We start from the raw sequence: 455,365 nt of genomic DNA, 5'->3' as shown, positions 1-455,365 counted from the left end.
GTAAGGATTGTTGTTGCTGCTATTGGCAAAGCCACCCAGATTCAAAATTCCAAGCACTGGGGTGCCTGGGTGCCTCAGTCAGTTAAATATCGGCTTTCAGCTCAGGTCATGATCCCAGGGTCAGCAGGAAACCTGCTTCTCCATCTCCCTCTGCCCCTTGCCCCTACTTGTGCCGTTGCTCTCGGTCAAATAAATGAATAAAATCTCTTAAGAAAATCCAAACACTGATTTTTTAGTTTTCACTAATGTCTATTTTGTCACACAAAAATTTTCACAAATTTCTGCAGGTTTTGCTCATATCTAATTTTTGCTGCTTGGATAGTGTTTTTGCTAGGGCTGTTGTAACACAATACCCCAGACTAGATAGCTTATAAACAATAAAAGTTTACTTCTCACAGTTCCGGAGGCTGGAAGTCCAAGATCAGGGTAGGGTGCCAGCATGGTTAAGTGAGGGTCCTCTTTGAGGTTGCAGACTTCTCAGATGCTGTAGGGGCTAGGAATGTCTTTATTTACATGGCATCTCTTCATGAGTGACACTCTACTCACACACACCTCCCAAACACCTCAGCCTCCTCCTGCCATACCTTTGGGAGTCAGGATTTCATCATGAACTGTGGGAAGATGCAAACATTCAGACCATAGCACGCAGCTACAAAACCCAAGTAACTGCAGCCACCTCCAGCTTCTGCACAACGGAGCTAAGGCTACAGGTAGCCAGGAGCCTCTGAGAATCAGGCTCTACTGCAACTGAGAACCAGGAACAAACTGTCCCCTCACCCACCAAACCCCTGCACTGCCCTACCTCTGGTTGGCCTCTGCCGCACCCTCATGCCATACACCTCAGTTGTGAGGAAACCACCCAATCCTGGTTTCTCCCTCAGGACTCAAATAATGAAACTTGCTTACAACTTTCTGGCTTGCTGCAGACCGGTTTGTCTTCCTTGACTCAGAACATCGTTGGAAATGGTGGCATAGTGTGGAAGGCAGTTGGGAGACTGCTGACGGCAGGCATGGATGCAGTAGCAGGTTTGAACTGCAGGTAGTCTGAAGACCCATGGATGTCTGGGGACAAGAGATCACAAAAGAAAAGACCAGATGTTCATGTCTTCTGAGAATGGGCAGGAATGAAACGCTCATGGAAATGAAACTGTTAACAACAGTTGATATGTGGTGAGGTGGAACCAAAAGCACACATGCAGTCCCAGGCAAGATGCCCCTCCAGGAGAGATCTGAGAGGACCCTGAGCCTTTAAGTTGGGCTGATTAGTGAAGGCCCTGTGTGAACCCGGTTTTCAAAGTGGGAGAGGTGTCTGCTTTTTCAAATCTCAACAAATTTTCAAATTTCAACAAAATCCCCAATCTCAACAAAAGATCACAAGACAGGGAGAAATGACATGGCTCAAAGAAACAAAATACATCACTAGAAACCAATCCTTAAAAAATGCAGACCTTTGACTTGATGAATTTAAAACAAAGGTCTTATGTATGCTCAGTGAGCAAAATGAACATGGACAAATATAAATGCTATTAAAAGTACCAGGGAGAGAAATTACATCTTCTTCTTTCTAGCTTACTTTATTGTAAGACTATAGTATAGAATATCTATACAAAATAAGTTTTACTTTGTATGTTGGTAAGGTTTCTAGTCAAAGACTATTAGTTAAGCTTTTGGGCAGTCAAAAGTTGTATGTAGGCTTTTGACTACATGGGGTGGGGGTTGACTGGTCAGCACCCCTAAGCCCCACAATGTTCAAGGGTAAACTGTATAATCAAATTATCAAAAGTCAAAGACGAAGTAAAGCAAAAATTCTCAACAAAATACTAACTAGAATTCAACAGCATAAAGGATTAAGCAGGATGACCAGCTGGGATGCATTCTTAGAATCCAAGAATGGTTCAGTATGAGAAAATCAATCGTGTGTATTACACCACATTTACAAAATGATGGAGGAAAAACCTGTATGATCACTACACAAAAAACATCTGACAACATTCAACAATGTTTTATGGTAAAAATATTTAACAAACTGTTAGTAGAAAAGAGAATATTTAACATCATACTCATATAATATATAACATCATACTCATTGGTGAAAAACTGAAAGCTCTTCTAAGATCAGGAACAAGACTTGGTTGCCTACTTTCTCCCACCTATTGAACAAAATACTAGAAGTGCTAGCCACAGCAGTTAGGCAAGGAAAGGAAATGCAGGTATCCCTACTAGGAAGGAAGAAGTAATATCATCTCTGTTCACAGACAGCATGATCTGATATGTAGAAGGTCCTGAAGATTCCACAAATGAAAAAACAACATAAACTCCACAGAGCTGCAAATTCAAAATCAGCACACAGAAATCAGTTATGTTTCTATATGCTAATACTAACATTCCAAAAGGAAATAAAGAAAACAGTTCCATTTATGATAGCATCAAAAAATTAAATATTTAGGAATAAATTTAACCAGAGTGGTCAAAGATCTGTGCATTGGAAACTATAAAACATTAGTGAAAGAAATTAAAGATACAAGAAGAAGAGGGAAAGGCATCCTGGGTTCATGGATTCTAAGACTTAATCTCAAGATGTCAAGTTCTATACACAGTGATCTACAGATTTAATGCAATCTATGAAAATCCCAATGGCACTTTTCTTTATCAATAAAAATACCCATCCTGGGCAGCCCGGGTGCCTCAGCGGTTTAGCGCTGCCTTCAGCCCAGGGCCTGATCCTGGAGACCCAGGATCGAGTCCCATGTCGGGCTCCTTGCATGGAGCCTGCTTCTCCCTCTGCCTGTCTCTCTCTCTCTCTCTCTCTCTCTCTGTCTCTCATGAATAAATAAAATCTTTAAAAAAATACCCATTCTAATATTAATATGGACTCTTAAGGGATTCTGAAGAGCCATCTTGAATAAAAGGACAAACCAGAGGTTTCATACTTATTACAGTAATTAAATCCATGGGGAACTGGCATATACAGCCATAGAATCCAACAGAATAGAACAGAGATCCCAGAAATAAACTCTTCTGTGTATGTTCAACATATTCATTAAGGGATTTTCAACATCATGGCAAAACCACTTGACAAGTTAAGGCTAGTCTTTTCAATAAATGCTGCTAGGAAATTGGATATAAACAACGCAAAAAAATAAAGCTGAATCTTGTCATAGTCTGTTTGGGCTACTCTAACAAAAATGCCACAGACTGGGTAGCTTATAAACGACAGAAAATTCTCACAGTTCTGGAGGCTGGGAAGCCCAAGATTAAAGTGGCAGCATGGCTGCCTCTGACAATGGCTCTCTTCCTAGTTTAGAGCCAGTGTCTTCTTTCTCTTACCTCATCTGGTGGAAGGGCAGAAAGGATCTCTCTGGAGTCTCTGTTCTAAGAGCACCGATTCTACTTGTGAGGCTTTTGCCTTCACACTTAAGCACTTCCCAAAGGCTCCACCTACTAATACCATTAAAAAGGACATTTTCAATGTATCTTGGGGTAGAGATACCCAGACACAAACATTCAGACCATAGCAGATCTTTACCTTACATAATATACTAAAACTAAAATGGATTAAAGACATTAATGTAAGACTTAAAACTACAAAGCTTGAAAACACATTGGGAAAAAGCTTCCTGATGGAGGATTTGGCAATGATGTCTTGGATATCACACCAAATCTAAAGGCAACTAAAGTAAAAATATGTAAAGTGAACCATATCAAAATTAAAAACTATACATAAAAAATACAGTGGAATGAAAATGTAACCTGTGTGATGAGAGAATATATATTTGCAGTCATACATCTGATAAGGGGATATATCCAGAATATATAAAGAACCCCTACAACTCAACAACAAACACCACCATTAAGAAAGGGGCACAGGACTGAAGTAGACATTTCTCCAAAGAAGATAGACAGCTAATACGCACATGAAAAGATGCTAGCATCACTAATTGTGAATGAAATGCAAACCAAAACCACAATGAGATACCACCCCCTCACACCCATTAGGAGAGCTACTGTTAAAGACACCCCCCACACACACACACATCCTGAACCCAGAAAGTAACAGGTGTTGGTAAAGATGTGTAGAAATTGGAACCCTGTGCCACTGTTGGTGGAAATCAAAAATGGTGCAACTACCCTGGAGAATGGTACGGCGGTCCCTCAAAAAATTAAAGCTACAATCATATGATCCAGCAATCCCATTTCTGGGTGCATATCTCAGAGAATTGAAAGCACAGTCTCAGAGATATTTGCATACTGGTGTTGTCAACAGCATTCTTCACAAGAGCCAAGAGGTAGAAGCAACCCAAGTTACCACCAGTGGCTGAATGGAAAAATACAACCAGTGCATGTACATGTGCACACACACCACCAGGAATATTACTCAGCCTTAACCAAAATGGAAGTTCTGACCTCCCATGACATGGATGAATGAAACCTGACGACAGACATCATACCAGGTGAAACATGCCCAGCACAAAAAGACTAATATTGTATATGTTAATATGAGTTTGTGAAATCTAAATTCTCTAAGGTAGTCAAGCCCAGGTAAACAGAAAGACAAACAGGTCAGGTGAGTTTATTCAAAGGCAGTGGCAGGGTAGAAAAACAAGGGAAACCAAGTACGATATTCAGAGTAGGATCAGGTGTCCAACAAGAGCCAGCTTGGGGTAGACTCAGCCAGCCCACTGACAAACACCAGTAGCGCTTCAGTCACCTGACACCATTCCTCCCACCCTCTGGTCTCTGCCACACGCCGGCAGAAGGGATGCCTTCGCGACTTAGATCTTCTGTGACAAGGTGCATGGGGACATGCCCTTCACAAGCACCAGAGACCCCCAAAGAGGTCACGTCAGAAGCTCAGATTATTCACCAACTGCCCGAAACCCCAGGACGAAGCTTCATCTGTTCTTCAGGTGGCAGGAGTTCTGCACAGACTGTCCAACCCAATACAAGGTCTTTGCCAGATGCCGAGACCAACGCCTACTGTGTACACAGAGCATCCTCACTGCGCCGGCAGGGAGCACAGACTCTGGGGATGAACCGATCACCAACTATTTGAGGTCTTCAAAATGAAGCCTCAGACAGCACACACCTGGTCAGACACAGATCTTGTCAGAGCACCCCACATGAAAGGCCCCATGTGCCAAACTCGGACATGGCCACAGGGCTTTCCTGGCATGCTAGGCACAGAGGAAGGGGGAGGCCAATAGTCCAGGAAATCAATGAATGTAAGTATGCGTTCCCTTGAACTAAAGAAACCGCTCCATGATCTTCTTGGATTTCAGAAAGCAGGGCCGTTCTTTGCCTTTCATGATGCAGGCACCCTCCTTCTTCTGCTCGGTAGTTTGTAAAATCAGTGGAGGTTTCTCTCCTGCCTTGTTAGCCATTGGCGACTCTCAGATGATAACAGCTAACCAGAGAACTGGCAGGCGTTCCAGTGTAGCTTGAAGCTGTTCTCGGACAAGGTCCTCACGCCTTCCCTAGTCCCTAAAAACAAGGATTTATAGGACTAGTAAAGGAGAAAAATCACCGGCATAGGATCCTACTGAAATAGGTAGTACCAAAATTAATTATGACCTCTATTTTCTTTCCCACCTAAGAAATAAACAGAAGGCAAATTTCCAGCTCAGGTTCAATGACTGGTTTATTTATTAGATTTTTATTAGTTCCAGACTGCCGAAAGCACTTTACAGACCTGGCCTAACGGCAGAGGGGACAGGGAGCTCAGTGGAAGTGCTTGGCTGTGGGGCTGCTTGAGGGTTGGTCGGGCCACTGGACAGAGGGGATGAAGAGATGGTTAGGAAACACCAGTCTTGTACTAGGAATGGGCTGTGCTCATTCCCACAACCATCCTGTAAAAGAGCTTTTCCTCCCTATTTCACAGATGATAGAACCGATGGTTAGAGAAGGCATGAAACTTGCTCAAGGTCAACAGCTAATATAACCAGGTATATCAGGTATGTAGTTGACAGGGAATGCCACGGAGGCATATAGAAATTGACCTCTACCTATACACTAGGAAATCCAGGGAAGGCCTCACATTGGCCCACCTGCCATCACACACACGTGTGTGTGCGGTGTGTGTGCAGAGGACTTGAAGTCCCACCAGAATACCATGGCTCCGGGAAGGAACAGTTGCTTTAAGGGATTTCACCAGTTGTTCTAAGACAAAGGAAGGCAGGGAAGGTTGCAGGACAGAACAGGGACCACAATCAAGGGGTAAGCACCTGCCAGCACTCACCTCCCAGGGAACAGTTTTCTACAGGAAAGACAACAGGTAAAAGAGTCATCTATGCCCCTCTGCTAGACTTAACTCTCCTTCCCCATCACCTGGATTTGGGGGGCGGGGAGGCATGTGGCTCCAAAGCCTTAAACCTTAGTGCTTGTCAGGAGCCCAAAAGCAGTAACATTCCAGGCCCAGTGGACATGAGAGGATTCTGTTCTTTCAAACAAAAAGTGGAAACAGGAGGAATGAGGGGAAAACATTTTTTAAATTGGAAGATAAAAAATAGTGGAAAGAAATTCAGCAGTAACCCAGGATACCACTAACAACTCATCAGTAGTATCTGCCCTGAGATCCAGGCCATAGCAGGCTTACCGGCTTTGGGGACGTGTGCGGCCAGAGAGGAGGGTTCCACGTGCTGCTCCAAGCAGTCCACATGGGATTTTGGAACTCATGCCATCCTGAGCACCTGGGTCCCTGCTGATCTCTGGACCACAGCCCAACACCTGGCCCTTCCATGGGGCTCCTGGAACAGAAAGAGCGCTTGGGCTCATCTTGTCTTGTCTGTTGCTCTGCCTCTCAAAGGAAACCATAAGCTCAATTAAGATTTAAATGTCTAACATTGATGACAGAGTAACTACTTGTAAAGTTTCTTTGCTCCTTAGCATGATGAAGCCTTAGCTTCATTTTAGCAAAATGAAGTGCTTGACAAGCTGGAGCTAAAACCCAAGGTCAAGTTTCCCTGTGAATGTTTGCCCTTGGTGCAATCTGTGTTGACGGGCTACTTGACCTCTGGTGCCCTAATGGAATTTTACAGATGAAACACAGGAGGAGGGATCATTCGGAGTTTGGGTTTATTAGGTATGTGCAACTGCCCTAAACATATTTCTGGTCTCACAGGAGTTGAAACCCTTCATCACTGCCTGTTGATTCCTTGCCCTGTCCAGCTGCAGCCCACCACAAATATTTCGTTTGTTTATTTTTCTTCGGTTGAATATTTTTTTTTGCAATTAAAAAAATTGTGGTAAAATATACAAACACAAAAGCTACCATCCTGTCCATTTTGAAGTATACATTTCAGGAGCGTTACATACTTTTGCACTGTCCTACAACCAATCTCCAGAACTTTCTCATCTTGCAAACTGGAAATTCTATACCTCATTAAACTACACTCTCCATTTTTCCCTCCTGCCCAGATCGTGGAACCCACTATTCTACTTTCTTTGCCTATGAATTTGACTATACTAAGTACCTCACATAAGCAGACTCAAACAGTATCTTTTTGTTACTGGCTTCATTCACTTAGCATATCTTTTCTCAAAGTTCATTCATATTGTAGTAGCTGTTAGAATTTCCTTCCTTTCAAAGGTCAAAGAATTATTCCACTTTATGTACATACCACATTTTAGTTTTCCATGCATCCATTGATGAACATTTGCATTTCTTCCACCTCTTGGCTACTGTGAATAATGCATGAGTATACAAATATCTTTTTGAGAATCTGCTCTCAGCTCCTTTGTTTTTTTTTTTTTTTTAATTTTTTATTTATTTATGATAGTCAGAGAGAGAGAGAGAGAGGCAGAGACACAGGCGGAGGGAGAAGCAGGCTCCATGCACCGGGAGCCTGATGTGGGATTCGATCCCGGGTCTCCAAGATCGCGCCCTGGGCCAAAGGCAGGCGCCAAACCGCTGCGCCACCCAGGGATCCCAGCTCCTTTGGATCTATACCTACAAGTGAGGTTGCTGGATTTTATGATATTTAAATTTTTTGAGGAAACTTCAGGGTACAGGGTTCTAATTTATCCACCTCCCTCTCCACCAACACTTTTTTTTTTTTTGCTATTTTTTTTAATAGTCGCCATCCTATTGGGTGAGAGGTGATATGTCATGATTTTGATTTGCATATCCCTCATGATTGATGTGGAATATCTTTTCATGCACTTACTGGCCATTTGTGTATCTTTTTTAGAGAAATGTCTTTTAGGTCCTTTGCCCATGCTGAAGTTGTTTTTGCTGTAGTTGAACAAGAGATCTTTTATTTAATACATTTAAAAGAAATATTTTAAAATACATTTCCTATATATTTCAAGTGTGAAAATACATGCAGCATGAATGTCAAAGCCAACGTGACATTGGATCTGTTGAGTGAAACCTGAAGCACAGCTTGTCTCTGTCTTACCTTGCCCGGTAAGCTCTTCTGTGTCTTTGAGAGTTTTGAGGCCCATTCCCTCTTAGAGTGTCTTGATCACATTCTTACTGCTATGTCTCCTTCTAGGTGAAATTCTGACTCCTAATGTGTTTTAACTTAGAAAACAAGGAAGTGGTCAGTCTCACCAACTCAAAAATAGAACTTTAGTGCAAGTGCATTTTGGAAGCATCTTGATATTTTGAATAGTTGCAGTTGACAGATAAATGACCACAGATAAAGGAGTTTCTGGCCAGCTAAGACTGGGCAAAGAAATGAAATTCTAGAAAAGATGATGAAATGGAACAAATAAGGTAAAGCAGTACAGATGTGTGAGGAAAGGAAAGAGGCAGGGAGAGAGAGGGGTAGTAGTAACACAGCCTACAACTACTGAGCACTTGCCCAGTGGCTGAACACCACCAAAGGATTATACATGGATTAACTCACTTTATCCTTAGAGCAACAATAAAAGTGAGATAGGTTATCTCTGGTGACCAGTTTGATGATAAGAAGACTAAGGCACAGGGAATACACAGCTAATAAGTAATATATGTTATCTGTTATAAAGTATCACAAACTCAATGGCTCAAAATAGCACAATTTTAATGGGTCAGAAGTTTGGGCCCAGGTTGACTGGATCTTCTACTTAGGGTCTCACATGGCTGGAGATGAAAATGTTAGCTGGGCAGTGCTCTAATCTGAAGGCTTTACTAGGGAAGAAGCCACTTCCAAGCTCACTCAGATTTGGGTAGAATTCACCCCCTAAGGTGGTGAAGGCTCCAGTTCCTTCCTGACCATTGGCTGGAGACATGTCTGCACCTGCACATTCACTGCCTGGTTATTTGCAACTGCCAAGATTTGGAAACCATGGTCTGTTAACGAATGGATAAGCAAGATGTGGCATGTGCACAGGAATATTATTCAGTCTTTAAAAAGAAAAAAAAAACACCTAGTCTTTCGTGACAACATGGATGAACCTGGAGAACATTATACTAAGTGAAATAATCCAGGCACAGAAAGACTACATGATCTCCCTTACCTGTGGAATCTGGTAGCTACCAGGCATTCAGGGGTGGGGAGAATGGGAAGATGTTGATCGAAAGGTATGAAGATTATTGTAGGATCAGAAAGTTCTGGAGTGGTACTGTGTAGCAGAGTAACTATAGTCAGTGGTACTAGATTGCATACATGAAACATGCTCAGGTAGGTGGATGTTAAGTGTTCTTACCACCCCACACCAATGTTAGGTATGTGTAGTAATGGATATGTCAACTATCTTAATTGTAACCATTTCACAATGTAAACATACGTTTAATCATCATGTTGTATCATTGTATGCGGCCACCCACCAAATCTTTATGTCCCCATTTGTGGGCTGAAATCCTAATCCCTAAAGGTAGGGGTATCAGGAAGTGAGAACTGTGGCAGGTGATTTAGGTCAAGAAGGGAAAGTCCCACAGGGTGGGATTATTACCCTTTTAATAGAAGCCCCTTCTTCTCTGTGAGGACACAGCAAGAGGGCACCCTCTATGAACTAGGACAGCAGTCCTCAAAGAACAGTGAATCTGCTGGCATCTTGATCTTGAACTTCCCAGCTTTCACAATTGTGGGAAATAAGTTCTGCTGTTTATAACTACCCAGCCTATGGCAGCCCAAATGGAGTAAGACAGACACCTCAAATATATACAATTTTTAATTGTCAAGTACATATACCTCAATAAAGCAGGGGGAAAAAAGTCCTAAAACACATCACTTAAAAACATAAATCTTATATGAAAAATATTAAAGACCTTAAACCATAACAATTAAGTAATGAAGAGTGAAAGGATATCTAAATAAATGGAGAAATATACACTGACTGGAAAATTAAATTTTATGAAAATGATAATTTCCTTCAAGGTATTATATAATCACAAAAATCCCATTCAAAATTGCAATTGTGTAAGTTGATAAATTGGTCATGAGATTTATCTGGAAATGCAAATGATAGGAGAACAGCTAGTATATTCTCGAAAAAGAACAGGGTCAGCCATCTTTCTCTACCAGGTACCAGAGTGTGGTGTAACGCAAGAGCATTTAAAACAATGTGGTCTTGAGGAGTGGAAAAACAGACTGATTAAACAGAATACAGACCCCTGAATAAACTCACACATGTTACGGACAGCTGACTCACAGCACAGATGACACACTACGTAATGCAGCAGAACTAAGGATTTATCTTTTCAACAAATGGTATAGAAACAATAGTTGGGAGAATGAAACCTTTCCTTACCTTATACTGCACACAAAATTTTATTCCAGATATATTGAAGAACTAAATTTAAAAGGCATACTGGTGAAGTATTTGAAAGGTAACACAAATATGTTCATGAACCTCAAGGGTAAAAAGAGATTTTAGAGCACAAACAAAAACACCATAAAGGAAAAGAGTAATAAATTCCTCTAGTTTAAAATTAAGAACTTCGTTATGATGACACAAGCCACGGAGTGGGAAAAGTTATCTACCACAGATGAAAATGAAGTGCTTGACACTTCATTTGATAAACGAGTCATTTAAGAAAATTCTACAAATTGATAAAAACAAAAAAGACTCAAAAAGGCACTTCATAAAAGCAAAAATCAAATGGCTCATACAAATAGGGAAAGGAGCTCAATCATACTACTAACCAGGGAAATGAAAAATAAAATCATAACAAAATACCATTACCTGTGTACCAAAATGGCCAAAAAAGAAAATCAAACCCACCAAAAATACCAAGTGGTCAGAACAGATGGACAGCTGCCAGGAGCCTATGGAGTAGGCAGTTGTTTAGTGTAGACTGTTAGAAGTCTGACTGGTTAGTATATTACCTGCTTTTCATTCCTGTTCAGAGTTGGACCATTTGTGTTTTCTGGAAGATCTCCCTTAGGAGCTCTGGAAAAGACCAATACTCATTTAGTATTCTAGATCCCATATCCAAAAGTACAAATGATGCATAAGGAAATAGTTGTATCCATACTGTCTACTCATTAGTGTCCCAACTGCATCCAAGTACAGTCTGCCTAAAATTCTTTATATTCTGGTTGGAAATGTTTTAGTTTCATTACCTCTGTGAAGGTAAACTCTCCCAAAATATTTCACTGCAGACTGCAGACCTATCTATCTATCTGGAAAGATGGCTAAGAAATTAGGGGCACCTGTTGTGGCTCAGCTGGTTAAATGTCTGCCTTGGGCTCAGGTCATGATGTGTGGGCTCCTGGGAAAGCTCCATGATGGGCCCCCTGCTCAATGGGGAGTCAGCTTCTCCCTTTGCCCCTCCACACCCCAAGCACTCTAATAAATATTTTTCTTTAGAAAAATAAAATTACCTTGCTCTTACCTTTCTAGACAGACCACAAGGGACACATGGTAGTGTGATGCCATCTGGTGGCTCCGATGTACTTTACCACAGCTCCCTGTTAGAGTCCACGTTGCTCTTCCAAAGGATAGTTTCTGCCCATGATTATCTGCCACTACAATCCAAGTAAAATGAGCAAAGCTAACACTTTCATATCATCAAATCTAAACCTACGAATTTCTTCATAATGGGACTGAACAACTTTCCATGCTGTCTAATGGACAATTTTCCCTCTTTTACATAGCGTTTAAGTCTTGCCCATTTTCCACTGAATGTTCTTTGAGCCTACAGAAGTACTTTATGTATTCTGGATACTGGTCCTTTGAAGGCTTTGTGAATTACAATGTATCTTCCAACTCTATGGCCTTTTAAAAAATGGTATTTTAGGACAGACCTGTCGTTTTCTTTAGAGTTGTCCTACCGGGATCTTAAGAAATCTTTCCCACTTGGGAGATTTTGTTAAGATCAGCAGTATTTCTTCCATAAGCATCTGGCACAACTTTTTGATAAAGCCATCCAGGGCTTCAGTTTTCTTTGCAGAAAGGCTTATAAAATGAGATTCAACTCCCCTAACAACTACAGGACTACTGGATTTTCCTTCCTGTCAAAGTTTTGTGAAATTGTGTTCTATAAATTTATTTCTTTTACATCTTAGATATTAAAAGTCTCATGTCTTTAATGGCATTAATCATGATTCTTTTTCATTCCTAGTGATAGTTGTGCTATTTTTTTTTGTTGTTGTTGTTGGATTAGCAATTTTATTAGTCTTTTTAAAGAACTCAGTGCTTTTGTCAATCCTTTTCGGAGCATGTAATTTAATTCATTAATTTGTTAATTCATTATCTTCTTCCACGTATATGAATTTATTTTGCTGTTACTATTCTGGTTTTTTGAGAATAATAATTCATTTGTAGCCTTTCTACTTTTTAATATATGCATTGAAGGCTATAAACATCCCATTTATTATGGCCTTAATCTCAAATCAAAAGGTTTTGATATTCGTATCTCCATCTTCACTCATAAAAAAACTTTCTACTTTCTACTGGGTTACTAGGGGAACATTTAACATCCAATTTTTATAGTTTTTGTTACTAACTTCTTATTTAATTCTGTACAGAGAGCCTTCATGAGTTCAACTTTTTGCAAATTGTTAGTATCTTTATAGCTTAACACAGAGCCAATTTTGATCAATGCTCATGTTCACCTAGAAATAAATACTTTGTCGTTACTGATTCAGTGTTCTATAGTCCATTATTGTTTGCTAAATATGTTGTTCTTGTCTTCTATATCCTTAACAATTTTTTTTTTTTTGTCAGAGGGAGGGTAAGTGTGTGTCTGCTTGTTATTTACTGAGAGTTATATTCAGTTTTTGTATATGGACTTCCACTTCTGGTCAAGATGCAGTAACTGGCACTTTACCCTCATGCCTTTAGTGACTAAAAAAAACAGACAAACCATATACAACAATGCTACTTAAGACCCTGGACATCAGGCACTGAAGGACAATAATCCTTGAACAAGACCTGAGCCTTACCACTGCCCCAGTTGACCACCTGAAGAGAATTTACAGGCCATAATACAAAGGAGGGGAAATGAAGTGGAACTCATCAGTGTTCCAAAACTGAAAACACAGTGAAAGTCCAGAGAGGTGCAAATGGCTAGAGTTCAATCTTCTATAAACTTCAAGAATAACAAAAAAAAAAAAAAAGGATAATTTCCAGCTCTTTCTGTGTGTCCAGTTTAACATTAGAACCCAAACCTAACAAGGATATTACAAGAAAAGGATATTACAGACCATCTCTCTTTTGCATATAGATATCCAATCCTAAACAAATATTGCAAAGTAAATCCAGAAATATGTAAAAATAACATGTCATAGCCAATTAGGGTTTATTCTAGCAAAGAGGAAGGTGAAGTGGGGAGAAGGGGTTGACATTAGGAAATCTATCATTAATAACATAGATAAAAAAATAATCCTATCATCTCAACAGGTTTAAGAAAAGCCTTTGACAAAATTCGATAAGTCAGTCACACATACACTTAAGCAAATTATAAATAAAACATATTTTAAATTCATAAAGAATGCTTATAAAAATCCTATAGCAATCATTACGACCAATGGTGAATCAAAGTTTTCCTTCTCAGATCAGGAACAAAATATTCTACCCTGACCACTTCTATTCCATATTGTACTAGTATTGTGACCAGTGCAAAGAGGTGAGAAATGAAATGCAAAATGATTGTATGTAAATAAATGATTGGAAGTAAATAAATGTCATTACAAGCACATGATATGTGCTAGGAAAACCCAAATAATCACATAACTAGAATAAATGAATTTAGATCGCTACATACAAGGTCATTATAAATCAAATATATTTCAATACTCTAGCAACACATTTTTAAAAAGAACTTAAAAAGACACTTCACAAAAGAGAATATCCAAATGTCCAGTAAGAATTCCAAAAGGTTCTCATTAGTATTATTAGTCATTGAAGAAATTAAAATTGAAACCACAGTAAGGTACCAGTACACACACATTTAAGTCACAATGTCTTAAATGAGAGAAATGGACTAGTTTGGCCAAGATGATCAGAGGGGTCCCTTCTATAAAGTCAGAAAAATAACAGGTCACTAGGCTGTTGCAGAGGATGCCTCTGGGGTGGCCAATACTCCTTGTCTCGGTTTATCAAATGCTTCTGGGGGCTGGGAGGAAATGTTCCTGAGGTGTATTTGTGGACTAGCACATGTTTTAATGACTGGTTCTGGGTCCCCAACAACAAACAGATATAGTAATGTGTACTTTCCTAGGGCTACCATAACAAATTACCAAAACTCAGGTGTCTTAATTAAAACAGGCCAGAAGTCCAATTCAGGTGTCCTCCAGAGGCGTGAAGAAGAATCTTGTCTCTTCTAGTTCCTGGAGGCCACTGGCATTCTTTCACTTGTGGCCACGGCTTTCTGCTATCTTCACACTGCCTTTTCCACTAGGTCTATTTCTATTTAGAAATTTTGACACTTGTCTTGGCATATACAGCTCAACCAGGTAATCCGAAGTAATCTCACCTCAGAATGCTTAATTACATCTGCAAAGACCCTTTTCTCAAATACAGTAACGTTTACAAATTCTAGGGATTAACAGCTTGATATTTTTAGGTAGCCATCACTCAACCTCTTGTATTTGTATGTAATATTTCTATGTAATATTTCTAAGTAAAGGAATGAACATCTAAGTAAAGGAATGACCGTTGTGTGTCAGGGGAATGAGGGCTAAAGCAAAATTTCCTTCTTGTCAAGGTCCCAGCATCTGATCCCGTCCAAGAAACTACTGCATTTATTGCCACTAAATTACTAAATGCAGTGGCAATAAATTCAGTAGTGGGCAACAGGCATGCTCTGGCTGACCAAGCTACATACCTGTTCAACACCCACTCTTTCCTTCTTCACTGAAAGGAATCCCACTTTTATTTGAGGCCATGGATAGCTCAGCTAAAAAAAGGTTCATGTCCCAAGTTTCTTGAAACCACTGGTCATGTGACACATTTCTGTCTAGCGACATAAAAGCAGAAATATCAAGTACAGCTTCTGGAAAAGCTGATGTTTTGCTAATAAAAAGGGACATGCATTTACACCTTTCCTCCTAAGCTCTTCCTGTGAAGCAGAGGTGAGGTTGAGTGGTTTAAATGTCAGGGCCCCAAGTCTTTGACAGTACAGTGCACTCACTGAATTAGCTCTGGACAGTCTTCCTGTAGACTTTCCTGTTATAAGAGACAAACAAGCCCAAATGGGGATTAACCAGTGTTATTTGGTTTGTAATCAAACACACTTTTTAAAACCTAAACAAGAAGTAGGTATTTTATAGACACCACAAAGTCAACAGTAATTGGATCATTCCAATTTCTCTGGGGACCTAAAAAAATAAGGCCTTTATACCAATGCTAGCCCCAGACTGGCCCCCCTGAATGACTGGGTGTAATTATTTTATCTGTGTCCAGACATATGTAATAAAGTGCAAAGAAGGTTAACGTAGACTCTTTATTGATTCCACCAATGTATTAGTAGATATGATAATAATAAATGGTACTTTTACATTCTCTTAACCAAAAATATAACAAATATTTACACTCAGTAAAAATACAAAAAGCATACAGAGGCACTGTCTTTCTAAAAGACATAAGTTTAGGAGGTATCAAAAAATAGGAGACAAACATTGCTCATTACAGGATACTTTACAATCACTGAATTGTGCAGTATAATTGCATTTGATTATGACAACTGTGCAGTTTTGTCTTTTTCTGATAAGCTCACATGGTTTCAATTTTAAAAGATCAAGTACAACTACATTCTGTGTATCAAAAATAAAGAAGCCTTAAAAAAGCACAACAAAAGCTAAAGATGGAACTGGGGTTCAAGTCTAAATTTGAAAATGTACTATGACACTTTTTGAAGATTGATCCCTTTGTTCTAGCCTTTAAGGTAATGCTAAAGGGATACATCTACTTTAATATCACATTTTTTAGAAACAAAATATATCAGAATTAACAATCATTATCACTGTTTTAAGTATACAGGAAACTTGTTTTCCTTTTCGTTTTATAGGGAAAAAATTTTAGAAAAACTAGGTTTGTTCTTGGAAATCCTCATGATTACTGCCACATCTCAAGGAGGTCATACAGATGACGACAGCGTGACTTTTCACCCTCAAGAGAAACCAGTGAAGTCTTTTTCTGCCCAAAGATCAGATTCAAAGTAATCATTTAGAGGAAGTTAAGAATCTACTATTTAAAATAAACCTTTATGGAAGTATATAGTGGAATTACTAATTGTCCAAATCTTTATTATGAAAAAACTGTTCTGTTGAAACTTATTTGGCAAAACCTTGCACTGTGGATTTACTGCTTCAGTAAGTCCTGACAGATTCAGAGCTGAGGTGGGATGAGGGTACTCCTCTCTTCACTGAAGTTATAAATTTATAAAATAAAAACAAAAATGGGGGTTTAGAATTGGAGCAAACACAAGTTAAGGCTTCTCTTGTTCTTGTCATGTAACAAAGTAAGAGAAGGCCAAAATGTACCCTAAGTTAGAATTAAAATATAAAAATCACAACTCCATGGGTTTTTAGGGGATACACACAGATCAAACTACAATGCATTTGGCTTTAGTTCCTGATCACTGTGATTGGCTGACCCAGACACTCACAGTTGGAGCTAGATGAAAACAAAGGCAGCTACAAGGTGCAGTCCAAAATCACAGCCTCTGACTCTCTGTGCAAGATATTATCAACACCATTAAGGACACAGGACAGGTAAGGCGCCCGTTTGATTTCAAACACCTGCAAATAAACAAATATTGTGCAAACAGCACATTTTTTCTGGGGTAATGGATATAAAATAATGAGAATAAATACCCAAACTTGACAAAAAGATGATTATAACAAAGGTATCTTTCATTTTCTTTGTTTTGCTCTGGACATGACACAGTAATAGGTAAATCAGTAAAGGAACATTTTTTTGTGATCAGAGGACCAGTGTTTACAGGTTAAATCATTACAGTGTGACTTTCAAACCAGGATTTTTGATCCAGGCCACATTCCATGTCAATGGACTAAGAAAGCTATAGAGCCAATTAGCCTCATTCTACTACACCTGGGGAGTGGATTTTTAAGGCTTTAAGTTTCAGATTCATGTTTCTTTGCCCAAAGGGATTTTTCAGATAAGCTATTGTTCCTAAAATGGAGAAACAATAATTTTGGTGGAAAAAATAGATTACTGCCATTTACCACTTGGAAGGGATTTATGATTTTGAAGTGAAGGTGATGGGGGTAGGGTGGGTGCCTAGCTGGCTCAGTCAGTAGAGCATGTAACTTTATCTCAGGGTCACAAGTTCAAGCCCCATGTAGGGCATGGAGCCTATTTAAAAAAAAAAATGAAGGGGACAAGGAGAAAGAAAGAGGGAAGAGATAGCTAGGATAAAATGAGAACAAACTCTTGAAAAGGGAAATCACAAATCAGCTAAAACCTATAAATTCACATATGGAAAACCACTCAGAAGTAAACCCATTTTGGCTCCATGTTAATCTGGGTAGTGCACACGAATGGCTTTGGCTTTTTTTTTTTTGGTAGTCACAATAGTTTATTAAGCACTCACATTGACACTAAAAACAAATGGTGAAATTTAAACTTAAGATATAGAAAACACTGTTATTTGATTTGTAAAAATGTGGAAAGTCTAGGTCATCCAGTAAACAGTCACTGAAATTTTAATCAAATACTTAGGAATGCCATGCCCAACAGGCTGTTAAAAATATGTATCTCCTTCCTCTCAAGGGCTAAACTGAGAACCTAGAGAGAATTATTTCCACAATTCTAGCTCCTCTGTCCCCCATAAACTTTTCAACCAATTATTAGCTTGGTGTGCTAACAAGCTTTCTTGCAGGCACCTGGGGGCTGCAGAGTTTATCAGGGTTGAACACAGCCTCATGCTGAGAGATAGGGTGGAGGGGCGGCTGCAGAATGAATATACATGCAGCTGAATTCATCTCCATGGTTACACACCAATGATTACATTTGCCTTTAAAAAAATAACTCCACATTTGAGCAGTGAAAAAACTTTTGTTTTGGGTTTCTGCAGAACTCTCCAGAACCCATTCTCTATTTAATGAATTTATACTTTTAGTTAGATGTAGCCTGACTTCCATGTCAGAAAGGATTGGTATACATGATTTTTTAAGAAAAAAATGTCATTCTTTGGAGAGGAAGGTGGCAGCCCACCCAATCACAGCTTCCCTTTTCCAAAGGACTGACAAGAAACCCCATGGCAGCTTCATTTGGCCTTCCAAATCTGCAGACGGCAGTATCTTCCTTCCTAACACTTCAACCACAAAGGGCTTCCTATCCCACTCAAATGGAGACACTTCATTGCACTGGTGCTACAGATCAAGTTCATATCTGTATACAGATGAAATGTATCATCCTGTAAAGATGACTTCAGCTTGGTCAGGCCAGAGACAGTTTTATGGACTTAAACATAAACATCTGCTAATGATAACTCCCCAATACAAAGAAAACCACAAAACATCAAATAATAAGTTACTTCTCAAATACATGAATATCCTTGGTATTGGCAGACATTTTGAATTTGTCCGTTAACCCAAGCTATGGCTTGGAAATACTACTAAATTACTATATTAAAAATAACTTGTTAAAGAAAAATCTATACTGATATATATAGGGAGGACTCTGAGTTTGAATCTGTTCTAGTAACTGTGGTCCCAAGGCAGTACTGGTGTCGAAGTGAAGACTGGTTTCCAGGCACAACATCCATAGCTGAGGAAACTCTGCATCTGCAAGGATTCAATAAAAGGAAGCATGATTCAGGGCTAGGTCATCGCTCAGAGTACAGGGAACGAGACCTCTGGGTTAGTAGCAGCAGCAAGCTGTTCGTTGGCAACAATGGCCTGCGGAATCATGAGGTGGTACTGCCCACTCCTTCCTCGACGGCTTTCGGTAAACTTCAAGAGGGTCCTCCAAAGGCTACACTGCTGAGACCTGTTCATTTTCTGAAAACAGTAAAAACACCATTAAGTGGTAGATGAGGCATATTAAAGAAGATCAACTTACAGTCTAGTCACCTGTTTAGAATATTAGTCACTTTCAACAAAGAAACTGTTTTTCTCTCAAATATCACATCAAGGCCCAGATCTTATTACAAGGAGGTTATGGGTGCTAATGGCACAGCGGGCTGACAGAGAGCAATGCTATAACTGCTTCTTTACCACTTCATCACTCTACTGTTTGAATGGATAACATTTCATTTATTTTTAATAAAGCAAACCAATAATCAAAATGCTGCCCCTGTTGCAGTCAGTCAAGAGTTCTGCTAGTGAGAGGGAACATCATCAGCACAACTTCAGGTATTTAGGTACTCTGAAGTTTTCAGGCATCCATGTAAGACACAACTCCACCACTATCAAAATTATCCTATCAGACTGAGCTGCTATTTGTCAATTCTGGAAGAAGGGTGTGGGGCATACAGAAACATGCCGGTTACTCTCTCCATTTAAAAAATACACTGCTATATTTACGGATTTCTTTCTTTCTTTCTTTCAAAAGCAAAACAAAAAAAAAAAACAGATTGCTAAGGTATTTAAATGTAAACATTAACAATTATATGAAATAACACAGGGTAAAGACGAATTAATGTATTCAGCAATTCATTCAAGATCCATTAAGGTAGTTTGTCAACATACCATCTGCTTCACTATCTGCGTCAGTCACATCTGCTAGTTTAGGATGGGATGGCTGCAAAATATGCCTCTGAGGCTGAGTTACAATCCTCGATGGAACACAGGCCACGGGGCTGCTACCGAGAGAAGTGGGTGGCAGTCTAGAGAGGCTGTCATGCATCATCTTTGACCTCTGCACTGCCACGCTATAATCTGGAGGTTTTAGGTGTAGGTGGGGTCCTTCCTTTAGGTCCGCTAAAGAAATCCCCATGTATCCTGGAGGAGTGGGAGGTGGCTCCCTATACCTATCCTCCTTCTTGGGTGAGGTGACACAGTACACTGGCATGAAAAACAAGCAATGGAAACGTTAATGAAAAATGCAAGAAATGAAAAAAAAAGACATACTGAAACTTATTACAATGATAAAAACAAAACTCAAAAACAGACTAAATGAATATATTTGAATACAGTGACAGATTAAAAACATAACACCTAAAACTTAATATTTAAACCTGTTATTCAAACATATAAATCACACTAGGTCTTATAACTACAGTGACAGATTTGAAAGAAGTGACACAGTGACAAGCCCTCCTCTAGGGTGAAGCCCTGGCAATTCACAGATGACTGCCTGGTTCCCAGGGGACACCAACCCCAGAAACATTCAACGGTTTACCCTGAACACCTATGCTCTGCTGACTGGGAAGAAAATCAGAGAAATGACGTTGGGGCCCTCTATTTCAGGGCTTTCCTACCCTGTCCCTGAGACACAAACCACTGTTGTATGTATGGTACTTATGGGGAGACTATTCGTCAGTCCTGGCATATCAACAACTTGAACTTTCCAAGTACAGAGGACCCAATTCCTTTGAGGACCTTACTTCTAACTTCTGATCTGTGACTAAGTAAAAAAAGAAAGGCATAATTTTAGGAAACCCATCTTAAATTTCCCTGATTTTTAGTGCATGTTCAAAATAATTATGACTTAAAATCCTTTTCCCTAAGTCTGTGTAAGGCAAAGTTTCAAGAAGCTTCAGAAATTGGTTAAATAAAAGAGGAGGTTCCATGAAATTAAGACCAATTCACAGGACCTAAAGGACAAATGGCTCTATATTACTGATGTAACTTTTAAAACACAAACACTACCTACATATTAAACAGAATGAAGAAGGACCATCTGATAATTCTAATATTAACTCCTCTTTTAGACGATGATGTTTGTCCATACTGAAACTTCTACAACTGTACCAGCAGAATCTGCATGTAGTATCAAGGTCTTAAAGGATTTTAATTCCCACCCAAAAGGATGGGGGCAGGGAGAGAGGGTGGGGTGAAGTCATCAAGACCAATAAGGCAAGAATGAATAATTTTCCCAGAGTCCCCTAGAAATAAAAGATTTTTAAAAATATAGTTACTTAAATGGACAAGAGATTACTTTTATATCGTTGCACACAAACATTTAGATATCCATATAGCGGTTACCCAAAAAGGTTTAATATAAAATCCTTGGGAAAAAAAAAAATGAACTAAAAATCCCAATCTATACTGCAACTTGACAAGTAAAAATGTACTAGGAATGTGCTATAAAAATCAGCACATTTTTCACATTTTTCGTAATTTAAATTGACTTCATGAATATGTTATAAAGTTGATTCAAAGTATAGTCATTTCATATACATAAAAAAGCAGCGGCTATTATATCCAAATATTTGTGTAATTCAAGGAAGAAGTGAAAAAAAATATTTGATAGCTAAATACTAGAAGAATACATACACCAAAAAAGCTGTGTGCGGTTGGAATGGAACCCACAACAGGAGTTCGCATACCCCTGACATGTGCTAGGAGACTATAATGAAAAATATTTGGGACTCCTTTATCGGAATTTTCCTCACTTTTACTACCTAAAAATAATACCAGATTCAAAATTTCTACCATGCATGTATAGCAATTGTGGTCCAAACAATTTATGAAGTGACAAAGAGAATAATCCCTTTGTTACTACTCCATGGTAAAACACAATCTCTTCTCAATGAAACCAAAGAAATCTCAAAAACAAAACACAAACGAAATTATCAACTTAATTACACCAGCCCTTTTGTTTTAATAAGCCTGAATACTTGCCTCCAAGACCTTGAGAAATCATGAACTTTTTGGAAATACTTTGTTTGTAGAGGGCAGGAAGAGAGGCTGGAGTGAAAGAAGGAATATTTGCAAGAGTAAAAGTCTAGGCCAAGATATCCCAATGCCATTTTTTGCCGCTTAATCTCTAAATGCCACAGATACAACAGAGAACACAAAACTTACCAATCAAGCCCTTTTCTGTACTTGAAGTAACAGTTTTGTAAACTGGGTCAGTGCCATCCTTGGGATCCAAGCTTTCAGAGGACTCAGGTGTGATGCTCTCTAGCACTCTCCGTTTAACTGTCCCATAGTTTGGTTCGTATGTGTCAGACAGAGAACTAGAGGAAGCCCAACTCTGTCTCATCTGATTAGTCTCCAGGTTTCCTTTACACTGGCCACAAGTTCTAGAGCAGCCTTTAGGGCAGGAATAGGGCTCACAGTCAGGGGGTTCCACTTCAGCAATGGGGCCATCCAAATGAGTATGTCGATAAGAGTTCAAAAAATCCCAGCCTTTTGGGTTTGGAAGGCTTTGGAAGTTGTCATGGGAGCTGCTTGAACAAGAAGTCCAACTTCCACGACCACTATCCGCTGCTTCTAAAATAACATGCTCATGAGAAATCTCCTCATTACTCACAGAAAATGAGCCAGCTAAGCTCTTGACTAGAGATGGCTTTGACAGCGTCCACCTAAAAAATTGGGGATACACAATTAAAATTTACTGGCTTATTGGGAAAACCTTCTGTCCAAGTGTCACTGTCTATAAGGATTACAGAACATGCACAATGCATGTGTTCAATGCCAAAATAATCTTGTGGAAAAAAACACTGTAATCAATCATCAGTTAATCTCTATTCCCATTAATGTTCATACCCAGCTAGAAACATACATGGAAGAAACTCAACTACTTAGCAAAGTACCTCAGAAATTTTTGAGTTGATTTTAAATGAAAATGAAAAATGAGGTTTAAAATGAATAAAATCAAGTATACACTTTCAATTCTTTGTCAACATAATGCTAAACACACTACGTGGATACAAAATAAAGAATTCTAAACTACATGTTCTCAACTATGTTTGGTTTTTCAATATAACCCCGAGGCTAGCCTAATATAGCGCCAAGTACTAAGAGTAATTTCTCCAACCAACAACTGTAAATGAATTCTATTATTTAGAATAGAATAGCAGGGGTTTCCAAATTTGGGCTCTGGGGCCAAATCCAGCCAATGGCATGTTTTTGGAGCAATGGTATGTATGGTCTGGAGCAAAGCATGTTTTTTTTTTTACATTTAAAAGAGTTTAAACAAAACAAAATATTCCAAAGAATTTGAGACAGAGAAAAATGTAGTCTGCAAAGCCTAAAATGTTTACTATCAGGCCCTTTATCCTCCTTGTCTCTGCTCCCCTTCACTTTCTCCCCAGCCTGGCCAAAAAAAAAAAAAAAAAAAAAGGGCTTGTGAACTCTTGATTCACAGTGTAGAGCAGGTGGGGGTAAACTACAGTCCAAGGCTAAATCTGATCCTTAGCCTATTTTTGTAAATACAGTTTTATTGGGACACACAGTATGCCCATTTGTATATGAATTGTATTGTTTAAGGCTGTTTCGGAGCAAAGATGGCCCTGCCAAGCAGATGTGACACAGAATTCATGACCTGAAAAGTCTGATATTATTTACTATTTTACTTTTACAGAGAGGTCTGCTGACCCCTGGCCTAGAAAATCTTGGTTAAAAAGGCTTTATAAATATGCAAATACTTTACTATATCTTAAGTTTTAATATTAAAGAATATCAGATTTATCAATCAGTTTAGAACTAAATAGAACTAACTAAATAGAAATTTAGTTAACTTCAAAAAAACCCCCAAAACCCACAGACAACTTTGGACTTCTACTAGCTGATAATTCTTACTCCCTAAATCATACTTTCACATCAAGGGCTGCCTACACATATACAGCATTACACAATCTTCTGAACATTCTCTATCGTAATAGCCACAACACAAGAACCACACCACAACCCCCTAGCAACAGCAGCTTCACTGTGAGCTCTTATTAACTGAAAACATACATGATAGAAAGTTACATGAATTCAGTAACTCTTTAAAAATGAGCACCCCTACAGGTTTCAAAATAGTACTTATTTCAATAAGTATTATTCAATACAGAGAATGCATGCTTAGCCCTCATTATTTTATGGATTCCCCTGCAACCACCCCACCAAGACAGGGCACATTGGGGAGCACTGCTTGAAGTGGCCACTTGGCTTGGGTTTTGTAACATGAACATGGGCAACTATATTTACCCGGGGCCAAGCTGACTATGGTCTCCTATCCCTGAGGAGTGTTCTGTCTTTTCCAAAGGCCCAGTGGATTCAGGGACCGCCACAGCCTGTGAAGAACACCGTTCATCCTGTAGAGCTGTAGACATGGAGTCAACAGAACAATTGCTCACAATGCTGGATCGTGAAGAAATTTCACTATGGCTGGAGTCAGACAAGTTGTCAGATTTAGCTGATGGTGTAAGTGTATAACCTAAATGAGAGAAAACAAGTGATTAAACTACAAAACAAGGAAACAGGGAGGGGTATGCGGTCAGAGAGAAGACGAAGAAAAACAAAGAAACAACAAAGGACAGAGTAAGCAGCATCTCAGTTTCCATCTGTGTAGATGTAAGGATGCCAATTTCCTAGATACATTCCCCTACATATCCATTTATCTACCTACCTACACTATACCAACCCGATTCCAAATTCAAGAAATATGAAGTCAAAACCCAGTATTACTGAAGAAACTAATCCAAATGTGTATCTGCCCTGGGCTCTCACAAAGCTACAAGCATTTAATAAAATAAGAAGGCATCAGATGTATTTCAAAATATTAAAAAGCAGACATCTTGAGTTTCTCAACTTCTTTTTAAACGTTTTGTCCCCTTCTTTAACATAAATATTTCTTGGCTTGATCTGACTGTCTAGAATACCACCTTGAGGTAAGGTGGTGGTGGTGAGGGGAGTCAAGACTCAAGAGAAGGAATTTTATTTTTGCTTTTTTAAACTATATATACTTACCCCAGATATTCTGCTTATGTCACCTAAGGAGTCTTGCCCCAAGTTGAAAGCAATATTTTCTTATTTTTAAATAAATTGTTTTAGCTATAAACAATACCTTGTTTATAAGGTATTACAAGTTTATACCTTATTTCCTTTTTCTTCACCAACTTTACACAATATTGCATTAAACAGAAAACTGACAATTTTATAAAAATGTGTTATGAAAAAGATGGCATCTGCCTTTTTGAAAATTGTTCCATGATTTACTGCACAGCAGATACAGCAACAGCTTTTGCATTCTCTGGAATAAAGGGGGTGGAGATGGAATGAGGTGGAAGCATCCAAAAATAAATCTACAGCAATGACAATTCAATGTACATAATGTCTATTTTGGTAACTGTTAGAAAAGTAAACAAACTTACTTAGAAATAAAAGGAAATGCCATAGTAATCTCAACAAGGAGTAGGTCTCAAAGAATCAAACAATTATTTTCCTGTTCATTGGGAAAATGAGGGTCAATGGGTACATGACCTTCAGGATAATCCTGAGAAATCTCAGCAAGAAAAACTATAGGTTTTATATATGCATATAACTCAAGTCACTAAAGAAAAAAATTTGTTGAACACTGACCATATTAAGGAGTTCCAGTAACTATTTCCAAGAGAGAAATTAAGACCCAGAATATGGGCGATTTGTATGTGGCTTACAGGGCCACCAGGCACAGGATAAGTTGAGATAAGCCAGTCTTTTTTTTTTTTTTTTTTGATAAGCCAGTCTTGATCTTCTGAACACTGACATTTCCTAGTGTGCTTTATGAAGTGATTGGCCAATTTTCAAGAGGATCAAGAAAATGGATGCAGTAAATTAAAAAAATAAAATATAAAAATTCTTCCTCAATAGAAAAACATTACTGTCTTAGAAGTAATTACATCCCTATGTCTCTTAGATCAGTACTTCTCAAATACAATCAATTCTAAGAATTACCTGGAAAAGTTATTAAATATACATATCCTTGGGCCTCTTTCTGGGCAATTCGCATAGGAGGTTTGCGGTAGGACACAGTAACTGTATTTTTAACAAGTTTCCAAATGATTTTTCACTTGCTATGTCAAACTATCTCCTCTTTCTCCTCTGGATTACAGATTTATATGAAAAGCAAATGAAATAAAAAGTGTACGTGGACAAGGTACAATTTCTTGCCTTCTTTTCCCTTTAGCTTGTAAAGTAATTGTAGTAATAGGGCAGTAAAATTCTCTAAAGCAAAGGTGGTGATCCGATCATTACTGGGGGTTCTAATATGAAAGTACCTCTATTTATTTCATTCACAGACCCAGCCGCTATCAGCAGGAAATAAAGCCAACTACAGAAAACAAGAGTATAAATTTTACTAACATTAGTAAAATAACATGTACAAATAAGGCACTTTAAATAAATACGACTTTGTTGCTAGAGTATCTTTAATACTAATCATGAAATGTCTGTAAATCGTATTTTACACTAAATTGTCTGCCTAAACTTTGATAAATAAATTAATTTAAGCTACATGTACATTAATAAATGAAAACAAATTTAACACTAAAATTAGGTAAGGAACTCCGTCAGATTGTCTTTCTCCTCTTAGACTTGAATCGCGTATAGAAGCAGTTTAAAGTGTTACGGTTGCCTCGGCTATTTGAATTGAAGATGTCACTCCCTTTCTCATCTTTGATGTTGCTCCCAACATCCTTCACTTTCTCACAGCTTTCTGTAGCTTGATGGTGATCTGCGTCCTCTTTTTTGCTGTTGGCTAGTCTCTCCCTTGAAAGAGTTCTTTCCCTAAATCTTCTAAACGGGGACGTCATTCTTTTTCTGGCTGTGTTCTCACAACTTGTCCTGTCTCTATTCTCCTCAGTGGCCTTCTCGGTCCTGTCTGTTCTTTTGGCTGTGCTCCTGGTAATCTGAAGGATTTTCTTTTGCAAGTAAACCCCACCTATTCCGGGGCAGCTCTGGCCACTGATCTTGGTGCTGGACTCACGGGGAGGGGATGAGGAAGACCCTGAGAGGCGCAGCAGGATGCTGAGATCAGATAGGATACTGCCAACTGGAGGGAGAGATGCAAAAACCCTGTCATGGTCAATTAATTCTTTCCAGTTAATCACAATTAGCCTGGTTTCTATTACAGAACATTTCACTATTAAAAAATTCAAACATTTTGACAGTATTGGAAAAATTGAAATCTAGTAACGTATTTTTTAAAGCACAGAGAGTCTACTATATAGCATAAACACTGCAGTCATTCCAAGACAGAACACAGGAGAAAAATTACTTTAATCAGAAAAAGTTTAAAATACTGCTGAAAGTAAGCAAAATTCATAAATCTTAAGGAAAAACATGACAAGAGTATCAGGTAACCAGAATTATTTCTCAAGAATAACTATGTCTAGGATTTTCAGGCAGATTCTACTAAAAAAAGGCTTGGTAAAACCCAGATAGGACATATAAACAATGTAGGTGTTTATAAAGCACAATTTCTGATCCTGAACTCTCCAAGGTGGAAAAGGTTGCTTTCCATCAGCACAGGAGAAGATGAAGGTTAAAGCTGCCTGATGTCTCATTTTTTAAATATCTACGGAAATAGAAATTTAAACAGTTTTAAAGAAAATAATTTCTTCAGGTTTCTAAGGATTCTAAACATGCCGATGATAGTCTCCCAAAGCTATGAATGTCAATGTCAACTGCTGGCCACAGAACAAAAGCCAAAATGGTGAAAAGACTTCTCTATTGTAGTCACAAGAGTGGATTTTCTTTTGGGAATGAGAGCGATGGGGAAATTCTTCTTCCCACAAGTCACATTCAGGTAAGAACACCCTATCCAATCCAAATAGTTTCCTGGTGAGAGAACTGTCTATTAATGGGATCTCAAAACAGCCTCCAAAAGGGGTGGAGTGTGTAAAGTTGTTCCAGAAAAAGCATTAAGAGCATGTGGCCACTGTTCATTAGGACCATGTATGTGATGGATCCTCCTCTTTGAGATCTGGTAAGGAGCACTTTAGATTGGACCATGTAGCCAATAAAGAGATGAAACAGATCTGCATGCCTCACAAAATCATATAGGAGCTATACTACAAGATCAGAAACCTGTGTTTTACAAACATACCTATTAATATATACTGTTTATATGTCCTATTTAATTTTTACTAATCTTTTCTTAGTAAAATCTGAATGAAAACTAGCTGGTCTCAGCTAGGTGAAGGGGGATATGGTAGCTTAGCAGTGAAGCTATGTTATCCTGGGGTGGCAGCAGGGAAAAAGAAGAACACCTTAATTTACTAAACATGTAATCATCTATCGGTTTTATAAATATTATTTCCTTTAACCTTGTATGAGGCCCTTAAAATAGATGGTCTTTGTTCCATCTTATGGACAAGAAATTTGACCTTATAAATCAGTTGAGCATAGTTATCCAGCTATGGTGGGGAAAAGAGTCAAATTGAACTCAGGTCTGACATCACTTACCACATTGCTGCCAGAAATGTGGCAGTGAATAAAAAGGAGCCCTCAGAAGTGAGACAAAAATCGAAAACATGGGAGCTAAAGAAAGCTCTGGAAGCTTCTCCTTCCTGCTAGAATTCATAAGGTTGTCTTAACCAACCCCATGTGCCCTCTTGTACTGTGATTATTTAAACAGTAATTGTTTTACATCTGTGAAGATGAGGCCAGAGCTAAGGTTTTTTTTTTTTTTTTAATTTTTTTTTTAACCAGGGTAATGAAGAGTGTGGAGGGGCCAATGTAGGAAATACACCATTTAAAATGCTACATGTGCAGCTACCATGAAATAGCATTTGCATGCACACTACTCAGGCAAGACAAAAAGCTTCACTTTGATTTATGAAAACATGGATCAATGAACTAGACCAGTGTCAGGTATTTTACCTCAAGAGGTTCTATGTAGGACGTAAAATCCTTAGGGGTATAGGTCACTTTAAATCCTGATTACTAAAAAAGGGGGAATGTATCAACTTAAATATGTTTCTTTCCCTAAATTCTGTAGTTGCTTAAAACCAATTTCTTGTAGAAATTCTTACTTTGAAATACTCCATAGAAACATTTAAATATTTGGAAATTTGTGCAACAACATCAAGAATCTGCATAGAATGAAACAACTGTGACTTCTGCTTTCATTCTTATCTATGTTTGTCCGCTAACAAAGGGCCACCCTTCCAACACAGGAATCCTGGTTATATGATGCACAATACCTGGAAAGCATCTGATAATTCAATCTAAAACATGAAAGTCCAGAAAGTATTAGGAGTTAAAGGTTTCTTCACTTTCTATTATCATTATAGATTGAAAAGCAACTTATGTGGCAACAAGTATTGTTTGGTGTAATACGAACTAGCTGAGACAGTTACATCTTACCTTTGCGAGGGGAACCTTGAGGAGATGCAGGAGGACTAGAATGTAAGGATGATGCCACAGAGATAGTGTCTTCTGGATGTTTCTTACCACTTACTTCTTCAGTTGTTCCTAAAACTTTCTGAGGTAAATTTGTACCTAAAAATTAAACCCAAGAAGCAAATAAACATCACTTCACAATTAACCTATCTGTAGTGGCCTAAAGTACTACATTACTAAAGCCATGATGCACAATGGCTAGCGTAGTCAAATGTATAAATGACAAACAGGTACTAAACAACTAGGTAATGGCATACAGAGACTCTGACCTCTAGGTCATTTGTTCCAATTCAGCTAGTCAGCACGAATTAGACTAAAAGAGTTCTTTGTTGTTTTGTGATGAAAGGGAAACTGATTTAAAGGTCTGAGTGTAATGTCCTAGCCCCCACAACTGACACACTTGTTGGAAATCTTAACAGAGAAGGGACAGATTCCAAATCTTCTCTCCCCTCTAGAGAGATGGTGTCTCTGAGTCAGGGTGGGCATGCGGCAGGGGCAGTGTAGGGGTGTTGGCACTGACTCCACCTGATGTGCATCTATGCTGTTGAGTGTACAGAAGAGGTTGCAGGACTACAAGGCCAGCCCTTTTCAAGAGCACTAAATTCATACTACAGGAGAAAAGTAGACAATAGAAACAATTGTGGATTTATAGAAAAATAGTATGGAGCTCCCTGAAAACATGCTACAAAGTTCTATCTTTACTCTTATCCAACAGCTGGTCCTGTTTACATATATCTTTTTAAAGAAATGTCCAAGAGCTACAGACACTATTTTAATCAGTGAAGTAAGCCCAACTTTGATGGGCATTTGTCATAGTAATGAGCAGCCCTTTCACACTGAAAAAATTTAAATCACAGAATACTCACACTGCTCTTAAGAGCTATTTTAATATAAATAAATTTATCATATAAATAACAGCTATATTAATAACAAGTGAAAAAAGGGCTACTTGGAACAAGTAATAATGCCTTTTGGGTGATGACATCCAAGTAAGAAGCTAGATAAAGACCTGTCTCATTTCTTACTCCTACCAGCAACTTGATCAACTTCACCAATTTTGCATCCAGTTACCTCTTTATTTCCACAACTGTTAAACTAGTTCAGGCTCTGAGCAACTTCCAGTTAAGTACTACATCAGCTTTCAATTTGGACTCTTGGTCTGCTCTCTCACTGTGCTCCCTACCACAGTCCGACTCTACTATAAAAAAGACCACAGCCTTTCCCTGCTCAAATCTCTCAACAGCTACTCACTGACAACTCTCCTTTGGCATGCCATGTTATATAATGCCAGCACGCCTAGGACTTTACTTCTCATCATCCTGGGAGGCTGTGTAGTATGAAAGTTAAAAGCAAGGACGTTAGAGCCAGTTAGTCTGGCTTCAACTCCCAGCTCCATTACTCACTGGTAGTGTGTAAGTTACCGAGACTCGCTAGGGTCCTTCTGGAGTAGGAGAGTATTACGTATCTTATAGGGTTATTATGAAGATTAAACGAATATAATAAATCTAGTAAAGCACTCAGAATCGTGTCTGTGTTCAGGGGGTGGTCTGTAGGTAGCAGCTTTTATTATTGTCTCTTAACACTCTTTCTGCAGCTCTGCACTCAGAGGCAGCACACTGCTGTAGCTCCTTGTAGACACCAAGCTTTTCCTTTGCCCTAAGCAATTTCTCTGCAATCTTTGCCTAATTACCTCCTTCCTAATTAACCCTTAAAACTCTGCCTAGGCATTATCTCCAAAAGTCACCTCTGAAGCTCTACTTTATACTTAGCTCTGTGTGCCCTAAAAACTTCCGGTCTTTTTATTATGTTTTTATATGCACCTACCTCTGGTAAAATAGTAAACACATTATACTTAAGTTACTGGTTTGTGTGTCTATAAGCACTGGAGCGAAAATCTGGCAAGGGCAGGGGTGGTTTCTTATTCAACTTTGGATCTCAAAACAAAATTGAATTAAATTCACAGAGTTCTACTGAATATGTTCTAAATGTAACACATGGGTTAAGTAATAATATTAGGAACCACATGGAATCTAGCTTCCGTTCCACATGGCCTAACAGAAGGGAGGAAAAAGCATGGCCTGTACTTTATATATTTTACAATCTCTTCTTGTCTCCTAACTAGGTTTTTCAGAAGTGATCATTAATGAAAAAATATACTTTATAATAAGCAATCTTATTCTCACAGAGTACATGTGCATTAGATGACTTATGCACCTCTGAACGCAGTGAACTCCTGGTACCTCTGTGTACTACTGTAAGCTTTCTGTTGATATGACCATAGAAATTTCAACACTGGCATTTAAAATACATATGCTGTCATCACATACGTACAGGCAAACTGAAATCTGTGTATAATTTAATCATCACTCATGAATTTAAAAAGGTTTCAGTAGCTCGTCTTCTGAGCATTTACACCTGTAATTATTTTTTCAGTCTAACTGGAAATTTTAACTAGATCAATGCAATAATAACTGAATACTCACTCAACGTGGCAGGGTCTTTGGCTTGTCCCTTCTTCCTGATGGGGTGCAAATTAACAGCTGGCACTTGAAGCACCTGGCTTACTCGGTGGGGCTGATGCAAATGTGCTTTAGCTGTTTGGCCTGCTGATCTCATAGGCACTGGAGACATTTCTGATGATTTGGCTGATCTTTTCTCACTTAAATTCTTGGTCACTAATAGAGCAAGAAATATGTAATTGCACACTTTTTGAGGCAAGGTTTTTGCCAATGATAAAGTAAATGAATGCATTAAAACCATCTATTTCTTAAACCCCAAAATACAACAGATTTATCTTCCTAAAAATGATTCCATGTAAGTATTATGGCCTATTAAACCCTTCATGATCTAGCATCAGGCCAATATTTGCCTCCCTAGTACTACATGCTCTGCAGCAACTAGATGAGATCCCTTATTTTCTCTTAAAATCCTTTATCTTTTCTTCACAGCACTGATAATTGTTTGTAACAATTCAATTACGTGTGCAAATTGTCAATTAGTATGTCCCCCTCATCAGGCCCTTAACTAACATGAGAGTAAGGACTGTATATCATGCTCACCTTATATATTCCTGTGTATGCAGTGAATGACACAAAAAAGGTGCTTCACGGGTATGTGAAGAGCAAATGAAATTATCTTAACAGTTATATACAGGAATACCAGAGAATAGTTTTATAAATTCATGGTTAGAATATTTGACAATAAACATCAGAATTAAAAATGGAGAACTATGACTCATTATGGTAGTCCAGAGGAAAGAACTTCCTTAAAGTAGTACTTTTAATTCTTTATTATTCAGGGTGGTTTCAACACAGGTCCAATCTCAGTAGTCCATGATGTATTTGTTACTGTTGTTTTTAAAATTTTATTTTAAAGGAGAGACACACAGAGAGCCAGAGACATAGGCAGAGGGAGAAGCAGATTCCCTGTGGGGAGCCTGATGCAGGACTTGATCCCAAGACCCTGGGATCATGACCTGAGCCAAAGGCAGACGCTCAACTACTGAGCCACCCAGGTGCCGCCATGATGTATTTGTATTAAACATCAAAATAAAAGCAAAATTAGCACACTTAACCAGTCCTAGCACAGCTAGAATAGTTATATACTATGTTTTTACTATGAGGGCCTAGCAAATATTTTGAGCATTAAGAATTAGGATACAGGGATCCCTGGGTGGCTCAGAGGTTTGGCACCTGCCTTTGGCCCAGGGCGCGATCCTGGAGTCCCAGGATCGAGTCCCACGTCAGGCTCCCGGCGTGGAGCCTGCTTCTCCCTCCTCCTGTGTCTCTGCCTCTCTGTCTCTCTATCATAAATAAATAAATAAATCTTAAAAAAAAAAAAAAAAGAATTAGGAAACATTTCAGAAGTCAAAACAAAGGGACTTCTGTGGGATAATGTGCAGTGGCTCCTCAAATGCTTCAATCTAAGTAGTTATCTCACCTTTGGGTTACAGCCATGAAACTTTTTCCCCTTTCTCTCAATATTAACAATTCTCAACTGATGTCTTGCTATAGTACAAAGAAAAAACTATCAAGCCTAAATATAGATGCCTGCCAAAACTCACATATATACTGATTAGAAAGAGCCAAATTCTAAAATGCTCAGTAATTATTGTAAAGATCTGGGATTTAAAAATCATTTGGAAAGTGATAAAAAATATTTACATGCTTAAAAAATCATTTATGCGACAGCAATCAAGTAAAGACTCTCAAACGAAAGGAATACACATCAAATTAAACTGTCATAAAACTTACTTTGAAGAAGATCCCACAGGTTTACTCACTTTAAATCAATATTAAATATGTAGTAAAGGACATCACTTAATGTTATGAGAAAAGACAGGCAAGTAAAGTGGGTGAAGGAAAAGTACGCAGGTGTTGTTTGTGTGTGTGAGGGAGGAAGGGAGGTCAAGAGGGAGAATGGATGCCGAGGTAGGTACATGGAATCATTCTGGGCCCAGCATTTTAACAATGAGCCAGTCACAGAAGAGATTTCTATGCTCTTGAATATCTCGAATCAGATTTAGGGACCAAAAAAAAAAAAAAAAAAAAAAAAAAGCAGATAATGAAAACAAAAGATAAATATTATTTCTGTTTTTGTCTGATCAAAGGTTAAACTGTGTTCCATAACCGTAAGATGACAAGGTATATGCTGAATTACTTGGGGAAAAAATAATTTAATGATCATGCAAAGGAGGTCCAGAGTACTTTAATAAATCATGTATATGGACTTTGAACCATAAAACATAATTGAATCTTAAGATTCTGCACATTTTTCAGTCTTTACCTCTGACATATACCATTTTCATATGGCTGACACTATTCTTTTTTTTTTTTTTAATTTTTTATTTTTATTTATGATAGTCACAGAGAGAGAGAGAGAGGCAGAGACACAGGCGGAGGGAGAAGCAGGCTCCATGCACCGGGAGCCTGACGTGGGATTTGATCCCGGGTCTCCAGGATCGCGCCCTGGGCCAAAGGCAGGCGCCAAACCGCTGCGCCACCCAGGGATCCCAGGCTGACACTATTCTTAATAGGTCACATGTGGTAAAATATTTTCCTAGATACCTTCAAAGTCTATATATGTTTATTATTTTTAATGGCTATTATTCCTTGTATTGATAAACAGTGTACTTGACTATTCACCAGCATTTTAGTATCTCCATGATTTCATTTTCACTATAATATATTCTGCAACATCTCTGTATAAACACGATTTTCAGGTGCATTATCTCAATGGAATATAATCCCAATACTGGACACCTGACACATTGCTGTAAGGAGTAAATGGTAAAGTTTGTAAAGTGCCTACCTAGCATGGCCTGCTGCACATAGAAATCTCTCAATAACTGTTAGATTTTATTATTTCTCTCTCCTAATTTAATGGGATGGATGTATAAAGAATCACAGAGCTAAAACATACTATCCTTCAGCTTTACATGCTTGGGCAAGCAGATCTAAGATGAAGAGACCCTTTCTCAAAAAGTAACAAATGACTTTCAATTCTGTCTTTATCCTTCAGTAGATGTTCATTCCATCATACTCTATTCCTATGGGTAGAAATGTTTTTGTAACAACATTTAATGAATGGCTTGTTATCCTGAACATTAAGATCCATTGTCATTATCTGAAATTTTTATTTTTATTTTTTTTAAAGATTTTATTTATTTGACAGTGCTCATGCACAAGATGGCAGGGGTAGGCGGGGAGCAGCAGCAAGAGAGGGAAAAGCAGGCTCTCCACTGAACAGGGTTCATCCTGGGTTGATCCCAGGATCTCAGGATTATGACCTGAGCCGAAGGCAGATGCTCAAATGACCGAGACACCCAGGCGCCCCCGTATCTGAAAATTTTAAATCAGTATGTGGTAGTATGCCAATTTTCTCTTTTCTACTCCATTGACAAACTTTTTCTGTTATATGCTATTTGTTAATCTCAGGGTCAGCCCATGATGACTACTATTTCCTCCTATCAATTAGGTAGGAATACTGAAATAGAAAATGTGATCCTCCCCCAACTATATTCTCTCAACAGTTTATCAAGTTCTAGGCATCCTGCTGGAATTTTTATTGACATAACATTTAAGTGTATATGTGTACATATACATATAGAATATATATATACATATATATACATATATATATATACATAAAATAACATCCACTTATAATTTAATCATCAATTTTGGTTGTCACTACACAGTGTATTTTCCCATTTTGGATTTCTGCTTTTATAATCATTTCCTTGACCCAGACACATACACGTTCTGTTGTTGTATACATGTATTCTCAGCTTTTATAAGTTTACGATATGCCATTTCGTTTTTACAAAACATCTATTTCAATACATTTTCACTAGCCACAAGAAATTTGAAGAGGATTCTTGCTTATAGAGGCAGTGTGAACCCTAAGCAGAGTAGAACCAACAAGATGTTTTCCCAGAAACTATATTCAGCACCTGAATATCAAATTGCCATAGCTTTCAACTGGGTCTGTGTGCATCTGTGCTTTATCCAGATTTATTTTGTGTATCCATTAGCAAGATATGTCCTAAGGTATAAGAAAAGCCTTAAAAGAGGTTATTTTTCGGGGGTCTGGGAATACTCAAAATTTTTTTCCATATAAATTAACGGTAATCACTTCTTCCCTCTGTCATTTTGGCTGATGAAAGGTTTTATAGGAACACTCCACTTACTAATAATGGGGGAAACTGCATGCAATAAAAAAAACCCCAAAAAAACAAAAAACAAACAAAAAAACTCGCGAATAAGCTCTTCTTTTGTCCATCCCATTTCCTGTATTTTAACAGTATCAGAATGTGCCGGAGTTTTCTTGTTTTACTACTGACCTCTATGATCTTAAGGATTTCAATTAAATTTCTTGCATTTTATGTAGGTAAGTAATATCTCTAAGATTTTTAAAAAAGGTAAAAATTTCACTTATTTTTATTCTTCATTTAGGAATGAAGGTAAAAACATTCTCTAACAGAAAGGCTCCTCTATACTGTTTCAGTTTTTTTAAGTAGACTTTATAATGATTTTTAAAGAAGAATTTTTTATCCCTCAATTGCCTGTAATCATTAAGAATGGATGGAATTTGGTATCTGGTAAAGAGGATCGCTTGATGTTTGGGATATGTCAGAAATCTTTTGTGAGTGAAAGTTAATTTTCATGGGACTTCAGGTTAACTCCAGAGAAATAAATTTCTATTCTCTTTTTTTTTTTTATTATTTATGATAGTCACAGAGAGAGAGAGAGAGAGGCAGAGACACAGGCAGAGGGAGAAGCAGGCTCCATGCACCGGGAGCCCGATGTGGGATTCGATCCCGGGTCTCCAGGATCGCGCCCTGGGCCAAAGGCAGGCGCCAAACCGCTGCGCCACCCAGGGATCCCAAATTTCTATTCTTTTACATTAAGTGAAAACCTGTACTTACAGGTACCATAGGCAGGCTCCCACTGCAAAGACATCATCTGAAACTTTTCCTCATCTGTGTCGACATCCAGACTGGAAAGATACTGCTTCACTTTCCTTGCCATTTGGGCATCCTCGTATAACTTTTTGGCATTAAGTAGAGAGCTGCGACGTGCCCTTTTCTTGTGTGCACCTCCTTGAACATCCAGCATGTTTGAGTTTGTGCTGCCTTGACTCAGTGACCTGTAGGAAGATGGACATCAAAATGAGGAGCAGTAAAGATGAGAATTATACATGGCAGAATGAAGATTAAAAGAATTTTGTTCTGTTAATGCTATTGCATGCTGATGTAAATGAGTTAAAAGATGAAGAGCATTAATGCAAAGTAATATGGCACACATGGCTATGTTCTGAGTTTTAAGATTCGGCAAAGTGCAGAATTCAAAAGAATAAGATAATCTCCCCTCTACCCAGTCCCCACCCAAGCAATAAATTCCATCAGATCTGTTTGCACCTACACAACCCATGGCAAGACTGTGATAAGTAAACTGTGATCCAGAGGCCATCCGCACTCTGAAAAGATGGCAAGAGACTGGGTCACAACAAGTGCATCCTTAGCCAGATCTCTGAACCAAGGATTCTTCAGCAAGGGAGTTTCTAGAGCAGCTCTGCTTTTTTGTGCTGCGTTGGGCATACCACAGCCATTACCATTTCTGTCTGCAGCAGGCCCACTATGAGTATGCTAACCAATTTTACTGGTAAGCAGATTTTGGCCAAACTTCAAAAAGAACAACTGATAGGAAAAATAAGCATTTATACTCAATTCAATAAAGTCGGAGACCAGAGGTAATAGAAAGCTACTCTCCTCCTCATGCATGGAATGGTTAGGCAATATGTGGTTCTAGAACTGATGATCTGAGACTTGGGATCTTTCTTTGCAACACCTCTATGATGGAACTGCAAGCCAGGAAGAAATAATGACAGTTCAAGCAAGCTATAGCTTCACCCGACTCTCCTCTTTTTGGCAAACCTCATTCTATAATGACCACATCTAGAACCAATGGAAAAATAGCACGATGTTATTAGTCCTTTCTAATAAGGCTAGAAACATAAGGTTCTTAAATGATTTTTATTCTAAATGAAGTTCCCATTCTAAAATAATAAAGCTATCTATGGGTTCTTCTAAACTGCTCTCATTTTTATTCCTAAATATTCTAAATGCATACACCACAACCCTAGAACAATTTGTTCTTCACTGCTCACATACTATTGAAAACAGACATTAAAATCCTAATGTTTTCTTTGTAAATTAAGTGAAACAAAGTTGTAAAAGTGTTATAGTATTTTTTTCTTTCACCATGTTAAGATCTTTGGAATAGGATATGGCTCCACATTTGAAAGCAACTTTCGACTGCTACTTGTCAGGCAGAAACCGTGACATGGTTATCACTAGCTTCACATACAGTAACTTCAAAACTTACAGAATGGTTGGGAAGAAAATCCAATGACATGAGTGAATTACCCTTTTAATCTCCAGTAACCAAATGATCATAAGAAGGTAGTAAATCTAACAAGTTCAACAACATTTCTCAAGCAGCTGTCAAAAGGAGACTAGCTCTAAATATCCACAAACCCAAGCTAAGAGTCCAGCACCAGAAGCTTTTACTTCCTTAATGGCTTGTTTTAAGAAATCATGCATCATCAACACAGTTGATAGCACAAATGAGAATACTGTGCAGGGAAAAAAATCCTCAGAAACTACTCACTGAGAAGATTCATATTCTAAATATGAAGAAGTCTGAGATCTAAATAAACCAATTTAATATGCTCACATATTTCTTTTAATGAATGCAAAAGGGTATTATAAAAATATCTAAGTTTACATAAGAGCTCTTTTAATAAGCATAAAGTAAAAATATTTAGTGGTAAGAAGGCACTGAAGTGATTTTCCTAGTGGTACATCAAATAATAATGTATCCAACAAATGAAGATATCTTAGATTCAAATAAATGCAGTAAAATCAAGTGCCAACATTTACGAGCAAAGTTTAATACAAATATTTTAATAAGTTTTCCTCTAACGACATCCCCCCAAAAAAGGCGTCCACAAATCTAGAATACATACAAAATTCTAATAACTAAAGACATTTTAATAAGTGACAAAAAATGTCTTCTACACGACTTTCCAAAACAGAACACACCAAGATGTAAGAATAAAAATACATAGCATCTGCAACCATCATTCAATACAACCCTAAAACTGAACAATGAATGTTACTTAAGTCATTCAACACCCCAAATTCCCACTAGGATGTACTGACCAAGTATTCTTTGTAACAGTAATGCCAGGAATCAATTTCTATATTTGGTGAGAAAAACCAGAAAAGACCAAGACATAAATGTGAAATACAGAAGAAAACGCATGAGAAACACAAAGAGAAGGAAGAACGTAGAAGGGAAATTTAAGTTCACCAAACTTCAACAGAAAACAAGATCACAAATAAGACAAGACTCAAGTTCAAGTGAGTGGCTCACAAAAAAAAAAAAAAAAAGGGATCCCTGGGTGGCGCAGCGGTTTGGCGCCTGCCTTTGGCCCAGGGCGTGATCCTGGAGACCCGGGATCGAATCCCACGTCGGGCTCCCGGTGCATGGAGCCTGCTTCTCCCTCTGCCTATGTCTCTGCCTCTCTATCTCTCTCTGTGACTGTCATAAGTAAATAAATAAAAAAAATAATAAATAAATAAAAAGATTTATTTAAAAAAAAAAATCCTTCTTTCATGTAATAAAAGCATCCATCTAACTTCATGTTTCACTATATATAGTCTTAAAATAACAAAATCCTTCATAGGTAATCTCTTCATTCACAAAAACCATTTATTTCTTCATCTAAAAATAAAAGGACTACATAGATGATTTATAAGGTCCTAAACAGTCTATGATTCTAAATAGATAACCATATAAAAGCAGAGATCTGAAAAGACCTGAACAACAAAAAGGGGCAGTTTCTGACGTGTTAGTTTTTTTTAATGTAAACTCTACCCCCCAACTTGGGGGCTTGAACTCACAGCTCTAAGACCAAGAGTTGCTTGCTTTACAGACTGAGCTGGCTAGGTACTCCTGATTGTATTACAGTTAAAAGAGGTAAGGGAGCTTCTTATTAAAAACGGTAGAAATTTAAAATAAAATTCAACCAATGTTATATTGTCTCTCATGGTGTTAGTGGATCTGAGGAATTAAAACCATCTTCTATTTCAATTATTTCTAACTGAATTTTATAGTATAGTTTGGATAAGGGCTGCCTCTTTTTGAAAAACATGAAAACATAACCTTAATAAACAAACTTCATCCATTTTTATCTTCTTACGTATTTATTTTTTATAAAATACGTCATCTGAAGAAGCTTTTTTTTAAAAACAGGCTCCATGTCCAACATGGGGCTTGAATTCATGTCCCTGAGATCAAGAGTCACATGCTCTACTGACTGAACCAGCCAGGCATCCCAACATACAGCATTTGAGAAAAAGAAAATAGCATGGACTCTGGAATTAGACTCCCTTGGTCTCTTATCCACCATTAGGGAGCTGTAAGAATTTAGACAAGTCTATCTTCCCTGTCTGCACCATGGCAACAACAGTATTTATCTAACAGTATGGATGGAGAATTCAGTAATTCATTTAAAGTGCTTAGAAAAATATATGGCACAGAGCAAGCACACACCAAATATTCACTATAATCATCATTTAACTGACCCTGCTAAATTAAAATCTACAAGGGACTTATGGGACATCAACAATAGCAAAGTAAAGGGGGGGGGGAAGCTAGTTCTATCACTACCTTCTCCTTGTTAGCAAAAGGCATTTGTCAGGAATGTAGGTTGACAGGGTTAATAGAACGCATGCTATTTTATGTGCGTGCATTAATGAACAGGATGCAGTATATGTTAAGAGTCGTACAATCTTCATTTCAGTTGCATTCATCTCTACACTTACCCCAGACTCCGCCACCTCTTCTTCCTGTAAGCAAGAGCCACAAACATTGAAGCATGGGTTTGAATAGGAAAGCACAGAAAAAAGACAACAGTTGAGAGTCAGGGAAACTATGGAGACAGAATAGAACAGAAAAATATTACTAAGAAAAAAATGGAAGTTAACAGTAAAATGACTTTAATGGAATGCAGAGGGGTAAAATGAATTATGGTATGTACCGAAGGTCAACAAACCCACAATATTCTTTAAAATATGCTTTTAGACTAATTGTATTTCTAATATCTAATCTGTATCACAGGCTTACGTTCATAAGAAACTTAAGAAAAAACATGTACTTATTATAAATTGTGAATTTAAAGTTTTTAGGGAAGGAAACCTTAAATTAAAGGAGAGAATTTTTAAATATTTTTTTGAAAGGATTTTTAAGCCACTCATTTAAGTGATAGGATGAAATGACAAAGATCATGAAGATTCATGTGATTTCTAAGGACAGAAATTTCTCTTGATGATGTACTTTACAAGAATTTTGACCAGCAAATCTATGTAAAATTTAAGTAAAATGTATCATCAGAATAAGACACTGCATTTCCTTACAATTAGACTGAACAAAGATTTTGGTTTTTATTTTTATCTGTCTTTGTTCCCCACTGGCCTCAGTGCACCAGGCTTGCACCCACTATGCTCCAGTGGCAAGGTGGCCCAAGACTATGTTTTCAGTTAGCAAACTGGTTTTAGAATGAAGAGGTTACTTTGTTTACACTAGATAATACACACCACAAAATGGACAATTACCTACTTAAAGAAAGAGTACATTTCAGTACTGGCTGACAAAGAAAACAGATTCAGGAAAATTCAGTCCATTTCAATTTGTCCAATCTAATTCTAAATGTTTCCTTTTCCCCTAAACTATATTCTACTTAACTCAGGCCGTTCCCCAGAAAATAGCCAAGTTTATTCATTTGCTCCTTAGGATTTTCCTCCTTTGTTCATTTTTGAAGCACAGGTGGTACTCATTATTTACTGGTCTGGTAAGGGCACAAATTCATTCTGTCTTCAGGAAGGAGAGTGCTAACATACAAATGGAGGTGGGTCCACGTAAGACAACAGGGAGTGGTGGGGCCACTATACAGAAACATGCAACAAAAGCAAAAACTTAAAAGAACAAAAAAACCAACAAACTCTCCTCCAGGTTTGCTTTGGTCCCTGGTTCTTAGTGTATTCTGCTTCTACACTGTTGAGCAATGACATGTCTCATTACATGTAGTGATTCGTAAGGGCAGAGTGGGATTACCCAAGAAGAGAACAGCTGACACACTCCCTTCGTCCATATTCAGAGGATCTCTACACTAGAGCAACCATCAGATCAACTACTTACAAAAACAATGACTCCTCAACACTAATTTAAATAAGACAAAACAAAAAACTTATCCTGACACACACTGATTGATTACAAAAACTCCACCTATGATTTTTAAAGTGTTTTTTTGTTTTCTTTGTAGACCATATTTTTTTAAGCCAAAGGAACTGCTCTTGCCTTCATTGTTATTTCATTTTGAAAAGTCTTATGTACTGAAGCTATATACAAGCTATACACTGAAACTATATACATAGGCCAAGAAGCAAATAGGCCCCCTAGATAAAAACCCTAGAATATAATGACCCTGAAAATATAAAAATTACTGAGAACAGCCTGATAACACACTTTCTGTAAGTTTTATATAGTTTCAGAAGACTTTGTTACTACCTTAAAAATCAATTTTAAAAAGCATCCTTAGAAGTTAATATGGAATACAAATAACATCTTCTATTTTTATTAATGATGGAACATGCTTAAATTTGCACTTTCTAATTTCTGTTAAAGTACTTACATTCAAATAAACATAGCTTGAAGAAAAGAATACATCTTAAAAGAATAAAGAAGACTTACACAGAAATAGAACTTTAAAAATATTTAGTAAAAATAAAAGACATGTGCAGACTACTACTTTACAAATTAAGTTGAAAACCAGAAAAGCATATGTCCTCTGTGATAACTTCAGTAAGGGTCAGCAATTTTCTTATATTTAAGTTAGTTATTTAACATAACAATAACAATACAGAATTATCTACATATTGCAAAAAAGTAATACAGAACCAGGGTTCAAATCTCAGCAAATTACATAATCCTGGGCAAGTTACCTAACTACCCTGAGCATCAGTTTCTTCAGATGTAAAAAGGAAACTTCATACCACTTACCTTTAAGGGGTACCATGATAAATTATCACTTGTAACTGACTTGTGTATAACAAATGGGAGATGGTTACTAAATGACAAATATTATTGTTTTATCACTTAATGCCACTCTAATACTTTTATACACTTCAATCCCATACCTCTGTCGAAACATCATAGCTGGGTCCATGTTAGCAGAAGTCATTCGAACAACCTGACGGATCTCCTTGGCAATCATTCTTAGCTTCTCAAAATTCACTAAACCATCTACTTTGGAGTCATTTCCTATGGGATAAAAGCAACTCTTTGTCAAAAAACTATATAAAGGTAACAGAAGTCAAGTTTTCCTTGAGGGCAAAAATTAGAACATTCTTTATCAAACTGCCACTTCTGTTTTCTTTTTTTGTTTTTGTTTTTGTTTTTAAGAGAAGGAAGGGGGAGTTTGGGAGGGGCAGAGTAAGAGAAAGAATCTCAAGCAGGCTCCATGCCCAGCAAAGATCCTGATGTGGGGCTTGATCCCACAACTCTGAGATCATGACCCGAGCTAAAAATAAGAGTCAGACTATCAATTGAGTGAATCATATATATACGATTTAACACTACTGTCAAGGAATGAACTACTGAGAGGAATTCTATTCCTATGGGAGCAGTGATTATGAATACTGGAAGGTAATAAGCTACTTAGTTTCTAAAATCAATTTCATGATGTTATAGGCACACCTATAAAATGTGCACCTCCTTAAATCTTACTCTCCAGATGCTCAGCCCACCCTCAGGCAGGTACCTGCATCTGCTCTTTTGGGCAGCAGCATATAGCACTTGAAAACTTAGGTTTTAGCCAGGGGTCACAAAGAGTGACCTATAGGCTTAATTAATCCATTAAGTTTTCTTGATCTAAAATACTTTTAAGGGCAGCTCCGGTGGCGCCAGCGGTTTAGCGCCGCCTGCAGTCCAGGGTGTGATCCTGGAGACCGGGGATCGAGTCCCACATCAGGCTCCTTGCATGGACCCTGCTTCTCCCTCTGCCTGTGTCTCTGCATCTCTCTCTCTCTCTGTGTGTCTCTCATGAATAAATAAAATCTTTAAAAAAATACTTTTAAAAATTGCTAAATAAGTTGTCAACATTGAAAACTTCTGACTGCTCTTAAAAAAAGGAAGGGTTCTAGTTTTTGATTTAGGAATAGCAATTATTAAATTAAGAGGTGGCTGACTCACAGAGTAAACTTTCTAGCCTGCCATTCATCCACCTTCTCTTTCCAAAATCTAAATTTACAATTCTTACTTGCATCAACTAACACAAATTTCCTTGCTCAAAAGTCCTTCTTTAATTTTTACTTCTGTTAAGTAGGGCTCTGAGGGAAAATTCACAGGACTTTCAAAATGATCTACTTTTCTTTGAAGAAAGTAGGTATGAGACCAAACTTAGCCCATCTGATGGCTTACCAAGTTCAGACTACAAGGCAAAAAAAAAAAAAAGAAAAAAGAAAGAAAAAAAAAGTATGTTCAAAAGACAATGTGAATGTCTATAGAAGTGTTTCTTTTTCATGCCTGACTTCAACAGTTAGTGTTACCCCACTTATCTACTGTGGTAGCCCCTGAAATGCCTCTGTGGAACTCCAAGTCCCTAAAGACAAGTTTGAGAACCTAGTGAGTCTGAAACACAGCATGGTCTCCCTCCTCATAGTAAACAGAACCTATACATTGAACATATGAATTGTTCAGGTTCTCAATATGTGAGTTGGAAACAAAATAATCACCAAAAGTACTTTTCAAGTCACATAAACATATTCTGAGGGAGCAAGTTAGAAAGATATGATCTGAAGCCTATCACAGTACTTCCTTATGAAAAAGGAGTGGTAATGAGAAGGGCCAGTAAGATTAAGTAATTAGAACAAGCCTTGTGCTAAGAATAATTAGAAAAATTGAGCAAAACCAGAAAAAAACAAGTATTTTAGGGGCATCAAAAAGCTATCAAGGCTGTGTAGATTTTGAAAAGGAATAAAGATCAGGGGAAAGTTTACCATTTCCTGGTGCTTGATCCTAGGGGCATCTACTGATTCAGAAAAGGCAGATGACAAGCTTAAAAAACTAAGCAGTGCCACCTCAACTTATAAGATTAGAGGAAAACAACTTAAGTCCTGGTAAACCTCCAATGCTTTAGGTTGGGATCCTGAAGAGCTATCCTGGGATTAAGGATGAACTAAATGTGACTAGGATACAAGTTCAGCATTAAATTATCTCCAAATGTGAAAAGGGATTAAGGTGACTTTTGGGTTGCTAGCATACCTAGCTGTCTGACAAAAGTAAGCTTTAATTCTCTCTGGAGGAATGGAACATCATTTTAGAGACTTTAACTATGTTAAATATGTACAAAGATACAGGAAACAGCATTGAGAACTCTGGCAGAGAATATAAAGATAAAAAAATGTAAATTATAAACGTGACCAAAAAGAAAAAATAAAAACCTCATAAAGCACAAGAACTGGAACTAGGAAGTCACTGATATTTTGAATAGTAAATTACATATACTTAAAGAAAGAACTAATAAATTGGAAGAAAATATCCAGAATGAAACTTGGTAAAAAGATAAGAAACAGAGAAGAGGGTGTAAGACAATACAGGCAGTCATTAGGTCTAACAGAGATGAAATCAAAATCCCTAAAGCAGAAGTTGGAAGACAAAAGGTGAAAAATCTGAAGGTGAAATGAAAGAGAATTTTCAGAACTCATGAAAAATTACAAAACAGAGCTTTCAAAACATCTTACCAACAAATCAGGACTAAGAGAAAACCCAAATGCCACACCTAGTTACGTCATTGCAAAACTAGAGGGAAAAAGAGAGACAAAGATAAGAGAAAGTTATAAGGCAGCTTTTGGAAAAAGGGCAGACTACAGTCACAGGAACAGCAGGTAAGACTGATGATTGACTTAGTATCAACAATGAAAGCCACGACACAATGGAATAGTCTCTTACACTGTTCAAAGAAGACAACTGCCCATCAAAATTACGCCTTAAAAATTAATATGAAGACATTTTTAGATAAAAGAAATTAAGATATTTCATCATGAGCACACTTACACTTAAATAAATCATAACTAGAGTTCTACAGGAAGAAAAAAACCCAACCCCACGGAATTAATTTACTTTACTAGAACAAATACCATAGACAAAAATTAATTCAAGAAGATTGTTGATAAAACAGTAAAAAATCAGTAACTTAGGCTTTTAAAACTAAGAATGTGCTGTTCTTCAAAAGCTAGCCTTGACTCAAAAGGTAAGTCATATTACACCCAGGATTTATAAGAAATACTTAAAAATATTTTCAACAAAAGAGACAACCTGATTAAAAAAATACAGAAGAAACCTGAACTGATAACCACATAAATATATGAAAGGGTGCTCAAACTCATTAGTAATTGGGGAAATACAAAGGAAACCACACCACTATTGAAATGGGTAAAGAAGAATGAATTTACCAGGTGTTGCACTTCAGTACATAATGCCAAACCCTTTCCTAAGGTTGACTGTATGAATATCAGATCCATAAATCCCACCTTGAATGATATGAGTACTCAAAGCAGCATTATTCATAATAGTTGAACAGTGGAAAACTATCAAATGCTTATCAGGAGAATGGAAAAATCCACTGCGTTGCATTCAGGTAAGGAAACAGTAGTTTTGAAAATCAAGTACAGCTACATTCAAAAACATGGAAAAACCTCACAAATCTAATGTTGACCAATAAAAGTCAGAAACCAAAACCAAACCAAACCAAACCAAACCAAACCAAAATACTCTGCAATTCCACTTAGATAAAGTGCAACAACAGATAAAACTAAATCCCAGTATGAGGAGTCAGAATAGTCCTTACTTTTGGGAGAAGAGAATGAGGGTGGTAGTTAAGGCATTTTGGTTTTGGCCAGGGTGTTGGTTACATGGGTGTTTGTTCTGTCATAATTCATTTATTTGTTCACTTGTTTTGGGCACTTCTCCATGCCTAATTACTCTACTAAGTGTTGAGTAATTCATTTTTTAAAAAGTTGGAAGGAAAAATATTACTGAACAAAGTAACAAATATGATCAGCGGTCTGATACGAGTGTAAGCCAAATTTATGTCTGAATGCATATAGTTAACACCTAAATTTGTTTTTGTCAATAAACGTGGGTTTTAATACCAAAAAGTTGCTGCATTTATAATTAGGTAAAGCTTTAGTAACATAAAAGGCTGCAAAATATATGAAATATAATAAATCACAATTCTGTGGAGTTAGCTAAAACTAAACAAGTAACTTTTATTTTTATTATTATTATTTTTTGTTTTTTTTATTTATTTATGATAGTCAGAGAGAGAGAGAGAGAGAGAGAGGCAGAGACATAGGCAGAGGGAGAAGCAGGCTCCATGCACCGGGAGCCCGACGTGGGATTCAATCCCGGGTCTCCAGGATCGCGCCCTGGGCCAAAGGCAGGCGCCAAACCGCTGCGCCACCCAGGGATCCCAACAAGTAACTTTTAAATACCTTCATGTAGAAATGTCATATCTTTCTTGACAACAGGGAAGAGTGGAATAATTGGAGGCTGCATGCTTTGACTACTAAGAATATTTCTATATTTTGCCATGTTTCTAGATGGATCAAAAAGGTCCTGTAGATCTTGAAGGTGTTTCTCATACTTGCTTGGTAATTTTTCCCAAGTACCTCTGAGTCGTGCTACAGATGCCAGGTTCAAGCCACTGCCAAAGATGGGAATAAAAACATTAGTAAGAGACTTGGAGGAGAGAGAAAACTCAGGACAGTAAAGCATATACACCAAGTTTCTCTAATAAAGCTACAATAAGAACATATTTTTAATATTGTTGAAATGAACGGAGTAGAACCATGAAAAAAAAAAGATTCTTTGATCAGACAATAAGGCAAACTTCTTTCAGAGGAACTACATTACTTGTCTTTAATTGTATATCTGTAGCCTTTATTTTACAGCTTGCATATATGAGACATAGCACTTCCATAAAAGAGATATTTAATGTAAAAAAAACTTCAAATATCATAGTTTTGCTTATTTTATTTAGAAATAACTTTATAGAGACATTATCTACTTGAAAAAGTTTTAAGTAATGCTGAACATAACTGCTATAATAACTGAGTCAAGTTCTGGGGCTGAGGCAGCCTTCTTTTCCTGAGATTTTGTTCTCTCACATCCCTAATTCAAATACTTATCTCTAGGTTCTAATTTGTTCCTCCAAAACCTCCATATATTTGATGTCTTCTTTCTACAGGATTTTAAACTCAGCTCTCACTTGAAAAAACATTCATGCTCATTAGGCTGCAACTCCTATCTATCCCTTTTTGTCTGTACTACCACCTCCCAGATAGGCTGCCAAATGAACAGTGCATATACAATGCCTCCATTTTCTTACCAGTTAATCCCTCTATCTATTAGAGAGAGAGAGAGAGAACGGATGCACACGCAAGGAGAGAGGGAGAACCAGGCTCTTCAAGGTGCAGGGAGCCTGATATGGGGCTCGACCCTGGGACCCAGGATCATGATGTGAGCAGAAGGCAGATGCTCAACAGACTGAGCCACCCAGGTGCCCCTAATCCCTCTTTTATACTTGGCCACCTGACTTTTAGGGACACCACTGTTAAAATGTTCTCTTGGCTTCTGATTTTAAGGTATAAAGTTAAGATATCTTTCTTCCCATTGCCTCTCAGAGATCATCCCAAATGACCATAAGGATGAGTAACAGAAATGAAAATTTAATCTCCACTTCAAGTAAGAGATATCTGTAACTCTTAACATATTAAAAGATTGCCAAAAAATAGTCAAGGTCAAATAGGAGAATGGCAAATGCTGGAAAAGAATGTCCACAACTGAAGAGCTGAGCGTAAAGTTCTCCAAAGCAGGTAACTTACCTTGAAGGCAAGAATAGCAACCTCCTATCTGAAACAACACGACAGAATCCATAGGCTGATACAATGAGGCAGGGGCTGGACTGTGTTCTTTACCAGGGAGGGGCAGAGAAAGTACACAGGGTGACAGATTACCTTGATGTGAAGCAGTTTAACAGTGAGATTGGACAGAAGGTAGAAACTCTTGAGTGGTAAGCAGAGCTTAAGCTACCAATCTCCATGTGATGGAAAGAAAGGGTAAAACAATTCACATTCAAGCTCAGTTCTTGCTAGCCTGGAATAATGCGCTGGATCCTCTCCCATATGAACCTTCTGTAAATACTTGGTAGAGGAAATCTCTTGTCATTCAAAAAGAAAAACAAAAAATGTATAATAGGCTGCTACAAGGAAAAACGAATAAAGAACACAAAGAAAAATGTTGCCACCAACATTTGGGACTGTACAATGACCTAGCCATGATTTCAAATGAATTAGTAAAATGAAGAACTTAATGGGCTGATATAAGAGCTTAAGAAAAATATGGTAGAAGTTGATAAAAAGAAATTAACTAGTAAAGAAAATAAATGGAAAAAATATAAAATCAACACGGAAATGAAGGCCACACTGGAACCTATAAAAGAAAAAGGAAAAAACAAAAAAGACACTGTTACAAACTGGCACAAGTGACAGTGAGTAAAGGATTAACAAAAGTAGTCAGGAGAAATGCACAGAGTTATAAAGGACTGGAGAGAAAATAATAGATATGGAAGACAGAGGAGAGCAAAAATGTTCAATAATGGGTATCCTTGAAGAAGGTAACAAAAATAATAGAACTGAAAAAATATGCAGAAGTATAACTTGAGAAAACTACAGAAACTAATCAATTTATAAACTGACTAGGCACCACAGTTCCAGAAAGCCAGATACAGCACCAAAAGAGACGTAGAAACACAGATGTAAAGGTAAATGACTACAGAGACAACGACAGAGTATGGGAGTAATCTGAGAAACTAAAACAGGTATATAAAGTGCTAGTTATGGAGCCACTGTCTACAAAATTACCAAGAAATAATACCCAAGACAAGAATTTAAAGCCAAACTGTCACTTAAGTTCAAAGATAACAAAGAGACACTGAATATATTCAGCAAACAGAATTTCCACAAGACCTTCATGAAATGACCAGAAAACAAACTTTAACCAAGATCTGATTGGAGAGAGTGACTGATGTTAGCATCATGGCAGCCTAAAACAATTGCTCTTTTATCCCTCAATCCCAACAACAAAAATCTGGCATTTATCCATGAACAGTGCCTCTGTGGAAGCTATGGGACCCAGGACCATATGCCAGGTGACCTGGGGAAAAAAAGCCTTGCCTGTAAGTGCACCGGGTAATAGGCAGACAGACTCTGGTACTGCTTCTGGAACCTACAAGAAACTGAAGTGGTTCTTGCCCCTCTTGGCTGTGATCTGGGAATGCTTGCAGAACAAGGACTTAGTCACCTAAAGAAAAGAGAGCACTTGCAGAAGTCCAGGTTTCCAGAAGAGAAGTTCCAGCACTTAGTTAGAGTAAAACAACAATAACAAGTTTGGATGCCCTCAAGTAGGTAAAAGGAATAGTTTGATTTTGCTGGCATCACTCTTCCCCCCAAGGCAGCATAGCTCAAAGCTAAACTAGACAGCTGGTGATTTCTTCCACAGGGGAGAAGAAGAGCTGATAAGTACATGCCTGGTTTCTCTAATTGTTGTAGGATGCTATCAGAGACACTAATTTCACTCTTGCATCATCCAGATCCAGAACACCCATTAAAGTGGGAGCTCCATGACTAGGGTGAGGGAGCAGATCTGTAGAGTAGCATGTAAGATTTCTAGAGGACATTAAAGGAACACAGGTCCTGCTGACTGCTTCTGGACTCCAACAAGAAGTCAGCCCAGGAGCCAAAGGGAACATTTCATCTGCAGATGACCTCAAATGACCAAATGGCAGCTGCACTGCACCATGCACCCAACTCATACCCCTACACCTCGCTTCCACTGTGCTGCTGGCTCCCTGTCCAAGGTCCTGAGAACAAGCTCGGGTAAAGAAAGAACGCAGAAAAAAGGCCAGAGTCTGTGGGCAAAGGAGAAACCACAAAATTGAAGTGTAACACCACCTTCAGGAACTCAGCAGCTAACAGGGTATACTGGTGGATACCTGAGAATTCTCTCACAGAGGGAGCAAGAAGCATGGAGCAGGTATATCCATGCAATGTCTAATAAAGCCTTAGAATCTACAGCAAGACTGATAAAGGGCTGTGGTGTTTTTCTCTAGAGACTGTTAGTAAAAACTGCGAGGGGATGACTGCTACTTCAAATGAAAAAAAGATAGGGAAACATCACATCACCAAAAGTTTACAATAATCCTCTAGTAACCAAACCCAAAGACAGAGATCTACAATTTACCTAATAATAAAGAATTTAAATTAACTATCTGAATGAAATTCAATGAGCTACAAGAAAATTCAGAAAGATGACTCAATGAAAACAGGAATATAATACATGATCAAAATGAGAAATCTAACAAAGATACAGAAATCACAGAAAAGAACCATATGGATATTATGGAACAGAAGAATTCAATGACCAAAAGAAAATAAAATGTCATAGTGAACATCGACATCAGAGTAAATGAAAGAGAAGGATCAGTGAGAAAGAAGATAGGAACTTTGAAATAACTCAGTATATGAGGCGGGTGGGGTGGGGAAGAAGAAAAGAATGAACAAGAGTGAAAGAAGCCTATATGGTTCACTGGACTACCAAAAAGCCCAAATATCCAAATCACTGAAGTTCTAGAAGGGAAAGAGACAGAGAAGGGGGCAGAAAGCTTATTTAAAGAAATATGCCTGAGAACTTCCCAAGCCTGAGAAGAGATCTGAACATTCAAGTTTATGAAGCTAACAGATTATCCCATTACTTCAATTTGAAACCACTTTTTTCAAGACTCATTAAAATAAAACAGTAAAAAATTAAAGACAGAATTCTCAAGACAGCAAAAGAAAAAAGACGATAATCTGCAAAGGAACATCTATGAGGCTGTCAGCAGGTTTCCTCGGCAGAAAATTTACAGGCCAGGAGAGAGTGGGATAACATACTCAAAATCCTGAAAGAAAAAACTCTCAACTGATGACACTCTTTCTGGCAAAGTTATCCCAGAGAAATGATGGACCATCCCAGGAAACAAAAGTTGAGGGAATTTATCACCATTACACCTGTCTTACAAGAAACACTAAAAGGAGTTCTTCAAACTGAAATGAAATGATGTTAAACAGTAACATGAAAACATATAAAAATATAACACCACTCTGATAAAGTTAAATACATAGTTAAATTCAGGTAACTCTTAAAAAGGTAGGTATGGAGATGCCTGGGTGGCTCAGTGGTTCAGTGTCTGCCTTTGGTCCAGGGTGTGATCCTGGGATCTGGGATCGAGTCTCACGTTGGGCTCCTTGCGGGGAGCCTGCTTCTCCCTCTGCTTATGTCTCTGCCTCTCTCTCTCTCTCTCTCTCTCTCTCTGTGTCTCATGAATAAATAAATAAAATCTTAAAAAAAAAGTGTAGGTATGACGGCATCTTAGCCACTAAACTACAGAATAAAGCTTAAAGGACAAGAGTAAAAGGAACACACAATATAAAAAGGCAAACTCTAGCATGAAAAAAAAGTGGAGAGTAAAAGGGTAGAGTTTTGCATGTGACTAAAGTTTGTATCAGCATGACATAGTTTTGTTTCATCTGTTCATGGTAATCACAAAGCAAAAACCTATAGTAGACTCACAAAAGACAAAGAAGGGAATCAGCACATCAGCACACATGATCATCAATTCACAAAAGAACATAATAAGGGAGTAAAGATGAAACAAAGAACTGCAAACTAGGAAGAAAACAGTAACATGGCAGTAATATAAAGTCCTTACAATACCAATAATCATTCTCAATGTAAATGGATTGAATTCTCCTGTGAAAAGGCACAGAATGGGTGGATGAATAAAAACACAAGACCCAACTATATGCTGCCTACAGAAGACTAACTTCAGCTTAAAGGACACACATAAGCTCCAAGTGAAAAGACGGAAAAAATAATTCATGCAAGTAGAAACCAGGAGAGCCAGGGGTAGCTGTATTTGTCTCAGACAAAATGGACTTTATGCCAAAAACGGTAACAAGAGACAAAGTATGTCATTATATAATGGTAAAGGGTCAACTCATCGAGAAAACATAAAAATCATAAATATACACACACTCAACATTTCAGCACCTAACTGTATTAAGCGAACAGTAACAGATCTGAAGGGAGAAACAGACAACCATTCATCAGCTGGGGACTTCAATACACCACTTTCAGCAATGGATGATTTATCTAGACAGAAAATCAATAAATTGACTTGAACCACACTTTAGACCAAATGGACATAACAGGACAGTCCTTTCATCATTAGCAGAATACACACTCTTCTGATTTTTCTCTATTTTTTATGACCACAATGGTGTGGAACTCGGAATTAACAAGAGAAAAGTGGGAAAATATACTAATACAGGGATATTAAACAACACTCCCTTGAACAATCAGTGGGTCAAAAAACAAAAATTCAAAAGGGATGTAACTATCTCTCAACAAATGAAACTGGATACATAATGTACCAAAACCTATGGGATGGTACAAAAACTTTCCAAGACAGAATTTTAGTGGTAATTTTCTTTATTAAGCAACAGAAATTACCCAACTTTTCACATCAAAGAACTAGCAAAAGAAGAAACTCAGCAACAAGTTAGGAAAAGGAAGGAAAATAAAGATCAGAGCAGAAAGGTATCAAACAGAAACCAGAAAAATTAAAAAGATCAATGAAATTAAGAAATGTTTTTTGGAATGATTAACAAAATTGACAAACCTTTAGCTAGACTAAGAAAAACATGTCAAATAAATAAAATTTATTACTATCTAATTCCAAGCAGAATTGATGGATTCACTTGTGTCATCCCTGCTGTAAAGTTAGTATGTGCTTTATATTCTTTAATATACAATATGAGAAAACAAAGCAATTAATTTTATAGGAACTACTGAATACATGTAATGCGTACAATAAAATGTCCTTTAAAATAAAACAAACCTCTTAAATACTCCTCTTGGAGCTACTGTCTACCACCTTCTTTCAAATCACTTTCCTTGGCTTTAATGACATGATTGTAACTCTGCTGTTCTATTATTTCTTGTATTAGTTCTCTCTTTGGCTTGACTCTCTTCTTTACCCCTATACTCAGGATGGTCACTAGTTATGGTTCTTAAACCTTTTGCCATTTATTTTTTTACAGAGATCTCTCTTGGTGTCAATCAGGTTTTTGTCATAGACAACTCCAAAACTGAGTCTGTAAGTCTCAAATTCTCTAACTCTGTGCTTCCTACATAGTTTCAATTTCTACCATTCCAAGTGTTCATCAATTGCATCTTTGTTCCCTTGTTTTGGACTCAGCTGTCAAAAACTGAAGCAGGTGGTGTGATTGTTGCATTTTACAGATGAAAAAAAAGGGTCTTCAATTTTCTACTGACACACCACTACTACACTGAAGAGGCAGGACTCATACACAGGTCAGCTGATTCTAAAGGTTAATGCTGATTTCTGTTCAATACTCCTCCCTAAATATAAAAAACCAACAAAACTCCCAGAGCATCTAATTCAAGTGCATCCACCAGTTATTTTCATAAAGGAGTTTCTTACTACCATGACAGATTTATGACTATAAAGATTCCATCTCATGGGAGTCTAGAACGAGTCATAATTAAAATCTGTGGGGGGCGCATCATAGATGGGATTAGGACATAATTATGTTGCTATATAGAAGCACATGGCCTTATAAATGGACAAAACTACAACTACCCTCCACCTTTAATATTAGACTTCCTTAGAGAGGAATCTCTTTAGTGATCAGCACTATATTAGGGGAGGGTCAGAAAATACATTACCTACATTAGCCAATCTAGCTAATCATAATGAGTGAGGAGAAGGAAGATTCCCAGGACATATAACCATCCATACATCCTGGGCTTAGATACTATGAATTTTTATAATTCTAATTCTAAGGCCTACCGTGCTTGAGCAACAACATTCTGTGATATCCCATGCAATCCTTGACAGAGGTATCAGTGCTCACCAAATGGTTGCCATTCTTATTATGTCAGTGTTATCATTCCAAAAACAGCAATTTTAGGTTAGAGCACTGATACCAAACTGTGATATTTCAGTGCCAAATCACAGTGAGTCATATATGGAAAGATGCACAATACAGAAGTCTTGATAAAGCCCAACTGTTGGCCATACATCCAAAAAGGATATAACCCATCAGGGGGGAAGCAAGGAAGAAAAATGGAAAGGCAGTCTACCCTATTCAGCAAAAGAAATGTGTGTGTGTTAAGATTTTATTTATTTATTCATAAGACAGAGAGAGACAGAGAGAGAGAGAGAGGCAGAGACATAGGCAGAGAGAGAAGCAGGCTCCATGCAGGACGCCTGATGTGGGACTCAATCCTGGGACTCCAGGATCATGCCCTGGGCCAAAGGAAGACACTCAACTAACTGAGCTACCCAGGTGTTCCACACAGGAAATTTTTTTTTTTTTTTGGAAATGTTTAAACAAAAGATGGAAGAAACAAAATGAAGTCACTATCACTAGGATGGAAAATATACTAAACCTAAATACTCTAAAAACCTATTAGCTGGGCTTTTCTTCTAGTCACTTAACACCTATGGAAAAAATCAGCTTCATGTCTAAACTATACACAAATATTTGTACAAACTTACCTTATTATTGCAAACATGGAATTGAAGTTCTTACATTCTCGACAATGAAGTGCAATTTTAATAAAATGCTTAATAATCTTCATTCGTTTCAACTGATTTGATTCCGTTAAAATCTCTGAGGCAACCCAGAATGTCTCCTGGTTAACAATGTCCTCAAACTCTTTCAAGTGAGTATTTCCTGTTTTGGAATCTAACTTAAAAAGGTCATCAATGTATTCAGTAGGCTCAATATTACGAAACAAATCAAAGTCCCTCATTGACAGCTGAGTGGCCACCTCAATGGTACTGAGCTGCAGCATGGATAGTTGGCTTTCCTTAACTAGTTCTTGAGCATCTTCATCTGAACATAGGGTTTCTGTTTCCATGTTATTTTTTAAATAATATCTAAAAGAAAATAAATTGTTTTTATAAGTGATTTCACATTTATAAAGAGCACTTTCCTCATGACGATTGTCAAAATGTCATTATACGGATAGTAACATTTTGTTAAAAACATTATTCTCTTAAGGATGAAATGGTAAATTAACATTGTAAATAAGAAGACTTTAAAGAGATTGTCCTGTTACTACGCCATTTGACATCTATTACTTTAGAGAGTAAAAATGCTGATAATCCTGTGAATTTAATCATTTTATGAAACTACTTAATGTGTCAACAATTGTGTGTTCTTGAGGAAAAAAATCTCTGAGAGGGCTGGATGAAGGGAGGTGATGAAGAGTAGGTACTGTATTTTTTTCATAGACTGCATGAATGAACATCTGAATCAAGACTGTTACATTTCTATTCAGAAACTGTTCTTACACTCATTTTCTTCCTCATTTCTGAATCCCCAAGAGAAACAAAGAAGAATAAAACAGGTAAAGGAGAGGAAACCCTTCCACTAACAAGTTCTCCCTTGTTGAAAACCTCACTCCATAAAAAAGATCTTCATTTTCTTCTTTTTACATTGACAATCCTGTACCACTTAACAGTTAATAGATACATTTCAGAGTTGGGAAATATCTTGTATAGGGCTAGTGCTGGGGACAAAGATGTAATATTCTGTGTCACAAATGGCTTTTAGTTCATTTAGTTCATTTTCGTTCATTTAGTTCATTATATACTAAAATACAACTTGATCCCAGCTTAAGTTTGTGTCCATCTATTTTTGATTATCAAGGAACTATACCTCTTTTTCTTCCATTCTTATACTGTTCACATGCCTAAAAGAACACTATAAATGTGTTGAGACCCATTACAGTAGTTAATAAAATTCTATCTAACATTTATAGGGTAGGTTAACTCATTCATTCTTCTAACATTCCTATGCGGTAGGTTGTATTATCATCATTCCCATTTTTTGATGAGAAAATTCAAGCAAAGAGGAAACCAAATAACGTCCTTTGATTACACAGCCAGAACTGGGACTTACCCACCCTGCTGAACACTCTGGCTCCAGGGCTTATGCTCTTAAGCACTATGTATAGCAGCAAGGCAGAATTAACCTCCTCTCTCTTACCAGCAACCATGGGGGGTGAGTCATTTTAAGGTTTCTAAGGATCTTAACTCTATATATGAATTTAGGTTCACTAAAAAGTACATATTATTCTCTCAGAAAATCACCAGAGTAAACAATAAATGTACTATAGAAACAATGTTCTAGCTGATCAAATAATTTACAGAGCACACTGTTTAAAGTTTTAAAATGTTCTTGCATATTCATGGTAGGAAAACTACTTAGAAAAATAACTATAAAAATTCTGCCTTCTCCTGCCCAGAGTACATTTTAGCCATACTAAAAACAAATTTGTAATTTAACACATACGTACTCAGATACATATAAAGATAAATATTATTTGGTTTCCCCTCTAAAAAACGGATAGGACTATGCCAGTGGTTCTAAGAATTTATTTCAAAAGGAGAGCTAAAATATTTTAGCAAATTATCCTCCCTTTCCTTCTCCCACTTTTGGGTAGTCCTTATGAGTGCTAACACTCTGAGATCCCATTTACACAATTATGGAGACAAAGTGGAAAAAAAGAGGAATCCTACTTTAATTTTAGAGAAAATTCAGTGACCCTAAGGCATGATGTTTCTATTTTAAAATATCTGTTTTTTACACATAATCTTCAAAAAAACATATAGATGAAAGGGATTAAGAGGTATAAAACTTCCAGTTATATAATAACTCATGGAGATGAAAACTACAGCATAGGAAATATAGTCAATAATACTGTAATAACATTGTATGATGACTACACTTTTCATGCTGAGCACTGAGTAACACACAGAACTATCCAACATGCTGTACATCGGAAACTATAACACAATATTGTAGCTAATTAAACTACAATTTAAACAAATCTAGAAATAAGTACATTCACTAATAAACACATTCACCTTCCATTGAGCTGAATTCTATCAGCTAATTTGGAGAATTGGTCTGGAAGTCTTCTTTGTTTTATGACACCCTCAGGAGTAACAGAAACTTCACAGAGAGAATACGTGTCGGATGCACCAGTCAAACCAAATTCATGAACAGCATGACAGACAACTTCTTTAGCTGTAGTGTCTTTACTGATGATAATGTAGCAACTTTGTTGATCTGCTTTGAAAACTCTTATAACTTGATCAGGAATATCTATATAAATACAAAAGTGTGCCTTATTATTTTCAAGACAATTAAATTGTTCAAAAAGCAATTTAGAACAAAAAGATCCCTCTGGACAGAGATATACACATTATTTATTTCAGGAAGTTAACAAAAATCACTGCTGCATTTATTGATAAATAAATGTATCTACCATTTCAGGTGACAAAGTACTAACATATATGTTCATAGAAAGACACAAAAAGATAAAAATTATGATTTGGAAGCCACGATAATTTCTATTTATCACAAACATTCTGATGTCATTAAATACTCTTTGACAAAATAATTTTTAATAGAGGCATAGGATTCCATAACATGTATATTTTTAAATTATCCAAACCTTTAATGACAGACATTTAGGTTTCATATCTTTTACAATAACACTGTGATGAATAATACCCCCTTCTCCTTCCTGGTAGATAAACCAGAACTATCCAACATGCTGTACATTTGAAACTAACACAATATTGCAGTTGCAGGCAATCTGATTATTTTCTCAGAAAATACAGAAAGGAGTGAGGAAATGGGAGGGGAAGAAAGAGACAGAATTTGCTGGGTTGAGGGAGGGCATGCATATTTTAAAGGCTTTTGAAATATATTGCCAAAACATTCTCAAGAGAGGTTATGATATTTTATAATGCTAGACTATAAAGAGAGTAATTTTAATCACATTCTTATCAAAGTGTTCATTAGGATTTTTTCATTTTGAAATTTCTATGTTTTTCCTTCTCTAAAAATATGTCATTATCTTACTTTATTTCTTTGATTACCAGTAAGATTCACTAGTTTAATAAGTGATTAATATTGCTACTTTTTAAAAATACTCTTTGGTATTCTTTATGATTTTTCTTATTGAATTATACTAGATATCAACACCCAGTCTACTATACAGTGGCACAGGTTTTCCTATTGTTCTATTTTAACACAGGAAAATTTTAAATATTCATGGAGTTAAACCTTAGACTTTATCTTTGTGATTTCTGCTATTAGTAGACAAATCCTAATTCAGTATATACACAAGTAAATAATGATATCCCTTTCCTCCTATTCTACCTTATTTTGTCATATTGCATTGGCTAAACTCCCAAAACAATGTTCACTATGATGACACTGGGCTAATTTTTAGCATTATTCAATGTAAGTAAAAAGTGATTTGACAGCATGAACACACGGTATATTTCCCAATTATTTCTTAATATTAATTATAAATATACTGAATGTTAATATCTAATATTCACCAACTTCCTGATAATAAGTCGTTAAAAGATTTTGTTCTTGGGACACCCAGGTGGTTCAGTGGTTGAGCGTCTGGCTTTGGCTCAGGTTGTGATCCTAGAGTCCCAGGATCGAGTCCTGCATCGGGCTCCCTGCATAGAGCCTGCTTCTCCCTCTGCCTGTGTCTCTGCCTCTCTCCCTCTCTCTCTCTCATGAATAAAATCTTGAAAAAAATTTTTTTTTGCTTTTTAAATTGGGAAAAATGTATTATTTGTGGGGTTTTTTGGTAAGGACTACAATTGGATTGGGAGATTTTGATGGCTCAAGTAATTATATATGGTTTGTGTAGCACTATCTTACCATCTCTACATACATGATTAACTTTTAGAGATGAAGAAAAATGACCAATTTGTCTCAAAGTCATCTCAAGTACAATTCTGACTAGAGCAAAGAAAAGAGTAACAAAAGAGACGTGGCAGAAGATAATTCCACAGAATTATCTGTGGTTCACAGCACAAAAAGAGACGCCCAAGACTGGAAAATTCAACCAAACATATATGAATGCCAGGAAAATGGAGTCTTAAGTGTTCTAGGTTTACTGTCAAGTGAAGCAGAAGGCTTCATGTATTCAGTCAAGTCCCTGTCCTAAGATGTATGCACCAAACATGCTTTCTTGATGTATGCAAATATTTGAGTCACCAAAAGCCTCTTGTTCATAATTTTTTGCAGTGAGTCAATCTTTAGGGTGCTTGGTGACATCAGGTTTCTAAACCTCCAAGTCTTAAGGTTAGACTGTTTTACAATCCACCCCAGTCAGAGATGCTTGAAAATGTTTTCAAGCAGAGGGAAATTACAGTTTGTCAAGAGAAAGACAGTAAACAAAAGGGTTTCATTATCCCCCTGAACTCTATAAAAAATGTCAAACAACTGACTATTGCTATCTGTACTGTTCCTAGCCTCTCTATAAAAATAGGCCTCAGTTGTCTGGGGCTCTAGAATTGGATTAGTTTACTAGGTCTTTGCCAGCAGGACTGGTTGACCTTGAGGGAAAGTGGAAATGCTCTGATCCCTTTTATTAATTTCTCCAGATAAAGCTATTCACAAAGAGGGACGCCTGGGTGGCTCAGGGGTTGAGCGTTTGCCTTTGGCTCAGGGGATGATCTTGGGGTCCTGGGGATCGAGTGCTGCATCATGTTCCCTGCAGAGAGCTTGATTCTCCTTCTGCCTATGTCTCTGCTTCTCTCACTGTGTCTATCATAATAAATAAATAAAAAAAATAAAATTAAAAAAAAAAAGCTTTCACAAAGACACACTAGGAATTTGCACATATTTCATTTTCTCTTCTTTTATATCCAAATACTATTAACATCTTCTGGGAAGGAACTCAGACTTGTGTATCTTGTTAAACAGTACTTAAAAAGTCATACTTTATTAAAGTTATTTGTTTCCCACGTGAAGGCCAAACTGTTACATAATCACATCACATAAGAGGGATCTGGACACCATGAATGGGTACGTCTAAAATAGATCCATAAAAGGGATTATCTAAGGGCACCCTATTATCTAAACCCTGATAAATCTGCCAAGGTATTAAATACCAAACCAGAAAATGATTTGGAAAAACATTAGAAGAAAACATTTTTTTGCACTATTATCATTGTCCCAGTAAAACTTCTTCTGTTTTAAAACTGTGACATATATAACATACATATTCTTCACTAACATGTTTGTTGTTAGAGGGACATCGTATGTGTCAAGTAATATTTAACACAGGGAAGATACTTTAATGTCATGTGATCAGATGAATGGTAGACATGAGGTTAGAGTAAAGGTGAATCAAGAAAAATGATCATTTCAAATTTTAGGCATGAAACAAATGCACATAAAAATATAACCATATTATAATAGAATTCATATTTTCATTCATAATATAATTCATATTTTATTAAAAAAATCTTATGTAACAGGTAAATGAATTTAAGAAAAGGAATCTCCAATATCTGAACTTTCAACCCAAAGGCAGAATTTCTAGAATGCTAACTATAATCCTCCTGAATAAAATAAATAACATACTCGAAGGATTCATGTATTGACCCTGATATTACAATAAAGATGGGGACTTTTTAAATAAGATGGTAAGGACAAAACCAAAGACTGTCTATTGATCATACTTTAAGTTGTTAATTGAAGAATAAGTATTTATGGAGTGCTGGTTATATGTCAATAATTTTCCAAGTCATGAAGATATAGTACTAAATGAGATGGAACAGTCTCAGCTCTCAGGGACTTGCTTATAGTCAAGAGAGTAAGTGTTAGAAAGACAATCCATATGGTGAGAAAGTTTCACTAAGAAAACAAGGCAGTGGTATAATAGTAGAGATAAAGGATTGACACATTTGTTCTGTAAAGGGCCAAACAGTAAATATTTTAAGCTTTGCTGGACAAGAGGCAAAAGAGGTGATATTCTGTAGGTACATATATAATAAAAAATAAATTTCCACAAGAGTTTTCACAAAAATTCAAAATCTGACAATATAAACATAAAATATGGAAAGTTATATATAACCACAGATTTAGGCAACACTGTAAACACTCAAAAGGGGACTGGTGAAATGAAATGCTGTCAGCTGTTTAGAAAACTGTGGTAGAACAACAATACATTCTGAAGCAGGAAAGTATTTAAGGTATACTGCCAGGGGATATGGGCTATGTAGAAGAAAAGTATAGCATATAATTTGGGGTGAACAGAGTGGTGAACACATTTTATGTGCACTGAACTGTCTGGAAGGATATATGAAAAAGAAAGAATAGTTAATTCTGAGGAGTGGAGACTTATATTCTATCCTTTCTCTGCAGTTTGATTTTTTAAAAAATTTATGTTCTTTTAAAATAAAAAATTAGGGATGCCTGAGTGGCTCAGCAGTTGAATGTCTGTCTTTGGCTCATGGAGTGATCCTGGAGTTCTGGGATCGAGTCCCGCATCAGGCTCCTTGCATGGAGCCTGCTTCTTCCTCTGCCTGTGTCTCTGCCTCTCTCTTTTTGTGTTTCTCATTAATGAATAAATAAAATCTTAAAAAAATAGGAAAGAAAAATAAAAAATTAAAATAACTCAGACTTGTAATACTGAATCTGAAAGATTACTAAATATTAAAGAAATCAAATAAAAGGTTTGTGCTACTAAATGAAAAAGATGTAAACAAAAAGTAGATTCAGAAAAAAAATTTCCAGTTTTAGAATCCTTTTGACCACACCCTGAGTTCTTTAAGGCTTCATCTGGTATTAGGTCAAAAATTTTAAAAAAGCATATAAGTTATAGAACAGCATGCATACTCTGATTCTATAACTATAAAGATCTATCTATTCAAGGACAATGATGAAAAGAATACACACCAGTTTACACTGGCAAGCTTCAGAATAAAGCTACTTTATTCAACTCTGTACCATATGACTTTTTTAAAATAATAAAGCAGGGATGCCTGGGTGGCTCAGTGGTTGAGCGTCTGCCTTCAGCTCAGGGCATGATCCCAGGGTTTGGGCATAGAATCCCACATCAGGCTCCCTGCAGAGAACCTTGCTTCTCCCTCTGCCTGTGTGCTCTGCTTCTCTCTCTCTCTGTTTTTCATGAAGAGATCAATTAAAATCTTAAATAAAAATAAAAATAAAAAAACACTACACAGAAACATAAAAAATGGAATACCACAGTCTTCATGATACTTACAGTAAAAACCAATAGCTTAGGCAGCAAAACAAAGCAAAATCACAGAAAAGTCAGAAATCAAAAGCAAACTATTAACAGTTCTGTGGCTTTAACCCTACTCTCTAACAACAACTTTAAACAAGCAGCATAAACATAGCTGAGATGAACAGCAAGTTAATCAGACCTGGCTGATGTCACACATGTACTGTAATATATACACATGTGACATACACAGCTAACCTAAAATCCGGCGCTGTACTCTATAATTCACGGAACTGATTTAGAAACAAGTGGTAATGAGTATTTTACTCAACACAGATTTAACAGCACCACGAAAACGGTTTCATAAAGTTGCATATTTTGGAGTTTAAAAACATAATTTATAAGTTAAATACTTATCTTGTATGTGTTCATTATATTGCTGGTATGGATGCAGGCTGAAGACTGAGCTTTGTAGATGGACCTTTTCTGAACAGATTTTTATAAGAGCATCTTTGGCTCTTTCATCATGTTTTCAATGACCAAACTATGCAATCAATTAAATTGAGTAGCACTTCCTCTTCAAAAATCTGTATTTCAGTTCAATGGGGCTTACAGTGTCTAAATTTTAGTAATTCCAACTTCTTCCCTTCGTTCTCCCAGCTAAATCCCGAAATAACCGCTCTGTGCTCTCTCTACAACCATACCTTATTTCCTCACTCCCACTTCTAGATATACCACTGACAAAAATGCAGCCATAAAAATCATTTAATTTAAAAATCATCTGTCCCTAAATAACATCTTACGGAAGTATGCACTTAGTATGTACTTTGGTAGTGTAAAAATATCTTATTTGTGAGTGTTATGTAAGAAGTACTGCTACGGGAAATAGACAAATTCATGAAAATAAATTTCCATGCTCCTACTTGAAAGCAATGTAAGAAAGACAATGAAAATGTGCTAAAGATTTCTGGGAAAAGAGGGACTGCCTTCCTAGATAAGGTAACATTTGAGGTCAGCATCATGGAAGAAGAAAAAGTTCTCAGGATATGTAAGCAGAGAACACCACAGGCAGCATAAAGCATGAGCAAAGAAATCACAGTTGTGAAGATATGTGCCACACTCAGGAAAGACAGATGAGGTTAGAGTGGGGATAATGGCAGGAACAGAAGGCCATTAAACCCCAAGGGGATTTACAATCATGCTGTAAAAACTGGACATTGACAATTATTATGTTACTGAAGGTTACAAATCCACTCTGCCTTGTCATGATGGGGCTCAGACTGTGTAAAACCACATTCTTCTTTGCCAACTGGCCACCTCTTAGATTATGCCAAAAAAGAGGCATCAAAAGCAATTGTCAAATTAGAGAATGGAAAGAATTGCTGCTTTATGTTTCTTCTTAGTATTTGCTTCTTTACCATTTTAGGTAAATAGTTAACTTTATACCTCAACAATTCCTTTTATTAAATTGATTAAGTATCTGCTTATGACTGAAGCTTGACTAATACAAGAAGCACTAGAAATTCCTAAAACAAAGTAATGATTCATTAAAATCTTTGCTCCAGAAAGAACAGTGGCAGTCATGTCAAGAGAAGGATGTGTCAAAGACAGATTATTGGGTTTAGTACTCTCTAATATTTAAGAGGCAATTGAAATTAAAAAAACAAAAACAAAACCCAATGTACAGAATGAATTTCACCAAACTGTGTTTTTATGTTATGTCCAGTTTTTATTCAAGCTGCTATAAACTTTACTATTACACTTATATTCCCTCCTTTCTAATACTCAGATTCATATAATTGAGCTTCCTCCCTTTTGACAATAGCTGTTAGAAACTTCAGCATGAAAACTGAAGCTGAATCACAACTACGCTAATCTCTGTAGACCTACCTTTTTTCTCTTCTTGGACCCAATTATACATTTCAGTTTTAGTTGTATGTGTCTTCTACTGAAAGCAATCTCAAATCCTTTCCAGTGATGGATATACTAATAATTCCTAAGTTTTTCTTTCTTGTAATGACATTTTATATTATACTGGTAAGTAACAATTTCTGCCTCGGGGCATGAATAGATGCAGAAAAATTAACTTGATGTCCCATATGATGTTTAAACCCAAAAAAAGTAATGAAAAGATGCTAGTAGTATATTTAATTAACAACACATGACAATAAAACTCTAGCTTCAGGTGCTGGGGGAAAAATGTGTTTCTTTTTTTTTTTTTTTTTAATTAATTTTTATTGGTGTTCAATTTACCAACATACAGAAAAACACCCAGTGCTCATCCCATCAAGTGTCCACCTCAGTGCCCGTCACCCATTCCCCTCCAACACCCGCCCTCCTCCCCTTCAACCACCCCTAGTTCGTTTCCCCGAGTTAGGAGTCTTTATGTTCTGTCTCCCTTCCTGATATTTCCCAACATTTCTTTTCCCTTTCTTTATATTCCCTTTCACTATTATTCATATTCCCCAAATGAATGAGAACATACACTGTTTGTCCTTCTCCGATTGACTTATTTTGTCCTTCTCCGATTGACTTATTTGAAAAATGTGTTTCTAGAAAATTACTAACACATTTCAGTACATCACAGATGAGGCCACTGAGCCTACAATAAATTCCCTTCCCCTTTTCCACACCCTGGATAATTTGTTTCTTGACTGCGAAGCATTTCATAACTGCTTTCATTTCACTGCTCTGATAAGGGTTACCAAAAGACACCTAAATGTAATGTCTTTTCTATTTACTTCTACTTCATATTGGAGTAAGCACCATTCCATTCCAGCTTATACAAAAACACACAATGTTCTCTTTAGACTTTTGCAATAAGTCATAACCTTGACATAAGAGGGATGTAAGCAAATATACTATTTGATACACAAGGCTCCACCACCTAATTTGTCACTTTGGCAACAAAATGGCTATATGAAATCACAAATAAAAATTACCTGAAGGATTAGAAAAATCCAACATGCTGGTGGTAGGCTGCAAGAGATCAGGGCTGCTGGATGAGAGTGTTCCAGGAATAGGCATGATAGCCAGACTGTGCCTGCAGTGTCTTGTTCCCACAATGCTGTCATCTTGTGACTGGCTCAGGCCTCCATCACTTCAAAAGAATGTCACATATCACTTTAAAGTATTTGAGAATTCTTAATGGGGTAAACATTTCTTTCCTTTGTACACTAAGGCATGAAGACCAATTCAAAGTGGTGACTTAAAAAAATTATATAATTACAGCAATTTAAAAAACAGGACTATTAATAATGAATACACTAAAGTAAAATTTACTTATATACTAAACATTTAACCTATACATCTAAGTAATTCTACTACCTCATAAAGAAACAGTCATTCTGCATTTCTGTTGGTTTTGGTAGAGAAATTAAACCTGAACATTCAGGGAGCCTTTAAGATCAGCTAGTTTGGTGAACACTAATGCATGTATCCAACAATGTATAACACTACAGCAAAGTCTGCACTCTCAACCTAATAGGTTGGTGATCTTCTGGGCAAAGGACAGAGATGGATCTAAATCTGAACCAAAAACAGCAGGTTGTAGAAAACAAGGGGGCCAGGTCCAAGCAAAAAACAAGAGAAGTCTTTAAATGTATGAATAACCTGAGAATTGCCCAAACCAGTGAAAATGGGGAAATTAGGAGAGACAGCACACAGAAAAACAGTGAACACTGGGTACATGTGACAAGTAGAAAGAGGAACAAAGAGGACCAGAAATCAAAATAGAGGAAAAAGAATCATATAGTCTAATCATATAGTCTCTAAAGTTTATTCTAAGGACACATTATTTTTTGTGTGTTACCTCAAGTCTAATTATTTACCTGTTCCCTAGATGAGAACACCCAGACCACAGCAGAAAGCAAGTCCTCTAAAGTTAATTCCCTTTAAAGGTTTCCAAAATATCAATTAAATGGTCATATTTAGGAAAATAAAACACTCCTCTTTTAAAACACTTTAGAAGTTGAGAAGCCAGCCCCCACCCCGGCATGGGTGTGGGACCTGGGATCCAACCTGTGGCTTCCTGCCTGGCTTCAGAGGATACAGCAACCTTCCAGGCCTTTCTAAGATCCTGAGAAAGCACAACATGAGCAAGGCCTCCCACAGTGCACCTGGTACCTTCTCAGACTCCAGAGAGGCTCTGGGCTTGAAGAGGGGAAAGCCGGGGGTGGGGGGTGGGGGGGGGTGGGTGGGGGGGGGGTGGGGAGGGGGGAGGGGGAAGAATGTCTTCCTCACTTGGGAAGTCAGCATAAGACCTAGCAAGGCCACCCTGACTCCACACCCCAGCATTTCATTCATTAGATAATAGGTGCATTACTGCCAAATGACCTTATAATAACCCAGGCACCTTCTAAAGGATTTATGGTTTTGAATTGCTGCTTTTAATAATATTTGTTACATTTATACTTAACAGGAAAAATACGTTAAAGGGTTAAACCAATTGTTTAGGTTAACATTAATTCTCATCTATGTTTTATTCAATGTAGTGTTCTACCTAGTACTTGTTACACATACAGAAGTATCACAGAATACTTACCTGTTACCATGGAATGGATTAAATGAGTGGTAGGAGATACATCTAGAATATGTTAGAAGTAAAAAATAGGATTTAGGCAGATTAGGAAACTATGCCAGATGAAGTGCAGAGGACAGTTAAATAAACAACTAAAGGACTGCTAGCAGCCAGACAAGGAAGAGAGACCTAGGACAAGCAAGACTGCAAAGGAGTCAGGGAAAAGCATGAAGACATGGAAGAAAGCAAAAGTATGTGTCTCAAGAGCCAGCTATGCATATATATACATATATATATGTATTATATATGCATATATACATATATATTTATACATACATACATATATATAAATTTGAGTTATTAGCTATATGACCTCAGAGAAATTTGTTTCTGGACCTTGGTTTCCTCATCTAAAAATGTGACTGATACTATCTCTCCCAGAGCTGCCTTAAGGATTAAATTAGGTTATGTAGGTAAAGATTTTGGAAGAGAGGAACATACAATTCCAACTTTTAAGAAAATAGTGAAGTACTTTTACTAAAGTTAAAATAAAACAGTACACACCAGAAAGAATTTTTAAGGAATTCATACTGAAAAACAGAGAACGCAGGTGAATACAACAGGGACTATAGAAACAGGAAGTGTTTACCTGGGGAGAGAAAGCAGTCTAACCTGACAGAAATAAGGCTAAGAAAATACAATATCTGATAGGAATTTGTGCTTATGCTAAATTAGTTCCTTATAATTTGGTGTGTGTTGCTAAAGATCAGAGCTAAATGTTTCAAGGTTAGGTATGAGAGAAAATGGAAGGTGGCTTTCAGAGAAAATTGTACTTACAGCTTTGTAAGTAATCTCCAACAATTTAAATTATATGGAAAATAAATATTTAAAAACATAACAAGCTTTCTAATTTAATTTATTTACAAAAACAATCTGCCAATCTTTGAACACAGAGGGTCAAGTAACTGAATCCAAAGAAGCAAACTATTAAAAAAGTTAGCCAATCCTATCAATAACCACAGTAGAAGCAATTTAACAAGGTTAAAAAGTTATAATTTTCTATTAAAGGGAATTGGCTGCAATAGTTGCAGTAAGATGGAATTCACAATGGAGACTGAGAAAAGTGCATGAAACACTAAAAAGTCCTTCTCTCTTTTACTGATGTTATTTAACATTACCTCTGCTTTTTAATAAACAAAGACAGGACACTGTACAGATATAATAATGTAAAGCTGGTTATAAATTCACGGTAATTAAGGTATGAGCATGTATAAATGAAAACTACACTAATGTTATGTACAACTCATGCTATGACATGAATGAAACAGTATCTAATTGGCAAAATATCCATGCTTGTTTGGAAGCTGAACTGATAAAGTCCATTTGCAATTATGTCATTTCTTACCAAAACAGTCTCCTGAGAAGATGATGCAGTAACAGAAACAAAGATAGTTTTGAAAAATTCCTCGATAGTCCCCAACACTAAATCCACGTAGAATAAAAATTGTATTTTAGTTTCATATTATGAAACTGAAAAGGCTATTAAAAAAAAGAAAACTAAAAGCTGAGTGATTTAAAAAAATAGGACATTGGTTTTCCTAAATTTTGAAATATTCTCAAGTCAATAAATACCCATTGCTATGTCATTCACAGAGGTTCCTGAAAATGAGTAAATTTTTTCCACTTGCAATTTTTAGGAGAATTCTTTCATTTTAAAATTATGTCATGGTTAGGGACTTTGGGTATTATCTATTCGTATCTCAACTATTTGTTCCTTCCTTCCTTTCATATTCTTTGCTTGTCTGACAGATGCAGGTACTTTTTCTTCCAGTATTTCTATGACAACTCTTAAGAGAACTGAGCACTGCAAAAGGCAGGGATCAAGGGCCTCCTTTCAAAGAACCCTGACACATAGGAGATACTCAGGATTGTGGAACTAAATTCATTAAAATTTTTTTCTCACTTAAAAAATATTCATAGTAGAAAATTTAAAAAATATAGTGAACAAGAAGAGAAAATTATAACACCACACCCTATAGATAAATTAAAAAAATATGTAATATTTTTCCTTTCAGTTATTTTTACAATATATAGCACAATCTATTTAACCAATCCCTTGTAGCTAGACATCTAGGGTATTTCCAATTTTGTTTCATTACAGATAATACTACTAAGAACATCTGTATATAGATCTTCACCTAATTATTAGAAATGGAATTACTGACTCAAAGGCATGAATATTTTTAAAACTCTCAGTTAAAAAATGCCCAAATGCTTAAAGGAAAGGTTGCATGGTTTCATAATTCCAAGCAGTCTGAGCTTATTATCTGTCTGATATTATCAATTCGGGCCCTGACTATTCTCTTGTCAATCTGTGAAGAAACAAATGTTTTAAAAATAAATTGTGTATCCTTGATTGCTATTGATACAGCATACGTGATTCACATCCTCTGCCTTATTTTCCACTGAAGTTTTAGTGATTTTTTTGTGTGTATCTATTAAAAGCTACCGTAATTCATTTGTAATGATCAAGTACCAAGAAACAGGACATACATTCATTCTCAAAACTGCAAAGCAACCAGTCTGACAAATTAGTTTTCTCTGTAAAACAGGCTCCAGTAGAAAACCTTTATGATTTCTACTAAAATAACCTATTTTGGGGGGATTTATATGGCTGAAATTATTAGCATTTTACTTCACTGAAACATGTTTAGAAAAGATAGTTTAATATTAACTCCTGAAGTGCAGTATTTTATTAATGTTTTCATTCATAGCCAATAGCCTATTGGCACAAGAGACTCAATACATCACTAAATGGAAAAAAAAAATTCCCTTCTGAGTGAACTATTTCTACTAGATTTTTCATTCTGCGGGGTACCAATATAAAGAAATAATGCTTAAAATACTCAAATGACTGCTCTTGGCCACATTAATTTCTATGACTTCTACTGTAACTGAAGATAGAATCCAGCAGTAAAACCAATTCCCATGCCCTAAAGGAGATACTGTAGAGATCAGTTGCCTGACCTTCAGACAGAGCTGACTGGAATCTGACACTAAACAAGCAAAAGTCAGTTAAACCACTGTTCTCTGATTCTACAGAAAATGTCACAATTATGCCCCTGTTCAAATAAAAACCAGTTAAGAAAGACAGTATGTATTCTACACCAAATCCACCAGGATTTCCAGCCATGGAAAAGCACTTATCTATCTCTTCCAGCAATGGATAGCACTTAACTATCTCTCCTGCTTCATTACTATATGCACACACACAAGGCATTACCTCCTGAGAACTCCCTTTGTGAACTCTTCTCTGCCTTCTGGTCCTCTGTTTTCCCTTTTGCTCATTGCCCTTATAAAGCTTCTGGTCATCCAAAATAGTCTTCTATCTTTATATTGTGAGCTAGCCCCTCTTATATTCTCCTTACTTAATTCTCATTCATAAGAATAAGACTATTCTTCCAGTGCTTGCTATCCTGCTATCATACTACAGTATGCTCAATATTAAAAGAACTTTACTATTTTATTTTATTTTTTTAATTAATTAATTTATTTATGATAGTCACAGAGAGAGAGAGAGGCAGAGACACAGGCAGAGGGAGAAGCAGGCTCCATGCACCGGGAGCCCGACGTGGGATTCGATCCCAGGTCTCCAGGATCGCGCCCTGGGCCAAAGGCAGGCGCCAAACCGCTGCGCCACCCAGGGATCCCGAACTTTACTATTTTAAAGTTATCATTTTTATAAACTTACCTCAAGGAGGGCAGTTGCTAAGAAACAATAAGTAACAGACTGTAGAAATGAGTGACATTTAAGAGCAGAGCTCAGGATGTGTCAATTCTCTGTGAGCCCCAAATTAAATAAAAAACAAATATGTTTCCAACTGGAAATAAGAACTCAGGAAGAGCATTTTCTGATCAGGCACTCTTTGAGATCTTGAACTCTAAAAAGTTGGGAGTTGATATCTACCTACTTCCAAGTTGCCTCCTAATTAGTGTCCTTGCTATTACTACTACTACATCATGCTGCACTGTCAACCCCAAACCACCAAACACAACTAACAGAGCCTCTATGGCTCCCTCCGATGACATGAAGGGAGTCCATATCTTCAGTAAAATATTTAAAGTTCATCATAATGTACCACTTATCTATCTCTCCTGCTTCATCACTATATGACACACACAAATACACTCTACCTAACCTACCAAGCTTGTTCTTGCCTTTGTATGTATCAAAACATTTATCATCCTGTAATGTTTGCTCTCCCTTTTTAGATCATCAACTCTTGGAGAATAAAAAACTTGCTCTTTCTACAGTTCTATAGTTGGACACTATGCCTAGTGTATACTGTGTGGAGAATAAAGGGTTCATGATATGAATTCCTGAGAGTTAGGAACTACCTCTTTTAAGCTCTATAATTCTCACTGAGCATAGTGCTGGGAACTACCAGGAGTCAAATATTCTCTGTAAGTATGTTGTACTTGAATATGCTTTCTTTTCCTTTTCTTTTTTTCTCATTCACTGTCTTAAATTATTCTACAAATACTAAGTGCCTTCTACGTGCTAAGTACTAAACTTGATTAGAACTTTTGTGATTCTTTTAAGTAGCTCACGTAAAATATATAGATATAATATATATGCTAGACTCATTCCCAGTAGTGACACTTCAGTGTCACTGAATTCCTAAGTGTCACTGATTCCTTAAGTATTTTAGAGACTTCTATTTAAAATCTCAAGGTTTGGGATCCCTGGGTGGCGCAGCGGTTTGGCGCCTGTCTTTGGCCCAGGGCGCGATCCTGGATACCCGGGATTGAATCCCATGTCAGGCTCCCGGTGCATGGAGCCTGCTTCTCCCTCTGCCTATGTCTCTGCCTCTCTCTCTCTCTCTCTCTGTATGACTATCATAAATAAAAATTAAATTAAAATAAAATAAAATAAAATCTCAAGGTTTTATTCAGTTTTGATGACCTCTCAATTTAGAAATAGAAACATTTTGATTAAAAAGGTCACTTAGAATTCAGGAAGGAATAAATAGTGCAATAAGAAAAAGATGATTTAAAGGACAAAAAACTAGTATCAGCAAAGGTATCCCTAAGTTTTAAGATGTCCCAATTTGTACATCAAAGGACTGAAATTAGACCAAAAATACACAAGATTTCAAAAACTAAAACGGGTAGTCATTCCTAAAATTCAAAACAAAGCTACTGGAAGAATATATAATCTAGCAGTGGTAATATCATAGAAACAATGGAAACATATTGGGAATTTATTTTCTTATTTGTGGATTACTTACAGATTTTATGATGCATTAGTTTTATAAAAACCAACACTGACCCCAAATTCCCATCCCCCAAATAAAATTTTACAGTCAATTGGAAAATGTTTATTACATCACTGAGATTAGCATTACCTACCTAAACAGTTTTGGAGGTAAGATACTAAACCGTGTTTTATCCAAAATTTTCCTAATTTTGTTTCTTCCACCGGAAACAGTGTTTGCTTTTATTTTCTTATTTCCTTTCTCCTGTGATGTGTGTTCAATATCTCCTGGTACATCCTGGATTGAATGGCGATTACTTTTTTTTTCAGCAATTTTAGGAATATGAGGAACACCAGATTTTTCTTGTTCAGTCCTACTAAGTAATTCTTTGAACACTGTGGAAATAAATAAATAAACTTGTCATTTCTTTTCATTAGCAAGATTTCATAGGAACAACAAATTTGAAAGATAAAGTCACTTTCTATTACATGGCCTTTTAGTCTCATTCATTAAACATTAGAAAATGTATACTAATCCTTGATCAGCCATATCCCACTTTTCAGTTTTTTAAGATTTTTAAGTAATCTTGATACCCAACCTGGGGTTCAAACCCATGACCCCAATATCAAGAGTCATATGCTCCACCAAATGAACCTGCCAGGCACCCATAAGAACATATTCCAATTGTTTTTAAAAAGTAGGCTCCCTGCCCAAATTAGGGCTCGAACTCATGACCCTGAGATCTAGAGCTGCGTGTTCTACCAAGTGAGCCAGCCAGGTGTCCCTTGCTTCAGTTTTTATAAACGACCATACTTCTGATATTGTCCAAAAGTGATAAAAGAGTCACTGGCAAACATGGAAGTGGGCAGGCAGAATATTTGAAAAGCCCAGGGCTTCCTATTTAGCAAGAACTGCTACATAATAATAATAATATAATTGCTAGTCAACTGAAATTTTATAGAAACAAGTATTTAGATTTTATTATTTACATGTTATTCCTTAAAGTATATATAATTTGAGACGAGATAGAAATACTGTAGTGAGGCTCAGTTTTGTAAAATTTAGCCATTAAAAAAAAAAAGTTTTGCTGGACCAGTTTTTACCAGAAATCAGAAGCACTAAATTTCATAATAAATGACAATTTCCTCGAGATCACATTTATGAGAGTTCTATCACTGAGTAAAGAAGCTAATAAAAATTCACTACAGGGGTCTGAAGCAAATGACCTATCATTGTTAGGTAACTTCATGTTAACTCAAAGTCTGAAGAGTTATTTCATCCTTAAGGAAAGTGAAAGCACACTGGAAGTTGTGCCTGTCTTGCAATCTCTGCCTAGATCAGATTTTTCACGTTGTCAGTGGGAGCTATACTTCTTTGGAATCAGGTGAAAAAAAGACTAATCTGTGTAAGACTATCTAGTAACTACAATTAGGAATTAGCGTCACCTATTCCAGTTAGGATAACCTATATAACCTATGTTTCACTAACCAATGTCATGAAAAAATTACTTTTGGTTGTTTCAAATATGTATTCTTAAATAAGACAAATCAACTACTAAGGGGAAGAAAAACCTAAAAAAATAAATGCCAATGTAGAAGGTAACCTAAAAACTCATGGTGTCTGGGAAGGTCTGAATAAAAGAAAAATGAAGCTATATATTATTGAATATGCAGGCCTTCAGAAGATATAGCTTTTAATGGTACTACTTGGTACCTTTAGAGAAGAAAAGCTTTAAACTGTATAAATGTGCACTGAAAACAGAAAACTGTGATCTTTTTGTTGTTGTTTCAGAGATAAATCAATCAAAAGTTTCCTTCGATATCAAATGAATTACAAGTCAGATTCCAACAAAGACTTAAAGATTAATGCATTGGAACATAAAACAGCTTGATACTCAGTCGTACAAGTGGACCATCTTAAAAATTTCAACCAGGATGATATATTACCAAAGCATATAGAAAGTTTATGAAAAGCACATTTTCTGTCTTTAAAATAACAGAAATCTTTAGGAGTCACCTTTTAAAGATATTTTGCTTGATTAAAAAGCAATAAATTCCTTTTAGTTCTTTCTGAATATTTTGCTTTATCTTAAGCCTAGTGGTAAAGGTAAAGATGCTGTTTAGAGCTAAAATCTATATGCACTTACGCAAAAAATATTTACTGACCTACAAACACATGCCAGGAACTCTACCAAATGTCTGCAGATTTCCCCTATTATGGAACAGTAAGTCTAAGATACATGCATGGTACAGAAAGAATATAACCAAAGGAATGTAGCAGGAAAGGGAAAATCATCCCTAATTAAGTCACTGTGTAAGAAGAGTTCAGTAAGGTGAGTAGACTTTAACTAGACAAAGGGAGGGGAAGGAGGAATTACTCTAGGTAGAGGAAATCTCAAGTTTCAAGTCCCTGTTGCAAAAGGAAACTTCAAGAAAATTAAGATGACTGGGAAACCAGGTAGATTGGGCCTAAAAATGCTCTGGTGAGGTCTAACTTTTCTGACACACACATACACATACACACACAACACACCACAAGCAAGCAAAGTCAAAAGACAACTTGTGGAAATATCTGCAACCTTTAAGACTAAAAGATACTGTCCTTTTTTAAAATAACACAAACAATAAAAAATAAGAAACTCAGTATAAAAATGGAAAATGAAAAGACCTTGTGGAAAAGAAATGGTAACATGTAAAAAAGGTGCTCAGTTTCCCTCATCATTAAATGATGTAGATCCAATAACCCAAAAGTTGATTATATCCACTGCAGAGGCATTCTTACACAATGGTAAATAAAAGTGGAGGTAGATGGAGATTAACCCACCTTATCGGTATATCTGTTTAAGCATAGAAGTACAAAGGATTTTTATTTCAAAAATATAAATAGCAAAAACTAGAAAACAACCTAAAATATCCATCAATATGACATTAGCTCAATAGATAATAATACGGCAATAGATTTCTAGTCAACAATTACACAAGTAAATCTGTATCAACTCTTGTGCAAAGATCCAGAATAATGTACACAGTGTGGTTCCACTATACCTTTCTTCAATGTTTTATTTTCTAAAACTTACACATGTATTAGTTTTATTAAAACATTAAAATGCTAATATTAAATGATCTGAGTGGGGAGATTTTCAAAGGCGTTAGAAAGCTGTGAAAGCTAAGAGGACAGACAAGCTAAAATTCTAGAGCAAGAAGATGGTAAACTAAGATTGCCTGCTTTTTCTCCTCTAAGTACAAAGTCTAAACATGAAATAGCAATCAGGTAGAGGAACTCTACTAGAGGAAAAAGAACTTCTGATGGCTTCAAGAACTGGCATAAAAAACTGGAATACAAAAAAGCCCCAAAGCAGTGCTGTATTTCAACGGGACCTATCTACTCTTAGCACAATGCAGGAGGCTGGGGACTGGCTGGAAATTTCGTAGTCTCACAGTACTGAGGGGACAAAGCTACATAAGAGAGAAGGATGTGCAACAAACATGTGACATATTTTCCTGCTTGTGGGGGGAAAGCTCAAAAGTTAAGTTCAAAATCTGTGAAGGGATGAACTTGAACAAAAAGACAAAAAGCTACCAGACTCTGAACCCAAAGCCATGCCTTAGGTAGAGAGAGGGGGTGAGGGCACAAGGACAAGGCCGAGAAAGCAGAATACAATTTCCCACAATCTCTCTGCACTCAGAGACAAAGTACCATTAGAGAAGGTCCCTGGATCAAGTACATGACAAATCTCACCCTCAGTCTGAAAGCTGGAGACAGTCTAAGCAATTCTGTAACCCAGCCTCACCCAGCCCAATTCTCCTTATGTGTTTAAACAGAGGAAATGGCAAACGCTTTCCATGAGAAAATATTAATTTCCCTATTTGCTAAGATTTGTTCATATACTAAGTACCACATACCAAAAAACATTGTAAGACACACAAAATAAGATAACCTGGAGGAGGGGGGAATACAGAGAAGAAAAGATAATCCAAACTTTGTAATGAACACACAAGAGTTTTATAATAACCATTATAAATATATTAAAGAAAATAGAGGGGAAGAGAGAAAGTGGGTGAAAACATGATGCAAAAGACCACTGGAATTTATAAAAGGTATTCAAAAGGGGAATTCTTTTATTTTTTATTTTTTTAAGATTTTATTTATTTATTCATGAGAGACAGAGAGAGGCAGAGACATAGGGCAGAGGGCAAAGCAGGCTCCTCAAGGCAGTCTGATGTGGAATTTGATCCTGGGACTCTGGGACCACACCCTGAGATACCCAGGTGTCCCTCGAAGGGGAATTCTAGGACTAAAAAAATAATTATCTAACAGTAAGCTCACTGCACGTGTTCAACAGCAGACTGGATACAGAAGAAAACAGGAAAACTCAGCTTAAACACCTAATAACAGGTCATTAGAAAATACCCAAATTGAAGCACAAGGAGAGGAACAAATGGAAAGAACAGAACAGAATGTAAGATATGTATGGGACACAGATCTTTTAACATCTAAGTCACTGATCTCACATGGAAAGGAGTCAGACAGAGTAGCAAAGGCAGTATCTCAAGTCATAATGGCCACAATATTTCTTCAAGCAAAAAGACATCAATGCATAAGTTCCAAAGTTGAGCAAAGCCCAAAACAAGATAAATACAGAGACTTATAACAAAGGATCCTTGTTATAGTTACAATTGCTCTGAGTTCTGTTTATAAGCCATGGAAAATGTCCCCCTTTTTGTTTAGCCTTCTGTGGGCTGTGGTTCTGATGTTCAGTTTTGAAAGCTTTGAGAGCTATCTCCATCTGTTGCCTTTGTGCCACCCCTCAGTCTGGGACCTGAGCAGAGGTCTACTGGTGTGCCAGGGAAAACAATGGAGGTGCCCTTGGCTTCTTGAAGCCACAGCTCCACTAAAGGGTCCAAAAGGTTCTCCTCTGAGTTCTAGCTTGTGCAGCCTTGTGTTTCAGGCTGTTGTCAATGCTACTGGATTACTTGGAGGCTGAGGCCTGACAGAACGGAGAAAAGGAGGGGAAAAAACTGTGGAATTCCCTTTCCCATTCAAGCTTTCTCCTGAATCCTTGTTAGTCTGCACATATCCAGGTTTCAGCTAGCCTTGAGTGCAGCTCAGGGGATACTGGAGTGGGGGGGTGGGGGTGGAGGAGGAGAATAAAAGTTTCATAGATTCATTCACTGCTTGTAGTGGGACTTTGAATTTTCCAAGTTCTTGAATGGGAGGATCATGCTTCTGGCCAGGTTTTATAGTTGAGCTTAGTGGGAAATAAAAGGTGGCATGTATTCACACCATCTCACTTGGAAATGGAACTCTTTATTTGATTTTTATCTTCACAGATATAAGACAATTATCTCATAGTCTATGTCTGATATTCTGGACCTCCTTTGGTTCTGTTTCTGTTGGTTGCATTACACTGACTTTTAAGGGAGCCTCACAATCCTTTTTTTTGCTCGACTTTGTGTTTGAAAAACTATTTTTATAAGTCAGAGGTTACTGGTAGAATCCTCAAAAGAGAATTTTTATGTTTTAAAAAACAAACCTTTTTTTAAAGGTACCTTGTACCTTTTGCCAGGTACCTGAAGTCTGGGGCCAGAGCCAGGACCAAAAATTGAGGTCCTACTGAGCTGCTTAGAGTAGAGCCCACACCCACTTCAGAGTTAGCCATTCAAGGTCCTCAGTAAAGGTTGCGATGGTAGAGTGTTCTGGCCCTAGTGGGCTCCCTAAACTAGAAACCTGTGATTTTACCCAGCAGTTCCTTTTCTCAGCTACATTCTATAGACTGAAAATGTCCATGGGAGAAAAAAAAAAAAAGACATCTTTTTGGGGTATAGTTTCCAGAGAGGGGGAAGGGATATGACACATGCAGACTTTGTGCTCCTAACAACTGCAGGATTCCAACTCTTTAGCCTTCTCCTGGGAGTCTATTGCCCAAAGAGGCTGTCGCAGGTGCTTTTCTGTACTGGTGAATGTCCCAGGCCTCCAGTACACTTCTTTCTGGTGTGTCAGGTAGTTCTTAGCTCTCTTTTTGGATTTTTATATTTCTTTGTAGCTACTTTTTATATTTATGCTTACTTTCCTGGTTGTTTTCAATACTGGAAAGAGAATGCTAAAACAAGTTTCTTTAATTCATTTTGCTCAGATTTTAGGTGGCCCTTTGAATTAGAAGAGTCACACATTCTTCTTTCACTTTGGGATGGTCCCCGCTATTGTTTCATGAATACTTTATTCTTCATATTTTCTTTTGGATTTCCCGGAATAATGCTCATTGCTTTCTTTTCTTTTCTTCTTTTCTTTTCTTTCTTCTCTCTCTCTTTTCTTTCTTCTCTCTCTCTTTCCTTCCTTTCTCCCTTTCTTTCTTTCTTTCTTTCTTTCTTTCTTTCTTTCTTTCTTTCTTTCTTTCTTTCTTTCTTTCTTTTCTTTCTCTCTCTCTCTCCCTCCCTCTCTCTCTCTTTCTTTCGTTCGTTCTATACTCTGGGAGATTTCCTCAAATATACTACCTACTCCCTCTACTCAATGTTTTTGTCTTTGATACCATATTTTAAGTCACTCGGAGTTATTTCTCAGTGACTATTTCTTTTTCCTTAAAACCCTGTTCTGGTTTTAAGAGGTGAATTTTAAAATCTGAGCACAGTTCTGGAAATGTTTTTCTTCTCTGCCTTAAATTAACTATTTTTCTCCAGAATCTGTAATTATTGAGTTCCCCACCATGCCTCCTCAATGATCCTGGTTTCCTATGCATGGCCATCAGTTTTAACTAACACAAAATGAACAAATATAGTTTGCTCTGGTATCATCTAAACATATTTGTCTTCTGGCCAGTTTTCCTACCTGTAGGTATTCTGACTGTGAATTCTATACAGGACCTAACTGTGCAACTTTTCTTCACTTTAATGTCAGAGGTACTAGGGTTTTATTCCAAGTACGATATCCAGACTAAAATGTTCCATTTCTACAAATGTTTTACTAATATTCCTTTGAGATACTCTTTGGTGTTTTATTTGGGGTAAAAGTTACTGATCATACTCTGCATAGGATAAGAAATGAGGTATTGAGGACACGGGACCCCTTGTGCAGTACTACATAATGCCTACTCTCTGCCACATCCAATCTAGAGTTCTGTTGGGCAATTATTTCTCACCAGGCAAGTAGTTCTGAGGCTTCCCTGCCTTTTATATTCTTCAGATCTTTTTCTGTCTTCCAGGGGCCATGTTACTATCCACCAAATTTACTATCTCTGTATTTTTAGACATAATAGTATTTGATACTAGCTAGTAATTATTATGTGCTGGTATAAAAAGTTACAGATAAGATAGAGTGAAGATCCTTATAAGGATCTTATGAAATACAGCTGGAGAAAGTCAAGCTTAGAGTGACTAAATCATTTGCTCTGTTTTATTTTTCAAAATCAGAATCTTTTTAACTCGAAAGTTTTGTTTCTAGATACTAGTCCAAACTCAGGAAATCCAGAAACTGTGAAGGCTAACTGATTTTATTCTAAAAAATATAATATTTGAAAATTGCCAATAGACAGTTACATATCAGATTTAAAAGGACTTAATTCAGTAGAAAGGACGCAAGTGAAAAGAGGAAAAATACCAAATGTTTCATTTTTCACTATGACTAAGTACAGCATAAGGAGTCAAAGTGAAAAAATAAAAAAACACTTCCTTTTCCATAGGCATAGCTTTTAAATTCAACTCCTAGTTTTCAAATTGCAACCCAAATGACCTAGAGGAATTTCTTCCCCTTATTCACAAAAAATGCTTTCTTTGGTAATTTTCTTTGATAATTTTCAAATTATTATACTGTTTTTATTATTGCCCTTCTCAAGTTTCAGAGAATATTCTCTGGTATCTAATGAAACAAAGTTACAGTAAGTTTTCCCTAAAAGGAAAAAAAAAATGCAACTACAAGTTTAGTCTTTGTTTCATTCAAACAGAAACATGATGAAAACACACTGCAAACACAGTAACCAGCATTTTTACACAGAAAGATTACACTGTTATTACAAATTTGGAATTCACTGATTGTTTTACTCAATTTATTTTCATGAACCAGCTAATCTGGCATTCATATTATTATTTCAGAAAAGCAATTCTAACTTTAGCAGTACTTTGATTTGTACATTAGCAAGGGGATTTAAGAGGCTGACTGACTTTTATGCTTCTTTCAGATCATTCTAAGTGTCGCTTGGTGCTGCCTAGCAAAGTATAGTACGTATTATCTCCTCAGTAGACATTTCATAAATGACTAATAGACTCGTACACCGATTTTAAGTCTTATTTCTAAAATACAAAAAAAATACAAATAAAAATGAAAATTCTAGAATACATACTACCATATCTCAACACTAAGAATCCTAAAAATGTTCAAAGAGCTTAGACATAAACATGTTACATTTTACTACTTTTTTCTCATTATAATGACTTTTCTCCTTTTTTTATAACCAAACACCACCAAAAAACAAACAAAATGCTTCAATTTATACAATAAAACTCACCAAAAATGTTGGTCTTCACAGTAAGTGCAAGATGAGTATTATTCCTTAAAATTTCAAGGGCTTTCACAAATGTAATATTTTCAAAGTTTTGTCCATTTACTTCCATTATCTTGAGAAAAGTATTTGAAAAATATAAATTAAGAGAGAAACAATATTAATTACTTCTGCAACCTTAAGTTTCATGGTGGAAAAAAGAAGAAAACTAAACAAAATGCACCCTTGTATGAACAACAGTTATCTCTATGAGAAGTGGGGTTACAACTTTCTCTATATTGTATTTGCCAAATATCTATTTTTTCAAAGTTCATTCCCTCTGAGATCATATTAAAGGCATTTGTTAAAAAAAAGAAAAAAAGAAAAAAAAAACACCACAGGAAACATTTTCATGTCAGATCAACTCATACAATTAGTGCATATGTATTTATGTGTAAATTTTATTGAAATTTTCTAAATGCAAATTTACTGCATTTAAAAGAGAGATAACTCATTCAAAAGTGATACTCTGAATACATCTAACATCATTTCCCTGGTACTGAATGAACCAGCAACTCAAGCAACAAGCACCACTGTTACGGGTTCTTCCAGGTGACACAGCTGAACCTTCACAGCAAGGGTTCCCAAACTTGGCTGTACCTCAAAACCATACAAAAGTTCCCTTAAAAAATACTAATTCTAACAAAAAAGGATAAAGAAATAAACATAATGAGAAAAAAAAGGATCATAGAGGACAGATGTCAGGGATTGACACAATGATTCCAACAGGATAAAAGATTAAGAAGCAAAATATTATGAAAAGGGAAAAAAACATGGAAGTAAAATTCAGAGTTGAAAAAAAGTCTTGAGTCTACATACTATAAAATGGCTCTTCTAGTACCATGAAAAGATAAAGACACTTAACATATCTCAATGAAAATTTTGAATTCCAAGGACAGAAAACAAAGAATCTATAAGCTTCACTGTGCAGTGGCAGGTAGTGGGACAGCTAGCTAGAAAAGAAAAATAAACATTGGTTTGGACCTTTCTTGGACCATACTAGGATGATATGACACTCTTCTGTAACATCAAAGTTCTCAAGGAAAAATAACTATGATCTAAGAATATTAAGCTCCACAAAAGCCTTATCAGCATGCAAGAACAAAAAGAACTATAGTACCTATTGCCCTTTTTTAGTATAGTACTAGAAAAGGTACCAAGTACTAGAAGACATCTGTGAAATGAATCAAAATAATGGAGACATAGATGACATGGAGGTGACCAATGAAATCAGTAAGATAGGTATAAATGTCTACAGGGTTGTTAGTGATAAACTTATGAAACTAAGTTGATACAAATGTCAAAAGTATTCTTAAAAGAGAAGATAAACAATGCTAAAAATGACAATAGCTAGACATAAAATTTCAGATAATTTTAACAATAACTGGAAGGACTGAGGGAAGAAGTAAAAAGCTGATAAATTTTCTCTCAAGAATGAAATTATCTGATTTCACTGTTCTTTTGTGAATATGTTTAAATGTGTCCAAAATAAAATACTACAGAGGATCCCTGGGTGGCTCAGTGGTTTAGTGCCTGCCTTTGGCCCAGGGCGCGATCCTAGAGTCCCAGAATCGAGTCCCGTGTTGGGCTCCCGGCATGAAGCCTGCTTCTCCCTCTGCCTGTGTCTCTGCCTCTCTCTCTCTCTATCATGAGTAAGTAAATAAAATTTTTTAAAAATAAAATAAAATACTAGAACAATAAAACACTCACTCTAGAATTCTAGCTACTAGATATTCTCAATGACAAGAGTGGGGTTAGGCCTAGAAATCTCTATTTTAAAAAGTTTCCTTAGGGGAAGAATGGGATCATTTTCACCCTAAATGAGTTTTTTTTCTCAACCCTTTGATATTTGGGCTGGATAACTCTTTGTTGTGGGGGATGTGCTGCTGCAGTGTGTTTTATGTACGCTGCGTATTAGCAAAATATCCCTGGCCTCTAGATGCTAGCAGTAACCCCCAGGTCATGAGAATCAAAAATATCTCCAGACATGTCAAATGTTTCCCGAGGGAAAAAATCACTCCTGGCTCTGCAGTGCAGCACTTTTTATAATATGAATTCATTAGCATGGTTTAGTTAAAAGTAAAACAAAGCTACATTCTAAATGCATATAAATGAACAAGCAGAATTTAAAAATGGGAAAACATAACCTTCCCAAGTGATTCACCTGAATTTGAGAAACTATTCTTTGCTGTGCCTGAGAATCACCTAAAGAGTTCTGTTAAAAATACAGATTCCTGGAGCGGATCTCTGGAGAATGTGACTAGTATGATTAATAAAACCGAGGTGGGCTTAGGCATTGCATTTTTTAAGGTTGTCAGGAATCACATCTGGGAACACATTCATTGCTCTACAGCTACCCAAAGCCTTAATGGATAGACTAAATCCCCACCAACTTCCTCCCAGGGTCTCCTTTTTCCTAGTCCCTCACCTGGCTTCCTCTACTTATGGATATAGTTTTGTTACCATATGAACACTATTTAAGCTGACACCATCATTTATGGCAATCTTTGGCCACTTACATTTTAATTTTTATTCATTCATTCATTTATTTATAAAAATTTTATTTGAGAAAGAGAAAGCGAGCACAAGTAGGGAGCAGAGGAAGAAGACGGCTCCCTGCTGAGCAAGGGAACCTGCCATGGGGCTCAATTCCAGGACCCTGAGATCATGAACTAACCAAAAGGCAGAAGCTTAACTGACTGAGCCACCGAGGCACCCCTCATTTTAATTTTTAATTAAATTTCCTTAAACCGATCATGCTTACTTGAAGAAGTATCACATGAGGAAAAAAGCAGTAGATACTCACTTGAAAGAAGGCTTTAATTCACATAGTTGGTAATTTACTTACCTGATCACCACGTTTCAGTCCAGCATCAGCAGCTTTGCTACTAGGTTCTACTCCTTCAACAAAAATACCAAAGCCCTTCTCACTCCCTCCGTTAAGGCTGAAATGCAGAGGGGACTCCCGGGAAGCCTTTTGCAGCACCACCTGTCTCCACTTGGCCTTTGCAGCACAGGCAATATTCAATAACCGGAGATGACCATTCATTTTCTAAAAAAGTGAAAAAGGGTATACTGTATATAAATTTATGCATCTATTCCTATGGGCTTTTAGGGAATCACCTACTTATTACAATTACAGTTAACTTGAAATACAAAGTAAAGAACACATAAGCCAGGGTAAATAAAACTGAAGGAGGGAAAGCTTCAACCCCGGAGCACTGTCATGATCTTACAATACGATTTTTAAAAATTGCTAGATAAGCACAGGTTAGAAAAGATTTCAAAATGTAGTCTCATTTAGAGAAGGAAGACAAAACCTTCCTTTTTGATATTCAAAGACACATTCAAGTTCCTACCTCTTCTGAGTATATTATTCCTGTATTTATTAGATCTTTCTTAAACTTAGTAATACTCTCACTTTCAGATTTTAATACTAATTCAATATCCAACTATTCTCAAATAGCATAGTATGCGTAAATCTCTCGTCCATAAAAAGTAGCTAAAGTTTCTTCAGGACAGAGGCCAAGTCTTACACCTGTTCTGATCCTATGTGATACTCTGGGAATACAGAGTAGAACTGAGTAAATACCTGAAGACTGGATGATTACCAAAAAAGAAATCCCATGATTGTAAGGCAATTTCTACTTTCCATTACCCAAATGATGGTGGTAAGCTTCTATGGCCACTTAATCAAGTTCCCGAGTCTCTGTTCATTATTCCCATTTTTCATAGAGCTGAAGTGCTGCTGAGAAGTCTACAGGAACTAAGAGGTAAGGGAATGGACAGAAATCTACCTATTTGTCTCTTTGTTCAACTCAATCCACTTACAACCCGAGTAACAGCAATGGTTCTTGGGCATTTGCTATGTATGAGGTTTTTTTTTGTCCTTCCAGATTGTTGCATTCATTAGCTCATTATAATCCTCATAAGAATCTCCAGAAAAGGGATCCCTGGGTAGCGCAGTGGTTTGGCGCCTGCCTTTGGCCCAGGGCGCGATCCTGGAGACCCCGGATCGAATCCCACATCAGGCTCCCGGTGCATGGAGCCTGCTTCTTCCTCCGCCTGTGTCTCTGCCTCTCTCTCTCTCTCTCTGACTATCATAAATAAATTAAAAAAAAAAAAAAAAAAAAAAAAGAATCCCCAGAAAGTAGGGATGACTACTACCTATAAATTGCATAAAAGGCTGGGCAACTTGTCCAAGTTCACATGTCTAACAAGTGGTACAGTTTGAGTGTTAATTTAGGCAAACTAACTCCTGAGCTGCATAATTAATTTACTTCCTAAAATTTCAAGTTGCTTAGAGCACATAATCCAGTTGCAGTTGAAAGCATCTGACAGAGAGAGTAAATGGAATTATAAATAGCTACTGTGAAAGTTAACAAGATCTTGAGGGGATTATCTTAGGTGTTGTATATTTAGAACAAATGAAATCACATGCAGAAGGGAGACTCAGTCTAATGTGAGCACAGAGTTCAACAGCAGACTAGAAGAAAAAAATTCAAGCTTGACAACCAGTTAAGAATATAAAATAATCTGGTTGGCTAAAATTAAGGGTGCACAGAAAAAAAGACTGAAAATATAGGTGAGGGACCTGAATACACAGAGGAATTACTTTGGTAGGAAATACTTCAATTTACTGACAGAGAAATATTCACCTCATTTATAGTTTATAAACAATCTCTGGCCACACAAAATGGACTGGAAGATATATTAGAACTAAAATTAGTGAGCTATTACAATAGATGAGGCATATGATATGAGGCCCTGTCTGGGGAGTGAAAAAGGAATGGCAAGAGAGGAACTACAGGAAATATGTGTACTGTCACAATTAGTGACCCAGGTGACCTCAGCAATGAATGGACATCTTGGCCAGGGAATTCAAAGAAGAGAGGGGACCCACATATACACCAGACTTCGTAAGCCTGAGTGACTGTAGAGAGCATTCTCCAAACGAAAGTAGGAGAATCAGGAGGAAACCTGTTTTTGTTTGGGTTAGTGGCAGAGAATGAACAGAATCTAGAATATAAATTTGGAAGTTCTCTTAGCACAGGAGAAGATGAAAGTTGTTCTGAGTTGCTGTTATTTGGGGATAAGGAAAATCCCTAACCCATGAAGATAAATTCTTTTGAGTCTTACCGTATCTTCCAGATTTTTTTCAAATTCCTCCAGAAATCGAGTCATAGCAGGATCACCTTCAAAATCATTAAAATGATTATTTACCCATAATAACACAATCCTTGTTACCTGTGGAAACATGAAAGAGGCACCATACAGTTATGAGAGGCATTCTTTCCGCAGAAGTATATTCCAAAAGCATGTCCAAAACCAAAGAGTAACTGAGCTTTAGGACTAATCCCTTTACCCTCTGTCCTGTGTGCAAAAGGTTCATTCAAACAGAAAGGCATGGCTTAGTCTGAGCTTTTGCTTTCTTGGGTACACAATCAATAAAGAGTGCCAAGGCTATACCCACAACGAAAATATACAAGCCTGTATGCAAAGCTTTTCAGTATATAGGATGTATACCTCAGATAAATCCTAAAACGTAAGTTTTTAAGGATAGACAACTATACCAAAATGTTTATACAGCCAAAAACATGCTGAACCAAAATTCTAACAGCCAAATCTGAACTTACTTCATTATAAATACTGTGACTTTTCAAAGTTGTAAAGTGATTTGCTTACTTCGAGCCACTGATTAACAGAAAAATTAATGGAAGCTGAATTGAATCATGTACCTAACAATGGAAGTTATATATTTTTTAAACTGTGGTAGGATACACACAAAAGCCACCATTTAAACCACTTTAAGGTATACAGTTCAGTGGCATTTAACACATTCAAAATGATAGCAACTATTACCACTACCTACTTCCAGAGCATTTTTATCACCCCAAAAGAAAACCTTATTCCCATCATACAGTCTCCTCACTTTCTGCCCTCTCTCTAGGCAGCCACTAATATGCTGTTCCCTCTCTGTGTATTTTGCCTACACCAGATATTTCATACAATAAAATTTCATGTCTGGTTTCTTTCACTTAGCATGATGTTTCCAAGGTTCATCCATGCAGTAGCATGTACTACCTTCCCTTTTATGGCTGAATAATGTTTCATTATATGGCTATACCACATTTTGTTTATCCATCCAGCAGTTGATGGACATTTGGGTTGTCTCTACCTTTTGGTTATTGTCAACAGTGCTATGAACATCTTATGCAAGTTTTTGTTTGCATACCTGTTTTCAGTTCTTACAGATAAATACCAAGGGAGGAGAACTGCTGGGTTATCTGGTAATTCTAAGTTTTACTTTTTGAAGAAATGCCAACTGCTTTCCAGAGCAGCTGTAACATTTTACATTACTACCCATAATGTATGGGAATTCCATTTTCTCCACATCCATATCCATGGTGATGCTTGTTATTTCCTTTCTTTCTTTCCTTTTTTTAAAGATTTATTTATTTATTCATAAGAGACACACACACACACAGAGGCAGCGACACAGGCAGAGGCAGAAGCAGGCTCCATGCAAGGAGCCCAACATGGGACTGGATCCCGGGTCTCTAAGATCATGCCCTGAGCCGAAGGCAGGCATTAAACCGCTGAGCCACCCAGGGATCCCCCTCCTTTCTTTTTTAAAAGCCATCCACCCCATCCTAGTGGCTGTGAAGTAGAATCTCAGGGTGGTTTTGATTTGCATTTCCCTATGAGTAATAGCACTGAACATCCTTTTCATGTGTTTGCTAGCAATTTAGATATCCTTTTTGGAAAAATGTCTATTCAAGCCTTTTGTCCATTTTTAAGTTGTGTTGTCTTTTTGTTGTTGAACTGTAAGGGTTTTCTATACATTCAAGATATGAGACTCTTATCAGATATAAGATTTGCGGGATCCCTGGGTGGCGCAGCGGTTTGGCGCCTGCCTTTGGCCCAGGGCGCGATCCTGGAGACCCGGGATCGAATCCCACATCAGGCTCCCGGTGCATGGGGCCTGCTTCTCCCTCTGCCTGTGTCTCTACCTCTCTCTCTCTCTCTGTGACTATCATGAATAAATAAAAATTAAAAAAAAAAAAAAGATATAAGATTTGCAAATATATTTTCCCATTCCACATGTTGTCTTTTCTTTCAATTTAAGGCTCTAATTTTGATGAAGTTCAATTTATCTGCTTTAACCTTTGTTGTTTGTGCTTTGAATATTGTATCTAAGAAACTAAAGCCAAATCTAAGGTCATGTTTTTTTTTTAAGTTTTAAAAGAAAAGGGGGATCCCTGGGTGGCGCAGCGGTTTGGCGCCTGCCTTTGGCCCAGGGCGCGATCCTGGAGACCCGGGATCGAATCCCACGTTGGGCTCCCGGTGCATGGAGCCTGCTTCTCCCTCTGCCTCTCTCTCTCTGTGACTATCATAAATAAATTAAAAAAATAAAAAAATAAAAAAATAAATAAAAGGTTTTATTTAAAAAAAAAGATGTCATTGTAAAAGATTTAAACAATGCATCTGTATTCATCTGTTTAGTAAGTTTCATTCATAAGTTTAATAATGTCATAACTATTAATCTCTTCTTTTAAGAGTTTTATAGTGTCAGCTCCCGTATTTAGGGTCTCTGACTCACTTTGAGTTAATTTTGTACATAGGGTAAAGTAAGGGTCCAATTTCATTCTTTTGCATGTGTATATCGAGTTGTCCCTCACTCTATTTCTGCTCATTCTTCAGCATGTCTTTATCTCAACATGCCTTTATCTCCTCAGCAACTACACATAATTCCAAAAGAGGTGGGGAGGCAATCTTGTAGTTTGAAACACATGAGTTTCCTAAACAACGGAATTCCACAGTCCAGGTACATCTAATTTATTTCTTTTAAAACACAACTCAGAAAGATATATCAAGCAATTATGACCCTACTTTTATTTTTCTTAAAATAACTAACTTCCTACAAATTTGCTGAGGTACTGCTAGTCTTTCCACTGAATGTACAAATACCATGAAATAAGGTAAGATAATTTAAAATAGCAAACAATGTTTAATGCAAAAGAATTTTCAAATACAGATTTAAAATAAGTCACAAAAGAGACCTATTTTAAAGGTCAAAAAGACTAATTGTTTTAAAATGATTATAAAGTCTATAACTCAAAAATCAACATATTTCTATTTCAGGGCTTACAAATAATGTAAACTCCCCTGAAAATAATTTACTTGATGAATATTCTTTCTAAATTACTAAATAGGGGCATTGGGTGGCTCAGCAGTTGAGCATCTGCCTTTGGCTCAGGACATGATCCCATGGTCCCGGGACTGAGTCCCACGTCGGGCTCCCTGCATGGAGCCTGCTTCTCCCTCTGCCTATGTCTCTGCCTCTCTTTCTTTGTCTCTCATGAATAAATAAATAAAATCTTAAAAAAAACCCTACTAAATAACTTTTTAAAATGTTTTACTATCTCCTTCAGAAAGATTTTGATAAAATTCAAAAATACTCTTATGCAGCTATCATGTTTTCTGAAATTATAGCTGTACCACAGCCTATTTCAGTTTTTAACTGTAAAGGCTCATATTCACTTCTTAACATGAATTTATCCACAAAAGTAACTAAGTAGAGCTATTTTTTAGCTGAACTGAATTTTGTTATCAAAATAAGTATTTATCAACTGTAAAAGGTTTTATGAATAAAAGTTATAGGTTAAAATTACTTCCATCCCCTTCATATTTATAAAACCAACCTTATCCCTTAAGCTGTCAATTTTAAACCATTCCAATAGTTTGATCCCAACATCCAAAGGACTTTCAAGAAATGTCCTGTAAGTTAGTAGGAAATCTTCTATGTAAGTCGGGTCCACAATGGAATGTTCTTCTATTAAATGCATGATGAGACGCTCAGGTGTTGCCTAAAAATCCAAGGATAGGAAAGATTATAAAATAAACAAACATCACAGGAAATAATTCTACTGATTACTTCCCTTTGTAGTCACTCTATTACATCAGTCCTCAAAAGAGATTTTCATCGTTAAAATACTCAATAGTGGGAGAAGGTAGTCTTTACAGGTTATCCACCAGCACTCAGGGATGGAAAGTGATAAAAGGTAAAGGAATGAAAATACCTAATAGCATTTTCTTAGTTGTAGCAGCTGTTTTAACTGGCATTTTATCCTAGCAGGGCTTCTGAACTCAATGATTTATCTCTGGTGTGGCCTGTTTCTGCCATTTTTCTACAATTGGTAGAGTTGGGGAGAGGATGGTCTTAAGCCAACAAAAGGAAAAAGTAAAACTTAAAAAATTTAATCATCTTCAAATCTCTCCTGCCTCAGGCTATAGGAACAACACACCAGTTCAAGATAGTGAGTTTTGTTGTTTTTAACTTCCTAGAAAAGAAGTTTCTTCTTCTATAGTTTCTCCATGCTAGTTCACCATCTTGAGAGGAACAAGAAATTCTATATATAGTTTTTACATTAATTCAGAGTTTTAACTGCTTGCCTGTCTCCAAATTTATAAAAAGAAATGTAAACAACATTGATCTACTGCTCTAAGCTTCTGAACCAGTGCTAAAATTTATTACCTTTGCAGCCTTTTCAAAGGTGTATACACAGAACAAATGCAGAGATAAGCCAGATGTTAAACCAAATACAAAAATCAAGACAAATTTCCATTTGTTGCATTTACCCAAGCAATTTCACTAGTGAGCATGACTGCATGGTAAACATACATCAATACTAACAATGTTAATCTAAGAATTTACTTAAAGAAAGGTATATAAATCATTTTTCTAGAAGGAAATCAAGTAAGGTTCTTCATATAACATATCTGAGGGACCCAAGGCAAACTCAGGTCATTCCTATTCTTCTTTCACCATCCAAAACAATCTAAGTCAAAGAATACCAAATTGGGCTTAACTTTTCCAGGCCAATCTTGAGTTGAGGTCTTTCAGTATGGTTCTTAGATCATGTACAGTTAAGTCAGGGAAGGAACAGATCAACTTTAAGAAAGGCCATTATTCTGACCAGCTAAGTCACTGGGGTCACACCTGCAGAGACTAAGCCATAAACTCAAAACTATATTTAAAGATGAGCCCCATAGCCATGCAGAAGCATGTCACCAAAGGTCTCACTAGTATCCAATAAGGTGGGGTTCTGGGAGAGAGAGTGAGCAGAGTTGGCAGGCAAAGGGGATGACTGGAATGGTGACACTGGCATCACGGAGACTGGTTACAATACGCAAGTAAATGAACAGAGCATAACAAGAGACACTGCTGGAGAAGATATTTACAAATATGAAAAGAGAAAGGACAGGAAAAACTGCGGTATAGCACCAAAACTGGGAATACTAGTACGAACTCATGATTATTATAAATAGATGGAGACAAAGTTGTGGTGTATATGCATTTACTATAAATACTTACTTAGTATAAATATACTATATATTATAGTAAATATTTATACAACTTTCTTAGCTGTGTCTAATCAGAGGCGCTAAAAGCAATGACATCTAAGTAGCAATGAAAAAAGTGCCAAGATCTTGGGGTTTTGTTGTTTGAAAAATTTTTTTTTTTTTTACAAAGATTTTATTTATTTGAGAGAGTGAAAGAGAGCACAGGACAGAGAGTGCCAGAGGAGGAAGGGGCAAATGGATGGGGAGAAGCAGGCTTCCCATTGAGCACGGTGCCCGACTCAGGGGTCAATCCCAGGACCCTTGGGATTAGGATCTGAGCCAAAGGCAGACACTTAACTGACTGAGCCACCCAGGAACCCCTAAAAGATTTTATTTATTTTTTTTTAAATTTTTATTTATTTATGATAGTCACACAGAGAGAGAGAGAGAGAGGCAGAGACACAGGCAGAGGGAGAAGCAGGCTCCATGCACCGGGAGCCCGATGTGGGATTCGATCCCGGGTCTCCAGGATCGCGCCCTGGGCCAAAGGCAGGCGCTAAACCGCTGCGCCACCCAGGGATCCCAAAAGATTTTATTTTTAAGTAATCTATTCACCCAATGTGAGGCTCAAACCTACAATTCTATGATCAAGAGTCGCATGCTTCACCAACTGAGCCAGCCAGGTGCCCCGTAGATCTCAGTTTTTAAATGCTATTCTCCACTAGTAGGATGTAAGGCTCTGGAGAAATGGCTGATTCCAAAACTGGAACAGGGAAAGTACAAAATGAGTCTGAACATCTTGTTTTGTCAGATAACAGGAAAATTTTCAAAAAATGATGAGGATATCTCAAAAGGATATAGGAGTTGGCATTATTAAGGTTCCACGGGCCAAAACTGGACTTGTCCCCTGGAACAATAATGATGGTGAGAGTGTAAAACACACAAGTCCATGCCAATAGAACTGCATTACTGGGAGAAAAAAAGAATGTTCATCCTTACAGATAAAGATAATAAATGTTTTAAAAAAGGGGGAGAGGAATCACCGTATCAGCGGGAATCAAAAGAAGACTGGTAGACAGAAGTTTGTAGGCTATACTGACACTACTTCAAACCCCCTCTCCCCCAAACACTTATCAATTACAAAGGGCATAATGAGTCATTGTCTCAGGCAGGAATCAAAAGACGACTGGTGGACAGAAGTTTGTAGGATACACTGGCACTACTCCAAAACATCTCTGCCTCAAACATTTATCAATTACAAAGGGCATAAGAAATCTGACAGACATAAACATGACCAGATGATTAAAGTAGGTTTCAACAATGGTGGAACAGGCTGACATTACATGCTCCTTGAAATGATGCAGAGAGAAGAATACCACATCATTTCTGTGGAATTCCTGCCAGAAGAGCATGATTTGTCTGGTCATGAGGAAACATTGTAAAGATCCACACTGAGGGTGACTACAGAACAAAAGGTGTGTATTCTTTAGAACTGCTAAGAATATGAACAGATAAAGACTGTTCCTGGAGTAGACTCAAGTGACATGACAACTAAATGCTACTGTGTTCCTAGATGAGATGCTGGATGAGAAAAGACAAAGTGCCATTGCTGGGCTAGTCAGTGAAAAACTAAATATGATCTGTGGGCCTGAATGGTGGTATTGTATCAATTTTCATTTCTCAATTTAAAGGTTTCTATGGTGTTTATGTAGGAAAGTGTTCTTGTTTTTAGGAAATACACAATGGAATATTCAGGAGTGATGAAGCATCACACTTGCAGACTGGTCTCAAATGATTCAGAGAAAGACTGGTGATAATGGAGAAAATGCAGTGAAATGTTAATAGTTGGGGAATCTGAATGAAGGAGTGTCCAATACTGTTCTGGCAACTATTCTCTAAGTCTGTAATTATTTAAAAATAAAGAATTAAAAAATATGAGCTCCCATAAAAAGACAGTCTATGGCAATCCACCCATGTTTACCTTTTCTATAAAACAAAGCTTGTACTTATCAGTTTAGGAAAAGATAAAGTGTTGTTAAATATCCTGACTCCTGAGGAAGAATGGATCTAACATCAGTCCCTTCACATTATTAAATAGGCTCATGTATTTGTAATGAATAACGCACTTACTTATTTTGCAACCAAGACTAGGCTGAAAAGAGAAATGGTTATATGTTTTCCTCTATTTCAACTATAATTTCTCTATTTTACAATCTGGAGGTCTTCAAAGAAACCTTCTTCAAAGTGGGGGGAGGTGGGAGGGAGACAAGGGGTCAAGCAGACAAAGGGGAGGGAGAGAGAAAACTAGAGAAACAATATGAGGATTAATATTCAGGCTCTACAATGTGCTAAAGCTTTTGATTTACCTCATTTAGCCCTAATAAAGCCCTGTCATATCACTATTTTCAGATCAGAAAACAGAGGGAAGATAATATAATGCCTTTTCAATGCCATAAATATCCAGTAAACACTGCATCTTCATCTACCATTCTTCAAACTTTCATTATCAGTCCTTTTGTTTTGTTTCTATATATTGTTGTTTTTTTAAGTTCAAAAGTTTTTATTTAAATTCTGGTTAGTTAACATACGTGTAATATTAGTTTTAGGTGTACAATTCAGTGATTCATCCATACAACACCCAACTGTATGAGTGCCCACCTTAATACCCACCACCCATTTAGCCCATCCCTCCAACTACCTCTCCTCCAGCAACCCTGTCTATTCTTTACAGTTAAAAGTCTGTTTCTTAGTGTATGTTCTCATTCATTTGGGGAATATGAATAATGGTGAAAGGGAATATAAAGGAAGGGAGAAGAAATGTTGGGAAATATCAGGAAGGGAGACAGAACATAAAGACTCCTAACTCGGGGAAACGAACTAGGGGTGGTGGAAGGGGAGGAGGGCGGGTGTTGGAGGGGAAGGGGTGACGGGCACTGAGGTGGACACTTGACGGGATGAGCACTGGGTGTTTTTCTGTATGTTGGTAAATTGAACACCAATAAAAATTAATTAAAAAAAAAAAAAAAAAAGTCTGTTTCTTGGTTTGCTCCCCACCACCACCCACCCATCCAAGTCCATTTCTTTTGTTTAAGTTCACATAGGAGTGAAATCATAGGGTATCTGTATTTCTGACTTACACGGCTGTTTGATGAAATTCACCTCCATTATCAATGGATCATGAAATAAATTTGAAAAGGAAAACTCTGACCAGTGTATTCTAAAATAATATCCAACCCACATTGATATTAAATGGCGATGTCATGCTTCATTATTAAAATGTGTAAAAATCAATGTGGAAAAAAGCAGAACCAATACATTTGCTTATATTCTAAAATTAGTGAATTACCTTACACTGCACAAAAAGTGATTCAAAGCCTTTCTAGCAAGAAGAAAGCTATATTCTATCAATGACTAGAATAATAAATAAAGACACCCACCTTGATTACAATGTGTCCTTTCCTGGTTCCACTCCGATCTAGTTCACGGTGCTCATGTACCATGACAATTTCTCCCTCTTCCTCAACTTTATGGGTGTTTTTCTCCACATGATTTAAAATTCTCCAATAATCCTGCTGCGCTATGCAGACAAACTGTCCGAGAACAACATGGGGACAGTTAATAAACCTATAGTACATAAATATATCACTATGCACCAAGGCAGAGCACAAAGGTAAGAAATCGAGTGGCATCAGTTCTTTTTTATTCAATCCCTTTAACCATCAACAAAAATCAAGGTGAAATAAATAGCTGACATACAAAGAGACCAAAGAGGTTAAATCCGTTCAAATTCTGCTCTAAAAGGAGAAGTGAACATCTAGTTCTCTTAAAATTGACGCTAGGGAAAGAAAACATGAAGCAGGAGTAAGTTAAAAACAACTCGGAAGTTCCTATTTCTTCCCTTTATTTAAAAAACCAAAAAAACAGAAAACAAAAAAACAAAAAAAAAGGACTAAGCTGGCTATTACTCAATAGAAATTTAATGAACCAACATTTCGTATAATCTCTTCTAAAAATTTATACTTTAATGCCACAAATCTTTGAGTTAGACACAAAATCTAATTTCCTTTATTAACTGTGAACTTCTGAAAATTCCTAATTCTCAAATCAAGCTATTTTATTTTGAGGAAGAAAAAAAACAGGCTCAGCTATTTGAAATCAATAAAGAATAATACAAGACACCAAAGAGATAAACTTACCTGACAATCATCTACTTTCGTCCTAACAACTCCATGCATGTACTGTTTGTCCAGAGTGGGAGTAATTCCAAAACTATTTCCCATAAAGAGATTTTCAACTTTTCCATCTGGATGAGTGATTTCTACAGTGCCGTTTAAAATAACATACCATGAGTCAAGCTATAGAGAAAAAGACAGGTTTTAAGAATCTCTTTTAAAAAACAGTTACATGTTAACTTTGCAAAATAATGAATACATTGAACTTTTATAATTTAAAAAAGAAAAAGATCCAGTTATATTATTTTGTACTCTGTCAAAAAACACCCTATTGCCTGTCTATGCAAACTGATAAAGCATATTATTATTATTTTTTTTGATAAAGCTTATTTTACATTTTCTTCTTTTAGTCACCAAATGACACCAGGGGAACCTTCCGTAATTGACCAAATACTTGGAGAAAAACAAATGGGTTACACCACAAGCTCCTAAATCCTGAATCCACACGCTGACACTAACTGGGTGACTCCCAGCAAGTTATTTAACCTCTCGGTGCCCCAGATTCTTGATTTCTGAGTGGACTTAATCAAAGTACTATCACAGGACCTTTGTCTTAATGAAATCAGTTTACACATACTAACTCCTTAGAACAGTGCCTGGCATATAGCAAGCACTCTAAAGAAAAAAAAAGTTGCTAGTAACTAATTCAGAAAGACTACTATGGCCCTGAATTTTAAAGCAGAGTTGACAAAATATTAAAAGTTTCTCTTAACGTTAAGAAAATATTGCCTTCGGGCAGCCCGGGTGGCTCAGCGGTTTAGCGCCGCATTCAGCCCAGGGCGTGATCTTGGAGACCTGGGATCGAGTCCCTTGTCGGGCTCCTTGTATGGAGCCTGCTTCTCCCTCTGCCTGTGTCTCTGCCTCTCTCTCTCTCTCTCTCTCTGTGCCTCTCATGAATAAATAAATAAAATCTTAAAAAAAAAAAAAGAAAATATTGCCTTCATTTACACAGAAACATATGATGCTCCTAGAAGTTAACCTGGTATGTATTAGTGAAAGATCACTTATTCTCCTTTAGTATAATTCTTAACAACCTCAACTATGAACAGCTTAAAGGTAATTTAAGGGAAATGTGGGTCATCGGTTCTGAAGGATAATCAGTAGCAAAACAAAATTATTTTTTTAAAAGCGTGTTTTGGTTACTTCAAGTATGAAATTCACTCACTGTGCAATTTATGGATAACATAAATTACTTGAGGACAGGGACTGTGTCTAGTTTTTCCACCACTACACTCCCCGTGTCTAGAATAGTACCCAGCACAAAGAATGCATGTAACAAAATTTTTGCTGACAGAACTGTGGAAAATTAAGAGAATATAAAAATTTGTGGAAAAGAAAAGTTCTTCAAAATTCCAGTGTTTATACAGTTGTTAGAAGTTTAATTTCTCTCCTGTGTTTATATTACTTTATACTCCTGAAATAGTCATTCAACTGTCTTGCCTTTTAAGAAAATTTAATACTAAATTCATTTGTTCATGAAACTTTTTTTCTTGAGATTATCCTATGATAAGTGTCAGATATTTAGGATATGGGAAGTAAACAAGTAAATAAAGCTAGACATAGGCCCTGGCCTTCAAAGAGCTTCCATCAAATTTTAAAATACCCTGAATATCTACATATTACATCCTGTAGACAATATAATAATTACTTATTTATTCCTGAATGACATTTTAGCCATTTCCAATTTTTACTACTGTAAAAATGCTGCAAGAACATCTTTTGGTCTAACTCAGTTTTATGTTATGTACTAAACAAAGACTCATAGTGAGTGAAACAGGATAGAGGACTGTTAATTCTTCAAGGCCCATGTTAAAAATTTCTAAATGACTTTCCAGAAATGCTATTTATATCCTTGCTAGCAGTATATGACGATTTTCATTGACTTGATATGTCAGCATTAATTTTCATCAGTTTGGTAAGAAAAACTGAAGTAACTCCTAACAGCAGTAATTCCTCTGTATCCTTCCAATGCCTCTGCATCCTTCCTTTACCCGTCTAAAGTCACTAGCCAAACATTTCTCAACATAGTACTGCCACCATAGAAATGCCTCAACTGACAGCAGTCCACTGAGAAGTAAAAACAAATTTGTTTCAATGAATGTTATTTATTGAGTATTTATGCTAGGCTCACTGCTGGGAAATAAAAAGTAAGACAAACAAAATAAAGCAAAAGCAAAAATAAAAAAAAACTTCTATATTTAGAAATCATAACAAACCCAAACACAGCACTCATGCAACAAATTGTATAAATTTCAAAAGTCAAGATTTACAGGAATTTATGGAAATGAAATCATTCTAAAAATCAGCTCCCACACTAAATAATATGTAACATTTGCTAGTCTACCTCTTGCCCATCTTCAAGAATAATAGCTCCAGCCTGCTCCACCACTTCAAAAATCATCACTGAGCAGAGTTCTCTTCTTACAGACATGGTCATGTTTGCAAAAGCTGGGAGCTGATGCATAAACTCCAGTAATTGTTCTGTTAAAAAAAAAAAAAAAAGAAGAAGAAGAAGATATTTTAGTAGAGAGACCATCAAAGACTATACTTTAAAGATCCAATAAAATCTACAATTGAATTCCCAATTTTCTAAATCAACTTATGAATTTAGGCTGCTAATGCTGAGCAACCAAGGTACAAGATGATTGCTGATTAAAAAAAAAAAAAATCAATGCTTTAATAGACCTTTCACGATCACACGAAAAAATACACATATTGGAAGATACCCAGAATTCATAACCTCCAGAGGGAATTGGAAACCCAGAGATTCAAATGAGGCTAATTTTCCTAGCCTGAGATGTCATTCCATGGTAGTTCAGTTAGTGATGTCCTTCAATCTAACAGATTAGCAAAAAAGTCTTTTGTCTAGTTCTTATCTGGATAGAGTTCAAAAGAATGTTATGTCAACAAGTAATTAAGCAATGAAGGATAACACATTTGAGTTCTAGTGCCAAACTTGTGAAGTAACTGCAAGGTAAGTCTCTTTATAACCAACAAATGTTTATGAGTACGGGCCTTTGGCTAATATTAACTGGTACAGATACAAAAGTAAAAAAGATAAATATAAGGGAGAAACAAACAAGCAGTCAGCTAAGGGATGAAAAAGAAATAAGGATAAGGTACTATCTATCTGAATATCTGGGAGATAATTATATTTCAATTTTTTAAAAACTGTGAAAGGAGCACAGTATACAAATTTTTATCATTTTTAAAATGCACTTTTAGTTTCTGTTCAGATACTGTTCATAACATGAGTCTAAACTGCAAGTTAATTAACTATGTTGTGTCATTAGAACGGCAAGGAATGTTCAAATGTACTGATCATTACTCACATAGATTATGATTCTTAGTAGTAACATCTTCTGATCTGAATGACAGCAATATGGCTATTATAAAAGGGAAATCTAGGCTAAAATCTTAATTGAATCATAACAATATATAATGACACTAAGTAATCTTTGTTCTCAAAGAAAACATGAGCATCTTTAGTATTATTCAACCTTCTAAACATATCAGTTCTGTAAGAAATACAAAAAGAAAATTCATAAACTGTTATCCAAAAATTATATATTTTTTTCAGGCAGACAAATAAAAAGATGACCTTTGATAACATTTGAAATATTTTTAGAAAACTAGACATCAGACACTATTGTACTGTAGCTTACCTATCTCATGGACACAAGAAGGGAAATTACCTTAATGCAGTTGAGCTTTTGTTTTATAAACTGGGAGCAGCCAGAATATGAGGGCTATCTGGTTGTGACGTCTATCACCCCAGTAATCACTGGGGCCGACTCAGGTGACCTGCCTGGCTAGGCAGGTGTTCCCTTTCTCTCTGACTGTCCACGCGCATCCTGCTGTAAGCTGTGCACTCGCTCAGTTGAAGAGTTTGAACTTTCCCGATAAAGGATGACTGTTCTTTGGTCAAGGGTATACCAATAGCTGTACTTCCCAGCTACATCTTCCAAACAAACTCTCAAATTGGGGCAGCCAGCCTCCAAGATGGCTCTAAACCTCTTGTTATTCATGATCTTGTGCAGTTCCCTCCCATATTATATCACAGTTACTCTGTGTGACACTCCTGAGGCCAAATAATAAAAGATAATGGGCCCTTTGCCTTACTCTCCTTTGGATTACTTGATTTGGGGGAAACCAACTGCCACATTGGGAGAATATTTAAGAGCCTATGAGAGAGGCCCACATAGCAGTAACTGAGGTCTTGTACTAAAAACCATGTAAGTAGCCACCTTGGAAGTATATACTCTAGCGCAGCAGTCCAATGAAGCCTCAGGTATGTAACCCCTGCTGATATCCTGACTGAAGCTTCATGAAACACTGTTCCAACCTATGCTTCAAGTATTTTGTTATGCAGCAAGAGGTATAAACTATATGTATAAATTAAACTATAAAATTCTTATTGTGAATACATGTATTTCTTACCAATGTCATCATCAGTTTTGTCTGCAGGTTCTTTCTCAAGACATTCTCGAACAAGATCTCGCCCCTGTAGTGGATCTGTTCGATCAATTTCTTCATCCTCCTCTTCTTCATCTTCAGAATCAACAGGTCCTTCTGGAAGACGTGTTAAATCTACATCTCCTACCTCACTTTCCGTAGCCTACAGAAAGAAATCTCCATCGATTATGTTATAAAAATTGTATGTCACAGCCTGAATTAACCCAAGCTACCCTTTCCTAACACTCTGAAGAATCAAAAACAAAACACTATTTTTTATTAAAGGTTTCTCTCTGCCCAAAAATATAGGCTCATTGTTCCACACTGTGACATCCAGGTGATAAATCTGAGCCAGTAAGTGTAAAATGGTCAAGAGATATAACCACCTGGACTAATACCTGTTTTCCAAATAACACATATATTGCTTACAAGTGTAACATTTCCTAAAACATGATGTGCAGGAGAGATACAGTTTATCAACAATCATTTTATGAGTTATTAGTCTGTGTTGGGTATTGCAAATAACATATTCTTTCACCACAAAGATTTATAATCCAGTAACATAGGCAGCCATGTAAATTAAGAACAGAAATGTAAAACTGAAAACTGCTAAAGTAGGCCAATTATGAAGTAATGAAAACATAATCATAATGTCCCAATATCTTTTTATTGAATTTAATTGCAAAGATGATTTGAGATTATTGTAACCAATGTTTAAAATAGGCTTGAACTTATAACCTCAACTTTGGAAATATATTAGTCTCAGATATTTGTAAAGAACTAGCAAATTTCTTAAAAACTGTAAATTTAGAAATGCAGAAAATAATGTAGAAATAATGAAATAATAAATAATTGGGACATACTGAAGCAACCTATAAGGTGCCCATAGACTAGACAGACAAAACATGGGCATACATCCACAAATAACCAGGTTCCCTGAGGCCAAAACTGCTTCTGCCTTCTGACTCTAGAACCTTAGGGGTTAAGTAGAGTCATTTCTGAATAATATATCCTTGGAACCACAAACTTGCTAGCAGGTTATAATTTCTTTTAAAAATATAGTTTAAATGATTTTCAAAAACCTATTTACATATACCAATTTTAATTCAATAAACTAGTGCGCTAAAAACCCCTAAAGCAATATTCTCTATAGTTTATTTAATTTTTCAGATTACAGAAGCTCAGAGTAGCCTTCTTCCACTTTATCAAATTATAAGGACCATCTACTTTATAAGTTTGGGTTCTTAAACCACTGTCTTCATCACAATTTCAGGTTTTCATCATATGACCTAGACTATTTCAACATAGTCTCCTAACCTTTTAGATTATATCTGATAAAAAGATGGTTCACAGCAAAAATAAAAAAATAAGAAAAATTGAATAAGATTCAATTTGGTTATGTGGACAACAGGCAAGGCTTGTAGTCATCTGCGTGAGAAATGAAGATACTTAACAGGAAAATTCTTTAGGCAGAATGGAAATCACGGGTAGGGATTGTGAGAATGGTATTAACAGAACTCTTAGATCTTTTAAGGACATCTGCAAAGGAAAGAACATAATCTTTCCTTACAAATGTCTTCTTTAACTGTCCTTTTTTCAAAGTATGATAAAAAGAAAAAGGATGAATAATATAATTTAAAGGAACATATTAAACTGTTAAAATGTTAAAAGTACACAAGAAGGATAATGTGGCAAAATAAAAATTAAAAATAATAAAGAAAGAATAGCCAAAAACATAGCCAAGAATAGCCAAAAATTTGCTAGGAAATTAAAAAAAGGACTTTATATTTTAAAAGTAAATAAAATTAGCTATGCAGAATGCAAGGTCTAATTCACTGACTAAGCAAAGGCAAGGTAGGTCTTTTAAGGTGAAGGTAGATATAATAAATCATCAGAACTAGAAGAAGTCACTGCATGACATTTCTGAGGACGTAGTTTGTTGGTAGAGTTTAGTTCTCAAATAACTAGATGATTTTTTTTTTAAATGTAGTATTCAAAATGCCCAGAATACAATAAAAACTTACTAGGAAGATGGAGGGAAATGTGATACATAACCAGGAGGAAAATCAATCAATATAAGAGACCCAGGAATGACAGAGATGATGGAATTAGGAGACATGAACTGCCAATATTATAGCAAGTTCTAAGATTTAAAACAAAATACAGGGATCCTTGGGTGGCGCAGCGGTTTGGCGCCTGCCTTTGGCCCAGGGCGCGATCCTGGAGACCCGGGATCGAATCCCACGTCAGGCTCCCGGTGCATGGAGCCTGCTTCTCCCTCTGCCTGTGTCTCTGCCTCTCTCTCTCTCTCTGTGTGTGACTATCATAAATAAATAAAAATTTAAAAAAAAACAAAAAACAAAACAAAACAAAACAAAAACAAAATACAAACAAGTAGAGTGAAAATGGGAAATCTAAGTAATAAATGTAAACTGTAAGGTGAAATTTGAAGAAAGGCAATAAAAATTACCCCAAGTGAAGCAAAGTAAAGAATAAGGCTATAAAGAAAATTTAAGAGTCTAAGACACTAATAACATAATATCAACAGTTGTTACCAAAAAAATGTAGGTTGAAAGATATGTCACATTTGTTAAGACAGGGTATAGTGAAGATCAGCCCCTGCCTTTCAACTACTTTATCCTAGCACTTGGATTACAGCAGACTCTCCAGAAGATTATAATAAATGAATTAAGTTTAGGGAGAAAAAAGGTATTTTTGTGAAACAGCTAATAAGGTAAGTTCATTAAACTTCTTGTGTTTTTCCTTCCCTGCAGTATGAATGTATCTCTGTGTATATGTGTAAATATAATTTGGTGAGGCAGACAGTCTGAGGTGATTTTCTGATGACTTTGGCTTCCCCAAATAAACCACCAGAGGATATCCTTTTCCTGTTTTCATCTAGATAAAGAATGAGGGGAACTACAGGTTGGAATGAAAAGTTACACCAACTTACAAAAACCACATTTTCGAATTCAGAGCAAATATTAAACCTAACATTAACCTTCTCTTTCTTGCATTACCATTGTGAGTACTTCATTCAACATTTTATATGTACCACTTAGTCCTTATGTTTCCTCTTCATCTCACTGGTTAAGGCAAGAACACTGTAAAACTAATCCTTCCATGGTCTCTACAACAGGTCAGCCAGTTCAAGTAAATCCTCCTCTGCCCTGGATATAATCAAGCTTTAATTTGTAGTGATCCTCTGCACTTTCCTTGGGAACAATATTAGTTTCTACTTTCAAGTATAACTCAACTAAAAAATATCTAGATTACTTCCTAAGTACCAATGGTGTGCTTAACTCAGCATGGAATACAAAAGTAAAAAACAAACCCTGCCTCCACAAATTTTCCTCTCATGATCTGCAGAAAAACTGCTGTGGGGTTCCAAGACATGAGAGATGATATGAACATGTCATTAAGGTGAAACTGCAGATAGAAGAGCAGAGCCAAAACACAGAGCTAGAACAAAGCAACATGTTCAGGGAATAACACGTATATTTTGTCGTGGACTAGATCCTAGAATGTTCAAGTGGGGAACAGTGTAACATAAAAACAGACTTGCAGACTGTGGTTAGAAGTGGAAGGCTGAGAATGTGACTTCTCAGTAAGAAATGAAGAGTATAAATTAGATAATGGTGTAGCACTGAAACTTTTAAAATATATGAGTAAAGTCACACTATTCTTTTATCTCATGTGGGAGTTTAAAAAATAGGAGTAGGAGCTCCTGGGTGGCTCAGTCCATTAAGCGACGGACTTGATTTTGGTTCAGGTCATGATCTCAGGGGTCATGGGATCCAGCCCTGTGTAAAATGGTTGTAGTTAAGATAAATGAGATTTTGACCAGGGACACATATTTTTAACAGAAATATTCAAATAGAATGAAACGTGGTATAACAAAGCTAGCTGAGGTGTCAAACAGCCTAGAGGAAATGTAGCACCAGTTTTCGAGAGACTGGCAGTAAAGCTATGAATTAATAAGAACTCATGCTGCCATAGAGATAATAACTGAAGCACTGGGATTTTTAGCACCGTGTTTTACTTCCCACATAGAAACCAAAAAAGATGGGGGATGAATGTATACCTCAGGTTTCTAAAAATAAGTTAATGAAAAGACCAATGCTTTACTTCACAACATTCCAGATCTTGCTGATAAATACAGATTGAAATAAATAGGAAAAAAGAGTCAGAAAGAAGCACTCCTTATTTATCTTGAGTATTCTTTGAGGACACATAAAATACTTGATTCAAGAACAATCCAACATCTTAATGTATAAATTTGTCTAAATTTTAAGCTAATCTGATTATAAACATATTCATACCAAAAAGATTAAAAAAACATACAGAGTGCTTAGTGAAGAAAAAAAATACAGAATAAAAAAAAACCACATTCAAGCCTGTAATTCTACAGCAGAAGACCTCCAACTATCAGTAGGCATGCCTCAGCCATAGCCTCAGGTAGGCACACCAGTAGGTAAACATCCTGTAGATATTACATAAGTGCAATGCTTCAGAAGCTCCTCCAGAATCCTGCCAAAGATAGAGGACCGTGCTGTGTACAGCTCATCTGCTAGTGCAGAGCAAAGCATTGGCCTTTCCTAGTGACTCTGATCTCAGTTTATGCACTAACCTTTTGTCCTTTTTCTTACAATCATCTAAAGCTCCATTCCCTGCTCCAAAAAGGTGATAACATCTGGTTTAGAAATGGATATACTAATGAGATCAGGTACCTAGAGCTCAACAACACCACAACTCTGCTGTATGATTTCTCCTAGTAAGGTCCAGACATTCCCACTTACCCTACAAGAAATCTATAGCCATATTCCTAAACTTCATTAATCCAGGGTCAATCTTCTCTAGGAAAAACACAGAATCCAGAGGAGCTACAGCTCTACTTTGACTTTTAGGTGTGCACATGATAATTCCTTTGGGGGAAGGGCAGAATGCCTGGAATGCAAATACTGCGAGAGGCTCCAGAGTCACTGCATTTTTTAAGTGTACTTTTAAAAAAATACTTGTTCCGTCTCCTACAAAATGATGAACAGGGAGAATTCCTTGTTCTGTCTACTATAAAATGCTAAACAGGGAGACACAGATGGCCAGAGCAATGACCTTTGTGGAGAAAAGCTATGCATAATCCAAAAACGGAAGCTTCTTTCCATTTTGTCTCTGCCTACAAGCTTCCCTTAAGAATGATGGTTTTCCTAAAACATCTGAAAACAACTCAGTGGACCCACAGTCTAAAATGTTTTCCTCGAGCAGCAACAACTCCATTTCAAAAAACAAGTAATATATGGTAGCCACTTGCCATATGTGACTATTGGTCACTTGAACTGTGGCTGGTCAGAATGGAGATATATAGTAAGGTTATATTAAATTCTGGCTTTGGGAGACTCCCACATCCCCAAACTGTGCATACACCCTCATACTCCTCTGCCTGGCACCTTGGGGCCAGTGGTGCCACAGCCTGGGCTGGCGGAGCCTCGCTTCTCCATCTGGTGCCCTGCCTGGGCTGTTGCAGAGTCACCAAAGCAGGCAGTAAGAGTGCTGCAGTCCAAGTGGCTCTGGAAAGTCGGCTGTGGACTCAGGTCATTGGGCAATTCCACCACCTCATCCAGCTGCCCAAGGATGAGCCCAAAGCCAAGCTTTAAAGACGATGTCAGCTCCTCCATGGCACTGATTGATGATTCAGTCTGCCCAGTCACCAAGCAACCACCAGCCACAACAAACCCAAAGAACCTCCCAACATTCCACCTGGAACTCCACTAGCAACTGGCATCCTAGAAAGGTAGTTAGGCTTTCTGTGTGTTGGAGCAAGCCTTTAACATTCAGCCAGGTAGTTTACAACTCTGCCTTAGCCTTACTTTCTGCTGGAGTGACCTGAAAGTCAGCCAAAGCTTATTTACTTTTTTGGAAGGACAGATTTTGCAGTTCTCTACTCTGCCAATATTTGCTGATATCCAATCCTTATTGTTTAAACAACTGGTGTTTAGGTCTTCAATCACTTGGGGAAGAAAGACATTCTAAATAACTCAAAATCATATCTGTGGAAGTCATCTTGAAAAGTCCCTCTACTTCTCTAAAATCCAATACTACACAAGCTCAGAGTTATGTGTCAAATATTATTAATAAAAATCAGCTAGTAAATTAACTTTCTGATATTAATTTTTACATGTACATGTTTATTTTTAATTTACATTAAAGGATTTTTTATACTGTCTACAGAAGTCAGAATTTTAAAAATTTAGCTCATAATTTTAAACTGTGATTATGTGCTGAAATGATAGTATTTGGATATATTTATGCTAAATAAAATATACTATTCAAATTAACTGCACCTGTTTCCTTTTAAGAAGAAAGGCCTTAAAAAAAAATTAAAAAAATAAATAAATAAAAAAGAGGAAAGGCCTTTAAGAGGGCTACTTTAAGAGGACTACTAGAAAATTTAATAGACCCTTTACAATAAAAAGCAACTCTATCACTATCTAGAATTTAAATAAAAAAAGAAAAAAACTCTAATTTTCTTCAAGACTACTTATTGAACAGTCTATCATAATAAAAATCAGCCTTTGTATAAGTTTAAAGCTCAGTTGTTTCAAGAACTATTTTTTAACAAAGCAAGTATTACTTATAATGAATTCCCTGAATTAAAGTCTTTAAAAATATTATATTCATACACTCCTGAATCATATTTAATCATTCTCAAAAGATTGTTTCTTTAATTAAGCTTGCTAATTTGAAACAATAAAGCTTATTTTCCCAAAGACATTCTACCTGAATTTCATACACTTTAATTAAAAGATACGTGACCACCTAAAGCACAAGCATGGGATATATGGCAGAATAACAAAGCCATATGCACAGCACACAAACTCCTAAGATACTACCTGATAGATATCAGATAAACTGCTGCTCCCAGAGTCACTGGCGATGCTACAACCAGACTGACTAGAAGACACATGAGTCACCTGTGGATGAGGGTTGTCTGTGATGTGCATCTTGGTAAGATCGGCTGGAAGCTGAAAAAGAAAAATAATTTAAGATATTCTAAACATCAAACATTACCTCTGTAAGCGTTACTGAGGAATGTATACAATTATTCAATTACTATACTGTACACCTGAAACTACTATAACACTGTATATGAACTATACTGCAATTAAAAAGTTAAAAAATTTCTTAAGTAAAAAGTAAGAGTTCTTGACATGTTGTTAACTTCTGAACAGTTTCTGGACATTATATACATCACTGTGCAACTTCAATTCTAAACTAATTTTTTCCACTTTTTGGAAAAACCTTAGGAAATGATAAAAACCAAATCAGTACTCTGACACTGTCAGTCAAGCCTAGAATAGAATGGAATGGCTTCAGAAGACATTACCATTGGTAATGATATTTCAGAGTAAGCACTTGGGCCCCTCTTTTTCTCCTAATAATACTATCAGCTATTGTTACCTTCAAGTGTTCAGAATGCTATCAACAAACCACTCACACAAAATGGTCATTAATATGAAAAAAACAACAACAAACAAAAACCCCCACATCTTGTGTTAAAGTACAGCATCTGGCACCAATATTTGGGGCGGGGGGGGGAGTTGATTGCATTCCAAATTTCAAAAATTTTGTAGACCTCTTTTCATCTAATATTGTAGTAGTTTGTAGTTGGCCCCTAAAAATTTGTTAATAATCATGATGATTTAATGAACATCTATGCTGGGTGCAGGGATACCAGAGACACAAGATAAAGGAAATGATACTATCATATCATCTTTAGTATGGTCACACTTTTATAGGGATGCAGGTTGTATAATATCATACCAAAAACAAAACAGAACAGCAATAACAACAAAAAACCCTCACAAAATCAATGTAATAAGAATTAAAATAAATGACTGCTCCAGAGTAATGAGAGAAAGTTTTACAAAGGAGGCATGGTGATATATTTTCCAAATAATTTCTCTGCAACCCCCTATTCAGGAACATTAAGAGAAATCTACTTACTTTTTAAAACAGAAGTTCTCATTGCTTTAGGGCAGGAAAATGTTAAACATGCATAGAGTAGTAAAAACTAAATAAACCCTAGTAGGAAAATGGGCAAGTCTAAATTCTATCATCTTAAGAGTAGTCACTATAATTATAAAAACTACACACAGAAGGGGGCCTGTGGCTCAGTCAGTTAGGTGTCTGACTCATGATTTTGGTTCAGGTCATGATCTCAGGGTCACGAGAATGAGCCCTCGCCAGGCTCCTTAAGATTCTCTCCTCCACTAGCATGTGATGTAAGAGCTCTGGGCATCATATAAAATTGATGAATCACTGACTTCTACTTCTGAAATCAGTAATACATTTTATGTTAATTAACTGAATTTAAATAAAATTTAAATAAACTGTCTCTCCCTCTGCCCCTCCCCCACTAAAACCAAACAAACTGCACATAGAAATGATATCACATATTCCTCTGCTGATAACAGTGTGTTATCTAACTCAGATGAATTCTATTAACTAAGATAAACAGAAAAACTGGATACACATATGTAATCTGGCCTGGTAGGTTTTACTGATTCTTAAAGAGGGAGATCAAGAGACTCAGAAGCACTTCAACAGTCATAGTTAAAGAGACAGAAGTTATATTTCAAGGCCTAGCATGGAAGGGCCACCCTTTGGACTGGGACTCTGGAAAGAACATTATACTCTATGAATAAATGTGATCCACAAGTAAACTGATGCCCATTTTAGAATCATCTCAATCTCTGATGTTGTTTGTATTAAGATGTTATACAGGGTTACTAGTCTCTTCCAGTCAATTATTGGAAGCAAACACAAATCTTTGCCAAATGAAAAAATCATTCTAGTATCAAATTATTTAAAATATTTTGCATATACAACATCCATTGCTCAAATAAAACCAGGCACATGAGAAGATAAGATAGCACTGATGAAAACTACAAAATATAATAGACTTTAGAAATGAAGAACTTTCAACTAATGGAATAATCAGATTACAAAATAACTGTTTTGAATATATATAGCAAGGGTCGGCAAACATTTTCTTTAAAGGACCAAAGAATATTGACACTTGTGCAGGTGACATATAATCAATCTCTGTGGATACTTTTGACTTTTTTTTTTTTTAAATAATCCTTTAAGAATGTAAAGATCATTCTTAGCTCACATGTCAAAAAGTTCAGTGGCCATGTTTTCCATTATAGCAAAAGATACAGACAAATGAACCCTGAAAAACACAGGTTTGAACTATATGGCTCCACTTATGCATGGGTCCACTTACATGTAGATTATTTTTCAATATACTACAGTACTTTAAACATATTTTTCTTATGATTTTATTTATAATATTTTCTTTTCTCTAGCTTACTTTATAATATAGTAAATAATACATGTACAAAATGTCTTTTTAAAAATATTTTACAAAATAAATCTTAATTGACTATGTTATTATTGGTAAGGCTTCCAGGTAATAGTAGGCTATTAGTACTTAACTCAAAAGTTATACATGGATTTCTGACTGCACAGGGGGTCAGCAGCCCTAATCCCTGTGTTGTTCAAGGGTCAACCCTACAGAGGAAAAAAAATTAAGAATTATAGCAAATAATTAACAAAGAATAAAATACAAATTCTACAACTGAAAAGTGAAGTTATGGAAATTAAAAAGTCAAACATGGACTCATTAGATTTGACAGAGCTAAGAAGAAAATTAGAAAAGTAAAGATTGGCCTGAAAAAATATCCAGAATTAAACATAAAAGTAAAAAAGAATGAAGCTGGGAGAGAGGGGGAAAGAATCACAGGGGATAGTGTAAGAAGTAACATCTGAACAACCTGAGTCAAAGAAAAAAAATAAAAGATTAAGACATATGAGATAATGGCTAAGCATTTTCCCAAATTGACAAAAATACAAAGTCACACACGGATCAAGCAAGAATTACCAGCAAGATAAATAACAAAACCATACCTATGCACACGAGGGTGAAACTAGTACAGGGGAAAAAAGAGAAAGAGAAATCTTAAAACAGAAAAAAGAGATTACTTGGACAAGAGCAAAATTAAACTGACAGCTGAACTCTCAATAAAAATTTGGAAGCCAGGGGCACCTGAGTGGCTCAGTAGGTTGAGTGTCCGTCTGCCTTTGGCTCAGCTCAGGTCGTGATCCCAGGGTCCTGGGATGGAACCCCATATCAGGCACCCTCCTCTGCAGGGAGCCTACCTCTCCCTCTGCTTCCCTCTCTCTGTCTTTCATGAGTAAATAAATTAAATTAAATTAAATGAAAAAAAAATAAAAGAGAGATTTGGAAGCCAGAAGAGAATGGGAGTGGTATCTCCAAGTGCTAAAATCCATCAAGAAAAAAATAATAATAAAATAAAATCCATCAAGAAGAGTCCCCCAAAAAGGGTAAAATAAAGACATTTTCAGAAAAACAAAAATGAAGACAAATGTTCTCCAGCAGATTCTCCAGCAGATCCAGTGAATAAAGAAAATTCACTAGGAGAACAATTCCAAATGGAAGCTTCCAGATGCAGAAAAGGAAAACCAATGAAACCAAGAAATGTGTGGGTAAGTTTGTGTGAATACTGACTACATAAAATAGGGATGTTAATGTCCTGACACATAAATAAGAATTTAAATATATTACAATAGAATTAAGTCTGGAGAAAAGTAAATGAAGTTAATTAAGTACTTTGCAATGTCCATGAAACTGTAGCAACAGACTTCATAGATGGATACATTTCTGTAATCTGACTTAAGACTAGTAAAACTGTGTATAACTATGAAGCTTACGTAGGGGAAAACATTTAAAAAAAAGGATAGAAAAATATATACCATGCAAACACAAACCAAAACAAAGATTATGTAGTTATATTTCAGATGAAGTCCATCTTGAGGGGGAAAGCATTAAAGACAAAAGGGGACATTTTTATAATAAAAGGTTCAACACTAAATATGTACGTAGGCACACATCCTCTAAATACAGAAGGCAAAAAACGGCAACAAAAGACCTATATGAATCCACAATTATGCTGCCAAATTATACCACAAATTTCTCACTGACAGAGTAAGAAAATAAAAAATATGTAAAGATAGGGAAGATGGGAACAATTATAAAAAACCTGACCTAAAGTGCATGAACATAGAAGAATGCAACCAAAAACTTCAGAATTATTTTAGGGTACACATGAAAACATTAAAAAAAATTGACAATAAGGCAGGTGGTCAAAGTTTCAAAAGAATGAAAACATAGATATCTTACGATACAAAGCAAATAAGGCAGAAATAACTAACAAAAAGATAACCTATAAAAATTATCACGGACTGGGAAATTATTAAACAAACCTAAATAGTGAAAATGAAAAGCTCAATTAAGGCACATTGCAAATTAGAAAATACTCAGAATAAAAATTAAAATGCCACCTACCAAAACCTGTGGGATAAGCTAACACTATGCTTAGAGGCCATTTTATAGCTCTATTATGTGTACTAAAAAAGACAGAGGAGCGCCTGCATGATGCAGCGGGCTAAGTGTCTGACTCTTGGTTTTCACTCAGGTAGTGATCTAGGGGCTGCGAGGTCGAGCTTGGCGTCAGGCTCTGCACTCAGCTTGGAGTTTGCTTGAGACTTTCTCTCCCTCTCCCTGTGCCCCTATCCTCATGTGTGTATGCACTCTCCCTCTCAAATAAATTTTTTAAAAGGTAGAAAAATCAATGAGCTAACTGTAAGTGGTTACAATAATACAGAAACAGTGATGGGAGTATATCTCAGCTCAAAGACCTTGCTCCTACTTAGTTTCTATTGTTTAGGCAGAATTCATCTAGTAATCAAGCGGATGAAAAGACAAAGACTGAAAATAGTTTTAAAAGTCCAGATGTTTGGTTGAGCTGTCAGGAGTAGAAGATAATCCATATTCCAAGATTCCTACAGAAGACCAAGGAGAAAGAGGTCATCCATCAAAGTAACACAATGAACCAAAGCCAGAAAAGCAAGACTGCAAATTGGGTACGTAGCAATACTTTTAAGCAATCTTCATCCTCACTAGACCCTAAAAGACAAGCATTTTTATCCCTACTTTACTAATGAGGAACGGAGACAATAAAATTAAGCTGCTGGCCATAGATCTCTCACTCAAGTTGGAATTCAAACCCAAGAGGTATCTGATTCTAGTACTCTCTGCTTTGTACCAGGAATTCTGCTGGTAACATGAAGATGAAAACAGATGGATCCCATCTTCAAGGATCGCAGTCTAACAGTGAAGAGTGGACAAAGACGTACAAGTGTACAGCATCTCCTTTCTACCCCACGAAGAAAACTTAGATCAATATATAGGAATCCTCTCAACTTCTTAATCTGACGAAAATAATGATAGTGACTACAGCTGATGCTTGAGTGCTCACTACATGTACCAAATAGGTAAACTAGTAAATATATCATTTTACAGACTTTTTCATGGATTATCTCATTTAATCATCAAATAACCAGACAAGGTAGATGGTATTCTTATACCCAAACTTCATATTAGGAAAGCCAAGGCCCTTAGAAGCCACACAGGTTACCCATAATCACATCTCTAGGAAGCAGGGAAAATTGCTTTAAAATCCAGGCCGTCTGACTATAAATCAGTTGTTCTTTCCTAGTAAATTGTTTCCTGACACTAAGGTCTGAGTTCCTAACATCCAACAATTCCTTCTATTCCTAACAAAAGCAGAAGAAAGGAGAAAGTTTTCCTCCAATAGGAATCCTTTATGTCTTAAACCATCTCTCCTGTTGTCTCAGCTTATCTGCCTCTTTTCCTTTTCTTCCTGACCCCAACAGGGACTTACTAGATGACTTCTCATGAGCAATGTCACTTACCGCATCACAGGTCTGGTAAATTTTCCTATTTTCCACAGTTCCTTTATCCATTTCCCATACCTGAACTTCCAAGCTCTGCTGGAACTCACATTTGGAATTCACATGTCCATGAGGCCCAATGTCAAAGTTCTATTTGGGGGATGGACAGATTCCTTAGGTAAGAGCTTGAATACAGACAGAGATTATGAGAAAGTACATAGTCTGTTGAAGACTCCATACATATAAAGGAAAAGAGATGTATTAAGCAGAGGCTAGAGGTAGAAAATAATCTTGAATGTCAAGCATTTTGATTTTGATTCCTATAGGTTATAAGAGAGCTGCTACAGGTTTTTGAGAAGAGCAATGACAGAAGAGCTGCTGTATGTCTTACACAGACTTAACCCATCCAAGTGTTTATTTTTCTGACTCAAATTTCTCTGCAGGTCTAGGCAACACTCTGGGGCAACTGCTTTATGTGCAAACTCAGATACTGCTTTGGTCTTTTGGCTCTGTCGTCTCAACACAGGACCACTTAAGTCACAGCAGCAGGAGAAAAAAGCCACTGAAAGAGATTACTAAACCTTGCCAGGAACCAGAGAAATAAAAATTTAAATAACTTTTCATCAGACTGGCAAAAAGAAAGCCTGAGAATACATAATATGGGCAAGGCTAAGGAGAAAAACAATATTCTCATAAATTGTAATGGGAGTTATGAATTGGTGTAGCCACTCTTAAGAGTGATTCAAGGAGTAGCCACTTTGGAGAGCAAATATTAAGATTCTTTACATTTAAAATTCCTCTTTGGGTATCTATCCTAAAAAAGCACACAGGTGTGCAAGGAGGATGTACAAGAACATTTATTACAAACAAACTGTAATAATTTAAAGAAAAGAAAAATAATTGTCACAAGGAGAATGGCTAAATTATTATAGCCTGTTATGGAATACTGTGCTACAGTTCAAGGTACAAGAAAACCTAGCTATACTGACTAAAAAAGTAACTTTCATGATAAATATAAGACTCCTTTTTTAAAAAGCATAAAAACATCATTATATGTTTTCTGGGTACATACTCATCTAGGTTTGGGAGAAAAGATTTGAAGGAATATATATACCACACAATCAAGAGTAGTACTCTCTAGTGAACGAGAAGGATCAAGGCTGGTAGTCCAAAAGAAGTTTCAGCGTGATCTGCAATATCCAGCTGAAATGTTTTATTTTTGTATGGAGAAAACATTCCTCTACTATTTCTATAAATAAGTTATTTGTAGTATTCTCAAAACGGAAAACAAATAAATATATATATATGTATGTAAGGGTAATTTTCTCTTACCTTTTCATTTAAAAAATGACCTTAACACTGGAATGTGGTGAAATTCTGGAGCTCTTAGCAACTAAGGGTAGCTATACACACTGTATACATTCTGGCATTTTATGATAAAAAAGCAAGATTCAAAGATGAGTTTTATTAGAATGCCTTAAGAGAACATATTAAGTACTTATATACTTAGTATGTAAAGTGGAACTGAGAATAAGCATTTAACCTATAGCGGAAGGAAACGGAGCAGAAAGTGATATAAATTGGAGAAAAAACTCCCTACATAAGAGCCTGTATGGAAAGCTGAAAAACAAACTGAAAGTGAAGTACTTTAGAGCACTTGGGTGGCCCAAGTAGTTAAGCATTGACTCTTGGTTTTGGCTCAAGTCATGATCTCAGGGTTATGAGATGGAGCCCCACGTTGGTCTCCTTGCTAGGCATGGGGCCTGCTTGAGATTCTCCCTTTCCAACTCCCTCGCCTTTCCCCGCAACTCTCCCTTCTCAAAAAAAAAAAAAAAAAAAAAAAAAAAAATTAAAAAAATTAAAAAAAAAAAAAAAGTACTTCTGTGTTCTTACTCCTTTGAATGTGGCATTCATGCTCTTTAAATTTCATTGTGTGCGGGATCCCTGGGTGGCGCAGCGGTTTGGCGCCTGCCTTTGGCCCAGGGCGCGATCCTGGAGACCGGGATCGAATCCCACGTCGGGCTCCCGGTGCATGGAGCCTGCTTCTCCCTCTGCCTGTGTCTCTGCCTCTCTCTCTCTCTGTGTGTGACTATCATAAATAAATAAAAATTAAAAAAAAATAAATAAATTTCATTGTGTGTGTATAAACTTGAATGAGTAAGATGCAATCAAGAAACAGGCCAATCAGTGAAGCTTAGGTAGGGATGTATACAGGGGATACAGGAAATAAAGGGCCAAAAGTAGTATTTTGGGTGCTTTAGGTTTCCTGTATTAGAAAAAAAGCTACTTACAGGGCCTGAAGCAAGAAAATGAATGACTGGAAGAGATCTGCTTTTTATTTTTATTTTTATTTTTTTTTTAAAGATTTTATTTATTTATTCATGATAGACATAGAAAGAGAGAGAGGGGCAGAGACACAGGCAGAGGGAGAAGCAGGCTCCATGCCGGGAGCCCGACGTGGGACTCGATCCCAGGGCTCCAGGATCACACCCTGGGCCAAAGGCAGGCACTAAACCGCTGAGCCACCCAGGGATCCCCGAGATCTGCTTTTTAATAAGCTTATTCTAAAAACAACAACAACAAAAAAATAAAATAAAAAGCTTATTCTAGCATCGTAGAAGATGAAATGGAAGACAATCATACATATGGGAGACAGGAAACACTAATCAAAGACAGAGGTCTTATGAAATTAAAAGCAGATGTATAAAGGAGCTTCTGGGGCTAGACAGGGTGACATGTGTCACTTGACAATGAAAGAGAACTAAAAATAGATATCAAGGCCCAAAAAACGTAGTTTGGAGCCTGTTTTATGAAGACAATTTAAAATGTCTCCAAAGTCCTAAAGGAAATAGCTGTATCTAACCACAGTAGCTTTGGGTATATGACACCTGCACTCTGTGTCAGGCAAGTGGAACTACGGCATAAGCATGCATTCCTTTTTTTTTTTTTTTAAAGATTTATTTATTTATTTATTCAGAGAGAGCGAAAGAGAGGCAGAGACACAGGCAGAGAGAGAAGCAGGCTCCATGCAGGGAGTCCGACGTGGGACTCAATCCCAGGTCTCCAGGATCACACCCCAGGCTGCAGGCGGCACTAAACCCGCTGCGCCACCGGGGCTGCCCTAAGCATGCATTCCTAATTCATTACTTTTACTAGAAGATGAGGGTTAAAGGGTCAATGACACATGTATCTCCTCATCATCACATTTTTAAATCCAAAGAGTGGCTTTCAATCAATATTTGCACTTAACATTAAGTTTTTTAAAAGCGTAGATACACTTGTTGAGAAAAGATGAAATCAGTTTAAAGAGTGTTGTCAACTTTGAGGACAAGCAAGGAAACTAGATTTGCTGCACTTAATGGGGAGGAGTGTATAAGAAGGTAATGGGAAGAGAGTCACATACTGTCTAGTGAGTCACGGCTAAGACTTTGACTTTTAGTGTGAATAAAGTGTATCTGGAAGGGAGCGATCAGCTGTGTCAAATGCCACAGACAGGTAGTGTAATAAGGGCCAAAAAACGACCCATAGATTTAGCTGTGTGTAAAAATGAAAATGAACACACTTCTTTGACCAGTAACCATAGGAGCACCTAAAAGAAGGCATAGTGTTGATACCTCTCCCATCCAGTAAACAGTCACTTTGGGTAAGCAACTTGAACAGATGAGGAAGGTGAGCTCTCAATCACTCCAGGAGTATCAATCTCTTTAAAAAAATTCCAACACATTCAACTAAGATTTGAAATGTGAAGAAAGAGCTAAGCAATGAGGGAAACGAATGGCATCTATGAAATGAGAGCAAGTTATTAAACAAGAGTGGCTGTGAAAAAGCATCACTTGAGATTTCAAAAATGATTAATACAGTGATTACATTTATGGCAACTGGTCACAAAGGGAGAATCAGTCAGTGAGCTAGATGATCAAACTGGAAATTTATGGAGTAAAAATAAAGAAATGTTTAGAGATAATGTGGACAGATATGGATCTGTCCATATCTGTCCACATCTGGAATAGTAAGAAAAGAGTTGAGGTTTTCAAAAAATAAATTTCCCATAACTGAAGATCAATTGGAATCTTTAGCTGGAGAGAAACTTTCAAGTAGCAAAAACAAAACAAAACAAAAAAATTAGATAATCCATAGGAAAACTTCAAGACATCAAGAATAAAAAGTAAAACCCAAACAAAACAAAACACAATTAATCACTGAAAAGAAGAAAAACAGACTACTTAACAAAGGAATCAGGAATTATAAGGAGCCCAGACTTCTCAACACCAACACTGGATGCCAGAGACAGTGCATTAACTTTTTCAGAGTGCTAAAAGGACAAGATCTTAGATTTATTATTTTATATACAACTAAACAATTATTTTTAAAAGTAAATATCGAGTAAAGCAGTTTTGAACATACAAGCACTTAAAGTGCATCTCCTCCTCTTCCATCCTCCTCTTGCTCTTAGAACTACTTAATCCATCAAGAAAATAAATTCAGAAGTAATGAATCCACGTAGTACCGTGGGCAAATACATGAATAAATAAAATCAGTAAGATGTACTGGAAAACCAAAAGTACCAAGTTTGAAAAATTAATCACAGGTGTAATGTGTTTATAATCATAATCCAGAGTTAAAATTCCATCAGTAGTAACACGAGAGATGGGGGAGGAGGGAAAAGGAGCCACACATACTCTTTTACAAATACTTAATTTACATATTCAAGCACCAGTCACAGAATTCTGCTCAGATAGTATTTGCTGGCATTTGATCAAACCTTAGAATCTGATTTTTTAAATCCCCCTTGGCTCTTCTATACTTGTTAAATCTTAAATCAAAAGCTGGTTACTAATACCACCAAAGGCTGTTTTTGATTGGTATTCTAAACAACCTCTGTATCTCATTCTTTATTTTCTTTGAAGCTTTTTCACTTGGTCTCATCCATTTCCTTTCTACAGGTTTTAAATCTTAGTAGTGTCACTATCAAGCATCAGCAAAGCATGGGCCCCACAGGTGGCATTTGTACTATGGAGGCTACCCATGCCTTGTTGGATAGTACAAATGAAGCATATACCTATGCTTCTTTCTATCTCTTTCCATGTCAATCAGTTGTTGCTAAATGAATAGTGAATTTAAATGTCTTTCCAGAAGCTGTGTTTAGGAAGATATACAGTGAGCTATCTTTCAGATAAAACAGTACACTACGACACTACCACAGTATTTCTCCCTTAGTCACCATCAGTAGGACGGACTACCTTTAAACAAAGACATGATTCCATCCTAGGAAATGCCTCTATTGTGCCTGTCTCTATTCAACAGAACCATAAAGAAATCTTAACACAGTCTATGTTACAATTAAAGTGTTTACGAAAACAGCTTTACAAAAAACTAAAAATTCATACTTTCCTATTTTTGTCTTGAAATTTACGTTAACAGGAAACATAACTTGAGTGGCATCAAATTTCATATTTATATAAACAGCCACTATAAATACAATTTATTAAATTATATTGTCTATTTTCCTAAAACCTAGCATGTCCTGTTATGTAGCATTTTGCTTTTCTGTGATTAGTTTGCTTTAAAAAAATGACAAATGTAACAGATGCTACCTTAAAAAGTCTCAAGCTAATGATTCACTTACTACTATTTTTAAAAAGCTTAAGAATGTTATAAAATTTTTTTCATATACTTTTCATAGTATTTTCTTCATATTACTTCACTGATGGAGTTATTACCCTGTCTTCCTAAAATTTTTGTATAATAAAAACTTGTATAGTATAAACTAGAGATCAAACTAACACTGCTCAATACATCAACCATTTAAGATAAGGAGGCATTATAATACAGTCAAGTTAAAGAGCATACTCAGAGACAAGTACAGAAATAGCCATAACCAAATGATTCAATCTGAAGACAGTCCACCTCAGATGCATTACATTTTAAGTCTATAGATTATTAAGAAGGTATTTTTTCAAATCCTCTTAGAGGTACATTAGGATATTTTACAGATTCCCTTAAATTGAAAAACAAAATGGCCATGAGATTGATCTTTTTAGATTGCTTTTGAATTCTTATTTTTAAAGTTTAGAAAATATAACAGCGCAATAAATCTAATTTACAATTCAAAGTAGTAGAATTTAAATTTAATAACTATACCCATCTCCAAGGAAATAATAAACATTACTTACTTTGGAGGCCCATGGCTGAAGACAATTGGCATAACACCGAACAAGAAAAGCCATTTCCTGGGCTGGAAAGGGTAGTTTCCTTTTCAAACCAGAGCCACACGGATGAGTATGTTGACAAAATTCTGTTAAGTTTCTTTTTTACAAATCATACGCCATTTGCAGTGTTATATAAAGGCAGCTTCTCCAAATCCCTTTCAAACTGAAATCAGGAGCTTTCAGTAGCTCAGAGTATTGTTCTAAATAACTGCAACAGTTTTCATCACAACATTCACTTTTAACAGGCAAATCACAGTAAATCAAGATGTTTACATTTCTGGCTCAGTATATACAGACATATACATGCTTCCTCAGGCACCTGGCACAGACATGCACAGTGGTAACATAACAGTTAATACAGTATCAGTCAAAGTAAATAAGGCAACATGCACAAATCTGTGTTCCTGGATTCTGAGAAACCTTTCCTCTCTGTAATGCAGCTTTGTCTCTTCTTCAACTTATTTCATTCTGTAGAACAAGCACTGCAGTAATTCTTCTGCATCAGAAGCAAACCAGAACACTGTATCCTTAAAATGAAAGTTTCTTCTTTATCTTCTTAATCACCAAAGGTTAAAAAAAAAAAAAATGAACCGATGAACAAGCAAATGGTAGTTGGAAGATATATATGCTCTAACAGGTCTGTCCTGGAGAAATGCCTGAAAATCTCCAAAATTAAAATTTTCTCTTTCCACATGCACTATTTACAGCTCTGCAGTAATGCTTCCTGTTCAATGCATCAGTAAGACAGTAATGTTGATCTAAGTCTGGCTTTTCTGGTTGAAAATTTATAGATGGTGATACAAAAACACTACATCTTCTATAAAACAAGACTATATGTTAGTGTCTTAATTCCTACTGTCCTTGCCAGTTTCACAGCAGCTCCCTAAGGAGAGGCTCCTATTGATTCCATGCTCTGCAGTAAGATGAAATATCTAATAAGAAGGAAAGAGAGTGGGAGGAGAATAGAGCTAAAAGGATGACATCACCTGTATAGAAAGCCTTCAGAAACTGCATTAGATCAATTGGCTACTGTATCTGCAGATGTAGCCCAAAAAGCAATTTACTGAAAACACACACACACACACACACACGCACGCACGCACACACATGCACATACACATACTCCCTTCCATGAGACATGTCAGCAAGCTAAATTCTTTAAGAAAAAAAATGGCTTAGAGCACCTCTCTATTTCAGTTTTTAAAAATCCATCTTGATTTTTTATTCTGTGCACTAATAATACTGAGCTTTATTTGGGAAGCTATATTTCCTATTATTATTCAAATTTAACACAGTATTGTCCTCCCAAGGGAAAATAATTAGCTCTGGTAAGACACTTGCATTACAAATACATAAGGCAGCCTTCTTCTCAGACATCATATATGTGTTTGTAACACTACTAATTCAGGGGTTTCTGCTTGCAAAACTTCCTATTTATCAAATAACTGTTCTGAACAGGTACAACCTTCAGGATACTTTAAATTAACATTAAAAATATCAAAACTGCTACTAAGATTTTTATGTAAATAGTATATTTAATTGGAAACAATAGAATTTCATTTTGTAAAGGAAAGCTGAAAAACATCACCAGGCATAATAGCCGACCTGCATGCAGCCTGTACCAACTCCTCTGAGGAAGAATAACCTATGCAACATGGTATTTTCCTGCACTCTGACGCTCAATTCCTAGAAAGACACAGGATGCCAGTAAAACTTAAAAGGAATTAGAAATGAAAATTATTACACTTGATTTAAAAATTGGGCTTGGTTCTAAAACGCAATCATTTTTCTATAAAAATTCCAGAGAAAAATTAAATTTTGCCACACCCAGTTCAATCTAGAAACACAAGTCTTCTAGTATTGACCCTTATTCTTCTCACATCTGCCACAAGGAATCTATTGCAGATACTCCCATCAAGAGTTTGCACTTAAGGTTGTAACGGTGCCTCCCAATGGCCAAAAAATACATAGCTTCTAATGATAAAATGCTTAGTATGTCTCCAGACAGCAAAATTATGAGAGTTACAATCAGAGAACAAAGCAGAGTAACATAACTATTTTGCTTTATTCACTTAACATTATTTTGAGGACAAGAGATATGCAACTTCGGAGGGGAAATTATTACCTGAAAGATGGGTGTTATTATAAAAAATTCCACTGTCAAAGAAACATCTTGTCATTAGCCCCAGCCAAAAAAAAAAAAAAAAAAAAAAAAGAAGAGTTCTTCAATACACCTCTGGGCAAAGTATGACTCACTTTCTGAAAAACAGTATGCTGACAATCTGAATTATGGCAACATACTTTACTAATAAAACTACAGTTAAGTTTAGTAAAGCTAAATATTATTCTGGACAAAAACAAGTCATGTTTTCAAAATACATGATCATTTATGAACTTAGGTTTCCATAAGATCTAAGAATTATATTTTTGGCAAAAACTTCAAAAGAATTCACGCAAAAAAATTTTCATTTAAATGTAAAATTAAGTCTCAAAAATAAAAATAAGCATGACTAGCTTTCCAAACATAAATCATGGAAAACATATATAGGTTGATTTTCAGGCACCAATGTATTTTTTTCAATTTAATTATTTTAAATAAACTACAGTGGGTTGGAGTTTCAACACGATGGTAAGCATTCAAGAACAAATTAAAGTCTAATTGCAATCATTCATTTTTTTAAAATATAAAAATGGTAGCAGATATTCTAGGTAAATGAAGCCAAACAATTCTTAAAGATAATTTTTAAGACAAGTCTTTTATACATTAGTAACATGACTCAAGAGTATTTCAGTTTCAATGGCAGATAATAATTACATCCACGTATGGTACCAACAGGATAAACTACAACCAAATCAAAAACAAAATCATAATGGTCATTTCCCTACCATTTTATAATAAATCATGCTGACTGCACACAAAGGAGGGCCTCAAGCTGAGCAAGGGAGAGCCATCTCTAAGCTGCTTTAAGAAACTGCTGCCCTGTGTGTGAAATTCAATACACTAAATGCCATATGTTGGAAACTACTGTAGTAAATACGAACTCAGTAAAAGAACAACTCTCTTTTCTTTTAGTGTGCACTGTAAGTGAAGATGACATCATCCTTTTCCTTGTTCTACCAATCATCTCATAGTATCTGTCATTCTGGGGAACTGTATGGTGAACATTGCATGCAGAATAACCCTGTGTCAACAATACCATGAAAGAAACACGGGTCAAATCCTACATTCAGCCTATGAATCCACCAGCATTCTGAGGATATGCTGGACCACATGATTTCTTCAAAAAAAAAAAAAAAATGACATAGGCTTCTAATTAATGAAAGAATTAACATATTTTGAAGAGAATAGTAATTTGTCGAATAACTAAAAATATGATTAGGTGAATAAGCACTTTTTCACTTCTATCATTTTTAGAATTTTACTGTGATCTCATTCCATTAACTTACCAATTCAAATGAAGTAATCACAGCAAGGGAGAGTGCCCTGATCTACACATTATCTAGGAACCATCACCACAGGATAGCCATTTAAGAGTACATTTCCCCTGCATATGAAACACCATGATGCTAGGCCACATAAGATGAAATCTTTGGCTTCATAAAATAAAGCAACCCACATATGTTGGCTCTGCAAAGCTTCAAACCATTACAAAATATTTTTTATAAAAAGGTAATGCTGTGTAGTTAATAATTAAAATTTATGTTAACTAACAATCTCTCAACAAAAATAAAACCCAAAACATCTGAGATAATGCACAGAAAGCCATAAATGAGGTTTGATAGTTATTAAACTATAAATAGAGTTTTTACTTAATAAGCCAAAAACACTGAAAAGGAGGGAAATAAAGGTCATTCAGGAAAAGGTAATTTATCAGAGGATATACATTCTAGACATTATAAAAACAACCAACCAACAATAAAAACCATATTTATAGTAATCTCAGGCAGAGTGTTACTGTTTATTCCCCATCTACACAATTAAATACTATAATCACAACTTAGAGAAACCAAACTCAAAAGCAGGTGAAGAACAAAAGAAAAATTATGTAGTTTATTATGTAGTTTCACGAAACAAAATAAACAGGCCACTCATTTCTGCATTTTAGTTTTAAGTATCTAGTCTTTAAAATACAAAATGCTAAATGTGCTGATATATACAGTAAAAACACTTTAATCCTCTTGGAGAATGAATGACCCTTTACTGAAATGTCAGAGAGGTAACATACAAGCCCTTTGAAAGGATCATAGCAAGCTTTCCCATCTCTTCATCACCCCTTGCTTAACTCGAACATTTGAAATGAATCTTCATTAAGTTATCAGACACGGTTAATTCTAATTACTGGTGCCCCTCAGGAATTCTTGCTTTTAAACTGCATTCTATCTATTGCTCAGCCTTTCTGAAAAAAGGGAAGCCAGAGTATCAACATTCTCCTCCTGTTCTTCTATAAGAAAGAGTGTGCTTCAGCACACTATCATACATGTCCACTAAATGGTCAGCACCATGGTGATGAAAATCCTGCTACAGCTACCAGCAGGACACATAAGCACTATGAAATATGACCCTTCCTTAGGGAGTGATTGAGGAAGAAAAAGCAAAGGAGAGGGAAGCCTTCATCATCAACTTAGGTGATGTAAGCTTCTATAATTAGAAGCAGTGAAACCGAAGGAACAATAAAAAGGCACACCATGCTTCCACTTTCCCCTACACTATGCAGTCACAGAAAGTATTTTTCACTCATTCACTCACATACACATATAGGTAAATAAAGAATACACTCTACATGTAATCAGTCAAGTGTGCTACCTACCATATGCAAACCTAATGTGAAGTTTTAAAATAGTATTATTTTCTTCAAAATATGAGGTCTACCCAATAATTACAATAGAGCACTATATAAACATAACTGGAAAAACAAATCTTATTTAAAAAATGAAACTACTGAGAATACCGTCTCCATCTATAGATTCCCAGAATATATCTGAGATCAACTTGAAATCACTTCTCTAATTTTAAATACTACATTTTCTAGTACAATAAAAGCCAAATGCTGAATCAGCACAGTTTTCTGAACAGGTAACAAATCAAACAAAATGGCAAGAACAATCAGCATTTATCTGTTTGCTATGTCTCAGTACTTATTATCTCTTCCAATTGGAATGCTCTTAAAAATCATTACCTTGGACCACTGGTATACATTAATAACAGAGATGCTTCAAAAAAATCTTCAAAAGAGCTTTCTTTAGCAACTATTGTATAAAGTGCTTCAAGTATGTTAAAAAATGTTTCCAATTCTGGTTCCCTGGGCAGGTCCATAAGAATTAGTGTCACCTTTAAGAGAGGAAGAGGTACCCCAGGCCAATAAAACAGCATGCCCTGCCCTCCTTGAGCTCCCAACACTATTGAAGTTCATAAAAAGTGAATGATAAAGACAATTTCTTTTTTTTATGATTTTATTTATTTATTAATGAGAGACAGAGAGAGAGAGAGAGGCAGAGACCTAGCCAGAGGGAGAAGTAGGCTCCATGCAGGGAGCCTGAAGTGGGACTTGATCCTGGGACTCCAGGATCACGCTCTGGGTTGAAGGGAGGCGCTAAACACCTGAGCTACCCAGACGTCCTTAAAATGACTAAGTTGCAATACTAATGCAGAGCCTTAAAAATAATTTTTATATCCTTAATCTAGGAATTTAACTTTCACAAATAAATCCTAGAGTCCATTTATTCATGAGTTGTCTCCAACTGGAAAAAAAGCAGAAGCTACATGAGAATATTGTTACACTCAAATAATGTAATATTGCTGTTAAATAATATTAGTAAAAGTAAAATATTGCTAAATTTTACTAAAAAACAGTAAAATATTACTAAAAAAATAATGTTTGGTGAAAAATTTAGTTGCCTGAGAAGTAGAAATATAGTATATATAAATATTCAACATTATCTAAATTAGAAGATGTGAATTAATCAAGATACTTTTAAAAGTCGCTAGCAACAACAGCTACCTCTGGATTGAGGATGACAGCAAATTTCGTAATGTTCTCCTTTGGTTTTACATTTCTACGATGAGCATTTTTTTTCACAATTAAAAAAAAAATCTGCTCCAGGCAAGCATTTGACCTTAGCTTGATTATATATTATCACCCCTTTGCTTTTTCTCTTTTTGTGGACTCAGGATCCTGTAAGTAGGTACAAGAACTTCCTATCAAGAATTATTTATTATTTCCTAGAAGGCAAATGGGACGCAGAAATTTCCTGGGAAAGGTTAGATACTCATGAATGAAGAGAGAAAAGTCCTCTTCTGTAATTAAGATTCAGAGCATCACAGAATACACTGTCCAGAGCTCTAGTATAAGGTAGTATGGCTCTAGTATACAAGTACACTTATAAAAGAGGCCTCCCAAAACTCCACAGCCATTTCCATAACGTGAGCCGACAATGAGTGGTCAGCAGTCTGTAAGCTCAGAGAGCCTTCAGCAGAACCCAAACATGTCTGAACTCTTGTCTTAAAATTCCAGCCTCTAGAATTTTAAGAAATAAATATGTGTTATTTATGAACCACTCAGTCTGTAGTATTTTGTTACAGCAGCATGAACAGACTAAAGAGGAAATTTCAGCAATCACATGTTTAGACCAAAGTCCTATAATTTCTAATGAACTTGTCAGGGGTCAGGATCCTAGTTCTTACCACAGGAATGGCTTGATCAGTAAGACATGCACAGGGGCACCTGAATGGCTTAGCAGTTGAGTGTCTACCTTCAGCTCAGGGCTTGATCCTGGGATGGAGTCCCACATTGGGCTCCCCGCAGGGAGCCTGCTTCTCCTCTGCCTATGTCTCAGCCTCTCTCTGTGTCTCTCTCTCATGAATAAATAAACAAAATCTTAAAAAAAAATATATATATATATATATAAAATACACACAGGGATGCCTGGGTGGCTCAGTGGTTGAGCACCTGCCTTCGGCTCAGGGTGGGATCCTGGAGTCCCAGGGTTGAGTCTCACAAAGGTCTCCCTGCATGGAGCCTGCTTCTCTCTGCCTATGTCTCTGCCTCTCTCTGTGTGTCTCTCATAAATAAACAAAATATTAAAAAAGAAAAAAAAAAAGACATGAACAGACTCTACAAAGCCAAACACATTCTGCTAAAAAACTTAAGATGTCACATGCATGGCGAAGTAGAAGAATATACCCACTATTCAGTGCACCAACAAAAAGGCGGTTAAATGATCTGATCTGGTCCTAATAATCAGTTGTACTGACAATTACGTCTTAATCTTGCTAAATATGCTCTGAATCCAAACAAAACAATGAGCACTGCAGAAAAGCAGGGAATGTAAGGTGCAATCAGAGAGGGAGCAAATGAGCAAGAGCTGCTCCATTATAATTTGTATGTCTAAAATCATACAGTAGCTTCTAGAGTATCATACCATGCCTACCACCTGCTATATTTCCCTAGAACAATGGACTGGGTAGAAAAAAAAATATATGTAAAGAAAGGTGAGCAAAAGGAAGCCCTCAAAATTTAAAACCACGAAGAATGAGGTTGCCATGAAATCCTCTTTCTAGGTGTCTTTTTGGGAAGAGTCCAATGGCTCCATTCATATGAAAGTGCTATGATGGACAAAGAGAAAAACAAGGCCAGTAGCTTATGCTGTGCCTAAGAATATAAAAGCACCCTAAGCAATATAGGGAGCAAGAGAGAAAAAATTATTCTGTGGTCTACTCTGGAATATAGGATCAAGAGGAAGTTAACACACACTACATACATACACTGTTCATTATTCAAAAATACAGAAGAAATGGACAATGAATAAAAAAGACTCTAATTTCATAAATGAAGTACCCAAACACCAACAAGAGTTTTCAAACCTTTAAAGAATGTCCTTGTTTATATTTGGGTCAATAAGGTTTCCAAAAAAGTGAGTGAAAATGTTTTCTGATATTTTGGAGATCGATTTCAAGTTAAATAAAGTCATACTTGATGCTTGAATTCAGTGAAACCAAGATACTTCATCCCTATTCGTCCTGCCTTAATTTTACTGTTTAACTTCACATAAATATATCAACATTAAAAATTTGAATCATTACATTTGAAAAACGTTTACCACTATAGACTATTTAAAACACAGCAATCAGCTTTATGTAAAAAACAGACATCTGAGAAATTCTTAAAGTTATTCATTTTGTTTTCTGTTATCTTTGGAACAGAAAGAATTATATGAGCACACTGCATGTAAATATAACACCCTATGGGTCCAATGAGAAGTGCACTCTATGAATAGAAAATGTTAAGAAAGACTTCTCTCCAAAGAGATCAATAAATGATGTCTTGGGAACTGAGCAGGACTTGTCAGGAGGACATAGTAGACCATTCTGAATAAAAGGAGCAAATATTAAAATTCAAAATGATTTGTTAAAGGACAGAATTACCTTAGGTAAAGAAGTCTCTAAGAACCTCCCAGGGGGAGAGAAAAAATGAAGGGATATTCAGCAAATAATGAGGCCAGAAAGCTAAAAGGACTAACTGGTGCCAAATGAAGAAGAAATTTAAAAACAACCTGATCTTGAAACTTTTTAAAATAAAAAAATTTTGAGATACATTTCTAACATATTATTTATAAACTAACATGTATTCCTAGCAAAAATATTTTGTGCTCATTATGAAATACACACAAATCCCCAGAAATTTAATTTTTTATTTTTTAAAGATTTTATTTATTTATTTAAAAGGAAGACAGCTGGGATGCCTCGGTGGCTCAGTGGTTGAACGTCTGACTTTGCCCCAGGGCATGACCTTGAGATCCGGGATCGAGTCCCACATCATGTTCCTTGCAGGGAGACTGATTCTCCCTTGGCTTGTGTGTCTCTGACTCTCTCTCTCTCTATCTCTCATGAACAAATAAATAAAATCTTTAAAAGAAAAAAAAAAGAGGAAGAGAGTAAAAGAGGGCATGGGCATAGGAGAGAGGGAGGAGAAGGCTCCCTGCAGAGCAGGGAACCCGATGTGGGGGCTCATTCCTAGAACCACAAGATCATGACCTGAAACAAAGGCAGACACCCAACCACCTGAGCCTGAGCCCCCCATGCACCTCATTCCCAGAAATTCAAAAGGATAAGATAATACTACATATAAATATAAACTCTATTTTCTTCCTCTATCCTGGGGACTACTTTGTGATCCACGTCTTAAGACATATGGACTAACCTACTGGCCTTGCTAGCTACTAACAGAAAAAAGACCTCCAAATCAGTAATTCCAAAACCAGTCATCAGTTTTGGCTAGACAGCCCTGTCATCATTTAACTGGATTCTAGCCACTTGTCGTGTACAGTAAAGCAACTTCAATTACTTTCATATGCATTTAATAACCACTTTATCTTTTAAGGTTGGATGATGAAAATGCCTTGTTTGAAGTGAGCTACTATGAATAAACACTACAAAAAAAAAAAAACTGGGTGGGGGTAGGAGCATTAGTAGGCTGAACGCTGGTTGTCCTAACTTCAAGCCAGATTGATTTTCTTTTTCCCCTTGTTGTAATTCTTTAGCTTGTTTTTCAATGTATTAATATACTTAAACATTTTGGTAAACACATTTTACATTAATGTATGAAACATATAAATAGGAAAGCTATTTTATATGCAACAATAAAGACCGAGTTTTTACAATAGGAATAGAAGCTGCTGACATAATGAATGGTTTTCACAGCCCCAAACACTAGGCAGAACCTTCTATATAAAATCTCTCATTTAATCCTTTGACAAATTTATAAGTTAATTATCAAAAGAGAAGTAGGAAGGTTACACAATGTGCCCAAAGTAACACAGGAACCTAAACAATCTGATAGAAAAAAAGACACTCTTACTTTCCTTGATAGGCAATAAGCTTGGAAGGTAAAATGATGATGGTTCCCATTTTCAAGGCAGGTTATATCCTGATGGGAGAAGTGAACATCTGAAGAAACCATTAGAATGCAGTCTAATGCATGGTCACAAGCATATATACGGAATACTGTGAGAATGCAGAGATGTGTACCTTACCCCTTCTCAGGACAAAATCATGGAGTTCTCCCATGCAAGAACATGGAACTGAGTCTTGTAGATGATTAGGATTTTGCCAAGACGACTAAGAATAAAAGATCATTCTAAGTAACAGGAACAGTAGATGTAAGAGATGTATAAGCAAACAGGTTTCTCACCCCTCAACACACACACACACACACACAGTAATCACCTTGCAATATAGTTTGTATATCAAATCATGTTGTACACCTTAAACTTACAGTGTTATATGCAAATTTTATCTCAATAAAGCTGAAAATAAATAAAAACATGGTTCCATTAAGGGTCAGCAAATTTGTTCAGCTTGACTAAAAAGCAGAGAATACATAGGAACAGAGAAAAACATAAAGTTGAAGAGGAGGACAAAGTTCAGATCTGTGCTGTCCAATATGGTAACTAGTAGCCACATGTGGTTACTTACATGTCAATTATTTGCAATTAAAATTTTAAATTAAAATTCTCAGTCATACTAGCTACATCTTAAGTCCTCAATAGCCACTTGGGGCTAGTTACTATCACCAATTTGGAAACTGATATAAATTATTTCTATCACTGTGGGAAGTTTTTTTTTTTTTTTTAAGTTTTTATTTATTGATTTTAGAGAGAGTGAGTGCAAGCAGGGGGAAGCACAGAGGGAGAGGGGGAGAACCCCAAGTAGACTCCCTACTGAGCACAGAACCCAATGTGCCTCTCTATCTCAGGACCCTGAGATCATGACCTGAATGGAAATTAAGAGTTGGACGCTTAACCCACTGAGACACCCAGGCACCCTAATGCTAATACAACAGTTCTAAAAAGAATGGCAGTGAACACTAAGGCAATGACACAGGGAAACTGAAAGGAGAGGAGTGTATAAATCTTGAAACATTTGAGAGGAAGCATCTACAGATATTATTGACCCATTAAACTATAAGTGTGTATAACATGTTTCATGTTCTTCAGCAACCCCCCCATAAGACAGGCAGACCTAATATTACCATCTTCGTTTTTTGAGGTACAGCAACCAAACCATGGAGGGTTTAGATGAAATGCCCCAATTATACAGTACGTACGGAAGAATTCAAGACAGATGGCTCATATAAATGCTAAACTATTTTCAGTTGGCATAATTACCCATTTTACTCACTGAATATTACTCCAATTACCTTTTTGCTATTTATAAATATGAAATACACCTTCCTCAAATAGCTAAAATATTCTTACTGAGAATATTCAAAAGCATTTAAATCTGTTGAAAACTATGAGAGCAATACCCAATGGAGTTTCAAAAACGTTGAAACATGTTATAGACATGCTCTTTTTAACATTAAGGAAAAAAAACATTCACTTTCACATTAAAATTATGGCTCTCATCTTTATATAAAGCACTGTATGACAAAACTATGAAAATAATTCATAAAAATAAACCATCTTTTTCAATCCTTCTAAGCATTCAATTAGAGAATAAAATATGCAAATTTTGTCTTCCTAAAACTTTGATGTACAGATTGTGTACTAGTAATAATTGTGATAAAGACAACAGTAGCAAAAAATTCTGTACATCTTTAAGAATTTCTGATCTTCAGCATTTTAGCAAGGAAAAGTTGACGATGGTGAGGAAATGAAAAAAGAAACTATCAAATCTGCACTGCTGTCTAGAAGAAAAAAATGATTTTTGATCTTTCTCTCTAAATTGCTGACAGTAAAAGAAAGGAATTCAAAGACTCTAGGGTAGCCATAAAACCAATTTTCTACTGGATGTTTTAACAAATACTAATTAAGATTTTTGCTACACAGTATCCTTTATATAGCAAACTCCCAATATGTAGGTATTTGGTCAGACATACAGGTTTTTACCTACTGCTAACATTAATGAAAAGTAAATGAAAACCTCTTAAAATGCTTTCCAAATTTCCGGAAATATATCCATGTTAGAAAAAAAAAGCAAGCAGAAACTATTATTTCAAGAAATAGTGAATTTATGTAACATCAACAAAAATCCTTTTTCAACTCAGTCTTATAGTTAAATAACTACCCTGAATCAGCTTGAGCTCTCCCCTCTGCCAAATTCCTGACAGTACTTAGTAGGTTAAGTACTTAAAACTAGCTATGCAAGACTTTAAATTCAACAATGCCACACTTCACTTACAATCATCAAGCAGTGTGCCTGTTGCACTTTCTGGTCTACACAAGAAACCAGCATATCCTTAAGAGGATAACTTTCAGTACACATGGGAATTAGAAGTAAATGACTCAGGAGCATAAGCCACAGTTACGTACAGAAAATTCAGAATTTGCCTAGGCTTCATGACATGACACCAAAAAAAATCTAAGAACACACCAGAGCTGAGACTGGAGTAAATGATCAAAATACACACACAGACTATGCACTCTAGCTTGGATAAGGAAAACCAAATAATACAATTAAAAATAATTTAATAATTCTACTTCCCAGAATTTTTCTAAAGAAACCAATATCTGTCCATCTGTAACCACAAAGATAATTAGCATGTTAGTTTAAAGAAATAAATACTAAAAAAAATCTAAATGATCAAATACTGGGGAGTAAATAAATTATGGCAATTGTTATAATGGAGTACCATGACACTCTCAAGAGTAATATAAAAAAAATGTTTTCTTAAGAGTTTATTTATTTATTTATTCACGAGAGACACAGAGAAACAGAGGCAGAGACATAGGCAGAGGGAGAAACAGGCTCCATGCAGGGAGCCCAATGTGGGACTCCATCCCAGGACTCCAGGATCACGCCCTGAGCCATAGGCAGACGCTTAACTGCTGAGCCACCCAGGCATCCCCCTCAAAAATTTTTAATAGCATTCAAACATGCTCATATTACACAACTAAGTTTTATAATGTTATCATATATTTAAGTCTTAAAAAGCTAGCCAAAAAGCTTACATTTGTATCTCTATGTGAAAAAACCTTTACCAAGAATATATAAAATGTCATCAATGGTTACATAACTGGGCAGAATGACTAGTCAGTTAACTTTTAATCTTTCCAAAACAGACACATATTACTTGTATAATACTGTAAACTTGTTAGTTTAAATCAATTTATTATAGGGGAATTTATTATATAAAAAGAAATTATTTCATAATAGGAACAGGAAATGAAGTTTATGTGCCTCTAGATGTGGCAAAAAAAAAAAATTAGGAGACTATTTCATGTTATTCTTTGTTGTTAGAAACAGAATGTATGGAACCAATGACATAAGGCAAATGTAACTAAATCCTTAGAGTTGCCTTAAATTTAGCACTTATTCACTATACACAACTTCCTACATAATCCTCCTTACTCCTTGATATGGAAGGAGAAATTTCTGTTTTGACAACCAAATGAATTAAACATACCTTTGGGAATTTTGTTGCAATTAATCTTTAAACTCTTTTTGTATTTTGGCGGGATCATGACTTCTTTGAAAATTGATAAAATACTCCTGGACTTATCTTTTTTTTTTTTCTGTTAAGATCTGAATATAGAAAGGTGTTGAACTACAACTGGAATGTTAATGAGTGCAAATTTCAGCAAGTCTGCCATGTTCCCAGTGAAACTCTGATCTGAAAGAATTATACAAAACCATACTTCCTAGGCATAGGGACTTCCCATGGAAAGAGATAAAGTTCAGAAAGTACACAGTTGTGCTATAAAGGCTGTTTTCTATTTTAATATATGCTTTGAAAACACAAGGGCATTAGAAGAAGAAGAGCATGTAAGGTCCAAGTTATGTACTCAAAGATCCTGGGCAATAGCCTGCAAGGTATAATAGGATGTAAGATGTTCAGAGATTACATCAGCTACCTGAGAGCACTGTTCTTGATTAAGAGCTCAAATCTAATGATTTTTATTTTTTTATTTATTTGAGAGAGAGAGGGAGAGAAATAGAAAGCAGGAACAGGGGAGAAAGCTAAGGGGGAGAGGGAGAAGCAGACTCCCCGCTAAGAAGTGAGCCCAAGAGGCTCAATCCCATGACTCTGAGATCATGACCTGAGATGAAGGCAGATGCTTATTAATCCACTGAACCACCCAGGAACCCCTAGCCTTTCTTCTCGATTCAAGTTTTTTAGTTTAAAGTGAAGTTCACTATAATTACAAAACTAAAGACTTCTGGAGAAACAGCTGATGTTTCTTCTAGTGTTACAAAACCTAAAGCTAATTATTTCTTCTGCTTCTCCTTCTTCAATATTTGCATGTAAAAACATATCACTAACACTTGCTTGTTTCTGCACTAACACAGAGTATTTGTATTTCTCCCACACCACAAGGAAAAAATTGATGCATTTCTTTTGTATCCCTTAGAGCATATCAGGAAAAAAATTTCCCAATAAGTCTATTGCCTGAGTTCTCAGAACTCTTACCTATATTTCATTCAGACAATAAAAAGGCAAGAAAATCCACAAATAAGGTCTAAAAAGATATGGAAAGAATGTTTTTTTACATTATTTAAAACAAAACCAAAGCCAAAACAAAACTCCCACTGGAAGAGCATTTCTACCAAGCTCAACTTAGCGCAAGTATTTTAAAAAATTATATATATTTACCTGCTCTAAAATTTTATATGTTAAGCCGTAAGTATTGATATTACTAAAAATACGTGTAAATTAAAGATACTATAAATAAAAATTAAAGAAGATCCATGAAATATCCCTAAATATACTCACAGAAAGATAGCTGTTAATGTCCACATCATCAGTAATAGTTTGGCGTTCTCCTTTATAATTAATTTTCCGAAACCTTCGCCGAGACTGTCTGGCAGGAATTTCTCTTTGTAGAATACTATCTTCATTATCTTTGGAATTCTCTACCTGAAACACATGTTCACATTCCTGATTCAATATCCAGTTTTTCCATATTACTGACAGTCTATGGAGTCTTAACAAGTTCAAAGGAGGATTCATTTACTTCTTGTGAGTAACTGAATCAAGAAAATAGTCTGTATAGGACATCACTCATGAGTTCAAGATTAAAGGTGACATTATTATAAAGAGCTAGAGACCACAGTTTCCTTCCAGGAAATAGTCTGTCTTGCTCACATAAACATATACCCTCTAAGTAAAGTCACTTACCAGAAATGAAGGCTGTTAACTACACCTACACATGCAATAATTATGACTTCTGAGTTAAGTCCAATTATAAGCTGATCATACATGTATTTAGTCAGCCAATACTCATGGCTATGATTTCAGTGAAATGCTCAACAGCAAAACAAAAATGTTTTAGGCATTATTCTGTGGTGTCCATCTTAATGTAGGACAACAGAGTAAGAATGACATTTTTTTTTTTTTTAAAGATTCTGTTTTTAAGTAATCTCTACATCCAATGTGGGGTTTGAACTCAACCCTGAGATCAAGGGTTGCATGCTCCACTGACTAAGCCAGCCAGGTGCCAGGTGCCAGCCAAGGCTAGCATCTTTTAATAAAGAAGTGAAATCTAACATATACTGAGGACTAAAATGGGCCAGCATGCATAAACTTTGTATTATTTAGTTCACACAGCAGTCCTGCAAGCAAGTATTACTATCTGTAGCTTATGGATGAGCAAAAGCAAAATCCCAAAAGATTACTTTCCAGTTTCACTTTGTGATATTTATTATTAAAGGTGAGTTGGAATACAAGTCTGTCTCCAATATTCATGGCACTGATACAAGACCACGTTTCTGGTCTCATCACAGACGAAACCATAATTTTAAAAATTATTTTTAAAAAGGCACGTTGACGTTCTAAAGTATATCATATAATTAACATCACATCACATAAACAGTATTCTGTTTCTCCCCCAAGTTTTCCTTCAAATGTCCTATCCTTTGCTAATATCAAGAATTTCCAGTTACTCAAGTATGAAATTTCATGAATATTCCTAATTCCCCTGCTTGTTTTCCAAATCTTATCTTCAATCACTTATCAGAACTTGTCAATCCTTTTTTAATAAATTCCTCTCACATTGCCCTTTCTTTCATTCCCATTACCATCATTCCTTATTCAAGTCTTAACCACTTCAGTCCTAATTATACAAAAAGGTGATCCTGTTGCTTCAGACACATTCCTCTCCAATTCAATCCTATAATGGTTAAATAAATCAGCTAGATAAATCATCACTGTATCATGTTTCTTGTTCAAAAATGTTACGATGGACCTGTAATAGTTACTGAATGAATTTTAAACTATTATATGTGATATTCAAAGCCACTTATGACCCATTCCTCCCATTTTAAATTATTGTATCTTACAAAGGTAAGCCTGGAAAAACTGCCCCCTTATCCTTTTCTCCCCCACACATACACACAAATACCTGTTACATAAAACCTCTAATGAGATGCGTAAAATTTCCTGATGATTTATCAGAAAGAGTTGATGTCTGTCTGTTTCAGGTATGAGTGGTACAAGAGTTCAAGAGTAAGAAGTAGCCAAGTCAATATGACTATTCATAGGTCCCTATAATATACTAACTTATATTCTACTAAATAACTTTAATTTGTGTTATCCTACCCATTCTATCTTTACTTGCTGATATACTACCAGTCATTTAAGACACATCTCAATTACCATCTCTCTTCTATAACCACAGAAGACATTCCTCTCCTCAGACCATGACTACTTTATTTTGTATACACAACCCAAACTTCTCATAAATAGGACATACTCTCCATTGCCTTCAGGCCTTTGTATATGCTGCTGCTGCTACTACCACAAACCCCATTCCTCCTTTGCTAGTATCATGGCATCCTTTCCATACTTCATAATCCTCCCTCCTTTGCCCCAGGAAGCTACTACCCCTTCTATAACACTAGGCATATCACCCATAATTACCACATATAAGTCCATCTCACTAACAAGTTCCCTAAGACAGGAACTGCATTATGTATTAGTCTTTGTTCATTTAACATTCAAAAAGTTTGCCAAAATGGGCAACACTTTAGATTCTCTTTTTCTCTTCATATATGGTAGGTCCTTGGAAATACATATAAGGTACTCAAAAAATATAAGGGTAGGCAGAATAAGTTACCATTATTCTTCTGAAAGGTAAAATCAGGAGAGACATAAGAACAATTTTCACCTCAACAATTACAGAATTTTGAATAGGTGGCAATATATGCTACCTCCTTGAGATTTCATTTGCTCTTCTAAAAAATGATGGGAGAACCACAGTATTCACTAAATCACTACACCAGAGCCTGTACCAGAAACTGCAAGTTATATTACTTAAGGCTCACAATGTCCCTGTAGCACAGCTGCTCTTTCTGTTTCAACAGATGGTACAGTCTCATAAAACTTCAGTAATTCATACAAGTGGGTAAGGACTCAATACCCAAGTGTAATTACTAAAGTTCATCTCCTTCACACTGCCCTATCCCAAGGGATGAATTCGATTATCCACTTTAGGTGAAATTTCAGTATTATATAATCCAGAATTCTAATACCTATCATTTATTGAGCAAAAGTAGAGATAAACAATAAAGGCCAAAATACAAATAGTAAATTAAGTTGAGGAAAGGAGTTTCTAGGAGTTTCTAAGTCTCAAAATTTTAAGAAAAGTACCAAATGAAAACTAAAACCAAATAATGTATGAAGGATTAAGTACTCTTAACAAACCTCCTGTCAAATACTACTGCAATGTGAGATTGAACAAAACTGCAAATGCATGCCTTATGTCATAAAAGTAAGAAATCAAAAGGCCAAGACTGAAGTGAAAGCAAAAAAAAAACAAGGAGACAGGCTACCAACAAAGCTCTTGAGATACCAAAAGAAAGATTTCCCAACTCTAGAGACTAGACCCTCCACTTTGTTGGTTGTAGGGAGTGAGAAGTACAAGAATCCATCAAAGACGGGGAATCTAATAGTAGACTTATTCATAAAGCTTAACCCAACTAGTAGAATCCTTATTGCGAGAATATAAGCCTACCCTGCAGGAGACAGGAAGAAAACTTGCTTGGCACTGAGAGAAGAGGAAGGTAAAAAGCAACCAATGAAACAGAAAAAAAAACATTTTCCCTAAGAACTTTAAACATAAGCTGTCCCTCATGCAGGTCAGTAGTTTGAATTAGTAATACTACCTTATGCAAATTTAAGCAAATTTACTTAGGTAAATATAAGACGTTCAGGACTGATAATGTATATATACAACGGGCAAAAACAAATCTAAAAACCTCTCTGCAAGAATATAAATTTAAACCAAACTCAAAGAATTCCCACACCTAATGTACAAGACCTAGGACTTCCTGTATAAATATACCTTTCCCCAAAAAAGAACCAAGGAAAAAACCCCTAACTGTAACAAAAACCAAACATGTGAACAAATGATAGACGTGATGAACAATAATGGACAGAAGAACAACAGACTCACACTTGCAAATACTCCAATGTATCGGAGAAGGACAAACATTATATGTTCTCATTCATTTGGGGAATATAAATAATAGTGAAAGGGAATATAAGGGAAGGGAGAAGAAATGTGTGGGAAATATCAGAAAGGGAGACAGAACATAAAGACTCCTAACTCTGGGAAACGAACTAGGGGTGGTGGAAGGGGAGGAGGACAGGGGTGGGGGTGAATGGGTGATGGGCACTGAGGGGGGCACTTGACGGGATGAGCACTGGGTGTTATTCTGTATGTTGGTAATTGAACACCAATAAAAAATAAATTTATTATTAAAAAAAAAAAGAAAAAAGAAACTATGGGCAGCCTGGGTGGCTCAGCGGTTTAGCGCCGCCTTCAGCCTAGGGCGTGATCCTGGAGACCCTGGATCGAGTCCCACGTCCGGCTCTCTGCATGGAGCCTGCTTCTCCCTCTGCCTGTGTCTCTGCCTCTCTCTCTCTCTCTCTCTCTCTCTCTCTCTCTCTCTCTGTCTCTCATGAATAAATAAAGTCTTTAAAAAAAAAAGAAAAGAAAATATTATAAGATTATAATAAAAAACTTTCAAAGAGAAACTTGAAAATAAGCCAGAGATTATAAATAGCAACTCAGTACGTAAGGATCGATCATGCCAAAAAAACCCACAATAAATCCCAGTGCCCTTCCTCCCCAATGCCAGGCTGGCTACCAAGCACTGTGTAATAAGCAAAAGCAGTCTACATTTGCCAGAGGGACAAGAACATAGGGAGATACCCTGTACAAAATATAAGAGCACAAGCAAGACCTAAAAATGGGGGTGAAACAAGATCATTCAGAAAGACCTTCCAACAAACCAATCCCAATCCTAAGGACAAAGTAAAACTAGAATTTGAAGCACTGGTGAGCTAAAGGAAACCATAACACAATAATGCAAACCTAGCTCAACTCTAGCAGAAGGAGAGGTGTGTTGAATTCCAGGCCTAAACATGATCTATCCTCATTCTCTACTGCCCCATACACACATTACGTAACATTAAATCCAAAATAATGACTCACATAAAAATAGAAAGAGTTAAACAGCAAAAACAAACAAAAAGCCAATCCATTGCCAAAACACAAAGCAACCAATAGCACAATCCACCAAACTCACACATGATCCACAGGCTGTAACTATGAGAATTTAAAAACAACTATGGTCAATACAGTAAAGGTGGCAGAAAGGTAGAAAAGGTGGACAATATGAACAGACGAAAAATTTCAGCAGACATAAGGAAAATATGAGGGAGTAAAAAGAATCTTAGAAACAAAAATCATGGTATCAAAGATGAAAAATGCCTTTGATAAACTCATCAGTAAACTTGATGCAAGTGAATTAAGAATCAATGAACTTAAACATAGATCAGAAGAAATTACCCATACTGAAATAGAGGAAAAAGAAATAAAAAGAGAGCAAAAAAAGTAAAGAAAAAAGGAATTAAAGAGCATAGAGAGATGTAACTAAAAAGAACTGGCAAGATAAAGCTAAAAAAATTATACAGTATGCAGCAGAAAGTCAAGATGAGATGAAAAATAAGCATATAAGATATAGACTGAAAAGATTTAACATATACTTAAAGATCAAAAACAAGATGACAGAAAAAGGAGGTTACATCCAAAGAGAAAATCAGACTTTTTGATTAAAACAAAAGCCCAAAGCAGTCCAACAAATCCAAAAATACCACTATAAATTCACATTGTAAAGATAAAAAGAAGACTTTTAATGTTCCCACAAGGAAAACGTAGATCAGCTATGATGGACAGCTATGGCTGTCTGTTCTTAATCTAACAGACTTCTTTAAAAAGAATAAATGTCAGAAAACAATGGACTATACTGACTGTGCTAAGAAAAATGACTCTCCTCCTCAAATTGCATTCATGGCATAACAATCCTAAAAAATGATACAAAATAGGGGCACCAGGGTGCTCAGTGGTTGAGCTGCCCTTGGCTCAGGGTGTGATCCTGGGGCCCAGGATTGAGTCCCAGATTGGGTTCTCTGCAGGGAGCCTGCTTCTCCCTCTGCCAATGTCTCTGCCTCCCTCTGTGTCTGTCATGAATAAATAAATAAAATCTTAAAAAAGGAAATATAAAATATTGTTTCAGCCATAAAAAAGAAAAAAATACACTCAGCTGAGATGTTTATCAATAAATATTAAAGAAAATTTTAAACCTTGTATCTTAGATGTAACACAAGTGCTCCCATAAGTAAGGCTCTCAGATGGAAGAAATTAAAAGTAAATAAATGGTTATTTAATGATAACCTGATAATACCTGAGCACACAGTGATTGCATAAAACAGCACAACAAAATTAGTGAAGTAGAAGTAAATATACACATACATGTTATCGATACATACATAACAGCTTTTAACATTATCAACATTACCACCAACATCCTGGTACTACATAATCTTCCTTCCTAATGATTTATGTATATATTACAATGATTAAAATTACATACCCTCACATATATGGAATATGTGTTTATACCTAATAATGTGTATACATAACACAAAAAAATTAACAAAAACTTTAATGTCATTACTACTAAAAAGACAAGCTCTTTCTGCCCTTAAGACTTAACCCATTAGAAATGCAGACAAAAATATTACGTATACCGTATAGATACAGAAAAAGCATTTCATAGTAACTCAAAACTCATCATGATTTTTGAAACTTTTTGCAAACTAGGAAAAGAAGAAAACTTTCATAAACTTATTAAAGTTATCTGCATTAACCCTATAATCAACATTGAAAACTTTCTCCTGGCCTTTGGGAATGCGTAAGGAAAGCTCAACATTACCAAAATACTGTCTTTTAAACTCATCAGAAATGGTAAATCCTGGTGGAATTATATCAACAATTTTACATATATTAAACTTACTTGTTTTTGTTTTTGATTAGAGATTATACTTTCCCTCCTTTTTGAATTATTTTAAGTATATAAGAAACATTTACATAGCTCCACTAAATAGGTCTCCTTTCTTATGTTTCTTCTAGTTCTTGGCTTTTTAAAAACTTTCCATGCCTATTTTGCACAAAACCACCATCATATCTCAAGCATTTTCCATTGGGATTTCATCAAATTTACAAGGCAACTGAAGGAAAGTTAGTAAGTTTATGATGGTAACTCCTTGTTTAAGAACCTGGTTATTTTGGTTTTTGTTCAAATTTAATTTTCTGCTTTTGGGGAGTATTTAAAGTCTGCAAATTTGTTTATAATGAAGTATTTTATGTGGTTATTATAAACATTCTTATACGATACATATATATATATGCTTTATATATATATATATATATCCATAAAAAAACTGCTAGGATTCTGATGAGGACTGCACTCATTTTTATAGGAATTTGGAAATAATATTCTTATCTTAAAGATATTCTCTCAATTTAGATCTAAAGATTTCAAAATCATTTATGGTTTTCTGTATTGACGCTTCCTATAACTTTTGTTAGATTTATTCTGACATATACGGACCCTCTGATGTTCACAAATCGTATATTCACTAATTTTTAAATTATTTGTTGTTCCTAAATATAAATACAATTTATTTCTGTACATAAGTATCCAGTGACTTTGCTAAAAGGACTATTAATTCTAAAAGTTTATATGTAAGTATTTTTTAATTTCCTACATGCAAATCATTTCATCTGTTTAGTAGAGTATTATTTTTTTAAAATCTTTTTTTTAAAATTTTTATTTACTTATGATAGTCAGAGAGAGAGAGAGAGAGAGAGAGAGAGAGAGGCAGAGACACAGGCAGAGGGAGAAGCAGGATCCATGCACCGGGAGCCCGACGTGGGACTCGATCCCGGGTCTCCAGGATTGCACCCTGGGCCAAAGGCAGGTGCTAAACTGCTGCGCCACCCAGGGATCCCTATATTTTTTTTTTAAAGGGATGGTGATTGATCAATTGATTCAGGGCACAGGAGCAGGGGGAGGGGGACAGGGAGAGGGAGAAGATTAGCAAGGAGCCTGACTCAGGACTCCATCCCAGGACCCTGGGATCAGAAACCTCCGTAATCAGCCATAGGCAGACACTTAACTGACTGAGCATCCAGGCAACCCCGCTTCCTCTTTAGGTCTGCTTTACATGCCACTGACTTTTATATTTATCTTTATTGTTTCTTGGCTTCTAATTTCTGTAGGTATATAGTTTGCTGATCTCTAATTTCTTGATGTAATTCTTCACTGAATGTCAGTCTTTCTCTTAAAGCAGTAAGGTTTAAATTGTTCACCTAAGGCTCAAGAAAAATTTCATACATTTTGATATATCATCTTTATTCAGCTCAAGATATTTTCTCATTTTTAGAGTGACTGACAAGTGATTTACTCCTGAACTTCAAGTTATATTTTGTTGTAGTTGTTTATGTAATTGGTTTCGAGGTTAATTCCACGATGGCCAAAACGCAAACCAAAAATTAAATTTGGGATCCCTGGGTGGCTCAGCAGTTTAGCGCCTGCCTTTGGCCCAGGGCATGATCCTGGAGTCCCGGGATCAAGTCCCACATTGGGCTCCCTACATGGAGCCTGCTTCTCCCTCTGCCCTGTCTCTGCCTTTTCTCTCTGTGTCTCTCAGGAATAAATAAAATCTTTAAAAAAAGAAAAAAACTAAATTCTTTGAGATTTATATTCCAGAGTACAGTCACAATTATTTGTAAGATTTTAGAGAGAGCGCATGCTCTAGTGGGGGACAGGGATGGGGGGCTGGAAGAGGGAGAGATCTCAAGCACAGTACCTCCTGAGCAGAGAGCCCAGGATGCAGAGCTCGATTCCATGACTGAGATCATGACCTGAGCCAAAACCAAGGGCTGGAGCTCAACCCACTGAGCCACTCAAGCGTCCAGAGTACAGTCACATTTAAAAACATTCCATGTGCATTTGTAAAGTACATGCATTCAGCTGTTGATGGGTGCAGAATTCTCCTCATAACACTGAGCAGAGGGTTCAAATCTTCAAAATCCTTACTGATTCCTGATATTTGCTTTGTCACATTTAGAGGAATGTTTAAATCATTTGCTATCGTTGTGGATTTGTCAAGTTTTCATTTTACTAATGACAACTTATTTTTTAGTCATATAATAAGGCGCATAAAATTCCAGGATTGTTTAAGCTTGATACATGTTTACCATGATGAAACACCGTATTTACATTAAATAATGCTTCTTGCCTTAAATTATACTTTGAAAATTGGAGACACGCCAGCTCTATTTTGGTTATTGCTTAGAACACACAACTTCTTCTGTACTTTTAAATCTTCTCCACTTGATCAAGAAGTGAGATTTCTTCTCAAACCTTCTGATTACAGTTTTTGATATGGCATGTAATTGTGTTAAAAGAATTTAATCCGGTATGTGCTCTTTATTGGAACATTTATATTTGTTGTAATTTCTGATATACTTGCAAGGAAATCTATCATCTCACGTTCTTTCCTCCCATGTTGTTTTCTCTCTCCTCTGTGCCTTCATTATTCCATTTCCCCTCTAATTACAAAGCTGTATAGAGATGATATATATGCTTATTAAATCTATTGTATTTACCAGTTTTAGAAAATGCAAAAATCCTAGAAATTTTTCACTTCATACCTCCTTTTCTTATGTCATGTGTTTACATTTGGCATGTATTTTAAAATACAAAAGATACTCTTAATTATTGTTTTCTAGTCAATATACATATACCTAGGGATCCCTGGGGGGCTAAGAGGTTTGGCGCCTGCCTTAGGCAGGGCGTGATCCTGGAGTCCCGGGTAGTCTCACATCAGGCTCCCTGCAGGGAGCCTGCTTCTCCCTCTGCCTGTCTCTGCCTCTCTGTCTCTCATGAAAAAATAAAATCTTTTTAAAAAAATATACATATACCTAAATGCTTTACTTTGTCTTTATTTCTATCCACATGTCTATGCTTCCATCTGTGATTCCCTTTTCCCTGAGAAACTCCCACTTGGTAAACTGACTGCCTAACGATTGCTGAAAATTTTCTTCACTTTTGTGTGAAAATTGTTTACTTAACAAATGAAGCTTCAATTTTTGTTGAGAGTGGGTATTTTACAAGTTGTGGTGGTTTAAAAGTAATGTGTTTTTTCCTCTGACTGATTTTATAACTTCTTTTTGATTTTCAGTAGTTTCACTGTAATGTGCTTACACGTAAGTTTCTTTGTATTTATCCTGCTTTGAGATTGTAGAGTTCTCAAATCTGTGAGTTGATTTCTTTAGACAGTTTTGGAAAATTCTCAACCATCAGCTCTTCCAACACTTCTTTCTTTTCCTTCTAGGATTCTAATTACTTACATTAGATCTTTCCTATTATTTGTTTCCTACACTCTACTATGCACTTTTAAATATTTTCTTCATCTGTTTTTCTTCCAGCTTGTCATTCAGTTCCCTAACTCACTGTTCAGTCAAGTTTTACCTTCGGTAAAAATCCACCTACTGAGCATCATTTTCATTTGTAGGTATTTCTAGTTGTAGAATTTGGAAACCATGATTTCATTTTTATAGTTTCCAATCTTCTAAAATTCTCCACTAAATCCTTGAAATACTTACTAATCAGCTGTTTTAAAATATGCATATGTTAACTCAAGTATTTGCATCTCCTATGTGAATTTGCTCCTTTTGGCTGTTTTCCCTCTGGTTTCTGAACACTTTTTCCACAGATTCTGCTATGCAGTATATTTTCACTATCATTATTTTGCAAAACTCTGTAATTTCAGTATGAATTTATTCTTTGATGAAAAGTTATATGGTAGGCTCAAAATTTTCTCAGGTCAGAGCCAATTAATTTTCTGTTAATAGTAATTTAGAATTTCATTGCATGTTATCAGAAGGTATTACTCTAATTTATGAAAATTACTGAATTTTGTAAATATAGGCTCAATTTCTGTGAATGTGGCACAGGCACCTGATACAGTTAAACAATATATGTTGTAGAATTTGACTTATCTCCGTAAGATTCACCTTACAGTTTATATTGTTCAGGTCTTCTATTTCATTTTTTTCTCAACTCCATATACTCTGTGCTAAGAACAGAGGATTAAATTCTCTAGTAGTGTATTTCTAGGTCTCAATCAATCCTCTGGAGTGTCTGTTTTATATAGAAGGTTTCTGTGTAATTTGTTGCAAAGATATTCATGTGTTCTAAAAATTGTTCTTTTAAGTCACAGTTCATTCTACTTTGGCTTGAATTCTACTTTGAATTCTAATTTTCATTGGTCTAATATGCCATTATCTGCTTTATTTTTAGCCTTCCTGAAACAACAATCATAGGTGTCTCTCTTAAAAAGCAAAAAGGGGCACCCAGGTGGCTCAGTCAGTTAAATGTCTGACTCCTGATTTCAGATCAGGTCATCATCTCAGTATCCTGAGTTCAAGCTCCACCTTCAGGCTCTGAGCTCAGCATACAGTCTACTGGAAATTTTCTTTCTCTCTCTCTCTGACCCTGCCTCTGCTTTTGTGCACACTCTAAGATAAATACATTTTTTTAAAAAGATTTTATTTATTCATGAGAGAGACAGAGAGGCAGAGACACAGGCAGAGGGAGAAGCAGGCTCCCTGTGGGGAGTGCGATGTGAGACCCTATCCTAGGACCCCAAGATCACACCTTGAAGCTAAGGCAGACACTCACTAAGCCACCCAGGTACCCCTAAATTAATAAATATTTTTAAAAAGTATTTAAAAAAAACTACATAGCTGGGTCTTCTTAAGTGAGCCAAACTAAAAATCTTTTGCTTATAAAAGGGTACATGAAGCCATTCACATTTACTGGTATGACTAATATTATAGGTCACAATTTTTAAGATTTTATTTATTTATTCATGAGAAACAGAGAGAGAGAGGCAGAGACACAGGCAGAGGATGAAGCTGGCTCCCTGCAGGGAGAGCCTGATGTGGGACTCACTCAATCCCAGGACCCCGGAATCATGCCCTGAGCCAAAGGGAGACACTCAACCACTGAGTCACCACGGTGCCCCCAGGTCACAATTTTTAAATCTTTTATAATTATGTGTACTTTACTGCATTTCTCTAGGAAATGTATATTCTTTGCTTCAATAAAAAAAAAAATTTTGGCTACTCAGGAAGACCTGTATTTTTGTTCTACTGGTTACTTTTGTACTTAAACCTTTTTTAAAGGTTTGTCTCTATATTCTTTTCTCATACATTTTTTCCTGAGATATAATTCACACACCATAAATCCTCTTTTAAGTATACAATTCATCAGTTTTTAATATAGTTACAAGTTGTGCAGCCATCACTATTACCTAGTTCCAGAACATTTTTATCATTCCAAAGAGAAACTCTATGCCCACTGGCCTCAGCTTTTCATCTCTCAAAATTTCCACATTCTGGTTATTTCATGTAAATGCAATCACACATTATGTGGTTTGTGTCGGATTTCTTAGAACAATGTTTTCAAGATTCATCTATCTATATTACAGGATGTATCAATATTCAATTCCTTTTTATTGCAGCATAATATGCCATCATGTGAACATAAAACATTTTGTTTAATGTTTATCACGTTAAAGGACATAACATCTGGCATGTTTTCACTTTTCAGTTATTATGAATGTTATAAATGTCAATGTACAAGACTTAATGTGGACATGTTTTCAATTCTCTAGGGTATCCATACATGTGGGAGTGGAACTGATCGTCATACAGTATTTCATTTTCAACTATTTCATGAACTGTCAAATTCTTTTCCAGAGATGCTGTATCTCTATTTTTCTACCAGCCATGTATGAGGGCTTTCATTTCTTTGTACCCTTGCCAATACTTGTTATAGTCCATGTGTTTTTTTTTACTCCTTTCTTACTATCTGTGGGGAAGCACAGTCTTCCCTGGGCCTGTTGTGCTTCTACACATTTTACTAAGTTAACAAAGAATGCACAGTCCTAACCACTCATTAACTGGGCCATTTCTCACAGTTGTCCTTGTAATGAGCAATCCTGAAGGATGCAGTAATGTTTCCTGCTGAGAAAAGAGCATGCATGCACTATGAAAGCAGTACATTCCCCCAAGCTCAGGGGTTCTTAGTTGCAATGCAAACCTACTACGTGGGTGCCATCACTGTGGGCCACCCAGAACTGCCTCCATGGGACCTGGGAAGCAGGAGAATCTACAGAAATATGCTAATGATATGCTGCTTGCTACAGCATGAGTAAAGAAGTTGCTTCTGACTCACAAGTCTTACGTCTTCTGTCAACATCCATGAAATAAGTAAAGTAAACTATTAGATTATATAGTAATCAAACCCCAAACCTTATAATAATCTAGGTTAACAGTAATTTATTATTTTAACACTCTCACCTATTCTTTATGCAACAAACATCAATTAGCTTATTTTTTTTTCCTATTTCATTTTGTTTTCCCGTTTTATTACATTCCGTCACAATAGGTAATATAGTAATCTTTCCCTCATATCTCTACCTTTGAGTCTTACCAACATATTTATGTATTTTAAACATTCATCACTGTTTCTTTCAGTGAGGTTTCCCTAGTAATTTCTCAGTTGGGTAAAATATCCTCTAGTGATTCCTTAAAAAAACTCATGGGTACCTAATTCCTTAAGTTCTTTTATGTTGAAAACTGTTTTGCCATAACCTTGAAAAAGACAAATGTGGCTGACACAAAATCCTTAGTTCATACTTATTTTTTCTTTTTTCTTTTATTTTTTTTAAAGATTTTATTTATTTATTCATAGAGACACAGCTAGAGGGAGAAGCAGGCACCATGCAGGGAGCCCGATGCGGGACCCGATCCCGGGTCTCCAGGGTCACACCCTGGGCTGCAGGCGTGCCAAATAGCCGCGCCACCAGGGCTGCCCTCTTTTTATTTTTTAAAGGCTGTTCCACTTGTGCCTTATTTTGGTTGTCCCAATGGATTTTTAGTATTTCTTTTTAAAAAAGAGTCTTTTAGAGAAAGAGCAAGTCCAAGTGGGGGAGGAGGGTGAGTAGAGGGAGAGAATCCCCAGCCAACTTCCCTTTAAGCATGAAGCTCTACATCCCATTGGATCATGAGCCGAGCTGAAATCACAAGTCAGATGCTTAACTGACTGAGCCACCCAGGTGCTCCCTTGCAGTGGATTTTTAAATGTCTGAACCAATGCAATTCATTTGCCTTTGGAAATTATGTTGTATTTTTGCCTGCAGACGTTAAGAATTTTTTTAATCTTTGAAATCAAATAGTTTTATAAGGAAATGTCTTGGAAATGATCTTTCTGGGCCAATTTACCCAGTCCCCAGGAGAGCCTTCAGATGTGTAGATTTGAATCTTTTTCAATTTATAAACAATTTTTGTTAAATACTACTTTAAACATAGTTGCTTTCTATGGATTATTCTCTCCTGAGGTTCTTAAAATTAGGAATGCTATCCATTCATTGCCTATCTTCAATTTCCAGTATTTTCTCTAACATTTGTTTTATTCCAGCTTTGAGATATAATTCACCGTAAGACTGTGCAAGTTCAAGATATTTAATGGGCTGGTTTGATAAATTTCTATATTATAAAATGATTATGACCACTGCCTCAGCTAGTACCTCTATCACATCACACATTTACCATTTCTTTCAGCAACTTTCAAGTACATAGTATCTCTGACACATTTTTTCTTTCTTTTTGTCGTTTTCTTTTACTCAGTTTTTTCCCTACCTTTATTTGATTCTTAGTTTTTAGTTGACACACAAGGTTTTATTAGTTTCAAGTATACAACACAATCATTTGACAAGTTTATACATTTTGCTATGCTCAAATGTAGCTATCATCTGTCACCAAACATTATTAACATAATACCCTCAAGATCCATCCACATTATCACAAATGGCAAGATCTCATCCTTTTTAATATTCCATTGCATATATACCTTATATTCCTTATCCATTTGTCTATTGTCTACCAATGAACACTTAGGTTGCTTCCAACTCTTGATTATTGTAAATAGTACTGCAATAAACATAGGCAGTCATGTATCTTCTCAAATTAGTGTTTTTGTTTTCTTTGGGTAAATACCAAGTAGAAGACTTATTGGATAAGATATTTCGTTTCTAAATTTTTTGAGGAACCTCCACACTGTTCTTCACATTGGTTGTAATAATCCACATTCCCACCAACAGTGTATGAGAATTCCTTTTACTCCACATCTTCATTAACCCCCCCCCTTAATTTATTACCTTTGATTTTAGCCATTTTGACAGGTGATATCTTACTGTAGTTTTGATTTGTTCAATGCACCTTATTAAAGTTTGAGTGTGCTCTCCCTGGGGCATCCTGCAATTTATTTATTTCTAAAATAATTATTTTCTATGTCTTCCATTTCTTTACCGAGTATATATACCGAGTATATACCGAGTTTATTCCATTTTTCTTAATAATTTCTTTTCTTGGTTTTTGACTTTCTAATTTTACATTTAAAAAAATGTCATCGAGCAGCCTGGGTAGCTCAGTGGTTTAAGTGTCTGCCTTCGGCCCAGGGTGTGATCCTGGTGTCCCGGGATCGAGTCCCACGTCAGGCTCCCTGCATGGAGCCTGCTTCTCCCTCTGCCTGTGTCTCTGCCTCTCTCTCTGTCTCTATCATGAATAAATATTTTTAAAAAATGTCCTCAAATGATTGAAAATGTTTGCTCTATAGTAAGGTCAGTTTCATCTGTGTGTTTGTTATTTGTTTTTTTTTTTTTTTTTTTTTCTGGAGTATGGATGAATTTCCTTCAGTTGGTATGTAATGAATCTCTTCTTTTTTGGTAACTATATATACTTTTATTAATCTTCCTGTCTTATCTTTTTGTGGTAGTGGGATTTTTTTTTTTTTACAAGACTTCTAGTTTAATAGGAAATTACCAAATACTCTGAGGTCCAGGTATTTTAGGATATTTTTTCTTTTTTGTCTTGGTGAGGGGAAAAAGCATTATGAGACTCTGATTTTATGTTCACCTTGTCTTGCAGGAACCTAAAACTTCCGACATGCTTTTTTTTCTTCTTCAACACTTAACTACTAAGGGGGTTTGCCTTCTTTTTACCTTTTATCTTAACCCTGAAGATACACATTTAGAAGATGACTTTTGTAAATCATTACATTTTAAATGACTACCCTGTAAAACATGTTCTATTCTATCATACATACACACCCACAATTTTAAAGTCAGTGTGCAGTGACAGTGCAGATTAAGCTTAGGTCCACTTGGTAGCTTCTATCTTGTGTGTTTTCTGCAATTTGCTTGGTCGGCCTTTGCTCACCACAAAGTCTTGGTGAGAGTTGGGAAAAGACAGTGTGTGAAAGATAATATGCTGAGAATTGGTGGGTTTTCTCTCCTTAAAATTATTTTCTAAATCTGGCCTTCTCTGCCTTCAACCTATGCATGAATATGGTTTATACATAGATTTCTTTTACTCTTCTTGTAGCTCTGCACTGCCTCTGGAGGAAATGTTGGAAGACAGATAGTTAAGTGATTACTGTTGTCTTTGGCTACCCAGAGGAATGAGACCTAAAAGTTAAAATAAGGAACTAAAACAAATTCTATAAAGCAGGGCACCTGGATGGCTCAGTCAGTTAAGTGTTTGGGGATTAAAACTCAGGTACATGATCTCAGGGTCTAGAGATCAAGCCCTTTGTCTAGCTCCACATTCAGTGGGGATTCTACTTGAGATTCTCCCTCTCCCTCTGTGCTTTCCCCCAGTGGTGCTCTCTTTCTCTAAAACAAATAAATCTTAAAAAAAAAATTCTATAAAGCAATACAGGATAAAAGTTCAGTAATATTGTCATGAGGAAGGTTTTTCTAATAATAAGCATGATGTTAACCAGAAACTTTTAAGAGGAAAACTCTACAGATAAAAACAAACAAAAAAAACCTAAAGCAAAATTTATTTTAAAGAATAAATGATATATTTACAGCCTTGTATAAGCTCATTTATTAACAAAAAGCTCTTAAGAATAAGAAAGACTAAAAAAAATAATCTGGGTCACCTGGGTAACTCAGTCAGTTGAGCATCAGACTCGATTTCAGTTCAAGTCATGATTATAAGACACTGAGATAGAGACCTGAGGTGGGCTCAACACTCAGCAGGTAGTCTGCTTAGGGTTCTCCTTCGCTTTCTCTTTCTCTCTCTCTCCCCTCCCCCACGGTGTTATCTAACATAAATAAACCTTACTAAAAAAATAATCCAATTAGAAAAATGAAAAATTAAGAAAAACAAATCCCCCTGAAGGCATATGAAAATATGCACAAGTTAAAACAAGGAAATTTCCTTATAGCATGTCAGATTAAGATGACTCTGATCACCTGATAGTTAAAGATGCTCAGTAACACAAATTCCCAATCATTAGTGGAGTTATTAAAATTTGTACACATAAACCATTTAAAACAACTTATGAAAACAAGAAACATGTATTTCTAACATTCATGCACTCAGACTAAATTCTTTCATGAATTCTAAATAATTTCATCTAAAAAATACTGACGTACCAAAGATTTATACTTGTACAAAATATTTAATACATTTTAAGAAGTCAAAACATGTAGTATCAGGGTGCCTGGCTGGCTCAGTCAGTAGAACATGTGACTCTTAATCTCAGGTTTATGAGTCCAATGTTAGACATGGGATCTACTTAAAAAAAGATGTAATGGTGAAAAACTTAAAAGAAAAAATTTGTACAATATTTTGTATACATATTGTATACAATATTTATACAATATTTTGATAAAATCTTTCATAAATCTCAAAAATAAAAATCTTAAAACTATTTTGTATTATTTTCTCATAACTTATAAAAGATTTTTTTACTATGCTGCTCATCAACGAAATGTGGTTTGGAATTAAAAATTACCAACCAATCAGCAAATACTTGATGTACAACTCTTTCTCTCAAGGTCATGAGTTCAAGCCCCATATTGGGCATAAACATCACTTAAAAAAATTTTTTTATGTGATTCTTTGGTGATTTTCTAAGATTTTATATGTATACACACAAATTTTTTCTTAAACATCTATGTATAAATTGACCTCAAAATATATCAACATGAATTTCCTAAAAACGAAGACTTTGTTTCATATAACCCCAGCATAGTTCTTAAAATCAGGAAATTCCAGGGCATCTGGGTGACTCAGTGGTTGAGAGTCTGCCTTTGGCTCGGGTCATGACCCTGGGGTCCTGGGATCAGGCTTCCTGCGGGTAGCCTGCTTCTCCCTCTGCCTAAGTCTCTGCTTCTGTGTGTCTCTCATGAATAAATAAATAAAAATCTTAAAAAACAAAACAAAACAAAAAACCAGGAAATTCAGTACTATTTACTCTACAAGTCCATATTCAAATTTCATCAATTGTGCCAAAAGCATCATTCATAGCCATAAGCCCTTCCACCTCCAGGATTTAATGTAAGATCAAGTATTGTGTTTATGTCTTTCTGCCTTTAGAAATAGTCCCTTAGTCTTTCTCTATATTTTCTGACACTGGAATATTCTGCGTAATGGTCAATTAGTAGAATGTTTTCATTTTATTTTGTCTGGTATTTTCTAATGACTAGATTCAGGTATGCATTTCACACAGGAAATTATCACAAAAGTGGTATTTTTGTCCTCATTTCATCCTATTAGGAATAGTAGTTTATCAGTTTGTGCCCATACTGATGGTGATAGCAATGATTTTATTATAGTGGTATCCTCCATGTTTTTCCCAACAGAAATTTGCTAATTTTCCTCTTCATAATGATTCGTGGGGAGATATATTGAGACTGTAAGTACTGTTTTCTCAAACACTAGCCCTCAAGTTTCAGCACTCATTAATGATTTTGTAAAATCATTTTTTCTCTATTTGTTAGTATTTCAGTTATAGGGAAGAACGTTCCCTTCTCCCTTATTCACTCACTCGTATCAGGAGAATTTATAAATCCTTATATTATATATAGGGATACCAGTAATTACTATTAATTTTTATTTTTTATTTTATTTTATTATTTTATTTTATTTTATTTATGAGAGAGAGAGAGAGAGAGAGAGAGAGAGAGAGAGAGAGAGGCAGAGACATAGGCAGAGGGAGAAGCAGGCTCCATGCACTGGGAGCCCGACGTGGGATTCGATCCTGGGTCTCCAGGATCACGCCCTGGGCCAAAGGCAGGCGCCAAACCGCTGCGCCACCCAGGGATCCCTACTATGAATTTTTATGTGGATTCTCAAATTGTCCCAGATTTGGGCAACAGGAGTCCCTTTAATCTGGTTCTTCTGTCCTTTTGCCAGGTCCCTAATGCTTTCTCTGAGTGTTTTCTAACTTTTAGAATGGGTACTTGAAACATTTTATACTTTGATATAGTTAAGTTATAAGGATTATACATTTGTAACATCTCAACAAATTATATGTATTTAAAACATGTGTATTTGTGCATGCTAATCCTCTAGCTAGCAGCACTTTCTACAATGTTAAAGGCAAGGAATTCTTAAACTACTCTGTTCAACTAAATACTGATAATGGAAATCAAGTTTCTTACCCTTACAGAAAGAAGGTAACAAGCAAAGAATAAAGGCCAGAATAAGCTCTGGGTTTTAAACACAGATACAAAGAAATAAATACAGACACATGTATATATATGTGTATGGGCACATACACACTCACAGTGTATTTTCTAGCTCTGTTCACTGACAGACCCTTTAAGCAAAAAGGCACCGGGAGCAATGAAAAACACTGGCAGCCTTATCTTGGCTTTAAATTCTATACCCCACTGAACAAGCAGATCTTCTTTGAGACTGGTCTGGGCAGAAAAACAGCCCTCCCTTTAACTTACAGGGAAAATTAACTTAATAATTTATAAGTGATTAATCTCTCTGTAATTTAATAACACTGAATACTTAACAGTGAACACTTAAAATGGTTGATAGTAAATTTTATGTTGTGTATTTTAATGCAATAAAACTAAGCAAACAAAAAAAAAGTATATGAGAACACTGAGGTAAAAAGCACTATTCTTTCCTGATAAAGCAGAAGAAATACAAAATATGTGAACTGACAAATAAATGAGAAAATCGGTACTGCCTGAGGCAGTTTTCTTGACGTGTCTCTCAATATATTTATTTAAAAGATAAAGAGTTCTGAGGCCTTATATATGCTACATATACCAACACTTGAAGAACATAAACATAATGCACAGTCCAAGCCTTGAATAATCTTCAATTTAATTAACATTCACTGAATACTTACTATGCAGGCAGCACTCTGCAATACAATGGAAGACACAAAGCGAGTAAGATATAATTTTTGCCTTTTAGGAGCTAAAAATTCATTTGTTTATGAAATTTAGGACACTGAGTGCATGATAATGTAGATGATCCAGTTTGGGGAAGAGGTAACAAGAAACTAGGAAGATGTGAAGTTTGAACTCTGACATTAAAATGCTTCGTTAAGAATGCAACTTCACTTCTTAAAAATTTAAAATCAAATCATATGACATGATCATCTACAGAAGATGCTAGCAGTACAATGAGCCCATTCAATATAATTCTTTTCTAGTAAGGTCATCTCAGAAAAAGGTAAATAAAAAAAACAACACAAGGTGTTGTGTTCTTGGTTCTTTTAATGCTAAAAAACAAAGTGAGATTTTCTAACGTTTTATCAACTACCTGGATTTCTTAGGAATAAGAATTATTCCTTAATTATACTCTTAAAGTAATAATATTAAGATCTAAACCATTTCTTACTTGGATATAACTGTGTTGTCTCTTTTTCTCTCGCTTTCTCCCTCATGTCCAGAGCACAGAATATGGATATTCAAAGATTATTAACTAAATTAAGCAGGAAAAGAGAAAACACTTGAAAGGTCAGGGTTCCTTTATAAGGCTTTCATTTAAAATTTCTAGTTAGAAGTAGTAAAAGAAACTATCAAATTTGGAACATGGTAAATATAATTGTATAATTTTTCAAATCCTCTCAAGAATCAGAAAAAATTTAAAGTAGATAAAACCATATCAAATTTGATATATAGGTCTGATGCTACCCAATATGTTAAAAGTCACAGTAATGGAACCTCCTTAAGTGTTTAAAATCTTACTACATTTAAAGTTGAAATTGAAGCATTTCAAAAAAACAATGCAGCATTCTTTAAAATTCTTACCACAATCATTTCTGAAGGCTCTAATACAAGACAATCACATCCTCTTTTTCCTCCAAACTGCTTACCAAAACTATAAAAACAAAAGAACAATTTCTTTAGCAAAGATTATAGATAAAATATATCAATATAGAAAAAATAAAAAAGAACCCCTCCCCAAACCCTAAATGTTAAACCAAGAAATTATAATTCTATCATTTATGTTAATTAAGATTTTCTTAAGAACAACCCAAAATACCTTTCCTCTTATTTGCCCTGACAGAAATGATCAACACAATTCTTTGTGAAAAATCTTTTAAAAATATATGCTTTTAGTCTCTAAAATTATAAAAGATATTGCCTAGTCTCAAATTTTGAATTTGATATATAATGTTGAACTAGTGTAAAAACATCTAATAAAAAATGAAGCTACAACTATGGAATATTTTATGAAAATAAACTATTATATTTTGGAAGCGGTAATCAACAAAAGATAAAAAGAACTTAAAGGAAAAACATAAGGTCTTCATTTTAAAAGAGAAACAAAATGTTTTAAAAGGGGGTGGGGTAGGATACTCGCTAATTATATATTAGACAAAATTTTAACATACCTTATTTGCAAACCACACTTAAAGAAAATTATAAAAGCAATCTAAAATATTACATCAATGAAAATGAAGTACCATGGCCAATATCTAAAATACTACTATAAACTAATGAAATTGAAGAAACTTCACTAATCAAGCAAAATATAAAGTACCAAAAAGTAAACATAAGGAAATACAAGTCATTTAAAAAAACACTATGCAATTTTACAGACTGGAAAAAGTGAATGAATAAAATAAGTGACCTATTATCTACTTTTATGAGAAGGTTTAGTATTTTAAAAATGTCAATTCTTCACAAAGTATAATGTTACATACAAATATTAGTTCATAACAAGATCCTAAGGTGCCTTAGTGCACAAGGCAGAATGTTAGTCTTTTAACAAAATTTTAATGTCTACATATAATAAATTACTTCTGAGATGAAAAAAAAATCACTTTTATTTTTTCTTAAGCGGTACAACTATTTTCCCCCAAAACTCTTGACAGCATCTAATGCATAAAAAATTAAAGTAAATTTGTTTAAATTTCTTTCACTGAAGATAGAGTAACAGATACTAGATTTATTCTCTTAGCTAAAAAAGCAAGAAAATCAAAATACATAAACAGCACAGTTACAAGACACTGGAAAACAGGAAGGACAGGGCTGTGATCACTAAGAGAGAAAATAAAAAAACTAGGATAGCCCCCCCACACACAGTATTCCATTTTACCACCTACAGGAAATCTCTAGGCCATTTAGGTACATACCCTAGATCAGAATTACAAGATTTCCTTCTCTATGTCTAGTATGTTCAAAAGTTTTATCATGAACAGGTTTTGGATTTTTTCAAATGTTTTGTTTTCTTTTTTTACTGCAACAATATGGTTTTTGTCCATTATTTTACTTATACACTATACTGTATTAGTTGATTTACAAATGTTTAAACCTTCTTGCATTCTCAAGATAACCCCAACTTACTCAGTTTCTAATACTTTATTAATATATATCTGGATTGAGTTTGCTGTAATCTTGTTAACAACTGCTGCATGTATGTTAATGAGTGATAAAAACGTGTGATTTGCTTTTCTTGTGATGTTTTTGTCTGTGTTAGTGTTCGGTTAATACTGGACTCAGAATAGGTTGTAAGTGCTCCTCTTTCTCCATTTTCCCAAAGAGTTTGCTCAGGATAAGTAGCAATGCTTTCTTAAATACTTGAAAAGGCTTAACAGTAATGCCATCTGGGCCTAGCTTTTCTTTGTGGTAATAAATATCATTATCAATTTAATTTCTTTACTTTTTATAAATACATTCAACGTTTTTCAGTCTACTTATGGTAATGTATGTTTTTGTAAGATCCGCCCAATTTGTTATAAAGTGGCTCATAAAATTTTCAAATGCTTTTAATTTTTGTATTAATATCTCTTCTTTCATAACTGATTTTGGTTATGTGTTTTCTTTCTTTCTTTCTTTCTTTCTTCCTTCCTTCCTTCCTTCCTTCCTTCCTTCCTTCCTTCCTTCCTTATTTATTTATTTATTTATGAGAGACACAGAAAGAGGCAGAGACATAGGCAGAGGGAAAGAATCAGGCTCCTTGCAGGGAGCCTGATGTGGGACTTGATCCCCGGACTAAAGGATCATGCCAAGCCAAAGGCAGACACTCAACCTCTGAGGCACCCAGGTGTCCCTGTTTTCTCTTTTTTAAATGGTCAGTCTATGCCAAACATTATTAGTGTTGCTGACCTTTTACAAGAACAAATTTTTCATTTCTCTGATTATTTTCTATTGTTTCTCTGGTTTTTCTTTCATTGATTTCCACTCAAATTTCACTTCTATTTCAAATTTACTGTGCTATTCTTATTAATATGAAAACTCAAGGTGACTGAATTGAGACCATTCTTCTTTTCTCATGAAGGTGCTATAAAAACTTAGTGTTGTAAATTTCCCTCTAAATTCCCCTTTTAGGGGAACCTCCGTATTTGTTACATATTCATTTTCATTCATTTCAAAACATTTTCCAATTTCTGCTGTCAACTCTTCCTTGACCTATGGTCATTTACAAAAGTGTTGTTTAAATTTTCACATTTCTTCCTGGAACTGATTTATAATTTAATTCCAATATAATTCAGAGAATAAACCCTGAGTAATTTCAACCTTTTTAAATTTACTGAAACTTGTTTCACAGCCTAGAATATGCTCTATCCTGGAGAATCATCTATAAGCCAGAAAAAAAAAAAAATGTATAAGATCAAAGTGGTAGTAGTACTTCTTAAGCTATTTATCTTTACTAATTTTTCAATCTAGTGGTTCTGCCGATTATAGACAGTTTTGAAATCTCAGGCCATAAGAGTCCAATTTCTATTCATCTTTCCAATTCTGTCAGTTTTTACTACTAGTATTTTAGGGTTCTATCATAGTTAAAACTGTTTTAGGCTCCTAATAGATTCATCCTTTTAGAACTATGAAAATTTACTCTTAGTCTCCAGTAACATTTTGGGTTTTATAGGAGATTTTGATTGATCAGGCTTCCCAATACACAGATATTTAAACACCAATTCTAAAGTTTATATGGACAGGCAAAAAGATCTAGAATAGCTAACACATCAAAGGACAAGAACTAAGTAAGAAGACTGACACTGACTTTAAAATGTACCACACAGGTTCAGGAAACAGGACACTGTGATGCTGGCTAAAAAATAAACAAAGGTATCAATAAAACAGAACACAGAGCCCAGAATTAGAGTCCCATGAATATGTTCAACTGATTTTGACAAAGAAGCAAAAATAACACAATGCAGCAAAGACAGTTCTCTTCAACAAGTAGTGCTAGACAACTACATGTCAAAAAATGAATCTAGGACACCTGCATGACTCAGCAGTTGAGCACCTCCCTTTGGCCCAGAGCATGATCTGGAGTCCCGGGATTGAGTCCCACATCGGGCTCCCTGCATAGAGCCTGCTTTTCTCTCTGCCTGTGTCTCTGCCTCTCTCTGTGTCTCTCATGAATAAATACATAAAATCTTAAAAAAAAAAAAAAAAGAATCTAGATACAGATCTTATACCACATCTTCACCAAAATGAACTATATACCAAATTTGTAAAACATAAAACCATTCGACTCCTAAAAAAATACAGGGAAAATCTAAATGATTCTAGGAACGGCAGTGACCTTTTAGCTAAAACATCAAAGGCATGATACATAAAAGTGGTACGTTGAACTTCACTGCAATTGAAAACTCCTCTACAAAAGACAAAGAGAATGAGAAGATAAGCCGCAGACCAAGAAACTATTGCAAACAGTCCTTCTGAGAAAGGTTTGTTATCTAAGACAGAAAGACACAAAGAATTCTTAAAACTCAACAAGAAAACAATTAGAAAATGAGACCAAGACCTTAACAGCCCACAAAAGAAGATACACAGATGACGAGCACATGAAAAGCTCAACATCAGAAGTCATCAGGGAAATGCAAATTAAAGTAACGAGACATCATACACCCTATAGGAATGGCTAACATCCAGTACTGACAAGACCAAACGCTTAATATGGTTGTGGAATAAAAGAAACTCATTCATTGCTGTAGGGAAATGAAATGGCACACTTTGGTAGAGTTTGGCAATTTCCTACAAAACTAAAAATACTCTTATTATATGACCTAGTAATCATGTTACTTGGTATTTAACCAAAGGAGCTGAAAACGTTATGTCTACACTAACACATGCACATGGATGTTCATATCAGCTATTCAAGAGTCAACGGTAAATTTTTACAACTAATAATAAGACAAACATAGAATCGAAAATAGACAAAAGCACTGAGCAGATAATTCAACAAAGTATAGGAATGCCTAATAAGCACATGGAGAGACACAAAGGGACCAGTCACTACTGAAATGCACATTAAAATAACACTGAGATGCTATTAAGCACACACTGAAACTGTAATAATCAAATACCATCAACAGCAAGTGATGGATAGACTACGGAGAAACTAGATCCATTATACAATGCTTGTCAGAATGTAAAACAGTATATCCTCTTTTAAACAATTTTGTCCTTTTCAAAAAGCTAAATATATGCTTGTTATACAACAGAACAATTCCACTATATTTGGATATCTACAAATGTAAACACATGGTCCATATAAAGACTTGTGAGCGAATCTTGTTAACGTCATTACTTATAAAAACTCCAACAAAACTGGAACAATAATTTCTAATTTTTCAAAATTTTCATCTTTTGGTAAATGGCTAGACAAAATGTGGTATCTTTCTAGAATCCAGTACAATTTAATACTTAAAAAAAAAATCGAGTGTGTTACAACTGGCATGTGCCCAAACATGGATACATCTTAAAAACGTTACTCTGACAAAAGCCAAAAACCAAGACTACTTCTAAATAATGCAAAAAGTAGATAGTGACAGAAAGCAGATCATGTTAACTGCAAAAGAGCATGAGGGAACTTTTTCAGGCAATGAAAGTCATCTGTAACCATGATGCACCAATGTATACATTTACTATAAATTATTCAACTGTGAAGTTAAGATGGGTGAATTTTATGGTATGCAAATTATACTCCAATAAAGCTATTTTAAGAAAACTGTCTAAGAAACAGAAGAAAATCTTTACAAACTTGGAGTAGGGAAAGATTTGTTGGAACATATAAGTACTACAAATAAAGGGAAAAAAGTCATCCTTAGAACTTTTTAACAATTAAAGAAGTCACTACTGAATTTGTCGAATTTTGTTCCAAATACGTTTTGGAACGTATTTTTTCAGGAAATTTTCAGGAACATCAGGAAACGTATTTGGAACAACAGATACAACAAATACAAACATATTTGGAACAAGTATCTATCTTATAGTGAATTTTTATGCATGATAAATAACTCATTTAATTCAAAAGAGAAAACTTCTAAAGGATTGAACCAACTTTTCACAAAGGAAGATTCATGAATGGTTAATAACTACATGCAAAAAAGCTGACAGCATTATCACAAAAATGTAAATTAACACCACAGTGAGGTCCATTTTATACAGATCCATTTTATACAGACCAGAATAGCTAAAATCAAAGACTAACCTAACCACATCAAGCACTGAAGAGGATATGGAGCAATGTGAATTCTACAAACTGGTGGTGGCATTATAAATGGCACAAAATTCGACAAAATATTTGGCAGTTCTTTTTAGAAGTTAAGCATGACTACCATGCAGCTCAGCCACTGAACTCTAGGTATTTACTGAAGAAAAACACAAGTCCATATAAAGACTTATACAGAAAAGATTGTAAGTACTTTATTTGTTAGAGAAAAAAATTAGAACCAACCTTAATTTCTTTCAAAAGTAGAATGTATAAACACACTGAACTGTATACATACAATGGGATACTAATGAGCAATTTTACAAAATGAATCATCAGTATACACAGCAACATGAAGGCATCTCTAAAACATTATGCTAAGTGAAATATTTTAAAAAACAAAAACTGTACAACATATTGTTCCATTTATGTAAAATAGTAGTAAATGATATCTATATACCAGAAAGTACAACAGTGGTTGGCTGATGATGAGGATGCAATAAAGTGTAGATAAAAACTGACAACTAGGTAAATGTCATCTACAAAAAATTTAGATCTATGAATATACTTGGTGAAAAAGTGAATGCTTCTACCTTCCCATCCCAAAATCCCCTTCTAGACAGAACAATAAAGGATGTCTGCTCTCAGTACTTCTCTTCAACACTGTCATTTCTTCCCAGGGGAGTAAAGCAGAAAAGGGGAGGAGGGTATGTTTTAATTAGAAAAAAAGAAAACCATCAAATCAGTAGACAACAGATAGAAAATCCTAAAGAATCTGTAAGACAGCTATTAGAATTAACATGTGAAGTTGGTAAGGTTACAAGATATAAAATCAACACATACAACACCTTAATACTGAAGACTACAGAAGACCACTGAGAGAATATTACACAAAATTGTTGACCTAAATAAACTGAGTGACGTACCTTGTTCACGGTCTGTAAGAATCAACCATTAAGATATCAATACTACTCAAAATGGTGTACAGATTTCAGTGCATTTCCAATCAAAATCCCAGGCTTTTCTCTTTTTGTAAATAATAAACTGATTCTAAAATTCGTCTGAAATTGTAAAGAACTTATAATAACCCAAACAATTTGACAAAGCCAGGAGGACTCATACATTTTGTGATTTATCATAAAGCTAAAGTCATCAGGATAATGTAAGCAGTGGTACTACACAGAAAAATACATCAATAGAAAAAAAGAAAAAGAAATCAATGAAATAAATTAAATAGTTGGGAAATATACCCAAATGGTCAATACAACTTCAACAAAGATGCAAAGGTAATTCAGAGAAAGGATAGTTTTGTCAACAAATGGTGCTAGAGCAATTGAATATCCACAGGTAAAAAGATGAAATTAGATCCACATACCATGCTGTGTAAGAAAACCAGCTAGCTACAAATAGATCACAGACCTAAATATATCATAGCAAAATCTGAAACTATACAGGTTCTGGAAGAAATTATAGAAAAAATTATTTGTGACATTGGGTTAACCAAAGATTTCCTACATACAACAAAAGCACAGTCCTTAAAGAAAAAAACCTGATAAACTGAACTTCATCAAAATCAAGTTCTTCTGTTCTCTGAAAAGCAATTAATAGATGGAAAACAATCCACAGACTGGAAAATATTTGTCAGGTATACATCTGTTGAAGGAACTGTGTAGAGCATGAAGAACTTCTGGAATTAAAAAATAAGAAATCATACAACTTTACCATCCTGCCCAAATGGGCACATGATTCAGAGACACTTCATAAAAGCCACGTTACTGACAGGTAACTATAATGAAAAGATGCTCACCATCACTAATATTTAGTGAAATGCAAATTTAAACTATAATCAGCTACTATCACATACCCATGAGAGTATGGAACTTAAAAAGATTGACCTTGAGGATGCCAGGTGGATCAGTCAGTTCGGTTAAGAATCAGATTCTTGATTTCAGCTTAGGTCATCATCTCACAGTCAGGGGATCAAACTCGGGAGACTGCCTCCTCACTCAGCAGGGAGTCTGCCTCAGATTCTCTCTCTCCCTCTACCTCTGCCCTTCCCTACCCCACCTTCCCCTCATATGCTCTTTCTCTCTCTCAAAAAAAAAAAAAAAGACTGACCTTACCAAGTGTTTGTGAGGATGTGAGGAGACGTAGTGGAACAACTAGTATTCTCATATACTGCTGGTGGGAATGTAAAATGACAACTTTGGGAAACAGCATGGCACTTAAAAGGTTAAATATTCCTCTTGCCAATAACCAAGCTATTCCAAAATAAATATACATATATACTTACATATCCAAAATAAAGTATGTGTCCACATGAAGACTTATAATCCATTCTCTTCCCATGTATTTACTCAGAAGATATGAAACCATATGTCCATCTAAAGACTTGTACACAAATGCTGATAGCATCACAAGTTAAAAATAATCAAAAACAGGAAATAACCCAAACGTCCATCAGTAGGTAAATTGCAAACAAAGAATGGTATATCCATACAAAAGAATACCGCAATAAAAAGCAATGAAACATATGAAATATGAATGGATCAGGATAATGTGATGCAAAAAGAAATCCTGCCATTTCATGGATGAAGATGGATGAACATTGAGGGCATTATGCTGAATGAAATAAACCATACACAGAAAGACAAATACTATATGGTATCACATGCAGAGTCCCAAAACCTTTTTTTTAAAACCTGATTAAAACATAGAAACATTGACTAAAATGGCGTTTGCCAGGTACTCAGGGGAAAGGAAATTACAGTGATTAAGGTCAAGGGGAACCAATTTTCAGATGCAACAAGAGTAAGTTCTGGTGATCTAATGTACAGGATAGTGTCTTAAAAAAAAAAAGAAATGAAATATTGATACATTCTACAATAGGGATAAACCTTAGTAATTTTAACACGAATTTAACAAGTGTGAGAAGCCAGCCAAGAAAAGACTATATATTTTGTGCTTCACCTTAAATAAAATTTTAGAAAATGTCATCTACAGTGATGCTCCCCCCGCAAAAAAAAATTAATACTGGGGACCAATGGAGGGAGCAAGGATGGATGAAGGAGAATGTTTACAAAAGGGCATGAGCAATTTTTGGGGGGTGATGGATGGATATGTTCATTACCCTTATTAGAGCAATGGTTTTACAGGTGTATACCCACACCAAAATTTATCAAACTGTGTATTTTAAGTAAGTGCAGTGTGCTCTACATCAATTATACCTTAATAAAGTTACTTTTAAAATAATTAAGAATGGGGGGATCCCTGGGTGGCGCAGCGGTTTAGCGCCTGCCTTTGGCCCAGGGTGCGATCCTGGAGACCTGGGATCGAGTCCCACGTTGGGCTCCCGGTGCATGGAGCCTGCTTCTCCCTCTGCCTGTGTCTCTGCCTCTCTCTCTCTCTGTGTGACTATCATAAATAAATAAAAATTAAAAAAAATAAAATAAAATAAAAAATAAAATAATTAAGAATGTGAAAATGCAAGCCAAAAATGAGACACAATATGTGCAAAACCTGTCACTTTGTATCATGGAATGTATTAAAGATTCCCACCAAAAAAAAAAAAAATCAAGACAAACAGCTCAACTTTAAAACAGGCAAAAAAAATTTTACAGATACTTCGTGAAAGAATATGGAAATAGCAACGAATAAACACAAGAAAAAGCACTCAATTTCATTAAGCAGGAAAATTAAAATGAAAACCACTTCACAGTGACAAGAATAGCTAAACTAAAAGACGATAATCACATGTTGGTGACTGTGTAGGAAGAGAAACAGAACTTTTAGATGTTGCTTGTGGGAGTTTAAAATGGTACAACGCTGTGGAATGCAGTTTAGTAGTTTCTTGTAAATAGTTTCTCTATTAAACTTCAAGACACACTATAAAGCTACTGTAATTACAACAGTGAGGTATTCAAGCAGGGACAAACAAAATCTAACTGAACAGATTAGGAGCCCAGAAATAAGCACAATATGTGGATATTTGTTTTTTTTAAAAAATGTGGGACTGAATGAGAATGAGAAAAGGATATATAGGAAACCATATGGAAAACTGAGTGTGATAGTGTTGCAGTCAGCAATATAGGAATACAGGCACATCCTGTGAACCAACAATTCTCTGCTACATAAATGCATGCCCATGTGCATCTGATGTACAAGAATGTTCACAGATGCTTTACTTCTAAGAGCCCTCCACTACATAAACAATGTAATACTAATATATAAGAATTTATTAACTCTAACTACATGGATGAATTTTTTTTTTAAACCTTTTTTTTTATTTTTTATTTATTTATGATAGTCACAGAGAGAGAGAGAGAGGCAGAGACACATGCAGAGGGAGAAGCAGGCTCCATGCACTGGGAGCCCGACGTGGGATTCGATCCCGGGTCTCCAGGATCGCGCCCTGGGCCAAGGCAGGCGCTAAACCACTGCGCCACCCAGGGATCCCTCATGGATGAATTTCATGAATAGTGGGCCAAAGAAGCTATACACAAAAGAACAGTGTATGATTACACTCATATCAAGTTAAAAAGTAAAAAAAAAACAAATTATAGTGTTAAGGTGTGCATACAGTCCAGCTAAAAGTCTACAGATATTAAAGGCTAATTAAATTTTTTTAAATGTTATTTTTGGTGGGAATGGGGGAAAGTAGAAAAGCTGATTTGAGAAAAAACCATAGGCTGCCTCCATAGTACTGACAATGTCCAACTTCTTGATCTGGGTAGCAATCACAGAACTTTTCCATCTACAGTAACCTCGCTGATTTGCACATTTAGGTCATCTGCACTGTTGCCATTTGTTTCAAAATAAAAGAGTTCAAACCAAGGAACAATGTTCCTCTTTTGGTCAAAAATACAGGAAAAAAATTTTTCACATATGTATTAAAAAAAAATCACACAAAGACCTTAATAAAAGTGGTTAGCTATCTATGCAAATGGGTTAAATGGTGGGGATGACAATAAAAGTGGGAATGGTAATATTTAAAGCACCATTTGTAATACCATTTTGACTTTTGGATGATACAAATTTACTTGTCAAAAAATTATTTTAAAAAGTACATCTTCAGGGCAGCCCGGTGGCTCAGCTGTTTAGCTCTGCCTTCGGCCCAGGGCGTGATCCTGGAGACCGGGGATCGAGTTCCACGTTGGGCTCCCGGCATAGAGCCGGCTTCTCCCTCTGCCTGTCGTTTTCTCTCTCTGTCTCTCTCATGAATAAATAATTTTTTTTTTAAAAAAAGTACATCTTCAGAAAAAGAACAATGCTATTTACAGGGCTATTTAAAGATGATAACCTTACCAACCCCAAGACTAGCAGAGTGCCCGACACATGTAGGCACTATATGTTTGCTAGACCAATTAATACCTCAGTACTAGAGATATTCTAATTTCAATGTCTGTTTCCTTCTTCTTTGCCAAGCTAATCCTGCTTATCTGTAGAATCCATTTTCACAACTGACTCTCCAAGTTTTCTTTACATGTCAAACAACCGTGTGGCCCTTTCTAAACAAAGCAGTCATCCCAAAGTAAATCAGTCTTTTTTGTCTTGATGCTACTGTCTTGTAAAATGATAATCAATACTTATTTGCTCCATAAATGAATATTTGAATGAATAAATGAAACACTGTTATATTTTATTTGAAAATCACACACAATAAAGTCCTTGGTTTGTTGAGCTATAATCAGATTTTATTGTGGCAACAAAAAGTGAAGTCAATACCAGAAAAAAACTAAATTCTTTCAGAAGACATTGAAATTTCAGATTTCACTAATTACTTATCTACCTATAGTAAACTGCAAAAAAACTTTTATTGATTTAAATTACATATAAGGAGCACTTAAGTGGCTCAGTCAGTTAAGTGTTTGCCTTCAGTTCAGGTCATGATCCCAGCGTCCTGGAATCAAGCCCTGCAGCAGACTCCCTGGTCAGTGAAGAGCCTGCTTCTCCCTCTCCCTCTTCTGCTCCCCCTGCTTATGCTGTCAAATAAATAAACAAAATCTTTAAAATAAATAAACAAACTCAAATGGCCTGCTCTCCGTGAAGTTTCCTGGAGTTTCATACTTTGAGGGTGTGACAAGATATCCCCTCCAAGGGGACATACAAGTTCCTGCACTTTATGCCATCTACCACAAAGAGAGAGGCACAATGCTTGGTTAGTTTTTTTTTGTATTCTAGAGGTAACATACATTTAAGTGTGCTACTTTGACTCATATTCAAAATCACCCACAAGGGCTAGCAAATCCAAAATGGAGTATAAGCCACTGTGCCATCTGGGTCTTATGAACCAGCATATCCAATGGTACCCCCGTGTCTGCTACAAATACAGATGCTCTGTAGAGCATCTCCCAAGCACTAATATGAGAATGACAGTGATGTCTATAATTTCTCTTACATTTATGCCATCTTCTGCAAATATTTATCATACTTTTGAGAAACAAGTTATGCCTTGCGACTGAGCCTTCATAGATGCTGAATGCCAAACTACAGGACACCAGGCTACAATACCGCGTGAACTCCCTATTATGAACTGCTGTAATTAGCCACAACTGTTGAGCAGGGGCAGTAGCAATTATCAAATAAATATGGTATGTAAGAGACTGAGTTTACCCAGGAGCAAACAGGTAGATCAGACTCCTTCAACATCAACTCCTCTTGCAGCATTTCCTCTAACTCAATCCATGCCTATGCCCACCTGGGGAGCTCCTTACGACCAGTTAACTCAGGAAGAACAACCTTGAGCCTGTTTCATCAGTGATCATCAGTTTCATCAGTGAGTGTCCAAAAGTGGACAGCCCACAAGTCACTCAGGGGTGACAGTGAAAGAAGATGGTAAGTAAAGGAAAATCCTCCTATGGAACAGAACTTCAAACAGTACATTCAGATGTCCACTGTGTCTGGATTGAAACAGATTCATGGGCAGTTACTAATGGTGTGGTTGAATGGCCAGGGATCTGGAAGGAACAGGATTGGAAGACTGGTAACAATAAGTCTGGGAAGAGGTATGTGGAAGGACTTCTTTCAGAACGGGCACAGACTCTAAAGATGTCTGTGTCTCCTATGAATGTCTAAAGGGCATGCACTGTGAAGTAGACTTTTAATAAAATCAAGTGAACAAAATGGCATGCTCTATGGAAGTCAATCAAACTCCTTTCCCTGCTACACCAGTGCTTGTTCAATGAGACCATGAATCAAGTAGCCATAGTGGCAGAGACGGAGAACATGCAGGGATTCAACTGCTAATGTTATTGCTGGGAAGCTAATCTGTGAACATTAGAGATCAACACTGAGTCTCTGATATGGCACCACTCCTTGGGGGGGGACCAGTCAGCCACCCTGGAGGCAGATTACTTGCAATGGATTTTTTTCTGTCATGAAGGAGACAGATATTTGTCCTCACTGGAATAAATATGTATTCTGGAAATGATTTACCTTCTATGTCCATGCTTCTGCCAGCACTACTATCCATGGGCTCACTATATGCCTGATCTACCATCTTGCACTCTAGACAACATTATTTTTTATCAAGGCACTCATTTCACAGCAGACTAAATACAGAACTGGTTTCTGTCTTCCCCAACAGCCAGAATACATAGGCCTGACATTCAAGGCATGGAAATAAGAGTGGCTTTTTTCACTGTTACACCTAGTAAGTTGTTCACAGATTTTTCACTTCCCATCTAAAAAACTTCTCCTGGTCTGAGACTTAGTGCCTGACAGAATATTGCTTCTACCAGGAAACACAATGATTCCACTGAATTAAATACTTTCACCTGGCCGCTGAACCAAAACGCAGGGAAAGGGGTTACTGTAATGGCCTGAGCGACTAATTACAATCACAGGGGTAATTGAATTGCTGCACAAAATGGGGACCAGAATGACATCTGAAGCCCAGGAGAATTTCTTAGGCTTCTTGTTTTACTTCCATGTCCACTACTTAAAATCAATGGAGGGGGACCCCTAGGTGACTCAGCAGTTTGGCACCTGCCTTTGGCCCAGGGCGCGATCCTGGAGTCCTGGGATCAAGTCCCACGTCGGGCTTACTGCATGGAGCCTGCTTCTCCCTCTGCCTGTGTCTCTGCCTCTCTCTCTATCTCTTATGAATAAATAAAATCTTAAAAAAATAAAATCAATGGAAAACTGCCACCACCACCACTACAACAGGCCAGGACATTTAAGGACCTCTCAGAAATAAAATTTTTGTTCATATCATCAGGAAAGGACTCAGAACAGATCAAAATCTGGCTTAGGGCAAAAGTACCGAATGGGTAGTAGAAGAAGGAAGTCAGAGGTACCAACTACAACAGCCTTGTGGTCAATTATAGAAACAAGGAATATAAGAACTTTTCATATTTTCCCTTTGCTTACTGTATATGTCTGTATTTGTGTGTAAATACTAGTCATTTTCTTCTTCTCTCTCTTCCCTGTATTTATTTCATATATCTTTTGTTTGAAGTAAACTTTAAAAGGTTGTCTTTAGTTAGCAAAATATTCAGAAGCACTGTGATCAAGTTGTAATTCATATAGCTAGTGACGACTATTAGAACTGTGCATCTTCTTATTCTGGGGAGAGGGTAAAAAATTCTTCACTTGTACGAAGGACAGCTATCTCTTGTAAGGCGGAAACAATTTTGTTGTGGGATGGAAGTTCAAACATGTTTAGAAGCATTCATTATGGAAGCTGAGTAGCCAAGGGAGTAGACTATGCCAATTACTGACTGCCTTTCAATTGCAAATATATTGTTTCTCTTAAAAAAAAAAATTTATTTAATTTAAAGAGCATGTGCCTGTGCACATGCAAGTGTGGGGAGGGGAGAGGGAGAGAGAGACTCCCAAGCAGACTCTCCTGTGATCTCAGAGTCCCATTCAGGCTCCATGTCATAACCCTGAGATCATGACCTGAGTTGAAAACAAGAGTCAGACGCTTAATCAACTGAGCCACACAGGCATCACTATTCAATCTCAGTTTCAAAATCTACTTTGTAATTAAAGATCTAGATTCAATGTTCTCCTTCTGCCTGCTGAAAATGTTAAAGCTTTGTCAGTAGAGGGTGCTAGTAGAACAATGCAATTGAAAAATCATCTTGGAGGGGGGTGAAGAAAGGAGGAAGCGTGTGTTTGTGGGGGGGGGGGGGGGGCAAAGGTAGGTCCTGTCCTCAGCCTCAGGGCTCAGCCACACCCAGTAGGGGGAGGGGAGGTTCAGTCCTTGTCAGCAGTTCCCTTCCTGCTAGCCTTGACTCTGACTGTGTACCAGCTCTGGCCCAAGGCAACAAAGTTAATTTCTCCACTATCTACTGGGCTACAGCTGGCACATTTCCAACAAGATCTAAAAACCAGTTTTGGGGATAGGGCCCCTCTTTCAGGTTTGTTCTTTCCCTGGATATTCTCCCTTAGCTCTTTTATCCTTCTCAATGCCTAATTTCTTAAAATAACAATTTTTTTAAAATTAAACTGTCCCTGTTCAAATTACTGTGGTTTCTATCTTAAGGGGTGTAAGTATGTTTTTCTAAAGATTTTATTTACTTGTTTATTTATGGGAGACAGTGAGCACAAGAGGGGGGAGGGGCAGGAGGAACAGAAAAGCAGACTTCCCCAATGAGCAGAGAGCCCTACATGGGGCTCAATTCCAGGATCCCAAGATCATGACCTGAGCCTAATGCAGATGCTTAACTGACTGAACCACCTAGGTGCCCCAGTAAGGGGAATAAATATTTTTAAATTTAGAGAAACAGGCTATATTTTTATGAACTACAATACTATATCACTCCTTCTATACTTAGTAGTGTTCATTTTCTGTTGGGATCATAATGATCATATCCCAATGCCATTATACTATAATAATTAATATTAACAGACACCCAAAATTATTTAATATATGCTAAGCATTATTCTAAGTTTATTTGAAGTGATGATTTAAGTCTAACAATCATCTTACAATGACCTATTACAAATATATATGCCGAATGTAAAATGTAAATGCTCTACTCAGAATTGCTCTTTATTTAAGTTTTAAATTTTCACTTTTTAAGTAATCTCTACACCCAACATGGGGCTGGAGATCAAGAGTTGCATGCTCAACCAATGGAGCCAACCAGGTGTCCCAAAACTTTTCTTTAAATAATGAGGGGATCCCTGGGTGGCTCAGCAGTTTGGCGCCTGCCTTTGGCCCAGGGCGTGATCCTAGAGTCATGGGATTGAGACCCGCTTCAGGCTACTGCATGGAGCCTGCTTCTCCCTCTGCCTGTGTCTCTGCCTCTATCTCTCTCTGTGTCTCTCATGTATAAATAAATAAAATCTTTAAAGATAAATACGTAAAGATACAAATAAATAATGATTAAATAAACCTCTATAATCAGGTTTACTATGAAGTTCATGATGGTTACATTAACATGTACCATGACTTTGTTGTTTAAAAACTCATACGTTTCTATTATTTAAAAATAGGGATCCCTGGGTGGCGCAGCGGTTTGGCGCCTGCCTTTGGCCCAGGGCGCGACCCTGGAGACCTGGGATCGAATCCCACATCAGGCTCCCGGCGCATGGAGCCTGCTTCTCCCTCTGCCTGTGTCTCTGCCTCTCTCTTTCTCTCTGTATGACTATCATAAATAAATAAAATTAAAAAAAAAATTAAAAAAAAAAAAATAAAAATAAAAATAAAAATTAAGCTTCACTGTCTCGATCACTAAATAGTGATGAATTATTATGGCTGATTAATGGCAAGAGAAAGTCTTAAGTTGTTGACCATCCATCACAGCAGACAAGAGAAAATATTTAAAAGAATAATAGTAATATTTCTAAAATTTTACTATACTCTTTCATTCCAACTTATTCTGTTTCAGTGGCTAACTTACTATGAATCCATTAATGTGGACTTTAGAAAAACAGGGAGAAAAAACAAGAGCCAAAAGGCTTACAACCAAGAACTACTAAGTATTTTATTTGTAAAAATAGGAGACATGTTTTATTCTACTAGTCAAGAAGCACAGATTTTTTTTTTTTAATATTCATTTATTTGAGAGAGAGAGAGAGAGAGAGAGAGAGAGAGAAAGAGAACAGGACCAAGGAGAAGGGCAAAGGCAGAGGGAGAGGCAGAGTCCCTGCTCAGTAGGAGCCTGATGACCTGGGGCTTGATCTCAGAACTCTAGGATCATGACCTAAGCCAAAGGCAGAAGTTTAACCACCTGAGCCACCCAGGTGCAAGAAGCACAGACTTCTTCTTCTTTTTTAAAGATTGTATTTATTTATTCATGAGAGACAACACAGAGCGAGAGAGAGACAGAAACATAGGCAAGAAGGAAAAGCTCTTCCTCACCAAGGAAGAGCCTGATGCGGGGTGATCATGACCTGAACCAAAGGCAGACACTCAAAACACTGAATCACCCAGGTGCCCTGAAGCACAGACTTCTTAATCAAAGGCCAACCATAGAAAGTTTCAGGACCCCAAATAGGATTTTAAAAATGTCATCAAAAATGAGATGCCCATACCATCTACCAAGACTATAACTGGATATTTAAATTTAGCAGTTTTGTTAACTAATAGCTGCAATTAAAAGCCCTACTTTAATAGTCTAAAAATCTCAACATTACTGGAAAAAAGTCGGTAAAAAATTACATTTTTATGTCACCAAATTTTAATACGAGGCCCCAAAAATCTTAAGAATTAGAGAACAAAAAAAAAAAAAAAAAAAAAAGAATTAGAGAACAAATTCTCAAAGAATGCTACCTCTGACCATTTTTCCAACCACTCTTCTTGTTTTACATAATAATTATGATGGTGATAATTAACAATTACTTATAACAGCCAGGCACTGGTCTAAGAGTTTTTTATATATATATTAACTCTTTTATTCCTCAAAACTAGTGTATGAAATAGATTCTAGGGGATCCCTGGGTGGCGCAGCGGTTTGGCGCCTGCCTTTGGCCCAGGGCGCGATCCTGGAGACCCGGGATCGAATCCCACATCGGGCTCCCGGTGCATGGAGCCTGCTTCTTCCTCCGCCTGTGTCTCTGCCTCTCTCTCTCTCTGTGACTATCATAAATAAATAAAAAAATTAAAAAAAAAAAAAAAAGATTCTATTAGTGTCCCCATTTCACAAATGGGGAATTTAAGTAATTTGCCCAAGAAAGAGTAGAATACAGACATGAACTCATGCAGTCTGGCTCTCAACTGTTAAGGTTTACAGACTTCTGTTGAGAGCTTTGAGTGGTAGATTGCTAAAACCTTACAGAGATATTTCAAGTAGGTACTATTATACTCATTTTACAATTAAATTTTGTACAAAATAATATAAATAGTTAAGTGAGAAATCAGGACTTTTATCTAGTTTACCTTACTCTAAAAACCATTTTCTTAACTATTAAAATACATCACCCTCTCTATAACCGCTATTAATAGCAACACACCCAGAAACCATCAGATAAAATCCCATATAAAACTAAAGATCGGGGATCCCTGGGTGGCGCAGCGGTTTGGCGCCTGCCTTTGGCCCAGGGCGCGGTCCTGGAGACCCGGGATCGAATCCCACATCAGGCTCCCGGTGCATGGAGCCTGCTTCTCCCTCTGCCTGTGTCTCTGCCTCTCTCTCTCTCTCTCTCTGTGACTACCATAAATAAATAAATAAATAAATAAAAATTAAAAAAAAAACAAAAAACTAAAGATCAAAGATACTATGTCATGACGTAAACTTAAAGATTACACCCTCAGAAATATGAAATATCAGCTCTATCCTATTTCCAGTAATACCAGCAAACACATTTATAAAATATATCACCTACTGAGAGAAAATATACATCCGACAGAAAAAAGTTTAACATAAGAGAAAAGATAAATAGTTTTAACTTTAACTTTGCCTGCCACATAATCTAAGGCAGTAAATATAAACGTACCTGCATGGAGGCAAGACCATGGAGTCTTTCATAAGCACAGATCCAGAAAGCAGAATATACCAACATCTGGCAACAGTTTCTGAACTGTTAAAATAAATAAATTAATGAGTAAATCAATGTAAGCATTCACATGTATAGGACTCAAAATAAAAAATATGTAACATGATTCAATATATAATATGTAACATGAAATATATTCTAATATCATAAATCATTAAAGATCAATGTTATTTTTGGAAATATTGACTGCTGCCAAAGGTTTTTACAGACCATGTTCCCATGAGAAAATTGTAATCACCACTTTAAGATACAGACTTCAAAAGTATATTATGGTTATTAGCTCAATTTCATTAATTGTATCATTAGCTTCACATTCTTCATTTTGTGTAGTGGTTCATAACATTTGATGAAGACGGCAACTTAAATATTGTACTACATCTACATATCATAAAATCCTATTTTGATAACTTTTATATGTACTACTGATATTATTCGGAAATCACAAGTTCATCTATGTTCTATCTTCACTGACAACTATAATGTTAATTATGATCTATTTATTTCTTTTAAATTTTATTCTGACATAAAATGCCTACCAAATATTTCCTTTTATGTGTTTGAAAAACAAAAGGATACCAGATGACTTAATCTATTAGCATTTGCAGTGAGTTAAATCTCTACTGGAAACCCAGAATCTTGTTAGTTGTTAGTATATAAACTGATCTTTCTCACAAATATTTTTATTTACTGAACCTAAGGCTTTAATTAATTCCAGTATGTAAAGAGTTCTAGTAATATAAAACAAATCATTTCTGTGACCTGGAGAACTTTTTATCTATCTAGCTGTTTATCTGACATGTCAACTTGAATATCTAACAGAGAACTCAAACTCGACAAATTCACAGTCTACCTATCATTTCCTTCAAGTTTGTATCTTTTCCAGTATTCTCTGTTTTCAATGAATACCACCACCATCGATCCAGAAACCTAGGCTTCTAAAACATTCCACCATAGCACCCAGGGTAAGCTTTCTAGGTCAATCCTATTATTCACCATGAAAAGGAAAAATTGTCAACTTTCCAGTAGGTACTTTATTTATTCATTTTTTTAAAAAAAGATTTTATTTATCTATTTGAAAGAGGGAGCGTGCATGAGCAGGGGGAAGGAAAGGGGGAGAAGTAGACTCCCCATCAAGCAGGGAGACCAACATGAGTCTGGATCCCAGGACCCTGAGATCATGACCTGAGCCAAAGTCAAAAGTCAGCCAGTTACCCAACTGAGCCACCCAAGTGCCTCTCCAATAGGTACTTTGAAGTTCTTTTTAAATTTCTTCAAATCTTCATTGAAGGAAGATGTAAATGGCTGCACATCTACTTAAGGTTCTTTGTTTAGAAATCCGACTTTCTTATTTTTGTGAAATATAACTTAAAAGGAGGAATAAAATCAAAGAAACAGGGATCCCTGGGTGGCGCAGCGGTTTGGCGCCTGCCTTTGGCCCAGGGCGCGATCCTGGAGACCCGGGATCGAATCCCACATCAGGCTCCCGGTGCAGGGAGCCTGCTTCTCCCTCCGCCTGTGTCTCTGCCTCTCTCTCTCTCTCTCTGTGACTATCATAAATAAATAAAAAATTAAAAAAAAAAAATCAAAGAAACAATTTGCAAAAAATTAAGACAGAAGAAAGTTGTAATTGGATGTCACCACAAGCCTCCAATTTTTATCCTACTCAGCTGAAGTGGTCACAAAGTTGTCAGTAAATTCTAAGTGTAGGAAAAATTCTGAAGTTCACTTTCACCACAAAGAGAACCATGCCAGTCCATGAATAAGAAACTGCTCAGACCTTGCCAAAAAAAAAAAAAAAAAAAAAAAATTCTCCCTCAGAGCATGGTTTGGCAACACATCTGGCTAAGTAAACCCAAGGAAGGTAAAATGCTTTCATGTGGGCCATTCTATCTTTCTCTGGGTAAACACCTCTAGCCCAGAGAAGAAAAGCAAACTTAATCTTGTGAGATCTTATTCATTCAAAAGCTTCAGATGCTCCTAAGACCAAAAAAAATCTTAAGATGGCCTCCACCTGCTTCTCCAGACCCCTCTCCTGCTGTTTCCTATTCTTTCCTCATGGTGCTTGAACACATGGGTTTACTTTCCCTTTTTCTACCATGCTGCTTCACAGTTCAGATCAACTATACATACTCTTTTCTCTGCCTCCCGCAATCTCTTGAACCTAAATTCTCCAGTTAACTTCCACATTCTTTTTAAAGAATGTAACTCTTAATATTTTTAAAATAGTTTATTGAGGTATAATTTAAATACCATAAATGCACCCATTATAAGCACACAATTCAGTTTTCATGAAATTTAAAAGAACTGTGCAAAGATCACCACAGTCCAGTTTTAGAACACTTCTTTCTGTTCCTAACCAATAACATGCTCTGTCTCTATAAATGTGGCTTTCCTGGACAGCTCATATAAATGGGATCATATAATATATGGTGTTTTCTTCTTGCCTCTTCCACTTAGCATGTTTCTGAGGTTTAGCCATGCTGCATATACATTAATGCTTTATTCCTTTTTATTGCCATATAGTATTCCACTATACAGATATGTGACATTTTATCTATCCATTCATTGAATATTTTGTTTCTGGTTTTAGGTTGGAAATACAAATAGCGCTACTAAGAGCATCTATGTATAGTCTCTGTATGCACGTGTTTTCCTTTCTCTAATGATGTAAAAGTGGAATTACTGGGTCACGTGGCAAAATTGTTTAAGTTTTTGATAAAGTACCACTGTTTCCTATAGTAACTCTGACATTTAACATCCGCACCACCAACACATGAGGATTCCAGGTGTTACCATATTGGTGCCAATACTTGCTACTGTCTACATTTTTTACTGTGCCTATTCTAATGGCTATAAAGTGACATCTCATTAATTTTTATATGTATCAATTTTGTATAGAGTAAGGTAAAGATCTAAATTAACTTTTTGCAAGTAAATACTCAATTAACCCAGCATCATTTGCTGAAAAAACGATGCTGTCCTCCCTGAAATGCTTTAGCACCCTCAACATAAATCAACTGTTCACTGGTGGTTCCTTTTTAATCCTCAACTGTGTTATACCCATACTATGCACAGATCTTAGCTGGAAGTCATTTGAAAAAAAAAAAAACTGTTCATAAATACAAGGGTTTACTTCTAGGCTCTCAATTCTGTTCCAATGATCTATTTATCTATTCTTTTCCTTGACAGCACTTAAATGTTTAGCTTTTAATTAATTTTCTCTAGTCCATTCAACAATAAGCTTGATGAAGGTACTACACCAAGGTAAGCATAATGTATACCAGACAAACATTTAATAATAAATTAATGGATCAACAAATGAATGAAGATAGCTACTAAAATCCTTATGAATCCAGTTTAATGCTTTAAAAAAACGATGAATGTATTGGGCTGGTAAGGAAACATAAAAGTCAATACCATCCCAACTACCAGGCAATCTATATAATAAAAGAGGGCACCGCTGCCAAAATTTTTAGAAAAAACACAGGTTAAAGTATTTTCATCATCTTTAGAAAGGCAAAGACTTTGCTTTTTAAATTTTTTTTTTTAAATTTTTATTTATTTATGATAGTCACACAGAGAGAGAGAGAGAGAGAGAGAGAGAGAGAGGCAGAGGGAGAAGCAGGCTCCATGCACCGGGAGCCTGATGTGGGATTCGATCCCCGGTCTCCAGGATCGCGCCCTGAGCCAAAGGCAGGCGCCAAACCACTGTGCCACCCAGGGATCCCAAGACTTTGCTTTTTAAAGAGGACATGAAAAGCACTAATCACAAGAGAAAAATTGAGAGAGCTAGAAATTTCTCATCTCCAAAGGATGCCTTTAATAGAGTATAAAGGCAAGCCACAAAGCAGGAGAAGATACATGCAATGTAAGTATCCCAACAAAGGGCATGGATACAGAATTCACAGTAACATTTCTAATTGACAGAAATACTATACAAAACTCAATTAAAAAATGGTTAAAAACAAATCTGATTTCATAAAAGAGTTATCCAAATAGCCTACAAAAACATGAAAATCATTCAGCATCATCAATAAGCAGGGAAATGCAAAATAAAATCACAGTGAGATAACAAAATGAAAATGTAAGACAGATTCTAATGTCAGACTCTCCTCAATCTGATCACATGCATTTCTAATAGGGCACAAAACAGGGCAGCCTGGGTGGCTCAGCGGTTTAATGCCACCTTCAGCTCAGGTCGTGGTCTTGGGGTCCTGGGACTGAGTCCCACATCGGGCTCCCTGCATGGAGCCTGCTTCTCCCTCTGCCTGTGTCTCTGCCCCTCTCTCTCTGTCTCTCATGAGTAAATAGAAGTCTTTAAAAAAAAATAAAGGGCACAAAACACATGAAAAAAATGTTCACAGAAACTTTATTATTCATAATAGGAAAAAAATGAAAATAACCCTAGTCTCTATCAACAGTGGAAAGGATAAGTGAATTATGCTATTTTCACACATACAGTAAAACAGTGAAAAAGAATTAATGCAAAATATGGAAGAACCTTAGACATTTATCAAGTAAAAAGAAAAAGCCTGACCAAATCAATTTTTATCTATGTGGAGTTCAAAAAGAGGTAAAACTAATCTACGGTGATGGAAGTAAGAACTGGATTACCTTCCCAAAAAAGATGACTAGAGCCTCAAGAGAGTTGTTATGTTCTATATGTTCAGCTGGGTAACAGTTACTAATACATACTATTTTATTCATTAAACTTTTTGTGTACTATTTCAGTTTATGAGTATATTTCAATCTGCTCTAAAGATATTCCTTCCAAATAAAATGAATTTCAATGCTAAATGTCAAAATTTAAACATTTAAGCTATTAGTTTAAGCTAATTAAGGAAATACTTACCAAAAAAGAATTTGATTACCACTGTATCTCTCATAGCGTGCTCTTGCAGACATTAATCTAACATAGTAAAAAAAAAAAGTCAAAAATGTAAAGCTCTTATCTTCAATTTTGTTTTAAAAATACTGTTATAATTACTTCAACAGAAAATCTACCACTAGCTTCACTGAACTCTAAGAGTTTAGAAATACATATATCAAATGCAGTTATTCTTAAAAAATCAACTAAATAATATTAAGAGACAACAAACACAATACTTTTATGTATATTCTATAACCTGCCAATTCACACAGAGCAATGTTCCTTTCTTGTTATGGAAAAATATACATTTGTCTGATTCACTAGTGAATTCTTCTGCTAAGAAATTACTGGCAAAAAAAAAAAAAAAGAAAAAGAAATTACTGGCAGAGGCATGCATACACACACACACACACACACCCAAAATTTGTTCAATATATATATATGTTTGCATTTAAAAGATGCTTTTAGTATTACTAAATGCTCTAGCTTTCAGCTTTCTTCTTCTTCTAGACATTTGCTGATATCTGAATTATGTTACACAGAAAACAGAAAATAATTGGCTCTAATAATCATATTTGAGCAATCTGGTCTGGTCCCTAACCAGAAACTTAAAGATCAGAAAAAGTAATGGATGAACTGGTCATGGAATGAGCACACACTTTTAATTAAAACATTATGCAAATTTACAACAGTAAGTGCTTCATAACACTGAAAAGTGTTTTTATAAATGTAATTACAATGACATAAGGTAGCTCATTTTACAGAAGGAAAACTCATTTTACAGAATAGGAAAATGGGGTTTGGAAAGCTTTATGGGTCTTGTTCACAAGGAGCTCATATCAAATCAAGAGTCGTAAAACTTGCACTTTAACATTACATTATACCTTGCCCATCTTAAGCATCTGACATCATAAATATCGAAAAGAATTACAGAAAGTAAATAGTTTTTTTTCCACTGGCTAGACAATACTGAATACTGTGCTTTGCTTCCTATATTCTCATGTAACCCTCAAAACAGTGTAACAAAGATAATCACATTGTCTCTATTCTATGGAAGATAAAATTGCAACTTAAATGTTAAGTTTTGCTCAAGGCCCTACAACTAAGGAAAACTATGATGTGAAAATGGGAAGTCCTATGCTTATCCTACAATAAGCCCCCAAATGATTTGGCCCTGCAATTATCCATCCAAACTTATTCGCAAGTCTATCACATAAGTTCTTAAACAGAGCATCACACTTACCTAAGCTGATGCTCCCTGAGATTTGATAGTATTTCCATTCCATGAAGATAAGAATAAATAGTATTTAAATCCTAAAGAACAGAAAAAAAAATTAGATTATTATTCAAATGTATTTTTCAAAATAGTACCTCAAAGTTTTACTTTAAGCCAACAATTGTTTTATGGCAGAGCTATTAACTATGGAAGACTAATAAAATATCTGAATTAAAAGAAATCTGAAAAGGTAGAGAAGAGCTACCTCCACTCATACAGGAATTCCTCTTCAGGATGGCAGATGGCCTACTCAAGCAACACCAGAAATAAAAAACTTACTATTTCATATGAAAATCTATTTCATTTCTGAACAGATATAACTCTTCTTCCTTAGTGACATTCAACTATTCAATAAGGACTATCATATCATCTTAAGTTTTTTAATTATTATTTTCTCCAGATTATATAGTCTCAGCATTTGCACGTTGCAGACCTTTAATAGCATCCTGGCTGACCTATTTTGGACATAACCCAATTTGTCAATATTCCTCTAAAAATAGGACTTTCTAAAAAAAATTATTTCTAAAGAAACCCAGAGTGATATTAATCAACCACTAAACAAAAAAAGTCCAGTGGGACAATCCTATTATTCACTTTAGAAAGAGGTAGGGAACTTTTCTCTAGCTCTCATTCAGATAACTAGGTATTAAAAATCCCAGTATGATAATAGTATAACCTCAGCCTAGAGGAGTGCCAGAGTAAAAGGGAGATTGCAGGAGTAGTCCAAATTCCTGACAGAATAGTCTACTTTACCACTTATGTAGAATGCTACACATTGTACACAAGCTTAAATTCTCTATATAAAAGATACCTCCTTATTCTAAGAGAACAATGCTTTTATACCAGGACAAACAGCTCCCAAACACTGTCCTCCTGCTTTCATATCCAATTGGCCAAGATAATTATCAGATGACAGAAAAAAAGACACCTAAGACAACTCGTTTTAACAGATTAAATAGAAAATATGGAGCCACTAAGAAAAACAGCAATAATCTGGGATTCTAAAAATTACAACTACCAATTAACCATGATGGATTCAATGACCACACCATCTTTGCTAAATACATAGGAAAATGGGAATGAAAAAGATTTTTCTATATACATATATAAAGAATAAACTAAAAGAGGAAACCATAACAAATGAGAATGGTCTATAAATTTTTTGAAGACAGCAGATGTAGTAGTGATGTGAAAAATTAGTATTTCCTAAGATGGCTACAATGGTATTTCTTACCCTATATGCTCTTTTTCAATAGAACCTTACCACTCTGCTATCAAAAACTGGAATATTATGTGCCTTCCCCAAGAACCTGGTTGGTTCTGTGATTTGTTCTGATCAAAAGAGTATGGCAGAAGTAAGAATGTGTAACTTCTAAGATTCAAGGACCCTGAGACCACCAATGTCATGAGGAAGCCCACTAGGCTCATGGAGAGAGAAAGACAACGTGGGTCAGCACCAAGGCATCAGATTCATAAGTGACCTCTTCTTAGACAAGCAGATGAATGGAACTCAAGAGACTGATCTTCGTTGAGGTTCTGTGGAGCAAAAGAATCAATCTCCCAAGCAAAACCTTCTGGATTAAAGTAATAAAAGTTCCTGGGGATCCCTGGGTGGCTTGGCGGTTTGGCACCTGCCTTTGGCCCAGGGCGCAATCCTGGAGTCCTGGGATCAAGTCCCGCATCGGGCTCCCTCATGGAGCCTGCTTCTTCCTCTGCCTGTGTCTCTGCCTCCTCTCTCTCTCTCTCTCTCTCTCTCATGAATAAATAAAAAATCTTAAAAAAAAAAAAAAGTTCTTGCCAAACTCTGGCTCATAGTGAACTCACTGAGCCTGCAAACCCATCCTATAGTCCCTCTCAAATTCCTGAATATATTATAATTAGAATGTATACACTTGTTAGAATAACCCCCACAATGGGTCCATGACCTATGTGGTAAAAGCTGTAATAGTGGAAAAAGCCAAGTGGAAACCTCTGAAATTAACCATTTCCCAGGACAAGACAGTAAATAAAAGATAATATTGCTTCCAGAGAAGCAAAGGACAGCAAAGACTAGTGCCACCAGTAAAGACAATATTCAGGGCTGAGGGTCTCTATTTTATATTGTCCTCAGAAAGCAAATATATCCTACAAAACAACTGCAGACTGCCACAGACTTAAATTCCAATCCAACAGTCTCAACATAACACGGTTGCTGGAACTGATTAAACCTCAGGTATTGATTTGGTGAATATATTTTTTCTATTTCCATTACAAAAGGTCATTGGAAAAAGTTTCCATTCACACAGGACAATATTAACTTACAGTTTCTCCTTAGGGCTATTTTAACTCTCTACCATAAAACAACATGAAAACATCTAGACTTTCTGACCCATTATATAGATAATTTCTTGCTGAATGGACAGGATGAACAAGAGAATGACCAAGAGAAGGCTGGGACCCCAGATGGCAATACAATCATACTTCGGAATGTGAGCAATAAAACTATATGAGGAATCAAAGACTCATCACTTTCACGTTTTTAGGGGTAAAGTCATCAGGGGCATTTCAGGACTTCGCCTGTTGACAAATTACTGGGACTTCAACCTTAGGTCAAGACAGAGTAAGGATTGGAGTTACCTTCCACCATAAGCAACTAAAAAATAAATGTATGAAATAAGGTTTTTCATGAGCTAGGACATCAGGAAACAAAAACAGTTTAACAACGCCTGAAAGAGGAGAAACAAATGAAGTGATTTACATGATGATACTTTACTGCCTGACAGTACCTGTTGTTGAGGAGAAGGAGCTGGCAGTTTGGGGAATATAAAGTGGCTAGAGTTTGCAGAACACGAGAGGGCATGTTACACAGAGATAAAAAGTAGGTTCTGGAGACCAACATAAGGTGTCCCTCAAGTCTTAGGTTGAATATTGATCATCCTGTCATGCAGGGGGAAAAAATCAGACAAAGAAGTCAGGGAAAGAAAGATTTTAAAGATTTAAAGTAGTAAGTCCTCAACCAGGGATGAGTTTTTTGGCCCCTGGATAACAAAAGCAGCATTTGAAGACATTTTGGGTTGTCAAAATTTAGCATGCAAGTTGGGAGTGGTGCTACTAGCATTAGGTGACTAGAAGCCAGAGATGCTGGTAAAAATCCTCCAACACATGGGACAAGGACCCAGGATAAAGGATTACCAGAGCCAAAATGTCAAGAGTACAGAGGTTTAAATACCCTGGGAAGGAGGGAACAATACATAAAACTCACAGAAGGACAGTAAGGGTTCCTATTTCCATCAGAAAGAGCAGAAAATCTTGTAATTCACAGTGCAGTTAGTTGAGTACTCAGAAGGCTTTGAACTCAGTACTGGGGCAAAATTAAACCTAGATTAAATTCTACTCTGGCACTATGTCATACAGCTCAAAAAAAGGCCCAAAAAGGATCAAATAATTTCCATGTCTCTTAACTGTGTCCCAGAACAAAGCTGAGTAATATTTACAGGAAATATGAAAACACCCAGGACACATAAAGGTAAAAATCACAATCTCTGTTGTTCAATCAAACATTACCAGACATGCAAAGGAGGAGGAAAAAATGACAAAGAGGAGAAAAATCAATTAAAACCAACTCAGTAAATACACAGATAATAGAATTAGTAGAAGGAAAACATTTAAAAACGTACTAGAATTATATTCCATATAATCAAGAAGATACAGAAGGGATTAAGCATGTAAGAAGGAACATTAAAAAAATTTCAGAGATGAAAACAATATTTGAGAGGTGGAATACACTGGATGGGATGAACAGCAGTCCAGACTTTGCAGGTGAGATTATTAACTTGAAGACAGAAGAATAGAAAGCAAAAACAAAAGGATGGAAAAACTTTGAACAGAGCACTAGTGAGTTGTGAAACAACTTCAAGCAGCCTAACAGAAGTGTCACTAGAGTCAACTCAAAGGAAAGGGAGAACACCGGGAAGAGAATGGAGTTAACGGAAAATATTCCCTATTTGATAAAAACTATCAACCTGGGATCCCTGGGTGGTGCAGTGGTTTGGCGCTTGCCTTTGGCCCAGGGCGCGATCCTGGAGACCCGGGATCGAATCCCACATCGGGCTCCTGGTGCATGGAGCCTGCTTCTCCCTCTATGTCTTTGCCCCTCTCTCTCTCTCTCTCTCTCTGTGACTATCATAAATAAATAAATAAATAAATAAATAAATAAATAAATAAATAAATAAATCAAACAAACAAAAACTATCAACCTACACATCTAGAATGTTTAACAAACCCCAAGGACAAGAAATCCCAATGCTGGGCTCTGCACTTAACAATGGATTCTACTTGGGATTCTCTGTCTCCCTTCTCCCTTTACCACTGCCCCTTCCCCTGCTCCTGAGCACTCATGGGCTCTAAATAAATAAAATCTTTTAAAAAAATTTAAAAAATCAATGACCTCTACCTCTGAAACCAATAATACATTATAGGTTAATTTAATTTAAATAAAACTCTAAAAAATAAAGCCTTAACAACGATGACAAGAACATACTGTGGGTTTAAACTATACATACAAGTGTATCTCAATCACAGCACAAAGGAAAGGAGGTAAAAATGGAAATAAACTGTTGTAAGGTTCTTACAATACACGTAAAATAGTATAATCTCACTTGAAGAGAGACTGAGATAAATGTAAGACATATATTATAAACCTTAATAAACCTCATAGCTGTAGATTTTCTTGTATTCTATTTATATTTATATTTATATTCATATTTTTTATATCTCAACAATATTAATTCTTTCCCAGTCTGGGTCTTTTTTTCTTTTTCTTTTTTCTTAATAGGTGTGTCCGTACACACATACCTGCTAGGGCCCCGCCCTTTACGTTAAAGAGTCATCATAACCTGGCCAAACACCTACAAAATGTCTATCCCAAGGAAATGTGCAATTTACTTCTGAAATGAAGCTAACTTTGTTTTAGTGGCAAAACAAGTTAGAACTCTCATAATTTGACCTGCCAAATGAAGATAGGCTAGTGTCAAAAAGCACCAGAATTTTCTGAGATTTTCAACTGAATTTATGTCACATAATTTGTTTTTTGTTTTTTAAAGATTATATTTACTTATTCATGAGAGACACAAATAGAGGCAGAGAGAGAGGAAGAGACAGGAGAAATAGGCTCCATGCAAGGAGCCCGATATGGGACTCAATCCTGGGACTCTGGGATCATGCCCTGAGCCAAAAGCAGACGCTTAACTGCTGAGCCAACCAGGCATCCCATAATTTCTGTTCTTAAATCAGAAGACCTTTTGGGAACAAGATTGAAGATGCCATTAATAGCTGACAAAGAATTAGGAAGTCACTTCTCAATTTTAAACTATGCAGGAATTCACAAATTTTGAAATATATGTGCAGTATATTTCAGTTCTCTGCTTAAAGACAGGCTGACAAAATTTAACAATTTTAGATTCTAAAAGCCCTTCTTCAAATATCTGGAAGTTTTCACTGTTAATTGCCTTCAATCTTATTTCAGAGGGGACAATTTGGCCAAATGAACATGCAGTTCTCCAAGAGCATCTATAAATGCTGGTTGCGTGGACTCAAATAGAAATATTAGTAGTATTCCTATTGAGGGTGGCAAACTTTTTCTATAAAGGATGAGACAAATTCCAGGCTTTGTCATATGTTTTTTGTCACAACTATTTAAATTTTGCCTTTGTAGCATGAAAACAACCATATAAAGGTAGGTAAATGAATGGGTGTGGCTGAATTCATCAATAAAGTCTTAGTTACAGAATAGTTGGTAGGCTAATTTGGTCCCCAGGCCATACTTTGCCAACTACTAAAATGCATACGATCAAAAATACCTAACAAGGAAGTCAATCCATGAATGAACTCCTCTTTGGAGAATACTTCAGCTTATGAATTTTGGCAGAGGCTGAAAACTCTAGATTTTCATTCTTCTAACCTCACATAAAACTAGAACATTGGCAAACAATCTAAGTGCTACTAATCAGACATACATGTCCCAAATTTAGAATACAGTGATATCCACCAGCAAGAACTGCACAGAATCCATGCTGGCGGTTAGTGGTAGCAGCCGGGTCAATCAACACATGCAGTATATAGCTTATTGAATCCAAGTAGTGGACTGCTTGTGGTAGGAGTATGACATGGTTGCCTAGCCCCAAGTCTACTTCTCCAATAATCCCAGCAATTCTGTAGCTATCCAGCATCATTTTATTCCTTTTCTTTAAAGTAGACAGAACTGGGTTCTCTTGCATTTAAGTTTACAACCCTGATAGACACTTAGACTGGCACCATCAGCCTCACCTGGGAACTTGGTAAAAATGCAAATTCTCAGGCCCCATTCTAGACTTAGTGAATCAGAATCTCTGGTATAGGCCCCAGCAATTTGTGGTTTAATCAGGACTACAAATGGTTCTGATGTAAACTAAAATTTGACAACCACTGGTTGACAGGATGCATGCCATTCTGTGTTATTTGGCTGATAACCTATTAATGAGAAAGGGACTTAAGCACTGAGATGTCTAGTAAATCCTACTCCCTATGATGCACCTGGTTTGAGGGTCATAAGATGCTAAGCACTCATAAAACAATAGAAAAGATGCTCCCAAAACAAAGGATGGTTGTAGTACCAAGCTAGTTAATTTTCCCACATGATGTGTGGTTATGGTATTTTGTTTAAATGGGATAACAAGCAGTTGCTGACTGTGTAAAGTTGGGCTTAGAAAGGGGTTTCTTGTAGGTTTTTTTAAGTAGGCACCATGCCCAATTTGGGGCTCAAACTCACAACTCTGAGACCAAGAGTTGAATCCTCTACTCACTAGCTAGGCACCCTGGTTTCTTGTAGTTTTGTACCAACTATCTTTGAGATAGGCTTGAGGTATTATTATTATTATTATTAGGCTTAGTGCACCCAAGATCAATAATAGCTATTATAGAACGCCAAAAGAAACAAACAACAACAACAACAACAACAACAAAAACTTAACAGAGACAGAAGTCTTCTAGATAATTCTTGGTAGTAAAAAATTTAAATACTACATTCAAGGAGGTATAATCAATTACAGTGTGCACTTGAAAGCTGCTCTCTATTAAGCCTCAATGAGGGAAGTCATGATGAAGACGGTAAAAGTAGAAGTCATGACATTCCAGATCAGCAACACCAGAATGAGCCACCTGTTCTGTAACTACAACATACTGCAGAAATTAACCAGAACTATTAAAAAAAAAAATACTCTGGATTAAGGAATAAAATAAATTTTTTTTGCTTTTGGATAAGCAAAAAAATGGTGAGGAATGGTGATGACTCAGTTTCCTAAAACAGATCAACCATACCATCTCAGCCAGTCATGTCAGTAAAGATGGGCAAGCTGAGGTGTTAACACTGTCATCCTACAACAAAGCAGTTTTTTATATCCTTCAAACACTCCAAACCTAATACATCCACTGTAGATACATCCTATTGGTTTTCAATTTCATTTTTTAAATTAAAATATTAAATTTTTATTTGCAGCTCTGTATGAGGAATTAACAATCCTTTTAAGTATACATTCTCATTAAGTATGCCTTCTTCAATGTTGTGCCAAGCAGTGTGCTACTCCTGGAGTAAATCCCATCTTTCCGTTCTACTGATGGCCATTCTACACAGGCTTACAAATCCAACCAAAACTTAGAAAACACAGACTGGAATGCTTAAAGGATATTTTTCTGTTTCTTCAACTCTAAAACTAGTGAATTTCTTATCCTATGCTTAACTCATTATATGCAACTTTCAATATAGCATTAATTACCTAAAACACTCATTAACGAAGATATTTTAGGCAGTATCTTTTTTCCCCCTGGAAAGCAAGTACATTCCTAGATTTTTAACAATGAAAAATCTCCCAGGGTGGATCCTAAAAGCACTACAGATTCAATTCCAAGATATAGATAGATAGATAGATAGATAGATAGATAGATAGATAGATAGATCGATCCTGCAGCTACAGGTCTATACATAAAAACTTATAGTGAAGAATCCTCTACAAATCAACGTTAGGCTGAAGATAGAATAAAAGTGTAGTTAAAAAGCTGGGAATCTAGAGACAGCCTCAGGTTCAAATTATGCCTCTATCAGTTACTAACCATGTAATCTTGGATTATTTGCTTAATGTTAATTATCTGTACAAGAGGAACAAATAAACTACCTCCCTTTAAACATAAAATGTTAAGTGTGTAGTACAGAGACTATCACATGGTAAATAAGTAACATGTTAGTACTGCATGTTTAATATATACACATGCATTATAAAATTACAAAACAAGGATTAAATTACACTCACACTACTAATGCTATTTTGAATGTTTCTGACAATGGCTACAAGTTAACAATACCATACATTAAACACAATTTTATTCCACTGGTTTTCTAATGCATGAGGGGTAAATATATTCTGCAAAATGGCAGTAAAGAGCTTCACAATATTACCACACCTGGAGCCCAACCCCCAGTTTCTAAATACTATTTCCTTCTAATAGAACAAGGGTTCCTTGGATAAGTATCTGATTTTAACTAGGGCAAGGAAAGTATAAGCCTAAAACATCTTTTTGTACCAGAAAATAAGAAATTAAAGACCAATGGGGTCATGTCAAAAGGACATAGGAGATGACTTTGAAAGGACTCCCAATGGCTAAATTTGGAGTCATCTGATAATCAAAAGGAATAATGAAAATATTAAAAATACAAAAATAATCCTTGAAAGAACAGTCATTTTTTTAAAAAAAGAGGAGGAGGAGGAGGAGGAGGAGGAGGAGGATAGGGAAAGATGGGAAAGTTCTTCCCAGAGTCCTGGGATCAAGCTCTGCATGGAGTCCTGTATTGGGCTCCCTGATCAGCAGGGAGTTGGCTGCTTCTCCCTCCGCTTGTGCTTGCTCTCTCAAATAATAAAATCTTAAAAAAAAAAAAAAAGTCATGTTTATGAAAGTAAGAAAAAGGCAAAAGAACTGTTCCCTATTAAAGAAGAGTAGGGGCACCTGGGTGGGTTAGTCAGAAAAACATGTGACCCTCAATCTCAGGATCATGAGTCAAGCCCCAACATGGGGCTTGAAATAAACCTAAAAAAATATAATTAAGAAATGAAGACTAAAGAGTCTTAACAACCAAATGTAATGTACCCTGACTGGATCCTATATTGTGAAATATAACAAATATAGAAGACATTTTTAAAAATATGATGAGTGGTAAATTGTTATCAGGTCTGCAGTTTACTTTCAAATGGTTTAGCAAAATAAAGTATATGCTAGAGAGACGGACATAAGATAAAAATGGCAAAATATTGCATTGAGGTAAGAGTATGTAATAAAGGACCAAAAAAAAAAAAAAGGGATATTATTCTTCCCATGTTTCTGTAGTTTTGAATTTCTCAAAACAGAAAGATGGGGGGTGGGCAATGCATGACTGTTTTCTGTTTACTCCACAGGGTGACAGAAATTTCTAGCTTTCCTGAAACTTCAAGTCTCATTCAATGATCTCCATTCTTTTTTTCATTATCTTTTCCTATATATCCCCAATCATCACCATATGTTAACCTGTGTCCATGACACACTGCTCACAGGAATGTTCTCTGGAAAAGCTCATCTCATTCTATCAGTGAATTAGAATTTAGTCTTATCTCACTATACATTTTGGTATACCTTTTTTTTTTTTAAGATTTTATTTACTTATTCATGAGAAACACACACAGAGAGGCAGAGACATAGGCAGAGGGAGAAACAGGCTCCCTGTGGGGAGCCTAATACATGCCTCCATCCCAGGACCCTGGGATCACAACCCAAGCCACAAGCAGAGGCTCAATCACTGAACCACCCAGGTGCCCCTGGGTATATGTTTCTATAGTAAACTAGAACTTTTTAATTTAGATTAAAAATAATTACTTGAACATTAAATTTTATCAATAAAAACTCTAACATTAAAAAGTTATAACCTGAGATTTTTAGAGATGAAAATCCCAAATGTTATGCTGAAACACTGGAACTCCAAAAATTAGTCTGTGAAATCAAAAGACTAAAGATCAAGCATCTAATTACTTCTAAGTTCAAAGTTTAGGCTGAACTTCACCTTTCTGATCCTACTAGGTATTACACAGTTATCCAAGATATGCTAATTTCAAGTTTCACATGCACTTTTAATCTTTCTCTCTGCAATTTTTTATAATACTTGCTGATACATTCATCACTCATTCACTCCTCTGTCCTAGAACTCCCTTCCCCTCTCCCTTCTGTAATATGGTTCTCATTCGGATGGAAAACATTTAGTAACAACTACATGCACAGAATGTGAAATTAGAATACCTAGCTTTGAATCTTGACTCCACGGTTTTCTAGTTGTGTGAACTTAGACAAGTTAGTCTGTGATTCTGTTTCCCTATATGTAAAATGGGCATGACACCTTCTTTCAGTGTTTTTGGAAATGTGTATAAAGGTTTGTTTGTTTTTTAAAACAGTGACAGGCATCCAATAAGCATTATAGTATATAAATCTTAGCCATTCTTATGGCTATTATTACTTTTCTGCTCGAGATGCTCCTGAGTCTCCTTCACAGGCTTTGCCTTTCTCCCTTAAACATTTATAAATGTCCTCCTGTGACATCCATCCTTTCTTCACTAGAGACACTCTACCATCTGTAAAATCCTCTACATCCATAGTTTCAACTACCATATACATGCTAATGACACTCATATTTGTATTTCTAGTCTAGAGCTCTCTAGTAAAACTTACAACAACCTACATGTTCTAGAGCATAATGAACACTTTCACCTGGGAGATCCATCAGCATCTCCAGTGCAATAAATTGCAAAGCTAAACTCATTATTTATACTCCTGGCTGTGTCTTCCTCCTAGGTTCCCTGATTTATGTGATACACTCTTCTTCAAAGGTTCTGGCCAGAAAATTATCAATTCTTTTTCATAAATATCTCTGTTCAACATCCCACCTGTAGCAATTTAGGGATTTATTATTTCTCACTGGTAACAGAAAACAGCCTTCCTGCATCTAAGTCTGACCTGTAATCCATTCTTCATAGTCCTGCCAGAGTTAATCTTTCTGAAAATCAAACATAAACTCAACAAAGAGAAAACAGTCCTTCACGATCCAGATCCTGGCCATGTCTCCAGCGTCATCTCTTGTACTACTCATCTGCCCAGGCAACATGCATGTTCATGCCAAGCTCATCTTGTGGCTTTGACAAATACTGTTTCCTTTTCAGGAAACACCCACTATCCCTTCTTTACCTAATATTTACATATTGTAATCTATACTCAAGTCAGGATTCCCTTTTCTAAAACAGCATGAATGACACCTGCCTACTCTTTACTCATCTCTCCCAAGAGAGAGGGCCTCATTTTACAGCTATTACAGTACTTTAGCAGGCTGTATTTTAACTGTGTATTTGCCAGTCTCCTCCCATAAAGAACAAACTTTAATCTTTTATTCCTGGCACTTAGAAATGGTACATAAAAAATATTTACCACACAAATATACAATAGGCACTCTTTCTCAAAAAACATATGTATTCAAATCTGCCTCATTTAAGGAGCTTATTATAAATACTCCAAACTCCAGCTGGCAGTTGTGACACAACTCTTTGTAAAATACAAAAACAAAAACAAAAAAACCTTCTGTGATGAAGCCTTTTCGTATTAGCTGAATGCTTTTAAAAGGCAAAAATGGAATATACTACCAATCTTTGAAAACAATAAGTTATAAAATAGAATGCTGTAAGAAATCACTGACACAGATATCAAGCAACACCTGTTTTCATCCTACATAAAACTTGACAATTCTAAATTTCCATTACACTGATATTTTCCATTAAATCTACACAGCACCTTAAAGGACTACAGATAGCACAGGCAAGATAAAACAAGGGGAATTTACTCAGGAAAATAATAGACATCGATACAGATGACAAAAGTTCAAAACTTAAAATATGGCCTAAACTTCACTGTTCTGATGCAGACAAAGCAGTAGGGTGCTACTGGACTAAGGAAGTTACCAATGAATCATGTGACCTCGAATAAGCCATCGTATCTCTCAGGAGTGCAGTTCCTTTATCTATACACAACTCTTGTCACTAGCTCTTGACCTCACCAGCTAAAGTATTTCTAGAAGTGCTAAATATACATTCACAAATACATGCTGGCAGTGCTAAGTGTCTTGTCCGATGAACCCCACTATCTCTGCCACATGACAAAGCCTAAAGTCCCTGTCTGCCAAAGTTTTAGTTTATGACAAAGTAGTGGAGAGTGTCTTATAGTGGAGAGCATCAAATAGGGGTTGCTTATGCCTCCATAATTCCATGTTCTCAATAAAGTGGCTTGTTCACTTCTTATTTGCAGCAACATCTCAGTTTACACAGGCTGGTCCAAGGTCAAACCAAATAATAACCACAATGTCACAGAGCTCACAATCACTCCATCCTTTTCAAAGAACAGGACTTTGTCACATAGTCAAGCTCATCATGCCTGGCTGCTCCTCAATTCTGTCAAATTCTCTTGGGGAAGCCTCTTATTCTCTCCAAAGCAAAATTTTATGGTGTCCAAGTTCCGGAATGGCTACAGTTTTTTCTCAAGATGGGACTCTCCAATACATGTAAAATGAGGTGCCTGGAAGGGATGTTGTCTAATAAAGACCCCATCCAGATCTATGTTCTCTTTCTACCCAGTTAAGTTTACAAATGAAGGCTATAGGGCCCCAAAGCATAAATAAGTTCTTGTACTTTCCAAAAACCCTCTGAATGTGCATCTGCCATAGAAAAGCACAAGAGAATCTTTGTTCTGCCACCCTCAGGGATGTGCACAGTGACTCACTCAAAAATGACTCCAAGTACAATGGTTTGCTTTCGTCAATTCAGAAAAAACCTCTACAAGTCTATATTTAAGGATCACTCTAAATTCTGAAATGGATTAATAACTACAAGAATATTAAATTTTACATTCTTACAGTCCTAGCTCCCTCTTCAACTTTTTATAACAAATATAAGCTAGTTTTTTAAACCTTTTTCTGTGGGAAGGTAATTATATTAGCACCTTGCTGAGCATGTTATTTTTGCCCAGGAAAAGTTTTAAGTCATCTGGTTAAAATCGTATGAGAAATTAAAACCGATATTTATCTAAATTTCTCTCTGAAGTTTCCTGCACATATGTTTTTTGTGTGTTTTAATACCATACAAAAAAGGAGTTCCTGTTTCAAGGTATGACTATGTTTCTCCACTCAGTACTATTTATGAAGAACTGCCAGGTAAAACACAGTGTCTTCATGGCAACTGCACTTTTTTCACATTTTAATTAGAGAGTACTAGCAGGAAATTTTGCCATTTTTGCCAAGCTTCATCAGTCTTAATCCAAGGACTTCAAATATTAGACCAATAGAAATCACCACAATAAGAGGGGAACAGTATTTTTCACATTCTTTACTTCTTAAAGTCAATTACAAACATCTGGATACCTATTTTTACCAAGTATTACATACTCTGCACTGGGACATAAGGATACTTTGTCTTCAAGGAGATCATATTCCAGCCACAGAGACAAACATGCAAGTAATCCTAACACAGTAATTACTGTGGTGAAGCAAAGTGTGAAGTATCCTGGGAACACTGAGAAGGAGTGGAAAAGTAAGGAAATTTGCAATTTTGCAGATGAGTACTGGAGCTGACACTTCAGTGCGGAGACTGAACTTGCCAAGTCAGAGGTTAGCTTTCCAGTTAGAAGAAAGGCAAGCTAATATATATGCTGTCATTTATTGTTTATTATGACAAGTACTTGCTAAATACTTGACATTTATTATCTCATTTGGTCTACACAACAATCCCAAAATGATATTCAGTCTTAGAGAAGTTAGGCAACTTGCCCAGGATCACTCAAAATCTCAGTGCTGGAGCCTACATTTAAAGTAGACTTGCCCAAATGCAAAATTCCAGGGCTGTAAACACTGCTATAAGCATACTTTCTCCTGCATAAAGCACACTGAGGAGAATATGACACAATGGACAATGCTTCTCACCTGTGTATCAGAACCACTTAAGAAGCTTTTTGTAAATACTAAGGCTTAACACTCCATTCCAGGGATGCCTGGGTAGCTCAGTGGTTCAGTGTCTGCCTTCAGTTCAGGGCCTGATCCTGGGTCTGGGGACTGAGTCCCACATCAGGCTCCCTGCCTATGGAGCCTGCTTCTCCCTCTGTCTATGTCTCTGCTCCTCTCTCTGTGTCTCTCATGAATAGATAAAATCTTAAGAAAAAAACCCACTCCATTCCAAATGTTCTAACTCAAGAAATAAAGGGTGAGCACAGGTAATAATAATAATAAAAAAAGTTCCCTACAGTGAGAAATAGACATAGCCTAGATAGAGAAGTAAGGTGTTTTGAAATTTTAAGTTGTTAAAATACATGTGTTTGGGACGATAAGGCTAGAGTGCGATGCAGAAGATCATGGAGGACTCTACCTCTCTAAACAAGTTCACTTCATTTTCTTGGATCTTATTCTGCCTTCAACCCATTGCAATCAGGATAAAGATCCTGATAAAGATTCATTAGTCCAGTGAAATCATTCTAATAGACACAATCCAAAGAACTTATCAATTCTCCTTTTCTTGAACTCTCAAACATATCTGACATTAGTGCTTAGGGATTTCTGTCTGAAATGCCCTCTTGTAGCAGCACTCTTCTATTCTCATCCTACTTCTTTAACTATTTTCAGTCTCTTTTGCAGTTCTCTTTTCCTTGTCCCATCCCTTTAATAGAAGAGCACCCAAAGAGAAGACTCTACCAAAGAGAAGAGTCCTACTCTCATTTTGCTTTTCACCCTGGTCATTCCTACCAACCTCATGACTTCACCTATAACCCATATGCTGTAGACTCTCACATCGAATCAGACCCAAAGCCTGGTTTAACCTGAAGCTGCAAATTCTGACTGAACATCCACCTACCTGTATCCCCTGGATGGAGTCTGAAAACAGCTTCCAAGACTTAATCTCTTTCCATCCTAATTCTGCTTACTAGTGCACTCTTAAACAGGCAGTTACCCAAATCATTTAAACTTCTGCTTTGCTCTTGCACCCAGTCCAAATCGGTTTCCAACAAGCAAAAGACAGATAGCCAAGCCTAATCTGGTGTATTAGAGAATTTTGAGAGGAACAAAAGGGCAGAGCATATCTTGGTCTCAAATGCAGCTTCTGGAGCTGAGAAGCAATTACCGGAAAAGTAGGTTTGTACTTTTCACTTCAGAGTGAAGTAGACAATTCAAAAGGGTAGCTAAAAGGGTGGGTTGGGATAAAAAGGATAGGCAAATGAAGATCAAGGAAATCACCAAGAGAGAAGGTTCCAAGTCCAATCCAAGGGTTAAACACAAAAAACCAAGCCTTCTTGGTTGCTGCAAAGAATACACATTTTATGATTGTACTCAAATGAAGTTCAAAAGTAGGCAGAACAAATTTACAGTAAAAGATGTCCAAAAAAAAGTGCTTTCCTCTTGGAAAGGGTACTGACTGGAGAGGCAAAAGGGGAGCTTCTAGAGTGGTGGTAATATTCCATACCTCGATTTGGATGGTAACTAGATGTATCTGTAAAAATTAAGCTGGCCATCCACTTAGGGGGTGTGGACTTTATTGTATGTATACTATAGTCAATTTCAAACTTTTAAGAAAAAACCTGGTAGGAGGCAGAATACTCCCAATTCCAGTGAGTACCACTAGGGCCAGTTCCAGCTCCTCAATAACTCAGTTTCCCATATGCCACTACCTTGTCTCACACCTGAGCTACTCATTTGTGTCCTATAACCAGGACCCTATCTCCTGGTTTGTCATCCTGATATAATCATTAATAGTCTTCTCTTTCATTCAGAAATGTACCCTGGTTTGGACAAAATGTTCACCCTACCTATAAGCCTTCTTGCCTTTATTACAGCACCATCCTTCCTCCCCAATACATCTTCAACAATGCCCACAGAGTGATCTTTGTAAAAGCTGATGTTATTTTCAGGCTTCAAACCCTCCAATGTTTCTCCTTTATTCATAAAATCAAGTACAAATCCTTGAAATGATTTAACCCTGCTAGTATATCCAGCTTTAACATTTAACCCCCAACACCCCGTACACAATGTTTTGCAACCTTTATGCATTATCACATCCCTCTCAAACAGCCTTTTTAGACATTTTTTCCCTAAATGCTGCCTCATCCCCAATTAAATACTAAGGAATAAGATTCTGCTAGGTAGAATTGACTTTTGTAAGGCTACAAATCATAGTAAGGTCTAAGATTTTCTCCACTACTCCCCTAAAATACAATTTTTGTTAGGTACCTGGGTGGCTCGGCCAGTTGATCTGTTAAGAGTCCAACTCTTAATTTTGGCTCAGGTCATGATCTCATGGTCATGGGATCCAACCCAGTGCTGGGCACTCCAGTCAGCACAGAATCTGCTTATCCCTCTCCTACCCACCCCCGCTCTTCCCCCTGTGTGAGCACATGCACACACATGCTCTCTCTCTCAAATAAATAAACCTTTAAAAAATAATTTTTGTCCCTTTGGGGATGATATCACCCCAACTGGGAATGCATGCTTACAAAGTGGCTTCTTGCTCTACACATCTATTTTTCCCTTGCTCTTTTTGCTCTCTGCTTGGAATGACTTCCCTTTAGAGGTCATCCAGACAGCTATTCACAACGTTTAAGATTCAATTAATTGCTCCTCAAAGCTTTTCCTTTTCCCACTTGCAGTCCAAAGTATCCTATCCATACATTTGTCAATGATAACCTTAACATTTTACTGTTTCCATGACTGTCCCCTGACTCATTAATAGGGACCATATCCAAGTTCTTTCTACAACATTCAATTTTAGTATTGTGTCTTACATATTTATTAAATGAAAGGACATACTAATGTTATTATGCAGTTGCGATAATCCTACAACTCAGTTTACCTCAGATAGTCCCTCTTTAACCTGTTATCCTGACATAAATATTAATAGCGCCTCTTTTAACTTACAAAAAAATTATGTAGATTATGACTTATATAGCTAACTTATCTAGACAGTGGACAATTCTGATCAAGAGTGAAACATGTTCCCCAGGATCAATAAAGTGTCACAAACAGAAGAAAAAAAATAAAGAGAAACATGATGAGATATGGGTATTAAAAAGAACACTGCAGCAGTAAAATAACAAAAAATAAGATGACTCAAGCAAAATAATCAAAGGTAAAAATGATATAAGGGCCTGAATTAGGGTAGCAAGCATGGGAGGAAAAAAGGTAGAAAGATTCAGGACATAACATCAGCAAGGCTTAGCAGCCAGTTGGATAGAGAGAAGACTAAAAGGGAGAATCATGAGTCTAAACATGAATTTCTAAACTGAGCAACTGGGGCAGTCACCAACAGAATACTAAGAGGGAAAGATGAGACTTCAACTTAGGAAAGGTGATTAAAGAACCTGGAGGACAATTTAATAGATATATGGATCTAAAGCACATGAAAGGGGGGGCGGTAAGAAGGGCCAGCTGTCAGCCTCTAAATATAAACTGAAGGCAAAGGGGCTGAATGAGGCTTCCCAGGAGGTACAAAATCAAGTTATACCAATAGAAACTATTAGCTTTTTAAACATGAGGATCACAAAATGAGTTCTCAATTTTGTTTTAGTACATTTATTCATTATTAAGTACATAAAAACCATGATATTAATCATGGAAATAAGCCCTAAGAGAGATAAGGAGGTCTGAGGTAAAAAAGATAGGTTATTGACAAAGAATGGCGTTGCATGTGCGCTAAGTTGAGGAAGAGCCAAAATCAAGACTATAATTTTGACTGTAATATATTAAATTTTCGTAGAACTAAAAATGAGTACCTTAACAGCTTCCATGGATTTAGAGCACTAAGCTTCTCAGAGTACTTAAGTCTAAAATTTTCCACTTAAAAAAAAACCAACACTTTTTTTTTTTAAGTGAAAAAAAATTTTTTTTTAAGTGAAGTGGAAAAGGAAATCAAAGAACTACCTCAGGAAAGGACAATGGGCTGTGAAGCTGGGTCTACAAAGTAGGACAAATAAGCCAGAAAGAAAAAACTGTGTTAGAACAGTTTTAAGTGGTATACTGTACAACATATTTTCACATTCCAGGTCTGGCTAACTAAGATTAAGTCTGAGATGATAATTTCACATAAGGGCAACAGATGGTTCAAAATAAACAGGCTATTAGTTTTGTTCCAGAAACAAACAGAAGACTTCTTTATTCATTACACAATGCAAACATCTGATTACAAGATTATAAGACAGTGATTCTTACCTATTTGTCTATTTTTTTTCATAATACTTTGTACACACTAAGCATTAAAAAAAATAGGTTGAATGAATTTTATCCCCTTCTATTGCACATTTCATTTGTTTTGGCTGTTGTTCTCCTGCACTGTTTGCTCCCACTCATTCTCTTTTGCTGGTCTCTGCTCTTCACCCCTGATATGGTAGTAATCAACCATGTCACAGGGCTGTGGTCCTCTTCTATTCTCTATGTACACTCACTGCTGTTGTAATTTCATCCAGTCTCGTGACTTTAAATAGTATCTACTAGCTAATGAGTATAAAGTTTTTATCTCCAGCCCAGCCCTCTCCATAGAAATTCGTATATGCAACTCCTTACTCAACATTTCTAATAATTTCAGATGTGACACATTCAAAATTGAATTCTTGGGCACCTGGGTAGTTCAGTGGTTAAGAGTCTGTCTTTGGCTCAGGTCGTGATCCCAGGGTCCTGGGACCGAGTCCCATATCAGGCTTCCCAGAGGGAGCCTGCTTCTCCCTTGCCTATGTCTCTGCCTCTCTCTCTCTTTCTCTGTCTCCCATGAATAAATAAACTCTTTAAAACAAAAACAAAACTGAACTCCCTCCCAAAACCTGCTCCTCCTGCAGCTTTCTCCCATCTCTTTGATGCCACCTGAAACTCTATGATGGTAACTTCAACACCAGTTTTCAGGCCAAAACACTTGAAACCTTGCTCAATTCTCCCCCCCCCCCTCAAAGCATACAGCTAATTCATTAACAAATCTTCTGTTGGCTAAACCTTCAAAATATTTCCGTACTTGATTACTTCCTACCACCTGCATTACTATCACTTTAGTCTGAGTTACAATCATTTCTTCCCAACTGCAACATGATAGCCTCTAACTGATGAATCTGCTTCTTCCTACTGTTACTACCATATTCTATAATCTCAACCCAGCAAGCAACCAGGGGGGCTCTTTAAAAAGTTAAGGAGGATAATATCACTCCTCTACTTCAAAATCCTCTGGCGGCTCTCTCACACAAAAGAAAAGTTAAGGAATTTCTTAGGACTTACAAAGACTCTAATGAAATACTCCCTTCCATACTATTACTGTCTCTCTGACTTCATCTCTTACAATTCTCACCTTTGTTTACTCTCCTCCAGTCACTAGGAGCTCCTTGCTATTCCTTTGAAGGCACCAGACATACTCTCATCTTGGAAGTGCAATGACTATTCCCTCTACTTTGAAAGATCTTTCCCCATATATCTCCAGAGCTAATTCCATCACATGTATCAAGCCTTCACTCAAAAGTCATCTCAAAAATCACAACACTGACCTTTTTTTTTTTTTTTTTAAATTTTTTTTTTTTAATGTTTTTATTTATTTATGATAGTCACAGAGAGAGAGAGAGACAGAGACACAGGCGGAGGGAGAAGCAGGCTCCATGCACCAGGAGCCCGACGTGGGACTCGATCCCGGGTCTCCAGGATCGCGCCCTGGGCCAAAGGCAGGCGCCAAACCACTGCGCCACCCAGGGATCCCAACACTGACCATTTTATTTAAACTGTAACCCAGCCCTTGCCCCTTGCTTCCAATCCCTTTATTCCTTCTCAAATTAGTCATAATCACATATTATTTAACTTGGTTGTATTTATCCATTTCCTCCCTTCCTCCTTTCATAAGAATTCCAAGAACCAGTAGGGCAGGCCTGTTTCACTCACTGATACATCCCAGTGCACAGAACAGTGCCTTGAACTTACAAGATTTCAATCAATAATTGATAAATGAATATACTTTTAATAAAATTTTAAGACTCCACTAAAAGAATAAAGATCTCCTGAAAAGAGAAACATACTTGTGAGGATTTCATCAAATCATCACAAATAAATCATCACTTGGATTCAGGTTACCACTTCTTTACTCATATTTTTGTACTGCAAACAAATTCTATACTCACTCCAAAGCACCGCCATGAATCAAGCAGTTAACCATGTTATGCTGCTAGATGTCAGGACTCTAGACTGTATAGTTGGTCAGCATTCCCTCAAACAATGCTGCTATTCCAGTAAAACAAGATAAAGTATTTAAAGTGGCACACACTGGCCAACTAATTTTGTGAGTAGTTTAGAAAATCTAAAACAAACAAACAAGGAAGGAAGGAAGGAAAAATCTCCTAAGGCTCAAAAATAGGCCATTTCAAGATAAGCTAATTATGCTATTAAAGAGGAGATTTTCCCATTAAAGTTTGAATTTATGGGGTGCCTAGGTGGCTCAGTCGGTTAAGCATCTGCATTCAGCTTAGGTCATGGTCCTGGGGTCCTGGAATCAAGCTCAGAGTCCGCCTCCCTGCTCCGAGGGAAGCCTGCTTCTCCCTCTCCTCCCTGCTCATGATCCCTCTTGCAGTCTTTCTCTCAAATCAATAAAAATCTTTTTAAAAAATATAATGCGAATTTATCATAAATATTATTTAAAAGTAAAAGCTACATTATAGATTGCAAGAGTTGCATAATAGTTTGGTTATATAAAAACTATAGCAGATTCACCTGTGTGAAGGTGAACGCTTTCAATTAGCTCACGACTTTAAGAATCATCACAAGGAAATTAAAACACAAGGGATTATAAATGTAGGTCTCAAACGAGGACACTGGAAAGAGGCAGAATTTGCCTTGTTTCCATTAAAAGATCAGGATCCCCAAAAACAAAGTTTTGATTTATCACAGCTACAGCTATGGCTTTACTAGTGTCATATCACAAAATATCAGCCCCAAGTTACTGAGACTCACTATGTAAAGTACTATAAATCTGAAAAAACAAACAAACAAACAAACAAAAAAACACCACCAAAAGTGACTTGGTAAGAATGAACATTTAATTTCATTTATTGCAAACTATATACATGACAGTCTAACAATCCTTCACACTCTTGTCAGTTTTTGCTTTAAGAAAATATACCATTTTACAGAAACTTCTCCAAATCAAGGAAAACCTTCTCCAAGATCTAAACACTCTATGGGGCTATGCAGAGTTAGAAGGTTTCACTTACTTGACTGAAAATTAGCCTTGAAATCCCATTAAAATCATTTTAGCAATAAACAAACAAATAAGTAAATAAAATCATTTTAGCTAATGCCACCGATGCTAACCCAATACAGCAAATTTTGGATCCAAGTACAAAATACTAAAAAATTTCCCGCTGACAGTCTGAGAAAGTACCACCAAAACCGATCTTTAAATATGCATCATCCACCAGCAGGATTCGTCACCTGACTGGATGCAAAGTTTTAAACTGATTTTGAAAACTTTCTTTCCGAGGCAACTCCAGAGGCCTTTAAAGAAAAGTTACTTTTTCATAACATGACTATTACAGATGACTTTACAGTTTCTACGTCGTTTTCCTGTCCATCTACCTAGGGAAAATCTCACTCCGAGACCTACAGTTTGCCCTGAGAAAATACGATTTTGTTACGGTACCTTCTTACCGAAAACACTAGGAAGTCACCGGCAAAGACGGGTGTGCGGGAAGTCTGCACCCCAAGCAGGAAAGGCGGTCATCACCCCGGCGAGAAGGGCCTGGGTGAGGGCGGAGGAGAGACAGAGAACAGATATACTGGCAGCAGGTGCGAGGCTCTGGCAAGGGGACAGTCGCCGCAGATTTCGGGCCGACAGAAGGATGCTGTCCGTTGGACAGCGGGACGCGGGCTATGGTCGGCCAGCCTTACCTCGGGGGTCCGCTCGGGAGGCTTCTTCTTCAGCGCCTGCCTAGCGCCGGGGTCCACGGGTGAGTTCATGGCCGCGGCCCCGGCCCCCGTGCTCCCCAGCCTGCCCTTAGCAGTCCACGAGACAGCACATTCACCTTAAGTAGGGGGACTGTACTCTCCACGCCCGAGGTAGAGAACTCCGGACTGTCCCGGGGTCAGTGTTCGAGGAAGCAAGCCTTCGCAACGCCCGCCCAGGGCCTCAGCCCACGCGCGACTGGCCAGAGGGAAGCCCGCACGGGGGCGGAAGGAGGAGCAGTGCGCGTGCGCAGCAGGGAGAGCACGCAAACGAGCGCCCAAGGGCGTGCCTCCGCGGTGACGTAAAAACTAGGGCGGTGCAGTTAGGCCTCTTTCGACTTCTCTTCGTGAGATTTGAAGACACGTCGCGAGATCTTACCTAAACCCGTCACGACCTCCGCCTCGGATTTGCGGTTACGGCCATTCCAACTTCCGGTGCAAGGGCCGGAAACTAGCTGTGAGGGACTGAGCAAAAGTAGGCTGTTGGGGCAGAACCGTAAGGGTAAACGCTCTGGGGGGAGGGTTTTGTTTGTGCCTTAATCCGGAAGCTCAGGGCGTGGCCACGCCCCGGGCCAAACTCCAGTTCTGCAACGCCGACGCCCCTCCCTTGGAGAAAGCGCAGAAGTCTCCCCTGCGGTTCGACGAACTAGGAAGTTCGTTCACTCTCTTCCGTGCGTTTCTTTCAATAAAACGAATCTTATGGAAGGAGGCCGTCAGGAAGTACTTTAACGGACCATTATGGACGTCCGGAGATCAAGGCACAGAAATTCGAAGTCTCGTGGCCTTGAGCAGGGGTCGGCAGGCGCTGGTCCTGCGGCCAGCTCCCAGTTAGTGCCGGCCCGCGAAGTCACGTGTGTACTGCGTGCGCCGAACCTGTACCCAGGGCAGCCCTTTCCTAGGGTCGGAGGGGGTCGTGGGGCGAGGGGGCGGGTGTCGGGAGGATATAAGGCCCCCTAGACTCAGGAGTGAACAGTTCCGCACTGCATTTACATACTTGCCTGTTTTCCCAACAGTTTCCATTTATTTACTGGTCCCTTGGTAAGAAAAAGAAAGACCACCCTTGAGGCTAGCCAGCACCTGCAAATGATGTTTTCACTGTGAGACGACTGACGGAATTCCAGAATCCGTCGTTCATCAATAGTGTTTTTCACTGTTTTGGCTGCACTGGTCTCAAAATTCTTCTTAGCCATCATCGACATATTTTCACTGGATTTTAAGCGTCCTGAGTTCTGTATGCCACATGTAGGTATATCTTAGTATTTCTCACAGCAATTACCATAGCTCACTAAAGAACTCAGTGTTTTATGATTATCAGTTTTTTAATGGCGTGATAAGAATTGTATTTGAGAGTAACAAAAGAGAAAGGAGAATTCAGGCTGCAACATTGGTATTTCTGGGGCTTGGTAACGATGGCTGATATTAAATAATGGCTTTGTTTTCAGTTGGTCGTTGGGCTTGCTCAAACTTGTAGTTTACAACACACCATTAGCACATCTCTTTTTTGAGTATAGCCAAAAACCATACCAGGGAAGTTGTGGCTCAGCCATCCTGGAAATTAATTGTAGAGAGATCCCAAGGAATTGCAATGACCCATTTTGGTCATGTTGTGTCTATATAAACATGCTGCCAAAGGTCTGCCTAGACTCACAAAGGTTAGCCCTTCCATTCTTCAAGGATCAGTTTCTAGAGCCACATATTTGAAAGAAGGTAAAGGAATTAAAGTATGATAACCATGAGCTTAGACTTTAGGATAAACATCTGAATTTGTCTTTAATAGGCTATTTCTATTTAAACCACTTGAAGTGGGGCACCTGGTTGGCTCAGTGGTTGAGATCTGCCTTTGGCTCAGAGTGTGATCCCCAGGTCCCGGGATCAAGTCCTGCATCAGGCTCCCCACATGCAGCCTGCTTCTCCCTCTGCCTGTGTCTCTGCCCTCTCTCTCATGAATAAATAAAATCTTTAAAAAAAAAAAAAAAAAAGCAAACCACTTTAAGTTAATATCTCTTAAATTCAGTTTATCAGTAAAATGGGAATAGTAAAGGACCCATTGCTTATATGAGATAATTTATGTGAAGTACTTTGGCTGTTGTCTGCACAACGCAGGCACACTTTACCTCTGAAAAGTAATTTCTCTAAAGCTGAAATAAACGTTTGAAGAACTAGAAAGTATTTTTTAACCCCTAATTTTTTTTCATTAGTAACTTAATGTAGAATGTAGAAACACATTTAGGCATTCATGTATAAACATGTAGGCATGGAGGCATAAATGTAGAAACACATTTAGGCATTCATGTAGGCATAAATGTAGAAACACATTTAGGCATTCATGAAAATGTGGAGCAAGAACTGTCAAACTGCAGGTTACGTGTAAACTAGGAAACTGCTTTGGCAGAAAAATCTAGTAACGCTGAAACATACCCTTTCACAGTAAATCCAGTGCTTGATAATATGTGCTGAAGAATACCCATGTACACCAGGAAAGATGAACAAAAATGTTCATTGTTCATATTAGCCAAAAACTAAAAATAACACCAATGCCCATCAATAATAGAATGAGTATATTATGGTATCACTAGATTCAGTGGATGAATCTCCACCATAATGTTGAGAGAAAAAAAAAAAACAAAATATGAAGTATAATTAAAACCTAGAGCTCAAATACAGGCAAAATTAAATTATGTCACACAAGGATGCATAGACAGATAAAATTATAAAGAAAAAGGGAGATGTTCACAAAAATCATGTTGGTAGTTATAAAAAATGGTGAGACTATTATGATCAGGACAGGGCACATGGAGTAAGGGACTTCTAGGTTACTAAAAGTCTTCTTGACCTAAGTTATGGTTGCATTACTGTATATTGATTTTTCTGTATATATTTCATGGCAAAAATTACACAAAATAACCTATTAGGCGTTTATCCTAAGACAGCAATAGTAAAAACAATAAATGTCCATGATAACTATACAAATATGAACGTAAGCGCATTTTCAAAATCTTTCTTGTCCTTACTACTCTGTGTTGTGCTCTAGTATGCTGAAAAAAGTGAATAGACAATGAAAACTCTAGTAACTTTTCAGAGAAAAGGCAACCTCTAAGGATTCACCAGGACTAGCTGGTATCTGAAAGGAAAAATAATGGTTCTGAATGCAAGTAGTCTATTAAATTCTAGGAAAAACAAAACATGATTAAATCTTAAAAAAAATATATATATATGGCTTAACTCCCTACCCTATCTTATTTTCTTCATTATACTTACCACAACCTGACTCCGTATTTTTTATTAAAGATTTTTTATTTATTTATTCATGAGAGACAGAGGCAGAGACACAGGCAGAGGGAGAAGCAGGCTCCATGCAGGGAGACCGACATGGGACTTGGTCCCAGGACTCCAGGATCACACCCTGGGCCGAAGGGGGCGCCAAACCACTGAGCTAACCAGGCGCCCCTGACTCCATATTTTCACTCTCTACCCAACTAGTGGGAAATAAGTAAACTCCCTAAGGACACAGAAGAAGGTTTGTATTATTTACTGGCATGTCGCTGGCACTCAGACTTGTGTCCAGCATATAACAGGTTTTCAATGAGTCTGTTGAATGAACAAATGGAACTATCTAAGGATTAAGTAATGAGGGGATTTTGCTGTATAAAAAAAAAAAAAAAAGGTAAGCACTTGACTTGTCTAATGGCAAAGAAAGAGGTCTGATTAAGCAAATGTTTTATGCAAAACCAAAACCTTATTAGGCAGACACTCATAATGGCTATCTTAACAAAACAAAAAAGCAAACCAACAAAAATATGGGAGTAAAGAGCACTGGTTTTAATAGCACCTGGAATGAAGTAAAGACTTAAGATTTCGAGTATGCTGGGAAATTGAGTCACTACCAGAGGGGGGTGGGTGGGAAACAACCCATGTTCTGGCCTAAATTCATAAAGGCAATTATAGTTGTTAAATCAGAATCAGAGGGGGAGGTGTCTAGGAATTAGTATTTCCCAAAGGTTCGTAGGTTAAAAAAAAAAAAAAAAAAAGAGCTATGTAGGTGTTTCTAATGTGCAACCAGGTTTAAAAACTACTTTAACTCAGGTTCTGGACTAGTCTTACCAGACTTAATTCCAGTTCCTTCACACAGTGAAGGATACGGACTTGTGAGTGCTGGGCTGTGACACAAAAGCAGCATCCCAAATTTCTTGAGAAAATAGCATCTCCCTTACACCTACACATTTCAAAAATGTGAGTCCCCTTGAGACCATTTAGGTAATGTTGCCTTTACCAAGAATCTGAATATGAGCACTGAGGTGAATAGACCTATTTTGGACTGTTCTTATTTAAAAAGTCAGTTGGAAATAAGGAAGCTCAAGCCTCTTCAACGTAGTATGCTCCTTAGAGTAAACGAAGATTTATCGGAGATCTGATCAGTGTTAACCCAGAGACCTGTCTGTAATCTAATGAAGGGACTGATCTAGTCTCACACTTTAATCAGTCCCTTTTAAAAGAATTACAAGGGACCAAGATTCAGGAGGCAGTGGAAGTTGGGGAAGCTCAGCCTATGCTTGAAGACAATCACCAAAGTTCTCCTGACAAATAATGGGTGGGAATTTCACATATTCTTTAAAAATATCTTTTGGGCTGCTTATATATTTTTCTTTTGTTTGGTGAATGCATCTGAAAGGTTAAACCTAGAACAAACATAACCAAGTCCATGGTTTACACTCCAAAGCAAGGATAAGAAGCACTACATTCTCCAACCTTTGCCTTTTTAGCTAAGTCCTTCCTACTCAAAGCTACAATTCTTCAGCTCCCACTGCACCTTCACAATGCAAGGTGCCACGTGTCCCACGTGTCATTTTGTCCCACGTGTCATTCCACTCTACATTCTACATTGGCAAAAACAAATGAATACCAGATAATCTTTTACAATAACATTTGTCACCACATACTAGGTGGAAACCACTCTGGTCTGAGAAACAAAATGAACCCTCATAAGAAAGACTGTATGATCTCAGATTAGATTCCATGTTTCAGATTCTTACTGCCTAAATCATTCCTCTATGGTTCTCAGAAGATTTCTCTAAATTTATTAAATTTTCTCTAAATTTATATGCGGGAATAGCACAAAGCGACACAGATACCAATTATAAACCTCTAAAATATCTGATGGATGCTTCCCAAATACTGGATACTTCCTCTCTGATTTAAAATAGTGCACTTATTTTGTCTAATGTAAGAGTGAGAAATATAAAGTGATAAGACAATAGGCACTACAAAAAGCCACTGGTCTAATTCTGCCCCCCACATTAACTCTGCCCAAATCAACTGGCCTGAGTAAGATAAGCATCCCAACAGCCTACTCAGGGCTGAATCACGGCTGCAGAGCAGGCTCTCTAGGCTGATGAAAGAGCTTACTTACCCTATAATGAAGATGAAGAGGACAGACATGCTCAAAGGCACATGCAAATCAGTGAACAAACCAGGATTAGAATACAAACCAATTGGCCAATTTTTTTTGGGGGGGGGGTGTTTAATTATAAACTCAGTGGTAATCTGTATTGGATACAATGTTTTTAATAGGTTTACATGGCTTCTAGGTTTTAAATGATTTTGTTTTCAAAAAAGCAGTTAAAGAAATTTTCTGTTTGTCGTCATGAAGAACAGGTCAAAAGTAACATACCAGTATATTTTTTGTGACTATACTTTCATTTATAAGAACATAATGTTAGGGACGCCTGGGTGGCTCAATGGTTGAGCACCTTTCAGCTCAGGGTGTGATCCTGAGGTCCTGGGATCAAGTTTCACATTGGGCTCCCCACAGGGAGCCTGCTTCTCCTCTCTGCCTATGTTTTTGCCTCTCTGTCTGTGTCTTTCACGAATAAATAAAATCTTAAAAAAAAAAACAAACACAATGTTAAATTCTCCCCACAACCACTGGGAGAATAGTGGGGAGGCTGGACAGTTTACTCAATAATAGCAGCAGCCAAGAATGCATTGAGATAAATTGATAAAATTTGATTATTTCACTTGATTCTCACAACCGCTTCAGAAAGTAGATTCTACTAAATACCAGTAAAGAAATTTGGGATTAAAGAATGACATTTTGAGCAAAGTCACATATCTAGAAGTGCCACACTTGTGAAAAGAATACAAGTCAGCGGACACCAGAGTCTACAATATTGAATATACCTGATAAAATATGAAATAAAAGACCAATATCATCCATCAAATTGACGTGTATTTATTGCACAAATTTCCCCTAGAACTGGGAGGTTATTATAATACAGGTGTACATTTGAGAAATGTATACAGAACAAGGAACAAGTATGTACATTTTACATATCCCACCATCTAAATAACTTAGAGAAAGCAGAACAATCTCATAAGACATCCACCAGAAGTAGGCATTGTGTATGCCTACTTTTTTTTAAAAGTGATCATCCCCAGTGTATGCCAATTGCAACAAAATGAAATCTGTGCTAGAATGTTTATTGCACTTAACATTTTCAAACTCAAAATTAAGACATATTAATAAAAGCCAGGAATATTTCAAATCAAACCAATTAGTTTATATACAAGGAAAAATTAGTTTTAAATCTATAATGTAAAATATCCCTTTTTCATGTCCTGTTGCAACAGGTTTTTTTCCTATTGCAATAAACAGGTTTTTAAAATATGTAACACATCTGTCTGTACCATAAGAAGTTGAAAAAATTATTTTGAACAGGCCAAAACTCTTTTCACATTCATCATAATGATCACACTTTAAAGAAGTAGCAGCTCATTCCTTGGGCTTTGTGTAAGAAAAAAACAAGACTATGATGAAGGTAGAAATTACAGTGGGTTAGGAATTATAAAACTCAGGAATCCTATAAGGATTAATGATTCTATGAGAAACTATAGGCCTCTTCCTTCTGAGCAAAGCTTAGCTTTAAAGAGAACAGTAGCATGGGCCATCCATTTATTGAAGGCTATATTTCCTAAATGATAATTAAGAGATTTCAAACAGGACTGTGAATAGTTTGATGATTAATTAAAAAAGGAAACAAGCAAAAACAGACATTATCTACCTGCTACATATCATTCTGAACTACAATAAAAAAAATAATGTACAATGGCCCACATATGAATCTGCCTATATTCCGAATTCTGCCAAAGAGATTGATTCACAGAACTCCAAGCAATAAAAGAGGGAAGAATTTCAATAATTAATGGAATAAGGAAATTAAGCCAAAGAAAACAGAATCATAAACACTCTTTGGCAGCAAGTCATCCATAGGAGACTCAAGTACTAACTGGGATCAGCTGATAGGACACAGGGGCAAGTGATTGCAGGCACAACAATTTCAGGTTTACACTCAATCAAAACAACCATTTCTTGCCTAGTTGGAGATTTCTTGAATACATAAAGAACAAGGCAAAATGTGACCCAACACTATAAATTCAAGGCCAAAGACTAAACGAACCACAGGAATTTTCCTTAATTACTGAAAATTCAAACAGCAAGAATGAATATATCATACAGTAATTGTACTTAGTAAGAGAATAAGCAAGTGGGTTTTTAAGCTAATCAATTATGATGAAAATAGTCCATGAAAGCAGAAACCAATTTCACTTCTAGCATTAAACATATCTTAGATCAGATAAGAATAAACTATAATGTAGTATTCAAGTAAACTGAGGTAGTAGAGTATATTGAAAACTTTATCTACCCATCTTTCTATTTACATTACTTACAGGAGTTTGGTTCCATATTAGCCTTTCTCATAAGCAACACTCGGCAATATATACAAAAACATTAACAATTGAAAAGTGAAAATATTTGAAAAAATTAGATTTTGGAAGGGACAGACTATTAGAAGAATTGTAAGAGTTAACGAGCTCTATTAGTGTAAACTGAATATTATGAAGCACTGAGAAAAATATTCAGTTCCTGTGGGTTTAAGAAGGGCTGATACTGAAAGCAAAGGCCTTGGCTACCTGAGCACTTTTAAAGAAAATAGTATTATTTTTCCCAATGCTTTGGTGTAATTTTTAATCCTAATTTTCATTTATTAAATTAGATGCAAATATGTAAATATTAACATTTATAAGAATTAGCTTATACTTATAAACAAAACAAATAGTATAAAGTAGTATTCTTATTTGGGGGAATCTACATTCCTCAGCCTTAAAAAAAGATCGGCTTTATTTTAGGGTGTATGAACAGAAAATTCACCACAGAGTAACATTTAAACACTATTTACAATTGATACTAGTTGAAAATATTATTTTTAAAAAAGGCATGTTTACCAATCAATCTTGTATTTCTTACCTCTGCTTTTTTAAAAAATAGATACATATGTACACTTGGATGGAAAACATACACACATTTACACTCATTATTCTGGATTTATTATAATTAACAGGCTGTTTAAAATACTTTAAGAAATACCCCCCAAATTAGCTATTTTGAATTGAAAAACAAAAGAACAAATAAGCTTTTATATATCTATCCATACCTTAGAAATAAGGAATTAAAACTAATGAAATGACTATTTCTGAGCCATTTAATTGGAGACATCCATTGCTATTTATGAGTGTGGCAACACGGGAGTGATCATATGAAATTCCTTGATGTTATTCATTTAGAAATTTCTACACTTTGGCTTTTTCAAATGCTTTCCCTCAAAATTATTTATGCTGTTTTCGTTTAACTTGGTTCAAAATACACCACAACCCAAAGTCCAGCCAAAAGGAAGAATAATCCAATGATCACACAATATGTACTGCAACACAGGATACCCAGGCATTTGACTCATTCAGATGGAAGTCTAACAGGGGAAAAAAAAAAAAACTGCCATAAACAAACGTTGTATCTGCTTCCTTGGTTTCTATTTAACTTTATACCGAAGTTAATTCCTAACAACCTTTATGTTAAAGGAGTATCTGAGCAACATATGGAGAATGAGTGCTTGCTACAGCAGCCAGAAGAGGAAGATCACTGGATTCAATCCTGAAATAAAGAAAAAAAAAAATCTCAGTTTAGGCTCTCTGTACCAGGACATGTGTCTTACAGGCAATGACTGCTATCTATGTACCATGTTTCAGCATTCAAGAACCTAGGCCACTTTGGCAAAAAGGAAAAGAAAGGGTAAGGAGAGAGTTGAAGATTACACAAATTGGAAATGTTTCAGTAAGTAAAACTAGAACAAAAGATTTTTTTTTAAACAGAAGCTACTGAAACCCAAGAGTAAGTAACAAGTCATGGATGTAGGAAGGCATCTCACTGATCTAATAGACTAGGCATTAGGGCAAGGGATAGTATCTAACAAATACAACAAAGTATAATAATAGAGTGACTATGTCCACCTATACTGTTTTGGATATAAATGTTTTTATAGGGCAGCCCCAGTGGCTCAGTGGTTTAGCGCCACCTCCAGCCCAGGGTGTGATCCTGGAGACCTGGATCGAGTCCCACGACGGGCTCCCTGCATGGAGCCCGTTTCTCCCTCTGCCTGTGTGTCTCTGCCTCTCTCTCTCTCTCTCTGTGTGTGTCTCTCATGAATAAACAAAATCTTAAAAAAAAAAAAAAAGATCCCCAACTTACTTTTAAAAAAAATGTTTTTATAGAAGTACTTAGGGGTGCCTGGGTGGCTCAGTCAGTGAAGTGTCCAACTCTTGGTTTCAGCTCTGGTTATAATTTCAGGGTCATGAGATCAAGACCCACATTGGGCTTTGCACTCAGAGCAAGTGGATACTGCTTGAGATTCTCTCCTTCTCCCTATGCCCCTTCCTCTGCTCACATGTGCTCACTCTCTTGCTCTTTCTCTAATAAATAAATAAAATCTTAAAAAACAAAAAAGTACTAGGAAGAAGTAAGGGAAGCTTTTTTTTGGGGGGGGGGGACTTCTTAAAAAAATACATCCTTTCCCTTTTTATAGGGAAAAAAGTGGCCAAAAACATAGAAAAAGTTATGTTAAAAAAAAAAAAAAAAGTTATGTAGACTCATTCACAGAGAATTAATCTGAATAAAATCATATTATATATTTTTTTCAGCTAGTAGCTTGACAAAGATGGAAAACTCTGGCAATAGCCAGCAGTAGGAAGAATATGCTTCCTATTGTCTGTGAGAATTTATTCTGATACTTTTCTGATGACCTTTAGTTTTACCTATCACAATAACAATATCCATCAAAAATTTAATACATCTATCCTTTAAAAATTTTTAAGAATTTATCCTACAAACTGCAAAGATTTATATTCATTCTAGCATTGATTTGTAACAGTACAAAACCTGAAAATAATCTAAATTCTACCACATAATGAAATGCTATACAACCATTAAAAGTATGGAGATAAATCAGTTTTTACTTATATGAATGAACATTCACAATATATTAAAAGGCAAGTTGCATGATGATATACAGAAAGTAAGCCAAATTATACTTTTTATCCTATATATTTAAAAATTCTGTAAGAAGACACAATCCATTAATTGTGTTTGGGTGAGAGTCAGAAGTTGGGGAAAAGACACTGACAATTTTCATTTTATGCCAAAATGTACTGTAAAATTTGGTTATATGCAAACTACATTAAAAACTAGTTTAAGTTTTTTAAAAAATAAAGGCATAAAAAATTAAAAAATAAAGGCATGACATAGAATCATCTATTCCAATTAAGATAAGAAATAATATTAAATAATAATATTTAATTTGGTTTCTGACACACAGTTGCTACTTGATGTTGGCTCTCCCTTCTAAAAAGCCTAATTTCAAAAAGTTTTAGTTTGTTTTAATTTGTGCAATTAGGATTTCAGGAAATAATTCACACATATACATACACACATGCACAGGAAGTAGCCATAGAATACAGGCAAAGTAACTACAGAATATGATGAAAAAGGCTAGACAATGTCTCCCACTAATTTCCTGTTCCTCCTTCAGTTAGCATTTTAGAAAAGTATATTCTTCCCAGGGATAACTGCAAAGTAGACAGACATGGTATAAAGATAATGGGGTAGGAGTAATAATATGTAGGTAATGTACTACCACCCACAGAATAGTGTTACTTCTCAATCAGCTCATCTGGATGGCAGGGCAGATGCTGGAAATGATGAGTTTACAATATTTGTAAATTACAAGTTTCTCAACTTATTTTAATAGTACAAGAGATGATGCTTTTCAGATCAGTGGAAGGAAGCTAGGAATCTGCTTTTATATGGTATAGAGCAACCCAACTGACAACAGTATCCAATTTCTAATAGGAAAAGGACTTAAAATGAAAAAAGGCAATTCTGGGGAATATTCTTTGCCTAAAGAAAGTGCAATGAGAAAACAAAGCCAAAAAGAAACCATAAACATACCCTAGAACCACTCCTAGTTCCTTGACGTGAACACGCATCTGTCCCCTCAAGTACTCAGATAGCATTTTGCTCTTGAAGTATAACTCCTGTAATCGGTCTTCTAGATGCATTACACACTGCAGTTAAGGGGGAAACAAAGATCAGGTCAGAAAACATTTTCTAATTCAAAGTGATGGCAAATTCCAAAGCAACATGTTTATGACAATTCAGTTTAGTTACTCCTGTATAAATTAAAACTTGGAGCACATTTTTAAAGCACATAATTTTAGCTAAAAGGAGTGTAAATTTTTCTCTAATTCATTTCAAAAATTTAGATCCTATAGTTTTTGTTTTTGTTTAAATGCAGTAAATTACACATAACATAAAATTTACCATTCTACCATTTTTAAGTGTGCAAGTGAGAAGCATTAAGTACATTTAAAAAGATATGAAATTATCACCACTACATATTTCTAGGACTTAGAAGATGTTTTTATTCCAAATTTGATAAATGTAACACTCATAAATTGCTGCATTTCAAATGTATGTCTATAGGAAATACATTATCCCATGGAGAGTTATTATCCCATGGAGAGTTAAAGAAAAAAGTTGGCAGTAGCCCACAGAGAATGCTCAGTAGTCCTTACTAGAAGAAAGACATTTTTAGGCTAGAACATCAAAAACTAAAATATATACACTTCATTTATTATCAACTAAGTTGCTCAATTTAATAAAACAGGTGGTTTTGCATGTGAATTGAAACTATACATTTGAGGAAAAAATATGAATTTCAGGTGTTAAAGCACTAAATTCTTGCAGGGTGTTCCTTTCCAATGAAATTCAACTATTAAAACTACTAATAGGGGTAACCTGGATGGCACAGTTGGTACTCTATGGGACTCTTGATCTCAGGGCTGTGAGTCTAAGCCTCAATTAGACATGGAGCTTACTTAAAAAAAAAAAAAAAAAAAACCACCAAACTGCTAATAAAAACCCACTTTCTTCTTGGCAAAACAAAATAGAAACTATGTATGTATATAATACACACACACAAACACAAACTTTGTATGTAATTTACATATATCTGTGAATTTACCATATTATCCACCACAGGGCATGAACTCACGACCCTGAGATCAAGACCTGAGATGTGATCAACAGTCGGACACCTAACTGAGCCACATAGGGATGTCCCATATTACCCATTTATACAATTCAGTGGCATTAAGTACAGTCACAGTGTTGTATAACCATCATCGCTTTTCATGTCCAGAACTTTTTTCATTTTCTTGAACATTAACTCTGTACCCATTATATAATAAATCCTCATACCCTCCTCCCCCAAGCCCTTGGTAATCTCTACTTCCTCTCTCTCTGAATTTGCCTATTCTAGATACCTCATTTAAGTAGAATCCTGTAATTAATCTGTCCTTTCTACTTATTCTACTTAGCATAATGTATTCAAGGTTCATCCATATTGTATCAGAATGCCATTCCTTTTCATGGCTGAAATATTCCATTCTATGTATTAATACACATTTTGCTTATCCATTCATTTGTTAATGGACCCAAGTTGTTTCAACTTTTGGCTATTGTAAATAATGCTGCCGTAAACATGATGGTACAATTATTTGAGTCCCTGCTTTCAAATGTTTTGAGTAAAACCTCAAAGGCAGAACTTCTGGATCACAGGACAATACAATGTTAACCTTCTTGAGAAACTGCCAAGGTGTTTTCCACAGCAGCTGGGGCATTTTATATTCCCACCAGTGACGCACAAGGTTTCCAATTTCTCCACATTTAGGATACTTGATGCCTTTATGTTTTTGATCATAGCCACACTATGAGTGTGAAGGAGTACCTCACTTTGGTTTTAATTTCTACTTCCCTAAAGATCATTTCATATGCTCAATGACCATTTATGCATCTTCTTTAGAGAAATGTCTATTTGCCTATTTTTATTCTTTAATTTTTTAAAAAGATTTATTTATTTATTTACTCATGAGACATACACACACAGAGAGGAGAGAGAGAGAGAGAGAGAGAGAGAGAGAGAGAGAGAGAGAAACACAGGCAGAGGGAGAAGCAGGCTCCATGCAGGGAGCCTGACGTAAGACTTGATCCCAGGTCTCCAGATCAGGCCATGGGCTGAAGACAGCGCTGAACCGCTGAGCCACCCAGGCTGCCCTATTTGCCTATTTTTAAACTGAGTTTTTCTTTGTTACTCTGGGTATCAATCTCTGAAGATATATGATTTACAAATATTTTCTCCTGCTCTCATGTTGTCTTTTCACTTGATGGTGTCTTTTGGTAAACAAAGATTTCAATTTGACAAAATCCCATGTATCTACCTCTTACTTTTGTTGCCTATGCTTTTGGTGTTAAATCCAAGAAATATCTGCCAAATCAAATGCCATAAAGATTATCCCCTATGTTTTCTTTGAACAGTTTTATAGATAGTTCAAGCACTTAGGTTTCGATTTAAGTCAGATTCAAGTTTGAGTTCATTTCTGTACATGGCATAAGGTAAGGGTACTTGCCATGTGGATATCCAATTTTCTCAGCATGATTTATTGCAAAGGTCCCTTTCCTCTTTGAATGGTCCTGTTTCCCTTGTCTAAAACCAAATGGCCATATAAGTAAGGGTTTATTTTTGGGCTATTATATTCTATTGGCCTATATGTTTGTCCTTATGCCAGTGTCACACTGTTTTGATTACTATCACTTTGTAATGAGTTTTGAAACTGGGAGGTGTGAGTCCTCCATCTTTGTTTTTTTTAAAGATTATTTTGGCTCTTCAGGTGCCTTGAGAGTTCATGCAAACTTTAGGATGCATCTATTTCTTTAAAAAAAAAAAAAAAAAAAGGAAGTCATTGGGATTTTTTATAAGGATTGCATTGAACCTGTAGATTACTTTGAATAGTACTGTGATCTTAATAATACTGGGTCTTCCAATCTATGAACACAAAATGTCTTTCCATTTCTTTAATTTCTCTCAGCGATGTTTTCTAGTTCTCAGTATACAAGTCTTTTGTGCATGGTCAAATTTATTACTAGGTAATTTATTCTTTTGATGCTATTTTAATTGCTTTCTTCACTTCCATTTTAGACTGTTCATTGCTATACAGGCTCAGACTCACAATACAGTACAGTCTACTGTACATACATAGTGTATGTAAATGGAACTATCTTTGCACACTGATTTTGTATCTTGCAATTATTTTGTTCATTTTTAGCTCTAACAGTTTTTTTTTTGTGGAATCTTTAAGTTTTCTACATTAAAGATTATGTCATCTGCAGGGATAATTTTACTTCTTCCTTTCCAATTTGGATGCCTTTCATTTCTTTTTCTTTCTCAACTGCTCTGACTAGGGCTTTCCAGTATTATGTTGAATAGAAGTGGTGACAGTGGGCTACCATGTCTTGTCCATGATCATAAGGGTAAAACTTTTAATATTTCACCAATGAGAATAATGTTAGCTGTGGTTTTGTGAAATGTGGACTTTATCATGTTGCTCTACAGAGGTTTTTAAATAAGCTGTATTGTATCTGTCCTAACAAGAAAAAAAAAAAAAAAAGAAATTTGGAAGTTGGAAAATAGTGTCTTCAGTAAGAAGTTATTCAGTATTATGAAGAGGGATCATTCAAAGTCCTGACATGACAATGAGGCTCTAGAAAGCACTGGCATTCTGCACAAAACGTGAGGATACTACATGTCTATATCTTACATTAAACTAGTCAAGCACTAAATTCTAGCTGCTGAAACCATACAATAAATAGACATGTAGAGATCCCCCTCTGTCTTAGTCAGGTTGGGCTGCCATTACAAAATGGCACAGATTAAATGACTTAAAAAAGAGAATTATTTTCTCATAGTTCTGGAGGTTGGAAGTGTAAAGGTCAGGGTGCTAGCATAGTCCAGTTCTGGTGACAGCTCACCTGGGCACAGAGATGACTGCCTCTGCTTGTGTTCCCTTTTCACAGAAGGTCATGAATCCCAGCATAAGGGCTTCACCCTCGTCACCTCATCTAACCCTAATTATCTGCCAAAGGCCCATCTCGAAATACCATCATACTGAGTGTTAGGGCATCAACACATGGATTTTAAAGGAACACAAACCTTCAGTCTATAACCACTTTTATCCAAGAAACAGTGATGAAGCTAACAGCAGTATTCAATGTAGGCATATACTAAATAAAATTGTCAGCTCTCAGAGTGCTACATAATTCAAGCCTTATACATACTTACAAAATTTGGAGACAAGTTATGTTTATAAAGCTGAAGAGTGGAATGAAGCAGGTTGGACACAAGACTGGAAACCAATACTTCCTTTCCCAATTTATTATCTGTCATCCGTCTCTGGCTACTGGCCACTTGAACAGTCCATTTATCCATATCTGCTATAATACAGACAGCTTCTGCTATTGGTTCATCCAACACTGGATGCTGGAAAGAAGAATTCATCTTATAATGAGCAAATGAAGTTTTCAAATAAATGTTAATGAAAATAAGGCAAGGAAAAGATATCAAAAACAGAATAAAAGAATATTAAATTCTGACAGCTATTCTTGCCAAAGAATTCTTAACAGTGGAAAATGGAATATTTAATTAGCTCAGTAACAAATACCCTGAGACACCTTATAGAAACCATCCCTAGGGGAATCTGGGTGGCTCAGTTAGTTAAGCATCCAACACAGGTCATGATCTCAGGGTCGGATCAAGACCCAGCTGGGCTCCATGCTCAGCAGGGAGTCTACTTGAGATTCTCTCTCTCCTTTTCCCTCTGCCCCCCTCACTCTCTTTCTCTCAAATAAATAAATCTCAAAAAAAAAGAAGAAAGAAATAATCACTGTAGAGATTCATTACCAGAACTCTTTTTGTTTTTATTTTTTTTAAAGATTTATTTATTCATGAGATATGCACACAGAGAGAGGCAGAGACACAGGCAGAGGGAGAAGCAGGCTCCATGCAGGGAGCCCAATGCGGGACTCAATCCTGGATCTGGGATCAGGCCCTGAGCTGAAGGCAGATGCTCAACAATGAGCCACCCAGGTATCCCCAGAACTCTTTTTAAAAAGTTTTGTTGGGGATCCCTGGGTGGCACAGCGGTTTAGCGCCTGCCTTTGGCCCAGGGCGCTCCTGGAGACCCGGGATCGAGTCCCACGTCGAGCTCCTGGTGCATGGAGCCTGCTTCTCCCTCTGCCTGTGTCTCTGCCTCTCTCTCTCTCTCTCTCCTGTGTGACTATCATAAATAAAAAATAAAAAAAAAAAAGTTTTTGTTTAAATTCAGTTAGTTAACATACAGTGTAATATTAGTTTCAGGTATACGATATAGTAATTCAACAATTTCATACATTACCTGGGGCTCATCACAGCAAATGCACTCCTTAATCCCCATTACCTATTTTACCCATCCATCACCTCCCACCTCCATTCTGATAGCCATCAGTTTGCAGAACTCTGTATTCTTTAATCCAGAAGTTAATTGTCACCAGTCTTTTGATCATTCAATGAATTTACTGATGCCTGGGTGGCTCAGTGGTTGAGTGTCTGCCTTTGGCTTGGGGCATGATCCCGGGGTTCTGGGTTCAAGTCCCACATCAGGCTCCCCGGAGGGAGCCTGCTTCTCCCTCTGTCTATGTCTCTGCCTCTCTCTACCTGTCTCTCATTAATAAATAAATAAATAAAACCTTTTAAAAACCTAGTATTTGAAATACATGAACCCAATGGCCTTTTTTCTTTCAAAGTTGTACTTTTTTATAAGAATTTTATAACAAAGAATGTTTGCTCCTTGGTAAACCCAGGTTTGGCATGCCCAAAGGATATCCCTTTGCCCAGTAAATGAACAACCACTATGAATAAGGCTTTTGGCTTGAAGCTAAGTAAACAAAGACAATGGAGCTCACAGTCCTGTATGGGAGATAAAAATAAATACAAATGGCTATAAAAAGACATATGTTTAACAGACAAAACAGGCATCAAGTGCTGGGGTAGCAGAAGAGGACAATAATGGGTTCTGTGTGATCAGGAGTTTCACAGTAGAACTGACACAGGGATATAAATTTAAGTATGGATTGGACTGCTGGTGCAAAACAAAAGAGGAATATGGATAATTCTGTAAGTGAGAATATCATGAGAAAACTCAAGAGACTTAAGTAAATGCCTATGACTAAATTAGTGAAATGTGATACTGAGACGTGGGGAAGAGGAGAATAGCTTGGAAAGACACACTGTGAAAACTTTCCATGAAACTCTGAACTTTATATTTGTTTTTATAAAATAGTACTCAAATATTTCTTATTCAACTCTTACCAAGAATATAACATTTTTAAATTAATCAACTTAATTACTGAAATATAATTTTGGAAATGTTACATACATCTAAAGATGTAAGGTATTCCTTGCATTTTTAAGAAACAAGGTAACAATTAATATATTTTAATGTATTTCTACAGTTATAAAAGAAAAATAAGGCAAGAAGCATGCTCAAATAACCAAAATGGAGTAACAAACTGTTAAAGGCAGATACTTTCACAAGCAGTGGGCATCTTTAGGAGATGAAAATTATGATTGGGGGGAGGTACAACCATTATCTTCAAAAGGAAATGCCTAAACAGATAATGAGGAAGCAGCTACAAAATATACCTTGTTTAAAAAGGTTACAAACCACTTTAGAAATTAACTTTATAGCCCTTCAATCAAAGGCATGTAGCTAAGATTTTTCTTCCCCCACCACAAGTTTTTATTTAAATTCGTTAGTTAACATACAGTATAATATTAATTTCAAGTGTGGAATTTAGTGATTCATCACTTCCATGCAGCACCTGATGCTCATCACAACACTTGCCCTCGTTAATCGCCATCACCTATTTCATCCTCCCACCTCCGCCTACTTCCCTTCCAGTAACCATCAGTTTGTTCTATTGAATCTATTTCTTGGTTTGCCTCTCTCTTTTGTTGGTTAAATGGTTAATCTAACCAAAACTTACAAAAATTATGTTTTGGTAAAGGAAAGAAAAATGGTTCCAAGTCAGTAGCCTTCCAAGTGAGAAGAGCCTAAATACCAAGCTTATGATCAGAAATAATTCAAATCAAAATCACTTTAGAAGTTGTTTAAAAAAACAAAGTGGAGGGCAATACCAGTCATTCATTTTGATTGCTCATTTTCACTCAATGGACTGTCATGTGCAATGTCCTTATCTGATAAAATTTCAATTTAGACAATCCCAGTCTTTCCCTTCATCATCAAGTTCTGGAAAAGAAAGCCTACAGCAGATGATAGTATATTCTCAAGTAAGACCTTGTAGTAGCTTCTCCCACAATCTTTGTATCCAGCCTTAGATACTTCCTAGTCATAAAATGGAAGTAATTTATGTAAGAAACAATAAATACAATGCTTTATTTTTCTGAAACCTTCTTTTCTGAGTTTAATGACTTCTATAATACAAATTCATCCACAATCTTATCAGCCTTTTTTCTCTCTCAGGCATTTCCAGAATGTCAATACATAAAATCTCTAATCTTTTCTCTATCAGATACTTCCATATCTCCATCTCATAATAAAACCTGATTTTTCAATTGCCTGCTAGGTATTCAAACATGGCCTCGTAAACTGCACATTTGAACTAAAAATGTTCCAAATCAATTTCAGTGTACTCTCTACAAAACTAGCAAGTTTCTTCAATTACCTTTCAAAATTATAATGAGACCATTAATGTCACAGAGGGAACAGGCCTTAAAGATACTGCAAACTGCTGTTCAAATTGGCATTGCCTTTTGGAGAAGAAACTAACAAACATACATCAAGAATATGAAAATAATCCTAGCCTTTAACACTGGCCAACAACCCCATTTCTGGTGATCTAGCCTAAAAAAATTGTCCTATGTTCTTAAAACACAGAAGTATCAATATCGACAGTAAAAGAAAGAAAAAGATGAGCAATAAAAAACAGAGAACCCAGAAATAAACTCATGCTTAGTGCTCTATTAACATATAACAAAGGAGCCAAGAATATAGGATGGAGAAAGGATAGTCTCTTCAATATATGGTGCTGGAAAAAATTAGACAGCCAGAGGCCAAAGGATGAATGTAGATCCCTATTGAACACCATACACAAAATTCAACTCAAACTGATTAAAGCCTTGAACGTAAAACCCAAAAGCATAAAAATACCAGAGTAAGATCTCTGGTATTAGTCTTGACAATGATTTTTTTAGATTTGACACCAAAAGCAAAGACAATGAAAGCAAACTAGACTAAAATGCTCTTGTACAGCAAAAGAAACCAGCAGCAAAATGAAAAAGCAGCCTACCGAATGGGGGAAAATATTTGCAAAACATTTATCAGCTAAGAGGTTAATATCCAAAATACATAAGGAATTCATATATCTCAATCAAAAGCAAAGGCGGGGGGGCTAATAATTTAATTTTAAAAATGGGCAGAGAAACCGAACATTTTTTCCAAAGACGACCTGCATTTAACCAAAATGGACATAAAAAGATACTCAACATCACTCATTATGAGGGAAATGCAAATCTAAGCCACATGAGGTATCACTTCACACCTGACAGGATGGTTGTTATCAAGACAAGAGGATAACAAGTACTGGAGAGGGTGTGAAGAAAAGAGAACACTTGTGCACTGCTGGTGGGAATGTAAATTGGTGCAGCCACTATGGAGAACGGTATGGAGGTTCCCAAAAAATTAAAAACAGAACTACCATATCCTCCAGCAATATCACTTCTAGGTATACATATATTCAGTAGATATGAAAACAGGCTATCAAAGAAGTATCTGCACTCCCATGTCCATTGTACCATTATTCACAACAGCCAGAAAGACACACCAAACTTTCCATCAATAAATGAATAAAGAAGATGTGATACACACACACACACACAAATAGTATTCAGCCATGAGAAAGATGGAAATCTTGCTATTTGCAACAATACATATGAACCTTAAAGGCATTATGCTAAGTGAAGTGAGACAGAGAAAAGCAAATACTGTACTATCTTACACACAGAGAATCTAAAAAATCCAAACTCACAACAGAAACAGAGAACAGATTGGTGGGTGAGAGGGATAGGAGCGATGCAGATGGAAGAAATGGGTGAAGCTGGTCAAAAGGTACAAACTTTCAGCTTTAAGGAAGTTCTGGACATGTAATGTACAGCATGGAGACTATACTTAACATTGTATTGTATATCTGAAAGTTGCTAAGGGAATAGATCTTAAAAGTTCTCATCACGAGAGGGATGCCTGGGTGGCTCAGTCAGTTAAGCATCAGACTCTTGATTTCAGCTCAGTTGATCATTTCAGGGTCTTGAGATCCAGCCCCATGTTGGGCTCCTCAGTCAGTGGGAGTCTGCTGAAGATTCTCTCTCTTCCTCTCCCACTGTCCCTCCCCCCCATTTATTACACACTCTGTAATAAATAAATAAATCTTTTTTAAAAAGTTTTCATCACAAGAAAAAAATGTGTAACCATATGAGGTGATGAAAAAAATGTGTAACCGTATGAGGTGATGGATGGTAACTAAACTTACCATAGTAGTCATTTGCAATATATATATTTATTAATCATGTTGTACTCCTTCAACTAATATATTACATATCAATTATATATCAAAATAAAACTGGGGGAAAAGAGTTGAGCAATAGGAGAAAGGTTAAAACGAAATCAACTGTTAGGTAATTAAAGCAGAATTCAAAACATCAAAGATAACACCATATATAAAAATACACACACACACACACAGTGGCTACATATACATACACTTCATATACATGTGTAACATAAAATACATATTTATACATAAAAATATAAATTATAGTGTTCTCTATAGCAGACTATATGGCAAATCTACATAAAAACAAAGTGTGGAAAAATTATCAAAACCCTATATATACATATGTACACAGGAAAAAAAATGTATATCTGTAAAAAATGTGCATACACACACACACACACACACACACACAAAAGGTCCCAGTTATATATGTATATGAAGTGTGTATATACACACATACCTATATATACATAAAAACATAGAATAAGAATGATGACAAGATTTAAGACAGAGAGTACCTAATATGCACAAGACACCACACAGTATAACTCTGGTATAACATTAGTATCACTTTCATTACAGCCAAGGACACCAAGGTTAAATATCTTAGGATTTACAGGAAGTGGCTAAGTCTGGGTTTTATCAGATGCCACATACTGCATAATGACTGGAAGAGGTTTTATATTAAGAATGGCTACCAATGAATGGTAGAGTTGGGAAAACTTGTGCTTAGCTTTCTACATATTTCAGTATTTCTATAGTAAATATATATTTAATTTGGTAATAAGAAAAATACCACTTTCTTAGAAACTGCGGAGAAAAAGAAAAGACACTCTACTAATACAGTTCAGAAGAATAAGGCTGTATTTTTTTAAGAAAGTACTGTGCTAATGATTTATTTATTAAAAAGCTCCTACATGGTTTTCCATATAGGTGCATAAGAAATAGTTCTCATGTTTAATATAATGTGGGACATTATAAGCACACAATAATTAAAACCATTAAATATAAACTTTATAACATGAAAGAGAAAAATGAATGATAAAAATCCAACCTGTTAGAGCTAAGATGAAATTTGATTTCTTTTTTTTTTTTTTTTTAAGATTTTACCTATTTATTCATGAGACACAGAAAGAGAAAGGCAGAGACACAGACAGAGAGAGAAGCAGGCTCCATGCAGGGAGCCCAATGTGGGACTCAATTCCAGATCCCGGGATCACACCCTGAGCCGAAGACAGACACTCAACCACTGAGCCACCCAGATGTCCCAAGTTTGGTATTTTAGTTTTCACTTCTTCAAAATTTTCTGTAAGCGTCTTTGATAATAAAATATTTTATATAATTAAATGAAAATATAAGAGGGAAAGACTAGAAACCCAGCTACTAAAACACAGAGAAGACAGAAAGCTCTTACTTTTTGCCATAGTGGAATGATTCTAAGAGCAAGAGAAGTAGGACCACTAATATAAAAGTCTTATAAGCTCTTTAATGCCAATTTTGCTATTTTATTTGTATTGACCTTTGTTCATCTGTTTTAGAGACAGTATGTTTTAGGGACAATGTTTTGAATATATTAAGCACAGAAGTTTAAGAGCATCACTGAGGAAGAGGTAGATCAGTATTGATTTCTAGCTCTGCCATTCCCTATCTAATATAACTTCAAACACCTCTCTGTGCTGTATCTGAAATATAGGTATGACAGTAATAAGCACCATAAAATTAAGTGAAGCATTATGTTTAAGCACCTGGCAAACATTAATGCTATAATAAAAACTAAATGATGATGATGATTATTATTACTATTACTCCTACTCCTAAGGTAAAAATTTTCAAAACTGAAATGTTTTGTCTTCAATAGGAAACAGTTACCCCTTCCAATTCCCGGCTTCTAGAGACAACATCAAAGAACACAGTGTGTGCTAATGGGTATAGATGGAGGGAAAAAAGAAACTGAAAGACTGAGGTCAGACATAAAGGAAGACAAGAGAACACAAAGCATTTTAAGAACCCACATTGGATTTCCTAGCCAAATATTTCAACAAATACTTACTGAGAGTACTCTGTCAGGCACTGGGAGGACAGAACTGAAAAATATAGAAAAAGCTGCTGTACTCTGAAGGACAAATACCATTAACTGATATAAATTCTTTCCTGTGAAGCATTACTTATTAGTATCTTCCTCAGGCATTTAGTTTTTTATGTGTTTGTACTACATTTATTCATATACTTCCCTTACTTCCTCCATTACCAAGTAAGTAACTCCAGATCGGAAGCTATTTCTTTTTCATCCATGTATCTCTTGGACTACAGGAGTATCAGAATACACTATGTCAGTAAGCATTTATCTGATTGGTGTTAAAGGATTGAGCAAAATGGCTTTTGAAAGTAAAGAACTTGAGTTTTGATAAGTTTTCTTTCAAACTTTGTTTTTATTTAGATTTTTCATAATTTCCCTACTATAAAACAAAACACCAGACTTCACAACTTACGATCAAACACAGGAGCTTTTAACCTTTCTGACTAATAATTAAGAGACCGCTTGCTCACTGAGCCATATTTTCTCACCAATGATTTCCCAGTTGGCTTTCTCCATTCCTTTTTAATGTAACTGTTGTTACAGAGAGAAAAGGGAAGGTTTTGTTGAAAAAAAATTATTAGAATGACACATGGAAATGAAGAAAAAAACAGAAAATTCAAGAAAAGCTGGAAACTTCAATACTCTGTGCTCAATAAACCATGGAACAACTACACAGAACAATCGGCATGAACATGGGAACCTAAAGGCTATCAACCAACTCGACCTGACATCGAGAATGTAGTACATTCTGCCCAACAACAGCCGACTATTTTTTTCAACTGCACACAGAACATTCTCCAGGACACACCACATGCTAGGCCATAAAACAAGACTCAATAAATTTAAAAGGACTAAAATTATACAAAGTCTGTTCTCTGACCACAATGAAACTAATTCAGAAATCAAGAAAAGGAAATTTAAGAATTCCACTAATATTTGGAGATCAAAAACATAATTCTATATAACCCATGGGTCAAAGAAATGGCAAGGGAAATCAGAAAACATTATAAAGTGAATGAAAATGAAATCAAAAGATTAAAATTTATGAGCTTTAGTGAAAGCAGTGCTTAGAGGACAATTTAGAGCTAAATGCCTAATGTAAAAAGAAAAAATACTTCAAATTAATAAGCTAATCTTCCACCTTAGCAAAAAAGAGCAAACTACATCCCATAGCAAGCAGAAGGAAGAAATAATAAAGACGAGAATAGAAATTAATGAAAGACAGAAAAATAGATAAAATCCGTGAAAACAAAAGTTGTTTCCTTGAAAAGATAAAACTAACACACCTTCAGCTAGGACAGGAATCAGCAAACTTCTTCTATAAAGAGCTATAGAGAAAATATTTTAGGCCTAGGGGCTATAAGGTTTCTGTCTCAATAACTCAATTTGGCTCCTGAACAGTCAAAGTACATAAATAAGTGGGTAATCATGTTCCAATAAAAATGAATTTACAAAAAGCAGGTATTGATCCCATGGGCCACAGACTACTCATCTTTGATGCCTATGTGCCAAAAATAACTTTAATGAAGTCAAGCCTTGAATTACTTCTTCTTTGGAATATTCCATTTTTAGAAGGGTTGGGGAAAAAAGAAAAAACACAGATTACAATAATCAGGAATGAAAGAGGGGACATAACCAGTGAACTTATAGCAATTAAAATGATTATAAATGTATACCATGAACCATTTTATTCCAACAAATAAATGAGGTCACTTAAATGAAACTAATTCCTAGAAAGATGAAAATAATCAAAATTGACTAAGAAATAGAAAATTGGAATAAATCTAGAATAAGAAATTGAATCACCAATTTAAAATACTCTTTTTAAAAGTCCAGGTCCAAATGACTTCACAGGCAAATTGTATCAAACATTTGGAGAAAAAAATAATACTAATCTTCCAGAAACTCTTCCAGAAAATAGAGAATGAATCACATTTCATTCTATGAGGCAAGTTTTATTCTACTATTAAAGACAAACATATCACAAGAAAACTAAAGACTAATATCCCTTTGAATACAGATTCTAAAATTCATAACAAAATATTAGCAAATCACATCTAGCAATATATAAAAAAACCCATATACCATGATCAAGTGCAATTTTTTTCCCTAGGAATACAAGAGTCAGTTAACATCTAAAAATCTACCATATCTAATATAATCTAACACATTAACAGATTAAGGAAGAAAACCCAAATGATCATATCAATAGGTACAGAAAAAATATTAAGACAAAATGCCACATCCATTCATGATTTAAAAGTGGAGGGAACAAAGAAGGAAAACTTTCTCCATTTGATAAAGGACATCTATAAGAACCCTGCAGCCAACAACATACTTAATAATGAGAGTCAATGTTTTCTCCTAATATCAGGAAGAAGACAAGGATGTCCACTATCAGCATTTCTATGCAAGACTGTACTGAACATTCTAGCCCATACAACCAGGCAAGAAAGACAAAAGGCATCCACACTAGAAAGGAAGATAGAAGACTATCTATTCATTAATGACATGAACCTGTATGTAGAAAAACTTAAGGAATTTACACAAAAAAAACCTACAAGAACTAATAAAAGCAAGGTTGGGGCACCTAGGTGGCACAGTTAAGTATCTGACTTTCGGTACTGGCTCAGGTCTTGATCTCAGGGTCATGAGACAGAGTACAGAGTCTGCTTAAGACTCTTTTTCCCTCTCCCTCTGCCCCTCCCCTACATGCTCCCTCTCTCTCTCTAAAATAAATAAAAAAGAAAGTTCAGCAAGGTAGAAGAATATAAGATCCAATATACAAAAAGCTATTGTACTTCTATATATAAGCAATGAACCATCTGAAAATGCAATAGAGAAAATAACTGCATTCACATTTAAGCACTTGGAATTTTTTGATATAAATGATCTAATAATGAACATTTATGCATATGCACAGTAAGTTCTGTATTTCAGATTTCTGACTGCACAGATTCCTGAAACTCTCTACTTGCTTTCATGGTGACAGGTACCACACATGCAGGTGCAAAAGTGACAAGATTCAGAGAACAATGACTGTGTTTGAAGTATAACCAAAAATATAAGGTAACTTGGGAGTTCTACCAGTTAACAAAGTTCATTCTAAATAAATTCAATAGCAGTGAAGGCAACTCACCTGCACAGCATGAGACAAATCTGATACCAGACACTGACGGAGCCTCTCATCACTCCCAATTCCTTGAAGAACAAAGTCAGGCACATAAGAAGAGCAGTAGCCACCCAACAAGGACCTCCCAAAGTTGGCAATGTTGGGCTGAATAGCACTCACTTCAATTAGCTTTGACCTGGAAAAAAAGTTCCAAAAGAATGGATACCCAATCAGTAATAAACATATTTTATCAATAAAAAAATTTTTGGACTCTACTAGTCTATATTTCTAGTATCATCATTTTCTGTAAAATATCCTCAGGGTACAATCATCCTTAAGTAAAAACTGGCCTAAGTAACCAATCAAACCATAAAACACTCCATCTTATCCAGAAAAGAGGGTGGATGAACAACTATGTAATATGAGTATAAATCTTTCATAACAGACGTTAAGAATGTGATCTCTGGGCAGCCCCGGTGGCTCAGCGGTTTAGCGCCGCCCTTCAGCCCAAGGCCTGATCCTGAAGACATCGGGCTCCTTGCATGGAGCCTGCTTCTCCCTCTGCCTGTGTCTCTGCCTCTCTCTCTCTCTCCCTCTCTGTGTCTCTCATGAATAAATAAAATCTTTAAAAAAAAAAAAAAAGAATGCTATCCCTTGTGTATGTATTATATTTTTAATACAATCAGAAAATGAAAACCATCATCCAAAACAAAGTAGTTAAATATTAAATCACAAACTCAAAGCTTGGAATATAACATTTCTCATATGAATCTTCTACTTGACCTAGAGTATATATATTTCCTGTTTTCCTTTTAGTCTTGGCCAAATTCACTTCTAACAGCCATTTCCCACCTTCTGCGCGATTACCTTTCTTTAGTTGTTGAGCTCAGCACAGGTCCATACCTGGGGGCAAATTCACTCCTAAATGACCTGAGAACTCCTAAGCAGTAAGGAATTTCCTACATACATACTTTTCTTTAATGCCTTCACAGAGCCTTTCTGGGGTGCCTATAGAGCTTAACTTTTAAGTTTTTTATCGTTAAGAGCACCCAGTAATAGAAGAGAATCTGTCCAGGACAATAATTTCTTCTTTCATATTAGTTATCACCAACCTCCAGAGACCATCTAAAAAGAAGAATGGTACATGTTTATACAGGGTCTATTAAAGTTAAAACTTCTACTTACCCAGGAAAAGGTATCTCATCCTCTTCTGCCCAATCTTCTTGCTCTCCTCCATAGTAACTGCTTACTTGTCTAGTCATATCATGACCTGTATCTTCACTTTCACTATCCCCAAGGGCACTATCTGAACTTTCATTTCTTGGAATGTCCCATTCAGTTCCTACAGCAATTTTTTTCTCTGAACTCTCTTTATCCCCATGGGGGACAAGAATGGAGAGTGTATCTCTTTGGTCCTGCTGAGGAAAGCAGGTTTTACATGAATCCTGGTGAACTTTTTCTACACATTTACAAAATTCACTGTTCTGTTGGCTATTTTTTGTACACAATCCTTTTGAAAATTCTAACATACAGCAGTGTTCCTTAATGTCTGTACTTGTTTTAACTGCAATAATATCATCAATAGTCCTGGTTTCAATTGAATCATCATTAAAATATTCATCAAATAAGCTCATGCTTTCTGGATCTGAATGATTCCAACAGGGAAGTTCACAGGTCTCTCCAGAAACCATGTGTGGTATATCAGACTCTCCGGATTGGTCCTTCACAGTTGTTTGTTTAGTTTCTTGATGCTGCTGATCATTAGCCCCTCCTTCCTTCAGTGGTTTGGTGTGGTGCCTGGTAATCTGATCCACCACAGCCTGACTCCTGAGTTCAGTATCTGAGTCAGGTGACATAGAATCTCCAATCAGGAAGGTAACCTTTGTCTGTGATGCTTCACAAGAAAACGCAGCAGTCACAAGCTTATCTGGAGGTTTTTTTTCCACAACCATTCCTGTGGATCTCAACACTTTGCCTGTGTGATTACCTGAACTCAGCAATTCCTCACTATGCCATGTTTCCTCTGCTGGCTCTAAGCCTGATTTTGACAAGGCACATTTGTCTACTGGAGCAGATCCTGTGCAAACAACTGTCTCTAACTTAGTGTCAAGGCAAGTTCTTAATTTATCTCTGAACTGTTTAACATCAACAGCATTTTCATCTTGGCAGTCAGAGGGAGAAAGCATTTGACACTCATCTGAAATTCCTAGCAGCTCCTTAGAGCTGTTTTGAATATCTTCTCTCTCTTGTTGTGAAACATTCTCTATATTTTGCCCAAGGAGTGGACGACTGCAATATTTACAGTTACAGTTAGGAGTCCTTGTTTCTTCTGGGTCTTTAAAAAGCAAACTGCTTTTGTTTCTATGCATTGTGATAAGCACATACTCAGATTCTTCTATTTCACCTTTCTCTAAAGTTGTAGTAATTACTGTGCCTGGCATAACGATGGCTTCATCTTCTCCATTTTCTAAAAGATGGGTTTCTTGAAGTTCAGAGCATCTTATAAAATAAGTAAGAAAATAAAGCAGCCTCTGGACCATGTCTTGTCGTTTGCCAACCACCACAGTCCTCGCTAATCGTACAGGAGAACCAATAGCGCCATACAAGTCCCCTGCAATGGAAAAACAGTAAATGGACACATCCTCTCCTCATGTAGCCAAGCAGGCTATTTCAATGATCAGATACCTACTCTTATAGCAAGATTGCTAGTTCAGGTTTTACTCTTAGTTCTTTAATAGGTGATAATTCAGGAGGATAAGATGAGGACAATTCAGGAGGATAAGATCAGATAAATGGTGTTAACCAAAGGGAAAAGTGTATAGAGGGACTTTCTAGTTTCCTCTTTAAACAGCTCCTGTGGTTCTGAAATCTCAACCGAAGAGTCAATTGTGAAAGTCACATTGACCAAGAACATTCTCTGTGCCAGGCCTCATGCAGAGCACTTCACTTGGCAGAAAAGTACTATCTAAAGGATTATGCTCAGAAGGATTCTATGCAGAGAAGAGAAAGCATAATATCTACTGGGGGGCAAGGAGAAAAGGGGGTTATGGTAGAATGGAGCACAACTGGAGTAGTCACATCACACACCTAACCTTTCTTGATGTGAATCACATCCCTAAAGTTTAACTGTTGTTGCTCTACCCAGGACCCCAAACTAGCTCCCATGTTTTTAAAAGTCCATGTCCCCTTCTATTTCCTAAAGGACTGCGTACTTATAAAAAACCACAAAGGAAAGGAAGAGTGAGATCTATCCTAAGAGGAAGAGAAAGGGCAACACATTCAGCCACATGATTCATTTTCACTTCTGTATCCACACCAGGTACAAACAGCCATTACAAAAGAAGGGGGTGGGGGGAGACCTAAGAGTTATCAATGTAATTTCTGTATTTACGCTATAGCTTAAATCAGATGAAGAAATAGGTGCCAAAGTACTCTTAAAATAGAGAATACATCATTAATTTAAATCTAATTTTTAGTTAAATTGTCTGTATACATACTTTAAAGCATAACTCCTACACTTTTTAAAGGAACAAACATATAAAAAGATCTCAGGTAAATATATGCTATAAACAGTATTATGACAATTCTTCTCTGATTAATACAATGGCTCTATTGCTATCATGCCACTGTTCAAAACTACTGCTAAGGTTCTCATGAATTAACAAATAAACTGAACTGCTTTGGCATGGCAAGTGAGTCTTTCCTGACTGGTTCCACTTTATTTTTCCAGGTTTATCTTCTTATAATTACACTTTTTCACCATTATTTGCAAAAAGTCCCACATAAAGCAGACTACTTAAACTGGAACACTGAATCTACTCAGCACTTTTAACACCCAGGCACCTTTCCTCATGCTACATACTTGCCTTCTCCTCTGATTCTCTGTCAGTCCAAGTCTTCTGACTTAAGCATCCTCCCTTGGGCAAAAGTAAGCTTCCCTAACTGAAATTTCATTAATTTTACCATTTCTCTTACAGTTCCTTTTTGAATTATCATTATTGTCCTCGTATTTATTACCATCAGTAATAAACTACCTTTTTTTAAAGATTTTTATTTATTTGAGAGAGAGAGAGAGAGAGCATGCACAGACGCATATGAGCAGGAAGGCAGGGGCCAAGGGAGAGGGAAAAGCAGATTCTGTGCTAAGCAGGGAGCCCAACAAGAGGCTCAATCCCAGGACTCCAAGATCATGACCTGAGCCAAAGGCAGACACTTAACCTACTGAGCCACCCAGTGGCTGGCTGTGTATGTGGGAGCAGTGGAACATGAACAGGCAGAGTGAGGAGAACAGGAAGGAGGGATTATAGAAGGGCATGAGGAAACTTTTGGAACTGATAAGAATGTTTACCACCTTGATTTTGGTGATGGTTTCAGAGGTATTTATGTTTTGACATAAATATTAATACTTACAAAATTGTATACTTTGTATATGTGTTTGCTATGTGTCAGTTACTCCTCGATTAAGTAGCAGAAAGTAAAGGAAGGATGGAGAGAGCAGAGAAAGAAAAAGGGAGGGAAGTTACGTGAATAAGCTACATGACAACCTGCCTGGCAAGCTCACTCATCAGCACAACCTAAGGGGAGTTTCTATCAAGTCATTAAAATGTTCTCTTTGGACTCCTCCTCCATGACCTAACAGCAATAGAGTAAGAGTAGGAATAATAGCAGTCACATTTACCAGACACTGTTCTAAACACTTTACAAGTATTTTCTCATTTAACTGTCACAACTTTATGAGGTATGTACTATATATACAATTATCCCTAATTTATAAACAGACTGTGACCCATATGTGGTCTGCCTGACCTACATCCTAAACTTTTAAGTACCATGCTATAATGCCTTCTTAATGATTGTCAACTTATAAACTACCCCTCTCTCCTTAGTTACCCATTTATTTAATGGGGTCTCACACTAGGGAAACATTTTCCAAAATTACTCAGCAAATAGAAGTGGTACACAGAAACCTCAATGACTGCTTCTCAGTTAACCAAATTTATTCTAGCTATCATAGGTAACTTTGATTCATTCTTTATAGGCAAAGTACATAACATAAAACACCCTGAAGACTGATGTTATAAGAAAACCAGTCATGATCCTGCTTCTCTTGCTCTAATTCAAGTTCTGTAGCTATAAGAAATTGGTATTAGACTTAAGATGGAGATTTTACAATTCAGCAGACATGAAAAGGACAAGGAAAGAAGAAGTGCTTTAGAATGGAGAAAGGGGCACCTGGATGGCTCACTGGTCTGCCTTTGGCTCAGGATGTGATCCTGGGGTCCTGGAATCGAGTCCTACATCAGGCTCCCAGCGGGGAGCCTGCTTCTCCCTCTGCCTATGTCTCTGCCTTTCTCTGTGTCTCTCATTAATAAATAAAATCTTTTTAAAAAATGGAGGAGGCAAAAGAAAACATTTTATTTATGTTTTTGCTATAAAATAATCCACATAGTTATAGAAAAGTCTAAGTGCCATGCATAATGTAAGGGTTTTCAGACTACATACCTAGTTGTGCCCAAAGTGGGTTATACGGATGAGTTTTTGCTAACATGTCCACACTCTGAGAGGAATGCTTTTCTAAAAATATTTTTATAGGTGGCTGTCCATTTGGCATGACCGTTGGAACCCAGGCAAGATGATTGGTCAGAACTGCAGTAATGAGTGCTGGCAGGAATCTGAAAACAAAACACATCCTATCAGATTCTAGTCTGTCTTCATTAAACCTAATGTAAAATGCAGCAACAGAATAGAGCAAAGAGAGTACATACTCTCATGTGGCCAAAGAGCATTAAAAAAGGAAATGAAAGGAAAGAATAAAAGACAGGCATATCAGCTGGATGAGAATGAAGTTTGCAGTTGGGTGAGAGTTAAAAAGGAATCTTTAAAATAAAAATAGTATTCACACAGAGCTATATCTGATCATAATTACAAAACAAAAATAACATTTTACTTGAAAAACTGGTTTCTTTTCAGTGTTTAATCTGAAAAATTAATGAGTCAACCAATAGGTCTATACATTTCCAAATTACTGAATGGGAAATTGAAGGAAAGTATTTAGCAAGCGTTGTCTACCATCAAAAAGAAGAAAACATCTAAATTACTCATCTAGATTCTAGGAATTTTATAAATGGTTACAAGTAACAGTATGATAAAATATCACATTAAATATGTATCATTGAAATCCTAGCACTTTTTTTTTTTTTTTACTCATTTTCTATAGAATGAAACTGTGTAAGTAGAAACAATTCAAAAAATGGGAAGGCTAAGAGAGTTCTATAAGTTGTCAGGAATTTTAACTTAACACATAAAGACCTTTTGGCTGTTTTTCATTCATTTCATTCATTTTACTATTTTCTGTGGCCTTCTTCCATGTCCTTTCTCTTAAACATCCTTCAGAATTCTGTTTTGGTTATTAATAATATAAAATAATTCCAAAGAAAACAGTTGATTATTTAGCTTTTATAATTGGGTTTGATCACAATCTAGATATCAAGTTATAATAAATAATAATATATCTAAGATATAAAGAGAGAGAAAGCCATACTGATTTTTGGAAGCATTTTCCATTAGAAAAGTGAACTCCTTCATGAAACGATGACAAAGCTGGTTCTTTTCTGGAGTCCCCGACATCATTGTAAGCCAGACAGGCTCTCCAATTCGTGGCATTGTGTAAAGATTACAAATTGTTGTTCTAAAAAGAGGAAAACACATCATTAAATTCATAGTTCCCAGAATTACATACTCTTAAATTTTATGTTACCAGCTTGGGCCTCACAGATAGATTATTCAAGCTTTCAAAAGGACACACTGAATCAAGTCATTCCTTCTTTGTCACCAGCATAGTACCACAGGAAATAGTCTTGCACATGAACTCAAAATATGTTGCTTCTGGTGCTGGCTCTACTCTCAAAGATTGTGTGCCCTGCGGTAAATTACCTCCCTATTTTATTTTTTATTTTTATTTTTTAAAAATTTTATTTATTCATGAGAGACACACACAGAGAGAGAGGCATAGATACAGGCAGAGGGAGAAGCAGGCTCCATGCAGGGAGCCTGTTGTGGGACTTGATCCGGGGTCTCCAGGATCACACCCTGGGCTGAAGGCGGTGCTAAACTGCTGAGCCACCCGGGCTGCCCACTTCCCTATTTTAAGCATCAGTTTCCTCCACCTGTAAAATGAAAGCATAGAACTGGATAATTTCTAAAGCCTTTCCTGCTCTACATTTCTAAGGTATGACATACTTAAATATAATGCAAATTATCAACAACCTAGAAAAGAAAAATATTCTGAATTAGATAATAAGCTTATCCATATTCTCACTCAAAACAATAGTTTATCAGCATCATTTTGTTGACTATGTTGAGACTCTTTAGTAAAGTTCTAAAGGATGATGAGGATACTAAATCTGCATACTGTATTTTATGACTTTCAACCTCCTGAAATTTTTCCTTGAATCAACACAAGAGAGCATTATTGCACAATTATGATGATGATTTCCTGGCTGTCTCTTGCATTTACTTAGACAATAGCTAGTCCCATGACTTGCATTCTCTCCTTAAGGCTTCAAGGATATCTTTAAGATATCAATCATTTTCCTTCTACATTAATATCTATTCAGCCAAGTCCTATACACTCACTAGATTAAGCAACTCCTACAAAGTTGAGGCTTAAGAAACTAGCTGATCTTTTGGAAGATACAGAATGGTGCTGTACTTTCTACTCTCTAGAACAGTGCTATATGACAAAACTTCTGGCAAAGATGGGAATACTCTCTATCTACACTATCCAAGATGGCATCCCCTAGCCATCTATGAACATGAAATGTGGTCTGTTTGACTGATGAATTCAATTTTAAATTTTATTTATTTTTATTTAAACTAAGTACCCACATGTGGCCAATGGCTACTATATTAGAAAGTATAGCTCTAGAAGTTCTTTGAGATCTCTGCAAGCTCTAATACCTACTTCAGCATAATTCTCTAACACCTAGAATCCAAAAAAGGCAAAGAATTCTCTTGCCTGTACAAGTTTTATTGAACCTTGACCCAGTATGAACACAATATAAGGGAGAAAAGTGACAAACACAGATGACATTAAAAAGTTCTTGGTAGGACATAATATCACAGTTGAGAACTTTAAAATAAAAATGGAAATTGTATTTAAATTTATTTAAAATAAATGGAAAGAGGTAAAGGAATTTACAGAGGAAGATGTGATCTGAATATCAACTAGGAATATGTGAAAATGCTAAATGCTAAAGCCTATTAAACATGTCCAGATAAGATGGAAAAGCAAGCACCAGTGTTATACCTTTCAGTTCTGATGTTTCAAATGAACATCGGCGAAGGATTTGAAAACAAATTACTATAACAAATAAAAATGGAGAGTAATCTTACTTAAAATTTAAATTATAGACTTAATAAAATTCTGCAACCCAAAGCATAGAGAGGAATGTTAAGTGAAGTGGTAAGGTAGATAAACATATGGGTTTATAGTGTTCAAGGTAGGGGACATGTACATAAAGGAGCTAATCTGAAGAAGAGGCCCAGGACTCACAAGGGCCTGGAAAAGTCGAGGGCAGTAGTTAAACAGGACTATAAACTGGGAGACTAATTCAAGATCTGTAAATGGTTGGTGACCCTCTTCTATACCCTATTTTCCCAAAGAATGACTATAGACAGAAGAGCAGATGTAGTACTGACTAGTCCAAAGAAGTAACATTGCCCAAACCTTTTCTGGTATTTGAATATTTCACAATACATAAACATATACAATAAATGTTGTGGCTTTAAAATGTTATGGGAAGAAGGGACAGCAATGAGGAGGAAAAAAAATGTCTTAAATATGCCCTTTCAAGAAGTGATAATGAAAACAGATTGAGAAACACTGTCCTTCATTTTCGGAAAGTGAAGATCTAAGTGAGTTCTAAGCACTAAGTGAAGTTCTCCAGTTTGTGCCTAATTATGCACGGAACTCCCAACCTGTATTTTAGTGCTTTGCCCTCAACTATGGATAGGCAACCCATAATACTGATATAGAGGAAAAGCCTTCAAGGACAGAGGCACACAAAGAGAAAAACAGAAACACACAAATATACAAAATGACTCCAGAGAAAATAGTAAATAATACATTCAGGAAAAGGGAAACATGAAAGAGACATAAAAGATCAATCAAGAAATGCCAGTTACTAACAAAAAGAATTCAAGAGAGAGAAGACAGAGAAAAACAGAGAACCAGAGAAAGCAGAAAATTTACCAGAACTGAAAGACAAGCTAGTGCTAGAGCTATACTAAAGTTCAAGGACCAATGGGCAGGTATAAACTCAAGGCAGGAGATAAATATGCCCAAAATTGATAAATCAAGAAATAGCTGCATTAAGTATACTGCTTAATAATGTGCAGATACATAACAAAAGAAATAGGCAAGAGTTAAAACAATATTCTTGGGAAATAAGAACAGGGACGACAGTGATAGGATGGAGTTCATTTCTTTTTCGTTATTAGATTTCTTGGCATGTTTTGTTTCTTAACCATGTATGTAAATGTACTTTTCGGATTAAAAGAAACGCCATATACATGAATGAATGAGCTGATCAATTAGTTTTTCATGAATTTCTTAAGTATATTTGTGACTACTACAAGTTCATGTGTCATGGGTCAGAGACAATTCACTATCATTAGTATAATGATCCACTGAAGACATTAGCTTTAGAGTTTTGGTGTCTAAGGCTATGTATATGACCTCAGAGTGTATCAAATGCAAAGAAGGTAAAGAAATTCATTATACAATAATGCTTCTCATCATATGCAATTTTACGTTGCCATTAGCAATATAGAACTAACAGGGCTCTCTTCTCCCCTAATGATTATTCCCTAATTCATGGTAAGTATGAATTTTTAGTCATCTGACCCTTTATTGTTCCTGACTGACCCTAAAGAATGAAAGATTCCTTTAGTTGGAAGAGAACAGTGGACCTGATTTAGTTTTCTTTGATATGCATGAAGTTAGAGTCCAAGAACCTCATCTTTGCCAGATGGCTCCTAATTAAACATGCTTCCTGTTGCTCTAGGTTTCATGGTTTCTGCATGCATGTGAATCATTTCCTTCCTCCTCTCAACTACCCCAAACTCATTTATTCATCTGGTCTCAGATAATCACATACTTTAAAAATGATCCAATTGCTAATTTTTAATAATAATTTAAAAATTAAGTATGACAGATTCTCATTATTTACAGTAAGGTTCTACAAAGCTGATGCAAACAAAGAATTAGCAAACACTGAATCACTGTTCCTAGGGTTCCTAGGGTTCCTAACATATGGTTAGGTTCCTGTGAGTCTCTCATCAACATTTTTGTCAGCCTTTCAATACATAACCTTGTTTTATGTGAGTTTCTGTTTAAAGACACCTTATTTACTACACTACTGATTCATTAACACTGAATTCATAGCCAATAGCACTATGACTCGTGCCTGCATGAACCTTACATGTAATTTCTCTGAGGGCACATTATGGCTTGCTTGTACTTAGTAGGAATATTACAGCATTTCAGCAGTATACTGCCAAATCACTGGGGATTCTTTTATTTTTACTTATGTTTTTAAAAAAGCCTTTACTCATTTATTCATGAGAGCCACAGAAAGAGAGGCAGACACAGGCAGTAGGAGAAGTAGGCCCCCCGTGGGCAGCCTGATATAGGACTTGATTCCAGGACACTGAGACCACAACCCAAGCCAAAGATAGACAACCACTGAGCCACCCAGGTGTGCACTGGGGGTGATTTTTGACAGCAAAATCACTAACAAAAAGCACAAAATGAAAAAAAAAAAGACAAACCACAAAACCCTGCCTCTAAAAAGATGTCAAGTAGGGTATGTGTTTACAGAATAAGAGCTGAAACAAAAAGGCAAATCACTGTCTTTTTCAACCTCATCAAGGAATGTTATCATGGTACTCAAATTTTTCACTGAACATCCAATTCCAGCTGACTTGTAAAGAGCTTGGAAGTCATCACTTTAATCCTCACAAGAAAAAGGCTGAACAAATTGAAAATCAATGACTTTGCTTAGCTACATCACAGCTAAGGTTTGCACATGTTACAACTGATCATAAAAGCACTGTGAGTATAATATGAGGCTATAAATAAATTTCAGCAAGTACGTGAATTCACAAATAATCTATACATAATGAAAATAAACATATATATTAAAGTACTTCTTAAAAAAAGTACTTCTGACAAACTTCTTAATAAAAATTTAAAAGTTTATAAAGTACTTTAAGTTTTATTTATTTATTTGAGGGGGAAGCAGGAGGCAAGGGAGAAGCAGATTTCCTGTTAAGTGTGGAGCTTAGCACGGAGCCGGATCCCAAGACCCTGATATCATGACCTGAAGTCAGATAACCACCTGAGCCACTCATGCGCCCCTTATAAAGTATTCTTAAGAATTTGTAAGAATGTTTAACTGACTTACTTAGGGCTTTCATATTTGTACAATGACTGAAGTGAAAGAAACTAATAAAAAGGGACGCCTGGGGTGGCTCAGCAATTGAGAGCCTGCCTTCAGCCCAGGGTGTGATCCTGGGATCCCGAGGTTGAGTCCCACATCAGGCTTCCCGCAGGAAGCCTGCTTCTCCCTTTACCTCTGTCCCTCTGCCTCTCTCTCTGTGTCTCTCATGAATAAATAAATAAAATTAAAAAAAAAAAAGAATCTAACAAAAAAGAAAAGGTACACAAACATGACACGCATTTTCAATGATTTTATGACTCATATATATTGTAAATTCTAGGCAATACTAAAATTCTAATGCTAGGCCATATTATTCTCTAATAACAAACCAATTAACTCATAGGTATTCAAAATTCTTTTGAATAAAAACTTTATAACCGGGGCAGCCTGGGTGGCTCAGCGGTTTAGCACCGCCTTCAGCCCAGGGCGTGATCCTGGAGACTGAGGATCGAGTCCCACGTCAGGCTCCTTGTATGGAGCCTGCTTCTCCCTCTGCCTGTGTCTCTGCCTCTCTCTCTCTCTCTCTCTCTCTCTCTCTCTCTGTGTGTGTGTGTGTGTGTGTGGGTCTCTATGAATAAATAAGTAAAATTAAAAAAAAAAAACCTAACCTAAGAGCAAGATCAGCATTCTATTAAGAATTAATTTTCTGACAATCTTTACTATTCTGATAATTTCAGCTAGGTCTATAATGACAGTTTCCACAGACCTCAAATAGGGACTCTTGGCCTTTTTCCACAAAGCTAGTGACTGTAGAAGAAACTATCAATCCATTAATGTAAATAACTGTTCCAAGTACAAGGGCAAAAGACTCGCTGCTTTGTAATACTGCAAAATGTGAAACTCAGAATACAGCAAGATTCTTTTAGGCATGTAAGCAAAAAGAATTGTTCAAACATATATTTGTAATAATTACAGTCTAAACTCAATAGAATGATTTGAATAAAATAAAACTTTTAAGAATTATTAACAAAATACCCAATCATTCATAACACATTTCTTTTTTTTTTTTCCATAACATATTTCTCTTAAAGTTTTATTATCCACTTCAGGAAAAGCTGAACTCTTAAGAATCCTTGGTTGAACTTTAAAGCAACTACAGATTACATTTAGAAATTCGAAAGATGAAAACTATTCATACTTTTCAAAAACCACTTATATCCATGACAAAGGCATATTTTATAGGTTTCTCAGAGAAATCACTCTAGAATTCTTTTTTCCAAATTATGTAAAGTAAAATTTTCCAACTATGTAAATAGAAATAACTGGGCTACAAGAGAATGTATGAAGGTCAAAACTGTCGTAAACCATGAGAAATACATAAATAACCATTATACCCAGCTAATAATGTTTTAAATTATGGTATTAGGTTCAACATGTCTTGGTTTCAATAAAGCATAAGAACTTCTCCCATTCTCTCTCAAGAATTTCCAAGCCCAGAACCTCTTTATTCCAAAGTAAAAATATTCTCAAACGTTAACTCTGACATCCTCTCTCAGGGTTGTACAGCTGCAACTGTACAATGCAGGACTGCAAATGTAACTAGCATTGTAGTGGTAGAGGTTTGGTCATTTTTCTCCTTGAAAACAGTTTCAACAAGTAATTCCCAAAGAGACTGTGAAATAAAAATGCTAGGCTCTAGACCTACTGATTTGAAATCTAGGAGAGTTTCGGAAACAGTTCTTGTTACGTTTGTCTAGTTATTAGCTAAGCCACCATATTTTTCTTTTTTAATCAGAGGTTTTTAATGTAATTTAAGTTCCAAATAAATTCAATTTGAGTTTTAACTAAATCAATTTGAGTATTAACCAAATGAGGTTTTGCAATTATATTTCAATTCAGCATGTTTTTACATAAAAATATTGATTAAAAAATATCTGAGTAAAGAGCTTGGAAGTCATCACTTTAATCCTCACAAGAAAAAGGCTGAACAAATTGAAAATCAATGACTTTTCACAAAATTTAGGTCAGAGGATAAATCATCACCCTGAAAACTAAACAACAATCACAGTTGAGACCACCTTTCCTGAAGCAGATGCTTCTAGGGCCAATAACTGGTAGGAATGCTTAAATAGCAATTGACTAATTGGTGTCACAATGAATATGAACTACCACTGAGTGATTAAAAAACTCCTTGGGTGTCAGTCTTAGGAAGACTGCCACATTTTCAGAATCAGGCCATACCATCAGATTTCCATAATGAAGATCAAAGAAACATCCTTTTGTGTTTCAGATAGAGGAAGCATAACAATTCTTAAGTGCACCTAGGGCATCCTCCAAAACAAACATCTACTCTCCAAGGGTCCAAGTCCATATAAACCAGTCTTGTCTGACCTAAGAAACGGGCAATTAGACAACTCCAATTGCTACTAGCCTTCCTCACTCATCCATGAAGAACAAAATAAAGGCCAAGAAACACTTCTGAAGGTCAAAACCCTGGAATTTAAGCTCACTAAAAAGAACTAATATTTAATCACAAAATTATAGAACACTTCCTCCCCCATTTCCACCACCTCACCACCAGACCATTTCAACAAAAAAATTGCTAAAAGACAATAAAAACACAGTCTGAAGAGACAAAGAAAGCATCAGAATCAAACTCAGATCTAATGTACAGATTTTGTTATTATCAGGGAACTGAAAATAATCATGATTATTATGTAAATGGCTCTTATGAATAAAGTAGATAACATGAAAGAGCAAAGAGATGGAAACTCTGACTCCAAAGAGAATGTTGGAAATCAAAAACACCAACAGGAATGAAATATGTCCTCCATAGGCTCATCAGCAGACAGAACACATCTGAGGGAAAAAAATCACTGAGCTTAAATATATGTCAGTGGGAATTTCCCAAATTAAAAAGCAAAGAGAATAAAGGATGAAAAAAATTGGAACAGAATATCAAAGAATTGTGGGAAAACTACAATTTCCCATACATATAATGGGAATACCAAATGAACAGAGAAAGAAACAGATAAAATATAGGATAATGGCTGAGAATTTTGAACAAATAATAACAGCAAACAAACCAAAGATTCAAGAAGCCTATGAAGCACCAACCAAGATAAATATCAAAAAATCCCCCACCCTGAAATATTTAGGTATTAATATTTTAAAATATACAAGATCTGGGGTGCCTGGTTGGTTCAGCCAGTTAAGCATCCAATTTTTTTTCTGAAGATTTTATTTATTTATTCATGAGAGACACAGAGAAAGGGGCAGAGATATGCATAGGCAGAGGGAGAAGCAGCTCCATGCAGGAGGCCTGATGCCGGACTCCATCCCGGGACTCTGGCATCATGCCCTGAGCCAAAGGCAGACACTCAACCACTGAGCCACCCAGGCATCCCTAAGCGTCCAATTCTTGATACTGGCTCAGGTCATGATCTCAGGGTCATGAGATCAAGCCGACATCAAGATAGGCACTGGGTGTGGAGTTTAAGATTCTCTCTCTCCCTCTGTCCCCCTCCTCTCCCTCTCAAAAGTAAAGATCTAAAGGGCCTACAAAACTCTAAGAAATCAAAGAATATCTAAAGAAACAGAGAGATATTTCATATTCATGGATAGAAGACTCACTGTCACTAAGATGCCAATTTTTCCCAATACGATCTAGAAATTCAATACAATCTCAATCAAAATAGCAAGTTACTTTGCAGATATCAACAAAATTATTCTGAATTTTATATGAAGAGGCGAAAGACCCAGAACAACCAACAGAACATTGAAAGGAAAGAACAAAGTTTGTAGGCTCTTACTTAACTTTAAGAATTAATCTAGGGGCACCTGGGGCTGCTCAGTGAAGTGTCTGACTCTTGATTTTGACTCCGGTCATGATCTCAGAGTGGTGAGATCAAGCCCTGTGTCTGGCTCGGTGCTCAGCACAGAGTCTGCTTGAAATTCTCTCTATCCCTCTCCCTCTGCCCCTCCTCCCAACTGCATGGATACACACATGCATGTGACTTCTCTTTAAAAAAAATTAATCTTAAAAAAATTGTTCTAAATTCCCTCTAGAAATTCTGAGGGAATACATTTTTATTTTCCATTTACTTCATCTATAAGAAACATTCATTATAATGCTCTGATTTAATTATAAATGGCACCTCAAATATAATAATCTGAATTCTCAAGATACAGGTATGAACAAATAAAATTATGAATAATTCTACATATAGTTCATATATAAAGAGCAAAGATGCCAATGAACTAAAGAAACACATTGATTAAAAATATATTACTGAATTAGTGTTTAGTGTATATAGTTTCAGTGTTGTAAGATGCAAAAGTTCTAGAGTTTTGCTATACATACTTAACACCATTGAACTGTATAGTTAATGATTAAGATGTTCTAGTTAATGTTATATGGGGTTTCTTTACAACTACAAAATGCTAATACTTTATTATAGTATTTGTTAGCATGCTTTATTCAGTAACTTAGGAAAGGCCTGAAGTTAATATGCTAACATATAAAAATAACAGAAATATCAGCTTCAATATAATTTTCATTTGTACAAATTATTTCCCCCTTTCAAGACAAAAAAAGAGAGAATATAGGTTGAAATTTTTCTCTAATTTGTTTTTCTTTACATTTCCCCTAAACATGAGTTTAATGAACAAAAATGGAAGATTTTTAAGCTTACTTTTAATGCCTTTTATCCTAATAATTATAAATAAAAGATGAAGGACTAGTAAATTTCAGTAAATTTCATCTTTCTCCATAATTGAGTTCAGTGGATGACTATTACACAACAGCTATAAAGTAAACTCTTTAAATTTAAATAAATTAAAAACATGACAGAACACTCCATATTGGTTATCTTTACCAAGCAATTTCCATTTAATGCTTACCTATAACTCAATTTCAAAAATTACATAGACTATTGTTGAGGCAATGACGTATCTCGTTTTTAGAGAAGGTAAAAAAGACACCAGGTTTACTTTCACTGTGTTTACTTTTAACACAATATAAGAAAAACAAAAATAAAAAATAAGCAAAGTTGAAAACATACATGAGTTTTCTCTGTCAAATTTACTAAATACACCACTCCATAGTTATCTCCATTAACAAAAGGTATGTGTGTCGGTATGTGTGTGAATGTGTGTATGTGTGTATGACATCCCTAAAGTTTCAATGTAATAATCCTCAAACAGCACAAGCTAAAGCAGGCTCTCACTTCAAAACATAATAATCCATTTAAACCAAACAGGAAGATCCCTGCCCCAATATGTGACCACACAGTTGTCAGTAAACAAATACATAACCCGTTTTTCTAAAAATGAGATACATAAACTACCGGTAATAATAAACCTTAATTAGTGCACTTAACCAGTCTCCAGGAGCCCAAGAGAGAGGATAAGGCACGTTTCTGGGGAAACAAGACCTCCTCTAGTCATATTTGCTTCTGTAATGGTTTGGTACTAAAAACCATACCACTGATGAATCCCAAATGTGCCTGGGTCCCTAGGACATTCAATATTTAATAACATAGAAGTGGTCTACTGAATTACACCCTCTTTTGACCTGGGACAGGATATTTTAAGAATTAAATTTTATTAGAGAAAGCTAAAGAAAATAAATAAATCTTCCTGTGCACACTGGAGACAAGTCTAAATCATGAAAAGCTGGAGAATGTGTACCTGAATTCATTTAGGGCATCAACTATTCGATTATATGCCAAACTCCTCTGACTGGCATCAGCTGATCTCCGGCTCATTTTCATAGCCTTGAAAGCAAAGAAATAGTTTAACTCTTACAATGATCACCGACAAAAAAAAAAAAAATGGAAGAAAAAAGTGAAAGACAAAGTCACTTTTTTTTTCTACAACATTCTACCATCATATAAAGGTGGCACATTATATTTATAGTGGCTTTCTTTTTTGCATTTTTTATCATTAACAATTATGACAAAATCCAAATTTTTCAAATGTTAAATCTCTTACTGTAACTGTCAAATGACAATATCAACACAAAAATAAACTGATGTTGAGAGTTTCTGGGTTACATAAAACTTTTTTTTTTTTTTTTACACATACAGAACAAGATACAATGATATCTCAGTAATAACAGCTCATGGCTTCCTCCAGTATTTCACAGATGAAGTCAAGTAAGCCTTGTCAAGTAAACATTTTTAAAAATCTAAAACATAAGGATTCTAAGGAAAGATATCTCAAGTTATTAATAATATTTGCTTTCCTAAAAACATATTTAGCCAAGGTTGAGAGGCCTTGGTTTAGGCAGAAAAAAGGGAATCAAGATTAGGATTATGAATGTCAAAAAGAACTTTGTAGTTTTTTAGACTTTTTCAAAGAGAATGGACTTCTGTATTCCTTATGTAATTAAAAATATTTTAAATATACATATAAGAAGTCAGACTTTAAGGCCAGAATTCATGTTCATGCACATCCAACAGCTTCATACGGTAAAAATGAAACTTATTTTGTTTTTACAAACTGTTGAGATTCCCAATTTATTAAAAAAGTGAATATTCTTTAGCTAGAATTAAACCCTATTCTTAATTTTACCAGCAGTAAAAATTTAAATTTAGAGTATAAGTCTCAAAAGGTAGCACACGCTTCAAAATAATTCCCAAGGCACCCAGAAATAAAATCCATGTATTTTGATTAAAACAACAACAATAAAAACAACAAATAAGTGATAACTGTGAAAACTGGCCCTAAAAGAAAACTTCTTTGGGTGGTCTGGTATTTACTATATTTCATCATTAATTAACAGCTATAAAACTTTTTAAATTAAGTCCTATTTATTTATATAAAGGTATTCATTAAGCTTTATCTTTCAGCTACAATAAAAAACGAGATGTTAAACTTATTGAACAAATATCCAAACAACTCTAAGTACTGCAATGTATGCTTTTAGGTTATAAAATGTCAAAGATGAGGGGATCCCTGGGTGGCTGGCTCAGTGGTTTAGCGCCTGCCTTTGGCCCAGTGCATGATCCTAGAATCCCAGAATCGAGTCCCGCATCGGGCTCTCTGCATGGAGCCTGCTTCTCCCTCTGCCTGTGTCTCCGCCTCTCTCTCTCTGTGTGTGTCTCTCATGAATAAATAAAATCTTTTTAAAAAATAAATAAAATAAAATAAAATGTCAAAGAATTAAAACATTTAAAAAGTAGTATGAGTTTTATATTGCCTGAATATTTCAAGTCTTATACAATATTTCAAAAAATTCTCCCTGTAACTCAAAAGGTCAGTTCAGTGGCAGCTAAACATTATGTGTATTGACTTTGACATCAGATTACAAAAAGGAACAGCAGCCAACTGAAGAAAACATCAACAAGTTCTAACTTCTGAAAAAGTAAGTGAAAATGGCCTTCACTCATTTGTTTGGTAAAAACGTATTGCTGATGATCTATTTGTCCTCTGATGGATTTAATGTGAATAACAAACATCAGTGTATTCTCTAGAGGTGGATGCGCCTCAGTCACTGCTGACTTATCCTCTGCTTTCTAGATCATTCAAATTGGTCTTCCTCTCTCTAGCCTCCTATTCCACTGTCTTCTAAAAAATGTACTGGTATATTAGTCTTCCTAAAGCACAATTCAGAGACAGTTTTAACAACAAACTTAAAACTTCTGGCAAGCATTCTAGATTCATTGTGGTCTGGTTCCCATTAATTCTGCCAGCCATACCACCTACTACCCCCCTCTTGTATCCTTTCCCTTCCATATACTGTCAAAGGGATTAAGATTTTACCCCACTGATTCATTATTTTAACTTCCTGGGAATCTTTTCTAAAAAATAATATGGAAAATTCACCAGGATCTTAACTATAGTGTAGCTATAATAGTGAAAATGTAAAAATGACCTAATAGGAAAACTGTTACCTGATTTGAGGAAATCCTCTCAAATATATTTAAGAACAATTTACAAAGCCCCTAGAAATCTGTATGTTGCAATGATGAATTTTTTAAAATAGGCATATAATTAAAATAATATGGACACAAAACAATTCCAATCAAGTGAAAATACAATATACAAAGGAAAAGACCTGGAAACACTTTCAGCAAAATGTTACAGTTATTTTTGGGTGGGAAGTATATCAATTTTTCTAGTTTCTTGCTATATCCAATTTTCAAAGCTTTGTTTTTAAAAAATCCTATATACCCCTTTAAGATGCAGTCCAAATGAAACATCTTCTCAAAAGGAAGTCATTTTCCTTTCCTATGAACAACTTTGCTTATCTTTTTTCTTTTCTTTTCTTTTTTTTTTTTTTTTTTTTTAAGATTTTACTTATTTCCTTGACACAGAGAGAGAGCAAGCATAAGCAGGAGGAGTGAGAGAGGGAGAAGGCGGCCCCCTGCTCCAAGACAAGGTTCGATCCTAGGATTCTGGGATCATGATCTATGCAGAAGGCAGACACTTAACCAACTGAGCCACACATGCACCCCTTTTTCAGTTGTTCTATGTTCTATCTTATATTCACAATTTTCTTTCTTGTATATAAATTTATTTTATATACTATCACCAACATGAGACACAACTTAACACTCCTACCATCTTAAAATGCTTCCTTCACTTGGCTCCTCTTTAAAAAGTATCCTATCTTGTTTTTCCTTTTACTTGAATGGCCAAATCTCATTTCCCTCTGCAGTTCTTCCTTAACTCTTCAAATTTTAACTGCTGAAATGCTCCACAAATCAAGCCAAGGATCCCCCTCTCCTTTCTTCTCTCAGTTTCATGGCTCTAATACCATCAATATGCTGATGACTACCTAATCTGGACCTTTCCCCTAAACTCTAGACTCACATAACCCACTTATCAATGTCCAAGAGGCATTTCAAACAAACACCAGACTTTCCTCCACCGAACATATTCCATCTTAATCTTTCCCATTTCAGTACTGGCAACTCTATCCTTCTTAGTACTCAAGTGAAAAATTTCAAGCCTACTTGTACTGTTCTCTTTCTCATACACCCCAATTCAGTCCATCAACTAATCTCATTAGCTCTATTTTCAAAACATATCCACAATCTAACCATTGCTCATCACTTCCATCACTAAGTTGGTTTGAGTAGCCACCATCTCTCACTGAATCACTACACCACAGCCTCCTAATTGGTTCCCACAACATCCACCTTTGCCCCTAGAAATCTATTCTTCACAAGCAGAAAGATTGATCCTCATAAATAATGTCATTCCTCTGCTTGAAACTCTCCAATGATTTCCCATCTTTAAGAGTAAATGCTAGTGCTCTTACAATGGTATCCTAAAAGTCCTTACATAATCTGAAGTTACTTCTAACCCAGCCCCTTTGGTTTCCTTACTTTGCTCAAGCATCAGGGTTACTCCTAACACAAGGTCTTAGCCCCTAAAAAATTCTGGAGAATTTTTCCCTCATATAGTTGTGGCTCACTTCCTCCATATTCTGTATCAAACGTCATTTTATCAGAAGCCTTCATGGCTAGACAATAAATATTAGCAGTAACTTCAGCATTCCTTATAAATCTGTTTTATTTTTCCCCACAGCATTTACTATAATCAAAAATCATGTATTTGGGGCGCCTGGTTGGCTTAATAGGTTAAGTGTCTGACTCTTGATTGTGGCTGAGGTAATGACCTCAGGGTCATGAGACAGAGCCTTAGTTCGGGCTCTACACTGGACATGGAGCCTGCTTAAGATTCTCTCTCTCCTTCTCCCTTTGCCCCCTCCCTGTTTGGCATGCATACTTGTTCTCTCTCAAAAAACAAAAATAAAAACCAACCATATATATATATATATATATATATATATATATATATATTTTTTTTTTTTTTAAGATTTTATTAATTTATTCATGAGAGACAGAGAGAGAGGCAGAGACACAGGTGGAAGGAGAAGCAGGCTCCATGCAGGGAACCTGACGTGGGACTCGATCCCGGGTCCCCAGGATCAGGCCCTGGGAGGAAGGTGGCGCTAAACCGCTGCCCACCCGGGCTGCCCAACCTTATATATTCATTTAGTCATTTGCTGTTTCATGATATCCAGAATGCCGCTCTTTTTGCATATTATCTTCAGTTGCTAGATTAGTGCTTGCCACATTATAGGCCCTCAGACATTTATTGAACGAATGGATGAATGACTTTATATAATTTATTAGGTAGTAAGCTCCTTAAAAAGAGCTGAAGTCTATTTTCCATCTCCAGAACACTTTGCAGGGTACTTGTACTGTGGCTGTTAATTTTTCTGCCAAATGAATAAACATGATATTAAACTAGGAGACTAAGTAAGACTCAGAGGAAAATAAAAGACATAAATCCACAACATGACTGTGCTTACCTGTTCTATTGCACTCTTTAGTTTGTTCATGTGGCTTTCAAAGAGAGGAAAATGTGAAAAAAAGAATTCATTAAATTTGTTATTTTCATCTTCATCTTTGGATAATGAAAAGATTACCCCAATTGCAATCTTCTTTTTCCTCACAATTCCTGGGTTAGGGCCACAGCTTTCATCTGACAGATTAAAGCTTTCTTCTATAGACCTTAAAAATAAATGTTTTTTTTAAATTAAAAAAAAACACACAAAAATAATTAAATTCACAATTTAACCTCCTTGCTAATTAAATGTAAACTAATTAAAGATCTTTTTCTGTTTTATCAAGTAAATCTAAAAAAGTGTATCAACTCTTAGCTCTTTGAGAAATCTACTGGCTATTCCTTCATGCTCACATTTCTATAAGAAATTTTAACAGAGTCAGATTGCGAACATTTTTGTTCAATTAGAAGTCACTAAAAAAAGAGATAACCTCCAAATCATAACTAATCTAAAAATGTCTGAATTTTAAGATTTACAGATGAGTCTGTTAGAATTCACTGTTCTATGATCTACTTGTATCTCTTCTTCTGATTCCAGAAGTAAAGTTTTAAAAATCAAAGACTAAAAAAAGAAGAAAAAAAAAATCAAAGACTAAAGGGAGTACGTAAAAGAGGAACAAGAAGCTTCATTATCTATATTGCTTAACATAAACTTAAAAAAAAAATCTTTCAAGAATGAATTAACTTGCCTAATTACAAACATGAAAAATTGAAATAACAAAACATGCAGTAAAATAATCAAACACCTGCACAAAAGAGTTAACTAAAACTATAAAACTTTTAGGAAAAAACATTGAATTTATTAGCAATGGTTTCCTGGATATGACACCCAAAAGTACAGATAACAAAAGAAAAAAGAGATAAACTGGACTACATAAAATTAAAAACTGTTGTGTATCAAAGGACACTGTCAACAGAATGAAAAGGCCACACATGGAATGGGAAAAAATACTGCCAAGCATATGTGGTACAGGATTAATACATCGAATATATAAGGAACTCCTTTACATCAACAACAAAAAAAAAATCTAAAAAATGGGCAAAACACTTGTACAGACACATGGCGAATAGCACATAAAAACATAGTATCACTAGCCATTCGGAAAATACAAACCAAAAGCACAATGAGACAATACTTCACACCCAGTAGGATGGCTATTATAAAAAATAAAAAAATTTAAAAAATAAATAAACCAGAAAATTACTGTTGGAAAGAAGGTGGAGAAATGAGAATTCTTGTGCATTTCTGTTAAGAATGTAAAAATGAAACAGCCACTGTAAAAAACAGTTTGGAATGTCCTGAAAAACTTAATCACAAAATTACCGTATCACTCAGCGATTCCACTTCTGGGTATATACCCAAAAAAATTGAAAGGAGGAACTCAAACAGGGTATTTTTATATCTATGTAGACATGAGCATTATTTGCAAAAGCCAAAAGGTCAAAGCACTCCAAATGTCCATCAACAGATAAGTGGAAAAACAAAATGTGACATACACATAAAATGGAGTATCATTCAACCCTAAAAAGGGATAAAATCCTGATACATGCTATGACATGGATGGACCTTGAAGACCTGCTAAATGAAATAAGCTACACGTAAAAGGACAAATATTGTAGGATTCCACCTAGATGAGGTTTCTAGAGTAGTCAAATTCAGAGAGACAAAAGAAAAATTTTTTGAATGGTGAATGCCAGGAACTAAGGGTAGGGAGGAATGGAGAGTTACTGTTTAATGGATATAGCTTCAGTTTGGGGAGATAAAAAAGTTCTGGACATGCATAATGATGATGGGTTGCATAACAATGGGAAGGTACTTATAATGCCACTGAACTGTACTTCTAATATTGGCTAAAACTACCAGTAATTTTTAAAATGTAACACATTTAAAAAGTTTCAAGACTTAAAATACACAGAAATACAAGCCCAAGGCTCTAAAAAAGATCATTCAGAATTGTGTTTAAGGGAACTATTCAATTTTATTATAAAGTGAAGGTTCCAACTTACCATCTTGGAAATACCCCATTCTCCAAACTTGTTGTTTGGCTGCGTCGCCAACGTCGCTGGTAACTGCTGGCACAACTTCGGGTAAGTGAGGAGTTTGGAGAGGGAAACGGCGTAATAAGCAAACTGCTGAGAGATGCTGTCAAGTCGAAATAAATGCAAGTATATGTAAGCATTTAAAAATATGTCAATAACTAAGCATAAAGATAAATTTCTTTTTTTAAGATTTTATTTGAGAGAGAGCAAGAGGGAGGGAGACGGAAGAGGGAGAAAGAGAAGAGGCTTCTCACAGAGCAGGGAGCCCCCCTGCAGGGCTTGATCCCAGAACCCTGAGATCTTGACCTGAGCCAAAGGCAGGCACTTAACCAACTTAGCCACCCAGGCACCCCAAGATAAATTTCTTTTTAAGAAATTTAACAGTAGTGACTCAAATTTTCCATTTTGCTTCATGAGCTTCTAAAATTTTCATTTAAAAACTTAACATCATTGCTGGAGCAAAGTCCCAGAGGAGAAAAATCATATACTAACAGTGCATTGGCAAGAGACTTGTAGACATTCCCCTTTTTATGTTCTTACCCCAACCCCCACTTCAGAAGAAAGGGCTAATTTGAAACAAAGCATTATCTCTTTGGCCATGAGATTGTCCCCTAGCTTAGTTGAACACTTAGTCTTTAAAAGATATATGATGTGATTCAGGTTTTTTTAAAAAAAAATTTTAAGTTTGTCTTTAAATTCCAGTTAGTTAACATACAGTGTAATATTAGTTTCAGGTGCACAATATAGTCATTCAGAGCTTTCACAAAACATCCCTTGCTCATAACAAGTGAATGCCTTAATAATCCCCATTGCCTATTTAACCCATCCCACCCACCCACCTCCCTTCTGGTAATCATCAGTTCTCAAGAGTGTGTTTCTTGGTTTGCTTCTCTCCCTTTTCTCCCCCTTGCTCATTTGTTTTGTTTCCTAAATTCCACATGAGTGAAATCATATGGTGTTTGTCTTTCTCTCACTGTCTTATTTTGCTTATTAGCTTAATACTCTGGTTCTATCTATGTTGTTGCAAATGGAAGATTTCATTCTTTTTATGGCTGAGTACTATTCCATTATATAAACATACCAAATCTTGACCCACTCATCAGCTGATGGATACTTGGGCTATTTCCATAATTTGCTTATTGTAGATAATGCTGCTATAAACATGTACTGTAAACTATATAAATGTGCATGTATCTCTCTGAATTAGTACTTCTTTATTCTTGGAGTAAACAGTAGTACAGTTGCTGGACTGATGAGATTCCGTTTTAATGCAACAGCTATATTTTAAGAACAGAAGCTATATTTGAAAATAAGTGTTTGAATGTCATGTAAAGATGTCATTTAAAAGCACATCTTACACCTGTCACAATGGCAGAATCAAAAAAACAAAAAGAGTATTGAGAAGGATATGAAGAGAAAGGAACCCTCACACACTGTTGGTGGGAATGCAAACTAGTACAGCTACTATGGAAAGCCACTATGCAAATTAGTATAGTATGGAGGTTCCTCCAAAAACTTATAACAGAAATATCACATGACCCAATAATTCCACTACTGGCTATTCACTCAAAGAAAACAAGAACACTCATCTAAAAAGATAAATGTACTCCTAAGTTTACTACAGCATTACTTACAATAGGCAAGAAATGGAAGCAACTGAAATGTCTACTGATAGATGAACAAATAAGGAAGATGTATACAATATTATTCAAACATATAAAAGAATGAGATCTTGTCATCTGAGACAACATGGATGGACCTAAGGATATGGTGCCAAGTACAGTAAGCCAGACAGAGAAAGACAAATACCATACAATTTCACTTATATGTGGAATCTAAAAAACAAAACCAACAGAAAGAAAAAGATCCATTAACACAGAGAACAAACTGTTACCAAAGAGGACAGAGTTTGATGGGAAGGGCAAAAATGGGTGAGGGGGAGCAGGAGATATAAGCTTCCAGTTATGGAATGAGTAAGTCACAGGGATAAAAAAGACAGTATAGAGAAAAGAGTCAGTGGTACTGTAAAAGTGTTGTATGGTGGTAGATGGTAGTAGCTACACTTCTGGAACACATAGCATAAGGTATAGAATTTGTCAAGTCACTATGTTTACATCTAAAACAGATGTAACACTGTGTGTAAACAACTATACTTACAATTATACTTCAATAAAAAGAATAAAAGTACCACTGACCCTTGAACAAGAGTTTGAAATGTGCAGATCGACTTATATGTTTTTCTTTGATAAATACAGTATAGCATTGTAAAAGTATTTTATCTTCTTTATGATTTTCCTAACATTTTTTGCTTATTTTATTGCAAAAATACAGTATACAATTCATATATAAAATATATGTTAATCAACTGTTCTTGCTATGAGTAAGGCTTCCAGTCAACTGTAGGCTATCAGTAGTTGAGTTTTTAGGGAGTCAAAAGTTACATACAGATTTTTCTTACTGCCCAGGGGGAGGGAAGGTGTGCGCCCCAACCCCTGGGTTATTGAAGGGTAAACTGTAATCATGAATTGCTTCTGCATAGGTAGTCAAGCCTCTGAATGTTTAATCACTTTCAGTAATAGTCATGATTATACCTACTGAGCTCCAAAAAGAGAAAATCCTATAGATTGCTCTCTGGAGAACTCTAAAGGGGTGACAGACACATTCCATTAGAACCCATTATGATTATAATTGCTGCAATCCCCTAATTGTGAGGATTATTCTCTTCCCAAAACCCCTCTCTCCAGAAACTCTTTCTTGCCTGGAGTGTCAAAAGCTTTACAACCCAACCCTTTGTTTTTCCTCAGACTAGGAATCCTCTCCTTCTCTGTACTGGATCTAGAGAGGAAAAGACATTAAGGGTTTGCTTTTGTTTGGCAATATTTCCATCTTCCTGATTACAACCATATACCAAAAATTTGTGATGTAATCAAAAACAGGGAAGCATTATTATCATCTATAAAAAGATACGTATAACATGATTTTGGACATCAGGAGTGAGAACTAAGAGACTGTCATTATGAAGATCTGTTCAATTCTCGCTAACAAATTCAGTAATAGGGATCCCTGGGTGGCGCAGCGGTTTGGCGCCTGCCTTTGGCCCAGGGCGCGATCCTGGAGACCCGGGATCGAATCCAACATCGGGCTCCCGGTGCATGGAGCCTGCTTCTCCCTCTGCCTGTGTCTCTGTCTCTCTCTCTCTCTCTCTCTCTCTCTGTGACTATCATAAAAAAAAAAAAAAAAAAAAAAAAAACCAAAAACAAATTCAGTAATAAAGGGAAGAGCTTTATGTGCCATACAACTATCATTAATATCAATTAATTAACATCAATGAATTAATTCTAAACTACTTCCTTAAAAAGACCACATTTTTCTCAGTATTATAAGTAACTACTGTAAAACTTTGTAGTCTAAGACTAGATATGTATAACTAACCTGGGTATAATTTTCTTTTCTTTTCTTTTTTTTAATAAATTAATTTTTATTGGTGTTCAATTTACCAACATACAGAAAAACACCCAGTGCTCATCCCGTCAAGTGTCCCCCTCAGTGCCCGTCACCCATTCCCTCCCACCCCCCCCCTCCTCCCCTTCCATCATCCCTAGTTCGTTTCCCAGAGTTAGGAGTCTTTATGTTCTGTCTCCCTTCCTGATATTTCCCACACATTTCTTCTCCCTTCCCTTATATTCCCTTTCACTATTATTTATATTCCCCAAATGAATGAGAACATACACTGCTTGTCCTTCTCCGACTGACTTACTGCACTCAGCATATGGGTATAATTTTCAATGAAAACTCAAATGTTAATCTAAATTTGGAAAAACTATGTGTTAACAAATTCTGGTATTAAAAATAACCCTACTGGAAAAAAGAAGAAAATATACAATTAATTTAAAAGTAGTATATGAATTTAATGGCTTAAAAAAGCCTTACAGATCAATGCAGCCAGGTCCTTCAATTTATACCTAAAGAAAGTGAAGTATAGATATGAATTTATCATCTCTGAAATCTGAAATAATAACTAGATTCCTGTCACAGAAGAGAAAACTAAATCCCTAGATGACATAGAAGCAACAAGTAATAAAAGAAATATACACTAGATTATCCTAAGAACAAGAATAAAAAATTCAGTTAGAAAAGAAGGGTGAGATTATTCGAAAGATCAAGATTTTTCATATTAGAGAGCTGGTTCTCAATTCTAACTGTCCATCAGAACGAGGTATTAAATTTTTCATTTTGTTTTGTTTTTCAAATAGTTTCATCAGCCTTTCCCTAGACTACATGACAGTCTTGGAGTACATTTCAGGCATGTGAAACTTTTATTTTGAAACCTCTTATTATTCTAATACATACCTATGGATTACAATACTGATAAATTGGGACTTCCCATCAATACTCAAAAATGAATTATAAACAATTTAGACACCAGAGCCATATAATGTGACAATTCATATGGATAAACCACAGTGGATAAAGTTTCTCATACCTAACAATAATACAAGCCTAAGATACTCCTTTCGTTTATGCTATCTCTGGGTCCTAAGAAATACGTTTTCTTTTTACTGGAAGGCCCTTCTTCCATGCTTTCACCTGGATAACTCCTACTGACTTCTTAAAACACAACTCAAGTATTATCCCGTGTAAAGTACTACTGGCTCCTGTTCCTGGCCCAAGCTAAGTTAGGTTTTCTTTCCCTAAACCTCTCTCCACATTTCTATCAGAGAACATATCACATGATGCAGGACAATTTTCCTGACTGTTCCCTCTGTAGACTCTCTGCTTGAATGTAAAATGTGGGCTTTTCTTTTTTTTTTTTTTTTTTTAATCTCTCACACATTTCAATAAAGGTTTGTTAGACAAATTTTGGGAGCCCATATTTGAAAGCAATATGAATGGCATTGGTTCAAAATGCCTAGGCTTTTCTGGGCAAGAGACAGTCTGACAACTAAAAACTCTAGTTAAGAGTAAGCAGATATACTAAAAAGAGTAAGCAGATATAAGCAAATGTGTGGGGTTTTCTTTTCTTTTTTTTTTTTTAACTGTGCCATTTAAGCAGTCTCTTGAGCAATATTTTTTTCTTGTATTGGCTAAGTCTAAGCCAATGTGCACTCATCTAGGCCATGTTCCACTAGGCACATGTAACAGTAAATATGAAAATTTTAAATTTGAACTATTTCTCTCTGTTGATATAATTCTCTTATAAGGCTAATAACATCAACACTAAAAAACTGTACATGAAATTGGATGATAAAGGAAAAAATAAAAATCATTGTTGGCTAACAGTGATCTCATAAGAAAACTAGATTAATACATAAACCTGACATTACCAGAGCGTGCTATTCCACTGTCTCTGTCCTCATTCAGGTCTCTTCCAGGCATGTCCATTGGGTTGCTGTGAACTGTGAATTAAGACAAAATCGTCAGTTATAACATATAATGCTATTCAGGGTGACGTTTCTTCTGTTACATTGCAAATGAAATCATGCTCATCTCATTGCATTCCTTTATTTTTTTCAATAGCATGGCACAAACCCAACACCAAGAGCTATTACTCAGTTGAACAAGCTTTGAGAGCTATGTGAAGATTGACATATAATGTGAAAATATAATATCTAAAGAAGCAAGGGATGGCTAAAAGGAAGACACTCAAAATACATTACTAAATGACTAAAAAGCATGCTATTAAACAGTAAGAATGATTCCTGGAAGTAAATAACGGGTATATGATGGTTCACTTTACTATTCTGTCAATAACATAGGTTTAAAAACTCTTCACAATAAAAATTTTAAGAAAACAGTTTGAACAGTATGATGCCAATTAAATTATTTTTTAGAAAGGTTAATTCTAGATGACTCAAATGGCTAATACATACTTTTTGCCCATTTTTCAAATTTTCTCTAATAAATATGTATTGTTCCAATCTCACATTTGTAAGAAAAATAAATATTAATTAAAACAATAAGTTAGATATAACTCCCTGGATACAGAGGCATAAACATACTCTACAATCATAAGTTAAATGATATAAACAAACATACTCACATATGACTTTTACGGATCAATATAATGGTGCTTGTTCATCTAAATCTTAGCTCCAAAAGAAATCATTCTTATGAAATAACATAGATCAGAAATTTTAAAATAATAAGATAGGATATTTTCTTCAATTGGTGAACTAAGTACAAACTCTACTTAGCCATGGAAACAAGAGAGTGTCCCATGAGAAATTCTAGCTGGTATTTAAAGAAATAATGTTCATACTAAAATTTGGGTTAGGATTCTAAAGTTAAGTTATTACATAATGAAATAAGTAACAAACTGAAATTTCATGAAAATATCAATTCTACTGATAAATGAAAATTTCTGGAAATGTTGAAGAACATACTCAGTAGACAGGAATTCAGTTCTTACACTTGCTAAGTAATGTTTTCTTAACTACACCCTCCCCAAATACATTTATCTACTCTCTTGTTTCCACGGCTTAACTACAGATTCTAGCCACTGGAGCACACCAACTAGTCTACCCACACAGCACATCGCAAACCTGCAAAGAAAGAGGCGCTCCTGATCAGGCGGAGCGGACCCTGTTCAGAGAATGCCCGCCTGGGGCTGCAGAACTGTGATAGACCTACATGGCAAAAATGTAAAATATATATGAAAGAGGGCTGTTAGAAAAGCCACAAAGAGTCTAGAATAAAGGGTGAGCTTAGGCAGCACAAATGCAGACCAACAGATACTGATGGAACTTGTAAACTAAGTAAGAATAATTCAAGCTGGTTTCTCTTCTTTGAAACAGGATGGTTTCTCTCTGTGGATAGCTTATGTCAAACAACAATTTCATGCCTATTTACTAATAAATATGTATATAATTATAAAAAAAAACCTTCCACGATACAAGGTAAAAGTTTTAATCCTTTCTAACATAAAACAATGCTTTTAAAGATTCAAAAAAGCACAAAATTTATTTGACATTTGCCAAATAAATTGGTCCTTTAAAAAGAGTTTTTAAAAACTATTTTATTTATTTATTTGAGGGAGAGAGTGTGCGCGAGAGAGCATGAGAGAGAGAGAGGGAGAATGAGAGAAAGCAAGCAGCTGATTTGCCTGTTACACTTCATCAAGATAGCCTAAAGAGTCACCTAGGAAGTTACCTAGGATAGAATAGGGGGCTTTCTGTTTTAAAATGTATTTTTCAGATTGTTAATGGATATCTTTCTGTAACAAGAATTTCTAGAATTATACTGCATTTGCAGCAATCCTTCCATGTTTTACCTCTTCAGCTCTTTATTCAATTCTCTCTAGTTACTTCAAAACTTACCTACCCTCTTTAAATTCCCTCCCTACCCATCTCCTTCCTTACTCTCAGGATGTAACTGTCTCCCACATATACATGTGTGCACACACATATAATTCACCAGTTAGGAACTCTCCATTTCCTAGCACCTTGTCTCCAAACTAAATCACATTCGGGCCCACCTGCCTCCTTCCTGGCCGAGTAATAACAAGTAACAATATTCAAGCCTTAGTATGTCCTAGGAACCTACTCAGTGAAAAATGCTGAGAGGCTCCTCCCTCCTTTCTAAACCTAATTCTTTTATGTCAGTTAGGACCTTCAAAAATCTCACTTTACCACTTCTATCTCTAACTTTACCCCTCCTTATATCCTATTTATCAACATTTAAACATAAACAAAGCTAATGGCACCTGGATGACTCAGTCATTTAAACCTCCAACTCTTTATTTCAACTCAGGTCATTTTATGTTCATCTTAAGAGACTCCATCCTTAGCAGGCAGCCCAATACAGAACTCTATCTTAAAACCCTGAGATCAAGCCTTTTAAGACTGTTTCTCTCCCTGCCCGTCCCCTACTCTCTCTCTCTAAAAAAATTATTATAAAGAAAGCACAGTCAAAACTATTCTCTCCATATATTTAATCCTACATAGTTCAATAATTAAAATGTATTCTAAAGATTCCTCAGGGTTCTTGTAAGCCTTTCAGAGATCTGTGTAAAACTCTATTTTCTTAATAAATTTAATCAAAACAACTTATTACAAGAGAATAAACACAGAAGTAGATATAAGAATTGAGTTGTAGTCTACTAAGCCATAAATTAATGTGTTTTGCAAAAATGTAAAACAACGTCACTCTTCTTCATTAAGTTCTCATCTTGGAGAATAGTAGTCGTTTCATAGCATGTTATTTATACTAACATGAAAAAGGTTGTGTTATTTTTTAAGGAATAAATATTTTTAATTTTTTTGTTTTAAATTTTAATACAGTATATATCAATAAAGGTAATACACATAAACAAAAGTTCTCTGTGGTCCTCCATAATTTCTAAGTGTATAAAACTTAGAGAACTTTTCTGGTCTCTTTTCTGAGACAGAAAGAACCGCTGCTTAAATCCTAGAAAAAAAGACTGACCTCTGAGCAGAGCTCTCCTCAACTGTGGCTTCTATTCTCTCCATGAAACTGCTCACGTAAGCTACCAAAAGCCTTCCTAATGCAGTCCATACTATTTTATATTACTTTATCGCATATTTGATGCTGACTAAATTGCCTTTGAACATTTCCCCAGTTTCCAAATATTATACACTAAGGTTTTTTTCCTTAATGCTCTATATGCGCTTCTCTTCACCTACTCTTTCCGTCTTTAAGCCATCATTCCCCCAGGATTTTATCCTCAACAATCTTTCTTTCTCACTCTTTAACATTTCCTAGGTCATCTCATTCATTCCTAAGCTTTCACTTATCATTTACATGCTAATGCTTTAAAAATCCACATAGATACAGCTAACTGTCTAACAACTGTATTCTCCCTTCTATTTTATCAAGTAGTTTCTAGGAAGCTGCCCATCTAGGGATCTTATTTCTCAAATCTCCTTATATATAGGTGAAGCCATGTGACTAGTTACCACTAATGGAACGTGAATAAAGCTGATGTATTAAGGTTGGTTATGAAATGGATGTGACTTTTCCATACTCAATTCCTTTTCGCTGGCTTCATGCAGCTGAGCTCAACCTTGGAAACCACATAATGAAGAAGGTAGAACTCCAAGAAGGAAGGAAATTGGACCTCTGAAACAGTGCTTAGAGAAAAACTGTTAATCAATGAGGAAACACTTTTTTAAACTTCACATGACTGGAAAAAAATAACTCTATGTTGCTTTGAAATTATTATATGTTCACTAATTTTTATGTTGTAGCACCTACCCCTATATCTACTAACTATAATGGATATCTTAACTTGAATAACCAACCAATACTTCCATTCTAACATACATAAACCCCAAACCACCAATTCCTAATTTCTTCTGCTCCTCCCAATGGATGGCACCAATATCCAAGCAATTATACAACCAGACAGCAAAGGGACACACTTATTTCCTCCTTTTTCCTCTCTTCTTTCATCTAATTACAAAGTCCCATCCACTCTATTTCCCATAATGAACCTCTCAACAGCTCTCTACCCTTGACACAATCCGGCTCTAGGTCTCCATTACCTGTCATGTGAATCACCACCAGCAGCCTTCTAACACAGATCTTTTCCTCGATCCTACTGGTTTACTTGAATCCTTTCCCATTGCAATCAAAACATTATTCTGCAGATAAAAATCTAATCTGATCATATTTCTATATTCTGACAACTCCTCTGTGTGGCCTTCAGAATGCACTGCAAAGATCTCCAGCTGTAAGGACTGTAATTGACTACATACCCCAAATTGCTGTTTTCTGACATGTGATGTTTTCCAAGGCCACATATCCCATAGGCAGAGTTCCTAACCAGTGACTGAACGTAGCAAGAAGAGTAAGTCAGGTACATTTCTGGCAACATACGGCTCACCTGTGACAACATACTTTGACCTAAGGACTTGTCAGTGGCCTTACCAAACCTTCCATGGGTTGCATGATAGGAAAGGACACTTCCATTCAATTTTCTATTTTTCTCTTTCATTTGGGGTCAGACTTGCAACACAATCTGAGGGCTCTCATGACCTTTCCCAGTTTCCTCATTTTCTCTCACACAGTCATTTCCCCTAATAATATCCTTGCATATTTAATCCTGTCTTGGCACCTGTTAAAAAACAGGTAAAGGACCCAAACTAACACACCCTCATTACTACCCAATTTCTTTTTTATTTTATTTTATTTTATTTTAATTTTTTTAATTAATTTTTATTGGTGTTCAATTTACCAACATACAGAAAAACACCCAGTGCTCATCCCGTCAAGTGTCCACCTCAGTGCCCGTCACCCATTCCCCTCCAACACCCACCCTCCTCCCCCCTTCCACCACCCCTAGTTCGTTTCCCCGAGTTAGGAGTCTTTATGTTCTGTCTCCCTTCCTGATATTTCCCAACATTTCTTCTCCCTTCCTTTATATTCCCTTTCACTATTATTTATATTCCCCAAATGAATGAGAACATACACTGCTTGTCCTTCTCCAATTGACTTATTTCACTCAGCATAATACCCTCCAGTTCCATCCACGTTGAAGCAAATGGTGGGTATTTGTCGTTTCTAATGGCTGAGTAATATTCCATTGTATACATAAACCACATCTTCTTTATCCATTCATCTTTCGATGGACATCGAGGCTCCTTCCACAGTTTGGCTATTGTGGCCATTGCTGATAGAAACATCGGGGTGCAGGCGTCCCGACGTTTCATTGCATCTGAATCTTTGGGGTAAATCCCCAACAGTGCAATTGCTGGGTCGTAGGGCAGGTCTATTTTTAACTCTTTGAGGAACCTCCACAGTTTTCCAGAGTGGCTGCACCAGTTCACATTCCCACCAACAGTGTAAGAGGGTTCCCTTTTCTCCGCATCCTCTCCAACATTTGTTGCTTCCTGCCTTGTTAATTTTCCCCATTCTCACTGGTGTGAGGTGGTATCTCATTGTGGTTTTGATTTGTATTTCCCTGATGGCAAGTGATGCAGAGCATTTTCTCATGTGCATGTTGGCCATGTCCATGTCTTCCTCTGTGAGATTTCTCTTCATGTCTTTTGCCCATTTCATGATTGGATTGTTTGTTTCTTTGGTGTTGAGTTTAATAAGTTCTTTATAGATTTTGGAAACTAGCCCTTTATCTGATATGTCGTTTGCAAATATCTTCTCCCATTCTGTAGGTTGTCTCTAAAAGACAACAAAACTAAATTTTGTTGACTGTATCCTTTGCTGTGCAAAAGCTTCTTATCTTGATGAAGTCCCAATAGTTCATTTTTGCTTTTGTTTCTTTTGCCTTTGTGGATGTATCTTGCAAGAAGTTACTGTGGCCGAGTTCAAAAAGGGTGTTGCCTGTGTTCTCCTCTAGGATTTTGATGGACTCTTGTCTCACATTTAGATCTCTCTTCCATTTTGAGTTTATCTTTGTGTATGGTGAAAGAGAGTGGTCCAGTTTCATTCTTCTGCATGTGGATGTCCAATTTTCCCAACACCATTTATTGAAGAGACTGTCTTTCTTCCAATGGATAGTCTTTCCTCCTTTATCGAATATTAGATGACCATACATTTCAGGGTCCACTTCTGGGTTCTCTATTCTGTTCCATTGATCTATGTGTCTGTTTTTGTGCCAGTACCACACTGTCTTGATGACCACAGCTTTGTAGTACAACCTGAAATCTGGCATTGTGATGCCCCCAGCTATGGTTTTCGTTTTTAAAATTCCCCTGGCTATTCGGGGTCTTTTCTGATTCCACACAAATCTTAAAATAATTTGTTCTAACTCTCTGAAGAAAGGCCATGGTATTTTGATAGGGATTGCATTAAACGTGTATATTGCCCTGGGTAACATTGACATTTTCACAATATTAATTCTGCCAATCCATGAGCATGGAATATTTTTCCATCTCTTTGTGTCTTCCTCAATTTCTTTCAGAAGTGTTCTATAGTTTTTAGGGTATAGATCCTTCACCTCTTTGGTTAGGTTTATTCCTAGGTATCTTATGCTTTTGGACTACCCAACTTCTTAAAGCCTAAGTTCAAATTCCTCACTATGGCCCAAGGTGCCCTTTGTCATCAACCTCCCACAAACTTTTTCATTTCTTTTAACTTTCGTTACTCCTATTCTTGGCTCCATCAACACTGATTTATTCACATTATTTACTCATGCTATGATCTCTTAACTCCTAGGTCTGTGCACACACTACTGCTTTTTCCTAGAACATTTCTAGTCCCCAAACACAGGGCTAATCCTTCAAGATTAGGCTTCCCTTCTTTAAGAAAGTCTGAGACTCTCTAGGACTGAATTAGGTACTCTTCCTCATTTGTATCACACCCTGCTCTTTAACATTAACTGCACTCTACTGTAATTGTTGCATTATTTGTATGACTCCCACTAACTATAAATCTGTTGAGGCAGGAAATGTGTCTGGTTCACCACTGCATGTACCCTCAGGGCCTAGCAGAGTGCTTAGCATACAACACGTACTTGGTAAGTATTTGCTGATAAATCGGAAATGTAAAGAAAATAAGAAATGGTACTCAAATATCCTTGATTCACAATTACAAACATACAAGTAAAAGCCACTCATTATTTAAGTCTATACTTTGTTAAATGGATTCACTTCCTAACCTGTATTAAAACAAAGATGGGTATACCTAGCATCCATAAGGTGATTTACTGTTATAAGCGATAATGGATTTGGATTATTAAAATAAATAGCTTTTAATTAACTTATTGAGCTTTGAAAAGTATCACATTATAACGGAAAAAGAGACAAGTGAATCTTTTCAGAAGATTCAGAAAATCTTTCAGGAGAATCTGAAAAGATTCAGTTGTCTCCCTGTTACATTTTTACTTCATTAAACCAATGAAATAATCAAGTGAGTTAAGAAAAAGCAGAACCCCTCTAATTTTTCTAAAAAATGTGCAAACTTTCTTTTTTTTTTAATTTATTTATTTTGAGAGAGAGAGAGAGAGAGAATCTAGAAGTAGGGGGAAGGACAGAGGGAAAGAAAGAATCTCAAGCAAATTCACCACTGAACACAGAGCCTGACACGGGGCTTGATCTCACATCCCTGAGATCATGACCTGAGCCACAATCAAGAGTCACTTGATTTCACTTAACCAACTGAGCCACCCAGGTACCCCAAATGTGCAAACTTTTAAAATTACATGCCTGACCCTATAACTAGCCCACACTACTTGCTGAATAAATGGTTGCTTGTTTGAATAAACATGAACTATAAAAAATAATAGAATACATTACGATTCAAGCTGGAAGAAAAACTGTTTCCTACTTATATATTTAATATTTATTCAAATCAATTCCAAATGAAAATTCTCACTAAATAAAGAATAAAATAAATATTTATCTTAGTCTAATTCCTGTCCACATTCTGGCATGCTATAGTTATTTACACACCAGGAACATGGCCAGCAACAATTCAGTTGAACTTTGTAGGGTAAAACAAATGACCAGAAATTTTAGGAATAGTTTGTCATTTCAGAAGTTGAACTTAAATAGTAACAATCAACTATTCAAATTACTAAATAAGCTGTTATTTTAATGAATATTTTAAAGAACATCAAATTTGAGTATCTGCTCATCTATCTGAATTCAGGTCACAAAAATGAGCACCATTTTAAAATTACTTTTATGGTTAGGGAAGAGACAAGGGAAAAAGTGTAATACCAGTCTTCCTCAGGTGAAATATTGTAAAAAGCTGAGAAGGACTTTTTATACCAATGAGCCTTTTAAAGATGCATAAAGTTAAAAACAAAAAACAAACCAGATATATCTTCAGCAGTTCTTTTTCAGATACAAAAATGAATATTATGTTCAAATATACAAAAATTGTGTTTTTCAAATAATATAAACGTTATACATACTTCCAATTTAAATCCCTTTTCTACTTCTAGTATGTCAAAATCTGTGGTCTTATAAAAGATCTGTATTATTAAGAAAGAACTGCAAATCTTTGTTATACTGTTAACTTATTTAAAACTTATAAAACCAAAGGAACCATTTACCTATATTTCCAAGTAGTCCATTAATAACTGTGTTATTATCAGCCTTTAATGTACTATTGTCCTGATTGATGAATTCAAGACTGTCTTGAAGCCTAAAGGAGGAAAAGAAACAATAAGTTGCAAATTCATCTTATGCTCTTTTTGGCAACTCTTTGCATATCTCAATGAAATTTTATGTGTAAAACAGTTTTTTTTATTAAGTTTTAAGTATTCTTGTTAGTACCATAAACTACCTAATCTTTTAAATAAGAGGTTGGTAAACTACACTTGGAGGGCTAAATATAGCCTGCTGCCTGTTTTTATAAATAAAGTTTTAATGGAACACAGATATGCCCTTTCACATATGTACTGCATATGGCTGCTTTAATGCTACAGCTGAGAAACCAGACATATTATCTGGCCCACAAAGCCAAAATTATTTACTATCTAGACCTTTACAGAATTACTGACCCTAATTTAAATTGTAAAGCTTTTCCCTCATATTTTGGACCTGATATTATTTTCTAAACTTCTAGCAGGGAAAAAAGGAAAAGAAAAGAAAAAAGAAAAGAAAAGAAAAGAAAAGAAAAGAAAAGAAAAGAGAAGAGAAGAGAAAAGAAAAGAAATCAACCAAATATCAAAATAGTGTCATTTGTTCACACATTATAAATGATCACTCCTGTTAGTAAATTATCTGAATAACAAAAATTAAACTACTTTATGTTCTTAGTACAAAGTATCCTTCCTAGGGATTTTAAGAACCTATAAAAAAATTAGAAAAGATGAAGAAACTGAGAGGATCCGAGGTAAAATCAGTGATTCCAACGTGAGGATCTCTAATTTCTACTTTAGTATTAAACTGTTAAAAATTAGCACTTTTAGTGTATTTTTTAAGCATCTCTAACACTGTGAAAAAACATCTCTCCCTTTTCTTCCTTCCTAACAGAAAAGTTAATAAACAGCTACAAGTATTAGAACCTCAGCTAATAGAACTCCTGAGAGGTCTTCTTGGAGCATTTACAATTAATGGAACTTTTGAGAATTTTTCTAGTTTTGAGTAGGCTCCTTGCTACCTCCTGCTGCTTTTGACTTTGGGTAACCCCAGAGATTCTGGCTAGCTAGCATTCTAATCTGGTCCCTGCAGAATCCATCGCTGGAATCCACTAACACCTCACCCTAGCCCCAGTCTTTCATTTACTAGGTTCCGACATGTAGCACCGGATTCCAATTATCAGGCCTGCCTTTGTTTCAGCTTCACTTTTCTAATCTTGGCATTAATACCTTGGGGTATTCTTATGCCCCACGATGGGTGATCTAGACTACTCCTGACTGCAGAGGTAATTTTTTTTTTTTAAGATTTTATTTATTTATTCATGAGAGACATAGAGAGAGAGAGGCACAGACACAGGCAGAGGGAGAAGCAGGCTCCATGCAGGGAGCCCGACGCTGGATTCAATCCCGGGTCTCCAGCATCACATCCTGGACTGAATGCGGCGCTAAACCGCTGAGCCACCCCGGCTGCCCTGTAGAGTTAATTCTGAAGTGATCTGAAAACTGAAGAGCACATACACAGATGCTAACTTGGCATGGCACTACATAATGTAAAATAAGTATCTCATCTTAACATGGGAATATTGTCAACATTTTACTTCTAGCTATAGCTTCTAGAAGCAAATTAGGAAAGAGAAAGCACATTCCCTATTCTTCAACTAAACTCAAATGAGAAGTAATCTGGACTCCAAACACAAAGTGGCTGAATGAATTAAAAAAATAACACCCAACAATATGCTGCCTACAAGAGACTCACTTCAGCTTTGAGAACGCATATAGGCTCAATGTGAAGGGATAGAAAAAGAATCCATATAAGTGGAAATCGAAAAAGAGCAAAGAAAGCTATACTTATATCAGAAAAAATGGACTTCAAGCCAAAAATACACAAGAGACAGAAATGGTCATACAAAAGAGGAGCAATTCAGCAAGAAGATATAGCATAAATACAAATGCACTCAACATTAGAGCACCTAAACATGTTAAGCAAATAACTAACGGATCTAAAGAGACAAGACTGCAATAATTAGTAAAGGGCTTTATTTTTTTTGTTGTTTTTAAAAAGATTTTATTTATTCATGAGAGACATGGAAAAAGAGAAAGAGGCAGAGACATAGACAAGAGGGAGAAGCAGGCTCCATGCAGGAAGCCCAACATGGGACTCAATCCCAGACTCCAGTATCACGCCCTGAGCCAAAGGCAGACACTCAACTGCTGAGCCACCCAGGCGTCCCTGGGACTTTAATACTCTACTTCCAACAATGAATAGATCAACCAGACAGGAAGTCAACAAAGAAATGTTGAACTTGAACCATACCTTAGGCCAAATGGAATTAACAGATATAGATATACAGATATAGATAGATATATCTATATAGATATATATCTATATATCTATATAGATATAGATAGATAGATAAATCCAACAGCAGCAGAATACCATTCTTCTCAAGTGTGCATGGAACATTTTAGGAATAAATGATGATAGGAAAACTGGATAACCACATGCAAATGAGTGAAATTAAAACTTTATATTACACTACTATAAGCAGTTATACAGCAATAAAGTGGATAACCTATAAGAAAGGGATAAATTCCTAGATACATACAACCTACCAGGAATGAGTCATGAAGAAATAGAAAATCGAAACAGACCAATAATAAGTAAGGAGAATGAATCATTAATCAAAAACCTCCCAACGCTGGGACGCCTGGGTGGCTCAGCGGTTGAGCATCTGCCTTTGGTTCAGAGCATGATCCTGGGGTCCTGGGATCGAGTCCCGCATTGGGCTTCCCACAGGGAGCCTGCTTCTCCCTCTGCCTATGTCTCCGCCTCTCTCTGTGTGTCTCTCATGAATAAACTCTTAAGAAAAAAAAAAAAGAAAAGGAAAAAGAAAAAAGAAAGAAAAGAAAAGAAAAAAGAAAAGAAAAGAAAAGAAAAGAAAAGAAAAGAAAAGAAAAGAAAAGAAAAGAAAAGAAAAAAGAGAAAAAAGAAAACCTCCCAACACAGAAAAGCCAAAGGGACCAGATGGTTTCCTTGGTACATTCTACCAAATATTTAAAGAAGAATTAATGCCAATTCTACTCAAACTGTTCAATAAATAAAAGAAGGAACACTACAAAACACATCTTACAAAGCCAGCATTGCCCTGACACCAAGAAAATTTTCAGCACTTCTCCTGATTATTATAAATGCAAAGATTCTCCACAAAATATTAGCAAACCAAATTCAAAAGAATATTAAAAGGATCATTTAATATGATCAAGTAAGATTTATCACTGGGATGCAAGGATGCAAGCAATAAATGATAATTACCACATTAAAAGAATGAAAGATAAAAATCATACCATCATGTCAATAGATGAAAAAGCATAGGACAAAATACAACATCTTTCCACGAAAAAAATCCTCCAAAAAGTAGGTTGAAAGAACAAATATTGTTAAAATGTTAAATTACCCAAAGTCATCTATAGATTCAATGCAAGTCTTATCAAGGTTCCAATGGAATTTTTCATAGAAATAAGAAAAAAATCCTAAAATCTGTTAGAAGCTACAAAAAGACTCTGAATAGCCAAAGCAATCCTGACAAAAAGAACAAAGCTGGAGAGATCACACTTTTCGATTTCAAACTATACTACAAAGCTCAGGTAATCAAAACAGTATAGTACTGGCATAAAAATAGACACACAAATTAACGGAACAGAATCAAGAGCCCAGGAAAAAAAACCCTGCATATACAGTCAACTAGTATTTGATAAGGGACCCAAGAACATTTAACAGGGAAAGGATAGTACCTTCAAAAAATTATGACAGAAAAACTGAATAACCACATGCAGATGAATGAAATTAAAATTATCTTACACCACTCACAAAAATGAACTCAAAATTGATTAAAGACATAAAACAAAAGACTCCAAAACTGCAAATCTTCTAGAAGAAACCATAAGGGAAAAGCTCCTTGACATTGGTCATAGCAACAATTTCTACATATGACATAAACAGCACAAGCCACAAAAGCAAAAATAAGTAAATGGGAATACATCACACAAAAAGCTTCTACACTGCAAATAACTGACAAAATGAAAAGGCAATCTATGGAATGGTAAAAAAAAAAAAAAATGCAAATCCTTTATCTGATGAAGGGTTAATATCCAAAATATATAAATAATCCACAAAAATCAATGGCAAAAAAACAATCTAAAAAAATTAATACTTCTGAATATTCAGAAGAACTGAATAGACAATTTTCCAAAGAAGATATGCAAATGACCAAGAGGTACATGAAAAGGTGCTCAATCATCACTAATCATCAGGGAAATTACTTCACACCTTTTTTAATTGTTAACATCAAAAAGACAAGAAATGATATCAAGTGGTGGACAGGGTATGGAGAAGAAGGAACCCTTGGGCACTGCTGGTGGGAATATAAATTGATACAGCCACTGTGAAAACAGTATGAAGGTTCTTCAAAAAATTAAAAATAGAAACTACCATATGATCCAGGAATCCCACTTCTAGATATATATCCAAAGGAACTAAAATAAGGATCTCATAGAGATATCTGCACTCAGGTGTTCACTATAGCATTAGTGACAACTGTCAATAAATGGAGACAAACTAAATGTCTATCAAAAGATGAATGGATAAAATGTCATACACACACACACACACACAGCCATGAGAAAAGGAAATCCTGCCATTTGAGACAACCTGAATGAACATTAAAGGCATCATGCTAAGTGAAATAAGTCAGAGAAATATAAATACTGTATAGAATCACTCACATGTGTAATATAAAAAATTGAACATAGAAAAACAGAAAGCAGGGTGGTGGCTACCAGGGGCTGAGAGTAGAGGAAATGGGGAGGTAACAGTCAAAGTGTATAAACTTCAGTTATAAAATTAGTAAGTTCTGGGATCTAATGTATAGCATGCTATCGATAGCTAATAATACTGTTATTTTATATACTTGAAAGTTGCTAAGATGGGGATCCCTGGGTGGCTCAGCGGTTTGGCGACTGCCTTCGGCCCAGGGCGTGATCCTGGAGTCCTGGAATCGAGTCCCACATCAGGCTTCCTGCATGGAGCCTGCTTCTCCCTCTGCCTGTGTCTCTGCTTTTCTCTCTGTGTCGCTCATGAATAAATAAATAAAATCTTAAAAAAAAAAAAAAGAAAGTTGCTAAGAGAGTAAATCTTAGCTGATCTTACCACAAAAGAGAAACGGTAATTTTGACAAGATGGAGGTATTAGTTAGCTAATTATATGGTGGTAATCATTTTGCAACATATCAAATAAATGTGCTGCTCACATTAAATTTACAGTGTTGCATGTCAATTATATCTCAATAAAGCTAAAAGAAAAAAGTCTGGCCTCCATAAACTTTCAAATTTAAGGGAATGGAAGAAAATTCAATTGAAACTGCAACCCTGAGAATAGTTTGTTAGTTTTCATGCTTTGCATGTCCTAAATAATACATTTTTCTCAGCATTCATAATCACTTACGTATTGAGACTTCCACAGATACTGCTTCCAGTTCGTGCAGTAAAAACTTTGCTGAGCATAAGTTGTGGAGGAGAACTATGAAGGAAAAGAAATGGACAGAGAGAGATCAAAACTAAAACACAAGGAACTTCTCAATTTATTACAAATTAGGGACACTTGGGTGGCTTAGTCAGTTAATTATCTGACTTCTGATTTCGGCTAAGGTCATGGTCTCAGGGTTGGGAGACTGAGCTCCGTGTCAGGCTTCATGCTATGGTATGGAGTCTGCTGAAGATTCTCTCTCTCCCTCCCTCTATGCCCCTCTCCCTCACAAAAAGACATAAATCACAGAGATTTCACTCCATAGTTAAAACAGTCATGAAGCAGCATGAACCCCATAAAACACTGTAAGATCTGACATGTTCAATCTATGTGAAGACTACAGGGAATTCTCTCTTCTTCAAAAATTACATGTTCTAAAATGGATTATGAAAAATTAGAAAATCCCTCACCGGATCTGATGAATTTTTAAGGTGGACCCTTTGTAGCTCATTGCTACAGAGCCAAACATCATCTCTCCAAGCATATTGGCATCAGAAGAGCACCGAGAACCCTAAAAAATAATTGTAACATTAATAGAACTACAGAATTTACAACCTATTTCAAATCCTGAGTTCTACTGAAAATTCCTTTGCTGTAGTTATTCTTTATAATTCTATACACTCTTTTAAAAAGTGATTCTACATTGTATACAATGTTCTATAGCTTGAGTTTCTTCATTGCACAATGTGTTACAGACTTAACCATATCGTTATACAAAGACTCCTTTTGAAGAGCTGCATAGTATTCTACAGTATGAAAATTAGTTTCCCTTACTAATGGACATTTAAGTTACTTCCAGGTTTTTGCTACTATAATAATGCTTAATGCTAAATAAACACTGTTAACTACATCTCGTGCATATGCAATGTTTTTCCAGGACAGAAAATAAGAAATTCAATTCAGTGAACATGCAGTACAGCTTTTACTGCTCTTACTGTGCAAAAGAGCTATCTACAAACACGGTAGTTTATTTTGCTATTTTTTATAAGGACTTATTTAAAACATTAGAATGTCTTGTTCTCAAAGAAATCCAATTAGAAGTTATTCCTTTCCATTCCTCTTTGTCATCATTTAGGAGTCAGAAAAAAAGATGAAATTGAACTCATACATTTACTTACTAATTAGATACTGTGGTAAATAACACTAATTACCCACAAAATATCTTATTCCTTATTTTTTGAAGTCTCATATGTTTCAGGGCAACAATGTGCCTAACAACAACAAAAAAAAAGTGTATTTCATAGCCTCCCTTGTAGACGAATTGACAGTTGGTTTCTACATCCAAAGGGTTAAACTAATGGTTGGGAGTAGCACCTTTCAGAATTCATGCGTTTATATGCATTCAACAAAAGCCCAGTCAATGAGATTACACATTAACTCTGGCTAAGTAGAAAGATAAGGATGCCTTGGGTTCTAAAGCCATCTCGAGGCCCATGTCTCATACTCAGAGGGCCTTTCAGACTTCTTGTCACAAGAACAAAAGAATCTCTAGAAATAGCAATTCCTAATTTACACAGTTATACAATAAGTGATGAGGAATAGGACCTAAACTACAGAAGTCAGTAATTGAGTATTATTCGCAAATTTCACTAAGCCATTCCATCATAAAAAAAAAAAAAAAAATTAGTAGGAGTTTAAAAAAATACTTTAAAAAAGACTGTTCTGGTGATAACAATAAAATGATGAAGACCTCCATTTTACATGGGAGGCCAAGGAATACATCTGCATACTATTTTTATTTTTATGGGATTTTTCCACTCTTCTGCTTATTTATTGCCCATCTGGGCTAGAAAAAAATCTACATTTACCTTTGCTATCTCTCTTAAGCATCCTCAAATAGCAATCTATTTCATTATACAGAACTATTTTGTATTAGTTTTTATATATACTCATTTACATATTATTTTTTCTCTCTTAAGGTGCCATGTAGTCTTTATTTTGTTTTAATAAAGACACAAAGCTAGTGTTTAAGAAAAAAGTCACTTTTTATATACCTAGTTACTGAAAGAACTCATCCATGTATCTGGTTAAGATAAAACTTTTATTTCAAAACACAAAGGTTTGGGTACTAAGAACATTCTAGAAACTGTGCCAAATAATTTTTTTAGTGATCAAGTGTGAAGGTTTGTTGTTTTTTTAAAAAGATCAATGCCTATCTTCAAAATTATTATGAATTTAAGTATCACAGAATTTATAGATTTTACTACCAAAACTAGAAACAAGCTCTCAGGAAGCAAAATACAGTAAAAATAAATTGGTATTTGAATTATATAAAACCATATAGTTTGCCAGTAAAGATTCTCCTTGCCTGCTCTAATACATATGAAATAATTATCATGAGTGTCACTGGCATGTTATATATTTTAATGTGACATAATCTGTAATAAAAGTTCTCATTTAAAAAGTGCTATTATTACCTTTATGCCTTATAAGGCCCTTATATAAAAGGCCAATTTTTAAAAATTACTTCTTGCTGGAAGCTATTAATCTGTAATAATCTGTATAAATCAAAGATAATGTTCTAGCTATCTGAAATCACATTTTATCAAGTGTAGTGAACTATATGCTATAATAATTCAATGTCTCTTGCTAAAAAAAAAAAAAGCGTATTTCCAGGACCATATTGAAACACACGTTTACACAATTCATCAAATCAGCAAACATCCAAACTGGTATAAATATGCTGAAGTCACATTGCATAACACTATTAGGAATTTACTAAAGTATCATGCTTAAGCTGGAGGAGAAACGGGGAAGACAGGAGAAAAGTCTAGTAGTATCTAGATTTTGAAAAACTTTGGAGATCTTTCACATACACTGTCACATGGACATGATAGAAGGGTCTCTTCCCATCCAAACATAATTACCTAATTACAAAAAATTTAAAGACCCAAAATTCTATGTTGGTATTGCTAAATATAAAATACTTGTGATTCATTCATGCAAGCTGGATGAGACAAATAAATTCATATAGATGACATATACTTGGTCTGAAAACAATCTTACATAAAATATAACAAGTTTATACAGAAGTTCCTATTAAGTACTAATTTGTTTAATTTTGTATTTTAAAAGAAGGGTCACATTACTTCTGAAAAATATAAATAAACGCCCATTTCTGCATGTGTATACTTCCAATCATACTTTAATTTCACACTACAGCCAAATTGTATTATTTTATGTTTATATTCATATTTCAATAATTTAAAATTATCTAAAATTAATTATTCTGGTAGCCCAAAAAATCTGAATTGGGAAAGGGAGAAATTTCTCCTTGCTATCTATGCTATAGTTCTCTGAACTTCTCCTAAAATTTATCAAAATGTATCAACTTACTTGTTTAACTACCTGCCTCCCCAGGAGGATAAAGACTAGCTCCTGTTGTATCCTCAGTCTCTAGGATAGTACACAACACACTGTAGGTACTCAAAGATATTTGTGAATGAATGAATAAATAAATGACATCAATGATCTTACTTGGTACTTAGGACACTGGTCTTTTACATCAGAAGATGAAGTCATAGAACTATCCAATGAGGAAGAACTGTCTCCTCCAGGTTTCAGTTGGCAGCATTTCCCAAAGACTTTTACTTGAGCATCACTACAGAGTTTCTGAAATAGAGATATTATGCCCGTTCATATTTTAATACACTTTTCATCATATATAAGTTTAATTATAGTATTAAAAACTTTTGAAAAAGCCAAGTATGAAATAACTCAAAATAGAGTGATTTGATAGAGTGAGTGCATTTTACTGCATTTTCTCCAGGACTGTTTTCTATTCTTGTGGGATGTTATATTGTCCTCTTCTCATCAACATTATCAAGCCATGTTTTTTCTAGATTATTATGGCGTACAATATTCATTACTAGTGACAATATACTGTAGCAGTTTTGGAATTATTTGGTCTCAAACCACATTCAGGTCTTTGTGTGAATTATATCAATATTTTTCCAAATAAGAAATTAAAACTGAGAAACTTTAAAATATTAATTCATTTAAATATAATAATATACTCATTACAAGTTAACATTAAGTAACACATTTTTATGAAAAAAAACTTCTATGGAGAGATGTAGGGATGGGAGAAGAAATGGAAATGAAGCTTTCATATTTTACTAAATGTGTGTGGGGTGTCTTAACATATATGAACATATGTTTATTGTTTTGAGAAAAGAATGTATTAATGTATTGAACAGTTAAATTTTTAGTAATAGCTGAGTTTAGGACCAGAAGGTTGTACAAAAGTGTAGTATGAAAGAATCATGTATTTCTATTCCTTTTTCTTTAAAGTCTTGCTTTCCTCTTATTCCCCAAAAGGTTCTAAAGCTTCCACTGCTCACAATTATTAAAGATGCAATCCACCAAAGACTCTGATACTCCTAAAAGTATTCCGGTGCTTTATCACAGTTACGAGTATATACACTCTTCCACATAAAAAGAACTCAGGTAGGTTTTCAGTAGTAGTAATCTGACTAAAATCACAATTTTTGAAGACCAATTAATTTTATACTTGCCACCATCACCAATGGCATTGTAAAAGAGAACACACGGATAATTCCAAAATTATCTCTAACCAAAAATGTAGAGACAGCATGATAAACTAAAAAGAAGGACTTTACAACTAAATAGACACGAATTTAAATCCTGACTCCTAGGAATTTACCTGACCTCTCTAAGCTTATGTATTTAATGGAGACAAAAACCCTACCTAATGAGTATAGAGTATTTGTGACACTTAAAGGACATGTGTGTGTGTGTGTGTGTGTGTGTATTCTCATTACATACTTACAAATAAATAAATAAATAAATAAATAAATAAATAAAGTGCCCTACACAGTGTCTAGAACTAGCGTATGCTTACTGAATGCCTACTGAAATAACTCAAAGCCTACTTTGGAGTCAGGAATCTTACTAGATATTTCCATTTATATTAATTCATTTAGAGATTTATTAAAAATATTTATATTCTTAGTAGTGATATTTGTGGCCACAACTTAATAAATTTCCACTTAATGGTCAGCATCAAAATGATAGGCCTTTAAGCAGATTTTCTATAAAACTCAGGATAGTAGATATTATAACCCAGTTTAACTGATAAGAAACCTGAAGCCTAGAGAGGTTAAATAACTTCACCAAGGTTATAAGAACTAGTAGGTTCTATAATATACTAAAAGGCAAAACCTAGCTGGGTTTACATGAAAGACACTCAGTATCACTAATAATTAGGGAAATGGAAACTAAAACCACAATGAGATATCACTTCATGCCTATTAGAATGGTCATCATCAATAAATCAAGAGATAACAAATACTGGCATGGGTGTGGAGAAAAGGGATACTTTGTGCACTATTGTGAATTGGTACAGCACTATGAAAAATGGCATGGAAGATCCTCCAAAAATTAAAACTTGAACTACATTACAATCCAGTAATTCCACATCTGGGAATACACATTCAGAGGAAATAAAAACACTCATTCAAAAATACATCTGCATCCCCATGTTCATGGCATTATTTACAATAGTCAAGACATAGAAAGAACCTAAGTTCTTATCTTAACATATAAATGGATAAAACAGGTGTGATATATATATACATAGTATTATTCAGCTATAAAAAAATGAGGAAATCCTACTATTTGTAACAGGATGGACAGACCCTGAAGGCATTATGTTAATCAAAATCTCAGACAGAGAGAAACAAATATTGTTCAGACTTATGGTTAGCAGAAGTGGAGAGCAGGGGGAGGGGAATTGGAGAAAGATGGTCAAAGGGTACAAATATGGGCAGTCCAGGTGGCTCAGCAGTTTAGTGCCGCCTTTAGTCCAGGGCATGATCCTGGAGACCCAGGATCTAGTCCCACGTCAGGCTCCCTGCATGGAGCCTGCTTCTCCCTTTGCCTGTGTCTCTGCCTCTCTCTCTCTCTCTCTCTGTATCTCTCATGAGTAAATAAATAAAATCTTAAAAAAATAATAAAGAGTACAAATATCCAGTAATAAGCTAAATAAGTACTAGGGGCATAGTAATGTACAACACAATAACTATAGATAACAATGTCAAATGATATCATAGGAAAGTTGTTAAAGAGAGTAAATTCTAACAGTTTTCATCATAAATAATTTTTTCCTTTTCTTTTTATTCTATTTATATGAGAAGATAAATGTTAGCTGAACCTATGGTCATAATAACTTCACAGTATATGTAAATAAAACCATAAGGCTGTGCATTTAAAACCTATGGAGCGATATCAATTATTTCTCCATAAAACTGGGGAAAAAACCTAAACTCAGTGGGCCTGAATTATCCCCTATTGCAGACCACCATTTTGTAAGTTTAAAAAAGCTTAGTACTATGTGTATCAGTAAATAAGAAACAGAGTTGAATGAAATAGTCCTTTTCCTCATGGAACTAACAATCTAATGGGAAGAAGAGACATTCAACAAATAATTAGACAAATATGTATAATGAAATATACATTTCAAATATGTCCAATTATGCTAGCAACAGCTAACTCATATAGCACTTACTATTTACTCAGATACTATTCCATTTTACATATAGTTACTCCTTTACTTCTCACAATTCAATGAAGTATTATTATTATCCCCATATTAAAAAAATGAAGAGGTTAAGGATCGATGATGTTTAATTGAACCATTCAAGAGAGAACCTAGTCTAGGGAGACCAAGGAAGTGACATCTAAGCTGGGACTACAAAAAAAAAAAAAAAAAAGAAAGAAAAGAAAAGAAAAAAGAAAAGGAGTTAAAGTGAAAAGAAAAGTGGGAGGGCTAGAAAGATATTCCAGGCTGAGGGAATTCTGTATACCCATCTCTGAACCATGAAGCAATTTGCTATGGGAAGGAAAGGGACAAACATACATCAGTTTCAGGACTAAAGTATAAACGTGTCCATAAAAGTGTACATAAAAGTTCTTACTACACATACACACGCACACACATCCTTCTTCTCTCCTACCAACTCCCCAGCTGTCCAGTGTCTTTTCTCTCTCCCATTCTGAAGTCATGGCTTTTCTGAATCCAAACAGCGACAACTTCAGTGAAATATGGTCTTATGAGGGGACAGGGCACAATCAGTAACTTTCAGGCCTTCTATGAGCACCACTGTAGAACAAAAAGGATTCTGTTTTCCTTCTTTATCTTACTTTCATTCCTAAAGGAATGATGCCATACTTAACCCACAAAAACAACACTCTAATAATGCATAAAAAAAAGCTATAAATATCACTGAAAAAAACCTGGCTTTCTATAAATGGATTATAATTTTTATTAACTTTTTTTACACATAATCACAATTTGCAAGTTTTATTCTAAAATTTTCTTTTTTCTGAACCAAATGGAAGTTGACTACCTGATGTACTATGAACTCCTAAAATACCAATACCTGAAATGTGTAGTTACTACAAACAAGGACATTCTCAACACAACCACAACACAGCCACTTTTCATGTGACATATGATCTCAATGCCCATTAATGATAATATTCTCGATACTAGTGATCAGTATCTAGTGATCACTGTAAACAAACTCTTCTTCGTCATTAACAATATTTTGGTTAGGGAGAGGACTGTGAAATTCATGTGCTGTTTATATGCCTTATATATACTTTTTCTCATCAAAATTTCAATTTGTTTATATCAGTATAAACTCATGGTTGCCTATTTCATTCAACAGGTTATAATCTGCTGCTATCATTATTTGTTTTTATGCTAGTTTTCCCTATTAAGCCAGTGACAGCCCCTTCAAGCTGGCTTTTGTGTTCCTTTGACAATTCCCTTTTCTAAGATTCAAAAAAACATGCCTCTCATTATCCTTTCTATATATTTATTTAATCAAGTCCCTCATATGAAACCAGTTCTTCATATTCACTCCCTCACGTGCTTGGACATTTTCCTCTGGCTCAGACAGACAAGATGGATATCTTCCCTATCCAATCCTGTATCAAGTAGCACCTTATGGAGATGCCCTCTTCAAGTTACTTGAGCTCAGTACTCTGCTCTGGGCCACCATGCCTCCAACAACTGTCATTAGTGTTCAGCCCTACCAAATGGTTTTAGGACTAAATTTTCTGAAAGGGGAAACGGATGGGAGGAGGGAAGATATGGGGGTACATAACTATTATTTCATGTTCCTATGTTATTTCATGATTCCTATGTTATTTCATGATTCTATATCACAACTGAAATTCAAATAAATAACCAGCACTTATACAGTACGGACCACAGGACTGTCCACATGAGGGAGAGACACTGTGGGCTCAAAGAGGTATAAGAAAAAAAGACCTTTAGGTGTGGCACCCCAAGCACAGGGAGCCCGCACAGGAAGACAAGTCTCCATAATATTTGGCTTTTAAAAACCAGTGACCTAATCTCGCAGATTATTATAGTCAGTGGAACCTCACACCTAGAACTTCAAATTTCAGTGGGCTCAGCTCTGGGAGAGTGAAGGGCAGAGGAAACTGAGCCTCTGCTCTTAAAGAAACAGCACCACACACATGGAAACAGCAGTCTAAAAAATGCCTAGGGTAGATGGGAGGGAGAGTTGTTTACTAATCTCAGAGCATGTGTGGGAGGGGCAAGGATTCCCTGGAAGACTTCTCCAGGAACAAAGGAGCTGGCAGGCGCCATTCCAGCACCACTGTCCCCCTTCACCCCCCAGCTTAGACACGCAGACACCTGGGGGAAATAGCTCAGGGCCAACAAACTGCAACTCATAAGACAGCACCCCACCCCTGTGTTCTCCTCCGTACATGCCCCCCTCCAACCAGACCTGGTTTCAGATCCCCACACACACACCGCAGACCTATCCAAACCTGGCTACTACCAGGAAACCTGCCCCTGCTTTCTCCTGCAGACCTGCCTCCTCCAATATGCCCTTGGCCAGAGCACATCCAAAGTGGTGCACAAACCTGGCAATATGCAAGCAGCCTTAACAGGGGCCAGAATCACTTCAAAGTGACTCCTACAAAGAGAGAGGTTAAGACAACCATACACATCAGTTCAACTGAGGTACCAGCAGAGGGCAGAGGGCAGACATCTGGTCTGACTGCAGGCCCCATCCACCGACGATAGTTTCTGATGATGGTAGAGGCAAAGCACCCTTGCAGTTCCACGCTACCACATCTCCAGAAAATGACTGGTCTGACTCATCACGCACATAGCAGCCCCAGGTTGGCCCACTAACACAGGAACCAAACTCTGCCAACAACAGGCAAAGAGAGTCATAGTACACAACTGGACTAAAGGCAAATGCGGTTCAGCCACAACAACGGAGTACATGCAATGCACATAGGAAACATCCCTGAAGCTCCAGGTTCTGGTGAACAAGGGACATTGCACTCCAGGATACTCCAGGACCTCTTCTTCATTAAGGCCACTACTTTCAAGAGCAGGAGACATAGCTGACTTTCCTAACACATAAAAACAGAGACAATGAAGAGACAGAGAAATATGCCAAATGAAGGAAGAGGAAAAAAAAAAATCACAGCAAGGCACCTAAAATAATGGAGATAAGTAACATGCCTGAAAGAAAATTTCAAGTAATGGTCATAAAAATACTCATTGAACTTGAGAAAAGAATAGAGGACCTTAGTGACACTCTCAACAAAGAGACTAAAAACATAAAAAGAACCAATCAAAAATAAAGAAATCAATAACTGAAATTAAAAACAAACCGGATGGAAGAACAGAGTAGAGGAAATGGAAAAACAGATGGATGACCTGGAAGACAGAATAATGGAAAGCAATTAAGCTGAACAGGAAAGAGAAAAAAATAATTATAAATTAAAATAAACTGAGGGAACTCAGAAATACCATCAAGCATAATAACATTTACATTATAGGGACCCCAGAAGGAGAAGAAAGAGAAAAAGATGTAGAAAATTTGAAGAAATAATAGCTGAAAAATCCCCAAATCTAGGGAAGGAAATGGAAATCCAGATCTAGGAGGCACAGAGAACCCCAACAAAATCAACTGAAGAAGGCCCACACCAAGGCACATGGCAATTAAAATGGCAAAAGGTAGTGACAAAGAGAATTTTTTTTTTAATTTATTTATGATAGTCACAGAGAGAGAGAGAGAGAGGCAGAGACACAGGCAGAGGGAGAAGCAGGCTCCATGCACCAGGAGCCCGACATGGGATTCGATCCCGGGTCTCCAGGATCACGCCCTGGGCCAAAGGCAGGTGCTAAACTGCTGCGCCACCCAGGGATCCCTCAAAGAGAAATTTTTAAAAGAAGAAAGAGAAAAGAAAAACAGTTACATAAAAGGGAAACACAAAAGCCTATCAACCAATTCTTCAGCAGAAACTGAAGGTCAGGAGGAAATGGCATGATATATTCAAAGTGCTGAAAGAAACAATCTACAACCAAGAATACTCTATCCACCAAGGCAATCGTTCTAAATAGAAGGAGAGATAAAAGTGTTTCCCAGACAAATAAAAGTTAAAGGAATTCATCACCATTAAAACAGCCCTATATCAAATGTTATATGAGACCTCCTGAGTGTAAAGAAAAGACCATAAGTAGGAGTAAGAAAAGTAGGAAGCACAAAAGCAATATAAATATCTATAAAAATCAGTCAGGGGATTCACAAAATAAAAAGCTATAAACTATGATGCCTTATATCTAAAAATGCAATGGGAGAAAAGTAAAGAATGGGTTCAAACTTAAGCTATCATCAACTGAATACGGACTGAATACTGCACAAGATGCTATAAAACCTAATGGCAACCATAAATCAAATACCAGTAAAAGATACGTAAAAATTTTTAAAAAGGAATCCAAATATATCACTAAAGAAAGCCAGCAAACCATGAGAGAAAGAGCAAAAGAAAGGAACAGATAAAAACTACAAAACAACCATAAAACAAGAAAATGGCAATATGTACATATTCATAATTACTTTGAATGCAAATGGACTAACACTCCTATCAAAGAACAATGGGTGACAGAATGGATAAAAAAGCAAGATCCACCTATATATTGCTTACAAGAGACTCATTTCAGACCTAAAGACATGCAAAGTGAAAGTGATGGATGGAAAAGCATTTCCCATCCCAGTATCCCCTGGTATAGCAATACTTAATATCAGACAAAATAGATGTTAAAGCAAACAGTGTAACAAGAGACAAAGAAGGACACTATATAATAAAAAAGAGAATCTAACAAAAAGATATGATAATTATAAATATGTATGCACCCAATACGGGAGCATCCAAATACATACAGCAGCTAATAACAGGCATATAAGGAAAGTAACACAGTAATACAATAAGAGTAGGGGACTTTAATGCCCCACTTACATCAATGGACAGATCAACCAGACAGAAAATCAGCATGGAAACAGTGGCTTTGAATGACACAATGGACCAGAGAAATGTAACAGATATATTTAGAATATTCCATCTTAAAACAGTAGAATACACATTCTTTTCAACTGTACATGGAACATTCTCCAAAAGAGATTGTACATTAGGTGACAAAACAAGTATCAACAAATTCAAAAAGACGAAAGACATTACCATGCATCTTTTCAGATCACAACACTATGAAACTAGAAATCAACGACAAAAAAATCTGGAAAGAACACAAATACATGGAGGTTAAATAACATGTTACTAAACAATGAATGGGTCAACTGAAAAATCAAAGAGAAAATGAAAAATACATGGAGACAAATGAAAATGGAAACACAATGGTCTAAACCTTTGGGATGCAGCAGAAGAGGTTCTAAGAAGGAAGGAAGTTTATAAGAATATGGGCCTATCACAAGTAGAAAAATCTCAAATAAACAATCCAACCTCATATCTAAAAAGAGCTAGAAGAAACCCAAAACCAGTAAAAGAAAGGAAATAAAAAAGATCAGAGAATAAATGAAATAGGAATTGAAAAAACAACAGAACACGTCAATGAAACCATGAGCTGCTTATTTGAAAAAAATCAAGAAATTGATAACCCTTGGCCAAACTCATCAAAGAGAGAGAACTCAAAAAAAAAACCATAAATAAAAAAGGAGAAATGACCAACATGACAGAAATATAAACAATTATAAGAGATTATGAAAAATTACATACCAACAAAAACTAGACACCTTAGAAGAAATGGAAAAATCCATAGGTACATATAATCTCCCAAAACTGAATCTGAAAGAAATAGAAAATTTGAACAGACCAATACAAGCAACAAAATTGAATCAGTATTCAAAAATCTCCAAATAAACAAAAGTCCAGGGCCAGATGATTTCAAAGGAGAATTCCACCAAATATTTATAGAAGAGTTAATATCTATTCTTAAACTATTACAAAAAATAAGAGGAAGGAAAGTTTCCAGATTCATTCTATGAGGCCAGCATTACCCTGATACCAAAGCTACATAAAGACACCACTAAAAAGGAGAAAATACTGGCCAACATTCCTGATGAACATAGACACAGAAATTCTCAATTAAATACTAGCAAACCAAATTCAACAATACAGTAAAAAGGTTATTCACCACAATCAACTGGGTTGCAAAGGTGGTTTAATATTCACAAATCAACCAACACGACATATCACATTAGCAAGAGAAAGGATAAAACCCTATGATGATTTCAAGAGATGCAGAAAAAGCATTTGACAAAGTACAACATAGATTAATGATAAAAACCCTCAACGAGGTAGATTTAAAGGAAACATAGCCCAACATAATAAAAGCTATATATGAAAAATCCACAACTAACAGCACGCTCAATGGTAAAAAACTGAGAGCTTTTTCCCTAAGATCAGGAACAAGACAAGGATGTCCACTCTCACCACTATTATTCAACACACTGGAAGTCCTAGCCACAGCAGACAACAAAAAGAAATGAACGGCATCCAAACTGGCAAGGAAGAAATAAAACTTTCAGTAACTGCAGGTGACATGATGCTATATATATAGAAAACACTAAAGACTCCGCAAAAAAAAAAAAACTAGTAGCACTGATAATCGAATTCAGTAAAGCTGTAGGACACAAAATCCATATACAGAAATTCACTGTATCTCTATACACTAATAATAAAGCAACCAAAAGAAACAATCCCATTTACAATTACACCAAAAAGGATAAAAACCTAAGAATAAACTTCACCAAGGAGGTAAAAGACCTGTGAAAACTATGACACAATGATTAAAGTATCGAAGAGGACACAAACAAATGGAAAGATATTCTGTGCTCACAGATTGCAAGAACAAATATTGTTAAAAGATCCATACTACCCAAAGCAATCTACAGATTTAACACAATCCCTATCAAAATATCAACAGTATTTTTCACAGAACTAGAACAAACAATTCTAAAATTTGTATGGAACCCCAAAGACCCCAAATTTCCAAAGCAATCTTGAAAAAGAAACACAAAACTGAAGGTATCACAATCTCAGATTTTAACATTCACTCCAAAACTTTAATATTCAAAACAGTATGGTACTGGCACAAAAACAGACACATAGATCAATGGAACAGAATAGAGAGGCCAGAAATAAGCTCACAATGATACAGTTGTTTAATCTTCAACAAAGGATGCAAAAATAAACAATGGGAAAAAGTCTCTTCAACAAATAGTGTTGGGAAAATTGGACAGCTATAGGCAAAAGAATAAAACTAGACCACTTTCTTATACAATACACAAAAATAAACTCAAAATGGATTAAAGATACCAATATAAGACTTGAAATCATAAAAATCCTAGAAGAGAGTTTAGGCAGTAATCTCTGACATGAGCCGTAGCAACATTTTCCTAGATACGTCTCCTAAGGCAAAGGGATTAAAAAAAAGCAAAAATAAACTACTGTGATTATATCAAACTAAAAATCTGCAAAACAAAGGAAACAATTAAAATATAAAACCAGCCTACTGAATGGGAGAAGATACTTGCCAATGATGCATCTGACAAAGGGCTAGTATTCAAAATATACAAAGAACATATACAGCTCAACACACACACAAAAAAAGCCCAAATAATTCAGTTAAAAATCAGCAGAATACATGAAAAGACAGTTCTCCAGAGAAGAGATACAGATGGCTAAAAGACATGAAAAGATGTTCCACGTTGCTAATCATCAGGGAAATGCAAATTAAAAGCATATTGAGATATCTTTCACACATGTCGAAATGGCTAAAATCAAAACACAAGAAACAACTGTTGGCAAAGATGTCAAGAAAGGGAACCTTGTGCACTATTGGTGGGAATGTCAACTAGTACATCCATGGTGGAAAAGAGTACGGAGGTTCCCCAAAAAATTAAAAATAGAATTATCATATGATCCAGTAACTCCACCACGACCATTTTTTAATCAAAAAATACAAAATAGTAACTCAAAAAGATGTATGTACCCCTGTGTTTACTGCAGCATTATTTATAATAGCTAAATTATGGAAGCAGCCCAGTGTCCAATGGAAAACTGACAGGTGAATTGGTAAAGAAGATGTGAGGAGAATACACACACACACGCACACACACACACACACACACACACACCTAATGCAATATTACTGAGCCATAAAAAAGAACGAAATCTTGCAACACTGGAGCTACAGAGTATAATGCTAAGTGAAATAAGTCAGAGACAAATACCATATGATTTCACTCATATGTGGAACTTAAGAAAAAACAAATGAGTAAAGAAAAAAAAAGAACAGACAAATCAAAAAGCAGACTCTAAACTATAGAGCACACTATCACCAGAAGGGAGGTCAGGGGAATGGGTGAAATAAATGGAGGGGATTAAAAATATATTTATCATGATGAGGACTGAGTAATGTAGAGAATTGCTGAATAACTATTTTGTACACTTGAAACTAATACGACACCATATGTTAACTATACTGAAAGACTCTCTGGGGATGAGGACCCAAAATCATATTTTTAACAAGTGCCCCAGGCCAATGTTACACATACAAGATTCACTGGATGGAACCATCAGCAGGATTTCTTCCAAGTCTAAAATTCTGTTCATTCTCATGATGTGAATTTTAGTTAGCTCTATTCTTCTGTGAACAGCACGAAATAAGAAAGGCAATGATATTGCCTAAGAACCTACAATTTGCCTGATGCTGTTTGGGGTCTTACACACACTGCCTTATTTTCCTGCAAAATAATCCTTTGAGGTAGGTATTATTATTCTTACCACAGTATGCATAGATTCCAAGCTGGAACTCTGTACAAACTTCCATCTATAGGATGAATAAGTTCAGAGGATGTAATGCACAGCATGGTGACTACAGTTAACAGCATCAAAGTTGCCAAGAGAGTAGATTTTAAATGTTCTCATAATAGGGGTGCCTGGGTGGCTTAGCTGGCTAAGCACTGGACTCTTGATTTTGGCTCAAGTCATGACCTAAGAGTTGTGGGATCAAGCCCTGAATCCGGCTCCTTGCTCAGTGGGCAGTCTGCTAGAGATTCGTTTCCTCTCCCTCTGCCTCTTCCCACCCCTAGCTCTCTGAGTATCTCTCTCTCTCTCTAAAAACAAATATATAAATCTTTAAAAATAAATAAATAAAATAAAAATTCTCATCAAAAACACACAGAAAAATTATGACTTTGTGACTTGATAGATGTGATCACTAACTATATTGTGGTAATCCCTTTTCCATATATACATAGATAAAATAACTATATTGTGTACCTTAACTTTACACAATGTTATATGTCTACTGTACTTCAATAAAGCTGGGGGGAAAAAGTTGCTGCTATTGTGCAATACCTTATCTTCATACAAGAAATTACTATTTTAGGAACTGTTTCTTCATCCTGATTGAATCACTGAGTTTTATGTACTATCAACATAAATTACCTGATACTATGATGATAATATAAAAACAATAAGGGGAGCCTGGGTGGCTCAGTCAGTTAAGCATCTGACTCTTGGTTTCAGCTCAGGTTGTAATCTTTCAGAGTGTGAGACCAAGCCCCACTCAGTGGTGAGTGGCTTGGGATCGTCTCTTCCTCTCCCTCTGCACTTCCCCCCACCAGCACTCTCTTGCTCTCTCTCTCTCTAAAATAAAAAAACAAATCTTAAAAAAAAAAAAAGGAAAAACCTCCAAAATTAATAAACTTCATCGTAAGGACTCTTCAAGTTATTTTTCTCACCTATTTAAAATTTACTCTTGTATTTTAGAGATTTTGTAAGGCAATTTAAATCCTTTATGTGTAGTAGGGAGTCAATCAGATATAAATAGAACAAACAAAAAACACAAAAATATATATAATTTTGGTAGTCACTGCCAGATTAACCCCCATGGAGACTACCATTTCACTCACTTTAAAAGCAAAGTATTATCATTAAACATTTGAGTTTTTTCCAATCTAAAAGGAAAGAATAAAATCTCAGTATAGTTTTAATTTTCATTCCCTTTATTAGGAATGAGAACATGAATCCTATTAAATGTGTAATGGCCTTCTGAATGTGAGTGTTCTCATCCTTCACCCAATTTCCTAACTGGTTCTCCTAACTTGACTCCTAAGAACACGTTATGGTGGTGGTGTTTGTTTCTTTATTTTGTTTTGTTTTGTTTACCACAAGAGTTTATTAGGGGTTTCTTTGTTCGGTTTGGTTGTCAAATTTAAAAGTCTTTTACTTTATGGCTCCTAGATTTTAAATCATAGCTAGAAATGTCTTCTCCACAAATATATATAGGAACTCATTCATGTTTCTTGGGTAATGTAGCTTTACTTTCTACATTATTATGTCAAATATACTTGATATATAAATCCATATTTATCTTTAAATAGTTGTCTCAGTACCATTTTATTAATCTTTATTGATATAAGATGATGTCTTTAGCATACACTAAATTCCTGTGTGTACATGGATCTATTTCTGATTCCTTATTTTACTCTGTTAATCGTTTTTACCTATTTATGTGTCAATAACACAGTTTTAATTACTGAAACTTTACAGTATTTTAGCAACTCTGGTAGGACCTCAATGTCCTCTTTCAGTTTTCCAACCAGTGATTGCTCATTTTTTTCCATTTGAACTTCAAGTTCGGCTATCGACTTCCACACACTGTTTTTAAACCAAAAACAAAATAAGACTGTCATTTTTTATTGGGATTGCATTATTCTACAAAGCAACTTAGAATGAACAACTTTAGGACAGTATTATCCAAGAAAATATTTTGACTCTCCTTTTGCTCAGATTTTATGTGCTTTTGGGGGAGAAAAAGATTTCATGTACTTTTGGTGACTTTTAAAGTTCTGGAAACATAGTTCTTTTAAACATTATATATAAGCACTTTTTCAAATTGCTATTTTAAATAAAGTCTAAGCTTTCTTCATATTGTCTAATTGAAAGCTTTAAGTATATATTGAGCTTACTGATTTCCATATATTAACTTTTATGCAGTTCCAATTACCTGAAATCCAATGTTCCAAATTGGATATCATAATTAATATTCAACTATTAGCACTTGTTCAATGTTTAATAGTGTATAAAACTCACATACTATACTTCGTATTCACCTTTCCAAAGTTATTTGAATTTACTGATGTTCAAATTTATACTTGTATGTAACATATGAAGGCTGAAGTATGTGAATGATCATATAACTTCACCAGGAACCCATGAAATAGAATTACATTATCATTAAAACAAAAACAATGTCCAGGATAAGGATAGTATCATGTGATAAAATCACACAGAATACATCTGGCTACATCCATGTTTAAAGAAACATCTCAATAATTTTTACAGTTCAGCAATAAAATGAGTAAGCTCTGAGGACTAAAAGTAAAAAAATAAAAATATATTTTTACAAACAAGGGAAGTTATTTTATTAAAATCATTGAATGTATTCACTTTAATCAGGTTTTATTTTATTTTTTTTAAAGATTTTATGTATTTATTCATGAGAGACACACAGAGAGAGAGAGGCAGAGACACAGGCAGAGGGAGAAGCAGGCTCCATGCAGGGAGCCAGATGTGAGACTCGATCCCAGGTCTCCAGAATCAAGCCCTGGATTGAAGGTGGCGTTAAACCGCTGAGCCACCAGGGCTACCCTTAACAGGTTTTATAGTTAAACAGTTATTTTTCATTAAATATAATAGAGCTGGTACATACATGTTCTGAAAAGCTATACAGTGACCAATATAGTTTCATTTTGGTATTATAGGACAGTATTAGGCATGCAAAGTACTTTAATTTCTAACACAAAAGCAAAGCATTCATATAATTCACCACAGAATTATTTTTTTAAAGATTTTATTTATTTATTCATGAGAGACAAAGAGAGAGAGGCAGAGACGTGAGGGAGGGAGAAGCAGGCTCCCCAAAGGGAGCCTGATGTGAGACTTAATCCCCCCATGCCCTGAGCTGAAGGCAGACACTCAACCGCTGAGCCACCAGTGTCCCGCATTTTGTGTTTCATTGACAGCCTTTAATCGTAACTTGGTATTATTTATTTGTGTACTTTTTTGTTCAACATTTAACTCCTTTAAAAAGGGGATCTTATTGTAGGCAACAGAAGGACACAGATGGTTAAATCTCCAAGGGCCTAGTACTTGTAGATACTTAGTTATTTGTACAAATAAACACTTTAAGAACATCCTGCAGTGCTTCTTCCTAACCAGATTGAAAAAAGTATCCAAAAAATGGTTAAGAAATCTAAACAAAGCCCCATCTCCAGAAAACTAAGAAATGTGTTAGTAATTAGAAGGGATACTGTAAAACTTGGCAATCAAATTAACTCAAAAATTAGTCAAGTACCTATTATATACCACCGTAGTGGATGCTGAGGATGCAATTAGAAATAAAACAACAGATTATGCCCAATATATCAAAACTATTTAAGAACACAAAATCTCAAATACAAACTCTTCAAGCTCAAAAACTAAATAAATGTTTCCTTCAACAGACAATTCTATTGGCAGGAAAAGCTTTCCTAAAGTACTGTGTTTTCAATTGTTCACCAAATGTTATTGAAAATTATTAATTTACTGAAAGGAAGAAAACATGATTCCAAGCTTCTGTTTCCAGATTAGAGATAAAGGAATGAGTTTTTATGCCAGAAAATATAATAACAGTAGCAGAAGCAAAGGTAATGACCATCACTTAGGTTTTTGTGAAAGTTAGTAATGGGAATCCTCTCTAAAATGGAGTCAGGAGATTCTGCAAGGGTAGCTCTCATACCCCACACTCATAACTAACTGTAGACCCAACAGGAAGAAACAGATTCACCTTACACAGACATGTGGATACCACTCTACCACTCCAGCTGAAGAACAGACACTTTTTTCATCTCTCTCATTTCATACCCACCCTCATACTCACCCTCCACCAATGAGAAGCCACGACACTTCAAGTTTACCCTTGGATTTTTAGTTCCTAACAGCCTACTCAACTTACTCTTTTTCTCCTTAAAAAAGCATGCCTCTCCTTTGTTTCTCAGACTAGTTTATGGTTTTGCCAAGCTTGTTTGTCCCCAATTGCAATTCTTTTTTATTCCCAGATAAACCCATCTTTGGCTGGTAAAATAACTGGCATGTTTATTTTAAGGTTAACATTTCCTTGGACAACCAAGCGAATGACTATGCACTATTGCTAAACTAGTCAAAATACAACACTGGAAGTTAACAAAATAGATGCTCTTTTTACACTGTAAAGCAGGAGGACAAAGAGATTTAACTTGCTTTGCCCCTTTCACACAAATAATTTCATCTCTCTAGTCACACTTCTCACAACTGTAAGATGAGAGGTTTGGACTATATCCTCCATAAGGATCTCTAGGACTCTAGTCATATCTCATAATACAATTATGTAGGTAAATAAACATCAAACCAAAATGCTCTCTGGTGCTAGAATGATAATATATAAAGCAAATGTTTTTTCCTTTAAAATTTTTCAAAATCAAGGCTCTAAATATTAAAAACATGATAAAGATGTTTCGTACTGACAAGCAAAAGTGCTATAATTCAAATCTATTCATTCTTTCTCAAATTAAAATATTTGACATTAAATTTCAACCAAATCAATAATGATGCTCACCGATACTGATATGTCCTCACTTTTTCTCTTAACACTGGAGTCAAACAAGACATTTCTCCCTCGTCTTTCACAGTCTTGATATACAATCAGTCGAATTTGGCTTGGATCAAACTCTGACAAAGGCCAACTTTAAAGAAAAATAAAGGTCCATTAGTTACTCTAATAAATATTCCACATAAATTGCTAGGAAAAAAAAAACTTGTATTATAAAACCCTAAGTTGTAGAATTACTAAAGACTATATATAGAAGTATTTTTTATTAAATACCATCATTTAAGACTAAAAACTCATACAGCAATGACATTGTAGATTGAAAAGTAAAAATAAAAGTTGCAGCAAGCGTATACAATATAGTCATCCCATATGACTTTAAAAATGGTTAACCTAACAAAAATACATGACTATATTTAATATAATGAAAATACACATTGCTTCATGGCATGGACCCAGATGGCATAACGTTAATCCGTATGTTTAAAGTTTTATTTTTATTCTTTACATGGAAATGTAAAAACAGAGTTTCAGATTAATAGCAGCTAAGTACTTATAAAATGAAAACAAGTAAAAAAAAAAAAAAGTGATGACCAAAAGCAACAGACATTCTCATATAAAGCTAGTGTGAGTAAAAACTGGCTCAACTTCCTTAGAGAATAGTATTTTTGTAATATATATAATAAATAGACAAAATCTAATATAACTGATTTTAAGTTTTACCAGCATTTCCATTCCATTCCATTATACAAGAATCCTCATAGAAGTACTGTTATGGAAATAATGCAAATGGTCCATTAAGAGTAGAATGGATAAATATATTATGGTATATTCAAACTTACAAATACATATATTCAGACACAACAAATACAATGAATGAACTTCAACTATAGGCAAAACACAGACTGACCCTGAGCAAAAGAAATGAGACAATGTCATACTCCCATACACACAATACATACATGCACACAGAGTTACTGTATTTTTCCATTTATACAAAGGTTTAAATCATGTAAAGTTTTAGGCAGAGATGCATATTTAGTTTTTAAAACTCTAAGGAAAACAAAGGAAGTGATGGCTTCAAAAGTCTGGAGAGTGGTTATCTCTGGGGATAAGGTTGGAGGTGGTAGTGGTATAATCAGGAGGGAATATAGTAGATAGACTGGGGGCACTAATTGTGTTCTATTTTTAGACTGGACCATGCTTAAATCAATATTTACTTTAGAGCACAAAAAAAAGCCACTTCAGTTGTTTTATGTACTTTTATATATGCATTGTCACAATTAAAAAATTAATGAAGTGAGTCAGATAAGTGAAGAGAGAGACAGAGAGAACAATGACCTTACGGCTGGAGATACTAACTTAGTGAGCTGAACAGACTACAACTGATTGGATAGGTGTTAACAAATAGGACAACGGCCATAGCAGAAGCTGTTTGGGTTAGTTATGCCAGGATGACTGGTCAATTCCTCACAATCCATCACTTATTTTTTTTTTTAAAGATTTTATTTATTTATTCATGACAGACACACACACAAAGAGAGAGAGAGAGAGGCAGAGACACAGGCAGAGGGAGAAGTAGGCTCCATGTCGGGAGCCTGATGTGGGATTCGATCCCAGGTCGCCATCACACCCCAGGCCAAAGGCGGCACTAAACTGCTGGGCCACTAGGGCTGCCCACAATCCATCACTTACAACTCTTGATTGGAAAAAAAAAAAAGAAAAACAACAACTCTTGATTGGGTTCCTTCATCTCCTTAAGAGAATCTTAAACCTAACTTCATCAGTGCATCTCACCCCATAACTGGCAACATAAAACATCTTCATTCCAAATTCTTTTATTTTATTTTATTTATTTATTCATGAAAGATACAGAGAGAGAGGCAGAACACAGGCAGAGGGAGAAGCAGGCTCCCTGCAGGGAGCCTGATGCAGGACTCGATCCCAGAACCCCCAGATCGCAACCTGAGTCAAAGGCAGATGCTCAACCACTGTGCCACCCAGGTGCCCCCTTCATCCCAAATTCTTGACAGTAAATACCATTCTAGTTTTCTCCCGTCTAATTTTTAGTAAATGTCTGTGTTAGGAATTGATTTACTGAACTGTAGTTTGCCATTATGTGAAGGATACTATAAAAGAATACATCAACATAGAATGAAAACTAGGAAAGAGGTCTTAAAGAAACCAGAAAGACGAGCACTTTAGGGAGAAAGAAATACCATGGCAGTCACTAAGAAGCATCCACTATTTTCAGAAACAAAGAAATCATTGGTGACCATGGCAAGGACACTTCTAAGGAATAAAAAAATACAACGGGTCAGACTGCAGAGGATTGAAGAGTGAACGGGAACAGAGAAAATAGTGAATTTAAGGTAAGTGTCAAGGAAAGAAAGGAATCATGGAGTGACAGCTATTTTATTAAAAAGGATACATCTGAATATATTTACATATTGATGACAAAGATTTTGAAGAAGGGAGATGGTGAAGGACAAAGCAAAGCCTCTGAAGAAGTGGAGTTGGATAGCTATAGAGTACAGGTGAAAGGATAAGTCTCCAAAGAAAAGAGAGGACAATCCCTGCACTAGGATGGAAAGAAATGAGGCAAAGATGGACATGGATACAGAAGGAGGTGTAGATATTAAGGTAAAATACTGAGAAAATTCATTCTAAAAGCCCTTAAAGTAGATTAAGAGAAATGAAGGAAAGGTTGTAAAATGGGGAATAGTAGAGAGTAAAAAAGAACAGTGGTAAGGGAAAAAATACACTAACTAGGAAACATAAGGTTTCTGGGCAATGCTGGAAGTCTAAAGGTTTAAAAGACTATAAACATGTACCTGTCACAACTACACAGGTTATTTGCTCTAGCGAACACTCCCACTCTTGAACTTGGAACAGACTGAACCAAGGTAAGGATTTTACTTTTTGCTGTTTTTTTATTCTTTTCCTTTTGTATATTTTATTTTTTTTAAAGGATTTTATTTATTTATTCATGAGAGATACACACACAGAGAGAGAGAGAGGCAGAGACCCAGGCAGAGGGAGGAGCAGGCTCCATGTAGGGAGCCCCATGTGGGACTCGATCCCAGGACTCCAGGATCACACCCTGGGCTGTAGGCTGCGCCAAACCGCTGAGCCACCAGGGCTGCCCGTATATTTTATTTCTTTTAAATATTTATTTAAATTCAACGAGCCAACATATAACACCCAGTGCTCATCCCATCAAGTGCCCTCCTTAGTGCCCATCACTCAGTCACTCCAGCCCCCCAACCTTCTCACCTTCTACAACCCTTTGTTTCCCAGAGTTAGAAGTCTCACGGTTTGTCTTTCTCTCTAATTTTTCCCCTCTCAGTTCCCTTCCTTTCCCATATAGTCCCTTTCACTATTTCTTATATTCCACTTATGAGTGAAACCACATGATTGTCTTTCTCCGATTGACTTAGTTCACTCAGCATAATGTCCTCCAGTTCCATCCACATGAAAGCAAATGGTGGGTATTCGTCCTTTCTGATGGCTGAGTAAATATATATACATACCACATCTTCTTTATCCATTCATCTGTCAAAGGACATCGTAGCTCCTTCCACACTTTGGCTACTGTGGACATTGCTGCTGTAAATACTGGGGTGCAGATGTTTTACTACATCTGTGTCTTTGGGGCAAATACCCAATAGTGCAATTCCTGGGTCATAGGGTAGCTCTATTTTTTACTTCTTAAGGAACCTCCACACTGTTTTCCAGAGTGGCTGTGCCATCTTGCATTCCCACCAACAGTGCAAGAGGGTTCCCCTTTCTTCCAAGGTAAGATTTTGATAGGGAGATGGGACAAAAGCAAAGGGGAGTCTTAGAAATAAAGCAAAAAGACTGACAAAATTACAGCTGGAATGACAGCAGTATCTAAGCTATTCAGGTGAGAAAGTGAAGGGGGGAAGTTAGCAGATCAGAAGACAATGGAGGCAGTGAGGTCAAAGTGCTGAAATAACATGAAGAGCTATAGTGGGGAGGCAGGGAGATAAGAAAGACAAAAGAGCTATAGTGGGGAGGCAGGGAGATAAGAAAGACAAAATCATAACCATAAAGTAGAATACAAGATTTAAGAGATTAGAAGCAGAATAGTTTCTTTATTCATTTATTCAATACAGATAAATACCTACTATGTGCCAAGCACTGATTAGGACAAGATAAGTAAAAACCTCCTCTGGAAGCAAGAAACACTAGTAGTAAAGGTAAGAAATAAATAGACATGATAATTCCAGAAAAATAGCTGATAAAATAAAGCAAGCAAAATAGGGAATCAATAAACTGTGTGAGATATGGTAGTAAGGGGATGGTGTGTGAGTGAGGTATATTCATTTCTGTAAGTGATGATTGCACAAAATTTTCCAAAAAAGAAAAAAAAAACTGAAAATATAGGATCTGCTGGATGTGATGTATTTCAACGGACCTTGAGCAAGTAGCAGCTGTCATCTCATTCATCCAACACCCTGTGATCACCAAGACACAAAGAGTAACAGCTAAATCCTTTTGCATCAAAATAGAAATATTCACAATTCAGCCCTAATCTACCTTTCCAGCTTATGTCACACTACCTATAATATCAACACAGTGATCTTCTCAAAGATGTAAAGATATAGTAGACAATTTCACAGCTCTACACCTTTGTACAAGCTAATACTTCTACCAAAATAGCCCCAAACACCATGGCAAAACTCCTATTCATTCTTAAAGATCTAGTTTAAATTTCACCTCCGTGGAAGCCTTTAATTCTGCCAGGAGTTAGTTGCTCACTTCTGAGATTAGACTTACTTTACATTCTAAATCTAATAGTATTTTTCACACTGTACTTTATCTGTTTACATGCCAGTTTCTTCCCCTATAAAGAAAGCTCCCTGTAGGCAAAGCGTACTCATCTTTGAATTCCTAGATCTGAGTACATTAAATAAGTAAAACTATACAACCCCAAATAAAGGTTAACACTACAGGAACTAGACAAATTGTTTCATGAGTATATAAATTGAATTATCACAGTCCACAATATGAAACAAGTAAACTTTACTTAAAAAGCTAAAAAGGCATGTCCATCAACTGATGAATAAATTTTAAAAAATGACAAAAAAAAAAATAAAGACAGGGGGCGGGTCAAGATGGCAGAGGAGTAGGGTCCCCAAGTCACCTGTCCCCACCAACTTCCCTAGATAACTTTCAAACAATCCTGAAAACCTACGAATCTGACCTGAGATTTAAAGAGAGAACAGCTGGAACGCTACAGAGAGAAGAGTTTGCACTTCAAACAAGGTAGGGAGGTGGAAAACAATAAAAAAGAATCAAGTGGAGGAGGAGCCCAGGAGAAGCAGGCCCCCAGGACAGGAAAACCAGTCCTGGAGAAGCAGAAACTTTAAAAACTCCCGCACTGGATTCCTCCTGGAGGGAAAGGCGCTCAGCAGGTAACCCGGGCAGAACCACAGGAGGGGCAGTGGAGCCTCCAGCTTCCCAGGGTCACTACCAGAGGACGTGCGCCCGGGGGAGAGCACCCCACACACCGCGGGCCGAGCTCGGTAAAGGGCTGGAGCGCGCCCAGTGGGGAGAAGCCGGTCGGTCAGGCGGGGGCTCTGGGCGGAGGGGGCTGCGCCCTGCCGCTTCGGGAGCCACGGCCCCGGGAGCGCAATTCCAGCAGCTCAGGCCCCGGAGCCCAGGGTGCCGGGGACACAGCCCAGGATCCTGCGCTCCCCCCAGGACAGGCGGAGGCGGGAAGGGCACAGGACAGTGAGGACGCTCCTGCCACCACCGGCGCCCCCAAGCTGTGCAGGTAAGTGCCCTCCATCCCCGGAGCATCCAGGCCAGTGCAGATGGGGAGCTGCGGTAGTTACTGCAGGAGCTGACTCTAGAGCTGGAAGGCTGGTCGCCGCCAGTGTGGTTGTTTCTCCTGGTGTCACCCTGTGCCAGGGATGGAGCAGGGATGCCATGGAACAGGGGCCTCACGGGGAAAACAGCTCCCACTGAGCCGTGCACCTGGCAGGGGCGGGGCAACTCCCCCAGGTACACACACCTGAGAATCAGCACAGCAAGCCCCTGCCCCAGAAGACCAGCTGGAAGGACGGGGAAAAGAGCAAGTTCTTGACCCAGCAGCACTGGAAAGCTCCAGGGGAAGTCAAGGGATTTACAGTATATAGAAACAAAGAATACCCCTCCTTGTTCTTCTTTTTCTTTCCTTTTTCCAGTACAACTCGTCTTTAGCCACTCTGCACTGAGAAAAATGACTAGAAAGAACTCACCACAAAACAAATAATCAGAAACAGTACTCTCTCCCACAGAGTTACAGAATTTGGATTACAATTCGATGTCAGAAAGCCAATTCAGAAGCACAATTATAAAGCTACTGGTGGCTCTGGAAAAACACATAAAGGATTCAAGAGACTTCATGACTACAGAATTTTGATCTAATCAGGCTGAAATTAAAAATCAATTAAATGAGATGCAATCCAAACCGGAGGTCCTAATGATGAGGGTTAATGAGGAAGAAGAAAGAATGAGTAACATAGAAGACAAGTTGATGGCAAGGAAAGAAGCTGAGGAAAAAAGAGAAAAACAATTAAAAGACCATGAGGAAAGGTTAAGGGAAATAAATGACAGTCTCAGAAGGAAAAATCTACATTTAATTGGGGTTCCAGAGGGTGCCGAGAGGACAGAGGACCAGAAAGCATAGCTGAACAAATCACAGCTGAGAACTTCCCTAATTTGGGGAGGGAAACAGATACTGAGATCCAGGAGATACAGAGGTCCCCCCCTAAAATCAATAAAAACCATTCAACACCTGGACATTTAATAATGAAACTTGCAAATTCCAAAGATACAGAGAAAATCCTTAAAGCAGCAAGAGACAAGAGATCCCTAACTTATATGGGGAGAAATATTAGATTAACAGCAGACCTCTCCACAGAGACCTGGCAGGCCAGAAAGGGTTGGCAGGATATATTCAGGGTCCTAAATGAGAAGAACATGCAGCCAAGAATATTCTATCCAGCAAGGCTCTCATTCAGAATAGAAGGAGAGATAAAGAGCTTCCAAGATAGGCAGAAACTGAAAGAATATGTGACCACCAAACCAGCTTTGCAAGAAATATAAGGGGGTCTCTGTAAAGGAAGAGGAAGTCCAAAAAAATAATCCACAAAAACAGGGACTGAGTAGGAATTACGATGACACTAAATTCATATCTTTCAATAGTTAATTCTGAACGTGAGTGGACTTAATGACCCCATCAAAAGGCGCAGGGTTTCAGACTGAATAAAAAAAGCAAGACCCATCTATTTGCTGTCTACAAGAGACTCATTTTAGACCTAAGGACACCTCCAGCCTGAAAATGAAAGGTTGGAGAACCATTTACCATTCAAATGGTCCTCAAAAGAAAGCAGGGATAGCAATCCTCATATCAGATAAATTAAAGTTTATGCCAAAGACTGTAGTAAGAGAATAAGAGGGACACTATATCATACCTAAAGGATCTATCCAACAAGAGGACCTAACAATCATGAATATTTATGCCCCTAATGTGGGAACTGTCAAGTATATCAATCAATCAATAACCAAAGTAAAGACATACTTAGATAATAATACACTAATACTGGGAGACTTCAACACAGTGCTTTCTGCAAATGACACCAAAGAAACAAGAGCTTTAAATGATACACTGGACCAAATGGTTTTAACATATATTTACAGAACTTTACATCCGAACGCAACTGAATACACATTCTTCTCAAGTGCACATGGAACTTTCTCCAGAATAGACCACAACCTGGGTCACAAATCAGGTCTCAACTGATACCAAAAGACTGGGATTGTCCCCTGCATATATTCAAACCATAATGCTTTGGAAACTTGGAACTCAGTCACAAGAAGAAATTTGGAAGAAACTCAAACATGTGGAGGTTAAAGAGCATCCGGCTGAAAAATGAGTCAACCAGGAAACTAGAGAAGAATTAAAAAGATTCATGGAAACTAATGAGAATGAAGATACAACCGTTCAAAATCTTTGGGATACAGCAAAAGCAGTCCTAAGAGAGAAATACATTGCAATTCAAACATCCCTCAAAAAATTGGAAAAAACTCAAATACACAAGCGAACCTCGCACCTAAAGGAACTGGAGAAAGAACAGCAAATAAAACCTACACCAAACAGAAGAAGAGAGTTAATAAAGATTCGAGCAGAACTCAATGAAATAGAGGCCAGAAGAACTGTAGAACAGATCAACAAAACCAGGAGTTGGTTCTTTGAAAGAATAAGATAGATAAAACATTAGCCAGCCTTATTAAAAACAAAAGAGAAAAGACTCTAATTAATAAAAATCACGAATGAAAAAAAGAGAGATCACAACCAATACCAAGGAAACACAAAAGATTTTAAAAACATATTATGAGCACTCTACGCCAATAAATTAGGCAAAGAGACAGATTTCTGGAAAACCACAAACTACCAAAACTGGAACAGGAAGAAACAGAAAACCTGAACAGGCCAAACACCAGGGAGGAAATTGAAGCAGTCATCAAAAACCTCCCAAGACACAAAAGTCCAGGGCCAGATGGCTTCCCAGGGGAATTCTATTAATCATTTAAAGAACAATCACCTCAATTCCAGAACCAGACAAAGACCCCACCAAAAAGGAGAATTATAGGCCAATATCCCTGATGAACATGGATGCAAAAATTCTAAACAAGATACTAAAAAAAAAAAAAAAAAAAAAAAAAAAAACAAGATACTAGCCAAGAGGATCCAACAGTACATTAAGAAGATTATTCACCATGAGCAAGTGGGATTTATCCCCAGGATACAAGGCTGGTTCAACACCTGTAAAGCAATCAACATGATAGATCATACCAACAAGAGAAAAAACAAGAACCATATGATCTGCTCAACAGATGCAGAGAAAGCATTTAACAAAATACAGCATCCATTCCTGATCAAAACTCTTCAGAGTGTAGGGACAGAGGAAACATTCCACATCATCTTAAAAGCCATCTATGAAAAGCCCACAGCAGGGATCCCCTAGGTGGCGCAGCGGTTTGGCGCCTGCCTTTAGCCCAGAGCGCAATCCTGGAGGCCTGGGATGGAGTCCCATGTCGGGCTCCCGGTGCTTGGAGCCTGCTTCTCCCTCTGCCTATGTCTCTGCCTCTCTCTCTGTCTCTGTGTGACTATCATAAATAAATAAAAATTAAAAAAAAGAAAAGAAAAAGAAAAGCCCACAGCAAATATCATTCTCAATGGGGAAACACTGGGAGCCTTTCCCCTAAGATCAGGAACACGACATGGATATCCACTCTCACAACTGCTATTCAACATTGTATTAGAAGTGCTAGCCTCAGCAATCAGGCAACAAAAAGAAATAAAGGCATTCAAATTGGCAAAGAAGAGGTCAAACTCTCCCTCTTCACAGATGACATGATACTCTACATAGAAAACCCAAAAGACTCCACCCCAAGATTGCTAGAACTCATACAGCAATTCAGCAGTGTGGCAGGATACAAAATCAATGCACAGAAATCAGTGGCATTTCTACACACTAACAATGATACTGAAGAAAGAGAAATTAAGGAGTCAATCCCATTTACAGTTGCACCCAAAAGCATAAGATACCTAGCAATAAACCTAAAAGAGGTAAAGGATCTCGACCCTAAAAACTACAGAACACTTCTGAAAGAAATTGAGGAAGACACAAAGAGATGGAAAAATATTCCATGTTCATGGATTGGAAGAATATTATGAAAATGTCAATGCTACCCAGGGCAATTTACACATTTAATGCAATCTCTATCAAAATACCATGGACTTTGTTCAGAGAAGTGGAACAAATCATTTTAAGATTTGTGTGGAATCAGAAAAGACCCTGAATAGCCAGGGGAATATTGAAAAAGAAAACCAGAGCCGGGGGCATCACAATGCCAGATTTCAAGTTGTACTACAAAGCTGTGATCATCAAGACAGTGTGGTACTGGCACAAACACAGACACATAGATCAATGGAACAGAATAGAGAACCCAGAAATGGCCCCTCAACTCTATTGTCAACTAATATTCGACAAAGTAGGAAAGACTATCCACTGGAAAAAGGACAGTCTCTTCAATAAATGGTCCTGGGAAAACTGGACAGTCACATGCAGAAGAATGAAACTGGACCATTCTCTTACACCAAACACAAAGATAAACTCAAAATGGATGAAAGACCTAATGTAAGACAAGAATCCATCAAAATCCTAGAGGAGAACACAGGCAACACCCTTTTTGAACTTGGCCACAGGAACTTCTTGCAAAAAACATCTATGAAGGCAAGGGAAACAAAAGCAAAAATGAACTATTGAGACTTAAGATAAAAAGCTCCTGCATAGGGATCCCTGGGTGGCGCAGCGGTTTGGCGCTTGCCTTTGGCCCGGGGCGCGATCCTGGAGACCCGGGATCGAATCCCACGTCGGGCTCCCGGTGCATGGAGCCTGCTCCTCCCTCTGCCTATGTCTCTGCCTCTCTCTCTCTCTCTGTCTCTCAAGAATAAATAAATAAAATCTTTATTTAAAAAAAAAAAAAAAGCTCCTGCATAGCAAAAGCAACAGTCAACAAAACTAAAAGACAACCTACAGAATGGGAAAAGATATTTGCAAATGACATATCAGATAAAGGGCTAGTATCCAAGACCTATAAAGAACTTATTAAACTCAACAGCAAAGAATCAAACAATCCAATTATGAAATGGGCAAAAGACATGAACAAAAATTTCACAGAGGAAGACATAGACACGGCCAACAAGCACATGAGAAAATGCTCCGCATCCCTTGCCATCAGGGAAATACAAATCAAAACGACAATGAGATACCATCTCACACCAGTGAGAATGGTGAAAATTAACAAGACGGGAAACAACAAATGTTGGAGAGGATGTGGAGAAAGGGGAAGAACCCTCTTGCACTGTTGGTAGGAATGTGAACTGGTACAGCCACTCTGGAAAACTGTGGAGGTTCCTCAAAGAGTTAAAAATAGAACTGCCCTACATCCCAGCAATCGCACTGCTGGAGATTTACCCCCAAAGATCAGATGCAGTGAATCGGTAGGACACCTGCACCCCGATGTTTACAGCAGCAATGTCCACAATAGCCAAACTGTGGAAGGAGCCTCGGTGTCCATCAAAAGATGAATGAATAAAGAAGCTGTGGTGTATGTATACAATGGAATATTACTCAGGCATTAGAAACGACAAATACCATTTGCTTCGATGTGGATGGAACTGGAGGCATCATGCTGAGTGAAGTAATAAGTCAACTGCAGAAGGACAAACATTATATGATCTCATTCATTTGGGGAATATAAAAAATAGTGAAAGGGAATAGAGGGGAAAGGAGAGAAAATGAGTGGGAAATATCAGTGAGGGTGACAGAACATGAGAGACACCTAACTCTGGGAAAAGAACAAGGGGTTGTGGATAAAGGAGGTAGTGGGGGATTGGAGTGACTGCATGACAGGCACCAAAGGGGGCATTTGACGGGATGAGCAACATATGCCACATGTTGGCAAATCGAACTCCAATAAAAAAAAATACAGGGGATCCCTGGGTGGCGCAGCGGTTTGGCGCCTGCCTTTGGCCCAGGGCGCGATCCTGGAGACCCGGGATCGAATCCCACGTCGGGCTCCCAGTGCATGGAGCCTGCTTCTCCCTCTGCCTGTGTCTCTGCCTCTCTCTATCTCTCTGTGACTATCATAAATAAAAAAAAATAAAATAAAATAAAAAAAAATACAAAAAAAAAAAAAAGCTGGCTACTTAATTTATGGGTTTACATTATATATGTATATATATACTATATATAGTATATATATATATACACACACACATATACATATATATATAAAGCCATAAAGCAAATATTATATGGCTATGAAAAGGATAGAAGCTACAACACGGATGAACTCTGACAACATAATGCTAAGTGAAAAAAGCCAGATACAAAACAACACATTACCATATGACCCCATTTATATGACCTATCCGGAATAAACAAATCCATTGTGACAGAAAGCAAATTAGTGGCTGCCCAGGAGAGGCTGGGAAATTGGAGAGGGCATTTACAGCAGTAAGTACTGGGTTTCTTTTAAGGGTGATAAAACATTCTGGAATTAGGCTATGGTGATGGCTGCAGAATTCTGTGACTCTACTGAAAAACCACTGAGTTGGAAATTTTAAAAAGGTGAATTTTATAGCATGTTTCTCCCAAACTTATTTAAGCATTTGGGTATTTTTGTTTTGTCCTTTTTTTAATAAAGATTTTATTTATTTATTCATGAGAGACACAGAGAGAGAGACAGAGAAGAGACATACACAAAGGGAAAAGCAGGCTCCCCATGGGAAGCCCAATTAGAGACTCGATCCTGGGACCCAGGGATCATGCCCTGAGCTGAAGACAACCCACTGAGCCACCCAGGTGTCCAGATTTAAACATTTGTAAAGCATTCTCTTTAATTCAAAGTAAGATTGTATGTAAAAATTAAATCCTAAAGTTTCTACAAAAAAACGGAGAGTATCTCTATGCAACCTTGTGGTATACAAAGATTTCTTAAATAAGACACAAAAGTTACTAAGCATAAAAGAGAAAAATTGGTACACTGAACTATATCAAGATTTAAAACCTGAATATAAAAGAAAAGGTCTTAAGAAAAAAAAGGCCAGCCAAAAACTGGAAAAAAATATCTGAAACATATATAACTGACAAAAGGATTTGTAAACAGCCTGTACAAAGAACTCCTACAAAGCAAAAAAATAATGCAATTTTAAAATGTGATTAAAAGACTGGAGCATTTCACATATGGATATAAGTGAATAATAAATGATCAAAAGCACAAGGAAAAGATGCTATCAGTATCAACCATCAGAGAAATACAAATTAAAACCCTTCCACAACCACTAAAATAACTAAAATTTAAAAGAGTACACCAGTTGATGGTAAGAATATGAAGCACTTGGAATTCTCATACATTGATGGTAGGAATGTAAAAAGAATACAATCATTTTGTAAAATTATTTGGCAGCTATGACCCAGCAATTATTCTCATAGATAGCTGACAACAGAAATAAATATATATATATATATATATATATATATATATATATATATATATAAATGTCTTCTCCAGCTTTATTCATCAAAGGAAAAAAATTGGGACAGCTTAAATGACCATTAATGGGAAAATAGATAAACTATATACACTTCAATACTCAACTACAACTAAAAAATTTCAAGGAATGAACTACTGAAAACACAATAACAAAGATGAACTCGAAAATCTTGTTAAGAGAAAAAAAATCCAAACACAAAAGCTTACACATCATTAATTTCATGTATATGTAGTTCTAGAACAGGTAAAACTTTCTATGCTGATAGAAATCAAAACAGTGATTACTCAGAGGTGAGGGGAATGGACTAGGAACATGTATAAAGGAAATTTCTGGAGTAACTGAAATATTCTGGATCTTTATTGGGTTTTAGTTAAATTGGTGTATGTATACATTTTTCAAAATTCATCAAATTGTACACTTCAAATATGCATTTTATGTAAATTGTTCCTCAATTTTTAAAAAGGAGACCATTTAAAAATAACAAAAATAAATTTAAAAAATAAAAAGGAGGGCAGCCCCGGTGGCTCAGCAGTTTAGCGCCGCCTTCAGCCTGGGGTGTGATCCTAGAGACCAGGAATCGAGTCCCACGTCAGGCTCCCTGCATGGAGCCTGCTTCTCCCTCTGCCTGTGTTCTCTGCCTCTCTCTCTCTCTGTGTCTCTCATGAATAAATAAATAAAATCTTTAAAATTAAAAAGGAGAGAACTGTAGGAAAAAAATAACACTACATGTAACCAAACTATGTATTTACATTATAGACATCTCATTAAAACAGATATTAAACATTTACCACAGTCAAAGCACAATGCCAGGTGTTGGGAATATTTCTGTCATCACACTCTTTATCTATATATTCTCTGACTTTAAAGCATTCATTCAGCATGAAAAGAAAACAGGACTATGCCATGAGAAGACTGAGTCTAATAGAAAATAAGCAATTTCTCAATGTGATATAGACTATGGCCAAATAACACAATCTAAACAGGAGGTTTACAGAGGGAGGTCTATAAGGATTCACTAAAGAGTAATAATAAATGATACACGATAAATAACAAAAGTTAATACACATTATCTATTGTGTACCAGTTACTGTTCTAAGTGCACTCGCTTATATATGTTGATTCATTTATTCTTCAAAATATTAATTCATCTGATCTTCGTAACAACTCCGTTTCTATTTCATAGGTGAGAAAACTAAGACGGGGAGAGATTAAGTAAACCTGCCCAAAATAACAGTGCTACCTACCAAAAATGGCAAAGCTGGGTTTAGATTCCAGATTATAGGTCTCTAGAGCCCAGGATTTTAATGCTTATTCTGTACTATTAATTAAGCAGGAAGTACTACTTAAAGCCAATCATTCTCTTCCCTAAAAGAAGAAAACAGCATGTGTTGTAATTCTTACTGACTCCAGCTCAGGAGTGTGCAGTGAAGTAACAAGCAGAGTTACAAAGGCAGGCTGGTGCCAGATCAAAACTCAGAAGCATTTGACACAAACACAAAGGAACATCATCATTCATTCAGGTAATCAGTAAACAAGAGTGTTGAACAATAGGTGACAAGATCATTTACACATTTTAGAAAACCATGTTGACAGAAATTTGGAGGAGCGACAAGAGTGGGAAGTTCAGAGGTAAGAATAATGTTATAAACTGAACCAAAGAACAGCTCTGAAAACAGAAAGAACGGGACAGAGCTAGATATTACTTACAAGAGAGAGAGAGAGTACCTGAGAGACTGTATACTGGGAATGAGGGAAGAGGATGGCAGACTTCCAGCTTTCCAATATAATGAAAATATATACCATTAACCAAGGTAGAGAATAAAGGAGGGAAGCAAATTTGAGATAGGGGTGTTAACAGTTTAAGGGACCTGAAACACAGCTGCAGAAAAATATCCTAAAGATTGATGAAAAATTTGTCTGCAGCACATGAGAAAAGTTGAGAGTAGAGTTATTAGACACAGAGTTATTGACACATAGTTGGCAGTGAAATCATTCACGGAAAACAGATAAAGAGAGAAAAGAGGGGTGCCTGGGTGGCACAATCGGCTGGACTCCAACTCGTTTTCGGCTCAGGTCATGATCTCAGGGTCCTGGGGTCGAGCCCCATGTTGGCCTCCAAGCTCTACATGGAGTCAGCTTAGGATTCTCTCTTTCTCCCTCTCCCTCTGCCCCTCACACTCATGCTGTCTCTCTCTCTCTCTCAAATAAATAAATCAAATCTTAAAAAAAAAAAAAAAAAGTGAAGAACCAATAAACTAGAATCTTAGGACATGGTAATATTTCCAGGACAGAGAGAAAAGAAAAGAAGCAGAGAAACCAAGGAGGATTAGTAGAGATAGACCACAAGAAAGAAAAGAGAAAACCTATGGTAAAATGTTACTTCAAAAGTCAAGGAAGATTTTTTAAAAATAAGTAAAAGGGCAGCCCCGGTGGCTCAGCGGTTTAGCACTGCCTTCAGCCCAGGGCCTGATCCTGGAGATCTGGGATCGAGTCCCATGTCAGGCTCCCTGCATGGAGCTGGCTCCTCACTCTGCCTGTCTCTCTGCCTCTCTCTTTCTCTCTCTGTGATGACTATCATAAATAAATTTTTAAAAATTTTTTTAAAAATCTTAAAAAAAAATCTTTAAAAAATAAAAAAATAATAAAAATAAGTAAAAAAGGTAAGCAAGAAAAAATGAAGAAAGGAATACTGTGCAGTGCCAAAAGCCAAAATTTATAAACACTAAAAGTGTCCAAGGGATTTGACAATGTGGCGATCCTTGGTACTCTTGCAAGAACCATTTCAGAGGCAATGGCAATGGAATGAAGGGAAAAGAGCTGAGAGAGTGAAACAGTGCTATTTGGAAAAATTTCCCTGTGAAATGGGGAGAAAAAGAAATAATGTGATCAAAAAAAAGAAAGAAAGAATGTGATCATATAATCCATCTACATTGCAGAGTTTTGAAAGTAAAGGGGGACCCTAAACACACAGGGGTAAATTGAAATTTTCTTGGACAACCAAGGTCTATGGTCATCCCAGACAGGTAGAAGAAGCTACAGGAAGCTTTCTCTAAAGGACAAAGAAAAGCATACACAGATAAAAGATATACAGATATATCTTTATACATACTTTTATATGTATATATCCTTTCATTTATCTACCTATCTATCCAAAAAAGGGAATATACTTAAATGTATGTATTTATAACCTGATGGGAAAATATCAGAGAAACAGTATAAAGCAACCAAAAAGAATTGTTGGACTAAGAGCCCAGACAAGTTAGGACACAGTACCCTGGGAAAGGCTAATGAACTATGAAATGCACTTGCTAAGGCAGGTGCCTTAGCACCTTACACTTGATCACTTCTATTTTTTCTAAAAAGTAGAAATCAAGCATGTACTACCTAAATATATATGAAATGTATGACCTGAACTCAGGTACAAGTTGGTTGTGAGAGATAAAGGTCTGACAGAGTCATCAAAGACCATGTGGGAAGATGCTAACCTGAAGGAAAGCATAAGCTAAAGTACTGTCAAGCCAGCCGGGATGAAGATCATCAATCTGTGATAGGACTGATTTTCTGTACTATCACAAGGGAGCCTAGGCCTGGAAGGGACAAAAGTAGACAGTGTATTTAAGAGGAGATTTTCTGAGTAACTGCAATAGAAAAACAGGAACAAGGCTGTCAAGAGTGATATCAAGAAAGAAGGTCTGGACTTACCAGCACAGGAAACATGGTCAGAATGGAGGTGATGGGAGAAAAGGAAGGGGGAAAAAACAAAAAAACAGACATCTTAAGTTAGAGATCAAGTTTATATGAAAGATCAAAGGATATGAAGTTATGGTCAGAATGGGAGGATCCCAGAAAGAGAGCAGAGTGAGCTCATAGTTAGGCTCAAGGTCTAGTCAAGAACAGATCAAGGTAGAGAGCAAGAGAAGGCACTGTGAAGTCAGAATGTTAGATGTGTGGGTTGCATAAGATGGTGATACAAAATAATCTGGAAAGAAACACTATCACCTAAATGTCAAAGTTCTTCAAGAATACTAGGGAACCATCTGGTAGAAGATCCTCAGTGGATGGCAACAAAAAAATAGAGCAAACTGTTGTACTATGGCAAAGGCCTCAGAATAGGTTTTCATGAGAGGCAAGAACAGTCTCCAAGCAATAGCAGGGGGCCAAGCTTCTACAGTCAGTGTGCGGTAGTGTGGAAAAAGCAGCATACTGTACTGAAAGGGCAAAAGAAGGAATTATGGACTGTAAAGGCAGAAAGGTGGAAAATTGTGAAGAAAGTGAAAACATAAGGAATTCTAAATTGTGCAGAGAAAAGGCACCATAAGCATTATTAGATGGAGAAGGCAAGGTTGGAGACATAAAGAAGACTCAAGACTTGCAGGGCTCAGACTGTGGGATATGCCTTATTAAGAACAGAGACAGAACAACACAGCTTTATATTTAAATAGAAATCGTGTGTCAAGTTGATTTGGTCTGACTAGAGAGGTTCTTACCACCAATCACTGTTAAAGAAAAAGAAAGGAAAGAAAGGAAAGAAAGGAAAGAAAGGAAGGAAGGAAGGAAGGAAGGAAGGAAGGAAGGAAGGAAGGAAGAAGAAAGAAAGAAAGAAAGAAAGAAAGAAAGAAAGAAAGAAAGAAAGAAAGAAAGAAAGAAAGAGGAAGGAAGGAAGGAAGGAAGAAAGAAAAGAAAAGAAAAGAAAAGAAAAGAAAAGAAAAGAAAAGAAAAGAAAAGAAAAGAAAAAGCAAAAGCTAGTCAAAAGTTATCTGGGAAGGGATCTGTACTTCTGAGGAGTATCTCTGAAATGGAGGGAGGTTACTGATAAAACTTTGATTCCCTTTATCTTGCCATGGAAAAAAGTTGTGAATCTTGAAACTTAGAGACACAATTCATTGAAATTTACTAGATAAATCTGTTAGCAAAAAGTTGCCTAACAAACTAATTCTGTTTGAAATATACTTGAAGTTGTGCCTGGGTGGCTGAGTCAGTTAAAGGCTCAGGTCATGATCTCACCATCCTGGGATAGAGCCCCACATCAGGTTCCCCACTCAGCATGGAGTCTGCTTCTCCCTCTCCTTCTGCTCCTCCCCCCCACTTGTGTTCTGTCTCTCTCTCAAATAAATTAATAAAATCTAGGGAAAAAAGAAATATACTAGGGAACATGATATTAAACAACAAGAATAATCCCAAGTGACTCCTTTAATAGGCAAACAATTTTAAATGGTAATAATAACCCTAAATTTATTCATTTTTCAAATGAAAGAAGAGAAAGAAAAGCAAAAATGACCTACCTAAAGTCAATGTTCTGGTTAGGCTGGTTGATTGTGCCCCTTCCTTTCACTCCCATCTCTATTTTCCACTGGTATTCACTTTTCACTCAGCACACAAAAAGTATAGCATAATGCATTATTATACCAAAACCTAATCTTCTGATATCTAATCCACCATGCTTTCTACTTCATCAGTTTGCCTCTTTTTGTCAAAAATTGAGGACATAACTAAGCCAAATCATTAACAGTGGTAAGGACAGCATTACCATTCACAAAAATTATGTACTACAGCAAACCTTCCTTAGTATTCAGCTACTTGGTCAGCTTAATATTAACTTAAACATTAGTAAGGGGACAGCTGAGTGGCTCAGTCACAGTTAAGCATCTGCCTTCAGCTCAGGTCATAATCTCAAGGTCCTGGGATCGAGCCCTGAGCTCCAAGACAGGCTCCCTGCTAAACAGGAAGCCTGTTTCTCCCATTCCTCCCTGCTCATGCTCTGTCGCTATCTCTGTCTCCTTCTCTCAAATAAATAAATGAAACCTTTAAAAAATATATACATTAGTAAAAAAAAAAAAAATATATATATATATATATATATATATACATTAGTAAGAATACTCAGTGATGAACCATAAACTATTTTAACTCTACACAGATCTTATTTATAGTTTATGTCAGCTTATCTGCTCTGCATGTTTTTTATCTGATACCTTCAAAGAATGCTAATAGAAAATAAACATGCTAGAATAGACACTTCCCTTAACACACTGACACTGCAGCTCAGAAGACCATGTAAATTCCTGTAACACATTACTGGCTCTTTTTTTTAAAGATTTTATTTATTTATTCATGAGAGATACACAGAGAGAGACAGGCAGAGACACAGGCAGAGAGAGAAGCAGGCTCCATGCAGGAAGCCTGATGTGGGACTCGATCCCGGGACTCTAGGATCATTCCCTGGGCATGAAAGGAGGCGCCCAACTGCTGAGCCACCCAGGCGTCCCATTATTGGCTTTTAAATCAGGGGTAAATCATATATTCTCAATGAGAGCAAGATGGCTTCCAAAGAGGGTTGGGGGAAGGAGACAAAACAATATTAGATATTACAATGGATGTGGCCTTTCAAAGGGCCACAATATATAAGCAAATACCAAGTATATCTGTGGTATTAAAACTTCATTTGATGAGATGGCAATTAAGGAAAAAGATGTCCAAAAAAGGCTTCTTAGGGGTACAATAATGTAAAAAAAGGAAAATACAAAAGGTTGAGAAGCACCAGACTAAATGCTAGTTTGTATTTCAACACATTTAATGACTGTCACACTTAAATGTAATACCCAAATAACTCACCTTTTTTTTTTCTATTTAACCAATTCTTTCGCCTCAAGAATTGAGTTTCATAGACTTGTAGAGAAACATGAACAGACACCTCTTCTCTTCCTTTACTCCTACTTTCAATTGATCATCCAGACATTTTTCACTTTTACTTAGCAACAAAGATCTGAGATAATCTCTTAGTGTAGAGTATATTTACCAAACATGAAGATTTTAAATTCATTTATGGAATAATTATTTGCAATGACTACTATATACCTGGTACTATGTTAGTTGTTCTTTCTTGAGCCTTATTCACATCAATGTAATCTCACTGAAATGGAAGCATGCAAGGTGATGCAAACTAACACTGAGAAACAATAAAAATCTTATGCTCCTGCAAGAAATATAGAGGGCAGCCAAATTTCAAAATCTATGCATGTAGAATTAGAGAAACTGCCCCCAGTACTAGAAAACATTCTGAGTTTGGTTAAATTAAAAAAAAAGAAAAAGAACGTAAAGGATGAAGGCAAGGCAGTAGAGAGAGAAGAATGCTAGATTAGGCTACAAAAGATAAGCAGAAAGCCTTCTCAACATAACAACACACCAAGAAGAGGTCACCAATAGAACCCCAAAGCATAACAGCCAAAAGCACCACATTCAATTGGAGAAATATATTCTGTACATGGGGCAAGTAATCTGAGTATTTTAAAAACCTATAGACAGACTGTGCTTTAGAAAAATTTGCTGGTATGACATAATGACATAATATTCACCATTCCCTCTAAAACACAGTGACCAGGAAAGAAACAGCAATTGAGTGCATATTTAGGTCTTAAGCTAAAAATAAAATGTAACAACATGTACAATTTTTTAAGTTCCTCATTTCAATTAACTTTTTCTATTAAGCTGGAAATCCCAACTGTATCAGACAAGAGAGAACATATGGGCTGTATCAGCAATTCCCAATATTTCTAGTAAAAGGACACCTTTTTAATATTTAGAAAAATGTGGTATCCAGTAACAGAAAATATGACTGAACGCTACTATGAATTCAATACAGTATTAATCAAAAGAACCTCTATATACTTGTGAAAAACAGAACTACATATTCATCAATTATTTACTCAGTTTATAAAATATGTTTTTATAAAGTCAAGGACCTAATTCAATAACTACTACAAGTCAGGGTTTGAAAGACCTAGTGTAAAGATATATACAAAATTAGAGGAATCATGTATAAAATATATGGGAACCATAAAATACATGTGAAAATTACATTGTAGGAAATTTTTAAAATACAAAAAATAATTAAGATAAAATACAGACCACTATTCAGAGTATCACTGCATTTCTGCTAGGAGTCACTCATTAAAGAACTGCTTAAAATAAATTTTTCTTTAGCAAACAGGATCATCGGTGACAAGGTACCATTATGGTACTAATTTTCCTTTTCAAAAGAATTCAAACTGATTTTGTAAATAGTGGAAATTCCTCCCAGATTGACAACTTTTTCACCACAAATTTTAGTTTATATTTTGTTTTGGTATTTCATGTTTCAGTATCTTACTAAATACTAAAAGAAGCAACTAAGAAAGATAAGGAATATAATGGAACCTCAATTAATTTCCTGAATGAGTGAATGAGGCTACCATTTTAATTCAGGAAACTTATATGTCTCTCTCTCTCTCTCTCTTTTTTTTAATTCCAATATACTTTAACCCACAGTGTTATATTAGTTTCAGGTGGACAAGAAAGTGATTCAACAATTCCATATATCACCACTGCTCACCACAATCGCATTCCTTAATGCCCATCACCCATTTCACCCAGGAAGTTACATATTTCTAATTATTTCTCTCTCCAAGGAATTAAAATTCTCTAACCTGACAGAAAAATAATCCCATGATTTATTTGTTAATCTCAGTTCCAAAGAAATGTGTTATTAGTTTAGGCCTTTTCCTATCCAAAAAGTCTTGATTTTTATATAAGCTGTTTATATCCAATTCTTTTTCTCCAGCTACATATTAATAAACTAAATATTATAACACTAGATAACCTTTGGCCTGTTTATCTTTAGTCATACTGAACTCAATTATATCCAGAATACTGATGAAACCCTAATGACTGTCATTTACATTTTAAACACAAGTATAGGGATCCCTGGGTGGCGCAGCGGTTTGGCGCCTGCCTTTGGCCCAGGGCGCGATCCCGGAGACCCGGGATCGAATCCCACATCAGGCTCCCGGTGCATGGAGCCTGCTTCTCCCTCTGCCTGTGTCTCTGCCTCTCTCCCTCTCTCTCTGTGTGACTATCATAAATAAAGAAAAATTAAAAAATAAATAAATAAATAAATAAACACAAGTATAATCAGCTACTTGGCTGTAGTAATATCACCATTTAATCAAACTAGATGTTTCACAAAAGAAAACAATATAAAGCAAAATATAAACTGTTACCAACATTAAATCTATTTATACATATCCCCTATTTATACCAAGTCTATTTATACTTATCCCCTATTTATACCAACCAAATCTATTTATACCTATCCCCTAATTTAACATATATAAAGGCAAAGGCATATGTATGAAGTTAAAATTTTACAAAAAGTATTTTCAAAAATTAATAATCTACCATATAAATTCTTGTTGAACTAGAACGTCAGTAAGATAAATTTCTAAACCATGAGACGATATCACGTATCATATCTACTACCATAGTTGCTTAGTATTTTTCAGCATCACACACACCTAATTGAAATACACCTGACCTATATAGTCTTTAACTTTCAGACATTAATTCTATATGCCTAAGAACTTAGGTATATAGAAAGAAATTGCAATGGAACCCTAGAAGAATGTTAAAACAATTCGAAGGGCCAGTATCCAAATTTTTCCACTGGGTTACACATATTGAAAAAATATTTTTAGACTCCACAGTGGGATTTACTTAAAATACAAGAACAAAGTACCTTAGTCTAAATTCACTGCTAATTCAGATTATTTAATTCAAACTATAAATGACTAATTGGGACACATAGTTAAGATGTTCAGAAAGCATCAAAAATGTTACCAGAAAAATTCAGCCCCATGTCATTAAAGAATAACATTAACTATAAAAATAATATTTTGATCAACAAACTAAAATAATGTCATTTTTAATGTAAATTTTACTTATGAACGTGTATGTGAGATACAAACACAAAAGCCCACTGCTTTCCAAATACCTGCAGTGTTCTTATGTAAACATGAGAAAGAAGAACAGTGAATGACAGAAACAGAATAAGACACATTACACTAATGACTAATACACAGTATTTAGAAATTACACGTTTAAACTAATGATTATCGCTTGCTTAAAACATTCTCAGAAGTCCTAATTTATCATTGCAACTTTAAACTACTTTTCAAAAATAAGTATATCTAAAAGTCTCACCATTTAAATTTTTGTTTCAGATATTGTAAAGCAAACTTATAACCAAATTTATAACTACATTTGGGCTGAATCTGATGTTAACAACATTTGAAAATAACATCTTGAGTTAAACTGTACATTAGTGGCATCTCTAGTTGTCTTAATGCAGATCCACTTTTCAAAATCCCTAAAAACTCCAGTTACACACAACTGCCAACTCAGGTTAATAATAGCAATGAATCATATTCATCTGAAACCACAAGACTGTCAGGTGACATACCAAGAAGTCTGAATTTAATTCAAATAAAAGCCTCTCCATGCTGCAATGAAAAAGGCTTAATCCTAGCAACGGAACCATGGGAGACTGGGAGCCTTTGGGAAATTACTGCCCGTGACAAAATCTATTTTTTACAAAAGGCTCCGTCTATTCAGTCCTACCATTTCACAAGCAGAATCCTATTCTTTTGTTTCACTGAAGACTTTGGAATTTTGACTGAAGCCAATTATGACTACATTTCCTTTATCTCTTCTACTATAAATATATTTTTTAAAGAAAATCAACCTAAGCTGCCCTAGTAGCTACTGCAGACTAGGAATCCCAATTTTTTTTAAGGACACTTTAACTCAACAATGGCTAGTCTGCACAGAGGGAACCATGGCTACATTTCAGCAATTCAACAATCCCCATCTATAAGGAACTTAGGTTCATCTAATAAGCAAGAAAACAGAAGAGCTCCTTTCTCAACTTCACTGTGTCCCAACTCTGCCATTTCAGACAAGTACACACACACACATTCTTGGAAGCCACAGCAAGTTTGTAGTCTACCCAGATGACAAGCAACTGGAAAAGCAACAAGCCCTGATGATCATAGGACCCCACAGCAGTCATATGTAAACTGGCTCACTAATCTGAACTCTGTAATGAACTCCCACAGACAAGTGTAGCACAAAATACAACCACTGAACTTAAAAAATTATATTTATGTTATACAAATATATTTAAAATGTAAAAATAAAAATGTATTTATTTATATACTTCAATAAAACTACCACGTCACATTACTTGGTTGGTTCTGAAACAGAGACATTTCAACTTGCTTTAAAAACTGAGTCTTTCACTGGGTTTGTATTTTAACACATATCAACATGTTCTTTCAGAAGAGGTAAAGAGTGCATCTGTGTATTATGCTGATATGACTACTGCAGTAACAGAAATGCCTTAATACAAAAGGCTATTAATCCACAACCTAATGGACAATATGCTAAAAGATCAAGAATCATTCCCCATACCCAACACGACCAAAACAAAAGAATGGGCTCTGAATCAGCCTAAACTAGATTTAAAACTTAATTCTGCCACATAAAGACTGAATGTGATTTTAGAAAAATGCCTTAACTTCTCTAGTCTGACTCAGATTTCTCATCTGTAAGACAGGACTACCTCTATGTTTAGTACAGGCATTGTGTTTTATCTATTTAACACTTAAAACAGTGTGTCACACATATCCAGAACTCAATAACAATTTGGTGAATTACTGACATGCTGCTGGAATTACCTGTCTCTTCCAAGTACATTGCCTTCTTGTCCCAGTTTTAAAAACTATAACCTTTATTTTAATTGTAATACTTAATTCCAATAATCCTGGTACTTGTTGAGATATATAAATATTTGCCACACTAGCAATTTCTCCACAATTCATTAGGCAGAAACTTTTAAAATCCATCTTTCATCCGTGGGGTCAAAGGATATATGGGCAATCTCTATTTTAAAATCTGCTCAATTTTGTTGGGAACCTACAGCACAGCAATAATGTATAAAGATATTGAGGGCTGCCTAGGTGGTTCAGTCGGTTAAACATCCAACTCTCAGTCTCAGCTTACATCTTGATCTCAGGGTCATGAGTTCAAGCCCTGCACTGGGCTCCATGCTGGCTGCCCTACTTTAAAAAAACAAAAACAAAAACAAAACACAATGTCAAGTCATCATGTTATACACCTGAAACTAACACAACATTGCGTCAACTACACTCAAATGAAAAAAAATTTTAATTAAAAAAAAAACATCTTTGATTGATTAAGTTAGAAGCCTGCATACACACACAAAACTAAACTGAATGATTTCACAAGGTCTAACAGATCTAAGCTTTCAGAGCTCATTCATGATAGGCCTATGATACAAATCTAGGTTAATTATAATCCTATATAATACAAGCCATTTACTTCAGCATTAAATGTATTAAAGGGGAGAAAACTAAAACAACAAAATGCTCACTAATAGGAGACTTAATAAATAAATTACACTACATTTATATAGAATACTGTGCAAGCCTGTAAAAGGATGAGATACAGCTACACAAAGATCTCCAAGATAATTACTTCATGAAGAAAAACAAGGTTCAAAACAGTATGTATACCATCAGAGTGAATACCATAATATTCTCATATATACTTCAAAGTAAAAAAGATTTTCAAGTAAGATAAATAAGAAACTTAGCACAAAGACAGATAAGTAATATTCTAAGAAACAACCCCTAGAAAACAAAACTAGGAACTAGAGAAAGGAAGGGAAACACTTTCTTTCCAACTACATTCCTTACCTCTAGTCCGTACCAAAACTTTGCATTCATTTCAATAAGCACCTCTTTGACTCCCGAGGTTTTGGATCCTCTCTTGTCCAAAGAATACAAGATACCTTCAGAAACATCATAATCTTACACCAGGACTTGATCCATTTTTGCACTGAAGAACCAACCAGAGAAAAGTTTGATGGCTCAAACCAAAAATCTAGAAGTCACCAAGTCACTATTTATTCTACTACCAAAATATCTGTCAGACTATCAGCACGACCATACTGCCATATGGGCTACCATATTTAACTACTTAAATTAGTCTCACAACCTCTCCTGCTCCCCTCCAATCTACTCTCCACAATGTAGCCGAAGAGGGATAATCTCTTTCGCATATTTCTCTCTCTTTCCCCCAATAAAAAGCCCTAAACTACCCCCACTGTACATCTCCTATCCTGGTGCTCAACAGACTACTGTTGTAATTATCTATTTATTATCTCCATTTCTACTGGACCATAAGCTGTGTGACAATGGGACCAAACTTCTCTCATACACAGGTGTATTCTAGTGTCTAGCACCACAGATGACATTTAGTAGCTTGCCAATAAGTTGAAACTAATTTTTGCAGGAACTCTGATGACACTTATCTTGGTATCAGTTTAATGCTAACAAAACTACATAGGATCTTAGTAGGTTTCTTTATCAGAATGAAATAAAAATATCCCTTCTAGTGCCTACTTGCTCAATTCTCACTCTGAATACACAGTTATTTCATGTAGTAATGTATTCACTATTCCTGAATCCCCACCATAAACTTACTTCTCAATTAAAGATACTTGCTTAGGAAAATAGAAACTGTAAAGTGACTTAATGAATCACTGCTGTTGCAAAGCACACCTCTAATTTATCTCTTACTCATTATGTAGTAAACATTCCACATTTAGTACTATCATTGTTATCATACAGCATTAAGAATTCATTATATCCCAAAATCTCTGCAGCCATTCAAATTGAAAATTAAACTAAGACTATGGTTAAGACTACCAACTGTTTCCTGGAATTTGCCTTCTCCCTTCCTATTAATTACAAAACTCCTAGAGTTTTCTGGGGTACATGGCTACCTACCTAGAGACTTATTTCCCAATTTCCATTGCATATATAAGTGTGGTCATATTACTATATTCAAGTTAATGGAATATAACAGGAACTGGCATGTGCAATTTCTAGGTCATCTTCTGAAATACAAAATGCTTTTCCTTCTCTCCTTACCCCTTTCCTGATAGCTAGGAAATAACAATAACTAGCACAGTCTCTTTGGACTCAGGAAGGGAAGCCACATGTTAAGGATGGCAGAGCTATCCTAGCTGACCTATCAGTATGCAACACTAGATGATTTCATGCAACTACACTATTTACTTGCCAAGAATTACCTACCAACTTTTTTTTAAATATAAGAGAAAAAGTTTTATCTTATTTTATTGTATCTTGCAGTCTCTGTTACAAAGCTGAGTTTGTACCCTGATACATAGCTACATCAGTCTGGGTTTGAGTCTCACTTCTTAGGTAAACTGTTTTCCCTTTCTGAGGTCATAGTCCATAGGAGACCATCTTCAACTTGGCATTTATACACTTCCCTCTGACCTTTGATCAACCAGACTTTTTATTAACAGTGCAATGAATAGGACAGACCACTACGTTATACTGCAGGAACATAAATTTACAGAGCAAGTGTCATATTTATAACCATGCATTAAAAATGAGATAGTCTTAGGATGCTTAATATAAATTTAGAAATCTTAAACACATAAATTAAAATAAATACACTTTATGGGAAGGAGCACAGTATAGTAATTAAGTGACTTTAAAAGTAGAGACCAGGGACGGCTGGGTGGCTTAGCGGTTGAGCATCTGCCTTCAACTCAGGGCGTGAGCCCAAGAGTCCCAGGATGGAGTCCCATATTGGGTTCCCTGTGGGAGCCTCCTTGTCCCTCTGCCTGTGTCTCTGCCTCTCTCGTGTGTGTCTCTCATGAATAAATAAATCTTTAAAAAACAAAAAACAAAAAATAATTAAAAAACTTAAAGCAGAGACCAAGATACAAAAATCCCAGTTCTGTCATTTATTATCGTATTGGTAAATATTACAATTATCAATGTAAATAACAATACTTATTTCATACAATAGCAAGGATTTACAAAAGCTTAATTTAGTACAATGCATTGGCAAAATTCCTGGGATACTGTAAATATACAATAAAAGGTAGCTATCATTAATTGCTAAACTGCATTTTACTCACTGAAAACACCTAACATTACAGACCTATTTTGTACTAGGCACAACACTAAGCATATTCTAAATTCTTTAGAAATTCATGTAGTTGAGGGGTGCCTGAGTGACTCAGATGGTTAAACATCTACTTTTGGTTCAAGTCATGATCCCAGGATCCTGAGATCGAGCCTCAAGTTGGGCTCCCCCATCGGGGGAATCTGCTTCTCCTTCTCACTTCCACTCATGCTCTCTCTCACTTGCTCTCAAAAATAAATAAATAAAAACCTAAAAAAATAAATTCATATACTTGAGGAGACAAGCGTAACATTGACTAGAACTTATAAAATGAGTAAAATAGAAGAAGCAGATTCACAGGCTTACTAATACCAAGGGTGGTATATGATTCAGAAAATAAGGATGGAAAGGTAAAATTCACCCACTAAAATTCTCACATATAAGAATTCTAAAGCTTTCAGATATGAGCGATAAAAACTAGAAAACACAAAACCCAGAAATATCACACATTCTTTAGCAAAGGAGTAACACAATTTAGGTGCAATTAAAAATGTAACAGAAAGAACCAACCTGAAACTACCTATACTAGGCCTAGGATGGTAAAAATGGCAAGGGTGGTAAAAGGATTTTAAAAAGCAAAAATGAAAAAGATTTAGTAAATAATTAAATATAGTACTAGAGCAGAGCAAACTATTCCTCAAAATAATCTAGCTTGGAAATAAGAAGCCTCAACTATTTGATTTTATAATTATCCTAAGGCACTGGAGGGATGTCAAGATGAAGATGTCCCAAAGGAAGTTAAAATGTGTGTGCCTGCTGAAAAGTCAGAAGAGAGATATAATTTGGAAAATCAGCAGCAGAGAACTGACAGCTTCTAGAGTAAAATCTTTTTTCCATTCTGAAATGATCTCCATATTAATAAATTAATCTATTTTTAAGTGAAAATAATCTCAGTTTTCTTGAGGATATGAAAAACTGAACAAAATAACCAGACAGCCTACAAACGTCCCTGTTTTTAGCTAGTGACTTGCCAGTAAGTTTAGCTTCTAAGTTACAGAAGAAAAAGAAGTTTACAACCAGCCTTCAAGTATTTTATATATTTAATAATCAACCTGAAGGCCAATGTTTTGAAAATGATGGTTTAATTCACAAAATGCTTCTGGAATATGAGAATCAAGAAGTTATCTGAAAGAAAGCAAACACTGCTTAATCAACATGTTAATGTATTCTGGAATTCCGAAAAAGGAAAATTATAAGGTTTCTTTTTCACTATCAGCCTAAATTAACACCTGAAAATTGGGAGGTAGTCTAAAATACAGAAATAGGTTTTAGAGGAGTCTACGTATTATAGGTTATTCAGAGAAAATTTCACAAATAAGAACTAAAAAAGTTAATTCAGAATCACAGTAGTGATTCTACAGGCACATATAATAAAAGCAGAAACAGAAAATTAAACATCATCTCAATAACACCAATTCCATTAGGTTATTCAATCTTTTTAATATAATTTTTTAGCTAATACTTTAAATTGCTAACTGCCAAAATAACCTCTGAACCACAAAACATGTATCTGTCCCATCACTACCATTTCTCATGACAATCCTGAAGTTCAAGCTCTCAAATCATTTTAAGTAAATATAACCATCTTTTCAACTTAAGGCTCTCTTATTCCAACTCATTCCAGACTCACTTTCTAGGAATGTAATGCTTCATCAGGCCATCCCACTACTACAAAACCATCAATGACTCCTCATTGCCTTTCACATCAATGTTCACTAATTTTTTAAGATAACCATTCCTCCATCATTCTCAGATTTTAATCATAACACACATATACCCCCATTTTACCTTAAAGGGAAAAGTGCTCCTCTCCTTTCCAAATCTACGAAGTTGATCTCATCCCTTCTGGTTTCTGGTTCAATCTTGCCTGTTTCTTACAACTCCAATGTTTCTTCCACTCATTTATCTCTAAAAATCTCCAGGTTCCTGGCACATTTCCCTCCCTTCTAAACTAAAGCTGAAAAAGTTAGCTAACACAGCTTCTTAATGCCGCATTCAACCTGTGCACAACATCTGACACTGTCACATTCTTGTACTCTATTCAACAACATTCATCACATCCAATTTCTAACACGATACCATTTCCTGATTATATTTCTGAATTCAGGATTTGGAGCCCAAATATATTTATTTTTAAAAAACCTTCATACAATGGAATACTACACAGCAACAAAAACAAATTACTGATAAAGGCAGTAACATAAATGAATCTCATCTGCTTAATGTCTAGCAGGCATTGTGGAATTATGAAAATGCAAAAATGAAAGAGATGAAATCTCTGCTCAGACTTCAACTATAACCAACTATTTAAGTGCCAGTCTCACATCTCCTAAAAGAGAGTTTACAGTCAAGTCTAAGGACCAACATGGGGTCTATGGTTCAGTGTGGAAAATGAACTTGGATAGGGGAAAAAATGATATATTCACTTTTACCAACCACATTTTTCAGCTAAGACGTAGGCAACAAATCTCAGTAGTATTAGCAGTTCCTATAACTTTGGTCACTGTTAGGAATCATAGTTTCATCAGACTACACAGTTGATACAGATATTCTAGAAAAAAAGTTTATGCTCATCATTACTTCAAAATTATAATACTTATTAGATTCACCAATTCTTAATATTTAATAAGTTAGTACATAGTACATGCTTCCATATTACAAACTTAGCATCTTGACAACTATTTCAAAGTAATGAGTTTCCTTTAAAATCCTACAAATTTTAAGGTTTTATAAACATTTCTCTGAAAAAAAAAAAGATCTCTGAACTTTATCAGGCAGGCTACAAAAGGCTAAGGCTGCCTTACATGATGTGACTCTTTTCCAAAGACTCATCAGGTATCCAGCATAAAAGCAACAACAACAAAACCAAAAATGTGCTTACTAAATGAATATGTGTTTGAAGCCAATTTTTTAACTCCTTTGCATTTTTAAAACACATAGTCTGTATTTTCTAAATAGTATAAAGGCAATGTATCAGATACAGCATCTTAAGTAGCCGCTAAATGAGCAACACATTTAGCTAGTCTTGGATGATGGATTTCCTTTTTTTTTTTTTTTTTTTTGAGAGAGAGAGAGAGAGAGAGAGAGCGCGTGAGCACATGCTCACACGAAGGGGGTGGCAGAGGGAGAGTGAAGGAGAGAGAATCTCAAGCAGGCCCCACACTCCTGTGCACAGCCCCATAGGAGGCTGGATCTCACCCTGAGATCATGACCTGAGCAAAAATCAAGAGTTGAATCTTAACCAAATGACCCACTCAGGCACCCTGTGGGTGATGAATTTTTAAGAGCTCTAACTTTAGGAGCTTATTTGGAGGTTCTAGCAGGGAAGAGCAGCTACTTGTATAATCTTGACCAAAGAAAGACCAATCATTCTCTATCCAGGAAGGTCATCCTTTTCAACCAACCATGCAGCTGTGATAAGGATACAGAAGGAACAGACTTAAGGCAAGAAGAGGACACTGCAGCCTGCCAGATCACCAAATCGAACCTGGTGATCAATGTGGTAACAGATGTCACAACCACACTGCCCTTACATCCTAAAATCAACACTCAAAAGTCACAACACTGATGCCTGTTTTTTTCATTTCATACTTTTCCACTATGTTCTGTACAACTTTTTTTAAGATTATATTTATTTATTCATGAGAGGCATAGGGAGAGAGGCAGAGACACAGACAGAGGGAGAAGCACGCCTCCTGCAGGAAGCCTAATGCGGGATGCAAAACTCCGATCCCCAGACCAGGGTCATGCCCTAGCCGAAGGCAAGATGCTCAACCACTGAGCCACCCAGGCATCCCGGTTCTGTAAGATTCTGAAAAATTTATTTACAAAGGCTCTTTATTATTATGAAGAAGTAATCAAGCCAACTACTAAAGGTCACTCCCAGTATAAAACAAAGCGATCCCAACGCATAGCTCTGCATATGAGATGTAAGCAAGGTTAGACAATACCAAGAAAATAATAAATACACAATTAAAATTATCTAGTAACATGATATTCAAGACTTGCAACTTCTTAGAGGCCTAGAATATTTAGTGTATATCTGAAGTATTTTAAGAAACATAGTCATCAGATTTGAAATTCCTCCCAACAAAAGCTCTTTTCTTGAGAGAAGGAGTCTGGAAAGTTTCTACAGCCCAACAAACAATACTAATAAATGTTTCTTCATGCTCTCTCTAGGGATAATCACTAAATACCTATTAATTTGTAACATTATATAACATATCTAAATATAGTTATTCAGGTGATATTTATAAAAGCTTTGTAATGTTAATAAGTTAATTAATAATTTCTATCTTTAATAAGACATGGACTGGACTCAAGCAAGTTGCCAGTTTCTCAGAAGTTCTGAGTTTCGAATTATACGCACAAGTAAAAACCGATATATATGATCAAAGAAACACTCCAATGCATAGTTAAGCTACAGTGTACATCAGTGTTTGCTTAGTATCTAGTTTCTAGTTCCAAACTACTATAAATAAGATATGAAACACGAAACAAACCTACGTAATACCAACTGGTACTAGAAGACAACAGGGATTTTTTTTTCCTGGCAAACAGTTATTTTATTGTGCATGCTGTTTTCAGAATGCTGAATAATCTTTCCTCTGAGCTTTTAAAATTAACATGTAAACATACCAGTATATAATTCAGTGAAGATTTTGGCAGGAAGAAAATGTAAAATCCCAACACACCTCTTGTACACAAATAAAAAATTTATTTAAAAAAACTAATCTAATAACTGCATGTTCAATTCATAAAATACTGTAAGATAATATTTTTGACAGTTATCTGTGCTGTGTAGGTAAATAAGAATTATCATAATTAGCAAGTTGGAGAAACTGAACTTAGGAAATACATATAAAATATTGCTAATTACTGACTTCTAAAACACTTTCTCTAATTCTAAAAACTTAACTCATGAAAAATCTATTCTATACTTTAAGAAAGCCAGACTACATAGTTGAGATACAACTTAAATATCTCACTGCTATAAAGCCAGATAGATAAGTGATAAGCGGTAGCCAGCAGTTAGGGGGAAGAAAAGAGTCTGACTACAGAAGGGTAGCATGAGGGAATTCTAGAGGCATTGAGATTGTTCAGTAGCAGTGGTGGCAGCTGTGATATCCTAGTCATGTGTTAGGAATGAAAGTAAGTATATGTATATGCATGTTCTTAGCAGCAAAATATATTTACTGTAGTTAATAAATGGAAAACAGTCCAAATGTCCATCAATGAGTGAATGGATAAATAAATCATGGCATATAAATACAATGGAAGATTATTCAGCCATAGAAAGGAATGGAATACAGAAACATACAACATGGATAAACCTTGGAAACTTTATGCTAAGCGAAAGAAGGCAGATATCAAATGCCATATTATTATATAATTCTATTTATATGAGATATCCAAAAGAGATAAATCCAGAGAACAAATACAAATTGGAGGCTGCCAGGGATTAAGAGGGAAAGGAAGGAGAAACTGCTTGCTTATAGGATAAGAGGTTTACCTTGGACTCGTGGAAATGTTTTAGAACTAGCTATAAATAGATAAAGGTAGTGGTTGCACAACCCTATGAATGTACTAAATTCCACTGAATTGTTCACCTTAAAATGGCTAATTTTATATTAATTTCACCTCCATAAATTATACACATAAATACATATATATATGAAGCTTCATACATAAGCAGCATGATGGTGATAATACAAGTTTATATGTAACTTCTCTTAAATATACTATTCTTCAATAAAAATTTCATTTAAAAAAACCTCATAGGACTGTGCATTACAAAAAGGGAATTTTACTGTATGTAAATCATAAATATAAAAACTTTTAGGGGATCCCTGGGTGGCGCAGCGGTTTAGTGCCTGCCTTTGGCCCAGGGCGCGATCCTGGAGACCCAGGATCGAATCCTGCGTCGGGCTCCCAGTGCATGGAGCCTGCTTCTCCCTCTGCCTATGTCTCTGCCTCTCTCTCTCTCTCTCTCTCTCTCTCTCTGTGTGTGACTATCATGAATTAAAAAAAAAGAAAAAGAAAAAGAAAAAGAAAAAAAGCCTTTTAAATGTTTTTCTACTATAAATCAGTTAAAATTCTTATCATGTTGGTAAATATTTCTCTGAAAAATTTCTTCCTTTAAATCTGATAATTCCAAGTGCTAGCACTACCAATTACCAGTTGTACTGATCTTGAGCAAGTTGTATTTTTCATATTTGTATCATTTTAAAAGAATGAGGCAACAGACTTTACTGCCAAGGAATACAAAAAACAAACAAGTATAAAACTATCCCACCAATGTTTTTCCCCAAATCTAGCCATTTTCAACATTTTTGTGGTCCCTTCTAGATTTTTCCTATACATGTACAAATAAACATGTTAACAGAAGTAACTAGCATACATTTACAAAAGCAAAATCATACTGCATACTACCCTACAATTTATTTTTTAACTTAATGTATGTGGAAATCTCAGGAAATACAGAATTATCATATTCTATTTAATAGCTACAGTGTTCCAATATATAAACTGTAATTTAATCACTCTAATTATGGACAAAGTAATGACTTAAACTGGAAACTTCAAATATCTTTTCAATGAACATCAGAATATGCTTATGTGATTACCTTTGCACAACTGGTGATCTACAAAACAGTTATACGGATACTCATAAAATAGGGCTTGCTCTACCATTCTTTTGTCATAATAGGATATTATTCTTTCCAATACTGATGGCTTACTAAGTTTCAAACAGGATATTATCTTTATTTCTATTTTTCAGTTATTGAGGTTAAACATTATTCAAATGTTTAAAGGCCATTTAAAAATGTCTTCTATGGATTTTGTTTGAATGACTTATGAAAAAAGATACTTAGTAACATTTTTTTTTTTTTTAACATTCTTTTTTTTTATTTATTTATTTATGATAGTCACAGAGAGAGAGAGAGAGAGAGGCAGAGACACAGGCTGAGGAAGAAGCAGGCTCCATGCACCGGGAGCCTGATGTGGGATTCGATCCCGGGTCTCCAGGATCGCGCCCTGGGCCAAAGGCAGGCGCCAAACCGTTGCGCCACCCAGGGATCCCAACATTTTTATTTTCCTTGTGTACAAAAGTGAGCTAGTCTCACTTGGTGATTTTTTTTTAAAATTTTTCTTTATTTACGATAGGCACACAGTGAGAGAGAGAGGCAGAGACATAGGCAGAGGGAGAAGCAGGCTCCATGCACCGGGAGCCTGACGTGGGATTCGATCCCGGGTCTCCAGGATCGCGCCCTGGGCCAAAGGCAGGCGCCAAACCGCTGCGCCGCCCAGGGATCCCCTCACTTGGTGATTGAGAAGTCAAATGAGAAAATTAAGACAGTATACTCAGTGATTGGTAACAGGGTGGTACATCAAAATCACGTTGGAGAACTTCAAAATAAATTGAAACACTCACCTGCCCAAAAACCTACTCTAGATGATTGAGAATTAATTCCAGGTCTGGAAAAATAATAATAATAATAATTATTATTATTATTATTATTCCAGGTCTGGTAATATGAAGGATTTTTAGAGGTCCACAGGTGATGCTGATGCATACCCCAAGAGAATAATCAATGGCAAATTAGAAAATTAAGGTCCTTCTCTTTCTCGACTATTAGCAAATATACATTCTCTTTTTTAGATACATGCAGAATCTCCACTCCTGGAAACTAAATTCTGCAGAATTGGAGATTCTAGTGAAAGCAGTGTTCTATTGCTTTTCACCCCCTAAACTGCTCAGTTACCTGAAATAAGAATATTTTCCTTTTTTTTTGTATAGCCAAGGCTGAATTCCAAAGCAAACATTCTCATTTAGTAATAAGCACATTATGTACAGGGCATTGTGTTTGGCTATTAGAATAAAATCTCACTGTGTGTCTTTCTACACTTCAAAAACATACATAATCTTATACAACACTACTTCAGGTATAGGATGGATGGCATTTATTATTGTCCATTGGGAAATTCCCTCTGAACTAGAATGTGTCAGTAAAAAGTGAGATATATGTTATATCTCAAAAGTGAGATATATGTTAACACATTCTAATTAGACAAAACTCAAAAGATAACATCTAAACAAATGGTGCTAGATATACTAGTCTTCGGTTTTCTTTCTTTTTTTTTTCTTTTTTCCCAAGATTTATCTATTCAGGAGAGACGCAGAGAGGGGCAGAGACATAGGCAAAGGGAGAAGCAGTCTCCCTGAGAGGAGCCTGATGCACGACTCAATCCCAGGACTCTGGGATCATGACTGGAGCCAAAGGTAGATGCTCAACTGCTGAGCCATCCAGGTACTCCAATAAACTAGTCTTTAGAATAAAGCTCCACCCTATCTCACTCTGTATATAAAAACTAACTCAAAATGAATCATAAAGTTAAACATGAAAGCTTAAAAATTATAAAATCTCTACCAAACAAATCAGAACATTTTTTAATCTTAGAGGAGGGCAAAAATGTCTTACAACACACACACAGCCATAAAAATTTTAAAATATCATAAACTATACTTCATCAAATTACAGATTTCTGATCTTTGAGAGACACCATTAATATAGAACCAACCCAGAGTCTGGAGAAAATTAGCAATGCACATATCTAACAAAGAACTTTTATCCAGGGTATATAAAGAAGTCTTACAACCCATAATCAGAGGCAAATTATCCAATTTTAAAATAGGCAAATATTTGGACACTTTAGAAGATACATAAATAGCCAATAAGCTCAAAAAAATTGCTCAATATCACTAGGAATGAGGGAAACACAAATTAACTAATGAGATGCCAGTACACATCACCAGAATTACTAAAATTTAAATAAAATGATAGCAAGTGTTGGTTATAAAGATATCATCATACACTGCTGGTGAGCAAGTAAAATGGTCCAACCATTTTGGAGCATAGTTTGGCAATTTCTTATAAAGTTAAACATATACTTGCTTACAGCCCAACAATTCTACTCCTAGATATCTACCCAACAGAAATGAAAACATGTTCAAAGAAAGATCAACACATGAATGGTTATAGAAGCTTTATACAAACATTCCCCCAAAGTGAAAATAATCTAAAATCTATCAATTGCCTTATGGGTAAACAAATTTTACTATATCAATATAACACAATACTGGTCTTCAATGAAAATCGATGATCAACTTAAACAAGCAGGAACATGGGATTAATCTAAGAAACATTCTGCTGAGTGAAAGAAACCAGATACCAAAAAAAAGCACATACTGTAGAATGTCATTCAGATGAAATTTTAGAAGAGGCAAAACTGACCTATGGTGACAGAAAGCATAACAGAAATTGGGGTTTTGGGAGAAGTGAGGGTGGGTTACTGACTATAAAGGGATACAAGGGAACTTTTAAGAGTGACACAAAGTTCTACACCTTGATAATAGTTGTTACACATGTCTATATTTGTCAAAACTCAGAACCATGCTATTTTAAAATGAACCCAGGATTTGTTTCCATTAGATATATAGTAAGATACAGACATGGTAATGACTGTCATAAAGGAATAAGTTTATACTCACAGTTCCCTAAAAACAGGAGGCATGCCACACCACATGAGGCCCTACAGAGAAGCACCAGGATGGTCAGCAGGCAGAGGGAGAGAGAGAAAAATGTGCCAAGAATCTTTATTGTGGTTTTCGCCAGGGAGAAGGTGGGCAAGGTGGGATAAGCAAGCTAAATAAATGGGTTCAGGTTTGGCTCATTTGAATTATTTCAGTGGTCTCCACAGTATAGGAACTACTCCTAACTGACTGGTATCGCTGGGGTGATTAGAGCAGGGGACTAGTGGTCCAGGAGTATGACAGCTCAACAAAGGAGGCAGTTAGGGCAGGCTCTGGATTGGTTGGTTTGCACATGAAAGATGCACTGCTAGAAGGGGAATCCTTTGCTATCTCTAGGAATTAGCTAGCTCTGGGAAGGTCAGTCTCTCCAAGTTCAAGAAGGCCCTAGATGTCAAGCACTAGAAAAATACATACAATAGAAAGGCATGACTAATAAAGACATAATAGTGCATTTTACTGAATATTTCAATACAGTTGATGTAAAAGGAAAAATTAATTTTAAGAATAAAACATCAAAGTGGCTAATTCATTAAAAAGGTTGTCAGCACCAAAAATATTTCCTTAAAAAGAAAAAGAATCAAAAACAATGCTAATTTTCTATAATGGCAGCATGACTTAAATCTGGAATTACTCTAGAATATGGATTTGACCAATTAAGTAAGTCTGTACTTACAAAGACATGATCAATTATTCTTCTTTTTACCTTTTTTTTTTTTTTTGGTTGTTTTTCTAAGGTGTATATTATCATCACTGGACCCTATAGTCCAGAAGTATCGAGCCAGTAACACCTACCTTTCTTATCTTTTTTTTTAAGGTTTTATTTATTTATTCATGAGAGACACAGAGAGAAAGGCAGAGACACAGGCAGAAGGAGAAGCAGGCTCCCTGCAGAGAGCCTGATGAGAACTTGATCCCAGAACCCCGGAATCACAACCTGAGCCAAAGGCAGATGCTCAACCAGTGAGCCACCCAGGCATCCCTATCTTTTTTTCTTGTCCACTAATTTTCAACCCCAGCTGTACATTAGAATAAAAAAACTGGTATGAAAAAAAAAAAAACTGGTATGGAGGAGGACCTTGACATCAGAATTTTATAAAACTTCCCTGATGAATAGCTAGAGCTGAATACTTGCTACTAAACGTCAGATTTAATTTGAACATCACCTAAAAAACTGGTATCTTAATGCAAGCATATCAAGGCAAAATATAGGAAACATCATAATATAAACATTCACAGTGGAAATCTACTGACTTAGTTATGTTGTTTTGTGTACTTTCTCTGCATTTTGTAAAGCATGCTGGCTCTCACAAATCCAATATCAAGGTAAAACAAAACAAAAAAACTATAGATCATAAAGTTAGAAACTAAATTTCTACCTTTTAATTACCAAAACAGGAAAGTAAATATAAATTCAAAGCTTAAATGACAGGCTCCCAACCAATTAATATGAAAAGAAGAAATTGCTTATCTGCCAAAATCATTCTCACAGCCACTTGACTGGTCTATGACTCTTCCTAGAAACAAGGACTCTCCTACTCTGCAGCATCCACACTACATCCCAGAAACTTTATCATTCCAGTTCCTCTTAACATGCATGTATATGTCCATCCCCTGCTCACTTATGCTTATAAATATAACATATAAATAAGTTCTTTCTGGCTTAACATCCACTATGAGCTGATATGCTCTCTAGGGAAGCCTCCTCCCAAGAGATAGAGTTTAGGGAAATGGGCTATTTGTTTCCATGGCAGATGATAGTATGGACTCACACCATCCTCAACCTTCAGGACAGAAATTACACAAGTAAATACTATTTACACCAAATTGGCTACGATAGTCTAATGGCCCTGACTACTACAAGAGCTGTGAAACATGGAAGGGTATATAAATTTTGAGAGAAGTAAATGAATCTGTCACAGAATGGAACTGCTGGGTCATAACGTATTTTCTGCTTTATTAAGTAATGCCATACTGGTTTCTAAAGTTGTCCAATTTATACTCCTATATAAATACTAATATTCTAGTATTAGTGAAGTATTAGTTACATTTAACAGATAATGGAACTTAGACACAAAGATCTAATTACTTCTCACAGGTCTCACCACCAAACAACAGAGGCGCATCAGGTTACATAGTCTGGGTTCTTAATTCTCTTGTCAACTATTAGGTTTTGAGCAAATTATCTAACCTCCTGGTGTGTCAGTTTTCTCAACTATAAAAGAAGGATAATGTTACTTACCTCAGAGAGCTGTTTTGACAATTAAATGAAGTAATACATCTGAAGCCCTTAAAATACTGCCTGGAACATCATAAAGCACTACACTGCTTTGCTCTAAAAATTAATAATACTCTATTAACTTATCTCCACTTATCTCCACCTATCTATAGATAGGCTCCATTTATTATTCTTAGAATTATTTATCTATGTCTCATTTCTTTTTTATTTTTAGCAGGTTTTGCCTATTTCAAAAATTTTTTCTCATTGTACATTTGTTTTCTATTTGATTAATTTGGCTCTTTATTATTTCTTTCTCAAGTTTATTGTTTTTCCTTTTCTAACTCCTTAAGTAGAACACTTAACTCACACTTTGAATCATTACTTCTTCTCTTATGCAAATATTATAAATTTACTGTCAGTAAGGCTTTAGCTACATCCAAATTTTGTAATATGGTATTATCATTCAGTTTTAATTATTTTAAAATTCCATTTAGGATTTCTTTACCCTGACACATAAGTTGTTTCCATACTGTTCTACGATTTTTAGGGGAAAAAAATGTCTTTACCCTAATTGTTAGTTTCATGTTGACTCTGTTTTCAAAATCTTCTTTTTTAAGATTTTAAAGTAATCTCTACACCCAATGTGGGTCTCAAACTACCAACCCAGAGATTAAGAGTTGCATGCTCCACTGACTACCCCTGTCAGGTGCCACCAAAATCACCAAAATCTTTTTTACTTTCTTTTTTTTCTGCTACTTGTCCTTCAGTAACTACAAATCACCTACTATAAAAGATCTTTCCTACTATAAGATTTGTGTCCATTTCTCCTTGACATTTCTTCTTCACATATTTTCATAAATATATCTTCCTGGTGAGTTAACCTTTTATATCATTACATTTATCATTAGTAACTTTTGTGTCTATTTTATCTGATATGGCTGCAGCTAACCAGCTTTCTTTCATTTGTCTAGCTATCTTTTTCTATCCTTTTGCTTTCAATCTTTCTATATTTGTGTATCTTGGGTTTATGCTTTTTAAACAGCAGGGTTTTTTTGTCTTCCCTGCATTATTTAGTCTACTTCCGCTTAACATGGTCTTTTTTTTTTTTTTAAGATTTTATTTATTTATTAGTGAAAGGCACAGAGAGAGAGGCAGAAACATAGGCAGAGGGTGAAGCAGGCTCCTCGAGGAGAGCTCAAGATGGGACTCGATCCCAGGACCCCAGGACCATACCCTGGGCCAAAGGCAGACACTCAACCACTGAGCCACTCAAACACCCAATGTAGTCTTTATAATATGCTGGAATTCATTTCCACTACATTATTCTTTAGCTTAATGCTTGTTCTATAACTTGTTTTTCCTACCCTTTCCTACATGATTTTTAATTTTCTTTGTATATTCCATTTCCTCCCATATAATTCGGAAATTACATACTCTACTTCTATTCATTTAGGTATGTAACCTTGCAATTTAACATGTAAGTTAACATCTTCATTCTCAAAAGATTACAAAAAAATTTAGAAAGGGGACCTGGGAAAATGGCTAAGTAGGAGGACCCTGAGCTCACCCTTTCCCACATTTTCAACTAGATACCATCCACATCCAAATCAATAAACCAGAGACCAATGGAAGACTAGCAGAACAAACTCCACAAACTAAATATAGAGAAGAAGCTGCATCTGAAAGTTTAGGAAAGTCAGAAAGGCGGGGGAAGGCTACTGCCCAAAAGAGGCAGGGAGCTGCAGGAGCAAAAAGGGCAGAGAAATGGGCCCTCACACCAGGGAGCTCACACAGGAATTAATCTCCATAATGTTTGGCTCTAAAAACAAGAGGAGCTGAATTCTGTGAGTTTGTAAAAGCAGTGAGGCTTGGAACCTGGAGCTCTAGAGGTCAGGTGACTCAGCACTGGGCCACCTGGGAGGGCAAGTGATAGCCCAGCCATCACCCTTAAGGAGACAGCAGCCTATGCAGAGAGGCAACATAAAAATGGCAGTTTACACAATACTGGAGGCAAACAGGAGATGGATCTGTTCACAGATTTCTGAGTGTGGTAGGGACTTCTCTGAAAATGGCAAATGCCATTTTCCTCCTCTGACCCATAATATAAGCACAGAAACATCTGCAAGAGACAGGGCTGCTCAGACACTTGCTACGTAACCTGCTAGCAGTGCACCATGCTCATTGAGTTCTCTAGAGAACTCACCTACTCCAAGCCTGGGCGGCCTCAGCCCTGGGCTCACGGAAAATTTTGTTAAAGCCACAGGGGTGCTCCTCCAAGCCTGCTGGGGCACAGCCCCTAGTTGTGTGCACCCCACCACCCTCCAGTGTCTTGCCCAACCACATACCCCTGGTCACCCTGGCATAGGGCTCCCAGCCGCTGCAGTACTTCAGGAGATCCGGCATAACACTAGTGGACCAATGTAATTTTTGCTAATACTGATGCCCTGCTCCAAAGTTCCCTGATGAGCATGCTACCCCAAAGCTGACCTGCCTAGATACCACTAATACCACAGAAAGCAAGCAATGCCCAAAACAGCCAGAGAGTCAGTGCAAATGAGTGCACTGAAAGGAAAAGTGACTGGAACACAACAGCAGGGGGTAAGCAACAAACATAGGACACTCTCCTGAAGGGCCAGGTTCTATTAAACAAGGGACACTGCACTGCTGGCTACTCCAGGACCTCTTCATCATAAACTTATTACTTTCAAGAGCAGAAGACACAGCTGACTTTCCTAACACAGAAAAATAGAGACAAAATGAGGAGACAGAACTTTAGTCCAAATGAAAGAACAGAACAAGGCCACAGCCAGAGATCTAAGTGAAATAGATATAAGTAACAGGCCTGATAAAGTATTTAAAGCAATGATCATAAGGATACTCACTGGACTTCAGAAAAGAATGGAACACATGACTGAGACTCTTAACACAGAGATAAGGAATAACAGGTAGAGATAGGGGGCACAATAAATGAAATTAGAAACACACTTGATGGAATGAACAGCAGGATTAAAGAAGCAGAACAAATTAGTAACCAAGAAGACAAGGTAATGGAAAGTAATCAATCTAAACAAAAGAGAAAGAAAAGAATTATGCAAAATGAGAACAGACTTAGGGAACTCAGTGATGGCATCAAATGTTATAACATTCATATTATAGAAGTCCCAGAAGAGAAAGGGGGGAGGGCAGAAAATGTATTTGAAGAGATAAAAGCTGAAAACTTCCCTAATTTGGAGAAGAAAACAGATCCAGATACAGGAGACACAGAGAACTCTCAACAGAATCAACAAAAGGAGACCCACACCAAGACATATTTTAAGTAAGTTTGCAAAATATAGCGATAAAGAAAAAAATTTTAAAGCAGCAAAAGAAGTCCTTAACTTACAAGAGAAAACCCGTAAGACAAGCAGGAGATTTTTCAACAGAAACTTGGCAAGCCAGAAGGGTCATGACATATTTAAAGAGCCAAATGGGAAAAATCTGCAGCTAAGAATATTCTATCTAGCAAGGCTATCATTCAGAATAGAACAAGAGATAAAGAGTTTCACAGACAAAAACTAAAGTACTTCAACCCAACCATAAATACTAAAAGGGATTCTTTGAATGGAAAGGAGAGACCAAAAATGACAATACAGAGGAAACACCTCTAAAAACACATTAAAAATTACTATTTCTGGGGGTCCCTGGGTAGTACATTCAATTAAGTGTATGACTCTCAGTTTTGGCTCAGGATCGTGATCTCAGGGTCCTGAGACTTGAGCCCTGGGTTGAGCACCACACTCAGTGTGGAGTCTCTTTAAGATTCTCTCCCTCACCCTCTGCCCCTTCCACCTGTGTGTGCATGCTCTCATTCTCTTAATAAATCTTTTTAAAAATTGACTATTTCTGTAAAGAATCAGTCAAGAACCAAAAAAAAAAAAAAAAAAAAAAGAAAAAGAAAAAGAAAAATATATAAAATAATGTATATCTAAACCGTGGGGAGAAAAGAATGGGTTAAAACTTAAAGGACCATCAACTTAATTTAGACTATTATATACAGAAGAAGTGATATAAAAATCTAATGGTAACCATGTATCAAAAACCACTAGTAAGTATGCAAAGAAGAGAAAGGAATCAAAATGTATCACTAAAGAAAATCAGCAAACCATGAGAAAGACAAGGATAAGAGAATATCTACAGAAACGACCACAAAACAAGTAATAAAGTGGCAATAAATGCATATCTAGCAATAATTACTTTGAATGTAAATGGACCATATGTTCCCATCAAAAGACAAAGGGTGACTGAATGGATTAAAAAAAACAAGACCGGGATCCCTGGGTGGCGCAGTGGTTTGGCGCCTGCCTTTGGCCCAGGGCGCGATCCTGGAGACCTGGGATCGAATCCCACGTCAGGCTCCCGGTGCATGGAGCCTGCTTCTCCCTCTGCCTGTGTCTCTGCCTCTCTCTCTCTCTCTCTCTCTGTCTGACTATCATGAATAAATAAATAAAATCTTAAAAAAAAAAAAAAAAAAAAAACAAGACCATCTACATGCTGCCTACAAGAGACCCATTTTAGATCTAAATTGCTGGTGAAAAGTGAGAGGATGGAGACTGAAAGTGAGAGGAGACAAACATCACAGAAATGGATGTCAAAAGAAAATCAGAGTAGCAATAACTGTATCAAACAAAATAGACTTTAAAACAAAGATGATGAGGAGCTTCAATGGCTCAGTCAGTTAAGTGTCTGACTCTTGATTTCAGCTCAGATCATGATCTCAGGGTTGCAACATCAAGCCCCACAGTGGGCTCCGTGCTGGCTATGAAGCCTGATTAAGATTCTCTCTCTCTCTCTCTCTCTCGCCCCCCCCCGCCTAATCCACCCCCCAAAAAAGACTGTAACAAGTAACAAAGAAAAATACTATATAAGAAGTGAGACAATCCAACAAAAAGATCTAGCTGTAAATATTTATGCACCTAACACAGGAGTACCTAAATACATAAAACAGTTAAAAACAAAAATACAGGAATTAACTGATAATAATACAGTAATAGGGGACTTTAACACCCTACTTACATCAATAGATCATCTGAAGAAAACATCAACAAGGAAACAAGGGCTTTGAATGATATACTGGAACAGATAAATTCAACAAATATCTTCAAAACCGTCCATTCTAAAACTGCAGAATACACATTCTTTTCAAGTGCACGTGGAACATTCTCCAGAATAGAGCACATATTAGCCCACAAAACAAATTCAAGAAGACTGAAATCATACCGTGCATATTTTCTGACCACAATGCTATGAAACTAGAAGTCATCCACAAGAAAAAAATCTACAAAGATCAAAAGCACTCAGAGATTAAAGAACATGCTACTGAATGGGCCTACCGAGAAATCAAAGAAAAAATTAAAAATTAAAGGAAACAAATAAAATAAAAATACAACAGTTCCAAAACCTGCACAACACAGCAAAAGTGGTTCTAAGAGGGCAGTTGATAGCAATACAGGCCTACATTAGGAAGCAAGAAAAATCTCAAGTAAACAACTTAATCTCAGACCTAAAGGAGCTAGAAAAATAACAAACAAACCTAAAATCAGAAGTATCTGGGTGGCTCAGTCAGTTAAGTGTCTGCCTTCAGCTTAGGTCATGATCCCAGGGTCCTAAAATCCAGTCCCATGTGGGGCTCCCTGCTGAACAAGGAGTCTGCTTCTCTCTCTTTCTCTGTCCCTCTCCCACTCCATCATGCTCTCTCTCTCCCTTTCTCTCTCTCCGTCTCTCAAATAAAGAAATAAAATCTTAAAAACCAAACCTAAAACCAGAAGGAAAGAAATAATAAAGATGAGAGCAGAAATAAATAATATAGAAACTAGTATAACAATACAACAGATCAATGAAATGAGGAGCTGGTTCCTTGGAAAAAAAAAAAGAAAAATCAAGAGAACTGATAAACCTCTGGCCAGACTTATCAGGAAAAAATAGAAAGGAGTCAATAAAATCACAAATGAGAGAGGAGAAATAACAACCAACACTACAGAAATACAATCATAAGAGAATATGGTGAAAAGCCCTATGCCAATAAGTGGAACAATCTAAAAGAAATGGATAAATTCCTAGAAACATGTAAACTACCAAAACCGAAATAGTAGGAAACAGAAAATTTGAATAGACTGATGCCAGAAAACAAATGAGTCAATATCAACAAAGAAAAGTCTAGGACCAAATGGCTATTAAGAAGACTGAATACCTGATTCTTCTTAAACTATTCCAAAAAATGGAAGAGGAAGGAAAACATCCAAATCCATTCTATGAAGTCAGCCTTATCCTGATACTAAAACCAGATAAAGACATCATTAAAAATGAAAATTACAGACCAATATCCCTGATGAACATGGATGCAAAAATTCTCAATAAAATACTAGCAAACTAAATCAATAATACATTTAAAAAATCATTACAATTAAGTGGGATTTATTCCTGAGTTGCAAGGATGGTTCAGTATTTGCAAATCAATCGGCATGATATATCATGTCAATATAGGAGAAGAATAAAAACCATTTAGGGCAGCCCAGGTGGCTCAGCGGTTTAGCGCTGCCTTCAACCCAGGGTGTGATCCTGGAGACCTGCGATTGAGTCCCACGTCGGGCTCTCTGCATGGAGCCTGCTTCTCCCTCTGCCTGTGTCTCTGCCTCTCTGTGTTTGTGTTTCTCATAAATAAATAAATGAAAATCTTAAAAAATAATAAATAAGTAAATAAATAAATACCATTTGATCATTTCAATACACGCAGAAAAAGCATTTAACAAAGTACAATATCCATTTAAGACAAAAACCCTCAACAAAATAGGTTCAGAGGGAAAATACCTCAACATAATAAAGGCCATCTATGAAAAACCCAGGGCTAATATTATCCTTAATGGGGAAAAAATTAGGTCTTTTCCTTAATGTCAGGAGCAAGACAAGGATGTCCACTCTCACCACATTTATTCAACACAGTACTAGAAATCCTAGCTACAGCAATTAGACAACAAAAAGAAATAAAAGGAACCCAAACTAGTAAGGAAGAAGTAAAACTCAGACCATTTGCAGATGACATGATACTACTACATAAAAAAACCTAAAGATTCCACCAGAAAACTGCTATAACTGATAAACAAATTCAGTGAAGTCACAGTATACAAAATCAATATATGGACATCTGTTGTATTTCTATACACCATTAATGAAGCAGCATTAAGAGAAATTAGGAAAACAATCCGATTTACAACTGCACTCAAAATAATAAGATACCTAGAAATAAATCTAACCAAAGAGGTACTAAGATACCTAGAAATAAATCTAACCAAAGAGGTGAAAGACCTGTACAACAAAAACTATAAAAAATTGATGAAAGAAATTCAAGATGACACAAAGAAATGGAAAGACATTTCATGTCCATGAACTGAAAGAATAAATATCATTAAAATGTCTACACTACTCAAAGCAATCTATAGATTTAATGCAATCCCTATCAAAATACCAACAGCATTTTTCACAGAACTAGAATAATCAACCCTAAAATTTGTATGGAACCACAGAAGACTCCAAATAGCCACAGCAACCTTGAAAAAGAAAAGCAAAGCTGGAAGCATCACAATTCCAGATTTCAAGTTATATTACAAAGTGGTAATATTCAAAACACTATGGTACTGGCACAAAAAGAGATAGATAGATCAATGGAAAAGAACAGAGGACAGAAATAAATCCATGATTATATAGTCAATTAATCTTGAACAAAGCAGGAAAGAATATCCAGTGGGGAAAAGACAGTCTCTTCAACAAATGGTATCAAGAAAACTGGACAGTAACATGGAAAAGAATGAAACTGGACCACTTTCTTAAATCATACACAAAAACACACTCAAAATGGATTAAAGACCTAAATAGGAGACCTGAAACCATAAAAGTCCTAGAAGAGAACACAGGCAGTAAATTCTTTGACATTAGCTATAGCAAATTCTTTCTGATAGGTCTCCTGAGGCAAGGGGAAGAAAAACAAAAATAAACTACTGGCACTACATCAGAACAAAAATCTTCTGCACAGTGAAGGAAACAACAAAAAAGGCAACCTACAGAATGGGAGAAGATATATGTAAATGACAAATCCAATAAAGGCTTAACATCCAAAATACATAAAAAGGTTATAAAACTCCAAAAATTAATAATCCAATTTAAAAATGGGCAAAAAGACATCAATCAGCATTTTTCCAAAAAAGACATCCAGATGGCCAACAGACACATGAAAAGATGCTCAACATCACTCATCATTATGGAAATATAAATGAAAGCCACAATGAGGTATCACCTCACAACTGTCAGAATGGCTAAAATCAACAATACAAGAAACAAAGTGTTGGCCAGGATGTGGAAAATTATACAGAAACCCTCTTGCACTGTTCGTGTGAATGCAAACTGGTGCAGCCACTCTGGAAAACAGTATGGAGGTCCTTCAAAAAGTTAAAAATAGAGAGGCGTCTAGGTGGCTTAATTGGTTAAGCAACTGATTCTTGATTTTGGCTCAGGTCATGATCTCAAGGTGGTGAGACAGTGGGCGCAGAGCACTTAAGATTCTCTCTCTCCTCTCCTCTTCTCCTCCCTATCTTGCTCATGCCTTCTCTCTAAAATAAAAATTTATAAATAAAAATAGAACTACCCTATGATCCAGCAATTGCACTACTGGCCATTTACCCAAAGAATAAAAACATTAATTCAAAAGGATACGTGTAACCCTGTGTTTTTTTTTTATGTTTTATTTTTTAAAGATTTATTTATTTGTAATAGACTAGAGAGAGAGAGAGAGAGAGAGGCAGAGACACAGGAGGAGAGAGAAGCAGGCTCCATGCCAGAAGCCTGAGCGGAACTCGATCCCGGGACTCCAGGATCGTGCCCTTGGCCAAAGGCAGGTGCTAAACCGCTGAGCCACCCAGGGATCCCCTGTACCCCTGTGTTTAGAGCACCATTACTTACAATAGCCAAGATATGGAAGCAACCCAAGTGTCCACTGATAAATGAATGGATAAAGAAAATGTGATATATGTAAACAACGGAATATCATTCAGTCACAAAAAAAAAGAATGAAATTTTGCCATTTGCAACGACATGGAGTTAGAACATATAATACTAAGTGAAGTAAGTCAGACAAAGACAAATACCATATGATTTCACTCATGCAGAATTTCAGAAACAAAACAAGGGAAAAACCAGAGTCAAAGCAAGGAACAAATTCTTATAAAAAACACAGAAAACAATCTGATGACTAACGGGGGGGGGGGGGGGGGGGGGTGGTGGGATGGGTTAAAATAAGTGATGGGGATTAAGTTAAGAAGTGCACCTGTGATGAGCACAGGGTGACATATGGAACTGTCAAATTACTATATGTACATCTGAAACTAATATAACACTGTATGTTTAAAACGTAAATACTGCTGAAAACCATGTAAACAGAAAATTATTTCAAAAATAACAGGACATTTTTCTTGAAGATCAAAAAAAGCATTACTGAAGTACAACTGATATATACTAAACTGTACCTATTTAAAGTATAAAATCTAGTAGGTTTTGATGTATGTATATAATTGTGAATTCATCACATTAGGTCCAAATGTTTCTTCACTTCCGTTTATAATCCTTCTCTACCTCTGTCTCCCTCCCCAATCCACACTGCCCCCACACCCCATTTCCAGGCAGCTGTTCTGCTTCTTGTCACTTGGGACTAGTTTACATTTTTCCGAATTTCATATAAATGGTATTTTATATATGCATAAAAAAGATAAAAGAACCTTAGAATATTTTAACTGAACTTCATTCGCTCCATCTCAACCAAAAACCCCCTTCACTCATGGCACTACTTTCCAGTATTTGAGCTCTATGTCCAACATGTTTGTTGTTTTTATACTGCCAAAAACTGCTTAGATTTACCCATGTGTACTGTTTTATGCTGCTGTTCATTTCTTGCTCCATATATTCTTGTCCTGATAACATTCTTTATTAGTGATATTCCCTTACTTTTTGTTTGTCTAAAGAACATATATATTTTGCTTTCAATGTCAAACAAGTTTTAATAGATACTGATTTTAGGTTAAAGTTATTTTGTCTCGCAGCACCACACAGATGTATCAGTGGGTTCTTTGGAAAACAGGATGGCCGTTCTTTAAAATTTTAAACATGGACTTACCTACCATATGACCCAAAAATTTCATTCCTAATATATACCCAAGTGAAATAAAAACATGTTCACACAAAAACGTATACACAAAAGCTCACAGGAAAATTACTCATAAAAAAATAATAATAAAAAAATAAAGAAAATTACTCATAATAGCCAGCTAAAAAGTGGAAACCACCCAAATACCCATTAACCAATGAATGGATAAATTGTTACATCCATATGATGAAATATTATTCATCAATAAAAGGGAATGAAGTACTGATTCATGCTACAACATGGACGAACTTTGAAAATATTATGCTAGTCAAAGAAGACTGTCACAAGAGACCACATACTGCATGACTGCATTTATAAGAAATGTCCAGAACAAGCAATTCTATAGAGACAAAAAGTAGATTAATGGTTGTCTAAGGCTTCAAGAAGGTGGGTGATATAGGGTGGGGTAACTGAGAGTTACTCTAATGGGTACAGGGTTTCTTTTTAGATGATGAAAATGTTCTAAAATTGATTGTGGTGATGCTCATGCACCTTTGTGAAAAAACTAACTGAATTAAATACTGTAAATGGCTGAATTGTATGGTATGTGAGTCTTCTATCAATGAAGCTGTTACATGTTTTAAAAAGCAGGCAAATTTGCTGGATGCAGGTATAAGAAATAGGTGATATGAAACAGCCTGTATTAACCAGGTTTATTAGATGCTTCTAAAATTCAAGATCGGGGATCCCTGGGTGGCTCAGTGGTTTAGCGCCTGCCTTCAGCCCAGGGTGTGATCCTGGAGTCCCGGGATTGAGTCCTGCATCAGGCTCCCTGCATGGAGCCTGCTTCTCCCTCTGTGTCTCTGCCTCTCTCTCTCTCTCTCTCTCTCTCTCTCTCTCTCTCTGTGCCTCTCATGAAAAAATAAATAAAATCTTTAAAAAATAAAAATAAAAATAAAAATAAAATAAAATTCAAGATCACAGTGATGGTACCAAGAACCACTCAAGCATTCAAACATCAACATCACTCCTTAAATTTCAGGGGCTTTCAATGTTTACAATAATTCTTGATATTGCATTTTTTTATTATCTGGACCTAATTTACTTTTCATAAACCTATGGTCAAGCAAACCTGTACTCCTCCAAGTCCCTTGAATATACCTGTGATCTTCTAGCTTTGGGACTCTCTGCTCATGTTGTTTATATTACCTGGAATCCTTTCCCTAACTGTATTTATCTAAATCCTCCAGCTAAAGGAAATCTATCCTGCTTCTAGTTACTATAGTACTTCACACATTCTTTAAGACATTTGAATGACTGCAACACAATGCAAAAGAAGTTATTTTCACATCATACTTCACCTATTAGGTTGTGAGTTCCCTGACAGCTATTTTCTTCATCTTCGTATATAGGAGGTTTGATATATTGCTTTTAAGATGGGGTTATCTGGGGCGCCTGGGTGGCTCAGTTGGTTAAACATCTGCCTTCAGCTCAGGACATGATCCCAAAGTCCTGGGATCAAGCCCCATGTCGGGCTCCCTTCTCAGCAGGGAGCCTGCTCCTTCCTCTACTTCAGTGCCCCTCGTCTACTTGTACTCGCTCTCCCTCCCTCTCTCAAAAAAATTAAATAAAAAAAAAATAAAAATAGGGGTACTTGGGTGGCTCAGTGGTTAAGCATCTGCCTCTGGCTCAGGTCGTGATCCTGGGGTCCTGGGATCGAGTCCCACATCCCTGCTTCCTACAGGGAGCCTGCTACTCCCTCTGCCTATGTCTCTGCCTCTCTCTGTGTGTCTCTCATTAATAAGTAAATAAAATCTTTCAGAAAATAAAAATAAAATAATAAAATGGCATATCTGGGGGTGCCTGGGTGGCTAAGTCAGTTAAGTGTCTGCATTCAGGTCAGATCAAAGTCCTGGGGTCCTGAGATCAAGGTTTGCTTCGGGATGCTCGGCAGGGAGCCTGCGTCTCCCTCTCCCTCTATTGTTCTCCCTGCTTGTGCGCGCGGCTCTCTCTCTCCCTCAAATAAAAAAATACAATCTTTTAAACAAATACTGTATTAAAATGGCATATCTGCATAACTGCAGTACTTGCCATCAGCAAAACTGGTATCACTGGTGTACTTTGCATATTTTACATGAAAAGGCCTGGTTTCATCTATATCCACTACGTGTTAGAGGATAAATATATTGCACAATTATATTGGGGTTAAATATGCAATTCTGACATCTGTGCAATTTGTGTGACATAACACATTCAGGAATGCAATCTGTGTAATCTGGGTAATGTTATAAAATTTAGGGGCAGCCCGGGTGGCTCGGCGGTTTAGTGCCGCCTTCAGCCCGGAGTGTGTCTGTGCCTCTCTCTCTCTGTCTCTCTCATGAATAAATATATAAAATCTTAAAAAAAAAAAAAAATTATACTCCACACACAAAAATGCTGAAGAGAAACTATTAGTTAAGGTATTCAGCATCTGTACACCAAAAGACATACAGAAGAATAATCATAGCAGCATTATTCTTAGTAGTAAAAAATTAGAAACAACCCTTTGGTTGGAAACAGTTCCCTATCAATAAGAGAATGGACAAATCAATTATTGCATACTCACACAATGAAATACTACACAGCAACAACTACTGCCACATGCAACAAAATTATTAAATAAATCTAACACAAGCCAGGCACAAGATTGGTGAGTACAACATGGCTGTATTTCATAAAGCTAAACAGAAAAAACTAATCTACAATATTAGAAGTGGTTAACCTCAAAAAAAGTAAGGGGGGAGTGAAGCAGGCTTCTAGGATACTGGTAAAATTCTGTTTCTGCACCTGGATGGTTAGAGAAGTGTAGTCACTTCGAGAAAACTTACTGAGTTGTTTTATGATCTACAGATTTTTCTGTATACATGTTAAACTTCAGTACATTGTACTTTTAAAAGTGGAGGAACAAGATGACAGTAATGGGATAAATTAAAGGAAAACTCAACTGTTTGGAGCCTCCTACTGTCAGTTGAATTTGCCAATTATAACCCCTCTAAATTCTACACCTAAAAGACCCCAAACCTTATCAAAGTAATCACCTCTACAATATTCAGTTTTCATGTTGTTTGCACATATTACATTGTTAGCTTAAGATTTACAACACAAAAGTAAAATAGAAACCCAAATATAATTCTAAGAACTATTTAAAATATGCTGTTACTGAAAAGTACCATTAAATTATGGGTATGGGGGCAGCCCAGGTGGCTCAGCGCTTTAGCGCCGCCTTCAGTCCAGGGCGTGATCCCGGAGACCTGGGATCGAGTCCCACGTCGGGCTCCCTGCATGGAGCCTGCTTCTCCCTCTGCCTGTGTCTCTGCCTCTCTCTGTGTGTCTCTATGAATAAATAAACAAAATCTTTAAAAATAAAAAAATAAATTATGGGTATGATAACCGGGAGGTATTCAGGAGGGAAAATATATAAATGGCCATTCACTGCAGTATTATTTCTAACAGTTAAGGATGGGAAACAATCCAAACATTCATCAATGGGAGATTGGTTAAATAAACCATTATACATATTCAAAAGATTACACCACAGCTGTTAAAAGAATGAAGAAGATCTCTGTAAAGCAATATACAGTGATTTCCAAATGAAAAAAGGTGCCAAATAGTGTGTAATAGCACAAATCTTTTTCAGAAGAATGAAAAGATATTATATATACACATACGTTAACTAACATTTTCAAAAAGAAATAATGGAATGAAATGAAAACTATATAAAATGGCTATATAGAAGGAATAAAATAGAAAAAAAGGAGATAAGAATGGAGACTAGAATTATATAGATGACTTCATTTTATAGTTTTAACTTTAAAATCATGTTTTGGGTAATGTTTTAAAAATTGAAACAAAAAAGCCATCACTTGTAAATAGTGAGTTATGTCAGGGAAAACCTCTGCACACCCACATGCACACACTTACATATTATGAATGTGTTAAGTGGCAAGGGGGCAAAGTATGAGGTGTTAAAGAAATAAATGGATCTAACCTATTTCTTGAAAATCAGACCATTTCTGCCACTAAAAAAACAAAAGAATAAAAAATAACAAATTGTTTTTAAAAAAAAGTCAAAACAATGAAATTTTCCTTTAAATTGGTAAACACTGATCTCAGAGAAAAACCTGCCATTACTCATTAGGTGTATGACTACTTTAGATAAATAACCCAAAACAGAAATATCTGTGTTAAATGAATTAGAATTCTTTCAACTCAGTGACTATTTTTATTCATTTGTTTACTCATCAAATATTTATTGAATATCTTCCATTAGCCAAGCACCAGGAACAGAGCACTAAACAAGCCAGGCAAAAGTTGTACCTTTACTGAACTTACATTCTAGTGAAGAATATATATACATAAACAAGCAATCACAACACAAGAAAATTACTGTCCTGATAGGACACATACAGGTTCTACCGGAGCTTTCAAGACAATTATATTATAGTTTTATTACTCTAAGTAATGTCCAAACACACGAACCAGATTATTCTCAGGAAATATCAAGTAGTCTAATTTGGAACCTACAGCAAGAGGAAAAAATTACAAAGACTAGAAAGGAGAAACTGAAGGGTGAGGAGGTGTGGGAAAGAATTCTAACATTTGAGTGCCTCCCATGCCATTTCACCCTCAAAACAACTCTAATACCATAGGTACCATGGAATCTGGGGCTATCTCTGTACCATTCACTCCCCAACTCAGACATGTGCACACACACCCCACCTTTAACTCTTCTCAATATTATATACACAAAAACCACTGGGGCAGGAATCTGAACTCAGATCCAAGCTCTAACTCAAGAATAGACTGTATATGCCAAGTTGAGGAGTTTTAACTTCGTTAAAAATAGAGGCAGTGGAATTCACATGTCTGAATTCAAATATTAATTTCATCACTTACTGTGTGACCTGGGGCAAGGTTTTTTCATTTCTCTGTGCCTTCATTTCCTCATCTATGAAATAGGAATAATCAGAACTACTTTATAAAACTAATGTGAGAAGTAATACTAAAACAGTAGCTGGCACAGAACTAAGCACTCCCTAACTACTCCCTATTAAGTAAGCAACAGGGAGTCAATGAAAATTACTGAGTGATTTGATCAGAATTATGGTTTAGGAAAATCAATGTAGCAGAATGGCACAGAAGGCAATACAAAAAAAGTAGGGCAGTTATAGCAAGTCTTTCTGAAAAGCATTAAAGGTCTGAGATGATGACCATGGAAAATGCAGAACAATACTGCAGAATTTGAATAAAAAGGACTTAACCAAACATAGCAATCAGACACAGAAAAGAGTAAAGTATGATTCTATGATTTTCAACTTGGTAGACTAAGAGAATAGTGATACCAGTAACAGAAGATCACGTGAAGATGGTTTAGGACTTCTTTAAATAAAAGAGATTCTGCTACATTTTACATTGGGGTTTTTTTATACAAGACTTTCCTAAAAGATCAAGTCAGAAGAATTTAAAACAATAATTACTATATCAATAAGAAATGGAATCCAAGTCTTTTTTTGTTCTTAGTATTTTATGATTTATTAGTTCTATAAAGATACTATGATAGATCTCATTTTGTTTCATTGGCTCTCCAACTCTCTTCATGGTGTTCTACTGCCTTTTAAACAGCTTTACAGAGATATAATTGAGATACAACAAGCTATACATATTAAAGTGACAGTGTGATAATTTTTTTAAGTTTTTTTTTAATAATCTCTACATCCAACAAGGGGCTCAAACTCACATCCCCAAAATCGAGTTGCACGCTCTTCTGTGAAAGCCAGCCAACCTGCTAAGTTTTGGCACATCAATACACCATGAAATTAACCATACAAATCAACATTATAAACATATACATCATGCCCAAAAGTTTCCCTGTACCCCTTGATAATTCTCTTTATCTCTGTTGGCTTATTCACTATATCTCTTTAATTATTTCATTGTTTTAGTCTTGCAAATAGGGTTTCTTTTTCTTTAAAATTTCTTTATTTTAGGGCAGCCCGGGTGGCTCAGCAGTTTAGCGCCACCTTCAGCCCAAGGCCTGATTCTGGAAACCCAGGATCGAATCCCACATCGGGCTCCCTGCATGGAGCCTGCTTCTCCCTCTGCCTGTCTCTCTCTCTCTCTCTCTCTCTCTCTCTCTGTCTCTCATGAATAAATAAAATCTTTTAAAAAAATTCTTTAGAGAGTGAGAGTGTACATGCACATTGAGTGGGGGACGGGGAGAGAGGGAGAGAGAACATCAAGTCCTCACAGAGCCTGATGTGGAGTTTGACATCATGACCTGACCCTGAGCTGAAAGCAAGAGTCAGATGCTTAACTGACTGTGCCACCCAGGCATTCCTGCAAATAGGGTTTCAAAAGGATTTGTAGTACACATCATCACATTATTATAGTCTACCTCCATTTGAAATACCATTTTAAATATGGTATAAGAAGTTTAAAACAATATATTTCCTTTCTCATCTCCAGGCCTTGGAACTATTGTTGTTATACATTTTTATTTCTATGTTACAGCCCCTATTATATATTGTGATTATTTTTGTTTTAAACAATTATCTTTTATATAAGCTCTTTTTTTTGTGCAGATCTTAACTTCTTTATGATATAATTTCCTTTATGCTAGAATGGTTTTCTTTCCTATTTCTTATATGTGAGACCTGGCTGTATTGAATTCTTTCAGCTTTTGTTTGTCTGAAAAGCTCTTTACTTTCATTTTGGAAAATAATTTTGCTGGGTATAGAATTACAGGTTGGCAGTTCTCTTCTTTCAGTACTCTAAAGATATTGCCCCATCTCTTTTGGCTCACAATGGTTCTTATAAGAAATCTGTTGTTACCCTTCTCCTATCTCTGGTTTTAGAATTTCCTTTTTACTAACTTCGTTTTTTTAAAGATTTTATTTATTTGAGACAGAGAGCAAGCACAAGTGCAGGGCTAGAGAATAGAGAGAAGCAGACTCCCCACTGAGTAGGGAGCCCAACGCTGGGCTTTATCCCAGGACGCTGAGATCATGACCTGAGTCAAAGGCAGCTGCTTACTCAAGTGAGTCACCCAGGTGCCCCTCTTTTCCAATAACTTTGAATAATTCTATTATCATGTACCTTCATGTACTTCTCTTCATGTTTCCCATGCTTATGTTTGTTTAAATTCTTGGACCTTTGCGTTTCTACTTTTAATCAAATCTGGAAAATTTTTTGACCATAAGTGTTTCAAATATCCTCCCATTTCCTTATCAGACTTCACTTACCATCTATTAAATTACCGGAGTTTGTCCCACAGCTTAACCATGCTTTTTTATTCTTGAAGTATAACTGACATACAATATTGTATCAGTTTCCTATGTGCAACAGTGACTTGAAATTTTTACACCCTGCAAACTGATCACTGCCATAAGTTGTTACCATCTGTCACCATACAAAGTGAATACAATATTATTGGTTATATTTCCCACATTGTACATAACATTCCCATTACTTATTTTATAACTAGAAGTTTATACCTCTTGTTCCTCTTCACACATTTTGCTCCGTGCTCTCAACCCCCCTTCCCTCTGGCAATCACTATTCTGTTCTCTTTATCTATGAATCTGGGTTTGGTTTGGTTTTGTTTGGTTTGTATTTATTTTTAGATTCCACTTACAAGTGAAACCATGTAGTATTTGTCTTTCCCTACCTAACTTGTTTCACATAGCAGTGTACTCTGAAAGTCCATCAGGGTTGTTGCAAATAGCAAAACTGCATTATTTTTTATTTTTTATTTTTTATTTTTTATTTTTATTTTATTTTTTATTTTTTATTTTTTTATTTTATTTTTTATTTTATTTTTTATTTTTTATTTTTATTTTATTTTTTATATTATTCCACTATACACGCATGCACACGTGCCCACACACACACCCATCTTTATCCATTCAGCTACCGATAGACACTATTTGTTTCCAAACCTTCACTACTGTAAATAATGCTGCAGTGGAAACAGGGGTATATGTATCTTTTCAAATTAGTGTTTTTATTTTCTGATCTTTTGAGAAACCTCTACACTGTTTTCCTTAGTGACTATACTAATTTACATTCCAACAATGCACAAGGATTCTCTTTTCTCCACATCCTCACTGATACTTTTATCTTTATTTTAGAACAGTCATTCTGACAGGTATGAGGTGACACCTCAGTATGGTTTCTTTGCTTTGTTTTGTTTCTTTGGAGACAGAGAGAGTGAGTATGTATGTGAGAGTGGGAGGAGATGGAGAATCTTATGCAGGCTCCATGCCCAGTGTGGAGCCTGACACAGGGCTTGATCTCATGATCCTGAGATCACAACCTGAGCCAAAAGCAAGAGTCAGTGCTTAAACAAGTAAGTCACCCAGGCACCCCACTCACTATGGTTTTGATTAGCATTTCCCAAGTATTACTGAGTGAGGTTAAGCATCTTTTTATATGCCTGTTTGCCATGTGCATATCTTCTTTAGGAAAGTGCCTATGCAGATCCTTAAACTGGATTGTTTGGGTTTTTTTTTTTTTTTTTTTGGTGTTGAGCTGTATGAGTTCTTTATATGTTTTTGGTATTAACCCCTATTGAATATCTGTATATTCTCCCATTCTGTGTTGCCTTTTCATTGTATAAACAATTTCCTTCTCTGTGCAAAAGCTTTTTAGTTTGGGGATCCCTGGGTGGCTCAGCAGTTCAGCGCCTGCCTTTGGCCCAGGGCGTGATCCTGGAGTCCCAGGATGGATCGAATCCCACATCAGGCTCCCCAGAGGGAGCCTGCTTCTCCCTCTGCCTGTGTCTCTGCCTCTCTCTGTCTCTCTCATGAATAATAAAAATATTTTTTTAAAAAAAAAAAAAAGCTTTTTAGTTTGATGTAGTACCATTTGATTACTTTTGCTTTTATAGCCCTTGCCCTTGGAGTCGGATCCCAAAATGCACTGCTGCAATCAAAGTCAAGAAGCTTATCATCAGTCTTCTGCTAGGATTTTTATGGTTTCAGGTTTTACATTTAAGTCTTTAATACATTTTCAGTTAAATTTTGTAGGTGGTGTAAGACAGCGGTCCAGTTTTATTCTTTTGCTTGTAGCTGCACAGTTTTCCCACCACCATTTATTGAAGAGACTGTCTTTTCCCCATTGCATATTCCTGCCCTTTTGTAAATTAATTGGCCATATATGTGTGGGATTATTTCTGAAATTTCTATTCTGCTCCATTGATCTATCTGTCTGTTTTCATGCTGATACTATACTGTTTTGATTACAATAGCTTTGTAATATTGTTTGAAATCAGGGAGTGTGATGCTTCTAGCTTTCTCCTTTCCCAAGATTGCTTTGGCTGTTAGGAGTCTTTTATGGTTCTATACAATTTTCAGTATTATTTGTTCCAGTTGTATGAAAAATTCCGCTTGTATTTTGGTAGAGACTGTATCAAATCCATAGATTACTTAGGGTAGTATGGATATTTTAGCAGTATTAATTCTAATCCATGGAGCATGGAATATCTTCCCATTTACTTACATCTTCTTTAATTTCTTTCATCAGTGCCTTATAGTTTTCAGGGTATAGGGCTTTCACCACCTTGGTTAAATTTATTCCTAGGTATTTTATTATTTTTTGATGCAACTGTAAATGGATTATCTAATTTTTCTTTCTGATAGCTCATTATTAGTGTATAAAATGCAATAGAAAAAATAAAATAAAATGCAATAGATTGCATATTAATTTTGTATCCTACAACTCTACTGAATTCATTTATTAACTTTTTTGGTAAAATCTTTATGATTTTCTATATATAATATAAGTCATCTGCAAATAGTGACAATTTTACTTATTCCTTTCCAATTTGTGTGTACATAATTTCTTTTTTTTTTTTTTTTTTATTTATTTTTTTTTTATGATAGTCACACACACACAGAGAGAGAGAGAGAGGCAGAGACACAGGCAGAGAGAGAAGCAGGCTCCATGCACCGGGAGCCCGATGTGGGATTCGATCCCGGGTCTCCAGGATCGCGCCCTGGGCCAAAGGCAGGCACCAAACCGCTGCGCCACCCAGGGATCCCCATAATTTCTTTTTTGACTAATTATTATGTGTAGGCCTTCCAATACTATGTTGAATAAAACTGTGGAGAGCAGGTATCCTTGTCTTGGTCCTGATCTTACAGGAGAAACTCTCAGCTTTTTGCCACTGGATATGGTATTAGCTGTGAATTTGTCATATATGACCTTTGTTCTGGTGAGGTATATTCTCTCCATACCCAATTCGCTGAGTTTTCATCAAATGGATGTTAAAATCTGTCAATTTTTTCCCCTGCATCTATTGAAATGACATTTTTTATCTTTCATTTTGTTATTATGTTGATAAATTTGCAGATGCTGAACTATCCTTGCATTCCTGGAATAAATCCCACTTGATCATGTGTATGATTCTTTACATATATATTGCTGAATTTAGTTTGCTAATTTTTTGCTGAGGATACTGGCCTGTAATTTTCTTTTTCTGTGGTATCTTTCTCTGGTTTGGTATGAGGGTGAGCTGGCTTCATAAAATGGGTTTGGAAGCATTCCTTCCACTTCATCATTTTAGAATCATTTAAGAAAGACAGGTATTAAAACCTATAAAGTTAGGTAGAATTCAGGTAAAGCTGTCTGATCCTGGACTTTTGTTTGTTGGGAGGTTTTTGATTACTGATTCAATGTCCTTAACTATCAATGAGTCTATTCAGCTTTTCTATTTATTCATTAATCAGTCCTGAAGTTTGTATACTTCTAGGAATTTCTCCACTTCTTCTAGCTTGTTTGACTTATTGGTATATAATTGTTCATAGTAGCCTTTTATGACTTTTTGTATTCTGTATTATCAGTTGGAACATCTCATTTTTTTTATTCATGTGAGCCCTCTCTCTTTTTCTTAGTGAGTCTAGCTAAAGGTTTGTCATTTTTATCTTTCCAAAGAACGAGCTCTTTAGTATCACTGATTTTTTTCTATTGTCTTTTTGCCTCATTTCCTCGATTTCCACTCAGATCTTTATTTCCTTCCTTCTACTAAATTGGGTATCACATTCTTTTTCTCCTACTTTGTTTAGGTGTAAAATTAGATGGTTTAAGATTTTTCATGTTTCTTGAGGTAGAAACATGAGCTTTATTGCCATAAACTTCCCTTCTATAACCACTTTTGTTGCATCCCAAATATTTTGGTATATAATTTGTGTTTTCATTTGTTTCTAGACATTGTTTCATTTCTTCTCTGATTTCCTCAATGACCAACTGGCTATTGAATGGCATGCTGTTTAATCTCCACATTTTGTGGTTTTTCCATTTTTCTTCCTGTAATTGATTTCTGGTTTTATACTGTGGTTGGAAAAAAGTTGATAAGCTTTCAATCTTCTTGAACTCATTGAGAATTATTTTGTGGCCTAATGTGATCTATCCCAGACAATGTTTCATATGGACCGGAGAAGAATATGTATTCTGCTACTTTTGGATGAAATGTTCTCTATATCTCTCTTAAGTCTATCTGGTCTAATGTATCATTTAAGACCAATGTTTCCTTATTTTGTCTGACCTATCCACTGATGTGAGTGGGGTATTAACATCTCCTACTATTATTGTATTGTCAATTTCTCTCATTAGGTCATTCAATATTTGCGTTATATATTTTAGGGCTTCTAAGCTAAGTGCATATATATTACAAACGCTCTGTCTTCTTCATAAATTGACCATTTTAACATGTATTGCCCTTCTTTGTCTTCTATTACATTATTTATTTACTTGAGAGAGACAGCGCGCGTGCACACGAGCACACAAGCAGGGAGGTCAGCAGGCGGAGGGAGAAGCAGGCTCCCCAATGAGCAAGGAGCCAGACGTGGGACTCAATCCTAGAACCTAGGGATCATGACCCAAGCTGAAGGCAGACAACCAACTGAGCCACCCAGGCATTCCTATTACATTCTTGTTTTAAAATCCACTTTGATAAGAGTATACGTACATCAGCTTTCTTTTCATTTCCATTTGCAGGAATATCTTTTGCATCCCTCTACTCACAGTCTGTGTGTATCCTTATTCTGAAGTGAGTCTGTTATAGGCAGCATACAGATAGGTCCTTTTTTTTAAATCCATTCAGCCACTCTGTGTTCTGACTGGAGAATTAGTTCATTTACATTTAAAGAAATTACTAATAGGTATGTGGCTTGTTGCCATTTCATTAATTGTTTTTTGGCTGTTTTGTAGTTCCCCTCTGTTCCTTTCTCCTCTTTTCCTCTTCACTTGTGTTAACTTTCTTGATAACTTTCTTTAGTGTTATGCTTAGACTCCTTTTTCATTTTCTTTTGTATTTTACTATAAGTTTTTGCTTTGTGGTTACCATGAGGTTCACATATAACATCCTCTGAATATAAGTCTATTTTAAGTTGATATATTCCAAAACTATACATTTTATTCTCCCCACAATGTTTTGTTTTGGGTGTTGTAGTTTATATATTTTTACTTTAATCTTTAGGTAAGTTATTGTAGTTTTAGTTTTGTCTCTTGACTTTCATGCTTTTATAAGTGATTAAACCACTACCTTTACTGTATATTTACCTTGCTATGCTTTTTTTTTATAATTAGTGCCATTGTCAGCTTAAAGAAATTCCTCCAATATGTCTTGTAGAGTTGATTTAGTGGTGATGAACTGCATTAGTTTTTCCTTATCTGAAAAATTACTATTCTAAAAGATAACCTTGCCAGGTAGAGTATTCTTGGTTGCAAGTTTATTCCTTTCAGTACTTTTGGATATGTCACATTACTCTCTTCTGGCCTAGAAAGTTCTGCTGAAAAATCTGCTAATAGTGTTATGGGGTTTCCCTTGTATATAAAAAGTTGTTTTCTCTTGCTGCTTTCAAGTATTTTTAAATTTTGACATTTTAATTATAATGTGTTTTGGTGTGAATCTCTTTATCTTACTTGGAACTCTCTAGGATTCCTGGACCTGAGTAGCTGTTTCCTTTCCAATACTAAGGAAGTTTTCATCATTATTTCTTCAAGTAAGTTTTTTGACCCTTTCTCTCCCTCTCCTTCTAGGACCCCCATAATGTGGATGTTACCCTGCTTGATGTTGACACAAAAGTCCTTAAGCAATCTTTCCTTTTTAAAATTATTTTTGCTGCTGTCTAGGTGAGTTTCATTGCTTGGTCTTCCAGTTCACTAACCCATTCTTCAGCTTCATACAGTCTGCCACTGAAACCCTCTAATTTATTTTCCAGTTCAGTTACTGTATTCTTCAACTCTGTGACTTCCATTTGGTACTTTATGTTTTCTACATTTTTTTAAGCTCTCACTGCATTCATTTCCTTCCTGACTTCAGTGAGCATCTTTATAACCATTACTTTGAACCTCCAGATTACTCACCTCCATTTCAGTGAAGTCCTTTTTGTTTTTTTTTAGTAGGCTCCACACTAAACATGGAGTCCAGTGAAGTGTTTTCCTGAGGTTTTATCTTGTTCTTTTGTTTAGAACATATTTTTAAATCTACTCATTTTACCTGGTTCTCTGTTTATTTCATTGTATTCAGCAAAACAGCTACCTCTCAAAGTCTTGAAGCAGTGGCCTTTTGTAGATGACCCATGGGGCCCAGAAGTACAATCTCCCTCCCACCCAGCAACCAGAGCTAGGCACTCAACGGGCAACCCTAGTGTGGGCTGAGCAAAACAGCCAGCTATGACAAAGCTGCAGCTGCAATGTGGGGACTGAGGTGCACTTGCTCAGCTGGCTATGGCACAGAGGAGCAGGGTACTTTTCCAACCAGCTGTAATGTAACTGCAGCTCAAGGGGGTGGAAGATGCTTAGAGGCTGGCTGTGACATGGCACATGGGAGTGGGGTGTACCACCCTGCGCTAGCACGTTAGAAGGAAATTGCCAAAATGGTGCCCACCAGTGCTGGCATGAGCAAGGTAGATGACAAAAGTAGCCCCCACCAGCAATTGTGTTCCCAGAGAGTCTCAACAGATCCCTGTCTTTCTGGTGGTCCTTTTAAGATTAAACGTTAAGGCTTTCTCCTTCATATATGATCTAGGCACTTTTCAATCTGTTCATTTTTTGCTAGGTCCTAGGGCAAGTGAGTCTGCGCACATGCCCTTGAAGAGCAGGTTCTCCATTCTTTGGTTCTCCTGAACATAGGCCCCACTGGTCTTACATACTGGGGGCTTGTTTCTATGGTGCAGGATCCAAGGGTTAGGGTACCTGATGTAGGGTACAAAAGTCTTGCTCCTCAGGAGAAAGATTTTTAAGATCCCTCCTGATTGTGGGTCACCATACCTAGGGTGCAGTTTCTGGCAAGAGAATAGCCCTGTTTCTCCTTATCTCAATGTGGTCCTTTTTTCCTTTGTTGTGGAGACACTGTTCATGTAGTCTTCAGAACTTTTTCAGAGGAAATTATTCCAATTGTAGCTGCAGATTTGTTGTGTCCATAAGAGAAGATGAGTTCAGGATCTTACTACACCTATCTTAAACTGTCCCTTTGAAGTCCAAGTTTTATAAATATTAAAGTTATATTTTTCAGTCACCTATTTTCTTTAAATAAACGTGGTTCTGAAACACAAATCTAATACCACTTAGAGATAGAAAAGCAAAACAAATTAACAATAAAACATATTTGCATTTCTTACTGCAAAATTAGACTCTTAGGACCAAACACTGCTACCAAAAACCATTAATATGCAATTACTTACAATTCTCAGCTTCTCACTTTAATAAGAAAAATAGGATTCCTCAGAACTCTCTGTAAAAAAAATATTAAAACCTTCTACTATTTCTAATATAGAGTTAAAGAAGAGGTGGTATTTTTGTAATAAAAAAAGTCCTTGAGAATGCAACAAATCTTTAAAATTAACACTGAAAAAACAAAATTTCTGAAATACAATTCCTACCAACATTGAAAATATTAAAAAGCCAGCTTAAGAAATTCAGAAGCTTGGGGCCCCTGGGTGGCCCAGTCAAGCATCTGACTCTTGATTTCAGCTTGGATCATGATCTCAGGGTTCTGGGATTGAGCCCCATGTTGGGCTCACCACACTCTTCAGTGTGGAGTCTAGTTGGGGGACTCTCTTCCTGTCTTCCTCTGCCCCACCCCCTACTTGCACTAATGCCTGTATGCTCTCTCTCTCTCTCAAAATGAATGGATAAAATCTTTTTTTTTTTTTTACATGTTTATTTATTTGGCAGAGAGAGGGCACAAGCAAGAGGAGAAGCAGGCAGAGGGAGAGGGAGAAGCAGTCTCCCTGCCAAGTGAGCAGGGAGCCCAACATGAGGCTCAATTCCAGGACCCCAGGATCATAACCTGAGCTGAAGACAGACACTTAACCAACTGAACCACCGAGATAAAATCTTTAAGGAGAAAAAAGAACTTCAGAATTGTAAAATGTGATAAAGAATCAGAATACTGAAAGTGAAAAAATAACACAGTAATACACACTATTTCTCCTATGGGAAAACAAAGAGCTTTAGCAGTGAAGCCATTTATCACCTCGCATGTATTCCACATCTGTCTCATGTTCTCCCCTAAACATGCCCCCCCCCCATATACACACTAACATACAAATTAAGGTTAGTAGTTATCTCCAACTTGACAAATCAATAGGTACTTTTTTGTCATCTCACAAGACCTGTCAGCAACCAGCATACAGAAAACAGTTAATTACACCATCATTTTTTAAACACTTTCCCTTTGGAACTTTCCTAACACCACACATCCCTGGCTTTCCCAGTGTTTCTCTTGCCATTTTCTTCTTTTTAGACTTTCCTGTCCTACATCTGTACATTTTAAGTTTCCTCAGAGCAAAGCCTTGTTCTTTCCAATACCCTATAAACACCTTTTCTTAGACTAATCTCATCCCTTCCCTTAGTTTTAATACTGACCATAAGCTATCTCCAGTCCCAACTCTACTGTGAATCAACCTCAGCTATGAAATCTACATTTACTTTGTTAAACCATCAACTGGACATCTCTAAGTGGGTATCTAACTAGCAAATAAATCTAGACCAAATTCCAAAAGAGAACTTTTGACTCTCTCCCTCTGTGCTTGAAATTATTTCATACATTCATTCTATAAATATTTACTGAGCATATGTTCAGGCACTGCACAGTATACTGGCACAATGTGAACTTGGGGGAGACAGATGGTAAATTATAAAATGAGCTATGAAGAATATAAAACGTGTGTGATAGAGAACAGAAGAGAAGGCTGCTACTTTTGTTAGGCTAGTCAAGACATGTTTTCAGTCTTATATTCTCTCCCTCAAAAAAATGGCATCTATCTAGTTTCAGCTAGAAACCTACGTATCCATTTCCTGCAAACAATCCAACAGGTGGATCTACTGGGTTCTAACTCCAAAATCCACCTTGAAGTTAAAGAGAACTCAAGCAAGCAAAGAAGAGAGATATGGACAAATAATGATAACTGTAATAGATGTCACAGAAGGAAATGCATTAAGCTATGGAGGAAAATTCCAGTGAAACCTAACTCACTCTGAGAGAAATCAAAAAAGGCTTCCTGGAGGAAAGATAATTAGAATAAGTCCAGATGATCACTACAGAAAGCTAAACCAAAAAAGTACAGAAGACTATGCCAAGAACAGAGAACAGCACAGCATGGCACATCACAGAATCTAAACCATGTCCAGGGTAATAAAATCATAGAAGAGAAAGAGAGGATTAATAAAAGGCCAAAAGAAAGCAGAAGTTATCAAAGATTAGAGATCATGTCACAATGCCACAAATATCAACCTGAAAAGTCTTCTGGCCAAATACGGGACAATTTGACTATAATGTATTAAAACACATTAAAACCCAGAAGCTTGTGATGATACTAAAAAATGACAAAGTGAATACCCTCACTAAACAACTCATTATAAAATATTCTGACACACTACAAAGGTAAACAATGAAACTTATATGCTACATTTCCTATAGCAAAGAGTAGCCAAATGGGTGGTAAGAAAAATTCCTTCCAGGAAATAAATGCAGAAAGAATTAAACCACCAGAATATTAGTATTTTACAACCCCTAACAAGATAATAGATTCAGACAATAATAACAAAACATGCTAAAGCCATTAGGGAAAGGGGAATCTTATAAGAATAAGGCTGATACAAGTTACCAAACCTAGCATCGCTACAGGGAGAAGGAGACACCATGTAACTCTAATGGGTAGGATATATACAACAAATATCTATGGGATATTTTTATCAAAAAAAAAAAAAAAACTAAACCTGAATCTAATAAAATAACTACCAACTTTCTGGAAATAGAGTAAGTTATAGGACTGGTTCTCAAACTTGAGCATTAGAATAACCTAGAGAAGGCTTGTTAAAACACAGAATACTGGGAAGCACTGAATTAGAGGAAACCATTAGGAAGCAAATAACCGCATAAAGAATGTGAGAAATTTGTAAAGAAAATAACCCAGTTTCAACAAGAAGTCATATTTTAAAGGAGAGTGGGGGAAACTGTTACAGAATAAAAATTACTTAAGCAACATAATCACAAATATAATATGCAGACTCTTTTAAAACTCTAATTCAAACCTGGGCTCCTGGGTGGCTCAGGGTGTTAAGCATCTGACCCTTGATTTCAGCTCAGATCATGATCTCAGGGTCATGAGCTGGAGCCCCATGTCACGCTCCATGCCCGGCATGCAGCCTCCTTAAGATTCTCTCTCTCCCTCTGCTCCTTCCCTAATCCCTCCTCCCCTACCACTCTCTCTTTCCTCCTTGCCCCCCCCCCCCAAAAGACTCTAAGTCAACAAATCTGGTATAAAAAGACATCTTGAAACAACTGAGAAAATATTAATATAGTCTAAGATGATCTTAAGGAATTTCTGTTAAGTATAATAATAGAACAATAGTTCTGTTTTCAGAAATGCCCTTATGCTAATTTAAAAAGAAAGGAAAAGGCTAGACACTTTGCAAAAGTCACACAATACAGTAGCACTTTAAGGAGTTTGGGCCTAAACAAAATGGTTTTACACATAGGCATGGAATCATCATAGTACAACTTCTGGTTCCTGAATGCCATGCGCTAAGCACTGCATTAAGTACTTAACATGATTTATCTCTGAATCCTTAAAATTACTCTGTAATGCATATATTAAATTCTATACCATTTTGCATGCTGATCATAATCAGAATTTACTTTTTTTAAAAGGATAAAGTTGATAATAATTTGGAGCAAGACAAAAGTAACGGAAAAAAGAACAATTAAGAGTTTGTTACAACAGGGTAAGAATTTCTGGTACAGACAGTAAAAGCAAATGCTCATGCATTATGAATAAAACAAAACATACAGCATCTTTTTAACAAAACATGAATTATGTCCTACAGACATTTAACTCTAAAACAAACTTCTTCATCAAATTAGACTTTTCCCCAAGAATTTTATTTTTAAAGCAATCATTTTATATGTATTGCAGTTACTGGACTTACACTTAATTCTTTCTTCCAAAATAGCCTGATAGAGAAAACATAAAACAGTATGTTCTTCTAGAAAGCACCTTCTTTCCCAAATCCTCAAAAATATGAAAACAAATTACTGTTTTAATTCCATAAATTACTGAAATGATACTCCTGTGATATCCTTCATACTCATCTCCAGTTCAAGAAGCTTAGGTTAGACAAGCACACAGAAATCTAGATGGTAATGGTCTTAAAAGTGAAAACTGAAGGGAAGGGGGTGATTCCTGACCATCTTTTCCAATGGGGTAACCAAGAAAGACATTATTTTAAGGCTTCTAAAGCTTCATTCGCATCAAAAGTCTCTCCTACTCTAGAGCCCTACTGTGACTTATTACCACTGGGCCTGTATATAGTGCTAACTCTAGGAACTGACTCTCAGACACCCAGCTATGAGTTGCCAATGGCCATGTTCAAGTCAGATTTAACAACTTAAACTGACTAAAACCAAAGCAAACCAAAAAAAGGATTCTAGAAAGGAGAGCATGGTACACTGGAATGAAATTTTAATCAACTCTAAAACCAGTTACATCATTTGTTATTAGGGAAATACAAATTAAAATCATAATAAGAGGTGTGATTGTGTAGCTTAGTCCGTTAAACAATGGGCTCTCAGTTTCAGCTCAGGTCATGATCTTGGTGTTGTTGATATCCAGCCCTGTATCCAGCTCCATGCTCAGTGCAGAATCTGCTTGGGATTCTCTCTCCCCCTCTCCTCTCTCCACCCCTACCCGCTCATGCGTGCTCTTTCTAAAATAAATCTAAAAAATCTACACACACGGTAAGATTCCACTATATCCACTAGAATGGCTATAATCCAAAAGACTCAACGTTCAACATGGTAAATGTTGTTAGGTGTTCTTCACAATATCAAAAAAAAAAATCTTTATTAAAAAAATAGACCAACAGATACCAGTTATTGGAGAGGATACGGAGCAACTGTACCCTTCAGACAGTGCTCATGGGAATACAAAATGGTACAACTACTTCAGAAAAGTTGGGCAATTTTTTTTTTAAGCTAAGCATATCCTTACCATGTGACCCAGCAATCTCACTCCTAGGTAACCACTGAAAAAAATGAAAACACATGTCTGCATAAAGATTTGTACACACACACACACAAAAAAAGATTTGTACACAAATGTTCACAGCACCATTGTTCATCACTACCCAAATCTAAGAACACTCAAATGTCTGCTGATTGGTAATGAATGGATAAAGAAATTGTGGTATACCCATACAAGGCATCTACTCAGCAGTAAAATGGAAGGGATTACTGGTAAGCGCAACTTAGATAAATCTCAAAAATTGTCACTCTGAGTGATAAGCCAGATGGAAAAGACTATAAACAATATGATAACATCTATAGGAAATACTAGAAAAGTCAAAACTTCAGTCATTAGAGCAGAATGGTGCCCGTCCTCAGTGAAATGGGTGAAGAACTGACTACAGAGGGGCTTAAGGAAGCTTCTGGGGGAATGCTGTGTTTTAAAACAAGTTCTTGGGATCCCTGGGTGGCTCAGCGGTTTAGCACCTGCCTTGGGCCCAGGATCCAGTCCCGCATCAGGCTCCCTGCGTGGAGCCTGCTTCTCCCTCTGCCTGTGTCTCTGCCTGTCTCTCTGTGTGTCTCCAATGAATGAATGAATGAATGAATGAATGAGTAAATAAATAAGTAAAACAAGTTCTTGTGCGGGTAAGTGTTCTAAAACTTCACTGGGGTGGTGAGTACAAAACTGTATACACATAAAACAAAATTCACAGAACTATGCACTTATAATGGCTTAATTTTATTGCATGTAAATTATAGCTCAATGAAGTTAAAAAAAAAAATACCTGAGTTACCAAGATTTGCAAGTTACTAGCTGCATGATGTTAATCTGTTTTCATTTTCTCACATGTACACTTGTACACATTTTTTTTTTAATCAATCACTTCTAAATGGTACTGCACTTACTGGGCTTATACATAATTCTTATTTCCACTGGAAAAAGGATCAAATGGTTATCTACACTGCTACTTGCTCTATCTCACAAGGTTGCGAAATACCACATGCGATAACTAATGAGAAAGTGTTTTGACAACTCTAAAATAGTGTTACACAATATAGTAGGCTTTACATTTAAAAAAAAAAAATAGACACGAAAATGTTTTCTCATATGAGCGACTTGAGACCCTTGGAAACTTGAGTACCTCAAAGTCGATCTTTGCCCAGAAATAGAAAGCCTAATCAAATGTCACCTTTTTAATATCCTAAACCTGCTTTCTACTGACTCTGGATTTACTGGATGTCTCAATGTAGTATTATCCAGACTACACTTTCATTTTTCAGAAGAAAATCAGTAAAGAAATATTTTTTTAAAAGTCATCATTAGATGAGCATAGCAAGACATTTATTTCCCAGGGGAAAAAGACCTAAACCTAGAAAATCTGTTTTACTAAACATCTTTCTAAGATGTTTACAGTGAGATTTTTCTTCCTCTAATCGCCAGTTAAGTTCTCTCCACTTAACACTGCGATTCCACATGTATTATTGAATGTTTAGTAATATGACCTGCATTACCGAGAGAGTGAATAATCTTAAGAATATGAAAACCTTTTACCAGTGTGGCACAGTCATTTCAAACTTTTGCCTGTTGCAAAATTTAAGACTCTCATTTTTTCCTACTACTACTGAACCGGGCTCCTACCAGGTTTGAGTGAGTGATATGTGACATTTAGCCTAGTTATATATACAAGTTTCCACACCGCAGCAAGTATGAGAGCTATGTGAAAGACATCATCTCTTGTTCAAATGCGTTTTGGCGACTAAATCCACCCTGAATTCATGGTTCTACTACATTTTCTTACAATTCTAAGTTTTTCTACCAGCAACAGGTACCGCAAACAAAAACTAATAAAGCCTGTTTTGCTATCGTTTTCAATTTTTAGAGACGCCCTTCTGGTAACAGTTGTAACGGGAGGATTCCAATGGTCAATTCTAAGGCCGTGTTCCGTTTGATTCGGTCCTGCTCCAGTCTAGTCGGTAGTAACCGTAACTACTCTTGGGTTTCGCCTTTCTCAGTAAGACCGCTCGCTCCGGTAACTGCACACCTCCAACATTAGCTTCCAAGAAACCTGAAAGAACGGCACCTTGCCTACTCGCTCCTCCAGGCTTCCACCCTCCGAAGGTTGGCCAAAACGTGCAGCTCTCCCCCCACGACAGCAAGCGAGCTGGAATGGAGCACCCGGAGGGCGACGGGTCTCAGGGAAGAGGGGAGAACTTCTGGGCCCCAAAGGACGGGGGCTGAGGTCCAAGGCAGCCCCTCGCAACTCTACTCGCTGCCAGGAAGGCGTGTGGACCCCAGCTCAGGCCGCGGGGCTCGGGGGGAAGGCAAAGCCGCGCGTGGCAGCCGGGCAGGACGTAAACAAACCGACGGGGAGGAGGGGGAAGGGGCCGCTGCAGGGATGGGGGTAGTGGGGCGAGGAGACGGCGCTCCAGCCTCCAGCGCAGGTCCGCGGCTGCCCAGCCCCTCCCCGCCGAGGCCCAGGTCCCGGTCCCGGTCCCGGTCCCGGTCCCTGCGCTGCGCTGCCGCGCGGGCACCACACCCGAGGCCCCTGCACATCTGGAGCCCGGAGCCCACAAGGCCCTCGGCTCCGCGCACCTCCCCCCGCCCCGCCGCCCCGCCGCCCCGCGGCCCCGCGGCCCCGCGGCCCCGCGGCCCCGCGGCGCCCTACCTGAACGCGCAGTCTGGGTCCCGCGCGTCCCGACCGGGCGCGCCCAGCCCGCTCCTCTTGCTGAAGAGCTTCTGGAACAGCGTAGGGGCCATGCTGACCACGGCCAGACCAGGCTCGCTGCTTTGGGCGCTTGCTAGGCCCCCGCTCCTAGAGCCGCCCCGCCACCCCCATGAGCGCCTCAGTCATATGACAGAAATTAGTCACTTCAAACGGCCACGGCGCGCGGGGCGGGGCGCGAGGCAAGGCCGGCGCCCATTGGCTGGCGGTGAGCCGCATCACGTGGCGGCGCGCGGAGCAGGGGGCAAGGCGGGGGCGGAGGGCGGAGCCGGCCCCCATAGGCTGACTAGTGGATTCCCTCACGTGGCAGCTCACGGGGCGGGGTGTGCGCGGAAAGACGGCGGGGGGAGGCGAGGTGGCTGGGGAAGCGGAGGGGGGGCGCGCTGGGGTCGCAGCGTTGTCTGCTATCTGAGGCTACAGCGTGGTGGCGCGGGAACGACGCCCGGTACTTTGCAGGAATGCAGGCGGCTTCGTTCGTCTTCCTGCACCCACGACAAAGAGATGCTCAGGGCTCCACTGGCAGCCGACCGTCCCCGCCATCCCCTCGGCGGGCGCAGGGCCGAGCCCCGCCCCCAGCAGACCTAAGGCCGCGCTCAGTGCGGGCCGCCACGGATGCGGGCGCGGGGCTTGACGGCGCCGGGCGGGTGCAGAGCGGGTGCAGAGCCCGGCCCAGGCACTCGCCACAGCTCTGCGCTCCGGCAGGGAAGGCCTGGGCTGGGGACTTTGGGCCGCCGCCTTCAGTGTTTGCCACTGGCTCCTCGAGCCCTGACAACAGGAATTGGCCTTTTCTGAGAACTAAGGATAGGAGATTTAGATTTAACACTTAAGCTGTATCTCAACGTCTGGGTGTACAGGGAGAGAGGAATTCGACAATGGAACTGTAAACAAACGGGTTTGATACGAGGAAGACTGCTTTCCAAAGGAAAAGAAAAAAAAACATTGCTCAAAAAATGGTTTTACAGTCTTAGTAAACCCAGGACCCCCAATTTTATCAGGGTTCCCATCAAAGTGATGTTGTAAATTTTCACCATTTATTCACACACTCCCCCTACAGAATTAGGAATTTGTTATCCGGGGATAAAATTCTCGGCATATATGGATGTCAGGAAATAACTAATAAGAGGTTCAAGGGCTACATTTTTTTTAATATTGAAATTTTCATTTAATTAGGCAGACAAACCAAATTCTATTTTCCTTGATTGTCTACTGACCCCCACTAATTTGCAGCTATAGTTTAAAATTTAAAATAAGTGGTGTAATACAGAAAAAAGAAAACAGACTGTGTATCTGAGAATTTCAGCAACCAACATGGTGAGTTTCACCCAACTTGATGAGGTCAGATTTTTTTAAAGCACTACTTATAGACGATTAAGAAATTTATTTTTTCAAGATTTTATCTATGTATTTATTTGAGTAGGGGAGAGGCAGAGATGAGAAGCAGACTCCCTGCTGGGCCAAGAGCCCAATGGGGCTTAATCCCAGGACCTTGAGATCAGGACCTGAGCCACCTAGGTACCCCAAGAAATTAATTTATTAATTCGGCAAATGCTTAAGTGCCTTTGGTCCAGGTGCTGGGGATTCAAAGTAAGCACAAATCAGAGCTAACTTTCCATATAAGGAGATAATAAATAAGTAAACAAGGTAATTTTAGGACTAGCTTCTGAATGAATTAAGCAATGAGATGAGGGAATGGGGTAGGTCTCTCTGAGAAAGTGACAGTTTGAGGTTGTCAGGTTAAGATTCATTCAAAGTTCCTCTGTACATTTCCCAAACTCCGGAACTTACTGGGCAATACAAAACAGCAGGACTATGTCACGTGTAAAGATAATCCTCTGGATTCTGGCACCAAACAGAGAAAGATTTCTAATAAGATAAAAGGAACTATGTATACAGTTGACACTTCAGCAAGGTGGGCACAAGGAGCCCCAAACCCTGTAAGGTCAAAAATCCAAGTATAACTTAGACGCCCCCCCCCAAAAAAACTTAACTACTAATAGCTAGTTAAATATAAGCCTTATCAATAACATAAACAGTCGACTAACACAAAGCATGTATTATATAGTGTTTCTTATGATAAAGTAAGCTAGAGAAAAAAAATACTAAAATCATAAGGGAAATACATCTATAGTACTGAACTGTAAAAATTTACATATAAGAGGAACTGCACAGTTCAAACTTATGTTGCTCAAGGATTAACTGTATTTCCCACCCCACTCCCCAAAAAATGTGAACAAGGAATAACATTTTTGTAAACAAAAAATGAAGTCAATGCAATTTTTAAAAGTGAGAAAATGCACACCCTATAAGTCAATTAATCACTCATTTGGGGACATTTTATTTTGCTTTTATAATAGCAAGTACACTAGATGAGCTCAAGTGGAAATAGGCTCTAGCCTATGTATATAGAACCATTGACACTGAAGACTCATAGCTGGTCCATGGCTGGCACAGAGAAGAGTATTTCCTTGTCCCCTCAGAAGTAAGTTTCTAAATACAATAACCTGGTGTGGTTTCATCTTGGGAAAAAGTTACTTCACAAGATAATTATAGATATTAATAGTAAGGGAAAGAACATTACTGCTTGCATAAGAGATACTTTGTTTTAGTATTCTCTAATATGTAATAACTTCATTTCTGTAGCCTCATTTAGCCTTATTCTTGAAGGTACAGAAAAAAATTTACCGTATTTCCTTTATGTTGCAGGGTAATATTCAAATTACAGAATAAGACTGAAATGATATAGGTTTGTTATAAAAGAAGACATGTAACTATACTTAATTATGCAGACCACATTGAAAATAATTTCAAATTCAGTAACAGTGTACATTGTCTTTTTTCTCTTTTACTTAACACTACCTCTTCCCACAAAGAGACTGAGGTATCTTAAAGTAGCCTCTTTTACTTTAGGGAGTCAGCAAGGAGGAAATGTGAGAAATAAAGTTATTGTTATGTTTGGTTAATATTGTATGAATGTGTAAATGTTGTGTTAGATTAGGCATAAGCCCTGCACTTTCACTCAAGTAGGTGATTGAGCCTCTCCAAAACCCCAACAGCCTATGGGTCTGTGTCCACCTGCTTCCAATAATATTAAAGACAAGGGCACTCTCTTCTGGTTACAGATATGGAAAAAGTGGCAAAAAAAAAATTTTGCTCCCTTAAGCACCTGTTAATAAGCATGTCTCGATTGTGCTGAATTTCCTGAAACAAGTTAAATTTTCACTGAGAATGTCACAGAATAAAACATTCAGAATCTAGATGGTCAAGTAAAACTGCCTGATGGACTCAGGGTACCTCAGTTTTGTTGTTGTTTTTAAGATTTTTTTATTTATTAGAGAGAGAGAGAGCATAAGCAAGGGGTAGAGCAGAGAGAAAGGGAGACTCCCGGATAAGCAGAGAGCCTGATGTGGGGCTTGATCCCAGGACTCTGCGATCATGACCTAAGGCAAAGGCAGGCACTTAACCTACTGAACCACCCAGATACCCTGGTACCTCATTTTTAAAAACTCTTAAACCAACTGATGATTTACTACTATATAATAAAGGAATGGCAATAGTTTAAGACACCAGAAAACCTAAACATTCATTTATTCAACCAATATTTCTTGCGGACCTCCAAGGTCTCAGATTCTGTTGCAGGAGCTGAGGACATAGGGCTGAACAGAAGTCCCTACTCCTGTTCTCAGTGGGACAGGCAAAATAAAGGATATGTGTGCATATTGTGCTAGGAGCTAGGAATAAAATAGTTGATAGCAGGCATCTGGAGGGGGCCAAATATAGATACGGTGGTCAGGAAGTCCTCTCCAAAGATGTGGGATTTAAACTGAGGCCTAAACAATGAAAAGGAAACAGCTGTGCAAAGAAGGTAATGAACATTCCGGCAAAGAGAAGAAAAAGTACAAAGGCTCTGAGGCAGAAATGGGTTTGAGTTGTTTGAAGAATAAGAAAGAGACCAGAGAAGCTGAGTGCACTCTGGGAAGAGGAAGATGTTTGAGAGGTGGTTACAAAGACACAAAGAGCCACATTATGTAGGTACCTTGTAAATCACAACAAAGCAGTTAGATTAAATGTGATGGGAGCTACTGCAGGAGTTTAAAACAGGAGAGGAACATGCTGCATTAATGACTCTGGAAGATTACTCCGGCTTGATTTGAGGAGAAAGGATTATAAAGAATGAGAATGGAAGCAGAGAAACTGTATAGGAGGCTACTGTGTATTTTCAGTGAAAGTGAATGATGGCTAACTGGAGTTATTCTGGAGTTACAGCCAACAAGACTTGTGATAGAAGTGAAGGAAAGAAAAACCAAGGATTAATTTCTTGGTTTTTCCCTTAAGCATCTAAATGGAAGTCATTTCCCAATAGAATGACCAGGGAAAATACAGGTTAGACAAAGAAAATCAAGCATATTAAGAATGGATATATTGAGTTTTAATTGTCTTCTAGATATCCATGTAGAGATCCTGAGTAGAATATATGGGGAGGGGATCCCTGGGTGGCGCAGCCGTTTGGCGCCTGCCTTTGGCCCAGGGCACGATCCTGGAGACCGGGATCGAATCCCACGTCAGGCTCCCGGTGCATGGAGCCTGCTTCTCCCTCTGCCTATGTCTCTGCCTCTCTCTCTCTCTCTCTCTCTGTATGACTACATAAATAAATAATTTAAAAAAAAAAAGAATATATGGGGAGAAGACAGGACTGGAATGATAAATTTTGGAGGCACTGGAAAGAATGGAATGGATGAGTTTACCTAGGGAGAATGTGTACGTGTAGAAGGGGGTCCAGGACTAAGACTCAACAGGGACAACACTTGTAGGTCTTGAAGAAAAGGATCCAGCAAAGAAGAATAAGGAGAGAAGAAAAACATGCCCAAAAGGAGGAAGGCTCCACTGTGTTGAATGTTGCTGAAAATCTAAGTGTCCATTAGATTTCCCAACCTGGACACCTTGACAGAGTAGTTTCAGTGGAGTCATGTGAGCAAAACCTGAAAGGAGTGTGTTTAAAAACAAAAAAGGTAGAAAGGAAGTGGTAAAGCAAGGAGAGACAATACCTCTGCTTTGTTGAGATACGGAACAGAGAAATGCAGGGTAAAAGGAGATTGGAGGAGGTAAAAATTGTTTTTTTCTTTTTAAAAAAATGGAAGATATTAGAGAATTTTGTATGCTAACAAATAATCAAAAGAAGATGGGGCACCTGGGTGGCTCAGTCGGTTAAGTGCCTGACCCTTGATTTCAGCTCAGGTCATAATCTTAGAGTCCTGAGATTGAGCCCCACATTGGGCTCCATCCTCAGCATGCAGTCTGCTTGAGATTCTTTCCCCCTCCTTTTCCCTTCCCCTCTGTTCCTCCCCCTGCTTGTGCTCTCTCTCTGTCCCAAATATAAATAAATATATATTATATACACACACACACATATAGATATATATAATCTCAAAAAAAGAGAGAGATGGTGATATCAAGTACTCACTATGCTCTAGGTGCTAAGAGTTCAATAACAAATAAGACAGGTATAGCCTGGCCCTTAAGAAACCAGCAAGTAGACAAAAAGTTATTACACATTGCGAGAAGTGGTTTTAAGAACTCAAACTTTTACCTTCAATATAAAATAAATTGGTTTGAAATCCTCACCTTGAATTCTATTAGATGTATACAAAAGAAGGTCTTTTATATAATGACACACTTGTATAACATTTTTTCAACAAATATTTTTCAAATACTGGATATATTTAATGTGTCTGGCAGCTGTGCTAGAACCTAGAAATACACTGAAGAACAAGATGTGATTTTTACACTTGAAGAACTTACAGCCTAGGGGTAAAAAGAAAAAAAAAGGAATTTGACAGGCAATTTTAGTGCACTGTGACAAATGCTATGAAGTGGCCAATTACAGGATGCCATGGGGATACAAAGAGAAATATTAGCCTTTTGGGGGAATTGAGGAGAGTTTTCTGAAGGAAGTAATGAATAGGAATTAAAAATAAAAATAGGAGAAGCTGAAGAAAAGAGGATGTGGGCAGAGGAGTTGTCTTTCAGGCAGATGGAAGAGCACATGCAAGGCTGGAGGCAAGAGAAAGTATAAAAATTCAGTGACCTATAATATAATCTAGTGGTAACATTGAACTAAAATAAGAAAACTATGTAAAATAAATTTAAAAGATCATACTTTATTCAGAACACATTGGATTTTCAGCAGAAAACATGATGAGATGAACATTTTAGAAAGCTCCTTCTGGATGCATTGTGGAAAATTAAGTATAGGTGACAAAAGAATAAAAGTTGAGAATCTAGTGGTAAGGTTGTTACACCAAACCACACAGGAAAATACTGGCATGAATTCAGAGAAAAGCCAAAGGAATAGAGAGAAGTAGAAAATACTGAGGGCTGTTTAGTAACAGGACTCCATGAATGACTGCCTATAAGAAAATAAGAGAAAGGAAGGAGTCACGGCTGATAACCAAATTTCTGGCTCAAGTAACATGGATGGCTGAAAATATCTAACACTGAAACAGAAAATTGAAGAACTATTTAATGGGGAAAATAACTTCACATTAGTTTGTGTTGAAAAGGAGATGCCATGAGAACCTACGTAGTAATGACAAGTAAGCATCTGGCTATACCAATCTAGAAGTCTAGGCAGGCCTTGGTTTAGTTCATCAGTCAGGATGTCCTATGTTACACATGATAGAAAACCAAGCTAAACTAGCATAGTTCTAAAAAGAAACTGATTAGCTCTCAGAACTGGACCTAAAGTAGATGGAAAGTTCAGACACAGATGCATCCAGGGACTGCAACAATGATATCGAGAATCCAGTTTCTCTAACACAGTTCTAATTTTGCTGCATGAACTCCATTCCCAGGTCTCCATTTGTGGACACAGGTGGCTGCCAGCAACTTTCCTTTCTGGTAAAATCTGTTTGGATAAAAATCCAAGAGAAAAAGGAAAAATCTGTCCCAGAAAAAAATCTCTGAGCTTTATAGCAATAGGATCATATTAGGCCTTGGCCTCATTCCTAAACCAATCATTGTGCCAGAGTTGGGAGAGATATGTTAATTTATTAAAACAAAACAAAACAAAATTTATTAAAACTATTTATGGCCCACCCCTGGAACTAAGGATGGGATCAATCCCACCTAAATCATATGGCTTGGAAATTCAAAACCCAATTAATATGGAGGTAGAAGGAAATTGAAACACAATAACGAACAAGTGTAGTTCCTTCACTCAAGGACCTGACAATCTGGGAAGAAAAAAAAAGAATGTGACAGGCAATTAATTGTAATTATTATAATTAACATTATGATAAATACTATGATGTGGGCAAGTACAGAATGCTGTGTGAATACAAAGAAGGACAACTAGTCTCCTGGGGGACAGATGCAGAGATACCACCACTTATGTCCACTACATAAATCCATGGCAGTTACAAAAGCTTGGGGTCAACTGCACTGGGGTCTCTAACTGAAGTCAGAGAGAGATGAGATCACTCAGGGAGACTATGTAACATGAGAAGAGACCCTAGAGAGGACACTAGGAAGCACCAAAATTTAAGGACTGGACAGAGGAGAAAGAGCCTTCAGAAGAAATGGAAGAGAAAGAGCTGGAGATTGGATGAAAGCCTGGAGAGTAATGTTTCCAAGAGGTCATTCCTTACTGGAGGCTTTCAAGAAGAGAGCACTAGTCTGCAATATCATTATCTGGGAGAGAGAGGTTGGGTAAGATGAGAACTGAAAAATACCCCTTAGATTAGCATCAAGGAGATTGGCGGTAACCTTGAGTGGAGCAGTGTCAGTGGAGAACCAGAGCTGAAGCCAGACTGCGTGTGTATTGGGAGTAGGTGGAGGAGGAGGAAGGGCTGAGGAGTGAGGGACTAGTGCAAAAGTAGACAGCACTCTTTTTAGGAAATCTGGGTGTAAAAGAGTGAAGAATGGGTACATCGAAGAATATATGGAGTCAAGGGAGAATTTAAGCTGTAAGATGGGTCAACATTTTAAAATACAGGTTAGAAATCAACATTAGAGTAGAAGAGGTTGTAGATCGCTTTGATCTGGAAAGTCTTATACGTTCATATAAACATGATATGAGATAAAGAGGCTATTCACAACTGAACCATGATAAATTATACCTTGGAGAGGTGAAAAAACAGTCCAGTTACAAATTTTTAAATGGAAATGACATCACGTCTGCCCTTTCATGCATTTGCAACTGGATTTTCTGGGTACATATGACCTGAGATTTTTTTTCATGAAGTATAATTTGAAATTTTTAAATGCTTAAAATTAATCAGTTATATATTGAAGTAAAGGGGTCCAGTCCCATTATTAACCGTTTTTAGATCACAGACACTTTGTTGTTTTTTTTTAAGACACTTTGAAAATGTGATGAAAACTATGAACACCCTCTCTCCTGAAGAAAAGAACTCTTTCTTTGATGCTCTTCTAGGGAGTTTCACTGAAAGATCTCTGAGGCCTCCCCACAGATAGGAAGTTAAGAGTACAACTTTCTCATAGGATTGGCCAGCAGTAATCTTCTTTGGACTTCTCAAGCCTTCTAGATAGCCATCAAGCTTATTTTACTTTCCTTCCTCTTAATCATAATTGAACTCATACCCTCTACCCCTAAGCCTCCTAAATGCCAGTTGCAACTCCTTTTCCCCTCCCACTTTTCCCTATGCTCTAGCTGATAAAAAAAAAAAAAAAATTGGGCTTAAATAGTCTTGCCTTCAAATCCAGGCTCTGTCACTTTCTAAATCACATCAGCCTGGTCTTAGTATTTATCACTTTCTGAGATAGCTCTATGTTCCTTATCAGCGATATGAAGTAATAAGTATTTATTTCCCCCAGCCCTATCAGGTCCAGCCTAAGAATCAGGTGTCATTCTTTCCCACAGGAACCCACCACCTGATTAGAAACTATCAAGTAATTTGTTCTGTCACTTCCCACTTGGATGATAAACTCCTTGAAAGTAGAGAATAGGCCTTCTATTTCATTTCTTCTTCCCCACACTGCTTGTCACATTTCTACTTTTAAAAACATCACAATGGGCAGCCCAGGTGGCTCGGTGGTTTAGCACTGCCTTCACCCCAGGGCCTGATCCTGGAGACCTGGGATCGAGTCCCACGTCAGGCTCCCTACATGGAGCCTGCTTCTCCCTCTGCCTGTGTCTGTGTGTTTCTCATGAATAAATAAATAAAATCTTTTAAAAAGTAAAAATAAATTTAAAAATTCAGATCTAGGGGATCCCTGGGTGGCGCAGCAGTTTGGCGCCTGCCTTTGGCCCAGGGCGTGATCCTGGAGACCCGGGATCGACTCCCACATCAGGCTCCCGGTGCATGGAGCCTGCTTCTCCCTCCGCCTGTGTCTGTGCCTCTCTCTCTCTCTGTGACTATCATAAATAAATAAATAAATAAATAAATAAATAAATAAATAAATAAAAATTAAAAAAAATAAAATAAAATAAAAATAAAAATTCAGATCTAAATTTGGTTTTAGCATTCATCTTTAAAGGTCTCTTCAACATTTCCTAACAACCTTCCTGTAGTTCACCTCTAGATGGAAATGTGAAATAGAAATCACAAATAGGTCTGTTAAAGACCTTGTCAAATCATTTATAAAAATATCTTCATGGAACTCCTCTTTAAAAATGAATGCTAAATAGTCTACACAAACTCAAATTGGTTCATCGATTTTAGAATTTTCTTTCTTATTGAAGCAGCTTTGAAAAATTTAATCTTATTTACTTTTATGTATGATAATATTAGTAAATGATCAAGAACTAAAATTTTACCAACAGTTTTATGACTGTACTATGTTCACTGACAACAGGACTGCTTCTTTTTAGAAAGGGCAGTGTGGAGATGCTGTAACAAATAATATCACATACACACAAATGCACAGAATCTTACAGACAGTATTAGCTAAAGGAGGTTTGAGGATGAGGTGATATATCAAAAACTTAGTGTATGATTGATTGTCCATATTCCACATTCCCTGCTTCAGCAAACTTGAGTATAGAGTTTCTTTCAGCCAGACCTGGAATTAGGTCTCTCACTCATGTGGTTTCAATTAAGTTCTGTTAAAAATAGCTCGTAATATAAGCATTTTCATTTTTAGTACTTCAAAAACTTTACTACTTTTACTGCATACAGAGGACAAACCTTGGGGAAAAAAATACAAAGGAAGTTACATAGTAACCTGGTATTTTGCTCTCTATAAATAGCTGAAATCATCTGTTTAGTATACAAGTTATTTGTTCTTATTTTACAGTACAAATACATATATTGAAGAGGCATTCAGAAGAATGTTTCTTTACTGATTAAAAGTAATTTCAGTAGAATTCCATCACCAGAATATATCACAAATAATTAAGAGAATTTTGATCTTTGAATTACTCTACTTTTAGGCAGACATTCTGTTTTATGGACTTTGACTTCACATTCATGTAGATCTTCAAAGTGGTGAAAATTCAGATGGCTGCTACATTCTGTCATTTGTTTTTATTATAATATCTGGAGAAAAATATATAACAATAGATTATTTCAGATACATCACAAGAAGGTGTCCAATAATTATTAATAACCAATCCTTGGGGGCAAGAACTCTTGACACCCAGCCAATGTAGTTTCATCCTGTCAAGCCTTAGAAATCCAGAGGCCATTAAAAAATAATTTTTAAAAAGGGAATAGCTGGCTCACTCCTTCCTGGACATGCTGAGGATATCTCTTTGAAGACACAAAAAGACCTACTCGATAACATTCCAATAGGAATCCCAGCAAAGATGGCCGTCAGTGGCCTTAACAAGGCCTCTAACTCCAGCCATGTAACCCAGTTGTGCTTCTCATCCTCAACCACTACTCAGGAAGAAGCCTCCCACATTTTCCTACCCACCCTTCCTTTGTATTCTCCTACTCTTTGCTGTAGCTAAACCCAGGTTCTTCCCAATACAGGATTCTGAGGACTTTGTCCCTAACGTTTGGTTCCAGGAGACTCCAAGTGGAGCCAGTTTTATCTATTCCCACTGCCACTTTCATACTATGACATACTTCAGCCCCTGGCCTTTATCAATCATTCTAAAACTTCATTGTACCTTCATACAGGTCAAACTTCATACCAATTAGATTAGAATCTCTTGACAAGGGACTCAAATATCCAGGAAAGTCTGATATGCAGATAAGTTTGAATACCAGAGACTTCTATCTTCAACTGTTCAAACTGTGGTCCATGGACCAATAATTTCATCATCACATTAATTAGAAATGTAGAATCTGGGGCAGCCGGGTTGGCTCAGCGGTTTAGTGCCGCCTTTAGTCCAGGGCATGATCCTGGAGACCCGGGATCAAGTCCCACATCGGGCTCCCTGCGTGAAGCCTGTTTCTCTCTCTGCCTGTGTCTCTGCCTCTCTCTCTCTCTCTCTCTCTGTGCCTCTCATGAATAAATTTAAAAAAAAGAAAAAGAAATTAAAAGAAAAGTAGAATGTTGGTCTCTCCATTATAGATCCAATGAATCAAAATCTCCACTTTAACAAGCAATTCACAAGCACATTAAAATTTGGGAAGCACTGCCTGTTCTACCCTCTACTCTTCCCTATTGTTTTCTTTACTGACCTCAGACAGTATCTGCTCATTTATTAAAAAACTTTGAAAACTGGCCCCAGTAATCTGCTCCCTACCAGTTTGTAGTAACTTCCCAAGTTGGTAATTGGCCCACTCAACTACTTAGTCTCACCTACCCCTACTCTGGCTTCACACATTATCCAAGGATGGACATCACCTAGAACATATCATTCCTGAAACTTTACAATAGTGGAGAGATGGGAGTCATCCTTTAACTGTCCTTTTCTCTCACCACCCTGTACCAGTACCTAATCAGTCACTAAGCCCTGGCAATTATACCAATACACATTTTTAGTTTAAACTGCTTCTCAAACCTCAGAAGTACTGAATCAGATCACTGAACCAATGACCTGTGAATATGCATTATTTATAAATTACCTAGCTGGTCTGAGCACTACACTTTGAGATACACTCAGATACTCTCAACTCTGTTCTTCAGGACTTTTGTAAAGCTGCCACCCAATCTTTCTATTTCTAAGCTCACTTCTTTTCAAGTCATTGAAAAACTTCTAACCAGAATGAATTAATTAAAAATTTGACCAGAAAAGTCAAAAGTCAGTGTGACATAGGAGGCTCTCCACAGTTTGTCCTCTGACAACTACTCAAGACTCAATTCTCAGAGTCCAATCTCCACTCCAGCCAAGCATAACTACTTTCATTTTTTTTAAGATTTTATTTATTTATTTATTCATGAGACACAGAGAGAGAGCGAGAGAGCGCGAGAGGCAGAGACACAAGCAGAGGGAGAAGCAGGCTCCATGCAGGGAGTCCCACGTGGGACTCGATCCCAGGTCTCCAGGATCAGACCCTGGGCTGAATGAAGGCGGTGCTAAACTGCTGAGCCACCGGGGCTGCCCAATTACCTGCTATATTCTTTACACATGATGGCACAACCAAATATATCATCAAATATAACAATACCATATATTTAAGGCTTTTTCCAATTTAATAAAGAATAATTTCCAAAGAGAAAAAGAAAAACTTAGTCTTGAGGAATTAACCTAGTCTACAGAAATAAGTAATACTTCTTGCATAATGAGTGACTATTAGATTTCAGATGCCTTACATAGTTTACCTCTAGTCCTTACAACAACTCTCTGAGATAAGTACTACTATTATGCCAATTTTACAGATAGGAGGCTAAAGGTCAGAGAATTTAAGAAACTTACTCATGTGACAGAGCTAGGTTTTGAACTTAGGGATGTCTTACTCTTAAGTGATTTCTACTACCATTCCTAGGATACTCAAACCCTTTTCCATCTCATTTGTCATATTTCTGCCATATTATCTAAAAACTCAAATTTCTCACTAAAGATGTATGTGTATCCAGTTAAAGGCTCTTATTATACTACAAGCTTGAGATATGAACTTTTAACACATTATTCATCATGCATTCTAAAGATCAAAATAAAAGAGAAATAAAAAAACCTTATTATAAGGATAGCTTCAAGTTTTGTCTGATTTTCCAAAAGGTAGTTAGTTTCGAAGTCTTCCAAAGCAAAGGTAAAAGTATCCCCTCCTGGATTCCTGCAGTGCCTTGTTCCAGTTTTATCATGTTGGACAGAAGACTGTGAGATCTGTCTCATCACTAGGCTGTAAGCCCTGGAGGGCTGAGGCTGTACTCCTATCTGCAGCTAATAGCGCAGTGTGTAATACAAGCTTGTTGGCCAAATAGAAGTAATAATGTATTAGACATCTCTTGCTGTAACTGTAAGAAGTACAAAGAAATGATTTCCCAGGCTTCTTCTCAGCCAAAAAAAAAAAAAAAAGTCTCTCTTTAAATAGAATACAGAAGTCCAATGTATAAAACAAAGAGAAGCAAAACTACTCTGTATGGATGAGCTGAGAAACTCAGACTTACCTATTCCACTCCCCATGCCTTGTTTGACAACTACCCAGCCAAAATATTGCAAACCAAGAAAGCTAAGTTCTAATTCTGATTCTACCAGTAATAAGTTGTGTTAATTCGGATGAGTCATTTATTGATCTGGCTAGGTCATTTTTATTATGTAAAATGAACAAAATAGACTAGCTCATTGAATGGCTTTGATGAGATCCCTGGGTGGCTCAGCAGTTTAGTGCCTGCCTTAGGCCTAGGGTATGGTCCTGGAGACCCGGGATCGAGTCCCGCATGGAGCCTGCTTCTCCTTCTGCCTGTGCCTCTGCCTCTCTCTCTCTCTCTCTCTCTCTCTCTCTCTGCGTCTCTCATGAATGAATAAATTAATAAAATCTTTTTTTAAAAAAATAAATGGCTTTGAAATTTTAGTGCTTATTGGAATCACTGTGAGAGTTCTTCAAATTGCAGATCCTTGTGCCACAGCTCTAGGGAATGTAATTTGTCAGGTCTACAATAATTCTGGTGTAGGTGGTCAGAGGACCATACATTGAGAAACTGTGGACTGGATGTTTTCTAAGGCCTCTTTCGTTGGGCTGTCACTGTTCTCAAACTTCTACTTACCCATACCACATCTCTTTTGGACTCTTCTAGTAGTTCATTTTCACCACATTTTTTCTCAAATCAGCATTATTAATAAACAAGCATCATAATGAACAGGGGTCCTAGGTCATCAAAAGGGAGCTTCATCCTGCAGTCCTGATTAGATAACTGCCAAACTAGCTAAATGTTAAATGCCAGGACTAAAAATAGGCTGTTACATGTTTAAAATAACACGATCACTAGTTAGCTTGGGGCTTTGCTATTTTTACTAAAGGAAAGGCAGAGACAAGTGGCCAGAAGTTGAAAGGGAATTACTTAAATGAAGAGGCTGCCAAATGAGGTGAGAGTCTTGAAAGAAGCCAGGAGGTGGCATAATTGGTTCAACATTCTTCAGAGGGGTCTCTGAATTAAACTAAAAATTTCAGTCTAAACTTTCAGGAAAACTTTCCAGACTCATTTTAGTTTTGATTTGTTGCATACTTATGAATTTTTACACCCAGAATTGTGACATTACCTCATGTCATAAATTAATATGGCTGGCCAAAAAGATCAAATTAAGAGAAGTTTCTCTATTTTTATTTTTTAACTTTTTATTGAAGTATAGCATTTACGCAGAAAAGTATGCATATATGTACTGTAAAGCTTCATGGGTTTTCACAGACTTACTATACCCATGTAACCAGCATTCAGATAATGAAACAAAACACTAATGATACCCTAGAACTTCCTTTCATAACGCTTTCTAGTTAATAGCCCACTATGGTGATTTTCATCATAGTTTAGTTTTGCCTAGCTTTGTACTAAACATAAGTAATGCTAAATGTACTCTACTGTGTCTGACTCCTTATGTGAGATTTATCAATACTGTTGCATGTAACTGCACATTTTTGATTCTCACTGCTATACAGCACTCCCAACAAATGAAGGTACCACAGTTTATTAATCCATTCAACTGCTGATGGGCATTTGGATTATTTCTTGTTTAGGGCTATTATCTAAACCCTGCTATGAACATTCTAGCAAACATCTTTTGATGAACATATGTACATATTTCAGTTGGATATACTCTTGGGAGTGAATTGCTGGGTCTCCTTGGCCTAGGGAAATGGAATAGCTGGGTCTCTTTCCACCTCAGTTAAATGTCTAGGGGCCCAGTGATATGAGAGATAAACTTCCTAAGGTAAAGAATAAGTTGTTGCATCTGGGTCCTCCTCCAACAACAACAACAACAACAACAACAACAACAAAAGAGGCACAATGCCTAGTAAGCCTTTTTAGCTTTTACAGTCAACATATTTCTCATTTAAGTGTACTACTCCAACCCATTTACTAAGAGCCTGAAAGCTACTGGTTTTGAGGGAGCCTCAGAATAAAAGAAAGTTTTACAATAGATCCAGGCTACTATGCAAGATGCTCTGCCACTTGTACCATAATATCTAGCAGATCCAATGGTGCCTGAAGGGTTAGTGAAACATGTTTGGATATTGTAGGTGAATCACAGCACAAGTCCTTAAGATTTTGGAGAAAATCTCTAGCATTTTCTGTTAATAACTACTTTCCTTTTTACAAAACAGCTTTTGGTCTGCTACTGGGCCTTAGGAGAGCCTGAATACTTAACCATGGGATGCCAAGTTACAATGAGAGCTGAGCTGCCCACCATGAATTATACATAGTCTGATATATCAAGCCACAAAGCTGGCTGTGTAGAACAGCACTGCATTGTCAAATAGAAATGTTATATATATGAAATTGAGCTCAAGCCCCAAAGGCACAAGTAAGTTAGATGAGGAAATGGCCCAAATGCCCATGGTTGCCACTGCTGCTATGCTATCTTCTGTCTCCCGGCCTGCACTTTTGGCATCCTGGGGAGTTCTCCACAACCCGCTGATTGAGGAAAAAAAACCCTCAGACTTGGTTACAGATGGTTCTGCATGATATGCAGACAACACCTAAAAGGGTCATCTATAGGACCTATCATTCCTTTCTGGGACATCCCTGAAGGAAATTGGTGAAGGTAAATCTTTCCAGTGGGTAGAACTTCAAGAAATACATCTCACTATTCACTCTGTTGGAAGGAGAAATAGCCAGATATATGGTTATATACTGATTCACAGATTATGGCCAATAGTTTGGCTGGATAGTTAGGGACCTAAAAGGGACATCCTTGGAAAACTGATGACAAGGAAATTTAGAGAAGTATGTGGATAGACCTCTCTTAATGGGCAAAAACATGAAGGTAGGTATATGTGTCCCCTATGAATACTACCAAAGGGTGATCTCAGCAGACAAAAACTTTAAGAATCATAAGATGAACCATTCTGTGGATACCAGTCAGCCTCTTTCTCCAGCCACCTCCGTCATCACCCAATAAACTAAAAAACAAAGTGGCCATGGTGGCAGGGATGGTGGTTATGCATGGGCCCAGCAACTCACTAATATTAACTTGGCTATAGCCACTGATGAATATTCAATTGTTAGCAGCAGAGATTAACAATGAATCCACAGTATGGCACCATGGCACCATTCCCTGGAGTGATCAACCAGCTACTGGGTGGCAGGTTGATGACCTTGAACCATTTCCATCAAGAAAGGCACAGCATTTTATTCTTACTGGAATAGACACTTATTCTGGATATGAATTTGCCTGCCCTGCATGCAATGCTACTGCCAAAACAACCATCCAAGGACTGAGAAAATACTTTATCCACCATCATGGTACCCCACATAGCATTGTTTTGATCAAAGAACTCACTTCACAGCACAAGAAGTATGGCAAAAGGCTCAAGCTCATGGAATTTACTAGTCTTTCCATGTCCCCCACCATCTTGAAGCAGTTGGCTTGACAGACTAGTGGAATGGCCTTTTGAAGACTCAGTTGAAGTAACCTTTAGGCAGCAATATTTTGCAGGGCTGAGACAAGATTCTCCAGAATGTTGTATATGCTCTGAATCAGCGTCTAATATATGGTGCTATTTCTCCCACAGCCACGATTCACAGGTCCAGGAACCAAGAAATGGAGGTGGAAATGAGATCACTCAATATTACCCTTAGTAGCCCACTAGCAAAATTTTCTACTTCCTGCTCCCATAACAGACCATGCTCTGCTGGTCTAGAGGTCTTAGTTCCAAAGGGAGGGATGCTTTCACCATGAGACACAACAATGATTCCATTAAACTGGAAGCTAAGACTGCCATCTGGCTGCTTTGGGCTCCTTAGGCCTCTGAATCAACAAGCAAAGAAGGGAATTACTGTGCTATCTAGGGTGAATGATCCTGACCACTAAAGTGAAATTTCCTCCACAATGGAGGCAAGGAAGAGTAAGTCTGGAATACAGGAGATTCTTTAGGGCATCTCTTACCATGCCCTGTGATTAAGGTCAATGGAAAATTACAACAACTTTATCCAAGCGGGACCAATGGCCCAGACCCTACTAAATGAGTTTTATATTATCCCACTACTTTAAGAACTATGACCAGCTGAGGTGCTTGCTGAGGGAAGAGGAAATGTGAAATGCTAGTGGAGGAAGAATTATAAATAACAGTTATGTCCACCAAAGTTGTTTAAGCAAATATCTTTGTTTTCTTCCCTTATTCCTATATCGTCTAACATAAAATGTATTAAAAGATAACTCTATGTTATAGTACTTGAGTTAGAGGATATCAAGAAGAGGAGTAAACACTACCCAAGGATTTTGCATCCTCTTCTAGGGAAGGAATTGACACATTTTGGGTTGTTTGTAGGACAGCTGCATTATGTTAGGGAAAAGTATGACTTTGTTACTTTATTATAGATTAAATATGGTTTAAGGAGAGGTATATGATTACAAAGTTGATATGAAGTAGACTGTGATAGTTAATTGTATGTGTCAACTTGATTAGGCTATATTAACCAATTAAATTAAATATTAATTTTGGTGTTGCTGTGAAGGTAATTTGTAGATAAGGTTAACATCTATAATAATGGACTTTAAGTAAAGGAAATTAGGTAGACCTCATCCAATCAGTTAAAAGGCCTTAAGAGCAAAACTGAGGCTTCTCTGAGAAAAAAGAAATTCCTCCTAAGGACTGCATCATCAGCTCCTACTCAAGACTTTCTAACCCACCCTACAGTTTCAGCCAGACTCTACAACTGCCTAAGTCAATTCCTTAAAATAACACATATGTATATGTGTATATATATGAATATGTATATATGCGTAGATATATTCTACTCTTCTGCTTCTTTGGGAAAACCCTAACTGACATGGCATCTACTATTCCTTATCACCATTCTAATGTCATCAGAGACAGAGATTAAAACAAAATCTATTATGTGGTTTCTGTCTTTGAAAATTTCCTAACCTGAAGAATAGGAAAATTAGCATTGTGAATTATGTGACGTGGTAATATGTTAGTAAGTGTCAAATGAGTAGCACTGAATAAAGTATTCAAGGAACTTAGGGAAAAAGAGAAGACCTCTGTGAGGAATGCTGAGGGAAGGCTCTGTGGCAGAAATGGGGACAAGGAGCAAAAGACAGTTTAGTTGGACTGAAGTTGTACATAATCCATTAAATTTTAATTGTTTAACTGCTTTCTTACTCATAAAAGTTCCCAGGCTCCAATGACTAATCAGACATCCTGTCTAATATACAGTTAGGAGAACAGAAAAATATAAACTTGGAGTTTAAAAGCCTTGAAAGATTGAATTCCTTGCAACTACCAGCAGTATGATCTTAGACAAATTGCATACCACTTTAAGCCACGGATTCTTCACATATAAAATGAGGGTAATAGTACACATCTGCCTATTATAAAGCCATAGTAAGAAATAAATGAGATATAATAAGATATTTAGCTCTCAGTACCTTTTACAGAGGAAGTTCTCAACCAATGATAAGTGAACGCAAAAATATTTGAAAAGTATTTTCACAAAGAATTTTCACAAAGTATTTTCACTTTTCACTAAAAGTGAGAGCCAACAACACTAAATTTCAAACAGTTGTAAGAAAAAGTAATCCTAGATAAATACATTTCAATCAATGGCATAAGCTAATTTTCCAAGATTAAATATCTGACATTCAAAAAAATATTTTACTCAAGTTCTAAAACCTAACCAAACTTTTTGTAATTTTACCATTTTCACTTTGTACAAGAACTTTCAGAATACAGTTTACAAGTGTACTTCCTGTGTGCATAAAGAATTTACAGTGAAAAAACGTTTTATATCATCCAAAAACTAGGCTCTACATTCACACAATAGTACCTTGGGGAATATCTTTAGGTGGAGAATATTTCTTCTTCTTTACAATAACACCTTTACTTTTCACTTGTCTAGTTCCTGGTGTTGCTCTAATAATACAACATATTTCTGGTGTATTTGAAGGAAACTAAAAAAGAAAAAAAAGCAGATAGTGCATAATTCTTTTAGGTACTATAGGTATACATTGTTTTGTTTCAAAGCAAATCATTTCAACATCCATATTTCATACATATTAATGACAGGAAGCATTTGTGAAATGCTTACTCCACTCTAGACATTGATGAATTGGTTTTTAAGCATTTGCTTATTTAATACTCACAAGAACCAGAAACAGCAGATTATATCATCCTCACTTGTAAAATGAGGAAATGTAGGTTCAGAGAATTTACATACCTTATCTAAGGACACAGAGAAAGTAATGATAGAGTTGAGATTCAAGCACTCCAAAGTGCAAGAGAGCAAATTTACATGATTTACTGAATTAAAACACAAATTTATTTTAACTCTGAGCCAAATACTAGATTCCTTGATTTCCCAACTCAATGAATTTTTTTAAAAAGGTTTTTATTTATTTATTCATAGAGACACACACACACACACAGAGGCAGAGACACAGGCAGAGGGAGAAGCAGACTCCACGCAGGGAACCCGATGTGGGACTCGATACCCCGGGCTGCAGGCGGCACTAAACTGCTGCGCCACCAGGGCTGCCCCCAACTCAATGAATTTTGACAACTGCCCATTAAACAGAAAGACTCTAGAATAAAGAAATAGTGTATTTTCCAAAAGTGACATATCTAGTTTCTTAGAACTCAGAAATAGACATATGTATTTACCAAGGGCTCTTCCCATTGTAAGTAAAGCCTATATAGAAACAACTTCTACTATAAAATTTATATCATTTTCTGTGGTGGGCATCTGCTATTTTTCTGCCCAGAATCATTTCTGTTCTTCTGAACAGAACCAGAGTTTTCTTGGGAGAATCTACCAAAGATGTACAGATGGCAAGTAAGCATATTAAAGGATGTTCCATATCATATTTCCTCATCAGGGAGATGCAAATTAAAACAGCAATTAGATACTACCACACACCTATTAGGATGGCCAATATCTAAAATACTGACAATAGTAAACCTTTATTCAAACTCATAGAATGCACAACACCAAGAGTGGAACCTAAGTTAAACTATGGATTGTGAGTGATTATAGTATGCCAATGTAGATTCATCCTTGGATTAAAAAAATGTCACTTGGTACATGGATGATAATGGTGGTGGCTATGTATGTATTGAAGCAGTGATATATAAGAAATCTCTGCATGTCTCTCAATTTTGCTGCAAACCTGAAACTTATTTAAAAATTAAAAAAACATTTTTTAAGGAAAAGTAAACGTATACAAATATATATATATATATATATATATATATATATATATACCATGTTAACTACAGTCAAAAGAAAGCTAGATATAATAGCTATATTAATATCAGAAAAAGTAGATTTATATGCAAAGAATATTACCAGGAATAAAGAAGATCCTTCATAATGATAAAAGGGTGAATTAATTAAGAAAACCTAACAACCATAAACAATTCTAATTGTTTACATACCTAGTAATAGAGCCTCAAAATATATAAAACAAAAAGGGTAGAAATAAAAGGAAAAATAGACAAATCCATCATCATAGTCTAATATTTTAATACCTCTTAATAATTGATAGAATAAATAGGCAAAAAATCAGCAAAGGTACAATTGATTTGAACAGTACTACCACTCAACCTGATGCAACTGATACTGTAGATCATTCTACTAAAAACAGAAGAATATGCATTATTCTCAAATGTTGTAGAGCATATACCAAAATAAACCAAATAGATTATAAAACATATCTCAATAAAGGCATACATACAAAGCATACAAAGAATGGTCTTAGACCACAATGGGATTAAATTTAGCAATTAGTAACTGAAAGGTCTCTGAAAATTTTCCAAATATGTAGACAAAAAATAGCATACTTCCAAAGGCCATGGATCCAAGAATAAACAGATATGGCAAGTGGAAAGTATTTAAACTGCATGAAAATGAAACTACAGCATATAAAAACTTGTGGGATGCTGCTAAAGCAGTAGTTGAAGCGAATAAGTAACATTAAGTATCTACCGTAGAAAAGAACTCCGCTTCCACATTAAGAAAGTAAAAGTAACAAAACCAAATTTAAACCCAAAATAAGCAGACAAAAGAAAATAATATGAAAGCAAAAAATCAATGAAATATAAAATAGAAAGACAATAAAGCGGGGCACCTGGTTAAGCATCTGACTCTTGATTTCAGCTCAAGTCATGATTGAAGGGTCATGAGATCAAGCCCCACATTGGTCTCTGCACTCAGCATGGAGTCAGCTTGAGATGTCTCTTTCTCTCTCCCTCAGCCCCTCTCCCTGCTCATGCTCTCTAAATAACTAAATAAGTAAAATCTTTGAAAAAAAAAAAAAAAAGAAAAGAAAAGAAAAACAATAGATAAAAATCAATGAAACCAAACTTCTAGCCAGATTAATGTGGAAAGAAAAAAGAAGACACAAATTACCAATATCAGGAATGAGAAAGGCTATATCACTACAGATACCAACATATTAAAAGGATAATCAGGGAATAATATAAACAACATTTGGCAATAAATTTGACAGCTAATAGAAAACGGACAACTTTCTTGAAATACACAAACTAACAAAGCTCACTCAAGAAGAAATAGGTAAGCTGAATAGCCCTAAAGAGATTTTTAACTGCAGCTTACTTCCTTCCAAAAGAGAGAACTCCAGGCCTAGATGGCTTCACTAAACATTTAAGGCAGAAATAATACTAATTCTTTTCCAGAAAATTGAAGACGAAGGAGTACTTCCCAACTTGTTCTATGAGGCTAGCATTACTCTCATGCTAAACTCAGCATGCTAAATATTAGATAGATAGATAGATAGATAGATAGATAGATAGATAGATAATAGATAGATAGATAGATAGATAGATAGATAGAACTACAGACTCTCATGAACACTGATGGAAAAATTCTAAAATATTTTTAGCAAATCAAATACATCAATACATAAAAAGAAAAATACACCTTAACTAAGTGGGATTTATCCTGGGATGCAGAGTTGATTTAACATTAGAACGTAAATCAGCATATTATATTCAATTCATAATCATCATCAATTCACCATATTAACAAACTAAAAAAGAAAAATCCTGGGCAGCCCGGGTGGCTTAGCAGTTTAGCACTGCCTTTAGTCCAGGATGTGATCCTGGAGACCCGGGATTGAGTCCCATATCGGGCTCCCTGCATGGAGCCTGGTTCTCTCTGCCTATGTCTCTGCTTCTTTCTCTCTGTGTGTCTCTCATGAATAAATAAATAAAATCTTTTTTTAAAAAAAAAGAAAAATCCTATTACCACCTCAATAGTTACAAAAAGTGCATTCAGCAAAAATCCAACATCCATTCCTGATAAAAACTTTTTTTTTTTGATAAAAACTTTTAAGCATAATAGGAATAGATGGGAACCTCCTCATCCTAAGAAAACCTTATAGCTAATATCATATTTAATGGTGAACTACTGAATGCTCCCCCTAAAATACAGAAACAAGACAAGGGTGTCTGCTCTCCCCACTATCTCCCAGCATTGGACAGGAAAACCTAGTCAGTGAAATTAGGCAAGAAAAAAAAAAAAAAGACATCCAGATTAAAAGGCAGAGGTAGGGGTGCCTGGGTGGCTCAAGTGGTTAAGGGTCCAACTCTTGATCTTGGCTGAAGCCATGATCAGAGAGTGGTGAGATTGAGCCCTGTGCTGGGCTCCACGCTGATCGCAGAGTCTGCTTGAGATTCTCTCCCTTTCCCACTGCACCTCTCCCTACCTACTCTTTGTCTCCTTTTCTCTAAAATAATTAAATAAATAAAATCTTTTAAAAAATCCTTTTTTCGGGGATCCCTGGGTGGCACAGTGGTTTAGCGCCTGCCTTTGGCCCAGGGCGCGATCCTGGAGACCCAGGATCGAATCCCACTTCGGGCTCCTGGTGCATGGAGCCTGCTTCTCCCTCTGCCTATGTCTCTGCCCCTCTCTCTCTCTCTGTGTGTGACTATAATAAATAAATAAATAAAAAGTAAATAAATAAAAAACAAAAAAATCCTTTTTTCCCCCACAGACAACATAATTGCCTATGGCATCATGGAAACTTGTAGGGGTGAGAACTACTAGAAATAATAATTAAGTTTAGCAACTTTGCAGCACACTTGTTATGAATGGAATGTTTCTGTCCCCACAAAATTCATATGTTGAATCCCTAATTCCCAATGAAACTGATTTTCATCAGAGATAGGCTCTGTGAGAAGGTGATAAAGGTTAATTGAATTAAGAAGGGCAAAATCCTAATCTGAGAGTTCTGGTGCCCTTTTAAGAGGAGGAAGAGATATAAGAGCTCTTTTAAACTTCACACAGAGAGAGAAAGGCCATGTGAAATCATAGCAAGAAGATGAACATCTACAAGTCAGAAGAAAGCCTTTCCAGGACTTGAATAAGTTAACATCTTGGTCTTGGACTTGCCAGACTCCAGGATTGTGACAAAATAAATTTCTGTTGTTTAAGCTGTCCAGTCTATGGTATCTTATTATCGCAACCCAAACAGACTAATAATAATGATCAGTACATACACACACAAAGTATTTCTATATGCTAGCAATTAATAGTCAGATATTGAAAAAGAATACCATTTATAATAGTATCAAAATATAAAATACTGTCATCGGGTGGGAAATAATGACATCAAGTAGGAATAAAGACCCGAACAGTGAAAATTACAGAATAATTTGGGGAGAAATTAATTAAAGAAGTCCTAAAAAATGGATGGCTATACATTGTTCCTGAGCTGGAAGACTCAATATTGCCATGATATCAATTATCCCCAAATTAATCTGTAGATTCAATGCAATTCTAATCAGAATTCCACAGGATTTTTTTTTGTTTTGGTAGAAATCAACAAGCTGATTCTAAAATTCATATAGACCAGCAAAGGACCTAAAGTAACCAAAATAATTGAAAAAGAACAAAGTTAGAAGCTAACATTAATTTCAAGAATTATTATAGGGCCTCATTATCCAATGCTCTGTGGGACTTACACAAAGATAGACAACAGTATAATCTTACACAAACTCATACAAATCCATGGATAACCATTTTTCAACAAATGCGGAAAGGCAATACAGTGGAAAAAGAATACTCAACAAATGTTGTTAGAATAATTGAATGTCTGTATGCAAATACATAAACAAATTTGAATCTGTACCTCACACCATAAGAAAAAAAATAACTCAAAGGCATTAGGGTAAAACTTTAAAACTTCCAGAAGAAAACCTAGGAAAAAATCTCTGTGACACTGGTTTAGGCAAAGATTTCTTAGATATGAAAACAAAGGCATACTCATAAAAAAATAAACAAAAAAATTGACAAGTTGGACTTCATCAAAGTTAAAAGTTATGTTCTTTAAGGGACGCTCTTTTGCAAGAAACTACATCTTATATGATTCCTTTTATAACAAATGTCCAGGAAAGTTTACTCTAGACACAGAAAGTAGATTAGTATTTGCCTAAATACTGAGCATGAGAACAGGGCTTAACTGTAAATAAGTGTGAAGGATTTGAAGTGTTCTAAAACTGACATATGTAATTGTTGCACTACGCCATAAATATACTAAGAATCACAGAACTGTAAACTTGAAATGGGTGAATCTTATGATATGTAAAATACACAAAAAAGTCTGCTTTTTCATTAAAAAAAAAAGATAGTGGAGGGGCACCTGGGTGGCTCAGTTGGTTACGTATCTGCCTTTGGCTCAGATCATGATCCCAAGGTCTTGAGATCGAGCTCTGCATCAGGCTCCCTGATCAGTGGGGGGCCTGCTTCTCCCTCTCCTCCCTGCTTGTCCTCTCTCTCTTGCTATCTCTGTCACTCTCTCTGTCTCTCTCTCAAACAAACAAACAAACAAATAAATAAAATCTTTAAAAATAAAATCTTTAAAAAAAGTGGAATGGATAAAAAGACAAAGTATGGACTGGGAGAATATCTTTCAAAGCATATATCAGATAAAGGATTTACATCAAGAATATATAAGGAACACTTCAAATTCTACAAATAAGAAAATCATTTTTTTCATGTGCAAAAGATATGAACAGGTATGTCACCAAAGTAAATATATAGATGACAAATAAGCACATAAAAATGTGATCAACATTATTGGTCATTAGGGAAATGCAAATTAAAACCACAGTAAGATATCACTTTATACTAATTGGAGAGGTTAAAGTTAAAAGACTGACCATAGTAAAGGTTAAGATTAACTTAACTAAAGGTTCAGATTAAAAGATTGGCCAAACTAAACGCAGATGAAACGCTGATGTAGAGAAACTACAAGTCTCAAACATTGTTGGTGGAAATGTAAAATGGTAATACCACTTTAGAAAACAGTTTGGAAATATCCTAGGCACATTACCCAATAAGAAAGGAAATATACATCCATACAGTTAAAGAAGAAATTATACAGTAAGATTTTATTCAAAATTTTGCAATAGAGTTCATTCATTATGTTGTTATAGCTGAAACTAATGTAAGATTGCATGTCAACCATACTTTTTTTTAAAAAGACACTATAATAGGGTATTATAATAGGGGAGAGAAATTGGGCTCAAATCCAAATACAGCAAATACAGCTAGGGATTTACAGCAGATGAAAAGAATGGAGGTCTCAGTGGTTAAAAATTACTATGAGAAGACATCACTATGAGAAGGAGATTCTTGTTAGACTGACCTTGTGATATCGTGATTTTTAAAAAAAGATTTATTCATCTATTTTTATTTGAGAGAGAGAGAGCACAAGCCAGGGGTGGGGGAGAAAGAGAGAGAGAGAATCTCCAGCAGACTCCCCACTGAGCTCAAGCCCAATACAGAGCCTGATCTCAGGACCCAAGCTGAAATCAAGAGTCAGCCACTCAACTGAATGAGTCATCCAGGGCCCTGATATTGTGATTTTTAATAAGAAAAATAGATTTGGTTTTCACTTCCATTGACAGCACGGAGCTCCTAAAACCCTGGGAATTTCCTAAGTGATAAGAGCAATAAAGGTGTTTCTGTTAATGTGATAGAACTTTTGGAATGCACCTAAGGGTGAGGACTGGTTGCTAGGTGAATCAATCCTGGATTAGAGGATTGAAACTTTCAGGCCAACCTCATAACCTCCAGGAAGGGTAGAGGGGCCAGAGACTTACTCAGTTGCCAATGGCCAATGATTTAATCAACTGTACCTATGTAATAAAGCTGTCACCAGCTAGACTCCAAGACACGACCTTTACTGCCCACCTGCTTGTAGTCACCAACCTTTGTTCCACATTCTCCCTTAAGCTCTTTTTCCAGTTTATCTCTTAACCTAGGCTAAGACCTAAGGGGCATAGGATCCTGAGATGAAAACCCAAACTACCCCTCCAACAATAATGACTGCCTAGAAGAAAAGCTTCCATGGCACAAGCCACCCAGACCAGTTTGGGCTTAGTTCCCTTCCCTGACTCATGTCTACACAGATAAACTGTGGAATGACCAATGTAATGATGGACAGTTACCTTTACCTCGTTATAATGCTAAAATCTCTGCCCAAGGAGGAGCACCAGCCTCATTTACATAACATACAATGTATATATAGGCGTGTCCCCTTAAGCCACATGTGCCACCTTGTGCCTCCCTCTACATATGATGACAAGACTCTCCTATCTAAATATTCATCCTAACCCTAAATAAAATTCACCCATTCACCCTTGCTGGGAAGTCACAGCTTTGTAAGTTATACTTCACAATCTCCTTATTCGCTGCAAATAGTTTCCTTTGTGGGACAACTCTACCTGGTATAGTTTCTACATGTGACTTTCAAGAAGAGAACCTATGTGAGTTTGGTTACAAAGCTTCCATAAAATCCCAAAAGAATAGGGTTCAGAGAGTATCTGGGTTGATGAAAACAAGGAGATTCAAGGAGAATGGTGACCTGCAAGAAAGCATGAAAGCTCTTTGCCCTTTCTCTATACCTTGCCCTATACATCTCTTTCATGTGTTATTCCTGAGTTATATTTTTTATAATATACCAGTAATATAGTAAGTAAAAGGTTTTCTGAGTTCTCTAATAAATAAATAGAATCCAAACAGGGGGTCATGGGAACCTCTGATTTATAGGCAGTTAGTCAGAAGTAAAGGTAACAATTTAAATGTGCAAGTGGCATCTGAAGTGGAGGATGGTCTTGTGGAACTAGCCCTTTACCTGTGGAATCTGATGCTATCTTCAGGTAGATAGTGTCAGAATTGAGTTGAATTCTAGGACACCCAGCTGATGTCAAACATATTACTTGCTGGAGGTATGGCAACTCCCTCAAGTTATGCCTTTTTCTCTTACTCTATCCTTCTGTTACTCTCTCTGCTCCCACAACCCATCTTTCTGGCTCTTTCTTTCTTTCCACCCCACTTCCTGTTCTCTCTTTTACTGCTCATCCTCTATGGCTCTTAGTTTTATGAATTTTATTTCTTTTTTTTTAATCGAGCAATGTACTTCCATGTATTTATCCTAACAATGAAATTGGTGATCACAATTTAAATGTACAGATGAAAACAGAGTTTTGGATCAAAGGAGGCTAACAATGTTTCCTCTAGTTGTTTAATAGCCTCAAGTCCTGGGGCATCTGGGTGGCTCAGTCAGTTAACTGTCTGCCTTTGGCTCAGGACATGATCGAGTCCTGGAATCGAGTCCTGTGTGCATCAGGCTCCCTGCTCAGTCAAGAGTCTGTTTCTCCCTTTATCCCTTATCCTGCTTGTTCTCTCTCTCTCTCTCTTACTCTCTCTCAAATAAATAAATAAAAATTTTTAAAAAATAGCCCCAAGTCCTGACAGTGTAGTGTTCAGGCTGTGGCAGCCTAATAGCCTTTATTTAGAATTGTAACTGATGGCTGCCTCCTCATGTGGATGATGTCAGCCTCAAATTACAGACTTCTTAAAGTATCCCATACACAAAGTATTTAATATAACAGTAATCATTTATGTTAGTAATTAAAGAAGAAATTGAAAATACCTCATTTGAAGAGTTTTCTTGCAAATTTGAAATAGGAACAATTTCATTTGAATTAACATAATTGCTGACATTTGGAAGTAGTTCTTCAAAAGATGCTTTCTGCACTGAGGACAAATCAATCTATAAAAAAAAGTTACTCTTATAGAAGTCAAATGTGGCAGAAACAATTATTTTTACATAATTAAAGTTGAAATACTATCTCATTAGAAGCATTTTCTTGCAAAAAATTTCAGAGTTTCTTTCTGAGGTGATAAAAAGATCTAAAATTGACTGTGGTGATGATTACACATACTTGTGAATATACTAAAAAACACCGAACTTCACACTCTAAATAGGTGAATTGTATGGTATGTTAATTATATTTCAATAAAGTTGCTTTTTAAAAGCCCACTACAAAAAAAGTGTTAAACATGCAGTTACCATGTGACTCAGCAATTCTACTTCCTCTTCTAGGCATATACCCAATACAAATGAAAACACATATTCACACAAAAACTTGTACATGAACATTCATAGCAATATTATTCTTTCAAATGCCCCCAAACTGACAAATCAGGAAACAAAATATGGTATATCCTTACCATGGGATATTATTCAGCCATAAATAAGCGAGAAAGTACATATTATAAAATGGATGAACTTTGAAAATATTATGTTAAGTGAAAGAAGCCAGACACAAAGGCCACGTATTATACAATTCCATTTATATGGAATAGCCAGAATAAGAAAACTTGTAAAGAACCCTTTTTCCCAGCTTGAAAAACTGATCTTTGGTTAATTCTCATGCTCTGTTTCACTAGGAACCTGATAAAGTTAACAATGCCAACATTGCTAGTGGTAAAAATGATGTCTGAATGATAAACTCTAGGTAGACTAGGAAGAACTAAAAATGCACTATGAATCAATGATAAACACGCTATATGTAAATAAACTCTACAAAAAGCACCATAGTTTGGATTTCCCTGACTTATAATTTGGAGAGTCTCTTGTGGGGACCCTGGAAACTATGTCTGTGTGCTATTACAAAGGATACTGGACCTCATCTTCTTATATCTGAGCTGCTAAATAAACTGCTCCATGGACTTCTGTGAAGACTAATCCCACTGAAGAGGAACACCTGTTTCTGCCCTGCTTGTGAGTTGTATTCCTTTTGTTTACTTGAACCTAAGAAGAATTCTGGTTGGGTGAGAAATATTTAAACCATTACAAAGCAGCATTTTTTTTGCACTGGCCAAAAGGTGGAAGTAACCCAAATGTCAACAGACAGATGAATAGATAAAAAATATACATACACACGATGAAATATATTCAGCCTTTGAAAAGGAAAAAAATTCTGACACATGCTACAACATGAAGACACTATGCTAAAAGAAATCTATCACAAAAGGACAAATACTGTATGATTCTATTTATATGAAGTATCTAAAGCAGCCAGATTCACAGGAGGAAGGTAGAATTGTAGTTGATAAGGACTGAGGTATGGAGAAATGGGGACTTAGTGTTTAATTGTATATAGTTTCAGTTTTGCAAGAAGAAAAACTTTGCAAGAAATTTGGCAGGGCACTGAGGTGGGCACTTGACGGGATGAGCACTGGGTGTTATTCTATATGTTAGCAAATTGAACACCAATAAAAAATAAATTTATTTTTAAAATAAATAAATAAATAAATCCAAACCAACTTAACTCTTAAAAAAAAAAAAGTGATGGTTCCATAACATGTGAATGTACTTGAACTGTACAGTACAAAAGAGTTAAAATGGTAAATTTTAGGGGTGCCTGGATATCTCAGTAGGTTAAGTGTCCCACTCTTGATTTTGGCTCAGGTCACGATACCACGGTTGTGAGATGGAGCCCCAAGTCAGGCTCTGCATTGAGAGCAGAGCCTGCTTAAGATTCTCTCTTCCTGGGATCCCTGGGTGGCGCAGCGGTTTGGCGCCTGCCTTTGGCCCAGGGCGCGATCCTGGAGACTCGGGATCGAATCCCATGTCAGGCTCCCAGTGCATGGAGCCTGCTTCTCCCTCTGCCTGTGTCTCTGCCTCTCTCGCTCTCTCTCTCTCTCACTGTGTGCCTATCATAAATAAATAAAATAAAAATTAAAAAAAAAGATTCTCTCTTCCTCTCTCTCTGCCCCTCCCCCACCCCGCTTGCACACATGCACTTTCTCTCAAAAAAAAAAAAAAAAAAAACATTGTTAAAAATGGTGTATTTTACATCACATACATTTTGCCACAACAACAACAACAACAAATGAATGAAACCAAACAAACCAAACCCTGGTTGGTACTGCAGTATTCTACTCTTTCTTTAATGTACAGCAATATATAGAGTACTTCCAATGAAAGCATGTCTATACAACAGAAAAACACAGACATTATTCCCTTTGTAGAATACTCCCCTGGTGTGATAGAAACAGAATAACAAGGAGGAGGGGGAACCAAAACATAGATGCTACAAGTACCAAAGGCTAATACTTACCACCAAACCAGCAGTTTTCGAAGATGGAGTACTTGTTAAGAGGCCTCTGCTTTTCTTACCAGGAGTACTAGAATTTGTTCTCTATCAATGTTTTGTGAAATAGGGGATTCAATAGCAGAAATAAATAAACTAACTCAATACAGTAAAAACACAACATCAAATTAGTAGACTAGTTCATAATGTGCCATACTAATACAATTTTAATGTGCCAATTAAATTTTAAATCATTAAACAAGTAGCTAAAGAATTTTCTGGCTTGAGCTAGGTCAAGCAACTCCTAAGAGTTCTGCATAGCACAAGAACTATACAAGAATACTTTGGGTGAAATCACTCTTAATAGTAAGATAAGCTAATTAAAGTTTTGAACTAGGAAATGGTGCTTCAATTATCTTTCTTAACTATTAAGAAAAGTATTTTAATTTTAGCATTTGTTTAATTGCTAATATATTATTATACTTCTTATGGAAAGGGATTATAAGTTATTTGTGAAGCTGTTAAAACATATATAATAAGGGTAATTGGTTTAAAATACATACATTTAAATATATAGAGATACTTCCATTTATGCAATATCAAAGTTAGAGAAATTATAAAGATTCATTTCTATTTTTTTAATTTTTAAAAAATTTTTTATTTAAATTCATTTTGCCAACTCATTTTCTATTTCTTGAAGATGCAAAGAGACAGAGAGAGAGACAGATGGGCAAATCAAGAAAGAGTGAGAGAGCAAGAGAAAGACAGGATCAGAAACCTAAAAGTTAGAGGGAGGGAAGACAGAAGAGAGACAGAACTTGAGGCAGAGAGACAAAAATCAGAGAACAAGTCAAACAGGCAGAGCAGTGAAACAGAGTGACAGAGATACTCAAAAAGAGAAAAGACAGATAACTATTTCTAGCAATCAGCTGTCTCTTCAACTTTTAGATTCCAAGAAACAACCAGTCCCTCGGATAAATCTCTTTGAATAGGTATTTATTATATGCTGGCAACTTTGCAACAAAACTCAGAACTTCACATCATAGGAAAGTTTATGTTAGGTTTTTTTCTTTCTTTCTTCATTTCTTTCACATTTCCTTTCCTTTCCAGCTTAATGTCTCTTAAACTAGTTGTTTGTTCAAGATGTAATATGGGATTATTAGGAAAATTTGTATCAAAAAAATTTTATGGGTATATTTACCTAGTACACTGAATATGTCAGCTGTCTAATATATTAGTTATTTAATCTTTTAACTTCTTCATCTGAACAATGGGGATTATTCTACCCCTAGGGATTGTTGTGCAAAGATTACAAATAATATATGTAAAGAGAACCTATGGTGCCTATAGAGTAGGAGATACACAGTGATTGCTATTATTTACCATTGTGGCTGCCATGGAGGTGCTCTGGTCAGACCTCCTTGAACAAAAGAAGCTGCTGTTAGCTGACAGCTACTTGCCCCCTCCACCCCCCAGCCCCTGCCCCGCATTGCAGCTTTTATGGAATCTGCTTCAGCTTCCAGGTTGAGGCCATCATCTTCTCAGGCAACCCTCAGCCAACGTTTGAGCATAGGAATCAATGTAAGAATCCTGTAATGGATCATCTTTGCTCCAGATCTCACAGTGGGAGTGCTTTTGGCAAAGAGCTGAGACTATTCCTGCCCAATGCTGCTTTCTTCTTGTTCCTTTCTCTGGTATTAGTCCCTCCAGTATACTACTTGAACTCAATTCTGTCTGAATATCTTCTCCCCAGTGATCCCAAGAGACACAGTTGTTAACTGACAATCCATTAAAAATAATCTGCCTGTATATAGCTGTAAATATAAAGTTCTCTGCATTTTTTCCTTGATTTGTTAAGAAGTTATATATATCTAAATCTTCCCAATAAGTACATTTTCTTGATATAGGCTCATCAAAAATTAGTTAATAGAAGGTCAGTGCTTACCAATGCAGGTTCCAGGGGCTGAGAAAATGGAACTTTGGTAATTGATCTACCTGCGTTGGTTTCAATAACAGACATCTGGTGAGATGAAGGAATCTTGATTTTTAGATGATGAAAACTTAACTTTGTTTGAAAATTTGTATCTCTAGGTTCAGGACCTTTTTCAGGCTGAAACAAATTCATAATCATGAAATACACTCTACAATACTATAAAAACATTTGTAGCTCTTCTCAGATGTATTATTTTATTGTGATAAAAATGTTATAATTATAATTAAAATAGGGCATATATATAAATCATATACACATATAAATTTATATATATAATTCTATCATTATTCCCTCAACTTGAAAAAGTTTTCAACTTAAAGATAAATATTTTTGTAAAAAACGTAAGGCTTTCTATACATTAAAAAATAAAATATATTGAAAGACAAAACAACTTAAAATACACACAACTCAAAAAATTTCCCTACCATGTTTAAAGTAGTATCTCCCAGTGTTCCGTAAAAAAATTTGATAGAGATCTATCTGTCATTAGTTAAAACTAAATTTTAGAAAAAACATCAAATACATTTGCAAATACATTTGTAAATGTATTTATTATGTAATAATCTTCATTTAAGAGACCAAAAGTACTCTCTAAGACATCAGGAAGCTGCAAATACAAGAAAGTGTGCTGCTTTACCAATTAATCCCTGCACTGAAAATTGCAGACTGCTGAGCGACTACTTTTCCCATGTACCTTGTTCAGGGCTTCTGAGATGTATTTATAATAGTACTCCCAGTTTACATATATTCAATATAACCGAGAAGACGTGATTTGAGTTGAGTCCTGAAAGAATGACAGTATTTTGAGTTGCGGCTGAGGGTATAAAGAGAAGGTAGAGAGAAGGGAGGTAGAGGAAGGAAGGAAAAGAAGGAAAGAAGGATAGAAGGAAGGAAGGGAGGCAGCCAGCCACGGAACTATCAGGTTCATTCTAAGCAAAGAAAAGAGGAAAGGTATGCAGCAAAGAGCAAAGTACTTACGGGCATCTACTGGTCCATTTCTCTCATGTGTGCCTTGCACACAGCTATTTCTCTCACTCCTGTCATTATGTTCAGTAATTTCATTACGCAAGTTGATAAGCCATCTAGCCAACTGGACTAGTTGCTTGCCTTCTGCATTTTCAATAACCTTTTCCCTCATGGGATTTTAGTCACTCTGTAGTCAATATAGCTTTTTATCATCAACAGAAATTACAGAATCACTAATCTGGATAGTTTCTTATATCCTTCCAATCCCTGTTCAATTATATTCATGATCTAAACTCATCCCTCAATGAAATCTCCAACTGACTGAGCCTACCATTTATCTTCATACATTATCCTTCTCCTGTAATTCCTTCCTCATCTACCACCATCCATCATTGTCATTATCCCTTTCTCCTTCTATCACAGGTGTCTGACAAATCCCCAATGCCAGATGACTCCTCACATCAATATCCTCTATATGTCCACTGCAACTAAGTGCTGGGAAAATCATGCAGTCAGGCATATCAAAGTCACCATAAACTCAAAAGGAGCAACCACAGAGTGGCAATTCTTCTACACTTCTCTAGCTTCTCATGATTATTTCATTCTCATCCCATTTTCCTTAAACCTCTAGCCTCCTTCCCTCTACCATTCTCAACTGACAGTCTTACCTCACACTGCCCCACAACAATAGAAGCAATCAAACAGATGTGACCACTTAGGACTCAATTTTGGGTGCCTGGTACAAACTAAAAATGTGGGGCCTTTTGTTTAAAAAAAATTATTAAAACTGTCAAGGCAAAAAAAAAAAACTGTCAAGGCAACAGAAGAGCATTAAATGAAGTGTGAGATCCTTCTAAGCACAAAGTCATGTGCTACCACTACATTTACAAATACAGCACAATGGTAATATCACTCCTCTTTTACTTTTTTTTAAAGATTTTATTTATTTATTCACAAGAGACACAGAGAGGCAGAGACATAGGCAGACGGAGGAGAAGTAGGCTCCGTGCAGGGAGCTCGATGTGGGACTCAGACTCCAGGATCCTAAGACTCCAGGATCATGCCCTGAGCCAAAGGCAGATGCTCAATTGCTAAGCCATCCAGGCGTCCCAATCACTCCTCTTTTAAAGGCCAGTCTCCTTGTATTTTGGATCCCATCTTTCCTCATCTTTTCAAAGACTTCCCTCTTCCACATAATAGTATATGGAATTTGTTGAGATTTTCTTAAACTGCTTTATTGAGATATAATTCACATACCATAAAGCTCACCCATTTTTAAAAGTAAAATTCAACAGTTTTTAGTATATTCATTTTTAATTTTTATTTATTTATTTATTTAAATTCTGGTTAACATACAATGCAATATTGGTTTCTGGAGTAGAATTCCACGATTCATCAATTACCTATATCACCCAGTGCTCATCACAAGAAGTGCCCTCTTTAATACCCATCAGACATCTAGCCCATCCTTCACCCCCTTCACTCCATCAACCCTCTGTTTGTTCTCTATTGTTGAGTCACTAACAGCTTGTTTCCTTCTCTCCTTTTTTTCGTTTCCCCCTTCCCATATATTCATCTGCTTTCTTACTTAAATTCCACATATGAGTGAGATAATATAGTATTTCTTTCCCTGACTTATTTTGCTTAGCATGATACACTCTAGTTCCATCCACATGATTGCAAATGGCAAGATTTCATCCTTTATGATGGCTAATATTCCATTGTGTGTGTGTGTGTGTGTGTGTGTGCCAAATCTTCTTTATGCATTCATCAGTCGATGGATGTTTAGTCTCTTTCCATAATTTGACTTGTTGATGACACTGCTAAAAACATTGGAGTGCACGTACTCCCTTAAATCTGTATTTTTGTAACCTCTGGGTAAATACCTGGTAATGCACTTGCTGGATCATAGAGTAGTTCTACTTTTAACTTTTTTAGGAGCCTTCAAACTGTTCTCCAGTGTGGCTGCACCAGTTTGCATTCCCATGAACAGTGCACAAGGATTCCCCTTTCTTTGCATCCTTGCCAACACCTGTTGTTTCTTGTACTAATTTTAGCCATTCTGACAGGTGTCAGATGATATCTCATCATGGTTTTGATTTGTATTTCCCTGATGATGAGTGATGTTGAGTGTCTTTTCCTGTGTCTATAAGCCACCTGGATGTCTTCTTTGGAAAAGTGTCTATTCGTGTCTTTTGCCCATTTCTTAATTGATTATTTGTTTTCTGGGTGTTTAATAAGTTCTTTATAGGTTTTGGATACTAACCCTCTATAAGATATGTCATTTGCAAATATCTTTTCCCATTCTTTAAACCCCCTTTTAGTTTTATTGTTTCCTTTGCTGTGCAAAAGCTTTTTACCTTGATGAAGTCCCAATAGTTCATTTTTGCTTTTGTTTCCCTTGCCTCCAGTGAACTCTAGTAAGAAGTTGCTACTACAGCCAAGCTCAAAGAGATTTCTGCCTGTGTTCTCCTCTAGGATTTTGATGCTTTCCTATCTCACATTTAGGTCTTTCATCCATTTTGAATTTATTTTTCTGTATAGTGTAAAAAAGTGGTCCAGTATCATTCTTTTTCATGTCACTGTCTTGTCTTCCCAACACCATTTGTTGAAGAGACTGTCTTGTTTCCATTGGATATTCTTTCCTGCTTTGTTGAAGATTAATTGACCATATAGTTGTGGATCCATTTCTGAGTTCTCTATTCTCTTCTATTCATCTATATGTCTGTTTTTGTGCCAGTACCATACTGTCTTTATGACTACAGCTTTCTAATACAGCTTAAAAATATAGAATCATGATGCCTCCAGTTTTTTCTTTTTTTTTTTAAGATTTTATTTATTTATTCATGAGAGACACAGACTGAGAGAGAGAGAGAGGCAGAGACATAGGCAGAGGGAGAAGCAGGCTCCTCACAGGGAGCCCGATGCAGGACCTGATCCCGGATCCTGGGATCACAACCTGAGTCAAAGGCAGGTGCCCAACCGCTGAGCCACACAGGGATCCCTGTTTTTCTTTTTCAGAATTGCTTTGGCTATTCCAGGACTTTTGCAGTTCCATACATATTTTAGGATTGTTTGTTCTAGCTCTGTGAAAAATGCTGGTGGTATATTGATAGGGATTGGATTAAATGTGTAGATTGCTTTGGGTAATATACACATTTTAACAATGTGTGTTTTCCCAATCCATGAACATGAAGAGTGGTCGCTTTCCTACTCGTAGACTTGCAGGTTTTGTTCTTGAAGGACTGATTTCTTGGGTGCTCAGAAACATTTGATAACTACCTAGCTTAGCATGATACACTCTAGTTCCATCCACGTGATTGCAAAAAAAAAGACAAGGTTAGAGTCCTCCTAATCCTATGCCTGATTTCTTGGGTGCTCAGAAACATTTGATAACTACCTAGCTTAGCATGATACACTCTAGTTCCATCCACGTGATTGCAAAAAAAAAGACAAGGTTAGAGTCCTCCTAATCCTATGCCATCTTAACTCCTCCTCCACCACAGCCTAATTTTAGAATATTTTGTTCCCTCTAAAAGAAACTTCATAACCTGTAGAAGTAAATCTCAATTTCACCCAGCAGACTTACATAACCACTAATCTGTGTTTTTCTTTATTTGCCTACCCTGGAATTATATAATACGTGGTCTTTTCTGACTAGTTTTGTTTTCAAGGTTCATGGAAGTTGTAGGATGCAATAGTTGTTATTATTATAATTTGTTACTGTCTATCCTGTCAATTATAGTCATAATGGATATGAAGTAATATCTCATTACGGTTTTGATTTGCATTTCCCTAATGACAAATAATACTAAGCATCTTTTCATGTGCTTATTGGCCATTTGTATATCTTATCTGGAGAAATATAGGGAAGTTCTTACACACCAGCATCCTGAGGATGATAAAACTAGTCAGGAAGAAATACTTGCTAGAAGCACAGCTTTTGAGAAGAAACAGGTCATACAAGCACATAAGAAATGACATTAACTGCAAGATGTGACATATTTAAATTACAGGATCCTTGATTTGTATAGACGTCTGTGTGTGTGTGTGTGTGTGTTGTACATGTGTACATGAATTCATGGAGTATGAAATTGAGGAAGTTTGCACATAAGCAGAAAAGGGAAGTGTAACTAACGGCTAACTAGGAGTCACTTAGAGAAAGTGAAGAAGCATGGAAAAAATAAACAGAATGTATGGGGAAGATGTTTTATTGTTTTAGGCAAAAGAAGTGAAATTAAGGTCAATTTCAACTAGATCTCTAGGTTGCAGGAGCTCCAGTTGCCTAGTGGGTTACATTCAGCTATCCCCTCTTCCTCACTTCCATTATTCCATTAGCCCTAAAAAATGATTTAGTATATTCTGTCTTTAAAACACACAAAAAATATTTCCTCTGACCCTGCCTCTCCTTCTAGTTATTGTGCTTTTTCTTAATTTCGTTTCAGAGTCAAGCTCTATGTATAGTCATTACTTCCTCACTTTCTTTCCCCCCACCTTTATTGAGGGAAAATTGACAAATATAATTGTATATATTTTAAGTGTAAAAGTAATGATGTGATATACATAAAAATGCCAAATGATAATCAAAACCAAGATAATTAACATATCTACCATCTGACATATTAGCGAAACTAATATGTATATCGTGAGAAAGCTTAAGACCTACTCTCAGTAACTTTCAAGTATATAATACTGTATTGTTATCCTCACGATGCTGTACATTTTAGATCTTCAGAACTTATTTTCCTTATAACAGAAAATTTGTACTTTTTTTTTGGAAAATTTGTACTTTTTGACCTACATCTCTCCACTTCCCAAGACCCCAAGACCCTGGCAACTACCATTCTATTTTCTATTCCCTGTTTCTATGAAATTGGCTTTGTTTTGTCTTTTGTTTTTTAGGATTACACATATAGGTGATGCCATGCAATATTTGCCTTTCTCTGGTTTATTTCATTTAACATAATGTCCTCCAGGTTCATATTTGTGGTTGTAAATGGAAGATTCTCTTCTTTGTGACTTAATATTCCATTATCTTTATCTATATCTATACCATACTTTCTTTATTCATTCATCCATTGAAGGACATTTAGGCTGTTTCCATATTTTGGTTATTGTGAATAATGCTGTAGTAAACATGGGAAAGCAGATATCTATCTGCTTGAGATACTGATTTCATTTCCTTTTTCCTTTGGAAGTAAGACTTCAGGATCACATGGTAGTTCTTTTTTTTTTTTTTTTTTTGAGGAGACACCATATGGTTCTCCATAATATTTGTACCAATTTACAGTCCACTAACAGTATTTAAGGATTCCCTTTTCTGCACATCTTTGCCAACATCTGTTATCTCTTGTCTTTCTGATAGTAGTTATCTTAACAGGTGTCATTGGTGGTTTGCATTTGCATTTGTCTGATTACTAATGATATTCTGCACCTTTTCATGTACTTTTTGACAGTGTGTAAATCTTCTTCAGGAGACTGTCTATTCAGGTATTTTGCCTGTTTTTTAATGGTATTATTTGCTTCTTTTGACACTGAGTTGTACAGGCAGGTTCTTTAACTATTTTGAATATTAACCCCTTATAAGATAAGTGATTTACAAATATTTTCTTCCACTTTGTAGTTTGCTTTTTCAACTTAATAATTAATTCCTTTGCTATGCAGAAGCTCTTTAGTTTAATGTAGTCTCACTTGTTTATTTTAGTTCTTCTTGCATGTTCTTTTGGTATCTTATCAAAGAAATCATTGCCAAGACCAATGTCAAGAAGGCTTCTCCCTATGTTTTCTTCTAGGAGTTTTATGGCTTCAGATCTTACATTTAAGTCCTTAATCCATTTTGACTTAATTTTTTGAGTGGGATAAAAATGGGGTCCTGTATCATTTTTTTTTTTTTTTGCATTTAGATATCCAACTTTTCCATTAGCATTTATTGAAGAAATTATCCCTTCCCCAGTTTGTGTTCTTGGCACCTTTGTCAAAAATCAGTTGGCTGTATACACATGGATTTATTTCTGTTCTCTCTATTCTGTTCTACTGGTCTAAGTGCCTCTTTTTATGCCAGTACCATATGTTTCCATTTCTGTAGCTCTGAAACATATTTTGAAACCAAGAAATGTGATACTTTTCAGCTTTGTTCTTTCTCAAGATTGGTTTGGCTATTTAGAGTCTTATGTGGTTCCATACAAATTTTAGGATACTTTTTCTATTTCTGAGAAAAATGTGATTGGAACTTTGAAAGGGATTACACTGGCTCTGTATATTGCTTTGTGTAGGATGGACATTTTCATAATATTAATTCATCCAATCTAAAAACATGGGATATCTTTCCATTTATTTGTGTCTTCCTCAATTCTTTCATCAATGTCTTAGAGTTTACAGTATACAGGTCTTTTATCTTCTTGGTTAAATTTATCTCTAAGTATTTTACTGTTTTTGATGAGATTCTGGATGGGAGTTTTAAAGGAAAAACCACAGTCTTCCCTCTGGTGAATTTTTCTCTTGTGAGTGTCCTTTACTACTTATACTTCAGTACTTCTGGTTACTAAATGTGTTTGGAAGTTTCCCCACAACCAGAAAATTTCGGCAACACCAGCTAGGTGTCCTACAATTCAACTCAACTCTAACACTGTCTACCTGGAGATGGGGTCAGATCCCATAGGTTAAGGGTTCAGTCCCACAAGGCTTCAAGTCCCACCCTGCTTCAGATGCCAATCACAAGTAGTAGGTCCCCAGGTTATCCTCAACTTCTGTACAATTTGCTAAAAATTGGAAGCCTCCATCACCCCATCCTCAGGTTCAAATAATTTGCTAGAGAAGCTCATATAGCCCAGGGAAACACTTACTTACATTTACTAATTTATTAAAGGATATGATAAAGGATACATAGAATGAGGTTTGCGAGGGTCTTGAGTTAGGAACATCTGCCACTATGGAGTTCTGATCTGTCACCTTCCTGATATGGTTGTGTTCCTCAATCTAGAAGCTCTCTAAATCCCCTATTATTGGAATTTGTATGGAGGTTTCCTCATGTAGGCATAATCAGTAACTAACTTTATCCCAGCCCCTTTCCCCTCTTTAGAGAAGGGGGTGGCTGGGTTGAAATTTTCAAGCATCTAATTATGGCTTGATCTTTCTGATGACCAACCTCTACCCAGGAGCCAACTAGGAGTCCACTCAGAGTTGTTGCATGACCAAAAGATCCTCTAGTATTTTTTTAAAGATTTATTTATTTATTAAAGAGAGAGAGAGAGCAGGCAGGACAGAGAGTCCCAAGCAGACTTCACACTGAGCATGGAGCCTGATGTGGGGCTTGATCTCACAACCACAAGATCAAGACCTGAGCCAAAACCAAGAGTGGGCACCAAACGGACTGTGCTACCCAGGCACCCCAAAAAGATCCTCTAGTATTCTTATCAATTAGGAATTGGAAGGATTTTAGGAGCCCTGTGTAAGGGATGAGGCAAAAAACACTAAATAATAAAACAAGAGATGCTCCTGGTGTTCTTATCACTTAGGAAATTACAAGTGTTTAAGAGCCCGATGCCAGGAAATGGGGACAGAAACCAATGTATATTTTTTTTCTTATCTCACAGAATTGCTTCATAATTTGTTTCAAATAGTTTCATGCTAGTGTATAGAAACACAACAGATTTTTGTATGTTGATTTTGTATTCTATAACTTTACTAAATTTATTTATTCTGGCAGTTTTTCAGTGAAGCCTTTAGGGTTTTCATTAAACAAGATCATGCCATCTACAAACAGATAATTTTGTTTCTTCCTTTCTTATATGGATGATTTTTATTTCTCTCAGAGCAATCACCTAATTGCTCTGGTTAAACTTGCAGTAAGTACCATGTTGAACAGAAGTGGCAAAAGTGAACATCTTTTCTTATTCCTAACCTTAGGCAAATGGTTTTCAGCTTTTCACTGTAGAGTATGATGTAAGCTGTACACTTGTCATATATAGGCTTTATTATGTTGATGTAATTCCTTCTACACCCAATTTGTTGAACAGTTCTATCATGAAAGGATGAACTTTGTCCAATGTTCTTCTGCACCTATTGAAATGATCATATGATTTTTATCCTTCATTCTGTTAATGTGGGTTATTATATTAATTGATTTTATGTTGAACTATTCTTGAATCTCAGGGATAAATCCTATTTGATCATGGCATATAATCTTTTCATCATGCTCTTGAATTTGGTTTGCTAGTATTTTGTTGAGGATATTTACATCTATTGTTTATTAGGGATATTGGTCTGTGATTTTCTTTTCTTTCAGTGTTTTTTTAAAAATTTTATTTATTTATTCATGAGAGACTCAAAGAGAGAGAGAGAGAGAGAGAGGAAGCAGGCTCCATGCAGGGAGCCCGATGCAGGACTCAATCCCAGGACTCAAGGATCATGCCCTGAGCCAAAGGCAGACGCTCAACCACAGAGCCACCCAGGTGTCCCTCTTTCAGTGTTGTTGCCTGGATTTGGCGTCACAGTAATTCTGGCCTTGTAAAATGAGTTTGGAAGGGTTCCTTCCTCTTCAATTTCTTAGAAAAGTTAAAGAAGGATTGGAATTAATTCTTCTTTAAACATTTGGTAGACTTCACCAGCGAAGTCATCTGGTCCCTTTTATTTGCTGGGTGGTTTATTATTACTGATTCAATTTCCTTGCTTTTTATTGTCTGTTTAAATTTTCTATTACTTCATGATTTAGTCTTGGTAAGTTTCTGTTCCTAGGAATTTATCCATATCCTCTAAGTTATCTAATTTGTTGGTATATAATTATTTATAGTAGCCTGATATGTTTCTTTGTATTTCTATGGTATGAACCATAATGTCTCCTCTTTCATTTATAATTTTGTTAATGAGCCATTTCTTTCTTTTTTAGACTAGATAAAAGTTTTTCAATTGTTTATCTTTTAATAAAACCAACTCTTACTGAGGTGGGCACTTGACGGGATGAGCACTGGGTGTTATTCTATATGTTGGCAAATTGAACACCAATAAAAAATAAATTTATGAATAAAAAAAAACCCAACTCTTAGTTTTGTTAATGATTCTTTTTGTCTTTTTAATCTCTATTTCATTTATTTCTTATTTTTGTTTTCTTCTGCTTTGGACTTTGTTCTTTTTCTAATTCCTTCCCATAGAAGGTTAGGTTGCATGTTTGAGATCCTAATTTTTTCTTAATATGGATATTTGTCACAACAAAGTTCCCTCTTAGGTTACTTTTGCAGCATCCCATAAGTTTTGGTATGTTGTATTTCCATTGTCATTTGTCTCAAGATTTTTTTTTGATAGCTCTTGATTTCTTCTTTGACTCATTAGTTGTTCACAAATGTACTGTTTAATTTTCACATATTTGTGAATTTTTCTCCTTTCCTTGTTATAAATTTCTATTATCACACCATATGTCAGAAAAGATACATGATATAATTTCAATCCTCTTAACTTTGTTAAAACTTGTTTGGTGATGCAACATGTGATCTATCCTGGAGCATGTTCCATGTACACTGACAAGAATGTAGATTCCACTGTTGTTGAATGAAATGTTTGTTATATGTGTGTTAGGTCCACTTGGTCTAAATTGTTCAAATCCATTATCTCCTCGATGATTTTCTGTATGGATATTTTATTTATTGTTGAATACTAGGGTATTAAAGTATTCTACTACTATTGCACTGCTGTCTATTTCTGCCTTCAGACTTTTTAATATGTTTAGGTGCTTTGGTATTGGATGTTTATATATTTACAACTGTTATACCCTCTTGATGAATTGGCCCCTTTATCATTATGTAATAACATTGTCTCTTATTATAGCTTTTAACTTAAAACCTATTTTGTCTGATATATTAAGTATAACTACTCCTGATCTATCTCTTCTATTTTCCACTACCATGGAATAATTTTTTCCATACCTTCACTTTTAGCTTAATTATTTTTAAACCTTAAGCAAATCTATAAGACACCAGGGTGGCTTAGTTGGTTAAGTGTATGATTCTTGATCTCAACATCATGAGTTCAAGGCTCCTGCTCACAAAATAAAACAAAACTTAAATGAATCTCTTGTAGGCAGCATATAGGCATATAGTTGGGCTATTTTCTTATTCTCCCACTTTTTGTCTTTTAAATGGCAAATTTAAATCATTTAACTTAAAGTAGTTCTTGATAGATAATAACTTATTGATAGTAAGGACTATCATCATTTTTTAATTGCTTTCTGGTTGTTCTGTACATGTTTATTCTTATCTTCCTTTCTTGCTGTCTTTGTGAATTGATTTTTTTTTTTGTAGTGGTGTGCTTTGACTTTTTTCTCTTTACCATGTGTACGTCTCTTTAAGACTTGTGCTTTGGATTGCCATAGGGCTTTCAAAATAGTTAGGATGGTCTATTTTAAGCTGATAATTTCATTTGCATAAAAATGTCCTACACATTTACTCCCCATCTCCACATATGTTTTATGCTGTTGGTATCCAAATTTAGTTCTTTTTATATTTTATATTTCCTTCTTTTCTGTTAACTTTTCAATCTATTCCAATCTGGCTTGCCTCTCAGCAGTCCACTAAAATTCTTACTAAAGTCAGTTTCCTTCTTGACTCTGAATGCAACTGACTTTTTAAAATTTAACGACTTTTTTAATAGAAGTTTGAGTTTCACAGCAAAACTGAGCAAAATGTAGAGTTCCCATATAGCCCTTGACCCTACATGTACAACCTCCCTTATTTAACATAATGTACCACAGTGCTACATTTATTAAGATAGTTAAACCTATACTGACATGTTATTTTCCTTCTCCCTGAAAAACTTCCTTTAATATTTTTTAAAGGCAAGCCTACTGGCAACAAATTATAATTTTTGTTCACATTAGAAAGTCATTAATTCTACTTCACAATTTCATGGGTATAGAATTCTACGTTGGTGGGTTCTTCTCTCAGGACTTTATTTATTTTATTTTTTTTTTATTTATGATAGTCACAGAGAGAGAGAGAGAGAGAGAGGCAGAGACACAGGCAGAGGGAGAAGCAGGCTCCATGCACTGGGAGCCCGACGTGGGATTCGATCCCCGGTCTCCAGGATCGCGCCCTGGGCCAAAGGCAGGCGCCAAACCGCTGCGCCACCCAGGGATCCCTTCTCTCAGGACTTTAAATATTTCTCTTCACTCTTCTTGCATGATGGTTTCTATGGAGAGATCTGTAATTTTTCCCTCTGCTCTATTTCTATAAACAAGGCGTTTTTTTCCCTCTGGCTTCTTTCAAGATTTTTTTCTTTATGTTTGAATATGATAAATCTAGGTATAGTTTTGAAAGCATTTATCCTGCTCGGTGTTCTCTGAATTTCCTGAATCCATTGTTTGGTATCTGACATTAATTTTAGGAAATTCTCAGTCATTATTGCTTCAAACATTGTTTCTGTTCCTTCTCTATTTCTTCTCTTTCTGGAATTTCAATTATGTGTATGTCATACTTTTTGTAGTTGTTCCATATTTTTTTAATATTCTGTTCTTTTTTTTTCAGTCTTTTTTCTCTTTGCTTTTCAGATTTAGAAGCTTCTAGTGTCATATCCTCAAACTCAGGTATTCTTTCTTCAGCTATGTCCAGTCTACTAATAAATCCATCAAAGGCATTCTTCATTCTTGCTATAGTATTTTTTATCTCTAGCATTTCTTTTTTTTATCTTTCTAAGAATTTTCAATTCTCTGTCTATATTATCTACTTGTTCTTGCATGTTGTCTACTTTTTCCTATAATGCATTTAGCATATTAATAATAGTTATTTAAGGGCACCTGGGTGGCTCAGTTGGTTGAACATCTGCCTTTGGCTCAGGTCATCATCCCAGGGTCCTGGGATAGATCCCTGCATTGGGCTTCCTGGTCAGCAGGGAGTCTGCTTCTCTCTCTCTCCCTATGCCCCTCCCCCTGCTCATGTTCTCTCTCTCTCAAATAAATAATTAAGATCTTTATAAAAAATAATAGTTATTTAAAATTCTGGTTTGATCATTCTAATACTACCACCACATTTGACTCTGGTTCCAATATCTATTCAGTCTCCTCAAACTGTGTTTCTTGCCTTTTAATAAGCCTTGTAATTTTTTACTAAAAGGTAGACAAGATGTACTGGGTAATGGGAACTGTGCTGAACCGGCCATTAGTAATATATTGGCAAGGTGTAAGTCATAGTGCTATGATTAGGTCTTTTTTGTTGAGCCTGTGCCATTGGAAGGTAAAATTCAGCAGTATTTCCTAGTCCACACACCTCCTTAGGTGGGACAGGACAACTAGACAGAGCTGTATATGGGTATTTCCATTCCCCCATGTGGAAGGCTAGAGGGAGCTGGAATCAGAGTATTTTCCTTTCCTCATTTGAAAAAACAGAGGTGGCTGAAGTTGAATATTTCCCTTCCCCAAGGTAGGTTAGACTCTACTAAAACCCCAACAAGTTAGACTCTAGTGAAACATTTTCTTCTGAGGGAAGACTTTGTTAAGAACAGAATATTCTAGTATATTTCAGAACAGTTCTTTTCCCCTTCCCACTACCAAAAGCATAAGGGGATTTTTCTCAGACATGACTGTGAGATCTGGTAAAGGTCCTTCCTAAAGATAAAAAACTCACAAAAGTGTCAAGGCCCCCTGATGACTGTGTCTGTCTTGTTTTCAACCCTGAGTGGTGTCCTCACTGAGCCTCCAGCAACTCATCAAATACACCAGCACTGGCTTTCCCATCCCAGCGCTGGTTCTCTGGGAGGTTTTTGTTCAAGTGTTTTGGCTCTAATAAGTAATGATTCTCTGCATCCACCTGTCTGTTTTTCCAAGTATTAGTTCAGCACTTTGACCTAAGACCTTTTTTAATCTGACATATCTAGAAAGTCTTGTTGGTTTTTAACTGTGCTCAGGTTTGTTTTTTTTTAAAGATGTATTCATTTATTTTAGAGAGAGAGTATGCAAACAGAGGGTGGGAGCAGAGGGAGAGAGAATATCAAGCATGGATCCTAGAGCCCAAATCAGGGCTGATCGACGATCCCAAGATCACTACCCAAGCTGAAACCAAAAGTCAGACACTCAACCAAGTGTACTACCCAGATGCCCCTATGTTCAGATTTTTACTTGTTAGGCCAGAGTGGTGACTTCTAAGTTCCTTACATGCTAGACCAGAAACTGGATGCCCTCCAAGTTTGCAAAGTTCTTTATAACACCGGGATTCCAAGCAACATTCAGGATTGTTAACCACTCCCCCTTTTAGAAGTAAATGTTCTTGTCTCTTGGCTTCTATGATACTGCATTCTGTTTATTTTCCTCCTTTTCTCTGTCCACTCTTTTCTACCTGAATATAGAGTATTCCAAGGAATGATCCTGGACCCTTTTCTCATCCTCACTCTGTAGATACTCATTCTTTCTCTGGTGCTTTCATGTATTTCTATAAACTTAAAAGTATCTGTTAACACTGTATACTCCTCTTCTGCTTTCCTAATTTGCAGATTTTTATTTTAGATTTTATTTATTTATTCACGAGAGACAGTGAGAGAGTGGCAGAGACATAGGCAGAGGGAGAAGCAGGCTCTCTGCAGAAGCCCAATACGGGACTCTATCCCAGACCTAGGGATCACGCCCTAAGTCAAAAGCAGACGCTCAACCACTGAGCCACCCAGGTGTCCTTGATTTGCAGATTTATAGCCAATAGTTCTTCCAACATTTTCATTTTTGTATACCCTCAAACCTCCTGCCTCTCCTATCACTCTAAATAGTACTTTTACCCACCAAAGCTGCTTAAGACAGAAACTCAAAAGTCTTTTTTGACATCTCATTCCTACATCTTCTATCTCTAATTGATGGACTCTACAGGCAAAATTACTTTGAATTCATGCATATTTACCATCTCTCCTACAAAAAATCTTCGTCAAAGCCACCACAATCTTGCACCTAAAATATCTGAAACTTCCTACTGGATTCTAGACCTTTTCAATTTTTTTTTTACCCAATGTATATAATGACAGTAAAGTGTAGTGGAAAGAATACAGGCATTTGATCCAGAAACACTGGCCACAAACTCCTCAAATATACTAATTAATATCTAAATCTCATTTTTTTTCAGCTCTAAAGTAGGTGAAAACAAAGCAAAACAAACCAAAAATTCAGCTGGTAGGAATGCTATAAGGAAAAGATATGATTTATAAAAAGTGCTTAGAATAATGGTTAGCATTGACTAGTCACTCAGAGTAGCTCCTAGTATACAAAATAAAGCTCAGTTTTTTCCCCAAAGACCTCTAGATTCTAGGTCTAAAGTATTAAATCACAAATTCTCCTCAGTATAAAACACTGCTCTGGTTACATAGCAAGTGTCTTATTTTTACCTTAAATTAATGTTTAATAGACATCCAATTATCCAAAAGGAATTTGGAAAAACTGTAAACTTTAATTCTCTTTCATTAAACTTATATAGAGTATATATTCATGCAACAGTAATATAATATAATTACTAAATCTAAAAACTGTTTGAAATTATTGACTCAAATAGCTGGAAAATAATTCCTATAAAATTGTTGGTTAAAATATGTCCTGTATTAATTAAATTTATGATTTATGTAGTTATTCCATTTCAACACTTGCTTTTTTCTTTGTTTTTTCAGGGGCTGAAGGATAAGTTTTCTCAGCAAGTAAAACTTCACAAGCTGCATTATCTGTAAAGAAAAAAGATGTTTCAATATTTTAATTATCTAACCTCCACTAACTACAAGTACAGAAAACAGAACTCAAATTTGGGGAAAAAAAACTCACCCTGATTTTAATGACTGTGTCTTTGAAATAGTTTTAGAAGAAAAACTTATATATGTCTTGAATAACCTGTTGGTATAGACAGAGCTTTACAAGAGCTCCAGGTTTCACAGGAGTAAATAAGCTCTATGTCAAATATTTAGTTTTTAATTAGCACAGATAGTTGCATGTGATTAAAATTCTTCATTAATTATCCTTCCATTTCCACTCTCCTATATTTTCAGGCTCTCTCTTTATACTGCAAAATTTCGATCAGTATATAGAATATAGTCAGAACTCCTTTATCTTATCAAAAACTTTATCTGCATCCCATACTCCTTCCTGCTACATCCTCTCTCCCTCTTCTCCACAGGCATGTTTCTTCAAAGAGCTGTCCACATATACTAACATAACTTCCTCTCCTCCTGTTTATTCCCAGACCCATAGCAATCTAGTTTCAGGTCCCACCATTATGAACAAAACCTTTGTCCTAACTTACTGGACACCAGTACAACAAACATGAACATTTTCCCCTCTGGTCCCTTCTATGGCTCCTCTTCATTCCTGACTTTTTTTTTTTCACTCTCCAGGCTCTATCCAAGCAACTAATATCTAGTCTGCTATGTGCCAATGTTACTAAATACCGCAAATTTGGCTTTTCTTTATTTTTAACACTGGTACCTTGCTTTAAGTCAACATGAGAATTCCCTTTGAATTATTTCAATAGCTTTTCAATTCAGCTATTAATGTTGAAACCAAATTCTCTTAATCATTCTCCCAACTTGCTCTGTACTCCAGTGCTCCTATTGCAAGAAATACCAACATTCTTCCACTTGCTTAAACCAATTATTTTAGACTCATCTTTGACTTCTATGTTTCTCTTTTATCCAATATCCAGCATCATCAGAAAATCCCGGCACATCTGCTTTAAGTTGTATTCCAAATCAGACAACTGCTACCACTTTAGTCTCATATACTATTTTCTGACCACCACAATAGTTTAACAGGGTCTCTGCTTTCACTTGCCCTCTTCGTCTATTCTCCATATGGTAGCCACAGTGATAATTCTAAAATATGTATCTAATTAAGTCATCCCTTTGCTCTGAGATGTGTTTCTTGTCACACTTAGAATAAAATCCCTACTTCTTATGATAGCATAGGAGACTACATTATACCACTTGATTACCCCCCTAAACACAAATGTACTCTTTTTTTTTTTTTTTTTTTTTACTAATTTTGTTCCAGTCATAGTCATACTAATCTCTTTTCTATTCTTCAAACACGCAGAGCTCTTTCCCATCTCCTGGCCTTTTCTCTTGTTGTTCCCTTTGCCCAGCATGGTCTGTCACAGATTTTCACATGACCCACTCTCTCACTTCATTCAAGCTCTATACAAATGTAATCTCAGAAAGGCCTATCCTATTACCTTGTCTAAAATAGCATCCATAGTCACACTCTGTTTTTACCCACTTTATCTTTCTTCAATACTCATATTTCTGATGTTGTTGTATATGTATTTGTTTAACTGTTTAGTGTCTTTCTTTCTCTACTATAACATAACTCTGTTAGGGCAAGGACTCTGTCATTTTCCCCAGCAACTAAAATACTTTATGTCACACTATAGGTGATTAATAAATACTTGTTGAATGAATGGAATTAATGAATGGTGTGATGAGGTGTCTCTGAAACAACCAAGAGGAGATGTTGAGACAGCAGCTGCATATAAGGGTTGTAGTCTCAGAGAAGAGTCTGCATTGAGAGAAAACTTGGAAACTTTGCTTTTTGTAGGACACTATACATATCAGGGAGTAAATTTTTTTTTAAAGATTTTATCTATTTATTCATGAAAGACACAGAGAGAGAGAGAGAGGCAGAGACACAGGCAGAGAGAGAAGCAGGCTCTATGCAGGGGGACTGATGTGGGACTCGATCCCGGGACTCCAGGATCACGTCCTGGGCCGAAGGCAGGCGCTAAACCGCTGAGCCACCCAGAGATTCCTGGGAGTAAATTTTAAAAAGATTTATTTATTTATTTTAATTTTTATTTATTTATGATAGTCACAGAGAGAGAGAGAGAGGCAGAGACACAGGCAGAGGGAGAAGCAGGCTCCATGCACCGGGAGCCCGACGTGGGATTTGATCCCGGGTCTCCAGGATCGCGCCCTGGGCCAAATGCAGGCGCCAAACCGCTGCGCCACCCAGGGATCCCATTTAAAAAGATTTAAATCTAGGAACCAGCCTTGAAGAACTCCCCTATGTAATTGCTAATAGTGGTAGATAAGATTGAAAAGGAGCAGGAGGTACCTGAAAAGTAATTTCTTATTTATTTGTTTGTATGATTAGACTATTTTTTAACATTTAGTAAAGAACGTGACACACAACTGGAATAAAGAGGGATTTGTTGAATTAAGGAGGTAAAAAATACCTCCTGAGCAAGATGTGATTTAATTTTAAATTTCAAGTCAATCAACCGCATAAAAGGGATCCCTGGGTGCATGGAGCCTGCTTCCCTCTCTGCCTATGTCTCTGCCTCTCTATCTTTCTCTCTCTCTGTGTGACTATCATAAATAAATAAAAATTAAAAAAAAAATCAACCGCATAAAAGTAATACAAAAGCATACATAATTCCAGAATCACTATTCTCCCTTACTATCAGGCCTTATAAATAATATTTTCTACAGCCAAAGCAACTTTTTATTGGGCAAGACCTAAGTAAAATCATGATTGTTTTTAGTACCCTTACCACTTTTCTTTTTATAACCTCTCCTTTTGTTCACAAATGCCCTTTACTCTTGCTATAAAACAAATCTCCCTTCTAATGTTCACCCTCCAGAGTAGTAGATGCTAGCCACTCCTTAAAAAGATGTGTGCTTTTACAAGTTTAGTTTTTATCACTTATTTAATTTACCTCAAAATAGCAATTATTTTAATCATTTTTACTTAGGATTCCTAACATGGGATCCCTGGGTGGCGCAGCGGTTTGGCACCTGCCTTTGGCCCAGGGCGCGATCCTGGAGACCTGGGATCGAATCCCACGTCGGGCTCCCAGTGCATGGAGCCTGCTTCTCCCTCTGCCTGTGTCTCTGCCTCTCTATCTCTCTCTCTCTGTGTGACTATCATAAATACATAAAAATTTTAAAAAATATATTAAAAAAAAAAGAATTCCTAACATAAGACCTGGTATGTAGGGAAATACTCATTAAGATAATTTCTTAAAGTGAAGATTATGCAAAAAAAAACTTTCTAAAGTTTATATTAAAATACCTATTAAAAAAAATAAAATACCTATTAAGAGTAAAACCAGTCATTCTTCCAGTTTACCCATAAACAGATGCTATAAAACTTGATTTGGGAAATAAAAATAGCAATCTGAGATATAACATGGATTAATAAGGTTGGAAATGTTTGGCTAAGTTATCCTAATAATTAACTAAATTATTGAGTGTCTATAATGCAAGGCATTGTGTTGACCCTTTTATTTTTAATCATTACACATAATTCCAATATATTTATTTATTTATTTATTTTATATTTATTTATTAATTATACTTTTCCCACAACAGAAACTTGGGAGGCAAGGAATTTATATTACTTCTCACCAGTATATATAACAATGCCTAATACAGAGTGTATACTCAGTAAATGTTTATGAAATGAATTAATGATGGGTATTGTAGGGATAGCTAAGACCCGCATTCTAACTTCAGATATCTTCAATTCTTAAAATACAACCAAGCTAAAAAGCGCTCAATTTCCCAGGCTACCAATTTTCTCAAAATATACTGCACTGTCACAAAAATAAAGAAATACAGAATTATGAAAATGATTAGTTTCACTATTTATTACCTGATTCTGAATGTGAAGTATTCTTTGGTTTTGGAGAAATATTTTGGCCTGCTAATGTCATCGCTCTATAACAAGAACAAATTAATGGTTATTCTCTTAATCTTCCAGTAACTTTTGGAATCCTCAAATAATACTTATAAAAGCATTTATAAGCTATCATATATCCTGCAGGAAAAATGTAACTCATTAAAAAAGTTTCCATACGTATATGAAAAAATAGTTTAATAATAAAAGGCAATATATTCATACATTTTTCAGTGTGAAACAATACATATAGAGGACAAGGTATATGTTTACAATCAATAAAGTCCAGTTCTGCTACTCACACTTGAGTGGCCTTAGAAGAGTCACTCAACCTGACCTGATTCTTGGTTGCCTCATTCATGTAAAAAGAATGGCAATCTTGTTTCCTAGGGTTGTGGTCATGATTTCAAGTAACATGAGAGATAATACTTTTTAAAAATTAATATCCTTTTCTCTCTTTTTAAAAGATTTTATTTATTTATTTGAGAGAGTGTGAGCATGAGTAGGGGGAGGGGCAGGAAGAGAAAGAGGGGAAGAAGCAGACTCCCTGCTCAGCAGGGAGCCCGACACAGGGCTCAATCTCAGGACACTGGGATCATGACCTGAGCTGAAGGCAGACCCTTAAGCCCTTAACTGACTGAGCCACCCAGACAGCCTTATCCTTTTCTCTTTTACGAATGACACCACCCCCAATTCTACTGAAATGTGTATTAGAGAATTACAAGAAGAATACAAAAGGGTCAAAGCTCAGCCTTTGACAACTAAAATGAGATTTCTGAGTCCTTACCAAGACAATGGTGTTAAAAGTCAAATGTGAGAAGATTTTCTAAATTCCTTTGCTGATTTATTGAACAATTGAATTCAGTAAGCAAAAACCAATTTTATTCTTTCCTAATTCCTCTCTAAATTCGCCCTGCCAAAAATAGTACTCTCTTACCCCTGAATGAACTTTTCGGTGTATTCGATCATTTCTGTTAACAGTCATTTTGGGGTAATAAAGAGCCCAGCGTAATACCACAACACCAAACTCTTATTATCTGATTCAAATTTCTTCCTTTTCTCAACTTAGGACAGAGTTAGACTCAAAAGCTGCAGTGAAGAAATCAGCCATGGTTGGTTTCTTCTTCATTTCTTGTTCTTTTTCCTCCCCAGTTTGATAACTACTCTTTGGGATCTTCTGCCATTGGAATAGGGGAAAGGAATTATAAAAAGGGATAGAAAGAATCTTTCTTTATCTTGACTGATACTATTATAAGATGCCATTGGTTACTTTCTGGGTGTGACAGATAACCAAATGTTGACTTTCAAATCTGAAGTATTTTGAAGGATTCAGTGATAAGGTTTACCTAGGCTTGGGGTTCTCTCACTTGCTGCTATTTATGATCTCAGTTTTTGAATTTGATGATAGAACTTTCAGCCTCTTTCAACTGAGTTTACCTTGTCCTTTGCAAGAAGTCATACTGGGCATGATCCTTTCCAAGATGATCCATAACTGACCCTCTTGTATGGGATCTATACCTGACCTATAGGTATTATGCACAAATTTTGTTGTCCCAAACTCCAAAAGTACATCTAGCCTCCTGTTTATTCTCCCATTCCAAAGCATCTAACAGACTACTAACAGATCTTGCCTTTAGACTTTTCAGAGTTAGAAACCAAGTTCTAGGAAACATATGTCAAACTTCTCAAATGGTTCTCTTGGAGCTTCCTCTCTTATGTTGAGGTGAAGGAATAAGCCAACCCCTCTCCTTGCATATAATACCAATAATTCTTATCAAAGAAATATATGTTTGGTCATTTCATCCCTTCAGCACATTCTTAGCTATTTCCTAAATAGTTTGGAGCTTGGTGATGAGCAAAACCATGAGGGATTGATTTTTGATCCCACCTTTTACAAACTGCACATAGATAAATCTACACTGATGGGGATGGGAATAATTGTCATTTTATTTTGTTTTCATCTATTTTCATCACAGTTCAAACTCTAAGGCTAGAGTTCAAACTGAAAGGCACATTTAGCATCCTACTACATTCCTAGAGTTCCTCTTAACATGTAGATGAAAAACACAGAGTTTTACTATTAGCTACAGAATGTAGAAAAAATTCAGGATGTGATCAAACATAGATTCCTGCTCCATGCCTTCTATACTAGAGGATTATTACTAAGAAAAGGGGGACAGAGCCTTGGGAAATAAGCAGTTTGACAGAGGGAAGTGACTTCTCTCCATCAAGTCCTAAATCTGGAGGTGGGGGTACTAGGTAGGAAAATGACATTAGAAGAAGTGCAGAGAAAGCCAAAAGCAGAGGGGGCATGTGCCAAACTCACTCTAGGTAGAAATATCCACACAGGGTGGAAACGCAACATCAAAATAAGAGTCTGGACTACTCAGAGAGGAGACCTCAGTTAGCCCTCCTTGAGAGTCCCTTAATTCCTATAGATTGTGAATGAGTTCTCAAGGTTCCAAATACCAAGGGCAATGCAGAAGGTGCTCACACTAGAATCAAATACCTGGCATATGCTCTGCTGGTGACTCTACCACAAAGGTTGCAGAAAGATAATCAAGTCAAAGTCTGCATTGAGGACTTCAATGACACTCAAGGAGTTTTGGGTAGCAACAAAAGCTAAGGTGAGAAAAAATCAGCAATGGAGGATCTCGGGCCCTAAATAAGGCTATAAGTTCACCAAAGGCTTTATTAGCAGAGTCCAGCCTAGGTATAGAACCAGTCTTTAAACCTGCAGCATAAATTAGTACAAGTCCAAAGACAACTTTTAGATCCCAGACAAACTCAAAGCCCCAACTTCACCCCTCCCCCAGTTCTAGCTTACTCCTATTACTATACACCTATATTTAGGGTGACCATTTATCCATATAGGCACCTTTCCAAGAATAAAAGGGAGTTCTACTAAAATTTATATCAGAACAATAGACACATACCAGGACTGTCCCAGGCAAATCAAGAGGTATGATAATCTACTTATATGCCATCCTCAGGAATATGAAATGGAGAGAAAAACTATAAAATTTAGCATTCACCCAAAAGAGACTCTGAACTGGAAGTAAATAGATGGCATTAATAAGTTTAACTCATCATTTCCCAGCTAAATAGGAGAGAACAGAGAGGAGACCCTATGAGAAGCTGAGGTCAGTTATTTTGAAAAAATAAATAAATTACACACAAAAGTAATATTACACTCTATGTTCACTAACTGGAATTAATTTTATTTTTTAAAAGATTTTATTTATTTATTCATGAGAGACAGAGAGAGAGAGAGAGAGAGAGAGAGAGAGATACAGGCAGAGGCAGAAGCAGGCCCCATGCAGGGAGCCTGATGTAGGACTTGAACCCGGGACTCCAGGATCACGCCCTGGACCGAAGGCATGCGCTAAACCGCTGAGCCACCCAGGGATTCCCCACTAACTGGAATTTAAATAAAAACTGTAAGGGGCACCTGGGTGGCTCAGTCTGTTAAGTGTCCTACCCTTGATTTCAGCCCAGGTCATGATCTTAGGGTCCTGGGATTGAGCGCCATGTCAGGCTCCCCACTCAGTGGAGAATCTGTTTGTTTACCCCTCCCTCTGCTCTTCCCACTGTTTGTGCTCTCTCTCTTAAATAAATATATCTAAATCAATACATAAATACTTTTAAAGAGAAAAGAAAGAAAGAAAGAAAGAAAGAAAGAAAGAAAGAAAGAAAGAAAGAAAAGAAAGAAAAGAAAAGAAAAAAAGAAAAGAAAAGAAAAGAAAAGAAAAGAAAAGAAAGAAAAGGAAAAGAAAAGAAAGAAAGAGAGAGAAAGAAAAAGATGAACTATATTTTCTTTGCATATCCAACTGGTACATTTTATTTTTTAAAGATAGGGCAACAAAAAAAAAAAAAAAAAAAGATAGGGCAACAATTAAGGGAGACAGGAAATAAGATTAGATACACATAATCAAGTACTGTATTACATTTGCTCCATACAATATATAGGCAATACTCATTGAACAGCGTTTACATGTATCTTTCAACAATATAAACAAAACTCCCTTTCTTTTAGATACTATGTCAAAGTTATAGGATTTTAATTTTGTGAATGTGCTAATTAAAGAGAATGTCAAAAAAGCTAAGAGTTAACAGCTGTTCAAAAATGGTGTCATTATTATCCAAACATTTCTCCTTCCTTCTTTTTTTTTTTTTTTTTTTTTTTTTTTTTTTTATTTTATTATTTATGATAGTCACAGAGAGAGAGAGAGAGGCAGAGACACAGGCAGAGGGAGAAGCAGGCTCCATGCACCGGGAGCCCGATGTGGGATTCGATCCCGCGTCTCCAGGATCGCGCCCTGGGCCAAAGGCAGGCGCTAAACCGCTGCGCCACCCAGGGATCCCTTCTCCTTCCTTCTTAAGAATATATTGCATTGTAGATTGTTAAAGGGATTTAAAAATCATCAATCATCATTTCTCTCTACTGACATTAATGATTTACCTTCAGAATTTTCACTGTTACCTTCAATTCGTAAAAAAACAAACAAAACAAAACTCAAAATCAGTGAAGCACAATACAGTAAAGTACAAATAAAACGAGGTATGCCTATAAGAGATTTCCTTTGCTTCAGAAATTTTTTTACCTCTTAGACACAAGCATATTTATAAGGAGGCTTTCACACTAATGCTATTCTTTTCTCACTCTACACATTTCCTAGGGTGACAACTATCCCTTCAGTCCAGGATCTTTCCCTTGCTATCTAGGCTGGAATATCCAACTGCCCACCTGATATATCCTCTTCAAAGTGCTGTAGGTATTTCATTGTTTTCCAAACTAAAATTATCTGCCACCCCAACTCACTCCTGCTTTTCTATTTGTACCTTCATCCAACAAATTAGTAATCATTCATCCAGTTTCTCAAATCAGAGGGCTGGGGGCTGAGTTGGACTCTACCTCCCTTAACAAATAAACATGAAAAATTACTGATTATCCCTTCTGAATTGTTCTGAAGGTTTTCGTTTTTGCTGTCCTTGCTGATAAAGTTCAGGTCCTAATTATGCCTCACTTGAAATGCTACAATAGACATTCCTTCAACCTAATCACTTCTTCCAATCCATCTTTTTCTTTGTTGCAAAAGTGATTATTCTAAAAAATATTATCATGTATATGTCTGTGAAGAGGTGGTAACAGGCAAGAATTTTAGTTGGACAATGTATAAGTTCTACAGAAATCTACATTCGAAAGTATAGCAATCCTTACTCCCACAAATTCATCAGCACAGAATACCTAAACCATTAATCCCCACCAAGGAAGATAACATATTGTACCATCTACTATTTAACGCTGGTGAGAAAAATCAATTTATAAGAGAGTAAGACTTGCAGATAATTATTTGACAGACAAAAAAAATCTATCCTTCTATCTCAAAAAGCTGAGAGCAAAATATTCTTTTACACTCATGGCTTATTTATTTTTGGTCTATTATCTTTCCTGCCTATATTTTCTATTAAAAATTATATTTCTTTGGTTTCCTTAGTCATAACTTTCTTAAGTTTTATTGATATAATTCACATATCACACAATTAACCCATATAAAGTGTACATTAAATGGCTTTTAATATATTCAGAGAGTTGTGTAACTGTCATCACAATTAATTTTAGAACAATTTCATCACCTCAAAAAGAAACCCTGTACCCATCAAGCAGTCAGTTCTTATTTCTCCCCAACCACCCTAGTCTTAAGCAATCACTCACCTGCTGTCTGTTCAGATTTATCTATTCCGGATACCTCATACAGACACAACCATAAAATATGTGATCTTATGTGACCAGCTTCTTTCATTTAGAATATGTCCAGGGTTCATCCACATTGTAGCATGTATCAGAATTTAATTTTTTATTATGGAATAATATTCCATATAGATATACCACATTTTATTTGTCCATTCATTAGTAGATGGACATTTGGACTGTTACTACTTTTTTGGCTATCATGAGTAAAGTTTCAGTCAACATTCATGCACAAGTTTTTGTGTGGACATGCATTTCTATTTTTCTCAGGTATGCATACCCAGGAGTTGATTGCTGGGTCACATGTAACATTATGTGGGACTGCCAAACTATTTTTCAAAGCGCCTTCATTTTAAATTTCCACCAGCAATGTACTGGTTTTCCATGCCTCACACGACATGTTATTACCAGTATTTTTAATTATGCAATTTTTCCATGCCTCACACGACAGTTACTACCAGTATTTTTAATTATAGCCATCCTAGTGGGTGTGAAGTGATTCTCATTCAAGTTGACTTGAATTTCTCTAATGGATAATGATATGAGCATTTTTTCATGTGTTCATTGGTCACTTATATATCTTCTATGGAGAAATGCCTGTTTGGATCCTTTGCTCATTTTTAAATTGAATTCTTTTTCCTTTTATTATGGGTTGTTAAGAATTCTTTACATATTCTGGATACAAGTCCCTGTCAGATATATAATCTGCAAATATTTTATCCCATTCTATGGATTGTCTTTTCATTTTCTTGATGGTGTCTCCTCACTTTGCTCTTAAACTTGTATGAATTTTTTGCAAATTTCTTTCAAATTTTGAATATTAAAATGTTTTAAATTTTTGTTATATTTTATAGTCCTACTGAAAATCTTTCAAACTCTCATCACATTCAAGAAAATAAAAATGCCAGCCCTTAAGACCATTCATGATCCAGACTGTGACCATCTCCTTCAATTAAGATACTCTCTCTCTCACATATGCCTCAACCTTCAGTCTACATGCCCCAATCCAAATTCTTGATCTTTGCCCCATAATACTTCTCAATTTCTCTCATCTTAATATATGGCAACACCATCCTTCTAGTTGCTCAAGCCAAAACTGTGGAATCAGTCTTGACTACTTTCATGCTCATTCAGTCCATCAGTGAATAAGAATCCATCCTGTTAGTCCTGCTTTCAAAATATATCCAAAATCTGATCTCTCTACCTTTACTCTTACCACTCTGGTCCAATATTAGGACAATAGTCTCCTACAATTTCCCTAATGCCTTGTCTCTTCATAATCTATTCTCAACACAGTAGCCAGGGTGATTCTTTTAAAACCTAAGTTATATTGTCACCCTTCTAAATCTTTGAAGGCTTTCCAATCCACTCATATTCACCTGAAATATCTTCTGTGATATGTCCTCTGGTTCTTCTGTCACTTCTCCTTTCTCCTCTTCCCACACTCTACTCCTAGAATCTAGGCCTTCTTGCTTCAGGGCCTTGCTCCAGCCATTCCCTCTACCTGGAATACTTTTTTTTTCTCCTGTGAGTCACATATCTTGCTCTGTCTCCTTCTTTAAGTCTCTGCTCAAATTTCAATTATGACCTCACTGACCACACTACTTAAAATAGTGAACCTCCATTCCAATACTCTCTTGCCCCCATCTTGCTTTTTTCCATACCATTCATTACCATACAGAATACTATAAATTTACTCACTTATTTATTGTCCACCCTTCCAAATGGAATGTGGACTTGATGAAGGCAGAGATTTTGTTTTATTTATTGTCCACCCCTTCCAATTAGAATGTGGACTTGATGAAGGCAGAGATTTTGTTTTTAATCAATTTCGTTATTACAATATATCACTAGCAATTAGAATATGTTGGGCACAAAATGATTCCTCAACCAACAATGAATAAATGAACACATGAATTTGTGGGCTAACAATCATTCTAGCTACATAACTATTAGAACACAACAGGGTTTTGAAAAGCATAACTTTAAAATGTTAGATCTTACATTTCTCTATGGCATTTTTTAGAGTCTCCTGAAGAGGTACCTAGGAAAGAAAAAAACAATCTATTAGAAATACAATTCAAACACAGACCAGAGGCCAAAATTAGGAAAAAAGAAGTATTTTTCTCTAAAATATGTGGTGATAATGCAGTTTATTTTCTATAATTTTATTATTTTATATTGCTTTTATGTGCCACTTAAATTAGGTAGAAGTATTCTCAAAGTTACCAAAATAAAACAAAATTATTAGGAAATTTTAAGAGATGCAGGAATCTATCAGCCTATATTTATAGTTAGTTATAATTTTTGAAATGCTTTCCAATATTTTACTTGATTCTTAAAACAAGCATGTGAGGTGAATATAACAATTTACTATTCATATGCTACATAGCTACATATGTGAAAAAAATAACTGGTTGAATTATAAAACTAACAGCTGCATACTTGGAACCTAAACTCAGATCTCATGATTCTTAATCCGGTACCAAGTATATAGATATGCATATTAGTAGACTACTTAGCCAAGAAAATGCCTACTAGTTAACATTTGCTGTCTAGGTTCACTATGATATTACTTAAGAACCAAGAGAATAGTCTTCTGAAGAAGTTATGACTCTAATCCCCACAGAACTCTGCTTGTGTTTAATTAGAATTTTACAGTTAAAAAGAAGTGAAGTGAATGGTATCTACTAATCATGGAGAAGCATTTCCCTGAAAAGGAGGTTCCCAAAATATAAAGGAGTGGACAACATCTACTCTCTGCTTTTGCTGATAATAGTCTCTTGCTTTTTCTTCTGATGTAAATTTTTTTTGAATTGAGTATAGGTAACAGACATTAAATTAGTTTTATGTGTACAACATAATGACTTCAGTTCTCTATACATTATATTATGCTCACCACAAGCCTAGCTACCATTTGTCACCACACAATGCTATTACAATACCATTGATTATTATTTCCTATGCTGTGATTTTTATTTCCTTGACTTATTCATTCCATAACTGGAAGCTTGTGTTTCCTACTCCTCTTCACCCATTTTCCCACACCCCTATCCCCTTTCCCTCTGGGAACCATTAGTTTGTTCTCTGTATTTACAGGTCTGATTCTGTTTTTTGTTTTAAAATTTAAGTTTCATTTATTTAAGTAATCTCTATACCCAACATGGTGCGCAAGCTCAAGACTCTCTGAGATCAAGAGTTGCATGCTCTTCCAACTGAGTCAGCCAGGTGCCCCTGTATTTTGTTTTGTTTTTTTTTATTTGCTTTTTTTTTTTTTTTAGATTCCACACATGTGAAATCATATTGTTTTTGTCTTTCTCAATCTCACCTATTCCCTCAGCATATGACCTGCTATCTCCATTCATGGTATCGCAAATGGCAAGATCTCAACCTTTCACATGGCTGCATAATATTCGTGTGTGTGTGTCTACACCATATCTTCCTTATCCATTCATCCATCAGTGTATACTTAGATTGCTTCCATATCTTGGCTATTGTAAATATGCTGCAATACATAGGGCTACATATATCTTTTCAAATCAGTGTTTTTATTATCTGTGGGTAAATACCCACTAGGAGAATTATTGGATCATATGATATTTCTATTTTTAATTTTTTGAGGCATATCCACACTATTTTCCACAGTGGCGATACCAATTCACATTCCCATCAAAAGTGGATAAGAGGGGGCCTGGGTGGCTCAGTGGTTGAGCATCTGCTTTCGGCCCAGGGCATGATCCTGGGGTTCTGAGATCAAGTCCTGTATCAGGCTCCCTAGAGCCTTTTTTTTTTTTTTTTTTGAAGTTCCAAAACATTCTTTAATGAAAAGATTTTTGGCAAGGGGAGGCCTGGCTGGGTGCCCCAGTGTGGGCTCGGCCTCAGTGGCGGCTGCCACTCACATGGTGGTGATGGAGCAGGTCATCTCCATCCTCATCCTCGTCGTCCTCGACCACGGTCACGGAGCGCACCAGCTTGCGCATGGCCACCTCTTCCCCAGTGGAGTTGATGAGAGCCGTGCGCAGGCTGTTTCCGCAGCCCCAAGTGTTCTGTGCCTTCCATACCAAGTCAGTAGGGGGACTATGGCCCAGGGCATGATCCTAGGGTTCTGAGATCAAGTCCTGTATCAGGCTCCCTAGAGGGAGCCTGCTTCTCCTTCTGCCTATGTCTTTGCCTCTTTCTCTCTGAGTCACTCATGAATAAATAAATAAAATCTTTTTTAAAAAATGGATGAGTCATTTTTTAAAAAACAATTTTGTATTTAAGGGGCACCTGAGTGGCTTAGTCAGTTAGCATCTGCCTTCAGCTCCAGTCATAATCCTAGGGTCCTGGGATTGAAGTCCTATGTTGGGTTCCCTGCTCAGTGGAGATCCTGCTACTCCCTCTGCCCCTTGCCCTTGCTTGTGCCTTCTCTCTCTCTTTCTGTCAAATAAAATCTTTAAAAATTTTTGTATTTAAATTCAATTTAACATATACTGTATTACTAGTTTCAGAGATAGAATTTAGTGATTTGGGCAGCCCAGGTGGCTCAGTGGTTTAGTGCCGCCTTTGGCCCAGGGCGTGACCCTGGAGACCGAGGATCGAGTCCCACATCGGGCTCCCTGCAAGGAGCCTGCTTCTCCCTCTGCCTGTGTCTCTGCCTCTCTTTCTGTCTCTCTGATGAATAAATAAATAAAATCATAAAAAAAAGAATTTAGTGATTCATCAGTTCCATACAATACCCACCCATCCTCCAGCAACCCTCAGTTTGTTTCCTAAACTTTAGATTTTTCCTTCCCTTCCCCTACGTTTACCCGTTTTGTTTCTTAAATTCCACATATAAGTGAAATAATATGGTATTTATCTTTCTCTGACTTATTTTGCTCAGCATTATACTCTCTAGTTCTTTCCACATTGTGGCAAATGGCAAGATTTCATTATTTTTGATGGCTGAATAATATTCCTGTGTGTGTCTGTGTGTGTGTGTGTGAGAGAGAGAGAGAGACACACACACAGAGAGAGAGAGAGATACCACCTCTCCTTATCCATTCATCTGTCCTTGGACATCTGGGCTCATTCCATAGTTTGGCTATTATGGACATGGCTGCTATAAATATTGTGATTCATGTGCCCCTTTCAATCACGATGTTTGTATCCTTTGGATAAATACCTCGTAGTGCAATTTTTGGGTTGTAGGGTAGCTCTATTTTTAACTTTTTGAAGAACCTCCATACTATCTTCCAGAGTAGCTACACTAGTTTGCATTCCTACCAACAATGTGAGAGGGTTCCCCTTTCTCCACATAATTCCCAACCTCCATTGTTTCCGGAGTTGTTAATTTTGGCCATTCTTTCCAGTGTGAGGTGGTATCACATTGTGGTTTTGATTTGTATTTATGACTGTTCCTTTTTCCCCATATCCTTGGCAACAACTGTTCTTTCTTGTCTTTTTATTTTAGTCATTCTGACAAGATGTGTGCTATTGATTTCCATTTCCCTGATGATTAGTGATGTGGAGCATCTTTTCATTTGTCTGTGGGCCATCTGTATGTCTTCTTTGGAAACATGTCTATTCAGCTACTCTGTCCATTTTTAAAATTGGATTGTTTGGATTTTTAGTGTTGAGTTGTATAAATTCTTTATATATTTTGGATATTAACCCCTTATTAGATATATCATTTGCAAATAGCTTCTCCCATTCAATAGGTTGCCTTTTTGTTTTATTTATGGTTCCCTTCACTGTACAAAAGCTTTTTAATGTAGTTCCAGTAGTTTAATTTTGCTTTTGTTTCCCTTTTCTCAGGGGGCATATCTAGAAAAATGCTGCTATGGCTAAAGTAAGAGAAAGTACTGCCTGTATTCTCTCCTAGGATTTTTATGGTTTCAGGTCTCACATTAGGTCCACAATCCATTTTTTAAAATATTTTATTTATTTATTCATTCATGAAAGAGAGAGAGAGAGAGAGAGAGAGGCAGAGACACAGGCAGAGGGAGAAGCAGGCTCCATGCACTGGGAGCCCGATGTGGGATTCGATCCCGGGTCTCCAGGATCGCGCCCTGGGCCAAAGGCAGGCGCCAAACCGCTGCGCCACCCAGGGATCCCCCATCAATTTTGTTTCTTTTCAAAGAACCAGCTCCTGCTTTTATTGATCTGTTCTATTGGTTTTATGTTTTTGTTTTCATCTGTATAACATTTATTTCTTCTCTGAACTCCATTTTTTCCTTCTTTCTACTCTCCTTGGGCTTTGTTTATTCTTTTGTTAATTATTTTAGGTTTAAGGTAAGCTAATTTATGGGAGCTTTTTCTTGCTTCTTGAGGTAGATCTGTATCACTATATATTTCCCTCTTAGAACTGCTTGTCTTAAAGGTTTTGGACATTTATGTTTTCATTTCTCGTATCTCCATGTAATTTTTGATTTCCCCTTTGACTTCTCTTTGACTCATTGGTTGTTTTGTATTATGCTGTTTAGTCTCCACATGTTTGTCTTTTTCCAGTTTATTTTTCTTGTGATTCATTTCTAGTTTTATATTGTGGTCAGGAAAGACGCATGGTATAATTTCAATCTTCTTAAATTTACTAAGATTTGCTTTCTGATCTACCATGCAATCTATCCCAAAGAACATTCCATGTATACTTCAAAAGAATGCATATTTTGCTGTTTGGATGAAATGTTTTTGTATATATCTGTTATGTCCATCTGGTATAATATGTGTCATTCAAAGACACTGTTTCCTTATTGATTTTCTGCCTGGATGATTTATCCATTGATGTAAGTGGGGTGTTAAAATCCCATACTACTATTGTGTTACCATCAATTCTCTCTTTATGTCCATTAATATTTGCTTTATGTATTTAGATGTTCCAATACTGGGTGCATGGATATTTACAACTGTTATATTCTCTCATTGGATTGATCCCTTTATCATTATGTAATACCTTTCTTTGTCTCTTATTACAGTCTTTGTTTTATATCTATTTCATCTGATATAAGCATAGCTACCTCGGCCTTTTTTTTCACTTCTATGTGCATGTAAGTGTTTCTCCATCCTTTCATTTTCAGTCTGTTTGTGTCTTTAGATATGAGATGAGTCTCTTATAGGCAGCATATGGATAGGTCTTTTTTTTAAATTCCATCCTGTTACCCTGTGTCTTTTGATCAGGGCATTTAGGGAAAGGCTAATATTCTTAATATCTAATGAATCTAGAAATGGAGGGTAAAGATGATAAACAGATAAAATTGGGGAAAAAGTATGAAAAGAAAATTCACACACACACACACACACACACACACAGAAAATAAAAAATACATGAGGAAGATCTCTATAAAACCAGCCAGAGTTATTTCTAGTATATACTATTATATTATGTGTAGAAAAACAAAAAGAGTATCTATAAGCAAGAAAGAAGAGGATATAAGAAAATATATCATAGAATATAGAAGAAAAAACCATAATCTAAAGAGACTAGTTACTTATAAGAGTTGAGTGGGAAAGGGGTAGAAAAAAGAGGGGAATAAGATCAGGGTACTAGGAAAGAGGAAGTGATTTTTTTAAAAAAACAATGTATTTCTTATAGCTTTGATTCTCAGAACCATAACAATGTTTCACACACCTTCACATAGCACCTTCTCCCTGAATAAAGAAACAAACAAACAAACAAAAATCCAAACAGGTTAGGGAAACAAATATTGAATCCAACACTAACAGATGAATCTGAGTATATTCCAAGTGAATACTAACTGCACTGTAAGGGAAGGGGAAGAAAAGAACTAACCTATATAACTATGAAAAACAGCATTTTGATTGATAATAGTAATAAAAATAGTAATAGTAATAAGCAGAACTGTACATAAATGTAATTTATTTGATAAATGTATTTCTCAAAGGGATCTGAGTTAATAATTCTGCAACTTCTTTTTGTGTATACTAAAGTTATATAAATAAGAAAATAAAAAATGAAAGTATTGGATTTTAACACATAAAATAGATATTCATGACTTCATACTGATATAAACAACTGAAAAAAATAAGTGGCAGAAACAGGACAGTTCTTTTACAGCCAGCATTCCAATTAGTAAATGTAGCAGCAAAGTATAAAATAGAAAATCACCACTAGGGAAACACCCAGAGTAATAACTGTCAAAGTCAAATCCCTCTGATGACTACCAGTGAATGAAAGTTGAGGAGAAACAGGATTTACAGGGTCTCAAACTATCATTCCATATATTTATTAAGACAAGGGGAAACTAGTAACTTAACCATGCAAAAAACCACAGATACCATGTTAATCAAATGACAAAGTTTAATATCACCAGTAATAAGATATACTGACATCAAGAACTTCATACAATGTACTAAAAAGGGCATAACATCATTTCTGCAGCATTCTCAAAAAAATTGAATAAATTCATTCCAATCATGAGAAAACATGAGAGAAATTCAAATTGAGGGACATTGTACAAAATAACTGATCAGTAATCTTCAAAAGTATCAAGACTATGAAAGACAAAGAAAGACTGAGAAACTGTTACAGATTATAGTAGATTAAAGGAGAAATAACAATCAAATGCAATGTTGGATCCTGAAATGCAAGATAAGAGACTGGTAGAAAAGCTGGTAAAATGTGAATAAGTTCTGCAATTTAATTAGTAGTTTTATACCATTGTTCATTTTCTGATTCTGATCATTGTACTAATAATGTTATATAAGACAAGCATTAGGGAAGGCTGGGTGAGAGACACATAGGAACTCTCCATACTATTTTTGCATCTTTTATGCAAGTCTAAAATTAGTTCAAAATAAAAGTTTTAAGAAAGGAGACCCATATGTGCTTGAGCTGCTACTAATCAAATATTATTCATAGCCAATGTAATCCTAATTGATGAACTTAGCTTATAAATCATTTTAAAAATTACTTTGTTTTTTTCCAACATAGATGAGGCATTTCCCCTGTGACATGAGAAAAAAAGATTGTGAAAACTCACCTAAAATTGCAGAGAGGTTTGAAAACTGTGGTACCTTCTCTATTGCTACTGCTTTACTGGTATCCAGAAGAGTGGAATTCTTGCATCGCATGTGTTCTTCCAACTTGGGACATTCCCAATCTAAAATAGCAGGGAGGAATGGCACACAACTTTTAATAGCACATAAGTAGGAGGTTACATCCCCCAGGCCCAACTTAAGTCCCCATAACAGCTTAGGTCCTCATACCAAGCCGTAGTAATTAAGGAATTTGGGTAAAACAGATAAAAAAGACAAGACTTGATGGCATTTAGGACAGTAAATAATTTTTGACCTATTTCAGGGCTCTAACCTACTTTCTTTCCTAGATTCTTGCCCCATAAAAATTATTGACCTAAGGGCCAGACAGAATACACAGGAGGTTCCTCTTAATATTTTATGTATAAGTTTTACCTAGATCACATTAATATCATATCACTAAATAAAATACTAGTATTACCTCATGTCGTTTTAAGGTTTCCATTGACTTACCACTATGGAAGAATGAGGTTATTCTTTTTTTTTAATAATAAATTTATTTTTTATTGGTGTTCAATTTGCCAACATACAGAATAACATCCAGTGCTCATCCCGTCAAGTGCCCCCCTCAGTGCCCATCACCCATTCACCCCCACCCCCTGCCCTCCTCCCCTTCCACCACCCCTAATTCATTTCCCAGAGTTAGGAGTCTTCATGTTCTGTCTCCCTTTCTGATATTTCCTACCCATTTCTTCTTCCTTCCCTTCTATTCCCTTTCACTATTATTTATATTCCCCAAATGAATGAGACCATATAATGTTTGTCCTCCGATTGACTTATTTCACTCAGCATAATACCCTCCAGTTCTATCCACGTTGAAGCAAATGGTGGGTATTTGTCATTTCTAATGGCTGAGTAATATTCCATTGTATACATAAACCACATCTTCTCTATCCATTCATCTTTCGATGGACACCAAGGCTCCTTCCACAGTTTGGCTATTGTGGACATTGCTGCTAGAAACATCGGGGTCCCAGCGTTTCATTGCATCTGTATCTTTGGGGTAAATCCCCAGCAGTGCAATTGCTGGGTCGTAGGGAAGGTCTATTTTTAACTCTTTGAGGAACCTCCACACAGTTTTCCAGAGTGGCCGCACCAGTTCACGTTCCCACCAACAGTGCAAGAGGGTTCCCTTTTCTCCGCATCCTCTCCAACATTTGTGGTTTCCTGCCTTGTTAATTTTCCCCATTCTCACTGGTGTGAGGTGGTATCTCATTGTGGTTTTGATTTGTATTTCCCTGATGGCAAGTGATGCAGAGCATTTTCTCATGTGCTTGTTGGCCATGTCTATGTCTTCCTCTGTGAGATTTCTCTTCATGTCTTTTGCCCGTTTCATGATTGGATTGTTTCTTTGGTGTTGAGTTTAATAAGTTCTTAGCCCTTTATCTGATACGTCATTTGCAAATATCTACTCCCATTCTGTAGGTTGTCTTTTAGTTTTGTTGATGGTATCCTTTGCTGTGCAAAAGCTTCTTATCTTGATGAAGTCCCAATAGTTCATTTTTGCTTTTGTTTCTTTTGCCTTCGTGGATGTATCTTGCAAGAAGTTACTGTGGCTGAGTTCAAAAAGGGTGTTGCCTGTGTTCTCCTCTAGGATTTTGATGGAATCTTGTCTCACATTTCAATCTTTCATCCATTTTGAGTTTATCGTTGTGTATGGTGAAAGAGAGTGGTCTAGTTTCATTCTTCTGCATGTGGATGTCCAATTTTCCCAGCACCATTTATTGAAGAGACTGTCTTTCTTCCTTTATTGAATATTAGTTGACCATAAAGTTGAGGGTCCACTTCTGGATTCTTTATTCTGTTCCATTGATCTATGTGTCTGTTTTTGTGCCAGTACCACACTGTCTTGATGACCACAGCTTTGTAGTACAACCTGAAATCTGGCATTGTGATGCCCCCAGCTACGGTTTTCTTTTTTAATATTCCCCTGGCTATTCGGGGTCTTTTCTGATTCCACACAAATCTTAAAATAATTTGTTCTAACTCTCTGAAGAAAGTCCATGGTATTTTGATAGGGATTGCATTAAACGTGTAAATTGCCCTGGGTAACATTGACATTTTCACAATATTAAGTCTCCTAATCCATGAGCATGGAATATTTTTCCATCTCTTTGTGTCTGCCTCAATTTCTTTCAGAAGTGTTCTATAGTTTTTATGGTATAGATCCTTTACAATGAGGTTATTCTAACATCTCCATCCCCCTTTCCACAATTCCCATTGGTATGATATTATTATATTGCATATCTAGTTAAATCAATATTCAGTATAGACATTATGATAATAAACTGCTATAAAAAATGCTTTTTACTCTTGTGGTATACCATGACAACCATTTATCCCCCACAAAGTCAGTAAGTCTTTTCTGTTTTAGTTTTCTCTGTATTTTTCACCTATTTAATCCCAAACTCTACCAAATTCTATAAATCCATTCTTTTTTTTTCTTAATTTTATTTATTTATGATAGTCACACACAGAGAGAAAGAGAGGCAGAGACACAGGCAGAGGGAGAAGCAGCAGGCTCCATGCACCAGGAGCCCGATGTGGGATTCCATCCCGGGTCTCCAGGATTGCGCCCTGGGCCAAAGGCAGGCGCCAAACCGCTGCGCCACCCAGGGATCCCTAAATCAATTATTTTAATTCCATTCTCCGGTCTTCTAAAGTTGCATAATGCTCTATTTTGGTGTTTTTCATCTACTATGCTAGGCACACTGTGGCCCTTTTAATGCAGAAATCATACTCTTTAGCTCTAGGAAATGTTTTTGAATTATAACATTGATAATTTTCTTCCCTTTGTTTCTTTCATTATCTTTATCTGATGTCAAGTGCATGCTTATTTATTATCATTATATGTTCCAGATTAATTGACCCTTTCATCATTATACGTGTTTGTCTATTATGATGGTTTTTGACTTAAAGTCTGTTTTATCTGATATAAATAGAACCAATTCTGCTCTCTTTTGGTTACCGTTTGCACATAATATCTTTTCCCATTGCTCCATTTTCAGACTACATTTGTCCTGCAATGTAAAAGGAGTCTTTTATAGACAGCATATAGTTGGACCTTGTTTTTTTTAATCCACTCAGCCATTCGTTGTCTTTGGGGAATTTAAACCATTCACATTTAAATTAATTGCTGATAGGGAAAGACTATTACTATTTTGTTAATTATTTCCTATCTTTTAGTTCTATTGCCCCTTTTCCTCTCGTCATCTTCCTTTGTGTTTCATTGATTTCTTTTGATACAGATAGGCTTTTATTCCTATTTCTCTTTTGTGTTTTTTTTTTAATTAATTTATTTTTTAGAGACAGCAGGGGAGAAAGGGCACAGAAAACGGACCCCGTGCTCAGTACAAAGCCCAATGTGGGGCTTGATCTCAGGACCCTGAGATCATGACCTAAGCTGAAATCAAGAGTCAGATGTTTAACCAACTAACTGCACCACCCAGGCACCCCAATCTTTTGTATATCTTCTATAATTATTTTCTATATAGTTACCATGGTGCTTATATAAAATTTTAACAATGTCTTTTAAGCTCATCGAAACTTCAATCATATACAAAAACTCTATACTTTTACTTCTCCCTTTACACACTTTGTTACTGTTATAATTTACATCTTTTTATATTGTGTATCCATTAACATATTTCTATTATAGTTGTTTTAATACTTTAGTCTTTTAACTTTTATTCTGGAATTAAGTGATTTAAATACCACTGTTGCAGCATTAGGTATTTTGTACTTGTCTATAAACTTATTGGTAAGTTTTATACTTTCATGTTTTTGTGTTGCTATTTAGTCCTTTGTTTCAACTTGAAGAACTCCCTTTACCAATTTTTTTTTTGTAAGGTGGGTCTAGTGATTAAATTCTTCACCTTTTGTTTGTCTAGGAAACTCTATCTCTTCATTTATTTTTTTCTTCAAGCTTTTATTTCAAATACCTGGCGCTCATCAGGACAAGTGCACTCCTTAATCCCCATCACCTATTTAACCCATCCACCCACCCACCTTCCCTCTGGTAACCATCAGTTTATTCTCTATAGTTAAGAGTTTGTTTCTGGTTTTTCTCTCTCTCTCTCTCTCTCTCTCTCTCTCTCTCTATATATATATATATATATATATATATATATATATATATATATATATAAAATCTTTGCTCATTTTTGTTGTTGTTCTTAAATTCTACATGAGTGAAATCATATGGTATTTGTCTTTCTCAGACTTATTTTACTTACCATTATACTTTCTAGCTCCATTCATGTCTTTGCAAATGGCAAGGTTTTATTATTTTTTATGGCCGAATAATATTCAATTGTTCTTTTTTTTAATGATAGGTTTTTATGATAGTTTTTCTGGTTATAGTATTCTTGGTTGACAGTTTTTCTTTCATCACTTCGACTGGATCATTCTGCTTCCTTTTGGTCTGCAATGTTTCTGCTGAGAAATCTACTGATAGTCTAATGGGAGTTCCCTTGTACACATCAAGTTGCTTTTCTATTGCTGCTTTCAAAATTATTAGACTTTTGCTAATTTGGGGGGGGGGGGTTGACTTTTTATGATTTCATTATGACGCCTTGTGTGGATTTCTTTGGTTCATCTTATCTAAGATTCATTGGGCCTCCTAGGTCTGGACATGAATTTCACTCCCTACATTTGGGAAGTTTGCAACCATTATTTCTATGAATAAACCTTCTGGCAGGCTCTTTCTCTTTCTCCCTCTCTATCTTTACCCCCTTTTACTTTCCCCTTTCCCCCTTCCTTCTCTTTCCTTTATTCCCCCCTTTCTCTCTCTCCCTTCATCTTTTCTCCCTCTGAGACTCCTATAAAGTATATATTGTTCTGTTTTATTGTCTTCCATGAGTCTCTTAAGCTTTCCCACACCATATTTTTGTTAGTGGCCAACAGTCATCTAGAATATACCAGGTCCCGGGTGAGGGGTGGGGGTGAATGGGTGACGGACACTGAGGGGGGCACTTGATGGGATGAGCACTGGGTGTTATTCTATATGTTGGCAAATTGAACACCAATAAAAAATAAATTTATTAAAAAAAATATATATACCAGGTCCTATTAGCACTCTGAGACAGATGAGACAGAAGCCATTCCCCTGGGCAGCACTATGAGACAGGCAAGAGAGTAGCCAATCCTTTGGGAAACTCTCAGCAAATTTACATTTCAGACACAGTTCAGTTCTTTTCTTCCCTCCCCAGGGAGAAACTCAGACCTGGGGGTTTCCTGCCAATTATGTGGCAATGAGTTATGGGTAGGGATTATGGTGAGAGAGTGTCTTGAATTTTCCTACTGGCTTTGACGTCACTAATCTCATACATGCCTGGGTGCAGGAGTTCCTCAAATAGTTTCCAGATTTAGTGGACTATATCACTATTTACTTTATCACTAAAGTAATAAGTCCATGTAGTACTGTTGAATCTGTGTGTCCATGGGGAAGGAGGGAACAGGGCTTCTTATTCCAACATTTTGCTGATGTCACTTCTAGATCTTCATTTGTTCTGATCTCTGTTTTTTATTAGAAGCTTTCCTGAGAGGTCCAGTGATTCTTGGCTTTCTATTCGTATTTAAGAGGGTGCTCTGAAAGGCTACCTGGGATCTCTGTGGCCTAGTTGGGGTCTGTCACAGAGTTGGCTTCATGGTAAGGTGTTACTGTTAGTTTCATTGAAGCACTACTGAGGTCAGTATCATTAGATATTTTCTTTAGGGTTGCTCAAATTTTTTAGGAAAGAATCTTGCATTCTTCTGTGTGGAAGGTTCAAGTCTGGGTGCTAGCATTCTAGAAGCTGAGCAGAAAAACAGAATTTTGGGTTGGGATGGTACAGGCATTAGGTGAGAAGATACCACAATTCAGAATGTACACTTTAATTCCCTCTCTTCTTCATTCAGTACAGTATCTGAAACAGTTGACTTTTTCTATTTGATAAATAATCCCAGAATCTCATTGGCAAAAATGAAAGCATTTATTTCTTATTCCCATGTCTGATGGTTGGCTCAGGCAGGTCTGCTTCAATTTACAGATCTGCTGATTAGCTGGCGCAGCTCTCTGCAATCTGCAGGTTGCCTGTGGCTGTTCTGTTCCATACCTCTCATTCTGGGGTCCCCATGGGAGAGGTAGATGCTAATTAGGATATATTCTTCTCACAATGTTAAAAGTATAAGAGTACAAGCTCAATCATTTAAGCATATTTCAAAGATCTGCTTATGTTTCACTCACCAATAGCCTATTGCTCAAAGCAACTTACATTTCCATTGCTTTTCCAAAGCACTGGACCTACACTGTACCTACTATGAGGATATGGCAAATGTATGGATGTATAATACTACCACAGAGGAATGAGTAATTGGACCAACATTTCAAAATATCACATATCCTTGCTATTAACAGTGCCTAATATCCTACAGTCCAGAGTTCCTGTGTTTTAAAACATCCCAAAGAATAAATCTCCATGTTTCATTTGAGTAAAAAAGTAGTCACTACATCTTTCACATTTCAGACATATCTTTTTACAAGTATCAGTACAGCCAAATTGTGAGCATCTCTGGGATACTATCATGCAAACTGGCTTGTTTCTGGGGCATTCTCCTAATATCTTCATCCTTTTCTTATCTGGTAGCTTTTATTTATTTTTATTTTTTATTTATTCATGATAGACATAGAGAGAGAGAGAGAGAGGGATCCCTGGGTGGCTTCGCAGTTTAGCGCCTGCCTTGGCCCAGGGTGCGATCCTGGAGACTCGGGATCGAGTCCCACGTTGGGCTCCCTGCATGGAGCCTGCTTCTCCCTCTGCCTATGTCTCCGCCTCTCTCTCTCTCTCTCTCTTTTTAAAATATTTATTTATTTATGATAGTCACACAGAGAGAGAGAGAGAGGCGGAGACATAGGCAGAGGGAGAAGCAGGCTCCATGCAGGGAGCCCAACGTGGGACTCGATCCCGAGTCTCCAGGATCGCACCCTGGGCCAAGGCAGGCGCTAAACTGCGAAGCCACCCAGGGATCTCTCTGGTAGCTTTTGATGTATAGTCCTATGTGATTAAGCACAGAGTACAGTAGTGGGCAGGGGAAGGAGGTTTTGGTGAGGAAAACAACCACACCTTCTCAAAAGGAACATTACTCATTGGAGGATTTGTGGAAAAAGGAACAATTTCTTTATGAGTCAGCTTTAGGTTGAAATTATTTTCTTACCTAAATAATCTGATCCTCTGAAGAGTTCAGGTGATGGAAAACTACTTAAGCTCTCTTCAAAACTCTTGTATTCTGTGTAAGAGTCTGTCAATGAATAGCTTGGAAAAGAACTAGAAATATGCTGCGAAGTTAGTCCTATAGAATAAACAAAAAGTACAATGTTTCAATAGTAAACAGATTCAAAATCCTAGAAATTCCTATTTGTAGTAACATACATGCAGTTATATAGAGAGAATGTAAAACTATTTATACAAACAACTGAAAACGCATACTACTGTATACCACTGTAACTTCAACCTTAGAAAATAATTCTGATTTTGATGTAAAGGAAGCATTATAATCTTTTTCCATTGCTTTCCTAAGTTTATAATTTATTCCTTCCCGTCTTTGGTTCAATTGTGATTTTTTACCCCCAAACTTAAGTTTTATATATAAGTAACCCACTAATAGTAAACTAACTAGCTAAGAAGAAAAAGTATTCTAGTTATTCCATTTAAAAAACAATGAGTTTTAACATAGACAAATAGATCAAAGGAATTCAAGAGAAAGCCCAGAAATAGCCCTCAAACTTATATGAGCAACTGATTTTTTTACCAAGATGCAAAGACAATTCAGTGGAGAAAGGACACTGTTTTAAACAAATTATCTTGAAGCAACTACATATCTATTATGCAAACGCAAAACAAAAAATCTGCACTCATATCTTCCATCACATAAAAAATTAACTCTAAATGAGTCATTGACATAAATGTAAATCGTAAAACTACAAAGGTCCTAGGGAAAAAAAGGAGAAAATCTTCATGACACTGAGGCAGGCAAAGATTTCTTATAATACTAAGAGGATGATTCATAATATAATAGTAGTGATAATTAGACTTGATCAAATTTTAAAACTTCATTTTGAAAGACACTGTTAAGATGAAAGGATAAGCCATAGATAAAGAGAAAACATTTACAAATGGGTTGGCATCTAGAATATAAATAACCCTGAAATCTCAATAATAATAAAAAAACCTCTCAATAAGAAAAGAGGCAAAATATTTGAACAGAGAATCTCTCAGACTAAGGGGTCTGAAAGTTATCCCTCTGAGAATGAACTACAGTGAAGAACTTTCAAATAAATGACAGGGATAGAAGTTAATACCAAAACTTAAGAAACAGGTTTAATAAGAAAAGGGAAAACATAGTCTGCTCCAGTCAGCATTTATTAAACACTTTCAACTGAAAAAATATATGTTAACACTAAATAAAAATTGACAGGGTGGGGGTTAAGGGATAAAAGGGGAGCATGACTCTGATAAATTTATTTTTCCTGCCAGGAGGCTGACTTAGAGCCTATCTCTCCTCATCCATTACCTACCTGAGGCACAACTCTGTCCTTCTCACTCTGACCTCACCACATCTTTCTCTTCCACTCCAATCCTATCCTTAAAGTTGACAATGATTTCCTATCTGGCCTCATCTTCTAGCCACCACTCAGCACTTAAATTGATTGACCCAATCTAACCTCCTCTTCACCACATCAGATGTCAGAGGTAGGTTATCCCTCTGAGCTCTTTTCCTTCCCCTTCTCCAGGCACCCTACAGTGTCTTGGCCTTGTCCTTACTTCTTTTTAGTCTTCTCACTGTTTTCATCCTCCCACCACCATGTGTGGTTACATCTCTCTTGCCTTCTAGCTTTCAAAATTCCACGAATACCACACACTACTGTAGAGCCATCCCTTACACCAAATCCCAGAGTTCAAGTCAGGCTCAGAAATTAGGAAAATTGGGCAGTCCGGGTGGCTCAGTGGTTTAGCGCTGCCTTCAGCCCAGGGCCTGATCCTGGGGATCCAGGATCGAGTCCCACGTTAAGCTCCTTGCATGGAGCCTGCTTCTCCCTCTGCCTGTGTCTCTGCCTCTCTCTCTCTCTCTCATGACTAAATAAATAAAAAAATTTTTTAAAAAAAAGGAAATTAGGAAAATCCCATACTCACCATCTGGATAGTAGGGTAGAGAAAAGAATAAATAAATATTCATGATTATAGCAGTGGAAGGTTGTTCTTAGAGCCACAAGTTAGAAATGTAAATGCATTTAAAGTTATATTTATATCACATTATATGGTCTCATTCATTCAGGGCATATAAAAAATAGTGAAAGAGATTAAAGGGGAAAGGAGAGAAAATGAGTGGGAAATATCAGAGAGGGTGACAGAACATGAGAGATTCCTAACTCTGGGAAACAAGCAAGGTGTAGTGGAAGGGGAGGTGGGCGAGGGGGTTAGGGTGACTGGGTGACGGGCACTGAGGGGGGCAATTGACAGGTTGAGCACTGGGTGTTATGCTATATGTTGGCAAATCAAACTCCAATAAAAAATATACAAAAAATAAAGTTATATTTATATCAAATTATACTATATACTTTTATAAAATCAAATTGTTCTACAAGGCTGGTAATAAAAACAGCAACCTCTTGTCTAACACCACCCCAATAATTCCCTAATATACAGAAACAACTACACTACTTTCAACTTTATTGTTTCTTCTAATACCCCCCTTTATATTTCTAAATTAAAATTTATTCAACAATTCTATTATTATGAATGCTCAAATAATTTATACCTAAGCTATGTACTATGAGCTATATTCAGACCTTTTTGCTACAAGTTGGTTTATTTCAGTTATTGATTATCCAATTTTAAAATTAGTTTTCCAAGTACCTATCAGAATTTTATCCCAAATACTTGCAGAAGTATAAATATCTTCTCAATAAAAATTCCAAGTTATCAGTTCCTTTTTTTTCTTCTTTCTTCAAATTCTCATTCCCTCTTTCTCTTCTTTCCTTCTTTTTTTTTCTAAAGAAGTATTGCTATTGGAGATCTCAATATGCTTGCTCAAATTCAGACTTCTTGTCCTCTAGGTGAGCTGCACAAGTGTCTTCTTGGAATTAGCCTAAGAAATTCTTTCACATATTGCTTGTATTAGAGCCTCTGATTTCAAGATACCCTAATTTCTTCTTTATTTATTTCTTCTCTAGTTTTGTTGGAGTATCTCCTTTGTTTCCTGGGAAAAGGTAGAAGACCTGTCTAAAAATGTCTTTATACTATCTTCACACTCGAGTGTTTTGGCAGAGTATTCTAGATTAATATATTAAAACAAATTATCCCATTTTATAATATTTAACAAATTTAAACCTCACTGCTGTCTCTTCCCCTTCTGTCCCACATCTGGGCAAGCTGATAAGAAAGTCCTGATGTTCCATCTTTTGGCAATGGCTACAAGGTAAAAACCATGTCTAGGAAACCTCATTCTGGCTCCACTTAACCCCCCCCCCCCCCCCCCCGGTTTCTTCTCCCTGCTCTCTCAAGCCATTTTCAGTCCTATTCAAGAGATGCTCTTCTCTTTAGAAAGCTTCATTATATGAGCAACAAACCTTTCCCTACCCTCTTGCTTATATGGGTGACATCACCAATCTTGAAACCAAATTTTGGCTGAAGATCCATTCTATCTCTGAAATCAGTTTGCTTCAGTTTTAAATGCATTTTCCTACCATGTTCTAGCTTCTGGAGTTGCTTTTAGAAACTCAATGTTATTCATATTGTTCATTGTTTATTTGTAATCAACAATTTTTTTTCTGGAAGACTGAAGGATTTCTCTCTTTATCCTTGAGGATTTTAAGTCACATTGTGTTGTGCCTTGGTATGGGTCTTTTTTTCATTCGTTGTAATGGGCAGTTGATAGGTTCTTTTGTTATATATACGCATGATCATTTTTTATTCTACAAAAATTTCTAGCTTTATGTGTTTAATAATTTCCTTTCTGTTTATAATGTCTAGAACTACAATTTCTCAGACGTTAGAATGTCTGAATTCATTTTTCTTTTTAAAACAGCATATAATACATTGCATACAATACAATTCATATTCCATAAATCTCCACCTTTTAAAGTATACAATTTAGCTACTTTTAGTATACTCACAGAATTATGTCACCACTGCCATTATTTTTATCTTTTAATGTTTATTCAATTTTTGGAATATTTCCTTAAATTTATCATTCAATCCTAAACATCCTAGAATGTTTTATTTCTGACTTTGTATTTTTATTTTTTAAGAATACGTTCTGTTCTCTAAGTGCTCCTTTTCATAGTACCTTGTACTCATTTCATGGATACATAGTTTCATTATGTTCAGAATTATTATTATTTCATTATCCCGAGGATAATGAAAACATGGTTTTTAAATTTTTTCATTTCCTTGCAATGTGTATGTCCTACAAGCTTCTTTTGTTTAGGTTTCATTTATTTAGTGATCATTTAAAAGCTTTCATTAAATGCCCTGTAATTCTTGAATGTTCAAGAATGAGGCACTAAAACAGCAATTAGAAACTCTAAATTCATGAGTGGGGTTTAGGAAGTAGTGGGCTTCACTGATGGGTATTTAGATAGGGAGCAGGGCATTACTGCTAGAATATGGTGTCTTCTCTTTTTCTCTACCTTGTGGTTTCATGCTCTTTTTATCCTTTAATTGATAATTTAGTGAGGTTTCAAAAGGGAGAAGTAAATGTCTATGTTCAATCTTCCATCCTAAATATAAAGTCCTGAATTAATTTTCATCATGTTGCAAAATTATTACATTCCAAGGCAGAATTAAAACAGTTACTTACATATTAAATGGAATTCTGTAGGCTTTTAAAAACCTAATCATCTACATTTTATTATGGGAAAAAAGTATTCCAGGTTTCAAATATCAATCAACAAATGACACCTTAGAATACAACCAGTTTGCAAATTGGACACAGTCCATTTTCTATTTCCTTCTATCTTTTACACATCAACTTGATAAATATAGTAACCAAGGACATATACTGTGTATTTAAACTATAATTTAAGAAAATAATAATTATGGTTAAATAGGTTATTTTCTCTAAACAGCGTATAAAACTCATTCAACAAGGATTTGAAATTATATCATGTCCCAAACATGGGCATAAAAGGTAAGGCTTATTCTCAATGGCTGTAGAGCCAAGAGTAACAAAAGCAATAATACTGTTGTTTTGAGTCCTAACAGAAGTATACAGAGAGTACCACAGAATTCCCAGGAAAGAACAAATTCATGTAGGAAGAGAAAACTCTGGTTAGGAGAACTTCCCAGTAGAGACAGCATCTAATTTTTTTTTCTTAAAGAACAAGTAGAAGTTAAACAGGTAAAGAGGGGAGAGGGCAGGAGACACATTTGTTGAGCACATCTCTTATTCTTTTGTACTATATTCTAGGAAATGTTCCTATATTCTATTTTCTAGCTATTTAATTTGATTTTGAGCTGAACTCATTTCAACATTCAGATCATTTAATGAGGTTTTAAATTTAATGATATTTTTAGTTTCTGGGGACTATAATTTTTGTTAAAGCAGACAGTTATATTATAGATCCAATGGCCTCTTGTCTTTAAAGAGATATTTAAAGTTTTTCACTACTTCTCCATTTGTTATTGTTTGCTCCATTTTTTGCCTCTCTTCCATGCCACTGCTTTTATTCAAAGGTTTGGCTGCTCCTGGTTGTTCTCTACTTAAGAATCTTTACTTGTATAGCAGTGCATATAAATTCTGAAACAGCAGCCTACTTCTGGAGATTTTTAGAAGAGTGATGAGACATTCTGAGAACCTATGTTCTGCATGATGATATCTTCTTGTATTTTCTGAGTATTGTAGGTTACTTGGCTACTGTCCTAATTGGCTAATATATATACTACAAGATTCCATTATCAGAAATCCCACTTCAGAGAGCCATACTATATCTCTATCCTGGGGTTAACAAGCATAAGCGTAATCTATCTCTTTTACCTTTTTCTCCCTCTGCTACCTTTGTGGCAATCTGTATCTTCTTCAGACTCTCTTCTGGTTCTCACTCCAGCCCCAAAATCGACACATATGAGCCAAACCCTTAGTTCACTTTGTTTAGGAGAAGTTCCCAGGGTTTATCCTGGCAGCAAGTATTGTAGCTGTCAACATTTCCAATGTAAGAAAGGGATGAGGATGGGATCCCTGGGTGGCGCAGCGGTTTGGCGCCTGCCTTTGGCCCAGGGCGCGATCCTGGAGACCCGGGATCGAATCCCACATCAGGCTCCCGGTGCATGGAGCCTGCTTCTCCCTCCGCCTGTGTCTCTGCCTCTCTCTCTCTCTCTGTGACTATCATAAATAAATAAAAATTTAAAAAAAAAATAACTAAAAAAAAAAAAAAAAAAAAAAAAAAAGGGATGAGGAGGAACCAGGCCACATAGTGGCAGAATGTAGTGTTTAATTCATCACCTTGACAATTCCTTCAGGGTCCTTTTATTATAGTAGTTTGTATGTGCATGTGTGTGGGGTGTGTGTTTGTTTGTATTTATTGAACAACTGTTTCAAATGTCTCTAGCGCTATTCTTAATTCAGCAGTGGTTTTTCTCTGCTCTTCAAATATTCAGCAATCTGATCTCATCTGGTTTTTTTTTTTTTAAGATTTTATTTATTTATTCATGAGAGACACAGAGAGAGACAGAGATACAGGCAGAGAGAGAAGCAGGCTCCTGGCAGGGAGCCTGATGAGGGACTTGATCCCAAGTCCCCAGGATCACGCCCTGGACCGAAGGCAGCACTAAACCGCCAAGCCACCCAGGGATCCCTGATTTCATCTGGTTTTAAGAATCCCTCAGTATTTCTGGTGTGCTGATGGAATCCTTTCTTGTTTTTAAATATAACTTCAATTACACCAATATGTAAATGGCTCATAAATTTCTATCAGCAGCCCTCTATATCCAACTGCCTATTTGGCATTCTACTTAGTCATCTTAAAAGTACTCATAATATATTAAAAACATAACTTATGATCCTTCCCTCAAGCAATATTTTTTTCAATAAATGATACCACCTTACATCCAGTTACACAAGCCTGAAACAGATCTCTTTGATTTTGATCCCTCCATCTCCTTCATTCTTCATTTGCCATATTCTGGCAGTTTCAGTTCCTAAAATAGTCATGAGCTATGCCCACTTCTTTCCATATATATCCTATATCATATTTTAGTACAAAGTGCCATCAATTCTCCCCTAAACTACTGTAATAACCTCCCATCTGGTCTATTTGCATCCATTCATGCTTCTTTCCACACCACAGCCAAGGTGATCATATATTTTCCTATGTAAAAGACTTCAGTGGCTTCTTGCTGCTCCAAATACAAACACCAATATCTTTGGCATGGCCTACAAGGCTATGTAAGGCCCCTGTCTGTTCAACCTTGTCTTATTATTGCATTTCCCCCTCCTCTCTGTACCACAGCCACACTGGCTTTCTTTCAGTTCACTGAACACATAAGTCTTAGTCCCATATTAGGGTCTTTGCACATGCCGTTCCCTCTGCCTGGATGGTTCTTTTAAATTTTTTTTTAAATTTTTTATTTATTTATGATAGTCACAGAGAGAGAGAGAGAGAGGCAGAGACACAGGCGGAGGGAGAAGCAGGCTCCATGCACCGGGAGCCTGATGTGGGATTCGATCCCGGGTCTCCAGGATCGCGCCCTGGGCCAAAGGCAGGCGCCAAACCGCTGCGCCACCCAGGGATCCCTGCCTGGATGGTTCTTACTCAGTTAATTTGCAAGGTATTTTCTCCTTTTCTTCCTATCTCAATTCATTTGCTGTTCTCTCATGGAAGCCTTCTCTAAATTCTCCAATTAAACTCAATTAGTTATACTCAACTCAATCTCTTTTGTAGTATTTATCTCAATTTTGATTTACTGGTGTGTTCTTGAAGGCTTTGAGGATGAGGTCCATTGTAAAGGCAGAAGGATTCACCTTGAACTAGAAGAAAGACACCTCTTCCACTGAGATGGGAAGATGAGGCAAAAATCTAGATGGATGCTTATATTTGTAAGAAACAAAGCTGAGGGAGTTCACATCTGACAGTCTTACCTGATACTAGCTCACTATTGGATGAACTGTCAACCTGGAGGTCATCAGGCACTGACTCCTAAGGGAAATAAGAATTAAAATATAACACAAATTATGGGACTGAATATTTTCATATTATACTATTTTATCATGTTGATTTGGTTATTTTGATAGAGAAAAACTAATATCAACTTTGTGTGTCAGTTTCATATGCAATAGATTCTTTCAGCCTACTGATCACAGACATGATCTGATATTTAATATTAAATTAAAAAGTAGATACTAAAATATAATAATAAGACATATCTACAGAGTCAGCAATATGCTATCAACTACCTACTGTGGGATAAACCAGCAACCAGAAGTTAAAAGTGAATATTCTTCTGAACTCCTAGAGAAAAAGGGCTTTTCTTTCTCTAAATATGAAAGCAAAAGAAATCACAAGACTGATAAGTCTAAAATACCAGAAATATGATCAAAGGCAAACACAAAAATATAAAAATATTTGTTATACATGTGTGTAAAAGAGTAATTATCTTCAACATATAATGAATAAGCAGTTCACAGAAAAAGAAACACAAATGGCTAATAAAATGAGGGAAGGAAGTGTTTACTAACATTCAGAGAAATGAAATATCAAATAACAGGCTACTTTTCATCTTTCAAATATATGTATTTTTTAAGTATCAGGTAAAATGGTGCCAAGTGGCCAACACAAATCAGAAACTTTAAACATGATCCAACCCCTGATTCCCTACAAAGTTATTTGCCTTAGGATAACAATTTTAAGGTACACAAAAACTTCTGTGGTACAATGTCCACTGATATCTAAAATGGCAAAACCTGGGAAACAATCTCAATCCTCCAACCCCAGGAAAATAGTTATATAAATTACTGTATATCTATCTTTAAGACAAAAAGCACTATGCAGACATTAAAAATCACATCTTTGAAGACCATTTAATGTTAGAGGAATATACAATAAAGATAAAATTTTCTAAATTGAAAAAAAGGCACAGAAAAAAGCAATGTAAAGAAATACATTAAAATTAGAAGAAACTTTTTAAACTTTTTTTTTTTTTTTTTTTTTGCATATTCTGAATCATCTACAAGGAACACTTAACACTGTTAAAAATCTGGGGTAAAATCCTTTTGAATAAATGCCTTTTGTTGGAACTGCCCACCCCCAAAACACATGTTTTAGAGAGATATGTAAGCTAAAGCACTGGAACACGACTATTTAATGCTAATGATAGATGAGTCACAAGCAATTTTTAAAATCTGAGTTTCGGGGGATCCCTGGGTGGCGCAGCGGTTTAGCGCCTGCCTTTGGCCCAGGGCACGATCCTGGAGACCCGGGATTGAATCCCACGTCTGGCTCCCGGTGCATGGAGCCTGCTTCTCCCTCTGCCTATGTCTCTGCCTCTCTCTCTCTCTGTGTGTGTGACTATCATAAATAAAAAAATAAAAAATTAAAATCTGAGTTTCTCCAAACTACTGCTATATACCTTTAAAATATTATATGGAATCCATATTACATACAGTAGACCAGGAAGTTCTATAATATTCTGATGATAATAAACAGTTTCTAGTTGTTAATGGAAAGTCAAATGAGAATGAAAATGGTTTTAAAATGGTTTAAGTGCTATTAAACATTACGGAGTTACCAAGAAAACTTAAATATACCTGTTTCATAGAAAATTAGTCACTAATGGGCATTTCTCAAATTTTTGTCGAGGGAAACTAAAAAAGAAATATATACATATATATATATATGTATATATATGGCTATGAATCCACAGAATCAGAAATTCAAGGCCCTATCTAAAGAGAAAACACCAACGTTTATAAAAACGCTAGGAAGCTATGTAGTCTTTACTGAACAAAAACCTTATTGTACTTTAATCTGAAGGCACATTGGTTACCGGTTGGTCTCTGCTTTAAGTATATCAAAGGTCCATTCAAGGAACATACATACACTCAATGGTGCAGTCTTCTCATCCGCGGGCTCTTCATTAGTGATATTTTCTTGCAGGCTTTTCTGTCCTGTAACTCTTAACGGAGTGCTAGGCAAACAAACAACACAATTAATTTTTCATGGTGTGGACTTGGCTCTCCGCGTCTCTGTTCACAGTTCACACTGGAACCTTAAAGGCTATTTGGGGACATCATTAAGGAAAAGTAAAGACCCCAGTGGACTACCTGTACCCAGTACTTGCTGATGGTATGAATGCTTTCCTGAAGGTTTTATCTCACTTGCTTTTAAGTAACTTGGCAAAACTGCTCTTAAGAAAAATTAATAAATCTTTCCAAGGGCACCTGGGTGGCTCAGTCAGTTGAGCTCCCACTAGAGATTTCGGCTGAGGTCATGATCTCATGGGTCCTGAGATCAAGCCGCATTCCCCAGGGCGTCGGCTTGGGATTCGCTCTCCCTGGGCCTGCTCTCTTGCTCGCCTTCTCTCTCAAATAATTTCTGGGTCTATGCTCTGAGAGGAGCCAATTCGTTGACTCCTAGAATGAGAGGCTCCAGGCAGAAAATGAGGACTAAGTTTCGAGAAGGCAGAAGGCCTGGGCCAGGCACTAAGTGGCTACGCACCTCCGCGGCCTAGGGCCACCACCTCCCCGCCCACTGCACTCGGCCTTCTCCGAGATCTTCTGCAAACGGTGCATTTTCCCTTTCAGGCCTAAGAAAAGACGACATATTTCAGGGCAAAGCCTGGGAGGCGCGCTTGCCGCCCTTGAGTGTCTGTGGGTCAAGACCTCGTCACCGGCCTCCCAGCTGGGGCTTACGGTGCGCGGAGGGCCTTCTGCCTGGAACCAGGGGAGGCTCTGCCTTCGCGGTGGGGCCTTGGTCCGGTGTTGGGGTTAGGTTGAGCCTCTGGCCGGCCCGCTTCTTGCGGGTATAGACCTGCAGCGACCACATTGCCACCTCACCCCCAAGGCCTCGGGGACCTCTTGGCCCCCCACAGCCTGTCCCTTCGCCTTCCTGAGGTAACGAGCTACAGTCAGAGTGCGCCACCGCCCAGGCAGTGCGCCACCGCCCAGGCAGTATGGCTGCCTGCGGAGCAATAGGAGAGGAACGGGGCGCAGAGAAGCAGAAAGCCCACAGCGCCAAAGCCCGACTGACTGAAGCCACTCGCCGGACTCCCGCCCTTTTTTTAATCGCTACCAAGCCGCGCGATGGCTTCTGGGAAACGGCGTAACGAGGCGGAGACTCCGCCCCCCTGGAGGCCGCCCCGCCCCCTTGGAGACGCGGCGTTCAGGGCCTTGAGGGTGGGCGCGAGTGGTTGTAGGACCAGTGGCGCAGGCTCCGTCCTCTCTGTGTGGAAGGGAAGCGTATGCGGAAAAGCCATTCAATTCTCCAGAAGGTTGCTCCTTTCTCATTCTTTCCTTAGTGTGATGGGCCCGTCACGCGTACGCTAGTGGTGGCCCGGCCCCTCGTAACATTGCAATGAACCCTTGGTAAGGGAGTTCAGGTGTTCAAACGTAGGGCATCGAGCGGAGGGAGAGGGAACTGGGGAGGATGGAGGCTGTCACCGGACTCCGCGCCCAAAGGTCAGCCGGGAACGACAGCACATTAGTCCAATGGGGAATATCCTCCTGAGCAATCAGCTTCAGTCGCAGGGCCACCAATATACGAGGGGAGGGGGGCGCTGAGCATTCAAAGATCTTGGTTCCACGATATTTCTTTTTAAGGAAAGCAGAATCCCTTAGCCCTGCCCAGGAGCTATCTCCTGGACATCGGGGCAGCCTTATAACCAAGGGAGAGAATTTCTTACCTCTTGGGGCTCAGCTAGTTTGCTCTGCCTCATTGCAGGGAAGTAGGAATGACCTCGCTCTCTCCATACACCCTGGATGAACCATCTGGCTGCATCTGATAAACATATTGTGCACATAATAACCATTTTCCTATTTTTAAAAATGACATTTCACAACATTAAAAAGATGCATTTGTAGAAATAAAATTACAAAAACTTAAAGGACTTTTTTGTGATATTCCAATATTGTATGTGTGACTATAGCACACATGCAGCCACAATATTTTCATAATGAAATCACTCTGAATTTTTTTTAATTTAAAATATGCTCATAGAAAGTCATGACAGTTGATTCAATATGTAATTAATCATTAAAACTTAGCTTTGTAAAGAGCAGAAGGTGATTATCCTTACCTAATTAAATATAATGCTTTGAATCCCTGAATCAATACTTACCCAGCACCTTACTCTGTATTAGACGTTGTGGTAGGTCCTGGGGATACAGAGGTGTGTTAGAAACAGTCCTTTGGTCTAGGATCTCATAGTGGTGTTGCAGTGCAAAGCAATTATCATATTTCAACCTCCTTTTCTTGAGTTATATCCATAATATGCTCACAGGCAGTCTCTAGTTTACAAGTCAGGTCTCCAGGCTCTCCTTTTTCCCTTTGGGGAGGCTGTTGTGAAAAAAACTTGGAGTTCTTAAATGACCTGTGGGAGGTCTGGGTCCTTCCATGCCCTACACCTAGAAATGGAAGAAACAATGAAAAAGGAAAGCAGCTTAAAGCAAAAGCTGATCTGTGCTTTGGTGACCCTATGCCCTACAGGTCTGTCTCACTCTGCTGATCTGCATTTACTGAAATGCCATCAAGTAAAGATTTATGGGAGTTGATGCATAGGGTTTCAAAACTGGAAATAACCTTTGGAATGATTTCTTGAACCAAAAGAGGTCCTTGGAGATAATCTAGTTGCCTCTTCATTTTGCAGCTGAGGGAACCACAGCCTAGGGAGGAGGCTCCTTATGACAGATGATCGGCATAGGTGGTATGAGTCTCTCCTGGCTTTTGGCTAGTGTGTTTGTCATGACCCTGTTCCTCCTAACACATAGCTGGGGAGTGAGTAGGGAGGACAAGGAAAGGAGTTTGAACCCCTTAGTAGCAAGGAAATGAAAGAGACTACAGACAGACTTGGTCTGTTTAAAGCTTCACCCAGAACCAGCCTATAAAAGGGAAGGAGATGTGTCCCTTACAAAGGATGAGGTAGGGCAGACACATCTCAATTCAGTTATCTCTTTGTCTCCCCACATTCTGTCCCCAAATCCACAAATGCCAGTGCAAGTATCCAGGAGTGTTAAATTGAACCTCTCCCACTTCCCTTGGCACTCCTTCCATATCTACACTCAGAATTCTGTTCACTGTTTCAGTTCAGTCATGTGATTGGTTTGACTAGGTTTGGAACAGTTAACACAGTTACTAACTTCCATGGGAAAACAAATTCCAAATTTTGAAGAGATTTCTCAAGAAAGTTTTTTTTGAAAACAGCCAGCTTGTGGCTTTAGGATTCCTTGGAGCCCAGAAGAAATCTTTCTGTAGGCTTTCTTATGGAGTGATCCAACCCACTGATCAGTTTTATTTGTGGTACTGTCACAGGTTTCAAGGTGCAATTGAAAAACCAGTTTAGTTTTGCTTATTTGACAAGAATGAAACAAACAACCACAATGATAGATGAAATGTATTTTCAGGAAGTGCAATCATAATGGACATGAACATTATGCATGAATACATGAAAAAGAGCCAAGTGGATTTTTCATTAAATGGATATTTCTTGAGCATCCACTTATAGACCAGACCTTCTGCGCTGAGGCTACAATCTCAAGCTACTCAGTTGAGTGAGGGTGTGGCAGAGGGAATCTTCTAAGATAAAAGGATAGTTGAGCTCTTATAAGACCGGCATGATAGAAGTTAGCAAGGAGTTAAAAGGCTATGGCATTCTATGAAAAGGGGACCATATGTGCCATGTGGAGGCACAGAAAAGCGTGATGTTTTTAGGGGACTGCATAAAGTAGATGGTATGACTGGAGCCAAGGCTCCATGGGGGAAGGGCAGGAGAAGATGCGAGGCCTTGTGCGCTGAACCAGGGAGTTTGAACTTCATCCTGAGAACTATGGGGAAGTCATTGAAGGAATACTAATCAGGAAAGTGGCATGACCAAATTTTCAATTTAGAAAGATCACACTGACTAAAATGTGGATGGTGAAATTTAAGAAAGCTGCGGTGGAAACGAGAAGACTAATTAAGAAAGAATGGTAATATTCCGGACCAGAGATGAGAGTCGCCCAACTCTACTAACAGCTGTGAGAAAGAAGGCGTGGGTGACCGCAAATATACAAAGAAAGAACCTGCGTCACTTAGCATGGCAGAATGGACCATTTTAAGAAAGTCTGACCATTAACTTGGATATGGGTAGAAGACATTATAGAAATAATATTTCAGGGGCATCACAATGGAAAATTTGAATACGGTTATTTGTTCTTTCAAAAGTATAAAAATGACTTAAATCCAGGACACGTGATAAAAGCAAATGTGCAAAGCAAAAGAGAGCGTCTCTGGGTGGGGACTGTAAATATTTGGAGTTTGGGGATCCCTACAAAGGATGCAGAGTATGCTGACTAGTGTGAGAAAGCTGGACATAATATTTACCATCGGCACTATGATCAATGATGACTAATATACTAACATCAGGGGATTATGCTATATAAATATATAAAATAGTAATTATAAGCAACTTTGAGAAATGAAAAATCTTTATTTTTTACAAAAGTTTTCATAAATGCATTTTATATTTGATAGGCATGCTATTATAACAAAGCAACTAAAAATATAATTACAGTTAAGATTACTTTAATGCGTATTTAAAAGGTAATATTTTAATCTCCTCAGTTTTTAGAAATTGAAAGTAGGATAAGCAATTCTTCAAAAAATATCAATATCCTTCTCCAACCCCCACCCCATGCCATTGTTGCAATGACTTAATAAGGAAAATTAGTCAAATGAATGTCTAGAAGCCACTGTCAACCTCATCAAAACCTTTTCAGTTTGGGACAAGGTTTAGAAATGCTTATATTCCAGGTATTTATCTATTGCCTCTAGGTTATAACCATTCATTGTTCTAAATCAAGAGTTCCTCATTTAGGGCTTTGTCCTCGCTTGAATGTTAATCCCATTCTTCCTGCAGTTAATTGTAGAATCACAGAAAGGACTGTGCGCATACTTAAAAAATTCAGACTATCAGGATTGTTTTCCTTTTCATGTTTATGCTTCCTTAAAATAAAAACAGGCAAGAAAATATAGCAACTTAGTTCAACATATAATTTATCAATTTATCAATATCAATATATCAATCTTATATATGGTTATTCATTCTTTTTTTTTCCTGAGATATTAAGCAAGTTTGTAAGCAATCTGTTTTCATGCAAAAAATACATTTTTCCATTGTTTACATTCATTTCATAGTATTTTGTATTCTAAATAACTATATCACCTTTGTGCTTTATACATTTGGAAAATAAAGAATAATTCATTTTCCTTACTGCAGAAAAAATAAAAGATGATCAGTTCATTGATGGGTAATACAACCCAATTAAGCGCTACCTTCAAGTTGCTGAAACATTACCTGACTATAAAAATTGCAATGGGAAGTTCTATTTTTCCTCATGCATCCAGTTTTACTTAAATTTAGAATGAAAGTTTGACTAGCATATATGAGGGAGACATGGTATGTTTATTCCTCGGATTTGTGAGTTTGTGAGTTCCTAAAATGTGGAACTAGACCTCCACACCATACCTCATTTTCTCTCACTGGAGGGGAATCACAATATAAAGATGTCTTTTATGGAAAAGGAAAAAAAATTGGCATATATATTCTATTTTAAAAAATACACAGGATTAGTTTGTAAAATGTGAAAATTCCTAATTTATCTTACTAATTATATTATCAATTTACATTTGAATGAAAAAGATAAAAGGCCAAAGAACATGTTTTCTATAATTGATCTCTGTTATACCTCTAGATTTATATCCAATCTGATGTCTACTGTATATGTGAACATGTTAAGGACATAACCTTTTCCCATATTCATTGAAGAGAAATACAAAAATTTCCCCCCAAAATGAAGTTGAGAAATCTGAAGCAAAAGGGATTTTTCCATTAACATATATTGTTTTATTTCTCCTTTATTAAAAAATTCAGCAGAGTTAAACAGAGGAATAGATAAATGTACCTGCAGTATATTTAGCGCCCACTGTCTACTTTTTTCAGCACATCTGCTGTAACCTATTTATTGGCCCAAATGTGATGCTTTTCACACAGATCAGGAAGGCCAGAAGACACATGAAGATCTTTAAAGTGAGAAAAAGAAGAAATGCTTAAGCTGTCTATAATCAATCATATCTAACTACAGACAGTGAGGTATAAATAGAACCAATGTAAGTTTTAAATTATTTGCTTATGTTACATTGTCCAAAATCCTTTTGGAAATGAACAATTATGAAATTTTGGTTGAGTAGAAAGAAAATGGGAAGCAGCTTCATTTTTTTTCAGATGTGAAGCTATTTGCCTTATTTAAAATAGTATGAGTAATTCAGGTAATGATTTTTAATTAGTCAGAAACTAAACATAAAAAATTAGTGCCGTATAGACATGGCCTTGGACATTTTTTTAATTTGTTCTTTTCAGAACTGCCTTTAAAAGTTAATATGCAAAGACTAGCACATATACTCAAAGTCAGATTTATAAGTGTAAGTAGAAGGTCTGCAGAAAGAATATGCCAAAGGAACATGTAAAAATTGGATAAATGCATCAAATGAAGGTGTGATCCATTTTTGCCAAGACTGAAATATAAGTGTATAATCACTTATTCAAATTCACCATCGGCCTGTGTGATAATGCTTTTTATTTTTTTTTAACCAATAGCATTTATTTACAGCTTGGATTTGCTCCAGCAGAGAGGAACTTCTGGACTGTGAACACTACTCCCACGTCTGCTTGCAGAGTCCTGTCTCTATAGAAGAAAACACTTGTCTAGGGATAGTTCCTTCTGCAGATGCACAGTCTATAGCTTAGAACCTAACTGCTGTCCATGCTGGGCTTTAGTTATATGAAACTGTTGGCACTCAGGTGCAAGAAGTATCGAAATACATAATGCAAGAAAGGACGTTTCCATGGTTAAGCTTAGAAGCATTTAAAGATTTTATGAATGGAATTATGCACTATGAGATATTTATCTATCTATGATGAACTTAAGTTTTCTAAGGGTATTTTGAAGAGGTTCTTCAAAATTAAGTTGTTGAAAAACTATTTTCTTTGGAAATAACATCGCCTCTTCCCATTGTTCAGGACTATAGCCAT

General features: G+C 36.4%; 3 protein-coding genes across 17 annotated transcripts; all 3 read right to left on the bottom strand.

Moving 5' to 3' along the window:
* Window positions 1-15,800: 15,800 nt before the first annotated feature.
* RAPGEF6 (Rap guanine nucleotide exchange factor 6) lies at window positions 15,801-202,334 on the bottom strand. Of its 10 annotated transcripts, none has more exons than XM_041762080.1 (29): window positions 202,051-202,334; window positions 180,021-180,091; window positions 178,760-178,816; window positions 173,848-173,931; window positions 155,319-155,388; window positions 134,535-134,678; window positions 107,665-107,796; window positions 100,763-100,940; window positions 98,667-98,803; window positions 96,287-96,445; window positions 95,528-95,680; window positions 90,449-90,613; window positions 86,883-86,990; window positions 84,592-84,795; window positions 81,711-81,819; window positions 73,371-73,611; window positions 66,382-66,539; window positions 58,293-58,533; window positions 55,914-56,297; window positions 47,722-47,933; window positions 43,366-43,489; window positions 40,996-41,019; window positions 37,030-37,250; window positions 32,084-32,275; window positions 29,565-29,699; window positions 24,423-24,651; window positions 22,308-22,810; window positions 20,028-20,342; window positions 15,801-19,337 (listed from the first exon to the last, which is right to left on the bottom strand). In XM_041762080.1, exons 1-29 carry the CDS (start codon window positions 202,117-202,119, stop codon window positions 19,312-19,314), a joined length of 4,845 nt encoding a protein of 1,614 aa, XP_041618014.1. In that variant the 5' UTR covers window positions 202,120-202,334; the 3' UTR covers window positions 15,801-19,311. The 10 variants fall into 10 exon arrangements, with proteins under 10 accessions (XP_041618014.1, XP_041618016.1, XP_041618019.1 ...); XM_041762082.1 differs by having other exon boundaries at window positions 202,185-202,334; XM_041762085.1 differs by lacking the exon at window positions 20,028-20,342.
* A 5,983-nt stretch (window positions 202,335-208,317) lies between these two features.
* On the bottom strand, window positions 208,318-364,036 carry FNIP1 (folliculin interacting protein 1). Of its 6 annotated transcripts, XM_041762092.1 has the most exons (19): window positions 363,859-364,036; window positions 291,636-291,762; window positions 275,090-275,224; window positions 272,023-272,123; window positions 271,532-271,606; window positions 266,002-266,093; window positions 258,569-258,652; window positions 257,351-257,422; window positions 251,994-252,129; window positions 249,952-250,153; window positions 245,313-245,398; window positions 234,719-234,865; window positions 233,680-233,849; window positions 229,363-230,788; window positions 228,205-228,373; window positions 217,665-217,862; window positions 213,437-213,552; window positions 211,002-211,087; window positions 208,318-210,905 (listed from the first exon to the last, which is right to left on the bottom strand). In XM_041762092.1, the coding sequence occupies exons 1-18, from the start codon at window positions 363,948-363,950 to the stop codon at window positions 211,009-211,011; spliced, it is 3,507 nt and encodes a 1,168-aa protein (XP_041618026.1). In that variant the 5' UTR covers window positions 363,951-364,036; the 3' UTR covers window positions 208,318-210,905; window positions 211,002-211,008. The 6 variants fall into 6 exon arrangements, with proteins under 6 accessions (XP_041618026.1, XP_041618024.1, XP_041618027.1 ...); XM_041762090.1 differs by having other exon boundaries at window positions 208,318-211,087; XM_041762093.1 differs by lacking the exon at window positions 258,569-258,652 and having other exon boundaries at window positions 208,318-211,087.
* Window positions 364,037-379,353: 15,317 nt separating this feature from the next.
* Window positions 379,354-449,127, bottom strand: MEIKIN (meiotic kinetochore factor). The gene is made up of 13 exons (XM_041762486.1): window positions 448,995-449,127; window positions 448,801-448,888; window positions 448,183-448,270; window positions 446,226-446,283; window positions 438,306-438,440; window positions 431,057-431,176; window positions 424,101-424,140; window positions 416,321-416,385; window positions 412,331-412,401; window positions 394,803-394,883; window positions 392,327-392,446; window positions 383,194-383,317; window positions 379,354-379,388 (listed from the first exon to the last, which is right to left on the bottom strand). The coding sequence occupies exons 1-13, from the start codon at window positions 449,125-449,127 to the stop codon at window positions 379,354-379,356; spliced, it is 1,158 nt and encodes a 385-aa protein (XP_041618420.1).
* Between the last annotated feature and the right edge of the window lie 6,238 nt (window positions 449,128-455,365).

This window comes from Vulpes lagopus, chromosome 7 (genome assembly GCF_018345385.1).
Source record: "Vulpes lagopus strain Blue_001 chromosome 7, ASM1834538v1, whole genome shotgun sequence".
NCBI classification, from domain to species: domain Eukaryota; kingdom Metazoa; phylum Chordata; class Mammalia; order Carnivora; family Canidae; genus Vulpes; species Vulpes lagopus.
The sequence above is the reverse complement of the archived record's forward strand: the minus strand, read 5'-3'. Positions and strand labels throughout refer to the sequence as shown.

Coding starts and splice junctions, on each gene's coding strand:
- FNIP1 (XM_041762090.1), bottom strand. CDS start 363,950: ATGGCCCCTACGCTGTTCCAGAAGCTCTTCAGCAAGAGGAGCGGGCTG. Junction 257,423..258,568: donor GAGCGCCTCTTTCTTTGCAG/GTTTGCGATGTG, acceptor CTTAATTCACAG/TTCACAGCAACCCAATGGAC. Junction 245,399..249,951: donor TAAAGAGTGCAATAGAACAG/GTAAGCACAGTC, acceptor TTTGCTTTCAAG/GCTATGAAAATGAGCCGGAG.
- RAPGEF6 (XM_041762080.1), bottom strand. CDS start 202,119: ATGAACTCACCCGTGGACCCCGGCGCTAGGCAGGCGCTGAAGAAGAAG. Junction 100,941..107,664: donor GTTTATCTGATATCTATCAG/GTAGTATCTTAG, acceptor TTCTTTCTGTAG/GCTACGGAAAGTGAGGTAGG. Junction 90,614..95,527: donor AAGGACACATTGTAATCAAG/GTGGGTGTCTTT, acceptor TTGGATTTTTAG/GCAACACCTGAGCGTCTCAT.
- MEIKIN (XM_041762486.1), bottom strand. CDS start 449,127: ATGTGGTCGCTGCAGGTCTATACCCGCAAGAAGCGGGCCGGCCAGAGG. Junction 431,177..438,305: donor CAGAGGATCAGATTATTTAG/GTAAGAAAATAA, acceptor CTGCTATTTTAG/ATTGGGAATGTCCCAAGTTG. Junction 379,389..383,193: donor ACCTAAAGATATTCCCCAAG/GTACTATTGTGT, acceptor TGGATCTGCTAG/ATATTATGGTACAAGTGGCA.